Genomic DNA, 576,716 nt, shown 5'->3' on the forward strand with positions numbered 1-576,716 from the left:
CTGGGGATTACCCGGGCCAGAAGATGGGGACCGGCTCCTGAGCATCCCAGGGGCGTGCACTAGGTGCGAAGCAGGGGGCGGGGGGCGGAGTCCTAATTTCCTGGTGGACCCAGACCCAGGAAGTTGTCTTTAGTGTGTGTGTGTGTGTGTGTGTGTGTGTGCGCGCGTGTGTACACACACATAGACACATATATCTGGCCCGCGATTGAGCAGCCACCTCGTCAGAGCAGCATGTGGACTGGCTCGCCGGGTCCCCTAAGTGTTGTGTGGCTGCCACTGCCGCCACCGACGCCTCAGTCTCAGCAGCCGCTGCTGGCAGCAGAAACCCAGCGCCGCGGGAGGAGCAGGAACGCGCGGGCGCTGCGTCCCAAGCTTGCTGCTGGCCAATTCTTCTCGGGAGGTGGCAGTCACTGCTGCTGGTGAGAAACCAGCCCACATTCCCACGCTGGTCATCTGGAGAGGAGTTGAGACTGTGCACCCCTCGCCTGGACCCACATGGCTTGTTACCTGGTCATCAGTTCCAGACATCTCAGCAATGGGCACTACCGGGGCATTAAAGGAGTCTTCAGAGGGCCCCTCTGCAAGAATGGATCCCCCTCACCGGTAATATGCGCGCGTGTACACACACACACACACACACACACACACACTACACACGTTAAAATCAACATTAAGTAAAAAAAGATATTGAGAGATACTGTCCTGATACAATGAGTGGGTGAGGAATTTCTAAGACACGAGCCTTGCCTACAGGTATACTATGTCTGTTTATACAATTTATTGACAAACACACAGAGAGGAGCGTGTGTTTACATGCGCGTTTCGAACCCTCATTAGGATCTGTAGTGCTGTGGATGCAAATATTTACTGAATGCAGTTAACTGCAAGGCTGTGAAGGTGCTGTCAACTTAGGAATCTGTGGATTTGGGAAGCGTAGAAAGTTTGAGTGGCACTTTATAATGTGCATTTGTGAAGTCAGTTGAAATTAATAATGATGCTGCTACTTTATAAGATAATAAAAGATTTTGCTTCAGCTCATTGGCAAAAGAAAAGGTGTTGGTTGTTAAAACTTGATTAAATCTAATGTTTATGTAAGTTCTTTAAGGGGGAAGCAAAAGAGTTCCTTTGTGGGAATCCAAATCGGATTTTGTTTGTTATATTATATATAAATATATCAACATTCAATTTAACTGACTTCTTTTTAGCTTAGTAAACTATCCAATCTATTTACTGTATGATTTATTCAACTACTTTTTATAAAACATTTGCATCAGACTCTAAGACTTAAATGTATTCTCAATTCATCCTTGATACTATAAACTACTATTTAAAGGATTCAGATGTGTTTCAAGAAAAAAAAAATGTTTTGGACTATGAATAAGTAAGTATCCAAACTTAATGAGTAACTTTGAGCCTAATGAAAAGGAAAAAAAAATATTTTAGTCTGTATGATATACAGAGGAAAAGCTTAATTTGCCTATTTGCCTGATTTTTATTATGTTTGGTACTTTCCATGGCAATTTAATGCTCATTGGTATGAACTATTCAAAACTGCATTATATTATAAAAATATTTCATTAAGCTCACTGTAAGATTTGTGTGAGAAGTTTAAAAACAAAAGGTATAAGTACTCAAAGATATCACTAGGATTCCTTATGACAAACTCATTGCTTTTATGTTCTGTAAAAAGTGTTTTTTTCACTCCTCCCCTATTCTAAATGGTACTGAGTCAGAAGTGTTTCATGGAAAATACTGTTTATATTAGCACTTACAATTAAAATCACAGGGTTAGAAGGGACTTGGGAAGTTCCATCTGAATAAGGTCTATATCCAATCCTTCTGAGAAGCAAGCAGATCTGTTATCTTTCCAGTTTTTACAGATTCCCCAAATTGGAGTTTCTGCAGTTTCGGCAAACCACTTCAATGTTTAAGAACCCACAGTATCAGGAGAATCTTCCTTATAGCAGACTTAAATCCTTCAAATTCCTGCTTGAGCTCATTTTGTCTTGTAAATCTAGAATCTTCCCATTTTCTCATCAGTATTATTTTCCAATGCCTTCATAATCTCTGTGGCTGTCTCCACACCTCTCCCGAGGTTATAGAAATCTGAACTGGATAATAGTATGTTGTAGTGTATATGTCTTAATGATCTCAGGATAAAGGGAGAGAAATGTCATCGTTTCTACACTGTTTAGTTCTAGTTAAACTTATTGGAATATGGTGTTAATCTTCCCAAATATCTACCATTTACAGAGGAAATTTCTGTCACTTGATGAAAAAGAGTACTCCCTTCTTCCCTTCTTCCCTTCCTCCCTCCCTCTGGTCACTAATCTCCCAGAAGCTTGATTGACTCCATTGAGGCTGGGTCTGTGAATGTGGATGTGCTGGATGACCAGAGCATACCAGGCATCCTATTTTTATTTACTACTGGGCTAGTTTTTACTACCATACTAATTCTTTACTTCGTTATTAGGGCTCTATGCTTTGACTCACTGAATGGTTCTGAGTGTACTGAAATTTCATATGGATCATTGAAAGATCCCTGAATTAGCTTGTATATGTACTTCCTACACTCAAATTGATTTACTTTGTCTTCTTTTAGACTTTACTATTGCATGTGCATGGCTTTCAAGGCTTGAATATTTGCTCACATGACTTGGGCCATATTATGAACTGATGTTCATTCATTCTCTGAAATTGGCAGGTTGCTGAGATGAGTCTTCCAACAAACTGAGATTCTTTCCCCATTACATAATACTTAGTCTTTTTTCCTAGGTTAAAATAGGTCACCACTAAAGGGACCCTAGACCTTGGCACACTTGAATAACTTCCTGGTGTCTCAACGAGGGTATTTTGACCTCTTTTATTACTGAATTGCAAAGTGTGAAACTAAACATTTATATAAATGTAACCTGATATATATATATATACATTTATATATATAATTCAGTTTGACATAAATTTGTCGATATCTCCCCTAAGTGTAAACATTAAGCTCACAGGTCATATAGTCATTAAACACAGTCATCTATTTTTTTCTTAAAAAAACAGCTACTCTGACAATACCTTTTCAAATTTAGAGCAGAATGATCTAAAATTGGCCTCTACCTTAATGACTTTAATTATTTCCATTACTGAGACTCTATTTATCTAGAACTATAGATTGGGGTATTATGAGTTTATTTAACTTTCACAAAGTTCCCTATTACTTTAATTTTTGACTCTTTTTTCTTTGAATGCAAGTGTCTTTACTTTCTATTTTATTTACATTTTTCTGTTTCAATAGAGCTGTTTAACAGTAGTACCTGTTATTAATATTCAATAAAATACAATTATTGAACAAGACCATATTATATTCTGTTATAGATAGGACAAAGGCCACAACTTCTCTTTGACAAAATAAGCATTCCTTGTTTATAGTTATTATATAAATACACCTGCATAGTGTGGATTAGACATTTTACTGTCTTATAGATATATGTCTTCAGTTTCATTTTAAAGTGTTTTATTATATAAATCTGTTATGGTCAAATCACATGTTTATAAAATCTGTGATATTAAACTAAAAGTAGAAAAGAGAATAAATGTATTTGTATATATTTTTACTTCAAATAATTTCATTTAGAAAACATATTGGATTCTTATATGAAATTCTTTTATATGAAACAGTTTAAAGATTACTTCTGAAGATAAAAAATTTATTCCTAAAGAATATTCATAGATAAGTAACCTGGAATTCATAGAGTGAAATTTCACTTCTATCTTCAAAATGAAAACATGGAAATATCTTATCACTATATCTCTGTTCTTTTTAGAGACTGTGTATAAAAATAACATATTGTGTCTCCATCCTAATTAGAATGTGAATAATTGATTTGAAATAGTTTATGTTGCTCTAACTCCAAAGACAGATTAAGGAAAATGAAAGAAAAATAAGAGAGTATGTCATAACACTTAATGGTAAAAGTCAACTTTTGAAAAATAAATGTGCATGTCACTACATTTTAGAATATTTACTCCCTACCCTTTCTCAGCTCTAAAATAGTATGACTGGATGGTGACTTTAAAAATTAGTATGAAATATGTATGCTCACACACAACATAGATAAGATACATACATTGTTGCCTGTATTCAAGTATATCATAGTCTTTTAACATCAAACATATAAAGATAAAACTTTGTTACAATAATTGAAACATTAATTAAGAAAGATATCTATAGATTAATTTGGGATTTGGGGGAACTTTTAAGTTCTTCTGTAACCATATTCAAATTCAATAAAACAAGGAGTATCCTTAATGTCACATTAAAAATTTAGTTGAATTGAGTTTTAGTTATTTTATGTAGCCTAAAATATCATCTCAAGTTTGGATTTATTTAAGCATCCTTTGTTATAGTTTATTTAGTCTCTGTGTGGTTAATTGTAGGGATATTATCCAGGATACCTGTTGATTAAATATTAATATTAGTAATAGCTGTGTATTTTATCTGCACCAAACATTTAACATTTAATATTTTGAAGATTAGATAAAATGATATTTCTTATGAAGTGCTTATTCCCAGGAGCACCATAATTAGACAACAAAAAATATGTTTCCAGGAATGCCTGTTGTATTACCCTAAAGTATTACTTGTAGAGGTAATTTTTGGGATTGTCATCTGAGCAATACTTTTGGGTTCTTGAAATTTTATAAATGTTTAGTAACCTTTTCCTAAGTTATACATTTTTCTAAATTTCCTAGTAGAAGGAGGTGCCACACAAATAAACAAGCATTCTAAATAGACCCAAAATTCTATAAAATTCCCTCTTTAAAATTATAAATGTGTATCCATAAATGAAAGAAGTTCTAGAAAAGATGAATCTCCTTGAAGGTGTACCTACCCAGAGAACTTCTTAAATGAGAAAAGGAGCACAATGATAATCCTGTTTGTTTTTCTAGAGAAGTAGTATTCAATTGTGTATATTTTCATTATGCTTAGTAAGTAAGTACATGTTAAACACATTAAAAGTGTTCTCATGCTGATTCAGTTTTTGTGAGCCAAAGACAGTTATGAAGACATGCCCTCCTGTAGAGAAGGCACCTGCTTCCTCCTCCTGAATTCATGAATGCACAATACTGCTTTTGCATCAAAACTTTCAGATATTTTCAATAGCGACTCAGTTATAATTCTAACACATATATTTATGTTAGGTATCATATTAAGATAACTTCTCTTTTCTCATTGGCTTTTTCAATCCTTTCTTCTCTCCCCTGACTAACCAATTTCAGAAACTTGTAGTCATCATATATCCTACTGAGAAAGTGTCACCTTTCTAGGGCTTAAATGTTTACTTACTTCCATGATAAAAAGAATTAAATGAGTATTTGAATCTTCTAATTTGTGATTTTATTAGATTATATGACATTAACTTCGAAGTTAAAATTTGATGGATCATATCCCTTGATTTGCTTCTTTTAGATATAAAATAAGATATATAACATGGTTTTAACTGAATGACACTTTGTTAAAGTATCACATATTGGTATCTTACTACAATTTTATCATAAAATGCACATTATCCCTAAATGAACTTTGATTTAATAAATCAAATTAAGTTTAGTTATATATTATTTTCTACAAATACAGAAAGACTTGTATAAAGGATAAAAATAAAACAAAAATGAAAATAACCTATTTTAAGCTGCTGCTCTATAATCTGGGAATACAATAAATATAAAATATGTTGGCATCATTTGTCAGTTAAATTGGCATGGATTCAACATAGAACTTAGCTATTTATAGTTTTTAAAACTGACATATTTATTGTATAATATATATATATATATATATATATATGCACTAAAATACACATTATTCATATTTTAAGTATTAACAGGGCTTGAAATGTCAGTAGGTTTAAGGCTGAATTGGGATCAAGGAGCAAGAAGAGTAGCATATATGTCAAATAACTCTATTAAATGCATTTAAGTGGGAAGTTGGATTGCTCAAAGTATACATCATCATAGTAAATCTTTAGTATATATGTATATATTTTAAAGAAACTAATTTGAATACAAAATTCTAAATGCTATTTTACTTGAAAATATCTTTGTAACAAATTATAACAAATATAGTTACAGTGATCCCTAAGTTAGATAGTCTTCTTGTACTGGAAGAATTTACTGAACTTGAAATCCTAGAAAGTTGAATTACTACTTAAGACAACATTATGAATTGTAACTAAGATATTCTTTTCTAATTGAGATCAAAACATTTTAAAAGAATATTACTTATATTTAAAATGGAAAAAGGAATTTTTAATTTGTTTTTTAAAATATTCTCACTAATGATTTTTAATTTTCCAGAGATGGAACCCTGATAATGTGTTTTGAACTAAATTCATCTTTTATTCAAATTTGAAATAAAAATCTAAATATACTTCTGAAGAACTGTTGATGTATATTTTTTTCCACAGAAAAATAATCTATATAGTGAATTCTTTTTCTTTTTTCTTTTTAGTCCTCTCTTGGGCTGATAGGAAGTCCAGAGGCAAATCTGGGGCTTATCGAAGCAATAGGGATTGATTTTGACCTTCAAAGCAACATGATATCCACACCTGATCTTCTATTCCCAGTGTAGCTCTTATTTTAATTTTATATCCCATATCTCTAATTTTTTGAAAATTATATTTTGTTGTTTTAATGGGTAAAACAAGTTAAACTATAAATAAATAATAAAATATGGAATGCCCAGATATGGGATGCCACTCAGGATTTTGTACTGGACAGCTTTGGGAATGATTCATGGAGAGTATTCATTCTGTTCATTTCTAACAAGCATAATTAGGGCTGCCAATTTTTGGCTTTGACAATTGGCAAATTCCTTTTGGCAAATTTATTTTACTCTTCTGTGGGTGTATGAGGCAGAATATAGTTTATTTTGAAACAGATTCTGCCAATTTGATTTTTCTAACCAATATTTTACCTCCTTATTAAATCTTCCTAACAATCCTTATTCCTTTCACTCAAATGATTGTCAATTTTTTCAATATCTTTTTCTTTGGTTTGCAAATAACTCTTGACCTAATACTTTTAAATATAAATGCACTATCTCCTTGAAATTTTGAGAACCATCCTATTCTGTCTGTTCCCTGACTCAGCCATGCATGTTTCTTCTCTGTTTATCATGGACACATAACATTCATCTATAGCTCAGAATATAGAGTCAACCCCCTTTTCATCCAGAATGTACCTACCAGTAAGGTTACATAGCCCTTCTTCCCACAGCTACTTAGCACTTTACTTGTCCTAAATACTTCGTCAGCATCAGACAAGCAGTAATTTCCCAGCTCTTCCATTCACACATCCTTTCCAGATGTCCATTTTGTTATAAATAATGATATTGCTCAATGTCTTTCTTAGCATGCAATGACTATATGCATTTTCTTTTTGTGAATGAAACAAATGTCATGTTCTAAACAGAAAATAACCATGGGGACTTTTTTGAATGATGAAAAAGAGGGAATCTCCCCTATGTCTAACACTCCCTGTTGATTTGTTTTACCTGAATGTGAAGTGAAGAGACATGAAACAGGCCATAATAATTACATTTGCATATCTAAAAATATTCAAAATCCATGGGTGATATTTAGGCATCTTCATGATTCGGTTTCCACTCACATCTTCATCTTTCACTCTACTTGTTCTTTTATGTGATGCTATGCTCTGGTTATAGTGAACTATTCAAAACACTTAACTATGACATGTTATTACAGACCTTTACACTATTGCATATGTTGTTTCTCAACCGCAAATCCTCTTTTCCCTTTATTTTGTTTGGCCATGTCTTACAGTCTTAATTAAGAAGTTCAGTATGGTCAAGTACTGTGTCTTACATGCTGCCATCATACCCTTTGCTTACCTTGTCACTGAGCTGAGTTGTTTGTGGTTTCCATTTTACCAAAGAATGGGAAATTCTGGTAGTATGTCTCTGTCACTCTTATGTCCTCAAGGCCGAGCATAGCCTCTGGTTTATGATACTTGATCAACCAGTATTTGTGGAATAAATGAACAGATGCATTAATAAATGAAGAATGTTGGATAAAACAGTATTAGATTTTCTATCACTCAGGATACTGCCAGAGACACATTTGTCACAACAGTGTAGCTGATATGGGGGCATACTGGAAATTTTCACCTAGTCATTGATCTTTTTATGTTATGATTTCATAGCTGCTTAGATATAATCATACAATGAGTAGCCCCTCCTACACAATTTTACTGCAAAAAAACTCTAGAAAATTGGGATAGCATTTTAGTTTTCCTAAGTATTAATTTTGAAGTTAACAAAATTTAAGAAAATTTATAGAAATTGTTTAAGGATTAAGAACATTAACTTACATAAATGTTAATTTTTTAGTAGTATGTTATATACATAGGTAAAGGTGCTCAGTAAGACCCTGTATCTAAATAAAATACAAAATAGAGATGGGGATGTGGCTTAGTGGTGAGTGTCCCTGAGTTCAATCCCTGGCATCCCACCCACACAAAAATGAAGGCTATGTAGTTAAACTGCCTAAATTTAAATTCTAATTATTCTATTAGAAATCTTATGACTTCTTTTAGCTAATTCTAAATTTCTAATTCTTCACAGGGCCTAAAGGTGATTGCTAATATTGCCTTTCAAGCCCAGTACTTGGCATTCATTGAGTGTTCAGTAAATATTGGCATCCCTTTATTATTCATGTTGTATGTGTTTGTGTGTACTCACACACATCTGATATTGCATTGGGGAAAAATTTTTGAGTCTTACAAAAATTCAATTGAAATAATTTTCTTTCTCTTAATTAATATAATGATGTTGATAGAAAACAAATAGCTTTCAATACAAATTTAATTGTGGTAAGTATTTTCCTTTGGTTCCATTAGAAGAAATTTTTTTTTCTATAGAAATTTTTCCCAGGTATAATAATTCAGGATACAAACTTTTCTACAGATGGAATAAGTAGTTACTGTTTTTATGCTAATGTTTCTCACTGTAATATTTACCAAGATCATTTGATCAATTGCTTTGAGTATAATTTAACATTTCCTATTAATCCAAATTGCAAAGTGTAACCCTTTTAGAACATCTTTTGCATAAGACCACAAGATATGGCAGATTGGCTATAAACAGATGAAATTTGTTCTTGAGTTGGGATAATTTTCATTGTTACATATTTAATAGCTTTTGTGAAATAAAGTACAGATTAGGAATTTGATAATTCCCTTGATATTAGGAATGTATGAATGAATAGTGAGTGTGTAATAAGGAGGAAAAATAGTGACACTCACAGTTTTTTCTTTTTTGTTGAAAGACAGACTGTAATTACCAGCCAGTGGCCACTGAAACCCTTGAGAAGGTATAATCCTAGTGTAGCCACAGGGTGGTCATTGCCTAACTGTCATGTGCCTGGAAAGGCACAAACCTTCTACCAAGGTTTTGTTAGCACTTTTTCTTTCTTGGATTAGTCAGGATGTGACCACTGCTCATAGGAGAAGCTTGGACTTTTTTTCTAAACAACAATTTTTTTTTTTTATGTAGACTATTCAGACTTCTGGAGTATATATAAAGAGAGAGAGGTAGAAATACCCTCAGAAGAAGGATCAGGTTTATAGCATGGTCAGTTTCTTAATACAAGTGAACTTTTGTTATATTTTTAATAGATATTTTATTTCTTTTCTCTATTTATACAGTCTAAACATTGGAAAGGGCCTTAATAATCTAATTTAGCCTCTTCTACATATTTTTAATATTTTTCTTTGGAATGCAAAATAATGGACTCCCAAATTATTCACATTCTAATCCCTCAAACCTCTAAATCCGGGATATTACATGGAAAAAGGGACTTTGCAGATATGATTTTACAGAGGATGCTGAGAAGATTACCCTGGCTTATGCAGATGGTCTCAGTATTGCTCATATGATAGGGGCAGGAATGTCAGAGTCAGAGAGAGATTTGAAGATGCTAAGCTGCTGGCATTTTAGTTAGAGGAAGGGGCCATAAGCCAACAATGCAGGCCCCTGCTTGAAACTGGAAAAGAGAAGTACATGGATTCACTCAAAGAACCTCCAGGACAATTGCAGCCTTAGCAACTCTTGATTTTAGCTCAGTGAGGCTCCTGACTGAAAGGACTGAAAGATAATAGGTATGTGTTGTTTTAAGCCAGTAAGTCTGAGATAGTTTGTTAGAGCAACAATAGGTTACAAATACAATCCCCTTACCATGTGGTAACATTTGCTGTGGTAGGGGACTCTCTGCTTCTCCAGATGACTTTAGTCTTCTGTGAGTACTGCATTAATGCAGGTCTGCTTTTGCTTCTACCCAAGTGTCTCTGTTTCTTTCTCCTTTTACTCCCTGATTCTCTGTGTGTCCTTGTGAGGCAAGAGAGTAGGGAAGCAAGAAGAGCTCCTCTTCAATATGACATCCCTTTAAACATTCAGAGACAGCTGGCAATTCTCATTGTTAAGTCCTGTAAAGGACTGAAACACTTGTGAGAACAAAGACCATCCTGTGCCAGGTACAGCACTTGGCATTATTTTCTTGTATACAAATTAAAATTTCTGCCACTCAGAAAGCTTTTTATAATGTTTATTATAATACAAGACTTGAAATATAAAACTCATGGTTCCTATATTCTTGATAAACTCAGCAAAACATGATGATACACTTAGAAAGATACTGTTCACATTTGTGAATACTGTCTACTTTTCCCTGATGTTCCTGTTTTGTACCATCTATATTCTGTTTCTAGAAGGTAAACGTAAGAACATGAAAATTAGCCCATTTCAAAGGCATGTTTTAGGCTGTCCTTTTTAGTTTATTTAGTCTTTGACTTATATATTTGCAAATTCCTAATGGGAAAAACATTAGTTTTAAGTGAAAATAATAAGATCAATTGATGTGATAATTTTTCAAAGTTCTTCAAATTTCCTATCCTGGATAGGATTGTACCTAAATTGAAGGTATTTTAACTTTTGTATTGAAGAATGTCACAGGTTGGAAATTGTCACAAATCACAGGTGTACTGACTTTTTAATGCCCCAGATGTACCTATAAAAGATGAGAGGTCTCTGAAAGCCTGGGAGCCTCTTGAGCTGGACACCACCCTACCCCAAAGGCAACCACCATCCTAACATGATAGATTATAAACTGCCTTGCTAAAAATTATTAAAATGAGTTTCAGTAAGGAACACATATATTTGCAGCTCAACTGAGAATGAGCAATTAAATAAAACCTCTCCATTTTGGGTGGGGATAGGTAACTGGACAGTGTTTCAGCTGCTTCATGTTGACTGAAGGAGACTTGTCAAGTCTTTGAAACACACGAACAGGAGAATACTGATTAGGTAAAAAATGTTAACAGATGATATCCAGGGTGATACCTGTAAAGCATTTCATTATCTTTTACTTAATATTACATGTTGAAATGTAAAGGTCTGACCATCATGTAAATTTAAAAATTTCTTGGGAATAGGAATGGCTCTGGCGAATTTTCATTATTTGAGAGGAGATGTGAATTATGTATTTAGTGGCAAGATAACAATATGTGATTAAAAGAAAGAAACCTCTAGCTTGCACTTCTCACAAAAATGAAATTTATGTGCAAATGATATGTAAACATTATTAGAAAAGTTGTTATAATTTCACAAGCATGCATGAGGATAAAATGGAACTTTTTGTTACTATGGGAACAGGATTATTGCCAAGATTATGAGGACCAAATAATGCTTATATTAATCAATTTTAATTTAAATGAATTTATATATATTTAAAGAACTCATGTATGCTATGCTTTGAAACTGTCTTGTCTCCTCAAAACCTCAGGTGAAATTTGATTACTGTTGTAGTAGAGATGGGAAGTGGGGCTTGTGAGAGTGATGATGTTGTTGAGGGATTCATGATTTTCCCAACATAGTGATTCTCCTTCTTATGGGACTGGCTTAGTTAGCTGAATAATGGATTGTTATAAGCAAGGCCACCCATTGTGTTTTGCTTCTTCCACTTACGTTTTCTTTCCTTTCTGCTTTCTGCCATGGGTTGAGGCAGCACAAGGCCCTTAACAAAAGCCAACAAGATACTGGCACAATGCTTTTATACTTCTAGCCTCCAGAACTGTGAGCCAAAATAAACCTCTCTTCTTTATGGATTGTTCAGTCTCAGATATTTTGTTGTAGCATTAGAAAATGGACTAAGACATTGTATCTTAAATCAAATTAGTGCTCCTCTTTCTATATCCATATGCTACATACTATGAGTTCAAGAGTTCTATATGATATTGCTGGGTGAATTCTTGGTGGCAATCACTGATGATTTGCTTTCTTATTATCACAGAAGGAAGATTTGTGAAATTGTCTTATAAAGGGAAAGTAATAGAAAGTAATAAAGCTTTACTATGTGTTCCTTCTGATAGTGGGCCATTTTGCTGTGAATTTCTTTTTTATTTTTAAATCACACTCTATTCCATTGTCTATGATCATCAGGATGCACTGTACACCTCAAAAATTGGTAGAGCAAACCAGTTCTCCACAGGGATCAGTGCAAGTGAAAAAGCCTAGGTGGACAGAAATGATAATTGGTATAAAAATATTCATAGGTAGTGATATTGGATAGATTTGTATTGTATAAGAGTATCACTTAGTCTGAAGGTCTTAATATTAAATGGAATGCACAGTACCTGGAATGCAACATGTACTCTGATTATGTGACAAAAATTCAATAGATCATTTTAAACTATTCAGCAAATTCTGAATATAAGGCCAGCCCTAGGATTTCACTTCTGCTCTTAATAAATGCTATGTTTGGTGAGGGATGGAAAGAACTGCCACGTGTACATTTCTTACTGCCCTGTTTGTAAACAACTCAATAATGTTTGAGTAGTGTTTTACAACTTTTTGAAAAGGCCACAATAACTTTTATTCAAAGGAAATCCAAGGAACCTAGCAAAATAGATACAGGCAGAACTACTTTGTTTTAAGGTGGGAAGAAGGTCTTAAATGGTGAAAGGCCCCTCCCGTTTTTTAATCGTGTCTATGCAGAGGAGGTGCATTTGGTACAAGCTCTGGAGGCTCTGATTTGAAGACTGAGTAGATGGACTACGAGAGGTAAGCATCTGCTTATTCAAAAATGTCGTTAAAATACATGATCTTACCTGGAGTAGCTTAAATAGCTCTCTCATAACACTGCCTGTTAATTCTATCATTAAGCATGGATCATGTATGTTTTATTCTATGCAGTTTTTGTAAAAATTGTTAAGATGACCTTGGGAGCTCAACTGTGAGCAACACCTAAGAGAATAAGCTTGAGAAAGTACAAATTTTCCCCTGTTAAAAGTGCCCAAAGTAGAAGGGAGGCCCACTTTGAACTGTGTCCATGGGATTAGCCAGCCTGTGGGATAGAAACCTGCATATGGTAGGCTGGCTTAGGGGGAAGTCAAAGATTCTAGTATTGAAGCGTAAGAAAATTTCAACTGAAGAGTCGAAAGTAAGAGTCAGTCACTTATATAGTTAACTATTTGCTAAGGGTCTACTATGGGCCATGGCTTGCTGGCCATATAGCAAAACTTAAGGATAAATCACATTGTGTGAAGAGAAATTCCTCATAAGCCAAATAATCCTGGGCAGTAGTAATAAATACCTAATAATACCTACAGGCTTTGATAAGCGACCAAACTCCTCCTTTGGGTCGGGGGAATAGGGCAGAAGCAGTGGGAAATAGATGAACTACACAAGCTGTCCCTGTTGTAGTAATTCCATGGTGCTGAGCACTTAGGGCTGAGTCTAAAATTAATTTAGATCAAGACAGTTCTAAACTTTTATATGTAGGCTTTTCAATTTTGTCCTTTTGGTTATATCCTTATATGGATTTTTTAGAATTCCGTTTTGAAACTTCAGTTGTTTGCATGAGACTGAAGAATGACAGCGGTTGAGAGCAAAGTTTCGGTGATCCTCTTGGTCTGGCAGTGTGCTGCAGCCTTCAGGCCAGCACCAAAAGTGTAATCAGCTGGGAACTGAGGGGTTATTATAGATATTGAACCCAGAAAAGAGACTGTACTAGTACATTTGACTGGGTTTCATGTCTCCTTGTGTCCCCCATTCTTTAGGGGTCTATTGGAGGCAGGGACGATTGTTCAGATTCAGAGAAAATCCTTTCTCTACTTTGTGGAGAATATTCTATTCCTAGTCATTGATGCCAGACAATTCGATTTATATTTCAAAACATTATATATATATATATATATATATATATATATATATATATATATATATATATTTGCATTTAGTAGCAAATACATAACTTGCTAATTATTTACGTTTTATCCTGCTAGTTACTTACTTTTCTGTGTGAATAAAGGATTTGGAAAAGATTCTTCTCTTAACCTAGCATCTTAGCTGTGTTTCATCCCTGAAGGAGATGGAATGAGAGTGTTGGATAGGGCACTGAAGATGATTTTTAATTTACAATTCTGGTTTGGCGGCTGCTTTGGGCCCTCTAGGGTGTGGAGACCATGAAGAAGGTGGCCCTTAAGATGAGGACTTTTTGGCTGGAAGAGCTCTGGGCTTCCCTGCTTGGAAGATACACACTTGTCACCCCAAGCTCCCAGTGGAAAGTTCTCCAGGCATATGGCTCTTCTTCAAAGCTGGTAGAATTCAGATCTTAAGTTCATAAACACTTTTGGAGACCTTACTAACACATACTTGGCATTGTGCCAGGTGCTGGTGATACTGAAGCCAGCACAACAAATACAGTAGGTGTCTGCAGACAGGGAATGAAGATAGGTGATAAGCATTTTTTTTACTTCATAGCACTCAGGAGATAGAGCAGGGTGATCCCAGCTAGTCCTAGAATTATAGAAAACTTCCCAGAGTAAAAAGATCGCTCATCTGAGACATGAAGAATGAGGAGGAGTTACTGTGGTACAGACCCCTAAGGCAGGATTCAAGAATGAATGTCAGGCCTGGGATGGGCTGAGGGGCTACAAGCCAAGGCAGGACTGGAGACCAGTTAGCATCCTTTTAAACACAGCCATGCAGGACCCTGTAGGCCATGTAACAAGGACATAGTAAATCACCTATGTGTAGAGACATATGGCTTTAAATCTCACTATAGAACTAAACTCTTATCCCTCTGTTGTTCTGCTGTTAGATCTTCTAGTTATTTCCTGTCAATTGTGCCAAATGAGATAGGTAATCATTACTTTTCTGTTATTACAAAAAAAAAAACCAGAAATAATTTATGAACAAGAAAATAAGAGTTCCAAATTTGAATCATCATTAATCTAATTTATTCACTTATACAGTAAGTTCATGAGACATAGTTTCTTATAAGGAATGGGGAACTGAAAATCAACTTTTTTTTTTAATGGTGCTGGGGATTAAACCCAGGGCCTTGTGCATGCAAAGCAAGCACTCTACAAACTGAGCTATATCCCCAGCCCCTTAAAATTAACTTTATAGAGCTATATACAGCTGCATTTTAATCTCACAGGATCACCATCATAGTAATGTTGTATAATTAATTGAAATGTTATTGAGCAGTACATGACTGTATTTTACCTTATTTTAAATATTAACCCTTATCCCACCCTTCTAGTTTTAAAGTAAGAACATGAAACTTTTCCCTTCTTGTAATAAGTATACAGAAGTGCTGAAAAGTATTGATTTCAAAGTTGGACTGAACTGATCGGCTCTCCCATGTCAGCTTTAACCAACTGTGTGATGGCTGTACCATGATGAGCCTCACATTTTACACTTGTGGTCATTCCTATCTATAGGGGCATTGTATACAGTGAGTGAGCGAGCTAATGAATGTTAAAGGTTTAGTTCAGTATTTGGTACATAGTAAGTGCACAATGAAATGTAACCAATGGTTACTTCTGTCATTTTGACATGTTCTTCTAAACCCAGGTTTCCATAACCCCTTAAAATGTTCTCAGTAATGACTTGGAACTTAACACTTTGATATCAGTGGTAGACATCTTTGCTCTTCTGGATGGCCCTATAAGACTGATCTGTACTGTAGTATTTTCTTGGGAAGAGAAGCACTGGTGTAGGGGCCAGTTAGCATTCTGTTTAACACAACTGTTAGAAATAGCAGCCCATGTTTTCACAACTTTATAATAAAAATGCTCAGTGTGCCCTACTTTCCTAATACAGACTTAATTCAAGGTGATGATACATTTGAAGTGGCTTTTCTATTTTTCTTGGTGTTTTTATCAGAGCAAATTTAGTGAAGTAGACAACTTGTTTTTATGAGTTCGCTGCCATGAGGAAGGATCCTCTCCCCTTTCTATATGGAAAGATATTTAATCTAAAACTACTGTTTCTATGATGGTAGGTATCCAAGCTCATTACTGTGCCTAAATGTTTTCTACTGCCTTTGGAAATTTTAAACAACAATCAGTGCCCCATGCACTGTCTTTCTGCAACAAAAACCTATTTTGCCAGTAAATTATTTGAAATGAGGAAATATTATATGACTAAGGACTGTATATGTTATACATATGTATGTCCACACAATGAGCAAACATTAAAATTGATGTGCAGATATAAGCTTTTATACACATACCTTCTGTTCTCAGCCCATAGGAATGTATTCAATCAATGTATATCATCTGCCACTTCATGTTACAAAAGCATTTGTATCAGTGTCTAGTTAGATAACAGAAACCATTCTCAGGCTTTCAAATGGAGGGAAGGAATACAATTACAAATGTATTAAAAAGCCTGAAGGAGAGAAAAGGGAAGGTGTTATTACCCAGAGATTAGTAACCACTGGGAAGTCACTACCACTGCCAGGACTGGGGGAAGGAAGGGAAAAGTGGTGTTGAATGGACCCTGCAAACCTGCACTCTCAGGTTGGTGGTAGTGGTGGTACTGTGGTTTCTGAAACCATCTCACCACGGTCCTGCAGGTATGCAAGAACTCACAGTCCCTGAAGGAGCTCACGGTCACACTGCCCAAGCTCTTGGTACCTACCATTGCCAGCTGTAGCCACAATTGTGCAGCTATTGCAAAGACACCACTTGCCCTGGTACTGCTGCTAGCCACCACCAGAACTTGTGACTACTTATATGCTGAGGCAGCTGCAGTCACCTGCCTTTTTTGCCCATTTCCTAATTTCCACCTCTCCCATCAACCCACCAAGTGATTTCTATTGGCAAACCTACCCAGAAACCAGGGGCTCTCTGGGATATATGCACTTTTCAGGCTTCCAGTCAGTAGTTTATGGGATTCCAATTCCACAGGAGAGGAAGGATGAGGATAGAAATAATCACCAGCAAATACCCAGGACTGCATTTATAATTTGTACTATAAGATTGCAGAGACTAAGAGGGAGTGGCAGTAACTAATGATGGAAATCATTTTCTGTTATATGTACTGTATATGTGTGTTTGTATGTTGTATACTTATAAATGTCTCTGTCTACAGAAATATGACCAGTGGGTATAAATGTGTATGTTTAACCCAGACTCCTCTTATTAGTTTTCTATTGCTACTGTAACAAATGAGCACAATATTAATGACTTAAAATAAGACAAATTTATTATTTTCACTTCTACAGGCCAGAAGACCTACAGAGGTCTCACTGTACTAGAGTTAAGGTATAGGCAGAGCTACTTTTCTTTCTGTAGGCTTTCTTCTCTTTTCCCAGCTTTCAGAAATTGCCTACATTCCTTGGCTCATGGTTACCTGTCTCTGGTTTCAAAAGCTGCAATATCTCCTTATACTGCCATCTCTGTGATTCTCTGTAGCTGAGAAAAAAAAAAATCTTTGCTTTAAAGGATATATGGTAGATTGAACCCACCTGGATGGTCCTAGATTCCTTCCCCTTTTCATGATTCTTAGTGTTACAATTGCAAAGTTCTTCTAAACATGTAAGACAGAATTTATAGGTTCTGACAATTAGACCTTGGACATCTGTGAAGGAGCTTACCCTATTCCAGAATTTTAGATTCATACATATGTGTAGTTATTCACTGTTATAATCTTCCATAGACATTTCACATATGATTTCCAAAACTAAATTATTGCTCCATCTGGTTGGGGACATTGTCTTTATATAGTGACCTAAGACTGAATCTTAAAAATGTTCTGTATTCCCTTGACAGATTAGTAAATCTACTAGAATTTATTTTTAAACATTTTCTTAATCTTTCCTTGCCATGCGCCTTTCCTACCACTCATACCTCCTGCCAAGGAATGTAGGCATCTTCCTGAAAAGAAAGTATTTTTTGATTAATGGTGTTTGGCATTGCTGCTAGCCAGTGCAGCTACTGATGTGTGTGAGGAACTCATGTTTTCAGCCCAATGTAATTTAGAGTATAGCATGGAAAGTGCACATTAAACAAATGCAAGTGTGATACATGTCCATTTATGATCTGTCTTACAATGTATCACTGGTTCAGTTTTCAAAAATCAGAGTTTAAAGTTTGGGAATATTCTAGAGAGAGGGCAAGTTGGATGATTAATTGCAGTCAAAGTGCATACTTTCTGCATATATTACCTTTTCTTGAGTCTGGAATATCAAGATGGAAAACAAGACTGTTAAGTTACATGACAAATGTGACAACTTAGTAACTTTTAATAAAATCAAACTAGAATGTCCTTTAGCACTCAGTTCCATCAGATGCTGTCTAAATGGGATTAAAGCACAGATTTTAGGTATTACACCGGACTTAAGGCATCAGAACACCTGTGCTGGGGCCTGGGATGTGCATTTTAAGCAAGCATCCCATAAGTTTGTTGTGCACATTAAATTATGAAATTGTTGGACAATGTCAACTCACCAATACTCCAACTTTATAACACTGAGGCCCGAGGTTAAGGAAAGATTTATGTCTTGCTCACTTCTATTCTCTCCTTTTTAAATTAGGAAACTGGTGGATATTCTCTGTAAAGCTCCCCAGCACCCAGTTCCTAGTCATGTCAACAAATAGAAAGCATTCACTTCATTCTAGACAAACTGTACCAATACTAGCCTTTCATATGCAGCTTAGTAGACTCTCAGTACAGCTGCTCATGTGGTTATTCATGCATTCATTCAATTTTAGTTGGTTAGACCACTAACAATATACAGTAAAATTTGTGCATTTATACATAAGGCAAAATTAAAAGACAAAAATCTGGAGCAATATTTATATCTACAGCAGTTAATGTTAACATGTTGGTAAAATCAACTAATGTTCAGACTTTCTTCAGTAAGAAAACAATGGTAAAGACTTCTTATTAGCAATTGAACAAACTATAAAGACAAATTCTGAGAATTCAAATACACTAAAAATTCATAACAGTTCAAAGATGAAGTAAGCACTTTTCAATAATTTTATTTCACATAAAACACAAATAATATTATAATTTGAAAATCTCAAATGATCTCTCTTCATAAGAAGAAATAAAAATGTACCTTCTGCTTCCCTTTTCATAATGTACTTTTTAAAAATTTTGCCACATTACTAATTCTACTCAGAGGTATGAATATTAAAAATCAATTTATGTATTTCAAGGTGACAAGGCACAGTGGCATTACTATCTCATTCTTTTAAGTACATATAATTAAGCAACCAATTTCTTGTTAGAAACATAATGGAAACAAAAACCCATAAAAACCAACATAAGTCCATTTTAATCTTAGAATTTGAGTTCTTTAAAAAATAATAAAAATTTCTTCACAAGTATATTAAGTCATTTAATTACAATGGTGGAGTAATTTTCTAACATTCACATTATTGAAGAGTATAAGTAGGGCATTCATAATGCAGATGAATAAAAATTAATTAACTTATCAGGGTCCAGTTGTCTAAATTGGTATTTAGGCATTTATCAAAGGGTAGCTCAGATTCTTCCAGAGGATATTAAGCACAGCAGCAAAAGCTTGCTTAAGAACTAACCCTGTGCTTTATCCTGCTGGAAATACTCTAGAATATGTTCAGACTCCTGGATAATGGTTGCTACAGAAGAGGACATATCCATAGCTTGACTAATTGGCCTGACATTCCTAAAGTCTCACTGGGCTACTGGTCAGAATTCAAAACATCTTATGATCTTATTACAAAGTTTATTTTCATAACTGAATTTTGGAAAGCATGAACCTATAAACCACACTCCAAACTCAGTTAAATTAAAAAAAAAAACTTTATGAAATTGCTGGTTATTTTCATTTATGATTTATCTCATTTAATATTCGAGTGCACATTCAATTTACAAGTGACAAAATTGAGGCTTAAAGGTTAAACAACTTTTTCAAGGTTAACCAGCAGAAAATCTGAACTGTGAACATGAATTTTTAAATGTGAAACCTAGAATTGTACTATATGTGGGAAGGTTGCTTTAAGAAATGTTAGGCTGCTTAGCCCTCACTTGCTTCAAGAGAAAAAGAAAACATAAACAAAAGACTCCACACCTCCTAAGTGAACAAGAATTAATTGGAAAGATTCAAGGGTAGAAAATGCTACCAGGCCTCAGTCAAGGATAGAAAATCAAGAGCTGAGGTGACTCTGTTCCTCTGTCATTCTCAGATATGTCAGTCTCTGGTTCTTAGGTTAGCTTCATAATTTGCCACCTTTCAAGTGGGATTTCTCTGTTCCTGGTAAATAATAACTATCCTGGAGCAGGAGGAGAAAAGGGGGGGCTGGGTGACAGAAAAATTGAGAAGGTCACACTCTCTACACAGGGAACTGTGGAAAGACACACCTGAGAAAGGTTTATGGGCAGTTTCTTTCAGAGTGGCCTCAGAATAGAGGTGGGGAGCTTATCATTCATTCATTGGTAGAGAAATGGTCTGCATTATTTAATACAAAGCCTTTCTTGTACTGTACTGTCAAGCTTTGATAGTTAAATCCCTGGTTCTCCCACTTGACTGAGAGCTGTTTTATGCATCTTAATTAGTTTCTTTATGTGGGGTTAAGATTGTTACACACGCACACATGCATGTGTTATATACTCTAACATCTTTATCTCTCTCATCTATAATTATATTATAAAAATGCACATGTAATTTTATTCATGCAAGCATTTTATGCCTGTTAATCAACTGGAAGTCATCTGCATCAGGAGATATTTTGGTGTCAACAGTTTTATTGTCATTTGTTAACTAATTATTTGTGCTTATATACCTATCTTTTGGTTAATAGCAGCAAGAACAATCAGGTATTGCCAGAGATAAACAAAAAGGTGCTTCTGCTATCAGAATGTGCCTCCCCATAACCTGTGGGTTTCCAAGCCTTCTGCAATCGCACAGTACCCTGAGTAAATCTCTTTAGCATCAAGCACGAGTGAGAGAGCTCCTCCAAAGAATTATCCCACACATTCAGTTTAGGCACAAGAAAACTTTCAGGGAAAACATGGTATGCATTTCAAAAACTCCTAAACACTTTTCAGTTACAGAAACATTTGCTGTTTGTTATAATAAACCCCAAAGTGCAAATGTCAAACTGATAATTACCTCCCTTTTAAGTGATAAAAGGAATACAGGAACTGCAGAAATAATCTCATAAAATAATATTGAATATATTGTTTGATATGTATGGGTTATATTTTGGTTTAAAAAATCAAAATAAGAATATTTTTTCCTCTCATAACTCATTACTCAGTTTCCCCATTCCTAAAAGTTCTGCCCAATAACTATATGGCTTATGTACAAGCTTTTAAAAACTTCAGGTGTGTGCATGTTTGTGTGTGTGTCTGTGTGCTTGTGTGTGTTCTGTGAGACAGTAGAGAATGATAATAGATTTTTGAAAAAAATCTACACCAAGAATAAGACAGTAGAAGTATAGTTCTGATTTCACCAGAGAGAATAAGAAAGATGTGAGTTCTGTCCTACTCTTACCTCCTATCAGTTAGTTCTGTGATTTTGAAAAAGTTCTCTGCTTGCTTCACTATCCTCACTGGGGTATTAGGCTGAAATGGAAATGTCTACAGCTCCTCTAGTTCTAATATTTGTTTGCTCTCTTAATATGTATTATGTTAGAAAATAGTCATTTTACTTAACAAAGGGAAAATTTTGAAAGAAGATACTGATAATTGTTGAATGAGGGTGGTGGGAAAATGGAGTCCTCATACAATTCTCTTTACTTTTGTTAATGAACAATTTAGAAAGAGAGAAATAATTGCTTTATGTTAGTTTATTTTAAGGAGTTACCTTAATATAAGAGGCGATATAAACAATAAAATGTACTAAGTAGCACAAATACAGAAGTTGGAGAACTTAACAAGTTCCCTTGAGTCATTTCAGTTGAAATAGCTTATCATTTTGTTATAAATGCCATATAGGATGCACTGATAGCTGAGTTTAATGAACATACATTGCAGAGATAAATGGTTCATGAATTCACCATCATTTTGGATTGTGTGTTATTGCTCTCCAAAGTCATTAGTTTGGAAAATTGAGATTTGATTGTAATTTGCAGTTTGCTAGCAAGCCCTGACTGGGCAAAAAAGGAAGTGACCTGGATAAGGGCCAAATTTCAGAGCAAAATTTATGAATTCAATGTGATTGATCCATGAAGTGTATAAAGCACTTGACATGATCTGCAATCAACTGTAACAGTTTGACCATGGAAATACCAATGGAATGATTCAAGACATATTCCACAATTTCTGTCTGCAGAGCTGGATTTCTTCTAGTGCAATTATTTATCTAAACAAATGGCTATTGAGAAAACATTCCTTTCCAGAACTGTATACATAGTCAACCGTCACTTGAAAGCCTTTAAAGTACAAGAAACCTGTACATTGTCACTTGAAACAGAGTTAGTGGTCATCTCTTTACTAAATTTTTTTTCCCCTCAGTACTGGGGATTGAACTCAGGGGTGCTTTTCCATTGAGCTACATCCTCATTCCTTTTTGGTTTTCATTTTGAACAGGATCTTACTAAGTTGCTTAGGGCCTTGCTAAATTTCTGAGACTGGCCTTGAACTTGCCATCCTCCTGTCTCAGCCTCCTGAGCTGCTGGGGTTACAGGTTATGCACCACAATGTCTGGTAAAATTTTGGAATCTTAAAAGGTTTTTTTTGCTTTTCCAAATCTACTCTGAAATTTCAATGCCAACAGCCATGCTCTTGGAAATGTTGTCTACTCTTCCATTTTCTCTTATCTTTGCTTCTCAATTTAGTGCATCCTGTTTCTGTCTCCACTACCTTGCATAGCTCTGCTCTTCTCAAGTCACCAATATTGTTCTTGTCATTAACCCTACTCGTCTGGTCTCCTTTTCCCTTGCCTTGGAGGCAGTGATTCCTTCTTAGGGGAATCTATTCCTTTGTCTTCCTTGGCACCAACTCCATCTGCTTTTCTCCTTGGTGTCTGAGCGATTTAAATTGAGTAATGCCTTCTTAGATTTCTTTCTAGCTCCCTCTTCTTCTGCTGTTGGCATTTCTCAGGGTTTTGAACTAGATTTTTTTGACTGCTCATTCTGTTTAGTTGTGCTGAGTGATAGCATTCACTACTCCTGAATTCCCAGTCACCATCTGTAAACTGATTTTCAAATCTTTATCTCTATGACAGGTCCATCTCCAAAGATCCAGGGCAATATATTGAACCTTCTATTAGGTAACTTCACATTGATGTTTCTGGGACATCTCAAATTCCACAGGTTCAAAATAGAAAATCTCATCTCATTATTCCCTGCACAACCTAAACAGCTGCTCTTGTAGGTCCCTACCGCAGGGAATGTACACCTTCAGGTTTTTATCTTTGACTCATTTCTGTTCTCCATATCCTGTACTTTCAAATGCCAAGATATGTGACATATCTCTTTATTCTTTCTACTGCTGCTGTCCTTATAAGGCATTATAACGACTATGCATAGACTTCTATCATTTCTTTCCCTGTAAGAGCCTCTTATCCACTGTGCCTCTCCAGTCTAATTGCCTAGTTCCCGCCCAATCTCTTCTCCTCAATTGATAGTGGTTCCTCTATAATGTGTATTTAATCATGGTGTTCCTCTGACTTAAATAAAACTGTGTTTCAGTTTTCTTGGAATATAGTCGTAGTATTTATGCAGTTTTAAATGTCTATAACTGTATAATCTGGCCCCATGCCTAGCTATCTGATCTCATCTCTCATGATTACCCTTTATACTTCAGGTTGTGTCTTATTGAAATTTTTCTTTCAGTCTCACACAACATGATTCTTCCTGCCTTTGTGTTTTAGGACACCCTACTACTGTCTCTTTCTTTCCTTAGAGGACTCCCCTGATCCCTGAAACTATGTAAAGTTAGGAAACAAACTTGTCTATCTGCTATGATAACTATAATGTTTGTTTAATTTCCTTTTGTGTATTTGGAGTACAAGGAAAAGAAACCACGTGCTCTTTAAGGTAAAAAATTATGCTTATTTGGCTTATGACTGCATGCAGCCATGCTTAGCAAGGTACCTGACGGTTTTGCAGTCCATACTTTCTGAGTGACTAAAGACAGAGTAACTTCAAATGTCTGCCATGTTCTCCTGGCACCAGTTAATAAAAGTGGTAGGCAACTCGTTACAATATAGTACCAAAACCCACTTTTTTCATTTACATTTTCATTGCACATGGGAAAAAAATGACATACCAATGGATTTGGAAAGTGCAAATGAAGGCTTTCATGTGCTTGTCTGTTCCATGTTCCCTAACACATGGATTTTGAATATACTAGTGGGACTGGAATCCAGGGGAGCTTATTACCACTGAACTACAACCTCAGCTCTTGGAATTTTTCATTTTTGAGACAGGGTCTCACTAAGTTTCTGAAGTTGTCCTTGAACTTGTGATCCTACTGCCATAAGCCTCCCAAAGCTCTGGGGTTACATGTGTGTAACTTGGATAATAAACAGTTCTTTTAAAGTTTGGAGTGACTTTGACTAAAGGAAGGCACTAGACTCAATAAGCACTACTGATTTCATTTCTTGTCCCACTAAATGCAGATATAAGATTATGGGGGAGATGTGGTAGTTGATATATCACACTCAGAATAATCTTTGGGACAATTTTTCCTTTAGCTTAACTTGTTTCAACTTATCAAATTCTTTTACAAGAAGTTGTTTTCTTGTATATTAGCACCTAGCCATTTCCACAAAGAATGAGATTTTATATATATGAGATCTATACCTCATATAGTCATATTAATAATGGAAATAATATAATTTCAACTAATGACATGTTATAGTTGTGTATGTAGGTATATAGAGAGGTATCACTAATGGAAATATCAAACAAAAATAGTTTTATATATTCAGTACCCTTTCTATGTTTCCTGCCTCACTTTCCTATATCAGGAATGGTACCATTTTATTGGATAACCAAGAGACATATTTGACATCTTTTGAGATGTTTAATCTGTGTTTATTCACCTGATTATTATCTCTCAAATTGGTACCCTTACACTAATTTCCATGCTCATTAATTTAGTTCAGACTCTGATCATCTTCTGTTAGAAGAGTTTTAACAACTTTCTAGGAATCAGTCAACACCAATATGTTCCTTGCCAGGCTATTCTCCACTCATTAGCAAAACAAATCAGCTTATGCCCTTCATAATATCTTCAATGACTTCTCATTGACCTTCAATAAAAGTGCTTCCTCCTTCATTAATTCAGACTAGGATTCTGATTTTTAATAGAACATCTCAGTCCTGTCCATGTCTACCTGATTATCCAAATCTATATAGTATTTCCTTTCTGATGGTTTTGGCTAATATTTGAGAGGCTTCACTGACTTTATGGTGTTCATAGATTCTGCAGTGTAGGTGAGAAGAAGCCCAAAAAGGAATAAATTATTTGTTCATATTATACATACAAATATATATATATATATATATATATATATATATATATATAAACCTAGAGTCTGAATTAATGACTAACCTGCTCTATCATAAAATACCTATAGGCAATACTAACATCTTTCTCAAAAAAATTCATCCTCCTCATCTCTATTTAAGCAATATATATATATATATATATATATATATATATATATATTAGAAATAGAACTAGTACATAACTAAGATCTCACTTACATGTTAGGTTTTCCTTTTGACTTTGGAGCAGAACTGTGGTCAAATAATGTTACTCACTACACAGAATAAACAGTGAAGAATCAAAGAATTAAAATATCCAAATATGCAGTTTTCATCTTTTGTAAAGAAACCTTGTTTTTGATAGTCTGTATATATATATATATATTTTGCTTCCAAAGATCCAAAGCATAGCTGAATGGGGAAGAGGGATTGAGTGAGAGAGATTCTTTAGGAGGTCATTACAGTGGTCAATTTTAGTAACATATAAATATGTTTCAACACTTAGCAATTTATTCTGCCATAAATCAAGCCTTTACATTTACTATACTGTTTTTTAAACATTGGATCAAGACTATTTAAAAAAAAAAACATAAGGGAGGGTAGAGGGGGAAATATAGAAATTTGGTGGATTAGACAAAAGGGAATGAAGGGAAGGGAGGGGTGATGGGAATAGGAAAGACAAATCAAACATAACTTTTCTATGCTCAAATCTGAATACACAACCAGTGTAATTCCATATCATGTTCAACCACAAGAAAGGGATCAAAATTGTAATGGGATGGGCTGAGAATGTGGCTCAGGTGGTAACGTGCTCGCTTGGCATGCACAGAGCATTGGGTTCGATCCTCAGCACCACATAAAAATAAAATAAAGATGTTGTGTCCACCAAAAACTGAAAAATAAATATTAAAAAATTCTCTCTCTCTCTTTCATCTCTCTCTCTCTCTCTCTCTCTCTCTTAAAAAAAATTGTAGTGGGTTGCACCCCGTGTATATATAATAGGTCAAAATACACCCTACTGTCATGTATACATAAAAACAACAAATAAAAATGGATCAATATTTTAAAATCTAATCATATATGTGAACCTTATAATTTAAATAGTATCAAATTTATACTTACAATGACTTAGGAAAGATAGAAGGTAAATATTCATCTTATCAAATGGATAAATATTAGTCATATCAAACACCTATCTCAAGCAGGTAAGCATAATTACTGAAATCAGGATTTAAAAAATATAAAGAAAATGTCTTTAATATGAAATAAAAATTCCTTTCAATGCTTGCTCACATACTGCAACAGGAAAGAGTATTTTAACCTAATAAAATGGGAATAAGTAACAATACTTGGATTTTGGTTCAGTGAATAGTAATATGTAAATATAAAAGTTTAACAGAATCACTTGCACTGTGTATTCTTGGTATATTTCCAAATTAGAGTAGAAGTTATTATGTGGATATAAAATTAGGAATTTTAGATATTAATAAGAACAAAATTTGTGGGAAAATTCTCACAGAATTTAGATGTGGAGATGGAAATGCTTGTGGGCATCCAGTGGTACTTCTTAGGAAGGCACTACATAAGACTAGAACAAAGATTGGTCCATGCAGTAATAAGGAAAACACTGAGCATTAAATGCAGACCCCTAACTATGACCAGAAAGCCCCACATCTTGTATCCTGGGCCACTCTTTGCAACTCTCCTCTTCATGGAAAAGAGCCACTCACTCTAGACTTCTTGCTGTCTTTCAAACACACCAGCATACTCCTGTTAAAAGGTTTTTGAATTTGCTGTTCTCCCAGAATGTTCTGACCTTTGCCATCCCATCTTGATGTGTATGGCACCTCTTCTCATTCTGGTCTCAGTTTGTAGACCACTTACTTCCTTTGAGAAGCCTTCCCTGACCAACAAACACAAATAATATAAACGGGACCCTTAAGTCACTGTCAATGTTATGACTTTTATTTCCCCCACAACACATAAAAGTATATGAAATAAACTCCCCTATTTATTATAGTTCTTTTTTCTAGATGACATGCTCAATGAAAACATAGGCCTTGTCTTATTATGCCATGGTATCCAGGGACTAAACAGTGATGACAACAAAAAATATTTGTATGAAAAATGTTAAATAAATGAAAATGCAAACAAGCATTTGAAGTTAGTAGTTCTAAAGTAGTAATTGAGGTCACAGCATGAACTGGATTGGGGTAAAGAACAAGTAACTACAGTGAGCAGGCACAGAAAAGAATACCTTGACAACACTATTATCTCCTTTTTTAGCCTCTTTGGGGATAGAAACTGGTCCTTTAGACTGAAAATTACTGGTGAACCAATTAGTAAATATTCACCTTGAGTTAAAAATGGATCCTTATTTTATTCTAACTTTATAACTGCTTATAATTAAATCAAATATAAGAACCCCCTTTTTGAAGTTTACAACTATATAGGAACATACCAGCAAGAGTATTTGGATTGATCTAGAGTCCAACCATTGTAACAAATTACCAATAAAATAAATAATCAAATAAAAAAGTATTGAATTTGGTCTTTCAAAAAGTGAAAGAACAGAAAGGTATTAATGATTACTACTTTATATAGCAACTCAGCATTGGATCAGTAAATACAAAAGTTTTTTCTTGAATATTAAAAATAATCCATTTTAGAATTAAAAATTATAAAACAATGAGAAAAGTGAGTTGACAGAAATCATTTACTTTACATAGTTTACTTGTAGAGGAACCAGAATTTGTGTAATTAATGCAGTGAAGGGAAATAAGAGCTAATGTTATAAACACTTTCTTTTGCTTTTGGAAAAATACCTTAATATCTTTAGGCCTCATATACTTTTATTTGTAGAACAAGGAGAGTAATAGATATTTAAAAGTTACTTTTTTTTTAGTTTTACCTGTATTCTTTTAAAATCTCTGCACTGTGTTTATTAATATAAATGCTATGGGCAGGTAATCTGGAAATTTACATAATTGACCACAAGGGGGAGAACTCTAATTCTACATTAAATCATTTAATACAATGAAATAATCTGAAAGTATCTTGCTGTGTAAAGTTGGTGCAAGGCTGTCTTATTTTTAGTTCCTCAGGGAATCTGAGGTACAGCACTGAAGAGATAGGTTTAATTTAATTGAAATGCAGTTTTATGTAACTAAAGTTACAAGAAAGATACTGTATGTCAAAAGCTATTTGGATTAAGCAATAATTCTCCATGAAGAAATAGAAATGTTTCTTCTATTAATAGGGAGACAACAGTTTTTTAGAATTTAGCCTGGGAGAGTTTTCCTTTCAAATATTATTTCAGTTATTCTTCAAGAAATCTGTAACCTTCCTGAAACTCATTAGTCAACTCTAAAGCAAGCATACATCAACAGGGAAGTCTATTACATAGTATCTACAAAAAAATCAAAAGATTTAGGGTGGAGCTGGCTACAAAGTTTGAATTTTCCATGTTCATGAACATATATGAATATATGTTATAGTTCATTGTTATCTGAGTATTGAATACTGTATGTTCACAGTGTTAATTTATTTTTATCTTTGGGTGTAAGGAAAGTATAACTTTGATTGAGTTGAAAATTATGAGTTTTCATCAGGTTTAATGATTTATATTTTGAGGATTTATCAAACTAAGTTATATTTGTATGGTCCAAATGTAAGATTCTGATTTTTATCAAATATACTCAAACCATATACAGCTAAATCAGTCTCCTTTACACATTATTATTGTAAGCGATATAAATGTCTCAGTGCTACACCTGCTACAGAAAACAATGGGTGCTTCCCCTTAGAGGCAGGATGTTATGATTTAGACTTAGAATGTTCCCCAAAGTCTCCAAAGACCAAAGGCTTGGTTGTCAATGCAGGAAGTTTAGAGTAGGTCCTTTAGGGAATATTGAATCATGAGGGCACTAACCTTAACATTGGATTAATTCATTTGATGGATAATTGGGAGTTGGCAGAAACCATAGGAGGTGGGGCCTACTTGGAGGGAGCAGGCCACTGAGGATATTCCCTGAAAGGGTATATTTTATGTCCAGTCCCTTCCACATTCCCTTTATCTGCTTCTTAGCTTCCATTTGCTGAGAAACTTTCCTTTGCTACTTCCTTCCTTCATGATGCTCTACCTCAGCTAAGGTTCAAAGGAATGGAGTCAACCAACCATGGGCTGAAACCTCTGAAACTATGAGCCACAATAAAACTTCCCTCCTTTCACTTGTTTATGTCAGGTATTTTGGTTACAGTGATGAAAGCTGACTAAAACCATGTCACACTCTTTATTCAATGACAGTAGATCTTTCTTTGAGACTGAGTGTGATATTTATAAACACACATATCTACAAATGAAAGATTGAATGTTAAAACTACTAATCAAGTTGGAGCATATGTTAGTTGATGATTAAAACTGGATATAACTAAAATATTTAAGCTGTCTTTGGTTATAAACTTCTTTAATTCAGCTTTCATAAAAAAATCACAAAATGATTTGGGCATGGTGTTATTACTGGGTTATATAGAAATCCTCCTAAAGTGACTATAATAAAGAGTAATTTTCATTTGAATAAATACCTAACTAATGGTGTTCATAGTCTTGTAGTTTGTTCAGGACTCAGTGGGAAAAAGTCATTTCTAACTCCACATAACATTAGCTGGGCTGACTTGAAATCTAAGATTAACTGGAAGACCAGAGTCTTAAATCACCCAAAGTCTACTCACATGTCCAGCGGGTAACACTGGCTCTAGGATGGGCCCTAACTAGGAATGTCAATTGAAAACTGCTTAGATTGCTCACAGTATAGTGTTCAGGCTCTAGGAGCTAGTGAGCAAAGCAAAGGGCATGGCATTTTTATGACTCAGCCTTGAGGGTCATGTGGAATAACTCCTGAGGTACTCCATTGGCCAAGGAGATCAAAAAGACTACCTGATTTCAAGGGAAGGGATTTAGAAGTCACAGCAAAAAAGGAAATCGGAAGAATGTAAAGGTTACATCGTAAAGGGAACCTGTGGGATTGGATATATTGGAGTATACAGTACCATGTACCTTAATTTCATATATATTAATCCAGAATTTTTATCCATAAACTATATTTTTATTCAGTTAGCAAACTTTAGAAAATATGCTTCCAAACAAAATTGACCCCATCAAAAAAAATTCTATCTGATGCAACAAACATTTAATTCATTTCCTATAGAAATTGCTTCATAGGGAGTAAATTGAGAAAATATCTTAAGTAGAATCATTTAGAAATAAAGTTTTAAAGTGGACAGGAATATATCATTATGTATTTCGTGCCCTGCCCCAGTGCATGAAAATGTCATGTAGAAAGAGGGGTGCTCAATAAATAATGTCACATGAAGGAATATAAAGCCATCTGATGATGTGTTTTCTAGACATTTAAAAAAAAAATATTGTGTTCTTTAGCCTTATAGTGATCCTAATATTATTGTTATATATGTAGGCCAGAATACGTGAACTTTGGAACTATTTTCAAAGATTACATTTTGCTTTCAGAATGCAGGAATCATATAGTGAGTACTCTTCTTGCTTGTGCTCAGAAAGCCCTAATACTCCTACAGTAATAATCAAATCATATATCATAATTAATTTTACACATTCTTGCCTCTAACTTTAGGTTGCAGGCAACTCAAGGGTTGAATTGTCCCCCTAAATATTCCATTGCCAGAGGATTGTACTTCTGCTACACGGTAAAGTCTGTTCACTAACTTTTGAGAGAATGAATGAGAATCTGAATTTATATTTAAAAAAAATGAGTTCCACAAAAGTGATAGAATTTGAGAACTATGAATAAAAAATAATGTATTTAACTTAATATCAGAACAAATACACTCTTATATTTAGCTCAACGTATTACCTCTGTGTACACTGCAGTGTTTTTTTTTTTTAAATAGAGAAGGAAAATTCTAGAAATATTTTCCCCTTTATTTAAAGTAGCACAACATCCTCAAGAGATCAGACCACATCATATCTCTCAGCTGTAGAAACGGGAAGGAGCAGGCCAGACCACCTCAGAATCCATGGTAACGTGAACAGGTTTATTATACATGTTCATGAATGTTTGTGGGTCCATGAATTGTTCACATTTCAACAGATACTTTATGATTTGTTCTGGAAGGAGTAGCTCAGGTGCAACTTGGTGCAAATTATCCCCTGGCCCCTTAGCACCCGCTTTCATAGCCTTAAAAAGGTGAAGTGCTAGTTTATGAGTCTGGGTGAGGAAATCTGTGATGACCTCATTTAAGGACTGTGACTGTGTCACATCATCAAGATACATAACTGGCACTTTGATGACTGAAACGTGCCATTGCATGAAGAACCTCGTTGGGATATTATGAGAAATGACTATAATTTTCATTTTTTGGACGAAATAGTCTGTTTCCTTTCTTTCATGGTCTAGATAATCTAAAAGAATTTGGTAGAGGGTATCACTGGAAGACTCAAGGATATGCAGAAGGGACGTGGGGTATATGAGCAATAATCCTGTCACTGCTTCTCCTGGATGATGTTTCAAAATCGACTGAAATACTTGTTCATAGTATTCGGCAATTTCTTTTTTCTCCAGGTTTGCCTGTGTGTTGGCCACTAGAAACATCCTATGAAGGAGGAATTTCTTTAGCTGTAGTCTTTGTTTCTCTTCCAGAAGGTGCAAATAGTTGCCGCGGGGTACTTGTGGCATTAGAGCTTGCAAGGATAAAGGCCTTTTGCGGCCCTTCTGACTGTGGGACAGGTTGGCCATGATGAATTCTATTTATTCTTCTAGATGATTTCAGATTTTAGTTTATCACATCATCAGGAGATATCTTTAGTGATTAACTCTTATTTCTTCTGACCAAAAAAAAAAAAAAAAAGTAATTGTTTTTCAAATGTTCAAATGTTACTGAATAGAATAATCCCTTCCCCAGGGCTATCAATTAAGAATGTCTTTGAAATGAAAGAGAAAGTCAGCAGACTTACACTTTAGAGATTGGTTTTAAGTTTGCAATGAAATAGCTATTATATATCCTAAGAAGAAAACGTTGCCAATGGAATGGTGACTACACATTGTTGTGTTTTTTTTTTGTCAATTAAAAAAATGGTATATTTATTATTCTTCCAATTTCTTTTTTACATTTAACAGTCTGTAGCTTTAAAATAAAATCTGGGGCACTCTAAATCCAAGTTAACTTATTTAATATTTACTTGAAACACTAAAAGTTAAGTGTTTATTGGATAAAAAATGATACACTTTTCAAGTAGTGAGTGTTGATCTTCTCCTATCAATAAAATTACTCTTGTTTGTTATCATTCTTAAGGTTTAAATAAAAATATTTTGCTAGTTTGACTTAATCTTCTTAGAAATCCCCTGCTCTCCAAGGTAAATATTTCTTTCTTCTTTCAAGTGCTCTGCACGTACCTGCCCCAGGTCCTGCTTGCCTGTCCTCCATCATTCCACCAACTGCCAGCGCTCTGTGCTCTCAGCCCTCCTGGGTTCTGACTGCCACAGGGCATTGATGAGTTGGAATGCCAGTGGCATTAAAGGGCCAGAGCGCTCATGCAAGTCCCATCTCCTCATTTAATGAGAGTAGGCCAACCAACACGTGGATGTCACTGTAGGGGAAGTGGGGGCTTCTTTGCCCAAATGACTTTTTGTTAGCCAGGTACATTTGTAAGTCAGAGGTGGTGGACCTGACTTTGTTTCTTCCTTTTCATTTGGGTCAATAAAAAGTGTGGTTGTAGAGTTTCTCTGTTATACTAATTAAATACTGAAATAACACATATCTGGATCAGTGTGATGGTGAATCTGTTATGAGAAAGTGCAACAATTGCATTTGGGTTCCTTAATTTAATGTGATTTGAAGTTAATTTTTAGAATAAAAATTAATAATATCATCTATAAACATCATATTCACACAACCTCTAACAACAATTTGAAAGCAACAAGGTTAGCAATCACTCTTATTTAATTAAAAAAATTAAAACTTAGAGTGCTTTTTTTTCTCATGAGGTTGCATTACTCCAACTAATGATTAAATTTTAATAATGTACAGTAATAAATTATCCCTGAAAGTGGAGGCTGAGAGGTGAGCTAATAATTTTTTAATTGTGTGATACATAAAAATCTACTGTAATTCCTCACTTCATCATTTCCCGAAACAACACAATCTTTCCCAAGTTGTTAACTTTGTCATTGCCTAGTATTGGGATTGTCATCATTCTCAGTCTTCTTACAGCTTTGCACAAGGCTCCTCTGTTGATCACAATCTGCACTATGATCTTCTCTCTTTCCCTGATTCTCATGACTCTGTACTGCCCTGAATTTTGGTTGTATCCCAATTCCTTTTCACATCTAGCCATGGGCAATACTGAGGCTCTGTGCTCATGCATATCTCCCACTCTACTTCCTTGCTCTTAGTTCAGCATTATCTATACTTCTCTTTTGTAAGGATATTTGGGTAGTTCTTGTTGCTACTCTTGCCTCTAGGTTTCATGATTGACAATGTTGATTGACCACTGATCTTTCCTACTGAGCTCAGCTGTGGACTGGGAATCTTCACTCTAAAGACTCAAGGCAGGCATAACTAGTTGGCTAGGGTTGACAAAGATGAAAAAATGAGCCCATTCCAGAATCTTCTCTTCAAAGAAGACTCCTAAATTATTTCCAGTCATTTATTTCTTATTTACAACTCCTCTTTCCTTAGGTGTGACTTTATTCTTTTGAATTTAAAAATGCCAACATTCTACTATTTTCCTTATTAATTCTGTTTACTTTACAAATACCCTACTAGTATTTGTATTAACTTTTTTTTTCCTCTTAGTTTTCAGGCAAAAATCTTCTGTCTGTTCTCATGTTTCCCAAAAGTTATCACCAAGTTTATTCTCTTTGAAATGCGTTTAAATTCTAGATTTTCATTACCTCCTTCATAGTCCACCTCTTTATTTGGATTATGATAAGAGTCTTATGCCCTCAATATTTCTCCATCCCCAAAATTCAGCCAAAAGTATGAAATTCATTTGCCTGATAATGTTAGAAATATACTAACTTTTTATTTTGCAAAATTCCTGCTGGTGCTGGTATGTCCCCTCCATAGAATTCCAAGAGAGGGAACATCTCCCTTCACCAGGTCTAGAGTGATTTCTGGCATTTATTTCCAAACCCCAGTGATTGATTAGACCAAAGAGTTGCTTAGTGCCTCACCATTGCTGAGGCTGGCTTTGAACTTGAGATCCTCCTGCCTCAGCCTCCTGAGCTGCTGGGATTTCAGGTGCAGGCCACTGTGCCTGGTTTTCCATAAATTTTTGTTGTTGTTGTTGTTGTTGTTGTTATTGGGTTATTTCCTCCACAGTTGCCGAAAAGCTATCTTAAAGGTTGAAGGGGCATTTCTCTTATATTTTTGGCTTTCATGGATCATACTACCAACTACCAATAGTAAAGTTTGTGACCAGATAAGAATAGAAATAGTGGTAGGTGTATTGGCACACACCTGTAATTTCAGCAACGCAGGAGGCTGAAGCAGGAGTTTAAGGCCAATGAGAGCTCATTCACTAAACTTCCCAAGAAAACTCAGCTGCTGCTTCCATCTTGATGTTTCTAAAGCACTGAATATTATTTGCATGATATCTATTTTTTTTTGTTTTCTGCACTGTTTCAAGAGAATCTCAGATTCCTGGCTTCTTATCACCCCTATCTAACTCTTAGATTCTGAATTTAGAAACCAATATTTTCATTTTTACATTTTTATAGTGACAATATTACCTTGCACACCAATAAGTATGAGATCAATGAGTAATTAATGACAGTAGATGGATTTGGTTGGATCACAGGAACGATGTAGGAATTTTCCTTTAAATTTACTTTAGTCAAACCATAAACATCCTCCATTTTCAGAGAAATGACCATGCAATAGATTTATTATTAAATTTATTTTTAGTTTAAGGCCATCCTTAGCAAGTTACAGAGACCTTGTCTCAAAATAAAAAATAAAAAAGTAGCCCTCCTCCCCCCAAAAAAAGTGACAGAAATAACAACATGTAGGTATAACAAAAACTGTCCAAATAACAGTTTAGACAGTTTTTACTAATTGGCATGTATAACTAAAGTTGCACATTCTTCTTTCAATAGACACTCAGCATTTGAGTTCTCAGGTGCAACAGTTCTTTTGTTCTACATATTAAAGGCCATTTTCTTACTTCCACTCAGATGGCGACTCAAACAGAACTCTTCTATTGATTGGATAAGGAGGCATTTATGTTATTCCCCCAGAGTGATTTGTTAAGAATAGCTATACAAGTTCAAATTCAAGCCTCTTATAAGTCACAGAACTGAATAGGAAATGATGATGCTGACCCTTTTTCAATTGTTTACCTATCCACTTTGTTACTCATATCACACTCATACACATAATATACTTGCCAAACAGTGTACTTTACTATTCCCTACATATTTTCATTGTTTTGTTGTCCAGAATCAAATATTTCTGGATAAACAAGTTTTCAATGTTCCTTTTTTTCATTCTAAAATAAATAGACGGAACAGTTAGAAAGGATTAAAATTTAAATAACCAAATGCCAATTAATAAGTATTTACCATGTAGCATGCACTAGATTGTATTACATGCACTAAATTAGTATACCCAACAAACCTATAAGGTAAAAAGATATTTGTTCACAACTTATAAAGGAGAAAACTAACATATGGAATAATTAAGTACTTTGCACACAATTCAAATTTGCTCTCATCAGCTAGTCTAGTCTATCTACCTAGAGTAAAAAGTGAGTAAATGATCTTCTCTGCCTACCCATTACCACAGGGCTATTCATCCCTCATCTTGTATGGTCATTTCCCTGAGAATGGAGGATGTTTATGGCTTGACTAAAGTAAATTTAAAGGAAAATTCCTACATCATTCCTGTGATCCAACCAAATCCATCCACTGTCATTAACTACTCATCGATCTCAGACTTATTGGTGTGCCAGGTAATATTGTCACTATAAAAATGTAAAAATGAAAATATTGGTTCCTAAATTTAGAATCTAAGAATTAGATAGGGTGATGAGGAAGCCAGGAATCTGGGATTCTCTTGAAACAGTGTAGGAAAAAAAATAGATATCATGCAAATAATGTTCAGTGCTTTAGACACATCAAGATGGAAGCAGCAACTTGGTTTTCATGGGAAGTTTAGTGAGTGAGCTCTCATTGGAGAATGGCCTTCAGAGGAATGGGGCTGGGGAGTGGCTTTGTGAAAGATTTCTGAATTCATTCCTTTGGACTGTCAGGTTGTGCATTACTGAACTTGTTCCCACCTAGAATACTGGATGCACTTTAACCATCTGTGCTTTTGTACTAGAGAAATAGACCATTCTAAATCACCTCCTTTAACTTCACCCTGTGTTTCAACAGATCTAAGTGATCAGCTTAAGAGAATTGAAGGTTCAAGTAAAGGACTATTTGGATAAAGTCTTTCTTATACAATAAACTGAAGTAGACAAAATATACTTGACTTAGCAGAGCATACCAGATTCATACCAGATTGAGATTGGTTAGCAAATCACTAGACATTTAAAGATTTATTGTTAAAGCAAGCTAGATTACTTTCTTTAGCACTTACTCTCTTTCCTAGAAGTGTCATGGAACAGTGTTTGGCAATTATTTGTCAAAGATAACACAAGTTAGGAATACTTATTCAAATAAGTATTCAATGATTATTTAAATATTTAACATGTGTCTGCTCTTTGTATAAAATGTGCCAAACACTGGAGATATTCTTGTAGCTCAGGTCTTGGATCTGCACACAACTTTAGTTCTGTTAGAGGATGTTAAGCTTCCCATGACTATGCTCAATATAGGACTGGAGAGAAACACCATATTAAAGATAGACACAGCCAACACTGATAGCACCATGATGGGACAATTAAACCTGGCTGGAAGGATGAGCATTAAACTAGGCATCGAAAACCAGAGGATGATAATAAGGAGAAAGAGAATGATGTGTGCGTTGGGGTGGGGGCAAAAGTAGAGATCAGGGAAGCCCAGAGCAGACATTGTGTACTTGAAGCATGAAGATCAGAAGGCAATATGTCACAAAGCAGGGGAGTGTGGAACTTGATCGAGAAAATGACAATAGTCAGTTTTGGCTATAGCCTCAAGCCATAAAATCTTCAGACTTGTCAAATTGCAGATTCCTGACCTCTAGCCTTAAAATATCTAAATTTAGCAAATTTAAAATGAGGTCCATTTTATAGTTTGGATCTGAAATATACCCCAAATGCTCATGTGTTAAAGGATCGTTCCCCAGTCCCTGGTATTACTAGAAGATAGTGGGACCTTTAAGAGGTGGGGCGAATGGGAGGTTCTGGTCCTGGGGGCATGCCCTTGAGGGGGATATTAGATCCCAGCCTCTCTGCTACCTCTCTTTTTGCTTTCTGACTCCCTCATATACATCCTCATCATCGGCACCAGAGCAGCTTGGCCAATTGACCATCACAAAAATCCTCCAAAACTGTAAGCCAAAATAAACCTTCTTTTTAAAAAAATTAGTTTATTTTACTTAGGTACATATGACAGCAGAATGCATTTTGATTCATTGTACACGATTGCAGCACAACTTTTCATTTCTCTGGTTGTACACCATATGTGCCTAGGGTAATGATGTCCTTCTCATTCTACCATCTTTCCTCCCCTTTGCCCAGTCACAGTTCCTCCATTTTTTTACATGTGTCCCAACTCCCCATCATGGATCAGCATCCATTTATCAGAGAGAACATTTGGCCTTTGTTTTACAGCAGTTGGCTTACTCCACTTAGCATGATATTCTCCAACTCCACCCATTTACCAGCAAATGCCAAACTTTATTCTCTTTTAATGCTGAGTAATATTCCATTGTGTATATATGTACCACAGTTTCTTTATCCATTCATTTATTGAGGGGCATCTAGGTTGCTTCCACAGTTAGCTATTGTGAATTGAGCTGCTGTAAACATTGATGTGGCTACATTACTATAGTATGCTGATTTTAAGTCCTTTGGGTATAGACTGAGGAGTGGGATAGCTGGATTAAATGGTGATTCCATTCCAAGATAAACCTTCTTTTTATAAGGTTATTGTCTCCATTATTTTGTTACAGTAAACAGAAAGCTAACAGCACATGAATTTGCATATATGACAATTATTCTCTCAGTCTCCCAACTTATCTCACTTTAAGGAACAAAAGGTTAACTTCCAGTGATTTAAACCCTGAATCCTTATTAGAATCATCTGGTGGAGAATCTTTTTAAAAGCCAGTTCCTGGCTTTATTTAATTAGCCTGGAATGGAACCCTAGCACATGCATTTATTAAGACTTCACCAGGTGATTCTAAGTATATCCAAGGATAGAACTGCTGGCCTAAGCTACAGGTTAAGCGTGGGGAGGAATGGAAAAATGGGAAAAAAAAAACAAAAAAAAATAAATTACAAGCAGTTTGTGGAGGACTCAAATGCTATGCTCAGAGGTTTGAATTTTACTCTCTGGGTAGTAGAGTATCACTAGAATTTTTTGAGCACTTATGACTGTGTTTTAGAAGTTGCCTATGAAGAGCAGAGGAATTGAAGATAGAAAATTTTTAGAAGTACCCAGAACACTTTTACAAATTTTGCAGTTGGCAAATGGGTAAGTAATTCTTATGTTGTTCCATTTAAAGTATAAGTTGACTCTTCTGGAAAACAATTTGATAATACAAATCATGAGTTTAAAAAAAATTCTATTTTTTGATTAAGTAATGCTACTTAGGTACTTATAAAAATAAAAGAAATTTCTGAAAACATTAATGTAAAGATGGTTATTATAGAAATCATAAGAGAACTTTGAAAAATAGCAGATATATTCCTTATAGAATACTGTGAAATTATTTTTGAAAAATATTTTAAAAGCATAGAAAAACTATTCCATTAAGCAAATAATATGCAAAATTATACATGGCATGTGATCCTGATTTTATTTAAAAAGGGAATACAAACCAGGATAGAAGGAAATAAAGCCTAATGTTGTCATTGGTAGAATTTGGAGGTGATATTTGTGTTTTCTAAATTCCCTAAGAGTTATGCTCTATTCAGAAAAAAAAAAGTTAAAAATAAAGAAAGATATTGCATTGGTTTGGTAAAGGTGATTCATTTGTACTGTTTTTTAGTCTGGGTTAGTATTGTTTGGGAACTATCCAATGGGTGGAATATGCAAAAAGATGGATCATGGACCAGGCTGGATTAGAAAGAACATCACTCAGGAAAATTTGAGCTTGCTGATGAAGAAGCAAGATAGGAAGCACACAGTGGTGGAAGGTCCAAGAGTTATCAAGACACAATACAGAGATCTCAGTCCATAACATTTTACATACGAATAAGAAAAATGTATGTCATAACGATTTTAGCCTGATTGTACAGTTTGAGTTTGAATTCAGGTAGTGGTGAAGACTGAGGCTATCTACAAGATGGACAAATTTGATCAATAGGATATGGGTAGTGAGGTATGCAAGGATGTAGATATGACTCAGGGATTGAAAATTCATCATCAGAGAACTAAAATTAGAAGAAGAAAAAAAAAAGCAGGTGGGGAATAGAGGAGAAGAACTGGATTTAGAAAGAAACATTATATGTAGAAATTATCCAGGTATAAATGCAACTGAGAATTCGGATATCTGGGGAAATCTGGTCTTGGGATGCAAATGTTGTAGTCCCCTGTACTGAGAGAAGAAATGAAACCATGGGAAACACTATGGTCATGGGATAGCAAAAGGAAGGAAGGAGGTAGGGAAGTGTCTCTTGTGCAATACCTGATTTTAGCAAATTGGCAAAAAGAGCCAGGGAAGGAGGAAAGAGTAGATGAAAGATAGGCGAAGAATAAAGAAGACATAGGTCAGGAGAGTCAATACAGAACAAAATGGGCGGCTGTGGTAATATTCTAAAGAAAGGTTAAGAAGCTTGAGGGCTGAGGTGGCTTTTTAATATTGGCAATTTCAAGTTTCCTGGGCAACTTAAGAAAAATAGATTCAGTAAAATAGTTGAAGGGAGCCAAGTTGCAATTGTTAAGTGAGTCAGTGTAGAATAAGTGGTCAGAGAGTAGATGGCGTCTTCAAAACATTTGGCAGTAAGAAGTATGAAAGCACTCTGATAGTAAATTGTAGAGGCAGAAGATTATACCGTAATTACGCTACAGTGATCCTAGTTTTCTCTCTATTAAAAACTAGCATGCTGGGTTTTTTTTTTTCTTTCTAAACTGCTATTGTAGCTAGCTGGGAAGGTGGAGTCTGAAAATGGAATGCTGTATTGTATACTTTAAAAACATTTCAAGATCATGTCTTCTATGCAGAGACTTTGGAGACTAAAAATAACACTAAACTCTGGATTATGTTATTTTTCCTTTCTTTTAGTTTGTTTTATGCTTGTATGGCAGACAGAAGAACTGAAAGACAGGACTCACACCCTTTGTGCATGTTATCACGTGACATAGATACAACAAATCTTATTTAGTTTTTCACTTAAAAATTTTTGAGTCATGCCAAGTTGATTTACATATGCAAAAGTGATTATGTTTAGAGTAGTATCTTCACAACTTCAATACAAGTATCTACTCTGGTCCATACAATTTTATTTTCTAGAACACATCAATAAATAAATATCTATTTTAGTGCTCACTTGTGGCTTAACTTTGATCAACCATTACATGGGATGGTGAAAACTGAACTAGTGGAAGTGTAGATTTGGAAGGGAGCTTAGCACCAATATAACACATTCCCTTTGCGTTTAAGGAAAACATGGCATGAAAAGGCTCAGTGATAATACTGCACTCCAGTTTCTTACCTTACAGCAAACTTGATAAAAGGATATGGACATGAAATACAAAAAGAGTGAAATGATTTCTCTCACTAGAGTACTTTTCAGGATATATGTTAGATATTTTTGTCACTAAAGTGGAGCCTAAGCTATTCAAAAATTGGTGACAGGAATCTGGATTTTGTAATGCTCAAGAGAACCATTAAATGTACTGAGCAGGGACGTAGCATATGGGGGTTCTATGTTTAACGGTGACTAGTTTAATAACTATATTCAAGGTATTTGGGAAGGCAGAAATCTAATTGTCAGAAATAACTACTCAAATATTATTTTATTCCAGATATGCAATGAGAATTTGAGTTAGAATTTATAACATAAAATAAGAGTTCCTTTTCTAAGTGAGAGTAGCACCTATCAAGATCTAAGTATCCATATCAATTTATTTCATGTAACTAGAACAACAGCCCAGTAAAAACAACACAGATATTTTTAAAGATTGGCTGTGTCCTAGATACTGAAATATTTTTTGAAAAATTTATCCAACAAACCTTTGTTATCCTACAACTCTTTTTGCCTACACTAAACATAAAACTCTTTTTGCCCATTTTAATTCAGGGAAACTGCATGTTTCTTCAAAAACTATACCCATCCACACTAGCAGGTGTGGACATGTAAAAGTCTCATGAGATACTAAATTTCACTGTTTTAATATATGCATTTGTAAGGTACAATCCATTTTGTATCCTATATTTGGCAAAAATATAATAAGATGATGAAATAGAGTATTTTAGGTAGGGACTTCTTCATTTGAGAGAAGGCATTTCCAGGAGTCTACAGTGATGTCAGAGTTGAGGAAAAGGCTTCTGTCCATCATCTTGTTTCATTGCTGGTATCTGCTAAGGATATGTGCATTTCTACCCCAGGCCCATGCCTCATCTGTCACTCTAGATCCTTGTTTCAATAGGGCAGAGGGGTGGGAGGGGAAGGGAAGGGTCATGGGGTTAGCAATGATGGTGGAATGTGATAGACATCATTATCCAAAGTACATCTATAAAGACATGAATTGGTGTGAACATACTTTATATACAGAGATAAGAAAAATTGTGCTCTGTATGTGTAATAAAAATTGTAATGCATTCCACTGTCGTGTATTTAAAAAGTAAAATCAATTTAAAAAATCCATTTCAACATGTATACCTTTCCTAGGAGTTTCCAGGAAAGATATCTTAGGCTCGATGTGACTTGGTGTGTTAATATATGGAGAATCATTTTGTGCTTCTCTTAAACTTGTAGTGGGTAGGTTAAGGTACCACATTTTGTAGGCTAGTGACTGAGTTAAATAAAGGTAATTAAATAAATAACTCCTAGCCCAATGAAAATATTTTATTTTTTTATTTTTTTGAATTTCTCAATTTTCAATTGTTTATATCTCTTCTGCTTTTTTTTCTAATATATTCTAATATATTCAGAAAATTTGCAACTGTTAATCATACAAGTGAATAAAAGTATAACTGTAAAGGCAACATTCTTAAAATCATATATGATTAGTTTCAGGGTCAAATATTAAAATCCTTCAGACCACCCACTCCTTAAAATTGTCAACTCATTCAACTAAAGAAATTGAGTATTGATCATACTTACTGTGACTATATTTATCTATGATTATAATTTACATTAAGAATAGCTTGGGAGCTGGGGCTGGGGCTCAATGGTAGAGTGCTTGCCTAGCATGTGCAAGGCACTGGGTTCTATCCTCAGCACCACATAAAAAATAAATAAATAAAATAAAGATGTTATGTTCAACTACCACTAAAATAAACACATAAAACCAAAGAATAGCTTGGTTTTGAGAGAGAACACACTTGTGGTTACAGTTGGATTAGAAGGGTAGCTTAGTTTTTATCATAAACATATTTATATTTTAAAATAGAAAATATATTTTAAAATGTAAAATTGCTTTCATAGTTTTACAGAATCCTTTTATAAGTAGAGAAATTCATTGGATCAATGGGATAAATCTCTCATCTCTTTCTTAAATAGTTACACCTATTTACTATGGATTTTTATCCAATATTTATCTCATTTAATTTTGTGTGTGTGTGTGTGTGTGTGTGTGTGTGTGTGTGTGTGTAAGTGTAATAGAGATAGAGAGAAAGGGGTGTTGAGAGAGGGAGAGCATACCTGGACATTTTTAGTAATAAACCAGCACCATAGTAAAAGAAAACACAGTTTTAAGCTGTGACTCTTGACCAAACTGAAGGTCCATTTTGGATTCCTGGGCTCACGGGGTTGTGGGAGGTGACATTTAATGAGTTTGTGGAGATAGAGGCCAATGGTGTGATCTGTGTTTAATGACTCCTTCTTAGATGTTAGAAATTTGCCTCTAGTGATCTATTTGAGAACCAGCTATGTTTACATTTTTTATAAGGTCATTCTTCAAGTCCTATGCCCCATTAAAAAAAAAGGGGAAATTCTTCTCAGTCATGTGTTTATTATACTACAATCCAAGTTCAGGTCTCTGGCTGCATGCATTGTCTTCGCTGCCTTCAAAAAGCTGTTTTCTTTGTGACTTAAAATATAAAGAATCGATATCTTTGAAGACAGCTTTACACTTTTAACTGGTATTTTTTTTTCAAAAAACTAATCTTTCAGAGAAATATCGTCTTTTCAGGGAAAACTAAAGCATAGTCATGCTTTTTAAACTTGGAAAAAATTGTTATCTGGCTATGATTGCTATTCTGTGTTTTAACTTATTTGTCATATGAGGAGTAATTTTAGTATCATATTTTATAGTTAAGCCGTTTTTCTATGATGATATGTAAAAATGAGTAATAAAAGGGACAAAAAAATTAAGCTATAAAAAAAATTAAAGAGGAAGAATTTTGTATGGCCAGGATGATGGTAAACTGAAATACAATTCAACCATCCCATATAGAGGAGCTAGATTAAATCCCTACTGCTTTGTGTTAGGAGAGTGAAAAGAATAGTCCCTCTGAATACTTTATAACCTCAAAGTGGAGGGAGTATTGCTGCAGCAGTACCCAGGAAATGCAATCAGTGTGTCTGAAGCCAGCATCTATTTATCTTAAATTAATCATTCTTTTTCTGAGTAGGCAGATGATCATCCTGGTGCTGGATGTCAATGTCTTTTTATTCATAGCACAGGTAAAACTGCCACTTTGTTATATTGGTGAGAACTATATCGTGTGAGCTCTAACTCTTCTGTAAGATTATGGACTGCTTTTCCAATTTTTCAGTATTATTTTGGGATTGAGAATCAGCAAATAATCGTTTTGAAAAGAAATTCTTGAGCATAACTAGGTCTGTTTTAACTTTTAGTTTTAAATATAAGGTATCAGTTTTTTCTCCATCACTATTAAATGCTCTAGTCAACGGAGTTCCTACAATTGAAGCAAAAAAAGGCTTCAGTAAGCTATACCCCTTTTGGATATCAGGTCAATGCAGGCTGCAAGGCCAAGGGCTGCCTGGGGACCCTGATGCTGTGAACCCCAGAAAACAATCAAGACCCAGCCATTGAGCTTGCAAATGTACATTCTCCCGCTTCTGGAAAGTGGACTGGAGAAGTGATGTGGATCTCAAAACATGATAGAAAGAAGGAAAAGAAGTGGCGTTGATCTCTTATTTCATAGGTTTTAAGTATGGCCTCCCTATCTCCAAACTGAATGCTTGACTAGGGTTTAATTACCTTCTCATTCCTACATTATATCTCCAAATGTCTGTGGGCAAATGAGTATTTGTAAGTAGAAACAGTTTAGATATTGTGGCTATAAGCGGGAAAAGATATCCAAAATTTTATCAAAAGTATTTTATATATATACACACACACACACACACACACATATAAACATATACATATATATACACATACACATATATATTTATGTAAATACTTTTATATATAAAATATATATGTATACACATATGCATGTGCTCGTACACACACACACACACACACACACACACACACGTATAGAGATAGAATATTGACTTGTGGTCCTGTTACCAGGCTGTTGGTATCTGCTCAGGGGAAGGGGCTAGGCTGCACTCCACAAATATTCAGGATCAGATTGTCAGGAAAATAGGTTTTATTCAAAGCTAGTCTTGAAGGAAGATAGAAAAAACTTTTTTTTCAAAATTTTCATCTTCAGAGGCTCTGAAGTGAGGAAAGCTGTGTAAAGAGAATAGGGAAGGCGGTTGTAGTGGCAAACACCTGTAATGCCAGAAGCTCAGGTGGACAAGGCAGGAAGATCAAGAGTTCAAAGTCAGCCTCAGCAACTGAGCAAGGCCCTGAGCAACATAGAAAGACCTTGTCTCAAAATAAAATATGAAAAGTGTTCGCAATGTGGCTCAGTGGTTAAGCACTCCTGGGTTCAATCCTTGGTTAAAAAAAAAAAAAAACAAAACAAGAGAGAGAGAAGAGGCAACAAAATGAGACAAAAAGGCAGAAAAAAAAAAAAAAACAGGAAAATTGAGTTAACCTGTGCTAGACAGGCCAGATCAGAGGGCCATCTCCACTCTCAGTTTCCTTCGCATGTGTCAGGCCAGGGATGGGGGCTGCCCTTTACCCCTTATCTCAGCATGAGGAAGTTGTCTTCAATTTCAGAGGAGCCTTAATTAAAGTATTTTTTCAGACCCAATGGAAAGGAGTAATGTACAAAGAATTCAAAATCGAACAAAGCAGTGACTCAACATATTGAGTTTAATTAAGTGGATTATCAGGATAAAAGTTAACTAAGTTAATACTAAGGTAAGGCTAAAAGTCAATCTGGAACACAGGTTTGTACGAGTCATGGACTCAAAATTTGGTAAAGTATGGATTTTATAGACTATGGAGAGGGCTTAAGTGACCCTCAGTGACACTGACAAAAACCCAGTCAGCAGTGTGGTTGAAATCCTGGATCATACAACTTCAATTGACTGAGCAGACCATCTCAAAATTGTAGTGACATCTTTCAGCGCTGGGAGATTTATAACTTACAGAAGAAAGTTGTAAAAGAAATAAATTCTGGCAGAAATATTTTTATATTATGAAGAGATCTGTGTATACTTGGTGTTTTAAGGATTTCTAAGAAAATCTGCTTTACTAGATAATAGGCCTTTTAATTCCATCTCAAAATGTGTTACTGAGTAACTGATTTTGATCTGTTATTTTAAATTAATATCTTACCAAATTTTCATACTATTAGAGCACTTAGCATTTTATTCATGAGTATATAATCTATTCTTATCTACCTCTATACATATTTAACTATTAGGCAATTTGTGAAAAAAGAAAAATTCCTTAAAAGGAAGGAAATTTCAAAATTTGGGCCAAAGTTAAACTGAAATCCTTTTATAATGAACTTTTAAAATACATTAGACTAATAATTTGTGATGGTGCTAAAAACTTATGGGTAAGTTTAGGTTTTGAATTTGCAACTTAAATTTAAAATTAAGCTTTAAAACTAAAGGAAACATATAATTTTTTTTGCCATGTATCCAAAAACATCTCTCAAGGACACAGAAACACTCTTTATCAATAGTATTGATTTGACTTCCCCCTTATCAGAATGGGAGAAGATAGCAGTTAAAACAGAGTTAGTTAAAAGTGAACTCTTGCTGCCCAGGAATTCTCAGAAAGTGGCCATCTTCAAAAACTAATCAGCCAGCATCTGTCTAAGATCAAGGCTAAGCAGCTGTGGACCGGTCTGAGAAATGGCTTCAATGCATTCCTGCCAAGTTTTACTTCTTTATTATTTTATATGACTTAGGATGGATATATATATATATATATATGTATATATATACCTTATAAAATTTTAGGAAACAAAAACAAAATTAAGCAACAAGATGATACATTATTCTACTAATCAAGAGAGATTACTACTTGTTAGTTACAATTATATATATATATATATATATATATGCATATATATACATATATACACACATGTAGTTTTACATGTAATTAGTTTTTATTAACATATTATTGATAATCATTGATAAAATTACACATATACAGATTTTTTTGTCTACTGTTATAATTATGGCTTCTACTTTGCTTTTGCAACTTAGTAACAAGCTAGGAATATCTTTTATTGTTAAAATATATACAAATATAAAAAGTACATAGAAATATATTGAAAGACTGTGTAAAACTATATAAAGAGCAAAAGAGTGTCAATATAATGTAAACTATAAGTCTATAGCATTATGTTTAATGGCTACATAGAATAAAATACAGATGAAACTTAATTTATTAAACAATCTCTTAGGTATTTGACACTGATTACCTTTTGTTGTTAAAATAAGCAACATTGTGTGAACATTCTTGAATCTTAATTTATTAATGCATTTCACAATTTAATTAAGATAATCCCAGATGTGAAATACCTGGAAAAAAAATGAGTATGTGATTTATAAGATTTTCACACATTATCAAGTTACCTTATAGGAAAAGGAAACAATTTATGCCCAGGACTTGCTTTGTAAATAATTTCTAAATTTGTGAAACTCAAACCAGGTAACAGAAAAAAATTACTAACCCTTAAGAGGGTTAACTAAGTAACCCATTGAAATTAGAATGAAACATCTCAGAAGTTTTAAAAATCATTTAAAAAAATAAAAATTCACATTAGGTCTGCTTTCGACAATGGCTGAATTAAAATAAGAGATGTTCTTATACTAATTTTGACCAAATCTAGCATAGACCCTTCCATATGTCAGCATTTTGCTGTGGGGCTGTCAGAAACATAAACTTGAGAACTTTTTGATTATCTTGTACCATGTAATAACATATTTTGTTGAAACATTATTGAATATGCAGAAAATCTGTCTTGCTGCTGTGTTCAGCAGCCTTTGCCAGAGTCACTGAAATCAGGAGGTAGTGTTAACACCTTCCTTACATCAGTGGACGTCATGGTATAATACTTGATACTAGAGAACCAATCAGTAACCCTTATGAATCGAAGATTGAACTTTCTCTGTTCCAAAAGCAATTGATCTTTATTCATTTCAAAAGATATTTTATGTTTTCTTTAGAATTTCTAGTAAGAGTGTCAATCATCTACATTAAAAATAAATGTGTACTTTGCATCTATTAGGCTACTGTAAAAAAGAAAGAACTGGTTGGCAAGGATATGAAAAATCAGAATCCTGATGCACTTTTGGAAAGATTGTAAAATGATGCAACCACTATGAAAAACAGTATGGCAATTCTTCAAAAAGTTAAGAATAGAATTATTATAAGAATTCTGACAATTCCACTTTTGGATCATATCTCATCTCTTGATATATCCAAAAAAGTTGAAAGCAAAGTCTCAAATATTTGCTGACCTATTTCCACAGAACATTCTTCACAATTGCTAAGAGATGGAAGAATACAAAAGCCCATTGATAGATTAATAAAATGTGGTATGTGTATACAATGGAATATTATTCATCCTTAAACAGGAAGGAAATCCTGTCATATGCCATATCATGAGTACACCTTAAGGATACTATGCTGAATGAAATGAGTTCATTAAGAGAAGTAGGCTTGGCACCATTGCACATGCCTGTAATCCCAGCCCCTAGGAAGGCTAAGGCAGAAGGATCAAGAGTTTAAAGTCAGTCTCAACAAAAGCGAGATGCTAAGCACCATTCAGTAAGACCCTTCTTCTAAATAAAATACAGCATAGGACTGGGATGTGACTGAGTGGTCCAGTGCCCCAGAGTTCAATCCCTAGTACCTCCCATCCCCTGCTGAGAGAGAGAGAGAGAGAGAGAGAGAGAGAGAGAGAGAGAGGGGGGGGGGAGGGAGGATACTGAGTGGTTCTACTTGAGAAAGCTTAAAGTAAGTTAAATTCATAGAAATGTGGTTACTAGGGACTCTCTCAGGGAGGCAAATGGTGAATTGTCATTTAATGGGTATGAGTTTTAATTTTGTGCATTGAAATAGATCTGGAGATCTGTTTCACAAGAATGTGACTATTCACACTCTCTGACCTGTACAGTTAAAATGATAGATTTTATGCTATATGTTTTTAAACCACAATATAAAGGTTAAATTGTATATAATGTGAATTAGATCTCAATTGCAAATCCTTAAAAACAAGCATTTCTCATTACTCTTGTGTAGATTTAAAAAATGTGTTTAATTCTTTATGCAAAGTGCTCGTTAAATATTTTAAATGGTATTTTAATTACCGTATTCCCACATCTAGACTAAATAATATCCCTTAATCTAGTGATTTTTACACAAAGCCAATTTTTTCAAGTTTTCTTATGTTAATTCTTTTCTCTTGAATAATACCATATTATTCTGTAGGAATTCAGTGTAACAACATGTATGTCAAACAAAAACTAGTCATTGAAAAAACAAGAAGTTTAGGGTTAGAAGTATAGTATCATTTTTTGAATTTTATTCTTTCCTTTTTAGACTGTAAGCTGAACATAGTTTCCAGATCCTCATATATTTACATACTTTCTTGCCTACAGGACACTTTATTAAAGATGCTAAAGGAGTTATGTAATTGCTGTCAGAACATCTGCTCTAAGACTCCGGGAAAGAGTCCTATATGTATAATTACTTCAAAGTATAAATGCTGAAGAGAAATGGTGAACTTGCTCTCACCAGGCTTCACTCTGAACTCGACATTCATAGCTAATGTGCTCTCAGGCTAAATTGTACTCAGGAAGAAAAAAAGGCATTTCTGGAAGTGTGAATATTCTTTTTTTAGGAAAAGGGCAGAATTGGTCCTTATTTTTTGTCTCTAATATTTTACACACCTTACTCTTGGACATTGGTTAATATCATGTTACTAAATGTAGCTGGGAAACTTGTTGTTGAATTAATCAGGTTCTCTTATATCTGATAAAAACACTAGAGTACATATTTTTACATATGATTTCTAAATTCCAACAGCTTTAAAAAGGTATGTATCTGTCAATTATGTACACAGAAATAGTGCATGAAAGAATATAGAATCCTTGGAACAATGTATTATGTTATTTCTTATAAAAAAGACTTACATAAGTTTTTTTTCTTATGTGGAATTTATTTCTAATTAGCAGAGAAATTTTATTGTTATCCTGAGGTTTCTCATATAAACTTCCTGGATACACAAACATTAAACCAGTTTTTCTCTCTCTGGCACACATGCACACAATAAGGTTAATGATGATAGTACTTGACTTTTCCACCAAATCAGATGATGGTGAGAGTCAATCAAGGCAGCCTAGTCCTTGAAAACATTACTGTATGGATTGTGTGTAAAGACAATTTGGGATTCAGATTTAACCTCTGTATTTTGTAACAACTGAATCCTTAGGCTACAAATGAAATTTCTTAGCCAGTTTTCTAATTTTTTAAGTGGAACTTAATGTCAATGTCAACTTAGAATCATAGTATAGAGCAAAACATGATAATAAATATTAAGTGGCTAGTGTAATGTCTAACATCCAATAAATTCTTTCTTTCTTTATTTCCTACAGGGAGAGTTGTATTGTTTTACTTTTGTTTCTACTAACATTCCTTTCATATTACAAAAGAGATGGTCAAATTCTCGAATGAAGAAAGATGGAAAAAGATTTGAGCAGAATCTGTTTTTCATTTTGAGGTTTTAGGGAAATGTTCTCTGGTTATCAAGTTGAAAATTGAACTTGCCTTGCAAAATATCTTAGTTTAAAAAATAAATACATAGGGTTGAAAGTATTGTTCAGAGGTAGAGTATTTGCCTAACATGCCATGAGGCCCTGAGTTCAATCTGCAGCTAGCCCCCCCCCAATATATAATAAAATGTTACTTTATTCTTTTATTGTAATCCTTATTTATAGCATCCATATTATTCTGTGGAATTCAATATGACAGAATATAACTTGGATGAAAACTAGACTGCAAAAACATACTGTGATAAATATTCAAACAGTATAGATTTTCAAGTCATTTTTTTTTTCACTTTTAGATTGTAAGATAGAAATATTGTTGTTATTATTAGGATATGGTATGTTTCCCTCCAATTTAGATATATCATTATCAGGAAACAATTTGTAACTTAAGAAAAACTCTGAGACCTCTGGCCAATTCCTGTGTGCTCAGGATCACCTCCTTTCAGGGCCAATAGCAGTGAGCCAAATCCTTTTCACGTTTGGAATCTCACTGATTTCCCCACCCAGACAAATAATCTCCTACTTTTAAGATCAATTGATTACTAAACTTAATTACATCTGAAAAGTCCCTCTGTCGTGTTCACAAACATAATGTAGGCATAGGAGGTAACTTGGAGGGGGTGTAAAGGGAGTATACTCTAATCAGCTCATGATGTATTTTAAAACTAACTCATTCTTGAATAATTTTCAGTTTCTTAATGACTCTTGGATAAGAGTGCCTTTTTATTTATTACTACTTTATAATTCTAAACTATCATTTTTTGAGACTCAAAGTGTCCTCATTTGGCCATAGCAGCTCTTTAATATATGTTATATCCTTTGACATGACCCCATCATTCTTTGAATACTCTCTTGCTTTTTGGCACAGCAGATATTTCAGTTTTATCTTGTACTTTCCCTGACCTCGCCCTGTTACCAGCTATTTCTCCAAAGAGCCCTAGTATTTTTTTGTTGTTGTTAGGATGATTTTTAAAAGCTAATACTGGACACTAGTTGGTAATAAACTCCGACTACTTCTAGGTTCTTCTCAGTGCAAAGTTCACAGATATACATATATTTATTTTGCTATCTGTAAATGTATTCAGAAAATCACTAGTTCAGCTGATTCCTTTTAATGAATTCTATCACCACCACGGGATATATTCTATTTTTCTCTCATCCCATATTTGTAACTCCTTTCTTTAATGGCAAAGAAAACCTGGTTCTGATCACCCTAAGTATATTCACCCATTTTAACAGTCCAGTATCACATTGCTGCTATCCCTACTGCTTGTGGTCATGCTCTCACATCTCTTCCAAGTATCTCCTCCTTGCTGATGTCCTCCTTCACCTTCCCTGGCCAGTTCCACCCACTGAATGACCCCTTCTCACCCTGCTTATGTTTCCACGCACATTTGTATCCCCCCACTCCAAAGACAACCTGCTCATGTCTCTGGAAACCCACTTTAGGATATCCCTTCTGAGAGCCATCTTTTTCTCAAACTCTGAAACACTGTGCTCCTCATTTCTCAAAGTGTGGATGTTGGTCTCTGTCATCCACACCCACTTGCCTCCCTTGTTAATGCCCTTGCCATCCTCCTCAGGTTCTGATGTTTCCCACCATGCTACTCTTCTCTCTTGCATGGATACCTCCTCACTCCACTTCAACACTCCTTGCCAAGTCTTCCTCTTGGATGAGTGCCCTCCTTTCCCTACTCTGACTCTTGACTCCCCAGGCTATGCTGCCTCCACATCAAATTCCCTCCCCATCTACTCCCATGCTGTGTTCTACCCTCTCTCTGTGTGGGGGCCTCATTGACATTGATTGCTTGGGTTCCAGCATCCCTTAATAGACTGCTCTTTGCACAGGCAGTTAGAACTTCTAATGGCTCTATGACTGAATCCTTTCTAAAAGGGAAAAGGGTTTGTTTCTCCATGATTAGCTTTCCCCCCGCTCTCTGGCTTTACTGAGGTACTTCCCACTGTTGGTTTTGGTTAGCGTTTTTCATTTCTTCCTCGTGTAGTGTTTTGCTCAAGATGCTTTGCAATGCTGGTTTTCTGGCTGCAAATTCTTTTAACTTTTGTTTATCATGAAAGATTTTTATTTCGTTGTCATACCTGAAGCTTAATTTTGCTGGATACAAAATTCTTGGTTTGCATCCATTGTCTTTCAGAGTTTGAAATACGTTGTTCCAGGATCTTTTCGCTTTCCGTGTCTATGATGAAAAATCCATTGTTAACCTTATTGGTTTACCCCTGAATGTAATCTGCCTCCTTTCTCTTGTAGCTTTTAATATTTTCTCTTTGTTCTATATATTGGATATCTTCATAACAATGTGTCTTGGCGTTGGTCTACTGTGATTTTGTATGCTCGGTGTCCTGTATGCATCTACAATTTGTACATCCATTTCCTTTTTTATATCTGGAAAGTTTTCTATAATTGTTTCATTCAACAGGTTGTTCATTCCCTTGGTTTGAACCTCTATACCTTCCTCTATCCCGATGATTCTTAAGATAGGTTTTTTTATGTTATCCCAAATCTCTTGGATGTTTTTCTTGTGATTTTTTACCAGCCTTCCTGAGTTGGCTAGACTCTTTTCAAGATGATATATTTTGTCTTCATTATCTGACGTTCTGGCTTCTACTTGCTCCACGCTGTTAGTGATACTCTCATTGGGAAAGGGGATAAGGTAAGTTATTAGTGACTTGTTTTCTGTTTTAAATACTTTCATTGTAATTGCATTTTAAAAGTAAACCTTTTATTTTAGAATAGTTTCAGGTTTACGTAAAAGTTCAAAGGTAGTGCAGAGTTCTAGCATATCCTGCACTCAGCTTAGGTATTGTTAATGTCTTACATTAGCAAGGGATATTTGTCTCAACTAATTAACTGATATCTGGACATTTTTATCAAGTCAAGTCCATACTCAATTAAGATTTTTTTTGTAACATCTTTAAAGGGAGGGATTTATCTATGTGTTCTTTTTTAATCTATTATTTATTTTTGCTACAATTTCTCCCCTTGGACTCATTTATTATTCAAACAGAAGAACACTGAAATTGCTAGTGTGTTAGGAATTCCCTAGGAGATCATACTCCTTATTTATAGATATTCTGAGGTTTTTCTATGGTAACCTATTATCTCTAGCTCAGCATGCTTCTTTTTTAACTGGGCAGATAATCTTATGAGACAAGATCTGTAAAGTGCCTGGCACTGTGCCCAGACCACTTTATTTATCAGGCACTAGAGAAGAAGTTTAGGGAGAAACTACAGAATTTTTAGTGCATGCAAAAGAAAGAAAAAGTTTGAGACCAGAAAAAAAAATCATTTCCTGGGATCACTGAAAAGAAAATGGCAACATCTAGATGAAGAACTATTTTATTAAATGTCTACAAAGCATAACATTATGTCAACTTCGTGAGTTGTTAAATTTAGTATTCATAAAAAATGTCATTATGTTTGAAAACAATCTGTAGGTTAGATTTTCTTCATGAAAAATTCAAGTTGGCACAAAATGGAGGCTGAGAAATCAGAGCTAATCCCAATGAAAGAAATAATATCCAAACAATAATTGCAAAAGCAAGGGGATAACATAATTATGTCTATTTTTCTTTAGAAATAAAACTTGTACTAATTCCAGGCAGTAGTAAAGTTTAATGCATTTGTTAGGAAACATGTGAAAGTCAAAAATTTAACATCTAGTATGTAATGACTGATCAGAAATTATTTTCTTTCTTTTTTTCTTTCTACCTGAACAAGTATTTTATATCCATGTATTCCATGCATGGAATAAAGAGTTGATAATCTAGTAATAGATTTATTGGCAAATTCCAACAGGATATTTGATTATTTTAGATCATTTTGAAGGGCTTCTGCAGTGATGATATGGTAAGAATAAATCTAGACCTGTAGTCAGAAGCCTTGGGTGACTTTTTGGTCTGTCACTTTATTGCTCATGAATTTTGGAACATGCGTTGGTGTCTCTGACCTTCAATGTCATCCACCTAAAAATGAGATTAGTAATTATAATAATAGATGTAATATAGCCATGTAAATATAGTAATGGATGTACCTGTGCATCTACATTGAAGTAATGTTTGTAAAAGTTAGGTCTATCTTGGTACACTCTATCTTTTCTATAGATACGTAACGTGTCAGAAACAATGAGATTGAAATTTATTAGATGTGTTAAGTTCTCTAATTTTTAATGTTAACTTTTACAAAACTACAGATTACTTAAATAGCAGCAGGAGATGGTGCAATGCTTGGCTGTATTCTTTCTACTGCCCATTGTGACATCCTACTGAAGGTTTACCCCACTTCAGTAGCTCCTTGATTTACTTTTGTTCCAATGGAGAGTAGGGAACCAGAGACATTTATAGGGGAGACACTTTGTGATAGACCCCACCTACTTCGTCTGCTGTCTCAGGTGATACTCATCTTAAATGTTTCTTACTAATTTATTCTAGAGACAAAGATATTCTTTGGCTATATATTTTTTAATAAGTTTTAAAAAATATACAAACACAGGAAAAATATTCAAATACAGGGAAAAACCAATGAAAAATTTCCCCTTCAACAATTATATGAAGAAAATGAATTTCTAGGTAGAAAATCATTACAAAAATCTATAAATAAAAGACTTATTTTCTTTTAATAAATTTCTTATGAAGACTGGAAGAAATTATGACTTTGTTGCTTAATTGAAAGCTTGGAAATTATGGAAGATTCTTTAAAATGATTGACCCAGATATTTTTCACAAGGGCAAGAACTGATCAAAATTTTGTTTAGGAAGTGTGGTTTGTAATTCATCTTTAAAGATACCTTGTGAACACACTGTCTATGTTTTAATGCATTTTACTGAGGTTAGTTTCAGTTAGATTGTAATGAAAACTCTACTCAAATATCATTTCTTTCAAGGACAAAGCAATACATAAAGGATATTTTTTGGTTAATTTTTAAAAAAAGAATTATGAAATTATTTAAGAGCTTTAAGGAAGGCTTATAGATTTATAACTGGCAACATATTTTGCAGAATAGAGCCTATATTTTAATATATAATACATTTCTAAAATATGTTTGCAAAATAAAATATCTGAAAAAATAGAATCAATATTTTCTTATGGAGTAAATGTGATGTTCCATTTTGGGAAAGCTCACAATTATTGCTGTAGTGTTAAAGACTCCTAATAGCACTGCCTCCTTGGGTTCAGGTGTTTCAGTAGGTGTGTGTTTGCAAACTTCAGAGTCATCAGGAGAATCAATTTCAGCATGCAATCCATCTAGTGTTCTCCTGGAAACTAGAAAAGTCAAACCATGAGCCTACTTCGTTCACAACAACATTGCCTCTTTCTGATTTATTTCACAGGGACTTGATCTAAATGTTGGGTGGCTTGAAGTTTTTAAATTTCCTAGAATAGATTCCTGTAATTTTCTGGAACATGAATAAGGGAAAAGTGGAGTAGGGTTGGTATCCCATGCTTGTATATGACCTCATGAGTGAGGAGACTCTCTAGCTGACTTCCACAGCAGCCCTGCAGGTTACTGTTCTTATTGCTGTTCTCAAAAATTGAATTGGACTATGGACAGAGAAAGAGTATGAGAGGAAAACATGACTGAATTGAATCAAGGGACATGCATTGGATTCTGATAATAGGTGAACTAATCATTCGAGGTTCCCTATAGTCCTAGGAATCTTCATTGGACCCAACAACTTGGAAAGGAGAAAAGAAGACAGAAAAGACTGTGTACACATTGTGCAAGAATGGTCAGAAAGTATTTTGTTTTTTGATTCAGCTGATGCTGCTACAAAGAGTCATCTACAAATGTCAGAGCCACATCATGAAGGCTGACCTCCTTGCCTTTGCCCAAACCTCCATGGGTAGCTCTAAGTCACTTTCAATTCTGGCATAAGATTCTGAGTTTGGCCTATGAAAGGTGGATCAGGGCATAATTTTCAATACACAAAAGTATCTATTGTATAAATGCCAAGAATCACCTTTGTAAAGTGAGTTTATAAATTATAATAAACCATAATTACCTGGTCACAGTTGCTTCTGGAAAAATCATATCACTATCAAGCCCAGGTCTATTGGGTCTTGCTAAGTTTTCATAGCAATTCCACAAGTGCAATTTATATTGATTGAAATTTTAATTCAAATGAATAAATTATTTAACTAAATGACCATATTTTTAAAGTCTTTATGTGCCTTTACCCAATATTTCAATTTTTTATGTGTGTTTTCAATAACCACAAATCATGATCATAAATCCTCAGTATTTCCAATACTTATTACTTTAAATTTTAAAATGTGTCCCTTGTATATGAAGCACTATGGAAATGAGGGGTAATATACTGTTGAATATAGTATCTCTAAACAGTATCCTTTGATCACATACAAAGTTACTATTTACTTGAAGAAAGTATAGAGTTATATCCTCATAACTTCTCTGTATAGGTTACTTCTGAAGTAGAAATACCAAAGTCAAACATTCCTTCATAAAAATACTCTTTTCTTTACAAATTTTATTTCTAACTAATAATACTATTTTTAATAAAAATCAGTGAAAAGAACTGCAATTCTTAAAGTAAATATCTGTTTTGGCCAGTTGGGGAAAGTGAGTTATTATTTAACTTGTATAACGTAATTCATTTTTTTACACATGTAGTACTTATGTTACAGTTCTACTACTCATTTTTATCTGCCATAATCTATACTATTTATGCTATATTTGAAACTTTTTTTGTAAGAAATAATGCTGAAGTTTCATTGGCTTTTGGAAACCTGTAGACCTTTTGAATACTGCTATTATAATGCAATAATATAATAGATAATAATATAACTTGATAAGTAGACAATGTTCTTTGTGTTATGGTGCCAGCATGAATTGTCATTAACTCATATTTAAATCAAGCTGCAACACTTATTAGAAGATCATGAGAGTATAGGACCAACAAATGGCATTCCATTATGAATTTCCTCTGCCCCACTGAGAATCTAAGCAGAGTTCTCAAGGCAATGAACTTCTCTCCAGTGCAGAAAAGTCTTTTAGTAGTGCTGGTTGAGGCTTTTGAAAGGGTCTGTATTTTATGAAGGAGAAAACTTTATTTTCATGATCGCTTATCCAGAACTAATCCTAGTTTCTTGCTTATCTACTCATTCTCTCTTCCTAAAGTTCATTAACATTATTCCCAAACTGGTTTATAGTTTTCACTAAATATAGTCCATAGGCCAGCTAGTGCTGAATGACAAGACCTTTTATACAAAAACATGTAATGGGAAAGTATGGGCAAAAAAGATAGTGAGTTTTAGCATAAGAACAATTGAAGAAAGTTCTATTTAATGCTCTTCCTAGGATGTAAAATTGATTTTCTAGATCGATACTGTAGAGAGAAAAAGAGGTCATCTTCTAGAAGAGTGTGATGGAAAATGAAAGAATTCAATGGGGCTGGACAGTAGCACCACAATTTAGAACTAACAGAGATTCCAAGAATAGTTCTGTTCCTGGCCAATTTTAAATGTAAATCGAATAAGCAAATATAACAATTATCCATTTTGATTCAGTCATATCATTAATTCTATTATTAAAAGTTTTATAATCAAACATTTCCTTAGCAGATTTGGTATAGGAGATGATAAAGTATCTTGATAGGATGACCTATGTGAGTCAATTTATAAAAATGTTTAATAAGAACAGTGCATGTACACACTAGAGTTGGCATCAGAGCGCAAAATAGTTAAAACACAAAGGCTCAAAGGCATTTCTATGAAGGCTGTTTCACAGTTATATCCACAATGGATATTGTGGACAGAAAGAGAGTGGGGAGGACTTTCCAGTGGAGAATGATAATGTTTTGTAGTAGGGTGAACTGCACATACTTGACTACTAATCTTCCTTGTCCCCAGGCATCTGAGAGTGTTGCAAACTAGCTGGACAAGGATTATTTCTCCTATTTCGCTCCAGGAATACACCTGCTGGCAACTGGACACCAGAAAAGAAGGGCATTTGCTAATTGGTTTGAGAGAATGGTGAAAAGAAAGGGTCTATAGACAATAAAACCAATAATGGAAGCATAGAATCCCCAAGTCCAAGAGGAGCCAAGTGCTCCTCCCTTGGTGGCTGTCCAGAAAGGACAAGCAACAGCATTACTGCCCTGATGAGAAAGGAGAGTGAGGCAGCTGAAGTGGGGAGAACACTGTTTTGATTTGGTGGGTTGGTTTAACCTTCTCTATGAACCACATTTTTTAAGAGCATTTGAAAAGACAAAGAAAAGTGGGAATGCTGGTAAACGAAGGTACTAATTCTGCAGAAATGGAAACTTAACCTTTCTTTCTATCATCTTCAAATTAATATTATTTAAAACTACTTCTTGATCTGTTCCTGGCTCCTGGCTTTATCATTTGCCTGTTTCTCAGCTGTCTTATAAAACTGGACAAAGACTACAGCTCACTTAGCACTCTCATTGACTTACTGGTTCCATCCTTGATTTTTAGATTGCATCTGGTGCATTCTAGAGCCTGAAACTCTACCCCAGAACTCAAAGTAATTTTGTCTCAACCTTCAGAAAAATGGATTAGGCATAAAAAGTAATATGATTCAGAGATTTGCAGTTAGAAGTAATGATCAAATAGTTCTATAAAGGAAATTTAGGACCAATGGTTAGTAGATAGAGGAAATTGTGATAGTGTATGATCATTCTCAGAGAAGATTAATCATGCCCTATCAGTGAGAGAAAATTCAAATGTTTCTGACTTTGAAAAGGGCCTTAGAGACTTCCAGGACTAAAAGGCAATCACATATTAATTTTTTTTCCTGGAATTCTTTTGTCTTCAACTTGTTCTGTGTAAAAGAAGGCATCATTTCAAAAAGGCAAAGAGGAGGTTGGATTGGGAAGCATGGAATGAGCTGAGGGGGATCTTGTGAGGGAAGATCAGGTTACTGAAAGAAATGACTTTAATTATCAGAGCCCAAAGACCACCAGGAACTAGCCTCTGAGCATCTGGTGTAAAGTAACAACAGACTCTGAGCCTGGGGGCACTTTTCATGTTGTGTCCCAGATGGTTCCTGTCCTGTTACTCTACCCCTGAATTCTCCAAATGCACCACAACCTGCAGACACTTGTGACTTCTGGTTGCCACTGCGTGGGGAAGTCAGAGTACTTCATTAGAACCTAGGAGAACTGACCCTTTGTGTCAACTTACCTCTGACCAATATAAACCCTAAGTAAGTCACTTTTCCTCATTGGCTCTCAGTTTGCTCAGGTTTTTTTTTTTTTTTTTTTTTTTTGAGAAGAGATTGAGTCCATATGATTTTTCCCACTTCCACCAACACTGTGAGTGAATTTTTTAGGCTTTTGAGGAAATCTTGCTCAGTTCACCTCTGTACCAGCATGATGATAATTCTCAATTAAACCCTTCCTATGTCTCATCCAATATCCACCAGGTTCTTTTTGACTTAGTTTCCTCTTTGAATCAACATTGATCTAGCTGATTCCTGCTTTATTTAGACTGAGCAATACAATTTTCCATTTGTGTGTTTCCTTTTCTGGAGTTCAATTTGGACCTGAAAAACTAGCAAATCTTTTGTAGGCAAAAGGTCAATTTGCTCTCTAATAAAATAAAATTTCTGATAACATAGATGATGCAAAATCCCTGCATGGTTTAATAATTTCTGCATTTAAAGTCATTTCCCAGTAAAATTTTGCTTTCTATGTGGAAAATATATTTAATGAATGAATGATACAGTATTGTCAAAAAATAATCTCAGGTTCATGCTTCAAATCCCATCAATTTAGTAGGTCTGTATTTTTCTTTTTATTTTCTATAACTGATTTTGTATATTTAGAGGTATTACTTTACCACATTTCAAAAACTTTTGATTCAAACAATATATTCTAAATGTTGATAACAATTTCAGTTTTGAAAACTGCTTCTATACCAACAGCTTAGCCTCATCCATAAATTGAAGAGGTTGAAATAGCTAATCTTTAAGGTATCTTTCAACTTGAAAATGTTATGATTCGATATTGTTTCTCATTTTTTGTACTCATTGAGAAGGACTAGTTTAGGAGCCAGGGACAATAGAAAACCTAATGATAATAACTTTAACGGGTCTAATTAGGACTTTTAAATATAAATTCAATTTATGCTAAGTTCTTTCTCTTGGGCCTTACTTGGATGGCTTTAGGAATATTACCAGGCTTGGGTCAATTCCAAAACATCTTTATTTTATAGCTCCAGCTTTTTTGCTTTCCAATAAGGTCATACTCACTTGTATGTTATTAGTATTGAAAGATTTTGGAAATGAGGAAAATTTAAAAAAGGAAAATGGTGAATATATTTTGCACAGGGTTGCATAATTTTAGAGCCAGAAGGGATTCTAGAAAACTAATGCAGGCTTACTAATATGGGAACAATATTAAAAATAAGGCAGTGTTATGAATCTGAATTTATTGACAGGAAGATCTGTATGGAGACTTTGTTTATTCCTATCAGAAAAACACAAAAGTTTTGGCTTAAGTAATAAAAGTGAATTTATTTTCATGATAAAAGTGGTCCCCATTATTCCATTATTTCTTCCAGTTATCATATGAAAAAATAAGCAGCAAAACAGGAAGCAATAAGAAAATTACATGTTAGTATTTTTTCAAAATATGTTCTATGAATATTAAGACTACAAATACTTATTTTTCACAAATGGGCATTGTAGTGGAATAAATTTGGTAAACACTGGTTTAAACAAAGTTAAGTTATATTTTAATTAAAGAGTTTTTAGGAGCCTGAATATTTTAGTGCACAATAGTTACTATTAGTGCCCAAGAGAGGGATAAACTGCACAGTTATTTTTGTTAATAAACATATTGACCTGGGAATTTTTTAAACTTTTGATATAGATTAAAATATAATTTAATAATTATGAAGAAAAATTGTTATGAAACATTTGTATAGAAAACATTCAGCCTAAAAATTTGTGGTTTCAGTGACTTATGCAACCATATATATGTGTGTATAAATTAAAAATACATGTGTGTGTATATATGTGTGTATAAATGTATAAATACACACACTATATATACACACACACATATATGTATATACATATATGTACATATATATTTATATATGCATTTGTTTATACATGTATATGTGTATATACACACACACTCTAACAACCACCTGGGTAAATATTCAGAAACATTTTGATGATGCTACTAGCTTTCATGGGGTTCCAAACTGGCTCTCATAATTGTGTTTTCAACTTTTGTCTCTCATCTGAGATCTAGGTCCACTTTTTAATTGCAAAACTTTTTTTTTTTTTGTAAGGATGTCACTCTCTCACTTTACTATATCACTATATAAAACTGAATGTGACCCATACAAAATTCTTCATTGATTGCTTACCTTCCTTCCCTCTTTACTCTCAAGATTTCCAAGACCTAAAATTATTTCTTCTGCAGCTTGTCCTGCCTCAGAAAGAAGTATTGGTAGCACACCTGTCATTTATGCCAGAAATCTGGGGCCATTCTCGACTCCTTCCCTTTCCTACTGATAATCCTACTCTTTAAGCTATGTACCATAAATCATGAAGATAACAACTAATATAGTTGTGTGGCATTACCATGTTTTGACCAATGACTGATCACATATACAACAGTGGTGTATAAGATTCAATCACCCAGTAACATCACAATGACTTAGTTTGTGACCAACACTTTAGAATGTTTTCACAACAAAATCTCTTAATGAAACTTTTCTCAGGACATATACCTATTGATATATGATGCATGACTGTATAGATCAAATGCTTTATATGTGGTCAGGTTTCTCTTCCAAATACCTGTATCCTGCTCCTGAACTATTATGTGGAAACAGAAGAGAAAGAAAGTAATTGTTTTGTTGGGCTTATCCATTATCCTTTATCTATAATCATGTATCTACTGTTGAGATGCTTTAAAAAAATGATCTATGAGGTCACTCTGAAGGCTTCACTGACCAGACCATCATACTGGATCTATTCTGACAAAGCCACATAGCCCTGAGCTCATTCTCTAATTAAATATCAATCACTTTTTTATGAATGCTTCCCTTGCTGAGACAGCTCTGCTGATGGTATTGAATTATAAGGCTTACCAAAGACAGAGTAACTGGTAAAGCAATGTGGCTCCATTAAAGGAAAAGTTAGAAAAATAATTTTAGGCAGAATTTGAGATTAAATTTCATAATTGATCAAAAGTAACCTTAAAATAATTTCCTTTTCCTAAGAAATTTAAGGAAGTTCCATATAATAAGACTGAATATGATTCCACAATTTATTCTGAGTAAACATAAACAGATGAAGTTGGAAGTGTTATATTAATGACATGTGATTTCTATTTATGATCTCCCCAAAGATCTCGAGTTATCTTGAAACAGTCATCAGTTTGTTAAAAGTTTAGAGCTAAGATGTTTATTGTTATGTATAAAATCCTTTTTGAAATAAAAATAAAATGTATATTATCTTCATCATAAGTCATAGAATAGTATTTTACTCTGAACATGTTGTGCTAGTGATTGTGATGGTATCATCAATTATGTTGCTTATTATCATCATTTTATTTATCCTTGCATTTTTTGTAAATTAAATACATTTCTAAACAATTTATTTTAGTTTCTATAAGAAATTTAAGCTACTATTTCATTACCTGATTTATGACTTTATAATATCTCTCTTTCTTTGAATAATCTCTTATGTTAACATTTCACTGACATTCTGTACCAATCTTAAACCAAACCCCTAGAAATATTTACTTAATAATGTGCTCAAATTAGGCTTAGAAGAAAAGGCAAAAATACTTCAGGAAGGTCTGGAGAATTTCTTAGAAACCAAATTATACTTGATTATGAAGAAGAATTGGACTGAGGTATGTGTCTAAAGTCCCAAAAGGCATTACAGAACTCATATTATGTAATTAAGTTATTTATGCTGATCAGATTAACCAGAATATGAAGTGATTCATAACAGAGATGAAAAGTTATAAGTTGAAGCAAAAGTTTTTCATAGGTTTCAAGTAAAAAAAATTGAAAATATAGAAATACCCAGGGCACATACACACACAGATATAAATCATTTCCAAGTCAGGAATATAAAGTTTTATTCTCTCCTTTTTATTTCACTTCAAGTCCATGCTTTACAAATATTGGTATCCTACCTGCATGCCCTTTTATCTATCCTTTTAAATTAAAGGTTATTTTTACCTTAAAAATAATTCATTTTGAAATAATTTTAGATTCACATAAAAATTATAAAAATTGTGCTTTTTCATCATATCCTGGACACAAAATACAGTGATAAAAAGCAGGGAATAAATATTGGCAAGTATTATTGATAGAACATCTTTTAACAGCTTATACACGCATTTAATGGTGTGTGTGTGTGTAGGTATTTCTGTGAAATTTGATCTTCAATGTAGCTTTAATTTGCATTTCTCTGTGAATGAGTTAAATATCTTTACATAAGTTTAATTTGTACATCTTTTATGTAAATTATCTATGCATATCTTTGGCTCATAGTTTTTTCCTGAAATTTGAACAAATCTCTAAATATTAAAGATATTCGTCCTTTATTTATGATATATGTTGCAAATAACTTCTTGTTTCTCAATTGTCTTTTGTCTTGTGGTGTTCATTTAAAAAACATGTTTTTTGTGATTCTGCAACCTGTATACTCAGAAGAATAAGAAATTATATCCCATCTGATTCAAATGTATGATATGTCAAGATCATTGTACTGTCATGTGTAACTAAGGAAAACAAATTAAAAAAAATAAAATAAAACAGTTTTGTTGACATACGGTTCTACCTACCATATAATTCATATATCTAAAGTACATAATTTAGTGTTATTTAGGATATTTACAGAGTAGTGAGACCATCACTACAATTAATTGTAGAATATTTTAATTTTTTTCCCCTACAAACAAATAAGCAAATGATATTGGCCATTAGTAGTCACTATTTCCTCCCCATGTCTCCGAGGCTTAGGCAAAGACAAGCCTATTTTCTATATTTAAAGATTTGTCTATTCTGGGAGTTTCTCCTTGTATCTTAAGTGACCTTATATATTATGATATTTTAAATAGCTGCATTGTATTTTATGATAGTAATATTTCAATATTTATTTAATAAATCACTGATCTTTAAATATGTATATGGATTCTAAACTTTCACATTATAAATGATATATCTGATTAACATCCTAATGGATTATGAATACTTTTCTGTTTATTTGTTAATGATAAAATAAGAAAAAAAAATATTTGATCAAGGGCCAGATATGTTTTTAAAGCTTTTATCACATTTTGCCTAAAAAATTCAAAACATATTTCTGACTTAACTCCCTTTGATAGTAGATAATAGTTCTTGAACCTTTACTAAAAACTATGATTAGATATTTCTAAAAAATACTGTCTTTTTTGAAAAGTGCCTCTAACTCATTGACTAACAGATTCTGAAGTTTTCTTCCTTACATTTATAAGATACTGGTATTTTTGTCATGATGGACTATCCATTAATTATCTGCCCATTTATAACTGAAATGATTGTTTTTCTGGAGTCTGCTCTTTTTATGTGAATACATTTACAAATTTTCTGTCATGTTTGTTTTCAATTTTTGCTTTATTTCATGTCTTTCATACATCTGAAAATATATATACATAACCATATTTGTTGATCTTTTGTGCTTTAAACTTTAAAAGTATACATATGCACACTTATGGGTACATGCTATGTGTAACCATCAATATATGTGGCACTTATAGACTTGTATAACATTAGGTGGATGTGTTTCTTTAATTAACTGATACTGACATGCATACTACAAAGGCAGTGTTGATGCATTTGGAGATATATATGTATGTCTCACTTAGAAGAACCTTAAGTGAGAATTGCTGAATTCCCTCCCCTTCCATAAATACAAAAGTCTATCATATACTTTTACTCTGCTTAACATTATTTAAATAATTGTATCATTAATCATTTATTAATCATTTTCTCATTTAGGATCTTTTATATTAACCACTTATTTTTTTTAACCTGAGGATACATACCTAAAATTTTTAAAGGTTCTTATTACCAGCATACTTTTTAACCAAATTAATTAAAATACAATTTGAAATTGATTTGAGTATGTATTTAGAAGGTAAGCATAGCTTGTTATTAAGTTCTGGTAAAAAAAAAAAAAGAACTTTGGACAGGCACAATATTCTTATTTGAAAAGTGCCTCCACCTCATTGACTAACAGATTCTGAAATTTTCTTTTTTACATTTATAAGATGCTGGTATTTTTGTTGGATGGAATGACATCATGTTCTTCTGGAACAAAGAAAAACCACAAGAGCTGTGCTGTTTGTTTTACCTTTCTACTATAGGTTTATAATTAGACTACAAATAGGCACTGTAATTAGTTCTACAAATAGAACACAAAAAGTTGAGGTAGAAATTATTAATAAAAATAGTGTTGATTAGGTCATTTTCTGAATCAGAATCAAATAGATTGGTCAAAGATGTGTTTCTCAGGTTTTAAGTATTATTTTCATCTTCGCTATTGGAAATTTTCCACAAGCTGATTCTGGCCTAACTCCCTGCTTTGTACTTCCATGCTGTGGGTAGAGCAAACCAAAACAATATTGTCATGGAAATCAAACTTCTACCACAATGTCATCAGGAACAGATCTGGTAGTAGCCAGACAGAAGAGCAAAGCTACTCTACTCTTTGATCCAGCCAGTTCTTGAACCATGAACTTGGAAATGTGTGCTGAACTGTCTCGTTGAAAATATATCAGCTTTATTACTACAGTGAGGCCAGGGCAATTTGAGTAGTCTATTTAGTAGTTCTAAATTCTGTGTTTATGAAGTATTCTTTTATTTTAACTTGTTTTAAGTTTATACTGGGCTAATGCAAATTTGCAAATCTAACATTTCAATCTTCTTGTAAGATTTATTTTCTGCGCTGCTGTTAACTATCTGTAGTATTTGAGGCAATTACTTACCCTTTCCTAACCCATTATCCTAATCATTAAAATGAATGAATACTATTCATTTTAAGGTGGCTGTGAAGATTAGCTAGAGTACTTCAGTTAAAAGTTCTAAAAACCATCACATGATTATATATAGGTAGTGAGTTGCCAGGGTATTATAATATTTAGATAAAGGAGGTAGGGACCCAGGAACTTAGCCCTTAGAAAATTTTAGGACTAATAAAAGATGTGAAGATTTAGAGTATGAGATCTTGAAAAAGAATGGTTCTAGAAGAGCATTACACCCTCAATTTCATTATTTCAGCTAATGATAAGTTGGAAGAGAATCTGTTGTAGTTACATTCAAACGTTCATTCTGTTATTAACTTAATGGAGCCTTAACTCTATTGAACTTGCATGAGAAAGTCAAGTTTCTCAAATAGTTTGTGTTATTTGTAAAACAATCACTGAATAGAAAAATAATATGTTTACTAATAATGGATTATTTGTTTATTTTACTAGGGTGAGGAACCTGAGGACCAAAGACCTGAGGTGACTTTTAAGGCTTTAGTGATGAGATCAGGACTAGGTTCATGTTCCTAGCCAATTTATGCACAATAATAAATTTCAACACTTATACCCGAATCTGGTAAATTTCTATATTTTTCTGGTATCCATATTACTGGCTTTTAAAAAACATTAGAGTAATTATTACAAAAAGTGGTGAGATATTTTTCTGGCAAAAATAGAATTTAAAAAATTAAGAAGAAGAATTATTTTCCAGGAATAGGGGTAGTCCTCAGCCTCTATTTAGTTTTTAGGTAGACACTACTGATGATTTTTGAAACATAGGCTCAAAAAATATAGTGTCAAATAGAAGAATATAATCACCAAGTTAGAACTATAAAAATTAATGTTTTCTTGTGAGTTAACAGCAGTTCTGTATAGGGAAAAATAATTCTCATTAAGAAAAATTCTACACAAAACAGCTCTTTATAGATAACTGTTATTCTAACTAAATGCAGTTGTGATAGTATGCAAATGGCACAGAGGCTATATTATGAATTATTTTTGGATTGTGGCTATTACAGATATTACACTATTACTGGCCAAGAATAAATAAGCAAAAAACCTAGAATTATATATTTGGACTATAAACTGAGGCTGCACATAACATCACTTGGTGCTTTGGAATTCCAATATATGAAGAAAATGAACTATTTCTTTTCAACTGATGAAAAGACCAGTAATTGGAACAATCATGTAAATGCATATATATGACAATGGAGTTAAAAATGTTCCTAAAGGAACTTGTGATCCCCTGTGACATTTACTTTATAATAGTGGATAGGTTTTCATGATTGGGGTTGTCATTTTATGGGTTTTTTATTTGTCAGATTTTTTTTCAATTATATACTACAAGTGTATTCTTTTTATTCTATATAAATTATACCCTATAAAGTAGAATGAATGAGAAATTAGCTCTAGCTAAAACTTGTCACATAGATGACAGAAACTTTGTTTCCTAATTATCATTCCTCATTCAGTTCTGAGTTCCATAAAATGTCACTAGAAATGTAGCTCTTGGTAAATAAATAAAAATAATAATAGAATGATGAAATATTTACTTGCAAATGTCTGGAATGATTAAATGAGCTCTCTGTGAATTTCATCCTTTCTACATACTTCACACAGGAAAACATAGCACTGGAGGTGAACTCCTACTTACAAATGAAACTACAAAACTCATGCTTTAACAATTTGATTTTATTCTGTTTTCATGTACTTTTCAAATTATAGTTTATATATTTGTAATGGTTACAGTTTTAATGGTAAAATAAAATAACATGCTATTGGAAAAGCAGGACAAAATGGCACACCAATTTAATTTTAAGGAATTAACGTGAAACCATGACTGTGAAAAAGAAATAAATTTTCTGTCATTGAAATCATTGGAAAGGCAGTTTTGTCCTCACAGCATCAGTACTCACATCCTCCCCCAAGGCCAAGATTTTGATTTTTAATCCTAGTTACAAGAAAAGAAACCAGGCCTTCTTACAAGAAGATCTGATTCTATCTCCGTCCAGAGATCATTCAGAATGGGTATACAATTTTCTTTTATTGCCCCCAAGCCAGAAGACTTTTTAAAAATATAACAAGTGTTTTCCTTAATGGACAAAGAACTCGTTTGAAGGAAGATATCACTGAACAAGAGAAAAATGTAAGATTGAAATGGCAAATAACTCTAAGAAGGCTTTGAGTTCAAAATGAAACTTCAGGAAAAAGTAAAAATAAAAGGCACAAAAATTAAAAACACACACAAAAAACTAAAAATAAAATATGCAAGGAAGTAGTTGTTTTGCCATAGAAAGGGTAACTCTGATAGCAGATGGCTGTGGTTTTTATTGAGATTATAAGTTGAATGAACATGTCCACATATCCTTCATATACACATGTACATTTTTATTTGTTTAAACATATAAAAATATTATGTGTATAGTTTTTACTGACAAGCATAAAGAAAGCATGTGCCTAGAAGCAGCAAATGTAAATGTTTTAAGCTTACTTTTTCCTGCATATGGAGAGATGGTGTGTGTGAGAGACTGTGTGTGTGTTTGTGTGTGTGTGTGTGAGAGTATGTGTGTATCTGTATGCAACCAGAAAGAGTAAACAGAATTAATTCTGAGTCAGCCAAATATTTTTTTGTAAAGGTAGGAGCTTTCCAGAATAGTGCAGGAACATAACAGATTCCTGTTTCACACACACACACACACACACACACACACAAAAAAAAAACACCCAGCACATGTCTCTCATGTAGAAAGGTAGTCCATCCACTAATGAATCACTGTTGGAGGTCATGCACATTAACTGCCTACCATCAGGTGTTAGAGATTTGCTTGGGATTGACTTAAACCTTCATTTGCTAGTAAATAAAATGTTTGGATGACTATCCTAATAATCTGAAGTTACAGAAATTTTTAATCATGATAAGACACGGTAACTATAAAAGATGATAAGCAGTATTTACTATTTTAAAAGTCATGAAAATCTCTTTTCTGGAAATGGTGTGAAAAGACTGAGGTTAAAACTCCAGTGCTACAATAAATCAAATCACTCTGGACTACACAAAAAAGTCAAAAAAGCCACTTATTTGTCAAGTCAGATCTTACAATAACATCGTTTAATCTGTAATAGAATTCTTTTTAATTATAAATCAGGCAAAATTAATGTCATTCTAGGAAGTTGCTAAAATATGTATTTAAAAATCTCAGCCTCAAGAATGGAGAAAACTAGAAGTAATAGATAAATGCATAAATTATTGATGAACATACTACTTAATACATAAGGGAGTTTCCGCACATTTCCTGTCTCATTTTCTTTTTTGAACTTCCTCTTTTCCAGTATTCTGTCCTGGGGACTCTTGGGCATATGGATTCTCAGCTCCTCAGCTAAGAGAGTCCCCTAATCTTACTGTAGTTCTCTCTCTTTATGCCATGATCTGGCAGCACTTTCAAGTGAGTGAACTGGAGATAGCTACAGGGATCACTCCATTTGTTCCTGACCAAGCTCTCTGCTCTGTGTTGGCTGATGTATAGTGTTTTGAAAAATCTGATGAATAGATTTTGTAATTTTGTTTTAGGTGAAAAGTTAAATTCAGTTGCTGTTAGTCTTTTTTTATTTTTCTGGCAAGCAAGAGGGCACATGTCTTTTTAACACTTTATGTGTCAAAATGGCAAGTACACACAAAGCTTTTCTGTTGCATATGAAAATATAATACTTGTCCCAAGAAAAACCAGTGCCCACTTGTTTGAGAACTAAAGGACTTCCACTTTTTACTGAACACAATTTTTATTTGAAAGAGTAACTGACAAACTATAGTTATTTATATTTGGGTATATGGCAAACATTTACTTTAAAATGAAAGGAATGATCTTGTCACTTCCAGAGAAAACAACTGAAAGTGTTTGTTACCAATGAGTTAAAATTGAAGTTTCAAGAGAAATAGAATTTTGGAAAGCCTATGGCATACATTATGAGTTTAAAGCTTCCCAAAACTTAGACTTTTCTGATAAGGATGTGGCGATATTAACAAATAAACTTTTATATTTTTTAATGAAACATGTTAATATTGGTAGAAGTATATAACTCAGTTAACCTGTATTTTTCAATGATCAATGACAGTCTTATAAATGTGAAATACCACTACTCAAAGGGCAAATTATGATGTCAGTGTAGCTAGTGCAGTGTAACAGGGATTAACATTTGTTGATTTGGTCTCAGACTGTACATTCAATGAAATTTTAATCAATTACCAAGTGTCCAGTTGGGGTGTGATATCCTGGAAGAATGTCCACAATTTGGAGGAAAATCTAATACTCCTTCTTATTTCAACTACATGTCTGTGTAAAGTTATTTTTTTCTTCACATACTTCAGTTAAAAGAACAATCGCAACATACTGGGTAAGAAGCAAATATAAGAATCTGGCTGCCTTTCTTATAGCCAGATATTAAAGAGCTACACAGAAATGTAAAATACCTCTGTTCTTCTCACTGATTTTCTTTGGGGAAAATATAGTTATTTCCTACTAACATATGTTATTTGTTTTCACATATGATATGCTTATTTTTGTTATTTTATATAAATGTATATATTAATTTTTTCAAATTATTTTTCAAATTATTTGAAAAAAAATTTTTTCAAATTTTTTTCTGAGAAATATTAATACTACCACTTTTTAAAAGATCTTTGAGATTCTCAATCTAATTTAGAGTTATAAATAGATTCAGAGACCAAAATATTTTTAAACTACTTCTCTATCATTTTGACATTATATACACATAGAGCTAACATTCCTTAAGCACTCAACACCAAGCTCTGTCAATAGAGTCTTATCTCATGTATTTCTTAGTATAATGATATACGAGAAATACTCTTAGATGGATGATGGATGGATGCGTAGGTGGATGGGCAACATCTCTGGGAATCTGAGTAGTTCTTAAGGTGGGAGAGAGAACATGGTTAGGTGCACAGTGAACAATGGGTGAGTGTACAGGCTGGAGTGGTGAGTGGGTATGGGATTCTTAACCACCTTCTTTTAGAGGTAGAAAATTAGAATTTTCGCCTATCACAGAGCTAGTAGGAAAAAAATCAAAATTTGAATACAGCCATCTGTACCCCCTCTTAAAAAGCATTCTCTATTTTTCTGCCAAATGTTTTGTTACCTCTCATAGAGATTTCAGTATTCAAAAGAATTTTTGTTAGAAATATTTTCAATGAAAGATTTACTAGTATTTCATTTGTAATCAATTTTTTACTCTGGATAATTTGACTTGTCTAATTCACAAGTTTAATTTGTGTATGGGATGAGTAAACACTGAAAAAATTGTATAATATTTAGAGGCATGCTTAGTGTTTATGGGAGTTTTAAAACTAATATGTTGACTATTGAACAAAGTAGAGGGAGGAAACTTGAGGTTGAGGACAGCCAGGGCCTGAGACATACCTGCAATAAGGCTGGCAGATCACCTAAGTGCCTTGAGTTGTACTTGAGTTCAGTATGTAGACACCCTGTGATTTGTGTATCTTTTTTGTTGAACAAGATTGATAGTATTGGATTATGATAAGAGAATCACACATACCTTCTCCAGAAAAGCAAGCCAGGGTCACTCTATGTATAATTTTTTTAATTAAGATATTTAAGCCTGGGGTATCTCTTGATTTAGACTCACACGTAAAACTAAAGATATATAGAAGTCAGACCCAAAGTATTTCCAAAAAGCACCAAATGAATTCTTCTTTTAAGGTATTCATAAAGAAGTATTTAGAATTGAAATAGAATGCCTGCAACTTAGTTTTAAATGATAGAAAATAAAATCCAAACCATAGACCACTCATGTGTTAAACATGTTGTAAAGAAAGAGAAGAAAGTACATATGGTTTAATACTACCATTGCTAAGTGTATGTGGAGAGTATATACAAGCTTATTGCACCATCATATCAACTTTTCTCTATAGAAATTTTCATAATAAATTTTAGAGATGGGGAGATGGCCCTTTGTAAGAAATGGAATTAAACATAAAAGCAGATGTAGATTTTTAATCTCATTTGTATTGTATTTGAAATTTCATATGTTCAGTGCCAGTCTGAGATCCAAGAAACCTCCTTTTTTAGGTTTTTGACATTGTAGATTCTTGGTGAGACCACTTTTAACTTTCTGTGCCTGTTTCTTTATCTGAAAAGCTAAGAAAAATTGAACTTACTTTATAAGGAAGTTGGGTTAATTTTCTGAACTAATACACATAAAAATCTTAAAAGACTCTGCTAATACTATGGTTAGCCTTCAATAAATATTAGCTACTTTTAAATGTAATAACAAATAGTGTTAGGTAGTCACTAATGTAACTCACATAAGTAGTCAGAGGCCTCCTATATGGAACCAGACCATGCACTCCTTGAGTTCAGAATTTCCATTAAATGTAACTAGACCTTGCAGAATTTAAGCTCAGACTTTTAGTCAACTGTATCTTCCATGTTCAATGTCTGAGAGCTGGATGTTTTAATAGTTGGTATAATTTAAACTCTCAATTTACATTTCAGCCTTATTAAAATAGGTAGAAGAGCTAGGAATGTAGTTCAATGGTAGAATGCTTGAGTGCTTGTCTAGCATATATAAAGCCCTGGGTTAAATTTCCAGTGCTAAAAGAAAAAAAAAAGCAGTTATATTTAAGGAGTTTTATAGAAAATATAATTTCTTAGCATCATAATTATGATCAAATCCATTGAAGGCATCTCTTATATTTTATACCCTGACAAGCTGTTAAGCTGTCTACACCTTAATATCAGGTACTATGCTAAGTACGTTGTATACTTTTTTTTTACTTAATCCATATAGTAAACATGCAAAATTGATTCTGTATACCTAATCCACTTAAGAGTAAATCTGTTTTGCAGAGTCAAGTAATGTGTACAAGATTAAATAGCTAGTGTGTGGCAAATCTGAGGTTTGAGGCCAGGATGATCATCTTATTCCCTGAAAGCTTTTATTCTTCTTAGCATGAAGGAAAACCATCAAAATAATTAAATCCAACTGTAAAGCTATTAGCACTACTTGATCCTATGATTCTGCAATAGTGAAGATAATAGCATGGGGAAGAACACCATTTTTGGACTGATATAAGGTGGGGATTAAATTATTTACTTCCTATGTTATCAGCTTAACCTGAGGCAGGTTCTTCAACCCTTATACACATCATGTCCTCATCTGAAGAAAAAAAAATACACACACATACAAAAACAAAAAAACAATAGACACAATAATATTCACTGTCCAGGATAGTCAGGAGGAATAAATCAAACAGTCTCTGCATAATACATGGCATACAATGAATTCCAACACATAACATCTCACTTCTCATTAAGTGGGACTACTTATAGTTCAGCTATTTGGGTGCTAACCATTTTCCAATAAAAAGAGTTCTCAGTTATTTGTACTCAACATTTCTGAAAGCTGTGGTTCCTATGTTGGCTCCTTCATGGTAGATAAGAAAGCATTTTAGGTGAGCATATTAAGAAACACAATACAAATTGACAACTAATAATAATAAAAAAACAACAAATTGATATGTACTTAGAAAGTACATCTTAGAGAAAAATATTACTGTGGTTCAGTACAAAGTTCTGACACAGAAGCAGAGAGTCCCTGCCGTCCACAGACACTGGGATGTGTTTCCACCACATCCATTGGAAACTAGGCTCTGGCCCCATCATTCTGCAGTCATTTGTTCGTCTAAAGTATTTCCTTTCTAATGACCATTGTCATTAAAGGTAATTTGTTTGATTGGCAGCTTACTCTTCTCTATTACTGAGTCCTCTGCTAATGAGTGTTCCCCATCTGGACAAGTATATTCTAAATGAAAGTTCTCTTAGAAGAGTAATAATATTCAGTTTTGTTTATACAGCAATTGCTTATAAAATAAGAGTGCCTTGTATTTTATTTATTTCATAGTGGCACCATATAATCTTATTGGTTTTGAAAATGTAAAACCTTTTGCATACGTTTTAAAATTGAGAATATTAGTAATCATGTGTTAGAACTGATCAGACTCAGTAACCAAGATTCCTAAAATATTCAACTCAGTTCCATTTGATGGACATTAACTCATTTGCCATCAGATTAAATTAACTTCTCAGGGGTAGTTTTGAACTGAAATGAGACTGAACTGAATAAATTAACTGAAAAGTCACTGGGCTGCAAAGAGGGAGAATCAAGAATTAGTAACATTATATTTGTGTTTGGGGAGATGGAAGAAAGTGGTGTGGGGTATGCTGAAAGCTTTCCTAATGAAACAGAAAATAGCTCAGGGTACACATGGATCCATAAACAAAATTGACTATAAAATAAAATGACTTGAGATGAAAATGCTTTCATAAGTTCCATGTATGAAAAGATTACAACTCAAACTGCATAGTTATTTAGTGACATGTAGGGAATATAATATTTATTAGATAATTATACTCTCTATTTAAAACAATAATCACATGGTTAAAACTGGAGATCTTATAATCAGCTTAACTCACATTTCTTGAACTCCACACTTAGATGTAAAATGATCATTAAAATTTATTGTGTAGTACGGGATTGAGCCTTGTTCAAAGAAAAATCTGGCCTTCGCCCTGTGTTCCCGGTGGGTAGTAATATATCATACCTGTTCAAAGTGTCTTTGCTTAGGCTGAGGCTGGCCAGTTGGATTTTAGGGTGGAGCCAGACATGCCCAGTCATCTTAGAATGGGGCCTGTCTATGTCCTAAGACCAAAAATGTGACTTAGGTGGGGACATTGGATCACCTGGTCTCACTGACCTGGAGAATGAGTTAAAGCGCATAGGTGTTCAGTCAAGGATACCTATGTAGTGAAGCCTTAATAGAAACACCAGATGCAGAAGCTTGGGCAAGCTTCCCTAACTGCCGTGATTCCATACACACTGTTACATGGCCATGCAGGGTAATGTTTGTGCTCTCAACTGGAAGCTTCAGAGTTAGAACCCTCCTACACCTCCTTCTGGTTCTCTTCCTTTAGCTGATTTTAATTTGTATTCTTTCCCTGTAATAAACAGTAAGCCTGAGTACAAAAACTTCCAGGGAGTACTGTCAATCCCTCCAGCAAATTATTCAATCTAAAGTAGCTTGGAAACTCCCAATACATCTTGCAGTTGGTGTCAGAAATGAGGATAGTCTTAGGGATGGTGCCCTCAAGTTCGTTCGGTTTGACTGGCTCTAGCCATTCACAATAAATATTATAAGCATCATTGAATCCTGAATTGCCTTCTGAATTTTCCTAGCCTAAAATATATTTAGAAGAATTTTACTGTTATTTTGGGTATGTTCTATTTCTTAAGGAAAGAATCAAACACTCAAGTAATATACTATCCACTATTCATGACACATTTCTAGCTGATATTATGACTTTGTTAGTCCAGATAATATGATTATTGATTAATTATATTTTCATAATTTTTCTTAGTAGAAATATGCTGCAGTTTTATCCATGCTCTGACTTTGATTATAGTATAAAATACAGATAGTATACTTTTTCATTAAGTGGTACAATACAAATATTTGGATAGAATATTTATATCCTATTTCAACTTCATCTCAATATTTTATATTTTTACCATGGGGTAAATAAAACACAAGTGTGGGAATTTTTTTCCTCTCTCATTTTCCCTAAGATTGTCTTAATGAGCTGAGAATAGCAAGACTAATTATTCTGTATGTCTTCATCAATTGTACAAATAAATTGAACCAGCAAGTAAGTGGGTTCCATTTGATTAGCTCCCACTCATACTGCTTCAAGCATTGTCATTTGCTGGGAAGTGAGATTACAGAAACCAGCTCTCTCAGGAAGTGGAACACTGCCAACTCTGTTGGGGGAACATAATTTCTATCACAGTTATATCCCAATTCCATTATTAATCAAACCTTGCATTGTGGGCTTCAGCCTGCAGCAAACATTTATGAACAGGTCAGAAAATGAAAATGAAAAGTATAAATTTAAACACTGGGTCTTTAATTACAGCTGCACAAATGGTAGCACTTTGGTTATAGAATTGTTAAAATCAATTAAGAAAGGTTTCTACCTGATCTCCCTGTGCATAATCTGTTCCTGTTTCTGAAATCAAATGTTTCTGAAAACTGAGACTTTTGAATAGCATGCTATTTTCCTCAAAAAGGATAGTCCAGAGATTTCTTGGTCCCTGCTGTTTCCAACGAACATATATAAGAAATAATTACACTGCTTTACACAAGCTGTATATAACTGTATATAGTACTTCCTTGTTATTTACAAGGGAAATGTTCCAAGACCCCCAGTGGATACGTGAAACCTTAAATAGTACTGAACCCTATGGGAAAAAAAAATGCCTATGAAAGAGTTCAATTGATAAATTAGGCACAATAAATGTTTAGCCACAATAACCTCCCCCACAGATCTTAGCAACTTCAATATACAATTTTCCCCTTCTCCTCCTCCTTCTCCTCCTCCTCCTTCTCCTTGTCTTCCTCCTCCTCCTCCTCCTTTTTTTTATAGTATTGTGAATTGAACCCAGGGCACTCTACCACTGAGTTATACCCCCAAGCCTTTTATTATTGATTTTGACACAGGGTCTCACTAAATTGCGGAAGTTGGCGTAGAACTTGTGATCCTCTTGCCTCACTCAGCTTCTAGAGTCTCAGGAATTACAGACTCCTGGCTGTTTCTCTCCTCATCAAGTAGATAACTTTCACACTTCCACTTAAAGAGGCAGATCTAAAATGCCAGTATCACTAGTTTTGTACTTACATTATGTACTAAATTACTAAGGATTATACCAAAAAAACAAAACAAACTACAAAACAACACCAAAATACTATACCAGTCTGATAATCACTATGTCCACTAAATGACTTATGAGCAAACAGTGTATATGATGTGGCTATGTGGAACTAGGGGATGGGTCATGTCTTGGGAAGAACAGAGAGGGGTAGTGTGAGAATTCATCATTCCACACAGAATGGTGTGCAAGTTAAGATTTACATTCCCAGCAACTTGGGAAGCTGAGGCAGGAGAATTACAAGTTTGAAGACAGCCTCAGCAACTTAACAAGACTCTGTCTCACAATGATTTTTTTTAAATGAAGAAAGAAAGAAAGCACTTATAAATTGCTTATTAATGGAAATTCCCATTTAATATTATCAGACAGAGGTTGATTACAGTCAGCTGAAGTTACAAAAAGCAAAACAAGGATAAGGGGAAACTGCTATAATCTTTAACCTAACTTTATTAAGGAAACTGACCTGGCCCTTTCAAAATGTCATTTATTCACCTTAGTCCTGAAAACTCTTGAGTATTTTATAATTTTTATTTATGTGCTTACTAATTAAAATAATATTAATGATTTTTCAATATAGAAGAAGTTATTTATTAAAATGTATAATAATTTCTATATCTTTATAGGAAGACTTTCTGATTTTGATTGTGCTTTTTAATGAATCACCAAACTAGTATATTTAAAAAAAAATTGCTGTGATTTTTCAACCAATAATAATTTAGGATGACTAATATAAACAGAATGTGAGAAATCCTCTAAAGCAAAGAGCAGCATTTGGAAAATACTCAATGATGGGATTTTTATGATTATAGTATTGGTATTAGTGGGAATACAATTTAAAATGGATTCATCATTCACTTAGTTATCATTTAATTCTAGTTCATTTACTTATTGGCTCATTTATTTCTCACATAATTGTGAAGGTTTTATTAGCATTTTCATTTTATTGGTGACCAAATTGAAAATCAGATAGCTTTGGTAACCTAGTAAATAGAACTGTAGGGCATCAAATTTAAAAATCTGGTAATTCACTGAGCGTTTTTTGTTTTGTTTTGTGATGGCACTATAAAATATTTTGTGAATGAGCAGAATAAACAAGTAAATAAAAAATGAAGCAAATATCAAATTCATTGTATATAACATTTAAATCACAGTGGCAACTATATTTTTTTTAGTTATTTTATGAACATTTTTGTATAAAAAGAAGATTTGGTGCCATTGATATACCTAGGAAAAAAACCCCAACTACTATTAATAATAATTATTAAACAAGTGACTATTAAGTTTTAATTGCTTTAATTAAAAAGAAGATTGTATGGGAACTTTCAAGAATTGAGGAAAAAATAGACCTTAACATGACTCCCATACAACCATTAAATAAACTCAGTAAATGTTAACTTTTTGCCACATTTACTTACGTAAGTTTTCTGCTGAATCATTTTAAAGTAATTATATATATCCAACCTAAATATTTTTGTATCAACTCTAAAATGAGATATTTTTATAAATATAATACCAAATAGTATCATTACTGTGCCGAAGAAAATCAATGAAACTTCCGTGATGTTATCTAATATCATTTGCATTTTAAAATTTCTTCAGTTAACCATAAATATCTTTCAGAGTTAATTTGATTAAACCACAGATCCAATTAAAGTACAGTATTACCTTTAGTTGGCATGTTCTTTAATCTACTTGATCCCTGATTCTCTTCTCCCACCCACCTCCCTTTTTTTGGGAGGAGTATTGGGGATTGAATCCAGGGGTTCTCAACCACTGAGCCACATCTCCAGCCCTTTTAAATATTTTATTTAGAGAGAGCATCTTGCTAAATTGTTCAAATGGCTCAAATTGTTCAAATGGCTCTGAACTCATGATCCTCCTGCCTCAATCTTCAAAGCCACTGGGATAATAGGTCTCCGCCACATTGTCTGGCCCACCCCTTTTTTAATGACAGTGAGTTCTCAAAAAGAATTTCCCACTTGCTTGCTGATTTCTTCCTCCACTTCACATTATTATCAAATTTGTTTCTCTATGTTGTATTATTGATAAGCAAGAAGTTAGATGTGGCATCTTGATTAGATTTATGTTAAGGATCTTGAGAAGAATTCCTTGTAAGTGTTGTTGCAGACTAGCTGCCTTCATCTGCCACATGCAATGTTCACTTGTTCCTTTATTCAATTTGTTTGGAGTGATCTCTGAATTCAGGTGGCCTCTGTATGATTGATTAATGGTAGATTTATGCCTTTCCCTTCCCCACCTAGTTCTTGCTGGAAAATGGAACTGGAAGCTGTACATTTTTAATTTTTAGTTTCACACTGATATCTCCAAATCATACCATGTTCATCCATTTTATATTTTTCTTAGTCTGACACATACTCTTGAGATTGATAATAGGTGGGTGATGGGAGGAGTTAGACAATTCTCAATTATTATGAGCTACATTCTCATTTGAAAAGACCTTTTTACAAATGAAAAGCTGATTGTTAATTTTTTTTTAGTTCTGCAAGCTGAAAGTTCCCTCAGTAAAGCAAAATCATCACAGAAATCCTTTTACTGTAGGTTTATTTTGAACAACTTTTAGTTTGTACCTTTCTTTTAATTCTACAAAGCAGATAGAGCAGGGTTTCTTTCCAGAACATTTACAAGGGGAGATGACATTTTTTGTGTGCAAAGATATAGAGCTAAAACTCTTGCATCAGCCAGATCAGTTCTAGACTCATTTATTATATGTTAGACTTTTGATTCTATGCAAAATTTGTTTGAAATGTAGAAAGCTAACAGAACAATAATGACACACATGCACACCCATATCCAGTAATAATACACACTGTAAAAAAATAATGTCACCTCTTATCTCCCTTGGATTTCAGCTCAAGGTACAGGGACCTGAGGAACACCAGAGTGTGTCACTCTGAGAAGAAGCTGGCAATCTTGACCAGTATATCCATGCATGGTCCTAAAATGTTTCTCTCAGTTTTCACATGAAATGGGCTATTTCAAGCTGATTTCTCAGGCCTTTTTTCCTCTCTCTAGACTGTCATTGTTGTTCTCGTTTTTTGTTGTTGTTTTTTTTTTTTCCTACTAGGAAAAATTCTTAATTATCCTTCAAAAGAAGGATACAAGTCACCACATCTCTAAAACCTTCCCTGAACCACTTTTCTGTCTTCTGATGATAGAACTTACCAGTTTGCAATTGATTGTTGGTATAATTGATTTTTTTCTCTAAAATGAGATGCCCTCAAGGATGAGTGCCATGTCTCTTTTGTCTCTGTTATCCAGTTTCTAGAATATTGTAAGCAATAAATATTTGTTTAAGACGAGGACTAAAAAGAAAAAAAAAAGTCTTCAAAGCCTTCTGTGAAATTGGAGAAAAGGGAAAAAAAGAGAAAACAATTATAGAGATCTAAGATATCATTTAAATCTCTTGTTGGGGAACTGTTAATGCTAAATGGCATTGGTGGTCAGTTATACTGACATTAACATAACATTCTACATTAAGTTGAAAATTTAATGTATCTACTTAATGACAGTAACTTGATATCCATAACTTCTGATGTTTAATATAAACCCCTCATTGTTTTAAACTCTCAAATAAGCATCCTTTGAATTATGTTATAGTGGACCTGAGTCTAATTCATTTTGTATTTATAAAATCTTTCACAGAGTCATTAGGAGGTATGCTTATTGAACTGAACAGAAGTAACTGCTAGAAAACAAAATTCATGAAAGAACAACCCCAAAATTTGTAGAAGCCCTACAAAGAAGGAAAACAAAAGAGAAAGATAATAATCTCCAAAAGGCAAATGTTATCTGCTATCTCCTCTCTCCAGAAATTTGGTAATCAAATTCTATAATTATATATTTTATTTTTTTATCTTTTATTGAATTTTATTCTTTTAAATACACAACAGCAGTGGAATGCATTATAATTCTTATTACACATATAGACCACAATGTTTCATATCTCTGTATATTGGGTGTCAACTTACTTTATATATAAACAGAGATATGAAACATTGTGGTCTATATGTGTATTAAGAATTTTATTGCAAAAAGTACATGTATAAAGGCATAAATTGGCGTGAACATACTTTATAATTAGATATTTTAAACACACTAGGATGCCTTGAGTTTGGGGACAGACAATAAATGGGGAAGAATAACCTGGATTGGCACTCCTCTGCCCACAATGTGACTTTCCCATAGCTCAGGAAAAAACAGGAGAATGGAGGCTTGGCTTCACATTCCGTTCCTCCTTAGTTCCACAATCTTTTGGTGCAAAGATGAAAAAGGAAAAAAAATAGTATATATTTATACATAGGTTCATAATGTGCATGTATGTATTTATGCATGTATATGTATTTCTATATGTATTAGCAATTATTTAAGGACATGCAACCAGGAAGTCATTAGCTCTGAAACTAAAAAGAAAACAGAAAATGGCAGCAAGAAAATGGAATGGAAAGTCTTTCAATTTTGGGCAAAGTACATAGAACAAAAATATTTTAATTTGATGATGGATCTGGAATAGTTGAAGATGCTTTTAACCTAAAGTAGTTTATTAAATTTAACTAAATGACCTCTCTTTTAGAAAATATAATAAAATACTCTTAATATTTATAAGTGAAGTGAAAAAGTAAAGCACAAAAGACTCTTCAGCAAAATTCTATTCACTCTGATATAGTCAATCTCCTTCTTGTCAGCATAACATTTCTCTCCATCATGTTAGCATCTAATAAAAATATTTGATGAACAAAATCTGTATTTCCAATGCTGTGCTAAGAAAGAAAAAGATTCAGTTACTTTCTCCAATAAAATTTTTCTTTTATAGGAAAGATTGTTTCTAAGCTCAATTTTAAACCAATTCTTTTCTTTGGATTGTGGTTTATTTAAAGATTAATTTTTAAGCCACCTCTGTTTATCTAATAAATAATAAAGGTTTTAATGAGGTTGGAATAATGTGTGCACAGGTTGATTGGGATAATCAGTGGAACGGGTCATGTTAAATGTTTTCCTTAATAGCTTTCCAATGCCCACATGCCAGGCATGGGCTACAGGATGGTTTAGACTCACCTTATTTTCATGTACTTGCATTCCATTAGATGAGATTATAATAGAATAAAATATGAGGAAGTATAGTGAGTGCAGCAATAGGAAAATGCACAACATCTAATAGCATTGGGGGAGAAAAGTAGATTCTATCTAGGAGCCTGGTTATGCTTCCTGAAGATGGTGCTACTCAAATATGGTGGTCCTCATTGCTGTAGTTGTTAGTTTGTTTTTGTTTTTGTAGTTGCTTCGTTGCTTTGTTTCCTAAGTAGCAATATAAGTTCTTAAGCAATATAATTTCCTCAAATTCTACCCAATGACTATAAAAGGAAGAAAGAGCATATAAATCAACATCAGTATTTGGAGAATTATTACTAATTTAGTATGACTAAAACAATATTTTTTTAATCAGGGGTGATTTTTGTCCCCACAAGGACATTTGTCAATGTCTGGAGATAAATTTTGGCTCTTATAAGGTGGGGATGGAGGTGGGTAGTAATACAACAGTTGGTAGGGATAAGCCAGGGATTTGCTAAATAGTCTCTAATACAAACACAATATTCAAGAATCACCTAGACCAACAAGACCAAGGCTGACAAACCCTCAGTTAGAGCAAGAAAGATTAAATGAGGAAAGAAAAGGTAAAAGAAGATGATGCTGGACAGGCAGTAAGGAGGTATGGGTGGCTTTGAATACTAGCTTCAGGAGTAAATGTATACATGAATATTGTCAATGTTGAAGAATACAAGGAAGGATACAGGCCCAAACACACAACTGCTTGGTATGCATGGCCTGAGTCTAGGAAGTATGTGTACATGGGTTACAGTGTACATAGTTCCCCTTGGAGTTGTGCACAGCATGCACAATCAACTCTACCAAGGAAACCTATTTATAATAAACCATATAAAATATGAAGGGAAATGTGAAATTGTGAAGAAGATTTATATTTAAACGTTTAATCTGAAGAGATTTTTTTTTTTAAAGTTTGCGTATAGGGCTGAGGTTGTAGCTCAGTGATAGAGCACTTGCCTAGCATGTGTGGGGCACTGGGTCCAATTCTCAGTACCATATATAAATAAATACATAAATAAAAATGTAGGCCCATTGACAAATAAAAATATTTTTTAAAAGTTTGGGTATAATTTTAGAAATTATAGGCATAATTTATAGAAGGGATTGAGTTTAGAATGTAGATGGATTTTAAAAATGGGAAAATGTCTTGGAGACATGAAAGGCCAGGAAAGGTCATGGAAAATTCTGGCACAAATGGAAGGGCCAGAGTGGGAAGTTGTGAACCCTGAGATTCAGAGGTGTACTGTTGCTTGATGAAGGCCTTTGAGTCATAGTTGTTGGAAGTTTAGATTTGATGTAATGGGTTACAAAGAGTCCTTATAAGTTCTTGAATAGCAAAGATGAATGAAAATGTCCTCTGTATAGCATTGTTTCTGTAGCCTTGTGTTAGACTGATCATAGCATGAAGAAAATGAAACATGTGACAGGCAATCAGTGAGGACACAATTGAAGTTCTGCCCTCAATTGACAGAGTATCTGCTAACTGCTACCCATAAAATATTCCCTCATATGCATGAAATGTGCTATTAAGTTTCCTTTCCATTTTCTTGGTTATGTGCATCTAGCCCTCTAACTTTTCCTCATCTGAAGTGCTTGAAAAGCGCATTTCCAAGCACCTCAGTGATTTATTTTGCCCCTGCCTCAGAACTTTTTCTAATTTTGTTTTTACACATCCCACTTCATTTACCATGATTCAAATTGACCTGAGTATTCTGATAAAGTCTGTATCAAAACTGAACAGAAGAAGAGGCTCTTGCACATTCAAAATGAAGCATTAGATAGCTTTTATTTTTAACATATTAAGAAAAATGAGAAGGTTTGGCTTAATCCAACATTTTATGTTTTGATCATATACCCAGAATGTGTAACAAGACATGATTATCTGATAAACAGATGTGAGAACAAGAAAAGGTATTTTATTAAAAATTACTTCTTAAACTATAAGCTCATCTTTATATTGAAAGACAATTCAATGTAAGCCTCATTTTATAAAAATTATTTTTAAATAATAATTTCAATTAAGGCAAAGCATTTTAACCTGATGGGAATTAAATTCTCCTCACACTGATGCTAGTGAAAAGAATCAATTTTTCTTCTGCCTTTCATCATGAATATAATAAAGTGTAACTGCAAAATACCAGAGTGAAAATCAATGAAGAGATTTTACCCCAGAATAAATTTTTTATCCCAATTAAAAAAAAAGGAGAGTTTCCACATAATAGACTGACTTGGCCCTTCTATCTGAAATAAATTTTTAAAATTCCCAAAATACATGAAATAATGAATTTCCAAACATTTTACATGAAGTGCTGAGAACTGTGATCCTTGTGAAGTAAGAAACAAGATGGGCCATATGCTCAACAAGTGTACCAGCTTATTTTCTGGAGAAAATTACCATCTAGGCACAGTAGGTGAGAGGGAAGCAAGGTGGAATATGCCCATTTTCTTGAGTGAAGGAGACAATCCAGGTGTCCAAGAAATCTAAGGTGGCCAAAGTTTTCAGATCAACATGCCAGAAAGAAGAGAGAGAGTACAGAAAAGTCTGGAGAGAGTCTCTTCGATTATTCAATGCAGTTATATGTGGGAATTGTCTGAGACATTGGGAGAAAACACAAAAAAGGACTAGAGGGAATACCTGGGAATTCTTCCTTTTCCTAGTAACCCAAACAGCCTTATAACTCTCTGGGGAGAGATCTGGAACAATTTTGCTGCTAGAGATGAAATTTACCATAGATGAACCTTAAAAACAACACCCTAAAGGAACAAACTATTTCCAAGAAATTTATACTATAGAGCAAGTTATAAAAATATTTATAGAAATAAAATTATTCATTACCCAGCAAATTAAAATCTACAGTAAATAATATCCACACACACATTAACAAGAACTGAAACAAGAAAAAAATCAATTGAAGCTTAATAACTTACACATAAATGGCAAAGATGATAAAATTAGTAAAATGGCATTATGACTTTAATTATAACTGAACTGCATATGTTCAAGAAGTTATAAGATTGAACATGTTAAATATAGCCATTAAAAATAGAGAAAAGACCCAGATAAACTTCTATAGATAAAATTTTTTTATCATATGAGAGGAAAAGAACACTAGTAGGTATCAACCCATTAAATATTGAAGAAGAAAATATTATATATAATTAAATAAACAGCAATAATAAATATTTACTGTGAAACAGAAAATACTGAAAAATGAAAGTCTTAAAAAGTAGATCATTAATGAGTTGTGGGAAACTTCAAGTGTTCTAATATAAGTTTAACTGAAGTACCCAAGAAAGGGTGAGACTTAAAATTATCCTTTAAAAATAGCTTAATGTTTTGAAAATTTAATGAAAACTATAATGCATACATTCAAAAATTTAAAAAAATGAATAAAACTTTACCAAAGTATAGTACAACAAAAGTATTTAAAACATATCATAAAAATCTTTAAAGCAGCCAAATTTAAAATGATATATTTGGAACAGAGGAACAAAGATATTGATGACAGCAGATTTTGTTGGAAATGATGTAAACTAAAAGATAGTGGGACAGTTTGGGAGTACTGAATTTAAAAAAACAAAACAAAACTAGAATTCTTCACTCAGTAAAAATATCTTTTAGGGCTGGGGATGTGGCTCAAGTGGTAGCGTGCTCACCTGGCATGCGTGCGGCCGGGGTTCGATCTTCAGTACCACAAACAAAGATGTTGTGTCCGCTGAAAACTAAAAAATTAATATTAAAAAATCTTTTAAAAGTGAATTTCTAGAGATGAAAATTTTCAAACCTTCAAAGGTTAAAAAGAAGATCCAGCCTCTGGTTCTAAATTTAGACACTGGCAGATATACAGTGAAGAAATATTAAAGGAATTCTTAAGCAGAAGCAAAATATTATTGCATAGAAATCTTTCATCCATTCAAAGAAAGAGCGTGTTAACAGAAACTACTTGAGTAAATGTAAACACTCTATTATTTAAATCTTTGCAAATAATCAACTACTTGAAGTCACAACAATAATAATAAATCAGGAAGTTTATAACATGTAGAATTGAAATGTGTAAAAACAGTAGAACAAAGTTTAGGAAGGGAGAATGAATACATATAGTCATATTGTTCTTATAAGTGAAGTAGTATAACATTATATGTTAGTATACTCTGTTATATTAAGGATACTATACACCTCAAAGTAACCACCAAAAAATAGCACAACAAAGAATTTTAGCTAAGAAGGTAAAAAAGAATCCTAAGATAATCAATTCAAAAGGTAGACAAAGCACACAAAGGGAATGCATTTTTTGTAGATAGTACAAGTAGAAAAAGATCTTTGTATATTTAAACCTAATCATGTCAATAATCACATTAAATATAACTTAAAATATATATAAGGCAGACATTGTCAAGTTAGATTTAAAACAGGAAGTCCAACTCTGCTCAGTATAGAAAACTCACTTTAATAGTAAAGGCACAAATAAATTAAAAGAAAAAGGATACAGAAAAAAGTAATGTGTGACAATAGATGTATTATGCTAAGTAGTCACTATGAACCCACTGATGTGTATGGACTGTGGGAGGCACAGGACTCTTACAGGATGGCCATATCTGTATCCTAATAACGGCCTGAATTCTCCGTATTTCATTTTTCGGAATTTTTTAAAGTTCTTCATAGAACTATAGAGAAGTATAGAGGAAAATGTGTTTCATAGGCACAAAGGCCATCATGTAGTTTCAGCCATAACTTTATATCCCATCTGCTATAAACTGGTTAACACCAAGAAAAACTGGGACAAAAATTCTTGAATAAAGATACTTTTTCATACTCAGATTCACCTGTATGAAATCTGAAGGGAAGAAGGTAGAGATCAATTCATAGAAAATAACATGAGCTATTTTACTACTCAGACTACTTTGCATCTGTTTAAATTATCAGTAGACAAGTCTTTCTCAGATATTACAGGAATTGGGTTATTGGAAATGCAGAAGAAAGGAAAGTATAACTAGAGAGATAATATCCCTAAATGATCATTCCCATGAACTTCTTGGATTGAACATTTTCTTCTAAAGACCTTGGCAATACAAAGGTTTGTTCAAAATAAAGGAGTGTCTCTTTCCTTTTTTAAAATTTGTGGTATTTTTTTGTAGATATACATGGTGGTAGAGTATATTTGGACATGTTTATACAAACATGAAATATATGTTACTCTCATTAGGATACAGGTCTTGTGGTTGTACATGATGTGGAGATTCATTGTGGAATATTCATATATGTGCATAGGAAAGTTGTGTTAGATTCATTCTACAGTCTTTCCTATTTCTATTCCCCATACCTTTCCCTTCTTCCCCTTTGTCTAATTCAATGAACTCTTATCTTCCCCCCTTATTGTATGTTGACATCCACATATTAGAGAGAACATTCAACCTCTCATTTTGGGGATAGGCTTATTTCACTTAGGATTATAGTCTCTAGCTCATCCATTTACCAGGAAAGTCATAAAGTCATTCTTTTTATGATAAATATCCCATTGTGTCTGTATACCACATTTTTATTATCCATTCATCTGTTGAAGGGAACCTAGGTTGTTTCCATAGTTCAGCTATTGTGAATTGAGCTGCTATAAACATTGGTATTGACTGCATCAAGGTAGTATGCTGATTTTAACCCCTTTGGATTTGTATTGAGGTATGGTCAAATGGTGAGTCCATTCCCAGTTTGTTGAGGAGTATCCTTACTGATTTCCAGAGTATTTTCTCTGTATTTCATTAGTGTCTGTGGTGATATTTCCATTTTCATTATGAACTTAGTAATTTGAATTTTATGTATTTTTTAAACAACCAGCTTTTTGTTTTGTTGATTTTTTGAATTGTTTCAATTTACTTGATTTCAGCTCTGATATTAATTATTTCCTGTTTTCTTCTGTTTTGGTGTTGATTTGTTCTTTTTTTCTAGGGCGTTGAGATGTAATGTTAGATTATTTATTTGGTGACTTTCTATTCTTTTAATGAATGAGCTCAATGCCATGAACTTTCCTCTTAGAACCACTTTGATAATGTCCCAGACATTTTGATATTTTATGTCACTATTCTCAATTACCTATAAGTATTTTTTAATTTCACCCCTGGTTTCCTCTGCTATCCATTCATCATTTAATAGTATATTATTTAGTCTCCTGGTATTAGAGTAGTTGTTATTTTTTAATTATCGTGGATTTCTAATTTCATTTCATTAAAATCTGATAGAATGCAAGGTATTATCTTTATTATTATCATTACTTTTTGTATTTGGTGAAAGTTGCTTTGTGGCCTAAGATGTAATGTATTTTAGAAAATGATCTCTGTGCTGCTGAGAAGTATACTCAGTCATTGATGGAAGAAGTATTCTACGTATATCTGTTAAGTCTAAATTATTGATTGTATTTTTCAATTCTGTAGATTCATTGCTTAGTTTTTGTTTGGAAGATTTGTCTAATGATTAGAGACATATTAAAGTCACTCAATATTATTATGTTGTGTCTATTTGATTCTTGAAATTGAGAAGGGTTTGTTTGATGTACACAGGTGCTCCATTCTTTGGGGCATAAATATTTATGATTGTTATTTCTTGTAGTTTTATAATTCCCTTAAGTGTTAATGAAATGTCATTTTTTTGTCCTTCTGATTGTCTTTGACTTGTTCATTTTATCTGATATAAAGTGAAATTTCTGCTTGTTTATGAGATCTATAGGAATTATATGTTTTTTTCCTTTCCTTTAAGTATGTGGATGTCTTTGCTTATGAGGTGAGTGTCTTATAGACAGCATATTTTTAGGTCTTGTTTTTTAATCCAGTCTGCCAGTCTGTATCTTTTGATTGATGTGTTTAGGCCATTTACACTCAATGTTACTATTGAGAAATTTTTATTGCCTGACATTTTGATTTATTTCTGGGTTTTAATTTGAATTAGTTTCTCCTTTGATTGACTATTCTTGTAGTGTAGTTCTTCCCTTTGCTGGTTTTCATTTTATTTTTTATTTCTTCTTATTGAAAGATTTTATTGAGTATATTTTGTAGAGCAGGCTTTTTAGTTATGAATTTTTTTAACTTTTGATTATTGTGAAAGTTCTTATTGCTTCACCAAATCTAAGGCTTAATTTTGATTGGCAAAGTATTCTTTGTTGCATCCTTTTTTTCTTTCAGAGCTTGGTATATCTGATTTCAAACCTCCTAAATTGGGTTCTGGGTTGAGGAATTAGCTAAAATCTGGATTGGTTTATCACTGAATAAAACTGTCATTTTTTTCTAGTGCTTTTAAAATTCTATCATTTTGTATATTAGGCAGTTTAATAATAGTGTGCTTTTGTGTGGATCTGTTATAGTTTTGTATATTTAGAGTCCTGTAAGCCTTCTATATTTCATTTTCCATGCATTCTGAAGGTTTGGAAAATTTTCTGATATTATTTAATTGAGAAGATTTTGCATTCTTTTGGTTTGTATTTCTGAGCCTTCATCTATCATAATAAATCTTAAATTTGGTCTTTTCATGTTATCCCATATTTCTTGTAAGCTCTATTTATGATCTCTCAACATCTTTTCTCCACAGTTGACTTTATTTTCAAGATTATATATTTTGTCTTCGTTGCTTGAAACTGTCTTCCAATTGGTCTAGTCTGATGGTGATGATTTCCAAAGAATTTTTATTTGGTTTATTAATTCTTTCATTTTGAGGATTTCTGCTTGATTTTTTTCCAGAGTATATTAAAAATGCCTTCCCTAACTCTCTCCCCTAGATTTTCCCTTTCGGGAGGAATCAATAAATCATTTCTTGTGTTATATTTTAAAGACTATTTTTTAATACTCATAAGCTGTGTGTTTCAAGACAACTTGAGGGAAATTTTTACCTAGATTGATGAAGCTGCTAGAAGACAGAATACCTATGTTTTGCTCAGACATCTTAACCTGTAACTAATTAATACTATTGTAATTCTGCTGCCCAAACTCTTGCAACCTGGACTCTCCCAGAAAAGTGCAGGTTAAAAATGTTTGAACACTTTTTAAAAAGGGTCCATGGGCTGACGCTCCAAGATACACACCTGACCTTTGCTATGTTCATGATGGGTTCTACAGAAAACTTGTGATCACACTGACTAACACTTAAGGAGCAGTTGCTCTATTACTTCTTGATTTTGAGTGGTATATACATAGTACATACAATCTCACCAATCCACATGTGATATGCTTTCACAGATGAGAAAACCAGATCACTTATGTAACTTTGTAAATTCACACAGCTAGCAAGTACAGTTTGAATTCAAACTAGGTAGACTGATTCCATGGTTGTGTTCTTTATTTCTATGTCACAGTACTTCATATATGTTCTGATAAAACTACTCTTTCTCTTGCTAGAATAGAAGAGAGACAGCTTTTCAGGACCAATGGTTGTCACTAAGTTTTTCCTCTTCTCCAATACCTTGGGGAATTTATATGCTCTCTTTGGAGTCATGAGAAGCAATACCCCTGCACTACTTCTAACAGAATCTCTAGAGGAATTAAAGACCAATTAACAGTCATGTAGGCATAAGTTTTTAGCCATAGTTGTGAATCAGTGTCTGTTAGAAGACTGTGTCATCCAGAGAAAAGATATCCTGTTTTGCTCTCTGCTAAATTATAAAATTAGTTTTTCATTAGTCAGTCAAAAATATTTTAGGACAAGCTACACTAGTGGCTTTTTGGCTGTTTTTAGATTCCCTAAGACAACTGAAGGGTGAATAAGAAACAACAATTAGAATTAGGACTAATGGTGTTCGCAGATGAGAAGCATGTAAGATTTATTTTTGTTTTTCATACCAGGGATTGAACTAGGGGACTTTTAACCACCAAGCCATATCCTCAGCCCTTTTTAATATTTTATCAGAGATTGGGTCTCTCTGAGTTACTTAGGGCCTCACTAAATTGCTGAGGCTAAATTTAAACTTGTGATCCTCTTGCTTCAGCCTCCTGAGTCAGGCTACACCATCACAACTAGCAAGAACTGTGTAAGATTTATTTAGTATTTTTTTAGGGTTGTGTGATGTCAAGTCTCTATAAAATATTAAGTAAAATTGGTGTTGCTCTTCAAGAATTCATGGTAAAGTAGATTTATACTGGGAAATGCAAAGATGCTGATTTAAAAGATTGTTCACTGAAAGATATCTAAATTAGTCTAACATTGATTTTTACATTTCATCCAGACATTTCTGTGTTCAATGAAGTCAAAACCTTTCCTTAAAATGCCTTATAGTCAATATAGGATATGTGATATTATATCACATTAAATGCAAGAACACAAAAAATACAGCAAGATAGTCCTCCCAAATATTTGAGATATATATATATATTTTTTCACTAAATTACCAGGTTTTATTTTTTTATTTTTACTAAATTATATTAGGTTGCTCCAATTTTTATGTTTAATTCTTAGCCCAAAATTTGATCAATATGTAATAATCCTCATAAAGATGAATATTCAATAAATTAATATATTAAGGAGGTATGGAATTCTTGAAAATAGATTGTACTTATTTAATTCTAAACTTTTAGACTTTAAGCTCACGTGGGGAATTAAATGTATGTTTACTGATGATAATGGTGAAGAGATTAAAATATTTTGAATGCTGTTGAAATTAGAGTTAGCACATTTTTAAAACACTTGGAATCCCATGAAGAAAATTTTTAGGATACATAGTTAATAACAGTAATTTTTTGCTTTATTCAGCTATTTATTTTTAAACTAAATGTGTTATTTTACTTTTGAATATCTTTGTAAGCTTTGCAAATCCTCAGTGCCTTACTACTCTACCACCTGCTGCTCTTATTTGGTCTTTTATTCAGGCAGTTAAAATTTCAAGAGAAAACATCCTGAATCTTGTAGATTGGTACTATAACAAATCTTTGATTTTTAGAATTCATGGATCCTTTGACCTAAAAATAACAATAGCTGACATTTATTTTTAAAATATAAACCTGGCAATGTTTTAGACATTTAATGAAGATTACTTTATTTAAACTTAAGAGAGTCAATGATGAATTAGCTGTTTTATCTGCATCTTATATGAGAAAAATTGAGGCTTAAGTGAAGTTGTCATTTGTTCAATTTCATATACTTTGAAAGCATTGAGAACTAGAGGCAAAATCAGGCCATGTGATCTCAAAGACTATGCTGCTAAGTACTGCATGTCTTTACCTATATTTATCGATTCCTTCTGACATGCTTTCTCTAATTCATAGATAGTAAGGAGATCTAATTATTCTTTCTTCCCATCTTAAATTGACCTCTGGATTTTCCCAGATAGATATCACACACACAATTTCCATTCTTTGAGGTTCTATCTCAAGTATGTAGCCTCTGTGGCAATAGGAGTTAAATTTGATAAATTTTCTATCCTTTCTTGCAAAGGATAGAAAATAATTTGAGGAGGGGCTGAATAAGTACTCACATAACTTGAAGCCAAAGTAGAGATGGGGTTATAGTTCCTTCTGTGGAATTAAAAATGATTGCTTTCTGTACAGTTGGTAATAAGATGAGGACAGAGAGAATGGGACATGCAATAGAATTTTATGAATATTTTATATTAAATGAAAATACAAAAAATAGCTAATGAATCCTGCCAGATTGTGTGCTGAAGTATGATCCTTGAAATCCTGAGGCGAAATGAACACAATGAAGTACTTTGAGGCAGGTATAGACATGATTAAAAGAATTCTGATAGGAAAGCTATAATTTATACTAAAATTAAGATTAATAAGGTGCCATTTGAAAGACATTTAGAGACATTAAATAGAAAATACAGTTAGTTGCAAAGAATGATGATTTTGAAAACAACTATTAACAATCATGCATTTGAGAAACACAACAGGAATGATTGTGGACTTAACAATGCCAATATTTTCTGGCTCCTTTAATCTTCTGGTTCTATAGCTATAACATGAACATATTTTCAACACTCATTTCAAGGAATAAAACAGCTTGAGTTGAAGAATTATTAATCAGGAAGCTTATAAGCCTTCCCTTAATGTCTGGGAGTAATATAATGGATATATAAATGAATGGCATTATGAAAGCATTAAGTATTAATATAGTCATTAAGGTTTATATTTTGCTTATCACTGGGCTTTTGTCCAATGAACAGATAGGTTTTATTGGGCTTATATTCAGGCAACAGGCTTCATCAGTAAAATGAAGGGGAATGTTGAAATGGTATTTTACTTTGGGAGCTGTGTGTGTGTGTGTGTGTGTGTGTGTGTGTGTGTGGTTTTTGGATAGGTAATTTTTGGGAGTGGTGTTTTGTCTGTAAATATTTATAAAATAACTCATGACTTAATGTCTTACGAAAATCAATTGGTTAACATGAAAATTGTATTAGACCATTTTTTTCATTTTCTTTGCTAAAATTGATATAGGCTGTAGTTTAATAAAAAGGCATAAACTTTCCTCTAAAAGATCACTTTATTGATAATTTAACAATGATAGTTACCTTCAGTTTACTTTTACGTGTGCAGACATGACATGCAAACCCTCCTCCTCCCCACCCCAGTACTAGTACTAGGGATTAAACCCAGGGCTTCACAATGCTGTGTAGGCGCTCTACCACTGAGAATATTTTCTGAAATTAATTATATTCATTTTAAAGTAACAAAAATATGAAAATCTTAAACCATTTCATAAAGAATTAAAGTTAGAATAGAAGTTAGTGTAAACATTTCTCTATGAAGAAAATCAACAGTTTATAAATATGCTAAAATTATAGAAAAATGAGATTGATGTTTGATGTTTTATATCCAAACTCTAAGTTATAATTTCTAGCACCAGAAATTTAAAGGTTAAAAATCAGCACTAAAATCTTTATTAATGTTTTTTGTAAGATGAAACTCTTCTGTACTCTACCCACACCCCAGTGTTCAAAGGAAGCTATTTATTCCCTACCGAGATAGAAGTTTGGTCAACTTCTTCAGAGGATCACGCTAGTTCAATCCTGCTAAATTTCTGTTCAGGGGTGCTGACTATCTTGGTTCGAAGTGTGAGTCTTTGCCTCATTTACAATTTATTTTCCCTCAATAAATATAGGTTAACCTACTAGCACATTCCAGACACTATTTTAGGTGCTAAAGAATACAATGATGAGTGAGATGTGGTCCTTGCTCTCTGGAGATTCCATTCCATTGAAGAAGAAATGCTGTAAATGAAAGGATGGGCTAATGGTATTAACAGCTACCATTGTGTGCAGCAGTCGTGTACCAGACAATTTTAAATGTACTCATCAACTCCCCCAACATTTCTATTGAATTAAAGAAAAAGCTGGAGTCAGGAGGCTTTAGGAAGAAGAGAATAGCATACAGGAAGGAGAAGGTGTTTTTCAGCAGAGCTAAAGGAGAAAGATATTGAAGTTGGTGGAATGGCATGGAACTGAAGAAGTGCTAAAATCAGTTAATACCTAATTGTAAAGCATTTACGACAGGATGTGAAGGATTTCAGGCTTTATCCTGGGCAGAACTGGCAAGCCCTGCCTATTTTCTCTATGTGCTTTTTATTGACCACTCAGATATATCTGTCATGTTTTCTACTGAGGTTCCTAAAATGTTTGATACCCACAGATTTTTTTCTTACATCTTAAGTCTGCATTCATTCTTTACATTTTTCAGTATACTTTCAAATAAAAGATATCATTTCCATCTCACCAGAATCTGGCACATAGAATACACTTTATAAAATCAGTCTGGAGATGGGGGAATTGAAGTGCAGAGTGTTCTTGCAGTCAGCATAATATCCCCTGAATATTTATCAGTAGTTCAAGACTAGAATTATGTGAACAAGAAAGACTTGCAGAAAAGTGGGACAAGGGAGAGGCAGGAGAAGTCAGTGGTGAGTTAGGGGAGGAGAGCCAGTGCTAAGGGCAACTGACAATCAATTCAACATCTTCTATCTGCTGACTTTAAAAATAGCATCACTTGTACAGCCAACTATTATCTGGCATGGTTGGGGAATGGAGTGATTTACTAAATCAAAAATTCAGTCTAATAGAACATTTAGATTTAATTATGTGCTTTCAAATAAGTAGATAAAAAGATATAATATAAAATAATGCAGCCCATATTTTAAACTTTCTTTGATCATTCAAAATTGACTTCGGAGTTACTCAGTCCCTCTGGACTTTCATAAATTTAGGGAAAATCAAACCTCATAGATTCAAGGCACCATGTCTGGTACCAGAAATGCAAAGATTAAATGCTTTAGCAAACTCACTACTTGGTCAGTGATGCAAGAGTTCCACTGATTAGATAGCATCTGATTATTCAGAACAAGGTAAATGACAGATTTAAGAGTAATGATGGAGCACAAAAGTGGACAGAAAAGAAAATCAAACCTGAGTTATGAATTGTAACTATCACTTAAACAGACTTAAAATGATATAATGTTCTGGTTAGTTTTCTTCATGGGTCCTAAAATTGTCCCTTCATATATAACTTATAATACTTGTCTTATTTTATGAAATATAGTCAGTACTTTATCCATGGGTTCCACCCCTGTGGATAGCAAGTAGATATTTTCAAAATGTCATGTTGTTGCTGCTATGTCCTATGTCTACTATGGATGTGCCTTCACTGAATATATACAAATGTTTTTCTTGTTATTATTCCACATGCATTTTAGTATATTATTTACAGTGCATCAGGTATTGCAAATAATCTAAAGATGACTTACATTATACAGAAGTATGTGCATAGGTTATATGCAAATGCTATACAAAGTTATCTAAGAGACTTGAGCATTCATGGGTTTTGGTGTCTGTAAGGGGTTCTGGAATCAGTCCCACAGACACTGACAGCTATCCATGATCACCACATCATTTTTACACGGTATTGAGGAGGACATAGTGATTTTCCAGTGAGAGAATTTCATTGTCGCAAACTGGCCTAACTAATCTCCTTATAATGTATAGGTACCAGCTTTGGAACTGGACTTCATTGTTCTTAATCTTGGATATTTACCCTGTCATGTTTTCCAGTCTTTTCTCCTTCATAACGTTAATTATACCATTAACTGACCCCATACTCTGCTTTTGGTTTTGTTACTACACTTTTCTTCTTCTGAGAACCCACCACCTCACACCTGGATGAGTGCCATGATCTCCCTCTTCACTAGGCATCTCACTGCAGGCAAAGTGCTTTTCTGAGTGATGATGATGACACTCACCTTTATAGCTCCCACCTATGGCCTTATAGAGTTAAAACTTGGAACATGACTAGAAGGTCCCAAAGCAGCCAGATCTGCATCTCCCTACCAGCTTCACCCTATCCTCCCCTTGCTCACAGTCCTCCTGCCAGTCTTACCTACTTTTGGACCCTTGAATTCTGCTTCCTGTCTCAGGGTTTTTTTTATACATTGATCACTCTATCTGGGATGCCCTGTTCCTCCTTCTCTGCACTGAAACTCTTGACTTTTTAATATTTGTTTATCCTAATGCCAGTTCAAACGATTTTTCTCAAGAAACCCTTTCCTTATCTTTCAGAAAAAAAAATCAGTTATCTTGTTATCTGTGTCATAGCCATTCTTAGATTGAGCTTCAATTTGTAGTTTTGATTTATTTTGTTTTCACTTTGGTACAAATTAGTTTATTCACCAGGTACTTTTTAAGCATTGACTATGTGCTAGACACTGGAGTTATATTGAGAAATAAGACAATGATGCTTTTTTTTTTTACCCAGAGTTTACTCAAATTATTAAGTTAATAGTAGGGAATACATAGCTCGGTGCAGTGGTACATACCTATAATCCCAGAGGTTTAGGAGGCCAAGACAGGAGGAACCACCTTCAGCAATTTAGTGAGAACCTAAGCAACTTAGCAAGTCACTGTTTCAAAACAAGGTGATAGGGTAAAAAGTGACATGAGGTAGGTTAGGGATGAAGTGGTTATTTAGTTGATTGTCAAGGAAGATTTCTTAAGGAAGTGACATTTTAACTTTGACTTCATTCCTAAGAGAAAGCCAGTTATGTAAGAATCAGTTCTTAAAACTTCCAAGGAAGGGAAGGCCAGTGCAAATATCTGAAGGCAAGAAGACATGGAGGTTCAGAAAGAGACGATCAATGTGACAAATGTAATTAAAATTGGCCACCAAGTTCCTGTACCTACTATCCTGCAAGCATCTGAGAATAGGGCTTGGTTGCATTATTGGTGAAGTTTATGGTACAGAATCATACTCTCAGCCCAGCTCAGACATTATTTCTTTTGGAAATATTTTACTGTTGTCCTTCTGGCTCCTTGCCTGTCCTCATATCACAGATACACATCTGCATTACCTTGGACAGAAATGACTGCTCTCCTTTCTTTAGCCCATGTTACTGCATTGATATGCTTTTCCTTAACATGAGGAACACTGCCTTGCACTTATTCATTTCTTTGCAACTTTATCCCTCTGACAGTGCTTTGAAAGTAGGGACTATTTCGGACTTATTATGAGACATGTTTTAAATGACTAATATAACTGCTTAGCATAATAAGTCAATTTTGTTTTGCAATAGAGACAATGAATCAGTGTGTGTGTGTGTGTGTGTGTGTGTATCTTATTTCTGCTCTGACTCCTCCCACCATGATCAAAATTTCATAGAAAAAGAGAAAAACTTAATGTGAGGTAAGATAACTTAAATGGTAAAGTGGTTATTGAGATGGAAAATCTCAGGACAAAAGACATGGGAGTTGATATCAGCCAGGATGAGATACAAATATGAAATGATCTTATCCAGCTTCCTAGGAAGACAAACCAGTTCCTTGGCCATATGAGATATATCTGAGGGCAAACCAGAAAACCTGTCTCTGGGTAGTATTCCTCAGAGGAAGTAATGGAGAAGGAATCCACTGTTGGTTTTCTTTTATTTTCTATCATTAATCAATGTACTGATGTTAATGACCCCTGATTACCTGGTCTCTTAGGCAGCCTCGGAGGAAGCCAGGTTCTATGCTGTACTACATCTGGGACCAAAAGTCCTGGGAAGAATCAGAGATTCAGTCTTGGGCTAGGGCTAAGGCCCACATGGGGTCTGCCTTGGCAGAGGCAGCTGTGATAGAACAATGGACAATGGCAGGCCAAACTGAGATCTGTAACAAAGTGCAGAAGGAGTGATTACTTACTCTGAAAATCTGATTTTCTTCCAGGTTCTTTCTTCTCAGTCCATAAAAATATTTAATTCAAATTAAAATTAACAAGTAAACAAATAAAATGAAAAGCAGCAGCAGACTCCCGAGAACCAGAATTGTCCTTCAATCTCCTATCATATTTTTCTCTCTTTTCTGTCAAAACTTAGGTTTAGTTTCCCCCTGTCTCACACTTGAGACCCTTGGCCATGCAGGGCCAGCCCCCTTTAGATCTCTACAAATGCTGTGCTCTTATGTGATTCTGCAATTGCCTGTGACTGGAGTAGCTGTTTCTTTTTCTTTCTGTCTTATGGTCCATGGGACATCTATGATAGAAAATCTTTACTGACACTTTCCCTAGCCAGTCCAAGTGCCATGCCTTTTCTTAGTTATCATGGAATCCTGTTCTTCCTAAATCATAATGCTTACTACATTGATCTAATATTGCACACTTTATACTGTCCCCCCAAATATTATAAGATTTAATTCACTGGTTTCTAGTCATCTTTATATACCAAAATGTTATGTTGGTTCAACGTCTGGACCATAATAAATAGTAAATAAATGTTGGTTAAACCAAACTATCCCAATTGGATTAATGACATAGGTAATAGTATAAAACATTTAGTGAACAACAATAGATATTTTCATCTTATCCACTATAATATGAGGTAAAAATCCAAAAAATAATATGTATGATTTCACTTTATAATTAATAAACTCTATATTAATTGTTACGATTAAAAAAATGTGAAAATATGTTAAAAACAATAGTTATCTGTGACCGAGTCTTTAAAGAAGTTCATGATCAGTTATTTCCTTTACCATGTGAGTATGTTGCTTTCTCATTGGGAGGTGGTGTCTTTTGCTTATCCTTTTGGTATAGTTGGGGAGTATCACTTGTCTTGGTCAACAGAAGGTGGAGGAAGGGCCTATAAGGAGAGTTAGAGTTTTTACCTTAGGGTCATCCAGCTGTCCTGTAAGTGGTCTATCTCCCTAATACCCCCATGCTGTTTGGAAAATGAAGAGAGAGTGCTCATGGAGGAGCATCAAGGTACCAAACATGTGAGTGAGGTCTCTGTTCTTTTTGACCCAACACTACAAGCCAATGAAATATACCCAAGTGACTGATCCCAGCCCATGACACAAGGAGCAGAATAACTTCACAGTTGTGCTCACCCAATCCACAGAATCATGGGAAAGAAGAGCAGTTGTTTGAATCTTCAAAGATTTTGGGGAGCTTGCGCACATCACTAGGTAATTGAAATTCCATACTTAGCTTTTCCTTTCCCTGAAAAAATATCTTAACTTTCCAATTCAATACCAAAAAGGCTTGCTTCTGATACTAACCCTCTGGCATTGATTATAGTCAAGCATAGTCACTCAGGTTTCAAGAGTCTGTTGAGTGTTTCTATGAGTAAAATGTGATAGAATTCACCATGAGATAGGCACAACAGAAGTATGCACACTGCCTCATCCTAATAAACACACAGCAGATCTTTGTTACTGAAAAATATGGAAGAACGAACAAAAGAGCACCTGGTTGAAGAGACTATATAAGCAAAGGAAAGAGGCATCATCCTAATTAAAAATCACCTTGCTAACTTCTAATTATGCAATGCCCCCAAAATTTGTTCATATAATTATAATAATGACAAAAATAGCAAAAAAGCAGACTTTGAGTCTTCATTTGTAGCAAGCAAATAGTATCTTATTTAATAAATAGTCTTGCCCTTAGCTGGGGTTTTGTTTTCCATGATTTTAGTTAAGTACAGCTAACCTCAGTTCTAAAATATTAAATGAAAAATTATAAAAATAATTTACAAATTTTAAATTGTGCATCCTTATGGGTGGCACAAGCAAACCTTGCACTCTCCTTCTTCATCCTACCCAGTATGTTAGTCATGAGTTTTTTCAGCATATTCATGTCGTATATGCTGCCCCTGGTGAGTTACTTAGTTGCCACCCTGGTTGTCAGATTCACTGTCATGGTACAGCAATACATGTGTGAGAAACCACATTCATATAACTTTTATTATGATATATTGTTATGTAATTGTTATATTTTATCATATCTTATTGTTATAATCTTCTACTTTGCTTAACATAAAGATTAAATTCTATTGTAAGTACTTGTAGGTTACGTGTACGTAGGGAAAATGCAGTATATAAGGTTCAGTATCACTTGCCATTTCAGGCATTCACTAGGGTGTCTTGGAACATATATCCCATGGGTAAGTGGAGACTAATTTACTTAGAACAAACATGTTGATATAATTGCTGTTATTATATCCATTGTACAACAAATGGAACAGAAATATAAAGAAGTTACAACTTGTGCCAAATCACATGGTAAATGGTAGAGTCTCGCTAAGAATCTAAAGTTTCTGGTACTGGAGTCTTCAATATTCATTCCTAGCTTTAATGTAATTTTTGTTTATATACTCATCTATGCTATGTGCATGATATAGCATATACTACCTATTAATGTATGTATAAATATTCATATATAAATGTATACATACAATATATACATATCATGCTTTTTTTTAAAAAAAAAAAAGCAACATGTATTGTCATTCTAAGATGTTTAAGAATGTCCTGTTGAAGGTAGTCCTTAGCCTTGGTAGATGACATCTCTTTACTATGGCCTCCCCACACCTACATTTGTCTCTTTCCTTCCACTCCTTATCTGGGATTAATAAGAGAATTACCACCTCAGCCTTCCTCATTGTTGATTGATTAGCTCATGAACCAACTTGGCCATATATAGTCATTACAAAAGAGCAAGAATCTAATGTTAGCAAAGAATACTGATGCTTTGAACATAGTCCAATTTGTTAACTGGTCTTTGCTACAACCCTGATTATTAATTATTATCCACTAATTTTTCAAAAAGGAATAAAGAGATCTTAAACTCCTTTTGTGATTGCTTTTGAAAGGCCTATGGGGCCTGTAGTGAGAGGGGCTCTAGCAGTAGATCTTAGACATTTGGATGCATTGTGCCATGCACACACTCAAGCACTAGTCCACCTGTCAGTGCGATGCTTTTGGTACTTTATTCAATGCACCGTGAGCAACCTGCCAGTTTCAATTGGGAGTCTGCCTTTATGGTGTTTTCAGGACCTAAGACCTTTTTATTCATGTTTTCCCTTAATCTCAGACACTTTATAGCATATATAAAGACAGGAAAACATACTGGGTCAAATTTAGAACTATCTTTGAACACAGTGGTTGACACTGCTAAGCCAAATATCTAGATTTCAGTCAGAAAGTGGCTTTGAAATGCTGGTTTTAAAAAGACTCAAAAGCTTTCTTAGGTGTTAGTTCCTTGTAGGAAGAAAAAAAAAAAAGATGGGGTATTTCACTTTAATGATTGTTGCCTAGGTATATCACACCTTGTTTATTTTATTTTTATTTTACAGAAGAGCAAAAAGAATCACTAAATGAAGATGCTTTCCTATATCCACATCTTTAGTCTTATTTTTTCTTTAGGTTCACCACAATCACACACTAGAGAACAGAGACATTTTTAAAAATCACATGCTTTCATCTTTTAAAATGTTGTGTAGTACAGCAACTCTTAATTAGAATTATAAGAGAAACATATGAAGGTGCTTCTACTAGGCTTACAGATATTAAAAATAAAAATTTTTACTTAATTCCTCAGGATTGACATCAGCCATGACTCTAAAGCATGACATTTATGGTAAGCACCTTTCACCTTTCTTCATTATCTCTCTTATTTTACCCTGTCCATCATGCCTATCCTGGGACCCATTCTCAGTTCTTCAGACCTCCCCAATACCCCCCATCATATTAAAATTCACTATGTGTACCCTGGGCAAAATTAACATGCTGTTAATCAGACCTCCGTTAGTACTTATGATACTTTTTTACATCTCCCACCCCTGCTGACTTCCTCTTTCTTCAGGTACTAGAAATCTGTTTTAAAACTTTTGTTCATACTTCCTGTCACTTCAAAAGATAAGGAAAACACATACCAATAATGCTCACATTTTCCATTGTCTAATCATAAACAAAACTAATGTCTTTACTAAAATTTAAATTTTAATTGTAAGCTATAGTTGTATCAATGTAAGATTTTACTCATAAATATATAACTAACAATATATATGACTGAATATACATATATAAGTACATATATATACACACACACATATATACACACAGACATATATGTATATATATATACATACATATATACATACACACATATGTATATATACACACACCCATACATATATAAAAAAATAATGTGATGGTGTGAAGATAAAGGACTGCCAGAATCACATATTTAGCTCAAGGGGAGGTCTGCAGTCATTTCTGGCTTGAAGACTCCAGGGGTGCTATGGAGAATGCAAAATCCCCCAATCCCTCCTACAATGGACAAGCAAGTGACAGGCCAGTCAAGGCTTGCCCTGTTACCTAGGATTCCCTTGGGTTTGGGGAGTACATTAACCTGATATAAGCTACAGATAACTGAAACCAACTTAGAGATTTTAAGAAGAAATTGTTTAGAAAATAGAAAACAAAATAGAGGTCATCAGAGGTAGGATAGAATGGAGGAAATGGAAGATGTAGGTCAGAGGATACAAAGTACACATAGGAGAGAAGGTATAATCTAGAGGCCTAATGTACTACATGAGGATCATAGTTTGTAAGAGTGCTATGTATTCAGCATTTTCTGCTGAATGAATAGCCTTCAACTGCTTTGGCACATATGCAAAAGGATTAAACTATTGTGAGATTATAGATATTTTAAGTAGATTCACTATAGTGACTATTTTACTGTGTACGTTTACTCATTGTGTTGTGTACCTTAAAACACAATAACATATTTATAGAAAAGAAGGAATTCTTTAAATATAGGAGCATACACAATTATAAAATTATCGGTGTGCTGCGGTACCAGGTTCTGGTTGGCTGCTATCACCTTACCAGGTCCTATAACCTTACCAGGTCCTCCAGGGATACTGCCAACTGTCTCCATCAGAAAGCTAAGCCTTTAGAAAATGGCTGCTTGTTGATGGCCTTTGATGAGAATCAGGGATCAGAGAACTGCTACACCATATTTTTAGAACCATATTTAATGCATAAAGTGGAAGTGTTAAAGTGATGGCCCCTCTCCAACATTAATCCACATTCAGGTAAATTATTTTTTAAAAAATCATCACTGGTTGTCAAAACCTAAGTCATTTTCAGGGTCTTCAAAATAAAGATATTTTTTCCTTCTAAACCCTGTAGGATAGAAACGGCAAGAGATGATCAAAAACAGTTGACCTTGATGTTTTGTTCAAGCTGCAATTGCTTAAGAGCCATTTTTATCTAATTAATTTTAAGTAGTTAACAAATTGCAAAGGAAGACATTGCATATACAAAAAGAAAAATTCCTGAATGAATGGGTAGAAGATTAAATTAGATAATGAATTTATAACAAGGGCAAAGTCCCTGTTATATTGAAAATATTAAATAAATAATTGTCATTATTGCTATTATAATAATAACATGTTATCATTTATATTCATTCACTGCAAAGCCAACATTTTTGTAAATTTGTTGCTTTTGGTTATAATGAAAACTGTGAGATAATATAGTATTTTTTTTGTTTCAATACATAAAGGATGTATAGTTTTGGGGCATTTTAAATGAAAATAGAGCTTTTTAGACGATGTCTAATTATTTGAGAGATGAATAACATGGCAAAACAGAAAATGTTAGAAAATATTACTGCAAAAGAGGTAAAATCAAACCAAACATCCCTTAAGTGTTGTTTATAAAATTTTAGAAGTGTATTTTAAATTAGTAAATAAGGTGCATTTTAATTGAAATAAATAGTTTGGGTGATAATTTAATATAAATTGTTATACTATTCATCTCATTTGGATTTAGAATTCTCACAGTAGTTTATTTTAAAATTTGTTCTTGCCTATGTTTTTTCACAACTTGAGGATTGTATTCCTCCTATCTGAATTCAACTTAGATGTAAAATTATCTAGTCCCATCTCCTTCACTACATAAAACTGGAAATTTTTCATGTTTTTTTTTTTTAGAAATTATCACTTGTATAAAAAATTAAAATTTTTATCCTGTTGGGGTTTGCCTTATAATTTACTTCCTCATGGGTAGGTATGTGTTTTATCTGCAATAAACATAACTTTAAATTTATTGAAGCTGGATTACTCCTCTCACTTGTAAAATGGGTATAGTAAGGGTACATATTTACTTGAAGTTATAGGATTCAATGTGATAGGATTCAATATAAGTAAAGTGCTTAGAAGAGTATTTAACATATATTTGTTAAATCAAAGTTAAATTTATTTTGTACTTCCTTAATCTCCTATACTATGCTGAATTATGCTACTTTGTAATGAAAATTAATATTAGACAAAAAATAATACTAAAGTAATAATTAAACTCACTATTTTGGATGATCAGAGACTTTTATGCTCTTTATGATGTCCACTTATACAAATATATGTAATACAGGTAAATTACTAAAACCTTTTTTTTTAATGTTAGTAGTTGTACTACCAGTACAGGCAGCAATTTAAAGCATCTGGTAGAGAACTATATAACTTTAATAATAAGACAGTACAATATTTTCGTTATTTTTAATTTAGTATCACTTATCATTGTGGAATTATAATAAATCTTTATTTATATCTGCTTTTTCCCTTCAGCCTGCCATGTAAAAATCTCTGCATTCTTCTTTTGTTGTTATTCTAACTAGTTATACAAGACATTAGAATGCATTTTGACACATAATACATGAATGGAGTATAACTTATCAATCTTCTGGTTGTACATGATATAGAATTACATGGGTCGTGTAATCACATATGCACATAGGGTAATAATATCCGATTCATTTTATTATCATACCTACCCCCACATCCCCTTCTCTCCCTTCACTTTCTCTAATTCAAAGTACCTCTATTCTGTCCCACCCCTTATTGTGAATTAGCATCCACATATCATAGAAAACATTCAGACTTTGATTTTGGGGGACTGGCTTATTTCGCTTAGCATAATATTCTCCAGTTCCACCCATTTACCTGCAAATGCCATAATTTCATACTACTTTAAGGCTAATATTCCATTATGTATATATGCCACAATTTCTTTATCCATTCATCTGTTGAAGAGCACCTAGGTTGGTTCCATAGTTTAGCTGTTGTAAATTGAGCTGCTATAAACATTGATGTGGCTGTGTCAGTGTAGTATGCTGTTAATTACTAAAATCTCAATGAGATAACTAAATCCTTTTGTCTTTATGAAATTTGAATGTATATAAGTATACTGACTTAATTTAGAAATTCTGATTAATCTGTTATGTATACCATCTCCTAAATATAGTACTTAAATTCCTTTCCTGGGCTGGGGCTGTGGCTCATAGGTAGAGCACTCACCTAGCACATGGGAGGTTCTGGGTTCGATCCTCAGTCCCACATAAAAAAATAAATAAATAAAATAAAGTTATTTTGTCCAACTACAACTAAAAAAATAAATATTAAATAGATAAATAAATTCCTTTCCTGTATCTTAACATATGCAGTTATATCCAAATAAGTATACTATCTTTCCTCTCCACTATTTTTAATCATACTCATAAATATATCAAGGCCAAAGTGACTCTGCTAAGCAACATTAGATTCAGGTGGTAGAAAGGGAAATAAAAGAGTGTTAGAGTGTCCTAAGATACGGAAGAAGGTACATAGAAGAGACTGAGTGGTTTGAAATGGGTTTTAGGGATCAGGGGATGACAAAATACCTTCAACTGTCTGGCTTTTGTAGCAGATTGAATGTTAGTTTCAATACTCATATAAAATTTCTTGAAGGAAATCTGGTTTGAGGAGATGATGATGTTTGTTCTGAATGTGTGCCCATGATGCATCTTACCCAAGCACTCTCAATCAGAGTGACACTGCCTGCAAAAAAGTGAATGTTGGTTCTTGGGGAGATAGGAGGGATAGTAGAATGAAACTGACATTATTATTACTGTGTGTGTGTATATATGTGTGTATGTATGTATATATATATATATATATATATATATATATATATATATATATATATATATATATAAATGACTGCCTGACCAATGTGATTCTGCAACCTGTATGCTCAGAAAAATGAGAAATTATATCCCATCTGATTCAAATGTATGATGTCAAGATCATTGTACTGTCATGTGTAACTAAGTAAAACAAATAAAAAAAACCAAACAAATAAAAAATAAAAGAGAAAATCTCTTTTTATGCACAAAGCTCAGAAATGCATATAGAACATAAGCATATATCCAATAAATATGTTTAATTAAAATTTTACTGGGAGGCAATTAGGGAAAATAATCTTTGAGAAAGGTAGATAATGAGACAAGAAAAGGTTAAAGCTATTGAAGAGGCCTGGAGATAAATCTCCCTATCTGACAGGATCCAGTGTACAAGCTGGAAAGAAGGCTATGTGCATAGAGGAGTTTACTAGGGTTATTTTGTACTTCCTTAATCTCCTATACTATGTACTTCTTTAATATCCTATACTATGGGTTTCATATTAAGAAGTTTAGGAGGGATGGGGTTGTAACTATTGGTAGATCACTTACCTGGCATGTGTGAGGCCCTGGGTTTATCCTCAGCACCACATATAAATAAACAAATAAAGTGAAAAATCCATTGGCAGCTAAAAAAAATATTTTTTTAAAAAAAGTTTAGGAGAAGTTTAAAAATCTCCCTGGATTTCATCCTTTACAGATCGAAGTTTGAAAACTTCCTGAGTTAAGTATAAGGAAGGCTATGGTTTAAAGTTACTAGAATAGGTAGCTGAGTCTATATAAATAAAAGTTCTGTGACTGTTGTGGAATTAGTTTCCAGAGGGACTGGTACATAGGATAATTGGGAGTACTAGAGAGTATGGTTATTTACTTACCAAGAAAAGGACAAAAAATACTAAATATAACTAATTGTACAGTTTCTGATTATGCTGAGAATTGAAAATTGCTGAGAAATGCTGAGAAATGAAAACATCTATTGGATATAACAAAGTTGAGATCATTGGTTTCCATAGAGTTGTTTTGCCAAAGTTAGATGGGGGATTCAAAGCAGATTAGATTGAGATGAAGTGCCAGTTGCACTTAGAAATTGGTGACAATGAATGCAGACAATTCTTGGAGGTGAGAATTTGTAACCTAATAAATTTTAGGGAATGCTAGAATACTATTTACCTTGAAATAGAACCTTCAAGAAGATTCTACCCTTTCTCTTACATCCTCTGGATCTTAGCCCCTGTTTAGCTGGAGTATTGAATGAATCAGAGAGAATGTTGTAACTTATAGTCTGAGGTGGGAAACAGCAGGACTTTGGAAAGGAGTATGTTGGGAAGCAGAAAGGTTAGCATGTCTGAGGAGGACAAGATGAGAAGGTAGTGGAATTAAAGATGTGGATTTGAGAGTTATTTTATCTGATTTTGAGCATGTGGCAATCCCTCAGCAAATTGTAACTGCCTATGACATTTCATTAAACTAAATGTCCAAATCTTAGTATAATAGTCTGCATGCTTAAGTAAAGGATGTCTCTTTCATGTTTTCTTTTAAAAATAGTTTTTGAAATATGTTCATGTATCACATAAATCTCAAAACTCAAGGAGGTAAAAACTTTTTAAATGGTGTTGAAATTTCATATCATTGATAAGCTACATCTACTTATGAACATGCTCTCACTCTTGAGTATATCTTAGTGATAAATTTTTTTCTCTTAGGAAGACAATACAAAAACACACTATGAACTAAAATGTTCTCGCATCCATTTGAGAAAGCCACTTGCAAATTTACTGTGACAGAACAAATGAAAGAAAAAAAAGGAAAAATCAAGGAAATAGAAGAGAAGAACTAGTGAGGTTTTTTTTTTTTTTGCCTAAAGGCAAAAATATATCCTAAATTTGAAAATTACACATTTCAAGGTGAGTTTAAACTATTGATAGTTGTTGGCAATTGTCTTTCACAATTATTGTACATATTTAATTTCTATCTGTAGTTTATAAGAATTTATTAGATTCTTAAATCCTGGAAAAACCTAAATATTAAGCCTATTTTAATATTTGAGTATAGGTAACAGTTATTTTGTTCTGAAGTTAATTTTATTGAGGTAATTTTATTCTATATAGATTATCTAGTTTGCATTTCCCCCCAAGAAACCATGGTTATAATCCTTTGTTATCATCTGTTGAATTGTCATTTTTTTATTGATACATAAAAGAACATTGAAAATAAAGAAAATATCGCTATTCAAACACTTTCCAAAAATTTGCTTTGTTCTTTTGATTTTCTTTCTTTTCAGTTTATAGTTTGTTGCATTAATACCATTTCAAAATTTAAGATAGGAAGCCAAATTTATCAAATGTGTCTTCCCTTGTAACCTAAGGGAAGACACTAGGAAGGGGCTTACATATATATACAATGGGCCAAACCAAGTAGTTCAATTTAATTAAATTAAATCAAACATTGCAGTAGGAGCTTTGATTAGAAATTTATGACTTTCTATTCTTAACATGATGGTTAGAAATTATGCTTTTTTATCTACTTTACATGTAGTGGAACTTATAGTGTTCTAACATTTATCATATTAATTTAATGGCCAGTGTGCATTTCTTTCATTGAAAATTCTTAGAATGTTAAGGCATGTAATGAGGCAGATTAATAGAAACAAATGAATACTGTTTAGTTTCAGATTTGTATTGATTTGTATTACCATTATCTAACCATTGGACAAAGGACTTTGCATAACTCATTTAATAGTAAAATGAATACATTGATCTCTTTTTTCTAGTGGCACTTAAAAAAATAAAATAAAGAATATATAATTATTAAAGTATTGTAGAGATATTTTAAATTATAGGGGACTTATATTTTTAATAGTTATTCATGAAAACAAATGGAGGAAGTATGTTTAGAAAGAGAAATTACAAAGCAGTTTTTCATACAACTACCATTTGCCATTCAAATAATATTTTGGGGGCAAGGAAAACATAGAACTTTCTGTAGGCTTTTAATCTGTACTTAAGAATTTACCATAAGAAAATATCACCTGATTAGGCACATGGAAGCAGTGATCTTGCATATTTTCTCTCCTAGGTACCTGATACATAATAGATTCTTTATTAATATTGTTAAAATTTTAATTTAACCTAATTCTTTAAATAGGAATGCAGAGGTTTCATGATATAAGAATAGTATAATCAGTTATATTTGTATTGTAGCCATTTTATTGCTTTGTAAAGAAAATTCTTAAGTTCGTATAATTGACCATGTATCAGAATACTTACTTATTATTGTGAAAATATATTAAAATAATTTTCTTATTAATCCATCTTACTATTGGGGGACTATAATTGTAGAGTACTTCACATTAGGAGCAAAAAAATAATAAACTTGGAAATTTAGTTTTGTAAAAATATAAATTTTTATTTATTTAAATAGACATAAATTTTCATTACATATTCTACTTTGGGAAGATGTTGGTCTTAATAAGAGATGATTGAAAGTTCTAAATCATGGTGCATATCTTGTGTTGGGGGGACTGTAACCATTAGTTGCTTATCAAGTGATGTTGAATGGCCAAGTAAATGAACAACTGTACAGTGCCTTACCTGAAGAAGAAAGAGGCACATTATCATCTCTCATTGAAGAACATTAACCTTTGTTTGAGAGGATATCCTTGGTAGGAAATAGGTAATGTAGAAGTTAAATTATTTTTGTCTCAATAACCCAGAAACAAAGCCATAATTTTTACGCTCTTCACTTTTCCCCAGAGCATGGCCTCTGTTGATGAAACATACAACAAAACCTGTAGTTCTCAGCAGTGGCTCATGAGCACTTTCTCTTCTCTTGGTGTTTGCCTATATGGAGGAGGTCTTCATTTTGAGGATTCTTCTTTCTAGAAAAAATGGAGGAAATTTTAAAAAATGTTCCTCTAGAGAAAGCATAGTAGAGAATATCATGCAAAAGGTTTAGCTGGTGGTCATTCTCAAATGTCAGGATGTCTCATGAGGGACTTATTTTAAATGGTTATTTTCAGGCCCCACAATCAAAGATATCGAATCCAGTATGGGTTAGATGGAAGGGACTCCAGAGTGTGTATGGGCCACACTTCGACAATAGTGAATTTTTTTTTTTTTTAAATTTCATGTATTTAGAGTTAGGCATGAATTTCTGTTTCATTTGTAGACATAACTTACTGGACTACATTTATAGGTCATCCTTAAGTGAGTTATGGCCATATAACTGAGTTGCAGCCAATGAAATGAGTGGAAGGCAATTATTAGTCTTGGCTCATAAAACCTTACTCCACACTCTTGCCCAAGCTCTTTTTTCTTTTTAAGTTAGAGGTGACCACCACAGTGAACTTGAAAGTCAACAACAAATGTACAGGAAAAAAAAAATTTTCCTCTAAGTAAGCAGTTCTCCTAAATTTATCATACATACAGATCATCTGCATGCTTCTTAAACCCATAGATTCTCAAATCCTATCATAAAAGATTTTGATTCAGTAGACCTAAGGAAATAGAAATTTATTTTTAAATGATCAGTTTTTCATTTGTGTGATTTTGAGTTTACCTTTTGAGAAAAACTGAATGTTGTGTTTAAGTAATACTGTTCTTGATGCTAATGTTTATCAAGCATATGTCACCTATCAAACTTTCTATCTGTATCTATCTATCTACATTTTTTATTTTAGAAGAACATAGCATTATGGTTTATAGAAAAAGGAAACTACATTTCAAGAAATCATCTAGTTCAATTCAATCCCTAATGAAGATGGATGTGTAATCTCACTCTTTCTTAGTCACTTTATCTGAAGCTAAGTAATACCAGCTACTTCAGTTATTCCCTTAGGGTATTATTTCATATCTCTGTAATGATTTCTTCTGAATTCTTTTCTGAGCCATCTTCTTTATCTTCTTTAAAAATGAGAAGAGTAGCATAAAATAGCCTGATAAACGTTATTAATGAAGAGTGTTACAGAAAATTAATACCTGGGTTTATGTAAATACATTTATTTTACTTGTATTATATATATATATATATATATATATATATATATATATATATTTTAAGTTCAGAGCACATTATTCAATTTCCTAAATATATCAGAGATTTTAAGATGAAAATTGAATGTACCTTGTACATTTTTTGATGGCTGACACAAGTTATTTTTGCATCATTTTAATATATACAAAACTTTTTACCTTTTTCTTTCAAATTAAAAAAAATGTGACATTACATATGCCTCCAGGAGTTTCTTAATCACATATTGAAGAATTATTGTATTTCAAGCAAGCAGTGTGGGGTTGTACATAAATTTCATATTTGATATAGCCATTTATACTACGTAACATATAATAGATGGAAAAACAGAGGTTAGATGTAATAACTGACATTCCAATATCATTCACCTTGTACATATTAATATTCTTTTGTCTGCCAAATATTAAAGCTTGTGAGAAAATTCTTTATAATGAATATTTTTCTATAGATATTTCTTATTTTATTATAAAATATATTTTCATCAGAATGCTGTTGCCACTGAGTGGAAATCACTGTGGTGGCAGTCTACAATTATGTTTATTAGACTTATCCATTGAATCAGGGTGCACACATTTCCTTCCTAGAAGGATACTAATAATAATTTTCTCTTAATGCTTTTCCACTTTGAGCTCAAAGTGCTCCTGAATACATTACTAAACTAAATCCTTCCATGAAGCAAAAGAGAAAGCATTTCAATGCATATGTAATTTGTATCCCACTTCAAATGGAGCATTAGATTTCTAGTTACCCTGTATTTGAAGATTCTTATTTTTGAGTGAAATCCAGTTTATGTTTATGTGCTAAGAATCTTATCATCAAAGGGAGAATAGTTTGGATCATATTACATTATTTGCAGTCTTTCTCTAGGAAGGAATTTTTTATTTTTGGATAAAAATTATCTTTTGTTTTTCTTCCACAGAGTATTGAAATGTTCATGGTTTAGAGTCCCAATCTCTAAATGAGATCACTAGACTGCATTTACTATGCTAATTCATCTTTTCTAATAAAACAATACAGGTTTTTCCTCTGTGGCTTCTGCCTTTTCAGTGAAGTATTGATATGATTTGGGTAGAACAATAAAATATTGCTAAAATTTGGTTAAAAAGAGAACCATATCAGATAATTCACTCTAAGTGTAAATCATTTTCTGTTAGAGAATTTGTGTTTCCCCCTTGAATAGTCTGTTTTTCTTAAGTTGGACTATATTAAAAATGCAAATGTACAAAAAACAAATGTGGGCAATTTTATAACACACTAGATAGTGGGAAGCTATTGGAATGAGTAAGTCAATTAGGAATTATATCTATTGTCTGGCTCTTTCATAAATTGGATCTTTACTTTTCATAAACTTCTTAAGATAACTCGCCAGAATATCTAAATTATTTTCATAGTTAAATCCATAAGATATAAAAGCCATCTAATGTTCATCTGTTTACACCTGATGAAACATTACAATGAAATTGGAAATTAATCTCATTAGATTGTGTGCAATAAAATGATGCATTATTAATTATATTAGCACACGGGTCACTAAGAAAATAAAATCCTCTTTATTGATTTTCCAAATTAACCTTTTGCTCTGAAATTTATTACTGGAGAAAATATTCAAATGGGAAGTCTGATTTTTTTAATAAACTTACATCTATTCAGAATTTGAGGCACTTTCTTAATTATCTATTAATCATAAACACATGCATGTCTATATATGTATACATATAAATATAGATTTAATTTGACTATAAAGTTTGAAAATAATTTAGAGGATTGATTAGTGTAAAACAATGGAATATATGTAGTAACAATTGTTAGCACAGATACAGGAGCGGTGATAACATGAATTCATTCCAAAATTCTTGTCTAAGATTTTGTGGTCAATGTGGATGGATCAGGATAACCCTCTCTGGGGGAAGTTTCCTGATCTGAGGGAAGGAATATTTTAAGTGTGAGATGTGTTGATACTATTTGGAGGCTTGACTTGCTAAAGGACACTTGATAGTCTAGTCTACTTGGTTAATTAACCTAGGTGCTACCCATTGTGTTCCTTGTGAAAACTCAGATGTTAATGAAAATTGTCTTCTTTAATATTTGAATAAATTGTGACAGAAACTCCATTCAGTGAATATCTCCCATTGTCTTTCTAATGTCTCAGAAAGAGGTCTCAAGGATTTTAAATTCCTTCTGATTTCTTGGACTGAGACTCAACCTCCTTGTATTTATCTCACAGTGAGGGTTAATTTTATGTGTCAGTTTGACTTGGCTAAGGGATGAACAGATAGCTGGTGAAACATCATTTCTCAATGTAATTTTGAGGACATTTCTGGAAGAGACTAACATCGAATCAGTAGACTGAGTAATGACGATCTGCCCCTACCAATGCCAGTGGGCATCATTCAATCCATCTACTAATGGTCCAAACTGAACAAAAAGGCAGAGGAGAGTCAAATTCTCTCTCCTTCTAATCTAGGACATTCATCATGTCCTGCTCTTGGACACAGAGCTCTAGGCTCTTGGGCCTTCAGATTCTGGAACTTATATCAATGATCCCCTGGTTCTCAGGCCTTTGGATTTAGATGGAATCATACCACTAGTTTTTCCTGGTTCTCCAGCTTATAGATGGGGTATTGTGAGACTTTTCAACCTGCAGAATCTCATCAGCCAATTTCCCTAATGAATCTCCTGTTACAAATGTGTACATATCTTAATGGTTCTGTTTCTCTGGAGAACCCTGACTGATATACTTAACATTGCTTCTTCAGTGACTCTTTTTGTTTTTTTTTTGGTCTCTGTTCCATGTAAATTGGAAGGAGGAATAGACTCCTTTATTTGGACTACTTATAAACAACTCCTATCAGCATATTTCCATACAGCAGTCTTAGTAAGTATTCTTGTTTCCAGAGTTTGCCACCACTGTGTCAATTGCTGGGCTTTCTCTTCTTCCTTCATATCCCTGCTCAATGTTGTATTCTTCTGCTTCCTCTAACCATGCTGCACTTTCCTAACCTCTAAATTCTCTGATTCTTATCAGGGAATTTAGCTCTCTCTGGATTCTTTTCCCTGTAAGTCATAACTTTTAAAATCAGTGAAAGATAGTTTGCCAAACAAGAATCAGTCTGCTGCTCTGGAAAGAAGTTCTTTCTTAGTGGAAGCAGTCCTATCTCTTAGTGGAAGAAGTCTCTCAAATCACTTTTTTCACTTCCACTGGAAAAAAAAGAGTTAAAAGGTCAGTACCTGCACTCACTTGGCAGTCATCCCATCCTAGTGTGTCTTTGCTCACAGATGTTCATGCTCCCTGGTGACTCCAGCATCTACTCCAAGCTGCTTGTTCCTTGGAATCCCTCTTGTTTCTTGCAAAGAGTAAGCAGTACCCTCATTACATCACCTCTTAAGGAACATGAGTCTTTACAATAATCCCAGTTGTGAATACTGATCATAATTATATTGCATATAGCTTATGCTTTAAAGAATTAAACTTTGCATGAGTACATAGTAAAAATAAAAATGCACAGGTTTGTATTTAGCCCCTCACATAGCCACTCCTTACTACTATATTCCAGCTCAATCTCTACAAATGTACACAGACATGCCACTAATATTAAGGTATATATATATATATATATATATATATATATATATATATATATATATTTTCTTTTAAAAACTGTTGTGTGTATGTACGCTTGATACTTGATATTTTAATCAAAAATATATAAAATTTCAGTGCTGGTGCATACATAATGCTATATTTTCTTTACTAGTTTTATACTAGTCATTTTTACAAACCTATTTTAACAGTTCCCTATGGATGGGCATCATTATATCTGAATAATATTTTGAAATATCATTCTCTAAATAAGTTTTACAAATTTAGTTAGAATAATATATTGACAAAAGAGCATTTTAGTTAGGTGGAGTGGCACACGCCCATAATACCAATGACTTGGTAGTCTGAGACAGGAAGATTGTAAGTTCAAGGACAGCCTCAGCAACTTAGTGAGACCCTGTCTCAAAATAAAAAAAAAAAAAATTTAAAAAGACTGGGCATGTAGCTCAGTGGCAAAGCACCCCTGGGTTATATTTCACAGTACCAAAAAGAAAAAAAAATGAATGTAAAAGAATATTTTCAATTATTTATATGTTAATAATACTTTTAACATCATGTCACATATTTATAGACTATATCCAGTATTTAGTTCTGAAAGATATTTAATGCCAGAAACTGGAAAACACTAACATATCTGAAACATTTCAAAGAGAAAAAAACAAAAAGACTGATTACCTATCAGACATGCCACATGGAAAATCTGACATTTTTCTATTGCTGTTGCTGTTTGTATTTTTGTAATGAGAAAGATTTTATTCTTTGCTCATGCTACACTGTTTTACTTATGCATTATAGTATTTTGGAGTCATTAGGCATTTGATCCTTGATCCTGTTGGAGAGACAGAGAAAGAGAGGGAATGCTGCTTAAAAGAAAAACAATACACTACTCAGTATAACTTACCACTAGAAACTTTGAAAAATAAAATCATAGTAACAAAAGTTTATTTCCTAGTACATTTTTGAATTAGGAGTAAATTTATAAATATATATAAAGACAATAGAAATCTCTAAATTTAAAATTGATCATAGTAACACTTTCACACAGGTTCAAATTTACTTTTCATGAATAATTACCACATTTTTGTCTCAATTATTTTTTGTGTTTTCTCAATTCTAATGTACAATTTTGAAATTATTGATGTGTTAATAACATGCTCCAAAAAAAGTGTTGTATGAAGGAAGTTGTTATAAGCATTTGCTTACAGGTTTTTTTGTGAATAGAAGTTTTCAAGTGAACTGGGTAAGTGCCTAGGAGCATGATAGCAGAATCTTATAGTAAGACTGTGTCCAGCTTCATAAGAAATTACTGAACTGTCTTTAACAGTGGCTGTAACATTTCAATTCTTACTACCCATGAATGAAAGTTCTTATTCCTCTATGTCCTTACCAGCAATTAATTGTATGTCAGATTTTTAGATTTTAGCCATTCGTATAGGAGTCTAGATTTATATGCAGTCTTGCTATATACAATGGATCATTAGCAGTTTATCATTTAGTTGCTTTTAATAAAAATTTTGTAAAAGGAGCCATGTAGTTTGGTGACTTTTATGGCATACAAGTGTTTTGCAGTCATGCTGGTTGAAGCATGTAACTTAATCTTCACATCTCCATATTTTTTTCTTTTAATACTTTTTTAAATCGTAGATGATTACAATACCTTTATTTTATTTATTTGTTTTTATTTGGTGCTGAGGATTGAACTCAGTGCTTCACATGTGATAGGCAAGTGCCTACTACTAAGACAACCCATACCTCTATATTATTTCACTGTATAAAATGCACCACATTTCAACACAACCTGTTTTTATTAAGGACATTTGAGTTGTTTCAAGTTTTCTACTTATTCACAACTCATTTTTGTACATGGGTGCATGTTAGTTTTTCTTCCTAAATGTGGTAACCATTTTCTGTCATTTCAAATAGTAACTTTTGACTTATAGCAATTTTTGTTAAACATATTTAGCTTAATTCCTGACTTCCCCCACCCTGGCCACAGTAGAATATAGGTTTCTTAGAGACAGAGACTGGTCTCTGTGTCATATACTGTTATATCCCTACCACCCACAAGGGTGCCTGGCATGTATGTGAGGGATCCTCCAGAGATAGTTAACTGAAATGGTGACACAGAACATCACTGCCTGTTGCATATTATCCTTGCATATGATAACCCTGAATATTTTAGTTAATTCCACTCTCTCCCATTGATGGTAGCTATACCTATTTTTGCTTTTAAGTATGTTGAGGCTATTTTATAAGAACATATATATTTGGTATGTTTTCTTATCTCAGGGAATTGATATTTTTATAACTATGTCTCTATTACTAACAAAGATTTTAATGAAAGTCTATTTTGCTTGATATTGGTAATAGTGACCCTAATTTTATTTTAAATAATTATTTGTTTTTTTGGCTATTATATCCTTTACTATCATTTTATTCAAATTTAAAATTTATGTATGTATTATGTATCTACTACATCTTCTAATGTTTCAGAATTTAATCTGAAAATCCCTTTTACCTGAATTTATTGCTTTTACCTCTATTGAGTGGAATTCTAACATCTTACTTTTTTACTTTAATCTGTTTATTCTAAGATTTGCTTTTTAAAATTTTGGCTAGTTGAGACTTTCTTTCCCTTTCTCAATCCATTTTCTTGCTCTCAATTATTTGATTGTTTTCAATTTTTAATTTTACTCCATATATTTTAATGAGCAACTTTCTTATCAACAAAAGATCCTTAGCATGCGTTATCTCCAATCACCCTGATGTTAACTTAAATGGCTTTATTTACCAGAAATACCTTTATGTTAACTTTGATGCTACAAATTAGTGATTGTTGTTATTTTTTGATACAATTCATGTTTATTTATATTTATATACAATTTCTAATTCCTTTTTGAAAGTTTCCCTTTTTATTGGTACATATCAATTGTATAGTGTGATAGGTTTCATTTCGGCATATTTGCACATACATAAATACACAGTTTGATTAATTTCACTCCTAAGTACCTACACATTTTCCTCCTCTTTCCCTCACTCTCTCTCTCTATCATAATTTTCTCCCTTCTACATTTATGGCCTCCTATTTTCTCCTTGTTTTATTTTTCCCTCTAATTTTCACGTATGAGAGAAAGCACACAATACTTCTAAGTCTTACTTGTTTGACTCATACATACAGTCTCTAGTTCCATCCATGTATTTTCTAATTTCTGTGATCTGTACTTTTTCTAACCTCTTAGGCCTTCCTTCCAAGGTAATTTTCTTTATTCTTGCAGTATACATTTATGTGGTGCCTTAATGAGTGTTAGAGTTTTATATTTATTTGTGAACAGTTTGTGTCTACTTCAAACTAACTTAAGTTTTACTGTAATTCATAAAAATTAAATTTTTGGAACCATATTCTAACTCAATAATGAGTTTCCTTCTCATTCTATACTCTTTGGTTTCCAGTAATTCTGATTGTTATCATTCAGTCTTTTTTATAGACTATCTTTCCTCCCTCATTTATAATTTCCACAATTCACTACCATTTGTCTCATGTAGACTTTTTGAAAACTATCTTTTTTATTATTTGGCTTATTATAAAGGTAAATTCACATTGTTCATCAATTCTGAAAAAGTCTTAGCCATTATTTTGCAATATTGACCTTTTGCTCATCTTCCTCTGAAATGTTCTCTCCTTTCCTATGCATTTGTTAAACTTCTGTATCTTCTACTTCTTTGTCACTTTGCTCCTGGAAACACACATTAGTGTGAACACAAATATGGGATCAATTAGAAGACAATTACAGATTAAGTTATTTGAAACTATATTGACATCTTTAATTGCTGTTTCAAACCTTTCTAGGTATAGGGTTATGGTTGGAAGTTTTTGGAGGATACTTATTTTATTTTTCTTCTCTCATTGTCTTCCTTATCAGACTAAGTTTTAACCTGGTTTATTTGAGGCGGGTGCCCATGGTGGAGTTTATGTGGGGTTCTACTGGTAGTTTCAAGTTTAACTCATGTGCTGAGATTTCAGGTTTTGTTTTATATCTCTTAAGCACTTTGGTCATTATATTCCATAATCTAGGTCAACAGCTATCAAAAGATACCTCCAGGGCAAATGTCAGTTCCTGTGTTTTCTTATCATATGGATTGCTATTTTATTATAATTTCTAACCTCTGACATAAATATAGGTGCTTTCTCACTACCTAAACTAAACAGTAAAATGGGCATTTCAAAAATATGTCATCTATACTTCTGGGATATTATTGTCTGAGTTCTTGTCTTCCATATTGCCTTATTATATACAATTTTTTAAAGATATGAACTCATTATTTTACATAAAACCTCTTAAATAATTGTCTAATATTGAGATGTATATGTTTGTCAAATATATACTCTATTTCTGAATTTCAAATATTATAGTATATAAACTATAAAATAGTTAGAATATGGATAAAAATGCCAGAAATATAGTAGAAAATAGATTATTATTCTAGAAATTGACACCAAGAATTTAAGAGTGGTGAATTTAATAGAATCCATCTTAAAAGTGTCACTGTCAAAGAGTAACAGGCATGAAGAAAGGTGACAAGGAAAGTACTCAGACACAAACTCTTCTTGGCCTTTAACCTGAATGCTGTGTGTCATATGGATTTTTATGTGATGAGACACTTTGAGGACTATAACAGATAATTGCTTCCAATAGCCTTATAAAATGGCAGAAACAGTAATTGCATGGTTATTTTTTAAGTTTCATTCTCAATGTCTTCATATAATTTGAAATCAACATTCATAGGAGGCATTTTTAGAAGGAGTTAATGTAGAAAAGGAATGGAACATTCTGATGATTTTCTTTAAGAAAAGAGAATAGAAAATTAGATAAATTTATTATTAACATGTCTCTGAAATAAGCAGAAAAAGGTCTATTCTCCAAGTAGACCTTTCATGGGTATTGGAAACTCATTATTTTTACACTGCACATCAAAATGAGTTTCTCAACTATGAGCTTAAATGAGTTAAATGGAAAAACTGAGAAATCCCATATTATTAATGTCATTATTTTATTTGTAAAATTATAAGGAAAAATCATCAGTTAACAATTTTATTTGTCAAAGAATGGAAGAAAGCAAGAAGTCCTTTAATATAAGTGGACATACAAATAGTGATAAATCTATATAGTGGAATATTATTCTGTGATCAAAAGAATTGACTTATATCAAAGCCACAAAAAGACACTCAAGAAATTTAAATGCATTTTACTAAGTGAAAGAAATGAGTCTGAAGAGGGAGGTTTCACACCCTATTATTTCAATTCGATGACATTCTAGAAAAGGTAAAATTGTGGAAATGGAAAATAGATCTGTTTTCCAGCGATTTAGTAAAAAGAGAAGGTTGAATACTTCAAGCACAGAACAAGTTTTTAGGGTATTGATATTATCCTATGTAATACCAAACTGATATATAAATGACACTGTTCGTTTTTCAAACTTCTAATACTATAAAACACAAAAAGTAAACCTTAACATATGCAATTACAATATTGGCTAGGAGGTTAAAATAGCAAAAATAACCTAACTGTATTAAAATATACAAAGCAACCTCACTGAAGGAGATATAAAGTTTTGTTTAGTTTGAAGTTGTAAAATTTGCTTTTTTGAATATTTTTGCTTTTTTGAAAATTTGCTTTTAGAAATGAGTGAAGAGTATAAGACTAAAGGCAAAAGGAACCATCCATACTTCCTATACTCTAGTTGATAATGTTGTTTCCCACAATAGAAGAGGTTAACAATCCTGAAATCATTATACTTGTATGTGGAAACTAAACAAATAAATGGATGGAAGATGGTGTGACTCTTGTTTAGTATTGTTGAAGTGGGAAGTTACATAATAAGCAATAAAAAAGGCTAAAATTAAATTTGTGATGCTGGATTACTGTTGGATACATGAACATGTCTTATTGTTTACCTTAATATTTATGAGGGGGGAGAAACTAATGGATAATGGGATAGTGTTCACATATATATTTTCTAGTTTTGTTTCCAGGGGGTGAGGGGTACGTGGAGAGTCTCTGAAATATCTCAGTTTTGTTTCCAGAAGGCTTAGAAGCACTGACAGACCATTAGTAATAAGAACACTCCAAAACATGATATTGGTTTCTAATACCATCCTCCAAAAAAGGAAACCAAAGATCCTTAGAGAAATGCCTCATTTTAGCACTAGGGTAAGGAATATATAAGATGAGCCTGCAGAATATTATAGTACCAGAAAGTAAGGATAAGCTCAATAATCAAAATATTGAGGATTGTCAGAGGTACACATTAGGCAACTGAAAGAGCTCCCAATGGTCAAAGCTGGAACAATATAAGCAACAAAATTAACTGTATTGGGTTATAACCAAAGGCATAAAATGAGAATCTAAGTGTCTGTATGGATATAAATTATTGAATAATTAGATGGGAGGAAGTAGACAATTTCCCTTGCAGAATTCCAAATAATTTATCAAGACACTTATTCTTTCAAGAATGAGGATTGTAACTTCTCATTTTTATGTGGACTTCAAGTAGCAATTTAAAAGGCTGAGGGTAACTGTACTGTAGAGAAACCTGACAAATACTACCTTAGCTAGGTGGTTAGCAATAGAAGATATTAATAGTATGTATCTTTAATATGATGTGCTGAGAATGGTTTTTCTTTTCTCTAGTCTTCATCTCCAAAACCATATCTAATCATGAGAAAAGACCCGAAGAGATTCAAGTTAAGTGTGGAACTTAGTTAATGATAATGACCAAGACTGGCTCATTATATGTGCCAAGTATGATGCTGATAATATGGGAACCTGGTGAGGGGCACGTGGAGAGTCTCTGAACTATCTCAGGAAATGTTCTGCAGTGTAAACTATTCCAAAGTGAAAAGCTTTTTAAAACTGCACAGAAAATCAAAGGAATAATTAAAATATAATTCAAGATGATGACTGTATCTAGCAGAGTAAGGGAAAGGAATGAGGCCCATGGAGGTTTCAAAACCCATGAATGATATTTTATTAAGTGGGTAGGTGATGTTTATATTTTCATTCATATTTTTACACTTCTATGTACTTCACAGTCTTTTGTTTGTATATTTTACATTTTTTTATAAACTAATAGTTGCTTGAAGAAGAAATTATAGAGAGATTGAAAAAAATTAAGGGCAGGTTTATAAGGGAGGATTTTCTTGGAGTTAAGACTTATTTATTTGGCCAATGAAATAATTAGAATGCTATAGCTATAATTGATTTGGAATTAAAGATGGGGTATGAAATAGCAATTATGTGTTGTGCCCAGTGCTTTACAAGAGGAAAGTTAGAGGGGTCATCTTTCAGAAGTGAGAAATTTATTTGGCAGGACATTTGAAAGGGTACACTCTGAGTATTGTGCATATTAATTCTCTTCATAAAAGAGAATAATAATGCTCATAGTGATAATAATAGTTACAATTATTTATGCCTATTATGAGTCAATCATAAATTGACTGCTTTCCAAGTCTTCTCAAAGACTGTGCATAGAGAATTGATAATCAAGAGAGATGTTCAATAGACACTTATGCTGTTGTTAGTATTGATGTTAGTATTATTATTACTGTGCAGACATGGTGGTAGACTAAATAACACTGCCCTCTCAAAGTTATTGATGCATCAATTCCTAATAGATATGAAAGATACCTTTCGTGGCATAAGAAACTTTGCATATGTGATCAAACATCTTAAAATGGGAAAACTTTCCTGCATCATATAAGTGGGCAAAAAAAAAAAAAATCACACGGGTCCTTATAAGAGAGCTTTAGGAGGGTGAAGGTCACCAAAAGTTGAGCTGATGGAGCTATAAGTTGAAGGACTGTGCCTCAAAGCCTGAGGAAATAACCATGAACACAGGTAGGCGGAAGCTCCTACAACCTGGAAAAATGCAAGGTAACTGATTCTCCCCTTAAGCCTCCAGAAGAATATAGCCCTGCTGGTGATACCTTGATTTCAGTCTTCTGACCTCCAGAAATGTAATAAGTATGTGCTGTTTTGCACCAGTAAGTTTATGCTAATCTATTATGATGATAACAGGAAACTAAAACATCATGTCATGAACCCCTACCATAACTCTCTAAACTGAAACTCAGATTCCTTATTTTATAGACATAGTATTAGAGTCTTAGCCAAATTTAAAAAAAAAATGCATTCACCTCTCTTAGCTGGACAGTGGCAAAGCTGAGGTTTGAATTCAGCTCCTTTTCCTTTGAAGCCCATACTGTTCCAGCTGTACCACTCCTAGCCTACTGCACTAGCCCTCAAGCTAAGCTGCCTCAGCAGGAGTCCTGTTCTACCCCTGTTTGGGCAAAGTTACCTAACAGTTTTGGAGACAATAACACCTTTTTGCCTCAAATTGTTCATAAACAAAATGGGTACAGTGAGAGTCCTTAATATACATTGTGGGCATGGGGGAGCAAATGAGATAATCTAAGCAGGTAACAATATACCTTCATATCCACCAAAATAGTCTAAAGCCCTTTTAAACCCAAAGTACTCAAAATTGAATTTATCACCCCAAATCTCAAACCTACCCTCTTATATCATCTCTTTGTTGTTATGGTGTCACCATCTACCTCATATTCTCTGCATCTCATCTCTTCCAACCTCCCATCAGAAATCTTCCCTTCCTGCTGCAAATGCATATGTTAATTCCAACTGTGCACATGTAAAATTATTGCCATAAAATCCAAATGTGGTCATTCCATCTCATGTGTATGGTCACCTCCTTTCTTCACCAATCTAGAGGTCTCTTCTGTTGTTAATGATATTCCCCTCTTCAGGTCTTACCTTCTAGAAATCATTAAAGAATTCTAAAAACTGATTCAATTTATGGAAATTTACCTTTGCTTCTAAATGGTCCATGTGGCATCTCACTGCTGCTGCTGCTGGTGAGGCCTGGGTCATTCTGTGCAATGTAGTCAGGGCTTTGCTAGTCTAGTTCCCAGCACAGGTGACAGGTAGCTGTGGCCTTCTGCCCCATGGTCGTAGCTAGTTCCACCTTTTCACATCTAATTCTTAGCTGCAGTTTCCTCAAACTGAACACACAGGAAAGAGTGGTGTACTGAATGCTTATAACCTTAATGACAATCTCTTGCAGAACTGATCAACTCCCACCCTTAAGTTCCAGTTCTGTGCTCAAGTCAATAATACACACACACACACACACACACACACACACACACACACACACACCTCCCCTCATCCCTAATTATGGTGAGTTACATTTTCACCAGATACCAACTTCATCCACAATGACATCATTTCTAATAGTTGTTCAATATACAAAGAAATCAATACTTCATTCTTATGATGCTGGAAGTATTATTTTCAGAAAATCCAGATTATTTATATATGGTATCTTAGACAGATTTTATTTTTTCTCATATTTCCATGCACACCAAGAGATGTTAGAAAAGAACTGCTAAGAAAAAGAAAAAGCAAGTAAATTGTCGTTTGAAATATTATGAGGACAGTGGTTGTCTAGTCACCCTATTTAACTGCTCAAAATTAGGAAAATCTGCTGCAAGGTTACACATATTTCCATAAGCAGACAAGAAACAGTTGAAGTGACTTGATGCTTCACCTGCCATGCTGTTTGACCTTGTTGCTGCATTGTGTTGCTCTGATCTCTCCTCTCAAAGCCTACTTCCTCTGATCCTCTTCTCTGCTATCTTCTTCATTTAATCCAATAGCCCCTTTTGCCTTATTTCACTCCTACCCTGTCTTCCTGCCTCAGATTTTCCCTTTTCTGTTCAGTTCACTCCTTTGCAGTTCTCTTCAAAGCAAACAATGGATTATTTACTTTTTTTGCTTAAATGTTTTTGGAAAATTTCTTATTAATTATGAGATAAATTTCAACCTATTTCAACCAATTCATTTATAATGTCCCCTAAAAATAAGCTGCAAAATAATTCTATACTTAGTTCCCATCTTCAGTCATCAAATTTTACTGACATATACATAAAATCCATCTGTCCAAAATATGTAGATTCTAATGAAGATCTGTTTTTTAAAAGGAAGAAAAAAATTCAAGTTCTTTCTACATTGCTGGCTTACATATTTTATGAGGTATAATTAACATATGGCTTTCATATGTAGATTAAGATGCATTCAGAATGAAACACTGAATGTTATGTGATAATAGGTATTATGAACCAGTATTTCTCAAAATTCAAATATCATGAATAGTATAATAAAAACTTGAACTTGTAACCTAAGGCCAAGTTTGACACTGCAGTTTGAGAGATCCAATTACTGAGATCCAATAAAAATATAGGTTTTAAAAAATCCATTTTAGAGAAATAAAATTAGCTGATATACTTGCTTTACATGGGGAGGTCTGAATTTTGTTTTGATGTATATAATACGGCAACAATATTGTCTGTGAGTGAGCAAAGATGCATCCTGAAGAGATTTATTATATTCTAGAAAGTAGTTTAGGAAATAAAATAGTTATTTCAAATAATGATATGCGAACTTTAATATAATTGCTTGATATAGTCTATAAAGATTAATCCAAGCTAATTTATTAAAAATAAGAAAACAGAGTAAATGTGATACTGATTAACCAAGTTTTGTATGTCTTATGAAATATTTATGTCTCATTGTAAAATTCATCTCACAAAATTTTGTTTTATTAATTGTTGTTGGTTTGTTGGAATGGAGTCACAAGTTGCCACTTTTGATAGTCAAGTAACTGAACTCACTCAGGTCTGTGTAGACGATGGGATGTTCTAGATAGATGTTGCTTAGACAACATGGGTCTGTAGTAGTTCTATAATCATGTGCTTCTCCCCGACTTCTTACTTTTATCCTGACAAGAATATTTTTGCACACAAGCTAAAATCCCATTGAAATTTCAAACTAAATAAATACAGGCAGTGTAATTTTTCTCTTAGTAATTACTGATTAATATTTTAATCCACTTCTGAACTATAAAGATTTGTTGTTACATTGACAAGTGGAGTGAAGTTTACAATCTAAAAGCCTGTTTCTTAGTAGCCAGGCAGTTTTAAAAGGCCTTGAAAACTGCAAAATAGCAGCTTTATACTGGAGGATCTGTTCTTCTGACTATAGAGCCAAAGCTCCATGACACTTGTGTTCAACTGAAGACTGTGCAACTCTGAGAAAATGTTAGAAAGGCAGTGACATCTGGGATTGGCAGAAAAGGATAAAGAATTATTTGGAAAAGGAACATTTCTTCATAACTTACATCCTCATGTTTCCTCCTCTCAATCAAAGCATCTACTTCAATCTGCCCGCTGATAAGACATATATGTATATATTTTTTCTTATGTAACAAATAAACTTTGCCTCTGGTTTAAATAAAATGAAGAATGTCCTTCAGGAAGGTGTTTTAAGTTGGATCAGACACTTATTCCTCAGAGTAAAGAAATAAAGCAAATGCCTTCATGAGAGCCAAGCTCAAAGGCAAAGTAACAAGAACATAAGAAGGCAGAGCCTTAATAGGAGAAGGTGTGATTAAGAAAAGAAAATGAGGCAGAATAGGAAATATGCATGAGAGGCGCAGGTGGCATATCTTTGAGACAAATTTAGATGAGTACAGGTAATCTATAGAAACAAATGTAAAACACCAATAGCTAAATGAACGCAAGTTTAATTCTAAAGTAGGAAATATACAATTATTGTATTGCATCATAAAGGGATTTGCTGTAAGTAAAAAGTACCCTGTGACATGAAAATACATGTGATGAGACTATAGAAAAAATTAACATTAATAGTAGTAACAACTACAATAAACAGGTTCTTCCTCTGCTCTTGGTATAGTCTACCCAGTGGAGGAAGGTTGATCCTTTAAAAATTAGTATCAAATCATGTCACTCTTCAGGGGCTTCCCATTTCATTAAGAGTAAAATCACAGCCTTATATATACCATTTTGCCTGGACAACTTTGACTGGCTTCTATTGTCCCAGGACCTCATTTTCTGTCCCCAAGAATCCCCAAGGCTAGCTTCTTATTCTCCTTCCAGTCTTTACTAACTGAAGTCAACTCTGAACAAGGCAGTGTAAGATAGAAAACTCCTTCGTTACATTGGATTTCCAACACATATAGAACTCTCTGATGCACTGTATCCACCTTTCTGTCTTTACTAGAATTTAAATTCTGAATACACTATTTTGTCTATTGCTGTCTGCCTGTCACCCTGTACAGGCCTGGCACATGGTAGAAATTTCATAGATATTTGGTGAAATAAATGGAATAAGTGAGAGGATGCACACTTATGATGAAGTATTAGATGAAGTATTATCTACGTTTTATGCTTCTTTTGAAGACATAAAAACATTATAAATGTTTGTCTATCCAGTCACCATGAATGTATAAACTTATAACACATAAAGCAGTGATTTTAAAAGCTTGAGTATAAATAAAGCCTTCTACTGATATTAAAATCAATGTGTTTGGTACCATTTAAAAAAAATGCCCAAATGATCCATGATATGACCCAACAAAGATGTGTTCAGGTAATGACAACCCTCCTTAACCTAAGTTCAGTGTGCATTTTTCTTCAGATTACTTTGATTCTTTGGCTAAGGAATGCAGCAATCGTTACACATGATGAACCATTCAAATATCTTAAAAACATATTTAAATGGAAATGAGTAAAATATTTCATTTCTCTTACATCTTACTGATTCTAAAAAATGAAATACATTCAAAGATTTATGCAAGCCAATAACTTAAGAAATATTTTGAAATTAAAGGCTTTTTCAATGGGTACTATTTTTCAATTTTTTCTAGTAAATTTTAAATAACATTTTAACTAAATTGTCTATTCTAAAAGCATTTGTCAAGCATCTACTGTGTACAAGGCTTGTTGTAAATGTAAAGGAAAAAAGATTTTAAAAGCCCTTTCTATTGAAGAGTGTACAATGTACTGCTTTGGGGGGTTTAGACAGACACATGAGCTAACATATATAGCATAAATTAATAACTCCTATAACTACATAAAGGTAGTTATACAATGCCTTTTGTACTTTAGGTGGTCATCAGATTTTTCTTTCACCCCTATTAAATTAATGGTGATAATATATAGTACAAAGAGTGTATGTTATCAAATTGACCAATAGAAAAACTATATCCATTTGTACTGTTTGATGTTTACATCTGAGGTGAGCAGAAGTAAAATTAAGTTTAAAATAGCCATTCTGTGAGATTGCTCAAAAGCATTTTAAATTTAATGATAAGCATTAGTGGAAATATATAATTTTCTATTTTCAATATAGCATTCATATACTCTATTTTAATTTGCTCTTTCAATTATTTCTGGCTTTTTCAGTCAGCATCCAGACTTATTTCTTCATACTTAAAATGTTCTAATCACATTGAATTAATGAAACTATTTTCCAACTGAAAACCTATGAAAAATTGTATATTTTTAATATAGCTTATTAAAATTAGAGCTCAAGATTTTTTTCCTTTTCAGTATTTCAAAGTTAGCATTTCAATCTAAAAAAAGTAAGTTTGCTGGGCCAAATACATTAATTCCACTTAGTAATCTGGAATCTAGTTGTCTAAACATTAATGATTCATTTTATTATCTCAATTAGTGACAAATTTCCAGGATTTTAATGTTTCTATAAAATTTATGATATCATGATATTAATGTTTGTTCTTCATTCAATAAAATGCCCCTCTATTATGAGCATAAATCAAGACTGAAAATTAGAAACAGCAAGAATCATGATTTGTCTTCTTTGTATATATTGTTTTAGGCTTAGCCAGGAGAAAGTATTTGTGATTGTATAGATAGTTTTTTGTCTCCATTATCATCCACCCACATATTTATTTAAAGTGGTTGTATAGACTAAACAGAGAGGAAGAGAGGGCAAAAAAAAAAAAAGCTTTCCTGGGTTAGATTTTTGGACTAAAAACACATTTTCAGGAGGGAAAGCTTGAAATTGTGTCCTTGAGTAAACTGGGCATTCAATACAGGTTTTGAATTGAAATAGAGTCTACAAAAATCCAATCTTTGAATTCACATAGTCTACCTGGTATTGATGTAATTATCATAATGGATACTTAGAGTTGTTTCATTCTGTAAGCTTTTACCTTCTATCATAAATTGCTGGCCTCGAATAGTACTAAAGACCAAAGTTACGTATTTTGAGTCTATATTCTTATTGCAATTTTAGAGCGAGATTCTTATAAAACATGATCAAAACAAAGCCATTTAGCTACTTTGATAAAGTCAACTAAAGCAGGGGATCTCCCCAAACAAGAACAAAACACAACCCCAGGCAATATATGGTTAACTTTGGCATTTTAACTTTAATCGTGACTGAATGAATATTTCTACATGGATCAATTTTCAAGTTAAATCCTTTCTCTTTAATGGGGGGGGGGTCCAATAGACTTTTTGGTTAAGTATATCCCACATACCTTATATGCAAAATTTTACTTTTGATTTCCTTAAGGTAGAGTGGGATAACTAACTGACTTTGATAAGAAGTCTTAAGATAGAATTCTAAGTTTTAATTACCCCAACAGAAAACATTTCCTAATTGTCTTCCACACATCTATTTTGATAAGACTCTTTTATCAGCTCAAAGTATTCAAATTAATACTCTAAAAGTCTCTTTTCTAATTCTAGCATATATTTACTTTTTAAATTTAATTATATAATGCAATAAAAGGATAACTGGTGAATTAGTTGGGGGAATAGAAACTATTACTGATTGCAGATGCACATGACTCACTTTGGAGGAGCAGAAGCAAAGAGGCATTAGTTATTTTCTTTCTTGAATCAAATGCATTGCAAATGGCATTCTGGATCGAGTGATCATATTTTTCTGATAGCTGACATATTTAAAAATCTCCATTTATTAGGAAGTAATAGTCTACTACTTTTCTATTTCAATATTATCAGTACTAAAAAGTAAATATATATTTAAATACTAGTTTATAATTGAAGGCTTATTTATATGCATGAAAGTATGCCTGAATTCTTTTAAAACATGGATGTGTTTATTTCTGTGTTTTGAGTCAAAATGAGAAGTAGTTGTAGTAAATTTCAAGATAGTATTTGCTATTTTTTCAGCACAAATATAATAATGTGAATTTTCTGATCCAAGTGTGAGATGCCAGTTTATGATTTTAAAAATCATTTATATTTTGTGTATTAATAAACTTTTATTACTGCTGCTACTAAGAACAAAAACAAGAGTCTTAGTATTATAGCATTACTGTGTGCAGAGAGCTCTTTTAATTATTAATAACTGTGAATGGAGTCTATTATTATGTCCATTTTATAGGTGATAAAATTAAGATTCCAACATACTAATTAACTAGACCAAAGTTATAAGACCTTTAACTTTGTAAGTAGCAAAGGCAGTTTTAAAAACCAGGAAACTTGGGCAAAGGTTATACCTCAGTGGCAGAGAACTTGCCCAGCACATGTGAGGCACTGGGTTCTATCCTCAGCACCACATAAAAATAAGTAAAGGTATTGTGTCTATCTACAACTAAAAATTTTATTTAAAAAAAACCCCAAACAGGAAACTTGGCTTTAGCTTCTACACTTGAAATCACTCCCTAAAACACATTTTTATGAAACATGTAAGTTAATCCCAAGAACTTGAATTTTAGCCTCATATTCTTGCCTGCCAAATCCTTGTATTTGATAAGGTAAATTTTTAATCACCTAATACATAAATTCATGGTAACTGACTTAATTCAAGCAGTCAGAAATCAGTACCTTCAGTCAAAGAGGTAGTTTAATTTTTTTTAACCATGTAGACTATTTGACTAAATTTTCTGGGACTACATGCAAAAACAGTCTTATTGTGAATTAAAAGCTTGGGAACAAGCATTCTTGCTGTGATTCCTCAGTTAGTCAGTTAATCAATAACATTTACTGAAAGCTCTCCAAGGGGTTAGGAAGGTAAAAAAGATATATAAGACATTTGGTCCCAGATGCTGAAGTAATTACAATCTAGTAGGAAACTTGAATTCTTCATCTTCAAACATTTAGAACTGATGCTTTCTTTGTGATATTATTCTGAGATCTTTATGGTAGAGTGAAAATATTCTGAGATCTTTAAGATAGTTGAAGTATAATGGATATATGTGTTAGATCCTGGTTGTTTTCTTAGTGTGTGGTCCTGTTTTTCTTACAAATTTTTAGTTATTTCAAGAAAAATAATTGATGCTTGAATATTATAATTTGAAAAAAATAGTACATATCACAGCTTCTCTTTCACAGATGGCTAAAAACAATATTAAGCTTTGGCAAGCACGTCTTTTATTATGAATAAATATTGAGAATGTGTTTCAAACTGTTCAAAAACACTCCTACCTTTGTTCATGTATTCATCCATTATTTTCAAAAAATATTTTCTGAATTCTAGAAATCTTCAGAGTACATTTTTTTTATTTTGAATAACTTTTTTTTTTTTTTTTTAGTACTGATTTAATGTATTCTTTCAAACTCCACACCTCATTTGACTCTCGAGGAGACTTTTTGAGAAGGGGCACATTTTCACTCACTAAGAATGTCACATTATCAGATTTGCTCAGCATTCATTCAGGGTAGCATGATGTGACGTTGATGCATCTTCAGAACAGGGACCCTGTCTGCTACTGATGGTCTTCTTGTAGTTCAATTAGATGCTTCTATCTGAATAATTTTTTTTTCTTAAAAAAAGTTATTGGGCAAGATGAGTTGTAAAATTCTATTATTTGAAATATTTATTGAGAAATATACCATCTCAGATGTAGGCTATTCAAAGATTTAAGAAGTTACTATTTGAAATCAATTGATGGCTAAGGCTCTGGTGAGTACCACAAAGCCAGGTACCCCTAGAACAGTTAGAGAACCCTAAACCTAATTTTTTTCTTCCCTGTATTTCTTCAATTGCAGTTTTCACTCTTAGTTAGGAAAATAACTGATTTAAAAACATCCCCACTTGATGAAAAAGTATCTTTCCTCTTCTACATGAGAAGATTAATGAGGACAAAAATTACTGTTTCTTTGAGTCTGGTAGGTGACTGTATTCAAATTGCTAATTATTTCCTGGCCCTGATGAGAAAGGACAGTGATGGAAGAGCTGAGTCACTAGAATGTGCTTCATTTGACTTCAGGAAAGTCTGGAAAGGCAGAAAATGGCAGGGAAGGCCATTAAATAAGTGGTTTTCTGTGTCATCTTCTTTCTCCTGAAATTAGAAAGCCAACTTCATTTTATTTCCTAGTAAATATTCCAATGCCAGGGTGAGCTCATGTTTTGTTATTAACTTAAGTCATTCACCAATTTGCTTGTTCAACTTTCTCTAATTTGGTAGATTTTATGTTGCACAGGCTTGGAGTTCTCCTGATTGCCTTGTTAATGCTCTTATTCCCTAGCAATCGATTTAGTTTGATTGATATTTGTTATGCAGCCTAGTAAGTTCCTTTCACTTGAATTTCATTTACAGGTTCCTTTTTCCCTTCACTTCCATAGCAATCAATTTGACTTGATTGCTATTTACTTCCTGACCAGATATCACAAGACTGCTTAAGTGTGCTAATTACGTTCTTGTCTGCATGCAAATTTGATTTTACTAACATATTTCATATTTCTATTATAAAATGTCTCCATGTAAATAATTGCTCCTTTAATTCAGGTTTTATGCATTTGCAGTCAATATAGACAATGGTTTAAATTTATATTTGTTTATTTCTTACTTGGAATATAAACAGATACTATAATTATTAGCATAGGATACATTATAGCCCTTATAAAAAAGAAGTCCTCACTAGATTAAGAAACAGGGAAAACGAGTGAGTTGGCAGATACAGATAGACTGTTGAGACAGCCTTAGGCTCTCTCAGAACACAGCAGGCTTAACCTGCACATCAGGTTTATCTCTTACCATTGTGAATTTTTAAAAATAAACTAGGTCACTGAAAAATGTTCTCTGTTTCTGAAAGTAATTTCAAACAGCATTGATAAACTTAATAATCTCCTTAGTATTGCAGAGTCTGAAGCAAAGATCCCTCAATTTAAATTGCTTCAAGGTGAAGTGGAAACTTCTTTGGAATGCCACATTTCTAATAGTTCTCAAAAATGTGATTGGATGTCTGTCTATTAGATTAGGAAACACTTTACTTAATTCTGTGAACAGTCACGCTCACTTGAATAATTACTTTAATACTTAAATAATCCTGGAATGTCTTAAAACCTGGAAAATTAATTTTCCCAGGGGACCCATTAAGTGGCTGGTAAATAGATGCTCACTGAATGTAGATAAACTGTTCTCAGATCTATTTTACAATTTCAGAGACTCAAGCTGTGAATCTTTGCACTTTCTCCATATTTAGGTGAGAATATGCTTCATCTGCTTTCTACCTTAAACAGACTGTTGTATAATTCTTCCTTCTGCTCAATATTTATACAGACTAGATCCAATACAAGTGTTGATGGAAGAATCCTAAGTGAAGCTGTTCTGCAAAATAAAAGTGTGTGTCTACATCTGGCAGTACTATCGGCAGTTGTGAAAATTCACAACATTTCCTAGCAAGTCTTTGTGCATGCCTGAGTGTGCAGGTATCATATGGCTAACACATTTCAAACACAGAAGAGTCGACTCTCATATCATCAAAAAAATTGAAATAGAAGCAATAGGTTAGCCAACATTTGTATTATAAAATTACAAAGGCAGGTCATAAAATCTTGGGAAATTTAGAGGATGTAACTTGTGGTTTCAATTTAGGTCCTGACGAAATTTGGATGCTTTGGTATAAAAGAAGAAAACAGCCGCACAATGTTTGGGAAAAGTATATCTGTAGACAGAGATTAAAATGAGCACAGGAGTCTTAAAGTAGTTTATATAAGTGTGAAACAACACTTGCAAAGTTCAGAATCATAGCTAGAGTATTACCTTAGTAGGCAGTAAGAGGATGCCTTCGCTTCTCTTCTAACTTAAGCTTTATAGTATCTGAGTATTTCTTGCTTCTTTACCCATATGATGGCTACATTCTACTATGCCATTTTTTTCTTTAAGACCTATCATAAATACACATCTCAATCTATATAGTATATCCCATTATATGTAATGTTAATATATATTTCACTTTTTGTCCACTAAATATTCAAGCTTATACCACCAACTCTTTCTGATGTTCACTCCGCAATATAGAAAGAAAGCTCTTAATTGCTTAGTTTTGTGAGTTGTTTGTTAATGTTGTTGTTTTGTTGGGGGTTGAACCCCAGGGCACTTAACTACTAAGGCACATCCCCAGCCCTTTAAAAAAAATGTTTTATTTAGAGAAGGGATATCACTAAGCTGCCTAGGGCCTGTCTAAGTTGCTGAGGCTGGTTTTGAACTTGTGATCCTCCTGCCTCAGCCTCTTGAGCCAATGGGATTACAGGTGTGTGCCTCCACATGCAGTTTGTTTTATAAGTTTTGATGATTATAAACACCAGTAAACCACCAAAGATTAGATTTATATCACTCTAGAATATTCCTTTGCATTCTTTTAAAGTTAACTCCCTGCTTCCTTTCTGAATTCTATCATTATAGAGTAATTGTTCTGGAGATATACATATATCTCTCCAGAACAATTATTGAGATATATATATATATACATATATATATATACATATATATATATGTATATATATATATGTATATATATATATATATTTCATACCGATATATATATATAGCGGTATGAATATAATACATAGCTTAGTGTATAATATATATCTTAGTGTATGTGTGTGTGTATACACATACACACACACACACGCATATATTACTCAGAATTTGGTGTGTATATGTCTAGTTTCTTTTAAACAATGTCTCTTATGTTCACTCTTTTTGTGTCTTTTAGTTTGTTTTTGTGCATTTCAAACATAATATCCTTATCCATTTTCACGTCACACATTCATGCTGTTTCCAATTAGAAAATATTTGATGTATGTTAAGTTTATATGAAATCACAAAAACTTTTCTCAAAAGGGATCAGATATTGTTCTCTCCCACCAGAGATGTGTGAGTTCCTGCTGTTCTACATCCTTGCTAGCATTTGTTATTAGTCGTTTTTACTAAAGCCTATTTGTTTTATTGCATTTCCCTGATGACCACATGTTGAGTACTTTGACATGTTCTTCTTCATCACTAGTGTATTGTCTTTGTGAAATATTTGTTCAACTTTTTAGTCTATCTTTAATTGGGTCGTTTATCTTTCCACTGTTGATTTTTGAGTTCTTTATATATTCTGGATATAATTCTCTGTGTCATATGTATATGTGTGTATATAAATGTAATGTATTTCCCAATCTGTGGCATGCCTATTTATTCTTTCTTAATGTTGTTTCTTGGTGACAAGAAATTTTTAATTTTGATGAAGTACAGTTGATTATGTTATTTCATCATGGCTAACATTTTGTATATCTTCTTTAAAGAGTCCTGATTGACAGTAGGGCACAGATATAATGTCCTATGTTTTTTTTTTTTTCTGGAAGATTTTAGTTTTGACTTTACATTTTGCCTATGTCCATCTCAGATTAGTTTTTGTATATGAAAGTATATAAAAGTCAAACTGTATTTTTCTCCAAAGTTTATTTAACTCCATTAATCCTTGTGGGCTTTTTTTAAAGTAAATTTGTTAATAATTTCTTTATTCTTCATATTAGTCAACTTTTCACATAAAAGCCTTACCATCTCAATGTGGTTGTAATCATATAAGGGCCATGACTCTTTTATTTCTTTTCATCTTTCCTTCTTATGTGAGTTTACATAGGAGATTTTTGCTTTTCTTTGTGAAGACTATATTTGAAATGATGATTCCTAATTCTGTGCTTATTAATATTATTATTAATACTATTAGGCTTAAAGCGGCTAGTGTTACTTTCCTAGATATTTATATATGAATCACAATTTCTAATAAAAGTTATAGGTTGAACAAGTGGAGACAACCACAAAAAAAGGGAAGTATTTCATAGTGGAGTAGGGAGGGAGATCATGGGAAGATTAGATGAATTCTAGATAGGGAAGACAGGTGGGAGGGAAAAGGAGGGGGAAGGGGATTAATAAGGATGGTGGAATGTGATGGGCATCATTATACATATGAAGATTTGGATTTGGGGCCAACAAACCTTATATACAAACAGATATATGAAAAACTGTGGTATATATGTGTATTAAGAATTGTAATGCAAAAAAAGAGTACATGTATAATGACATAAGTTGGCGTGAACATACTGTATATGTACAGAGATACAAAAAATAGTGCTCTATATGTGTAATAAGGATTGTAATGAAAAAAAATTTTAAAAAGGGAAGTATTTTTTAGATGCAGCCTCTCACATGAAATTCTTCAGATTGAGATTGGCTTTGATTTTTCAAAATATTATGCAAGGTTGTTTGGAGTATCAGTACCACCACAGGTAGTTTTGTGGCCAGTGAGAACAGTGTTACCCTTTTAGTTATCCAAAAGGAGAGGATTCCTAGGATGGCAAAAGATTGTGTCTGGTGAAGTTATTTCAGTGCTTTGATTGTATATATTATTGATTATTTAACTTTCATTTTTTTGAATGATTCTTGAAAGCTGAGATTGGAATATAAGGAATTAATGAAGTCACTGAAATATTTAAACATTATAGCATATATACAGTATAATATACAATATAGTACATATTATAACATATAATGTATTTGGGAAAATTTATTATTTAAATATTTCTGGAGAGGACACAACAAGCAGTATATTTCTATTCTTTGGGGGCTTAGAATTAGAAGTTATTTTAAGCATCATCTGTACTTTTGAACAGTGAATTGTCCTCTTGTCTACACCATACAAGTGGATTTGCTGATAAAACCATTTAGTTAACTGTCAAAAGTGGTAATATTTATAGTAAAAATAGCGAAAGTAACCTGCTTTTCAAGATGCCCAACTTCGCTTTCCTGACTGCCTGAGAGTCACTAAGAGGCAGTGACATTGTAGTGTTGATAAAATGACAGGCTAGGAGTAGAGCTGAGTCAGCCAAACTGAAGACTCTCCTTGAGGGGAAACTGACCCCAAAGCACTCATTGTAGTTGAGGGCTGGGTTCTTGGAAAAAGTCTTCCTGATGCCACCAACTGTGCTGGACAGGCTGCTGAATAGGAGGTGAGTTTGCACATAGATGCTGTGCTCATTTATTCCTTTACAATTTCCCTTACATGAGTTCCTCTTTGGATTCAGGATTTTGGTTAACTAGCAGTGACAAATACAAATTTGAAATTAGAAATGCATCTTCCCTCATGGAAGTCATATTGAGGATTTAGTCTAGTCCAGGACAATCTCAAATGACTTAAAGAGATGACTTCGTAGAATTTTTTTGTTACTTGGGCCTGTGTTTTCTATCCATTCTCTACCATCATTTCCTTTTCCCCCCACTTCACTACTGTCCTTGCTAACACTCTCTCTAGTTATAAAATGAGGAATGTGTGGCTTAAGGAAGTTTTCCTTCCTGAGGACAATTGATCAATACCAAAAGTGGAACTACGATATTTTGCTCTTAGCCAGTTCCTGATCTTTCTCAGATGTTAACACTTCCCTCTGCCTGCTAAGCTACTAGTGTGGTAACTGGTAAAATCATACACACAAATAATGCTCTGAAAATGTGGAATTTTTGTTTCTTTATATAATTCACTTATATGGTAAGTTTTCATTTCTACATTTCACATTTAAGCTATATGGAAACATATATGCATAAATGAAAAATGGAGGTTGCACATTTTGAAAATTTCAAAGGCAATGTCAAAATGTGGATTATACTTATTTTAGTTTTAATATGTCTTTGGTTTGCTTATTATGTAATTTAAATTGAGAAAGAAAATATAAATCTAGGGATTGAGCAGAATGCAATATTAAATTATCATGTTAAATGCTGCTCCTATAAGTTTGAATTTAAATATGTCCAATTTGAAAACATTTCTGAGTACATAGGTTCATATTTAATTCAAGGTTCATATTTAATTCTTAAAATCTAAAACAGGATACAGAACCTTATTTCTCCCCAATCTGTTTTACCAAACAGCTATTCTTTATTAAGCTGTGAGCATGAGTTTTATTGGAGCTACTATACCAAGCAAAAAATATTATTTGTACACATTAAGTACCATTTTGATATTATTCAAGTATTAATATTGTTTTGTTTAACTTTAATGGGAGTTTCTTATACTACTGATTTTTATTTTAATAGCACAATATCCTGACAATATAAACATTTTCTAGATATACTACCTGTGCTAGACACTGTCGATAATTGGTATTGACTTCTGAATTCTAAATTCCCAAGATACAAACAAAATCAGGAACATATTTAAACTATCAGAGGTTATGCATGTCATGCTCCAGAAAAAATGTCCTCAGTAGAGATTATGTTCTACCTTAACTACAAAATTTAAAATGAGTACACATTATGAGTAAATTGCATAGCTAAACCTAATGGCTGAGATAGCCTATGCTTTTATAAATGAAAGGAAAGTAATGAAACAAAATTATAGTAGGTATTTATTTTGAATTAACTTTTAGAAATAGATCTTGTTTTTACTTCATACTTCTCTTTTATGTTTAGGACCTTGTAGAAGTTGTACCCTGAAGGGTAGGTTAGTGGACATTGAATAATTTTCAATGGGTATAGCTTGGCAATATGATCCAGAAAAAAAATTCTATAAAAATTTACATATAGTATTATTTTTGATATGGAGAAGTATAAAAAGGATGGGTATATTTAATTGTTTATTATTTATGACATAAATGTATTTAAAATCATATATTCAAACACACTATTAAGGAATTTTTACCCTAAACTATAACAAGGGTTTTTTTTTTTTTTGCCTCCAATATACCTCTACCTTTTAAGGTTGACCAATATGAGATATATTTATATATTTTTTTCAATAAAACTATATATATATATATATATATATATATATATATAGTTTAAATTTTCAGTGATGTTTAGATTATAAATCATTTTTCTATAGTTAATTAAGAAACATTGTTTTGTAATTTAGAGAAAACACTTATCTTTGGACACAAAAAGAAAACAAATATAACTTGAAAATGTTACAAAGATATTTCCAGATCTCAGCTAACCTCTTTCTCAAATTGCCACCACTCTTATTCTTTAATGACAGTAGGGATCAAAAATGGCTGCTTATTCTGGGAATTTAGAAATCCTTGAAAGAGCAATGTACAATGATTCTTGAAAAGCTCAGAACACTGCCTTAATTGCAAAGTATTTAACAGAAGGCCACAGATGTTGTTTTGGTAAAAGAAAGTGGGAACTACAGTTGTCATTTAGTAATACATTAAAATGGCACTGCCTAGTGTGAGGGTTGCACAGATCAGGTCACCTCCTCTGGATAGATTAGATTATTTTTGGACAAGCTTCCATTATCATAGCATGGCATGACCCTGTCCCCCAGGCAGACACTAAGCCATACTAGCTTCCTGCAATCTGTTAGTCTGTGTTATGACCAACTAACAATCTGTGGCTCCAAATGGGTGTCTGAGGGACAGTGATCCACCCAGTTATTAAACTTCCCCAAAGGAAGCAACCCAACGTTTTGGTTCCTACTCATGAAATTTTGTACAAACCGATCAGAATCCATTGCTTCAAAATTAGTCAAAATCTGATCTGTGGAGGCCTTCTGAAATTCAAAAGCATCCATATTTTTCATTGGTAATACTGCTGTTTCTGGATCTTTTGGAGTAGTATATGTTGATCTAAAAAAAGTTGATGTTTGGATAATGGAACACATATACGAAGTCTCTCAAATATGCATTTGGTTTATAACCTCTAGCCACACCATTGTCCTCTGCCAAGTTGTCCTCTGTTCAGTGTTGCAGAAATGCCATTGGAGAGTAAAGAAGAATTTTCAGCTGTCACCATGCTTAATGAAAGCAGGTTTAGTCATATGCTCTGGTGAAGGAGGACAGGCACCATTATCTTTGGTAACTATCTCTTCCTGATACTTTGAAGGGTAGAATATCAAAAAGGAATAATTTATCCTGTGCTTTCCTCTGCCAGACTGTGAGAATGGAGCACATGTTCTTCTTATTCCAGTCAAAAAAACAACCCAAGCACCAGCCAGTTGGTCTTCAGAGTAGTCTTTGGTCTTACTGGTGGAGAATATGTCTACTGTAGTAACTTCAGGTAATAGGAAATTCAATCTGAATATAGAAAATAAAGGCAGTTGCTAACCCAGAGTCTTGGCTTTATTGAGACCAATTTTCATTTCCTTCATTTTACTTGAGTGATGGATAGGGACATTCGACATTAATTTAACACTCCCAGTCATTACCACATCATGTTGGCCAGAAGTAATCAGGCCAATAGTCATGGTCATGACTTGGATCAAAGGGATGCAAGCCATGGTTACAGCGTAAGAGTCTTGTCAAAGAAGCCAGTCCCAAGGCAGACTCCCTAGTCACATTCATCGTTTTTACTTCCTGAATAACTGTGCCAAAGATGATATAATCAAAAACTTACTTTGGGACATTGGTTTGAGTAACAAACCTGAAAGTGCTGCTCTTGCCAAAACATGTGGCATCAGATTTGTATATAAAGAGCCCTTTGCAAAAATGGAATGCGAACAGCATCTTCCACAATATTTTTAAATATTTTTGGGGTTTTGCTAACGTTTCCTTTGCTTTGGTCTGGACAGGGTAGCTTATAGCTGAAATTAAAAGCTTGGGGGTCTTAAACAAAACCTGAAGGTCCAATCTACTGTACTGGGCAGTGTTTTAAAAGTCTAAGTCAATATGGAAGTCATTGTGAAATCTTAAATCGTGTCTTCTCAGGCTCCTGCTTCTGGCAAGGTTCAGTTCTGACTGACAAGACTCTATGGGACCATGGGGCAGTTTCTCTACAAAAGGTTAAGCTAGTAAATAGTTTAAAAATAATTCAAGTGGATTCTGTAACATGTGTCTGCGATGTATACATTTAAGATCTTAAATCATCTTAAATTTTTATTATCAACAAAGCAACATACTTTTGTGAGTTTAAAAGATATTAATCATGTAAAATGAAAACACTTCCTGGTAAGTTCCTGAGCTATTTTTGTTTCAAAGACCATTTTAATATTGGGAGGAAGACTATGGAAGGCTATTGAGTTTATGTGTTCTATTATTTATTTTAAACCTTAATATATAGAATTAGATCCCTGCTTCTTTATGGGTAGGTTGCCTTGGATATTGGGTCCATATATGAAGGGCTCAGATTTTCAAAAACTCACTGAATAGGTATGAATGAATCTTGAATTTTTGAGAAATGCTTATGTAATAATACAAGTTAGATTATATGACATTTTCTGTGGCTATTATTTCTGTCACTGTGGCATTGAAATGTTAAACTCAGTTCTTAAGCAACACTTAGTGATTCTACATTAGGATACAGAATATATTTTCAGAGAGATTTTGTATTATGAAAAGCCTCGACATCTACCCTAAATTTTAGAAATGTGTTGCATGGTTTTGAAAGGGAAATAATGTCACTTTTGTTGAGGTTATGTGTGTTTTTATGAATTTTTGTAGCAGGTTGTTTAATGTTTTTGGTGGAAGATGATTTGTTGAAATATGCAGACACAAATTCTTCAGCTAACAAAAGTAGCTGAAATATAATTATGTACCTATTTAAAATTTAATATTTAAATGATCTGAACTCATCAAATTCAATAGTGCAAAGGCTATACATGCACATGTTGGAACATATATAATGCGGAATATAAGGAGTCTACAGGAAAGCCAGTTGAATATTTGTATTATAACCTACAGTTGTGCACAAAATTTTTTGTCTAGTATACTATTTGAGTCAAGTTCAAGTAAGTGATTCAACAGCTTCCTCTTTTAAAGTGTATCTGTAGAATCAGGAGATCAAATTGCCTTTCTATCAGAATAGAGAACCATCTATTATGCCCTTATATACACTTCAAACATTTTAAATCAAAATAATGATTATGAGGTATTTTATTTGATATTCATGCACATTATACTAAGATTGGCAGGATAAATGGAATGGTAAGTATCAAACTTTGATGTTATAGTACACAAAAGTGGGAGATAGATAGTTTGTTGCCACGTGGCACGAATAATATTGCTCCTAAAATCCAAAGCCACTGTTCCCATTCTATTTTAATCCAAAGAAAAAATAATGTGAGCAAATTGAAGGAAATAAGAAGTATTAAAATTGAGAATTGTTCTTATTTTATAGGTAGATGAAGAAGTAAATAAGAGAACTCAAAATTAGTGAATATCTGAAAGAGAGGAAAGAACTATTTAAGGAAAGAAATTATTAAGGTTTATCCAGAAATAACAAAAATATATTAAAAATATGTGGTCATTATTATTAGCAAAAATTACCTTGGTAGTGGAACTTGAGCAATAAGAGAATAATCTGTCATGGAAAGATAATAGAATTTCTCTTAGAGCATTTTGCAGTGCTAATGTGTTGCAGAAAAGACAAGACAAGCAGTTAGTGAATCTTTGTTCCATTTTCCATAGTACAGTAAATCCTATTAAAGAAACATAAAAATTCACTGACATGTGCTTTAAAGAATATATAATAATGTATTGGAATTATTGGTGCTATTTGAATTATACAAACTATTTGTAGTTTTTTTGGTTCAGTTAAATTATAATTAGAAGATGTCAGATCTGTATTCAGTAGCATCACCAATTCACTTAAGGGACATCTGTTACATTAAATTTCACAGCTTTTTTTGCAAGAGTTATTGTTCTCTGATGAGCAGAAATGAGACGTATCTTGTTTCACTTGAATCTTTAATTTTAAACATTTGAAGAAAATGTTTATATTACAATAAATTTAGACAATATGGTTTAAAATCTCAAGATACAAATGAATTTTATGCTGTCACTCATGTCTCTATATATTCAAAAGTCAATGGAAATAGCGGTACCTTTCTCAAATTTTACACAGCAGTTTGCAGAATGGGACATAGACTTGTATACATATTTGTGAGTCAACATGTATATTAAGGTTTTATTTTTGTAAAATGCTTCATCGCATCAGTGTCCAAAATCTGTGGGGAAAAATAAGTTCCTGATTCTATAATAAAATGAGGTAGTGTTGCCAGTGACCTTGGATATATGCACATTTGTGTTTGTAGTAAATTCTTTAATTTTTTATATGCAAAGTGGAAAGGAATTGAAACAAATCAGAGGAATATGTTGTATTCATCAGTAAAAGGCAAATGGAAAGGATGACAATTTTAGTTGATTTTGTTCTGGAAAATAAAATTAAAGTTGTAATTTATTTGGGGAGGCATCACTCAGCTTTCAAACTTCAATCCTATTATTTATTATTGATGGATACATTATATTTCTCTTTAGAGCTGCATTTTTAACAGAGGAGGCATCATGATTAGCTGCATATCCATATTCTTCTTACTGTGCTGGGGTATCTTGGATAGATCTAAAGCTTATTCTTATAAACTGTTCATGCTTCTCGTCATATTTGTTTACCAAAAAGTGTAGTGAAAATAAAATTTCCTCAAGTAATTGAGATTTAATTACTTGGTAATATGAAACATTCATTTATTAGAGCAGAAACAAGCAGACATTTTATGACACATGAGGGAATGGAATTCAGGCTCAATTGTTAACCAGAAAATGATGTGGAACTCTGAAATAAATGAGTACTGTTAACCTATGCATCAAGAGGGATGTCTTCTGAAAGCAAGATATTTTAGCATGTATTTGGTTCCTTCCAAAGGAAGCACTCACCATTAAAATAAAATTTAGTATTATTCTAAATATATACATGGTACAAGAGTAAGTTTTTTTTTAAGTATTTGTTATGTTGGTTCACAAGTAGCTGTATTTTTTATTTGTGAGATTTCAAATGTATACACAGAATTTAAGTAGTTTTAGTGTAGTTTGTTTTCTGTGGTCCTAGACCGACTCAGAATCTATGATCCACATTCATTGCTATGGTAAAATAACTTAAACTGCAAAAGTAACAGATTTCCCTGAATAATAATTCTGATTAACAACCTAAATTCTGAGATGGGCCTGATTCTAAATGTCAGTCATGACCTCCTATATCCTAATAATTACACAGTTCAGTAGAGAAGAAAAGTAGTTGAATTTGTACTCAGACATGTGTTAAGTGCAGAAGCCACCAGAGGTGAAGGTCTATCCTTCAAAGCAGTTCAAAAGAGAAAACATCCCAGAGCTCTGAGCCTGCATATTATGAAGAAGGCTTGACAGATATAAGAGAGTAATTTTCTGTGTATCCACTTCAAGCATAGGAAAGATAATGTTAATTCTCCTCCCTGAAATATAACCACATTAAATCCTGGAATTTAGTACAGGAAATTTAAAAAAAAGCTGTCTAAATTATAGAACTACTTTTAAAAATAATCATAATTTAGAGCTCTCCTTAGTAATTATATGGTGGTTTACAAGTATAGTAAGTATAGTATATAAGTATATATAAGTATAGTCTATATAATTATAAGTATATAATTATAAGTATAGTCTATATAATTTTACTGTTATTAAAAATAAATTGAGGGCTGGGGATGTGGCTCAAGCAGTAGCGTGCTGGCCTGGCATGCGCGGGGCGCTGGGTTCGATCCTCAGCACCACATACCAACAAAGATGTTGTGTCCACCGAAAACTAAAAAATAAATATTAAAAAATTCTCTCTCTCTCTTTAAAAAAAAGAAATTTACCCCTTTTTTATAGTATTAAGTTTGTTAAATTGGAATCACATTAGAGAGTATGTTATTACAAATACTAACGACATTCACCATGACTTTCAAGAAAGATGCAGCATCTCCCTACCTACAACCTTTTGATCTAGTGGGGAAGGTAGGGTTTTGTGTGACTGAGAGATAAATGAGCTAGATTGCAGATCTTTGTGGCAACTGGACCAAAGGTTTATTTTCATAATGTGGTATCTGATAGACTCTTTCCATATATGTGTTTATTCCTCTACACTGTTCTAAAATGTGTTCAAGACTGTTTGTAAAACTATGTCAACTGTAGAAGAAAAAGTGCTTAAAGAAATCTTGTGAAGGTGGGAAGGTGTTAACAATTAGAATGAAGGAGGGAGTGAAGTCAGTAGATCAAGTGCAAGCTGCCAGAGCAGGTGCTTTGGCTGGAGATGAGCCTTACATCGATTCTCAGGTCTCCAGAAAACAATGTAAACAAGAAACAGGATAAGTTTTTTTATTCCACACATTAGATAAAAATAAAACAGTTGTCTTGGCATTCTGGAACACAAGAATTATTTCTCTTAGGGACCTGATATAAAGGAAACTATAACTTTAATAAAATTTCAGCAGCATTCTTACCAGACATATGCTCCATATGTTCACATGACAAGAGATCAAATTATTCCAACCTTACAGCAAATTAACTGAAAGGTGAAAAATGTGTAACCATACACTCCATAAAACATTTTAATCCTTCCTCTCAATGTTACATAATAAAGGTTTATATTGCATTTGTTGCCATGAATTTTAAAACATATATATCACATGAATATGGTGTATTTAAACTATTTCCTATGGGATATGGACATCTAAGTTTATTAATAATTGAAATCAGTTTATACAGTTTATATGGAGATTCCAATGAGTAAAGTACATTTTATATATACATGTAAAGTATTTATAATAAACCCCCAATATTGATGTATGATTTTTTTATAAATAGGTTAGACAGACCTTTCAGTTAGATTTAGAGAGCAGCTTATTGAATCACATATATTTTCTCTCATACCTGGTTCTTAATTATAATATCCTGTAGTGTTATTTAAAAAAAAAATCAGTATTTACCATACATCGGTTGAATCTAAATCTATTTAGAGGAAGTTGAGTGTGGGTGTTTCATGCAGTATGAAAAAGTTGGAAAGAAAAGAATTAGAAAACTAATATTTAAACAAATCTCTAAGAGATTTATTTAGGTGATATAAAAATATAGATCACTTTCTAGTGTAAAACTCATTTTATAGATACAAAGACTAATTCACTCATTTATGTGTTCATTTATTTAGCATTTCAATGGGGACATATAATTTTCTGAGCATAATTAAAATAAAAAAATAGATATAGTTCCTGTCTATGTTATGGTTTGGATGTCAGGTATCCACAAAAACTTACATTTGAGATAATGCAAGAAGGTATGGAGGAGAAATGATGGAATTATAGCCTTAACATAATTAGTGTATTAATCCACGATGGAATTAACAGAGTTGTAACTAAAGGCAGGTGAGGTGTGCCTGGAGGAATTGGTTCATTTGGGGCATGGCTCTGGGGTATATATTTTGCATTTGGTACATGGAGTCTCTTTCTTTCTGCTTTCTGATCACCATGTGAGAGCTGTTTCCCTCTGACACATTCTTCCACCATGATGTTTTACCTCACTTCAAGCCTGGAAAAATGGAGACTTCTAAAACCATAAGCCTCCAAATAAACTTTTCCTCCTGTACAATTGTTTTGGTCAGATCCTTTAGTCACAGCAACGAAGAAAGCTGACTAAAATAATCTGCCAGGACTTTACAACCTAAAGACATGAGATAAGTAAATATTTGTGTACAGATTGCTACCGTAAGTGATATACATAGCAAGAGCGATGCTATCATGTGAAAAGTCCTGACCTAGACTATATATCATTTTTTTAGTTCATATAATTTTTCCAGAAGTCAATATCCTCAATGATAAAATGAGGGAACGGATTTTGATCATCTTTAAGATGCTCTTTGGTTCAATGATTTTAAGACACTAGGGAAGAGTGAATGGGAAGGAAGGAGGGGTTGTGAAAAGGTAGAAATTGATATGTATGGATGTGGTAAGGATAGAAAGAGGAAGAAAGAAATACATTGCTGGAGGAAGAGAAGGAGTGAATCAAAACAAGGAAATGGATGGTCTAGTCAAGTATCAGGTTTTGATAATGATTTCAAAGACACATGTAATTGAGGGACTGGTGAATCCAGGAGGGCCCTGGGACTCCAAGAACAGCTCCTAAGGCCCTTCTGTCTTGAATCCAGTGCACCCTCTGGCCCAGAGCAATAGAAGAGGTCTCTCTGGAAGGTGTGGATTCATTTTAGATTATGGAACATCTTCATTTTATAATCAAATAATTGTGTGGTTTACAATTGATATTTTATGGTGACACACTCCAAAAATTCATCAATTCTAACTTTATTTCCTAGAAGAAATTCAGAAACCCCAAACCATGGAACATCTACTAAAAGAATTTTATGGATGAGGAATCTTACTAGCAAATGCCATTTAGTTGTTACCTGGGAGGCTGGTTCCTGGCAAGTTTACTAGAAAATGAGACCAGGTCAATCTGCCTTCTTTCATGTTCCTGTGTCCACAATGATAGGTAGAGAAATAGCTCACAGGCTAGCTGCCAATTTCCCTCCTTACCAGGAAGGAGAGTATAAATTTAGGAATAAACATGATGCAAGAAGATGAGAGAGAGGATAGGAAATGGAAATAAAGATCTATTTTAATATCAACAACATTTTAAAAGTTGTTTGGGATTAATTTCCACTGATAAAACTGATTTTCTTTGAATGATTTTAATGATAAAAATGCAAAGCATTCTAAAAGACAGTACCTTTTATTTATTTAAAGTTGATTTTTCTGACTTCCTTGAAGAATTTGTACTTAGATTTCCCCCCTCCCCACCCCCGGGAACAGCTTGTAGTGAAAAACAAATGGCACAGGATTGTGATAGAGGTTTAGAATCAAAGGTTTTACTATTTTTACAACCTGTCATTCCCATCCTGTTTCTATTTGTATGTCAAAATTGATACCGAATGTAAAGCATTAAATGTGCATTTATAGCTCAATTTATTAATATTATCTTATACCACTAGAATAATTTATCAAAGGTTGTTGCTGGGGAATGTCATGTTTTGGAATTAGATATAATGGTTTTAAAATGTTCCTTTTTATGATATTTCAGCTAAGAGATACTCTCTGACCCTTTAAATTTATTTAGTGCTCTCTTGAACTCATTATTTTGAACTAATTTGGCATTTAAAATTTTATTTTTATGAATTATTATTTTATAAATTATTGCATTTCTAAATTGAAGACTCCAAGAGATATAAAATATCTGTACAATTTGGGTGTATTATATATTCATATGTTATAAAAGAACATTTGTGTACCAAATTTCTTTTAAAGTTTATCAAAGTGATCACTCATTTTAATTCTAGCTAAAGCTGTTTACTGGAATATACATTTTTTTCTGGTTTGCCTCTTGGATATATGTATCCATGAGGCAGAAGTATAATGTGTTCTTTATAACCACCAATGGGACAATCAACCTATTCTGTAATTTTGATTTCCATAATAGGAATGGATTTAATAGGCCACATTGAATGCCACATTTAAACTTTTAATTGTGATTTCACTTTTGATGAAAAATAAATTCAATAGATTGTCTTCTAATAAATTAGACTGACACAAATTACTCATCTTCTACCTCTGAAATGGGAAAGAAAAAATCATTTGAATGTTAACAAAAGACATAAAATTTGGTGATTTCTAAACCACATCCAGTTCTGCTAATACACAAATGCTTTCTGAGGACAGAGTAACTCACAGCAAAGTGTTTTATATTCCACGTTTTCTGTCTGTCCTTGTTTTACATTCTTGTTTAATCACAAGGTTTAGCATATCTGGATCTCATTACTGTCATCTGAAAGTAAAGATAAATAGGGCGAAAGCTTTTTGTTATAGTATCAAGGGTTACAGGGACTGACACATAGCATAAGGGGTCTGAGAATGTTGGCTTCCAAGTGGACATGCCATGAAGCTCCTTGATCAAGATTTCCTGTTAATGAACTAAGATACCATCACTTTCTTTGTTAAAATTAACTAACTGGTTTATTTTTTAAAAAGTAGACACATACATAGGTCACTCCTGAATATTTGTCTTCATGCTTCACTATAATCTGAATAGATGGAGAAGTCTATAATGCTCACTCTCCATTTTTTTTTTAATTTACTGACTAACGTTGTATTTATTGAGGACAAAATAACTAAATCAATTTTTCTTGGTGGTGAGTTCATGAGATGGTAGACATATATGGTCCTTAGAAATAAAAAAATATATGGTTGGCAGTGTTTCCCTTTTTAAATCTCTGAAAAAATAATTTAGTACAAATGTCTTTGACATGCATATTTTTCTTTTATTTAAAAATAATACTATTTCTATAATTTTCACTTTTCTTCTGGGTTAATGAATAAAAACATGGTGTAGATATTGTGCACACTTTTGTATGCTCATATATATATATATATATATGCTCATATATATATATATATATATATATAGAGAGAGAGAGACATATGTATAGAATGAAAATGTCTTTATTTTACAAAAATAGGGTTAAGCAGATAAGTTTGCTTTCTGTTTAAGCTATCACATCCCTACAGGTTTGCAGAATTTAAGATGTTTTAAAGAATCATACAACATATATTTATAAATAGAATTTTCTATGGTTTATGCAACCATTCTTCTAGTGACACTAATTTATGCTGTTTCTATTTTTGTTTTGTTTTGGCTTTCCTACTATAAAAATTTTTTTTTAGGTGGACACAATATCTTTATTTTATTTTTATGTGGTGCTGAGAATAGAACCCAGTGCCTCACGCATGCTAGGCAAGTGTGTTACCACTTGAGCCACATCCCCAGCCCCCAGAAATGTTTTTATAGACATTTTCAACTGGTACACTTTTGTTTTTTGCTTGTAAGGTAGAGTTTCAGTAATGAAGTTGTTAAATCAGATGATGTTTTTATTTTTAAAAGATATTACTGGATTGCCTTCACAAATAACTATAGTAATTTATGTCCACAATAGTCATCTGTGAGCTTGACTCTATTAATTCTGTTATTTGCTGTTCCTTTTTGGCTAATAGGATTGATGAAACTACTATATTCAATTACTGTTTGAATTTGCAATTCTTGTCTGCATCATGTCTTGAACATACTCTGTTGCTTTCTTTGACCTATTGGATATCTTTGTGATTTACCTATTCTTATGCCTTAGTTTGTCCTTTTCTCATGAACTTATCTAAAGTATTATAGACATTAATAATTTCCCCCTCTAAGCCTAGAGGTGCCAGCTAACTCTCCTGGAGCATATATTACCTCTATAGTCCTAGCCACTTTCCTAGGTAATTATCACACAAGACAAGCCATTATATATACTAAGCACCCCACCTAGAAAGCTCTTCCACAAAAGGCTCACATGACTCACTCTTTTCATTCAGGACTCTTAAGTGCTTTCTCTTTGTCTCTTCATTCAGTTTTATTTTCTTTCATAGAAACAGTATTCCTCATTGTGTATTATGTGTCTTCCATATGCTATCTCCTCTGTTATACAGCAATCTCCATGAGAACAGGGATGTCTATTTTGTTCACTTCTGTGAGCCAGCTTTAAAACTGCCTAGTGTACCATAGATACTCATGTAGATTTGATAATAAACTTTTTTTTTTTGTTGATGCAAAAAAAGACTACAAATAACTAAAATCTCTGAATTGATTTCCTTTAAAAATTCTAATCTAGGACTATATTATGTATGTATGTTTGGTGAAAACATGTCTTTTTTCAAATCCTTGTATATAGTGATAGAGGCACTATTTGTTATTAATTCTCAATAGTCTGTCAGATTAATTAGTACTAGTTTCATTCACATGAAAGTTTTTAGTAATAATTAGATCTTTGAGCCAAATCTAAGTACTCTAGTCCCAGTTCTAGTCTTAGTCTTTCACTCAGGGTTCATGCCATTCTAGGACCCTGTGCCATTGGTGAAGAGACTGGTATTTCCTATCTGTTGTAGACTGAATTGTATATTTCCAAATTCCTATGTTGATGTCTCCAGTACTTTAGAATATAACTATATTTGGAAATAATTTCTTTAAAACAATGATTAAGTAACATGAGGTCATCAGAGTATGCCCTAATCACATCTGCCTATTGTCTTTATAAGAATAGGGAATTTGTACATATAAAGGAATACCAGGGATTGATGTGCACAGAGGAAAATCCATGTGAGAATACAGTGAGAAGGTGGCCATCTATAAGCCATGGAGAGAGGCTTTGGGAGAAAATAAACCTACCAACAACTTGGTTGTCATCTTCTGGCATCCAGAACTGTAAGAGAATAAATGCTTAAGCCATGCAGTCTGTGGAATTTTGTTACAGCAGTCCTCATTGACTCCTACATGACCAAACCCCTGCTTTTTCACTGGAAATAAAATATGTACCTGGAGTCATATGTGGACCCCATTCTTCATACCTCTGATGTATCTGTGATATCTTCTTTCAAGGAGTGTCTTTTTTTCCTAATCACGAAATGATATGGGGCATTGGTAGCACTTGAAGCTAGCAGAGGCTCCTAGGCAACATGAGGACAATGATGGTTGGCTCAGACACTAGGGGTACAGCCAGAATCATGTTCAGTAACCCTTTCCATCTACAGTTTGGTTTCCACAGGGGTTCAATGTTTGGGTAAGTACATAATAAATTGGGGATATAATATAAAGGAAAATTGTAAACCAAAATGACCACTCTGAAAACAACTTACATTTGAGTGTATAATTACCTCTATTTGCTTCTAGTTTAAAATATTGTGACGGCTCATGTGTAAATGATAGTAGGATCTTAAGAATCAAGCATTATAGCAAAGAGAGAAAAGTCATTGCCAGATGCCCATTTTCAAAGACACTGAGGAAACCAATCCGTCTGCAACTGCTGGGCCTGCAGGAGCAGCTGTGTCACTAAATGTGCTGAGTGGGAAGGAAGGGGCAAGTTGGCTAGGTTCAATCAGGTATCAGTGCAAAGATTCTAATTCAGCAGGAAGACAAAGTATGGCAGAAACAAAGCCCTACCAGTAGGGAAGTCTAAAATTAGAGTACCTGGCAAAGTAAATATGCTAGGTGGTCTTCACAATGGTGGCCAGGAGGCACAGTAAAATCGAAAGCACAGGGAAGCTAATCTAGGATGATAGAGGACCCGCCTTAGAGACTGGGGGAGGGCCCCAGAAAGAAAAAAAAAAATTGCTAGGCCAAACACTTAAAACAAAAACCTATAGCTTGTGTCATCAAGGCAGGTGGCAAGGAAAACTGTGACTGGAGCAATATGTGACCATTTAGAATTCATTACTGCATTCCAGACATCAAGCTGAAGCACTTGGTAAACCTTCTAATGCAGGCTCAGCTTGAGGGAACCACAGGCTCATCTGTGGTTTCAGTCTTAAAGACCTGGGAACCTGAAGCAGAGATGTTTTACTCTGTTTTATTCTTTTGTTTAAAATCAAAGAAACTGTCCACTCCACGTGATTTCTTTACACAGCCTCAAATGGACTTGGGAAGGGAATAATGTCATACCTTGCCTTTGTTAGCTAGCATTTTCTAATCCATATTCCCGCATCTGACATTGAAATATATAAGATAGAAACTGCTAGGCGATTTTCTTAATTCCTGCTTCAGAATTACCTGTAACATCAATCTAAGGGAACATTAGCATATATTTGCATAGAACTTTTATTTTCACTAATGCTTTTGTATCTTTGATCTCATTTTTAAAAATCATGCTGCTTTACTCTTATGTCTTAGTTTCTACTGAATTACAGATCACAGCTAGATGTCTGCCAGGAAAATAAAAAATAAAGAAACAGCTGCTCTGCAGTTTGTTTCACAAGTACAGGGCTACTCAAAGGAATGAAAAAACTGAGTGGCAGCTCATACATTTTGGGGGCTTAGTGAAGAGGAACTGGGTTTTTCAAGATCTTTTGGAAATGTTCCTGTATTCCCAGGTGTGCCCTATCATAAAAGCAGTCCTAAAATTGACAGACTTATATTGTTATAATTTTTATCATTTAAAATCTGGATGTGGCAAGTCACAGAGTGGTCTTTAAAAAAACTGCCCTATTAAAAACAGTCATTGTACATTGTTTTAGAATAAAATCTACTAACTACTTTAATAGACATAGAAATAAAGATTTTTTTCCAAAGCACTTCAGAAAACCTGATGTATTTCTGAGAAAAATAAACTCATGTTAGTGAAAGAACAATTGACTAGCACTTGAAATAGAAAACAATACTGTACTTTAAAGTGAGAGGCATTTCCTACTCAGTGCTTTCTTGAGCTATAATTTAAGAATACAGAGAAAACTGCTTCGGTCCTCTAGTCTATGTTTTTCATCATAAGGGCAGCATAAAAATCACCTTAGCCCTGTCCTTCAGACAAGTCCAGACATAGGACACACTTCACATCCTATGCAGAATTTCTCTCTCTGACCTAGGTATTACAGTTTCCAATAATTGATTAATTCTGGTCTTTTTCCCATCTGAACACTACTACTCTTTCAACCACCCTCTTTTCTCATCCACTTTGTTGGTTTCACAGTCATATCTTTATTACTTCTTTACCTACAGTAAAAGAAACTGTACTCCCAACTTGCCCTTAAATTACCATACATTTGATTTTTTTTTTTTGGCACAGATACTTGATTCTTATAATTAAATTATTTTGTGGACCAGTTTTTGAAAAGCCTGCAATTCCTATCCCTGAACCTCCCTTTATCCCTAGCTCTATCATTGTGTCTGTCATTGCCCATCTGTACCTCTCCAGGGTGCTTGGTCCACTTTGAAGGTAATAGACAGCCTCATCATCAAGATTATTTTGAAGATTTAACTAACATGGTCCCATCTGTCTCTTCTTGTAAAAATTGTCTTAACTTTTGATACCTTCCTTTTGATGCACAAAATCCATTGTCTCAAAATAGCTGACCCCTGACTTTATTTCAGTTTAGAGGATGGACTTCTTGCCCTGACCTTTTCCATTCTGAACCATCTTGCTTCTACCAGGGCTCTAATTATGAAAGCATTTCTGAATAAATGATGGAAGAACAATCTCTGACTTAGAAAGTAACATTATACAGTGTAAGTATTTTTAGCTACCAGCTGTGCAAGCAATAAGTAAGAGACTTTGAAGTGCTAAAAATATTTGGGATTTGTCAAGTGGGAGTAGGCAAATACCCTGGGGTGAGAGAAGCCCTAGATATGATACATCTGGCACAAATTTTTAGGATGCTCTATATTTAGTCTATATTTTGATTTCTAAAAGAGATCCAGGGGTGTTTCCCTTTGAAAGGTAGTGAAAATGACAGAGATATTGAAAGCAATCTCTGAAATTTCTTCTCTCCCTTCCCATTTCCCTTCAAATTAAAATTGTCATTATGTCTAGTTCTTGAATTATATGTCACTCTGAACTCTTTGGGGGAAAAATGCCATGTAATGTCCAATTATGAATGGAAAAACACAGTCTGTAGCAGTAAATTATCTTTGGTTTTGGTTACAGTATGGAGTGTTATCTCTATCCTTATTATTTTCCTAGTGAAAATTTCCCAAATTTTGAATACAGGGTTGATCTCTTAGATAACATTCCTGTGGTCATCAATAGAAATTCAACCCTCAAACCTCTTAATAGGTATGGAAAATGGGGTCAGAGACCAGGGATGATAGGAACGTGCTCATGTGTAGAGGTGGAGTAAGTGGTGAGAAGTCTTCAAGAAGACTTGATGAATCCTACCTAGTTCTCTATTATATCCCTAAAACTCTAAGAAAAGAAAAGGATTAACTCTTGGATTGAGAGATGTCTCAAACTGACATACTTACTGTATTGCTTTGTTAACTAATGGAGTTTTTGAGATAGAAGTCAAGTGTTGCTTATCGACAGATCTGTATACAGTCATCACCTCTGATTTCCAATCAACTATGAATGATTAAACCATTGCTTTCTTGTCAGCTCCATGTCACATCTTTTGTGGTTTATGCAAGGATACTCGATATTCTGCCTCTTTCTCTTCATGTACTTACTGTTCTCACTTCTGCTTCCCATTCTGATTACTGTAAACATTTCTAAATCTATCTGGCAAGAGAATGTTTTATTGTTTGTTTTTGTTTTTTGTTCTTCATTCACTACTGGGATTGAACCGAAGGTCTCATATGTGCTAAGTGTTCCTCCACTGAGCTGTAGCCCCCCCCACCAAAGAGTTTTTTTGATTTTTTAATACTGGGGATTGAACTCAGGGGCACTCACCCACTGAGCCACATCCCCAACTCTATTTTGTATTTATATTTTAGAGACAGGGTCTTACTGAGTTGCTTAGTGCCTCACCATTGCTGAGGCTGGCTTTGAACTTGCAATCCTCCTCTCTCAGCCTCCTGAGCCATTGGGATTACAGGTGTACACCATAGCACCTGGCTAAGACTGTTATTTTTTGACAAAAAGAAAAATATATTCTGGAAATAACATGTTTCAGAGATCTGATTGTGAGTATATAATGAATATAATGATGATTTAAAGCATATTTTTAATATATTAAAATGCTGTGCTTTTTCTTAATGATCTAAGTTAACAAAAATGTAACATCTATCATAAATCAATACTTTATAAATTTATGATTACAAATTTTCAACTTTTTGTTGAGTCAATATTATTTTTTCCAACATTCAAAAATGTATCTTAAAAATGTAGATGATTTTTAAAGGAAGATTGTTCAGAAAAATGTATATTGGGGTTATATTCAGTGTAGTTGTAGAGAGATCAGGTGAAAGCTTAAAGAAAGCTAACATGTATACATTAAATTATTCTTTATGAAATTTATTGAAGATTTCATAAAATGAAGGCTTAGGTTTAAGAATTTACCAGAAAATGAATTACAATTGTAGCAAAATTTAACATACTTTTAGTTTTGATTTTGATGTCAAATATGTCTCAAGTTTTGCAACACTTTAAAAAGTTAAGTTGAAATAGAAATTTACTTGATTGCTGTGGTACAGTTGCAACAATTAAGCATTGTAGTGATATTGACATTTGGCTGGTGATCTGTAATATATTTGAGAAGAAATTGAAAGTATTTCTGGGTCAGATTTCATTTCAAATAGCCAACTAAACGTTTGACAATTTAAAAGACAATTTGCTTGGTCATCTCTATGGCAGAGAAAGTTGGAAGAAATATACATTTTAAAAAGTCAGCAATATTTTTGAGTTGAATAGTTGCTGAGTATAAATCTAGGCTTATGTTCCAAAAAATGTCCCAGACAGTATTTGAAAAGTGCTTCACATTATGTCTCTTAAATTACTTATATGATTGTGTTTTGAACTTTCATGACTACTGAAGAGAATAGTTGAATGTACATGCATAGGTAAATTAAAACACCATGTTTTCTGGCAGTTGATATGAGAGAGAAGGAGAGTTAATCACCTACAATGCTGATCTTTTATGGATTGTTCACGAGAGCATTCATTAGGAAAAGAAAAATTGGATACTTTTGGCATTAATGGTTCATCAAATAAATTAAGGATGTAAGATTTTCCTATTAGTACCATCAGAATTGTAGAAGTTTTCCTTTATTTTATAACTACAAGTAAGAAAAAATAAGGCAAATGATGAAGTAATATAGTTATAATGGCTTTTCCCCTACTACATAAAAATGTCTTTCCTGTCATCGGTAGATAATAGAGTCTAGCCATCATCAGCAATTTGCATTGGCCTTCTCTTTTGGTCAGTAGCTGAAGAAGTGTACCATAATATATAGACTTCGGTATATTCTATATACCCATCTAATTTGTCACTGGCTTGAGGAATTTGGGGTACATGTGTTGCCTCAGTGAGTCAGTTGTTTTGATGTTCTTTGAGCAGAGTGCAGATACAGTATAAACTTCCCTGGGAAGGATGTTTCTTTGTCATAGGCTTGAAACTGTACAAAAAACAATTCTTATTTTAGTGTGGAGCATCTGAATGCAAGAATGAAGACCATAAAATCAAATCTAAGTTAATCCATGCATGATAATTCAAAGAAATAAATAAGGGGCAACTATAGTTTCAGCAAGTTCAGTGTTTCAACACAAAGATTTTATGCATCTGTCTGTAAAAGTGGGATTGCCAATCTTGTTTCTTGATTTCACTAGAGTCTGCAGTTTAACTGAAATGCAAACACTGTTTACTGAATTATTTAGGTGATAATAATTTAAGAAGGAGAATGCAAAGGAAGAGCCATAGATTCTCATAAGAAGAAATCTTTTGAGTCTAAATGACATATTAGTTGCCAATACGTGTCTATTTTGCTCATGAAAAAAACCTTGATAACAACAAAAACAACAACAAAACAGGTCTTCCCCAGTGTAACTTGGCACAATCTTCTTCATAGCTCTGCTTGCAATTATAATTTTATATTTACTTATATTATCATATGATTGTCTCCCACTCCTGATTATATGCTTCATATAAGAGAAGTCCAGTTAAATATTGCTCAGCATTGTGTTTCCTGAGCCTATTACTTTGTCTGAAATCTAGTAAATATTCAAACAAATATTTGCTTAATGAATTTGTGAATAAAAGGAAAAGTTATCCAATATTTGAAAAACTTCAAGGTATCTGACTACACTTGATCAGTTGAAAGTTGTTAAGAAATAACATTGTGAAAAGCTGTTTCCAAAACTACTAATTCTTCACAGAAGGAAAGAGGGAGAGAGTAAAATATATATAAATATATAGATATAAGTTCTCTGCTTAGGGCTCCATAACAAAGTAGTGAGAGAAAAGCAAACATATTTATTTAATATAGGTTTTGTGTGATGTGATGTGGGAGACTTCATAAGGAAATAAAGAAGCAAAGATAGGTGAAACCTCAGTGTTTTTAAATGAAGATTGATGAAGAGCCTAGAGTCATGGGAAAACAAAAGGCAATGAGCTAAGAGTCGTAAACTGGGGGTAGCTGGGTCTTATGACCAGCTTAATGGAAAGGTAAGAGGCTTTCTTACTCATATTTCTTCACTTTAAATATTCTGTATGTCAAGGTGCCATATTTGGGGTTATTATTTGGGGAACCCTGTCAAGGGCAAAGTTAAAGTTTTGTACAGTCACTGTAGCTCTTCATTTTCTTAGTAAGTGTAATATTTTTTTTAACAATTACTTAAAATTTGTTCTTTTCATCCTACTTGAAAATCCATTCAACTTCGTTCCTTTGTTCATTTGCTCCTTCCTTCCTTCCCTTTTTCTTGACTCCCTTCCCTCCTCCTTCTCTTCCTCCTCCTTCCCTCTCTCCCTTCCCTCCTCTTGCTTCCTCTTTCCTGTCTTCTCTTTTCTCTCTTCCTTCCCTTCTCTTTCCTTTCTCCACTTCCTCTCTCCCTTCCTTTTTATTTTGCTTTTGCTTCTTCCCTAACATTTGCCTGTCAACTTTGAAAACTGTTGATGAAAGGACCTGGGAAAGTATCCAACCAACTGTATGATTGAAGAAATTGAGAGCAACAGTGTTCCCAGGATTATGCTATTATTTTGGTGGCAAAATAAACACTTAGAAAATAGCTAAGACTCCTAATTTAAAGTTGTGTTCACTACATTTAAGAGAGACTGAAAAATATGAAATTATTAGTGAATGAGTTTAAGGTAATGAAATAAATATATGTAAGCACATGGATAGGTATATGGGAGGGATTAGTAGATTAGGGTGATACAGATAAGGCATGTTTCCTGCCCCAAACATAGAAAATCCTGGAAATAATATAAGAACAGCAACCACAATGTAATATTCTCATCCACACAGTTGAGTTTGACAAAAAAAAAAAAAATTTATTTTCCCACCAGGTGCGTTGGCACAGGTCTGTAATCCCAGCCACTGAGGAGACAGGAGAATTGTGAGTTCAAAGCCAGCTTCAGCAATGGAGAGGTGCTAAGCAATTCAGTGAGACCCTGTCTCAAAAAAATAATGTATATATACACATACACAAAATAGGGAAGGGCAGGGAATGTGGCTCGGTGGTGAAATACTACCCCTGAGTTCAATCCCTGGAACCAAAAAAAAAAAAAAAAAAAGATTCCAGGTAACGAAAAATAGAGAAATCAAGAAAAGAACAACATGGGAAATTCCAATCTCTGATGATCCACTAGAATCCTGCCACTGAATATAGGCAATAATGATAAAAGGACTAATGCCCACTTCTATTTTGATTATAATTATTAATATATATTAATGGGACAAATTAATGGGTTTCATTGTGGCATTTCCATACATTCATTTAATGTGCTTTGATCATATCCACCCTTACTACTACCTCTCCTGTCCCTAGCCTCTCCCTTGATCCTCTTTTCCTTTCTTAATAGTCTCCCTTCTATTTTCTTTTCTTTCTTTCTTTTCTTTCCTTTTTTTTTAATTTTTAAGAAATGCTTTCTATTGAGCAATGGGCTAGAGTCCAGGCCTCTACATCAAATAAAGAGCCTGAGCTGTTAAGGGGAAGGGGCCAGGGTATCACCGTCAGGCAGGAGTGGAGTCCCAGGTTTCTCATTTGGCCTCCATCCACTCATGAACGGAAGGCACCTCTTTAGTATTATCAGGTCAGGAGTTCAGGCTTCCACAGAGCTTCTGCTTTTACTGCTCCACAGGAGGAAAAGGAATAGATGTGTAGGCTTCTCTCTCCACTGACACCTGGGTGGTGGGAGTCGTGAGGCTGGGATAAAAGTCTTCACTTCCTATTCTGCCATTTTGATACTATCTCACTTGAAGGGCAGTTACATCCTGCAGGGGCTGGACATCTAATGGCCCTCAGTTGGCCTTTGCTGGTGTGAGAGCATTGGGGGCCACAGTTGTCCACAGGTTTTGGCTGAAGTAAAGTGGTTGTGTCTATCTTGGTAGGGCCCTCCTTCTAGGTCAGTTGGCTAGGAAGAACAGCCTTCCATGGCTTTATTTTGTTTGCATAAATTGTAATTTTTGGATTGAAACTTATTCAAATAGAAGTCTTGGGTATATGTGAGAAATAGAATTTGGTGGTCCATTACCATAATACAGTATTTAGCCTTAATGGAATGTAAGATCCAATGGTAGTCATTTTAATTTACTCCTTTCTTTTGCCTGTCCCAGTTAAATGAGCCAATGGCATAGATTGTAACCCTGAGCTCCTCCTCTCAGAGCAAGAGGAAGTACTGCATTAGGGATAAAAACCGGCTGACTTTCCTGCCCAAGCCCGCTCCTGACAGGTTCCATAGCACGCCCTTCTTGCAGAAGTTAAGTTTGCCTGGCAGAGTGACCTTGGAGGGAGCATGTGTTTGATTCCTTGTGGCACCTGGTATTTCAAACAATATATAAGGCAATCCCAGGTAACTATCCGTCATGTCTTTTCTGAGTCCTGAATTTCCTCATGAGTCTGGTTATTATCTTTACTTTCCAGAGTCTCTTTATGTTTATTATTTATATAGCGCCTAAGGTTTTTAGACGTGCCCAGATGAAGGAAGAGCTTCCATTTTCTCAGAAATAGAACTAGGGAAAAGTCTTTTTTTCCCCTTTACTCAGGAAATTAAGCTGAAGAGATCTTCTACAATCTCCCATTAAATACTCATCTGCTCACCATTACCTGCACTTTACAGACTCATTCCACATCACAGTTTCTTTGTGCCCTGGTTAAAACACAGCATTAGAGTCATTCCAAACTTGCCCACTCAGGTTTTCCCTTGCCAGTCCCTTCCATTGCTTTCATCAACAGCTTTTCAGTTTTCACTAGATGGTTTCCTTCCACTTTTTGTTACAACATTGTTCCAAACATTATCTTGGCTCAAGTTTCCTTGCCTGCTACTAACCTTTTGCAGCAAGTGGGTAATTGATAATGATAAGCGGAATTTTGTGTTGTGAAATGCTGTAAATAGTTTAAAATAACTTAACAATTTGCATAAAATGATTTTTTAATTAAGTAAAAAAATTAATTTACGAAATACCTGTATTGGTGTAGTATGTTTCTCTGCATGTTTTAATATGAAAAGAAAACTATGTGTGTCTACCTGTGGTATACATACCATGTAAATACCATACACTTGTGTGTGTGTGTGTGTGTGTGTGTGTGTAACTTTATTACAGAAAAATACATTTGTAGTAAAAACAAAAACATCAGGACAGTGGTTATGTTTTTAAGAAAGTTCGGGAAATGGTTTAGAGATGTAAAAAGGGCTTCAGCCATATCCATAATACTTAATTAAAAAAATTTAGTGAAGTATTAGCATTTATTAAATTTGAGTAGTGTAGTTTCCAGAGTTTGACATATGTTTGGGAACTTTAATAATTAAACACAACATATGGTTGAGCCCTGTGCATACATATGCTTTAAAATCCATTGTGCAATAGTAACAGTTAAAAAAAAGTGTTCAAATGGAAATTAACAGCTTCTGTACATTTTATTTATATGTAAATTGTTCACTTCAACAATCATGGAAACAAACTAATATTTCATCCTTCAATGAGCAAATACACTTTTTTTTTCTCAGCAGTACATGAATCCTTCTCTAAAATAAACCATGTATTATGCCACAAAGCAACTCTTAGCAAATAAAAAATAGTGGAGATACTACCCTGCATTCTATCAGATCATAATGGAATAAAATTGAAAATTAATGATAAAATAAAAAATAAAGCTATTCCAACACTTGGAGACTAAATAATATGCTACTGAATGAACAATGGGTTGCAAAAGACACCAGGGATATTAACAACTTCTTAGAGGTGAATGAGAACACAGATACAACATATTGAAATCTCTGGGACACTATGAAGGCAGTACTAAGAGGAGAGTTCATTGCATGGAGTTCTTTCCTTAAAAAAAAAGTCAACAAATAAATGACTTAACAGACTTTATATTTAAATAAACACAACTTTTATATCTTTCATTCTAGATTTCTCCGTTGCTGCATTAACCTTTTGAATGATCTGCTTTTGCTTTAGACTATTCATTGTATTCTTCACTGTACATCACAGGTAACATTCAGTCAGTTGTGTAGTTGATACTCAGTGAATCATAGCACAAATAAATCAATAGTGTTCTGATAATTTTTCTAAAAGATGGAAGACCATATAAGAGTTTCATTTAAATTTAATAACTTGATTTTGTTTGGAAATTTGTGTAAACTAGAAATTTGAAGTAAAATGAGGTAAATAGAGAAATTGTGGTTTATTATAAGCATTTTATTCTGCTATTTTTGTTTTTGCATGAATTATTTATTATTAGATGTCATAATTCTGTCATATTCACGGATACATGTTTTGATCCAGGAAAAAAATGGCAGGTTCTAGGTGTTTAAATCTGAATTTTGAATGGATGCATGAGTAAACAAGAATTGCTTCAGATTTAAAAGACCTATGGTATTTAAGGTAGTCAAGTGCACCATTAAGGGAAAATATAAAGCAGTCTCTTTTTCTAGTTTTGAGATCATAGTATTATGTGTGTTGGTTCTTCTTGGCATTTATTTCCTAAACATTTCTATTCTACTTTAAGTGTGTTGTTTATCACTGCCTTTTTTTACATTCTCTACTATGTATTATATGGCATTGGTTATAGTAGACCTCATTTTATAGAGATAATATTAACCTACATTGGTTTGTAGTCATGTAAGTTTTAAATGCAATAAGGTTAATTAATGGAATTCTTTCCCCCAAACCAGAATGATGGTTACATATTAAAATGTACAGGTATGATTTTCATGCAAGCTAATGCATTTTAATGTTATATTTGCCAGCTGCAAGCAACCATCATAGAACACCCCAGCCATTCTAACAAAGCAAAATTTAAGAAAAATAAATGCTTCTTTCTGTTTGGTTAGCATTACCAAATACTGACTATACAAAATGAATTTTCAAGAGCACATACATTTTTGTTATCTCAGAAAAGATATTTCTTTGTTTTGTAATCAAAGTTGGAAATAATTTCTATTAGAGTTCATTACCTAGTAGCAGCACCCTCCATTCCACTCTAGGCCCATGTAGTAGTGGTACATAAACTACAGGAGTGTGAGTACCAGCATAGGTGTTGGACGAACAGGAAATAATGACATTTTCTCCAGAGACGAATCCACTGGGCCAAGTGAATTAATTTTTTTCATTTTTCACAGTCAGACAGTGGTCTCTTAAAAAGCACATCCAGTTTATACAACAGCAAACCTGCTTTAGGAAGGATAACAATAAAGCTGTATATTATGCCACAAGATCTTCCAATACAATTTTGTTTCAGTGACTGGTTTGTTTCCATATTGATGGAACTTCTAACCATACATAAGTCAGTCAATTTTTTTTATTTCATTGTATCATGAAGTACAGAAAAAAAAAATAGAACACATTATTCCTGCCACTCTGAATGCTTCAAGTCCTTGCTATTAAGAATTTATATTTTTAATGATTGTTTATTTATAAGCCATAACCTGACATCCTGAGTACATTTCTTTAAAAGGAAAACCTAAAAGGTTTGAGTATTAGGAGAAAACCTTAAAGGACATTTAATTTAACCACTGTGCAGAACATTACCTTCACACTAGATGATAATATCACAGACACTTTTTGGAGTTTCATAAAAAATATGTGTAAAAGAATCTAAAAGGAAAATGTCTGTTTAATAATATTGTAACCAAGATTTATCAATACTTTTGGACCATAAGAACTTTTTTTGTTATAGCTATTAATATGGTTTAAGAAACATACAGGGCTGGGAATGTGGCTCCGAGGTAGAACGCTCGCCTAGCATGCGGGAGACACTGGGTTCAATCCTCAGCACCACATAAATATAAAATAAAGACATTGTGTCCACCTATAACTAAAAAAATAAATATTTAAAAAAAGAAACATACAACAAAAATTCTTTCTATGCAATTAAAAGAAATATACAACAACAATCCTTTCTATGCAATTTATGTCATTTGGATCACGTTTTTTGTGGGTACTTTCATGTAGTAAAGACTTTTTTCTATGTAACTTTCTACAATACAAATTCCCAAGCTATGCAATAGCAAATTGCATTTGTTCAAAAACTTTAAGCTTAATTTCTATACACTTGGAGTCTTCACTTTTTTGGGAAACCAAAACACATGTTTAAATGCTTTTTCTGATTTATGGAATTAGCATGAAGTAAAATTTACCCTTCATAAGGTATATTTAAATAGTTTTGACAAATGTAAACATTGTAACCAAACTCCACACTCAAGCCATAGAATATTCCTATCACCCCAAAGTTTCCCTTGGACCCCTGTGTTGTTAGTCTCCTTCCCACACCTAGCACCTGAAAAACAGATCTGATTTACTTACCTAAATTTTGAATTTTCTAGAATGCCACAGAGAATCAAAAGGTAATGTAGCCTCTGTATCTGGCTTTCACTTAGTATAATGCTTTTGGGATTCATCCATGTCATTGTAGGTATTGATGGTTTTTGTTTTACAGGAATGTATAAATATGTCAAAAATTTCCCAGCATTTGCTGGACATTAAGGATTTTCTGGGTTAGGGTCATCGTGCATAAAGAGGCTGTTACCATTTAAATATGTTCTCTGTTCTCTTGAGTGTAGGAGATAGATTTCTGGGATTTTGGTGAATAAATGTTTAACTTTACACAGAATGTCCCAAGTTATTTTTCTCTGTGGATGTGCCATTTTGATTCCCTACCAGCAGTGTATGGAAGTTGTGTTGTTCCACATCTGTGCCAGAATTTGGAATTGACAATTTTACTTAAACTTTCACTTAAAATAGCAACTTTAGCTCTTCTTATAAGTGTACAACTATATCACATTGGAATTTATGTTTGCATTTCCCATGACTAAAGACATGAGTTTTTAAAAAATATTTTTAGTTGTTGAAGAACCTTTTATTTACTTATATGCATTGCTGAGAATTGAACCCAGTGCCTCACACATGCAAGGCAAGCTCTCCACCACTGAACCACATCCCCAGCCCCAAGACATGAGTATTTTTAATATGTTTATCTGAAATTTGTATCTTTCATTATTATAAGTTCAATTGTTTATGTATCTTATTGTATCTTTCATTTATAATTAAGTTGCAAGATTTATATATATTTCTATATATATGACTTTATGATATGTATGTTTATAAATATTTGTCCTTATCAATTGCATGTCTTTTAATTTTTTAAGGATATCTTAAAGAGCAGAGATGTTTTTGTTTTACTTTTAAAATCTTGGAAAATTCTATTTACCAATTTTTGTTTAGGTTTAGAAGTTGGTTGCTATTTTAAAAATATTGGCCAAAGCCAAGATCATAGTTTTCTCTTTTCTCTAGACATTTTAGATTTTTAATGCCCATTTTGATCCATAATATCTTTGAATTAATTTTTTAAAAAATAAAAATTGATTATATTTTGTGAAAAGATTTTGGTATTTTTAAATTAGATATACATATACTGATTTTCTGATGTGGTCTATTGATATATAAAGCTATCTTTACATCAGTATCAGAAATTGGATAATATGAATCATATAGCATTACTCCTCTGTTTCAAAACTATTTTGTCTATTCTAGTCCGGAATATCTCAGTTGTAGAACTATTGATTTGCACCAGATACTTCTTTGATTTTCAGGTCTACCCAGAACATTATAGAATGCTTAGCAGCTTCCCTTGCCCCTATCCACTAGGTTCCAATGGCATCTCCCCCAGTTATGATTACCAAAAATGTCTATAGCATTGCTTGATGTTCCTTGGGAACAAACTCAACCCTTGGTTGAAAACTATTTGACTAGTCTTTTGATAGTATAGCCTTTTGGAAAACAGTATGGAAGTTCCTCAACAAATTAAAACCGGAACTACCATATGATCCAGCAATCCCACTACTGGGTAGATATACAAAGTAAATGAAATCAATATATTGAAGAGATATCTGTACTCCCATGTTCATTCTATTCAAAATGGCAAAAAAATGGAAAAAAGTAAAGTATCTACCAACTAATAAAGGGATAAAAAAAAACTGTTGTACATGTACACAATGTGATTTGTGACAACGTGAATGGAACTGAAAACAATGTTAAGTGAAATAAGGCAAGCACAGAATGTCAAGTATAGCATGATCTCAGGCTAGCACCACATAAAAAACAAATAAATAAAATAAAGACATTCTATCCATCTACAACTACCAAAAAAAAAAAAAAGACAACTATATAGCATTATCTCACTCTTAGGTGGAATCTAAACAAATTGTTTTCATAAAAGTTCAGAGTAGGATAGTAGTTACCAGAAGCTGGGGAGAGTGATAGGGAGGAATGGGGAAGGCTGAACAATAGGCATAAAAGAAAAAAGAAGTTACAATTAGGCACAAGAAGTTCTGGTATGCTATTGCAAAGTAGAGTCACTGTAGATAACAAACATGAATGTTGTGTTAGAAGAAAGTTTATGTGCAAATTTTTACCATAAAAATGATAAATGTTTGAAAAGCCAAATATATTTAATCTTATTTAAATGTTAATAATATATACAATGAAACATCAAATATTATTATATTTATATGCATAATTTTTGTGATTTTATGTATGTTAAAAATAAATTTTATTTAATAAATAAGATATGAAAAATAAATTTTAGGATCAGGTCTGCTATGATCTTGGTTGTGATTGCCGTGAGTCTTTAAATGAATATTTGGGACAACATGTGTTATAGCCTCATAACAATAGTGACACCCCCTTCCAATATTGCAGATTGAATTCTGGGCATTCTACCACAGAGCCACATCCTCCGCCCATTTTGTTTTTATTTCGTGACAGGGTCTCACTAAATTGCTAAGTCTAAGTCTGGCCTCAGATTTGCAATTCTCTTGCTTTAGCTCCCCGAGTAGTTGGGATTACAGTCATGTGCCACCAGTGACTCTTTTTTTTTTTATTAGCTATTCATGATATTACAATGATCTTGGCAATTCATACATTTGAATCATTGGGGTATAATTTCTCATTTTTCTAATTGTACAGATTCCAGAATCACACTGGTCATAGAGTCACCTATATACATACAGCAATCATAATGTCTATTCCAGTGACTCTTTTAATCAATAATCATGGCATCTTATTTTTCATTTACTTATCTATAATTTCTTTCTGCAATGTTTTGTAGCATGTTAGTATAGAAATGTAATTGATGTTTTTATGCTAACTGTATATCCTGACACCTTGTTAAAATTACACCTGGTATTTCTGGTAGATCTCATAGATTCTTAGAATCTTCTACATTTATAACCAAATCATCAGTGAATAAAGATAGCTTTTTATCTTCCTTTCCAACTACTATGCCTAACATTTCTTTATCTTATGGTAGTATGTAGGATTACCGACACTAGTTTGAATAGAAATGGAAAAGGTACACATCCTGGTTTTGTTTCTGAGTTTAGTCTTTGATCATTACATGTGGTTTATATTTATTTATTTATATTAATTTATAAATGCCTTTTAGCAACTTGAGAAGGTTTCCTTTAATTCCTAGTTTCTTGACAAGAGTGTTATCAAATGATTTTCCTGCATGCAACATGTTCTGTACCTCATGAGACTGTGGTTTTGCTGTTTTAGTCTCCTTATATGGTGCTGTGGTTTTAATGTGACTTGGCCTCCCATGCTCCATCATTCTGAGCTTGTGGAAATTGATGGAAACTTTAAGAGGTGGGCCTACTGGGAAGTCTTTAGGTGTGCCTTCAGAAGCAATTGTAGGGTCCAGCCTCAGGCTGTGTGGCCCAGCCTCAGGCTATCTGTTTGGATTTGAGAAGTCTTTCCCTCATGATTGCTTCTACTATCTCCAGAGGTGACAAAGCCAAGGGTGGTAATACTCACTCAACAGAGCATTTAGCATGTCTTGACTTTTCACATGTAAAGCTGTGAGCTTAATAGCTCTTCTTCTTTATAAAATTAGACTGACTCTAATTAGGTATTTCATTATAGTAAAGAAGAATAAACTAATAATGTATATGGTAAATACTATCCATTGAATTTTGAATGTTGAGTCAATGCTATAGTCCTTGTGTAAGACCTATTTGGTCATGATGTATTATTACTTATTTATGCTTTGATTTTTATTTCCAATAGTTTAAGAATCTTTTTGAGTCCATATTCGTGAGCGATGTTGGCCTGACGTTTTCTTTTCTAGTGATATCTTCATCTGATTTTCGTATTCAGTAATACTGGTAGCAATGTTTTGTAGGGAAGTCTCTTGTCTTCAAAATTCTGTAAACATAGAATTGTTTCTACAAACTGTTTCTACTCAAGTTTTTATTTAGAATCTACCAGTGAAGTCCTCTGGATTAACATTTTCTTACTGAGATTTAACTTTTATACTATCTCTATGAATTTTCTATTTATTTATTCCTAAAGGAGATTATTTTATCTTTTAAGTAATGTGTCCAGTTCATCTAAGTTGCCAAAATTTTTGATACAATTTTCTCATAATATTTATTTGATATAGCTTACTTGATTACCACTATTATGTCCCTCTTTTATTTTGTTACTGTTAAATTTTTGTTCAGCCTCCCTAGAAGTTTTGTGATTTTATTGATCTTATTTTAAAGAAACAAAATTTTGTTTTGTTCATTCTTTTTCTATTGCAATTTTATTGGTGTCTAGCATTATTTTATGATGCAATTTCTTCCACTTACTTTGGATTTGGGTCAAAATTTTTCTGGTTTCTTAATGTAGAATCTTTAATTGCTAATATGACCACTTACTATATTTCCAAGACAAACATTTAATGCTATAAACTTCCCTCTGAGAAATGTTTTAGGGTACATCCCACAATTTTGATGAGTTGTATTTTAAAATTTTTTTCAATGAAATATATCATACTTTCATTTTTGATTTCCATTTTGACACATGGAAAGTTAGAAGTATGCTATGGATTGTTAGCAATTATTGTTAACAGGAGAGAATATATTTACTATGGTATCTTTTTAATATATTTGTTATCACTTAGTTTTTTTTCCACAGGATCAAGAAAAATTATCATTTTGCAAATTACTCTGATTTTTCTTGTTGTTAGAGTGGGAGGAAATTTTTTAGAGCTTTCTAAGTCTTAAGCAGAACTATCCATAAACAGCTTTTAAAATTGTTACAAATAATATATATTTTTAAAATACAGCCAATGCATCCACATTTTATTACTGTCACTTTATTTTCTCCAAAAAACAGATTTACATTTTATCTGAAGTGATAGTATTAGTATTATTTTGTTGTTGTCTGTTTAATGCTTATCTATAATTGCCTCCTCTACTATGCACTTTTCAAAATGTCTTATTCAAAATTAAACTATACAATAAGACAGCTAACTAGAGTCTTGTTTGGTTAAGAATTTTAAAATACTTTCTATCCAACTATTTACCATCTCATTTGTGTTGGAAGCCCAAATAATAATCACATAATTAAACCCATGAAAAGATAAGGAAGACTTAATTTCTTTCATGTATAGACAACTTTTTCATGTTTTTATCATAGAATCTAGCTAGTCAATAAATGTTTACCTCACATAGCTACCATTTCTCCTCCCAGTGTAGATGCATCAGCTGCAGCATATAGAAACTTCGGACAGAGTGCTTGCTGCCTTAGATTTGAAAATCTCTGTGCCATTTGCCTGTGGACACAGATGAATGTTCAGCCAAAGAAGTAAGAGAGACATATAATACATGTATGAAAAAAAGAATCTTTTTTTCTTGCTATATTTTCAAGAAATTGCGAGCCATATTTGTAGCCTTACATTTGTTCTAAGGATCAAATTATATATATATTCATATCAAGCTAGAAAATGAGAGATAAATGTTACTAAAATGGCTATGTATGCAGTAAATGCTACATAAATTCTTTTTGAATTGGTAGTGCTTGTTGTAGATAAAAAATCTTTCTGTAGTACCTTCAAAGCTTCAAGAAGAAAGGGAAGTATATTTTTGCTGTTCTGCTTTTACTATGGCTGTTGTGACATAAATTACCTTTTAAAAATTTTTGAATCAATTGGAAAGTGTTGCTATTGTGAGATGAGAATGTTATTTTTTAACTGTTCATCCAATATACATAGTACTTAATGGAGTTTTTACTTTGCAGGACTGTGCTTACTTTCTGTTGCAAAAGAAATATATGAAGGCGTCTAATATAACAAGACCTTTAGTGGGACTGAAGGCTAAGGATACACTTCTGTTAGTGCTCCCTCTTACCTCTTGCAGTTCCCATCCTTCCCTTCTTTCCTCATAAACACTTTTTAATAGAAAAATAAGGAAAACAATGACAGGCATGCACTTTTACTCATATATTTCATTATTTGGCATTTAGATATGGTTAATAATCATGCTGATTTGGTTTGAAAAAGAATATGAATTTAAATTCTACCCATTACCATTGTATTACTGCTTCAAATAGCAATCATTTTTCATATACACACATATCATGTATATGTATGTCTTGTTATCTGTTGTCACTGATGATATCTGTTGTCACTGGTGATAGGAACAATGCCTATTATCTGATCCATATTTTTAAAAAAGCATATTCTGAAAATGTTTAGATGTGCTTACTTTCTATGACCAAAATTATTTGAACTTTCAAGAAAGTTGTCATATTTTTATTATGAATGGTTTCTAAGGAAATAGATAATTATATGTCCATGGACATGGGAGATCAGCCCATGAAAATGAGTATAATGACTATAAGTCACTCACTTATTGCATTTAAATCAAATTTATTTTTTTTTCAAATATTAGTTAAAGCAAATGTAGGCAAGATCTGCATTCTTTAACATATATATGAATAAATTATAAAAGGATAATTTTTTTAAATGATAAAATTTCAAGTTTAAGATATATAAACATGAAAAAAATTGATTTGTTATCCAAGGGTGAATTTCTTTTATTTTTATCTATACCCAGCTGGCAGTGGGTGGTATTTCATTCCTGGAAATTCATATCTTGAAAAGCAAATGCTTAAGGGAATATTCATTTAGATATGAAGCAATGATGTTTCCAGCTCTGAAATGTCATTTGTAGGAGTCCCTTACTGCAGGAGAGAGGAATGTAGTTGTGCTTTGGCAGACTCTATTAAGACCAGTGCTCCATAGATGGGTCTTGAAATTCCTGAGAGCTCTCTTGACGATGCTGTCCAAGCAGCATGACTTGACTACACTTGTGCCATATCCACACTGATTATCATCATTAGTATCATTAATATGCATGCATTTTCCTTTTTGTTCTATGGATGTATCTGGAGGTTTTGGAGGAACAGATTATTGGTAAGGCCTCAAACTGCTGACAACATCCATTTTTACATTTAAAACAGAAGCAGTTTTATTAATAACTATGATTCGGACTAAGCTGGACAAATAGAAAGTACATACTAATATAATATAGTTCAGAGCAAAATCGATTTGGCTTTTATATATGCAGTTTTGGTTTGTAATGTTCTTATCTCACTTATGAAAAATCTCCTCTTGTGTTTTGTTGTTTTGATGTAGTTGATTATAATGACATGCCTAGGCTTTTGTATATTAACATTTTTTGTATGTCTAACATTAACCAGTTTAAGGAAGGGGAAAAAAGACTTCCTTTTATTGATTAATACTTAACTGATTTTGAAATAATTACCAAAATAAATCATTGTCATGCCAGAAAACTTGGAAAACACTGGAACATTAAACCTAAATTAAAAACACCTATGACCTATAATTCCCACAGATAATTTTGATATTTTGATCTATCTGTCTTTCCCAGGTTGGGTACCTCTGTGGCAACATGCAAGCATTAAATCTATACATAGGTCTGAGTTGATCTCAGTCCTCCACATTAGATAAATGAGAGTGACAGGAAAAATAAGAATAATATTCATGCTGTTTCTGATTGGTTTGGTGGTGACATCTCTGAGCGTATGTTGTGGTTTGGGTGTGAGGTATTCCCCAAAGTGATGTATGAGACAAAGAAAGCAGGCTTAGAGGTAAAATGATTTGCTTATAAGATCATTAACCCAAACAGTTAATCCCCTGATAGGGATTGAGTGGTAACTTAAGGCAGGTAGGGTGTGGTTGGAGGAGGTGGGGCCTTGGGGTGTGTCTTTGGGGTATATGTTTGTACCTTGTGAATGGAGTCTCTCTCTGCTTCCTTAGCTGCTACCCTCTGTCTCACTCTTCTGCCATGATTTTCTCTCACCTTGAGCCCCAAGGAATAGAGCCAGCTATCTGTGGACTAAAACCTCTGAAAGGTGAGCCCCCAAATAAACTCTCCCCCCTCTAAAATTGTTTTTATCAAACCTTTTATTCACAGTGGCAAAAAAAAAAAAAAAACTGACTAAAACAGAGCAATCTTGCTAAGCTCTGCAGTCCTTTCTGAGCACATGACATCTGGGCTTCAATTCTTAGATGTGTCCTCTTGGGTGTGCAGGCTTCTGACTTCCCCAACAACACTTATATCCTACTCTCCTGGTCTAAGCTCTTTCTTTGGCCACAGGCTGACTCTAAGATGGTGTCAGGATTGTGTTACTTGTCAAGTATTCCAGACTTAGAACATTTTCCTGTTGTCTGTTCTTTTCTTGGATGTTACAATGACCTACAGGATTCTTGTTTCATTCTCTGTTTTGTTCAATAGAAGCCAAATGAATGTTTTTTCCCTCTTTTGTCTGCCCCTCACCCCAATGTCAAATTCATTCTAAGCTCAAGGATCTTGATCAGATTGTCAGCACAATCTGAAATGTTCTTCTCCTAGATCTTTACCATTCCCAGCTCCAAGGTCAACTTAGGTAGATATTTTTGTACCATCCTTTCTAAATAACTCTATACTCAAAACCTATCCCTTTCATTGACTCCATTTAAAACAACAATTCTTTTGTTTTTTATGTTCAATCTGTTGTCCATCTTGATTATCTATCACTTCTCCTTCTTCATGGTAGCAGTAATATTTAAACTCTATGTAACAAGGAAATTATTTGTTTTGTTCACTTCGATATCTTCACTGTTTAGATAAATCTACACATGGAAGTGCCCAATAAGTAAATACTGAATAGAAGTAGGATAATAAGCTTTGTTGTCCATACGATGAGAGTGCTTCTTAGGGAAGTTATAGATCATAGAATTTGAAGAGTCTTCTACTCCTTGAGATGAAGAGGGACTAATCCCTGTGAACATAAAGGCCATCTTCCTTCAAGAAAATAAAGAGTAGTTCTTATTCATTCCTAATATAGATACATATATGACATACTTTTAATAACTTTTATGATGTTTTATTATATAGATATAACATTATTTTATCACCAACCCTTTATTACTGATAAGTTGTTATTTTTAATACAATTGTTTATATTATAAATGTAACCTTTGTGGATGTTTTTGTATACATATTTTGAGTACAACTCTGATTATTTCCTTAGGCTATATTCTTTGAAATGAAATTGTTATTTTAAAATGCATGCTTCTTTTAAAATAGTTTTGGCATGCTATTATTTGAAAGTCTGAAGGTTAAGCACTTATAAGAAAAGAAACCCAGATCTTCTCAGAAAAGTTTAGAATTCTTGGATCTACTTACTTAACTTTCTAGTTTTAATTTCATTTTATCTGCATTATTGAATAAAGATTGATTTTTTTTTTTCCGGAAGGGTCAGAGTAAAGTAATTTCACTCTATAACCATTGTCAGACAGAATAGGAATGCAAATCATTTCACGATGTCACTCTTTCTAACCCTTGTTTATGGTTACTTTTTAAATAATTGAGATTCAGCAAAAACTAAGCAAAAATGAGGGTTGAAGCACACCATAAGACATAGTTTTCATGTTTCTCATAGTTTTAATTAATGAACAAAATCCTTTAAGTTTACTTAGATATTTTTTTCCATTAAAGTTTAATTTTAAGTTTTCTTTCAAAAGAACAACAATTACCATGGTGTAAAAGTAACACTTTATAAAATAGGTGGATTTTTTTTTTTTTGCTCTGCCTCCTGGCGTGAGCAAAGATACTTAATGTACCTTTTACAAACTAAAAATAAGTGGGTTTTCTTAGATCCATCAGAGAAATGAGGCCACATGGCAAATGGCTACTAGCAATGTCTAAGTTAAAAATAATGGAGAAAGACTTAAACTGTTTAGTCTTGAAGCTCATCTGGTGAGGTAGTTCCAGCCTTATTTTTTGCAAGAAACATACTTTCCTTCACTGATAAAGTGTGAGCTTCACGCTTAGTAAGAGTTGCTGAACAAAAGAGTTTGAAGTCCAAATAGAGGATAATTGTCTGATTTTCCTTCTTTAAGTTTATAATTTGCAAAAGCATGTATTTGAAGAAACAATTTTAATTATTTTGACAAGTTATTTCCCTAAGATTGAAATTATGTGATTCTAAAAAATTGTTTGATTTAATGAGAAGTGATTAAAAAAAACAGTATCATTTTGAATATGTCTTTGAAATGAAGATTATTTTTCTTTAAATATTTTAAAATGAGTTAGTACTTGTTCAATTGTTTCAAATTTATAAACATTATTTAGAAATATAAATTTTTTATATATAAATATAAATATTTATAAGCATAGGTTTAGAAATCTATGTTTCTTCTACATTGTTTACAATATATTATCTTCCAGAGGCTTCACAGTTCTGAGTCCTCAATAGAAAAAACATTTCTAAGTGATATTAACTATATAAAATCACTTTTACTGTAATAGAGTAGCTAAATTCTTCCCTTAAGTATTATGTCACATTATCTACATGAAAGTCTTTAAGTAGCTTTTTGAGCTGACTTCTATCTAGAGACCCTTAAATTCATAGATAAATAGGTAAAGAATTAGGAATCCCATCTACTGGCAATAGCAAGCCATTAGCTTAGGAAGAAGTGTGTATTAACTTCCATATTCATAATTTCTCTGTAATTCAAATTTCAACTGAGTAAGATTTTATACTAGCTTTCAAAATTTGTTTTTCCTTCACATCATTTATACTGTACTCAGTTCTGAGTAAAAATGTCTATTTTTTTAATCTATTGACATTCATAATTTAGTTGAAACTCTTGTAGTTAAAACACTATGGAATGACTTCTGGTTCTAGCTCTAGAACTACTGTTGAGGACAATTTGACAGTTTCTTACGAAGCAAAATACAGATTAACTATAAAACCCAGCAATCACACTGATTATTTACCAAATTGAGATAAATATATCTGCACAGAAACATTTTTGTGAGTTTTAGTCAAAACTAAAAAAAGGAATATAAGATTCCCTTCAAATGTGTGAATGGACAATCAAATTATTATATAACTATACAATGGAATACTTTCTAATGATAAATGAGCTACAAAACCACCAAAAGACAATTCATATTACTAGGTGAATAAGCTGGTTGGGAAGACTACATACTGTAAGACTCCAAATACATGATATATTTTATAAAAGCAAAGGTGTAGTAGATACTGTTGTACAATATGTCAGAGAGGATGTGGAGGCTATCTAGACCTTTATTTTAGGATTTTGCATAGTCTATATCATTTGAGCTGATGTTAAAGGGAAAAGTAATAAGAACTATAGTAAGTCTATATTCTGAGTATCTTTCATATCAACCGAATTACCTCATTGACCTTGTTGGAATCTTGCCTATAATGCTAAAGTCAATAACAGCCATAACAATTTTTATGGCACTCTATTTCCATATTATAAAGTGATTTTATATTTACAAGTAAAGAAATGAAAATATCTTAAGTTTTAGAGAAATTTCTGGCATATAAAATTTCCATTTCTGTTTGAAAGCAAAGAAAATGGACTTAAATTGAACTAAATATAGTTTTTTTAATAGATGTAGAAGAACACAATATGTTTATTTTATTTATTTATTTTATATGTTGCTGGGGATCGAACCGAGTGCCTCACATGTTCGAGGCAAGTGCTCTACCTCTGAGCCACAGCCCCACCCCTTGAATGTAGTTTTTTGATGTGATGGATAGAATCCATTTCTCTTGAAATTAATTGTGAGCATGTCAATATGAATTCAAGGTTACTTTATAAATATTAGCTCATACTATGGAGATCATATTGGTAAGACTCCATGCTATTCTATTCACTAAAATTCTGTATAAATGCTAACTATACTGTGTTCCCTTTGTTGAATATGCTTTTCCCCATGTTTTTGAGGTCCAATTTTAGATGAAGCAAGCTAAACTGCATTGTCTTTTTCATGCTGTATAAATTCAATCAACTTATTTGTTTCCTTCGTAAGTGAATGCTGCCCCAAAGAACAAGAATTCTGACAATCTAGCTTTCATATTGATGAAAAATTTCTTTGACACACTTTGACTTGCAAATAAGAGAAAGCCCCATACTTGTTCTTTGAACATGTCGCCTTACCCTTTCTCAGCTTGTAACCCACACTAATACTTCCTGTTTATAAAAAGAAGGCTAGTTGAAATATGGAGCTTTTGTCTCATTTGGTGCTTATTTTTCCTTTGTATTTTATACAATTAGTGTTTGTGTAGAACTGCAATTATGTGATAAAATGCTCAAAGCTTTTGTCTCTTGAACCATCCTGAACCTGAATTCTTCCCAATTCAATATTTAAGAAACCATGGATTAGCACTGACTGCTTTGTGATTTTTGTGTTAAAACGATACATTTAACATCAATGTGTGCTTTTAGGCAGTATAGAGTGCCTAAAATAAATTCATGTATATAACTTGAAGCACAGCTATACACTAAGAACATAATTGTATAAATATTGCATGAAGAATGACGTGTGTGTTTCTTTCATGCAGAAATTATCAAACACATGAATTAAATAGAAATATTCAAGGTCTGCAAGAGCTATATAAAAGATACTGTTTGGCATTCTCCCATTAATTGTGAAAGAATTGTGACTAAAGTTTCAAAAATTTTAGAACATTATTGCTATTGCAATTGAAAGAACTTAACTTCAGTCAGATGGGCTTTTGGAGAGAAAATTAATTTATTATTTTGAACTATAATTTTTATTAATATAACAGGAGATAAAATTCAACTCTCAACTATGATTTTGAATTATTTAATTGTTTTTCCTTCTCTGGGTCTCTAAGTTTTCTTTATGAAAAAAATTTTTTAAAAATTATTCTCTATGAACAGAAATATATGAGAGGAAATGATAATTATTAACTTACCTGTAAAATATTGATCTAGTCTTTGCATTCATACAAATATCTATGCACATGTGCATATAAAATGTACATGCACACATAGAGTGCCACTTATCTTCTATAGTTACAGACAGATTTACTCAATATGAAATAGAAAAACAGCTGGCACACTTTTCTTGCGGGCAGATTATATCCAACAGCAGTAAATTTGGCATCAGATGATTTCATCCTATATTTCTGAGCCACAAAAGTAAGTCTCCAACTCAAAGTTGGGGACTATAAGTATTTATTGTAGAAATTACCACCTAAACAATTGAAACCCATTTGGGTCTAGAATTTTCCTTAGAAATTTAATTGAGACGACAGTTGGTAAATATCCTTCATATAAATGATTTATTTTATAAATTCAGTGGATCCAAACACATAGGATATAACCAAAAAGTTTATTATCCTGTAAATTATTCATAAAAGTGGATATTCCTTCATATCTGATAAAAATGCATAATTCAGTGATAATCCAAATGTATATATCTTTTATTGAAATACCAAAGTATTTTCATATCTTATTGTATTTATATAAGTAGTGTTTGATTTATATAGTCTTATACAGCTTTATTTACATAAGTAGTTTTCATGTAAGAGATAATAGCTAGGTGTGACACACAGATCCATCTACAGATGTCAACATGAAATATTGCTAATGTCCAAGCATTTGTTCTAAGTTTTTATCTCTAACATTGTAATGTATGTATAACATTTAAATGGCTTGCCATATTTTTTTGATTATAATAGTTTTTATTTTTAATTGAGGTTAGAGAGACACTGGATGGTTTTCAACTTGCCTCTGGAGACTTTCAGATTTAATGTCACATCCAACAGTAACATTTTCCATTTCAGATGCTGATTCTCATGATGTAGAGTGTTTATATTATTCATCATTTTTCACGTTTCTAAGACAAACACAGGCTAATACTAGTGTTGGGATGAATACTACTACACCAATTCCAAGATGCTTCAATCTTCAAAACAGAGAGGTGGACACGTTTGTTTGCTATTGTCTTCCCAGACAGAGAAATTATTATTCAAACTAAATTCTTGAATGTAGAATCATGGTGCCTAGATAGAGATGTGGTATCTTCTCAGGGCTCAATTCATCTATGACTGAAAGAAGTTCAACCTCTTCTGAAGTGAATATGGCTCACCTGCCTGTTAGGTTCAGCTTTGTTGGCTTTTTTTTTTTTTGTGTGTGTGAGTTCCATCACTCTAAAGGTTGTCTGATTCTTGACTTCTCATTTGCATACCGAGATTGTTCTGAGTGTTTTTCTTCTGTATGAGTAAGATTCATGGATTGTTTTTCTCTTGTAACTTAGTATATTATGTTTCATGCATTGTTACTGGCAATGTTTATGGCAATTGTTTATCAACAAGTGATTGTTGAGAAGAGGACCAGTCAAGATTTTTATATTATTTATTGCTACATTTCATATATCACCTTAACTGTTTCTTAAATATGTGGATTTAGAGTGTTTGAAAGTATGTTTTTCTCATCCTTCTGCTGTCTCCATGACATTCAAACTTTCTACAACTGGGAGCTTTTATGTCTCTGTAAAAATCAATATTTTACAGGTCTTACTGTCCCAAATCATCCACCTCCCAATAACTGTTATTTTTAATAGTTAGAAAAATAACTAGAAATATTCTTCTACTTCCTAGAGCCTTTCTTCAAAGTATCTTCGGAAGTTGCCTGAGAGTGTCTTTTCTTTTCCTGAACTCTTCTTCAGATAACCAGTTTCTCCCAGTGTCTCATTCCTGTACAGAATCTTCTACGAGTGCTCTCCTCCTCGATTTCCTCCACATTCTTCATCCTTGTGGACTCCTAGGTCTCCTTTCAATTCTCAGGACATAAATTCATGGTAACTATTTATAGTCAAAGTTTTATGTAATATTTAGAGTAATAGGGGTGACTTAGCAGTCTACCGCATGAGCGTCAACTTAAATTTTAACATTACTTATTGCTGAAAAATTCATCCATTCTATTTCAGGATATACCTCTTGCAGGTCATTCTCTCTCTCTGGTCCCACCTTATTGCGACCCTGAGTCTTTTCAGGCCTTTCACTGTTCTTGAGTAGCAAGTTCTGATATCAACGTTTTTGATAGCTTCTTTTCTACAAAATGCTCCTCTCGAATGGAAATTTTAGCCTTTAAATTATTTGCTCAAAATAAAATGAAAAAATCATTAAGGAGTTTCTCATGCAAAGGGCCATCTGTTTGTTCTTTTTTTTTTTTAAATAAAATGTGTCTTTTGTACAAATTACTACATAATTTCTTTTTAATCCACACTTTCTGTTAAACAGTCATTCCTATCTATATGTATATATCTATATGTATCTATCTATATAGGTCACTGGGTGAAGATTATGGGTTATGATCTGTGCTAAGTTTGGATGATACCAGAAATAAGACCTACCCTTGCCCTCCTAGTGCTCTATTAGTGGGACAACAGAAAGCACACACATATGATGTCCTATGACTTGAGCTATCTTACAGATAACGTGGTAACACCAGTGGCAAATTTTGCGGTGGAAAGGAAGCCTATATGAGGTCACAGGAGGCTTCTAGAGATACTGATGCATAAAAGGAAAGGAGAATAGAAGGCTACAGGGAGGAGATGTGGCATTGCAAGGGCATAATGAGAAATGAGGTCTAGTGCTTCCTCAGGTGACTCTTGGGCTAGCTTAGAAAGTGTTCATAGAATACTGTTAGCTTCTTTGGGGATATTTTTATTGAACATATTCTTTGTGGCTTTGAAAAGTTAATTGTTTTAAAAATTTGTTTCCATGAAGTAAATATATCTTTTTAATTTCTGTGATAAATGTGAAACCCCATGCGTATTACGAAAATATATTTGATTGAAAAATTACCTAGGCAGTATAATTTGTGTAACTCAGAACAATGATTGTCTCCTTCAGACAAGAATAGATTGATAGTTGATAACGATTATCTACCGAGGGAAAGAAAACATTTAATTGGCTGTTAGCTTTCTGTTTGGACCAATGTTTTGGACCAAACAAAAGGTTTGATATCTTTCCTCTGTTGAATACACCAATGATTTTATCATTACAAATAGACTTGGGGGCTGGGGATATATCTCTATTGGTAGAGTGCTTGACTCGCACGCACAAGGCCCTGAGTTCAATCCCCAGCACCACACAGACACACACACACATACACACACACACACAATAGACTTGGATGATTTAAGATTTATTCAAAATATTACCTCTAAGTAGATAACAACTTCAGAGGGTTTTAATATATATAATATACTTTGGATATTATAGAACTGAAGGTGAATCAAAACCCCCTGTTCTGTTGCATGTGCTCTGAGGCACACTCACTAATGAAATAGGCACGATTGTGTTTTAAAACAATTTTGGCATGGGAGTGAACATGGCTATTGTAGTATGAAGGAAAGTTATAAATAGGTAATAATTGTGTTTAAATGTTTTAACAATATATTTGAAGATTGCTGTTGAATGCTTAGTATTTCATGATTTTAAAAGGACATAATACATCTTGTTAACGTTGTGTGGGAACATCTTTCACTGATTTTTAAGGTGGCTGTCTGTTGGTCTTATTCTATGAAGCCTTATAGATTGTATGATTTATGAATGTTTGGCTACTAAATTAAGACTGATTGCTGTCCTGAACTTAACTCTGAGATACCCATAAGGGATATCTTTTTTTTTCCTACTAAACTATTCTGCTGTTGAAGTTCTCAACAATTTGTAGCCCTGAATGAATGCAACAGTGACCTCTTTATGGCTTTTAAAATGAAAAAAAAAATTCAGGCCCTGGTTTGTAAAATTCCTAGCTGAAATGAAATTCTTCAAGAAGAGCTTATGTATTCAGTTTATCTCATATTTCCTCACAGAATTTGCCCTCCTGGGCATGATGTAAAAAAGTAGATTTCACTGGTTCATAATTAATGTCAGGAAACTACGATCCTGGCATGACACAAACTATATCACCAAAAGCAAAAGGTAAAGAAAAATGATGATCACTCAGCAATTTACACCAGAGGATGAAGGGGAAAGGCATTTTAAATTAATGGTCCCAAAGCCTTGATACTTCCCTGCCACATTTCATCAATCTCTGCTGAGCTGTGTCTCCTGTGAATGGGGGACTTTGCAGTCACTTAGGGAATACCAAACAGTAAATTTTCTAAAGAAGTCACCTTTTACATTCTAATTCAAAAATTTCCCTATAGTGCATAAGCTTTTAGAGCAAATTTAATTAAAACATACTCTGTTGCCTCGAAAATATTTGCTTGTAAAAACTGTCTAGTTTTATTATCAAAATGGTATCCAACCAAAATATCTTTAATTGCATTGAAGAAACTTGTGGTTACAATTCACTGTCCTTGGTTTTTATAGATTTGAATGGATTACTTGTGTATTCGCTTCCTTAAGGCCCAGGAACTTGCCTTTAGAAAGTTGTATAGAATATTGTTTATGCTAGTAAATTGTGGTTTCTCTTTACAGAGCCTCTGTAGTGCTCTTGTCTCCACTCGATACATCCCCTAATGCTTCAGTTTATGTAATAAGTAGATGGCCAGATGAGGGTATGTAATTGTATCAAAGCAATAGTCATGCACTTAGTTTCCCAGAAAGAAGTAGTAATGTGAACTGTGGGCTGATTTGAACTTTCTTCTCATTTAACTCAATATTGCTCCATTTAGGTCATCTTTTAAAAAGCACAGGAGAGAGTGCCTAACAGAGTTGCCATTACTGATACTTAGAAGGAAGCATGCTCCTTGAATGCCCTGATTTAAAACATGTCTAATAAGAGTTTTGATCTGATTATGTATTATGTAAACATTGTTTTTCAAAATTTTTCTTTCATTTGGAAATGTATGGAGTTAACAAAGTATCTCTGTAGTATTGGCTGCTTTTCATAGAAAAATTTAAAATGCTCTCAAATCTATATGTAATTTAAAATTATATAATTATATACACATATATATGGATAGATACAAATACAGCTTGTTTCAACTTTTGTTGATTGTATACCAAATTATGTTTGTATGCTAGTGTCATTTATTATTTGTATCAATGTTCCAAGGTCTTAAGTAGAGAGAAAGCATTCTGTATGAACATTAGCTTAATGGTTTCCTGTGGAACAGAGAAATTTGTATAGTGCTAATATGAAGGTATCCATCCAACAGGTATAGTCACTTATATGCCCATTTTCATTATGTCACAAAGGAATAGCAAAACTAGACAATTACTGTATTGAGCTTCAGAAATTATATGAATACAGCTCAAGTAGAAAGCTATTATCTGGGATGGTTGCAGAATCAAGGAGGAGAGTAAAACATGCCACATTCCTGGAATAGAAGATTAATCATTGTTAAGATGTCAATATTATCTGAAATGCTTTCCAGTTTTAATGTAATCCCTATCAAAATTCCAATTATGTATTTTCAGGACTAGAAAAAAATCCAAAAATTTATATGGAATCTGGAAGGTATCATGAACAACCAAAACAATCTTGAAACAGAACAAAATTGGAGTTCTCACTTTCTGCAAATTTACAGTAATTTAAACTGTATGGTACCAACATAAAGATAAACATATGAATCAATGGAATAGAGTGTCACTAAATAAACTAATATTATGGGCAAATTGGTAAAAGCAGCAAAACTATCTTATGAGGAAATCCAATGGTTTTTTTGTAAATTTTGCTGGGAAAAAGCAACTATCTAAATAAAAAGTGAAGTTAAATTCTTAATTTAAACCACATCCATACATCATATACAAAAATCTTACAGGAAAAGGTAAAGTAAAAGCTTCATAACAGTGTATTGCCAATGATTTCTTTGGTATAACACCAGAGGTAAACAGTAAGTATCAAAAGCTAAAAACCAAAACAACAACAACAACAAACTGGACATCATTATAATTAAAAACATTTTTTAATATCAAAAACATTATTAGGGGGCTGAAGTTGTGGCTCAGTGGTAAAGTGCTTGCCTGGCATGTGTGAGGCTCTGAGATTGATCCTCAGCACCATATATAAGTAAATTTTAAAAAATGATTCTCTGACAACAACAACAAAAAAATTTCAAAAAAAAAAAAAACACCAAAACACTTAACTGGAAAGTAAAAATCTCACCTGTATAATTGGAAATGTTGTTTCTAAATCAGGTATCTGATGGGAAAGTAACAATCAGAATAGTTAAACAACCTCCACAACAAAGCAAAACTGCAAACAATCAAATTTTAAAAATGGCAAAATATTTCAATAGATTTTTCTACAAAGAAGATAAATGGCAAACAAACATGAAAATAATTAATCATTAGGAAAATTCAAATCAAAATCATAATGATTATACCATCTCACACTTATTAGGGTGACTTTTAATAAAAAAAAAACAGAATATAATGTAATGGTGAAAATGTGAAGAAATTGGATTTTTTGTACCCTTTTGGTAGAAATGTAAAATGGTATAGTTGCCGTAGAAAGTAGTCTAACATTTTTCAAAACATTAAAACATAGAATTACCCATACAATTTAGCATTTCCACTTTCTTAGCTGTATTGCTAAACAAATTGCATTCAGAAACTTGAACAGATACTTATCCACCAATGTTCATAGCCACATGGTTAACCATCGTGGAAAGTGGAAATTACTTCAGTGTCCATCAACAGATGGATATGTAAACAAAATATGGTACATACATGCAGTGAAATATTGCTCAGCCTTATAGTGAGATTCTGATCTATACTAGAACATGGATGAACCTTGACAAAATTATGCTAAATGAGCCAAGCATAAAATGAAATATTGCATTATCCCATTAAGTAAGGTACCTATAATTGTCAAATTTGTGGAGACAAAAAGTAGAATTGTGGTTAGGAGGAGCTGGCAGAAGAAAGATGGAGAGTTATTATTTTATGGATATATGATTTACAAACACTAAAGGTGCCATTTGCTTTCTTAATAGTGTTTGGTGTAAAAAATAATAATAATGTTCAGTTTAGAAAAATGAAACAAAATCCAGAGATGGATAGTGGTGGTAATTGTACAATACTATACTTTATGTCACTGAATTGCACAGTTAAAATAGTTAAATGGTGAATTTCATATTATGTAGATTTTACTGAAAAATAAAAGTAAGAACAAGGAGACTCTTGGAAAGCAGCACATCTGATATTAAGTTAACCAGTACTTTGACTTCTTAATTTACTTTCTGTACTATTGTATAGATAATAAAGGCTTTCAGAAGCTTATTTGACATTTAAAGAGAGCAGAAATCCATAGCTACAAGGAAATCTTTCATACAGAAGAGACAGATGTATAACGTTTCATAAAGAACATACCTGTCAATTTTGCCTAAATATTCATTACAGTTTAGAGAGAACTGGAGAGATTTTCCTGATTGAGAAATGAAGTTTACAGGATATGAAAATTTGTAACATGAATGGTTCCAAGACCTGTGAATCTTGTTTAATAATCTAAACATGAATTTAAACATTTGAACTCTTAAGTATCATGAGATAGAAACAATATAATTAATAGAGATGGTATTCCTAGTAAGAACATATCTTTGTTCTACTATTCTTCATCATGGGGTGATAAAACATTTCACGTTGACCTTGTTTCTTCATAGACATAACTTTTAACATATATTGTAATGGACTAAAATCATGTATTCAGAGGACTTGAAGACATTATAAATACAGGAGGATTTTCTGCATTTTTTCACTATCTACTTTGGAAACAGGAATCATGGAGTTTGTCAATCTTGTTATGTGAAAATAGACTTCATAAATATTTATAACTCCACACATTGAGTAGATGTATAGATAGAAGCTACTTTCTGCTCTTGGAAGGTTGAGTCCTAATCTATAAGAAGGTTTAACCTTGTAAAGGAGCAATAAGGATGGTGGTGTTTGCTATTTTCCCCTTTATGTTTGGCTATCACATATTTGAGCTATAAAAAGACGAGAAACTTGAAAACAGATGGCCCATCTGTTTCCGCCTATCTGAATTGTGGAGCAGTGTCAATCGTGTAAATTGAAATCCAAGAGTACTGTACAATTCTCTAAAGTTTTGCCTTTATAAGCCAATTGTGAATTACTCGAATTACTCCCATATCTTCTTTTATTGCAGTATAGGGGGCATATTTGCTACTTATTAGAATTATTTTGTAATCCATCAGCATGGCATGTATCTGTAATACTAAGCAAATAGAGATTGAGATGGCAATTAATCAGAATCATTTTACCAGTCTCAAATATACTTACAATGCACAAACCCATAAGTTCAGAACAATTTTGAAGAGGTAGAGTGATGTAGTTAAGACAAACTTTAGAGGCTGAATGTGCCGAGTTTCAACCACATTGATTGAATTAAATTATTTTTGTGTTGTCTTGTAAGTGGAAATTGTGGAATTCTATCATATATCTAATTCATAAACCCCTTCCAGATAAAAGATAAATAATAGCTTTTGTAATTATTTTTGCTTATACTAAACCCTTATGATAGCAATGCAGCAACCAGTATCTTTCCACCATGGATTTTGGAGGTTTCTTGTTAATATGATCATAAATTAATAGCGAGGATTACATGTATTTGTGTATAGCTATTGTATATATACTTATCTATAACATAGATACTTTTGCATGCACATTTATAATATTAATAGTGTATATGCAATGGAAGTCCTAGTATTTTTGATAGTAAGGGAGCAATCAGGCAAAATGAAGGACCCAAATGACTCTAAAATACTTTTGTGACTATAGTAACCAACTGGGAAGATTCATCAAAACCACAAGTATAGACCATTCATCCTTTGAAACCAGTTGGATACATTTGGGGGTGAAACAAACCCTTATCCATTTTTAAAATTTTATTTATTTATTTTTTGGTATTGTGGATTGAACACAGAGCCTTGTCTATGCTATGCATGCACTCACTTACTGACTAATACCACAGTCCCATACATATTTTTAAAAGAACTCTTCTTGGAAATTCTCATGTGCTCTCTCCATATAATACTTATTTATATATGACAGTGATATTTCTGGCATTTATGAATTGGATAATTGTACTCTAACATTAGTGTTATTGTTGTAACCCATAGATAGATTAAATAAGTCGAGATAGATTAATTTGTTTTCCTTCCCATAACATTCTGAACTCATCTTGAAGGGTTATTTTTCCTAACTGCATGTCAAACTCAGGGTACTCTCCATAACACTGAGTCTTTTTCAAATAAGTCATCTGAACAAACATACACACACACACACACACACACACACACATACACACACACACATTTGGGTGAGGAAAGTGAGAGAGAAACATTCTTAAATTACTAATATTTCCAGAGAATAGTAATATTACAAATAAATCTGAGCCCTCTCTTGCCCAAACATGGGTTGGCTGATTGCTCAGGGAAGCTTACCTCCTCAGAATCCAGCATTCTGGATTTTTCCAGTCCTGAGTCACACTCCAGTCCACTGTGACCTGCAAATTCTAGGAGAGACTACAGCTTCTAAATGGTTACCTACAGACTCTTTCACTCAACTTACATATAAAACAAAGAGAGAAAAACATAAAGCTTTCAGTTTTGATAGTGTAAAAGTAAAGGCATAGTTAATAGATTTGTAGTAGAGAATGAAGGAGATGAGGGGCAAGGGAAAGGAGACAGTGTGCTTGGTGTTAATAGCTAAAACTGATGGATAAGAAGCAGAAATTTAAGAATATAATTTAAATTGCAAAGGTAACCAAGAATGTCAGTAATAAGTGAATATGAAGTCATTGTGGGGAAGTAAGACAGAACAATTGATGAATGACCAAAATGGACGTATTCTTATCATTCAGGGCAGAGACACATACATGAAGGCAAGAAGTGATTAATCAAGAAATTATGTAAAGATAGGATTATAGTTAAGAAAGGTAACAGCAGTTTTAAATGTTTCTCACCCATTTTCACCCAGACAGTTTAAGAGCTGGAGAAGGATGTGGCATAATACTGCAGTCAACCTCTACTATGAAGTTTATTAAAGATAATAAGTTAAAAATAATAATGTAATTTCTGAGACTTTTCTTGGCCTGCTAAAATTTTAATAGTAAAAATTAAGTCAACATTAACTTAATTTTTTCAGTACTAATGATTACCAAGAATATTGTTAAGTATGTTCATCCAAATGATATAAGGCAATAATTGGATTGCCAGGGACCTTACATCATGTTGAAATTTATTAACACTATTATCCTTTTTTAAGCAATAAATTTCATTAAAGCAATAATGAAACTTTATTCAGAAATTGTGCATAACGTGTACCTTTCAAAATACAAAATTCCTTGATTTGTCATTTCCTTTTCCTGCCTCTTTCAATTTTTTCCTCCTGTTGTTGATAGGCACCCTTATATCCCTCCTGAAAATGTGAATGTTTTCCAAACACTATCTTCAACTGTATTTTTTTTAATTATCTTTCTGGATCCATCCTGTTTCAATTTTGTGACTCCAATTTGTTAGTTTCATTTCTTCCTTTACCTGTAAGATTGTATTTAAAAATCTCTGGGACACAATGAAGGCAGTACTAAGAGGAAAGTTTATTGCATTGAGTGCATTCATTAAAATAATAAAAAGTTAACAAATAAATTACCTAACAGTATATCTCAAAGCCCTAGAAAAATAAGAACAAATCAGCACCAACAACAGTAGAAGATAGGAGATCATTAAAATCGGAGCTGCAATCAATGAAATCAAAGTAAAAGAAACAATTGAAAAAATTGACAAAACAAAAAGTTGGTTCTTTTAAAAGTAAATAAAAGAGATAAACCCCTGACCATGGTAACAAAGAGAAAAAGCTCAAATTACTAAAATACAAGATGAATATGGAGATATCATAACAGACACATCTGAAATGCAGAAGATAATTAGACACTATTTTGAAAACTTATATTCTAATAAAATGGAAAATATAGAAGACATTGACAAATTTCTAGAAACATATGACCTACCCAAACTGAATGAGAAGATCATACATAATTTAAACAGATCAATTTCAAGTAATGAAATAGAAAACACCATCAAAAGCCTACCAACCAAGAAAAGGACCAGATGGATTCTCAGCCGAGTTCTATAAGACTTTCAAAGTATTCCTCAAAGTATTCCATGAAATAGAAAAAGAGGGAACCCCTCCAAACTCATTTTATGAGGCTAGTATCACCTTGGTACTAAATACAGACAAAGACACATCAAGGAAAGAAAATTTCAGACCAATATCCCCGATGAACATAGATGCAAAAATTCTCAATAAAATTCTGACAAATTGCATACAAAAACATATTAAAAAGATAGTGCACCACAATCAAGTGGGGTTCATCCCAGGGATGCAATGTTGGTTCAACATACTGGAATCAATAAATGTAATTTATCAGGTTGATAGTTAAAAACAGGAATAATATGACCATCTCAATAGATGCAGAAAAAGCATTTGAAAACCAGTAAACCTTCATATTCAAAATACTAGAAAAACTAAGGATAGTAATAACATACCTCAACTTGTGAAAGCTATATATACTAACCCCAAGGCCAGCATCAAATGGAGAAAAGTTGAAAGCATTCCCTCCAAAAACTGGAACAAGACAAGGATGTCCTCTTTCTCCACTTCTATTCAACATCATCCTTGAAACTCTAGCCACAGCAATTAGACAAAAGAAAGAAATTAAAGGGATACAAATACGTAAAGAAGCACTTAACTTATCACTATTTGTTGATGACATGGTTCTATATCTAGAAGATTCAAAACTTCCACCAGAAAACTTCTAGAACTAATAAATGAATTTAGCAAAGTAGCATGATATAAAACCAACACCCATTAATAAAATGCATTCCTATACATCAGCAATGAATCCACTGAAAGAGAAATTAGAAAAACTACTCCATTCACAATAGCCTTATAAAAAAGAAAAGAAAAGGAAAAGGAAAAAAAAAAGAAAAAATCTGGGAATCAATCTAACAAAAGTAGTGAAAGACCTCTACAATGAAAATTACAGACCACTAAAGAAAGAAATTGAAGAAAACCACAGAAGGTGGAAAGATCTCCCATGCTCCTGGATAGGCAGAATTAATATTATCAATATGGCCATACCACTAAAAGCATTATACAGATTTAATGCAATTCCTATTAAAATCCAAGTGAAATTCTTCATAGAAATATAAAAAGCAATTATGAAATTTATTTGGAAAAATAAGAGACCTAGAATAGCTAACATAATCCTTAGTAAGAAAAAGTAAAACAGGAGGCATCACAATACCAGACCTTAAACAATACTACCGAGTTGTGGTAACAAAAATGGCATAGTTTTGGCACCAGAATAGACTTGTAGACCAATGGTAAAGAATAGAGGACACAGAGACAAGTCCACATAAATTTGGTTATGTCATACTAGACAATGGTGCCAAAAACTTTCACTGGAGAAAAGATAGCTTCTTCAACACATGATGCTGGCAAAACTGGAAATCCATACATAACAAAATGAAACTAAACCTCTATCTCTTACCCTGCACAAAAATCCATTCAAAGTGGATAAGTGGCTTAGGCATTAGAACAGAGACCCTGTGCCTAATTGAAGAAAAAGTAGGCCCAAATCTTCACCATGTGGGCCTAGGATCTGACTTCCTTAACAAGACTCCTAAGGCAAGAAAATGTACAATTGATCAACAAATATATGATAAAGTGTTCAACATCTGTAGCAATTAGAAAATTACAAATCAAAACTACTCTAAGATTTCATCTCACTGCTCTCAGAATGGCAGCCATCAAGAATACAGGAAACAATGTTGGCAAGGATGTGGGGGAAAGGACACACTCATACATTGCTGGTGGGACTACAAATTGGTGCAACCACTATGGAAAGCAGTATGGAGATTCCTTGGAAAACTGGGAATGGAATCACATTTTACCCAGCTGTCCCACTTCTCGATTTATACCCACAGGACTTAAAATCAACATACTACAGTAATGAGGCCACGTCCATGTTCATAGCAGCTGTATTCACAATAGCTAAACTATGGAACCAACCTAGCTGTCCTTCAATTGATGAATGGATAAAGAAAATGTGGTATATATACTAAATGGAATAATACTCAGCTTTAAAGAAGAGTGAAATTATGGCATCTTCCAGTAAATGGATGGAGTTGGAGAATATCATGCTTAGTGAAATAAGCCAATCCCCCCAAAACCAAAGGCCGAATGTTTTCTCTAATATGTGGATGCTAATTCACAATAAGGTGGGGGACACTAGAAAAGAAAAGCATTACCTTAGATTAGGTAGAGAGAAGTGAAGGGAGGGGAGAGGGTAGGAAGAGATGTGGGGATAGGAAAGTAGTAGAATGAAACAGATTTTATTATTGTATTTATATATGTAACTACATGATCAATATGACTCTGCAACATGTACACTCAGAAAAATGAGCAATTATATCCCATCTATGTATGATATATCAAAGTGCATAAGTACATTCTATCTACTGTCATGTATAACTAATTAAAACAAATAAAAAAGTAATAAAAATTGTATCTATACAGGTATGCTGAGCTCCTTGAACACGGTGTCTGTGACAGTGTGTCTGCATGAATAAATGGACTAGGTTATGAATGAAGAATGAATGAATTTATAAAAAAGTAAGATACATTGCTGTAAGTGTAAGGAGAATTTTAAAATAGGAAATTTTGCTCTAAAACTTATAGCATTAGGACTGGATTGATGAAGGCTAACCTTTTTTTCTAATCACAACTCATGCCTAAAAACACTGTGATTCCTCAAGGAGTTGACTGCATACTATCAAATCCTCAATTTATATTACAGAGCTTAGATTTTATTTGTGAGTATATACATTTTTTATTGGACATACATCTTTTAAATATATGTTTATTGCTAAATATACACTTTGTATTTTTAATTTCAATGGTTTATATCCATTGGGCTTATTAATGTTCTATCAGGTAAAACACTTTCTCATTGTCAATTAAAAAAATTAAGTTTTGTAAAGTGGCAAATCTGCTTCTAATTTCCTTTAGCTAGGTTAAAAAGTGCCTGCCCTTGGTTTAATGAATCGAAGAACCTATAACCCCATCAAAATAAAGCCTATTTGATACTAATTACATTTGGTATGTAGTGACATGGAATTCATTTTACATGAGGACTCTATTACTGAGGCTTCATTTAGTTGCTAGTAATGAAGACTTTGCAGACTTGGCCACCTTCTTGTTATTATAGTAATGTGCAGCTTTTAAAAGTGAATAGCTTGATGTTCAATTCAATTTTATAAAACATCAAGGTGCATTTACTGTGCCCTGTATAAGAAACTGATGAGTTTGCAAGATGAGGTTAATGCAATGGGTAAAATAAATCAATTCCATGTTTCAACTAATAGCCTTAATAGTTGAGCAAATCACATAAAAGTTTAGTTTTAAATGGACATTTAGGCTAATATGACGGCATGCTTGCCATTAGCCAACAATTACTGTCATTAGAGTGACATTTCTTCTGTCCTCAGTCAAATCTAAAAAAAAAAACAAGCAGGAGAAGAAAGGAGAATGTACTGTTTACTTCTAACATTAAATTTTGCTGCCCATGAGTCAAACCCATTATGTGTATGTAGCCAAAGCAACCAATAAATTCTTGCAGCTGGTACTTTGTACCTGAAACGTTTTGTGTTTATTAGTTAAAATGATTTGCCATATACGTGATTGTTTGGAAAGGGCAGACTTTTTTTTTCCTAAAGCTGTTTTATATCATAGCAGTAGTTATTTTCTTCCATTTTTTTGAAAAAAAAAAGTTGGAAACTTTCTATACAAATTGTATAAATGTCAGGGCTATAAAATTGTTAAGCTTTAGTATTATAATATAAAATAGAGTTATTTAAAAAATGTGAGTCTTCACTGGAAAATACTTCTTGAGTGCAGATATAAAACCCGAAGTGGAAACACTTAGCTGAGCTCTTCCTCATTCTTTTCCTCCCCTTTCTCCCTGTCCCTCTTGTCTATTCCTTCCTGTCTCATTTCTTTCCTCTTTATACCTTCCTTCTACACAGCAATGCTGTTTTCAATGAAAATAGACAATATGATTCACTGATATCTTGTATAAGTTTATGTACACCTCTATATCAACACATGGACTAAAAACTGTATTCTGATCATTTTACAACAAGTAAATAACTTATTCAAATTTTTTTCTTTTTTAAAAATTTGTAGGGCTAATATTAATTTTGCTTTTTAAATATTTACTGATATGCAGTTAAAGATTTATATCTTACTCATATTTTCAAGAAAATTGTGAAAAATGAGCAGTTGTGTAAAATGGGGGTTGGGAAACCACAGGTCAATTCCTGCCCACTGTGTATTTCTATAAATAAAGCTTTAGGGAACATGAACATACCCAATTTTTTACTTACTGCTTGTGAATGCTTTTGTACTACAATGGCAGGGTAGAGGGTTTGCAGAGTATAGTCTGGCCCTGAACATTTAGAATGTTTACTGTTTATCTCTTTATAGCAAAAAATTTGCCAGCTTCTGCACTAGCACATATTTAGCTTGATATTTTGACATGTGGTCAATATCTGAAGTTTTTATCTTTCCTTGGTTAAAAGATTACCTCAAAATGCATATCACCATCTTAGGCACTTATTCCTTCATTTTAACTTTAATAAATGTTTGCCATGTGTGATAGGCCAGGTGATATGAGTATAAAACCTAGCAGGATAACTCTAGATGATAAAGGAATGGATAAGTAAAAATAGAAGCTTAAATTCTGATAGGGATGTGATGACTTTGTCACTGTTACACAGATCATATGGAGTCATGGTGTCCCATTCATCCTCTCGGTTCTGCAAAATAATAATTCTCTAAAGAATGAAACAATACCTTGAACTTCTGAAATTATTGTTCTGTGAAGTGTTTAGGGTTTGAGAGAAATTTCATAGATAATGGGCCCCATAATTATAACCTAAGATAAAAATTACATTATTCCTTTTACTGGCATAATTGTTTTCATTTTTGTTTGCCTCCTTTACCTATATAACATATATGTATATTTTTAGAATTAAACTCAAGATACATGATTTTTTTTACCTTACTCTTCAGCTAATCTTTACATAGAAATTGTATACACAAGGATTTTTTCTAGCAGGATATGCTTGGAGTCTGAGGATATACTCAGTGCCCATCAAAGTAAAGGGATATTCTTGGGGCTGGATGAAAGAGATTGGGATTCCTTTCCTTTTACCACTTGGTTTATCTTTCACCTTTTGTGAGTTTAGTAGAGCCACAGACTTGAAGCTGCAGGTTTTTCTATAGGAAGTCAAATTTTGTATATTGCTGAGATGTAAGAGCAGGATGAGACATCAGCATTTCCTGATCCCACTTCCTCTGGAAACTTTCAGTAATCAGCCATTTATTGAGAAGCTGTTACATGTCCAGCACTGTGCTACAGGATCATACCAAGCCTAAGGCTTCAGAAAATATGGAATTTGAATTGGTGTATTTTATCTTTCAGTCACTTTTATTTCATGAATGTGCTACAATCTACTTGTTTTACCTCATTTCTTACCAATTTAAATTGTCTTCCATTTTAAAACTCTTTCCAATTTCTCCAGGCACTGCCAAACAACATGTCTTAAAATAACCTATTATTCATTCTTGGTAGCAGAACCTAACATACTGTAAATCATGTATTTACATGTCAGAGTCTCATCCTGAATTGTCAGCTTTTCAAAGTCAGGAAAAAGTTTTATTCCACTTTTTTTTTTCTACTTCCACCATAGTGTCTGCCTGGAAGTGGAAGAATATATTTGAAAAAAAAAAGCTCTGTTGTTTATTATCAGTTTTTCATATATGTACATTCAACCAGAAAATATAACATTCTTGTGAAAAATGAAGAAAAGTATTGATCTATGGAGTACTTTTAGATAAAAATTTAAATCATCTTTAAAATTTATTGTCATTTAAAAATATTTTGTTAAAAAGATAATTTGATGTATTTAAAGATGACGGAGTCTCACAAAAAGTCAGAAGTAGAAGACTTCCATAATTCCCCTTATTATAGTATACCTGAGTTCAAATTGAAAAGATAAATTAGTGAAAGGAGGAAAGGAGAAATAGGTTAGTATACTGGTACTAGTGATAAACAGACTTGTAAATTGAATTTCTACAAATTTCTATGTTAAGTAGTCCCTAAAATAGGATTTTAAACTCTCTTAGTACTCTTATTTTATTATTTCTAAGAGGTAAACTATCTACCAAAGACAATGCATGACACATAGATATTCCTCTTTAAGATATCATTAATGCAGTCTGGGTGTGGTGGTACACGTCTGTTATCCCAGCCGCTCTGCAGGCTGAGACAAGAGGATCTCCAGTTCAAAGTCAGCCAAAAGGAGGCACTAAGCAACTCAGTGAGACCTTGTCTCTAATAAAATAAATACAAAATAGGCCTGGGAGTGTGGCTTAGTAGTCATGTGCCCTGAGTTCAATTCTCAGTACCCCCCAAAATAAAATTGATACAAATTATTAGTTGAATAATAAAATAATTATGCTTTTCTCCATAGCCTGGCACAGTGTATATGCATATAATACCAGTGATTCAGGAAGCTGAATCAGGAAGATCACAACTTTGAGGCCAGCCTTGGCAATTTAGAAAGACCCTCAGCTACTTAGTAAAACATTATCTCAAAATAAAAAATAAAAAAAGGACAGGGGCTATAGCTCATTAGAAAAGCAACTCTTACCTCAATAACCAATGCCAGAAAAAAATGACAGAAAAAGAAACTTCTGCTACTTTTCTGCTATTTTTTACTCCCATAGCACTGCTTTTCACATGATATCACTTTCAAGTACTCATTAAAATAGCATGGAGGTTTCTCTGTACAAATTACAATCCATCATGTAAAACTTTCTTTTCTGGAATGGAACTTTATATTCTTGAGAATAGGGTTTAGTGCATGTTAGAAAATGATATGTCAACTTACTCCAGAGCTTGCAAGACAAAATAAGAGCCAAAAGCTACAAGAAATGTGTTCAATGGCAGGTCAACCCTAGTGTATTTACCTCTAAAACTTTTTATTTTTTTTCACTTGGAGGATGATATGTTTTTATCAAACACTAACATGAATCAGTGAAACCTAGAAATCTATTTAATTGTGCTCTTTAATTTTTTTAGCATACACCTTTCTTTTCTGGAGTGCCTTCAAATAAAATCTTTAAAAAAAATATTATCGACTCAAAGCTACAAAATGCAGATATGCTATTAACAGGAAACTTCAAAGAAAATTATTTGCATAGACTTTCATGATTTAATGACCTATACTCTCTTGAACAATGTGGGAGAATATGCATGTTTGTTGAATGTTCATGAAACCATGGTAAAGTGCATTGTTACTTCCAAGATTGATTTTACTCAATGCACAACAGAGTTTTTTTATTTTTTAATCCAGCATTTCTTATTTGAGGAAGGGAAATGGGAACATAGTGCATATAGCATCTTATAAAATATGTGATCTTTCCATTGAACAAGGAGGACTCTCAATATACCATCATGACAGTAATACAACTTTCCTTTTATTATCTTTTCCTGCTCTCCTAAGAAAATAGTGGAAAACTCATGACTTTTCTGGACTTTGTTAGACAGTAGAAACCCTAGGTTCATTTTAGTCAAAAACAGGAATGTTCTAAAGTTTGAATGTCTAAATTCTGACAAAACTTGAAATTCAAATGATAAATGTCATGTAGGGCTTTCTAGAGTGAAAAAAAAAAAAACATTGTCCTTCTCTGCTTATTGCTCTCTCTCTCTACATGCTAACTGCAGACAGTAAAGGAGATATTCAAGGCTGCTTCTTAGTTGAACTATCTAGGCCTATGAAATACTAAAAATGCATGTTATATAAACACATATTAATATGTGTTACCTAGATATAGAAAATACATCAGATAAAAATCAAACATAAAATCCTTAAATATATTGAAAAATTTTAAGATGATTCTTTCTCTTCTGCATGGTGTCATGGATGTAGTAGAGACTCCTTTGCAGGGCTTCCAGCTACAGACCCAGACCCCAGTTGGATCTCTTCATTGCCTGGCCTCCTCACATCAGCCACAGTTTTCCATGCTTTATTAAATGCAGGTTCTGGCTGCAAAGTCTCCTTGAACCTTTTATGTTGTCTCATGGTCAGGTCTTTAAAAGCTTTGAGTTCACACTTGTGCTATCCCCATTTCATACTCTAGACCTGTGATTCTCAACCATGAGATGGCATTTGGGTTGTGTGCCCTTGGTCACCCCCTCAGCACTATAGGTGTGGTATGAATCAACACCATCTATATTACTGAAAGCTTATGAGAAATAAACTCAGATATCACATGAAATTCATTGAATCAGATTCTTCAGTTAACAAGGTCCTCAAGAGGTATATATACCTGTTACAATTTGAGAGGTATGCTGTTTTTAGACTAGTGGTTCTCAAACGTTAGTGGACATCATAATCATCCGGAGAGCTTGTTAAAACAAGAAATGTTAGGCCCCACCTCCAAAGTTTGCAATTAAACAGATCTGAAATGAGACTTGAAAATTTTCACTTCCATCCAGATGATGCTGCCTCTGCTAGTCAAGGAATCATATCTTGAGAACTGCTGTGTTAAGACACTACATTATCCAAAGCTGCTGTCACTAGTCACGTGTTGTTGTTAAGCATTTCAATTGTGCTCTGCATTAAGTATAAAATACCATATTTCAAAAGCATTATGAAAATAAGAATGTAAAATATCTCAACTATAATTTGTATATTGATTATATATTGAAAGACTAATGTCTGAACCACATTGAGTTAAATTATATATAAAATTAATTTTTCATCTTTTTATTTTCATTATTTCTAATATGAATTTAAAAAAAAATTATATTGCACATATGGTTCATATTATATTCCTGTTGTTCATCTTATTCTCTGTTTGGCTCAGAGATCCCTGAATAGGTTTTTGAAACTGATTCTTGGATATTTACCTTGACAGTCTATTATTTGCTCTTGCATCTTACTTTGGTATGCCATATATAACCAATCTTTGTACCTCAGTGAAAATTGCAACTTTAATATTCTGACTTATATGTACCATAGTTTGTTTCATCTTCATAAAAGTCCTGTGAGGAAAATGTCATCTGCATTTTCCAAATGAGAAAATTAAAGGGAAGTAATTTACTGAAGTTCATCTCACAAGTGAGATGCGAATAGATTTTGTCTGACTTTGAAGCCATGCATTTCCACTTTACATGCAGCCTCCCTTGCATGAGATATGTAGAGATATGTGGACCTTTGTTCATAGGAGTTACTTGAAAACTAACTACTCAGATGTGTATAAGTTTAACTATGCAGAAAGTTGGTAGGAGTTTCATATTAAAGTAAATATATGTAGCAGCTTAGTTTTTAAAAAAATTTATTTGGGTTCTTGGAATTGAACTCAGTAGTACTCTGCCACTGAGCCACATCCCCAGCCCTATTTTGTATTTTATTTAGAGACAGGGTCTCACTGAGTGTAGCAGCTTATTTATGAACAAAGCAATTGTTTCTTCTTAGTGAAGAGTCCAACTTTATATTGTAAATGTTACTACTTTTGAAGTATAAATTTATGATTCTTTTAGTTGTTAATATGCCATTTCAATGTGTTCTTAGTCCTGGGGGTAGCACTCTGTGTTGTATCATTATTATTTTTGTATTTATTTAAAAGAAGCATATTCATTCTATGTAACTGGACTTTAACTGTTTTATCTTTGCATTAGATATATAGCAGACTTTGGAGTAGCCCTTTTTCTCTGATTTTTATAAGGGGTCCAGACATAAATAATGGGGCAAAGCAATAGATAGGGTCAATGCAAAATTCTTCACTACTCTCTTCCTCAAACCAAATGTGCTTCCTCTGTGTTGCTTTCATAACAAATAGGCAGTATCTTCCTTTCCTAAGTTTTTAGGTTTTGTTTAATACTTCTAATTATAATACTTAAAAACTATAATTGTCCATTGCATGTTCAGTTTCTTGATTAGAAGATAATTTTGAGAAAATACATTTATTCTAAGATCACTTAGGTATGCAGTAGTCAACTTTTAATTGCTGTGGCCAAAATATTTGACAATAACAACCTAGAGGAGAAAAAGGTTATTTAGGCTCAGAGTTTCTGATATTCAGTCCATGGTCAGCCTACTCCATTGATCTGGGTCCTAGTTGAGGTGACACACCATGGCAGAAGAATGTAGCAGAGAAAAGTTACTCAGCTTTTGGTGGCTTAGAAGTGGAGATAGAGTACAAGGATCCAGGGATAAAATATGAACCCCAAAGGAAATCCCACCTGCCTACAGTTAGTACCACCCAGTTGGTTCATTTAAATTTTAATGCTTCAAATGGATTAATCCACTAATTAGGGTATATCTCCAATGATCTATTCTTCTCATTCCCCTGCCTCAACACAGGAGCTTCTGGGGACACCTTGTATCCAAACCAAAACAGCATGCAATATCCAGTCTGCATTGAACTTAACCTGATGTGGACATGATCATAAATCAATCAAAGAAACCCTTTAACTTCATTCACAGTGTTTGTTTGGTAAATTGAGATCAGTATTGAGAGCTCAAGTATTAAGAAAAAAAATATTGGAAATTGGATTTTTAAGTTGCTCTGCAAGATTAGTAATCATGTGTATGTATATAACAAAATTGTCATTTATCTGTCATTTGTGAAGAAGGGCATTTTATAACACTAAATTTTTAAAGGATATAATCTGAGACTAACACTCAAATTTTGAAAATATAAATCCATTTTTATTTAAAACCTCAAGACACTGTCCTAATCACACTCATTTTCTCATGGACTCTACTTGTCAGTAGTCTGTGGACTAGGTGGAGGGAGCACCATGTTCAAGATACAAGTAGAATAAACGTATAAAGAGTAGCAAGGAGAGTCTCACACTTTACCCTTGCTTATAGGTTCTATTCACAACATACAGCAGAAGCTCTTTCATGGTCAGCTTATGTATATAAGTTAGGTACCCTTACATCTCTGGTTTAGTAAGATTTATAAAGGAAGAAGACACAAAACTTAAAGTTCTATATATATGAGCCCCTCCTAAAGTGGAAAGATGTGAGTCCACATGCCTTGCACATTGGATAAGGACCAGAGATACTAGAAGATTTTAACAGGTGCACAGAACCTTGACCCTTTGGAAAGAAGAAAATTTTCAGTGTCCACTGTTGGTGATCTATCAATCCTTTCTCATTTAATAAACCTGTTGCATGCTTGCCAAGATTAATGGAAGGGAAGCAGAACTAATTTGAACATAGACAATATCATTACGATAGGATATACTTTCTTCTAATAGGAGTCAGTACATCTAAGTATTCCTTCAAATGATGTATCCTGTGCCTCAAATATGTCCATATAACTGGAAATAGAATTTCTAATAATGTATTTCTCTAGATGTAGACTCCACTTATAAAATGCTCTCAGGGAATATGTAAGTTCTGGCAAACATAAAGGCTTTGATGATTATAAAATCCATTAATATGATATTCAGAGCAACATAGCCAAGACAGGCTAATTGTTTAAATTCCTTCTGCTTTTCTCCGGTTCTTTTCCAATAATAATTATTTTCCAAATAGCTTATTTATTTTCATATTTCCAACCTCTTCAGAGCAAGATGGAGCTAGTGACTGTTGATGACTTGTGACTCACCTTATTTTTAGTCACTGTGGAATTTCCTTCCTCCCTCACAGCACAAAATATGCTGGTTTATTTTCTTGCTTTTGCAAGAAAATATGTTTAATTTTTTATCTAGAGAAGTAAATGTTTAATTTTTTATCTAGAGAAGTAAAACTGAATACTCTCCCAAAGTGCTTCATGCTTGCTGTCAATACAAATGTTGAGCATTTCACTACACCTAACACACATATGAATCATGCATTCAGTAGAAATAAGCTGCAATAGAAGATCCCAGCATACTGAAAATTTCCAGTCCTCTTTCCCTGGCCATCCCCTGCAAAAGGCTTTCTTCTTTATTGATGTCATCATGTGATGTGTTGCTGTCTTTATTCTTATACCTAGTTTCCCTTTAACTTGATGTATCTTCTGTCATTCATTCATCTTTGACTCACTTGAGATGGATATCTGCCTTTTCCCTCACCACAGTCTATTTCTAGATCTTTGAATATCTGTTATCTCTTAAATACCCAAACTGAGCCTTGCACCTTGGCACTCTCAGGCTTCTTTCTTTTTATAAAAGAAAAATGGCCCCAAAATTAAAAAGTTGAACAAAGGTGAATTACTTACCAAATAGTTGAAGGTTTTCTTATTTTAGCTTATTTTCAAGTAGATCAAATTTTTGAAATAATGATGATAATTTCTTAACTTGAAGCAACTTGAGTTATTCCTTCACTTGGAATCTAATATTCAAAATCCTCTTTCAAATAGCTCAGGTAATGTGGTTCTTTTGTCATGATTTTCCATAAGGCTGGTTACAGATTTGTCCATGGCTGTATGACATTTTCTTCTTCATCTAGCTCCTTTCATCAAATAATCATGCATACCCTGACCACAACTGCTGCATGACGTCACCTACTTCAGAGTACACATGTGAAAGCTTGATTTATATTATTACCTTATTTTTATTATTATATTATTCTGAATCTAAGATGCACCTACTGAACTGAATTCCAAGCACTAGAAAGAAATCAGCTGTGTCCATTTGTCTTTGTGTGGCTTAAAAACCTAATACACTTTTTATCACCCTTGATGGCAACGTAGCAAATGTTGACAGAGTGGCTTTGTGAAGAATCATTACTCTCTTTTTTCATACTTAAATTTTATTATTAGAGCACATTTCTTATTAGTGTATCAAACAGAATTTGTGTGTAGCCTGAAGAGCAAGAACATAAAAAAAAAATCTTGCTACCAATAAAAATGGAAAAGAAAAAGAGCTCTCTATATCATGAAAGCATGGATTCAAACATAAACAAATGGAGTGTCAAGTGAAAATAATATATCACTAGGGATAGATCAAAGTTTCTTTTGAAAATAAAGAATATTGGTTGTTTAGAGTTATCATTTGAGTTATTTGTCAACCAGAGAGTGATTTGCTGCTCTCATTTGCACGTAGTGACACTTGACATGGGAACATATAGTTTATACACCATTATCAAATAGGCAAAGAGCATCATATATTCACTGATGTGCATACAGCATCAAAAATTATAACAGTATTTATAGCAAAGTTTCATAGGATAACAAAAGGCACACAAATCAGACAAAAAGAGCAGACAGGCCACAGATAATTTTTCAAGAGAAATTATGTCTATCACAAGAAATCATTTAATTATGACTTTCAAGTATTCTTGAAAAATAAAAACAAAACAATGTGGAAATGTAAAGATCACTTGCTCACTTCCTTGATTAAATATACTTAGAAATGTGATTTTCAAATCTGTGGTAAATGGAAATGCCATAAAATAAAGAAGTTTATAAGAAGAAGGAAATTTGATTTAAGAATAAGCCTAAGGAAAACTTGGGGAAGAGAGAGAAGAAATCAGCATATGTCAGAAGGATTTATATTGTTTGCTCTATATACACACACAACTGGATCTCCCATTAAATCAGTGGTTTCCAGGCTTAAATGTAACTTCAAAAATTATGGGGATCTTTTACAAGATGCTGATATTGGAATGCTATCCCCAGATACTCTAATTCAATTAAAAAAACTTCTGTATTTTTATATGTCTCCAGAATTGTCAATCACTGTAATACTCATTTCAAAGGAAACTACTTTGATCATATGAAGAGTGAATAAATCTCAGTTTTAATTCCCACGAGTAACACATCTAAGCAGTGGCCCATCTTGACCTCTTTGCACTACAGTGCACCAGCGTCAGAGCAGAGATGAACTAAATTTCTCCTCAAAATACACTTCCATTTCTCTCAAGGTATAGTCAGAGTTGCACCCAAAACTATGGACTGGCCATGCAAGAAGGGTGATAGACAATGAAGTTCTATTCCCTGTGGTTGTAGAACAGGACCACAGCCACAATCGGATGGCGCCAGTGGCCAGTTTTCTAGTGATGCCTAGTGAAATCTATACAGAAACCTGCAAGTTTGCTTTTTGTGTGTGTGAGAGGACTACTTTTAACATGAACCATTGGAAAAATACACTGGTTAAAGACTTGGAATTTCAATATTTTTTAGACTGAAGTCTAATTGAAGTAATAACTAGAAAACCTAAAATTGACCTTCTATCATTCTTGCTCATTCTTTTCTTTCCCTTAATCTTCTCTCTGAGAGAGGATAGTACGAGGAATTTTGGCTTGTTTCCTTGTATCTTTTTATTATCTGTCTTTACTATCTATAATTTTAAGTTATAAAGATAAATTCATAAGAGCAAATCTGGAAAACTCATAAAATCAAAAAGCATATGAATCAGTGATAATGGATCTAGCCAGTGACAATCAATATTATTTAATTATCCATCTTTTTAATATTTAAAATATCAATATCTATTATATACGTAATTTTGGACTCTATTCTCATGAATGAATGATGAATATTTTTTCCTGTAAAAAATTCTTGATAACATACCAATAACTCTCATAAACATATGATCTTCTATCTCTTGAGCATATTATGGGAAACCCAAGGTTTAATTAAATTATTATCATTAATTATTTTAGGTCTCTTGGTGTTTATATAAAAGAAGTGGGTGTATCATTTTTCAAATTTAGTTTTAAACCTGTGGAAAAAAATTGAGACCAGTTACATTTCACAAAGTTTACTTGAGCAAGGAAAGGTTCTAGAACTGGGCACCATTCCAGATCAAAAATGAATACTCTACCCCACCTCCTGTGCAAATTATATTTATAGTTAGAGAAAAAGCAGTGGGATACAGAAACAACCTGACTAGCTGCAGCCAGAATTTGTCTTATGATGGGCATGGTGTTATAAGGCATTGACTCTCTATGAACAAGATTGACCAGTTGGCAGAAATTTGACTACTATGACTGACGGAAAAGCAGTTGTTTGATTATCTGGGTATATTTTTAGGTCAAGTTACAATTTGTTTACACCTTAAGCTAGGGGACAATTTACCATGCACAGAGACAGCTTTGGACCAAACTTTAACACCAAGTTTGGAGACAGTTTTAGGTGAAAGTTATTTCAGATATTCATTCATTCATTCATTCATTCTCTCTCTCTCTCTCCCTCTCTCTCTCTCTCTCTCTCACACACACACACAAACACACACGCACACACACACACAGGAGAGAGAGAGAGAGAGAGAGAGAGAGAGAGAGAGAGAGAGAGAGAAGGAGGGATGATGGGAGGGGAGAATTATATCCATCTTCCCTTACTTTTAGTTTTTATCACTATATCTATCTTCCTTTACTTTTCATTTCTGTCACCACTACAATAGTATTTCTCTATATAATGAATCTGCTTTGGATCATCTTGTACTTGAGATACCTGAGGAACAAACAGGAACTTATGTGTCTAGGATATGGAAAATATTTTGAATCCTTGTGGTAAAATTAGAAAAGAACCTGGTCTAGAAGCCAGAAAACTGTGTGTAGTGTGAGATTATGTATCTATCTCTATCTATATATCTCTCTATTTCTATGAATCTCCATTACTATTTTAAATTCTTTACCCTATTTATTTAGTTCTCACACAAATAATGTTATTATTTTAACTAGAAAGAGAAAATTGAGGATCAAGTTAATTGAATTTCTTAAGATCAGTTTCCTTCAGTCACTAATATGCCATTATGTAAAAATGTGAGTGTGTCACCGATGTGATTCTGCAATTTGTATTAGGGGTAAAAATGGGAGTTCATAACCCAATTGAATCAAATGTATGAAAGATGATATATCATGAGCTTTGTAATGTTTTGAACAACCAATAAAAATATATATAAAAATAGATCAGTTTCCTTTAATTGCAAATCCATAATACTTCCTCTAGCATACTACATTGCCTTTCAGGTATTAATATTAACACCATGTGATTTTGGTTTTTCTAACAATTTTGGATGAACAGAGAGTAAATTTTAAGAATTTTCCAATGAGTACCCCTATACTAATCATCTAAATTCTACCATTTACATTTTAATTTGTATCTCTTGTTTTTTTTTTTCATCTTGAAATCCATCTATTTCTCCACCATATTTTAGATGCTTATCTGTTCTTAATTTTTGAGCCCTATTATACCACTGCATAAATTAACCCATGGCTATAATTGGTCTATTTTTGAAAGTTATTTTGAATTATTATCACCTGTCAATGACTTTCTAAGATTATAAAAATAAATAAATACTAGACTAGGTGATACCAGTATCTGTACTATGATTTGAATTTGTGTCCCCCAAGTCCCCATGTGTTAAAGGCTTGGTGTAAAGCCCTTGGAACTAATAGGAGGAGGTGGAAATTTTAAGAGATGGGACCTACTTGGAAGCCTTCCAGTCCATAGGAGAGAGTTTTCTTGAAGAGAACATTGAGACTATGGGCCCCCGTCTCTCTCTTCCTCTTCTGGTTCATGGCCACCAAGAGGTTAGATGCTTTTTGTGCCACGTGGATCCACCATGATGTACTGCCTACCCACAGACCCCAAAGCAGTGAGCAACAAGCCATGGACTGAAACCTCTAGAGCTGTGAGCCAAAATAAGAGTTTCTTCTTTCTGAGTTGATTGTCTCAGCTATTCTTAATGCAACAGAAAACTAACTCAATCTGCTTAAAAGCATTAGAGTTGAAACTGTATTCATTTTTTAACTTTGAAGTGTAAAAGAAATGAAAATTTGAAAACCATTTATTTAACACTGATTTGTTTTTTCTTAAAATTTTAGTCACAGCCGAGAAGCCATAAAGAACATTGCTGGCCCTCATGATGCCTTTGTGTGTATTTTAACAACTATTCCTTTCCTAACATCTTGATTTCTATCTATCATAAATAATATTGTTCTAATAAAGGTGTAGATCTGCAATGTGAATGATTCTTCCCTCTGTTGTCCCTTGTGTAGTATGCAACCCTCACACTGACTTAGAGATCCTCTGAGAGAGAATCTTCCTGGTAACTAAGTTCATTATGTAGATACCACAATTAGCCTGACTCTCTTTATAGTGATCTCTAAAACTCCTAATCTTCTCTGTCAACTCCTCCTACCATATTTCCTCTTGAACCATGGACTAAGTAAGGAGAGAGTCATGCACTTACTTGGGTTGTATGCAGACTTTAAAAAATCTACACATCTGTATTACTTTCCTATGATTGCTCAACAAACAGCTCATGTTTAGCAGTTTAAAATAACACCCAACTATTATCTCAGTTCCGTAGATCAGAAATCCAGGTGAGCTCAACTAATTTCTCTGCTTAGGGTCTTACAAGGCTGGTCTCTTTTGTAGAAACTCTGGAGAAGGATTTCTAAGTTCTTTGGGGGAGAAAACTGTTTTTAAAATTGATTCTGTGATTATGTTAGTCACACCTGGATAATGTCCTTTTTCATTAAGTCAAAGTCAATTGATAAGTAACCATGATTATATATGTATTATCCATTTTACCAATAAGATAGCAAGAAATCAATGTGTTACTCATCTTCCTGCCATTAAGAACAAATACCTGAGAAAATCAACTTATTTTAGCTGATGGTTTTCATGGTTAAACCCATGGTTGGTTAGACCCATTGCATTGGGCTTGTGGCCTTATATAATGGTGGCAGCAAAACCATGGCCTGGACATGAAAAAAATAAAAGAGAAGGTCTGTCCTCTTCAAGGGCACTCCTCCCACACACATTACCTTAACACCTCCCAAAAGGCCTTATCTCTTAAATGTTTCAATATCTCTCAATAATGCCAACTGGGAACAAGCCTTTACCATACAGACATTCTAGATCCAAACTGAAGCAAACAAGGTGCCTTATCTAATCATATTTGAAGACCTAGGGATTGAGACACAGAATCTTGGTAGGGTACTTTTAGAATTCTGCCTAAAACAATTTCTTTTAAAATCAGGAACCTAATCCTTGGGGCTTATATAACTCCTTCATTCATAATAACCATAATCATGTTTCTCTGAGTTCACAGAAACTTTTAAGGCAATTATTCCAGTGACAAAATAATATTTATACTTTAAACATATCTTTTATTATGAAAACAAGTATAATTTTTTGTTGTATTGAATTGAAAGTGTTATCATAAACCCACATCTTTTATTAAAGAAGACAGCACAACATAAGAAAATACCTAAACTTCTTATAAAATACTAGCTTAAAATCTTAAGTCATTTTGGAATTCTTTACATATGTAATTTTTCCATTATGAAATCTGGCATTTGATTCCTATACTTTCAAAATACAAGAAACAAATTGCTTTTATTTTTTTCTAAGTATTTTTGTAACCATTAGAAAGAAAATATGAAAAAAGTAACATATTGTCTCTGTATAAATTTGTTAACTTGTTATTCTAAAGATATTTGAATCACCCTCTAAGAATGTTGAAGGTGAAAAACTTTCAGCCAAGTTATATTTATGCCTTATAAAATTATTAAGGATCAGATTACCATTTTAAAAGTGAAAATTAGATCAGGTAGATATTTGGTAAAAACAAAAATGTTCTGGGAAAAAAGACTAAATTCAGTGAAATAAAAAATCTTATTTATTAGGTACTTGGCCTTCATAATTTAATGAACAAAGAAAAAGTTCAGTGATCCAAAAATAGTTGTTCCTATTTGTACTAAAATATGGCAGAATTATTATCCTCTCTCAATTATTCCTACAATACTTTCCATATAATTCCCCCCAAAAGGGGCTAACTAATAAAACAATCAAAAGTAAGCATTTGCTTATTTCATACATAAGAAAATTCATATACATTCCAAAACATTTATGTAATACATTAACCTAAATACAGGGTTTCAGTAGATGGTTTTGAAAAAACTAATGACATTATTGGAAGAAGACTTTACTTTTTTTCATACTAAAAACATTTCTCTGCTTTTATTCACATTGTAAAACTCATTAGTGTTTATTCAGAGCAAAAGAGAGAAAGTAGAAAATTTGAAAGGATACAAGATAATATAAGCTCTCTACCAAAAGCATTTACTGTCAGTATAATATTTTTGCATTTATATTAGACTTATTTTCTAAAGCAGATTTTTCATAGTTTTTATCATATAATATATATGTATTTACATATAGACTGATTTATTCACTTAAGATTACAACAAGTATTTTCCTATGCTATTATAATCTCTTCACAAAATCAGTTTTACCTCATTGAGTCTTCATTTTACATGAATTTTATCATAAATAATACTATCTCACACTTAATTTTCTCTGTGCTTGAGTTAATGTCTTCATGTTTGAGTGATTCACTTCTTTCATCATCTGTTAATGCTTCCCCATTAATTTTTTTTTATTCAGCTGCCTCCTGTCTCATGCACTCAGTTCTAGAGATATTTTAAATAGATGACATGATGAATATATGTAAAGTTTAATGCCAGGGTTATAATAAAGTTTCTCCCGACTTATATAGAAGCTATTTAATAGTCTGTGTAAAGGTGATTGGAGGTTGTTTACTATACCTTTAACAAATTAAAACACACAGGTGAAATTAAATTATTTCATGATATTTGCAATGAATTTGATCCCAAATACCTAATTCCCCAAATTGAGAAATTTTTAGAGAAAATTTAGGTTAGTAATTTACTAAAGTTCTCAAAGAACAGAAAATTAAAATAGGCCTAAAACTCACAGACTTTCTGTTTTCCCATCAAAAGCTTCTGTCCCTAAATATTTTTGTTGTTGTTGTTGTTGATGTTACAACAACATAATTCTATTTTGAAATAGAATTTCAATGTAAATTGATCATGGGCAACATGAGCAAAAAGTAGTCATCTTGCTGTTACATAATTCTCTGCCTGCAAGGGGCTCCTCTCCAAAGATAATAGGCCAATAAGAATTTTTAAATCTTTAGCAATCCATTTTACCAGACTCTTAAAGAGCCAAGAAAAGGGTACTCCACCACACTGTGCACAACCATACTGTTTTAGTCAGACCTGACAAGAACAATTTTAAGGAGGAAAAGTTTATTTGGGTTTCATGGTTTCAGAAGTCTGAATCCATAGACACCTCATTCCATTCCATGGGGCCTGAGATGAGACAGAACATCCTGGCTGAAGAATGTGGTGGAGGAAAGTGGTTCAGGACATGGCTACCAGGAAGCAGAGAGAAAACTCAGCTGGCCAAGAACAAAATATTTATATCCCAAAGCCACGCCCCAATGACCCACCTCCAGCCACACCCTACCTGCCTATAAACACCACCCAGTTAATCCCTATCAGTGAATTAATGCACTGATTAGGTTAAAACTCTCATAACCTCTCATGACCCAGTCATTTCACCTCACCTTGCATTGTCTCATACATGAGCTTTTGGAGAACACCTAATATCTAAACCACAACATCCACTTTTCAAAAATTCCTCCAGTTTTGTCCTGAATTTTCCTCTATGTATGTGAATTTCTACAGCACACTCTCTCTGAACATGTCTCTAGCTTCTCTATCTCTAGACTTTGTGATTTATTTTCAGTGTCTAGGAGTATCATCATGTCCCTGATCATATGAATCAGTATCTCCTTTTTCTGAATTATTTCACTATCTGCTCTTATTTCTAATCAACTCAACTAAGCCTGGCTGGACACCCGGGGTAAAGAGATTTTCTTCTTGTATACAATAAATTTATCGTATCCGACCTTAGGCTTAGTAGTGAAGTGAAGTCTTACCATATTTTGTCTCCTCTTCTACACACACACACACACACACACACACACACACACACACACACACACACCCTTAAAGTCTTTAAGCAACAATTAGGAAATTTAGATAGAATATTCCCTTTTTCTGGCACATGAACAGATGTGTTAATGGACAATGCTAATTTGTTAATGGACAAGGCTACAGAAAGTAGAACAAAGTTTCAAATTTATCTTGTGTCTGTGAGCAGTAGAAAGGACACTAAATCTATTCCAAACAGTCTTGTCAGAGTAAATTGGACAAAACTTTACCAGGCCCCCAAAATGCTACATGAGTCTAAACCTGTACCTGCTCTGAGCATTGAGAAAATAAATAGGTTTTCTATTTTCCTTGCTTCTATTTGGTATTTTAGGGGTTGCCTTTTAGCTCAGTAAATATCAAAGCATCAGCATATGAAGGGAACTTAAATTAACTCCAGTTCAGTGAAATAAGAATTTATTCATTTATTCAACAAATATTTATTGAGCTCCTATTATTTTTAAGTACCCTCTTAAATGATGGAGTTACCACAATAAACAACACAGGTGAAACTCCCTACTCTTAAGAAACATACTTCACAGTCTGGAGAGAAAAACAATAAATAAATAGCATCATGCCAGATAGAATAATCTAGCATATATTCATGAAGAAAGTCTAAAAAGCTAGCTCAAATTTTTTCACTAGACCCAAGGTTTACCATAAAATTAATAATAATATCTATCAATGGTGCCATAGAAAGATACTGCTACAAATATTTTGTATATATAAGCTCATTCAACCCACATGGTACACTAAATAAAATACACAAATATTACCCATATTTATAGGTAGGACAACTGAAGTACTGAGAGATCAATTAATTTGCACAGAATTAATTCTGGTATTAATTGCAGTGTTAGGGCTTAAATCTGGAAAGTCTGTTTCCAGAAGACATTCCTGAAACCTTCTCCATGTTAAAAGGCAGCATAATCTGAACATCTGATCTATACTTTGGGGACATAATCATAATAGCACATTAGTGGACAGAGGGGAGCACTGTGTGCTTTTCCTTTTCCTAAAGCTATTGTTTCTAAAGGTTGCCCTGTGCTGGTTCATGAAAAAATTTTCATGGCAAAATGAGCAAATTTAGGACAATGTGGAAATATTTCATAAAGCTAATTTAGATCATAAAAAGTCTCATAAGATGAAGAATCCTTTGGGAATTATATATAAAAGAAACTTTTAAAAAACCTGCTCTTGAACATATGGAACTTGTGCATCTTTACATTTTGATTTTGTTTTTTAACCATGGAAATATTTCTTTATCCAAATCTTAAACAGAGTCTCTCTGTGTAAAATCAAAGGCAACATGAAAACAAGCGTTGATGAAGCGTGAGAGGCACATTGTTGATCTCAGCCTCCACAATGCCCCTTTGTTTTTGTTTTGGACACCCTCTAAGGGGTCTCCATATATATCTTCATGTATCACAATTTGTCAGCAAAGCATTACTATTTTTAAAACTAGGCAACATTTTGCATCCCATTTAAGTTCATTGGTCTAACATAAGCCTCAACAGATAAATTGTGAGTAATTTTTAACCCAGAAAGATGGACCCCAAGTAGCTTTGAGCACTAGGAATACCTGACTGCCTTTGTCCCTACTGACCCAGCCTCGGGCAATAGTCACTGTCTCCAGTTGGGTAATTTCTAAGTTTTGTAAATCTTTCTTTTTTTCCCTTATACTTTTCTCTGCATTTAATGTATTTTTTCATATACTTGGTACAGTTTCCCTGTAAAAGAAAGATTATTCTGTGCATTAAGTCATTTATATATAAAATCATTTCCCAAATACCTGAATTTTACTCCTTCAAGACAAAAACTAAAATCTTAATTTGGTGTTCAAGTGGTGTTCAGGATCTTGCACAATTCATCCCTCACCCCAAATTAAACATTTTTATGTGTTTTAATGATTTTCATTCTTACTCTCTGCCACTATATCTCATTCATATCTAGGAACTGGGTTTACTAATTTTCTCATGATTTCTACTCAAACAAATTCTTAGGCCTCCAAATCATCACTCATGTTCTCAATTATATGTAGAACCCCTGCTTATCTTTATATCTCTGAAAACTCCTATTTATCCTTCAAGAATTATATTAAAGACAATTCTATTTTTCCAGGAACAGTGAGGTAGGGTATGTGTTCACAAAATTTCCCTAACATTAGACATTGAAGCACATTGTATTGTACTCTGTGTTCACATTTGTCTCTTCCATTAGGTTGTTCACTTGTTTTATTATCTTGAGAGTGTCTCAGTTCTTATAGCAGATTAGGAACTCATTAAATTTGAATAAGTTAAGGAATCAATGCCTTTTTCATCATCTTTTTTGTTCACTGTATCTAAATGACCTCAAAAGCATCTGTATAAATATGTTTGACTTTAAAAACTGAAAATATTAATTGAACTAGAAGGTCCAAAATGATGAACTCAATGTTGAGTTTTTCACTTGAATATTTTTGAAATCATGTAGCTTTTGCCTACTTGAGTCAATTTTCATTAATTAAAATCTTCAATTCAGATGATGCTCTTATATTTGTTCAGATTTTTTCTCACTCAAATCTACATTTCTGGTACCTTTCCTATAAGCTTTACTGTCTTTAACACCATCCTTTAGTAATAGTGATACTATTTGAAGGTCTTCCCTACTTTTTTGGTTCATTACATATTTGATGCTACAATTTCTTAAAAATAGACATTAAGTGTCTTTTTTCCTTTGTTTTAAATACACATTTTTAAAATAATATTCATTACTTTTTTTATCAGGTCACATTTGAGAATCTTATAAAAACAACTTATTCATAAATTTCCTGTGGATTCATTTTGCATACAGAATAAACCAAGCATAAAAATTAATTCCAAGCTATATGCCAACTTCCAGTATTGGAATACATTAACACACATGAAGAAACATTCCTTGGTCTGGGCTAGATTGTTTTATTTTGTTATTGATAATGTCATTGGCTTTGTTTTGTTTCCTGGAAGGAAACTGAATACTAAGTAATAACTGTAGTTCAAGAGGTTCCAGTATACTGCCTGCACATCTATTGCCATTGTCTGTTCTTCCTATACACACTGGTGTGGTAAACAGGAGAATGCATGAAAAAGGGAGGATAGAGATATCATGGAAGGTAGGCTCTTTGATTTGCAAGTAGGAAAATAGATGGGACAGGATGAAAAAGTAATTTGTTAGAACTGAATTTATCTTATGAAAAAAGAAAATTATAAATAATCATGAAATATAAATCACACATAAATCATACAGTCATACAGCATTTAATAGATGCACCAGCTAACTAGCAAGGTTGTGACTTTATCCAACTGCACCCCAAGAGTATCTCTTGTGAGTTGAAATCCTAAATAAAATGAATTATTTTGTTTTTCCACTATCATAAAAACATGTGCCCCATGGAGATTGGTCTCCACAAACAAATAACTCATCACACATTTTTTTCCCTAGGCCATTATCTCCCCAAACCCCAAGCATACCCAACTCCAGCTGGACTGATGATGTCAATTCCTGGCTGGAATCTAGTTTTGTGACTCTTTAGGTCTTTGTCCCACATTCTTTATTCCCTCTTAGGGACATCCAGTACATTTTTCATTTTCTCTCATTTGGCATTTCTCAAAGCTATGAAAGTACGTCTTTGATAATCTTTTCCTATAAATACATGTGAGCTCTCTGAAATAACTCTATCTTTCCTACTTCTGCCAGGTATCTTAGCAAATCACTTTTGCTATCAACTAGTGTAAGAATTTCTTAATTGCAACTGAAAGATAAGACTGTTTCAGATAGAAATCAAGTTATCAAAATAATTACTACCTTTTCTCAAAACAACTCTTACTACCATATTCTCTTTTTTGACTTATGACACCAATAAATGCTCATTTAACCTCAATGTCCCTCACAGCACTAACAGAAAAAATCATAGAAATTAATCCCTCCCTCACCCATGTAACAGAGCTAGTTGCTGAGAGGAAAGAAGTGTCTCTTTCTTTAACATTTTCCATCTCTGACCTTTCTTATACTTTTTTAAGACAATTGGTCGATTGACTTAAAGTTTTTATTTTTATTTTTCACTATTTCAGTTATTTTCCTGATTGTTCCTGCCTTCATTCTCCTCAATTTCCTATCCATCATCTAAACTGTCATCAGAGTAACCTTTTTAAAGCACAAGTCAGATGAAGCTATGCCTTTGCATACAGTTCCTCAATAGCTTCCCATTCCCCTAAACTTAACGTCAATCATCTTAGCATAGCGTATGAAGTCCATCACAATGAACTTCACCTTTCCTGTCAAGATTCATTAAAATCTACCCTCCATTATATGATGATTGTTCTGGCAGTGTCAGAGGAACTGGTTCAGCCTTTCACAGACCTTTCCTCTGCATTCTGCAGATTTCTTACTGTCAACCCTTCCATGTTTGCCTAAGTATCTACACGTAAGATTAACAAAACACTATTTCTTATGTGTTTTAATGTTTCCCTTTTGTTTTCTAATATTACTTTCTATTATTTTTATTGCAAATAAACACCATTACAACAAAATCTTGGTTAAATAGGTTTGTGGGCAAACCTGGCCAACCTGAACACTATTTATAAAGTTACTTCAATTAAAACAAAAGCCATACGTTTTAAATGACTGAGAAGCAAACATTTGGAATATACCTACTTTGAAATTACCTACCGATTATATAACTATACCTACCGGTTATGTAACTAAATAATAAAAACAGACCTCAAAGCAAGACTAGCTTGGTTTATAAGACATGCGTTGCTGGTTAAAAGGATATGAAAAAATTAAGATATATCTATTTAAATCCTTTGGGTATAGACCAAAGAGAGTGATAGCCCGGTCAAATGGTGGTGCCATTCCCAATTTCCCAAGAAATATCCATAATACTTTCCACATTGGCTGCACCAATTTGCAGTCCCATCAGCAGTGTTATTAGTGTGCCTTTTCCCCCACATCCTTGCCAACACTTATTGTTGTTTGTCATCATAATAGCTGCCATTCTGACTGGAGTGAGATGAAATCTTAGAGTGGTTTTGATTTGCATTTCTTTAATTGCTAGTGATAATGAACATATTTTCATATATTGTTGATTGATTGCATATCATCTTCTGAGAAGTGTCTGTTCAGGTCCTTGGCCCATTTATTGATTAGATAAATTGGTTTTTGGTGCTTAGCTTTTTGAGTTCTTTATATACACTAGTGATTAGTGCTCTATCTGATGTGTGAGGGGTAAAGATCTGCTCCTAAGATGTAGGGTCTCTATTTACCTCACAGATTGTTTCTTTTGCACAGCCACATCAATATTTATAGCAGCACAATTCATAATATCTAAACTGTGGAACCAACCTAGATTCCCTTCAATAGATGAATGGATTAAAAAATGTGGCATATATACACAATGGAATATTACTCAGCAATAAAATAAAATTATGGCATTTTCAAGTAAATGGATGGATTTAGAGAAGATAATTATAAGTGAAATTAACCAATCCCAGAAAACAGAATACTAAATGTTTTCTTTTATATAAGGAAGCTGATTCATATTTGGGATAGGAAGCGGGAGCACGGGAGGAATAGACAAACTCTAGCTAGGACAGAGGGGTTGGAGGGGATGGGGGGTCATGGGTTAATAAATAATGGTGGAATGTGATGATCATTATTATCCAAAGTACATGTATAAAGACACAAATTGGTGTGAATATACTTATATACAACCAGAGATATGAAAAAATGTGCTCTATATGTGTAATAAGAATTGTAATGCATTCCACTGTCATATATAAATAAAAAAGATATATCTATTTAATTTTTAAGTGCTAAGTTATGTGCTATTTATGCATGACAAAAAATCCCAAAATAACAAGATTTTGCTTTAAATTTCTAAAAGTAAATCTGTAGGAATTTGAAGTATTATTGGGTGGCAAATTTAGGAAAGCAGGATTCTTACTGTTGGAGTGGGAGATGATAAATATGCAATACATGTTCATTTTAACACAAATACAGATTGATTCTTATAAAAGTATTTATAGACACACATACACACACACACACACACACACACATATATATATATATATATATATATATATATATATATATATATTTTTTTTTTTTTTTTGCTTTGTCAGCAGAGATACCCTAGGAAAAATGACATCCCCCAGTTGCAATGCTCACACTTAGGTTCCATTTCCTGGTTTATAATGCCCCTTTCCAGTAAAAGAACTATTTGAGTCTGGGGCTAGGGTAGGAAATACACAAGATGAACCTGGGACATATTTATTGTGCCAGAAAGCAAAGAAGTGCTAAAAAAATACCACAATGTTGAAATTTTGTCCAAGAGACCCAGGGATGAACCAAAATACCTCCTTAATGGCCAAAGATGTAATATAAATCTCATGTATAGTAGAATCTCAAAAAAAAAATGTAGCTATTCAGCTCTCAAGATAGGGGAGCATAATTCCTAATTCTTTAAGTGTGAACTGTATTTAGTGCTTTCCTTCCAAAGAGTATAGTGCAAAAACGGGGGAAAAGGAGTAATTTACAATGGAGAAACCTGGCAAACATCACCCCACCTAGGTGAGAAAGTTTAATTCATAAACATTGTTTATGAATTTTCCTAGGGTCTCTCTGCTGACAAAGTTTAACAAGGATAAATCGTATTGGTCAGATTTTCCTTTGTTGTGATACAGTGAGAATAGCACTTTATTTCTGGTGTCTTCTTTACCAAACTCCATACACCCCAGCCTAATTGTGAAAAAAAATTCTGTATTGAGAGATATTCTGCAAAATATATGACCAGTACTCAAAACCATCAAGTTAATCGAAAACAAGAAGAGTTTGAGAAATTGTCACAACTTAGAGTACCTAAGGAGCCATGACAACTTAATGTAGTATGGTATCCTCCTTGGGATCCCAGAACTAACACTGACTGAAGTGATACCTAAGGAAATCTTCAGTATAAAGTATGAACTTCCATAGATAATACGTACATCAATATTAGTTTATTCATTGTTTATGAATAAACCATACTAGTATGGTATTAATAGTAAGTAAACAGGGAAAGTCTAATTGAAAATTGTATATATTAAAAAGTGTCTTGTAGCATCTTTTTTATTTTCTGCATAAAAATAGTGACCTTACATTGTATGTTTCTGTGTAAAGAAATTATACCATAAAAGTTTAACATTTTATTTTTGGAGAAGAATGTTGCATTAATTTCTACTAGACCTCTCCACTGTACTTCTCATATGTTGTTCTTATTTAGTGGCTTTCAATCACAATTTTTCCTCATTTGATATGGTTGGAGTATCCCTCTGATACATTTTAGTGAACAAGTTTGCAGTTGTCTATCATCCTCAACTGTATTTTTTAAAATAAGTTATTAACTTTTATTTTGCCATGCTTACCTGAATAATCATGTTGTGCTTTTATTATTAAGTAAACAAAACACATATAAAGTGGGATAACAAACAATGAATCAAGAATAGCCTGTTAAGTTTCAAAAATATGTTAATAGGCTTAATAATTTTAAAAAAATCTTGTGATATTTAAAACACAAAGGATTGCGATTGAGCTAGGACTGAAGTCCTAACTGTCACAACATGTAGGTTGAAAGAGGTCCATATCTGGAATTTCATTCCATCTGACTTAACAGATGGGCATGGTCAAAGGTGTGCACCTGAGGGGAGGGGTGAAAACTGGCTTGCTGTAGCATACAGAATGGAAATTTTTTTCAGAAATGTTCTGGACAGTGTTCTAAAGATATTTGTTTTACTGATACACATTTGGAAAGCCCAAAGTGTCAATTGGCGCCCACTGTCCTAAACTATTATCAAAATTGCTGTTTCACACAGCACTGGATTTAGATTTTGAAGGTCCCTTAAGGATCACCAAAGGGAATCAACTGTCAATACTTTTTAAAAAATAGTTCTATCCCAAGTAATTTATTTAAAGTGGTCACCTTATTTTGTGGTTATCCCTATATCCAGTTAATAAGAGATGAAGTTGAATTTCAAAACTACTCTTGTTTCACAAGTCTTATTCTCTTAACTCTGCCTCATTTAGGACTTCAAAATGTAATTATAACTTTTTTTTTGTACCAGGGATTGAATCCAAAGGCACTTAATCACTGAGCCACATCCCTAGCGCTTTTTATTTTTAATTTTTAAACAGGGCCTCACTAAGTTGCTGAGGGTGGCTTTGACCTTCTGATGTTCTTACCTCAGTCTTCTGAGCTGCTGAAGTTACAGGTGTGCACCATTACACCTGGGTAAATTATAACATGTTTAAAGAAGGTGTGGAGTATTATTTCAACTACTAGCTTTCTTTTTTCCACCTACCCTTACTTTTTATGAAAGAATGACAGAATACTTGTTTAAAGGTTGTTGAATATTGTTTTTTAGATATTTATTGATATTCTTTTTCTAATCATAATGATACTTCAAAATGCTTACAAGTGGCATATGCACAGATTCTTTGAATAAAACATTTGTTTGACGTGGAAACCTGTACTGCACTTAAGAGTGTCATTCTATAAGCAGGAGGAGTCACCTAGAAACCTGAAAGAATCATTTATCCAGAAAACAAAAACAAAAACAAAAACAGGCTATATCTGTCTGATTAAACTTTATTCTGTTTCATTTGTTCACAGATTGGTTTATTCAGCTATTGGTTAATTAATTTTCTCTGACAAGACATATTGCTGTCCCATCCCACCTTTCAAAATTTGACCCATCTTTCAGAACTCAGTTAAAATGCCATTAGACCGTTAAGTTGATCCTAATGCTCTCAAACACTGGTGGTCTCTTTTCAGAACTCTGCAATTGTTTTTGCTTTTTGAGATTGTCTTATACTCTGCCTTGAATGCCAGTTGTTGTTGGACATACCCTCGTACTCTTTTCAGCCTATCACTGCTCTTAATCATCTTTAGCTTCACCTGGCCCAGGGCACCATGCCCTGCATGTAAGGTTACCAGCCACCACCTAAGTGCTTCTACCTGCTTTGTTCTGCCTGCCCACTCCCTGTTCTGCCCCATCTTTCTTTAGAGCCTCCTCCTTCCCTAGTCTTTCTGCTCTGAACACCTATTACTTTAAGAATTCATCCCACCTATAAAGCACTGTTTAATCCTCTACTCATTTCCTGTTCACAAATCCCATTACTTTGGGGGAAGATACCTTGAGCCCAAAGAATTCGTAATAAAGTGGGGAAAGAGACTTGGCCAGTTCTGAATGTGCTTAAATGGGGAGAAAAATCTTAGATGGAAATGAATGAAAGAATATTCCATGGATTGGGAACACAGTGAAGTGAGAAATCATCCTCAAGAAACAAGAAGAGCAGAGGTGTTGATGTTACTTCCAAGTTTACTGATCTCTTAAGATGGTTTACAGATTAAATGCTTTGATTTTATAATGTAGATTTCTGTGATCTACCCTAAATCTAATAAATTATATCCATGGAGGAAGGGGTTGGGAATCTTTTTGTAAGAAGCTTCCCAATGATCCTCATCATGTTCATTTTGAGAAACACTAGATAAATCAATGATAATTTCACAGAGATAAAAAATGTCAAGGGAGCTTAGGGTGGGGAGTAAATGGGGGCAGGACAATGTCTTTCCTCATCCTACAATGTGAGATAATTGGACTAAAAGCAGGCGCGCAGAGCATAGTCCTAATGGCCACAGTGCTTTGGCCTCTATAATGAGCCTGCATTAACTCTGCCAGCTGAAAATATTTCTGGGTAAAATAGAGCAAAAAGGCTTTCATGCTAAGATTACCAAGATTTTACTAAATATATTTGACCATTAAGTGAAAAATGTAGAAAACTTGTGAGTTATATTTTACTTCTGAAACAATCATTTCCTATTAGTATGTAGCCATAAACTAACGTTATTAGCTCTTTTGTTGTTAGTTTATTTAACCTGATACACAGGATTTGAAAACATTATTACAATAACATGATATGGAGAAATCTGAGATATCATTCAATTTTTCAACAAACTAAAAAAATTATGCTTTAGAGACTGCCAGATTATTTTTATAGAATCATACTAGATTGCTCCTTGCAGAAAAAATTTAAATGCAGTATAATTTAGCTAAAAGTTCTTATTAAAAATATACTTTATAATCTTAGTAAAAAATATTCTTTTTCAGTGGTATATGAAATTGCATCTTTTTAATCTAAAATGTCATGTATTGAGGATGTTAAAAGTGAGGAAAATAACATAAATAATATAACAATTTTACATATAACATAAATATATATATAACATAAACAACCTAACAATTTCATACTTTTTAAAATTAATTCTTTCCATTGGATTGATAAACTACTTTTGAAAGTATATGAACAAAAGAAAATTTACATATAAAGAGAAGTTTCCATAAATGTTTTGTAGTTTGTACTGCCTTATTATTTCCTCCAGTGAGGAATTCTTCCATTCCGTGCACACAAAAATGAAATGCAATGAACATTTTTGTTTCCATATGCCTCATATAGTTGTCTATTTTTTGTTAAATATAAAATAAATAGCTATTCAAAATTAAAAATAGCATTTTATGGAGAACAGGGGATGAATGAATCAGCATAGCAAAATATTTTTCCTTTTCATAAAAAAGCTTATTTAATTTTTAACATTCAATCCAACAAAATTAAAAAGGGATAAGCAGAAGGCAAATTTGGTTGTGTATATTCAGACAAGTCACTTACGAAATAAAACATTTATTTCCAGATTTTTTTAAGGCACATATTAATATTCTACAAAGCCTCATCTTTTCAAATTTGCTAACCAGATTCTTTGTTTCATATCCCAGTGTATAGCAGTAAAATATCTTTTTTATTCAATGCATGAATGAGAAATCCCCTGTTTGTTCAATATTCTCCTCATTTCCTTGAGCAAGAATAAGACATATATTATTTACTAAGAAAGAAAAAAAGTTCTAGAAGACTTTTTACATGATTTTGGCTATTTACTACACTCAAGTAGCTGTCAGCTGAAGAGACCAAAAGGACACCAGGTTTGTGGCAATGGTTACTAAGTATCCCTTCCCTGTTTCTGCTTTAATTCAAGATATTTTTAGATATGCATGAAGCAAAATATATATATATATATATATATATATATATATATATATATATATATATATATACACATACATTTTCTGGGTAGTGGTTAAAGTTATCTGAACTCAAAATATTCTTGTCTTCAGAAATAGAGTTTTATATACTACAATATATGCATGTGCTTGACTTGAAGGAATGCATTGTTAACATTCATTTTACCATTAAGCAAGATAAACATTTGTAATTATTGGTAATTTTTGTTTCATCTTCAACTATAGTACATTATTAAGCAAGTGGTTGTAGAAGGTAATACAAAAGTAAGTTGCTTATTTTAATATATCAGGCTTATCAGTTTTTCAGCTTTATATAGGTATAATTAACAAATAAAATGTATAATCTTAAGGTGTATAACATGATGATTTCACATACATATAATTTGTGGAATGATTGCCACAATCAAGTTCACATGTCACCTCATGCTGGTGAAGTCTCCTGAACTAATTCATCTTAAAGCTGAAAGTTAGTATACTCTGACCAACATATTCCTCTTTACCCCATTCCTCTGTCACTGATAACCTCCATTTTACTATGACTATATGAGTTCAACTTTTTATATTGCATACCTAAGTGACACCATGCATTATTTCTTTGTCAGATGTACATACTTAGCATAAGGATCTCAAGGTTCATCCATATAGTGGCAAATGGTAGAATTTCCTGCTTTTATGGCAGAATAATATTCCTTTGTATATAAACATATATAGATCCTAAGAATAGGTTCCATTTTTCCTGATGAAATTCAAAATGAACCTTTACATTCTGAGGGGAGGGGGGCATATAAAAAGCAACATTAAAAGGAATCCACTCAAACTTACTGGTCTTCCCTTCCTCTGTGAACATCTAGGTTGCAAAATACAAAACAAACAAACAAACAAACAAACAAACAAAAAACTCATACTGGGTTTCTTGCATACTCAATTTCCATTCACAGTTCAGTCCACTACTCTATTGAATCAGGTCTTAGCAACAAAATTCCACTTCTGATTTGTGGAGTCCAGTGTGTCCTTTGTGGTCTCATCTGCCTTGTCCTCTTCAGCATGAGCACTATTGAGCCAAGCTTCTTACTGACACATTCTCTTCCTTTGTGTACACAACTTACTATTTCCCTTGGCCCTGATTTTGTCTGCTCAGAACCACCCTGGTCTAGTTTAAGTTATCCTCTCTCCTCATTTTATAATTTTCTTCTTGTATAGTATAATGACTTATGGTCACCATCTATGCCACAGACTCCTAAAACTAGGTTCAAAAAAATCTGTTCCCACTTTTCAGGCATATCATTTCCATCAAGTTCCTGAATGTTCCTTAAGTATCTCAAGTATAAAGTGATCTAAAACAAATACATTGTATACAGGCATGCTCATAGGCAAGTCCTTTCTCCTCCTCAATCTTTTACAGCATGACCATCCACCAAGGTACCCAAGAATTCCCATGATGTTCTTTAGTTCCTTAACTAAGAAGTTAATTAATTCTTCAAATTCCTTTTATATCAATAAGGACCACATAAAATAACTTTATGTTATTTTATGTGGTCCTTATTGATATAAAATAATTTTGTCAGGTTTAAAATCAGTTACACATTTTTCTATTTTTTGTAACAAAATAAGTATGGTATTTGGTTTTTTATTAGTCCCACCTAAACAAATAGTAAAGACTTGATAAATAAGTAAATAAATAGCAGCAACAAAAAACCCAAACAGCAACAACATGCTTCAGTTAGAATGTGTTCGTGTCACTGGAAGAGGAGTTTCCGTTTCTAAAGCTTGCAGTGCAAAAGTATTTCCTCATTCATTCAACAAATATTTACTAAGGTTCTGAAATAGTTATGGTATGGTTAATATAAATTGAGGATGGAAACTCAATCATATGTTTTGTTAAAGACCTAAGTTTGAGGTACAGGTTGAATTCTACTGTTAACTAAGTAACTGGCAAATGAGCGGAAAATGAGACTCTATATTTATTTGTCCCTGGAACACTCTAAGTGACCCTCATATCAGTTTTGTTCTTTGGGTACTCTGAAGATTCTCTCTGTGAACTATTCCCTTAAATCTAACTCTGAACTACTCCTTGTAAGGAAGGAGAAAAAGAGAGAAGCACCCCTGAAACAGAACCTCACATATCCTAGAGACACCGCCAAAGTAGGAAAGAAAGGAGACAATTACTTCCTCCATTCCACTTAGTTCACACTTAGAAGAGCTCACAATTATCAATTCACATTCAGCAAGGATAAAGCATTTTCCACTTTCATCTCTATATGTGAAGAAAACAGCAAGAGATGAAGGTTATGAGGGTGGCTAGTCAGGAACCCAGATGGTCTGAATTCTGCTACAACTCACTGTAGCCTTGAGCAATTACGTCTCTGAGATTCTGCAAGTTCTCACATAGAATGTACAGCGCAATTGGTGTCCCCAGAAAGCACATCACTACTCTTATGAGTTATTTTTTCAGCTATTTCCAAGAAAGATGGAATGAGTGGTATGGGAAATTATCATAAAATAATTTCTATATTGATGCAAAGAACCAGCAGTTTGTAAATAAGCTATTGCTTTTGAAGACAAAGGAAATATGAAAGTTTTTTATTCAAAGATACCATACAAACTGGGATTCTACGGATAAGGAGGTTGTTGTGACACCAGGCACAGTAGCTGACTTTTTTGATCCTAAGCTAGGATTTTAAAGAGTACATATGTGATTCTCTGTATATGACCCCAAAATCACGTATAACAATTGAAAATCTGAATAACAGGATTACATGAAAGTAGTAAGAACTTCTGTATATCAAAGGCAATAACCAACACAGTGATGAAACAATCTACAGAATAGAAGAACATATTTTCAAACTATACATCTATTAAAGATTAATATCCAAAATATATAAGGAACTAAAACCCTCAATACTAAGAAAATAATTAGCCCAATTTAAATTTTATGCAACTAATACATGAAATATTTTTAGTGTAATTTATAGACAAGGCCATAATGTTAGTGATTGATTAAACTAGAATAAACATGGTTTATTGACATTAATTCTGAACAATTGTTTTCAAATTTTAGAAATTTATATTCAGAATCTGACATTCTGTAACTCATGATTTTTCCCACAATAATGTTTTTGCATTTCTCTTGGTTTCCTTATTATTGAGCACTTAGAATATCTGGGTCCTATTTCAAGCATTTCACATGCATTGTACAGTATCTTATTTATTTATAACATAAATCAATTGAGTAGAGACACTTTAATGTAAATACTTTGTAAATGACAGACATGATGGTACAAAAGATGGCATCCCTTGTTATAACCACCATGGTTTTTACCTCCAAACACCATGTTCTTAACCTCTAATTGACACTCTCTTTTGTAGACTTAAAAGCTTTAGTATGGTATTCAGGACCCAAATCCACTGTAGTCTTTTAATTTCATGTTAGTGAATACCTTCAAGCTGGCTCTATGAACAATAACCGATTCAACTAGAAAAAAAATGAGAGTGAACCAAATATGTTATTGGATACAATATAATAAAAAAGGTAGAGGCAAATGAATTCAATAACTATTAAAAACCGACTGTGCAAACTGCCTTAGATATAAGCACAGCTTGAATCTGCACTGATTCAGAAGTCAACTCAATTCTCTAATGAATTTGGTATAATTCTGAAGCAGACTGTAATGATGAGTTGAGGCACAGTTATTACACAAAGTTACTAATCACATTTGTTTTCACACTGCTTTTTTTTTTTTTTTTTTTTTTTTACCAAAATTCTTACCAATCCATAGAGGCAAGGATTATGGTAAGCTGATGTGCTACAAGATATGTTTCCATTACATTTTCATGGTAATAGTAGCAATTTTCTATCTTCAAAAGTTTTCTGAGACTGTAATAGCACATGTGTGTCTGTGTGATTTATTCAGAGGTTCATCAGCTTCCTTCAGATATGAAATGTAGTCACATGGTGCTTCAGAGAAGAAAGAGCCATAGTGGAGTATGGGAATAAGGGTCTGCAAATTTAACACAGATTTGACTGTGGAAAACTGAAATGACATGGTTTGTTTGGGTATTGTGAATTGTGTTGCTATAAACATTGATGTAGCTTCATCAGTATCCTATGCGATTTTAAATCCCTTGCATATATATTGAAGAGTGAGACAGCTGGGTAATATGGTGTCTTTTCCTAGTTTTTCAAAGAATCTCCATACTGCTTTCTGGAGTAGTTGCACAAATTTGTAGTACCACTAATAATGTATGAGTGTACCTTTTCCCCCACATTCTCAACAAGATTTATTGTTATTTGTATTCTTGATAATTGCCATTCTGACCATAGTGAAATGAAATCTCAATATAGCTTTATTTCTTATTTTCTTAATTGCTAGAGATGTCAAACAGGAGACTATCATGCTAAATGAAATAAGCCAGTCCCCAAAAGTCAAAGGTTGAATGTTTCTGCTGATATGCAAAAGCTAATCCAAAATAAGGGGATGGAAGATAAAAAAAAAAAAGAAGAAGAAATATCAGTGGATTAGATGAAGGGCACTGAAGAGGAAGGAGAAGAAGAGTGGAATGAATCAGACCTTATTTTCTTATGTACATGTATGAATATAGCACCGTGAATCTCATCATCATGTATATCCACAAGCTACTGATTTAAAAAAAAAACTATAAGTAAATACTAAATATCAAAAATATCAGTAGAGTATAGAGAAGGGAAGGGGGAGGGATAAGAAGAGGTGAGGGAAATGAGAATACTGGGGACTGTATTAGAACAAATTATATTCCATGCTTTTATAATTTTGTCAAAATGAATCCTAAAGTTATGTATAACTTAAAAAAACTAGAATGGAAAATGGAAATAACACCTTTACCTTGTTTTTTTTTTTTTTGCCATTGTGTAGATATTTCAGAAGAGTATGCTTTATTCTGATAGGTTCAAAATGCCCAGTGGGATAATTTGTGATCTGGAGCTTGCCCACTATACCTAAGAACTGAGATAAATTGGCAGAGAGGAGATATTGGCAAACCTTTTATATGCAATTCCTTGAAATCTAAGAGCTAGGTAGCCAGTATATGGAATTACTTTAAATCATAAGAATTTTAGTACCAAGAATTAGCATCAAGTCTTATAATTTATTGATGAAGAAACTGAGGCTCAAAGAAGTTAAGTGACTTCCAGGAAATAAAATGAATGCCAGAATCAAAATGGTATTTAAATGCTCAGAATGAAAGCCAAGTGCTCTTTGAGTGCCTCTTTCTGCCTCTTACATTAGACTGCCTCTGACCCATAGGTTGAATTCAGATGTTTAACTTACAAATAGTGTCCTCTTTCTGTAGTTATGAGTCATGTGGGTGAAACTCATCCCTTTGTGGTGCTAATTCATCATGTCAATTATGTTTAAACATCGGGTAGAGGGTAGAGTGTACCTTGACTATCTTTGAGTGCCAGACTCAGAAAGAACAATTTTGTGTGGTTATTTTGAAAAGGGAATTTCACGCATCATTTTTTATGTTTTATTTAACAAGTGACTAAAAAGATGAGAGGAGTCTTGCAGTCTAATATGAAAACATAATAAACTGAATAACCCCAAAATATTGGATTAGAAATTTTAAAATGTACTGCATTACAAAAAGTAAATCAATGAAGTTAAATGATGTATAGTTAACACTCATCTCATAATTCAAAGAGTCTATACAGTATCTAACTCACTTAGGAAAGCATGAATTTCTTTTCTTTTCGAATTTGCCTATGTATTTTCAGAAGAATAGAAACTTTGGCATTCTATGAATAATTTAGTTATTATTTATGTGGATTGTGATCATAAAATTAAGAGGATACATAAGAACAGATGAATTATTCACATACAGAATAAGAGTTTATATTATGAAGCTGTGGGTCTTGTTGATTTAAGTAGTTTGTGAATTTTTGTATCTTAGTTGCAAGACTATATTGTGTTATGTTAGGCTATAATTGTGTTATTCATAGGAATGAATTATATAATCATAGCATGATGATGGCATGCAGGTAACCATGACTACCACTATTGTTCCGTCAATTTTTTTTTTCTTTATGCAATAGTGAATATTTTTAGTGGTTCTATTATTTGCTCTTTTAAAACTTGGAACCTAAATTATAAGTCATTTCTATTTAGACAAAGTCTTGCATAATTTTATAGGATTTCCTCCTTTTAGATACTTACATATGAAACAACAAAAAGGAAGTGTGTGGTATGAGTCTTCTAATTTAAAAAAAAATATAACTGTGGGTGGGGCCACCATTTTCATTTCCCAGAATATAAAATTTGCATTTCTTAAATTTTTTTCTAAGCTCTCTCTTTGTAATCATTAGTTCCTTTCTATTCTTTATGTACCAGATTTCTGTGAGCTTCCCTGTCTAGTCTATTCCATTCATCCAAACTCCATTATTGTTCCATCTTTCCCCATGCTACCTGAATTACTAAAATACCCTTCTGACTGCCCTTGGGGCCATTCTTGACATTATCCTTGGTGTCACCTCTTTTTTTTTCCTAACTTTTTGGCTTGCCTGCACTCTGAGGTAGTATTCTTTCCATCACAAAAAAACCATTCTAAAAGTAAGCATTTCTCCTATCAGAGACTGCAAAGCTCAAAGTGAATATCCAGCTGTTTATTTGTTAAGCAGGCAGCATTACTTGCTCTACAGGGACTCCCGCTGGTTGGGTACAAAGCACTGAGTGGCAGGGTGCTGGGAGGCTTTGCAGTGCACATCCCAGTGTGTCACAGTGAACAGTAAAGACTTTTTCCTTTTATACTTATAAAGTCTGATGTAAGCAAAATTACAGTCAAGGTCAGGTTGAAGGTGATAGATAGTACATCTTAAATACTCATAACAATGTATAGTGAAGTACAAATAATTTATTTCTTTTAACTTTGATGAGCCAATTTATTATTCTCAGGTAACATTAATAAAATACACAATGTAATAAAACTCTTCATTATTGAGATCTTATAATCAGATAAAATTATTTAGTTATAGAAGATGTAAAATGCTCTACTCCATATGCAAAAATTACTCTTATAAATCTTAGGTCCACTGGTTCAATCTGAAAGCAGTGTTACTGAGTCCAAAAATCAAAAGTTACTTCAAAGGAATGAAGTCCAAGAACCAAGAAGTATGTCAGATGGCCCAAAGTCTTTCCTTGTTTGTCTTATGTGAACTGTTTCCAACCACTAATAAAATTCCCTTCTTCTACCTGCATCAGAGACCAGACCTCCTCAGAAAACATATTCTTCTGTCAGCTCTGAGTAGTTTCTTTCCATTTTCTGCCCCAGTTTAATTATGTAACTACCAGTTCTCCACAATGCATCATTTTTTTATCCTTTAATTTAGGGAAGGAAGGAGAAATGGCTAGAGATTCTTTTTGGAGGGGTGGGGAAAGAGAGCAACTAGGAATAATCTCTAGTTAACTATTTTCAATCCAAAAAGTAACCATGATTGTAACTAAATTCTTGAAAAATGTCTATACACACACACACACACACACACACACATACAAAACAATAAACTGTGGGAATTCTGTAATAAATTCTCTGAATTTAAAGGGACCTTATATTAGGTACATTTTGTTCTATATAAAATAATGACTTTTTTATTACACAGTCTTTTTCTCCCAGATTATAGTCAGAGATGTCTTAATTTTTCTTTTCTCCTTTTTCTTTTTAATTCATTAGACCAATATTTATGCTCTGCTTAGTGTTTGTTCTGTATCTCAGTTGCACTGTCAAGGTTCTGCCTTTTATTATGGCTGGGAGAATCTTTTGGTCTGCTTTCTAAAGCACCTCATATTTCCTCTATTCCCATGCAACTGTGGGGAAGAGGAATAACTTGATACAAATGAGGTTTGAAACGTCACTTAGGTCCTGCATTGTACAGGATGGCTTTTTGTTTGATTTCTAATCCTGTCTAGTCTAATACTTTGAAAAAAAATAGTAAAAATTAATACAAATAATAGTTCTTATTATTGTATTATTATTAAGTAATAATTAAAAATATAATAAAGAGTGAGAGTAAAGGTACCCAGCAGTGGTGAGGAACAGCTCTGTGACCAGCAAGCTCTGCTCACAGAGACTCCACAAGAATGCACTATTTCCCCAGAGCCTTCTCAAATTCACCTCTCTGGGGCTTCTCCCCAAATGTAGGCTTTTTAACTTCTTTTATGGACTGACCACATGTATTATTTTCTTGGGGTTCTGACAATGCCACAGGTCATTAAGCACGATGTGCTGGCTGGCACAAGGTGTCCTTCTTCATGTCAGGGTCAGCACTGCATGGGGGCAGTGGCTTGGCCAGCAGAGGAAGTGGAGTCATCCTCTTTTGGCTGACTGCTTCTGGGCTGGGCACATCCCTCAACACTACAGCAACTGTCATCTGTCCATCTTTCTGACTTTATTCTAACTTCTAAGCTTCTGACAATTCATTCTTAACTTCCACTGGAGGGAGATGGAAGCTTGCTAGTCTTAAGAAGTCACTTGTGGAGAATCGAGAATGAGTTTTTAAAAATAAGATTTATACGTGGTCTAGAGGAAGCACCGCTGAATCTACTATCTTTGTCAAAAGAGTTTCCATCTCTTACTGTTTACAAAATACAAATCCTTTTCCCAAAATATCTCTTGTTATTAACGTATATTGTGTCTATATTTACAAAGTTGGGGTGGGTACAATGTTGGGTTTTCCAGGTACAGGAAACATTTAAGAGGAAGTTAGCCTTTGAATATGTCACAGAGAGCTATCCATGATATTCACTGGTCCCTCTCCCCCACCACCCCCCACACAGCTGCTTTTAATAAATATTTTAAAAATAAAGTATTTTGATATACTATAAAAAGCAGCTGTATAGTAAGTATACAGCAAGTATAGTAAGTATATTTATAAGTATTTTAAAAATACTTTTTATTTTTAAAATAAATAAAAAGCAGCTGTATAGAAACAAATGTTACTCACTGTCCCATGTTGAAAGGTTGACAGAGGAGATTAAAAAGCAAAATCATGAGAAGCATGAAACTATGAAATGAATATCCAACTCCTCCCAATTCATATGATAAAATCCTGCCTCCCAAAGGTGATGTTATTAAGAGTCGGAGTTATGTGGAGATGATTCTGTCTTGAGGATGGAGGCTTCCTTAGTGGATCTAGCGTCCTCATGAAAGAGACTTTAGAGCCAGGCTCTAAAGTAATCCCAGTGACTTGAGAGATTTAGGCAAGAAAATCAAATATTCAAGGCCAAATTCAGTGACTTAGCAAGACCCTGTCTCAAAATAATAAAAAATAAAAAGAACTGTGGATGTAGATTAGTGGTAAAACATCCCTGTGTTCAATCACCCGTAACATATTAATAAAGACAAGAGTGAAAAAGACTTATAATGATCTCTGACCCCTCTAACACATGAACTAGAAGATGGGTCCTCATCAAACCTCAAGTCTGCTGTAATCTTGCTTGATCTATAAATTCCCAGCCTCCAGAACTGTAAGAAGTAGATATCTGTTATTTATAAACCACAATATTAAAATAACCTATGATATATTATTATGGCATCCCTAAGGGACAATATTAACCTGCTTTCCAAATCTCATAGGAAAGATTTTTAATTCCTTATCACAATTGTTACTGTATCTCATTTCCTAATTTTGTTCTCAGCTCCAAAGTCTTTACAAATTCTTAGATTATGATTATATTGATTATTTTTTATTTCTGTTGTGTGTAGCTAATATTTTACTTCCCGCTTAGATTCTAAACTATAAAGGAAAACACTGTGTCTCTCATATTTATTTGGTCTCTGGAGCTACTGATGAATAATAGAAAGTAATAATATGAGTAATAGATTGCAGAGCTTTGCAATTTCAAAGCATGTTAATATTTATTTTCTAATTTAATTTAATTCTATGGTGGTCAAAGAGCATTACTCTAGGATTCACAGCCTGCTTAAAAGGACAGAGACAGAACTAGAAAGTAGGCTGCCGGACTTTGCATTCCAAACTTTACTGAAATGTTGGTCAAGTGATTAGTCATCCAGAATGATGTAAACAACAGGGTAGGGTATAAACTCATATTTACCTGTTAGGCTTACCTGGGAACTATTAATTCTTGGTATGAATATTCTTCATCTTTCGTTGTCTCTTTTTTATCTTCATTTTTCAATAGCATGAACGATCCTGAAGTGGGGAGGGTTATTAGAGGAAATAAAGTTTTGGAAACTTGAGAAGCTTCTGTGCTAACTGGGCAACAACTACTCACTGAAGATGCAGTCTCCACAAAAGTATTTAATGTTTTATTTTTTGGTCTGTTTCAGGAAACCAAATTTTTTTTGTTTGTGTTATTTGCTTGAATTCCCCCATCTCAAACACTAAAAGTAATTATCTTTGCTATAAAGGGTTGCATGTTATAAATCTTTGTCTTTTAAGGGCTGTATCCTTAGCCCACCATTAGGGAGCAAAAGTTATTTATGCATTTTCAACCAAAGTCTAAGGCTATTAAAAGGTCATATAAAATTTACAGGTTTTTAAATCCTCCTTTGGAACATGTCTCTTGTATAAAATGCTAGATTTTGATGGCTATGCTTCTTCCTTAGGAAAAGTCCATAATGTTTATTTTTTTTTCAGAGATAATTATTATCAGGCAAGGCTTTTTTTTAGAGTCAAAATATATTGATTTTAATAATTTGTTCTGAGAGTAATATGATTTTATCACAGAGAAATAATTTTAAATTAGTTATGATTTTATGATCAATTAAGAGAGGAGGAATGTAAGTATTAAAAAGCTTGAACTCACATAAAAAATCTAGCTGATGAATAGTTTATTTAAAAATTGAAGCATTGAATCAAGCAGCATGGTCCCTGATGCCTCATGGCTGTGACAACTAGCCTCTAGATGTGATAGAATCCCCATTTAGATTATTAATTGTTGGGTTTTATCTTTGTTTTTATTATTAAGTTTGAATTAAATTACTGTATTTTTTTAAAAAAACTAAGTTGTTTATGAAAATATAATTTAAATATGTTAGCTTGTTTTCAATCTGAAGAATTATTGAAGGGTATGTAGGCCTGGAGGACAGTATTTTCTATAACCCCTAAACAGATGAAATTTGATTTACACTTTGATTTCCAAACCCATAAATAACAAATGTCTGTTATAACAAGGAGGACTATAGGAATTGGATAGGAATGTTTGGTCCTTTATTGGCATTCCTCTACCAGTACTACTATCTGATTTTTAATATTTGGTAGGTGGGAAGCAGGTACTTTAGATATTTTTCCCCAAACTCCAACAGTGAGCAGGATAATATAAGTAGTTCCCTCAGTAGCTCTCTCTCACTTGTGAACTTGATGGGCTGTTTGTGCACATGGTCCACTGAGGCAAAACTACAAATGTGGTTGAGTTACTACTGGGAACAGGTGGTAAGTTGACTGATATATTCTCTCACAGAATATGATGATCTGTATGATGTGATTATCCTTCCTCCATTTCTCAGAAAATTACTTCCACTGATGATACTTTCCACTGATAATAAAGAAATAAGATTGCACATGAAGTTCAGATAGGCTAAAGATGGCACTTTGCTCCTTAGATTGGATAAGTAATCTCTACTAACCATTTCAATGTATTTGAACATTAGAGTTTAGCAGTTTCCTACTGGATCTGTAGCCATCTACAAGTCTCAAAGTCTTTATCACTACATAAAGAAAAATCCATCTGTTTACACCAACCAGCTTCAGCATTCACATAGATTTGCATGTAAAATCCAGGAAATCCAAGAAGACACCATGGCTAGAACAATGCTTTTTCATTAAAACTCTTCTCACTGTTCTTTTTTTTTATTATTCTTTCTTTCTTTATTTTTTTTCTTTTTGAACTCTGTCTCCTTATATTCTCCAAGTGCTGAGGGCAGCCTTGAAGTCATGAACTGCTGCCTGAGCCCAGTGAGCTGTTCTCTGCTGTCAGATCTGAGCTCTTGTACCTAGGCCTTTCTTGGCCATAGCACAACATTACTTTCTTTCCTCATTATTCATGTCATGTTTTTTTTTCCCATAGAATAGGAAGTTTTAAGCTGATAATAAATTATAATGAAACCAAGCTGACACAGGATTCCTAACTTTGCCAAATCGTGGTCAGTACCCTGCCAAGTGGAAGCTGTCTAGAACTGCACTTTGACCATCACCATATGTTCTCTTACACCCCAGGACTATAGTTTTCAGTGCTTCACATTTTACATTAAAATAGTGAGGACTTCTTTGCCAAACAGCTGTAGATTTGCAAAGCTCTCATATCTAATAATATCCCATTGACTAGATGAGATGCAACTTAGACCTCATGACACTAGCCTATGAATAACCAATATGTGTGACTGAAAGAAAGCATGCATGGTTTTTCCTACTGATACTATCCACCCTATAATTCCCCTTCACAATATTGGACAGACATTTGTTTTTTAGGTTAGAGAGAAAGTAGGTTTCATTGCCTAGCTCTTTCCAATTTATTATTATAGAGACTTAGCTTATTCTTATAAAATGAGCAATTTTAGCCCACGAACTGGATGTTTCCCTTTTATATATCATGACACATGCAGATTATATTTGTTTGGCACACTGTAGTTAAAAATGTGGCTATTTCTAAGGATCTGTCCACTCCAAGATGTAGATAATCATTATCATAACATACATTTAGCAATTTGTTTATATAACCAGTCATGTACTATGAGCTCTGTATCTATTTCTTTTCTTTTTTGCATTGCTATAACAAAATGCCTGGGATTGTATACTTTCTAAAGAGGTTTATTTAGCACATAGCTGTAGATGCTAGAAGTCTCAAACTGGGTGAACCCATCAATTTGACCTCTGGTAAGGTCTGTCTTTACTTAATCACATCAGTGGATGACATCAAGGTGGGAGCTCATGGGAAAGAGAGGGAGCACACAAACAAGAAGACAGAGGTATTTAGGGATCAGGCTTACTTTTTTTAAGAATCTGATTTTGCAGGAACTTATTGGGTTCCTAAGAGAACTACATTAATCCCTTCTGAGGGCAGCATCACCAATAACCTAATCATCTGCCTTTCAAAGTTTCTATCACCACTTAATACTGTCTCATTGGGAACCAGACTTTTAACACATGAGCTCTTAGGGTACAAACTATAGAAATTGTGTTATTGGAGATTTTCACATGTTAATATTAATGAAAAATAATCTCTGGAATTACTATTTTAATTCAATTATAATTATCCCAGAATAAGGGAAATAAAACAAATAATAACAGCAAACAACAGAATGAATGGGAAAATGACTGGCCCTATTATAAAACTTTACTTTCCCCCTTTTTTTCCTTTCTTTTTTTTTCAAACCAATCTTTTCTATAATGTTCATATCAGCAATTCAGAGATACTTTTTTTTGAGACTGTGAAAATACAATCAAGGAGCATGATGTTGTCCTTTGGACAATAGCTTGCAAAATAACAACATGGACAACAAAAATCTAATAAAATATAGAATAAGTGTTCCTAGACAACTTGACTCTTGCTGCTTCAAATTTCTTTCCAGATTTTTGTTTCACAAATATTAATATTCATATCTTTCCAAGTCAATTGTTAGCATACATTCCAGTTTCTATCAACTTTAGGCTCAGAGACAGAAACATACTGTATTAAACCTAAAATTATTACTGATTCCTCTCATGTAAATTAAAAAAATAATCCCAAAGGAATTTTGAGGAAATTGGAACTTCCTGACAGGCAATAGTACCTAAAAACCAGAATTGGGGCCCTGAGCAAGAATAATGAAAATACTATCCCTGCTTTTTGGCTTGAATCTCAAAATTTCTACTAATTTCAGTTTATTTGGCCTTTGCACTGTAGGATCCATTTAGAGCTCTTAGAGAAAATTCTTAAGGTTTGGTCACAGGAGGAGTTAGTACAGGTTTCAAGCCCTGGCTTGTCTCGTGGTAGTGGAGAGAGAGAATAAAACCACTTTTTAAAATTTCTGCACCATATCCAGGTATTGTTACTCAATTCATGAGTAATGCTCACAGGTCCCAAGTCATATAGTTATGTTAACTCTAAAAGTTAAGAAGTTCAAGATTACACTGCAGAGTCCTCATGTCTAGGCAGTAGACATTGAGGAGAGACAAAAGCTTTCACGTGACTCATTACAACCATGCCTACCAATGATGGAGTCACACAGCCCATACAACCAGAATGTGATTTGCCCATTTATGCTACTACTCTTCTGAACCCCTTCCAATGTTCTTCTCAGTGCTTACTGAATATATCAGTGCTCTAATGATTCGTTTTAAGCATTTTCTTTACTCTCAAGTACTTAGAAATTGAATTTGTATGACTAGAACTCAGATGTTTTACACTTATATAGTCAACTCACCCATGGCAATCAAGATAGACCTCCTGCTCTTAAGTAGAACTTAAGTGGGTGAATATCGTACTTGCTAAGTGACACAGGCCTTGTTATTCGTAATTAATTAAAACCCAATTTTAAAATGTTACACTTTTAATCTTTTGCTTGCCATTTGCTATGAAACTATTATCTACTTTGCGGTGACAAACTAAAGTAATTATAGCTACTTCTTCATTAATTAAATTGTGCTACCAGTACATGTGCTATTTGAGCATTTAAGTTGCCATATATAGAATATCATATCAGAAGATAATATAATTTTCTTCAATGCAGTTAAGTTTTGTATTTAATTTTATGTATAAAATCAAACTGCACATGGATTATTCACATGTTTATTAAGACTAATTGTTCAAAAAATATGTATTCTCTCTTGGAGAAATTTTAAGCAACTGTAATAAAGGTGGATGTCATATTCACTAGTATATTTCTTCATAGTTTGTAAAAATCAAACTCGTATGTTTTTATCCCCAGAGGATGTGTGCCCGATATTATGTTAAACAAATTTCTGTCTGATATTATATATTTACCAGGGAAACTTGTTTTAGAAAAGAAATGTATTATATTTTATCTAACCTTGTCTATCTACCTCTATTCTCACTCTTCACTGTTAGCACGTTGTCAATACAGGTTGCTAAAAGTCTATGAATAATTTCAGACTTTCTTTTCTCCCTCTCTTCAGATTAAAATCATTCTTAAGTTTTCCTGTTGATTCTGTCTTGCTCATATAATTTTAATCTTTATTATCCAAATTCTTCAGTTTCTACTTTGCTTCAGTACCTTGTGCTCTTGAGACATTGCAATGGTTAACTTGTGTCCAAAATAATTTTTACTTTACTTAGGGTCTGATCTTTCCAAAAGGCAAAGCTAATTATGTTAATTCACTAACTTCATGTCTGTCAAATTTTCTATAAGCTACAAAAATGTATTCAAAAACTCTTAACTTAGTATATAAAGTCAAGAATTACCTGGGTCCTTTCTACTCTCTGAACCCCAAGTCACAACTCCCTTCTCCTCATTACATTGCTTACCTTGAGTTACATACACCAGCCATACAGATTATCCGTTTAAGCTACCAGTGAACATTAATTCTGCATTATGTGCTAGGTACTGTTTTAAGTAGTGGAAATTTAATTGCAAACAAGTAGAATACATAATCAGGAAAGTATGAGGTTTTGGGCACGCATATAAGAAATAGACGATGTTAATATACTATTACAATATGAGATAATGTAAAGCAAGAAAAGAAATCAAGGGAGGATAAAATAGGGTTGACCACACGGGAGACCACAGCTTACATCTTTGTAATCAGGTTAACATGGGAGGCAGCATGAAATGTTCAAAGAACATAGGTAGTTTGGTTTTTCTGAAACATAGTTAGAGAGGAGGGAACTGAACTGAAGAAGCATAAAAGATTATATTCACATTGTTAAAAGATTTATCTGATTTCCTTGTAATAATACAAGATATGGACAATTATAAAAATGTGGTTGAGAGACTGGTGGCATGACCAAGGAATGCCAATGGGGATGGAGAGAAGAGGATAATTTGAGAAACTTCTGAGGCACAAATGATAAAATTTGATGACTAGAATAAGTTTGAGGTAAAGGGAAGTGAGAAAGGATATTACCCAAGTTTGTGGCTTAGCCAGTGGATTGCCTGATGGTGTTATATACCAGGAGAACAAACTCAAGAGAAGTGGAAAATTGTGTAGTGAAAGACAAAAACAAAACAAAACAAAAACAACAAAAAAGTACATGTATAAAGACATGAATTGGCGTGAAATACTTTATATACAAAGATATGAAGAATTGTGCTCTGTATGTGTAACAAGAATTGTAATCCATGCTGCTGTCATATATTTAAAAAAGTAAAATCAATTAAAAATTTAAAAAAAAATAAAATTAATAAAAAACAAGTAAAGAAAACAACATTTTCCGATACTTGATAAAAAGTTGAAAAACCACCTGGTTAAGAGGTGATGCAGAATTCTACACATTTGACTTCCCTTTGGCTGTGCTAATGTCCCAGTCCTTATGAGCTGAGTTGTCTGTATCTTGAACACTGACGCTGTCTTCTGAACACTAATTTGTGGGATAGTTTTATTTTGTAGATGATATTGTTGGAAAATTGCTTGAAAAGATTGTAATAAATGAGAAGTTACTGGACTTCTTAAAAAAAAGACTGAGGTTCAGATATAGACATGGTGATTTTAAGATTTGATGGGACATCCTTATGGAGCTGCTCATCTGAGGAATGATTATGGGGCCTGGCTTTTAGAAAATGGATCTGAATTTCTGATTTGTATTCAGGAACCCTTGATATAAATACATCCTGTGAAAGTGAATAGGATTATCCAAGGAGAAAAGGAAGTCTCAGTATAAAATTGCTAAGGGATGTCAATATTTGGCGTAGCACTGAAGAATAAAGAATTTGTATATGTGATAAAGAAAGGGGAGGAAGGAGGTAAGTAATGAGAAGTAAAAAAATATTACACAATGAGTTTCAAAGAGTGGTAGGTCAAATAAAGTAACATACCAACTGAACAATGTTTATTGGATTGTGTAAAAAGCCAATCATGATTTGCTTATAAGATAATGCTAGAGTTGAACATTTTAAAATACTGCAGGGAAAGATAACGAAGAGAGGGAATATTGGAAAGTAAAGGGAAGGGAAGAAGAATCTTTAGAGCCAGCTCTGTGGGGATGTTGGGCCAGAACAAGAGTCTGTACCAAGATAGAGGGATTGACTCTAAAATGGAAAGGACTTTTTTCCCATTTTAATAAAACAAAATATAAACAAAAGCATGGTTTAAATTATATGTTTAGTGCCTTTATCAGACAAAAAAATAATAATAACCTTAGATTTCTCAGCACTTCTTTGTGCTTTATATGAGGCTTATTAAATTTTGAATTTTTTATGTCCAATCACTAAAACTTCAGAACCTTTTATAAGGGTACTGTGACCAGAATAGTAATAGTACTTGCATTGCTATCTTTTCTCTCTTCATCTCTCTATCTGCTCTCCCTTTCTCTCTTTGTTAGCTACAGGAAGAGGATCTCTCCAAGGTGGGTCTGCACAGGATGTCTGTGGGCCTTCAACTTGTAGACAAAGAATGTCATTAAAAAAAAAAACTCTTCTGAGAAAATAAGACACTTTTTGTGTGGGAGGACACTAAAATCATTGCTCTAGGTATAAAATCAGAGAAGCTGGAAATTTTGGTTTTATCTCTAAAAGGGTCTCCAGCCTGATGGCCCTTGTGTTATTTGGCACTGCTGATGGTTGGATAGTGGGTAAAATTCAGCAACTGTTTGGCTCCCTGTATGATTTGTCTGCAGACACAGAAAGCTGAATCACACTAGTCAGTTTGTGACTGCTTTGACCTTTTACCTATGGAATTTGTTTATTTTTGTTTGTTCAACAAATCTCTTTCTTTACACATTTACTCAACTCATGATTCCTGACCTTATCATGTTTAGCCAGCAAGTGACCTTTGGAACATTTAGGTGGCACATAATTATACAATAGTTTGTTGTGATAGTGATTTACTTTTAAAAACATCAATATATAGCACAAATAAAACTGGTAGAAGGAATGCCATATATGAATATTTTCAACAACGATCTTAATCCAAATATTGATAAGAATTTGAGGCAGTTATAAACAGTAATTTGATTAGTTCCTGTGAAATAAATAGCAAAGTCATGCAAAAAGGAGCAAAGAAATGGCATATTCAAGGTTTCATGATGATGGGAAAGCATGAAAATGACATTAGGGAGTAATCTCTTGAAAGAGACACAGAATTTCTGGGCAGGCTCAAAAGCTAGTTGGGATGGGAACCATAATGATATAGTTTCCTGATTTTGCAATTGTCTAATGTGCATTGTTTTTGGTGCATTCTAGAGCTATCCTTGTGGTTTTAAATGTCCTTTTCTACTTTATCTACTCATTAAGAGAAATTTGAACCCTTAAGAATAAGCTCATGTGCCTTGCTCTGTATGAGGTCTTCCCTAATTATCAAGCAGGGCATGCCACAGGTATTGGCTGAAAAGATTAAAATCATGCTTCCTTTGTGCTGACTTTCACAGTGATTTGGTCCTATTTTTCATACTCTTTGTGCTCCAATCTCATTATATGTCAAACATGCATAATAGCAATACCGATTTGATAGGATTGTTTTGTGGGCTGAGTGAGGTTGTACATAAACTTGAACCTAAGCAGTATCTGGAAAAATTTAGTAAAAGAGAAAAAATATTTTCTGTTTTGCTCTCTTTTGTTTTCTGCTTCTCCCTCCCACATCAGTCTTAGATTCTATGATTCTAACCTGCTAAATAGCTTAACCCATTTGGTCCAGCCTTACAATGAAGATCAATTTCACTACAGTTTTATCATTAATATATATATAATTATATTGCCATCATTTATTTTTAGGAATTGATTTCCTCCTAGCCTGTATAATACTTATGAAAATTGTCTTTCTGCTGTAAATGCTTAGAATGGGCTTGGCACAGAACCAGCACAGGTGAGTGCTTATTGAATAAATAAAGGGATAGATGAACATAGTTTTGGGAACAGCTAATATTAGTAGAGTAAGGATGCCCTGACATGCAATATGGGATTAAAGTAAAACACACACAGGCTTTGAATCAACTGCTTATCTAGCTGGGTAATCTTGGGAAATCTATTTAATTTCCCTGAACTTGTTCATCTGCATGTTGTTCATCTGCATGATTATACAGTGGTACCTGACTCATGGAGCTGTGATCACTGCATATATTTTGCTCTGACGAGGTAGGTGTTTAGATCATACTCCTACCATCACCACTAGGGTCATTATTGTCACTCTCATGATTACCTTTTGATTACTACATTTAAAATAACAAGAAAAAGCACATCAGTAATTGCCAACATTCTGCTTCCTAGAATATAATGTCCATTTTAATTAAATTCTCCATTCAACAGTTATAATTATTTTGACATGTAAAAGCTGGAATGGTATTATGTTCATAATATTCTGATTTTTTGCCTATGTAATAGGAGCAACAATTCTGTACAAAAGACTCTACTTTTGGATGTAAAACTCTGATATTATAAAGACTTATTTTAGAAGCAAAAAAAAAACCTAAAAATATCAAAGTTGTGCTTAAGTTAACAGCTGCAAGCATTAGTCATGACAGTGCTATGAAAGAGTTCATGAAGTTCGTTGGGTGAAGGAGGTGCAGCAGTCAAACACAGCTTTCTGATGAAATGAGTCACTGTGATCATGCTGGGAAAAAGCCAGAATACCAGGGATGAAAGAAAGTTTTGGTTCCTAGATTGATACATGTAAGATTGGCTTCTCCAAAAAGCCACTGACTATTACGAAGTTCAGTATCATCTGCAGCCTCATTAATATATAAAGAGTTTGACTTTTCCTGTCTAATTTTTTGATATTTTCAAGGACCTGAGAAGAATGAACTCTTGGATTGTGGGTGATGGGGATTGGAGGTTGGTTATAATGAATAATTTTCTCCATCCTGAATCAGTATGTTAAATCAGAGAGTATATTCATTTATTAATTATGTGGCTTGTATGGTTTATTATGAAAAAAAGATGAAAAATAAGCCCTATTAATATCTTGTTAGCCTCATGATTCTGCTTTGCTCTAATTTGTTTCCTTTCTCTTATATCAGTCATATATTCTATGTTACTAATGTTAAATGTCTTACCACTTGGGGTCCAGCCTCATATTTTAAGTAAATTTGAGAGGGAATAAAGTGTGGTTTTTATTTCTCTTGTTTCTTGGGGATTTTTTTGCAGTTATTTCCCACAATCTATGAGAAGTATCATTCTGAAACCCCAACATATAGGCTAAGTGAAACTGTTACCTCCCAAATTTATTCAGCCTATAACAGAAGTCCATATGTCATCTGACTGTGACACCTTCTCCTGTCTTGTTGAAGTGTGGTTTCTCCTCTGTATTAAGTTGCAGCTATAGTGTAGCTGCTAGACATATCATTCGGCTTCTTAATGATGTCCCTTTTATATACTGTGGGCTTTCCTCAGAACGTGCTTCCTTTGATCTTTGTTGCTTGTCAAATGCTGCTTTTCTTTCAAACCCTTATTCAGGTATTTCGTCTACTGTAAACTTTTCCTATGCCTCACTGAGACCCTTGCCCTTACCCTGAATCCACCAGATACAATATTCTGTTAGGCAGCCTTTATACTTACATATGAACATATGTTTGAATAACTTCTTTCACCAGTAGAATCTGAGATGCTTAAAGCAGGGCACATTTACTCTTTTTTTAAACTCCAAAATACTTATCAAAGTGTAGAAGATATGTTAAATTTTGTTGAACTTATTTTATAAATTATATAATATGGACAATGAAAAATGTTTCCAACATAGGAAGTAAAACAAAAACATATATTTCTTGTCCTTGCTCTGACATTAAAATTTATGATATGTGAAAAAGGCAAAATATTTCCTATGAGCTTCCGTTTTCACCAAATGTATGATGAAAGAGTCAAATAGTTAAAATCTCTTCACCAAAAATATATGATGATTTTAGGCCTATATTGAGACCACTGGAATGAATTGAATTACCTCCATGTCTCTTAAAATAGTACCATGGTCTTATCTTTTTAGTTAATTAAATCATGTCATTCAAACTTCAGATTCCAGAGACTAGTTAATTAAGAAGGAGTGTTAAATTTTTGCCTGATATATATATATATATCAGGCAAATTTCAAAAATCAATGTTGCAAGACTGAGGTACATAAAGAGAATGGGATTGTCTGACATAGCAAGAAATTATTTTGTATTGGCAAATTCTTATAATCTTTCTGCATTTTTTAAATTTTTCCCTGATAAAATTTTTCAGAGGCTTGGAGGCACATACTGTGTGGTCTCATTTGAAAGCTTTCCTTTTTTGGACTATGAATAATATATTAGCTAAGTATCAGGCCAAAATGGCACATCCGTGTTATTATGACTTGAAATTAACCCCAAATATGATAGAACTGAGTAAATTTTTACATTTCCATGTTATTTTCCCTCAAGATTTATGTCATAGGAATATGTGAATTTCAAAGAAAACCCACAATGATTTTAAATGCTTGAGGCTCAGGCATGGGAGATGTATAACCTGATCAATCTTTATAATGTACTTCAGGGCCCTGAAGTAGTGTCTATGTATTTGTGTGTGTGTGTGTGTGTGTGTGTGTGTGTGTGTGTGTGTACGAGTGCATGCATGCACACACACACATGCATAAAAGAGACAGAGAATAATAGAATAGAAAATATAGAAATGACTTAAGTGGGAAAATCACAAACTCAAAAAACAATTAAATATTTTCTTGGAAAAATGTGACCAGATTCTTTTTTCTTTCCTTTTTTTAAAAATAAATTGTTTTATAATTTTACATAACATTGGAATTCATTGTATCATTTCTACATATACACATAAAATAATTTGGTCAATCTCATTCCCCATTGACCAGATTTTAAAAAATAATGAGTCTTTCATTTCCATAAGATGGACAATAAAGTTTTATTTGCTCTCCTTTTGTTAACTCGAGAATCTTTTCAAAATTATGAAATCATCTATATTTCAGTAAAAATGCTTAAAAGGTTGTCATAGGTAGAAGTATGGTAATGTACATAAAGCTAAATGTTGAAAGCAATTCAAATACATTCATGGTCAGAAAGAAGCTTGGGGACTTCCCCCAATAGGCAGTCCTGAGGGTGTCAATTTGAAAACAGGAGGGACATTAGTGAGTAGAATGCATTTGCAAAGTTCTTGGAATTTCCAAACATGACCTACTTAGGATTGCAGAAATTTTTGTTTTAATTTTTATTTTTAGGTGTAGATTAATAGTTTATGGAGTGTTAACTAATGCTGATTTATTATATAATGTGGAATAATTAAATTAAACTAACATAGCCATCACCATTTCTCATAGTGAGACCATATGAAATGTTTTCTCCTATCAATTTTGAAATATACAATAAATATGTTCATCATCTATGCAATATATCTCAAAGAAGAAAAAAATCCTTCTTGTTTTTTTTATTTCTGTAGCTTAATTGAAGAAAAATTAAAGTATAATAAAAAATTACTTCTTGTCTAATGAGACTTTGTGCACATCACCCTATTTGCCTCACCCAACCCAACCTCTGGCAACCACCTCTCTATTCTGTTTCCTTGAGTTGGATTGTTTTGGATTCCACATATAAGTGAAAACAAGTGATATTTGCTTTCTGTGTTCACCAGTTCCATTCATGTCATCACAAATGGCAAAGTTTCTTTCTTTTTGAAGTCTGAATAGTAATGAATTGTACATATTTTTATGTGATCATCTGTTGATGAGTTCTTAGGTTGATTCCATAGCTAGCCTACTGAGATTAGTGCTGCAATAAATATGAAAGCACATACATGTTTTTAATACACTATTAGAAAACTTTAATACAAATGACCAGAAATAGGATTTCTGGATCGTATGGTAATCTATTTTTAGGTTTTTTTTTATTATTTTGTTTCTGCAGATCAGACCCAAGACCTTGCATGTAACAGGCAAGCACTATGCCACTGAACTATATCCCTGGATGCTATTTTTATTTTTTTGAGCAATCTTCGTATTCTTTTGCATAATGTTTGTATTAATTTACATTTCTGCCAAAGTATACAAAAATACCCATCATTGTACTAGAAAATCAATATGTATTCTTTCCAGTTAATGTGAATTTCAAATTATAGATTTATGAAAAATGTATTTGAGTATATTTCCAGTGGAGAAAAAAATGTCTTCCTAGATGAATGACATAATTAAAGAGATATGGGAAGGAAATGTGTTCTCAAAACTCTTTGGGATTAAGTTTAAGTATCTAAAGAAGGAAATGAGAAATTCATAGGTGAGAGGTCTTTTAGTCTTGAATCTTCAAAATTTCATTCATATCATTTATGAGATTCATTATTAGATTATTAAGCAATTATGACACTGTCTATATCATTTTCATTATTATTCATTAGTAGAGCATCATCCTTTATATGCATGTGTTTCATTATTCTTTTTAAAACACATATGAAGCATGAAAATATTTTAAGATAAATATTTTGAGATATAAATTATCTCTTACTACATATTTACTTATTTCACTTGCATCTATTGTGTTTATGTTATTCAATTCCAACCAAATAAATTTAATAGTATTTTATCTTTAATGTATTTAATAAGCATTTATTGAGTACTGCATATATTAGATTTTATGTTAAAAACTGGAGACAACAGATTAATAAGAGTCTGTATTATATAAAAAGAGAAATTTTTAAATATTAACTATATCAAGTCAAATCCTCCACACCTAATATAACATCCTTAAATATATATATTTTTTCATTTTATGTAATTTATAAGAAAAAATGAAATTTTAAAAAATCCTGCTTAACTGATTATTACCTGCCCTCATCATATGCAAAACTCTGAAGTAATAGTTTATCACTCTCTATACTTCTGAGACTGAATTTCTGCAATTATCCATTGTACATTCATGTATTTTCAGAAAGAACTTCATTTTGGGGGATAAAATTATATGTACATGAACATTTTAAAGAAATATGGTGAGAGCTGTATTTTGAATGACAAGCTTTTATCCAAATTTTCAATAAATGTTCTCAAATAGATATCACTTATTTTTTATAATACAGTCTATTCGGAGAAGACCCACCTGTTCACAAAGAAAGAACAAACAAACAAGATTACTGTTGTAATTATCCATTCACAAGGGTTGTTATGTGTGCAGGAATATAACAGGCAATTCAATTAAAAAAAAAAAAAACTCTTTTGGTAGGTTCTGTCACTAGCAATAAAAAGAGTCTAATTTCATTTCATTATAGTTCAAAAGTCTCCCCAGGGTGTAATTCTGATTACTTGTCATGGGAGCCAGTAGTGTTGTATGAATAACAAAATGCTGTATTTTTTTAAACACACTATTATTCTTATGATAGTGGAGAAGTTGTATGTTTGTATGTGTCACACATTATGGAAGAGATGAGTTGAGTGATACATAAATCTTCAGAATTAAAGCCTGGGAGCAAAGTGTACGTTCTGGACAAGATGTTAACTGATATGCTTTTGATTAGTGTTTCTTCTATTGGAGAATTTGTTGATGAAATCGCTATGAATCAGACTTCCAGACATTGCCTAGGTGGCATGGTGCTTTAAAAGTGTATTGAACTAAAAGAAGGCTTGGCACATATTACGATCTATGAATATGCCATCTCAAGGATACTGCAATAGTAATATGCTGGAGTTTTCGTCAACATTGACCTCCAGCATATAGCAAAAAAAACAATACATTGGGATTTTTTTAGTCATTGCAAATATATGTGTCTCATTTGTTATTTATGATTTGAAACTCCCCTCTATATTTGTTCAATTATAAAAAAAAAACAGACACAAAAATCAACTTAAAAGTAATAGAACAGAACCCAGTTTGGAATACCTATTATGTTTACTGCACTTGAACCATCTATATTAACTCGTAATGTCTTAAAAATCAAAGCAAAATGAAACATGTATTGAAACATATATAGTTCTTAGACAGGACTGATTTTTTTTTTTCTACCAGGGACTGAACTTAGGGCACTCAACCACTGAGCCACATCCCCAGCCCTATTTTGTATTTGATTTAGAGACAGGGTCTCACTGAGTTGCTTAGTGCCTCACTGTTGCTGAGGCTGGCTTTAAACTCACAGTCCTCCTGTCTCAGCCTCCCCAGCTGCTGGAATTATAGGCATGCATCACTGTGCCCAGCTGGACTGAAATTCTGATTCATTCATTTAACAGATGTGGGCAAATTATTTACTTTTCCTAACCATTTCTAAACCTTATCCATTAGAAAGGGAAAATAGTAGTAGATACTTTATGGGGCTATTGTGAGAATTGCATAAGAAGGCTACATAAAAAGATACTGAAAATTGCTATGCACATACCAGATGCTCTATATAAGTTTAATAATTATTAACAATGAATAACACCAATATTAATATTATGTTGAATTAAAGTAGAGTAATGTATATAGGAATATTTCTTCTGCCTATCCATTCTGCCCCAGCAACAAAATTTTTTTATTAGTCACACATGACAGTACAATGATCTTGACAATTCATACATTTGAATCAAATGGGGTATAATTTCTCATTTTTCTGATTGTTCAGGTTGCAGAATCACATTGGTCATACAGTCACCTATATACAGACAGCAATAATAATGTCTATTTTATTCTGCTGCCCTTCTTATACCCCTTCCCCTCCCCTCCCCTCCCATCACATCTCTCTACCCAATCTAATGTGACACACTTCTTCTTTTTTTTTTCTCCTCACAACATCATACATGTATTCTGTATAATGATGAGGGTCTCCTTCCATCTTCTGTGCAAATCCCCTTTTTCCCTCCCACCTCTCTTCCCTATTTAGTGGTAATCTTCTTCTCATGCTCTTCCTCCCTATCCCATTTTGAGTCACCCCCTTATATCAGAGAAGACATTCAGCATTTGTTTTTGAGGAATTGGCTAACTTCACTTAGCATAATCTGCTCTAATACCATCCATTTCCCTGCAAATGCCATGATCTTGTTATTTTTTAGTGCTGAGTAATATTCCATTGTGTATAACCCAAGAATCAACAAATGGGACAAATTCAAACTGAAAAGTTTTTTCTCAGCAACAGAAATAATATGTGAGGTGAGTAGGGAGCCTACATCCTGGGAACAAATTTTTACCCCTCACACATCATATGAGCTCTAATCTCTAGGGTATACAAAGAACTCAAAAAGTTAAGCAACAAAAAATAAATAACCCAATCAACAAATGGGCCAAGGACCTGAACAGACACTTCTCAGTAGAGGATATACAATCAATCAACAAATACATGAAAAAATGCTCACCATCTCTAGTAATCAGAGAAATGCAAATTAAAACTACTCTAAGATACCATCTCACTCCAATAAGAATGGCAGCCATTCTGAAGTCAAATAACAATAAGTGCTGGTGAGGATGCAGGGTAAAAGGTGCATTCATACATTGCTGGCGGGACTGCCAATTGGTGCAGCCAATTTGGAAAGCAGTATGGAGATTCCTTGGAAAGCTGGGAAGAACCACCATTTGACCCAGCTATTCCCCTTCTCGGACTATACCCAAAAGACCAAAAAAGAGTATACTACAGGGACATGGCCACATCAATGTTTACAGCAGCACAATTCACAATAGCCAGACTGTGGAACCAACTTGGATGCCCTTCAATAGATGAATGGATGAAAAAATGTGGCATTTATACACAATGGAATATGATTCAGCAACAAAATTTTGGAAATCATTTCTGGTAGGGTAAAACTGAAGGGAAATTGGTTAATATAATCTGAGCTTTATCATGTTAAAAAACCACATGAATATATTTTACAAAAGTGTGTTTCTTTTATCAATTCTCCACAGAAGTTGGTATTTTAGTCAGCTTTTTTGCTGTTGTGACTAAAGGACCTGACCAAAACAATTGTAGAGGAGGAAGAGTTTATTTGAGGGCTCACAGTTTCAGAGGTCTTAGTCTATAGAAGGCTTGCTCTGTTCCTCAGGGCTAGAGGTAAGGCAAAACATCATGGTGAAAGAATGTGGCAGAGGAAGGGAGCTCACAGGGTGATAAGGAACACAGAGAGAGGTCTCCAGTTGCCAGATACAAATGCATATCCCAAAGCCATGCTCCCAATCACCACTTCTTCCAGCCACACCCTACCACTTCAGTTACCACTCAGCTAATCACTATCAGTGGGTTAATTTACTGATTGGATTAAGACTTTCACACCCCAGTCTTCTCCTCTGACCCTTCTTGCATTGTCTCACATGTGAGCTTTTGGGAAGCATCTCACATCCAAACCGTAACCATGGGGCCTTACCATTAGTATATAACTTAGTAAATGCTTTTCTATGGCAAAGTGTGGACATCTGATTTCCTGATAACATAATTTAATATAGAACTAAAGCTTAGAGAACTTGGGTGCTGAACCCCTGCTGCCCTTCCAATCACTAGAATCTTAAATAGACAATATGTGGTTGCTTCCAATCTGAATTCCCTGTAGAGCCTGATGTTAAAGCCCATATGAGAAAGCCTGAGACCTGGATCAGCAGTAGGTCTGGTGTCTGTATCTGTGGGGGCAGATGTAATACCTGGTGTTTGGAGGGCCAGCTTGGTGCTGGTGAAGGCTTTGGCCAGGATGATGTGTCTGTGGGTACTAGCCTAGATCCTGGGGCAATTGCTATTGGCCTAAAATGAGTTCAATGGGAGAGGAGTTTAAGGCTAAAACTCTTGCAATATCAGTTTATTTTCTTGCCTCTTTCCCAAGTGGATAGATAGTATCTCTATCCATGCTTTGTTGCCAGGTCTGGGTTGAACTGTGTCAGAGATAATATGTGTTGTCTTCCTACCCTCTTTAATGCTGATTTCTTATTTCTGTGCTCTGCCAGGTGCTATAATTTTCCACCTGGTGTTATGATTTGGATATGTGATATCCCCCAAAACCTTAAGTGTGAGAAAATGTAAGAATCTTCAGGGATAAACTGATTAGCTTATGAGACTTATGAGATGTGTAGCCTAATCAATGAATTAATCTACTGATATGGATTAATTGGGTGGTAACTGTAGGCAGATCAGGTGTGGATGGAGGAGGTAGGTCACCTGTGGATTTTTTAGGTTGTCCCTGGTGAGCAGAGCTCTCTGTGCTTCCTGATTGCTATGTCCTGAGCTGCACTGCTTCTCCACAACCTTTTGCCATGATGTTCTGCTTCACCTCCACCCCAGGGCAATGGAGTCAGCCATCTGTGGACTGAGATCTCTGAAGCTGTCTTTTGGTCTCAGTGATACAAAGTTGATTAAAACACCTGGATACCTTAGCTCTTGTGAAAATATTTGTGTGTGTGTGTGTGTGTGTGTGTGTGTGTGTGTGTGTGGATGGTTATTCATATTGATGTTTCTTTGAAAAAATTGGTATTCAAGTCTTATTGTGCCGTGTCTTGCTGATGTAACCACTATGATCACTTTGAATGTAGGCATTCAAAGTTATTTTTTAAATAACCCATTCCAGCCAGCAAGTCAAAATGTGGTTAAAAAAATCAAGCAAAGCTATGAAGTATGTAAGCCTTTTTTAGTTTAGCTCAAGTATAAATAGTAGTAAGTATTGGTAAAGAACACAGATTTCTGGCTCTGGGACCACACAGAGAAGGAGTTAAACTTTAGTTTCAGCTTTAACATTTATCTGCTGTGTACTTTGAACAAGCTTTGTAATCTCTGTAAACTTCAATTTTATGTAATAATAAAATGGGGGATAATAACATAGCAATGTTTCAGATAATCATGTGATGATGTTTAAAACAATACCACTTATGTTTCTGGATGATATCAAGACTCATTTCTTATCTTTCCCAAAAGAAATATACCATCAAGAGACTTAGAAAAGTACAAAAGGTTTATTTGATGAACTGGAAGTATGCTCCAAGTTGTGCAGAGCAGGCACCTCCAAGAGAGGAAATGGTAGGATTTTCTGTGTGGCAGGTTTTATAATTGGTCTGGAAAACTTGCTCCTACTGCAGTGTATATTGGGGGCAGTTACCATGGATTCTCACCATGGCTTAGTGCCTTAGTGCTTTGTGCATGCTATAAAGTTGGAAAGTCCTTTAGGCTAGCTACATGCAATTCCTTTTAGTTTTAAGAAGGTAGTATCTGGCCTTGGTGGAGGTTAGTTTACAGGCAGGGTTCTGCACCTGAGGTGGAATGATCTCTTGTTACCCAAGATGGAGTGAGCCCTGTTTTCCTTCCCAACCCATTGCTCATGTCTACTTACTTACCTATCCTAACATTTAAAGTCTAACTTTGGGTGGTGAAAGAAACTTTTTTTGAGGATTTTCATGAGGATTTTTGTAAAAATATTGTTAAATTTGTCTCATATTGGATTAGATATAAAACATGCCTATTTAGTATTGGTTCAGGTAGAATGACTTGACTTAAAATAACTTTAATTGACTTAAAAATGTTTACAAATCTAAGATATTTTAAAAGTCTGAAATTCTAATGATTTCTAAAGTTTGTTTTCCTACATAATTAAATTATAACTTATATGAATATGGAAGTGGGGAGGAAGATGGAGTGGCGTGGGGGGAGGATCTTACTTTGTGGAATAAGTTGTAATTTCAGTTATATTAAAATGGGACCAGTACAGAACTGGCTCTGCTCTGAAGGAAAGAAATGTACCCTCTTCATTGAGTTTTTATCTTCTCTGTAATTTCTGTAGTGAATCTATAGTGTCTAAATAAGTTCTGTCTTCTCCAGTTTCCTAGGTAAACATACTTGAAAACATTTTTATTCCTAGATCAGAATATAGTATATTTATATTGTAGATATGAGATGGGAGAAGATTTTTAAAATCCAGCCTAAAGATAACAAAATAATGCATATATTATATGCAGGAGTCAAATTTAATAAGCAATTCCATTTTTTAAAAAAGATGGCAGCATATTTATTTCTATACCCTATTTTATAAAATATGACCTTTTTATTGACTTCTTTGGATAGGAATTGTATGTTTAGAACTAATATGGAAATCAAGGACAGCTATAAAATAAATCAAACTTAGAATGCTGAAAGAAGAAACTTGAGATGCTCCTTTAAAATAATAAAATGACTTTTAAATAAACTCATGGTTGTCTGACATTTCTACTGATTAATGCCAGGATTCTCTGAGGCATGCTAATAGGATAAACATGGAAAAATTGAATTTCTTGACAAAAGATGAGGGTCAGTTTAACAATATGCATGCCCCAGCTCTATCACTTAATCACAAATATTTGCAGCCTGAAGCAGAAATCACTTTAATGTGAATTTTATACAGTTAAACACAATAGCCTTATTTATATCACTACACATCATAGATCTTCATTGCATCAAACATTGGGAAATAAAACCAATTCCTAGTTTTAATTACAAACATCCAATTATTGTTAGTTTTAATTAAATGGAATATTTTCCGAGTGGGTTATAGAGTACATTTAGTTATGAAAGTGCCTGGAATGAGGCCATAGAGAAGCATAATATGGCATCAGCTATAAAGTGTCATGGTTGATAAGAAACTCACTGAAAGCCATTCAAAGCACTTCTATATTAACTCCTGCAAATGCAGACTTTGAATGCATAACTCTTTATGGGAACACATTTTAACAAATGTACTGTGGTTTATATTTAAAAAGCACTGTGTCATTTATAGTTAAAAGCAATTATGATTCACTCTATCTGCTATACTAGCTCAGGGGAAGGTGTTCACTGAAAAAAACTAAAGCATTTAGAAATAGTATTGTTGTTTGAATTCAGAGCATCAGTCACTTATCATATTGGGTCAGGAACTTTCTTGTGATAAGACTAGCTTCATTCAGTAGGTATTAAGGTGTATCGGGAGCTAATATAAATTAATAAAAAATATCAAAAGAGATATTCATCAGGATATTCTCACAGTTTCCTAAGACTTAGAAAATATGTGTTTTCTTCCCCTCCTCCCAATCCTCCACATAATGTTTCACATTTTTCCTATTTTATGTCAATTTCGGGTATCATCCTATAATCAGATGATCAGCTACCAACCTCAGAGTCACCTAAAGTCCTTCTCCTTGCCCTTTCCCCATCCAGCCAAATACCTATCTTGAATTTGTCTTGTCCTTGTTACTTTCATTATCTCTGTTCTTCTCTTCTGGTTTTCCTGTTCTTCCCTCTGAGTCACTTCAGTCTAATTTTCTTGAAAGTGGCCAGAATAAACGTTAGAAACACAAACACCAAGAAGTCTCTTTAAACATTTGATTATTTTGTCACTTCACAGAATTAAAACCAAGTTCCCCAGCATGGTATTCTCTTTGCTTCCAGATCTTTCACATCTGACCTCTCCTCTTTTGATGCGTCATGAAATATTCATTATTTAAATTACCCCAAACTGTTCTTCTCATATTCAGTTCATTAAAAATTCTCTTCTTTGTGTATTTTGTAGTTTCTTTTACATGTCAGCTTTGTATCAATTACCCCAGTATTATCACTTATTGATTTGACTTCTGACCTTTCCTGTACTCAGATAGAATAAGTATTTACTCAATTTTTACTCAGAAGCTAGCTCAGATTTTTTTTTTCTGATTTAACACATAAAATTATTGAGTAAGAAACTAGCAATTATGAAGCCTGGGTTATAATTCTGAGTTCATGCTGACTCACAACTGGAATATGAACAGGGTACTAAATATTGCTGAGTATCGATAAAATGAATGGTGAACACGACTTGTGACTCTCAAGCTTAACTAATTCTTTAGTATCTTCTCAAGTCTGTGAGAAGAGAATGTGGGAAACATTCATGGGTAATAGCAAATGCAGAATTCTCAAGTTTGTTGTGGGCACCAGAATCTATTTTGAAGACTTCCCGGTGGTTTTGATTCAGGTCATATAAAGAAAACTATTATAAACCTTGAGCTATGTCATTTTTTAGGGAAACTTTGGAATTAATATTTTATTAAACAACACATGAGAGAAAATTATACCTTAAAAGAAAAATTTATGGATTCTGGAAATGTGGCATATCCACTACCCATGAAAAGATAATATCAGTAAAAATTCAAGCTAGGAAAAGAAAGGCCTATGGACCTGTTAAATGTTTATTAAGTTTAATGGTGTCCAGGTAAATATGTAATGAAACATGAATCCCTCTGCCTGAAAAGATTGTCAAAGTCTGAGATTGAATATGAAATTGGATTGAGGATAAAGGGTAGATGGAGGAACTCTGTAAACAAAGCCTTTGTGATATCTAACAAAGAATATCCAATCAGAAATAGGATGTATAGGCCAAAAGTAAAGAGGTTTATAAAAATGTTTCCCACTTAATTTGGGACATCTTCAAGTGTCACTCTATAGAATACTTTGTAAGTGTTCCTAATAGATAATAGCATTATTATATTTTATATAAATAATTCAGACTAAGAATTAGCATAAATTGATCCAAATTCTCAACAAACTTAAAACAAACAAAAACAATTTATTGAATAATAACTCTTTCCAAAGTATTATGCTACATTTGCCTACATATAAATATAGCCAAAATATTAGTTTTCATAAAAACCTGTTAAGCTCCATCAAACCAGATGTGGGGTACCTATAAAAAAATTGGAAGGGCTAGTGATAAACTCTAGTGTTACAGAACTTGCATAGGATGCCTGAGGCCCTGGGTTTGATCCCTAGAACTGCCAAATAATTAAAATATAAAAACTTAAATTTAGCAATAAATATACCACTTATGGCATCTTTGAAATAAATATTATGCTTTTACAGTTCTAGTCTTTTGAGAAATGTAAATACATGAATTATCAGAGCATTTGAAAATATATATGTAGAAATATATGGAAATATATACAAAGTGGATATATTTAATATATAACAACATATAAAGGATATATAAGGTCTAGGTTATGATTTTAAACTTATTTTAATGCATCTGTGTCAATTTCATTGAAATAATTGGAAAATTGAAAACTTGGGACTTAATGGGTTAATACTGTTTTAATAGCACTTTCAACTAGAAAATCATATTTTCTCTGGCTATGAAATGGAAATAGCCATTTTTACAGAAAATATACTAAATAAATCTTTGACATTAATTTTATGTAAATTCATCACTACTAATAAATATCACCATTATTGAACATCAGATTAAAGATGCATCAGCTAGTGATGCCATTTGAATACCAAGACTATCTCTTACAGCTGGTGTGGATGACACACTATCTGGAGGCCAGCCTTTGCCTTCAGGCATGAAGTAAGTTGATTCTATTCGTTACATTCTAAGTGGAGACATCAATTCATACTTACAATTCTAAAATAAAACAAAACAAAACTATACCAAAAAGAATAAAAGGAATGCTGCTATCTTTACAGTTCAAGTTGAAGAGTCAAAGACATGGGAACACTTTTGTCTGCTGATAAATTCATTCTTTCTGTATTTCAAAATGTCAGAAGTAAAATAAATTATAACCAGAAACAGTTTTTGAGTTAAATTCTAAACAGTAGAGATTTTATAGACTGAATTAAGCCCTTTTCTTTTTGTTTATTTCTTTTATTTATTCATATAGTTCTCTTGTAACTGTTAGAAACATTAGATAGATGGATGTTAGTATGAATAGTTATCTAATTAAATGTAATTTCCTAAAGTATTCACTTTTTAGAATTATAAAGTTAATGTTATTACAAATAATTTAGAGGGTATGCTTACAAATCTTAAACATTATAATTTGGATTTTCTCATTCAATCAGTTCCAGAAGAGAAACTGGAAAGTTTTAAATATTTGTCTGTCTAGTTCCATGTATCCCCAAATGTTATTTGTGATAGCATGCTACTTCTTTTTATGCTCATGAAACATAATTAATTTGATCTCTGCTTGTCATCTGGTAATTATAACCAATTGTAATCCATTTCTTAACAACCATTATTTCTCACTTATTTTAGTAGCTTAGTATTTGGGAGAATAGTCATATTTTTGAGATTACACCCTGAATAACTTAATGAACTTAAATTTTTACATTTGTTAGAAATAATCTATTTTGTAGCTATCCTTTATGGCAGGTAATTTTTATAGATAGCTGAATCTATCCTTTGTTTTGAGTTTTAAAATTATGTTACATTTTTGTGTTTAACTCCAAGTTTTGGATTCTCTTTCACACATATGTTGTTCCTGTGAGCAGACATTTTTATCCACCAGTAACAACAGTGAACATCATTGTTGTATGATCTCATGCCTGAGATACTACAATATGAAGGAAGTCCTATGGACTATGTTGGGAAGAGTGGTTAGATCATCACATGTCATTAGGCAAATGTAGAAAATAAGTTCCCTTCTTAAAATAGCATAGGTCCTCAAAAGAGATAGACCATGAATTCAGATCCTATCCTTGATATTACTAGTTGTATAATTGTGAATGTTACCGAGTTTCTCAAAACTCAAACTTCTTTCAATGGATCATAGGAAAATTTATAATTGCCTGTCAGGTGCATCATGCACATTAAAGTATATTAATGAAACAAGCATGATGATTGATAGTATTATGATTTCTATAATGAATAATATATTATAATTAAAAATAGCAAAAATGAGTCATTAATTTGATTACTTTGGGAAGATAATCTAATTAGAATATAAGTGTAACTGATGGGATTCTGCAAGCTGTATACGGGGTAAAATGGGAGTTCATAACCCGCTTGAATCAAAGTGTGAAATATGATATATCAAGAACTATGTAATGTTTTGAACAACCAACAATTAAAAAAAATAAATAAAAAAAATAAATGGATGTGCTAAAAAAAATAGAATATACCTATTACTAGATTGAAAGATGGTCTTAAAATAAGAAAAAAACTGTAAGAATGAGAGAAATTTTAGTGAAAATATCTTAAATGGTTATCATACTTATCTCACCATTCCTTAAGTACTGCCCTTAATTATTTCCTTTCTTTGATTTAGCTAATGGTTTCAGTCTTTTTATGTAGTTGATGAAAGAAATTATGGCCAGCTTTAAGACAGAATAAAAATGCATTATAAGGAAGGCAAAATAGGATCTAATATAAGAAATTTGTATCACAAATTATCTTTTTGCTTCATTTAGAGTTGTGCTACTTGCTAAGAAAATAGAAATATATTTTGAATTTATCAGTAAACATTCAAATGTATTTATAGTTAGAAATCCCAAGTGCCTTCTCTTCAAATTGTACAAGCTAGTCTATCATTAACCTATCACTAATAATCTTGTTTTGAGCACTAAATGATTATCTAGTTACATGCTAAGGTTCTTTAAGGTATTACATATCCAAAAAAGAATGTGGAATTATCTTTGCTATTGCAATGTCATTGGCAGGACATATGGGCAGTCATTGATGAGAACCAAATTTTCTCAACCACCCCAGTGCTCCCCCAAATAGAGACTGCAGTTTTGTTTCTTATTCCCAGCATTCATACTTGGAAAGTGGGGATGATTTTTATGGTTCACTTCAGTGATGGGTTAGAGCTGGTTCTTATAGGTTTTCTTTGAAACACTTGTTTTAAATTATTATGTTAAAATGCCATATTTTTAAAAAATATTTGGTAGCTTGGAACTGGCTATAGTGTGAGTACTTATATCACACCAATGGAAAGATTCTTCTGTTTCCTCTAACCTCCCAAAATCCTGTTGTTAATCACTGATTAGAAAACCAGATACATATCACAACTTTAATTCACAGCAAAGGTGAATATTGCCTAATCTAAATTTTTTAGTTTTTTTTTTTTTTTTGGTTTGTTTGTCTTTAAGATATACACGACAGTCTACTGTATTTTGACATACATACACAGAAAGTTATGTCCGATTCATGGTACTGTCTTTCCTGTTCCCATCCTCTCTTCCTTCTCTTCATTCCCCTTTGTCTAATCCAATTAATTTCTATTATTCCCTCCCACTGTGCATATATGTGTTAGCATCTGTATATCAGAGAGAACATTTAATCTTTGGTATTTCAGGACTGGTTTATTTTACTTAGCAAATAGTCTCCAGATCCATCCATTTACCAGAAACTGTCTTACAGTCATTCTATTTTATGGCTGGGTAATAAAAACATTTTGTATATAGATCACATTTTCTTTATCCATTCATCTGTTTAAAGGCACCTTGGTTGATCCCATAGCTTAGCTATTCTAAATTGAACTTCTATAAACATTGATGTGGCTGCATCATTCTTACACTGATTTTTAAGTCCTTTGGGTATACATGGAGAAGTGGGATAACTGAGTCAAATGGAGGCTACATTCCAAGATTTCCGAGGAATCTCCATACTGCTATCCAGTGTGGTTGCACAAATTTGCAGACCCCCCAGCAAACTATAAGTGTACATTTCCTCCCACATCCTCACCAACATTTGCTGTTATTGTATTCTTGATAATTGCCATTCTGAATAGAATGAGATGAAATCTCAATGTAGTTTTAATTTGCATTTGTCTAATTGCTAAAGATGTTGAACATTTTTTCATGTATTTGTTGGCCATTCATATTTCTTATTCTGTGAAGCATTTGTTGAGTTCCATTGCCCATTTATTGATTGAGTTGTTTGTTTTTATGGTGTTTTTGAGTTTCTTTATATATCCTGAAGATTAATGCTCTATCTATTGTGCAGATGTCAAAGATTTTCTCCCATTCTGTAGGCTCTTTCTTCATGTTCTTGATTGTTTCCTTTCCTGTGAAGAAGCTTTGTAGTCTGATACCATCCTACTTATTAATTCTTTATTTTATTTCTTGTGATTTAGGAGTCTTTTTGAGGAATTTGGTTCCTAAACCGACATGTTGGAGATTTGGGGCTACTTTTACTTCTAGCAGGTGCAGAGTCTCTGGACTAATGCCAAGGTTCTTGATCCACTTAGAGTTGAATTTTGTGCAGGGTGAGAAATAGGAGTATGATTTCATTATATTACATATGGATTTCCAGTTTTTCCAGCACCATTTGTTGAAGAGGCTATCTTTTCTTTAATGTATGTTTGTGGCACCATTGTCTAGTATGAGATAACTGTATTTATGTATCTCCATGTCTTCTATTTTGTTCCATTGGTCTTCAAGTCTGTGTTGGTGCCAATACAAAACTGTTCTAATTACTATAGCTTTGTAGTATAATTTAAGATCTGGTATTGTGGTGACTCCTGTTTCACATGTCTCGCTAAGGATTGCTTTGGATATGATGGGCCTCTTATTTTTCCAAGTGAATTTCATGATTGCTTTTTCTTTTTTTTTATGAAAAGTGTCATTGGGATTTTACTCAGGTAGCTTTGTATTCCATTTCACACATACATATTTCAAAAACAGTGAATCTGAAAGTAATTTACATGCATTTACTCTTTTTATTTTTTGATACTGGGGATTGAACTCAGGGGCACTCAACTACTAAGCCACATCCCTAGTCCTATTTTATATTTTATTTAGAGAGAGGGTTTCATTGAGTTGCTTAGTGCCTTGCCATTGCTGAGGCTGGCTTTGAACTCAGAATCCTCCTGTCTCAGCCTCCTGAGCCACTGGGTTAACAGGCTTGTGCCATGGTGCACAGTGCATTTACTCTTTAAATGTATTACTTGAGTGTAGTATATTGCTGTGTAGTCTCTCCAAAACAAATGTAAGGAAAAAAAATTCCATAGGTGATGTATAGCACTTGTCCTATATATTTTGGAAAATTTTTCTGCATGGATTCTTAAAAAAAAGAAAAGTTAACAAGATAATTTACAAGTATTTTGTTCTTTGCATTTTCTTCTTGAGGACTTATGATGAGCTATGCTTTCATTAAGATGTCTCTGAGGATGTGCTAGCCTTTTATGAAACCATAAATTTGGATAATTCATCCATAAAGTGTAGAACTTGTTTACAAGATCCATGGTATGTTTTTTTCCATCTTTTTACCTTCATTATGTGGGTCTGCTGGTCTATGGTTTTTGATTGAATTTAGGAGATTTACATTAAATGTTATTATTAAGAAATGATTTTATTCCCTCTCATTTTGATATATTTCTGGTTTTTAATTTGACTTCTTTGTTTGACTGTTATTCTGATGTAGTTCCTCCCTTTGTTGGTTTTCAATTTTATTATTTATTTTTCATGAAATATTTTATTGAGTGTGTATTATACTATGGGCTTTCTAGTTGTGAATTATTTAAATTTTTGTTTTTCATGGAAGATTTTTATTTTCTTATCAATTTTAAAGCTAATTTTTCTAAATATACTATTCTTGGCTGGTATCCATTTTCTTTCAGAGCTTAATATATATTTTTCCAAGACCTCTTAGCTTTTAGGTGGTTAGTTGTGTAATTAGCTGAGATCCAGATTTGTTTCCCTCTCAATGTAACCTGTTAGTTTTCTCTGGGAGCCTTTAAAGTTCTATCCTTATTCTGTATATTAGGCATTTTCATTATAATGTGCTTTGGTGTGGGTCCATTGTAATTTTGTATATTTGGGTTCCTGTAAGCCTCCTGCATTTTATTTTACACTTTATTCTTAAGATTTGGGGCATTTTCTGATATTATTTCATTGATGATATTGTGCATTCCTTTGGTTTATATCTTCAAGACTTCATCTCTCCTTATAGAACCGTATAGTTGATCTTTTCAGGTTATCCCATTTTTCTTGGAAATTCATGATCTCTTAACATCTTGTCTCCATGGTCAACTTTATTTTCATGAGTCTAGTCTGCTGGTGATGCTATCCATTGAATTTTTACTTGGTGTATTGGTTTTAATTTTGAAGGCTTTCTCTGTAATTTTTTTTCAGAATCTCTGCCTCTTTATTGAAGCAATCTTTTACTTCCTGTATATTCTCTCTCATTTCACTTGCTCCTCGGTCATCCATGGACCCCATGTTTCCCCAGTTTTTCAGATTAACTATCCAAATTCAACCACTGCTGTCCTTGCCTTTTTGAATTCTCTGCTGGCATGTCTCTCCCAGCTGGTCTTGTGAGCTACTATACTCAAGGGGGAGCTGGGTAGGTTTCCATGAATTGTATTCCCCTGTGTAAACCTCTCTCCATGTTTGATTTTCTCATGGTCACTTAGGCACTCTCTATGTCATGTGGTGTGGGTTTTCCTGGCCTACATTTGGGGTCCAGCTTGGGTTTGCCAGGAATTGGCTCCCTTACCTGTTGGCCTCCATGACACAGCTGCAAAATGGTTCCTTCCTCTGTTCTCAATGGGCAGGCAGGAGAGATGTGGCTTCTTTCCTGCACTAGAATATTTTGCAGCATACCTTTTTGGTAACTTCAGCAGTGTCTTTGATCTCTGATCCCTGTATCCAGACACATCATATGCCGAAGTCTGGCTGGGCACAAATCACGAGCCACTGAAGCAGGAACAAATTTTATTTCTGAACTCCACCAGCACACTCCACACATGCTCCCTAGGAACTCTCCTGATGGCCATGCGGCTCCTCCAGGAACCAAAAACCGGAAATCCCTCCTCCCGCACTTCCCCAATCAATGGGAACTCTCCAGGAATCCCCACAAGAACTCCAGAGTAGCTCGAGAACTCCAAAGTAGCAGGCCGAGGCAGACAGTAAAGGTCTAATATACAACCGAATCAATCTACCATCATCTTAATGGCTTGCCTCTCAACCAATACTATTGGCAAAATGCCAAGGGCCATTCCAACTAGGCTGTGGCTCTCAGCAATCATAGCCACCTAAAAATGTGACTTCCTTTAATTTCTTTATCCCTCCATTTTATTTACAGAGGAACCACTCCAGCTGGTGCTGGTGGTGGTGGCAGTGGCAAAGGGGATTTCTTCATTATTTCATTATATTCAACATCCTGAGCCTCCAATCTGCTTTGAATGTCCAGTATTAATTCCCATGAAAATCCCCTTTTTTCCCCATCCACATTTCTGAGAACCTGCCTGTCTGTTTTCTTGGTTTCATGCCATGAAGCAGCCGGGAAAGCACCTCCTGTATTCTGTCATCTTCAGTCTCTTTTCCATCTAACCTGAATTTAATCACTATAGCGGAGGGATACAGGAATCAGGAACTGATTAAGAAAATTTAGCTTCAGATATTACCCAAAGCAATTGGGATCCTGATGAATATGCAGATAACCCTTGAACATCATATATTTAAACTTTGTGGATCCACTTACATGTTGTTTGTTTGTTTGTTTGTGTTAGGTATACAGAATTTTTTTAAAAATTCAGATCATATTTCTCTATTAATAAATATATATATATATATATAAATATATAGAATTTTATCTATTAATACATATATATTCAGATATTATATAATATAAATAGTCTAGAAATATTCAAAAAGTTAAAAGACACTCCAAAAATGTACATAATATATGTAGACAATGGTTCTATCATCCAATACCATAAATTATGCACAAATCTATTATAAAAAGCTAGAATTTCTCAAAACTTACATAGCCTATACATGGTGCCAATCGAGAGAAAGTGAACAAATATAAATATGAAGTATTCAATCATAACTGCATGAAATTTGCTATAGTACATACTGTCCTATTATACTAAATTCATAACTACTTCCTGTTGCTATTGTGGTGAGTGTAAGGATTGAATGATTACAACACCCTATGAAACTGATCAGCTTTGCATGAGCAGCTCTTATCTCCAGTAATTGCCTATCCCAGTAAAAGGTTATCTCTTAAAATTTTCACTTTTTTAATCATATATAATATATATAACATACATATATATTAATTGATTATTTATGTTATTGATAAAGCTCCCATCAAAAGCTGGTTATTAGTGGATTAATTCTTGGGAGAGTCCAATGTTATATTCAGGGTTTTGAGTTGGTCATGTCATTACTCTTAACCCTCACAGGTTAACTTAATTTATTTATTTTCAAATCTCAAGTGATAAAAAATTTGAAAAACTACTGTATAACTATGCTGCACTGCACACAACCCATTTTGAATGGTTAAAAATTCCCCCACTAATTCCAAAATAAGGAGATAAAGAAACAAATAGCATTTTCTGACAAGACCAGGTTATCAAAACTTGTCTATCCTGGGATAAAGGGCTGATGCTTTCTATATAAAAACATGTTTTAGAAGATAAAGATCTAGAAACACAGCAATGGAAAAAAAGAAAAAAATAATCTCTTTATTAATACCAACTGATTTATTTATAGAATTTTATCTATTAATACAGCATGAACTTTCTATAAACCCATTTCCAGGTAAAAAGTAATTATGGTTTATTATTACATAAGAAAGCATGGAATCAGTGTTAAAATAAATCAGTATTCATGTGATCTAAAGTAATTACTCCTATAAAATAAAGTCACACAATTTTCAATGTACAATAAAATTCAAATGGAAAATTGGCAAAATTCCAACACTTGCTCTATAGTTAATGGTTTTATAACTAATTCATTGTATTATAACTACATATTCTTGGATTCATGTTTCTGAGAATCAGAGTTATTTTATTACTTCACATGTTCATCTGGATTCATTTGTGATACTCTATTCTTCAAGATATTTTAAAGTTTATCAGCCATACAATGCTCATTTTTTAAAAAGTGTATTAAGTATCTTCATCTACTAGAGTATTACTTATTGAAAGATTTTTCAATAAAATACAATCTTTTAAAAATATATTTTTAGTTACAGATAGACATAATACTTTATTTTATTTATTTATTTTTATGTGGTGCTGAGGATAGAACCCAGTGCTTCACATGTGCTAGGTGAGCACTCTACCACTGAGTCACAAGCACAGCCCCAATAAAATAAATCTTTTCTTCCTCTTTCTACTTTTTCAGAATACATTTTTTATATAACAAAACAAGCTCATTATAAGAAATGAATGAAATGAAAGAGATGAACAGTGAAATAGCCAATAATTCCCTCATTTCCTTTTAATTATTACTTTCCTATGGTAATGACTTTTGACATGTCTTTTATTTTATATCATTCAACAAATTCATAAATGTATATACAAATTCATATATTTATTATTTTGTTTGAGGTTTTACTCACATGGAAGCACAACATAAAGATTTTTTTCCTTTTGCAAATTTAGTGTTTTTTTAATTTCATACATGACAATAGTGGAATGCATTACATTAATAATTATCCAGACAGCACAATTTTTCATAACTCTGTGTATAAAGTATGTTCACAGCAAATTAAGCCATTATACATGAGCCCTCTTATTGAATTTTTTTTGCATTACAATTCTTAATATACCTTTATACCACAATTTATCATATCTCTGTTTGCATATAAGGTATGTTGACACCAAATTCACATATTATGTGGTGGGCATGGTGGTTCATGCCTGTAATACCAGCAGCTCTGGAGGCTGAGGCAGGAATATTACAAGTTCAAAGCCAGCCTCAGTAATGGCAAGGCACTAAGGAACTCAGTGAGACCCAATTTCAAAATAGGGTTGGGGAGGTGGCTCAGTGGTTGAGTGCCCCTGAGTTTGGTCCCCGGTACCAAAACATAACCCCAAAATACTAAAAACATATTATGGAAATCACTCTTGGTCAGTAGGAATAGATCCTACTCATTCTTCTTAATGAAGATGTGTATGTATATATTCACACATATATACACACACACATATATCTATATGTGTGTATATATGTGTATATATATTATATAATACTTATTATACCTTCTTTACTATAGTTGTATCAATTTTTCAACTATTTATATATTCATAGGCCTTCAGATGGTTTTTACCTTTTTTTTCCTCTATAAGCTATGCTGAATTAAAGCCTTTGTGTGTGTATGTTTTCATTTCAGAAAAAATCAGTTCCCAGAAGACTTAATGTCATGAATTTTATTTTTAATAGATACTGCCAAATTGCTTTTCAAGTAATTGTTGCAGTTGATAGTCCTATGATTAAACTTTTAGAGACTATGTATTGTCAGTGACTAAAGTAAATTGGTGTAAGTACCAAGTAATTAAAATTAAAATTGTAGAATTTTAATCATTAATCCATCATTATTAAAATGATATAAGAATAAATTTCTCTGCATTATCATACCTACTTATTTTTGCCAGACTCAAAAACCTTAAATTTTACTATCATTTTGACATACAAGTCTGATAAGAAGGGGAAAAAATGATGTTTATGTCTACTAGTGAGATTTAACATCTTTTCATATACTAATTGACCATTTTTCGTTTAATTCTATAAATTACGTATTTCAATTCATTGTTTATTTCCCTTTTCTTTTTAATTTTCCCTTTTCTCTTTTGGCATCTAAATTTATGAATTTCCTCTGTTTATCAGATATAAAAACCACTTGCAGTCCAGTGCCATAGTTCCTAGCACAGACTCAGTGGTCAGACATTTTGCATTCAAAGCCTAGCTCCCACATCTCTTCACTGTTGAACTTTAGAGAAGTGACTTGTTTTGTCTGTGACCTAGTTTCCTTAAGCCTTCCAGACAGGGCTGTTTTGAGGATGAAGTGTAAGCTATATGTACTTCAGTTTTCCCCACCCCATCATGATTTTGTCTGTCTTTTGGACTTTGAGATACCTTACTGACTTCAACTATTTTTTTTTTATTTTAATGTTTATTTTGCTTTATGAATTATTTTTATTTTCTCTCACTTAAACATTGTTCCATTCCTAATTTTTTAGTTATTAAAATTTTCCTATATCCAGTTTTAAAATTTTGCTCTACTTCTTTAACTTCTCTATAATTTTTTCTTAATTTTTAAATAGCTGGTAAATTATAGCATATAAGCATAGTCTGGGTAAATTTATTATAAGAATTAGAATGCTCTTATTTAACTATATATGACATAACTATGAAGACAGAAGTAAATAAAATATCAAATAATTGTTCTTTTTACAGATTTTGAAATTAACTTGGAAAGTAGTACATTGAACATTACAATTTAAAAATCGAAATCAAGGCAAAAATTATTTCATTTTATTTTGTGGTCATTTTCACTCACACCCAAATAGCAACCCTCATGGGCACAAAACCATTGAGTGACTTAGAGTTTCTGATTTTGTATCTGCTTTAAGACAGGAAACATGGATACTAATGTGCCATCTTGCTGTGATTTTCTTATCCAGGCATTGTGTCAATAAAAAAGTACTCAGATTTGACTCACTTTATGCTTTTTTTCAAGCATATGAAATGGTAATTTTCATTTTTTTCCAAGAGAATTGTATTTTCTAACCTAGTTCTATGCACTGCACTTTAAAAGAGCATGATACAGTTGTCGATCTCTTGATCATGAAAGAGATATTGGTTGGAAAGAGGTATTTAGACCTTTTAAAACTTTCTGTTATCTTGGCTTAAGAAGGTTCCATGTTGATCTGGCTTAGTTAAAATTACGGGGCTTAACAAAATCATTGAATTCTTCAATGGCATTCAATTCTATTAAAAAAACATTGCCCAAATTCTGTTGATACAAACCATTAAATTTGGAAACCAGTTTTATGGTATAACGTTTTCATAAAATTAAGTAGAATGTGTTTCTTGAAGGATTTTGTAAAGATATTCTCATTGTGATTTTTATAATGCAAGCTGTCAGAAAGCCATTCATCAAATGAATAAGTGACATTATTTTTAGTCAAAACTATGCCCTTATCACATTTATCTCCTCATTGTATTTATAGCATCTAGTCATGGTTTCTAATGTGACAGGCATTTGAAGTCTTGTTGCTGAACTCAGTGGTGTTGTTTGTCATTTTTCCTTTACCTTAGTAGCTCTCATTTCTGTGTTTAATACCACAACCTAGAAAATCATGTGTAATGGCAACTTACACTGAATATTAAAGCTGATTTGGCTGGATTATTTTTTGAGCTATTCATTTTGAACTTCTACTCAAATCAATATTAAGAATAATATTAACATTAAAAATATACTGACTTACATTTGAACTATTCAACAGGAATGAAAGACGATTTGCATAAATGTTATTATTTTTGACATGTAACCTTTAAATTTTTTTAAACTTTTTGTTATAGTCATTTTTTGCTACAAAAACCACCTTTCTTTTCTTTCCTTTCCTTTCTTCCACTGCTCTTTTCCCCCCTTGCATCTCTCTTTCTCCTTGATTATAACAGATTGGATACTCTTATTGACTCTGGAAAAAAAATACCTAAAACCTGTGAACCTAGCCCCCTGTATTGAAGATAGATAGTGTTATGAGAATTGAAGGTAGAAATTGAAGCACCAACATAATTGGATGTTAGCTGGTGAGGGGACCTCTTTCGATAGCACTGTCATAGGTAGGGAGAGCATCAGTAATAGGTTCTGTCTATGTTGAAGCTTCATTTGCCACTTACTTCCAATTTTAGTACTCATATTGCCTTTAACCTCCTTTTACCTTGTACAGTTACATTTTCACAACTATAGCCTTGCCGCCACTTAAAATGTGATTGTTTTGCTAAAACTGTTCTTTACCCACAAAGTTTCTAGTAGAATTCTGAGCCTCATCTTTTAGGGGATGTGACTCACTTGATGGGTAAAGGCTTCTTTAGGAAAAGGGCTATGTAAATTTGGTCTCCTCCATCCCCCCACCTTATTTACCTTGTCTTTCAGGAAGTTGATTGCTGACTTCTGTATGCTTATAATGTAAGAATAAAACAATGCAGTTTCTCTGATGTAAGAGAAAAAAGTCAGATGTCAGTATAGTGCCTGATGTCTACTAGTGCTGTTTGATAAATATTTTTTTTCAATCTTTAGATGCATGAATTGTGGCACAATGGCTTTTTCTTTGTAAAGACTAAGTTTTCAGACAAATTCTTAGATCATAGCATGGCTAAGGAAATGGCTGTAGCATAGACAGGAAATAAAAGAACCAGATGAATGAGCAGTAGGAAAACATGACCTCAGTTACAAAGGCTAATCAGTGATTTGCAGTTTGGCTGCTCTGTGGAGAAAGGGTTGTTGGCGAGCAGATGGGCAGAGATATCAGTTAGGAGGCAGGGCAAAAGAATGGGCACTGGGATTAGAGTAATACAGGCCCACCTCTAATACTTGTGGGACTAGAACAAGAGACAAAATGAAAATACTGCTGCCCCCCTTCTCTTCCTTCTCTGGACATTTTCCCACTTTAAGAGGAGTCTGGCACATAAGTAAACACTCCAGCCAGCTGAGCAGGATTGTTCAGTCACCTGTATCTTTAAGGGACATAGAAATGAGATCATGGGCAAAAATGGTGGGTTCTAAAAACACCTTCCTCTACGAGGCAGAAAAAAGTTCAAGTTCGGCAACAATGGGCCCAGTAAAGCCGGAGGCCCTGGGGTAGCTGTTGCTTAGCTATAAGGGAAACACTACTGTTGATAACACTAAGCACGGAGTAGACAGGTTTGTTTGGAAGTGAAGTCGACAGAGTAGTGGAGTGGGTTTAAGGGAAAAAGTATGTCTCTTCCTTGAGCTGGTGTTGTAGCAGTGAAAGTAGACATAAACTAAGTGGAAACTACCCATGACAAAAATTAATAGCTTACCAATACAGCAGAGAAAGTCCCTCCTGCCTCTAGTCCTAGATGTCATTTGCATGGCCAACCTTTGCTAGTACATGGAAAAAGGGCTAAGCCTTTGCAGGAAATGCATTATAACAACTAAATATTAAAGGACTGGTTCAAATATTTTTCCTTAATTGAATGGAATAAAAGGTGATTCGTCTCTCAAAATAAGATTGAATCTGACTAGATTTCCCAATTTCTGAAACTAGTTTTTTTCTCTAAGCAGACAGCAATGAGGAGAAGACTAAAAAGATAGGGAGACCTGGAAACAGCCTGCACAGAGCAGCCAATGACTGGTGTTCAGAATGAGGACCACAGTTCCTTCAAAGATAGAGGCAGCAAAGCAGAACTTCTTCATTTAAAAAAAATTTACTTTTTAAAATTGACACATGATTATACATACTCATGGTGTACGGTGTCATGTTTCAGCATATACAATATGTATTCGTCAAGGTAATTAGCATATCTGTCACCTCAAATATTTATCATTTCTTTGTGTGGGAAACAAAGTCTCCCAGCTATACTGAAATATGTTAGTAAATTACTGCTAATTATAGTCACCCTGCTGTGCTATGAAACACTAGGAGGTCAAGTATTTTTAAAAAATATTAACTAATTTAGCAAAAATATTTATTTACAGGCACACAGCTGGCACAGAGAAGTGTGAATGGCATTTACATTGTCTCTACCTTCTTGAACTTCCAGTGTAATAATAATAATAATGCCCTGAGAAAGAAGGTCAGGATGGAGAGAGAGATGAGGCTGGGAACAAGTATGAAGGAACAGATGATAAAGGGCTATTGAAGAAAGCATGAGACTGTGTGTCTGTGGCATATGGCTAGATTAGAAGTGGGTGGGCTTTTTTTCCCCAAAGGAATAAATGAAATACTATTTTGTGGCTTCATCCCATGCTGTTAAATTACGGATCTACACCTCCTTGATCCCTTCTCAGATTGAGAAGTGTATTGCCTGCATTTGAGAGAGAAAGCTTTACTTGGAGGATGAGTTAAAGGGATCCTAAGAAAGCTGAGGCAGGAGGATCACAGGTTTGAGTCCACTCTCAGCAACTTACAAAGGCCCTAAGCAATTCAGCAAGACCCTGTATCAAAAAATAAAAAAAAAAAAAAAGCCTTGGGATCTAGCTCATTGTTACGGTGCCCCTGGGTTAAATGTTTAGTACCAAAAAAGAAGAGATATGAAAATGTAGGTGTTGATAAAGAAGTATAACGTTACCAAATACAAAAATGAATCTAGATAATGACATATAATAAGTGTACAAGTGAAGGGAACAGCAGAGAATTCATTTACCAATAATCTGTCCCAGGGAAGGGGAGAAGCATGCCCTCTCTGGAGGGGGAGATCAGTTTTCAGGCCAGTAGTTTTGTAACATCAAACCAATATTAACATAGCGTCCCATTCATGACTTTGATTACCTTCTTCTTGATGATTACTTGTTCTTATTTGATAGTAGTAACATATTTTCCCTATATTTATTTAAAAAAAAACAACCCAAAACCTTTAAAGATGTCAATAAAATACTGTGCTGAAATATGGGGATTTTTGGAAACTGCCTAGGTGTGAGAGAGTCTAAGGATTTAGTTGTATCTTCATAACTGTTATCATGATGTTTCTAAGTTTAGAGATTTTTTAGTTGTTTAAAGATCATAGAATAGAAAATTTAGCACAAACTTCAGAAAGATCCTTTATGGCATAGCAAGATTCTACGTGGATATTATTACCATGAAAATATTAGCAAATAAGGAACCTTACTGGATTTTACTTTCCACATATTTTATTATTATTTGAACTATAATATTCTATGCACTCTAGCATGTTGTGATTTCTGCTAAGCAAATACTGTTTTTATTTAAGAAAAAACATTTTAAAGTTTTAACTTTTACCATGATTAATTTGATGGAAAATGAGGAGTAGGGAGATTTTGAGGTACATTATCAAGCCAAGAAAGGTTGAATTCCATGGTGGTGGGGAGGAGGTTGAATTTACCCCTCAAATTTCTTGCAGTGGATGGTTCTTCTCAGGTTAAATAATTCTCTCAGGGCCAAATTCATTTTCCTCACTCAAATATATTGAGAGTCTTCTCATGAAACCCTGTGCATGTCTGTGGTTCATCTGTATATTATATCAGGGAAAAGGACACATCAGAGGGTGATTTTAAGCTTTTCTAAGCTCAAAAATTCAGCTGCTAAGAGTCTATGCCTTTCCCAAGACCCACGTGAATGTCTAAGAGGTAGCCCTACAGTGGATAAGAGCAATATCTTAGGGGAAAGATCTCTCGCTGTGTGATCTCCTATCACAAGAAGCACTTTGTGCTTGATTCATAAGGTTATGTAAGGTTTAAAAGAGTTAATATCATAGGTACTCAAGCCACTTATCTTGGTTTCCTAGAAATATTCACCCTGTCTAGTTCCTTGAGGGTCCAGCCATAATCCTTCCTATACTTATCAGAAACCCCATCCTTCTCTTTTCAGCTGCTCTGTCCAAGCCAGACTGGCACTATGTCCAGCTGGATGAGCATAACACCCTGCTGAGAGCCTCTGCAACCCAGGGAGGACCCTCCATTCCATTCTTACACTGTTGGCCAAACAATCTTTTTCAAAATCATTCAGGGAAATACAGTCCTGTAGTTCATCTACTTAGAATCCTTCTGTGGCTCTCCCTTCTTTACAGAAAACAAAACAAAACAAAAAGCCGCCTGAACCTTTAGGTGGGAAGTGCAGGCACACTTGGTCAGTTAGAGCTACTTCTCCAGCAGCTTCCTGCCTTTTGCCCTCCCCTCCTGCTGGACCTTGTTACCCCTCTCACTCGCACTCCCTAGAGCCTTGCCTTAAGCAATATTAAAGTGAATACTCCTATTATTAAATATATTGGGTTGTGTCTCAATTTTCTGTGCCTTTGTCTATAGTGACTCCTGTTAGAAGGTATTTCTTAGCCCCTCCATGCACCTGTCTCCTACTTAGCACTCAGACACAATTAAATTTGGGGATGCTCACCCCCTACCTCCAGAAAGAGTTAGGGGTTCTTCCTAGGCTTCCTTGGCAATCAGCCCTTCAGTCTGCCTTTTCTCGTACTGTTTTGCTATTTCTTCTTCATATGTTGATATTTTTGTTAGCTCATCACAGGTAAGATTTTACTTCATTATTCTGTTTTCTGGTACCTAGAGTAGAAGCTGGTATACATTAGGTGTCCAGTTAGTGTCTACTGAATCAGAACATAAAGTAGCCTGAGGTAAGTAACAGAAATGGGTGAAAACAAAGACAATAAGTAATCATTGCCCGCTGGTTATTTCCTACTGAGCAGATGCAATCAACTCAAATCTTGATTTTCCAGATTTACTGAGGTAAGTGCAATCACTAATAATTTAAAGAAATATATAATTTATATACATGTATACACATATATAATCAAAGTTTTATGCTTTCTACCTTCTGATATTTGAAGTATTCTCTTATAAAATAGGAAACTTACCTCACCAAAAGAAGCTTGCTGTGATTAGAAATTTAATCATACTTTAAAGACAGAATTGTTTTGAAACTTGTTTGCTCTTTCCAGTTATTTGATTTTGGTCTAGGTACTTTAACCTTCTAAAATACATCTGAAAATTTACATAAATATAATTCTCCATTTTGTTTGGTTGTGAGAACATTATTTATAGTACTTAGAACAGTATTGGATATGAAAGCAAGTACTTTCTGTTAGCAATTATTATTATTATTATTATTATTATTATTATTATTATTTGTTCTACTGTAATAGAAATCTGCCAAAATGCCAGTCAAACTAAGCTATGTTTCTGTTTCTTTATCTTCATAAAAATGGTTAAATCTGGGCATGTGGGAGGCCTACTCTATATCAAATGTGCTAGGCTCTGACAATATAAAGCTTCATAAGAATAAATCCTTTACCCAAGGAGCTTTGTGTCTATTGTTTCCAAAATGTTCATCCTGGAATGCAGGTTGGAAACAAAATGAAAGTAGAGACTTAGCTCAAGTGCGAGCTAAACTGCATTGGCATCCAAACAGATAAGTCAACAGACGCCATATTCAGTATTGTGCCATACAGGACTGCCAAGAGGAAGTTTCACACAATTCCGACAATTACTAGGGAGCAAGGCTAGCAGGGAACAAGGTAGGCCAGAGTTGAGGGAAGTAAATGTAGACCACTTTATGATTTATAGCACATGAGAAGAATGTAGAATAGCTTCATGAATACAAATTAGAAGATCATGAAAAAAGTTTAAAATACTGTCCTTGCTTTCAAATTATTTACCTGAAATTATTGACCCGAGTAGGAAAGATCTCAATGTTTCATTCAGTGTTCCATTCCTTTGCTCATTCATTCAAGTAGAAGGTAGTAAAGCACAATTTATTGTATCAATGTGGGAACAGCTAGGACTGTTCTTGGTGCCAGCTATAGTTAGATCAATAAGACTGCCCTCAAAGATTATATTTTATCAGTTATTACCATTGTGTATTATTCTCAATCAATTACTAACTGACGCTTATTAGACAATTTAGAATTAGGTGTGTCAGTGAAGCTTATTGGATCCTTAAGGAAACAGAGTATGAGACAGAGTTGTGTTCCCCATGTTTATTAGAGAGGGATCTGAAAAAGGGTGGGGCAGAGAAAGAGGTTGAGCTGTACTGAGGGCCCAAACAACAGCTTTGGCAGAACCTACATGAACTCTGGACCCTAAGTGACCACTGAAAGTTGTCCTGCCCAGGATCTATTATGGTTTTGGAAATCTCCTGTGTGAGACACTGCAAGACTGTTCAGAGCTGATTAGATTATGAGAGCTGTGACCTAACCAGTAGATTAAGCCATTTGATGGATTAATAATTTGGAAGGACTATTATAATGGGAAGTGACTATGGGCAGGTAGGGTGTGGGTGGAGGAAGTAGGCCATTGGGGTGTGCCTTTGAGTTTTTATTTTGTCCCGAGTGAGTGGAGCCCTGTCTCTCTGCTTATTGGCTATCATGAGCTGAGCAGCTCTTTCCTCCAATAAAACCCTCTGACATGATGTTCTACCTCAATTTTGGCTCAGAGATATAAATCATATGACCATTGACTGACCCTCTAAAACCATAAGCCAGAATAAACTTTTCCTCCACTAAGGTGTTCTTGTCAGGTCTTTTCATTAAAGTAATGAAAAAACCAACTTAACCAGGGTCTAGACAGTTAAGCTTTCATAGCTGTCCCTGAGTATTATTGCCTCAGAAGAGCTTGACCCTGGATAAGTTGATTCTTTATCTTGCAAATGATCCCTAAAGGGATATTAGTTAGCAACCCACTGACACATCTTCCAGATGAGCAACTAGTCCTTCTTTAAGGGAGATCTGCCAGTACAACTTGTGTCTACCACACTAGTTAAGAAGGTTTTACAAGCAATTACTGCAAAGAACTCAATTGGTTTAAATAATACAAACTCACACAACTGAAAAGTTGAAAGCTAAGTAAGCTTTAGATGTGACTTGGATTAGAACTTACATCTTTATTCATTAATTGTTGCTTTAGAGAAGACTATTCATATGATCATAGGACAGAAATCCTGAACTTTACCCTGATTTAAAGTGTCTGACCTTTAGGACTCTTTCTGGTTGAGGGCGCCATATGCATGGTAGAATGTTTGCAATAATTCCTTTTCTTATAACAAATTTGCCTTTAACAAGCTAATTGTTTCCTTATAATTATCTTTGGTCCTCACTAATTATTGGTAGTAAATATCACTGGCCTCAGTAGTATTCACACCATAAGTGGCAGAATAGGCAATGTGTATTGGATGATAAGATGAAACTGAAGCTTCAGAACTGCTCAACAATACAAAGCCCCTGTCATGCCCTTAAGGGGTCCCAATAACAATACAGCAATGAATATGTGTGTATTATCTTCCTATTACTGCTTTAACACATTGCCATATAGTACTTAAAACACCCATATGTTCTCTTACATGTCTAGAAGTCACAATCTAAAGCCAGAGTGTTGACAAGAAAAGACTTTGACTGGGTGGGGGAATCTATTTTCTTACCTTTCCCAGCTTCTAGAGGCTGCTGGTGATCATTGGGGTTTATTGCTGCTTCTTCACATCCATCCAGACTTTTGCTTCAGTCCTCCTATACCTTCTCTCCCTCTGATCTGCCTGCCTGCCTTTTATAAGGACACTTTTGTCTCCCATAAGCCCACCTCCTGATAATCCAGAATAATCCCCCCATTTCAAAGCATGTGATTGTATCTGTAGACTTTTTTGTATGTAAGAACATTTGCATAGGGTTGGGAAATTAGGAAGTGAACATCTTGGGGGAGCCAATATTCACTACACTGTACATGTTTATGTACAATTTGTAGAAGTAAGATATCCCATATACAATAAGTCTTTTTAACCCTTCTGCCATATATTAACAAGGAAAATTTGGTTTGATCTTAATGGGATGTATGTATTAATGAGTATTAGTTCTACTGTTTATTGTGCTAACACATTCAACATTGTGCCTTGAAGGTACTATACCAAGGATCATACTGCAATAAGAACATAGCTTTGGTAAGTGATAGAATGGTACATATTGTGGAGAAGAATCATATCTCAGAACATATGCAGCCTAAAGCAGTTCTGTAGAAAATTATTGCAAATATTGAAGAGGTTGAAATTATAAGTGACAAATGTGATTTTCACTGACACCTGGTCAAAAATATCCTTAATAGAAAATAAATTTTAATCAGTAAGTTAGAGGACAGATTGAACTATCTAATTACCTTTATAGAAAAATGTTATTACCAGAATTTTGTCATATGAAATACAATTAAGGAATATGTAGTTAAAAATTGTAGACAAAAAGTGTTTTAAAACTATAGCAGGCAGTACATAATAAAAAATGAATCATTATTCTGATTTCTGTCATATTTCTGGTGTTTGTCAGCAACTAAAACTTTAATTTTTGATGTTTTCTCTCATCCTAAATATTTACTTTCATATCTAAATCTCTCTATATACAGTTTAAAGAGGATGACATTAAGATCTTATACTGACAAAACTTGTACCAATCAGTTTCAATCACAGAAGCCCATTATCTGTCTGTCTCTCTGTGTACCTAATCTACCTACTAGGAGGAAAGGAGGGAGGGAAAGAGAGAGAATAAAAAAATGGCTTATGTACTTATGTATAGATACTGATTAAGCAACTGTGAAATCAAGAGGCAGGTAGATAGGAAGGGAACTTCAGAGTAGGGGTAGAAATTTTATACCTAGGTCTTCTTTGTAATCTCTTATCACCAGGACAAGGTATTGCCCCTTTACAGGCTCACCTGGTGAGGTCAGGCCTATCAAGGATAATCTCCTTTGTTTAAGTGCAGGTAGTCAGAGATTTTATTTCTGCAAAAGTCAGCAGCACCTCAATTAGTGTTTCATTGAATAGCTGGAGGAAGATATAAATGCACCCTTCCCTTCCTTTCTCAAGCTTGACCTAGCCAAGTTGATATATCAAAAGCCTGTGGCAATACTTTGTGTTCTTGGCTAAAGTTGCCCCTTTGTGGAACAGTGAGAGTTGGAGAGTTGGATGCATCCTCTTGACATTCATGCTCATAAGCTTATTAGCTTCCTATGTATCCTATGGAAAAAATCCTAAGATTGGAGTAGGTTAAAACTAGAAGTTAAACCCAGGATTTCTAAAGTCACACAATTGGGATTCAAATTCAGGCTTCCTCGTGTAATTTTAGATACATTAGTGAACTATGATGCATTTAGAGAATTTATGTTAAAAGAATCTAAATGAGATAATCCATGCAAAATGTTTTAATGGTGTATGGATGAGAGGGTTTACAAGTGTTAGTATTTAAGAGTTAAATATCAACCATTTCACACCAGATAATAGACTTGCTGCTTTTATTTACATCAATCCTTTGACCTTTTGAACTGCTGTTGGAAAATCATTAAGCCAACCTTAGATAACTGAGAAAAATACTGCAAGTTGGATCTTTTGAAAGTTATAATAACATGTCCCATTTTTACCTATATATGAGTATAAACACTTAAAATATATATTACTGAGCATGATATTATTTTTAGTGCACTTGGCCTAATTAAGTCACATGACCTATGAGTATGAAGTAGAAACAATGTCATTAGAAAACATCTCTCTGGTGTTATTACTGATTTACAAATTCTTCTATTCACTTATTCGTTGATTTTTATGTAAACATAATGAATCTGATCAAAAGTATTAATATGTATGCATGCCCCATTTTATTGAACTTAGCTTTATTGAGCTTTATAAATATAGTATTTTTTACAAGTTGAAGGAGGCATCACTGTGTCAAGCAAGTTTACTGGCATCATTTTCCCAATAGCAGGTGGTCACTACATTTCTCTGTGTCACATTTTTGCAACTCTCACAATATTTCAAAATTTTCATGATTACTCTGTTATAGTGATCTGTGATTAGTGATCTTTGAAATCACTATTGTAATTATTTGATGATACCATGAGCCACACCCACATTTTCTAAGATGGCAAACTTAACAGATAAATGTTGCATGTTTTCTAACTACTCTACCTAGTTGCCATTCCCTGTCTCTTTTCCTCTTCTCAGCCCTCCGTATTCCATGAGATACAACAATATTAAAATCAGGCCAATTAATAACCCTACAATGGCCTCTAAGTGTTCAAGTGCAAGAAAGAGTTGCATCTCTCACTTTAAATCGAAAACTAGAAATGACAGTGATTGAATTGATGTGATTGAATTGTGTAATGAGAAAGGCATATCAAAAGTCAAGAGAGGCTGGAAAAAAAAAAAAAAAAGCTAGGCCTCTAGTGCCAAGTAGTTGCCAAGTGGTGAACAGAAAGGAAATTTTCTGGAAGGAAATTGAAAGTGCTACTTCAGTGAACACATGAAAAATAAGTAAAACAGCCAGATGGTGTTTTAAACACCTGTAATCTCAGTGACTCCAGATGCTGAAGCAGGAGTATCACAAGTTCAAGATCAACATCAACAACATAGCAAGACCCTATCTCAAAATTTTAAAAACAAAAGAATTGAGAATTTAACTCTGTGGTAGCGTACTTGCCTACTATGCACAGGGTTCAATCCCTAGTAAGACAAAAAAAAAAAAAAAAAAAGAAAACATTTTTATTGCTGCTACTGGGAAAAGTTTTTTTATGGACTGGATACAATGGATGCAAACCAACATTTCCTTTTGGCAAAACTTAATCCAGAGCGAGGCAATGACTCTCTTAAATTCTACAAAGGTTGAGAGGTAGGGAGGCTGTAAAATAAGTCTGAAGTTAGTTCAAGAGATATAGGAAAAAAGCCATCTCCAAGATGTAAAAGTTCAAGGTGAAGCAGCAAGTGCCGGTGTAGAAGTAGCAGCCAGCTCTCCAGAAGACCTGACTAAGGTCATTGGTGAAGGTCGCCCTACACAACAGATGTTCAAAGTATGTGAACAGACATAAAAGAAGATGCCATCTAGGACTTACATTACTATAGAGGAGACATCAATGCCTGGCTTTAAGTTGAAGCCATTGCTCTTTTACCATTCTGAAAATCCAAAGGTCCTTAAGAATTGTAAGAATTTTCCTTTGCCTGTGCTCTATGAATTGAACAACAAACCCTGGCTGACAGCACATCTGTTTACAACATGGTTTACTGAATATTTTAAGCCCACTGTTGAGACCTACTACTCAGAAAAAAAAAATTATTTCAAAAAATTGCTGCTTATTCATAATTTGCCTAGCTACTCAGGAATTCTTACAGAGATGTACTACAAGATTAATGCTGCTTTCGGGCCTGCTACCAAGGTATCATTCTGTACTTCGTGGATTAAGGAATAATTTTGACTTTCAAGTCTTTTATTTAATAAATACATTTCAGTTAAAACTGACATAGATAGTGATTCTGTTGGATCTGGGCAATGGAAATTAAAACCCTGGATATGATTTACCATTTTATATTTCATGAAGAACATTCATGATTCATTGGAGGAGATCAAAATATCTACATTAATAGGTGACTGGGAGAAGTTGTTTCCAATCCTCATGGATGATTTTGAGGGTCTCAAGACTTCAAGAAAACTGCATATGTGGTGGAAGTAACAAGAGAAATGAGCGTACAGATGTGATTTAATTGTTGAAATCTCATGATAAACATTTAATAGATGAGGAGTTGAGGAAAGAAAGCAGTATGATGAGATACAAGCTACTCCTGGTGAAGATGCTGTGAACATTCTTGAAATGAGAGAAAATGATTTAGACTTTTATACAAACTTAGTTGATAATGCGGTAGCAGGGTTCAAAAGGATTGCTCTAATTTTGAAAGAAGTTCTGCTGTGAATAAGATTCTGCTAAATATCATTGCATGCTGCATAGAAATCTTTCAGGAAAGCAAACTTCAATCTCATTGTAAAAAAATTATTATTATTTTAAGAAATGTATTACATAGCCACCCCAAACTTCACCAACCAAAGCCTCACCCTCCACAATCAAAAATATTAGAACTTTCTCAGATAATCAGATATTTTGATATAATATAGGTATTTTTAGCAGTACATTATTTTCATTTAAGGTATTTATAGTGGTTTTTAGATTTAATGCTTTGGGGGCACTTAATGGACTATCATATAATATAAAAATAACATATATGCACTGAGAACCCACATGACTCACTTTATTATGATATTTGCTCAACTGCAGTGGAACAAAATCAGCAATATCTCTGAGGTATGCTTGCATTACTTAAAACAAACACTTGAACTTTAAAAAAGTTACCTTTACACATTTCTAATGCTGTTTCATGTAAGGCAGTTATTATTGCACTATAGAAAGCAAGGTACTGGCAGAGAAAGAAATACTGTCATGGACTGTATGTACTATAATATTTGTATGTGATAGATCATTCTGTAATGTTTTAAAATGTGTTATCTAACATTTACAAATCTGCAGAGTGAATGAGGATCAAAGTATCAAAAACTGTATACATAGATTAATTAAAAAGTCATCCAGAATATGTAACTGAGAAAAGAGTCTAGAACATCTGGCTGTGAAGAACAAACACTAGGAACACAGACACGTCTTCCTAAGCCTGTTTTAAAAACAGATTCCAAGATTGGAGACTAAGCTGAGTTTGTTCCCCAGAGGAAGTGAGCAGTAACTTTGAAAAAGCTTCCCTAAATTCTGTTCTCATGGCTGGTTGCAGGGAATTTATTGAACAAGGCTTGTGATTGGACAGCAGAAAGGAAGAGCAGGTACTTTTCATACAACGAAACTAGCTGAGACTCTACCAGGACCCCATGGGCAAAAGAAAAAGGGGGGAAAATCTTCAGGATCAGCTTGTTTATAAGCAATGTGTCTGTGCTTATGAAACAAGGAGACATAGAAGCCTGTGTGCCATGACTATGGGCAAGGTGACTAAACAAATCCTTTATGCCTTTTTACCTAGAAGGGTTCAATTAAATAGAGTTTGATGCGGTATAAAGCTTAAAAAGGTCAAGGCCCTTCCCCTGGGAGAAAAACTCATGTATCATTAAAATCTAAGTGTCTCAAGAGAGGCTGTGTATGTGAAATTAAAAATCACACCATTGTAGAAGTATTATGAGATTATTAAGGATAATTAGAAAAATTTTAAAAAGAGAAAAAAATAAATTTGCATAGTATAGTTGTGCAAGCATAATCACTATTTGATTCATTCTCTTCATTGTCTTTTAATGCATTTTTTTTCAATTTTATAATTGTATCACAGGCAAAACTTTTTACCTTAATATTCAATAAGCATTTTGAATGTCATCCTAAGATATTTATGAAAACTATATCAATGGCTAAACACTTTCCATTTTCAGGAATATGTAAACTATATTTTGGATATGTAAATTACATTCAATCTTTACATTAGTGGAAATAATGTGTCATATTGTTTTTGTATCTTTATTTTATTTTTATGTGATGCTGAGGATTGAGCCTCGTGCCTCACACATGTTAGGTGAACGTTTTATCTCTGAGCCACAACCCCAGCCCCATATAGCTTTTAATAGCTGTTTTTCCTGTATTGACCACTATACTTTAAAAAATAGAGGCTAGCGTTTGATAAACTCAGTTTTTAAACACTTAATATTTGAATGACCTTGAAAAGTTTTTTTCTCTTCACAATGTTTCAGTAATTTTCATCTTAAAATTAAGATAATAATAATGCATACCGGTAGGATTAGAGTGAGAGTTAAGTAAGTGATGCATGAAACAGTTACTGACGTACCTGCCACAAAATTAATGTTTGTAAATATTAACTACTACTATTACATTTTTTTCCCTAGAGTAGGAGCAATATTATTGTGTCCAAAGGGTTGAATAGTTTGTAATTCTGATACTTGCTTCCAGAACATGTTTTCCAGAGACACAATAAATAGCAAACAAACATACAAACAAGTTTTATTTTAGATTATTTTCTGTGCTATTAAGAAAAATGAAAAAGTGAACAAAGATTAAACTTATTTATGGGAATGCAGGAGAGGGTGCAGATAGAAGTCATTTCAGGTACTATGACCTAAAACATCCAGGAATATTTTTGCTGTTGGAGAAAGAACTTGTCAAGTTTGAGAAACATAAAATTGATCCAGATGACTGGGATAGACTTGGAATGAGTTGACATGGGACAAGGTAGGGGCCAATCAAGAATTCAGGATGCTCTCAGATCATGATAAGAGCTTCATATTTGATTCCCAGCTCAATGTTATACTCTGGAGGGTTTTATGCAGAGAGATGGGTTACACATTAGAAACAGACTACTGGCTAATGCCATCTTTATTACTTCTCAGTTTGTGAACTCAGAGAAAGTCAGTTAAGTTCTCTAAGCCATGGATTCTTTATCCAGAGATGATGATAATATAATGTGCTTCCTTAGCTTGTTGTGAAAAATAAATGAGATACAGCGGAACCAATTTTTAGCACTCTGCCTGGCTTATAGTAAGAACTAAGTAAGATTTAGCTTTTATGGAAAATTTTATGTGAAACTTTTATGAAGTCAAATAGACCATATGCTTTTTTTCCTTCAAACCAAAGGAGATAGTTCAGCATACCCCTCCTCAAATAAATGGGTCTTCAAGTCTCCATTTGCAGAGAAAGAGAACTTCTTGCTATCTTAAAAGTCACTTCCCGCATTTCTGATAAGATGTCAAAATAGTGTAAAGACTGGTTCAATCAGTACATTTCATTAATTAACTAATGCTTTGACAAAGACATTAATTTATGCCTCTGTCTCCAATGATTTTAAGTTTAGAAGGTCAGGGTCATTTCATATGATTGAAGATTGAGAGGTAAGACACTTGGGCAAAGGCATGATTATAAAAATATGTACTCATACATATATGAGCATATATATATGAGTATGAGTGAGCATGTATATATATGAGTATGAGTATATATATATATATGTTACATATATACATTTATAACTATATATATAGCAGTTATAAATATAACTGCTATATATATATATATATATATATATATATATATAAAACTGATATCAGGAGTAGAATTTCCCACACAACAATTAGTCACAACAATAATTAATAAAAGAACAATTCAGTGGTTCTTCTTTTATTATTATTATTATTATTATTATTGATTTCAACTTACTCAGAGAATAAAGATATACAAAGAGAGAGAATAAATCTGCTTGGGAATTCAAATATGAGCTATTTTTATTTTCACTTTCTCATGTATAGTAAAGAAGAAACTAATAAATGTACTGGGGTTATAAAATATTAGAAATGAGTTCAGGTCAGAGAGTTTAAAGAACTTGAGAAATTCACAGTCTTCAATCAGAGATTATGGAGAACAAAGTTTGATGTGATGACTGTTGATCCATTATTAAAAACTGACCAAATAATAGAATCTAGGCACATTTTTAGTATTTCTGTTTAAATGTGTTAATGAAAATTTGAAAAGACTGGTTTTATCTGAAATCAGTTAGTAGGCCCTAGAAGTCAGCATGAATACCCAAGAACCCCCTTGACTGAGTTCCTCACTGATTTGTAGAACTTGGTTTTATATTCTGTATAACAGTCTTTAATAAGTTCAGCTTGGGAAGTAATTTTTTTTATTTGTTTCTGAAGGAGGCATGAATTCATAAGATAACTCATTCCCTACTTAGGAGAAGAGTTTTCAAATGTGTTAAAGTGAAAAAAAAATACTGAGTATAATAGATTTTTCAGTAGAAAAAGTAATTCATTTTATTTCTATTCTAATTAAAGTTTTTAATGGAATTGGATGATTATTTTTATCTAGTTATTTTAAACATGCCGATGTAATTATGTTATTCCCTTTATTTTGCTAGGTTTCCTAATCAGACAATTCTTGAATATTTTTTATTTTATATGCTGCTCAATTCTAAATTTTTAGAACTTTTGCTATTTCCCAAGTAAAAGAAAGTATTCTATTGTTCTATTTTGTATAAACTTTCTTAAGTTTTATTATATTGGTTTTGCTTGATGTACTATAAAATTTGATATTTGATAGCAGCAGAATTTTATCTTCTTAGATGTTATGTAGAACTCATCTATAACATAACCTTTGTCTGTAGATCTTTAAACAATTTTGATCTACTGATTTATGTTTAATCACTGGGCATTTAATTCTTACATTAGTTTTCCCTGACATGCACAGGATATGTTTCAATACCCCCAGTGGATGTGTGAAACCACAACTAGTACCATATGTACTATATGTACACTATTTTTTCCTATGCTTGCATATCTATGATTAAGTTTCATTTAAAAATTAGTCATAGTAGGAGATTAACAATAATAATAAAATGTAAGAATTATAACAATATCCTGTAATAAAATTGCCAACAACACTACTCTTGCACTTTGGGGTCATTCTTGAGTAAATAAAAGTTACTTGAGTACTACAATACCAGTATGGATGATCTAATAACCAACACAACTACTATGTGACAAATGGGTGGGCAGCATATATAACATAAATATACTGGACAAAGGTTGATTCATGTCCCAGCGGGACAAAGGAGAATGTTGCTAGATTTCATCATCCTACTCAGAAATACTGTGTGTAAAAATTAAAACTTATGAATTGTTTATTTCTGCAATTTTCCATTTAATATTTTGGACCATACTGAAACACAGGTGACTCAAACTTTGCGAAGCAAATTTTCAGATAAAGTGCACTACTATATTAGAAAATCTTCTTTTTTTCTCTATTTCAAACTTTGTTCACAGAAGTTCAGACATGATTCAAGAAGTTGACCTCCTCAGAATTCCTTCTTTCATGTTACAGAGATTGATCCTTTAGAGACTGTGTAATTCATGTCAGAGATTAGGTGTTACCCTAAACTTTTTGTTAGTATTAAAAGAATGATTCAATCTATAGAACTGCCACGGGCCATCACAAGGGAAGTGCTACTTTTTAGGGGTTAAAAAAGAAAAACACTGAAGTAAAGATGAGAAATGAGTAAAGGAAGAATACTGGTATTAGTTAAGTATCTGGAAACAGTCATGGCTGAAACAAAACTCCCTCCTTCCAGTTCATTTACAGGGGCCAGTAAATTGCAATTATTTTGCCAATTTGAATTAGATGTATTGCACCACCGAGAGTGGGATTAAAATAATCTGCACTCACTTTCCAGGAAAAAAACAAAACAAAACAAAAACATACTCCACGCGAATGAAATACCAGCTTAAGGAGCCTTTCTTATATGTGTAAGAAAAATACTAGTGAGTAATTCAGTCAGATCCAAATAGCTCTTGATAATATGATTGTGATGTTTAATGAAATTGTTACTGAATTATTCTTAGGAGAAATTTTTGGGTAAAATAATGTGCAGTTATTAGCAGAGTGATGTGATACCAAAACCATTGTTAAAAATGGTAGCAGCTTAAGGATATTTGTAAACTGACAGGAGGGTTTTAATTGATTTTTAGTGGGTGGAGACATAAGGGAAATAAAGGTGGTTAGGATCTTTGCCTGAGAACAGAAGGGGTTGAAAGTGGAAGCACTGCTGGACATAGGGTCTTTGGAAGAACAGCACAGAAGTAGAGCAAATGGGTATGTCTACTCTATGAAGTCAATGAAAATGGTCCTTCCTAATGGTTTCAATTTCTCTACAATATATTTAATGATAAAATCAACAGACCAGAGGGCATATATAGGGACTGCAATTAGGTGGAGAATGAAGGATATTTGAAAAAGGAATAGTAAAGACTCAGCTACACAGCCAGTGTCCAATGCTCCTTTGATGTTGCTTTCTCTGTCTCTGTAGTCAACAATTAATCAATCCTATTGTGTGAATTGATTCAAAGCAGAGTCTTGGGATCATCTACAGCTAGAGAATTTCAGATGAGAAGGGAAAGAATAAAGCATAGAGGTAAGGGATTATAGATTTTTGGCAGGGGGTTATTGCTTCAAGTTATGAATCATGGAATCTTAGTGAATGAGGAAAGTAAATAAAAGTGGATGACAATTTTTTGATAAACATAGACATTCCTAAGATCTGTGAGATATAAAATCATGTACAAAAATTATACTTTTTAAATTTTTAATTAAGATTTTAAATATGAATAATCTTTGTTTTTATTGTGTATTGCTTTGAGAGAGATATTTAATTAAACATATTATTCTTGAGTAAGATTCTTAAAGTAACAAAAAGGAAGGAAGAAAATCTTCTTGTAAATGTTCTTCTAAAGTTCAAAAATATAACTTTAAAATCCATGAATTTGAAGCTACTTTTTAAAAAATGGCACTTTAAAATGTCATTACAATTATATTAGAAACACTGTATCTTCCTAACTACATCTTTTGGATGATAAATTTTATTTTAGCTTCTCTAATGTTTTCTCTTTCTTAAGCAAATCAGGAGGATTTAAATGAAACCAAGTGAATAAACATTGAAAGAGCTTAACTATAGCAGTATTTTTAAAAGCGTCTAAAATACTACCTACCTCAAAAATAATTTTAAGAAAGCCACAGTAGAAACTTTATTTTATGACAGTTTATTGAACTATTATCCTCACATTTATTCAGGTTAATCAAGTGAACATTCTGTTAGAATTAAAATAGTTTCTGTAATAAGCAGATAGTGTTATAGATTTTTTTAAAAATTGAAATTAAAAGAGCAGAGGAAAAGAGCCAAAACTATCCCAGAATCACCATAATAAATGATTGAAGGCCTTATTCTAATCGAACTGTTCCACAACTACTCCAAGTGAAAAGGACATGATTTTATCAATTAATATTTAATGTTTACAAATCTAGTTATAGGAGAATGAGTTAGAATGCCTCCAGTTTCCAAAGAAGTTCCCATTAGTAAAGTGGATCTCACTAACTTTTGCAAACTTCCTGTATTACTATGTCACTGAATTGAGGGGAGTAAAGTTTAATCAGAAATTTTATGTTTAGGAAAAAAGCGATTTTTTTCTCCTTTTGATGTAGCATTTGCTCACTGAAAATACCCAAGTAAGAATCTTGGGAATTATTGGCCATGCTTTTAATTTGCTGTATCCTCTAAAGGTCACTATACCATAGTCTTTGGAATAAATGTGTTAAGAAAGTTGAATCCTTTCTTATTTTGTCTATAAAATGTGTTTGTTTTCTCACCGTTCTCTATTTATACATAGGTTTTCATGAAGTTTTATTCACATCAGTGAAGGATATTTACTACGACAAAGGAACCTGGGGGTTTTCCTCTCCCTACAATCTTATCTAAATATTTTACAATTACATGAATAAAATAAGGGGTTAGGGAAATATAAAAAAATCCCAGTATTTCATTTTAGCTAGAACTTTGTTTTCCTTTCAAGCACTTACTATCCCTCTTATATATTTTCTAACTAAAACTTTTCAATTGCCTCCAAAAGTATCTCTAGTTTTAGCTTCTCAAGTCCCTTCCTTTCCCTTTCACCATTATACTTCTTAGAAAAATTATTTTAAGTTTTTAGAAGTTTCCGTTGGATTATCACCATGACTGTAGGAGCTAGATCAAGGCAGCTATCTCATTCAGGAGATAAAAGGAGGTGGACCATGGGGCCAGTTTTTATGATGATTCTGGAGTAGTGGTGTGGTACTTTTCCCCTGCTTTTATACTTTTAATTTTTTAAAAATCCATAACTCTTTCAGCTTCCAAATCCCCATTGATTTATCAAAATATGCATACCTATTTAGCAAAAACTACATTTTCATTGAGGCCACAAGATCAGAGGCATCATTTTGGAATGGGGACTAATAGAACTGCAGTTTAGGCAGTAGTTCTAGAACAAGACTTATATGATCCAGTTGGAGCTGGAGGACTATTCTCTACAGACAGCCAGAATTTAGTATGAATATTTTATAATTGGCCGTTCTGTCTGAAGTTGATAATAAGTGCCACATAAGAAAGTTAGGCAAGTGTCACAAATTAATAAGTAAAATACCATGAAATAAGAGACCTTGATTTGAATAGAACCCTTCTCTCTTGGGCATATGGCTCACGGTAAATGACTCAACATCTGGGAGCTTTAATTATTTATTCAATAAATATTAAGCACCTCCTCTTGGTAAATACCCATTGGGTGTGTCAAATCCACAGCCCACTACTCCACAGAATTAATAGTATCATTCTGAACAGGTAGCACTTCCATCCTCCACTGTGCTCAGACAAGCAGTACCTCCTCTCCCTCGTGATGCTTTGTTTAGTGGCAGCCAGCTGGAGAAGTGACACGTGCCCTTTCCACAGTGCCCTCTGTTTCTTGGCAGTCCCCACTGAGAGAGGAGTTTTATATGTCAGGCTGAAGAAGAAGTGACATTATCAGCATTAGCTTACTCGGTATGCTTAGTTTGCTGATATGACCAGCATCACAAGGAATGGCTATCCTGTTGTACATGCAAGAAAGTAGCTTTCTACAGATAGCACTAATGTGCCCTAGTTCCCAGTGTGCATAAGAGGAAGCCAGTGTCCATAATCTAACATGCATCTGGCCTTTTCAGTCCAGGTTTGCTTTCATTGTTTCTTCAACTTGGTTAGGTTTGGGAGAACAAAAAGGGAGCGTTCAAGGACTTGGCATTTTCCTGTTTCTCTTTGAATTTAGGGACGATACAATGTGCTTTAGATACTTCAAATACAACTAATAAACACTATATCTTTATGAGACTCTCCTTAACATTTTAGTTGACATGGACAGTGAAGGATTTGAGCATTGGCATAACATTATCTAACTTATATTTGTACTGGATCACTCCGGCTCCTGGGTTGAGAATAGACTGAAGGTAGGCAAGTCCAGAAGGAGAGAAACTCATTAGAAGGAGTTTCAATATCAGAGGAAGATGGTGTATACTACAGTAGTAGTGGTAGTGAGAAGTAGTCAGTTTGGATGTATTTAAAATAAATCTCAACAAAATCCTATAATTTGAGAGATTTACAAGGAGAGCAGTTGTCATTTTTAAGTGAGGATGAAATTCAGTCTATTCACCTGAGAAAACTACCATATCATGTGCTCATTTGCCTTACAGGATCATTGTAGATAACATATTGAAAGAAATACATGATAGCTGTTTGTATTTGGGTTATTTATAGTAGCAATAATCAGGACTGAACATAATAGCATCCTCTTTAGGAAGTTATACTTCCTGTTTAGGGTAGGAGAAACTATAATAAGTTCTTTCAATCCTAGGAGCACTCATCCTTCTATGACTGATAGGATTCTGATTAATAAGGATAGCGATAGTGATGCAGTCACTCTTTATGACTAAGCCCTTCATCTATGGAAGCCATGTCATTGCAGCCACCTTTCCGTTGGTTATACATCCTGAGGAATATTCCCCTTTCCTGGTGAGCAAATTCAATTCAACTTCCATTCTGTTTTCCATAATTGTACATAAAATTTACAGTTTAATTAACAGTGTGTTAGAATTTTCCTTTCTCCACATTCTCACTGGCATTTGTTATCTTTGTCTTTTTTAAAAAAATTATTTATTTACTCTAGTTTGTTATATAAAACAGAATGCATTTCATTTTTTGCCTTTTTGATAATTACCATTCTAATTGGGAAGAAATTATATCTCATTGTGGTTTTGATTTGCATTTCCCTGATGATTAGTGATGTTCAGTAGTTTTTCATATACTTGTGAACCTTTTAAATAACTTCTTTTGAGAACTGTCTATTCAGATCATTTGCCCATTTTTATTGAATGTTTTCTCTTGAGTTATTTGAGTTCCATATATATTAAGCATACCAATCCTTCTTTGGATGAATACTTTGCAAATATTTTCTTTCCATTCAGCATGTTGTCTCTTCATTTTGTTGTTTCCTTTCCTTTCCTGTGCAGAAGCTTCTTAGTTTGATTTAATTCCATTTGTCTATTTTTACATTTATTGCCTGTTATTTGGGAGTCTTATAAAAATCTTTCTTCATACCAAGGTCTTAAATTATTTTCCCTATGTGTTCTTTTAGTAGTTTAATATTTTCTAGGCCTGATATTTAGGTCTTTGATTCATTTTGAATCAATATTTTATGTATGGTAAGATAAAGGGATCTGATTTCATTCATCTGCACATGAATATTCAGTTTCCACAGCACCATTTATTGAAGAGATTTCTCATTCTCCAATATTTATTCAGCATACTTTCAAAAATCAATTGATTGCAAGTACATGGATTTAATTCACGGGTTTCTGTTCTGTCTCATGGTCAACATATTTGTTTTTATGCTAGTATTATGGTAGAATGTTTGGAAGTCAGGTATTTTGATGTTTTCAGTTTGGTTTGTTTTGCTCAGGATTGCTTTGGGTACTCGGGGTCTTTTGTGGTTCCACGTGAATCTTAGAATTGTTTACTTCTGCGTAGAATCTCATTGGATTTTGACAGGGATTCCATTGAATTTTCAATTTGCTTAGGATAGTATGAACATTTTGACAATATTAATTCTTCAATTCATGAACTAATGATGTCTTTTCATTCTTTTGTGTATTATTCAATGTCTTTAATTTGTGTTTTATAATTTTGATTGTGAAGATCTTTCATTTCCTTGGGTAAATTTACTCTTAGGAAAAAGAAAAATTTTTGGTATGTTTTGTTTTGTTTTATTAGCTGTTGTAAATAGAATTGCTTTCTTGATTCCTTTTACAGCAAGCTCATTATCTGTATACAAAAACAGGACTTATTTTTGTGTGTTGACTTTGCATCCTGCAACCTTACTGAATTCATTATCATTTCTAACAGTTTTTCCCCCCTTTGATAGAGTCTTTTGATTTTTCTCTACATATAATCATATCTTCTGCAAACAGGAATAATTGACTTCTTCCATTCTTCCATTCCAATTTAGATTCTTTCTTTCCCCTTCCTATTCTTTCTTTCTCTGTTTCTTTGTTTCTTTCTCTCTTGCCTGAGTTCTCTCATTAGGACTTCTACCTCTATGTTGAATAACAGTGGTGAAGGTAGATGTACCTGCTTTCTTTCAGATCTTAAAGAAAACACTTTCAGATTTTCCTCATTCAGCATGATGTAGGATGTGTGTCAGTTATAGTTTATATCATGTTGAAGTGCATTCCTACTATGCCTGATTTGTTGAGTTTTTAATCATGAAAGGATGATGAGATTTATACACTATTTTCTGCATCTATAGAGGTGATAATATGTGTTTTGCCTTCATTATATTGATGTGATGTCTTACATGTATTGATTTACACACATTGAACCATCCTTGTACCCTTATGATAAATACTACTTTATGGTGCTGTATGATCTTTTTGATGTGCTGTTTTATTCAGGATGCTTTTGTTTCATTAAGAACTTTTGCACCTCTGTTAATCAAGTATTTAGTTTTCTTTTCCTTCGCGTGTCTTTGTCTTATTTTGGAACCAGAGTAATGCTGGGCTCATAGAAGGAGTTTGAATGAATTCTGTAGAATTCTCTCCTTTTCAATATTTTGAAAAAAAAGTTGGTGTTAATTCTTCTTTAAACCTTTGTTAAAATTAAACGTGAAGACATCCAATCCTGGGCTTTTTCTTTTGGGCAGAAATTTTATTACTGACTCAAACTCATTGTACATTAAAAGAGTAGTCAGGTTTTCTATCTCCTCATGGTTTAATGAAGATTTTTTGTATTGAGAAATTCATCCTTTTCTTCCAAGCTTTTCAAATTTGTGATGTTCTAAGGCTGGTTTTGTTCGTTATTATGAAATAGCAATTAGCACAACATATTACCCAGATCTGAACTCAGTAGTCGAAGGAGGTGAACAAGAAATTTAAAAAAATAGGCCATCAAAAGTTAATCAAGGCTGGACACAGTGTCACATGTATGTAATCCCAATGGCTCCAGAGGTTGAGGCAGGAGGATTGTGAGTTCAAAGCCAGCCTCAGCAAAAGTGTTAAAACAGTTCAGTGAGACTCTGTATCGAAATAAAAAATAAAAAGGGCTGGGGATATGGCTCAGTGGCTGAGTGCCCTGGGTTAAATCCCTAGTTTTAAAAAAAGTGAAAATCATTTGGTTATACTTGGGTATTCTCATGGATTACTCATGTTGATCTTTGGAAGATGGATTTTTCTCACATCCTTTCACTTTTAAAAAAGTCTAACTGCATCCACTCTTCTCACTTTTCCATTTCATTTGAGAAAATGATTTATCTTGCTCAATCTGAGTGTTATAGATAATTTTGTTGATGACCTATGGACAGCAAATGACTCTATTTTCTACTGGTTATACCTTAGTTTCTTGTATGAAACCTATATTTCTGAAACCTATTTCTTTCATCAAATCCAAGGAAGGATCTTTAATTCCTTCACATTCCATGAATTTGATTAAATTATTTCTAAGTTTCCTGGAAGCTCTGTCGTTCTCCAAGTCTAAGAATTATTTCTTGATGGGATAGGAAATGAATTTTATATAATTGTGTTTTTTTTCATCTTGTAAGATTCAAAACTTAAATTGTATCAAGTTTTTAAGATATACAGAGTATTTATCACTCTATGAAAGATAAAAATATTACTCTACCTCATGTGAAGATAAATTTGTAAATACTCTTTACAAATCATTAATAAATGCCATCTAATAACAATAATAAAAGTAAGAACAATAATAATAACTCTGGTGAAATTTAAAAAGTGAAGAATGTTTACTGAAAAGTCATCTTAATATTTAAGCTTAAATATAAATGTATGATCAAATGCAAAATAGATAATTTAAATAATAAAAAATAAGATCTAAAAACTCTCTATACTTTATCCACAGTTTTCTTGTCATCCCAATTATAAGGTATACACATTAGTCTTAAACATTCTTTACTTTATATGTATTTTGGTCACTTCTTTTTTCCAATGGTCATATTCCCCTAATATTCCCTTTTAATTTTTTATTTAAATCCAAAGGTTTAAAAAAAAGTTCTTTTAATCTTTTCTATACTAAAGTGAAAAAGATTGTAGGGGTTGGGAGTATAGCTTAGTAGTAGAGCACTAACCTACCATGTGCAAGGACCTGGGTTCAGTCCCCAGTATAGCAAAACAAAAGCAAACAAACAAACAAAAACAAGAGCAGAAATTGATTATGCACAATGACCCACATGAAGTAAAACAAAAATAAAACTCATGTCAGTTATCAACATGTTGTAGATATGGGTGGAAGGGAGATGGCAGTATATTATTCCTAATTCTAAAATTTTACCATTATTTTTCTTTTTACTAATTTAACCTGTGATGCTGTGTTCAGTAGCTAAAAGCAAAATCAAGTCTTATTTGGTAAAATATGGTGCTCCAGAACATCACATTATTTAATATAAAATATATATAGTAATTTTAATTTATTTTTTAGTACAAAAGAATAGAATGTATTCATGTGGGAAGAAAGGAGAAAGGAGACAGAATTCTCACAGGGCAAGAAGGGACCCCACAGGTGTTACTTGAGAGTGTTGGTCTAGGTTTGTATAGCACTTTGTTCATTGCTATGGGTCCAACTTTATGCTAACCAGGGTTTGGAAAAGTACCAATCCTATTTCTCCAAATTTATGCTAATCTCCAATTACGTCTCTCCCACTTCCATTTTCCTGCTACTCCTAGCAAAATGGGGGGTTCAGATTAGCTGATTGTGGATGCTTGGTTCAGGGCTGCAGTATCGTATGGTCATCCTTTAGTGATTTAAATATGTATAAAAATGCAAAATATTTCGGGGTGAAAGGGGAATGAGCTACTTAAAGAGCATTTCCACTATTCACCTAAATTAACTGCAGTTGATAATTTCCTTGATAATTAATTTATAAGTAATTGCATTTATTGGCAATTTGAGGACTAATATCTACTATTACCAGAAAAAGTACTTTAATAGTGATCTGTATTTTGTTCTATGCAAAGATGTTTGTAGTAAAGAAAGCCCATGGGATTTTATTATTGTAAACTTTTTAAACAAATACCTCTTTACAATAAGAAGAATTTAAAGAAAAGAAAAAGTTTAGCCTACTATATAATATAAAATGCCAACAGAACTAGCAATGATAAATATGATAATATAACATGGAGCCTATTTGTACATACATACATACACAATAACAAGCACATTATAAGATTTTTCTGAATGAATATATGAAATTACTTAGACTTTCTAAAAGGTAGTGATGAGCATTATAAGATATGATAAGTGCTTACAATAAAAATTTTTAATAGTTTTGGTTTATCAACCTCCTTTGCTTTTCCCTATGTACTCTCCTGGTTTTGAGTGTCTAATCACTTGTTAGAAACTCTATTATACTTTCAGCAGCTCAGTAGGGATATAAGGAAATAAAGTATCAAGACAAGAATGAATGACATTGATTTTATCATACACTTCAGAGAATCTTATTGTCTGTTTCTCCTCAAATGGTTATTGTAATTTCAAAACCCCCTGTATTTCAGAATCTGTATCTATCTTTATTTGATTAAATAAGACTTGCTCATACTGAGGTCATATTTCAAGCTTAGAAAGACCAATATGCTTTTAAAATAACTGAAATTAATATCAATACAATGTTTCCTGTAACATAATCTAAGGATAATAATTTGGTGGCTCATATTGAGACATTTAACCCTTAAAGATATTTTTGTTTTCAGAAATTCTGAGCAGCAACCTTGATTCATATCAAACTCATACTTGCAATGCAACATATTTCTTCAGTTTTGTCCTTTTATTAATTCTCAGAAGAAGGGAACACATGATGGATAAATGGCTGTAACTGCACTCCAGACATTAGTTGGACCCATGACACTTGACATTAAGAATCGGTAAAGGATCATAATTCTCACCATATTATTATATGTTCAGTGGGTTCAATTACAAACCCTTATGAGAACAGTTGGATAAATGGCGGATGCTGGGAATAGAGGGAAAAAGACTTGAAGACTAGAAAAAGTCTATACAAAGTGTAGGCCTGGCTGGCTATGATGAGCTGTCCAGCTGTCCAGATCACATACAAAGAAGCTTGATCTATATGTAGAACACAACAGATGGAGTAGCCCACAGTAGCAATGCCCAGAGCATGTGAGGAGCATGATTATAGGAGAGTTGCATAGCCAGTGAGTACCTGCTGCCAGGTTCAGGGAGTGGGAATGATGGGTATGTTGAATATGGTCAGGAATGGAGGAAAGCATGATAGAATCCAAGCAAGCTGATTTGAGTTCCAGAGAAACCGCAAATCCCAAGAGGAATAACTGCAGTGAAATTGGGATGCAGAATAAGGATTGGATGATACAATGGAAACCAGTTATAGATATAAGCAGAAGTTTGCAGATCATGGCTCTCACCCAAGCACATTAGATACTAGGCTACTCTAGACCTCCCAGATGATAGCTACTAATATTACCATTATGGCAAGACTTAACAGTTCTATGCATGAGAAGTTGGTCTCAAAGGCATCAGCAAACACACTTGTTCCATTAATATTGGGCAACTATCTATGTAATTTTTGTGCTTCTGAATCTGAGATAGATTTTTGTATTAAAAAGGTCAGGAAGGTAAGCAGGATGCATTACTGAAACTGATTTTTTCATGTCTATAATGCTTTTATTGAAAAGTTTTAAAGATAGCAAATAAGTGTTACATTTAAACAAAGTGTTTTCTCTAACTGGGTTCCCTAGAATAACTACTATTTATTTATTTATTTTATTTGATTTACATTTTGCATATTCCTATTATTCTTTTTCAGATCAGATTTTAACTCATGTTCAATAAAATATTTTTTCTAAGTGGTTACTAATAAATAGAAATATAATGTTGAAAACCTGGTGTATGGCAATTCTGTACACAATCATTTATGCTATAATTTTGTTGTAATAAAGAAAAACATGGACTTAAAAATATGCTATAGCTCTTTTCCTTTCAAGAGGATGAATTGATGCTGTACACAATTTTATCTTCCTTGAACTCTACTTAGATTAATCTTCCCAAATCAAGTAACCCTGTTCAGCATTCATTCTGTAAGTTTAGAATATGCTTGTCAAAATCAAAGCTCTCTTGAAAAATCAATGCTGCCTTTGTTGGTGAACATTTGTAAATTGAGATGTTGTCTACGTTTGAGAAGATCTTTTTTCCTTTTTAATCTGCCTACGTTAAGATTTATAGTAGATTGCCAGAAGAAAGGATTGGATTTTTAGTTTTATAGAACTCCAAAATAGAGAATATAATTTGTTTTTCATGGATACTAGGCTATCATACCTGGTTTTATTTTACCTGGTTAAAATTTCTGAATAGTTCCTTTCTGCAACTCCCATTTTTCTTCCCCTCACCCCAAGCAGAGCATTTCTAGTTGTTGATAAGTGTTCCTGGAGTTGATGAATCAAAATACAATTATTTCTGGGTTTTAATTACTTGCCCCAACTGCTATGTTCACTCTGCTAGAGTGTTAGCTCATTGAAGCATAGTTAATTGTGGGCTTGGTATAGTCAATGATGTTTGGATGATTCACTTGAAAGCAGGAATATTCTGTGTGCCACTCAGGTGACCCCATTCTGTATGCCTTACAAGTATCCCTGTGACACTGCCAGATCTTTTGTCTATGGGCAAAGGAGGCACACAGCTGTTAATTGACAAGGTAAGTAATCGTCTTCTGATTACAGTAGTTAAAAGCTGTTCTCTAATGGATTTTACTTGTCACTTTTAATTCATTTTAGTCTTTGTCTGCATTTCATTAGAATGGCTTTATCACTTGGATTGCCCTCTTGCTGGTTATTCTGATAGATTTAATGAGTTATCTTCAAACTATGGCAATCTCTCAAAAATATAATACAGTGATATTTAGGTTCTTTGGGGACTTCTTAAACATGATTGCTTTTCCAACCCATTTTTTCTCTTTTACACTTTACATTTTTGCAAATCAAGTATTTTGCATTTTCTACATGCCCTGAGCAAGCTTCTGCTTTAATCTTCCATGACTTAATCTACTGACTAAATATGAGATAGTTGGTGAGGCAGTTAGGAAAGAGTCTGTTATCATTTCCTGTTCTGCTTGCCTGCTGTGATTTAATTTTTTTTCTTTTTAATTTACAAGCAATAGGCTTTCACCGTGCAGTTTCCTAAGAGATAATTCAGGTACTGACAACAATATTTGTAAGCATTTTTAGGGTCTAGTGATAAACTGTGAGTGAATTTGTAAGGATAGTTTATTATGCATGTTGTGATGCAGGAAAGTAATGTTTAGCCATCATTTATTCAATAAGAGAGCATTTTTAGACATTGTCTAAGCTCCCCTACATATGTTAGTTACAAATTAGATACAAATGCATAACTTGATATCATATCTCACTTCTCTATAGCTAGTGCATTTACCAAACAGCTATTTTGTAGGGTAAAATATAATTACTGAATTATGTCAGTCAGGGTTTATGATTGTAGAGAATAATTTATTGATGTCAGAATAAATATTGGAAATATAAAGATATGACAATTTGTGGAAATGAGATAAAATAAACCATTTTACCTTTTTAATACATCAAGATAAATTTGTCCTACCTAAGCTGCAAATACAATTGAGTCCTTTAACAATCACACATGGCAAAGGTTATATGATGCTGAACCATACAGCAGATGGTGAAATAACAGGATGCAAAATTTTATGGGATGATTTTTCAAAGTTTGCTAAAGTGAGAGCTAGTACATGTTTTTTATAACAAGTTAATTCTGCCTGGAAGCTTGTATATAAGCAATTTGGCAATACAGTTATAATGGAAATTGGTCTTTGTATAAAGTGGAATCCATGCCAAATTATTCTTTTTTAGTGTTCACAGCATAGATTTTCAAAAATGAAAGAAGCACAGTTTTCAAAGAACTCACTGCACTTATTGATTTTTAGAATGTAACAGTGAAATGGCAAGCCAAAATTAATGTATGCTTGGAGGTTTAAACAGATTTCATTTTTGGTAATGTAACTAAGTGTTAAAGCATAAGTATGAAAATGGAAAAGACAAACAGAGAATATTCAATTCTTAATATGTGCTTATTTAAATTGCGGTTGCACCACAAGTAGTACACTAATACTCTTTGTTTCTCATGATGAAGACATGGGTCCAAATTTTATATAGTAAAAATATTTTGTAATATTACCAATACAAAAACTACAAAATTCTAAAAGTTATCTCAACTCCTTTGAGTAATTATGCAGAAAAGAAACAATACCAACATGAATAAGAAATAAACACATGTAGTATATAATTAATATTAGAATTATTCAAATATGAAAGCATGTTATATTCCTTTAAATACTCCAAATATGTATAAATGTGTTCATCCATAGAGTCACCATAAAATCATGTAGTTCATTTTGTATTTTAGTGTTTGCTAAATTCTAGATATAAAATTAGACAGCTGAAATATTGTTAAAATGCTGGTCCCATGGGCCAAAGGTCTTTATTTGCAAATATTCCTTTTGTTTGTCTTCTATGTGATAAACACAATGATGTGATTAGTTCTACTCTTTTTTTTAATGTTTCCTTTTTTTAATTGGTTGTTCAAAACATTACAAAGCTCATGACATATCATCTTTCATACATTTGACTCAAGTGGGTTATGAACTCCAATTTTTACCCCAAATACAAATTGCAGAATCACATCGGTGACACATTCACATTTTTACATAATGACAATTTAGTGACTGTTGTATTCTGCTACCTTTCCTATCCCCTACTATCCCCCCTCCCCTCCCCTCCCATCTTCCTTCTCTACCCCATCTGCTGTTGTTCAATTCTCTCCCTTATTTCCCCCTCCTTTCCCCTCACATCCTCTTCTATGTAATTTTGTGTAACATTGAGGGTCTCCTACCATTTCCATACGCTTTCCCTTTTCTCTCCCTTTCTCTCCCACCACTCGTCTCTATTTAATGTTAATCTTTTCCTCATGCTCTTCCTCCTGTTCTGTTCTTAGTTGCTCTCTTTATATCAAAGAAGACATTTGGTATTTGTTTTTTAAGGATTGGCTAGCTTTGCTTAGCATAATCTGCTCTAATGCCATCCATTTCCCTGCAAATTCCATGATTTTGTCATTTTTTGTGATGTGTAATACTCCATTGTGTATAAATGCCACATTTTTTTTTATCCATTCATCTATTGAAGGGCATCTAGGTTGGTTCCACAGTCTAGCTATTGTGAATTGTGCTGCTATGATCATTGATGTGGCAGTATCTCTTTTAAGATCCTCAGGGAATAGTCCGAGAAGGGCGATAGCTAGGTCAAATGGTGGATCCATTCCCAGCTTTCCCAGGAATCTCCATACTGCTTTCCAAATTGGTCTCACCAATTTGCAGTCCCACCGGCAATGTACAAGAGTACCCTTTTCCCCACATGCTCACCAGCACTTGTTGTTTTTTGACTTCATAATGGCTGCCAATCTAACTGGAGTGAGATGGTATCTTAGGGTGGTTTTGATTTGCATTTCTCTGACTGCTAGAGATGGTGAGCATTTTTCATGTACTTGTTGATTGATTGTATGTCCTCCTCTGAGAAGTGTCTGTTCAGGTCCTTGGCCCATTTGTTGATTGGGTTATTTGTTATCTTATTGTTTAATTTTTTGAGTTCTTTGTATATTCTGGATATTAGGGCTCTATCTGAAGTGTGAGGAGTAAATATTTGTTCCCAGGATGTAGGCTCTCTATTTACCTCTCTTATTGTTTCTCTTGCTGAGAAAAAAAAAAAAAAAAAAACTTTTTAGTTTAAGTAAGTCCCATTTGTTTATTATTTCTTTCCTCTTCCAAATCCTTTGTTGCTTTCCTCTTCTTAACTATTACAAGGAATCTATACTGAATGATGGGCAGAGTCCTCTCTCTTTGGCCAAACCCAAATTATAAGAGACTGTATGGGATATGACTATGTTCAGTTAGAAAACCTTTGGCAATAAAAGTTTCTTAACCATCTTATAGTTGTGATTTATATAATACATAGGATATATCAGACCTTTTTAAAAGTACTATATATATATACATATATATATATATGTATATATATATATATATATATAGTTAATTAGTTAGTTAGTTAGTTGTTAGTTAGTTGGTTATTTCCCACCACAACTCTACAATGTGTTTGATTTTACAGACAAGGAAAGTAATTTTCCCAGGATAACATAGTATCTAAAAAGTAAAATCAACATTACAACTTAGGCAAGCCAATTGAAAAATGTTCATCATTACTAATATTTGTGCTGATTCTCAAATACAAGATTTATAGTATAGTGACTATTACTGTTACAACATAAGAAATAAGGGCTAGGGCTGTATCTCAGTGGTAGAGCTCTTGCCTAGCTTGTGTGAGGCACTGGGTTCGATTCTCAGCATTACATATAAATAAATAAAGGTCCATTGACAACTAAAAAATACTTTTTAAAAAACATAAAAAATAAAGTCAAAGAGACAAGGAATAATATCTGGAAGCAGGATCAGACCATCAGATAAGTACTTAAAAGGAAATGACAAATCCCTCTCCATGAAAACCTGAAAATAAAAATATGGTGGAAATAGGAGATGATGATGGGTCTGGAAGAACTAAAAAGTCTAGACGTTGTGGTGTTCACTTAAACCCTATTATGATGGCCTCTCTTGCCTGCTTGCACCACTCCTGCCTCCTAGAGACCGGTCACAGCTGCTGCCTCTCATGTTGCTATTGTTTTGGAAAAATCCTATAGAGCCCTGTGCCTCCCACCTCTGGGACACCTTTTATTGTCTCAGACAAGTTGCACTTGACCTGGGTATTCTGGGAATTAGCATCTTGTGGAGTCTAACTTTGAACAATGGGAAACAGGGACCAGTAGGGTTTTTTTTTTTTTTTTCCCTCTTCTTCCCTAGCTGAAATTCCCAAAGATGTAGTAAGTGCATAAGGTATCTCTAGAGATGTCTGGTGAGACTGAACAGTCAGCCTATTCCAGAGTCATGGCTAGCTCGTTAATGCTGTTCTCTTTTATATCTGCTGCGCCTCACCTCCTGCCTCATTCCCCTCACTCACTCTTCCTTCCATGTGCTCCACTAAAGCATAGCATGCTTGTTAAATGCACTTTTGAACTCTATGAAGATTCATGCCATAGCCTTCAGAAATTTTTATTGATAGATTTTGTTTGTTTGTTACTGAGACTTGAATAAACCCAGGGTCTCTCAACCACTGAGACATATCCCCAGCCTTTTTATTTTTTAACTTTTTTTTTGTTTTTAAACAGTGTCTTGCTAAGTTGCTTGGGGCCTCACTAAGTTACTGAGGCTGGGTTTGAACTTGCAATCTTCCTGCCTCAGCCCTCTGTGCCACTGAGACTATAGGCATGTGCCATTGTGAATGGCTCCTTAGCTGATTTTAACTGATATATAATAAACTGTGTTTCTCAGCTCCGTTCTAATTATTTAATAAGGAGTCATACATTGTTAAAGTTACTATATTCTTGATATAATCACTTATTTCCTTGCATGGTGTTTACATGTCCTGTGCTTAGAAGATAAGAGTAGCTATATCTTGGGAAACTTTTTCCATTTCTCTGCATGTGTATACTTAGAATCCAATATGCACAGATATGTTTTTGTCTATATTATAACATGACTGCAGATAATATCTTAAATATTTCCTAGTAGCATTCTCTATAAAGGGTAAATTATGGTTAATCTAAATAAAACATTGTTAGTTTTTAAAATGCTTCATAAGATGTAGAGAAAACATTTTTTGTACATAACCATACCAATATAAATGCACACACACCCTAACACAACTCATTTATCACAAAGGCAAAAGCAGCATCAAACAAAACATCTAAATATACTGAAATTTAAATATTCAAATGCAATTAAAATAGAATTCAATTCATTCTCAGGTCAATGCTATTTCAATCTAACTCTACTTGCAAATGTGCAGGTGGCAAGTGCATATTCAAAATGCAGATGTTTTATTTTCTGCTAACATTACTTTTAAAAGATATTTAATGTACTGATTCCTATGGAAAATTATACTAAATAATCATCAGCTAGACATCACTGACTTAGAATAGATTCTAAGCTATACATCTGAAATATAAGATGGTGAATCTTCTAAAGATCTGGATATTTTGATTATTTTTTTAAAAATTTGGAAACTTGAGTTCTTTCATAGATTTTACAATCATTCAATAAATTTAACTAAAAAAATCAAATAGATTTGGCCATTACAGCTCTAAAACATAGTAAAAAAATTATGTTCAAAAGCTATTCTAAATTTTACACATCTAGTTAGCAATTGGGTTTTCTTTTATCATTCATTGGTAATAGCTGATTGCATGTATATTGCATATGTAACTGTTCTTATCTGTGGTTTCATATTCATTCATTCAAACAACTATAAATATTCAGAAAATAATTTGCACCTATACTGAACATGTACTTTTTATCTCATTAGTATTCTTTAAACAGTAAAAACTATGACAATTGTTAACATAGCATTTACATTGCATTAGATATCATAAGTAACCTAGAGATGTTTTAAAGTATACAGAAGAATGGGCATGAGTTATACATAAATACTATGTCATTTCCTATAAGGGACTTGAATATCTGAAGATTTTGGTAACCGTGAGGTACTGGAACTAATACCCCATGGATACCAAATGTAGATTATACTGAACTTTTCTCATTAAAACTTCAATATTTAAATAAAGAATTTAAATTCCACTCAGACTGAAATTTTGTCTATTCTATTTATGACTATATTTCCATCATAAAGAGAAGTTCCTGGCACACAGTATGTGTTCAATAAATCTGACCTGAATAAATAAAAAAAGTTTAAATGTTAGAAAACAATGTAAAAGATGAAAAGCATCAAGGTAGAATGACTTGGAACCTATTTTCAGGCTATGATTAGTTTCTTTTTAACTCCTAAATGAATGTTACAATGTTTAATATAAAGGAAAGCAGTTAACTGTATTTGATGAGACAAATTTAAGCCAAACAAACATTGTATATAGGCATAGTTTTAATTTCTCAACCCTTTTTAATATTAAGTAGCCTTGTGTTATTAAAATGCACAATTAGGGACATACATAATCCAATATTAGTAATTTTCAACTTTATTTTAAAAATTATGTGACTGTTAATCTGAATACTTTAGATTCTCCAGTCCCCAGAAACAAAAATATGCATTGTTTGAATGATTTTCTCACACTTCTGATCCCCTTAAAACATTTAAAAGTACTAATTTGTTTTTTCAGAATTTTGTAATATTTCTTTCTTTCTTCCTTTTTTTTTTTGGTAGACTGAACATAAACACACACACACTTGTGGATTATAAAGGGACTGAAAACTTTTAAGAGTAATTAATGAACAAAACCATAATGGTATAGGCTACAACAAACACAGAATTCTTGGGGGATCACACATGTAGCTCAAAATAGGGAAAATCAGAATTGAGCAAGAAGTCACATTCATTTTGAGGCACATGTATTCAGTATAAGGAAGAGCTGACTTTGCATTTGCTATGTATGGTCTTTATTATCTTTCCTATTTTCTTTAGAAATTAACTTCATTTTCTTTCTGAACAATTTAATGATAGTTTTATCATTGGATAATATAAAAGTTTGCCTTTAACAATCTGCAACATGTCTAGAAATTCATGATTTAGGGATGCTAATCACTCTAGGATAATGCTGACTAGGAAAATGGTATAACAGGGCTTCAAATTAAGTGACTAAGATATAAATGAAATGTAAATCACACATTATTCTAAAGAGATACTACTTCCTTACGTACATGGTAAGACCTAGCCAAATAGTAACAGAAACAAATGTGTAATTACAGATGTCACTTCTATCACATGGGCAACTCTTTTATTTTACAATAATCCTCAAACAAATTTGCCTCAGTTTCTCAGATTGAGTAGTTTCAGAGCTTTGAGTGAATACTGGAATTTAAATGAGGTTTTTCACCAGAAATAGAACATCTGTAACTAGCCTCAGACAGACCAAAAGTATGTACAAAACAGAATAAAAACATGCTTGAGCTTGATCAGAATCAAAACATAATAAATAAGCATTTGATTCCTGGGTATTTTGGATTTATTGTTTAAAGACAAACAGTACATGGCACAAATAGTCATGTTTTATCTTTTCAGTTCCTCGTGTTTGCCTGATTTTCCTTCTCACTATCCACAAGCATTAAATGCCTTCGTAAGGCACTCTCTCTCCTCTGGACTTCTCCCCCTAGGGTTGCAGCAAATGAGAGATATTTTCTTTCTTACTCTCCATCAACATGCACCTAAGCACTCTTATGTTCCACCTCCTTGAGGAGGCAGTATTTATATGAAGGATGTGGATTTTTTTAGGCATAAGAGATTCTTCACATTATGTTTATACATTACATCACTTATTTATATCATATTAATATATTACATGTGTCTTTGTCTGTGAGAGTTTCTATACCAAAATATAAGCTGATACCTTATAAGGATCAAATATTTATCTCTTACTTTCCTGGAGTTTGGAAGTCTAACATGGTGGTGCCAGTGCCTACAGATTCCATGTGTGGCAAGAACCTTCCTGGTTCATATGTAGAGCTATGCCACTCTATCCCTACATGTTGGAATGGGCCTGGGGTCTCTCTGGGGTATCTTTTATATGGGCACTAATCCTAATCATAAAGGCTCCACTCTCATGGCCTAATCATTTAAGTCCCCACTTCCTAAACTCATGACCTTAGGCTTAGTATTGCAAGGTAGGAGTTTATGGGGTCGGACAGAAACATTCACACCATAACATCATGGCCATTTATTTTATACTTTGGAGTATATTTCAATATTTATTTATTTATTTATTTACTCAGTCAAACTTTCATTTGGTCTATTGGGACCTCTTTAAGTGAGCACCTGGATTCCTGTGATATACCTCCATTGTTGTTATTATTATTACTACTTGGTCATGTCCTTATTTGTTCACACTACAAGACAGTTCAGCCTATCTTGTATATTTCCAAATATCCCTCATTGGTTTTGTTGTAGAAATGCATTTGAAACCAAGATCTGGGTGCTGTACATACTCATTATTACTGAATTGTCATTGCTTCTAGGCCATTTTGGCTGAAACAGCAAGGGGATATATATGGGTATAACAACTCATGCATCACATACATATTTAAGTCTTTCTATATGTAAACCATCTGTGTCTGTATTAAGTTAAATGAGTTCATCTGATCCATTACTACATGAATCATTCTAACACTTTTTCCCTCATTTATCTGAATTTTCCTTCTCCAACTCTGAGACAAATCTGCTATAGTCTTTCTCCTTCTGTTGACTTAAAATTTAATTCTAGTATATGTGAATAGTGGTCTTAAAACTGCTGCTCCTCAGTGGAAAACACCTTCAACACCTAGAGTACTGTGCTGTGCAAGAGCCTTGTGCCTTTAGTTTTAATGACTCCTTGTTTTTAAAGTTACTTTGGTCAGTACCCTTTAATCTTACCCTCTCGGTGAGGTCATTTTATTATCTGTAATACAGCAATATTCTTTTGTGACACTGAGTATTTCATCAAAGGATTTCACCAACTTCTAAATGATTTTTTAAAATACACTAACTTTTTCGTGTGTGCTTTAAAGTTCTTCGGGTATTGGGAAATGTACATTTTCATGTTGGATCACTACATTGTCAGCATAGTTCTGCAACCCTAAATATCCTGTTTGTATGATTGTCTCAGGGAGTGACATTGTTAGCTTGCCTGCATTTTTATCCTTCTTAAAGGATAGCAGAGGGAACTGAACTTGCAAACTTGTGTACATAGGAGTTGGTGTTCTTGGAGGAGCCCCTGAGTTGTTTGCCATTCTCCTGTGCCTCCTGTTCTTCAGAAGGTCTTTCAAGGTCCACATCGTCCAAAGTTCTCCAATGGGTAGTTCAGCTATTAAAGAATCTTTTCACTCAGGACTTAGGCATTCAATCAAAATTAAATGTTGTCTGGAATTGAGTTGAAACTCTGAGAAAATACTCCAACTGTTGTTCGATGGTTTTTACTATTGGTGGCAGATTACTTTTAGTTCATAGAATAGGGAGTCCACCATGATAGGTGGACTAGTTTAGCTAGTTTTTTTTTAAAAAAAATGTTAATAGTAATTCTATAAATACACAGGCAGATTTTAAGTCAACGTCCTTAAAAGCACTCTTTGTACTTGGAAAACACATTTATGATGACAGAAAAGAAAAAGAAAACAAGACTAGTATTTATTGGATGCTATTGAATTGCAGCACCCATTCTAGATATTTTAGGTCACATATTCTAAAACTTCTAAAAATCTCAACCACTCTTCTCATCTGAAACAACATTTTCTATCATGACTTTGTTTTCAAAAGTTTATTTACACTCTTTTCAATATATACCTGAATATCTCTAAAATATGTTAGAACCACAAAAGGCTCAGTTTGCTGTCAGTAATAAAGCCAATAACTCAAGAGACAGATAGGGAAAAGGGGGATCTACAGGGAACATACCAGCTAGTTGAAAGATGAACACTCTTATCCTTAAAAAAAAAAAAATGTCATCTTGTTTAGGGATTGCAAGTTACAAAGCTTTATATTAGGGATTTGGGGGGGGGGAGTTGTATCAGGTAGGTGGGTGCTAGGATAGTTACCAGTTTTGTGGTGGTCTGCTTTTATGATGCACAGGCTGGTATTTTCTGAAGGCTAGCAGATGTCCTGAGTTCTGTAAATCCCAAATTACTGATTAAAAAGTCCTATAACTCATATCCTTTTGTTATTTTTCCAAGGAATAACTAACTTTTCAATTAATTAAGGTACAGAACAGGTAGGGGAGAGCAAAAGGCAACTTTCACTAGTGTGAACAGTTTTAACCCATTAGGTGGCTTTAATCGGAGGTGCCAACTATAATAAACCTAGTGTGAAGCTAATAATATATCATTCAGATGCATAACCTCCAAAATTTGTGATTTTTTAAATAAATTAAAGAAGAAGAAGCTAGAGGTTTATTAAAGCTTTTTCTTGGTTACAATGTCATATCAGTATCCCTTCCCAATAGTCTTTAGAGAGTTTCTAAAGTCCTTTTATTTCATCTCTTTTAAATACTGATATGTCTTCTCTTTTTTATGTTAGGATCCAAAGAGACCACTATTCACAAGTCACATCTTACAGAAAATCTAGGGTGCACTCAAATAATTTTTGTTTAAAAGATTGGAATGTGAACGTATTAGTAAACAAGATTCACTATTTTTCAGACTCTTGTGGGTGGAAACTCTCCTCCTTGGTTGTCATGCAGTTCTGACTAATAACAAAGACTTATTTATACAATTTTAAAGTTTTATTTTTGTGAAACAAAAATGATGACTGTTCTCATATAAGTTTTAGTATCAGTTGAATTCTTTTTAAAAAATTTTTGCTTGGGGCCTGGGGATGCGGCTCAAGCGGTAATGCGCTCACCTGGCATGCACGGTGCTGGGTTCGATCCTCAGCACCACATAAAATAAAACAAAGATGTTGTGTCCACTGAAAACTGAAAAGTAAATATTAAAAAAAAATTCTGTCTCTCTCTCTCTTTAAAAATTTGTTTTTGCTTGTGCCAATATTGATTGTGTTTATATTTCTGTTAAAAAGTTATATTGTATGGTACTGAACACGGAGAGACTAGTTTTCCTTGCTGAGGAAATTATTTAATTAGAAGTGATGGAAGCTGGGTGCAATGATACATACCTGTAATCCCAGCAGCTTGGGAGGCTGAAGACAAGAGGATCACAAGTTGAAGGTCAGCCATAGCAACTTGGCTCTAAACAACTTGAGACCCCGTCTCAAGATAAAAAATAACAAGGACTGAGGATGTAGCTCAGTGGTAAAGCATCTCTGGGTTCAACACTCAATTACCCTCCCCCTGCCCCCCCACAAAAAAATCGAAAAGTTTTAAAAGGTAGCAGTGGTAAATAATATTTGTTTCAAAGTTGGGTTCCTAGTAATATATATCATAGCCTTTATTTTTGCCAATAAATACAAAGTTAAAATATGAGCAAACCTTAAAATCTATGAAGTCTTAGAATGTGCCAGTGGTATGATACAATGTATTTGCCATGGTTTGAATATTTTGTCCACTTCATAATTTATGTTGAATCCTCTCCTTAATGAAACAATGTTGGGGGGCAAGACCTCTGGGAGGTGATTGAAAGATGAGAACCCTACCCTTATGAATCAGATAAGATGTCCTTATGAAAGGACTTGATGCAGAGAGTTCACCCTGTTTTGCTGGCTTGGCCTTGTGAGTACACAGCTTTCCTCCTCCTTGGAGGATGCAGGAACGAGGCTGCACCTTGGAGGGTGGGACTGAGAGCAGGCCTTGCAGGACACCAAAGCTCCCTGCACCTTGATATTAAGCTTCACAGATTCAGAACTGTGAAAAATAAGTTTATTGTTTACAAATTACTCAATCTATGGTACTCTGTGTTAGCAACACAAGGGGACTAAAATAGTATTCCACTTGTACAAGAGGCAATTGTGCCAAATGATAATAGAATCAAAAAGATCAATCTGAGGTTGCCTGGCATTTAGATTAATGGTTATGTAGGCATCCACAGGTCTGAAAACAAAGATCAATGTAAACCACCAATCTTCGAAATAGTAAACTTGTAGACCTCTGAATCTATGCAATGGAGACACAGGAGAAACTGTTACAAATTTAGCATGAAACTGAATTATCGGGTAAATGCAAAAGTTAAGCAGAAGAGAATTCTAACACTTTGACATTTGTTTTTTCTAAAGTTTTAAGCTCTTTAGAACTACACACACACACACACACACACACACACACACATACAAATGTTCTTAGTCAAACTTTGCAACTTTCCTAGAACTTCTCTGTAGTACTCATCAATAGTCAATGTCCACCGCACCCTGTTTGAAAATCAATACCCCATCAAATGAAAAATGGATTAATCTAAGACTTAACCAGACAAGTAAGTTCAAAACTAAACAGTGGGAAGGTGTATAGCAGTTCTGGTGATACAGGCAGGAACAGAATGTAAGTGGGGAAATATGCAGTGTCACCAGGGAAGACTGGGCTGAGAGAAAGTGTGATAGCTACACAATGACCATGAAGGTAATGAACATCCAAAAAAAGAGGAACAAGGTGTGGAAGAGTTGATCCTGAGGCAGCTGTGACCAATGATTCTCATAAAATGATCCTTTTTTGTTGTTCTTGCTTTAGAGCCTTCTTTGGTTGTCTTGTGGGTGCCCTTGACTCAAAAGTGATCTTTTCATTGGTTTTATCATTGTAGTGTGAGAAATTATATATTAGCAGTCAGTATATACAAATTGTTCCTTAGTTCCAGATGTTAAGATAATCTAGTACAAAGATATAAGTGTAGTATTTCAGAATCCTGTATTTTATTCTTTTTTCTATTCTTGAAAACATGAAATTACCTATCCCATTGATATTTTTGAACAAAGGCTTTCTATTGTATTTATCATCCAAGTTATTTTCATTACATGCTTGCTGTTTCTGAGTTGACTTACTTATATTTATTGTATGTGGCTGATAGTTCTTTATAGGGAACTACTTCTGTTATAAAATGAAATAAAGTTGAAATTATGCCAAGAAACTGATATTTAATCAAGTACTGTGTTAGTCAGCTTTTTGTGGCTCTGATCAAAATACTTGAGAAGAAATTTTAGAGGAAGTAAAGTTCATTTTGAGTTCACAGTTTCAGTCTATGATCTGTTGACCCCATTGCTCTGGGACTGAGGGGAGGCAGCACATCAAGGCCAAAGGGCAGGTCACAGAAAAGCAGCTCACCTCATGCAGGCTGGGATGCAAAGGGGAGGGGCCACAGAGAAGATGCACCCTTTCAGGGCACACCCCCGAATGACCCATCTTCTCCAGCCACACCCCACAGGCCTATGTTTACCACCTGGGTAGTTCATTGAAACTAGGGTGCACTGATTAGGTTATAGCTCTCAGAACCTAATCATCTCACCTGTGAGTATTCCGGCATTAACACAAGATCTTTGGGGAGAACCTCATATTCAAACCACATCAAATATAGACCTTCAAATTATCCTCCTACCTGTAAAACTGACTCATTGCTTTCCTAGATTTCATCCCTAGCATGGCTAATCTTTAATCTCTGCATAATATCAAAGTCATTTCAGTTTCAGGACTAACTTGCTGAAAGTCTTACAAATGGCTTCAGGCTAAATCTTGCATTCAGGTTCATGCTGAGTCCACAACCGAAATTAAGTGTAGCTTCTCTCCAGGCAGATCTCACATCTTCTATTTCTGCAGTCCTCCCCACTTGCCTTTTAAAAGCACTTGGAAGACACTGCTGTGAATGCTTCAGAACAGAGCACACACTCTATTGTGGTGATCTTTTGCCGGCTCCTTTCCTTGAAGGGTGAATTTTCTTGTACTTGGGTCACCGGTCAATTTCACCAGCATAGATGTTTGTAATATGCATAATGAGTAATGCGAAGGCATTGAAACAAAATTTCTGAGTCTGCAAATTAAGCTGAAATTGGAAGCAGAGAAAATAATGAAGGGCAGTAAAACCTGATTCAGGAAGCGAGGTAGTGTAGGAGTATCAAAAAGCACCAAATAACTTAAATAAAGAAAAATATTAAATAAATTAGCAGCAAAGAGCTGAGCTTTAGAGTATCTGCACAATACAGTAATGAATCAGTAGGGTTTGAAAGTGGCTATGAAAAAAAATCAGAAAAGCTATCAACTTAAAACATAACAGAAATTGAATTAAAAAACTAGTTTATATTTTGAAAGAGATAGAATAACTATGATTTTTTTTCAAAATTATAACAGAATTCTGGTTATATTACTCTAGAAATATTCTCATTTCTTAAATTTGTGAAAGGTTTCACTGAGTTGAAAATGCCTCAATTTTAAACTTTGCTTTATTTTAGGGTGAAACATCTTTTAGGAATTTTTTTAACCACAAATGTACTCCCTTTTTTTTTTTTTAATGTACACTGTTCATGCTGGTGTAATTATCTACTTTGATAAGGTTGTACTTTATCCTATCATTAAAGTGTTCTTGGTTTAGTTTTTAAAATACATTCAGAAGAGATATGATAATGTGATGATTAAATTTAATGCTTGTAGTGCTGTAGCTGAGACAAAGATCCAAGCACTTCACATATATATTATCTACTTCAATCATTTACAAAACTCTTTTGAAGAAGGAACAATAAATAGTTTGAATTCACAGATAAGAAAATTGAGAAGGTAAGTTTTTAAGGTCACTCATAGTAAGATATAGCATGGATTGAAATTCTGGCAGTCTCTGTGCACATTCCAAGTATTTTTTTTTATTAAATTATTTTTTAAATGATACCTAAAATCACAAAAAGTACTTGTTAATGGAATACCATGTGATGTTTTGATACATATATACATCGTTTAATCAGGTTAAGCATACTCATCTCAGATATTTATCATTTCTTCATGGTCAAAACAATCTAAATCCTTTGTTCATGCTTTTAAAAATATACTTTACTTACTCTTTCCTACATTATCCCACTGTACAATAACAAACCAGGACGTCTTGCACTGAAGTGTTACTTAGTTCCCATTGACTAACCTCTCCCTCTCCTTCCCTCCTTATTCTTCCCAGTTTCTTCCAAACACCATTTTACTCTCAATTTCTATGAAACCAACTTTTTAATACTGTGCATATGGTAGGATCATGCAGTACTTGTCCTCTTATGCCTGCCTTATTTCACTTAGCGATCTCCAGTTTCATCCATGCTGGCACAGATGATGGGATTTTATTTTCTTTTATGGCTGAGTAGTTTTCCCTTGGGTATTTGTACCACATTAAAAAAAAAAAATCATCAGTTGATGGGCCCTTAGGTCATCTCCATTTCTTGGCTATTGTAGATAGTGCTGCAATAAACCAGGGAGTACAGATGTCTCTTCCATATACCAATTCCAGAACCCAGTTGTTTTAAAAAAATTCTGTAAAAAAAAATCATTAGAGTAACTTTTAGTAATGAAGAGACTGAAGATGAAAAGCAGTTGAAAATATTGATAAGGTTCTATAACTAATTGATGGCTTTGGATTCAAACTGTAGCCTGATTTTAAACTCTTTTGCTGTCATACATGACGTATACCTCATACTATACAAAAATTCTCCACTTTTCACCTTCTGTGAAAACTGGGATAGAGATGTATCAATGAATCTAGACTGTAATATGCATTTATTTGCTTACTAGGTCTGAAACCTGCCCCAAATCCAGAGGACTTTATATTTTTAAACCTAATCTTAATATTTTAAGTCAAAGCAGTTATCATAAATACATTAACTTTTCCTTATAGTAACATATGTAGCTGACATGTTCTCAACTGATTTGGCTTATTCAGGAACATGTGAGACAAGATGGTGGCTAAAATATTTCTTAATACACAGCCTGTGTTTTCATTAAAGTCATTTTACACTGCGTACTTTACTCAGAAATGCACTAAGAACAATGTAGTAGACTGTGACTATGATGTTATGATGAAAACTCCATACTAAAATTTAACTTGTCGTGGTCTAACAAACAAACCGCAGTCCTGACTGCAAAGTATAGTTCAACAGTTCAGTATAATGATATGTGCTTGAATATTTATATTATCTTTGCACCAGTAAAGATGATATGGGGATTCTGTTTTTATAAAAATGAAGATATCTATGAAAAGACTTATTCTGACTATGACTGTATATCATGAAGGACACCCTCAGAAGGTGAGATTAAAGAGCTAAAATCTGTAACAATCCTAATCTACTGTGATCTCACAACTTGAAATCTAGAACCTTTGCTATGAAATGATGACTTAAGGACTATGTAAAAAAAATAAATAAGAGTCAGAGGGAGAGAAAAAAGAACACAAAATAAATTATTTTCCAAAATTATTTAAACAATAGTCTGTATGTTTTACAAGTTCAAAACCAGCCTAAGCACCTTAGTGAGGTCCTAAGCAACTTAGTGAGATCCTATCTCCAAATAAAAGATTTTTAAAGGGCTGTGAATGTGGCTCAGGGCTTAAGCACCCCTGGGTCCAATCCCTGCTATAAAATAAATAAATAAATTTCAAAAGTTAAAAAATTTAAAAGTCATGTCCATGATTTTGAGGTTGAAAGATCTTTACATGGAGGAACACTCAGTAGATGTTGGACTAGAGCTCACTCAGATGAATGCTTAAGGATGAATAAATGAAAAATTAGGAGAATAGAGGGAAGGGATTAGCGGGAGAGAGGATGAAAAGGGAAGTACTGGGGATTGAATTAGAACAAATTATGTCTAGGCTTTCATAATTTTGTCAAAATGAATTCTAATATTATGTAAAACTAAAAAGAACCAATAATAATAATGATAATATGAATAAGGCAAACTTCTAGTTTTAGATTAAACACGTTATAAATATAAGGGTCAGGTTCAGACATGCAAAGAATACCTGGAAGACAGTGAAGTCTGGACTGTGCTAACCAACTGCAAGAGTGATTTCAGGCCGATCCCTCAGAGGGTTGTATGCAGAACTTTTAGCCAGCCTGGGCTGGGTGAGGCTTTAGTTATAGGATTGGTTATAAGATTCATCTGCAAAAATATATAACTCTAAGGCTGGATTCCAGACAGAGGCAACCATATGCATTTAAATGACCTCACATTAATTAAACCAGTGTTCCAATCACATTATTTTATTAATAATAATATACATGTTTTTTCTTTTAGTTAAAGAAACCATATTGCCAAAATAGTTTCAAGTTTATACTGTAATATATGTTATATACATATGTGCTATGTTATACATAGAGATACACACAAATATTTGTAGATAAAATTCCATCAGAAAATTTCAAATGTGATTTATACGAAGACACACACAAGAAGAAATGAATATATTCTATTTTAATTATTTTTCTTTAAACTAAAATTCACTAATGGAATATAAAAAAATGCCATCACAGAATAAAATCCTTTAATGTAGCAGTTTTAGTACACACAAACTAATGCACACAAAGTGTTTCACTTCCTCATCATCACCATAGGAAAACTGAGTAATCTATATTCATTATATACAGTAGCTGGGCTTACAGGCATGCTTAGATTTGAGCTATTTGCTTGATGTGCAGATCATCAATTTGACAAGGTTGGCATTCAAACAGATATGTCAGAAGAGAATATTTTGCATACTTATCAAATATACTAATTTATGAAAATTATGTTAGTTTTAATAAAACTCTCTTTAATAAAGAAATATTTTCCATTCAATAAACATAATATATTTTTAATGGTAGACATAAAAGACATGAACAGACTTCTTTTGCAAATATAAAAGCAAATAACTTTATAATAAATTATTCTTCACTTTTAAGAATGAAAAAATCTAACTCACATTGATAGAAGGAGTGAAAAGTTCAATTTCCCATGATAGGAAATGATTACAAAATTCTACTAATTTTATGTATAAAATCAGAACTAATTTTAAGTAACAGATATAAAGGCAAGTAAAAATTACCCTTACTTTTCACACTTACCTTGTGTAATATGTTACAAATATTTTTGTATATAAATAAAGATTTTATATTTAAAATATATTTAAAAGCTATTTTAAACAATATGTAAATTCTACAAAGGCAGGTATCAGTCTTGTTCCCTGGTTTATACCTAGTGCCTCAAACTCCAGCATATGTAGACAGACACTCCCCGAAAACATGCTAAGGTTAGGAATCCAAAGAAATTCCATGTACTTCTAAGATATAACTTGATGTGAGATACACACACACACACACACACACACACACACACAAACACACACACATACACATATACATTTGCTTTCTTACTCAAAAGATGTTGAAAGCATAACGATTGTGCTAAGATGTTTTATGAAACTTTAAATTTTTAAAGGAGTTATTTATATTTGAAAGATTGGAAAACAATGTACACTGCAGAATTAGTACTGACTTTAGTATTATACGGTAAGTGTTCAGTGTTTTACATTAGGTGATATCATAAAATAATCATAGTTTATAGACTGTACCACTCAATGTGTCGTTTAGAAGTCAAAGAAATGGTACTCAGTCTTTAAAAATACTTAGAAAAATAAAAACAAAAAATGCATTTAAAGCAAGACATATAAGTTAAACATGGATTGGAGAAATGGTCATGGATAATTTTAGATTCTAGCCCACGGTAAAGGATTCATACAGAGAGAAATTGGAGAGTTAGATGAGAAAAAAGTAAATCCTCCTTGATTTTTTATACTTCTGCATAAAGAATTATTAATGCAACTAAAAGCTATTTTAAGTCTCAGTGAAGACACATAAAATTAGAAAAAGTTACACTTTAAGAAAGCCCATTATGGGCTTGGGCTGTAGCTTAGTGGCAGAGCCCTTGCCTAGCATGTGTGAGGCACTAGTTTGATCCTCAGGACCACATAAAAAGTAAATTAATAAACAAAGATATTTTGTGCCCATATACAATGAAAAAAAATGTTTTAAAAGACCCATTACTTCTACTAAGAGTGACTGGAAGGTAGGAAAACTAGGTACCAGGTTATTTTAACAATGTATAACTTGAGTTTCAAAAAAACCATCCTGGGATGGTGACTAGAGTTGTCTGTGGATTAAAAAAAAAAGAATAAAGAAAAAGATAGCCAAGTGATATGTTTTGTAAGATGACAACAAAGCCAACTGAATATAGAGGATTAGAGTAGGGAAACAAGCTTTTAAGTAAGAGATATGACAACACTGAATATGTTGGAGAAAATAAATGATAAATTTTATTTGGCTGTGTATGTATTCATACCTATATAAATGTTTAAGGGAGATATAAATAACAGTACAGGAACTCAGATGAAGAACATTTAGAGATAAAGCTAAACTATTAAAGGCATGGTTATTAAAGGGGAAAACATAATAATGATAACAATAAAATTTTTAAAGTGGACAAATTCCTCAAGAACATAGCCCAAGGAGAAATTAACCTTGTAGTTGTAAATATTAGTTAATAAGTGTTTTTTTAAGAGAGAGAGAGAGGGGATTTTTTAATATTTATTTTCTAGTTTTTGGTGAACACAAATCTTTATTTTAATGTGGTGCCGAGCGTCGAACCCAGTGCCCTGCATATGCCAGGCAAGTACGCTAACACTTGAGCTGCATCCCCAGCCCTAATAAGTGTTTTAGTCAGCTTTTTATGCTGCTGTGACAAAAAGACCTGACAAGAACAATTAAGAAGAGGAAAAGTTTACTTCGGGGCTCTTGGTTTCAGGGGTCTCAGTCCATAGATGGCCAACTCTGTTCCTTGGGACTCCAAGTGAGGCAGATTATCATGGTTGAAGGTAGTGGCAGAGGAAAGTGACTCAGGAAATAACAGTAGGAAGGGAAGGGAGCTCTCCTGGACAAGGACAAAATATAAACCCCCAAGGCACACCCCCAATGAGTTACCTCCTCCAGCCACACTCTATCTGCTTTAAGTTACCACTCAATTAATCCCTATCATTGGATTAATCCACTGATAGGGTTAAGGCTCCTTTTAATATTGAGAATCACTTTTCAATATTATGCATATCAGTGGGTATTCTTTTAATGTGTGTTCATTTGAGAATGTCTACATGGAGGATAAATTCAGTGATCTCTTCACATTGATTTATATTATATTAGATACTGCTGCTAGATATATATGTAAATAGTTTGCATTTGTGAGGGCATCTATGATGAAGTGGTATGTGAAATATAAATTAAGCTTTTTCCAGCCTTCCTGTTTCAGTCACTGACATTCCCTCAGTAAAATTCCTATAGAAGTTTTCCTAATGTCTTAGGAATTATCTGTAACCAAAGGAAATAACATTACATTTGTATTATTCTAAGTTTAAAAGGAAGGAGTTATGAATTGATGATGGAATGCATATGAATAAACAAAACCTTTCTCATTGTCACACTGGATAAGTGACACTTTGAACTTGCAAGAAGCAGGAGATGGGGGTAGATAGTGTGAGGAGAAAGAAATATGCAGTGTAAGCCATAAACTCTCTTCCCCAGTCCACAGTGCTGAGTGGATCAAACACGTAAGAATCTCTTTGGAAGTGTGAGAGGGTAGCAGCATGTAATCCTCTGACTCCGTGGTGATCTGTACAAAGAGGACCAGCAGAGAAGACCAGAAAGAGCTTTCCCAAGCTCTGCACTATTACTGTGGACTACTTATAGGTGGTAGAATTGAGATGACAGAAAGACTGGTGTCTTCCCACAAGATGTCTTCACTACAGTGAAGAGATACATATCAGAAGTTGTCATTTGGGTCATAAGCCTAAGAATCAATCTCCTTTGCCTTCTGTGACATTAGACAGATTTCTAATTTAGAGAAGTAGGTGTCTCTTCCTGCCAGAGCCAGGAAGTCAAAGAGGGCGAGGCAAGAGGGAAGAGAAGGCATTCATAAGATATCTGGAGTAATAGAAATAGTTGAAGTTATAACATAGTTTTACTACATAAAAAACAGGAAACATAGGCATAAGCAATTTGAGATTTAAAGAGTTGGAGATTCTCTTTCTACATTAGTAATTAAATTAGTTGCTTAATTTCTCCTCCTCCTCCTCCTCCTCCTCCTCCTCCTCCTCCTCCTCCTCCTCCTCCTCCTCCTCCTCTTCTCTTTCTCCTCCTCCTCCTTCTTCTTCTCCTCCAGCCTCTGGAGAGCTAGGATTGGTCATTTCTACCTCAGACAGAAGGTACAGAGAAAACACAGAACAGGCTTCTTTCAAGGACCTTTGATCCTCAGTGGATTCCTAGTTAGGAGAGAGTTAATTTTAAAAAAGAAAAGAAAAAGAAATCAGTGGCATTTAAACCTGGACAAGCCATATTAGGCCAACTTCATGAGTAAGGGAAGGATTGGAAGAAAGCATCTCAAGAAAGAAGTATCTTAAATAGCTTTAATATTACAGAATTGTTCTCAGAACCTGGCCAAACAGTATCTCACATTTAGAAACCTTTCCATATTGTAGAACGATTTCACTCTCTTTAAGAAATCTCACAGACATCTCTGGAAAAATGATCTCATTTGGAAACACAGTAGCATTGTCACAGGTACTTTTAATGGTCTGTCTAATGCTATAAAAGGCAAAGGAGACTGATTCTATTGGATGTGGTAAGATCTAGGTCAATGATGACCTTTTAGAGAAACATTTCTGTAGAAGAACTGGCAGAAGACAAATTGCAAGGGGTTAAGTAAGAAATGAGAAGGGAAGAAATGACTGAAGATCAAGAAATGTGTCCACAAAAAAATAGTAAAAGGGCAAGAATTAAAAGGTTAACCCATGTAAAATGCAAGCTGCAAAGGAAAGATATATTGCTTGAAAATATTGGAAGGAGAGGGGAAAATTAGTTCATAAATTGCTGTTGAGTTTAAAATGAAGATATATTTAATAAATAAAGGCTTTTATGCAGAGTTGTATCATTAGTATTGGAAAAAAATTGTCCAACTAATAGTTGTAATCTATTCATAAGCATGAACTAATTCATGTTTGGGTATAATGAGTAACAGATATCAATGAAGGAGAAAATATTTTTAATCTACTAATAGAACTGAAATAAATCATGTATTCAATGTAATTACTGGGGAAATACTTGGATCACAGCAAATGTTTCAACAACAGCTTCTATTTAATATACTTACCTATTTCAAATGAAAATATGATGCTTGTCCATTTTTCTCTTTTTAAAAATTTTTAGTTGTAGATAGACACAATACCTTTCATTATTTTTATGGGGTGCTAAGGATTGAACCCAGAGCTTCACACGTGCTAGGTACGCACTCTACCACTGAGCCACAAGCCTAGCTCGTATTCTATTTCTTATGCCAGCAAATTAAGATAAGAAGGAGGATATCATGAGTTGGCAAAGAAATTCCTATTCTCTTGAAGGTTGAGAGAATAACCAAAAAGTCCTAGGTTTATGCTAACATTTTTACCATGCTATATATTAATTTATTGAAATTAAATTTGTCTATGCAAGTTCTTCTGCCTGCTGGCTATTTATCTCTCAGGCAAAATTGGGCCATAACACAGTTCCTTAAACCCAGTCACCATTGAATATTGTTATTCTACTACCTTTTTATTTAATTTTCATGTTCACTTTCCTTCCAGACACCACAATTTTTGCATTAATTCATAAGTTTGGAATCAGTCTTCTATCCCAAATTTCTTTCATTTTCCTTAAGCCATATGCCTAATTAAACTTTTTAAAGTGTATCTTAAGTCATTTTATTCTCTTTCTCAAAATCATTAACACCTCTGAACTTCCTCTTGTTAGTCTTTAGTTTAATTTTTACTTCTGTCTTCTAGCAAATGAAAAACTTTATTTTGCTACTCTGCCCCTAAAGAGAATTTATATTGCTTACCATTACATAAGTTATTTGTCTCACCTTATATACTTTAACACACAGAAAGACATTGAAATTAAATGTATTATATGGCTATTTGAATCAAAATCTGTTCTAGGTCTTAGTGGTATAAATATGGATATGCTCGAGGAGGAAAAAGCTAAAAATACATGGCATTTTCTTCGAGCAGTCCACCAGTTTGGTGTGGCAAGCAGATGAGAAAACCAACCAGTCATTCCAACATAGAGGATTGATTTGACTTCAATAGACTAAAGGCAAGTTAACTAGGTTTTTTTTAGAGTTAATTATATGTTTTGAATAAAAATATTATTATTAAATATTTCCCCTGAAATTTCTTCTCATAGTTATTATCTTTTCCTTTTTTTTTCAAACTGTTTTTCTTTGAGTAGAGGTTCTTAATTTTAAGGAAATTTAATTCACCATTTTTTTCTTTCGTGGATGGTACTTTTGATATTGTATCTAAAAACTCATTGTACTTAATTGAACGACCAACAATAAAAAAAAAGAAAACATATTAAGCAAACCAAAAAAAAAAAATAAAAAAATAAATGCCTATTGCTGACTGAAAAAAAAAAACAAAAACTCATTGTAAGCACAATAGTGTTAATGTACATTTAAAATAGTTAAAAGACTAAGTTTTAGGGCTGGGATTGTGGCTTAGTGGTAGAGTGCTGGCCCAGAACTTGCGAGGCCCGGGGTTTGATCCTCAGCACCACATAAAAATAAATAAATAAAATAAAGATATTGTGTACAACTACAACTAAAAAGATAAATTAAAAAAGACTAAATTTTATGCTATATATATTTTATCACACAGAGACTTCAAAATTTATTGCCAAACGGAGTATCACCTGTGTTCTCTTCCAAATCATCTTGGTTGTTTTGCATGTTAAATTTAGGTCTATGATCCATTTTGAATTAGTTTTTGTGGAGGATTTAAGATCAGTAGCTAGTTCATTTTCTTGTGTGTGAGTATTTGATTGTCCCTGCAGCAAGTGTAGACAAGACTATCCTGTCTCCAGTGAATTGCCATTGCTGCTTTGTCAAAAGATCTGTTGAGTATATTTCCTTGGGTATATATCTTGGCTCTCTGTCCTCTTCAATTGATTTATTTGCTCTTTTGCTAATACCATACCAGAAATAGATCAGTAAAGCAATTTAATGAGATTTTTTTTCTCAATGCTAAGAATAATGGGATATAGAGCTTTCAGATACAGCAAATTTTTATTTTCTAGCAAACTTTCTATAAATCTCAGCGAGGTAGAGGGACAAGGTATGGAATTTGGGTATGAGTTTCTTCCTTGAATGAAATCTGGTGCCACTGGCTTTAATATTTCTTATTGACACTTTTTTTTCACACTGTTCTCTCAGTAAGAATCTAGTTATAGAAAATTTAATGCAGAGAATTTAGTTATCATATAGATGCGAAAAGGCCTGGAAAAGTAGAAATTAGGACAGAGAAACATCCCAGATTTTAAATATATAACCAATCATTTTTAAGGTTCAGGGAAGAACAGTAGAATATGGGGTCAAGAGTGCTCAGAACCCTAGAGGGGCCTCCTAGAGTCAGGGCTGCCACCAGAGCAACAAATCCTTGTAAGTGTTGGGAGCTCTCGGAGTCCGGGTGATGGTGGTTGGACAAATATTAGTTCTAGAACTGCAAAAAAAAACATTGAACATTTACTTTGCCATGACTGCAGTGACTAGCAAGAGCCTTTTCCCCTCTCTTCCTGCCTTTCTTTTCCCTTTGAATTCTTCAAATGAAAGGAAGTTAGTTGGCTACGGAATTTGGAAGATGTAGTTTACCAGGCACTAAATTTCTTCATATGCTTAGTAGAGCCTAGAAAGATGGGAAGGAGAACTGACGGAAACAAATTTATGACTGGTAAGATGAACCCTTACACTGGGAGCATTCTTTGACAAGATTCCAGGTTCAAAGAGGGCTGTAAGTGAAAATTGCCCTCACTCTTGCCATTCATTCCACAGTATTGTAGCAATGAAGACATCCCAAACAGGGACTAGTAGACCTAATCTGTAATAAAAGCTTCAGCCTCAACAGGACATAAGAACAATATCTACCACAATCTTCTACTCACTCTCTTTTTTATTTTCTTATTGGTTCTTTTGAGTTATACATGATAGCAAAATCCATTTTTATATAATTATTCAATTATGGAATATATTTTATTCTAGTTAGGAGCCCATCTTATGGATGTGCATGATGATGAAATTCACTGTGTTGTTTAAATATATATACATGAGAAAATTTCCTTTTCCTATACCCCCTTCCCTTCATTCCCCATTGTCTAATCTACTGAACTTCTATTCTTCCTCTCACACCAACCCCTTATTGTGGGTTAGTTCCCACATATCATAGAAAACATTTGACCTTTGATTTTGGGGGACTGGCTTATTTCAATTATCAGGACAATCTACAGATTCCTCAATTTACTGGAAAATTCATAGAATTTATTCTTATTATGGCTGAGTAATACTCCAATATGTATATATACCACATTTTCTTTGTCCATTCATCTGTTGAAGGGCAGGCACCTATGTTGGTTCCATAGCTTAGCTATTCTGAATTGAGCTGTATAAACATTGATGTGGCTGCTTCACTGTAGTATGGTGATTTTAAGTCCTTTGTGTATAAACTGAGGAGTGGGATAACTGGGTCAAATGGTGGTTCCATTCCAAGTTTTCTGAGGAATCTCCATACTTCTTTCCAGAGTAGTTTCACCATTTTGTAGTCCTACTGGCAACAACTGAGTATACTTTTCCCCCACATCCTCACCAACATTTATTGTTACTTGTATTCTTGATAATTGCCATTCTGACTAGAGTAAGATAGAATTTTGGTGTAGTTTTTATTTGCATTTTTCTAACTGCTAGAGATGTTGAATATTTGTTCTTATATTTGCTGACAATTCATAATTCTTCTTTTTGAGAAGGATGGATTAAGTTCCTCTGCCCATTTATTGTCTGGGTTATTTGTTTGGTTTTCATTGTTGTTGTTATTCCTTTAATATCCTGGAAAGTAATGCTCTATCTCAGATGTAGGTGGTAAAGATTTTCTCCCATTCTGTAGCCTTCATGCTCTCTTGATTGTTTTTTTGTTTGTTTGTTTGTTTGCTTGCTTGTTTGTTTTTGGCTGTGAAGAAAGTTTTTAGTTTGATGCCCATCCCATTTATTGATACTTGATTTTACTTCTTGCAATTTAGGAGTCTTGTTAAGGAAGTCAGTTCTTAAGCTAATATGTTGGAGTGTTGAGCCTACATTTATTCTTCTAGTATGTGCAAGATTGCAGGTCTAATACCTAAGTCTTTGATCCATTTTCAGCTGAGTTTTGTGTAGGAGGAGAGAGAGGGGTTTTAAATTTCATTCTACTACATATGGATTTCCAGTTCTCCCAGCACCATTTGTTGAAGAGGCTCTTTTCTCCAAAGTACATTTTCAGGAGGACTCAGAGAAGGTGATATTTTGAACTTGCTAATTGTTTGGTCTTCTGGACATTTTCCCACCGCAGTGAAATATACCATATCATAGAGGACAGAGGTGAGCTTAAACCTGCCTGGTTTACAGTGGGAGACAAGTTAACATAGTAGAGGAGCAAGATATTTTTTAAGGAAAAGCATTAAGAAAGGATTACCTATGGAGGCCAAGTATCTGAAAATTGATTCTTATAAAAATATAATCCTGTGCCTCCTGGTAAGTCTTCGTGAACTGGTACATGTACAGCACCAAGATGAAGGGTAAAATAGTAAGAAACATGGGAATTTATTCTTTTATTGTAGAACAATCATATAGTATAGCTTGAACAGATGGCAAGTGGGGAGGGGTGGATGAGGATGCTGTGATAGATGACTTTAAGATATGTAAAGGAAATTTATACTCAAGTAAAGAATGGAAGAGAAGAAAAAGAAAGAATATTATTTTCTAAAATGTTTTCACTTTATTTTACATTCTCTTCAGCCTAATTTATATACCTCCACCCCAGGCTTAGGTCCAGAAATGAGAGGGTTTTTTTCTTAGTCCTAATTTCAATTTTAAAAATAATATTACTAATAATAACCTATTAACAGTAACAAAATCAAAGCTGATTTTTAGCTCCCAAGCAAGTGTTAATCTCTCTGTTTGTAGGGCTTATTTGTTTATTCCTGAACATGCCACAGATAGAATGGGTGAAAAATCCAATCACAAGTAAACATACTATTTCAAAAAAAAAATTACTTCCTTCACATTTATTTTATGGGGAGAATTGAAATAAATATTTATTTGTCACATAATTTACCCTTCCTAATAGTACCATTTGGCATTCCATAGTATCAAATACCCATAAACTATATTTGAGAAAATAGATTACATTGTATATACAAAATTTCTTTAAACTACTACTAAAATTTTTAATAACTCAGTAGACATAATGAGAAATAGAACTTGAATGATCTATAAAGCATTATGAGCTTATAATTTTTCATTAAAGGGTTTATTTCAATAAGCTTATATATTGGAATACAACATGTATACCAAAAGGTACACAATGATAACTATATAAAAATTCTTATTATTAACACAGGTCCATTTTCAAAAGTATCTAACTCTGGGAAAAAAAATTCTCTGGAAACACAATACTAAACTATTTCTACATAATATGATCCACTCTCTTCTCAGCTTGCCCTCTGTTCTTGCTATACAGAACTACTGCAGTATGATTATTATGGAATAAAAGAATAAATTCCCATGTTTGGAGATATAACCATTTCCTCCTTATTTTTTGCTGTTAAGAGTCACAGTGATACATTTTCATGGTGGTAAAATTTTCTTTATTTATAGCTATTCAAACTGTTTTAGTACACTTTTTATCCTAGGAAATAATAGGAAAAGAAGTTCTGAAACTAGTCTATTTTTCTAAGCTCCCAGTGTAGTCTAGTAGTCTTGAGGGTATCAATAGGTACTAGAATATTTGTGTTATCTTTTCCTAAGCTTCTTTGTAGTTCTTGAATTAGAAAGGCATTTGATTGCAGGGAAAATTTGTGCATTTTTAAATGTTAAAGGTCTAAAAAATTTGTTCATGACCTTAAGTAAAAAATGATAGTTCTTTGCTGAATTTTGCCTGTTGCAAACCATGTACAGTGCCTTAAGGGAGGATCAAGCTTTTGGATTATTGTAGTCAAACTTATTGGTGAGCATAAGACATTCACTAAAAGTTCAATGTAGAAGTGCTTCATTTTTTGATTGGGAAGAGGAAGAAAAGACCATGACTACTGAATAAAATATTTGTGCTACCTATTGAAAATGTATATGATTTATGACAGCAGTTATTTAAAAAATTTTATGTTGCTGTCTTAATTGAAGTCCTGGAAAATTAAAGGTCATTTCATTATAGTTGATATTCTGTACCCCCTTCTTCAAATGGAAAGACCTCAAAAGAATGAGTCTCCATTTCTATATCTGACCCTCAGAACTTCAAAAATTATCGAGTCTATGTGATCCCTATCAGTAAATTACCTACAACAATGTCTTGCATATTGTTGATAAATGATGTAATAAATTGGATCTAAATACATTGAGAGTTTAAATATTAAGTTTTATTTCTGTAGATGATAAAGACTTTCTCAGAAATTAGACTGGTTTATAGGCTGGAGACTTCATTTCCATTAAAGTTAGTGAAATATACCCAGGGTCTCCACCTCTACCAGCATATTTCCTTCTCTCTCTCTCTCTCTCTCTCTCTCTCTCTCTCTCTCTCTCTCTTGTTGGGGGAGGCTGAGGATTTAATCAGAGAACATTTTAGGTACTTCCCCAGTCCTTTTTTTTTTAAATTTTTGATACAGGGTCTTGCTACCTTTCCCCAGCTGGCCTTGAACTATTGATTTCCCCTGCCTCAGCTTCCTGAGTCTTTGGGATTGCAGGTGTGCACCACCATACCCAGAAATATCTCTTCATTCTAACAATAACACTTGGGGTAAGAGACTGGGATGTGGCTCATCAACAACAAAACAAACAAATTTAGATTAATAATGGGGATTTCTAATTTTGTACTTAACCATACTTTTAAATGGACAGAATTCTGCTGTAATACTGTATGATAAGTTGACTAATGGGCTAAATGACATCAGAATCTAGTAACTAAAACATGTAAATATTGCCTTACATGGAGAAGAGTTTACAGATATTTTAAGTTATGGATAAGGAGATAGAGAGATTGTTCTAATGATTCAAGTAGAACCTAAATGAAATCACATGCATCTTTATAAGAGGGCAGCTGAGAAGAAGAAGAGGAAAAGTACAGGAAAGGATGGAGCTTAGGGAGATTTGAAGATATAGGCCTTGGAAAGAGAAGCCATGTTTCACAAACCATGGAATTCTAGCAGCTATCAGAAACTGGAAGAGGCTGAGGACAGTTTCTCCACTAGATCCTGTAGAGAAAGTATGGCTCAAGTGACAGTTTAATTTTGGTCTAATGATACTGATTTCATACTTCTAGCCCCTAAAAATATAACAGATTTTTTTAAGCCATGGTAATCTGCTACCATGCCCATAGGAATCTAATACAAGCACCATGAATAATTTGCAAAGAATATAGCATGATAACAATTGGCTTTGCTAGACCAATATAATGTGTTTTTTTTCACACTGAATATTTCCCAAATATGAGTATTTTCTAAGTTTATCTTTAAAAATATTACTTTCTATATTGCTATTCTTATTAACTATAATTGAGTAATTACTTGGTTGTATTTCTGAAAGACTTTTTCTGATCACAGATAAAAGATAGACACTTTATCTGTGATACTTATTTGGATGAGTTCAAGTAATTTTGCTCAATGGTGTAAAATCTGAAAAGATTTAAGTTATGATTATATGCAGTCATAATGTGGATGCTATATTGACTGAATTGTAGGCATATTAAACTTATGTACTTTGGGGATGGAGAAGATTTTATATTGAAATTCCCATACTCATAACCCATTGGACTGTTGAATAATGAGCTTGGAAATCTTGTAATCATGATGCTTTATTTCATACTTTGCACATAAATGTAAAGTCATACTTTGAAAAATTTAAATCTTTCCAGATAAGTTTCTACATTTTGAGTTTTGTAAATATTTTCTCAAGGTTGATTAAGAATACTTTGTCTTCTTTACAACTATAATTTAAAAACAATGGAAATTATACCATTTGTTAGAAGACTTTTGATTATCCTGTAGGCTTTATATAAACAGGAATAATATTTTGTGGTTAGAAGAAGGTTACTGCATTTGAGAACAGTAAAGTGTAATCAAGTAATAATTAATTTTATACCAGAAAGAAACTGGATGAACCTCCTTTCATGTGTTCATGAAAAGTAATTTGCTAATGATTGGAATTATTTAAGATGACAAACATTTTTAATACTATCACTCACTAAACATGCTTACAAATTGTTTATGAAGTAATTATTTATATTTCCAATTTATGTCTGTAATAACTAAGCTTCAGAACAGTTAAATGTCTTTTCCTTGGAGTACTAAATAAGGATTAGGAAGCAAGTCTGCCAGGCTCATCTATATTCATTCAGCATTACCTTAAGTAACACAATCATTTCATTAATTAGCATCATAATCTCTATAGTTCCTAGACCATTTAATTTTATTTGCATAGAAGAAATAAAATTTTAAATGCCTGCATCTATGGTAAAATCCATCTTTTTCAGAAATTACAGGGAAGCTGTTATTTGGCAAGCAGTGAAATAGTGTCCAGTGTTGATTAAATTTTCTAAAAAAAATGTTACCTCCTGAGTTTTACAATGCAGTATAATGAGTTTTTCACAAGAAAAGAATAAAATCCATAACATGAAGTGCCCCTGGTTGTCACACTTTTAATGTTATTAAATTAAGTTCCCTTGGCCCTTACCCTGGAAATTTCATCCCAAAGCATACTAACAAGTCCTTTGTTACTTTTTATTATTTCAGCTGTTAACTAAAATGTAAGCAAGCTTAAAATTGTTAAGAAAGTTAGAAAAGTTCAATTCTTCATTAATATTTACAAAATTTGTCCTTTCATTCTCCTAATGAACATTCTCCATTCACTATTCTAGACTTCTCTACAAGAAGAGGTCTATAAAGATAGAGGAAGTTAGTGATAATGGAGATAATGATGATGGTGGTGGTGATAATAATGATAAATCTGTCATTAAAAATATTCAGCTCTTAAGAATTTTACCATCCATTCCCAGTCATTCCCATGACCAAGTCATATTTTGTTCACCTATGTACTCTTGATTTTAGAAGTAAATTGCCTCAGTTAATTTATTTTTGGATTGAGTTTAATGAAAGAAGAGTAAAAGAAAATAGCCTTTTTTTTTTTTTTTTTTTTTTTTGAGTGCTTACTGTGTTCCAAGCACTGAACTGAACCCTGCCTGGGCAAACATGACCTTATATGGCATTGTAGACTTTAGTAATACTAATAGTGGTTTTCTATCTTGCTTCACATTAGATTTAGAGACTGAAAAATTTTGATGCCTTGCCTAAGTCTCACCTTAGAAATTTTATTTCATATTTTTTCAGGAGGGTTACAATAGCCATCAGTATTTTTAAAAATAATCTAAAATATGAAGCTAGGTGGGGGAATTAACATCAGCATCAATGTAAAATGCTATATTATCTCTATTTGGTCAGTTTATAAAACTGAACTGTATTCCACTCATGAAGTATAAAGTATTGAAATATTAATTCTCTTTCCTTATGCCATTCTTCCTTATAGTCTAAATAAATCAATAATCATAAAATTACTCACCCAAAGTACTCCCACCTCTGACTCTGATATGCTTTAATCTTTCTTCTCTGTACTTGATTTACTGTTTCCTTCTATAATCCAAATGCATGTGTCTGGTGTGGGGAATTCCAATGAAAAGAATTAAAAATTAGAATAGGGAACAGGAAACACAGCATCAGGCTGTGCCCAACTACTTCAGTCAAAAAACTGATTACTCCAGTAGGACCAACCAGCCTTATTGGACAATTGAAGCATGGGAAATTGCTAAGGAATACAAATGAAATAAAGAAATTATTTAAAAATACTAGTTTTGTATTGATTTTCTCTAGAGTGCTTTTTTTTATATTTGTCCAACATGCTACTGTTGCTAGTGGTTTGGATTCCTTAACCTGTCTACCATCTTTCTTTACCTCATTAACTGGAAAAAGATGGAGCAGATATAGAGTTACCAGGAAAATTCAACTAATACTCTTATAAGGTACAAAATGGATCTCACAAATAGCAAATGAGCCATGTTAAAATATCTGACAGATAGTAAATCCAAAATGTCTATCCACAGCATGTGCCATAACCAATGTGATCTGGCTCACTGCTCCTCAAGGCTGTGTGGCACATCAGTAGAGTGTTCAATGTGTGATTAGAATAACTATTTAGTATTTATTTTGTTTTTCAAATAATTTTTTTAAATTTTTATAGGTGCATGATAATATACACAAATTGGGATTCATTATGATGTCATTACCTGCATGTAAAAGCTTGATCAATTTTATTCCCCAGCATCTCCCCTATCCTTACCCTTCTTCTTCCCCTTATTCCCTTCCTATACTCTTTCTCCCTTCTATTTTAATGATATCCTTTTTAAAAAAAACTTTTTTTTTACTATCTTTTATGTATGAGAGAAAACTTGGGACCTTGATTTTCTGAACTTGGCTTATTTTGTTTAGTGTAGCCTTCCAATTCCATCCCTTTTCCTACAAATAAAATAATTTTGTTCTTTTTTTATGACTGAATAAAATTCTATTTTATATAAATATATATATATATATATCACATTATCTTTATACATTCATCTGTTGATGGATACCTAGATTAATTGCATAACTTGGCTATTATGAATCATGTTTCTATAAACAAGGGTATGCATATCTCACTGTAGTATGTTGACTTCAGTTCTTTAGGAAAAATACCTAGAAGTAATATAATTGGGTCATATGGTAATTCCATCCTAGTCTTTTGAGAAACTTCCATACTGATTTCCATAGAAATCATTTTAATTTGCAGTCCCACCAACAGTGTGAAAGTATTCCTTTTCCCCTGAGTCCTTGTGAGGATTTATTATCATTTGTATTTATGATGATTGCAATTTTAACTGGAGTGAAATGAATATCCATGTGGTTTTGACTTGCATTCTCTAATTGCTAAGGATGTTGAATTTTTTTCTCATTTATTTGTTTGCCATTTGAATTCTTCTTTTGAGAAATGTCTGCTTAGTTGATTTGCCCATTTATGAACTGGGTTATCTGTGAAGATTTTTGAGTTCTTTTTATATTCTGTACATTAATGTTGTGTCAGAAGAAAACTGGAAAAAAACTTTTTCCCATTCTGTATGCTCTCTGTCTTCATGTTTTTGATTATTTTGCTGTGCAAAAATTTTTTAATTGGGTGGCATCTTACTTATTGATTCTTGGTTTTATTTCTTAAGCTTTATGCATTTTATTAAGGAACTCTATGCTGAGTATTGACTATGGTGGAGCATTGACCCTTTATTTTCATCTAGAAATTGCAAAGATTCTGGTCTAATTCCTAAGTCTTTGAACCATTTTGTGTTGACATTTTGCAGGGCAAGAAATGGGGTGCTAATTTCATTCTTATCCATATGGACATGCAGATTTTCTAGGACCATTTGTTTGAAAAGGTATTTTTTTCCAATATAGATTTTTGGTGCCTGTGTCAAAGATCAAATATGAATATATTTAGGGTTGTCTTTGTGTCTTATTTTCTTGTCAATTGGTCTGTGTGTCTGTTTTTATGCCAATACATGCTGTTTTGTTATTATAGCTTTGTAGTATAATTTGAAACTGCATACTGTGCTGCCTCTAGTATTGCTCTTAGTATTTAGAATTTCTTTGGCTATTCTAGGTCTATTATTCTTCCATATGAATTTTAGGAATTTTTGTGGTGTAGTTCTGCAAAGAATGTTATTAGTATTTTGATAGCAATGCATTGAATCTTTATCACTGTTAATATTATGGCCATTTTTGCAATATTACATCTGCTATTAATGAAAATGAGAGATATTTCCATCTTGTAGTGTCTCCTTTTACTTTTTTTCATCATTCAGTAATTTTTATTATAAAGGGCATTTACCTCTTTGATAAGATTTAGTCCTATGTAATTTATTTATTTGTTCGGGCTATTTTGAATGGTATTGTTTGATTTCTTTATCAGCAGATTCATTATGATTGTATAGAAAAGCTGTTGATATTTTCTTTTGATTTTTTGTCCTGCTACATTGCTGAATGTATCCATTCCAGAAGTATTCTACTGGTGCTTTTTCCATCTTTTAAGCATAGGATCATATCATCTACAAATAGGGATTATTTGACTTCTTCCTTCTCTATTTGTATTGCTTTATTTCCTTATCTTGTGTAATTATTCTGGTTAAAATTTCTAGGGCCTTATTTTTAACAATGTGGTGAAAATGGATATCCTTTTCTTGTTCATAAATTTAGAGAAAATGCTTAAAGTTTTTCCCCATTCAGTATGATGCTGGCTTTGGGTTTGTTTTATGTATAGCCTTCATGGTGTTTAAATAAGTTCTACCTATCCCTAATTCCTTCCATATTTCTACCATGAATGGGTGCTGAATTATTTCAAAGGCTTTTTCTGCATTGTGATAGTTAGTTTGCATACCTGTGACCAAAATACCTGAGAAAAACAACTTGGAGAAGGAAAAAAATTATTTTGGTGCACAGTTCAAAGTTTCAGTCCATAATACATCAAGTCCATTGCACTGGACCCAAGGAAAGACAGATCAACATGGCTCAAGGTTATGGTGAGGAACACTGATCCATTCACAGTTGGCCAGGAAGCAAAGACAGGGAGAGAAGGGGAAAAGGACCTGGCTGGCCACAGGGAGGATTAACCTTTCTAGGGCATACTGCAATGACCCACCTCTGCCAGACATGCTCTACCTGTCTAAAGTTACCATACAGTTCATCCAAGCTACGATAAACTGATTAAATTACAGCTCTTACAATCCAATCACATCTGAATATTCCTACATTAATACAGGAACCTTTGGGGGATTCTTCATACTAAACAATAACATTCCACTCCCTAAAAGTACATGTCTATCTCACAAGGTAAAACACATTTAGTCTACCTCAAGAGTCTCATAGTCTTAGCAGTTTGATCATAGCCCAAAAGTCCAAGTCAAAAGCCTCATCTGAGGTAAAAGGCAAACTCGTTACTGTGAATCCCTGAAATAATCAAAAGCAAGTTACATATATCCAATATACAATGGCATAGAGAAAACATTGCCACTTTAATAGGGAAGAATAGGGGCTATGGAATGAAGGGATGAAACAAAAACAGAGCTGAGACAGCCGGTCTCATATCTGTGTGTGCAGCATTTAGGACACATGGTGATAAGCATTTTATACAAAGGGCTTAGGTAGCCCCACTCCTTTGAACTTGCTGAATGCATCACACACAGTCTCTCTCTGAGCCTGGCATTTTCTTCAACCAGCAGTTTTCTTAGGAGACAGTCCATGTTACTGACATCTCTTGATTCCTATAGACTCTTTCAGTTTTGGCTTTTCCTTCAGTGTTTTTCAATGCCTTCTCCAGGACAGCCCACACAGATTTTGACTCTCCTATACTTTGCTGGGCCTCAGAGAACTTCCTCTGAAATCTTGGTAAAAACCTCTGTGATCCGCTACCACAAGCATGCTGCATTCCTGCAGTATCAGCACCTTGTGGATGATACCAAGGTTTGCCCATCTCTTACCCAGTAGCTGGACCACCTAGAATCATGGCTCATATGGCCATTGACAGCCTGGGCATCTGAACGTGATGAAACAATTTCCTAGGACCCATGTATAAGCAGGGTGCCTCCCCAATCTCTTTTTTAAAGATATTATTTTTCTGCACCCTGGGACCTGCAATGGTGTGGTCTTGCAAATTGTGAGATGCCCTCAAGTAATTTTTTTCTATTGTTTCTTAGCATCTCCTTAGTCACTATAATTGCCTTAAATATCACGTTTTGGTCCCTATTTTATATGTAATTTTCAGGTTAAGCTACACATTTTGAAAATCCTCATTTTTTCTTTTTTCCCGTTTTTGCTCCTGATTATTACAGTAAATATAGATAAAATGTGCCAGCAAAATCCATGCCACTGACTGATGTTCTACCTTTAAATTTCTTCCACAAGATCAATTAGCTTTGGGCATTTAAATTTAGTATCACATGAAGTCTCAGGGAATGGGCAAAGTTAAAACAAGTTTGGGCCAGGATATAACCCAGGTGGTCTCTAGTTCAATTCCCAATAGAGTCCTTATTTCCTCTGAAGCCTCATGAGTAAAGTCTACATTTTAATTAGCATTCTGGTCTTCTGAGCCCCCACTGTAATAGCCCCCAAACTCCCTTTACAACATTCTACTCTTCAACTCAAAATTTTCTAGACTTCTCTTGCAAACCTTTTCAAAGGTTTTTGAACCACAGCAACAAACCCACTTGTTGGTACCACTTTCTATTTAGGCAAATTTCTTGTGGCTATAACCAAAAATCTGAGAGGAACACATAAAGGAAGAAAAGTTTATTTGGGGTTTATAGTTTGGGATGTTTCAGTCCCTAGATAAAGAAATCCATTGCTCTTGAACCAAGGTAAGCAAAATATCACTGAGGAAGTGCATGTTGGAGGAAAGCAGTTCAGAACATGCCAATAAGGAAACAGAGAGAGAAAGAAAGAGAGCTCCACTCATCAGTGACAAAATATACCACAAAGGCATGCCCCATGACCTATCTCCTGCAGCCTATCCTATCTCCCGGGGACCTATCCCTACCACCTAATTAATCCCTATCAGTGGATTAATGCACTGTTTTGGTTTAAGCTCTTATAACCCAATCATTTTACCTCTGAACTTTCTTTTATTGTCTCACACTGAGGTTTTGTAGGACACCTCATATCTAGACCATGACAAACCTATCTATTGGTGAGAAATGTGTTTTGAAATTACCCAATATTATCATTTTGGGCTCTATCTCATTCTTTATTTCGAGTAGTGCTTGTTTTATATAATTATATACACTAATGTTTAGGGCATAAATATTTAGTATAGCATATCTTCTTATTGGATTGTTTCCTTTACCAGTACTTCTTTGTCTCTTTTGATGAATTTTGGGATTATGTCTAATTTGTTAGATGTAAAAGTATTTTACCCTCCTTGTCTTCAGGCTTCCTTCACATAGAATATTATTTAACATCCTTTCCCTTTCAGTTTGTGAATATATTTGCCTATGAGGTATGTTTTGTGTAAACAATATACAGTTCAGTCTGTTTTTTGGTTTTTGTGTGTGTGGTGGGGTGGTGGGGGTTGTTGGGGATTGAACTCAGGGACACTGGACCACTGAACCACATCCCAGCCCTATTTTGTATTTTATTTAGAGACAGGGTCTCACTGAGTTGCTTAGTGCCTTGCTTTTTATTGGGGCTGCCTTTGAACTTTTGATCCTCCTATCTCCACCTCCCAGATGCTAGGATTACAGGTGTGAAAACCACTGCCCACTGCCAGGCTCAGTCTGATTTTTAATCCAAACTGCCAGTCTATGTCTTTGAATTGGAGAGTTGAGATCATTTATATTCAGTGTTAACATAGAGGTATTTATTTATTCCTGCCACATTTATTCATTTATAGTATTTAATTTGATCCTAATTCATATTTGCTTACTACCCTTCTCATGAGACTTATGCTTTTCTGAGCTGTGCTCTTTGGTTTTATCTTCTTCTGTGTGTAGGATTTCTTTAAGTATCTCCTACAATACATTCTTCACAATGAATACTTTTAGTCCATGCCTATCTTACAAAGTTTTTGTTTCTTCATATATTCTGAAGGATAGCTTTGCTGGATATCAGCAATCTTTGTTGGACATTATTTTGTTAAGGGCTTGAAACACATCATTCCAAGTCCTCCTGGACTTGAAGTTCTGAAAAATCAGAAATTATTCTTATTGGTTTATATCTTAAATAACCTGACATTTCTCTTCTAAGATTTTTAGAATTCTGTCTTTATTCTATATGTTTGGTTTGTTAATTATAATATGCCTTGGAGAGGTTCTTTTTTCATCTTTTCTATTTGGTCTTTTGAATGTTTTTTGTTGATTTCATTCCCAAGCGTTAGAAGGTTTTCTATGATTATTTCCCTGAATAGGTTTTCTGTGCTATTAGTTTGTATATACTTCTTCCTCAATGTCAATGATTTCTGAGTTTGATCTTTCAGTATTGCCCCAGAATTGTTGTACTATCGGAGACCAGCTCCAACAGGGGGTCTCAGGAGACGAACAGATGATGAGGAGTCGTCGAAAGAGGGGTGGAGAAACAACACAGACACCAAAGTGAAGGTGCTGAATCCCAATCTTTACTTGTGAAGTTGATCATATATACTTTTCATTTTGGCAGGCTCACAGTACTTTGTGGTTACAAAATAGGAATTATTATTCAAAGAACCAAAATATTACATAGCTACAATTAGAATAGAAGAATGTATCTTGGCTTATGCATAAGCAAGCATTTGTACTTTCAGTTCGAGTTTTGCTTTGAGCTGTTTCTGCTTAGTTAACTTTTAATAATAGTTACAAATGTCCCAAACTATTGGCCTATACCTTGACTATTCTTTCTTGACTTACTGACTGGAACCGGTGCCATGGTTACAGCAAGTGGTTAACTTGTTATTAATTTTAATCAAACAAGAGTAAGAGCACAAACCATTGTGCACAGGAACAAGAACAAGTTGCCCAGTACTAAGCACTAATCTGTCTTCTTAACCCCTTAATTTTTCTTCTCTAGATTTTAATTTAATTCCTCAAAAACTTCCTTGACAGGAATACAGGGAGTTTTTCATTAGACGTTAACAATTTACGCTCCACAGCTGAATCATTGCATTTAAAGCAAACAGATCCATTCTTTAGAAGTAGTTGTATTAATTGGGAAAGTCATGTATTTTTCCTTCATACTTAATGGTCATATGAGAAGTCACAACTATACTTATTAAAGGAATACAAAATCAGCCCATTCCCAGAAACATACTGTGCTCCTCCAGAGGATGGATGCCTTGCGCCATCCACCTCAGTAGGGCCTTGCCATTGCCTGAGTCAGGGGAGGGGTGCAGCATTGTACATTGTAACCATGGTTGTTCTCCCTTCCTCACTCCCTCCCTTCCATTCTTTTTACATACTGCTGCTTAAGGTTTCACATTCATCTATCTTGTCTTCAAGGCCTGAAATTCTTTAATATGTAGATCTAATGTATTGATGAGACTTTCAAATCAGGTTTTTATTTGATTGAGTTTTGTATTTCTAGGATTTTGGTTTGGTTCCTTTTCAGAATCTCCATCTCTTTATTGAAACACTCATAACATGCATTGTCTCCCTTAGCTAATTCCTTAGATCTTCTTTAGTTCATCAATCATTTTAACAATCAACTTTCCAAATTCTTTATCCAGCATAACTCCATTCAATGTCTATGGGATCAGTAATTGGAATGCTTTAAACCTTTGGGATTGACTTATTACCCACCTTCTCATATTATTTTTATTTTCATGTTGACATTTTATACATCCTTTGAGTGGATTATCTCTTAAAAAGTTAAACTGAGGGATTTTTACTGAACTAAAATGTTATACAGAGGGATTTTTAGTGCACTCTTTTCTCTTTACTATGTGCCCTGCATTGGGCATATATATGCCAATACTCCCACTCAATGTGATCATGCGGCTATGCTCAGTCTCTAGTAGTATAGTGCTTTGAGAGGAAATAATGATGATCATTAACTGTGACCACTTCAGAACAAATTCATATACTAATAATCCCTAAAAACGTTATTGAAAGTGTTCTCCATTACTCACTAATCCTAGTGGAAATAAGTCAGTAATGCTGTAGAATAGGCTGAGAAGTTAATATTAAAGAACATAAAATTACTATTAAACTACACAGGGCATGTAAAGAAAAAAGAAAAAAAACAAGAAAAAAATGAGGGGATAGAGGCAGGAACAGATAATATAAGAAGAAAAAGAGACACAAAAAGGAAGATAATATAAACTTGAGCAAGGAGAAAAAAAGTCAAAAGAACAATTCCAATTAATGCTTAAATCATTGAAATAAACAGATATGCTGGGTGCAGTGGTGCATGTCTGGAATCCCAGTGACTTGCTGAGGCAAGAAGATTATAATTTCAAGACCAACCCAAGCAACTTAGTGAGACCCTGTCTCAATATACAAAATAAAAATGAATCAAACTGTAGCTCAGTGGTAACCCCCTCCCCTAGTTCAATTCCCCAGTACTAAATTAATTAATTAAATACATATAATTGGATTAAGGAATGCAATGTTAAATAATAAGGGATCTATAAAATTAATACAGAAGATAACATCTGTGAAATAAAAAACTATATTAGAGTGATTTAAGCTTTTCCATTCTGAGCTACTTGAGGTGGAGAGTCTTCTTATTGGGCCTTATTGATTTAGATTTCCCAGGTTTGGGGAGGCTTAGTAGATGCCTATTCCTCTTTCCCTCTAAGTTGTTCTAGGTGTAGAGTTAGCAACTTCACCTGTCCACCTATGATGCAAGTCTAGGTGGGTCTCTCTCTCCTGTGATATGTATGGGCATCTAATAGCTTTCTGGACGGTCCGAGGAATTCCCTAATTGTCTGTGGACTAGCAGCTCTGATTGGGGTTGCACTCTTCTGTGTCTGCCGTAGAAATGCCTCATGTATCCAGAACTGTCATAACAGGTGTGTGACCTCACCCATGTTGATCTAGGGGTAAGCAGGATGTGGTGACCAGAATGGAGGAGGCTGCTGGCTGTGTAGACAGCCATTGGCAGGGTTGGGAGATGATTCAGACTGCCCCTGTGCTGAGCATGGGCTTCTGGGATCCAGATAGCTTCTGCAGCTTGTGCAGGACTAGCAGCTGGGGCACTTGCTATCCCCCAGGTGCCATACTCCCTGATGGTCACTTTATCTCTGTTCTGCTTCACCCCACTCCCCTTATCTGTAGTGGGGGAGTTGGGCTTGGCAGCCTTCAACTAATAGCATCCCTCTACATGAATTACCAGGATGACCCCTGTCAAAGGCATTCCCTATGATAGTATTTGCTATGATACATAAATGACATGAAGCTGTAGAGATTAAATTCCTTCTAGGGAGGCACATTTAAATACCATCTCTTCTAAATGGCTACAAGCACAGTTTTTCACCATGGGAATTTGAGACAAGCTGTATATGTCTTGCGTCCTAAGTGGCTTTGAAGCTCCTGGCCCAGCTTGGTTTGGTGTTTCTTTTCTACCCTTGTTACCTAAATGAGCTTGTCAGCTTTGCCTCTCCCTCTTGCTTGATTTGTGAGTGCACCACCCCTCCATGCCACCACCACTATTGCCGAAGTTCAGCTTTAATGTGTTTTCACCCATTTCCATTCTAGTAACCGTAATTTCCAAGTCCCTTGGGTCTTCAACTCTCAGTGTTGTATCTCAGTGCCTTCGTTCTGTCACTCCCCTCTGATCAGCTATCCTCTCACTGCTTTGATTGCAGATTCCTTGCTTTGTTCCTCTCTGCCATTTTCCTCTTCTCCTGATATTTTTTTTTTCAGAATCAATAGAGTCTATTTGATTGCCTTCTGGATTGTAATTATGTATTGCTAATATGAGTCCTTCCTACAATTTCACCTGGGAAGAGTCATAATCTATGAAGACTTTATGACAATTGTTAAGATGGCTTTAGTATGGTGGTGGTATACCTAGACTATTTGAAAGGTTATTTTTACCATTTTCCTCTAAATTATAAAATTATTTTCAGTAATAGCTATAAAATGAATAAAGGATAATAATAACCAGAAAAATAATGTAAACAGCTAAAATTTTAAACCCTTATCATATAACGTGCCAGGAAAAAAAGCCCTAAAATGAATGCTATAGTATCAAAAAAAGTATTAACACTGACAAATTAATGTGTTTTTTAAATACAAAATAAAAACCCTAAATGTTATTGGTTTATCACAGTAATGGATTATAACATTACAAGGCAGTTGTTACTCTTCTCTAATTTTTTTTACTTTTAATGCATGCAGACTCTAGAGTGCAAGAGACGTATTATTAATTCTTATACAATTAAAAATATGTGTAATTATAATGTTTAAAATTATAACTTAATATATAACTTAACATATGATTACAACTTAGTAAAAAGAATTAAATATATATTGTTATTTATTTGCATCTATGATTAAAATAAAATAGCAGACACAGCAATTCTTCAGAACTATAGTGCACAATATAACAGCCAATGACTACATGTGGCTATTTATATTTAAATTTATCAAAACTAAAGAAAATCAAAACTTCTAATTGTCAGACATGTTAGCCATGGTTTATGTGAGAACTAGCTGTGTACAGCTACTGCCTACATATCATATTGGATATCTCAGATGTAGAAGAACTTTCCATCATTGAAGAAAGTGTTGATTGTGAACAACCAAAGATTTTCTTGATGAGAAATATTTATTATTAAATATTTGTGAAAATAAGGCAAAATATAAGGTATAAACAAAGGGATTTTTGGTATTTTTTAATAACTTGTGAATTAGGGCAGGGATAAGAGAACAAGCAACTGAAATGAAGCACATGCATGTCAGCTATATGATCAAGACTACCGAGCACTCAGGGACATTCAATAAGGTGAGCAAATCAATCTGCATGTGTCAAAGATCTCCCCTACTGCTCAGATGCATTATAGATGCATGGATGATGTATTATAAATTAATATCTTGAAATTGTTCTTAGCTCCATTCAATTAAACATAAAAAGTATAATAAAGGTCTTTCTTTATGCTAAGTATTATGCTAGAAACTGAGGATACTAAGATGACTAAGACATTTTTCCTGACCTTAAAAGGTAAATTTATCTATTAGGGCTAAGTCAAATAAATTAAAAATAACTATAATGATAGTTAATGTTTGTTTAATATTCATAATTTTCCAGCACTAAATGATCCTCAAATATTCAATTATATGACATCCTTGAGGTAGTTATTAATATTTTTACCACTTTCCAGGTGAGGAAACTGAAACCCAGAGTATGAATAAGTTGTCAAAAAAGAATTAGGGGAGTTTGAATTATATCTACGTAGACTGGAAATTTGGGATGTTTGTAAGAATTCATAAAATTCCATGGAATATATTCATGTAAAGATTTCATGTTAGCAAAAAAAGAAATGGCGTTACAAGAGAAAGAGTATGGGTAAGAACTGGGGCACAGTCAGGTGCAAACTCCTCTTAGGTCCTTATTCACACACAGATGGGCTTTTCCTCCAGGTTGAATACTAAAAACCATGCAGTAAATCTTATCTTCAGGTGAGATCAAGGTATAAGTTATCAGAAAGGTATATTATGACTTTCTCCACCCTAGTCAAGCCAGGCTGTCTTATAGGTCACAATGGGGTGAAGGGCATCAGTCAATAAACTGGTCCTAAGGATAGCTAGTGATTTTTTTTTTTAAAGAGAGAGTGAGAGAGGAGAGAGAGAGAGAGAGAGAGAGAGAGAGAGAGAGAGAGAGAGAATTTTTTAATATTTATTTTTTTAGTTCTCGGCGGACACAACATCTTTGTTGGTATGTGGTGCTGAGGATTGAACCCGGGCCGCACGCATGCCAGGCGAGCGCGCTACCGCTTGAGCCACATCCCCAGCCCTAGCTAGTGATTTTTGGACTTTGAACAACACATCCTAAATCCCACCATTCTTGTATTCAAAAGGCTTCAAAGCCAGACATCCAAGTAACTCCAGAAACAAGGATATGCTTTCTGCATTCAGTTGTAGATTAACTTTATCTTACGCAGAAAGAGGTCATGGTGCCAAGTCACAGAAAGGAAGTATTTAGAGCAAGTTCAAGTAGAAGTATACTGATGATGCAGGGCTGAAGGCATATACCAAACAGCAGGAATGAAAGAAACTTCCTAGTTCTCTGTGTGGGGAAGGGGTAGACATGAATACCAATTATTAATAACATTAATTACTATGAAGCACTTCCTCCAAGCCAGTGATTGTGTTATGCACTTCACATGCATAACTTTTATCCACATAACAAACATATGAAATCAGTTTTCCTTAGTTATAGATGAGAAAACTGAGTCTAAGTGAGAAAAGCACTTTTTTCAAAACTTGGGCAAAGAGAAAATAGTGACTATCATTCACCTGCAAAGTAGATTTAATTTTGAGAAGTGGTGTACAGGTGGAGGTGGGGATAATTGAAGAGTTGGAGGTAACAACCAACAGAGATTTATTGCTTTACTTAGAACTAAAGGATTTGATTGGTGATCCTAACACATAGCCTTTTTCCCCCTATCTTTGATAACTTGAAAATCCTTGAAAAAAAAATGGACTTAGCTCAGAAAGACTTGCTCCTATGTTAGAGGCCTTTCTCTTTTTGTCTACCTGCATAGGACCCTGCTGAACTAATGGAGTAATGTTATGATTTTTATTCCTGCCATGGTCACCAATGTTTGGCATCGTTATTGACCTTCATTGCCCACCAGGAAAGACCTTTAGAGACAATGTTTCTTAGTTCTTTCCAGTTGCACTTAATTTTGTTGTGTCAATATGACAGATGTTAAGAACACTTCTGAGCTTTTTTCTTAATCTCTTACGTTTAAAGTGTGTCTGACAGCAGGCCTAATTATGGTGGTGAACTGGCTGTCATATCTGTGAGTAGCATCAATAAGAGCTAAAAATATTTTTAGGACTGAAGAATACCAACCTAGTACCTTTCATGCTAAAATATATTAATAAAATTATTATGAAATTAAAGTAATAAAACTACTATAATACAAGTAATTCATTTCCTGAAGTGGTTTTATAAAAACTCTGCTGTATAGTATAATATAGATATTAATATAAATATATAAGTATTTAATATGTACTTGTATATGTGTGTTTCATAAAGTATGTGGATGAATTCTCAGAAGTAGAAATTCTAAAAATAAGTTATATGTGAACTGACTTTTGAAATTCCTATTTTGTTATCCTTCTAAACTTATGAAAATAAACCAATTTTTACTGCAAAAATCTCTATATCTTCAGTTTTATTTTAATTTTTAAAAACTCCTAACAATTTTGGTTAAACAATCCTGGTCAGTGTTTAACATTCATAAGCATTCCATTAAAGAGGGACGAAACATGACCATGAGTTTTTAATTTACAAAATAAAATTTTAAAACTGAGCAAACTCAGTTTTTAATGCTAAAAGCTCAATTTTAATTGTTTCCAATGTAATAGGTGATCCTTCTTTTTTCCTAAGTGTTTGCCTCTGGGATCCAATAGTTTTATTACAGAACAGTGTGAGTAAATTACAACTAGTAGTCTGGGTATGCTGCTTTGGTCCCAAGTGACTACTATGAAATTTCAAATTTATCATGTTGAAATTTCGATAACCTAAAGTAATTTAAAAAAATAACACATAATATTTATGATAGAAGAAATTGTGTTATATAGCCAGTTTTTTCTTCAATCATTTCAAAACTGTTTTGAATTTCTGGCAAAAACTGATTTAGCTGATACATTGTCATTCTGTTTAATGGTAATGGATACTCTTTAAGAAAATGGATTTTTGAAAAATTCAAGCCAATTTCATATTGCATAGACATGTATATGTCTATTAATATGCTGATTTTTAATGATTATCTCAGAGGGCAGTGCTATATATTAGATTTTCTAAGTATACTTATCCACAAATCTCTTTTTAAGAAGAGAATCTTTTGCTGAGTAAGCCATGACTGTGGAATACACTTTGGTAAATAATGAATTAGATAATAATGAGGCTCCTGGGAAGTGAACTAAAGCCAGTTGGGGATTAAAATCAATCTCTAATCAACACACACAGTAATATCCATGCAGACTGCCACACTTCTGTTTCGTTAATGAGAATACTTTTATTTATTTAAAAAGAAGTATGAGAATTTTACATTTCATTATTAAAATTTTACTTCTGATTTCTACAGATTTGTATAAGTTTGATTTTCTTTTGGAATACCCAAGACCCAACTATTCACACCCTTCTATGAGTTCAGAATCCAGGGATTCTTTGCATCTCAAGCTTTTCTGAAACTTATTTCACCTCTGTAAATTACAAACAATATGGTCCTACACGAAAACCACTGTGACACTGAGGTAGCAACATGACAAACGGATCTCACACAAATTGGTCTGATTTTTATGACAGATTTCTTATAGAAAAATGACCTCTGTTCTACATATCTCACAAGGATGTCAGAAAATAAAAACATAACCGATGCAGTATGGGCAAAGTCATTTTGTAAATTACGAGGCAGCCTACAAAGACAAGGTACTTCAATAATGATAATGATCATGCTTCCCACCATACCAGACTGTTTCTGGAAAACAGAGCTACTTACAAAAGCTAACCAAAGACAAAACATTCTCAGACTCAAAGACAGATTGTGTCAAAGTAACTGTTGACTTCAAAACGTAATTCATTTGGGGGAAACACTAGAAGAGATAAGTAAATATTGATATTGATTTTCAGGCACTTTACAAAAATTCAGAAGTCAGCCCTTCAAAATACTCTGAAGCAAAAGATGTTTGGGAGTGGCAGTTTTTGGTTTTGGATTTATTTTTCAACTATTCTTCTTATAACACTGGAAGAGTACAAATCCCAGAACAGTGTTTCTTACAGTTACTGTGTTCTTCAAGGTAGAGTTATTTTAAGTGAAAATCTCTGAGGCAGTGAAGAAAAGATACTTAAAGTTCCTCAATGATCAGAATGTCTCCTTCTTGGGAAAGTTGTATAGTACTTTTGAAAGTCTAGGTCAGAATATGTCTTTGCACTCAATTTTGATTTTTATATCAATCCCAGATGTTCCTACAATATCCAGATCTCTAAGGAAGCAGTTAAGAAGAGGAAAATGTATGGCCAGCTAGCATATAGTTCTTTTTATTCCCATGGGAAGGTCATAGAATCATGCTGATGACTGAAAATACGTTGGGATTCACACAAATCACAGATAAATCAGTTTTAAATACAAGTAATGCATGTTTAATTTTACAAAATAAGTCTATAATTATACTTTCTCCTATATTAAGCCACTGTCTTTGCATTTGCTGTATCATTAAAAAGAAAAAAAAACTCATTTTATTCTGAAAATGGCAGGAAATTCTCCTGGAGTGAGAACTGAGCCTTCAAAAGAGAGACCAACTCACTAATTTGAGATCTTTATAATTGTGTCACATCTGTGGCTAAATGACTCATGCCACAAGGAGAGCATTTGGGCCCACGTTTGTTTTGAGTGTTTTCTGAGTCCTTCTTGCAACAGAATTTATTGTGGAGATTGCTCTGTAGGAAAGTACTGGTCTTTCTGCATCTCTGTTACTTCCACAGACAGGCCCAAGAACCTGCATTTAATGCTTCGTTGTTTTTTTATACCTGCTAAAATTTGAGAACCCCTGATTTGATTAATGTTTCAATATTAATCCCCAGATAGATTCAAGACATCAGTATCAAAAATAGTATTTGAAGGCTGTTTTTTAAATTGAGTGCCCCTCCCCTATACTTAGATCCTTACAGCAAAAGATCCTTCTTACAACTTCCATACTTTAAAAAGCTTAAGTAAGTCAGTAATGTGGTATTATCATTTTTTTTAGATGAGAACTATACATCATTATATGTCTTTTGTCAGTGTGGCTTCTGGTAAATCCAAAATTAAATTAATGCTTAATGTTAGAAAATTCCATTGATTTACATTTCTGTAAAATCCAATGTACCACAAAGCATTTGAGAAGCCAGAAAAGAATGATAATAAATGGATAGTGCCCAGGAACCTCATGTAATAGGATGTTAAAAGGGGATCCCCTCTGGTTGTACTGAGGCTTCCAGAGCTGAGAACAATAACAGGTGTCAAAATCTTAAATGAGAAATAACTAACACGTTTTAAGTGCTTACAACATGCACTATGCAAAGAGCTTTATATTCATTAAACCCTCATATTACTTGATATGACAATATTACCTCCAGTTATCCCCATTTACAGATGAGGATGTCATGTGTAAAGAGTTTAAGCAATATTCTTGTGGTAATTTAGCAGAATTATGGTAAGACAAGCGTTGAAACCCAGGTTACTGGATATGGAGCATGTATTTTCAAACACTAAGACACACTGGCTACTATATATCCTGAGAGATTATGAAATCAGTTCTAGCAGCATTAGCCCACGAAGAAGAAGAAGAAGAAGAAGAAGAAGAAGAAGAAGAAGAAGAAGAAGAAGAAGAGGAGGAGGAGGAGGAGGAGGAGGAGGAGGAGGAGGAGGAGGAGGAGGAGGAGGAGGAGGAGGAGGAGGAGGAGGAGGAGGAGGAGGAGGAGGAGGAGGAGGAGGGGGGAGAGAGGAGAGGAGATGGAGGAGGAGATGGAGGAGGAGGAGGGAGAGGAGATGGAGGAGGAGGAGGGAGAGGAGATGGAGGAGAAGGAGGAGGGAGAGGAGATGGAAGAGAAGGAGGAGAAGGAGGAGAAAGAAAGAAAAATGCATTTTGGTAGGTAAGAAAATTCATAAAACTAACAATTGATCAGGACCTATTTAGTGAGTGATCCTTATTTTTTCTTTACCTCCTTATCAAAAAAAATGGTGTGCAGACATATTTACCTTAACAAAGATTTTCAGAGAATCTCTTGTAAATTTCAAAATATCCCCAGTAGTCTGGGAGTTATAGAAATTAGTGTCAGATTCTCAGCAAGGGAAGTTGAAACACAAAAAGACTACTGAGTGATTTTCCTAACCACAGAATAAAGGGATAAATTTTATCCTATTTGAAAGGTAACTGAGGGGCCCTTCCTCCTGGAGACCCCACAAAGAACCTAAGTTAGTAAGTTGTGTGTGAAAACTAAGAACATAAGGCAATTTTTTTTTTTTTTTATCCCTGGGTGAAAAAGATCATTGCCTGTAGTACAGGAGAAAGAGACAGAGAGACTTCAGCCATGTCTCTTTCTGTGTTTCCCCAACCTTGTTCAACAACTGTAAAACCTCACCTGCACTGCTGTTTTGTCATAGTTAAAATGTATGTGTCTTTTAAAGGCTTCTTTAAAAAAAAAAAAGCCCATGTTACCAATAATGCAACTGGGAGAGCTAATTAACTATTCCATCAGTGGGTAGAGAAGGTTAGATAATACATGTGAATAGAGTGGAGCCCAATGCTTGGCACAGAGTAGCATTCAATAAATGTCTCTTTCTTCTCCAAGGAAATAGTGCTTTATTATTAAAGAAACCATAATCTATAAAAAACTTGTGATGCTAAGTTTCCTTTATTTTAGGGATTAAGCTTTATGATATTATTTTATTATCCCAAGTAAAAATAGGATATACTCTACAATATTGAAGAATTGTCATATCTGCTACTTATAATCTGACTCATGTTATTTTCCATGTAGAAGCATATGGACACATTTCATAAGTTACCCCTTCTTTGGAATTGGAATTCTGCCCTTTCAAAGTTTAAAGGCAAGTTCACAAAAGTGTAAATAACTTTGATGTGAGGGAATATAAGGCTAAAATAGATATTATTCAAGTTTTTAAAATGAAATTTGGAATTTTTAAAGTAAAAACCCAATATCTAAGTCTTCTTTGTCCTAACTTAAAAGTTAATATAATTATCTTTGACATTATGGGAGACATCTCCCAGTAAGCATGGATCTATATTTAGCACAATTTATTTGAAAATCATAAAGTCTTCTGAAAAGACCTAAACATTAAACCATTTTCATTTCAGAGGGCAGATATTAGTAAGAAATTCTAAAATATTGTCAGCTTTCATAGACAGCTCATCATCACTATTAATTCAATGAGCCAAGCATAGCAGCATATGCCTATAATCCCAGCAATTTGGGAAGCTGAGGTAGGAGGATTCCAAGTTTGAGGTCAGCCTCAGCAACTTAGTAAGACCCTGTCTCAAAATAAAATATGAAAAGGTCTGTATATTTGGCTCAGTAGTAAAGCACCTCTGGGTTGAATCCTCAGTACCAAGAGGAAAATATAAATTATTCAATGAGAAGAAAAGACCCAGTTGTGCTTACCAGGGACAAATGTTGCTTAAATGGTAGACTTCATACCCACCCAGCCGTGTTGGAAGACTACAGTCACAGAGATCAGTGAAGAGTGTGCTTAGCACAACACAGAAAGCTGCAATTAGGAGTCATCTGTGGAAGGGGAAACACTGGAAAATTTTAAAGAAAATGTCAGAGGAAGTCTTTTGATAGAGTTCTACTTAAGCATTACTTTTAAGGAAATTGTCTCCTTAGAAAACTGTAAGTTTCTCAAAATGTCTTAAATAAAAGTGGACACAACTAAGTATTCTAAAGATCAATTTTAGTATTCTCAGACATTAGAGACATTTTACGTCCCACAATTCCTCATTCTCCTTAGGACTTGTCTGAGTTAGGGTTAAAGAGGTTCTAGAGAAATGTCCAGCCTGCTTTTTATTTAAGCCTGCTAACTTAAAGATTTTGCTAAGACTCCATCAAAGCCTAATTATGTTATTTTGTATATGAAAAATGAAATCTAAGTTCAAGTGAAATAGTATATATAAAGTGAACAGTAAAACAATATACAGCTATGGTAATATGAGGTGTATGATTATTATAAGAAACAATGTCTCCTAGAAAGTTTACTGTGGGAGGGATAAAGAAGTCCTAGTGTTCAAGGTGCTGGGAGGTCAGTAGGTGGAAGAAAATTGCATGCATTAGAATACACACAGACAAATACACACATACACACTAAGATGTGATGAATAATTTAGTAATTTATGTAACACATTATTATAAGAGTTCAGACAAACAAAGCCATTGAGAACTGGAATAATGTAAAAGAATTTTCTGGAAATAAAGTTAACATAAGTGGGACTTGAAAATGTGCAAGATATGGAAAATTAGAGTTTGAAAGAGAAGAAATAAACAACAGAAATATCAGCCACAGGTCCCAGAGACAATAAAATGACAATAAAATTGTAGTGGAAAACCAGCATAGCATAATGGATACAAACAGATACAGGAGGCAGATTTACCTAGATTTGAACCCAGTCCACTATATACTGGTGTGACTTCAAGCATTATATAATCATTACGTACTACCCATCTATTGTCAGTCAACTGGAAATAAACAATGCTATTCATTTTGTGAGATTGTTTTGAGAACTGATGGGTTAACATGTGTAAAAGAACTTTTACTAGCACTCAGTACCTTAAAAACATTCAACATCAACATGTTAGCTGTTATTAGTGTTATAGTTAAAGCTTCATCCTGGGGTTTCATAAACTGTATTCCAGACCACTCATGTATAATCAAATCAAGCCTTTATTGAAGCATACTGGAGGCAGCTGACCAGAACATAAAGCTGTTCCCCTGATCAGCCCTGAACAATTGCAAGGGCACTCCTTATAAGCCTGAAAACCACAAAAGGGATGTTTGGGGGTCTAGCCAATGCAAGCAAGCCAGGTAACAGAAGCAGGACAGTGCAGTCAAGCGGAGGGAAGCCTAACCAATCACAGTTAGCCCAGTCACCCCAGTTACAGAAATAGAGCCCCGTTACCCTAGTTACAGAAACAATTAGGTAGTTCTGTGTTCTTAAAGGTTTCTATAGCAAAAGGAAAAGAACATCTTGCCCCAGTCATGACCCTTCTACTTGGCATGGTTGTTTTACAGGATGAAATCATAAAACAAAATGGAGTCACATTTGCTTCTACTATCACATTAGGATTACTGTTGTGCAAAAGTGGGAGATATGATTTCTCATGGCTAGAATGAAGCGAAATCTGTAACAACAGCAACCACCTCTTGTTATAGACTGAGTGATATGGTACTGTACTTAATACATTGGCTTTATTTTCTCTTTTATTCCCTATATCAATCCTAAGAAGGAAGTATCATTTCTCTTACTTTTAAGATGAGGGAGCTAAGACTTCAAGGAGCAATTTCCTCAAGAATTAACAGCTGGTAAAGAATAGTTGAAGATTTAAAGTCAGATCTTTTGGCCTTCACTTTAGTATTTTTAACTACTATATTACAAAGTCTTAACTTAAATATTAGAGGGTCCTGAGATTGAGGCAGGGGGATTCTATCTGAGACACAAGTTTACTGGATGAGTTTGAAGCAGAAAAAAAGTCCAGGTTCAGGAAAACCAGTCAGGTGGCCTTCAAAGGCAATTGGAATACTCTGGGAAGGGTGAGGTTAATGGGCTTCCTGTCTGGAATGGCAGCACTGGACCTCAAGAATGCGAAATAAGGCACCATATCTGTTCACCAGCGGAGATGGACCAGACTGCATTCTGGGACCTGACAATGAGGGGTTGGTGAACATCACTCCTCTGTGGAGCCCACAAGACTAGGAAGACATACCGCTGTGGGGATGGCACAGAGAAAGGCTACAGGAGGCTCCTTTCACATAAGGCCAAGCCTAGGAGTGGTCCATTTACCTGTATGCTTTTTACAATGCTAGTGGAATCACCTACCTTTGCTTTCATGAAACTCTCAATTAGCATTTCTGGGACTCTCTGTTGCATTTTGCTTTCTCCTTGGGAGCTCTTGCTCATAATTCTGTGCTGCTTGTTACATAGAAGTCACTTTAAGGACAAAGCAACTCTGAAAGACTGTACTTGTTCCTAATGCAGTGGAGAATTCTGTGCTATATAGCCTTAGCCCCTTTATGAGCAAGTAGTAGAAATAAACATCCTGGCTAATGCACTTCAGTTATAAAAAGGTTTCTACAAGGAAAATGCTGTGAACAGTAAACTGGTTTACATAAAGCAAAGATAAATCATAATGGAGTGGTGATTTGAGTTTATATGTGCCTCTCCTTGGGGAACTCCAAGTGCTCTAAAGACACTATATCATTACTATTTTGAGTACCTCTGAAAAATATGTAGAAAGCATCATTTTCTCCAATTTTTGTATAAGGACCTAAGTCACGGGGAATTTATGTGACTTGTCAGTATTCAGAAGTGGATTGTTCATTTTCACAGAAAGGATTTTTTCAGTGAACTAGCTGATTGTCTCATAAAATTACTCAATTTAAAGAAAAAAAGACTAAAAGTTCTCAAACTAAAACAAGCAAACAAACACAAAAATACGCCATTAACTTATTTCTATACACATTTTGGCAACACTTTGAAGACTTGTTTGTAGTGCATAAATGTAGCTAGGAGCAGAATTTATCCTCCTGGCTTTGTCCATTAGAGTAGCTCATCACCTCATTATTTGAAAGATGACATTTTTAAGAGGGAAAAAAACTAGGAAATCTGAGGCTTCTAGGTAAATGTGTAAAATGGAAGGGAATAGAGCTGCTCTTCTCTGGGTGACACTGCCTCAGTTAGGCTAACCTTCCTCAGTCACATATTATTGCCCTCACTAGAGAAGGATCTCTGCACACTGAAATGGTAAATGAGGAATGATAGATCACTTCCTTGAGTTTCTAAGAAAAATGCAGCAGAGCTCACCACTTCTTTTAGGCACAGTGTGCCATGAAAGATTCTACATCTTAATGCATAGCTGTGGAGTTTGATGTTATTGCTCTTCTGACACCTTTCCTGCAACCCTCCCTGTCTCCCCCAGTTTACTGACTTGCCTCATTTTTGTAGATTCAGGGATCACTTGGTTTGTAGCATAGTTATGGTAGATTTTTAATGCTTGTCTTCTTGGATGATGCTTTTGGCTAAGCTCTGAGTAGACCAGCTAAGCTCAGGGTGTTTGATATTCACTTTTGGATATAATATCCTGTAGTTTTCTTGTTCTTAATTTTATATATAGTTAGACATATAATTCTCTCTTAACCCTTTCTCAAAGAGAAAATGTTTTTGAACTGCTGACTTTGTCCTGTGCTGTGGTTTGGATCTGAAATGTCCCCCACAGGCCTCTATACTAAAGGCTTGAGCCCCAGCCCCTAGGTCTCTTGGGAGGTAGTGGAGACTTTGGGATATGTTCCAGTCATTGAAGGCATGCCCTTGAAGGGGATTGTGGAAACCTAGTCTCTTCTTCTTTCTTTCACATCCTGGCCATGTAGTGAGCAGACTTCTCACACAATTGTCACCAGAAGCCCAAAAGCAACAGGGCCAAGTAACCACAGACTGAAATCTCCAAAGCTGAGTCAAAATAAAACTTTTATCTTTGTGAGCTGATTATCTCAGATATTTTTTATAGGAACAGAAAACTAACACATCCTGCTTTGTAGATGTTGATTTCTGGCTAATAATTAGGAAAGTAATATCCATATAATTTTGATTTTATTTCTTTAGATATCATTTTAGTGGTGGGAATAAAGGATATTTTGATTGTAAGTCTAATAAGGAATATAATAACGGATATTTGGATCATAAATCTAATTAATAGTCTTTTAAATCATTCAACATGAACACTTGTTTCCAGCTATAAAGTGATTAGAAAATATTAGTTAATAGACAGTATTATAGAGACTTCTCAGAAAACTTGGAATAGAACCATCATTTGACCCAATTATCCCACTCCTAGGTTTATACCCATAGGACTTAAAATCAGCATACTACAGTGATGCAGCCACACCAATGTTTATAGCAGCTCAATTCACAAAAGCTAAATTATGGAACCAACCTATATGCCTTTCAACAAATTACTAAGCCTTAAATAGAATGAAATTATGGCATTTTCCAGTAAATGGATGGAATTGGAGACTAACATGCTAAGCAAAATAAGCCAATCTCAAAGAAACAAACGCCAAATGTTTTCTCTGATATATAGATGCTAATTCACAATAAGCAGTGGTCCTAAAGCAAAACAGAAGTACTTTGGATTAGATAGAGTAGGGTGAAGGGAGGGAAGGGGTATGGGAGTAGGAATGATAGTAAAATGAATCGGGCATTATTGCCTCATGCGCATATATGATTACATAACTGGTGTAACTCTACATCATGCACAATCAGAAGAATGAGAAGTTATATTCAATCTACATAGGATGTGTCAAATTATATTCTAGTGTCAAGTATAACTAAAACAAATTTTTAAAAAATTGAAAAAAAGGAAATACTAGTTGTATTTGATAATTAACCAAATATTCTAAAGTGATACAAGACCAATTTAAAGTATTCATCACCATTGTTTTTATGCTTGACTTCCAATGAAAATCTACAAATATTAATCCTAGGAACCTTTTCTGATTTGAAAAACCTGAGAAAGTTGAGCATTCTTTGATGTCTGCTGTATCTTGTACATTTATATAAAGTGTGGAGTCACAGAGAAGTCAAGAAACACTTAGGCTTAGGTGTTGGCTAATCTTGGACATTGTCCAAGCATTGCCTAAAGCTGTCCATGCAATGATCTTATTTATCAATGTAATATATTCTTTGATTCATTCCACAAAATGGATACATGAGTATCCATTTCCACATTCTCACATTTATTTATATTCAAATTATCATCTGTCGTATTAGGATATAATTTTATTTATCACACTTTGTATTTTGAAAGCTTGTGACTAAAAACATTTGCTTTAGTTCATGTGGCTATTTCCTATCAGAAATTTTATTACAAAGTCTTTGTTAAATTGTAAATAAAAACATTAGAAATATAGATATACTTACACCTTTCATGTTCTTTCCATAAAACAAGTGCTCTCTGATGCACAAAGATGGTGCTAAGAAAGAGGCATTTTATTAGCTTATTGTCATTTCCCTTCTGTTAAACTTGCTTTTTAATGTATTTTAGAGATGAAATAAGTATTATGTGTCTCTTATCTACTTTTGGTATCATTTGACATAATACTGTACATCAGGAAGCATGAATGGGCCTTTTGGTAGGTTAGATGTATTTCCCACAAGACATCAGGGAAGATCATTGATTTTTATATGTTCTAAACACATTTGAAACTAAATTTATAAAATAGGAAGCTCTCTTTTGACTCAGTAGTCATTGTTGACACATAAGATTAAACTAAAAAGGAGCTAAGAAATATCAAAAAAATTTGACTTTGGAATTATTTTTTAAGCATGAAAATGAGATTAAACTATGAACGTTAAACTTATTTGTGGTACGCTGTCATTATATAATAATAATGAAAGCAGTGGAGTACTAACTATAATCTTAAAGTCATAAATTTTATCAATGTAATATATTCTTTGATTCATTCCGCAAACATATATTTATTTCTCACTCAGCATGAGGCCCTGTTCTCCATGTTAGTAAGGAGGATGATGACTAAAATGTGTTTCTTTCCCTAAGTCCTCAGAGATATTCATTATAATTGATTCTGGATCAGTGCACTAATCCGGAAAAATAAATCCTCTTTTTAAAAAAAATTTCAGTTACTTTCACAAAGCTTAGGATAAGCAATTAAAAAAAATCTGTACTTTACTCTTTCAATTTAAAGATACAAGAGTAGACCCATTTTTTTATGTACTGTCTGAATTGTGTGCTACAGTTGCCACTCTCAAAAAGTTTCTTGCATTGATACTGAACAAACTAGGATCTTCAGCATTTTCTGATTCAGTTTTCAAATTAAGAGATCATTCAGCTTCCAAATGATGTTTAAGCTCATTATGCTCCAACAGGGAAGCATTAAACCATCATCCCCTGGAAACATTATTACCATGGAACATCTGTAAACATCAGTACATGGTCAGAGATAGAGATGAGATACACTTTTTTTGTAAATTTAAACATACTTAAAGATGATGAAGAAAATCAATGAATATTTATCAGTAATGAGACAGAAAAGGAACTTATAGCTTAATGCCATTTTGTAGGATGTAGTAATGTACTTATGAAGCTACAGAATTACTTATAATGAATTTGAATGTGACATTATTCTAAATGTGGGGAGAATGAACACTGCAATAGAAATCACCAATCAGAAATTTGTAAAAGTGATTGTATTGAAATTACGATTCATCTAAATGCAGTAAATTTAAAATCCAACAATGAGTATAATTGACAAATTGTAGGTAGTTTCCCTGTAGAGTTCCCCTAGATGTTTGGGGGAAAAAATAAAGTTTTTCAGATATTGACAAAGAGTCAATTTCTTCTTTCTAATTTTTTCCATATAAATAAACAATTCTCAAAGTGACCAACCTTGAAACATTAAACAATTTTGTGAATAATTTTGAAACTAAGAAAATAAGAATAGGGTAACTGTTATTGGTATTGACATGAATATTGTGGCTCAACAGCAGAAGGAAAGGAACCTTATTTAAAAGTTAAATTAAAGGCATCAAACATAAATAGTATAATCAAAGTGTTTATTGTGAAACAATAAAGTATTAACAAAACATGATCACAAAGTAATTCTCTAAGCAGTTCTTAAAGACATCTGTCATACTATAGACATGTCATAAGTATGTTTCAAAACACTGATCAATCACCTGAACCTCTAACCTAGATAATGGTAGCAAAGACCAATTCCTTCTGATTTTGCTGGTGATAAAAAGAACTCTTTCTTTATTGTGAACTTGTATTTGTTTTCCTAGCAATGAGTATTAGCAAATGTTATAAAAAGTGAACTAATATTAGGATGGATATTTCAAAATTATTTTCATGCCAAATTTTATATTTAGATTTTTAATTTGTGAATATAGAAGATAGAAATTATTACATTATTTCATATGCATATCACAAGAGGATATGTATAATACAGAGAATCTGCTCAGGAGTCAGCTGTCATATGAAAGCTTTGCTTCTTTCTTCTCTTTTCTCTCTCCTCTCTTCTCTCTCCTGCCTCCTCTCTCCTGCCTCCTCCATTCTCTCTCCTGCCTCCTCCCTTCTTCTCTCTCTCTCTCTTTCTCTCTCCTCTCCCTCCCTCCCTCCCCTAGACTTTCTTTCTTTCCATACCAGGAATTGAACCCAGGGGTGCTTAAGCACTGAGCCACATCCCCAGCCCTTTTTTCATTTTTTAATTTTGAGACAAGATCTCACTAAGTTGCTTGCTAAGTTGCTGAGGGTGGCTTTGAACTTGTGATCCTCCTTTAACAGACTCCTGAGCCACTGGGATTACAGGTATGGTCCATTGTGCCCAGCTCTGTTACTTTTAATACCATGTCTCAGACAAGTCATCCTATCTATATTTAAATTCTCCCATTTACACAATGGATTTATAATATCTATATCCTAGAATTGTTCTGCATGGTTAGATTACTTCTTGTAAATTTCTAAGCTGAACAACTCATACACAGTATTCTTCCAAAAGCAGTTAGCTATTTTTAATGATTATTATTCAATCATATAAATTACTCTTATGATTACATGCTAGATACTTCTATCTAGCATGTAAACAGCAAATATGAGAATCTCAACAACAAGGGAAGAAAAACAGGCAAAGCGCTCACTCTCCTGAAAAATTTAGTATCTTGTTCTATTTTATTTTACTTTTTTAAATTAGTTGTTCAAAACATTACATAGCTCTTGACATATCATATATCATACATTTGATTCAAGTGGGTTATGAACTCCCATTTTTCCCCCGTATACAGATTGCAGAATAACATTGGTTACACATCCACGTTTTTACATACTGCCATACTAGTGTCTGTTGTATTCTGCTGCCTTTCCTATCCTCTACTATCCCCCTTCCCCTCCCCTCCCATCTTCTCTCTCTACCCCACCTACTGTACTTCATTTCTTTCCCTTGTTTTTTCCCCCTTTCCCTTCACCTCCTCTTATATGTAATTTTGTATACCAATGAGGGTCTCCTTCCATTTCCATGCAATTTCCCTTCTCTCTCTCTCTTTCCCTCCCACCTCTCCTCCCTGTTTAATGTTAATCTTCTTCTCAGGCTCTTCCTCCCTGCTCTGTTCTTAGTTGCTCTCCTTATATCAAAGATGACATTTGGCATTTGTTTTTTAGGGATTGGCTAGCTTTACTTAGCATAATCTGCTCTAGTGCCATCCATTTCCCTGCAAATGCCATGATTTTGTCATTTTTTAGTGCTGAGTAGTACTCCATTGTGTATAAATGCCACATTTTTTTTATCCATTCATCTATTGAAGGGCATCGAGGTTGGTTCCACAGTCTAGCTATTGTGAATTGTGCTGCTATGAACATCAATGTAGCAGTATCCCTATAGTACGCTCTTTTAAGGTCTTTAGGGAATAGTCCAAGAAGAGGAATAGCTGGGTCAAATGGTGGTTCCTTTCCCAGCTTTCCCAGGATTCTCCATACTGCTTTCCAAATTGCAGTCCCACCATCAATGTACAATGTACAAGTGTACCCTTTTCCCCCACATCCTCACCAGCACTTATTGTTGTTTGACTTCATAATGGCTGCCAATCTTACTGGAGTGAGATGGTATCTTAGGGTGGTTTTGATTTGCATTTCTCTGACTGCTAGAAATGGTGAGCATTTTTTCATGTACTTGTTGATTGATTGTATGTCCTCCTCTGAGAAGTGTCTGTTCAGGTCCTTGGCCCATTTGTTGATTGGGTTATTTGTTATCTTATTGTTTAATTTTTTTAGTTCTTTGTATACTCTGGATATTAGGGCTCTATCTGAAGTGTGAGAAGTAAAAATTTGTTCCTAGGATGTAGGATCCCTATTTACCTCTCTTATTGTTTCTCTTGCTGAGAAAAAACTTTTTAAGAGAGGTGAAAGATGTATACAATGAAAACTGCAGAACCCTAAAGAGAGAAATAGAAGAAGATCTTAGAAGATGGAAAAATATACCCTGTTCATGGATAGGCAGAACTAACATCATCAAAATGGAGATATTACCGGAAGTTCTCTATAGATTTAATGCAATGCCAATCAAAATCCCAATGGCATTTCTTTTAGAAATAGATAAAGCAATCATGAAATTCATATGGAAAAATAAAAGACCCAGAATAGCAAAAGCAATTCTAAGCAGGAAGTGTGAATTAGGCGGTATAGTGATACCAGATTTCAAACTATACTACAGAGCAATAGTAACAAAAATAGCATGGTACTGGTACCAAAACAGGCGGGTGGACCAATGGTTCAGAATAGAGGACACAGAGACCAATCCACAAAATTACAACTCTCTTATATTTGATAAAGGGGCTAAAAGCATGCAAAGGAGGAAGGATAGCATCTTCAACAAATGGTGCTGGGAAAACTGGAAATCCATATGCAACAAAATGAAACTGAATCCCTTTCTCTTGCCATGCATAAAAGTTAACTCAAAATGGATCAAGGAGCTTGATATCAAATCAGAGACTCTGCATCTGATAGAAAAAAAATGGGCTCCGATCTACATATTGTGGGGTCCGGCTCCAAATTCCTTAATAGAACACCCATAGCACAAGAGTTAAAAACTAGAATCAACAAATGGGACTTACTTAAACTAAAAAGTATTTTATTTTACTTTTAACTTTCTTTATTATGAGCACAAAAAATGTGGATTATATTACTTTCTGAAATAATATTATCATTTAAAAATATTAATATCAGTATTTTCTCTAAAGAAATGAAAATAACTTGATTTACCCAGAAACAATTCTGCCATTGAAATGAAGTCACTTGAGAGATTTGTGAGTAGAATTTTTAGTAATCACATACCACAGGCCTTCATGTTAGGCACACAATAACCAAGAAGAATCTAATAAATTTTGTTGTATTTATTGACTACTTCTGTTGAATAGTCCTGTATGTGAATTCACTTCAAGCTTCTCTCTCTTTGAAGAATATCTTTGTTCTTAAAAAAAAAAAATCTCAATTTCCACTGCCTTTGTTTCTGTTGTTTGCCTTAAGAAGCTAGCAATAAACAATCAGGTCGACACATGTCTACAAAAGTTATGTTGCTCTTTCTGAGTCACTCTCGGGGTTCCTTTTGGAAGCTCTTAATTAGAGTTTCTGCATTGGAGACATAGGCTTACTTTTGACTTATGGCTCCTTATCCTGTCACTCAATGGATGAAGGCATCCAGAGGTTACCATTGGGCTCAAATTATAGTCAGAACCACTGACCCTATCACAAGAACCTTTCAGGTTGTTCTCTGGAATGGGTCACATCTTATTTGTTCATTGTAAATTTTTAGTCTCTATTCACTGAATTCTCATTCATTATTTTAAATTGATTTGCAAAGGGCTTCCTAGGAAGACATGCCCAAAAGGGATAATTTGAGTTGCCAATCATCAACCTTCTTGGTCTTGTATTTGCAAGTGGAACCAAATTTAAATGAAAGTACAAAGTCTTGGTCAAATATTTCAATTTTTAAAATGTTATATTAAATTCACAAATCTATCAATCATATTAAGATTAATTATAGTTAATCATATGTTAGCTAATGTAATAGTGTTTATAAAATTGGTAATAAAACTATTAACAATGGTGTTTTTTGCTTCATTGTTAATAATTAGTTGATAGGTAATGAATAAAAATACTCAGGTGGTCATTTGCATCTCCTTAATTATTCTGTTGCAAAAATACCATGGCACTTTTTGAATCTTAATGTCAAAGTAGTCATTATCTAAAAGTTAAGAGATTTATTGCATTCCATATAGTAAAAAAAAAAAAGTCCTCAATTTTATTTTTATTATTAGTACTTCATCTCTGAGATTCACCCTTACAATAAGTTCATGTGGCCCTTGCACAAGAAAGCAAACGATGGATCCCAATTCTGGTTTAGCATATTGGTAGAAGAGTCTTGTGCAGGATTCTGAAGATGACATGCAGTCATTACTGATATTTGTCCACTAAGTACCACTTCAACACATTCATTGTCTGCAGTTGGCATCCTCTAGGGCTAGACTTAATTCCCTTGTTGTTTAAATCTGTGCTATAATGTTTGTTAAATATATTGAATTATGTTGATTGCTGTCCCCTAGAAAATTTGGTTCTATGGTTGTACGCTGGGGTCCAGGGCACCTTGATTCTCATTCTGATATCCAGTAAATACTCTGAGAGAGAGAAAAACGTTGTCACATTAGAAAGAACATGAACTGGAAGTCTCTCAGCCTGGACTCCAGTCATGTTTTTGCATTAACTACACCTCTGCAGTTGGGTAGATCACTTAACCCTCTCCACATCCCACTTTATCTGGAAAGTGGGTGGGTTTTAAGAGTGCTTAAATGAATTAAGATATATGGGTCATAGATCCTGCTGACATCCCTTCCATTTCTAAAATTACATTTCTGTTTTGGGTCATTGCTAAGTAACAGAGATATAATTGGGAAGTGAAGTGCTTCCTGCAGTGGGCAGAATGAGAAAGCCTGAGAGGGTCAAAATGAAAAATGAGAGGTCCTAGAAGAGGACAGAGGGACCAAGCTAAGGGTTTCTGAGAGGTGTCATGACCTTCCTAGGTATCTGGAGGCTCCTTGGATGGTGTCAGAATATTGTGAAATCTTTAGATTTCATTCAGTGCATTTCTACTTCAGTAATTGATGCTCACCTAAAGCACTTGAGGTATTGTAATCTTTTTTTCTTTTCTTTTTTATTATTAGTTGTTCAAAATATTACATAGTTACATTACATAGTTCTTGACATATCATATTTCATACATTTGATTCAAGGTGGCTCTGTGGCACAATGGATAGCGCATTGGACTTCTAGTGAGGTATTGTAATCTTTGCCTAGGATGCTGTGTTAGCTTTCTGTGACCAAAACAAAACAGCTGAGATAATCAACTTATGAAGAGTAAATGTTTACTTTGACTCATGGTTTTGGAGGCTCCATTGGTTTTAGGCCTCTGATGAGGGTGCAGCATATCATGAAAGGGGACATGGCAAAGCAAACCTTTATACATCATGTCCAGGAACAAAAGAGAAAGATGAAGGGCCTGGGTTCTCATTATGCCTTCTGAGGGCACATCCCCAATGACTGGAAAACCTCCCACTAAGTCCTACTTCTCAAAGTTTCCCCTGCCTTTCAACAGAGCCAAGCTGGGGACTGAGCCTTTAACACCTAGTCCTTTGGAAATGTTCTGAATACAAACTATAGCATTTGGAATATTAGCCTAAAAAGGGAAAAATAGACTATTAAATATTAGATTGGAATCAGTGCATCAGAACTGTACACAAGGAGTATTCACTCCATTCAAAAAGGAAAAGAAGTCTCTAAATCAGATGATTAGATTTTAAAATAAATGTTTAGCTTGGTCCATTTTTTCAAAGTAATTTAATTCAAAGGTGAAAGACTCATTGAAAATATATATCCCTTTCAAGCTACCAGCAAATCTGAAATTTGGGATGCTACAATTGAACTTATGGCAATAATTTAGAGGAAAAAAATGTCTTTTTTTCCCTTGAATCTTTTTCGTTATTAGTAAAAGCCTGAATGGGAATTTAATTGCCTATATTTTACTAGAAATTCCTTGATGCAATGTTTCATCTTATTAATTTCCTTTATAATCTAATCCATTATGAATACCAACATTCATTCATTTCCATGTGATGTGAGACACGTGGCAACATGGTATGATCTAGAAATAACATTGATTAACCCTGAAGGCACTGGTGGTGTTATCTGTTAAAAAAAAAACTGATTTACTCATCAATGTAGGATTGAACTCACAGGAAATAACTTGTTTCATTAAGAAGAGAGACCACAGATGTTTTTCATGATTTATCTTAAATTTCATCATATGTATTTCTGGTTTCAAGAATACTTTTACTATGAAAAGTAAAACTGCTAGGTGTTCAGGAAAATAGGACAGAGCACAGTAGATCATGGGCTTCTAAGAAGCTTCTCCAGATCTTCTGCAAAAAATTAATGAGTACTATCCCAAGATTCTTTAGAGATAAAGGTCCGAGGCAATGGCATGGTAGATGAGACTGGCACAAGAATCCACACTCATAGATTAAGGTCTGCCTGCAGGGAACAGCACTGTTTGTGGGTCATACCATAGAATACTTACATATGTGGGTGGGTTTGTCTCTTTGTTCATTTATTTTAATCCTGTATCAGTGTTGAAAATTGTTGAGTGCAATTTGCATCAATTTTGATAATCTTGTGTTGTTTTTTTCTCTTTTTTTTAACAGCTAAAATGTGAATTACAATAGTAGAAGTATCAACATTCAACTACCCTGGGGTTCTTGGGATTAACCACTTTAGACAATATTCACTATTATTTATATGGATTTGGCTTACTAAATTTTGTTTAAAAATTTCCAGTGTATAAATGCTATAAAGGAACTAATTTCTATATCTTTCATAGCAAGGAAGCAAGTAATGATATTCTAATGAGTTTTCTTTACTACCAACGTAGTTTTCAAAACTTTGTCAGTACATTGTGGAAATATTTTAGGAACTTATGGATCTTATTGAGAAAACAAAGAAAACTTAGCTGAATTTCTGAAATTTCTTTGGCTTCCATTTTCTTTGTATTCTTCCTTTAAATTCAAACAAAAACTGAAGCTTATTTTATAAAAAATATGTGTATAAATATGATTATGTTTTACAATTCATTGAGTATATATGTATACATATGCAGAAAAATGCCAAAAATAATATTACCTTATTTTAATAATCTTTATTTCTCAATTTAGGTGATTTAAGACTTTTAATTCATTTTTCCTATTGCTTGAATTTTTTTATAAATATCGATAAAACAACTTGCTAAATTGTTTTTAATATCAACACAACTAGATTCACCTCAATATTTTCTGGTACTAAATTAAGTTCATATTATTGCTGTGGCTGATTGACATTTTTGTATATATCCTGTGTGTGCAGTGGGTTGATGTTCAGATGAGGAGTACCCTTAGGGTATGAAGGTGCAGTCTGTTCCAGATCATTAGCCATCTGTTTGGATTGGCCTTCTCAGTTGGCCCCAGTCTTTAAACATTGTGGATATCATCTATGGTGTATACACAGATTTTTAAACAATAAACCTCAAAATATTGTGTCTTTTAAGTGAAATTTATAGCTTATCTCAATATCATTATAAATTGAGACTCAAAATAATACTATTTTGTAAATATCATATCTATCTATCTATCTATCTATCTATCTATCTATTTATTTTAACCATGGGCATGAAGCATGAAGGTTTTTGGGTATTTGGGGGTTTTTTTGGTACCAATGATTGAACCCAGAGGTGCTTAACTGTGAGTTATATTTCCAGCCCTTAGTATTTTTTATTTTGAGTTAGAGTCTCACTAAGTTGCTCAGGACCTCACTAAGTTACTGAGACTGGCTTTGAACTTGCCATCCTCTTGCCTCAGCTGCCCAAAGCTGGCAATAGACACTTGAAGAATTCATTTCTCATTTGATTATTTGAAACCCAGAGAGGACTGTAATCAGCTTACCAGGATCAATATTTTTGGTAGAATGAAGAATTGGGAAAGGGTAAGGAAATAATAGTTTTAAAAATGACTTGATTTGCAGAAGATTTGAAACCATCAGAGGTCACAGAAAGGAAAAAGTGAGGGGCTCAATCACCAGAGCAAGATGTTGATTCTGATCTGCCTGGACTCTGTTCCTTTCCTGTGAGGTTGGGGACTCATGAATCTGATCATTTTTCTGGTGCCAATGCTATAATAATAATAATAATAATAATAATAATAATAATAATAATAATTAGGTTTTTTCTGAATACATTTTTTTTCTTTAATACTTTACCTATCAGAAAAAAATTTTTTGAAGCCTGCTTGTTAGTTGTATAGGTATTTTATTACTATAAATAGTAGCAAAGGAAAGTGAGACATTTCAGAGTCTTACAGTACAAGAGACTAATGATCTATAGTAAGAACCAGGCCCTATTCCTTGAAGACTAGAATCAATGAATTCTGAAATGAATTTAGCTTTGTGGTTCTTTGTCTTTTTGCTGCATTGTGTATCTCTCCTCTGAGGCAGTACCATTGAAGGTCTTCAGTGATGCCGGTGCAAGGATGACATACACTTTTCTCCTTTTGACTGAATTATTTTACTTCTTTGGGCTCCTGAGATAATGGACCACTCTATTCTCTGCAAAGTGCTCTTCTCCACAAACACTGGGATACTCTCATATACTTCTTTTGCAATCATTCATTTGGACTCTCTCCTTGTATTCTCTGGTGTCCCATTACATTTAAAAAATTATTCTATACTTTCATCCATTTATCTTATTTATATATTTCCTCCACAGTCATCTCCTCTACTCTAATGGCTTCAAACTCTGCTGATTTGCTGATGAATTAGTTCAGATTTCCTTCTTGGAATCTAGAACTTCTTATCTCACTGCAGCTTTGATATCTCTAATTGGCTGATCCATGTTACTGCACATGGGATAAATCCAAAACGTCCGATTGATCATCCAAGCAGAAAACTGGAAATAAGCTCAGATTTCCCCTCTGCTGAATGTTCCACATTCAAGCAGCACTAGTATTGTAGAAGCTGTGAGTTCTCACCTCTAAATAACTTGTTTCTGTCCTGGCTGAACCTCTGTTTCTCAGATTCTAGTGTAAAATGCAAACCTTATTGTTTTGTTCTCTGCCACAGTTTGTCTCCATTTTTTTACTGAATCGGGTCTGTATCATGGCATGGGGAGCTGGCATTATATGGCTGTGTTTTATGTCCCTAGCCTTTCCTTACTGGGCTTCACCTTTCAGTACTTCAACCCTTCTGAATTCCTCACAACTTTCTAAACATAAACCATCTCTCTTCTGTCTTTGTGGTATTGCTCAGCTTATGATCTTCACCTAGAATTCCTTCCTCTGATTAGAAACACCTGCTTTTTGACCCCAACTATTTCATTGAAATATTGCATTTTTTTAAATGTTCCTTGACCTCTGCTTTCTCAGGAGGAATTTACTTCTCCCGTGTGTGTCCCCATACTGTGCTTCTGTTCCCTCCACCAGAGTGTTTACATTGTATTCGCCCATTTGTTCATTTGCCTGATCCCTTTCCTAAATTATAGCCTCCCTGCAGACAGTAATGATGTTTTTTTTTTCTTTCCAGTTTTGTAAATCTCTGTATGCCTTTTTATGGGAAAAAGTTAAAAATACATCTTTAGAAGGAGTAAATAAATGTGAAGAGGGAATAAGCAAGAAATAACAGCTCTTTAATAAAATGAAGATAGTATCTGCAGAGCCAGAGGCTTGGACATCTTGACAGATCTTTATCAACAGTGTAAACTTGCTATTTTGACAATTATCTCTGATAATCTAGTTCACAGATATAAAATGGGAATAATACACAAACTTCTGGACATTACTGTGAACATGAAGTGAGATGGGCATTGAAAACAGCCAAAACAGAGTAGGGGCTCAAAAAACAAAGACTCATTGGGGCTGGGGTTGTAGCTTAGTGACATAGTGCTTGCCTCGCATGTGGGAGGCACTGGGTTCTATTCTCAGCACTTCACATAAATAAATAAAACAAAGGTCCATCAACAACTAAACAAAAATAAATTAATAAAAAATTTAAAAAGAAAACAAGGACTCTTTTTCTTGTCTATATCTTTGTAGAAATCTACCTCTTCCAGAGTGAAGTTTTGCTCTTCTTAGTTTCTTTGATTCAATGATTGTTTTTGGATCACTTCTCGTAGGCAAATAATTTTAAAATATATTTTGTTCTGAAGTTATCTCTACGGGGAAAAAATGACAGAGTTGTAAATATTGGTGTCTGCATACACAACAACTGAATTTCTTCACTTGTCAAGGAGAAAATAGCCTCAAGTAATTGTTTCTTGCCTCTCTTCTCCAAAGATAACAATTACTAAGCATTTACCCGCTGCACTAGGAAAACTCAGAACCTGAGAAACATGAAGGAGAAGGGATGGTGAAGAATGAATGGTTGTAGAATTTACCCTCCTCCCTGTTCCCTTCTCTTACACACCTAATGTTCTTTCCACCCTCAGCTACTTGGGACTAGCACAAGTACAGAAGAGAGGGACAGGTTTTCTGCCAGTAAGAGCATTTAATTTAAGCCAAGGACAAGACACAAATAAAATATGATCTCCTGAAAACCAGTGGCTGAAATAGCTCCCCCAAAGTGTGTGATACACTTAGGTACGATATAGTTAAGTTCAAAATTCCTCTTATTCTTTAAAATAAATTTTAAACCAAAACTATATTATCTGAAATACAAATTAATTAACACATGCTATTTAATATAAAGGAAATGTCAAGATCTCCTAAGATAATTAGTGATTCAGCTTTCTCAACTGTCTCTTTTCATCCACAGTTAGTGAGAAAGCTTTTGATTGTGGAAGCTGTCATTTTTCTTTTATAAGCTGTAAAACATGTACTAAAACACATCTTTGATGAACATATTGTCACCTACTAATGCAATGGGACATTAGGTTCCTTTTTCAACAAAATGATGAGGAATAAAGTCTTTTGATAAAAAATATTCTTTGATATTATAAAAGCGATCAGGTTTTCAGTCTGGTGACTGCAGTTCTGAAAAGGATTCATTAATCATCATGTAGTAATTATCTTTGGCAGTCATCTTTCTCTGATTTCAAAGAGTCAATCCAAAGGTGAACCTTATTATAGAGTTAAGATGAGTAGAATATCAGTGGTGTTCAGCGAAGAAGGATTTTTTAAGCATGCACACACACACACACACACACACACACACACCCCAAAATACTGCATTAGAAAAGCATTGTGCAGTGAAATAAGCACAGCTCTACACCTGTGTTAGGACTACAAGTGCATAATTTCAGATCCCCTGCTGGATTGACATTGACCCTTCAATATGAGCCGGTTACAAGGTGGTGCACAACAGACTATGTGCGGATGAACATCAAGATTTCTGAGACTTAACCATACCTTGCTTCACTCAACACCCCAGGTGTGCCTCACTTTGAAAACAGATTCATAAACTAAGTTGAGGGGAAGCACAGAAGTCCAAGCCTTTCTCTAGTATCTGGTTCAAATATTTTTCTATCTTTTCTTGTATTTTTGTACCCTTATATATAAAAGATAAAAGACAGGTCAGGTGTGATCTTGACTCTGCCAGGAAAGCCAGTTTGATTTGAAAAATTCCTTTCAAAAGAGACTGAAATGTGTAATTGAAAATGAAGTAGAAAATATACTGAAAGCTGATACTTTGAATTGCATGAATATTTTCTTGCTCCCAAATACACATAGCCTTATGATGAACAGTGTAAAATACATGAAATAAAATGAATAGCCAATACTTGTAGTGCTTTGAAATATATTTATGTTCATTTCAGAAAGTCTCATAAGGGCTCTTCTAATGGCAACGATCCTAACTTCACCAGGTCTCTAATTTGGGAGATAACAAAGTGCTGCATCTCACTAACTGCACAGAAGGATTCTGGTTGGAATCGCTTTCATGGCTCCAGCTTCAAGCTCTTTCCTGACCTCTAAACTCTGATGCTACTGAATGATCTACTAAATGATCTAGAGTCCCTCAATTAAAAATGGTTGTCCCTGAATTTCTCACCTCCCTAAAGCAAGTCATGACATAGACTGTCTTTAGTTCCACTGCTCTCCAGATCGTTTTTTTTCAGATCAAAATCTCATGTCCCTTTTTGCTCCTCTATCTCCTTAGTCTGCCATACCTGGGCTGTTGCCAAGTCTGGTCAACTTCATCTCTGAAACATGTCTGGGATAATTTTCTCATTTCCATTCTCAGGGCTGTTGTGTCAGTCCCTGCTCTCACCTTTTCTAAACTCTCTCACTGCCATCACCTTCTGACTGTACCTCTGCTCCACTTCTGCCCACCCTAAGTCTACACATCTGCCATCATCGTGATGGTGTAAAATACAGAGCTCATTTTTTTCTTACAATACCTAGTTATTTACCAATGAATTATAGTTTATACTCCTGAAAGTATATAGATTTTCTTATGATACAGCCATAGACTATTTTTCTCAGCTTCTATCTTATACTTCTTCTTCGGCCAACCCTGTTCTCTTTTGTGCTTCTGCCCAAACTTTCCCCCTGTGCCTTTCTCTACCCAGCAAATAGTTGTTATTCATGATTCAGATCAAATATCCCTCCTCTGTGACACATTTACTAAATCCCCAACAAAAACTGAGTCACTCCTTACTATGAACATCAGCAGCACTGTGAGAAATATTTATCATAACATATATTATATTGAAAACTCCCCCTAAAATGGACACCACATTTCTAGATTCTACTGAAAGTATGTGAGTGATGATCCTGAGGATGAAGTCCCAGAGGCTTCCTAGTATCTGGAGAGAAATGGACTTACTTACTCATTACTCTGTCCCCAGTCTCTAGGTTGATGACCAGCACAACAAAGGACATTTATGAGTGTTTGCTAAATAAAAGATGAATTTCCTTATCTATTTATTTATTTATTTGAAATCTATAAGCTCATTCTGCCCTAATCTCCAACCTAAATCTAGAACTATCTTGGGATAGCATGTGGTAGAATGCAAAGAAAACATGTAGTTGAAAATCCTGGCCCTCAGTATAAGGGATCATGTTACAGAATGAAATTGATCATGGGATTTGGAGATGGATAGAAATGGACCTGTATGTGGCTTTACAGTTTCTAGTTCTTACATGTCATGATCATGGACGTGTTAGCTAATCAGACTGAGTCTCAGATTGGTCACATTTAAAAAGATTGTGAGATTAAATGCCAAATATCTAATAATCACTAATTTTATGAATCAATATCTGATGATACTCCAGAAAAGAGCACTTTTCCGTGATAAATACTCAACATGCGAAGCATTAAACATAGGCATAGAATTTTGCTCACTATTTTGAAGTAAAACATTCATGTATATCCCACTCAATCATCATTTACAAAGAAAACATTAATGATAGCATAAGAATTCTCTGTCTATGGTAAACCTGACTGACACAGAAATTGGTCATAAGAAGTGGGGCCACTGCTGTGCCTTACCTGACCATGTGGAACTGGTTTACAGGAGGACTTCACAAAAATTTAGAGATGTAGGCTGGAGAATACCCAGAATATTGTAAGAGCAGATTAATGGGTAATTCTAGTGAGAGCTCAGAAGACCAGAATGTCAATAGGAGTGCAGACAGTAAAGGCTGTGCTCATGGGGTTTCAGAGACGGGGGCAGAATTCAATTGGGAATTTGACTAGAGGCTATTCATATTACATTCTGACAAAGAAGTTGTCTACATTTTGTACATATCCTGAGATTTTTCTCCGAGGTTGAATTTAAAGGTGAAGTACTAATTAATCTGGCAGGGGAAATTTCAAGTCAGTATAGCATTCAGGTGATGACATTTATTTGTTGGTTGGTTGGTTGGTACCAGGAATTGAACCCAGGGGCCCTTAAACAGTGAGCCATGTCCCCAGCCTCTTTTTATATTTTATTTAGAGACATTCTCCCTAAGTTACTTGGGGCCTCACTATGTTGCTGAGGCTGTCTTTGAGCAAACTTGCAGTCCTCCTGCCTCACCCTCCTGAGCCACTGGGATTATAGGCATGCACCACCCTGCCCAGTTATGGCATGTATGTGGCTGGCAGCCTTTATTGAGATTTACCACGAGAATTTGGAACAGAACACAAAATTGAAGGATTTGAAAAACTTGTAGTTTGACCAGATATAAATCATGTAATATTAGGCCAAGGAAAAAGTGGTTATTGAAGAGATAACAACCATTGAAGAGAAGCTACATAGAAACAATAATAAAGATGCCTTGAGGGTGTCTCAGGAATCAACAAGACCACACCCATCACAAACTCAGGGGTGTAAAAGTAAAAATTCCTTTGAGAATAGACCTTGGGGGCACCCTGCTCACACAAGGGTACCTAGAAAGCTGTTATTTCAGGATTTGTTTCACCATGCCTAGCCACCCAGACACTCAGAGGCCACTGTGGCCCAAGAGCTCCTGGGTACTCAAACTGGCAGTAAACCTTAACATGGTCAACAGGGGTGCTCGTGCTGCAGAAATACAGGATACTGAAGTTAGGGGGTCATGGAGACTTGCACTGAGATATTCTAAAGAAGGCCTGGGAGGTCAGACAAAGTGTGGTGGGGTTAAGATACTTTGGGGCAGCCCCTGAGAGGTTAATATGTGAAGCTATGGAAGGAAACCTAAGGTGGAATGGAATCCCCAGAGATTAAGAGATGCCAGTAATTTGGAATGTCTGCCTAAGAGAGAGCCCATGTGGGCTGCAACCAGCAAAGACACGGGTATGAGACTAACTGCCCAAGCACTTTAGAGCTCACATCTCACCATCATGTGTCCCAGGTGATGATTTGATTTGCCCAGCTTGGTTTCAATCTTGTTTTGGTACCATGCCTTCATTCAATGCCTCTGTTCCTCCTTTTTGGAATGGGAATATTTAGTCCATGCTATTATATATTGGATATATGTGACTTGTTTGGGGGTATTTACAGAGGTCTAGCCAAGAGTTTTCTTTGTGTCTCAGATGAAACTTTTGACTTGAACTTTTAGGCAATTCTGGAATTCTTAATGTTATGAGGGTTCTTAGAGATGGATTAAAAGCATTTTGCACTGTAAAATAAACATGAGGTTTTGGTGGGTCATAAGTGCAATGCTATGGTTTGGATATGATGTATCTCCCAAAAGCTCCTGTTGTTAATGTAGGAGATAAAATGGTTAAATTGAAAGCAATAACCTAAAGAGTGGATTAATCCATTTGATAGATTAATAACTTGAAAAGATAACTGTAGGAGGCAGATAGGGTATAACCTGGAGAAGTAGGGCACTGGGGTTGTGGGTTTAGAGTTTTTGTTTTGTCCTTGGCATTTCATAGTATGTCTACTTCAGGGATGTCCTGAGCTAAGCAGCTTTCCTCTGATGTATTCTTCTGCCATGATGCTCACCTCAGACCAAGTACAAGGGAGTTGGCTGTCTGTAGACTGAGAGCTCTGAAAGCAGAATCCCCAAATAAACTTTTCCTCCTCTAAATTGTCCTTGTCAGGTATTTTAATCACAACAATGAAAGCTGACTAATACATATGATATAAAATTCTGTGTTAGTTTAGGAAAGGTAAAAGAATGAGGGTCAACAAGAAAGAAGATTCCAATCTTATTAGAATGTGGTGTGATGATATCTCTTTCTCATTGAGTAATGAAGAGCATCTGTAATGTGGCATTCATCTCTGTTTGTTCCCTTCTCTTAATCTTGATGCCTTTGAACAATGGTAATTCTGTAGCAGACCCTGTCCTTTAGGATAGCATAATATTAAACATAGTTAAGAAAAAAGTTCTTTATTGATAATTAACATAGTTTAATTTGGCTTAGAAAACCTATGATTTTGGCAACGCATCAGGACAATGCTTCATGTGATATCTTTGTTTATGCTTTATATACGTTCCTTTGTGCAATAAATCAGGTTCAATAATGTCTCTCCTGTCACATTCCATCATATCACACTAATAAAATTTGACATGCTCAGGAATGTGGTGATGAATAACCATACATGATGACATCTTGGGGATTGCTTAAAAATGATGCTCTGTAGTGGTTTCAAAAGATAATGGGTATTTCTAACTTGTTGGCATGACCCTAACAAAATAAAATTTTCCAGCCATAAAAATATAAGTTTAGACCTTTACTACTAATATCTATCACTGAGAAATTAACATTTAAGCTTATAAGTAACCACTAAACACAAATTTATAAAATAGGATATACCTAATATTTTTAAAAGGTATATTTTATATAAATAAGCACATCAGAGCTAGGAATCACTAAGAACATTTATTAGCATCAAAATAACAATCTGTTTAGGTTTTGTTGTTATTGTTGTTGGCCTTTTGATTATTCTGTTTTCTAAAATGCTCATTATTTATATTACTATAAATTGACTTCTGAACTAAATGCCCTTTTCATGCTAAACAGATTATATCATCTACTCTGCTTCCATTTTGTACCAGCGTTCACATTTATCAATTGAATAAAATGAAGCTTGAGATGATGGAATTCACAAGCGCAAAGCCACAAAGCTAGTAGCAGAACAAAAACTAACATGTAGATATGTTGTGCTGTGTCTAAACAGTGAAATTTTGAGATCCTGCTACTTTCTTGTTCCTTGTGGGCTGAGCATCCTGCCAGAACACTATATTCTGTGGAGCTATAACCACCTTTCCTGGAGAGTCTGCCTCCTGGTTAAGAGTCTGATCTCCATGAGGGGAAAGGCTTCTGATTAAGAGCTGAGGGCTGACACTACCACTGTGCAGAGACCTCTGTATAGCCTATGAAAGCACACTGGGCAATCCTGCTCTGATTACTAGCACACAATGACTTCTGAAATCGTAGTCTAAAACCCAGTAGGATGCCACCAAAGAAAGTTCTGTCAACATACTGAATTTGTGCTAAACTTTGAAACTGAAGTTTATAGAATGTCTTCTATGTGATATGAACTTGACAACCCACAATTTTGTTTTAAAAACAATTCTCCATTGGAATAAATGTAATGAAATGTAATGCATGTGAAATACAATGTCATATAAATATTCATGATTTTACTTATATTTAACTTCGAATTGATGAGGATAGAATTAAAACTTATTGTGGGGGTAAGGAATTTCTTTTTTTTATGAAGAATTGGTAAAATACCCCGATATTTAGGTAAAAGTCATCATTATAAAACCCTTTTTTGGAGAGAGATTAACAAAACATTCATTTATTTATTTATTATTTTTTAGGACTTTTTCTGATGTAGGAAATTAAGTGTGGTAATAATTTATAAGTGGTGAATTTCTGTACCAATATGTGCATTTTATACACATTTATTATATACAACATAGTTTCTCATAAGTGGCATGTTGATAATGAATGAACAATGTGATAAATAATGGGAACCCATTGAGGATTCATCACATAACACATTGATTTATTTTTTAAATTTTTGTTTCTGTTTTTCTGTATTATTGTGGATTGAACCTAGGGCCTCACACATGCTGGGAAATTACTCTACCACTAAGCTACATTATCAATAATAAATTTCTTTAAAAATATTAATAATATTTATTATGCTGAAATCAACTTAATGTCTGTAACTTCATTGTGTAGACAACATCCATATTTGAACAAAAAGAATCTTTATTAAATATGAAATCATTTAGTACAAATGGTCATCATTTTATAACAGAAAAGCATATATCTCTATAGTCTACTTCCTTCTCCTTCAATTCCCCAATTAGTTTTGAAGTTTATCATGATTCCATCTTAAGAACATTTTCAGAACTTTGGATATTGGAATTGGAACTGTGAAGTTATCATCTAACCTGGTTGTTTCTAAAATGCCCTTTAACTATCTTACCAAACTCCTAAATAGCTTAAATGGCTTTTGAGTCAAAAATAGAATCCAGGAAAATACAGTATAGTTGTTGATTCAGTGCACTGTAATATGGAACTCAAGTAAATTTTCTACTGGTTTGGGAAAAAAATCCTTTCTTATTATTTTCATTTAATATCATTTTAATTTTTGTACCTAAAATGAAACCATAGCTATCAGCAAAGCTCACTAGTGGTTTTAACAATGTTTGCAACTGAAGACACATAGAAGCTATTTTTTAACTTAAAAGATATCCTTTTAGAGAACATTGTGTTTAGTGAAATAAATTAGGTGCCAAGAGATAAATACCACGTCTATGTTGTATGTGGATGCTAAAAAACAAAGTTGATTAGAGTGTCTAATAGTGAATACTGAGGCTGAGAAAGTAATACAAATTTTAAAATCATTTAAAAAAATATATGAAAATAAAAATTCATTTTATATTTATTAAAAAATGCTAAAAAACAATATTAGAAAGCAAAATGGAGGAAACAAAAGAAACTATAAAGTTCTTTAGATATATTTGTCCAGGAATGGCTATTTGAATAATTGTTTCAAAAGGCAGAAACACTCTGAATTGCAGCTCAGAAGTAACCCACCTCAGCCATTTTAGTATAAAGCTTAAGGGAAGACTTTTGCATTAGCCCGTGTTAAGTTAAAATTAATAAAAATAGTATAAGTATAATTAGTTTTATTTCTAGACACAGTCTATAGAGAACTCTTGTCCTCCAAAGAGAAGATTCCATTTAGAAAGGGTGATTATGAAGTACTATATTTAGTTTGGATTCCAGAAATCCAGGTTTATAGAAAAACTTCATTTTGGTGTACTTTCTCTGAGGAACTACGAAATAAAACAAGCCAAACACACAAAAAAAATGATGTTAGATGCTTTTAGGAAAGAAATAAGAGTTTCTAAATAGAACTTAAATAAGTCAGTGTTGACTCATTGTCATATCATCCCATGTATTAGTTATCAGAAAGTGTTCTGGGCAGATCTAGAAAAGCTTTAATTTCTGAAAATTATGTAGTGTATTTTATTTGCATATAACTTGGTGTTTATATTAGTAGCTATTTTTGTTAGCTATTTTTTGTTAGATAAATGACTTCAAAATGCCATCATAGTTTATAGAAAACGGCTATGAACTGGTGTTTTCTGAGAAAACGGCTCTGAACTGGTGTTCTGTTTTTTCTGACCTCCACAAATGAAATGCTTTCAGGGTATACTGTTTACTATGCAATTATTTTATTGAATATTCATTTTGTGCTTTAGGATTTCAACTCAAAATGAATTCCTATGCATTAAGAAATGATATTTTGCACAAAGCAGCCTTCCTGACAAAGGAAGTTAGAAGATATGCAAAATATACTTACTTCTACAATCCTTTTAAAAGATTGTGAATAGTTAGGATAAAAGCTGCCACAATTAAAGAGTGACTTTTATGAGAATTAAAAAAACATAGTCCTGCTATTAAAAAAGCTCTAAGTTCATTGAACTCTGCCTATTCTAGCTCAGGTAGAACTGCAAATTATGGCATTCATTATTAAACTAAACAGAAAATGAGAGAAGACTCAAATGGTTGGTGATTGTTAAATTATATAACTTGTCGTAAACTCTTTTATTATTTTAAGTAGCCTCATCTTTTATTACATCTTAAATACAAACTAAAAAAAAACCCACAAAGACATTTTCAAACAGTAACAATAAAGTAAAATAATCATAAAATGCAGATACAAAATTTAATAAAAATAGCATATGTTTAAACAAAAGCAGTACATTGTGTTTAATTTTGCACATGAACAATCTGTGTTTAAACTTGATGTTCAACGAAATAATGAGGAAAACTGTCTTATGCACAGCCATGGCCTCAGACACAGAGAAAGCAACTATCCCATTGTCCTTTCAGGTGGACATTTTTTCTTCTATTTTCCCCCCATAGCATTTATATCATAAGCATTTTTTCATATTTATTTTTTAGTTGTAGTTGGAAACAATACCTTTATTTTATTTATTTATTTTTATGCGATGCTGAGGATCGAACCCAGGGCCTTGCACGTGCTAGGTGAGCGCTCTACTGCTGAATCACAGCCCCAGCCCACCAGAAGCATTTTTAGTAGTAAAACTTGCTAAGAAAATACTAACCTATAGCACTACAACAAGCATTTGGGCATAGACCTTAGGAAGCTAAATGAAATTCCTGCAGTGTTATTTAGATGTGCACCAATCATTCCACCATTTTATTTTAGCATCTCTCAGAACTAACCTGAAGTAGATAGAGCAAAAGTTAGTTAAGGATTCAGCGATAATTGTGCTAATATATCTCAATTTTTGTTTACCTCATGTATTTGAAGACAAATTTTTATATTCTTTTGCTCTGTGCCTCAAAAGTCCTAATGGGCAATTGAAACCTTCCTAGCTAATCCTATTAGGACTGTAGTTAATTGACTAATAAAAAATAAACCCTTAAATCCAGAAACTATGAGACAATACCCACAGACTTGACAATTTCAACTTAGACAATCCATGCAGAACACTTTTTCTGATCATAGGTGTACTCACTGGAGTGGAGTTACTTTATCTTTTCTGGCATAAAATATCCTCATTCATACACAATAACTCTTCTTCAGGTCTTCAGGTTTTTCAATGCAGAATCCAAGTATTGGGAAAATTTAATTGAGACTTGTGAAACAATAGAAATATCTTATTTTTCTATTTCCCCAGTATTTTAATATCATTGTTCTAACACCCACTCTAATAACATTTATTCTTGAACTTTCCCAAAGCATTAAATCTCATTTTTATCAAAATATTCTCTTCATTTCAAAAATATGTTATCAGTAGGTAAAAATATTCAGTTAAGCCACATAGAGTTATAAATATAACTTCCATAAACAGTGTAAGGAAAAATATGAATTCTTATAAGGCAATGCTTATCTTATAAGCATGCATACTGGGTGGTGGGAGGTCAAGAGCCAGAGTGCTCAAAGATGGAAAGCTAGAATCAACCTTTACCTATTCTAGTCTTTAGGCAATACAGTAGTGGAAGGAAAAAGAAAGTACTAGTACATCTGTTGAGTCAGTTCTTTATACATCACTTAGGAGAGCTTTTGCTGAAAAACTTCAAAGGCTTCTGGATAAAATGACAGACCAACTTTTAGTGCACTTCAAATATACTTCAATGATCTGTTTGTATACTTAGAACCCAGACTGAGCAGATCTGTGAAATAGTTACTGGGAAAGCATTGCCTTTACTGGCTTAAAATTGAAGTAAAGTTGATTTTATTTTGTTTTACAAGTACTTGTAAATTTATTGGAATACCCCTTTTGTGTGTATTGTTTATTCTTTCTTAAAATGATTTTAACTAAGTGCATAAAAATAAGTATTGTACATATTGATGGGGTGGCATGATGTTTTGATACATGCATACATTATACAATATTTAAATCAGGTTAAACATATTCATCTTCTCAAACATTTGTCATTTTTATAAGAAAGCTTTCAAAATACTTTCTTCTATTTCTGAAATGTGCAATATGATATTGTTACCTATCGTCATAAAAAGACACTTACCAAGTCGAAATGAAGTATGATCAGAAACACATCATTTTATACTTCATTTTAAAATGTGTAAAAATGAGAATTTTATCATTTTTAGGCCACAGCAATCCCTTAAGCTTGATGTTATTGTCTAGGCTGATTTAACTAATCAAGAAATGGGTCAATCCATTGCCTCTGGTAGTGGGTAAATAAAGGCAAAAACTGTGGCTGTATCATCAGTGCCTTTGCCCTGTTCTTTGCAAAGGTGAGTAAAAATGATGGGCTCTTACCTCTGTGAGCATGAGTTGATTGTTATTACTAAGTCTATGAAATGAGAAAAAGTGAAGGATTTTTTTTCTTTCAGTTTGTACCTCTGGTGAGTTGGGAATGGAGAATTTGAGGGACCTGGGGGCAGACCAGTTGAACATCCCATCTTCTTCAGTAGAAAGACTTGAGTCCCCTACAGAATAAACCTTTGTAACTCAGTCACTCAATGAAGCTGAAGTTCTTTGGTTACTTTTTCCTGGGGTTCATGCCTTGATGAATGGTTGGTCTGTGAAGGAGACATTCCATGAACCCTACTGTACCATTTAAAGTAAAACCTAGACATCCTTTCTCCCCCATAGATATCACATCCAGCAGCAATTTGCTTCCTGGGCTTTTCCAAGTCAGCGCTGGTCTATTGCCCTGTTTCAAGAATTCTTCCTCCATTCAAAAGTCACTCATCTTAATTCTCAGCCTAAAACAAATATCTCATGGTCTTCCCTTATTTACCCAGAAAAATCTAATATGGCAAAACCCTGGGGTCATTCATAGTAGAAATTAATACTATTTGACAAAATACTCAAGGGAAAAGTGTTTATATAACTGATCAATAAGAATTGATCTGATTCTATCCTGAGTACAACTGTGGTTTTGGTCAATTTATAAGATGTGCTTGTCCTATTCATTTCTATTCTGAAAAGACAGTGACAATAAAAGTAAATGATTTGGAGTTAGGATATTTACCTCTATTAATTTCCTCTTACATAAATCTATGAAGTAGACTATTAATAGCAATATATTGTCAGAGGTGTACCAGGGCTTTGGAGATTTGTTTGCTCAAACTCCAAGGGCTAGCAATGAAAAAATGGGATTTTGAACCTGGGTCATCTAATTTCAAAGACTGATATCTTAATCCTGAAATATACAACTGCCTCCAATTAATAATTAAGGTGTTTTAGACTTGGAGGAGCTTTGGGATGCCAGATAGTAGAATTTTGAATTCACAGAAGAATCTGTATGAAGAGTATCCTGGAACTTTCAGAGATGGGCTTGCTATATAGCTCACTTAGAGTAGGGGTGGTTGACAAAGATGGCATGGTCTCATCAAACCCTGTAGCCAAAGGGGCACTTTGAATTCTTAGTGCTATTTTTTTTTAAATAAAACAAGACAAAGAAAGGAAACATAATAAGTTGGAAGCTGCTGTAACACCCAGAGACCAAAGGAAGAAACAGAAGAAACTCTAAGATACCCGAATGAGGATTTAGTCATTTTATTTGCAAAATTTGTCTTTTTTGGTGATCTTCAGAAGAATAGTTGAAGTAGAAGATGGAAGTGAGAGCAATAGTTTGAAATAAGTAATAGAGTAAATGGAAGTGAGAATATGACAACAGTGAATAGAGTCTATGTTACCAGTGCTTAGCCAGGTATTAAAATCCAACTCTTTCATTAAGCAAAATCATGTCTAGATTCCTTGTGCCTATGTTAGTCAATTCAATTTATAAATAAGAAGTTACCCAGCGTACACTTTCTTGTTTTAGTTCTGTTCTACATAATTTTTCTTTACCTCTTCAACTGTTTTAGTAACTGTAGAGTCACTTTTTTTATATTACTAAATGCAGTAAATTTGAAGTTTCCTACAAGATATGTTTTATAGCAATATAGCAAATGTAATGTGTTTAATTTGTGCTCATAGAACTTAGTATTGGAAAGATATGTATTTATAAATAACCAGAATTTATTATGGTAAAGCAAAACCCAGGGAATTATATCTTGTTTATGATTTAAAATTTAAAAAAGGCTTCTTTCTTTCCCTGCCTCGTTTTGAAGCAATAAAACATGGTTTTAGCTTTGAAATTGGCCTTTGACTAGAATAAAAGTTTAAGTAAACATTTTGATGCACCATTTTTTTATGTTTTATCCTCATCTTCCCTCAAAATGAATAAACTTTGAAAAGTAAAGCTAATTCTATCACAGTAATTGGTGATAATGCATTAAATAGTCAGTAAGGAGTGATTCTAGTGGTGCCATAGAGACTCAGGGCTTCTATAAACAATAATTCAAGGCACTGATTACAATTTGAGGTTGCTACATGAGCTCTCCTGGGGCATCGATTAATCCCTTCAATTCTTTCTTTTCCATATTATTTAACAAAGGACCCACAATTAATGATAATACTTCTTTGACTCAAAAAGTTAATCCCTAGTGATATGAAACATGTATCTGGCTCTCTTTGTAAATTTTGATTCAACATTATGAAATTTTACTTTATAATTGTCCCCCAAATCCACATTAATCTCCTCTCTCCCTTGTATTTTTTAATTATTACAGAGCAGACTCTATTATTCATATTTACATGAATGTTAATATTTGATTGATTTAGCATAACTCCAGGTATTGTAGACTACAGAATACAACATAAAATTGAAAAGAGTAATGTTAAATCTGCTCATGTATTTAATGAAGTTGAACATATCTTATGTCGTGACTCAGCAATTCCTCCTCAGAAGACAAAACTATTCACAGCAACTTTATTCTATTTAGTCCCAAGCTGGGATCAACCCAAATGTGCTTCAAGAATGGAATGGATAAATAAATGGTGATAGATTCTGTAGTAGGATGCCATACAGCCATAAATATCAGTAAGATATCATCATAGACAGTGATATGAATGAATCTCATAATTATAATTTTGTCAAAAGAAACCAGACACAAAGGCACATATGCTGGTAAATCTATCAATATATATATCATTTAACTATCATCTATCTATCTAATCCATCACCAGCAAAACTGGGCAATAGTGGAATTAGAAGTTGAGTGATTACTCATGATGAGAAAGGCTGTGAGAGGACTTTTGGATATTATAGTGCACTGATAATGTTCTGTTCCTTGACTTGGATGCTGGCTCATAAGTATGTGTTCTCATCTTAAAAACTAAGTGAGCTTCTGACTGGTTTCCTTACTGTATATAACTTACGTTTTAATAAAAGGTGTACTTTACAAAAAGTGTGTGTTAAGAATAACTTCCTAAGAGCCCTGTGATATGCTACTTTATTCTCAATTGCCAACTGAATAATTAGAATGCTTTCTTAATATTTCAACTTCTACACTTTCTGAACAGATGATTAATCAAAATTGAAACTGCAGCAAGTTAACTTTGAGCAGATGACATTTGATTTAAACAGGATCAAATAGAAAATTGCCCTGTCTTAAAGATGCTATTACAAATGGTGCACTACTGAATCATAGGTACCAAATCATTAGATTTATTCATTCCACTTTTAAGAAGCATAGTATTAGAGATAGTATTTAGGAATCAAAAGTTGAGATTGCATATGAAAAGCCTGTTGGAGATATTGCTAAAACATATTCTCTAAAGTAAGGTAGGTTAATTTGAGGTTGACCTTATCAGCTATACAAAACCCTGCAAAATACAATATGGTAATATTTTCACAAGAATTATATATGGAACAAGGAGAATTTAATTCAATATATTTCAATATATTGTAAGAAAAGATTATAGTAGTTAGGGCTACTTTCCATGATAAGTATGTAATGGGTAAAAATAAAAATAATGTACTCTTTCTGTTAACCAACACATTTGGGAAAATATGCTTTTAATTAATTATCTGAAGTACAATTTTGAAATAACATAAAAGAAGGAAAACTAAATCCAGTTTTTCTTGACTGTACAAAATAAACTCAACCATCCTTCCATAGAACTAAGAGAGTCAGCTAGACTCCATCTATGATCCCATAGTACATACATACTAAATACTATAGTGGGTAGTGGAGATCTGTGCAATGGTTATGGAAAATTATTCTTCAGTGGAAGTTATTAGAATAGAACCAAATTATTTTCATTGCTGATTCATATTCTCTGATTTGGCCATCAATTATCTCTTTCTGCTCAGGACTACATGTTAGCTACATCTGTCTATAAATCAGGGGAAGTCATTTTTCAAAAACATAGTACATTGAATATCTACTCTGCACCAGGAACTGTATTAAATCCTGCAAGATACTGAAATGAATGCAAGATTTGTGTCTCCAAGAAGTTTACACTAAAGATAAGGCATATATACAAGGGAGAAGTTGATCAGGTCAATTCTATTAAAAGAATAAAGAACAATGGGGCTCATTTTTTGGCTAAGATTACTTTTGTCAAGAGTTGAGAAAGGCAACTTTGTGAGATAGATATATCAAATGAGTTGGGCCTTGAATGTTGGTAGCATGAGAAAGGCATTCCAGGAAGAACTTAAAGCAAGATTCAAATGAGGAAAAATAATGTGCATTGATAGTAATAATGAGTCATCAACCTCAATAAGAAGGAAAGCTTTATGTAAGGGCACCCAGAGGAACAAAACTGGAAGGAATACTGGAGGATATTGTAGAGGAATTAATATTTGTATTTTGTTTGAACATTATTTGTATGTGACTCAAATATCATTATTTACATTGTAAACATATGTAAGACAGTGTAGGGAAAACAAGAACCCTGAAAAGACCAAGGGGAAATCCAAGTTGTACTCTTCATTCACAGACTAGAAAAATCAGGATAAATACTAGTAGAAAAGTTCTGCAAAAATCATTCCATTTTTAATAATGTTTTCCTGATGTGGAAGAAAAGATGTAGCAGATTTTTCCTCTAATGTGCTTAACTATTTTTTTTTCTTTTAATTCCAAATATTGCATTCCTAAGTGCATCTACAAGCTCAGGTAAAGCAAATCTCAGATTTGAATGAAAAGTGAAATGCTTTTAATTTTCAAATAAAATGCCTTCCTTGATGTCAAAATGGCTGTGATAAGATTAGCCAGAATCATAGCTCTCATTTTACGAAGAAAAATAAGCAGTCAGTGACTGTCATTTTATTTATGCAGTCGTCTGCACATTCATATCTGAATCCTTCTGGCATTTGAATATACAGCTTCCAAATTCAGGATCTTGTTGGGAGGCCTGAGTCATTCAGAAGCCACAGGAATGACAGGCACTGACAAATCTTTTTGTGGGCCCTTAATTTCAATCTTTTATAGAGTTAGCCTTTTTAGGAGCTGCTGTCACTGTGGAACCCAGCAAGTTCCAGTAAATAGGCAAACAGCCTTTTGGCTCTCCATCATGCAAAGGCTGGTCTGGTCTAAGATTAGATAGATAGAGACAGACTCCTTACAGAATCAGAATAGTATGATGAGTCAATGCGTATGTGAAGGGAAGAGCCCTTAGAGTTGGATGAGCATTCATACACTGTGCAGAGATGCTATAGAGTACTATGGATAAGCTTATGGGATTGCAGGATTTGAACTCTATGCACACATGTATTGACACAGACACTTGAAAACACACACACACACACACACACACACACACACTTTAATCAGAGAAGGCCCTTTTAATCTACTTTGAACACAATACTGAAGTTTCATCTGATAATTAACATTGGAACCTACAACCCAACCCATAAGTTTGTAAAATCCAGTTTAGGGATTCATTTTATGGATTATGCAATGGTTTGAAAAAGTTTAACGCCTTGTCTAAGATCATAGCTCACCTCCCCTCAGCCTTTTCTTAGATAATAATAAAAGGTTACAGTCTCTGTAAAATATTTAATGTAGGATATCTTAACTTTAAATGTAAGTTCTTTCATTTGCTAAATTCTCTGAGTTCAGTGTTCATGTATTTCATGCCTCTAATATTTATATTACTTCTTTAGTGCTAATTTTTCTGGTATTTAAGGAATACTCACAATTGTTTTACTACAGAAATGAATTTGATCATTGAGTTCTATAGTTTCTTTGACTGAGTTATCCTTCTCTATCCCCATTGCCACACACAAAACTCAAGTTACTCTAGAAAACTATACTTGAGACAACCCACAATTTCCATATTAACTTAGATGTCTATCTAATATCAATATGATAATTAACATATTTACCAAACCTAAAATTGAAACACCCATTTTTATAAAAATATGTATATTCCTAAGGCCAATTGTTTGGGATATTAGCTATTTTAGGAAATCTGGGAGAAATGTCATATACACTTACGTAGCTCCAACGGTGTCTTGGCTTAAGCAAGACCAGTTGAAAGGAATTAGAGTGACAAGTATTGATGAATAGTAAGTATTCATTATTGCACTGGGTACTGTTAAGAATAAAAAATAAGTAGAAGACACAGTCTTATAAAATTTACAAAATAAATTGCAAATTAAGTCATTTTTAAATAAGCAATTAGAAATGATTCACAAATGAACATATTCAAGTGTGAATCATGGTTTACAATCTATGTGAAAAGATCAAGTATAAAAAGTGAACACAGTTGTCAGCTAAGACTTCAAAGGACACAGCTGAATCTGTAAACTTGACCTGAACTTTAAAGGAAAAATAGACTTTTGACATAGCACCTAACATAGCACTCTCACCACACAGAAGATGCAAAAGATTTGTTGAAGTAGCAAGGAGATGGGATATGCTGTCTAAAATAGCCCTGACATGGGCATTCTGCACCATTTATGTGTATCTGAGACTGGTCTGATTTATAAAATAATCCAATAAATAGTACAGGAGACAGAAAATTGCTCTTTGAGACTCAAAATACATTACTAAAGAGACAGATTGAAAGGACAAGATTTAAATAGCCAAAGTTAGGGTTCTATGAGAATTACTAATTCCTATTCCATTACGAAATAAAATAAAATGGGTCCATTTTTTAAAATCAAGTTTGTTCTGTCCTACCTAAAAGTTAGTCTTTGAGTGAATAAGAATGTGTGTCACATAAATAACAACTTTTCATGTTTTATATAGAAAAATTTTTGCTTATTTGTTGTAGTAGGACTTATAGAATAATGTTTTACAAGAACTACCCCCAATATTGGGAGAGGTCAGAAAGAAAGCAATTTCATTCACGTAGCCAAATGCATAAAACCAATGCCTTACCTAAAATTACTTCCAGATTTTATTTTTCCCTGTACTTACTCCATTTAAAAATTACATATCCCCCCAACTCCTGTGCATGAAAGGGCAAGCAACTTTCTTCATGTCTGATGAATAGTTCCTGATAAATGCTATTCCAACAGCTGGCTTTGAAATAAATAACTTTTACTCTTTCTTCAATAGTAATCTTTTCTTGATTAATAAAAGATGCTTAGAAAAATAAAATGATATACTTGCTCACCTACCTGAGCCTGGAGTAATATGACTTTGTAGTTGTGTTGCATTTGTAAATACATTTTTGGGGGGGATGAGAAAAAAATCACCTTTTTTCTGCTCACTTTGAAATATAATCTCTGAGTAAACAATCATCTCAGGACCTTCATTGAACAAACCATCCTCTCTCCTCTACCTTTCTAATCTAAATCTGTCAAGTTCTGATAGATTCTGTCAACCTTGATGACTGTATTGGAATGCAATTCCTAAGTTACCCTCAGCATTTTATTTGCAAATAAATATCAGAGTCCTTTCTTTTTTTTTTTTTTTTTTTTTTTTAGACATTGTCTTAACCTTTGACTCAAAAGTTTGCATGACTCTATGTGGGGCCACTCATTTGAAATGAAAAGCTATTTGTCTTCTGGCCACTGCATTCACCTCCATTGGCATAGAATTAGTTTAGTTTGGTTTGATCCTTTCAATTTCCATATTTTGTTGTTGTTGTTGTTGTTTCTTAGAAGCTCATTTGCTCTCACCATCAATTGAATATGTGGAAGTACATCAGTAAAAACATTGCATAGATTTATTTTAGTCACTTGTCTTGATTGAATATGAACCAAGGAAACTCCCAACAGATAAACAAAACCAAAGAAACAGAAAACAGAACAAACAAACAGCAACAACAACAAAGCAACTACAGTCCAAATAAATGTTTTTCCTACATTTAAATTGTAATTCTATCACCAGAAGTCTTTCATTTTGGTGCAAATAATGAAATTCAAGACATTTGGAAGATTCTAACGTATGACAGGGAACATTCTCTGTAATCTGTTCTTCTGCCTTGGGCTTTGTCTCCATTGGCAAAGAACCGGGGAAGCCAGTGAGTATGTATCCCTTCTGCGGATGAATAAATCATTGTAGAAACTAGTGAACTTGAATAATTCAGGCTCCTCTCTCCAAAACTCTTTCCTCACTTTCATGTTTTGTCAGAAATATTTTACAGACGGACTCATTTTTCTTCTCAAAGATACGCTTTGACATGGAAGGAGCCTGTTCCAAAAAGACAAAATTTATTGAATTAGACACTTGTCAATTACCCAGACTACTCCCACTTTTAGAGGTGGGAAGACTGGAAAGGAGGAAGCCATATGCATCCAGCTTGTAGTAGAGTCAAGTACAGACCTAAAGTCTCCTTTCTACCACCTCACACAAGCCTCACCTCCCATTTATTGTATTTTCCTTTTAGGGATGACTTTTTTTTTAAAGTTATATGTCTAACCAAAGAAAATAGTTGCTAAATGTAGAGTTAAAAAAAAAACTAACTGGAACCAAGTATTCAAGAATATATTAAATTAAAAACTATGCAAAAAATTTAAAGTTTTCACATAAAAGACAAAATTATATGTCTTATAAAAGTAAATTTCAGAAATTCTAAAATAGATATTGGTCAACATATTTAATTTACAGTATTCATTATGAATATATAAAAACAGCAGCAAGCAATTAATGTCAGTACCATTGTTGATTAGTGCAGCAGCCACTGTCAAATGGTCATGAGTTATAAAAAATTATCTTTTATAGCATTAAATGGTCACCTGAACGCTGTGAATGCTCATAATCACTGATGGAGTACAATAAATAGCCAGCTGATTTTTGTTTGCTTTCAACTAAATCCTAAATAACTCATCAGTTCTTAGAATTACACTCACAGGGCATCAACTATGTACTCTCCTGAAGCAGTTGTTGTATACTCAGTCTTCAGTAATATTTTAATCTCTTTGTAATGAATCATGAAATCTGTATTTTAAAAAAATATTTGAATGACATTCAGGAGTATTTGCATCATGAATTTGTACATTCCCTACCATTTTCCTAAAGAAAGCTGAAATATACCACCAGGGGAAACTACACACATGGAAAGGTAGAAAAATAATTTCCTGAGGACATAACATAGAAAGTACAATATCAAAGAGCTCTAGCCAGGTGGTACGGGATGAAATCTAAACTGCAGTTTTAAGTGTATGCACCAGACATATTTTGCATATTCAATTGTGTTTTTAATTCTGGAAAGATAAATATGTGAATGAGATGTTATCTGGCAACAAAACTTGCCTTGAAATTGAACACAATTGTGGGGCTGGAGATGTGGCTCAGCGGTAGCGCGCTCGCCTGGCATGCGTGCGGCCCGGGTTCGATCCTCAGCACCACATACCAACAAAGATGTTGTGTCCGCCGAGAACTAAAAAATAAATGTTAAGAATTCTCTCTCTCTCTCTCTCTCTCTCTCTCTCTCTCTCCTCTCTCACTCTCTCTTAAAAAAAAAAAAGAAATTGAACACAATTGTTAAAATATTTTTCATTTTTAAATGAGGTTAAAAAAAAGAAATATCTATACAAAAGAAGGAAAAAGCTGCTGTTTTGTTTGTGATAATAGATACCTAGAACTTTTCCCAAAAATGAGAGATTAAAATTCTTATTAGGAGTATGGAAAATAAATTTAAAAGACTGACAATCTTTTAACAATTTATTGAGGCATATTTGATATAAACTACACATAAATTGTACAATATGATCAGTAAATCACAAAACCACTGCTACCATCCGGGGAGTTTTGCTATACATCACTTGCAAAAGTTGCCTAGTTCATTCCTGCCATCTCTCCCTGAGTCCAGAGTATCACTGAAAACAGCTCAAATACCCCTCAACAAGGGAATAGATAAATAATTTCATACAATAGAATGATATACAACAGTATATGATTGAAGGATTAACATGTAGAACATAGATTGAACATAGTATAGCAAACAAAAAACCCATATAATTTCATTACATAAAATCTTGTGAAATGTAATCTAATTTATATTGACAAAAATTAAAACATTAATATTTAATTGGTTGTTTCGGGCAAGGTGTACAGGTTAAGAATTTAGCTTCATGTCTCTTAGTTCCTAGAGCCTGAAAAAAGGGAAATAAAACAAAAGGCCCTGCTTTACTATATCAGATTTCAGAATTCCTGTAGGACTACTATGGGTTCTAAAAATTTGGCAGGAAGAAGATAAAAAGCAGATGCAAATGTGTGAAAGTAATAATCATGCTACCAGCTCTCTGTTTGCTGATGACTTCTTTTGCAAATTTGTCTTCTAATAAAGAGCACATTCTGCATAATAGTTCTTTTCCCCCTTTTTCCTTCCACTGGCTATCTGATTATAATGATATTTTACACTTAAGAATTTTCACATTATCTTTTTTTGTAACTGCTATAGTCAAATAAAAAGGAGAGAAATGTTTTTTGAAATTTTAATAATGAGAAAACAGGAATCTTAGGTCTTAATTTTATACATGCTGCTTGGATATTCATTAGAATTCATATTCAACTCTTCAGAACACTTAAGTTCTTGAATGTTTCTTCTTGTTGTAAGACTATTTATGCACAGGTTGGTCTAGTTAGATTTCATTTAGTTGAATAAAGACAGAAGAAAATTGAAATTTTAAAAATTTAAGTTTTGAATATTTAAAAAAATATGACCTTATTTCTATGTGAAGAAATTATCATTCAATTGGCAAATTGAATGCTTACATGTTATTAGAAGTTTTTAAAATAGTGATATCTTGTTTGTTCCCATAAACAGATCTGGTCATTAAAGATGATTGATGAATAGACTTGTATGTGTGTCAACATTTTCATGAAAATATTAGCTAGACACAGAAAGCCTAAACAGATAATTAAATCTTTGCAAATACATGTTTGATTATGACACCAGCTTGATCAAATAATGAGTGGATTTAAGGCAAATGGGTTAGAATGGAAATGTTTTCTAGGAATGCTACACCCCTGCTACCCACACACATATGCTGTTTTTTGTTTGTTGTTGTTGTTGTTGTTTAGTTGTCAGTGGACCTTTTTTTTTTTTCTTTATTGATATGTGGTGCTGAGAATAGAACCCAATGCCTCACACATGCTAGGCAAGTACTCTGCCACTGAGCCACAACCCCAGACTCAAATATGCTGTTTTTAATTGCTAAACAAGACAAAATAATTTGTGCAGGTATGGACTTTTTATTAGGGATCTCAAAAGTTGATCCTTGCCATTTTGATATTTATACTAAAGGGCATAGGTGCAGTCATTTCTAATCACCCTGCATGTTTGTGTTCACCCTGAGTCAGAGCTTATATGCCCCCAATAGTATTAACAGCATTTGCAAGATTACATTTTTTCCTTTCAATGAAAACATTATGGAATCAATTAGGTCCCAAGGCAAAAAAAATCAGTTAAAAAATTATAAGCTATTATATTTTATACGAAATATAAAATAAAATGACCTTGAGGTTATTTGTCATGACACTTAAGGAATATTTTCACTATAAATGTAATAAAGACTAACATATGTCATTGTGAACTAAACGAGCATTGTTCATCTGGAGAATAGGTTTCTACATATCATGAATTACTAAAATTTCAAATAACTACTTTCTATAAGGTAGCAGAAAGAAAACAAAAATATATAAAACTTTTATAAATAACAAAAATGTACTTAAAATAACTAGTCCATTTGTACTGAGACCACTGGCAATAATCTAAAGGACACAGTAGCAAAAGACCAGGTCAGGAAGCCAGCTCACCATCTTGAGCTGAAGGCACAGCCTGCTTACAGTAAAGAAACTGTAGGTTTAATGCAAAGAGCATTATTTCTAACAAGTAACTTATCTGGAATATAGTGCCATAGGGAGTTTGGAAATAAAAGAGTCAGCAATAAAGGACACTAGAGCCCTCATAGGACCATGATTAAGTATCTGACTGAGGCTTCTGCTTGTTTTTGCATTGTATTTTTTCCCCCTTTTATTCTGCGACACAAACTAGTCTCATAGGAGGAAAACCTTGTCATCCACATAGTACATCACTCAGCTGGGTACAGATAACTACATCCTTTCCCTGTGGGAAGAAATCCTTTTTATTGGACCTTGTGGGCTCATTCTTTATTTATTTGCATTGTTTGGCTGTGAGTTGTGAGACACTAGACTTCCCCTTCTTTACAGAGCCTATAGTGGGATCCTTAAGACTCAACCTCACATCTCTGTTCTGAAGCCTGACACTTCTGCTCTAAACTCTGACCTGCCTATATAAACATATGTGTGTGTGTGTGTGTGTGTGTGTATGTGTGTATGTGTGTGTGTATGTATGTATGTATGTATATATATAGTGGATCACACTCAAATCTAATGCCATATTTTTATATTTACTGTTAAACTCTGCAAAAATAGAATACCACAAAACAGGACCTAGAAATTACAAAATGCAATAGTAACTTGAGACTTGTACAATGGCATTTTATTTGATTTGTTTCCATAATCAGTACAATGGACCAATGAATTAGTTACTCTTATTGTATATCCCGGTTTTACAGATGAAGGAAAGGAATAAAGGTCAAATTGTTTCAAATTGTTGAGTACCCCACACCTGTGTGTGATAGAGATTCACCTTAAACTCAGGCTATTCAACTCCAGAACTGGACTCTCCTGGCTTCCTGGACATACTGACTCTTCTGTTTTGTTGTTGCTGCTGCTGTTGTTGTTGTTTTGATTCTGGAGATTGAACCCAAGCTCTTATGCAGGCTAAGCACATGCTGCTCTATCACTGAGCTAAATTCCCAACTGCTCCTCCATTTTTAATAACTAATTTCAAAACACAGATCTTCCTAGACATCATTTCTGCTTTTAATCTTTCCATTTTTGCTAATTCCTTGGCAAGTATGTTTTTTTTCACACATGTATATATATTATATATATATATATATATATATATATACACATACACAAATATGCATTCATATCTCTATCTATATATATACACACACAAACGGATATACACATACATAAATACATCTATACATAGATATATATATATATATGTGTGTGTGTGTGACTCCTGTGTGATGCTTGGAACGATGGTACATTTGATGTCTGAAATTATTTAATCATTACATCCATTCTGTGAGAGTGACATAGTTATATTCATTATATAGAACCTAAGTGACACTAAAGGCTATTGAGCTTGGAAGTGGTTAAATCAGAATGAAAGACTTCTCTTGCCCCAATCTCTGTACCTCCTCTGTACTCTTAATTCCTTGTAAAGTACTATTTATTTTACAAAATTTTACCTTCATTAACTACCTATGCATGCTTTTAGTAAAGGGATAATACCTTCCAACTCTTCTGCAGTTCCAATAGCACCTAACATAGTCACAGCTTGATAATTATTTTGCGAATTTATTTCTAAGCTTTGAATTCCTGTCCTGGTTTATAAAAATCCCAAAATAAGACCATAAATTTCTTAGGTTTACTGCAAGATACTTAGGCACCTAAAAATAATCCCATGACAATTACATGACAAAAGGCTTTCATGAGAAACATTGATGATTTGGTCCAGCCCATGGACTGTCAAGGCCAAGACTGATTCAATGAAATATTGATCCTAAATTTTCAAGTTCACACAAATAAATTTCAAATTATGGACAATCCTGAAACAGATATGTCCCCCACTCCTTTACAAATAGAATTTGGCTAAAACATTACCTTGAAATGAGGAAAATATTTATGATGTTTTCTTTCTCTCCCATCCAACAACTAGTTTTTAAATTTGGGTCCACACCACAAACTTGATCCTTTCCTCATTAGCCTTCTCTTCTACCCCTCACAGGGGAAATCTGGACTCCTGCGTTCCCCCAGATATCTCTTTTCTCTTTCCATTTCCATGTCTTGAGTCATGGTCCTCATTTGGGTTTTACTTCCCCAGTTTTTTTTTTCCCCCTTTGGTGTTCCTTCTTGCATGGTATCCATTGCTTAGCCATTTTGATATTCAAATATGCAATAAATGAGGAGGGATACTCTTATCTGTCCTTTTGCTGATATTCCTAGCAAAAACCTAATGAATCATTATTTAGGTGCCTAAGGGCATCATTTCTTCCTATCAATGAAAATTTTTGTTTTGTACTGAAGAGGAGGTTTTTCCTCTAAAGGGGATTTAAATGTCCCCTGCCATGACTGTAGCTAGCATAGAATAAAGATCTGCTGATAAGTAGACTTATTAATGAGGACACAGTTTCCAGCCCAGAATCGCAGCAGAGCTTTTAAGCCAATTGAAGCCAGAATCAGGGCTTTCCATGGCATAATGAATGGAAATAACAAATCCTATAGGTATTATTTTTTTAAAAAAAATCATTTGATTGTGCTTTTGCCAATTCAAAGTGAATTCAGACTGTGTACAAAGGCTATGAACCAAGGAAATTAAAGTACAAAAGAGATGACCAGGAAAATAATCACAAGGAGTACATGACACAGTAAGGATCATGATTGGTACCTCAGATGTTGGTCAGAAATTAAAATCGGTTGCTAAGAGGAAATGGGGGATAGGAATTACGTCCTATCTAAAGTTTGTATGGCTTCTGGCTTATTAGTACGTACAGTAAAATGTCTATTATTCTCATTACCAAATGGAAGTTCATTCATTCTCAGGAGTATATTTTCATCGTCTTAAACCCCAGAATTAAAGAGTCCACCAAATATCATTGATTTTTTTTTATATGTAAGAATATAACCTAACACTATTAATTTAGACCCATTATAAAATTCTATCTTAATAAGATTTATTCTGCTTAGCTATATAGGTACATTGGGGAGCAGCATGACTATTTCCTTTCTCTGAATGCACACAGCACTTTAAATCTCCACCATATGATTACATGCACCTTTGAGTTGCCCTTCCTATCCTGTGAATTAATCCTTTCTCTGCAGGTGGTCTAAGAGTTTCTTAAAAACAGGGATTGCATATTATCTTGCACAGTGGACTAGCAGAGTAAGTAATCCAAACCTTCACACACAGCTAAATCCCTATCCTACTACACACCTTCAGGCACAGCATATAAATGTCTTTAAAACAAATTAAACATCTTATATGTGAGGGTTTTTTTTTTAATCTTTTTGCTTTGTCTTATCTTTCATTTTAGATGATTTTCTTACATTAGAGAAGGAGCTACCTTTTGCCTTTCTAAAACCAGTTTTTAACACTGGCTTAGCTCATTACTCAATTCATTATAACAGTCTAAAACTAGTAACAATGGAGTAAAACAACTCCATTTGTTTTTAAGACTTAAAAGAATAAAGGAAATAGAAGGTCTTTAGTGAGAGTGATTCTGTTTCCTTCTCTAGCAGATAATGTGAAACAAAAATTCCTATTTCTGACATCCCCAAAATAAAGAATGTAATATTTAAATATGTTATAACTATGTTGTTAAATAAATTTTAATTATGATTATCTGACTTGAGCAAAGAGAATACAGTTCTCTCTCTACCTCTGTGCATTAAGGACTCTGGTTATTCATTTATATGTCTTTTGAGTCTCCAAGACACAAACATTTGGACCCCTACACCAATCTCGTTTTCCAAATGTGAAAATAGACTCCACAGAATAAATTGCTCATCCATGGGTGTCAAAAGCAAGAGTCAAGGACTTGAATTTTCATCCTGGATCTGCTTCTTATCATATTGCATAAGCCTGGGCAATCCAGAGCTTCTCCTGGATTAAATTCCTTTATCTGGGAAAGGATTTCTGAGGTTCCTTCCAATTTCATGATTCTAACATTTTTACTTCTCTTGTTTTACAATGGACCCGCACATGCTTTTCTATAGCAGTTACCTCTTTTACAGATTTGCTCTATACACAACTTGCACATTTTCTACACAAACAATAGATTGAAGCACAGCTCAGAGTAGCTTGTTGAGCTGATGTTAGTGTTAGCAATAAATGTGGGGCTTCCAATTGCTCGAGCAGCTGTGACAATCTTTTATGCCTGTAGACTGTTCTCCACAGTCTGGTGGGCTGTATTATCAGTCCTGCCGTTCATTATGACACGGATTACCTCTGGTCCCAGTTTCCAGCTAATCAGGCTCTGAGTCTCTAAATGGCAAGCATTTTTAGTTTGTTTTCAAGAAAGCAAGTGTATGTACGTAAACTCATATGCAGTTTTTCTTTTGAGGATTTCTGAAGTCTAATTCAAGTTTTGCAGAGTTCTCTGATAAGGATATTTAAAAGATGAAGCATAAGTGACAAACATTTCTGCCAAATTATATGAAAATGGAGCCAAGCGTTTGTGCATTGTTATATGATCTATCTTAAAATGATCATAACCTGGTTTATAGCATTTCTGCTGGCCCTTCTGAATGTCTCTTTCTCAAAGTAAATTAGCATTTTTAAAAGATTTTCTTTACTTGGACGCATTTTCTCAGCTCTATGTTTCAAAATTTGAGACCAAAAAACATGCTTCTTTCACAATTGCTAAGTTTGATAGTAAGTTACCTATCAGAATTTCAATTGATAGAAGCCTGGAACAGCAAGTTTGAAACAATATGTTACATTTGTTAGCTAAATCACCTTTTAAACATCTCTGGTTATTTAAAAAAATATATAAGCAAAGATAACAGACTTATTTTTAGATGTGAGAGCAGATATTCAGGAAAATTGCATGCCCTTGGAGTTTCAGTAGGTATTAGACTTGCTTGTCCTTAAAAGCAAGCTATTGGCTTTATACTATTTTAACACCTCACCTCAGGAGTTTCCAGGCCTAGTTTAGCAGATGTAATCTCGGCTCTGTAGAGATTAATATTTGACTAAAAAAGGCTAAAGAATGGAACTTACGTGAAAATCACTGAATCTGTTCAAGAAAATGTATTTTCACTCAATTCCCAATCAAAGGTGAAATAGTGTCTAGGTCCGCATCCCTTAATGATCACTTATCCCCTAGATAGCTGTTACAAATTTGGAATTAAATAAAAATGGTTTGTAACTGAACAGGTGTCACTAGCAAATTCCCAGAAAACTAGTTAGCTGACATTTTTCATTGATTTCTCTTCTATTAGAAAATGAAATGTCAGACACTATTAATTGCATTTTTACAATAAGTAGTTACAGCAGGAGTAATGGCTAAATGAATGTACTTCCTGTCTGATGCACAATGGATGTATTCATTTAAATGTATTCAATTTAGATGAATGCAATATGTCTATATTCATTACAGTTATATATATCTGTGGGCTGAATTGATGGGGTGGTAATTACTATCTTTATAAATGGAACAGTATTGTCAGTCTGGAAGAAGAAAACCTATTTTCTTATATTTTATACACCCACACAAGAAACACTTTCAAAATCATTCCTTTCAATACAGAAACTTTACCCTTGAATTTCCAGTGGACCTAATGATCATAAATATGGTCTGTCAGTAGGCCCCATTTTTCTTCAGAGTTGCTGAGTGTTGCTGTCTGTCTTATAGGAAATGACAGAAGGGAACCGAGAGTCTCAAAATCTTACCACCCAGCATAGCTTGCATTTGTCATTCTCCATGACTTCTGCTCAGCTATAAGCAGCACATTGCATGGATTAGATTATTCTTACACCATTCAGGGTGATTCTTTGTGTTCAGTGAAGGTAGATCTATTAATATGTAATTGATTTTACATCCTTTTCTTTAATTAGTAGACTTTATTTTCAGAGTAGTTCTCAGTATAGAGAAAATCTGAGCAGATAGTACATGGTTTCCATAACTCTTCCCAAACCTTCTCTATTATTAACATTTTGCATAATGTGGTAGGTTAGTGTGTTGCAATTGGTCAATTCATGTTGATACATTATTATTGGGGAAATCTGTCTTTATGTTATGAAGTTATATGGGTTTTAACACTTCCATATATATTTCAGGATTTTCAATTTTCCCTTTTATCACAATGAATCACGGGGAAGAAAGAAAGAAATCAAATGTATCCATTCCTTCCTTCATTATTCATTTGTGCATTCTTTGATGAGTATTTATTGAACATGAACCTTTTCTTCTTCACCTAAGGATATTGCTTGATTTTGCTGATAAGGACTGAATGTAGCATCTGTATCAGATCAGCAAATAATATGGAAATTATTCCCACCTCTTTTTTCCTGAGGCAGAAAAACATAATTAAGAAATAAAATAATAGCTCCTATTATGGTTATCATAGAATGCACCTGGGACTTCCTTATTTCTTTTTTAAACTAGTTTTTGGTGGAAGAATTGTATATAAATTTGTGCTGGGGAAGATGAAGTTGGTGGTATTGAGTCCTGATGAACAGGGGTTCTAATGGAAACGGTTTGTAATCCTCAAAAATAATCTCTGTTCAAATGTAGCAGATTAGGGGGGCTGGGGTTGTGGCTTAGCAGGAGAGCGCTTGCCTGGCACATGTCAGGCACTGGGTTCTATCCTCAGCACCACATAAAAATAAATAAACAAAATAAAGGTATTATGTCCATTTACAACTAAAAAAATTAAATATTTTTAAAAAGTGTAGCAGATTAGGAAGTTTCTATAAAATAAGCAATTACATAAACAATCTCTAAATATTTAATTGTTGTTTCATGAACACCAGTGCAATAAAGACTCTTGCATCTGACTAGAAGTCAGAAATTTTTCATTATTTTCAAGTTAGAAATGATACTGAATTGTCCCTAATATAGGACACCCAGAGGAAATTTCACATGCTAATTGATTCACCTTTTAATATGGACATGTTGAATGAATCATTAATAAAAGAAGAAAAACTCTCTTTCACAACCATTAAGTGGCCAACATCATACTTTCCCAGGAAAAGGATGAAAGGTCCAAGTTTTTGCAAATATCCTCTTCCAAATCTAGGAAACCTATAATTGCTTCATAATTAATTGTATGGAAAACAACTGATTGTAGTAAAATGGAAAAAGCATTGAGCATCAAGAACCTATAGTTCTATTTGTTAATCTACCTGCATTTACCAACTTTAATTTCATCAGAATAATTTTTCAATAATCTCCTTAGACCTCAAAATCAACATTTAATAAAATTATAATAATAGCCTAAAAGGTGGATATGTTTGGCTTCATACTCATTTACTCTACCATTTTCCAACAGTTAAAGCACCATGATGGTTTATGTCACCAGGGAAGTTCATGTTATCTATGTGTGTAGTAGTGGGAAACACATTCTCTGATCTAGTTGTTTATTAATTTCAATTGGTTATTGAGTTTTTTTCTAAGTAACAAGCACCATACGAGAGGCTATACAATGCAAAGAGCATTGCTTTTACAAAAGTAGTCACAACTTTAAGAAAATCAATACAAATAATTTTAATGTTAATTAAGCCTTTATGATACTCTCTTAACTATGTGTTTTATGTGTGCAATTCTTAAATAGTCCAAAGTAATACACACACACATACACACACACACACACACACACACACTTGTGTGTGTGTGTGTGTGTGTGTGTGTATGTGGTGAGATTTAAAAAAAAAAAAACTCTGAAAACCCTAATTATATAAACAAAATTTAATTTGATAACTTAGGTACTGATAGTGGGCAAAAGATGACAAGGGCTTCTCTCATTTGCTCAAATTTCCACCAGTGATTTGTTTTGTAGCAAGGCATGGTAGTATAAGCCTATAATCCCAGGGATGTGGGAGGCTGAGACAAGAGGAAGTTCCAGGCCAGCCTGAGCAAGTTAGCAAGATCCTGTTTCAAGATGTATAAATAAATAAATAAATTTTAAAAATGACTTCAGATGTAACTCAGTGGTAGAGCACTCTTGGTTTAATTCCCCAGTAAACCCCGTCCAAAAAAAAAAAAATTGTAGATTCAGAATGGTATTTTTTTAAAAAGGTTTTTCTAATGTCACATGCATTCAATGATGCATTCAATGATAAAAACACACACATGCACATATAAATACATGCACAACAAAACATCCAAACATTATGTAGGAGATAAAATGTACTTTTTTAATTTGTTAGTTTTTAGCTGGGACTTCCTGAAAGAAAAAAATAGATTAATAGAAGAAAAACAAAGAGAAGTTTGATAACACTCATACTTGCTGTACACATTGGAAACTCAAATCACTAAACTTCTAGAGTCTTTGGAAGTTGTCTTGGACTTCACACTTTAATGCCATCATTCTCTGAATCAAGGGAAGAAGTGGTGCAAAATAGTCTGATTAAGATCCAGGAAACACACCTTGAACCCCGAGATGGTTTTCCACATAGAGCTCAGTCTGCCTTCCCATTGGTTTTGAGTCTCTAGTGATGTTAAGGTCACCCTCATCCTGCTGCAGAAAGGGAGCTATCTGTATGGATGAAAATTTCCTATAATGATATAAATTTCTCTTACTAAGTGGTAACATTTTTGGTGCTCCTTCTGTATCTGCAGTAGCTCAAAATGACAAGCTCTAAATTACCCTTTTGCCCAAACAGCATGTTTGAGGTGGCAATTTTGACCTTCTCTAGCCATCATGAAGTGGTGCACTCTGGACTTCACCACCTGCATTTGCAGTGCTGAATGATAAGTGCTTCTCTAAAAATATCTCATTTTTACTCAAATATACTGCCAGCTACTTATTATTATTCCCCTTAATTTTTACTGATAACTGAAATCTTTAGTGCTGAAATTGCTTTAAGAAAGGCTAGCACTCAGTTTTCTAAGGCAAAAATTTTTCCCTATTATAAAAATAAGAAAAATGAGTGAAAAAAAAAAAAACCTCTAAATCAAGTTTGTGTTACCCAACCTGTTACAAAGATGCAGGGAAGCAATAGAGCCAAGGGAAATTCCTGAGTCAGCAACAGAAACTTCATTGAAAGAGAAGAAAATGCATAGATTTTAAAGGAAGATTTTAGTTGGAGACAATAAAATAGAACAATTGGAAGATATTAGAATTATTAAATCAATCACTTGTATGTAGTAGTCTAAGGGCAAATTCAGGCTATCATGTAAATAAAAAATATGAATTCAGTCCTCAAAGCTTTGAACTGGTATTACCATCAAGAAGATAGGAAGAACCACTGATTTATTCTTCTTTCTTTCTTTTCTTTTTTCTGTTTTTATAATCAGGGCACACATTTACAACCAATGGAACAGGACTACTACCTTTTTTCCTTATGCCCATCTCTCAGTTTCAAGAGCATTATAGATCTTTACAATTATAATTAGTTTTTCATTCTCTGGGAGTTAAGGGTTCTGCATCATGCTGAGTCCACAAATAAGTCAGCAGAGATAACCTGAACTTACCTGGCATCTGGATAAGACGAAGTCATTGGGGTAGCTATGAGCATTGTAGTTAAATAGCTCTGTAATCAGGCAGATCTGAGCTTGGTCCAGGGTCTTCAATACTGTATGAGCTTCAACCTGTGTTTGTGCCATTGCTTTCCATGGCTTTAAATGGAGTAATAATAGAACATAGTACAGGGGTCATCATGAACATTAAGTGAATTAACATGCATCTGGCATATTTTTGGTTTATAAGGCTAGCTCGATGAGTGTTAGTGTGTAATGATTATTACAAAAATAAAAATAATTTGTTAGCAAATATCCATGTTTCTAAGTAAATGTATTCTTCTACTCAGAATACTTGTCACTTTATGGACACATCTATTATAAGCATGAGAAAAATTCTTTGTGTGAAAAAGTACATATTCTCTCCTCACACCCACAACATTAATTTTAAAAAGTAATTAATTATACAGACTCTTTATTAAATTACACCATAAAACGCCCATTGATGTTACCTAATATTTTTGGAATGACTCTTGCTATGATAACTGTCATACTCAATTTGTAATTCATTTTCAACATTTTAATGGAAAATTGAGAATGATTAACAAGAAGCTTCCTTTTATTTCATAAATGTTCTATTCTATTAAACAAACTTCCAAAAACATCTTCCACTAAGCAAATTGTGAAGCGAAAAATAAAGGAATTATATCTTATATGCCAGTTTTATTCATTTTTATAATTAAAATTTACTGACAGAAATGATGGCCTTTTTTTTGCTCCTTTTGTATTTATTCCACATATTCAAATACATTTAAAGATTGTGCAATAATTTCAAAAAAAGTAAATGTTAATTTACTTGGGGAGCTATTTTATCAGTAAAATACCCCTTTACTCAGCACAAAGCCAAAAAGTACTGAATGTTTACAGTGCATTTAACTGAGACAGGAAAAGGAAGACAGCTAAAGAAAGGAAAGACAGAGAACCTGATCTTTGTCTTCCAATTATACTTAATTAGTCTGAACTTGATAACTCCTCTTTAGCAACTTGCAATTATTATTACTCTATCACAATTTGTTTTTTTAAATATCTTTACAAGTAATTCTATCCCACAGTATAGAAACTTCTGAGAGTAACACCCAGTAACAAATGGACATTTAGAAGTTGCTCCATAAGATATTCTTGATTGCACAAATACTTAATGGTTAGTTGAATAAATGAATAAGTGGGTTGAGGAGGCAGCATGACCCAGTGATTAATGTGCTCCCGCTTTACCCTTACCTAGCTCTCTGATCTGTACAAACCCTGCCATCACTAAACATTAGTTACCTCCTCTACTAAACAGTAAGTTGGGTGTCTGTGCCACTTCCACCAATCTGAGACTTTATTTTCCAGCCTTCTGGTATATATATCTGGCCTCACTCTGCACCATCTGAGTAGATAGTTCAGTTTCACACTCTAGAACAGACCTACCTCACACTGGGTAAGATCATAGACAGAGGGTGTGGATCACTTATGAAGAACAAACTTGGCTGCTTATCCATCTCAGCCTCAATTTCAAGTTTGTCAAGGAGTCTTACAATTCTTTTTCTCTTTCTCCTTCTCTTTCCTTCACTTACCCTGTCCCTCCTTCCCTCCCTCTCTCCCTCTCTTCCTTCTTTTCTTTTCTTCCTCCCTCTCTTTGGCCCTTCCTTCCTTCCTTCCTTCCTTCCTTCCTTCCTTCCTTCCTTCCTTCCTTCCTTTCTTCCTTCCTTCCTTCCTTCCTCCCTTCCTCCTTCCATTATTCCTTCTCTTTTCCTATATGATTTTCCAGACCCTACCTTACCTACCTCTTGGCTTCTCTCCTCATCTGCCTCTGTGATTTCTGTCCTCATGTCTCAGCTTCCCCATTTCTAATCCTAGTCACCTGCTATTGGTTTATACTATTTCCCCTGACTTTGCTGGACACACTGGATTGTGAACCATGCTTACATTGTTTGCCAATGGCACTTATTTTCCATCTACCTACCTTTTGTCTCTTAATAATGGGATTAGGATATGCCCTAGAGACTGTCATTAACAGCTTAAAGGGAAGGGAAATAGGGATTTATGCTTTATTTCTTGCCAAGAATTATGAAGCAAGAAATGTGCTATGTCATTTAGTCATGTAAAAGGTGAGCATTCACAAGAAATTCCATGACTTACACTTTGATAAAATTCTCTTAAAATTATAAAATTTTGAACTGAAAATCACACAATATGATAATTAAAGGTTGTTCTAGAAATAAGTTCAGATGAAGGTACAAAAGTAAAGTGAACTGTGGACCTTACTTCTGGCCATTGAGTTATTGTCATAGAATACCCCACATAATCTAGACTAATAAAGGAATACATTTTTTTCCAGCAGATCAAGTCTGAGTTCTCAATTATTCCTTGCTCCAGTTCATGAGATTGAGGTGTTTTTGATCACCAAGGCATAGTTAACCAATGTCCAAGGCACATGATTAGTTTTCTAAGCCTGTTGTTCCATTGACATAATAAAGAAACAGAAAATAAGTAACCTGTAGTTCTACTCCAGACCCTGGAATTATAGGGAGGAAGGAGAAGGGGAAAACACTAGATAAGAAATAATGGTTTCCTGATGCTAAGTCTACTGCATGAAGAGATTTTGCACTGCCTCAGTGCTATCTGCCTGCATTGGCTCTCAACAGTGACTATATCAGCAGGCCATTATCTTGGTTCTTTGAGCACCTAGATTTTTGTCCCAAAATCACTGAATATATCCTATTCAGTAGCTTTTGTGTCTATTGTCCTAGAATGTCACCAAATTCTTTCTTCTGGTCTCTTGGATAAGCCATCAAGATATTTGCTCTACTCTTCTGTTTGTTAAAGATACTCATGCTCTTTTTGCTGATTGTCATTTTTGCTACTTTTAAAAATCTGGTCAGTGACATATTTATCATTTAAGCTTATGGTCTGATTTCTTTGATTAGCAGGTTAGTCATTTGGGAGAAATGAAAGTAAACTCAAACCTTTAATGTGTTTATCATTTTTTATATGAATGTGTGTCATCTACTACGTACAGTCACCCATTCATTTGGCACTAGGATAATAGATAAGGACATGTAGAGAGGTATGGGGCATTATCCATTAATTTAGGTAAAGCATATTAAATAAGTACATGTCCTGAACTAGACAATATGATATTTAACATTGTAGACACAAAAATGAATAAAATATTTCCTTTCCTCAAAGATTTTGATGGAGCAATAGACATAAATGAAGTTAAAACCAATTGCATACCTAGATAGAATTAAAGAGGACAGTATGGGAGCAAGGCTTGATATGAGATGTTTCTGACATGGTAGGAAGAAGCTTTTATGGCATATTCAAGGGTAGGCTTTAAAGGGAATGGCAAGTCTAAGCCATTTGTTAACACAGGGCCTAGAAACAGGTTGTCAGATTCAAATCCCTTTTCCACTTATAAATTTAGTGACCAGGAATATATGATCTCTTTAAGCATTGGTTGATACATTTGTAAAATGCAGGTAAAAATAGAATTAATCTCATGGGGTTGTTTTGAGGAATACTTGAGGTAACACAACTACCTGATACATAGTTCATACATAGTAACCACTTGTCACAATGAATCCACAGGCAATGAGAGAATCAACAGGATTTTAAGTAGGGGAATGATATAGCTAAAACTGGTTGAGATAAAATATCCTTAAAGTTGTAATGATAATGGTTTTTAAAAAACATGAAGCTGGGCTGGGGTTGTGGCTCAGCAATGGAGTGCTTGCCTAGCATGCGCAAGGCCCTGGGTTCTATCCTCAGCACCACATATAAATAAAATAAAGATATTGTGTCCAACTAAAAAAAAAATAGACGTTAAAAAAATTAAGCCATGCATGATGGCACACACCTGTAATCCCAGCTCAAGAGGCTGAGACAAGAGGATCAAAGCCCACCTCAACCAAAGCAAGGTGCTAAGCAATTCAGTGAGACCCTGTCTCTAAATAAAATATAAAATAGGGCTGGTAATGTGGCTAAGTGGTTGAGTGCCCCTGGGTTCAAATTCTGGTATCAAAAAAAAAAAAAGAGAGAGAGAGAGATAAACCCAAAGGCTAGACTGTCTGTTAGGAATGGATGCTTGTGGAAGATAATTAGGCTGGAGTTGGAGATTATAAGGTACATCAGGCTCTAATTATAGTGTGAATGAAGGCACTCCTGGAGGAGAGTATGTAGTGGATTGATTGGTGGATGATGGTGGATGGTGAAATCACAAGGGACACAGAAAGTCAATAAAAGAGATACAGTAGGAACAGAGAGAGTGCTTAATTACCAGGCAGAAATACAACCTGGAAATGGGCAACAAGAGGAAGGATGAGTAAAGACCAGGGCCTCTTTGACAGAATTCATATGTTGATTTACATGTTAGGGTTAATGCTAAACTGGAAGTTACTTCTACCATGTCATACTTTTCCAGGAAATACTGAGTCTCACCCTAGCTTTTAGTCACAAAAGTATTAAATACCCATTTGATTAATATGATATCTGGCTATGCTATCAGAGAGAAATATAACCAATACTTTTTTTGCCTTTTTTTATTTTTTAAAGGATTTTTCAGAAAAGGAAAAGTCCACAGCAAAGGCCCTGGAAGACGTAAAGGCAAACTTTTACTGTGAATTATGTGACAAGCAGTATCACAAACACCAGGAGTTTGACAATCATATTAATTCTTATGATCATGCTCATAAGCAGGTAAGCCAAAGTGGGGACAATCCTTCATATCCCTAGATTTATACCTTCAGAACAGAATTGGATGAATTTAGCATTATTTACTACCACCTAAGACTCTGAGGTGATATCATTTATGTCTTTTTTCTTCCTTGAGAGGTTGTTTTCTGTTTAAATGTTAGGTGAGGTCATTTTTTTTTTTCCTAGAAGTACCATAAAACTGGAGGTGAACTTAGGGATGATCTAAGAGTAGACTGACTTATTTATTTTTATGTATGAAAACCAGGAACCAACAAAAACAGTAAAAATAGTGTCACACTTAAAATCACCAAACTCACCAAAGTGAGTACTAGGACAGAATCTATCGCATGGTCTGTTATGATCCATTTTTTTTATTATTATTTAAAGATTCAAAGATCTCTAGGAGAACAACTTTCAATGATAGGTTAAAACTTCCTAAGAATATTCTTTTTAATGTGTCAAAATTGTTAATTAATAAACCATTTTAAGTAAACAAACAAAAAATCTAAACAGACAAAGTCAAGGGCTAATAATGGCAGGTAGCCGCATTTCAGTTCATTTTCTTAAAAGGTCTTATTTGCATCTCTGATATCAATATAGATATTCTACCCATGACAGCTAATATTATATACTTCTACTTGACTGTAAAGGAGGAGAAAATTATTCACATCCTGTTCGACTTTATCCTTGATAGTACGGAGATTTTGGCAATTTAGGAATTAGAAGTATTAGATATCACTGAATAAGAAATTCCACATAGCCAGAGAATTCATGCTAACAGCTGTGAGAGGGTCAACACTTCTGATGCTAAAATGGACTTTATGGGTTGAAATCTGTGAGTAAATCTTATGCACTCTACACATAAAATATTTATTGAGAGAACATAATTTTTTAAATTTATATTTATTTAGTGTATATGAAGTGTATGGCTGTTGGAAATACACAGCTGAGGAAGACACAGCTTCTGTCTTTAAGGATAAGACATGTGTATATAATTGGCTCCATTTCTCTGGCAAGAGCAAGATCAATGGAATAAATTATTCTAGGACTATAGACACCATATCCTTGTGTAAATAATAATCACCTCAAAAGTTGTTAATAATGCACATTTCTGGAATAATCCTTAGATATTCTAATTTAAGAATTCTGATATAAAGCCTAGGAACCTGTATTTTAAAATAATTAAAAATGAAAAATGTTAAACATGTATAAAAGTGAACTAGATGTCTATTACCCAGCTTCAATGATAATCATCTTTCATTTATGTGATCACCACTTAACCCACCTCTAATGACTACTACATTATTTTGAAGCAAATTCCAGACATTATAGAATTTTATCTTAAAGTATTTTGAGATATATAATGATACTTTAAAAACATAGCATTATCATCTCTAAAATCTAACAGTAATTTGTGAATATCTTGTTTCCCTGCTTATCTCACAAATGATTTATAAATTTGAGTTCTTTAAAATCATTATCCCAAAATAATCCCCTACTTTTGACATGTCAATATGTCTTTAAGTTCTTTTAACATATTTTAATTTATAGATTTTTCACTCCTTTTAAAAATCTTACTCCTTGCAATCTGTTTCCCATATTGAATATTTTGCAGAATTCTTCCTATACTTGTGGGTTTTTTTTAAATTTGTCCCATATTTTTCTAGTTCTTCTATGTTCCCTTCAAACTGGCTTTATAGGTAGAAATCTAGTCAAATTCATATTTTGATTTTTTTATGACAAGAATATATTAGAGGGTGTATTAGATTTAAATTGCTGGGATGAGAAAATCAATTTAAAGGAGGAAAGATTTCTTTTGGCTCAGTTTATCAGAAGTTTTAGTCTATGGTAACTTGGCTCCATTTTATAAATTGATTTTATTTTTATAAATACACAATAGCGGAATGCATTACAATTCTTATTACACCTATAGATCACAATTTTTTATACTTTTGTATATAAAGTATGTTCACGCCAATTCATGTCTTTATACATGTACTTTGTTTTTTTTTACATTACAATTTTTATTACACATATATACCACAATTTTTCATATCTCTGTTTATATATAAAGTATGTTGATACCCAATTCATGTCTTCATACATGTACTTTGGATAATGATGTCCATCACATTCCACCATCCTTGCTAATCTCCTGCCCCCTCCGTTTCCCTCCCACCCCTCTGCCCTATCTAGAATTCATCTATTCCTCCCATGCTCCCCCTCCCTACCCCACTATGAGTCAGCCTCCTTATATCAGAGAAAACATTTGTCATTTTTTTGGGGGGGAGGATTGGCTAACTTCTCCAATACCATCCATTTACCTGCAAATGCCATGATTTTGTTCTCTTTTATTGCTGAGTAAAATTTCATTTGTATATATGCCACATTTTTTTTTATCCATTCATCCACTGAAGGGCATCTTGGTTGGCTCCATTTTTACTGGGTTTGTGGTGAGGCAAAATATCAAAATATCAAGGTGGAAATCATGTAATAAAGCAAAGCTTTTCACCTTATGGCAGACAGGACGAAAGAAAGGATCAAAGGGACCTGGGCCCTTCAAGGGCAGGCCCCCAAGGTCCTACTTCCTCCAACTATGCCCCAATTTCCAAATTTCCACCCACTCCCAATAGCTCATTAAATCAATGGATGAATCCATTGATGAGATTAGAGCCCTCATGATCCAATCCCTCCCAAGACTCTCTCCTCTGTCTGCTACAGAATTGGAAATCAAACCTTCAACTGGTGAGCTTTGGGGTGGGGGCATTTTAGATCCAAACCCTAACACAGAGGGCAGATTATATCCTTCTGTAAGAAGGCAATCTGTTTGTCTCTTTTTTTATATAACATTAAACTGAAATAGTGGGTTCAAGTACTGTCAGCTTGAAATGATGATTCTAATTCTATCACCCCTTCTTCATTTATTAGATGGAACTTCACTTAAGCATTGCTCTTCTGGGGATTCTTTGCAGGTAATCTGCAGGCGAGACTTTAAAAAAAAATAAATACAATGAGTATTTATAGAATTAAAAGATGAGAGAAATTTTCTTCAAATTATGACATTTGATCTTGACCTGTGCTGAAGGTGAGGAAACAGAAAGGCATCAGGCACCTTGTAACATCTGTGGAAAGTATGTCCTACCAGGGGTGGGTCCTCCACAGTCAAGACTGCATGGCACAGCATGCCCTGTACTCTGGAATTCTGTCTGATTAATTTCTTTTTTTTTTTTCACTCTCCTGAATCTTATTTACAATGGCTTTCCAACATTTTGATAAAACGACCTTTTTACAATCCTAATTGCATCTGCATGCCCACATCTGTTTATCATTAGACTTATTTACATTCTAACTCTTCTGGGCATACTCTTTCATGATTGAGTTTTTGAAGTGTGCTACTGTGTTACTGATGAAAATGGAAGAATTTGGTCCCCACCTTCATGAAACTAGTAACCTCAGTGAAGAGACAGATATATCAATAGACTTTAAAATAAGTTAAATGATTGAAACACTTAAAATTGTATGCTAAATACATTTAAAAGAGAGTGCAAAACTGATTTAAGAAAAAAGGAAGACAAATGAACTGAATTTTTGAAGAATGAATATAAGTTAACCATTAAGTCCTCACAGCATAGGGGCAGTTACAGAGCATGATACATGGAGGAGCAAATGATGCTTTCTCACTGCTAAAGTTACCATCATTCTCTTTCGGATCTCTTTAACTGTCTTTGAAACTACATCCCATTTCCTTTATTCTTCTTTTGCAATATATTTTGCATCATGTCTTCACTTCGCCATCCGATTTTCACCCATTCTTATTTAATCTCATCCTTGGCTCATTACAAGAGTGTTCTAACTAAATTCTAGTATATTCCTGTTACGAATCAATATATCCACTATGGCCAGATTAAACTTCCCAAACTACCAGATTTGTATTCTCCCTACCCTCCTAGGAAATCTTCAGTGGTTGGTGACTGACTTTTGAAAGTCAGAGTCTGAACTGTTGGGCCTGTCATTCAAAACCTCCACAATCTGGCTCTTGACTTCATTTCCAGATTTATCTCCTGGAACTCCAGAATTTCCCTACAGTTTTTCAAAAGATGCCTTATGTTTTCCCACCTGCTCCCCTTGGCTCAAACTCTTCCTTCTGCCTGGGATGTCCTCCCATTTTCTGACTGTCTTTTAATACATACTTTCTGCATATTTAATGTATAGATTGACAACTTATATCTGGATATTAAAGAAGCTTAAATTTCATGCAAACTGCTTTAATGCAATTTTTCAAATTTCTTTTTACTCAAAATATGTTAATATTCCGGAGAATATTTGTACATGCTGCCTGCTTTGGGAAACATTAGAATAATTAAATTTGCTCTAGACTGCTTTCTTGGGTAATGTTAAAATACTTCCATCTAAAGATTCATTTGGCCCAAAATATTTTGAAAATCACCTCAATTTGAGATGAAGCTGAGTTTAAATTTTTCTTTTTAAATGAAACTGATTTTTTAAGTATAGAAATAGGAACTTCACAATAACATAAAATATACCAAAAAAAAAAAAAAGAAAAAAAAAGAAAAACCACCCCTGACTTTAAAAGCTAAATATGTCCATTTGGGTCTTGCTTCATTAAGAGCTCTCCTTCATAGGGTTGATCATTATCATGATGATGATGGGAATTTGGCTAAGAATAATTTTTGGCTTGAGGAGTGTGAACAGTTGCCATGAATTTATTTTCCATGTGGATCCAGATGAAATATCTGGCCTCTTCTATTGAACTTCCAATAATATTATGGGGGTTTGGGGGTGTACTTAGAAGTAAATCCAAATTCAAGTAGCATTCATTTCATTACTCATCAATAAAAGAACTTGAATCTAGAAGTAAAATAGTATTTGAATTCTCCTTTGGCTTTTCCTTCATTTATTTATGAGCACTATGTATATTTCAGTTTAATAAGTGATTTCTAAAGTTTTCTTGTTTTCTATATCAAAATAGCAGTATTTTTAAATGTTTATTTTATTGTAAAAATGATATTATCATTCATAGTGAAATTGTAATTCTAGACAAATGAGTCAATATGTAACTTTAAAGAAAAAAGTAAGACAGCCTGAGATTTGTCAAATTAAATGGATTTCATTGGACATTTAATACTTTTTTGTAACTTGAAAAAAACATTAAGCTATTTTGGGGGGTATTATTTGTGGAGAAAGATAGTTTATCAGTAACATAGCTGAGGGGTTTTTTTTTTCCTTCTCCAATGAGGAAAAATAATGACTTTTCTAGCTTTGACAGCCTCTCTATACACAGCTCACGTTTTTTGGAAACAACACAGTTATTTTAGCTATTGCCTTGAACATCTTATAATTCTGTGTAAACTTTGAGCATTATTCCTAAAAGCAATTTGAATGTGTATACAAATTACAATCACTTGGACAAAAATAGCACTGTAACTATTAATATAACTAGCATGTCAATAACAATTAATTTCTTGAGAGAGCATCTTCAGGCCATAATCCCTTTCTCAAGACTATTAGCTGCAAATATTTTATACAGAAATGAACAGTGCATCTACACATGCAGCTGAAGATCTCCTGTCCCAGAAACACCCAGGCTTATTTCAATTTAAAACAAAAATGAGCTGGAGCTCTATACAATTAACCCACAAAAATCGTTTCCATATTAAAAGCAAACCCACTTTTAGATCCTTCATGTGTGCCTCTTAATCCTCCTAATCTCCCTTTTGCTTCACAATAGGATTTATTTTCACTCAGGAGGAACCATCACTTGTGAAGCATAGATCTGAACTCCAACTGATTCATTCTTAAAATATTGTTTTGGATTCTCCCCATCTCTACATGCTCCAGGTAATATATCAAAATAAGTCTATCTTTGTCACCTTGACTCCAAGAGGAAAAAGAACACCCCAGTCACTACTAAAATAATTCAATCTGATTATCTCTTGCTTTGCTCACACAGTTGGATTTAAATTGTCTCCACATATTACTCAAATTGCCCCAATAATATTTTTGAGAATTAACAATTTAAGTTACTAATACTTGTAATGTGGCAAAAAAAAAAAAGTCAAAGTCCAGGTCATTTGTAGGGTCAGCAAGATAAAAGAAATAGACTGGAGTGTCTGGAAGGAACACCCCAGGAATCATAGTATCATACTTGCTGCCTGCTTCGTTTTGCGTTATATAAACCCACATTTCTAGTTGGGTTGGATGTGTGCTTTCCTGGAATCACCCAGTGGTCCTTGGAAACTCTATTAGCAAAGAATTATAAGACCAAAGAACCAAAGCCAATCTTGGCTCCCTGCTCATGTTCCACTCTTTCAAATTACTTCTTTCATCTTGGCTAAGAGGCTTTTTGATCTAAAGGTTATCTACTAACAGAAAAATAAATTTAAAATCCACATTCTGGTTCTTCTGTCTCTCCAACATGCCAAGTACTTAGCTTAGGGCACTTCAATAGCTATCCTCTCTGTGTGGAATATGCTTTCATCTGACCTTCAACTTTCTGGTTCCCCTCTTCATTTGCCTCTTGGTTTCAATATTACCTCTTCAGCTGGACCTTCCCTTTTCACCCTAACTCAAGTGGCCAGTTTCTATTTTTCTAAATCCTAATACTCCCTCGGGATCATCAGTGATGATGATGATGATGACAGAGTCAGCTGAATCTCTCTCCAGAGCCAGTTCCATATTGAAGAATTTTGGGAGCTCTTTGTTTAGCCATTGTTAGCTTGACATCAGCTGTGATGGGAGATCAACAAATACTGTAAATCAGAGCTTCTTAAGTTTAGTTTGGTTTTCTTAGAGAGTTGATATACAAGCACAAAATTGCTTATCACTCCGTAAAATGAAAAAAAAAAAGTTATTTTTTACATTTTGTTGTTCTCCCATCCACTTTCTATCATCAATCTCACCAAGGGAAAGGTACTTTTGGTTCTAATGCCACTGTATTTCTAGAACTTAGAAGAATATATCTGGCACATAGTAATAGCTATATGAATGTTTGAAGCATGAATGAGAAGTTAAATAAGTGAACTTCTAGATTAGACCATTTTATTCTGTTTTATATGGGTATGTTCTACCCATTGTTAGAGTTTAGATATGAATTATCCCCCAAAAGCTTGTGTGTGAGACATTCAATAAAGTTTTGAGTTGACATGACTGGGTTATGATAACCTTAACCAAATCAGTGCATTAATCCACTGATAGGGATTAACTGGGTGGTAACTGTAGATAGGCAGGGTGTAACTGGAAGAGGCAGATCACTGGGCGCATGCCTTTGGGGTTATATTTTATTGGTGAGGAGAGCTCTTTCTCTCTACTTCCTGGTACTATTCTCACAGATGCTTTCCTCTTCCACACACTTCTGCCCTGATGTTCTGCCCCAGCCCTGAGGAATGGAGTCAGCCATCTGTGGATTAAGACCTCTGAAACCATGACACCCACAAATGAATTTTTCCTCCTAAAATTGTTGTTCTTGTCAGGTTTTTTTGGTCACAGAAGCATAACAAAACAAAACAAAACAAAAAACTAACTTAAAACATCCTTCATTCATTAATCACCACTTAAATAGAGTGAATAGTGAATATTACACAAACAAGATCAGGTCCTTAACCTCAAGTTATCTATAATTATTGAGAGAAAGCTGTTTCAAAAGCATACTGATATAATGTACCACCCTAAAATGTTTAGACGTAACTCTATTTGAAACTGCTAGTCTTCAAGGGCTTTTAAGCAAGCAGATAGTATGAACAAATTTGTGATTTAGAAAAGTAATTCTAAAAGCAGTTTAAGGATAGGGATACAAGACAGCTTGTTTCTATAGTCAGGTGGGCATTTATGAGTCCCAAAGAGATGATAGGAGTCTTTAGACAGAGATGGGAAAAGGAAGGGGTAGATATAAAAATCATCAGCATCTTACAAAATATGAACCCATGCTATACATTAGTGATCAATTAGACTCAAATTTGTGGGAATTTTTTTTAAAAATAGGCTGCCAAATACAAAAAGAATGATTCTACCTAGTTTTGACATAATGTGGAAAAATATTCCTTGTCAGAGTGAAAAATATTTCAATTCTTTTGATGTTCTACTCTTGATTATTTATCAAATGCCTGGAAACATAAATTTGTCCAATCAGTAGTTCCATTTGACATGTATTCTAGGAAAATATCAGATGAATTCCAAAGCTTCATATGGAAAGGTATTTAAAATAGAAAAACACTCTAAGTAATCTAAACATACAATCAAAAGCATGACCAAATATTGGAGAAATATGAACAAATTAAAATTATGTTTAAGTCTACATTTTATATGAAATTTATTCTTAAAAGTGGTGCTAGGATACTTATTTATATATATAAAATGCAATGAATACAGAAGTAAGAAACAATAGGTAAAAGTTTTTAATAATAATTTAGTTCATATATTTTCAGGTAAGTTTCTAAATATTTACTGTCAAATCACAAACTTAACAATTGAAACAAAAAAAAGCAGTTATGCCATCCTATTCTGCCTTCATATTTTCACTTAATACTGTATTTCAACAGTTCATGACAGTTCATAGAGACCTGAATGTATTGTGTTGTTACATGAATACTCAAAATTTGTATTGTTGTGACTTATAAAAATTTCCAGAGCTAAGCTTCAAAAAGGTGCTACAATTACTTTATTATTATATTTTCTTTCTTATATAACTACTTTTTCCTGAAGGCAGAAATAAACTGCCTCTTCTGTGTGACCACTATTGAATCATTAATTATACCTGAATTTTCTACCATTTATAAGAACAAAATTTTATTCAAAAGTGTTAGATAAATTGAATATGTCTGTTTTGTTCCCACCTGTCTTTAGAGACAGCCGTGGAACAATCCTTTTTCTGCCTCCATCTGTACATTTGAGTTCAGGCAGCTGCATAGATGTTGTTCTGGGGCTTGTTTTAATCCTCATTTGTGAATGCCTTTGCTTCTCTCCTGAATAATATCTCCTGTTTCTTTGAGCTAATCCTATATCTCATTTTATTTCCTCCTTTTGGTGGAACCCATGTTCTAGAAGCTAAGGAAGTATACCTATATGATAAAATTTATATTGGGAACTTGGTGTATCAGGAAAAGTCAATGTGCTTATTCTACTCTCAAGCTGGATTTATTTGTTAACTGGGTTGCATATTTCAATGCTGCTATTAAGAAGTGCTGTGCAATATTGAATCTTTTCCTTTCTTTCTGGAAGGAAATATTTTTCATTTTTTCTTAAAATGAATAGCCATTTAGTGACTGCTGTAGGCCATACACTGTTCTAAATGCTGGAAATATGGTAAGGAAGAAACCAGACAATCATTCCCATCCTTAGGAGCTAACAGCATTCTAAGTATGGAAAACAGAACAGGAAAATACAAAACAAGAAAAACAATGTGCAGGACATTATATAGTTCCATATATTAGGGAGAAAATAGAAGAGTGTGATATATAGGAAGTGCTGTGGGGTTTGCTATTAATTAGAGGTTTTAGTGACAATCTTTATGAAAAGGCGATTATGCGCAAGGGCTTAAAGGACATGAAGGAGGAATCCACACAGTCTTTATTCTGAGAGAGTGTTCCAGGGAGAGGGAACTCCAAATGCAGTTTGGAAAACAGGAACCCAAGATGGCAACTTTCTGCAATGCCTTGCTTTGGTATAAGTCTCTCTGCAATTACCATGAAGGGCATTCCCTGGGATCTTTCCATTTGGACAATTATAACACTTATTACTTCTCTATTCTTCTGTTCCTTTTCAAAATCTTTTAATTTGGATATTGGACTTCCAAAATTAATCTGTTAAATTTCTTATTCTGCTTACTATTTTTAATGTCTTAGTATTGAATGTCAATATTCTGAGATATTTTTACAATTTTATCCTTAAGTTTTTCTACCTAAAAAAATTTTCAACTGCATCCACATGATAAGAGAAAGAGCGTGAACAAGCACACACGTGGGTGCACATGTTTGAGTTTATCTGTGGTTGACATGATAGCAGCTTTTCTTAAATACATTGCCGAATTCGATTTCATTCTTATTTAAAGCAGAGGGATCAGGAATCAAGAATTTGTTTGGAACATTGCTGTGCATGATGGGTTGGTTTGTCAAATGCCTCAATATAGTATGATAGGGTGATAACTCATATTTTTCATTTGTCCCAGTGTCAATATTCAATCTTTTGGAATCCATAAAAGTAAGGAGGTTAAAGTGTTGCCATAGGCAAAATTTTATTTAATCTTCTTATTTTAAATGTTTCATACCTGATCCCTAAGTGGTAGCAGCTGTCCTTAATACCAGAATTTACCTGGTTTGGTTTCTCCAGTGATTCTCCAGGATCTTCTGCCAGAGTAGGCTAGGGGACCTATGCCACAGTTGCTCATTTGCAGATTTAGATAATTCTTCCACTTTAGGTTTTAGTCTCTACTTTCTCCACAGTTCTAATTCACTAGAAGGAGTTTGCTGGATTACTGTCAACTTCTCTTCATCTCAACTGTGGTATGCCTTGTTTGTTGTATTTGCAATTCTTCCCCTATATTTCTTCATTCCTTTGTTCTTTCCTTCCTCCCCACCCATTCTCTCTCTCTCTCTCTCTCTCTCTCTCTCTCTCTCTCTCTCTCTCTCTCTCTCTCTCTTTTTATTGGCTAATAAATAACTCATTGTTTCTTAGTCAACAGGGGAGTATAGCCTTCCTCTGTAATTAATCATTATAGCTCCTGTAATAATGAAATGAGAAAAAATGGTTACCATCTCCTTAGCCAGTGCCTAGCATATAACAATGACCCAACAGAACTGAGAAAGATCTATTTTACATGTTACACTTTCCAATGAAGGCTTGAGATCACTTTCTCAAGAATATTGTGAGAAAGATTATTTCATTAAATGACAGAAACTGAAGGACCTTTTATAATCTCTGAAATTAGAATGTACAAATATTTAAATAAGTGGAGTATTCTTTCATTTAATTTAATCTTCGGTCTAGAACAGGCAGTAAAAAAAATGATAATAATTTTCTGTTGGTTGTAGATCCTTAAAATCATAATCTCTAGTTGGTCAATTATACTCACATCTTGAGCACAATTTAGGAACTTTATTTTAATGTATGGGAGCAGATATTAGACACCATTAAAAACTATCCAGCAGAGACTTGGTTCTTTAACACATTTACGTTTTTTTTTCATCAGCAGATCCATAAATGATATTTACTGGCCTATTCTGTTGTTTTACCAACTTACATTCTAACAAAAATATTTCATCATGGCAGTTCGATACTGAGTAAAACACAAATCATGTCTAATTAAATAGAACTGTAATGCTTAATGATAGCTCCTAGTATCCTATTGTTGAAGATTTATAAATGGCCATTTAATCCTCTTTATCTATTATGTACTATAGAGCATCCATTGAGTACCTGTACTGAATGAGCTGCTCCATATAACACTCTAAATTAAATACTGGTAGTTTAAATAATAAGAGTATAGTCATTGTAATAAAAAAACAAACAAAGCATTTCAGAGCTGTGGATCAAGCTCAAGCTCATAGTCTACTTATTAATGATAAAGCCAAAGGATAAGAAGAGGAATGATACTTCATATGTAAATCATTTAATTCATTTCTGTCCACGTAGTTTCCAGTCACCTATGCCAGTCACATTTGCAGTCATTGAATAACTCACTCTTATAGTCATTCATTTTAAAAATATTGTTTGTTCTAGGTATTCTGTATTCTACAGAAGTAAAAGTAGAAAAGCACATCCAGTTTTTGTTCATCTTGTAAGGAATTTCAAGAAAAAGACTAAAGAATCAGAAAAAAAAAACCCTGAAGAGACTAAAAATTCCATAACTTTTTTGATTTGTTAGAGAAATGAGGTTACACAGTGAACTGCTTCCCCTCCAAATGGGAAAGACAGACAGACCAACACAGAGAATAACAACTTACCAAAGTTAAAATCTTGGAGAGAAACTTCCATGGGAACTGGCACTAAAATAGGAAAACCTAAGCCATAAATGATAAATTTTTGAATGAACCATGTGGAGTTAAAAATTCCAGAGTGGGACTCTTTGGCCCCCAGATTTTTGTGAGTGTTACCTTCAAGAGAAAAACCTCTTTCTCAGAGTGAAGATGAATTTAAAATTTAAATATAAACTTGTGCTACTGGAAGAGGGATAAAAAAGTCGTCTTCAAAAAATACTCACAGAACTTTCTGGTCTCAAGACCTACCCTCAAGGGGCTCTCTTCTCAAAGAGCCTCACCAACCTTGGAGATGAGAAATATCCAACCATGTCCCTTTCTAGTTCCTGAATGGGGGAGGGCTATAGCAAACACCAGTCTCCCTCCCCCTAGCTTTGTCTCTCACCTAATTTGGAGGCTGAGGTGGTGAGGAGAACCAACTTGGAAAAGCACCTGTGAGGATCACACGCCAAGGGATCACTGAAGATTAGACCTAATCACAGGACTACAGAATGTCTTCCCCTCTAACACCCCAATACCTTACCACTGCATCAGTAAAACTTCTAAATATTGGCAGAGGAATACAACTAAAAGTACTATACACTTTGGTATTCTTTATAACATCTCTAGAAAAATCCAAAGATAATAGAGGAGACTGAAACAAGGATACCAGGGGAAATGTTAGCTTCTGGAAACTGGAGCTACAACAGTTAACATAGCCTAACCCCTTGTCAGATAAGAATAAAACCTCATATCAATGACCCGTTTACTTTGGTTGCTTTTATTCAGTATCTCACATCTGACTTTCAAGAAAACAATTGCAAAACATGCTAAAAGACAAAAAGACTAAAAAGGAAGAACAAACATCATAATCAGAAACTGTGGTAGCAGAAATGTTGCATTTATCAGACTGAGAACTTAAAACAAGTATGATTAATATGCTAATGGCTCCAAAGAAAAATTGAGCAACATGCCAGAGAGTTTTGTCATATAAGCAGAAAGATACAAACTCTAAGAGAGGGTCAAAGGTAATGTTAACAGTTTTATATATATAAATAAATAGATAGATATAGATATAGATATAGATATAGATAGATATAGATGAATTCTGTAATACAAATAGCCAAGGAAAGAATTAGGGAGCTTTACAAATGTCAATAGAAACATCCCAAATGAAAAATCTTAAAGAAAAAGTTAAAAAATATTGTAATAGCTAAGGATTGTGAGAAAGTGATAAAAGATCTAATATACATAAAATGGAAATACCAGAAGAAGAATAAAGAAGAGAGGAAGAAAAGGAATGGAAGGAGGGAAGGATAGGAGGAAGAGAGACAAGAAAGGAGAAAGGAGGGAGTACAAATATTTAAATAATGACTCAGAATTTCTCCAGAGAGAAACAAAGATTTACAGATCCAGGAAGTTCAGAGAACACTAGTCAGAATAAATACTGAGAAACTTCATCTACCAATTCCAAATTTAAACTGAAAAAAAAAAACAGTCAAAGACAAAAACAAAATCTTGAAGAAAGCCATGGGAAGGAGATACCTTAGCCACAGAGGAATAAGTCTAAATATTAAATTGGATTTCAGAAGTCATGCATGCCAACAAGAAGAGTAGAGCCATATATTTTAAATGGTGAAAGAAAAAAAAACCCACCCATCTAGAATTTTGTATTTAGCAAGATTGTTCTTCAGAAGTAAAGAAGAACACAGATTGAGATAATTTGTCATCAGTATGCCTGCCTGCAAGAAATGCTGAACTTCTTCAGGAAGAAGATAACTATATAGATCAGAAACTTGCATCTGAATAAAGAAAGGAGGAACTATAGAGAAAGAATAAATGAAGGTGAAAATTACTTTTCTTATTTTTAACTTGTCTAAGATAACTGTTCAAGATGTAATAGCACCAATATATTCAGTGATTGTGTTTTTTGATAACTAAAATGAATGATATTTTATGAGGAACAGGAGGGTAAAATTTGTGATACTTTGTCATAAGATATTTGCCCTATATATTAAGTTGCAGAGAGAGTTATTTGCAGGTAAGCTTGGATAAGCTGTAAATGTAAATTGCAAATCAAAGGGCAACCACTTAAAGAAGTAAAAAAAAAAAAAAAAAAAAAAGAACTAATATGCCGAGAGGAGAAAAATAGAATCATATACAATGAAAATTAAACATAGAAAGACATAGAAAGAGTGTAAGAAAAAAATGAAAAAAAATATAGAAATCCAGAACAAACATGGTAGACATTAACCTAACTATATCAATAATCATATTAAATATAAAAGATCTAAAATATACCAAGTAAAAGACAGAGACTGTCATTGTTCATTAAAAAAGACCCAACTCTATGATGTTTAACAGAAAACTTTCAAATGTAAAGAAATGATGTATTGAAACTAAATCGACAGAGAACATATTCAAAAGAGAATCAGAGTAGTTTTAATAATTTCAGACAAAACTGACCCACAAATAAACAAAATTTTCAGAAATTAAGAGGGGAAATACATAATGATAAAGAGATCATATCTCTAGAAGATAAAACAAAGCTTCATTTGTGTGCATGTGTCTAATAAAAAAATAATAATTTGTGGCCCAAAACTAATAGAACTGATGGGAGAAAAAGTGAATTTACTATCATAGTTTGAAAAAAAAATTGCTCTGTCTGTAATTGACAAATATCATAGGCAAATCACCAGTAAGACCATGGTTGAACTGAAAAAATGACATCAAACAATCAGACATAATTGATCTATAGAAAATGTCATACAATAGCATAAGAGTACACATTCTTCCAAGCTTGCAGGAAACATTCACCAAGACAGTCCACACTGTGTTTAAAAAACATACTTTAAAAATATTTTATTATAATACATACAAAATAGGATGTCAGACACAATCTAATTATACTAGCAATCAATAAATGATGGTTGAAAATCCCCCAAATCCTTGTAGATTAAACAGTATACTCAAAAATGAAAAACATTTCAAACTAAGTGAAAGTCAAAATTCAACTTATTATGGGATATGGAAAAAGAGTGCTTAGAAAAAAATTATAACATTGAATATTATATCAGAAAAGAAGAAAGTTCTAAAATCAATGATCCAAGCTCTTATAGTAAGAAGTACAAAAAGAAGAACATATTAAATACAAGCTAAACTGAAGAAAAGAAATTTAGAGCATAAGTCAATTATATTGAAAGCAGAATTCAGTAAAGAAAGTTAATAAAATTAAAAACTGGTTCTTATGGAAAAAACAGTAAAATTGATAAATGTCTAACTAGATTAAAAATAGAAAAGGAACAAATTATCAACATTCAAAATGAAAGAGAAGTCCTCACTGTGGATCCAATACACATTGTAAATATAATAAAGTAATATTATGTGCAAATTTGATAGTCTGAGCGAAATAACTTCAAAATAAACATTTTTCTTAGAAATAAACAGGGTATTTATAATGAATGATAAAGGTATCATACCTCTAAGAAGATTTTTAAAAATCTTTATGTGTAAGCATGTGTTTAACAAAACAAATCAAAATATATGATGCAAAACTAATAGAACTTCAAGGAGAAATAGGAGAATCCATTATTATAGTTGGAGATACCAAATTCCTCTATCAGTAATTGACAGATCTTATAGGCAGGACATCAGTAAGATCATGATTAAAACTTAAAAGAAACAAGTTACCAAAACTTGTACATAGAGAAATAGATAATCATAATGGGACTCTATCTATTAAAAATATTGAATCAATAATTAATGACCTTCAAATGGAGAGATTCAATGAGCACAAAAACAACACAGGCCCAAACGAGTTCTACCTAACATATAAGGAAAGAATTATGCCCAGTTCTCACAATCTCTTCCAGAAAATAGAAACATGATCATTTCCTAATTCATTCTATAAAACCAGCATCTTCCTAATACTAGGAGGCAAAGACATCTCAAGTAAAGAAAACTATAAAGCAATACTTCTAATAAAGGTAGATGCAAAAAATCTTAACAAAACTTCAGAAAATCTAATTCAACAATATTGAAAATATTATACACTGGGACCAAGTGGGATTTTCTCCAGCCTTACAATGCTGGTTCAACATTTTAGAAACCAGTTAATATAGTCCAACATGTCAACAAATCAATAAGAAAATTCACAGAATCATATCAATGTTTATAGAAAGAGCATTTGATAACAGCCATTCATGAAAAAATTTTAGAAAACTGGGGCTGGAATAAAAAAAAGAAAACAAAGAATAGATGAGATTTGAGGAATATTTTCTGACTGGTAACATCATGCTTACTGGAAAGAAACTAGATGCTTTCCCACTCAAAACAGGTACAAGGCAAGAAAATTCATTTTTAGTTCTCCTGTTCAACATGGTACTAAGTTAATCAATACGTAATGCAATAAAACAATTATAGAAAACAAAAGATCTGTAGTAAAACTGTCATTCTTATAGATGACATAATTGTCATCTACAAAGAATAAAACATCATGAAACTCATAGTAATTATAGCAAGGTTTGGAATATAAAATTAATATAAGATAGCAAATTGCTTTCTTATTAGCAATTCAAATCAAAATTTAAAATTAAGAACACAATACCATTTACTTTAGAACCCCAAATACCAAAAACTTACATATAAATTTAATAAAATATGCATAAGACCTGTATGCAAAACTATAAAACTTCGATGAAGTAAATGATAAAAGTCTACATAAACAGAGAAACATGAGTAGGAAGATTCAATATTGTCAAAATGTCAGTTCATCCTAACTGGGTGTACAGATTCCATGAAATTTGGATCAAAACTTCAGTTGCTCTGTAGATATTGATAAATTAATTAAAAAGACCATATGGAAAAGTGGGAGGCTCATATTAGCTTATTATAGATTGAAGGAGAAGAACAAAGATGGAGGACTGACACTTTTCACTTTCAAAACTTACTGTAAAGCTATAGTAAATGGAACACTGTGGTATAGCCAAACAAATGGACAGATAATCAATGGAACATAAAAGTGATCTCAAAATAGACTTACACAATGTAAGTCAACAGATATTTGACAAGGACAAAGGCAATTCAGCAGAGAAAGTGTAGTCTGATATCCACATGCCAAGGAGTTAAAAAAAAAAGGGGGGGGATCTAATACAGATTTTACACCTTTCACAAAATTCTTAGTAGTAGACCTGATCACAAAAAAAGATATGACTTTGCCTGACATGAATTCTATTCACAATTTTGATGAACACATAGATGCCATTGATTGTAAAAATAATTGTTCAATTTTTGAAAGGATATATTGTCAATTAAAACAACATTCCATCAATTGCCTAAGTCTTTGACTTTACATGTTATTAAAATATGTTTTAGGAGTGATGAAATATGAAGTGATGAAATATACTGAGCAATCTCATTTTATTGTGAAACCTCTCAGAATGACCAGCAGACTTTACACATGGGAAATGCGCTAAGTTTTGCTTTCAAAAAATCACTCAGGATGAAATATGAATGATGAAGTAAAAAGTTAGAAAATTGACATAAACTGAATAATAAGGCAGAGGACTTTGGTGGATATACAAGTAAAGTCTGATATAGGACTGTTTCAGGTTGAAGCCATGGGAACAAGAAAGAAACATTCTAGTTTGGGGAGAATGAAGAAAGTAGGATTTATTGGGTTTATAATAATTTATCTTCGACACTCACCTCTCATTGTTAGGCACCTTTCAGAGTGGTAAAATAATCTTCATTACATAAGAATACAGATGGCAGACAATATCTGATCCATAACTATTAATAAATTTTATTGCCAACTGAGATAGTATATGCAATTGATTCAGCTTCCACCTGAATTCAATACAAATACAAGTTCACATGACAAATACCAGGGAAGATAGCTTCAATATCACTGGAGTCTTAAGAAGAAGCACAGAAAGGAGTTTCTCTGAAAAGCACCAATCAAATCCAAAAACTCTTCATTTATTTCCTTATTGCTTCCTTTTCTTTATGTCAGTCCATACTCATATTTATTTTTGCATATACTTATGACACAATTGTGTATGGGCTTTATGGTGATCATAAACAGTAAACTCACTGTTTTCATTATCATTTTAGTTATTCAAATTTGATTGTCTAAAAGAATCTAGACTTTTACAACACTCAATAGTCAATCATTATAACAAATGTGCAGTGGTATCTCCTTAAGATTTGAGTCCCTTAAAGACTAATGATGCAGAACATATTTTCATTTATTTATTTGACAATATTATATTTCCTTTTGTGAAGTTTCTATTCATGTTTTGCTCATTTTTTAAATTATATCATTCATCATATTGAATTTTAAGGGTTTTTATATATGTTTTAGATACAAATCCTTTATAGGATTTTCAAATATTTTCTCCCAGATTATATTTTGTCTTTTCCTATTCTTAATAGAGTTATTGGAAAGTAGAATATATATATATATATATATATATATATATATATATATATATATATTTTTAACTTTTGGCAAAGTTTTTTTTCTTTTAGTGAATTTGTTTGTACCATCATATGTAATGAATCTCTACATGAGATTGCAAAGATATTCTGTATTTATGTTTTCATATTTTCAGCTTTTTATCTAATTTCTTCTTTTTTTTTTTTTTTTTTTTTTATTGGTCGTTCATAACATTACATAGTTCTTAATACATCATATTACACGGTTTGATTCAAGTGGATTATGAACTCCCGCTTTTACCCCGTATACAAATTGCTGTATCACATCAGTTACCCTTCCATTGATTGACATATTGCCTTTCTAGTGTCTGATGTATTCTGCTGTCTGTCCTATTGTCTACTATCCCCCCTCCCCTCCCCTCCCCTCCCCTCCCCTTTTCTCTCTCTACCCCTTCTACTGTAAATCATGTCTTCCTGACTCGATTTCTTCATATTTCCCACTTCATGTATGTTATAAAATTCTTGACATAACATTGTACACAATGTTTTCTTTTTTTGGGGGGGGGGAGGGCACTGGGATTGAACTCAGGAGCACTCAACCACTGAGTCACATCCCTAACATTATTTTGTATTTTATTTAGAGACAGGATCTCACTGAGTTGCTTAGCATCTCACTTTTGCTGAGACTGGCTTTGACTCGAGATCTCTTGCCTCAGCCTCCCAAGCCACTAAAATAACAATATTTTCTTATAATACTTTTGCTAGTGCTTTTTTTCATTTTTTAATGATTTGTACCTCTTATTTTTATTTTTTTGGTAAATCTAGATAAAGATTTATCAACATTGCTGATCTTATAAAAATAACTTTTTACTTTTTCTCCTTTTAAAACATTTTTACATGTGATTGATTTCTGAACTTGCTGTGCTTTTGTAACAAACTATTTTTCACTTAATGTTTTATTTGTTATTTTTATCTAATAATATTTTACAAATGCTGATCTGGTAGAGTAACTATGAGTTATTAAAGTGATTCCGTTAGAGAAATGATAAAATTCCATGAAATCATAAGAGTTTGACTCACAAAGTGATTATGAAGAGAAAAATAAATGCATAAAAGAAGATTTTAATAAATATCATTTTAATAAGTATTTTGCAATCATGGAGTTGAGATTTTCTTGTTCAGTAGTCATTGTTACAATTTGAACTCCAGTATGAAGTTTAAATATATGCTCATGTGATTTGGTCCTACTATGAAAAAAAAAAAGAAGCCTAAATACATCTACCTATTGTGGAAATGGGCTTCTCTTTGAAGGGTAGGTTGGGAGAACACGGAAAAACAGCCAGGTTTTTCTTAAGAAGTAGTGCACATCTACTCTAGTACACAGAGTACAATCCTCTGTGTTTTAGATAATGGAGTTTTTATTCTTTAAATTTAAAGATAAAGTTATATCTGTAAAAAGTGAACTGATCAACTTGGCCATGAATACATCTCAGTAAACAATTACAATCTTCAAGTTAAGCAATATGACTTTTTGACTTACACCCCAAGATGAATTATAAAATATGTATTTAGATGATAATAATGATCTTGCTTTAAATGTGGAATTATTAAATATAAAGTCAATTATCTGGTGCACTGTGTAGATCTAAGATGATTCCCTTTTCTTAGGAATTACTACATTATGAGAGTATCTTTCTTCTTTTTTATTATGGCAAATCTCTTATTTTTGCAATAATTAGCCAAATGGAGAAAGTATATTAATAAATTTACCAATACTCAATCTCCGGAGTATCTAAGGACTCTTGGACTCAAATTAGGTTTTAACACTAGATCTAATAATATAACTAGGCTCTTTGAGAAGTAAATGATATATACTATATAGGATTTTTATGAAATTAAATGTCAGAATAAAAATTTTTAATGCAGTGGTTCATCCACTGTATTACTTCTATAATAAAACATGTTTTAATCTGTATGTAATATGATACTTTCTTCCTCCTCTCTATGGGGTCCGTTTTCCAGCTCATTGAGTATAATCAAATGACAGCTCTAAAAACAAAAAGATGATCAAACTTTTCTTCACTCTGCTAAAATTTTCTTTCTAATATGTTTATAAGAACTAGAGAAGAGATTGAATCATAAAGAACATTGAGGTACACAAACTATAAGCATTAGCAGACTCAGGAGAATTGAACCTTCATATCTTATTCTCTATTCAAGTCTTATTCACAGAGCAAAAAACTAAGGGAAAGTTAACAAAGAGCTTTTTCACAAAGTAATAATGATAAATATGGGTTACATCCATATTAAAAGTCTGGCCATCAGAAGTTATGGAAGTCCATATTTTCAACAAAATAAGAAAACTGGAACATATTTAAAGTTAAATTTTGAATAGCTAATGTGTATAAAATTTTGAGCAGTAAAAAAGTTGCACTTTACAAAAAACATTCTGGATCCTGATATAAAATTGAAAAAAGGGAACTTAATTGGCCATAATAATAACAGTAATAATCAAGATTCTTTAGGACAGTTTTTTTAAATAGTTATTAGGATTAAATATATTCTTTTATAGGAAGATCCTGAAGATCATCTTAAATTGGGCCAACACAGTTTTGTGTTTTATGTTTTCTTTCCAAGAATGGAATAATTGGCTCAACTGTAATGAAATTAATGCTTCCCACAATGCCTTTGTACTCAAAACAATATTTAGAAATAGGTACTAAATAAACGTTTATTTTAAAAGAAACCTATTAACATTAAAAAAAGAAAAGTCTTAAAGCCCTTTGAATCAAAACCACCCTTCAAGATCAGTTTCTCTGTGGATGTTTAATTGGGAATCAAGTACCTATTTTTGAAGCTGACATCTACTCTTTGATAACTTCTCAAATACAAATGAATGTAAAGGTGTTGTCAGTATAATTGCTTTTGCCAATGACCTCAGGAGATAAATTTTTATTTTTGTTCAGCCTTCAAATTTAATTAAATTCAACTAATGTGGATTCAGTCTCTACCGTTTGCAAAGATGCGCCCGAAGTAACTTAAGAGGAAAGTTGAAATAAGACATGTCTCTAATCCTCAGGAAAACTTTTGTATGCACAGTGTCCAGCGCGCGCTCGCGCTCTCTCTCTCTCTCTCTCCTTTCATTTCTGAAACTCTTAAAGTCTGGGGCAAACATCATGATGTCTGGAGAGGTGAGGGGAGATGAGAGAGGAGGTGAGACAGATGTAGACATCAATCTAATCTATTAAACCAAATATTGGAAAGATACAAGATTTTCCATCATGATTGGAAGAACACAATCAATACAAAATCCAATAAGGTACGGCAACATTCCATTCACAAATACGGAGAAAAGAATTGATTCTCTCTCAAGATAATTAAAATTAGAAGTTTCCCATTTATTTGATGAATATGTGACTTACTTGGTGCTCGGTATACTTAGACATTTACATTTTATTATATTAATTTCTTGGTAAAATAGAAAGCTTTCAGGATACTAAAATATAGGTTGAAAAAAATACTTTGATGTATATGATGATAAAGTATATATAACCATAAATAATTTTAGTTTTATAAACCACTTTTTTAGATTTCAGAGTTGATACAGTTACATAAGGAAATTAACATGCCTGTATTAGTAAATTTTATCTCATATTTTTTGAAATTCAGTCTTAATATTCTGATTAGTAATTTTTAGAATCATTCAGTCTTATTTTTAGGTTAGAATATTTTTTCTAATTAGTATAATTCTCAAAATTCAAATACATCTTTCAGATTTGAATGCTGAACATAAAGATGTAATTTAACATTGCTAATGATACATATGCCAAGTGGGAAAGTGGGCAGAATGCCAGACGTAAAGGCTAAACTGTGATTCCATAACGAGCAGTTAGAATCTGGGACTGTCACATAGTTTCTCTTAGTTTTAGCTCATCATCTGCAAATTATAATAATAATAATACCTGTTTTACTTATCCCAAAGAGAAAGAATAATCATGAAAAAATTTACAACAGTTCTAAAAATATTAGGTATGATGTAAATATGAATAACAGAAATATTTTAGCTGAATGTTTAGTGGAATTTATGATTTTCAAAATGTATAACTACATATTTAGCTGGTTCGAATAACCAGTTGACTCAAGACTGTGAAAGTAGCCTGATATAGTAAAAAGACAAAGTTTTCCGAGTCAGGTTTAAATTTGAGCTGTGGACCAACTGCTTTTTAGCCTGTGGTTTCCTTCACATTACTCAGGCATCCTAAATCACTTCAGTTTCCTCACAAGTAAAGTAAGGCTCATAGGTCTGCCCTGTCTATCTGCGAAGTTTGATATGGTGATGATGATGATGATGATGATGATGATGATAGTTGAGATGGTGCATAGTAAATGTCCCATAAATTTTCAAACAAACAAAGCCTAATTTTTCTCACCTTGATTTTCTAGAGAAGTGTTTGCGTGGCAGAACAGTTCCAAGAAACTGGGGCAGGGTAGTCAATGGCTTGCAACCCTGAGTCAAACCTGCAGTCATACCTGCATATAAATACACTGACATAGGCAACAGAAATTTGACTAACACTTTCATACAATTTTTAACATAATGAGTTTGTTTTATGTCATGTTTTGTTATATGTGTGGAATTGAACACAGTTGATATTTTTATTCTAGTAGTTGTGAAAATTTTATTAAAGCATTAAAAAGTTTTGACATGTTTCCTTACCTATTGTTTCTTTTTCAATTGAATTTTTAATATTCGACAAACACACTCTTATATTGGTAAATGGTATCTAAATTATCTCTCCATCCTTTTGAATTACTCATTACTCATTAAATAAGGATTAAATAATAATTTATTAATTTTAAATATTTCCAATAAAATTTCCTGATTTCTAATTACTAACTTCTTAAAGGGAAGCACAATTTTTTCCAAAGAATATCTTACAGATCACCATATGCAAACTATCTTTTTGTAAGAAGGAAACTGAGGTCTATCATTGTACAATTATTTTTCAAAGTCATATTGCTAGTCGGCAGTGATAGAACCTAGCCTACATTTCTATTCTAGCTTGAATATTTACGTTAGCTCCCTTTAGTTGTTGTGAGATAATTCTGAGATAGTTTGAAAAAGGATATGTCTAACTCCCTTATGATGAGGTGAGCCCCTCTAGATTGTTCATAGGAAGGCTTTGGTGAGGTAAAAGTCTTCCTCCACTCTTTTTCCCCCCCTTTAAAAAGTTGTTTTGCTGCCGGCACAATTATTATAATTATTTTTTAAGGAGAAAATCATTATGCATTTGGCAGTGTATCTCACTTGTCCCTAAATAACTTCTGCTATTTACGGTTTAGAACTAAATTCTGTCCCCACTGATCTCCTACTTGATTTATAATTGACATATTTCCTATGTTTTCTGATTACATTCTTCATTTTATGTTTAGCATATCTCACTTTTTCTTTACTTTCAGCTTTTAATAGTTGTCTATTCATCTTCCTTTGCTGTCCACTCTATTAATATTAGGACCTATTCTCCCTTAGAGGCAGAGCATAATTTCTTGCTGAGCACTTTAATTTTTCCTATCCTATTCTGTTCTATAATTGCTTATTCTCTGGTTTTAAGAAGATAGGTCTTCATTATTCTAAAGTGTGCTTGGTTCATTGTTTTAAGGACAAGATAGGCTGACTTCATTTGAGTCCACTCCAAGTCATGCTTTATTCTTTGTTCAGCTTTTAATTGCTATTCTGGACTTAGAGTATATCTGCAGCAGACGCTGGCCTGCCAGTCCTCATTCCTCAGACCTTTAGTGTGCTCTGGCTTTTTCCCAACTGTCAGGATCTGCACCTCTGAATCAGAGTCCTTCCTTCTGTTTGGCTGTCGCTTTTCCTCCTGAGACCCCAGAAGGCTATTCTGCTTTTATGCATAAGAGATGAGAGGCTGAATGTCATACCAACCTATCTTCCAAAACTTCCCCCAAATTACTCCCCCATCCCTTCCCAATAGAAGGAGCATTCTGGGGCATAGGTTTCACCTCTTTTTCCATTGCATCTTTTAAGAGAGAAGCTTCAACTTCTCAGGAGAATTTGTTTAATAACATACTCTTTATTGAGCTTCTTCCTCCGCTCTCTTCTCCTCTACCCCTGCTCCCTGTCTCCTCTACTCCTCCTCCCAAATGCACTAATTGCTCTCAAGTCCTTGTTTCAGAATCTGGTTAACTAATATTCTTGCAGTTGTAATTCTTTCATTTATAAAGAAGTAAAAAATTCTAAGTGTGGGGAGAAATAAATAAATGTACAGATCCAAACTTATTGTTAAGTTCTTTAACACTACTGTATCTCGTTTTCAAAAAAAGTAATCTTTTACTACAGAGCATTCCCTCTCAGGCATTGTTTTCCTCTCTATCTCAACGGGATTAGCTATTTTACATGGTGGAGACAGGGTCATATCAATGGTCACCAATGTGACAAAACTTGCAGGTTGCATACAAAATATTTCACATTTCTCTGCCAATGATACCTGCAATTCCATCACTAGTCATACACTTTCACAGTATATGGAATAGAGAATAATGTTTTTCCTACAGTCGTATTTTAATCACTACAAAAACTTCAGGGAGGGATAATAATGTTCAATGAAAGACTATTTAAAGGAGGGATTATTTTCTTTCTCTCTTGTGCTTCCCCGGGAAAACAATTCACTATTATCTTTTATGCTTTACACCAGTTTTTCTCATTAGGCTGTTTCCTTCACATCCTATAAATCTTCATTTATGATCTTCTACAAAGCTTGTCTTGTTCTTCCAAACTTTTCTGATTACCTTTACTGTAAGCTGTCACAGCTTTAATATTTATTGCTATCAGAGTACATAATACTGAACTAGCTTTCTGTTCATCCCATTAGCTAGAGCATTAATTGATGGAACTTGAGTATTTAACTACTGAAACTCCAGAAGCTAGAATAGTGATTAGCATATAGAGACACTCAACTGTTAGAAGAATTCATTAAATTTATTAATATTGCTGGAAAGAAGCAAGTTATCATGATATCTCAAGGTGGTTTTAACTGAATGTGCATAGTTATAGAATATTTGCTCTCTCCTAGCCTTAAATGGACACAGTTGCTTGTATGACTTCATATTTATCATACTGCTTTTCTGTTATCATGAAATAAATCATGTGTGGTCAACATTGAATTTGTTGATGGTTAATCAGTGACTATTCTTTACTCTAGATACAAAGAGGCCTTTATATAATTTTATGGCCCATAAAAAATAAAGACAATAAAATGATTTTTGAATTTTATTTAATTTCTTCTTAAATAAAAGCAAAGAAAACTGGATAGCAAAATGCATACTATTCCCAATGCATACACAATATAAAAATAAGTGCATTTAACTATTTCAGGTTGTTATATTTTTAAAATTTATCATGCGATTTGTCAGATATAAATATTCCAAATTTTGAAATTCAAAGCTTGTGGTTCAGTAAAGAGTTAAAAAATGTTCTTCACTTACCCATTAAACAACTTGTAGTATAGCACAGCTGCAGGACAGAAACTCAAATGATCAAATGCCAGTGAACACAGACTGAGATTGCTTTTGTCTTATAGCATCAAATTCCAGTTTAAATGTCAACTTACACAGTCCTTTGTTTTAAACACAAATGTTTATGAAGACTGTTGGACTTTATTAAGAAATGCGATGCCTGCTACATTGGAAACATTTCTTACAAGGAAAGAAAAGAAATCAGTAGTTTCAACACTTGGAAATGGTTTGTTTGGAATAACAAGTTTTAAATCATTAGTGTCTAAAATACACCTCACAAACAGAACAGTGATTCCTTTAAATTTAATGTCTGAATAAACTAAGTTTGACTTACGTGCTGCATAGAGAGGAATTACATTTGCCACGTTTTAAAGTAAATGCTAGTCATCATGGAAATGAGCAATTTAGCCCTGTTAAAATTGGAAAAACCCTGGGGACAGTTCATTTCATAGTTGTTAGCAATGGCCAAATCATTGGAAAATGATTCTTCATATTTCATTGTGTAAGAAATTACGGGAACACATCATCAGGCTTTTGTATTTAGAACAGAATGAATAACAATCCTGCCTGGTGGACAATAATTTATCATTTTGTTTGGGTACTGATGTTTTAATTTTTCCACAAGAATAGAAACAAAAACATCCAGACCTGAAAACTGTGAGTGTATTTGGTTGGGCAGGAGGAGTACTAGAGGAAAAGATGCTACAGTGCTGCTTTGTATTATGCTGGTGAACCACTCAGCTTTGGATCAATTCCAGTATCAGAGTTACTCTAAGCACTGAGGTTTAGACTCAAATGCTGTTCTATACTAAAATTGAAAGGGCTTTTGCATTCTTAACTGCATTAGTTCTGACTGAAGTTCTCTTACAATTCTTATGTTTGCCACCATCATAATCTTTAGACTCGAAAGAAAAAGTCTGAGATGCCAGTGAGATTCTCTGTGTCAGTTTGTCTCTCAAGTCTCAATTTCTGCTTGTTTGCTGGTTCTGTAACAATCAGTTGTTCGTTTCTTAAATATTCTGTCAACACATACTTAATATACATTTACTATATTTCAGACTTTTGGTTCCCCCATAAGTGCAAAATGAGAAAAGCTTATTTAAACTTGTAATTAATGGAAACTCATTCTAACTCACTATAATATGAAGGGACTTAGAGGTTTTGTGTCTGAGTACCAATTATGTGCAGAAGATGGCTATAATTCACCAAGGTGATTGGTAGAGATGGGAGAGCCCTAGAGAGTTACATTTGGTTAACTCTAACCAAGTCATAACTCTTACCCTAGGATGATATGCTAGTCAGAATTCCATTGCTATGACAAAATACCTGAGAAAAACAATTTAAATGGCAAAAAGATTTGTTTGGGTTCATAGTTTCAGAGCTTTCAATCTGTGGTTGATTATCTCCATTGTATTTAAGCCTATGGTGAATCAACACATGTTGGAACAAAGCTGTTAATCACATGGCAACCAGAAAACAAAGAGAGGAAGTGGGCAGGGGCCCAATATCTTCTTCAAGGGCACACCCACAAAGACCTAACTTCCTTCCACTAGACCACCACCTCCTAAAGTTTCCATGACCTCTCAGGGGTTCCATAGGCTGGTGACCATGCCTTCCTTCACCACATGGGCTTTGGGGAGCACATTCAAGATCCAAACTACAGCAGATAATGCAAAGACCCAAGAACTGATCAGGTGCTTTTGAGTCATTTCAAGTGCCTCTGATACATCAGCAAGTCTATTGGCAGATCCAGATCTCCAGAAAGTGCTTTCATATGTAGTTGGGCAGGTCATGCATTACAAAAAGCAGCAGTATTAAATCTGTGTGGTCAAATATCTGCATAGACTACTATCCAGATTTTCTGTAATTAACTGGCTTGTACATATTTAAGACATAGAGTGGATGAGGTTGCTTTAGAGAAACTCTAGTGAAAAGAAGGGTTAGAAACCACCACTGGGAAACTCAAACATTTTAGATGTAGGTAAAGGAGGAAGAGTTGACAATGACCTTTAAGTGAAACAGCCAGAGTGGATCAATACCATCAATATGGTAAGGTAGAGTTATTTCATGCCATGGGAAAGATGAACAGTAACAAATAATGAAGAGATATTCAACTGGGGGATTTGAATTGGGATTCAAATTCACTTCTGATCATGCAAAACTCTATATGTTCTGAAGACAACCACACTCCCCTTCACTAAATATTCATAAAATATTTTGTGCAGTTGAATCAGGCATGCAGGAATCAGGAACACTAACATATGCCTAAAGTTTTCTAGGAAGTCTCAGAAATGTCATACTACCTTAGTGGCCTGATAAAACTTATTTTTTTTTCTCAAGGGAAAGCAATGAACAAAATTGGAAGTCAAAAAATAAGGTCTTTTTATATGAATGAAATACTTTGAAAAGTATATTGTCACCTTTTGTCACATACTTTTCTATGAACTGGTAGGAGAACCATCATCTCGTTTGTGATGATCATATATATAAAAAATGATAGTTAACAGCCAAGCTCTGCATAGAACCATCCTGAGTCCTCAGAGATGTGATGAGCATCACTGGACTCAATGTGTATTCTGATGTCTTCCTCACCTCCCTCAGAGGCCAAGGAAAGGGTTCCCCTCCAGAAGGGGTGGTCTGGCTGAGAAATAAATCGAAGAAATATAGTACGATGGAATAACCACAGGACTCAGAAATATAGGTTCAGAATGGAGCAGCTATGGGCCAAGTGGAGCAGACAGGTACAACTTCTAACAAAGAAGGGAGCACAGGCTTGCTTTATTTATATTGGAATAGATCAAAGGGATTCAATAGGAAGTTCTACACCAGCACAGGATAGAGGTCAGGGCTGGCAGGCTGCTCAATTCCTAATGGGTCACGCCCATCTCTAGTGCTGCCCCAGACATTTTGGGGCAGAGCTGAGAGGGACTTCATGTGTATGGGGCCATCTTGTCAGCTGGATTGCTGCTGAAAGTTCCTAAATACCAGGCCCTCCCCTCAACGGCTTCAGTGCCGAAAAGGTCCATGCATATTTCATGGATGGCTTTCTGCACTGGTGTAATGATGGATTTTACCAGGTTTCTAAATCTTTTAATTCCAACTTTGCTTTCATATGTAGCAGTTAGATTTTATGATCAACAAATACGTATATAATTGTGAAACAGGTGAAATAGACTGTTTTACCAAGTAGTCAATCTTCTTGAGTATACCTTAAAAACAACAACAAAAAAAAAAAATAAAGGAAGTTTCATTGTATTTACACACACACACACACACACACACACACACACACTCATAGAATGTTTGACAAATTTTTAACCAGTACTACAGATGTGGTTTTTACATTTAAATCTGATCATGACACTGTGAAAAGACAGAGATTATGAAATTCAAGGTACCCATGAATGTAAATGATATTAATTATAGTACTTTGTATTTCTTGGGTACTAGCTACAGTTTCTCTTGTCCTTAATCATTATTGAACTTATTTGTTTAGCTCTTAAAAAGATCATAAGTAAAATATGCCAGCTACATATATATTTTAACATTGAGAATCCGATAGTAATCTTCTAAAACATCAAAATATTGAGATGTGTTGGAACACTAGGCTATGAATATGTTATTTGAGAGAAGATTCTTGTTTTCTTTTTCATAGATGCTAAGAATAATGTGGACTTTACAAAGCACAATCATGTAGCTTTTCACCATTTGGCATTAATCATCTAATGTAAACACCTGGTCTTCTGTAAAATTATTTGTTAGTTAATTAAAAGAAGTTCTTTTATTACTCTTGATATTGTAAAAATTGGCCTTTATGAGTAAATTTAAACATTTGACTAAAACATAAATTAGGTCAGGGTATTACAAATAAGAAAATTAATAATTTGGAGCCATCTACACATTTAAGAAAACATAGGGGCACAATTTATTAACACTTTGGAGAGAATACATTGAAATAATGATGCTGTTCTCCAGGTGTACATATTATAAAAATATATGATGCTGGCATATCAGTAATATCGCTATTGTCCATTTGAAAATCAAATTGACCTACTTAAAAAAAAAAAAAAAACTTCATGGGACGGGGAGATGAAAGATAGACTAGGGATTGCCCAGTTCAAGAAGATAAACCTGGGACATAGGTTTACATCTTCAGACATCCTCAGCATTGGGTAGATGGGGAAGGAAGGCCAAATTAAACTATGACAAAGTATACAACCCAAAAATATTGCAAAAAGTGTCCATTACACCTTGATACTAGAGAGAGATAAAAAAGAAAAAGAAATTCAACCTGAGAATTAAATCCTTCTCAACAGAATTTACAGTGTACTTCACAATCTTTAGAACATGTAGGAGCTCTAAGTTATTTATTTTAAAATTGCACCTGGCAAATTACACAGGCCCACGCAAATGTTGTCTAGACAAATGGCACCTTAATCTTTGGCCTCACATAATGTCCAAGTTTAAATTCTAAGGAAAACAAAAAACTCATGGACAAAAGTCACAAAGTACAACAGGAAAACTGCCAACAAGCAGAGAATAAAATGAACAAACATAAGGGTCAAGGTTAATAAGGTATATATCCAATATAGGAAAATGAATTTATAACAACAACAAAAGAGGATAATGCAATGATAGGAAAAAGGAAATATAAAAGTAAAATTTACTATAAATGGCATCATAAAGGACCAAAAGAGGCAAACAAGGTGTATTTGAAGAAGCTAATCCACCTTGGGTAATTTTTAAAAAAGGGACTAAAGAAAAATACACTAAGTTAAAAGACGAAATACATATAACTAGAGATGCTATTGATATTATGCAGCTAATAAAGAATATTATGGAAAACTCCGTACATGAAATATGTTATATTAAAACTTATATGAGCCAGGCATGGTAGTAATCCCAGCAGCTTGGGAGGGTAAGGCAAGAGGATCACAAATTCAAAGCCAGCCTCAGCAACTTAGTGAGGACCTAAGCAACTCAGTGAGACCCTGTCTCTAAATCATTGTAAAAAGGGCTGAAGATGTAGTTTAGTGGTTAAGCACCCCTGAGTTCAAACCCTAGTACCAAAAAAAACTTTTATAAAAAATGAACAAATTCTAAGAACTCATTAACCCAAATTGATTCCAGAAGAAGCAGCAAACATGAATGATCATATCACCATTAAAATAACTGAAACAACTTTTAAAATATCTCATTGTGTTCATACCAAGTCCAGGTGGTCACTAGGCAAGTTTTTCCAGGTAACTTCTGTGTTATAGAAATGCATCCAGGTCATATAAACAAGAAAGGCTCACAGATAGAAAAATGTTTAATATATTATTTGCATATAAATGCATCATTTTACAAAATAAAAATCATAATACAAGCCAAAGCTGTTTTATCCTGCACAGGTAAAACCCATTTATCATAGTAAATATAAGGGTAAATTTTGACTTTTAATTTCCATTCAGAAAAAAGTGCGGAGTGGCATAAAGACTACTGGGGGAGAAATCAGAACATTTCAGTTCTTGTTTTAGATTTATCTCTTATAAACCTTATCTAAATCCTAATTCCACTATCTGTTCAATACCCAGAATTTGTTGTATTGTAAAAATATTCATACAACTATGCTAACATCATGGCCCTTTATGTATGGGAAGAACTAGTATTCTTTGTGTTTCATCACCCTTTCTCTTTTGGTGAGAAGCTCTACCTGTTTTCAGGTGTTTTACAGACACTGGTATCTCATGAAGTCAGCCCATAAAGATCTGTCAACCTTCAACAATATGTTACCAAAATATAAACTTTTTTCCCTCATTTAATGGCTCAGGATCTCTCTTCCCTGGACTAATCAATAATGAAAATTTAGCTGCACAGCAAGACTATGTATAACGACAGCACAGTAGCTTATATTTTGGCTGCACAGTTTAATTGTAAAAACATAATTTAGGTGAAGTCAGATATGTTGAATAAATGATTTTTCCACAGGCAGGGCAACACTCTTTAATTAAAGAATCAAATACTAAATACCAGTGAATATTGTTGACAGAAATGTACATCTGTTTACAATGAGAGACGGCATTCTGTGGATTATTAACTTGAATTGCCCTTTCATTTCACTCTCACTTTCTTGGTTCATCATAACATCCTGTTCACATTTATGTTTTTTAATGCTAATTAACTGGAAATATTTTAAGAAAGTAAAACGTAGGTACCATTTCCTATGTAACTTATTATTAAAGAAGAAGAGGCTTTAGAGAGTCTTTTAAAGAAATGAAAATGTCATGAGAATTATTGCCAAAACACTCATTCACACTTTGTTGATCTGTCTGGAACCCTAAAGAAGGGGGAGACCCTACTGAGTAAAGTGGGATCATTTGTCATTTGGATTGTTTCATTATTTGTTAGTGGTTTCGCTCTCAGAGAATCCCCATATCTTTCTTCAGTTATGGGAGTTTCTCTGCAATCATTTATTGAATGATACTTCCAATCCAAGCTCATTATTTCCATGCTCTAGCAATTTAGTGTAATGTTTAAAGGCATGCCCTCTTGAGCCTAATTGCTCAGGTCCAAATCCTGGCTTCTTTGTGTACTAGTCATGTGACCTGTGAGCTAATTGCTGTCTCCTTTCTCAGAGACTAATTGTCAGGATTAAATAAATTCTTATATCTCAGGTGCTCTGAACTCTGGTTGATATCTAAGTACTTGCTCTTACTCCAAACCCTACTTTTACATAGCTGTGTAAATTTATTGTCCATTCCTATCTTTCATACTTTGCATCTTTGTGACCCTTGAAATTGCATTATGAGTTGATTCCTTGGTTTGGTGCTCTGGGTGTCATATGTGCTCATGAGCTGTGTCCCTCTTAGTCCACATAACCATTTTGGTTTGTGTTTTAATTGCAGCTGCTATACAGCCATATGCTGCATAACAACACTTTTGGTGGTCCCACAAGATTATAATGGAGCTGAAAAATTTCCTATCACCTGGTGATACAGCACTTGTGATGTTGTAGTGCAGCAAATTACTCATGCGCTTGTGGTAATGCTGGTGTAAACAAACCTACTGTGCTGCCAGTCGCATAAAAGTATAGCAATCCACTTATACACATTACATAATACTTGATAATGTCAATGCCCATGTACATTGCAGATTTGCATTATTCACTATGCTACAGTTTTATAATTATTTTAGAATGTATTCCTTCTTATAAAAAATGTATTCTATAAAGTGTGTGCTGTCCTAAGTTGGCAGCAGCCTCATACATGTAGTATTTTCTTCCTCCTGATTGCATCATAAGGCTATGTTAGTGATACACCTGTGCCATCTAGGTTTGTGCAAAGACACTCTGTGATGGTCACCCAGCAACAAAATTGCCTTATGAAGACTTTCTTAGAAGGTATCCCACACATGACTGCAGTTTTACACATCAAAAATTTCTAATAGTTTCTTAATTTACAATTGTTTTGTCTTATGTGGGTGTGATGTCCTCTTACTCTCTATGTGGATATTAATACTGATATATATAAAATGCATTTTTAAACAACTATTGCATGCTAACTTTTGACACATGTACAATTTCCACTTGTTCAATTTTATGTCTCTTGTGGTTCTGTTTGACACTTGCTGCTTACTTGTGCATGTATCTTTGGATCTGAGAAGTCCACTATGTCCTCCATACCTCCTCTTTTTTGTCCACGTGGACACATGTGAACAGGTCTGTAGTTTACAGTGTTGTTTTGAATTTAAGAAAGTGTCATCCATTAGCTTTTCTGAGCATGGGACTCCAGCCAAATATTGTTAGCTGTTCAGGACGCATATCTGTCTGTCCTGTCTAAACTCCTTCACTTACTATTCTATATGGAGAGGTTTCCATGAGTGTGCACAAAGAGAAACCTACCTGGCTACTTTTGCTTGAGACTATAACTAATAATGATGCCCATTCCCTGTCCATCTCTTGGTCATTAACTTGAGGCTCTCCCCATAGATCAGGTGATACTGCTCCTATATTTTGGGGCTGTGGTTTGCTCTGTGGCTTTGGTCCTTGAGGATTCTCTAGCATTTCTGGTTCATCTAGAGTGACATGTTAGGTTTTTAATCCATTATGTCCTATCATCTCATACACACGACATCCATAAAAACTTCTATTTTATTTTTGAGAAAGGGTCTTTCTAAGTTGCCTAGGCTGGCTTGAACTTGAACTTGCAGTCCTTCTGCCTTAGTCTCCTGAATCACTAGAATTATAGACCTGTGATACATAATTATTCATATTTGTGCTATGTGATGTTTTCATATGTATACATTATATAATAATCGAATCAGACTATTTGACATGTCTATCACCTCATACATAATCATGTCTATGAATTGAATGTGGGTAAAACATGCTGTATAATGTATTCAAGTCTGTCATCTTGAAATAGAATCCATTAGATATTTTAGTACACTGAATGATGAATCTCGTAAAAGATATGTCCCTGTCCTAACTCTGGAAAGCTGAAAAAGTGACCTTTTCTCTAAAGATTATTTGTAGACGTTATTAAATATCTAGGGATCTGATCATATGGAGTTGTCCGTGTAGGTTCTCTCTCTAAATCAAAATATAAATGTCCATACAAGAGACACAGAGGGGGAGGGTGAAATGGTCATGTAAAGATGGAGGAACAGGTGGGAGTTATGTAAACAGCCAGGGAAAGCCAGGAGCTGTTGGAGCTGGAAGAGGGAAGAAAGGATACTTCCCAGTGTCTTCAGAGACAATACAAACCTGCTATCTTAATTTTGAACTTCTGTTGCCAGACTCTAAGAGCATAAATTTCCATCATTTCAATTCATAAAGTTTAGGGTAATTTGTTATGGAAACTAATGGTTATCCTCTTCCAACAATTAGAACTTATGCAGAAAATATTGCCTCTTCTCTCATAGAGAAAAGTAGATCAATTTATAAATTTGTCATTTCTAAACCTATTTTTACCTACGCGTAGACCTACCTTCCACTCGCTCTTACTGTTCAAAGCTAGCTTTATATCAGTTAACTTGTTTTAGTCAGCTTTTCATTGTTGTGACCAAAATACCCAACAAGAACAACTCAGAGAAGGAAAACTTTTTTCAGGGTTCAGAGTTTCAAGTCACAGTCCATAGATGGTGAAGCTCTTTGCTCTGGGCCCAAGGTCACGACAGAAGGGTAGGATGGAGGAGTACTGCTGTACTCATGGTAGTCAGGAAGAGAGAGAACAGGCTACAGGGAAGATGAACCCTTCCAGACCATGTCCCCAGGGACCCTCCTCCTCCAGCCACATCCCATCTGCCTACAGTTGTCAACTATGTAGTCCATTCAAATTAGGAAGGACAGATTAGGTTATAACTCTTACAAGCTAATAATTTCACCTCTAAACATCCCTGCATTAACACAAGAGATTTTGGAGGACACCTCATAACAGTGACCCCGTTATCGCTTACATATGAGGTATCCCCCAAAAAAATCATATGCAAGAATTTTCAGAAGTGAATGACTAGATTATCAGAGGTATCACCTAAATAATGGATTAATCCAGTGATATGGATTAACTGGGCAGCAACTGTCTGCAGGTACGGTGATGCTAGAGGAAGTAGGTCACTGGGGATGTGACGTAGGGGTTTATATTTTGTCGTTGGTGAGCAGAGCTTTCCCTTTGCTTCCTTGGCATCATCTTCTGAAGTACTTTTCTCTACCATGCCAATCTTTGAGAAGTAGACTTCACCCATTGCTGTCGTTCTGATCACTGGTGTGGTCAATTAGTCACTCGGCTACCTCAGTTGCCAGGGGTAGAGACAGCAGAGTCAATACACACACACCAGGAGCTGGTAAGAACTGGCTGGTGGCGACCTAGCCAACGTCCAGCAGCTCAGTTTATTTTTGGAATGAATACAACTGTTATAGGGTTTGGTGGGGCATGCCTGTCATTCATACATAAGCAAGATAGTATCCATAAGCCAATCATCGGATGCCTAATGTAACCGCACTATGAGGATGCTCTAAATATTGTTATCATCTGGAAGGGTCTTTTTCCCTAAGGGAGGAGGCCTTCTGAGTCAGGGGTTTCATGCCCGGAAGCTCCTGACTATTGGTTTTCTGGCCTGGCAGCTTGGCAACGCTAACCACAAGTGCTAAGGATGTGGTTTCACTAATGGCTGGCTAGAGCAGAGCACCCCATCCTGCAGTTGTTCCTATCAGGCCTGAACGAGTGGAGATTCTTCAAGCACTCCTAGCTGCTCATAGCTGCTAGTTGCTAGCTGTAAACCAAAAGTTATTCCAACAACCCATTGTTCTTTCTGTATCTTAATTTTTTTAAATTGCTTTTATTTTTTAAATACATGACAGCAGAATGCATCACAATTCTTACTACATATACAGAACCTAATTTGATCTCTCTCGTGAACCTCTGTAATTTAACAATGCCAATGCCCTTCATATTGCCAAATCCTGCAATACTTTCTGTTCTAATTTCAGTTGAACTTACTTTGATAGGACTCTGAACGCTACCTGCAGGTTGAGGCTTTAATCTCTACTTAGCCTCTCCTCATGTTTCCTCTGAATGCTGTGTCTTTTTGATCTCACATGCATGTGTCCCTTGGTCCCTTTAAATATCAGGAGAATTATTCAAAAGCTTCTGCCTTTGTCCATCTCTTCTTCTCATAAGGAATGATTTCTGGGTAACCTCAATCATATCCATGATTTTATCTTTACTTGATACTTTGGGGACTCCCAAATATATCCTCTTAACTACAGTTCATTTCTGGGCTTTGAAAATTGCCAAAGACAGGTGTCTACTGAGATGTTGCAAGCATACTTCAAACCTATCTCTAACATCTTTCAGTTCCTACTGCAAACCTAGTTACTCTGTGTTACCTGTTTTAGTGAACACGTTCTCCAAACAACCAAAAAACAAACAAACAAACAAACAAAAATTGTTAGTATCAAAAAGCCTGGGTATATATACTCCCATATCATACTTTTTGTACTTGATTAAGCCATCATTTTATTCTGATGTATCTAATGTAAAATTTGATCTAGAATGGTAAATATTTTTCATTTTAAGTACCATGTCCTATAGAATTTTAGAGGCTATCTATAGTCTAAATTTGAGAAAAATTATGACGTTATTTCCAGAGTTAGAAGATCTTCTACAGTCGATAGATATCAAGGAATGGAAAAAGTAGCAGCTGCCCTGAATATATTATCTGTGATCCAAGATCATAAAGGTCACAGGGTAAGAGTGTGTGTGTGTGTGTGTGTGTGTGTGTGTGTGTGTATGCACATGCGTGCATGCATGTGTGCATACACACATACACATGTGTATTTGAGAAAGAGATTTGTAATAAATATTGTAATGAATAAGTAGATGAGCAAAAGTTGGATGCTTCAGTTAGTGAGAACAAAGTCAGGAGTCCAGTGGAATGAGAGGATCCTTAGAAGAATTTCATAACTTAATTTGCATAGAGAAGTTTGTGCTCAGGCAATTCAGGGGCAAATTAGATTAGGTTAAGACCATCCGTGCCTTATTTTAAATTTGTGTTTAGATGGTATTAAAAGATAGTAGAATACCTATTTTTATTGTATTGTTGGAATTTGTTTTATTTTATTTAAATTCATTTTTAAAAGCTTCTCTTACAAGGTAACTTAAAAGAATAAAGTGATACAATGTTAAATAATAATAATCATACTAGAAAGTGAAGATATTTTGTGAAAGTATAGTTTAGTTTTATCGTTTAAGAACTGGAGTCTCAGCAGTCATCCATCTTTGGTCTGCAGTGTTCCCCATCATGTTTGTTTCCTGACCCCAGCAACAGTTCTAGGCAAGGATGGACAACAGCTCCGGAGTTGGTACAGTCACCTTAATTTTCACTAGGGCTTCACATCAAGTTTCCATCTTAACAGTCCTTTTAGGGAAAGACTTTCAGTCACTGACTTCATTAGACATCCGAGCTAATGGGAGAAGTATTGGCATTATGGGTTCAATACAGCCGTGGGCATGAGTAATTAATGCAAATATTCTATCATCTTAGCTTAAAATATTCCCTCTCTCTGTGTGTCAGAGGATTTGAGGTTTACAAACAGATTCTTGAAGGTGTCATTCTGACCTCTAGAACAGGACCATTTCTGTTCCTGTACTGAGCAACTTGCCTACTTGTCCTTAAAAGCCACCAGAATAACTGCCCTAACACCCTGCTGCTGCTATTTCTGACATTACCAGTCTAGCAGCAAGGTCAACTTATTCTTTCTCTTTTCCCATCCTTGGACAGCCATAAAAAGAACTGTTCTTCATGATAAAGGTCATATTTACATTTCAACATTTTGAGTGACTACACTACTGGATGTTAAGGGATATGATAAATAACACGGACTCCCAAATTTCCAAGGAGCAGCTTTGACTGTAAATAAATAAATCTGAACAAGAAATATGGCTGAACTATATATCATGACTCTTCCCTGTCACAAAGATGTCAATTTAATGAGTGGTTAAATTTCAACTTCTAACATGTAGTTCTACATATGAAATCAAAGTAAAAAGTATAGTCTACCTAATTCCAAATTTCCTCTTGCATGACTCATCCTCCTCCAAATGCTATCCAAGCACTGATATTTCTTTATACTTCAAAGTGAGCTCTATTTCACTCTGTAGCATCAGAACTTATAATTCATCTGTCCTTTAGTCCACATACACTTTCTCAGTATTTTTCCTTATTTAGCTCCAAAATTGTTGGGATTGAAAGAAATAGAATTCTCAACAGGTATTATTTTAAAAAAGTATTTATTTCTCATTTTCCAAAAATAAAAATGTAAGAAAAGATCTCCAAAACCTTGGTACTGTATGTGTGTGGAGAGTACAAAGAATTTGATTAAACTCAAGTTGCCTTTACTTAATGAACTAAGTTGTATCTGTATCTCATGAATCAAAATAGGTCTGTACTATGAAATTAGGCAAATTAATTATTTCAGAGGGGTTTCCCTCACAGAATTGAGGAAATTTTCTCCACAGAATTGAGGAGTTGACCACTTGAAGTGAATTAGCCAACTGGTTATCATTCTGATTTAAACCCTATTTTATAAACTTCTATTCCTTCCCTTTATTTATTTATTTATTTATTTATTTATTTATTTAGTATTGCTACCTTGTTTCACCTTTTTAATCCCCTCAGACTATAAAAGGTCCTTATTTTTCTTGAAGGCTCTATTTCCCACCTGTTGATATTAGATCTCCTCTCTCATCCTCTATTAACTTATTCTCTCCATTGCACTTTCCTGGGATTGTATATTCTACTATTTTACAGTAGTTATTTGACATTAGCCTATAGCATCTGGGATTCTGGTGTTTGCAAGTGACAAAACAAACTAGTATCATAAATTTCCTGATTCACAAATTTGAAAAGACCTAAGAAACAAGAGTCTTAGACCTGACAGCATCCAAGGCTCAAATGATCATTTTTCCTGCCATGTCTTCACTCCCATGTCTGTATCTATACCTGGCTCCCACCAAAAACAGTCTAGCCCCACGTGAGGCCTGGCCTTCAGACCTGATCCTCTAGCCTGTCATTACAGAAATGAGCTTCCCTGAGCTTGCTAATGTCCCCTGGGTTAGAATAACTGCCAGAATCCCACAGGATGAACAGAGGGGAAGGAACCATTTTACAATTAGAAGGATTTTTCTTCCTTAGAGTAGGAGAAGAAGGAATGCTGAATATACAAGCAACAACAGATTGCTAGTTATGTGTTTTATCTTCTGGTATTACTATTTAATTATTTTTCTACTATTTAATTATTTTCTTCCTCCTCCTCCTCCTCCTCCATCCTCTCTCTCTCTCTCTCTCTCTCTCTCTCTCTCTCTCTCTCTCTCTCTCTCTCTCTCTCCCCCCCCCAAATGCTAAACACACACTTTCCCTTGCTCTTCCTACTCATGTTGCTGCTTTGGAACTTCTAATTCAAGTCTCATGGAAATATTTCTATGTTTATTAAGAATAGCATCCTTCCTAAAATTTGTGACTTATTTTCTTTCCTCATAGTGCTTGGTTGCATTCTTTGGCAATGTTCAAGTTGACTTCTTCATTGAAGCTGTGTCCTTCCTTAGCTTTTATGATACATTATTACCCTGCTGTATCTTGCTAACTGGTAACCTTTGAATACCATTTTTTTGTTGTTGTTCCTCTTCCTCTCTCTATCCATTAAATAAATACAGCTATAGTCTTTGATTCTTATTTCTTGTCTCTCTGTGTGTTTGATTTACTTTTTGTAGTTTTGATTACATCAGTGACAGTAAGTAAATTCTGTATCTTTTTCTCAGAACCTTATTCTGAAGTGCATTTCCACTTGCCTATCAGTGGACATAAACAAAGCTACAGTGTGTCACAAATCAAGTTTTAACAATTACTTCTGAATTTCCTTCTCTTGCTATGTTTCTACTATATTCAATAATTCTTTTATGACTTAAGGAAGCCAAAGCCAAAGCTGGCTTCTCTCTTTTCCATTGGCACAGGTACGATGACAGTAAATCAAACCTGTGACAGACATCTGAGGAGTCTGTTCTTTACTTTCCACAAGCATTGCAAAAATTTCACCACGAGACCTTTTCCAAAATATTCCATATGAATCTTCTGATGTGTCTCCAGTCTCTCCCATTGCAGGAAGAAGGCACAAAGCTACTTGATTTGGTTTTCTAAAAGACAAATTTGTCTTTTGGGGAAACTGAAAGTTCTTAATATACTCTATTGTCTCCTTTTAGATCATAAGGTTCAAATTCCTTAGCATTAAATTTTTCAATTAGTGTCTTTCTCCATAATTCTCTTACAATTCTATATTCCATATTTCAACCACCTGGAGGTATCTGCCACCTTCCCCATATGTCATGGACTGTAATGTCTCTGTATCTTGGCTCATACTGTTCTTTCACCAGGAACATCCTTTCCTGTTAAACTCATATTCAATCTTTTAGGTCATAGGAACTTGCAAATAATACTTGGCACATAGCAAATGCTCAATAAAAATAAGTTAAATGTATGATCAATTTCATATTTTCAATTTTACATTTTGTAAATTGGGATAATTTGTGCCTGTGTACTTTACAGGTAAAATCAAGAAGGTTTCATCAAAACTGATTAAAATTTGATAGCTAGCTAAAATGCATGTCTTAGCCTACTATGGTGAACTTGTTTCATAAAAACAAGTAAAACAGAGCCAAAACCAAAACACATCTGGCATATAATTATTAGAGAGGCATTATTTATAATTCTAAACAAAGGTGACTGATGTTGAAGGTGGAGTTTAAATAAAATATATCTTTTCAGAAACTGATTGTTTTAGCACACAATACTACTGAATTTATGGCTATCTCCTTCTGTTCCTGTCACTTCTTAAAATGATTCTTTGAACTCAGCAACTCTCTCAGAGTTAAAAAAAGAAAAAGAAATGCTTTAATCTTCAGCTTCTCCCTTTCAAACATTTATAGGTAGAACATTTTTTTTAAAAAAAAAGAAACAATATATGTACCACCTACCATCAGATCAAGAAAACAAAACAAGCATTTAATTAACTCCCTCAGACAGAACATTGGAAAGGCCAACTCCAGTTCTATTTATCTACTCCCCAGCCTTAGAACAAATGCATTTATACTGCCTTTGTGTTTTCTGACAGCATTTGTAAAGCATAGAAAAACAAACACTCTTGATTTTCAAATGTTTGTGCAGATATCTGCTTATTTAAAAATAAAACAATTCTTTTCTGTGATTCCAAAAGCTCTTTTAATTGGTTAAAAGACTACTTCTCATACTTAATCACACAAAAAAAATCAGTTTTTTTATAACAAACCTAAGCAATATATCACCATAAGAATGCAGAGCCCTACAAATGGTTTTAAGGAAAGTTAACCAAAAACCAGAGTCAAGCAGAACACTTAACTTCAAAAGACAGATTAAAGCAGTGACCTCATGCTACTCACTACAAAGGGGCAACATTAGACAGTGGGCCATCAGAATGGAAACCATGCCAAGATTAATGAAACAAGGGTATTGAGTGTCTTTTGTTTCTGTCAAACTATGTTTTCATCGAGATTTCTAATGACATCTCCAGGTTTACACATAAAAGACAAGTAAAAATGTTTAGATGGGATGGTTGATTAAATGTTTCCTTTTGTTATAAATAATTTCTGGCTTACAATTACTTAAGATGCTCAATTTTTAATACAATATTAGAATTATATTTTAGACAACTTATAAATATTACTGCCAGAAGATCTTAAATAATATATTTGATTGGTATTATTTATTTGCAATGTACAAAGTGATTGGGAATCTGGGAATTGGAAAAGACAGGATGTAGTTTATTATTTCTAGAATATTTTTTCCTATTCATGAATTTCCTTTTGTGAATATTATATATATATATATATATATATATATATATATATATATATATATATATGACTAACACATATTAGGAGCTCAGTACTTAATATTTTTTCAATTTACTATTACATAGTGGGTGTTTATGATGGTAGATTAAAATTTTCCCTAGAACTCTGATTTCAGTCTCATTTCCCATGTTATCAGTATTTCCAATAAATGAGACATCAAAGGAGAAACAAAATAGAATTTGGAGATTTCTCTAAACAAAGATAAAAATGACTCTACAAATTTGAAGCAGTTATTTTCTGCATATTTATCTCAGTGAAAGATTTCCTTTTTCTCATGTTAATAACCACATTCTATACTTTGTGTTTCTGAGAGGGGTCTTCCAAGTTTGCACCTTGGTCATAAAGAGCAGTCATATTAACAGTCCATTCTTTCGGTATCCTTCCACTGTGATCAAATGCTATTTCACATCCTTTTCTCTCTACTAAAATCTCCAACATTACTACCTCCCCCATCTTCATCTTAACTGATGACATTTCCCCTCTTTATGTGAAAAAAATACACATGCTTAGAAGAGAAATCCCCTAAATTCCCAGTACCTCATAACTGATCTGCAAGCCTCTATGTTCCTCTCTTTGGCCTTTACCCCAGTTATTATTAAATATTCTGTATATCTACCCAAAGTCTTATACCAAAGTCTCTGTTTGCATTTCTTTTCTTTTCACCTACTTAACCTGTTCATTTCCAACTCCAGGACACTACCCTGCCCTGACTTTGCTCCACTCTCCCTGGCCACTCTTTCTTAGTATCAGTTGAGGATTCCTTTTTGTCTCCTTACCTCCTGGGGCTCAAGCCATGGATTGGATACAGAATAAGCATCTGAACATTAAAATATCCAAATCTTACTCCTGATCTTTCTCCTTAAAAAGCAGTTTTGGCTTGTCTTTCCATTCCCAGAACATAGAAAATCTAGCTTCCAGTTTCTCAGGGCAAAAATTTTGTCGTTCTTCCATTACACATCAAATCAAGAAAATGCTGTTGTTTACTTTAGAAATATAACTAACCTTGTTGCCTAAAAACAAACAAACAAACAAACAAAAAAAAACTGGTCTTATTTGAATAACTACAACAGCTTAATTGCCAGTCTTTCTGCTTCAGGTCTTGCACATCACCCTTTTAATCTAGTCCACAAAAATGTAGTCAACTTGTCCATTTTGCTAGATCAAACCCCTCTTGCTTTTGGTTATTTTATTTTTTATTGGTTCTTTTAGGTCTATATAACATCGGGATTCATTCTGATGTAATTATGAAAGCATGAAATAGAACTTGCTGTCATTCAGTCCCCAGTGCTTCCCCTTTCCATCCCCTTTTTCCTCCCACTGCTCTCTTCCCTCTACTTTACTGATCTTTCTGCTATTTATAGTTTTTTTTAAAATTTATTCAGTGCATTGTGGATACATAAAAGTGAAATTCACTGCAGTATATTCATATACGTACAGAGGGAACCTATTCTTTCCTAATCCCTTCTCTCTTGTCTTCCTCTCAATCCCCTTCCTCCACTGATCTTCTATTTTAATGGATTCCCCTTCTTTTCTTTTTCTCTCCCCTGCCCTTTCTCCTTCTTATTTTGGGCTAGCTTCTGCATATCAGAGAAAATGTTTGACTTTTGACTTTCTGGGTCTGGCTTATTTCACTTACCATGACCATCTCCTCTTCCATCCACTTATGGCAAATGCCCTAATTTCCTTCTTCTTTCTGGCCTTCCAGCTCTCTCTTACTTCCCTCAAAGTAGAAGCCAAAGCTGACAATCATTTGCAGCCCAGTGCTTTCTTTGCACCCAGTGCTCTCTAGGCTCATCAACCTTCTAGCTGCTGTCTCCTCCGGGCTTCTGCAATACAATGTTCTTGCTACAGATATTTACACAGCTTGTTCTCCTGTTTATTTCAAATCCCTGATCCAATTCCTTTTTTCTCAATAGGGTCTTTCCTGACTGTATTAAATTTGCAACATATCCTTTGTCATTTTACTTCTCCCATTTCCTACTTCATTGTTTCATTGTTTTTACCGTCTGGTATGCCATGGGTTTTACTTATTAATGTATTTTTTTCTCCCTATAAAAATATAAGTTACATGAAGATAGAGTATTCTGTTCCCTTTACAAATATATCCCTACCACCTTAAAATTTTTACCTAGCAAGAATTTTAAATGTGGCCTGTTAAATTTGCAAGAATTATTCAGTGCAATTTTATAGGTAACCTGTTTACATAAAAACATTTTGGCTATATACACATCTAGTGTACATAGGTTGAGTGTTACATTGGCCCAGAATGTAAATTTCCAGAAGCTATATTGTATTTTTATAGGAAGATTTACTAAAATGTAAATTCTAATTTAATTTCAAATGTACTAAAAAATGCATATTTATTTTTGAGAGCATGATTGAGTTGAAAATTCTGAGATAAAGACATTTTAAATGCTGTTTTATGCATGTTTCAAAAGGGAGATTTAAGTACTGCTATAACAATTAAAATAATACCGTAAGTACTTAATCCAATAACTATAACTGAGTTTGAGTCTTTTTGAAAGGACATTTGATGATATAAATTATGATACCTACTTGACTGTACATTAGACCATATTTATATTAATTTTAAATTAACTGGTATTTAAATATTTAAAGAATCTATCATTTTTAACCTTATGATGTATTTGTACTTAGTATTACTCTTAGGATTTTGCAAAACTTGAGTCTTTTTAACACTTCAATCTTCTGAATAATATAGACAGCTTATTTTAAATCACAAAAGTTATGTTCACAGTTGTTTTTTTCTTCCTCCTGAAGAATGTTATATCTATATTGTAGTGTATATGTTTCTGCTTTTTAGATTCTCCATGTATATCCTGAATCTGTTTTCCTAAGTCCATACAAATGCACAAATAACTTAAACCAACTTTGGATATTGTCAAACTTAATGGATTTTTTTTTATTTAGTGTCATATATATGAAAATAGACAATCCAAAAAGAAATTGCCTGAATACACAATTAATAAAACACCAATGAAGAATCAAGGCATATTAGTATTTTTAGCATATTACTTATTACTGATGCTAAGATCTACTATCAAAGGCATCTAAAGGAGATTTTATCAGATGTTTGTATTTTAATATGTGTGATATAATGTCCAGTATTTTTCAATCATCAGTGTTTTGAAGTGAGCTTCAAAAATATCATAACCATCTACATTTTCCATTTCATGATTAATGCTGAGAGTTTAACAGGATAGTTGAACCCTGTGGAGCTAATTATATATCTGTGTTGCTCATAGAATTATATTGTAGAATGCACTTCTTCAAGATATATGTCTTTAAGTTGTGCATATTATTATAACAGCTTCCACACTTACTAAAGATATCTCTCTTCATATTTCTAAATTCATATAATTTTGACAGGAACAAACAGGATGAAACTATCTCAACTATAATAATCTATAAGGCTATTGATCTGAACAACATTAAAAAATAAATTTGTCTTAATTAACATGGATATAATACTACATCTAATAACCTCAGAATCCAAGTTTTTTCCCAGTCTAAATGTATGAAACAGATTATATACTTAATTTTAAATGAGTATCAACCAATTTCAGCAATTTGACAGTAAATAGAGTATTATTAAATTGAAACCCAATAACAAAATGATGGCCATAAAACATCTAATGTTTGGAAGTTAAACAACATCCATTTTTAATCTGTAGATTAAATAAAAAATATACATTTAAAAATATTTTTGAGCTGAACAATACGAATGCAGCTGATTCAGATCTAAAGTAGAAAATTACATTTTATTTTTTATTTTTTTGGTACCAGTGATTGAACCCAGAAACTCTTAACCACTGAGCCACATCCCCAGTTATTTTTCTATTTTGCTTTGAGATAGGGTCTCACTAAGTTACTTAGGGCCTTGCTAAATTGCTGAGCTGGATTTGAACTCTCTATTCTCCTGCCTCAGTCTCTAGAGTCACTGGGTGTGCAAAATTTATATTTTAAATGCATATGTTCATACTTGTAGACCTACAACAGTGTTTTCAACCTTCATTTCTATGATAAATTGTGCATTAAGTTGTGCATATTATTTCTTAGGATAAATAAAGGTTGGAAACATTGATGTAAGCCTGCAAGTCAAAATTTTAAAAGAAAAGAAAGAAAAAGAAAGCAGCAAACTAAAGCAAACTAAACAACAATACTATAACTGCTTCTTTTTAGGGTAGTATTAGAGGTTCTAATTAGTGCAGTAGTGAAAGGAAATGAATAAATGATATTAAAAATTTGAAAAACCAAGTAATGCTATCATTAATCTTAATACTTTTTGTTCCTATATAAAACCAAATGGTTTCTGTCTTCTGTTTCTGTTTATATCAGTTTCTGATGTTCCTGAAATAGTCAAAATAGTTTTTTAAAGGTACTCTTTTTTCTGTTGATTTTCCATGGTTATCAATAATTTAATATTTTATTAAGCATTTTCTTCTTTTATTAAATTTTGAACAGGCCAGAACATAAATATAATGTACACAGTCTGGTGAATTTTGAATCAAGGACTTAAGTATATATTTTATTTACTTAGATTAAATATTTTAGGACATTAAATCTCCTTGCTAAGTAAATCAATTAATATTCTAAAAGTAGACTAATCCTCCATTTATCTAGATTATATATTTTTTCTTGACATCCTTCTTTTTATCTAATTATCATCGTTATGAAGGCTATTAGGGCTAAAAAGAAGAAGAAGAAGAAGAAGAAGAAGAAGAAGAAGAAGAAGAAGAAGAAGAAGAAGAAGAAGAAGAAGAAGAAAAGAGAAGATATGCTTTCAGATAAATTTACGTAGGACATGTCTTTTGCTACGCAGTCTTGGGTGTGCAAAACATTTTTTGCTTTTGGAGTCACATTTTCTCTTTCTGTACAGGAGAAGATGACTAGCCTTCACTTATAAATCACAGGGCTTTCTACAAGATTATTAATTATTCCCTTCAACGCTAATTTTTTTCAATAAGAAAATATTTAGGCAATACCAGTATCCTAAGACAGAATAAATTTGACTTGTTTTGAGTAGTAGCCCCTAATTCTTGCCAAATTGCTCATTCCAATTAATAATTGATGAAGAATACTTAGTGAAAGTACTCAGAATGTAATCTACTCATTTTTTTAAAAGAGCTATTCTGATTCTCCTTATGGAACAAAACAATACACTTAAAGGGTACTTCAATAAAATGTGGTGCCAGCTTTCTCTTTAATGAGATACTAGCCTAAGCCTCCAAGTCCAGTACCTTAAATGAGGAGAGCATGGGTTTCTGTCTCAACTGTTTTAATATTGACTTGCTATATACTTACTTTGTTAAGAAATCCATTGAGTCTGATAGGACTACTTGTAGCTTTTATTGTTTTGCATTAGCCAATAATTATTTGCCCAGAATTGGGCTAAGAGCCAAACAATATGAGCCTAATATAGCTACTCAGCTGTTAATATTTTCATGAAACTTAAATCATATAATACCATCTTAATTAGTATAGGTAAAAGTGTTCTGCCTGATCAAGTCACAGTTTCAAAGAGCAGCTATATTTTAATGCCCCTTCTCTAATTCATTTTTAGTACCCTCCTAGTTAGTTCAATTAATTGGACACATGCAGACTAGAGCAGCTAACTTAAAAATATGTATCTTTCTTCATGTAAGATATTGTCTTCTTAGGGATTAAAGGTTATTCCCAGAGAGAACTGGCCTCATTCTTTAAATGGATATGAATATTTCAACTTAATTATGCTAAGTAATCATCATCTTTTAAATTATTCTCCAAACAAATAGTTTGCTTCAGTACTATTAAGCTGTGCTCTGCTTGTTAACAATTCTTTTTTCTCTTTAAGTAAAATTTTCATTCAGTGAACTACAGATATCTGATAAAATTTAACAAATTATACCATTATTGAGTTATAGGACATCTCTGCTCACCTTATAAACAGCATCATATTAAATATCTTATACTGAGATTAGTTTTTTTGTCCAACATAATGGTTTTGTAATGAACCCATGTTTTTGCATGTATCTATTGTCCATACATTGTATTACTGAGTAGTATCTCTTTATCTGTATGTAGCAGAATGTGTTTATTCCTTCTCCTGAGGACATTTGTTAGAGTGTTGATAGAGCTACTTTGAAATACTTGTACAAGTTTTGATACATTTGGTGTATATGTATTTTCACATATTTTTTATTAGATTGTTAGGAATGGAATTATTATGTCATAGGGTAAATATATGTTCAATTTTACAAAATCCTGACAAAATTATCTCCAAAAAGTTGATCCATGTGCATCACTACCAGCTTTCTGAGAGTTGCCATTCTAGGAAGGCAAAATGAAGAGATGTGAAAAAAATCAGAGAAATGGTTTGTCTCAGGTTTAGGATAACTCCAGAGAAGCTACCCAGAAAATGTGGACTTGAGTTAAATAGCCTCCTGGCCCATTTTCATTGACTAAACACTTGCATGTTCTTAAAAGTTCTAGTCAGACTCCTCATACTTCATAATTTGGCCCTCTTTTCTACCACTTTGTTTTCCAAATCTTGTGATCTGCCAGTTACAAAGACTGCTAGCATTTTAAAATTTTGTCCAAGAATTTATGAGCAAATTGTTTGCTTTCCAGTTCTTAAAACAAGCTTAGCTGAGAGAATTGATATTCAGGGGAGAGGGTCTGTTTCACCAAGTATGCATGTATTACTTTAGCAATTCTGTTATGTTCTATTATCAGGTTAGACAGTCCAAACACCAGTTTATGTGGAACATGTTATTTTGCCACTAAAGAATTCATTTTCCCAGGTTGCAATTTAAAATAAAATCCTCACTTTTTATTTGCTTATTTCACTGTTGAAATGGTATTGATCTTTATGATGAAAATACTTGCTCCTTTTCCTTTCTAGGATTCTGGTTCCCATCTAAGTGTTATTCATGCATGCCAACTGAAGGCACTATTAGAAATGAGATATCACATTTTAAAACCTTCAAAGACAACTGCAAACCAAAGTCCCCCAAACAGCAATGATAACCAAACTCAGCTGCTCCATTCAGAATGGCCTGCAGCAATTTACTCACATGGGGAATATCTACTTTTCATAGTGGATTAAATACCTCTGACTTGACTGTCTGCTGTAACGCCTCCAGCTTTCAAATAATGCTTGGCTTTATTTTTCCTAAGGAACCAAGGGTTAACTTCTTCCTCCAATTTAGGTCTTAAAAATAGAGCATATCAGTCTATGTAAAAGATCTAACATATATATGTCAGGACCCCCTCATTAGAATAAGAATAGAGCTACTTGTTTAATTAAACCATTAATGGTCTTAACCAAAGGAAAACATCTTAGTGAAATAAATGATTTGTCCTGGTGCTAGAAATGTCAAGAGAACAAATAGATCCCTAATTGATGAGCAATTTCCTGAAACTTAATTATGCTGTCTAAGTATTCCCCTGCTAACTCCATATTGCCTCTTATTTTAGATTGGGACACCATCATCTCCTGCTTGGTTAGTTTTCTTGCCTCCAGTTTTGCCCCCTTTATCTATACTGCTACCCTTCATCTTCCTTATACATGTAATTATGATCATGTCTCATCATGAAGGTAAAGTGCTCTGTGATGAAGGTAAAGTGCTCTGTTACCTTCATTCTCCCAGGACTGCATAGTTCAAAATAAAGCCCAACCTTCTTATGTTGACATCAAAAGCCCTGCCCAGTCCAACTTACTTGTATTCATCTCTTACCTTCCCCGACCTTCTATCCTCTATTTCCCATTCTATTACTCCAGCCTTCTAGGTCTCCTTCTTGGAGACCATGTGCCTATCTCCATGGCCTTCAAACACTCAGCTGTGTGAGCATCATTTTCGTCTTCTTTCATGCATGGCACCAAGCCTCACACAGAGCAGCATTAACGAAGTGAATGGCTCTAAATTGTTTGTTTCTTTACCACTGCTGGTAATCTTGAATTTAACACAATACTACTCAGGTAGTAGATCAGACTGATTTAAAACTGAATTTAAATTAATTTTTCTTGAAAACACTTTAGTGTCTCAAAAAGATACTTGAATTTTTTTTTCTAAGATCCTGGACCTGAATTGGGAATTACTAAATTGGACTGAAATATGTTATATAGCATAATTGGCTTTTCTTTTAGTGAGTTACATGTAATTGGAAAAAGCAAAGATACTTCTGGATTGGGAGCTTATTCCAGTAAATAGTGCTTCTTTGAAGCTGAATTGTATCCCAGAGGTTTCACTTGCTAATGAAGGAGAAGGCAGATATTTTTATGTTGGTAGCATGAAGACATTCTAAATTCAGATGCTAAATCCCAAATGAACATTTCGAAGCTTTCCTAGATGCATGTTTTTTTAAAAAAATTATAATATACTCAAGATGGAAAATATAATTATTTGAAATGTAATTTAAAGGTCTTGGTCCTGTGAGGATAACAATGTCAACCCTCCAAGGGAGAGTAATGATGTACTGTAAAGTACACAAAGAATCTATCAGACACAATTGAGTGTAGAGGTTACCAGATAGGGATTTGGAGTCAAGCAGCTTGGATTTCAAACAAATTCTATAAAACTAATCACTAGTTGTGTAATTCTCAGTAAGCTATTCAGCATCTCTTAGCTTCATTTTTCTCATCTAAAAAAGTAGAGTGTGGATGCAAATAGTACTTACAGGGTTTAGGAAAAATTTAATCAGGCTACTAAGTAAAGGGCTTTGCATAATATCTAAAATATAAAAATTTTATAGTGTATATGAGGGAGTTTCACTCTTGTAGTCATTAATGACAGATTTTCATCTGATTTCACTTCAGTCCTGGCTCTGATAAGAATGAGATGGAAATAGAACTATAATATTGCATGTATGATAAAATAATACTTACAAATATTTGATGTATAAATATCAAAACAAAAATACCAATATTTTATGAGGTATCTTTCTGATGAGTAGGATAAGAAATATTTTTAATTCTTCCAGAACTCATGCATTTTCCAAATTCTCTACTAATCAAGACAACCTTAGTATTGCTTTCAACTTCTTTAAACTTTAGACAGATTTCTTTCTGACCATGGGAACTTGACTTAACCTCCCTTTATTTAAAGCATTTATTTTAGAAAACTTGCAGTTGTAAATTCTTTCTCTGCCGCTTTCAGATATAAGTCCTCTCTAATCCAAAAATGTCTTTCTCAAGGACCTGGGAATTATTGCTTTGAAATGCAATCATGGAGGGATATGGAGTCTCTATTTCCCAGCCTCTGTGGGACCACAGAACCCTAACTTTAATAAATAACAATTAGCAAACACAGATGTTTATTTATATTGATGGATCTCCACCAGAATATCCCCTAGTACCCTCCAGATTTTTAAAATTCTGCCTTTTATTTCAATGGGTCTGAGTTCAGTTTTTCTCCATTATTACATGTCTCTCCTATATTGCAACAGTGTGAATAAAGTTTCCACTGCTTGTTTGACTTGTCTGATATGTTTTTCTTTTACATTACAAGCACTATATTTATAATAAAATGAAAACACAAAGGATTTGTGTGTACAGAAAAGAATGTTTGTTAACTGAAAAAGCTAAAAAGAAACTGAAGTTGTGTCCTTAAAGGGTTTGCCTTCAAACTTGCTGCTTAAAGATTACAATGAATGTATTATAGTCGTCCTACCAACTTCAAATCATCAGCTCTGTGGATACCGTGCAGTGTCAGGCCCAGCAACAACACAGCATTTAGATTTTTTTTTTCCCCCAAAAGCATAGATCTCTAGTTTAAGTCCCCTCTGGCTATTTGATTTACAGAGTGGTGTTTGGCAAAAACAAAACAAAACAAAACAAACAAACAAAAAAAAAAAAACATGATTTTCATCTTATTGAATCCCTGTTTGTAAAAAAAAAAAAAAAGGAAAATGTGCAGAATTAGAAAATAAAAAGAATATAAAATATTTTCTCCTCGAAAGATTTTCTCTCCATTGATAGGCAAGGTGGAATTTCATTTTAGAGACATGGTAGAACGGCTGCTTAAAGTCGCACTCTAGACTGGGATGGATAACAAGTTCTGCCTCTCATTGTCTGCACATGCTATAAAATTGAATGATTATAACAACTTTTGTATCATAGTTTGGGTACACACCTGTAACCCCAGTGGCTTGGGAGACTGAGGCAGGAGGATACTGGTTTCAAAGTCAGCCTCTATAATGGCGATTGCTAAGCAACTCAGTGAGACCCTGTCTCTAAATAAAATACAAAACAGTGCCATGGATGTGGCTCAGTGTCCGTGTGCCCCTGCATTCAATCCCTGCTATAGTCTCCCGCCAAAATTGAAGAAATTAATATGCATAAACTCTTGCACTTTTAATAGAGCCTCATAGTCCTCCCTCAGCATCTACAGTGATTGCCTCCTGGGTCCCTTATGGAAACCAAAATTCAAAAGTACTTCAGAGCCTTATATAAAATAGAATAGGGTCTGCATATAACCAATGAATATCCTTCCTTATATTTAGATCATCTCTAGATTACTTATAATACCTAACACAATGTAAGCGCTATGTAAATCATATATTAGGAAATACATATTAAAATTAGGTAAATAGGGTTGTTTGGTAATGCTTAGGGAATAGTGATCAAAAAAGTCTATACACATTTGGTACAGATGAAATTTTTTCTAGATATTTTTTATTTGTGGTTGGTTGAACTCACAGATATGGAATTTGTGGTTGCAGAGGACTAATTTTATTGATATTGAATACACAGTGGACACCAGGCAATTTGATTTGAACATGGAAACATGGAACATGTTCAAATAACCAACTTGTAAGATTTTATTTGTGAACATAGAAAAAAGAATCAGATCACACACACAACTGAAAACAAAGAATTGCTACATTATACCTAAAAATGCTAAATATATAAAAGGGGTGTGCTAACAAGAAAAGAGGGTTGGGAGTAATTTTAAGTAATGAGTGTGTCTGACATACTGCCTATTTCCAAGATAATTGTTTTTCTTCAGTGTAACTTTTGTGGTGGCTTGTGTTTTATTAAATATTTAGTAAATGAATTCAGCAAAGTAGCAGGATATAAAATCAATACCCATAAATTAAAAGCATTTCTGTATATCAGTGATAAATCCTCTGAGAGGGAAATGAGAAAAACTACCCTATTTACAATAGCCTTAAAAAATACTTGGGAATCAACTTAATGAAAGAGGTGAAAGATATATAATAAAAACTACAGAACCCCAAAGAAAGAAATCAAGAATACCTTAAAGGATGAAAAGTTACTTTGCTCATGGGTAGGCAGAATTAATATTATCAAAATGACCATACTTCCAAAAGCACTATACAGATTTAATGCAATTTCAGTCAAGATCCCAATGGCATTCCTCATGAAAATAGAAAAGGCATCATGAAATTCAGGTGGAAAAATAAGAGACCCAGAATAGCTAAAGCAATCTTAGCAGGAAAAGTGAAGCAGGTGGCATCACTATTCCAGATCTTAAACTATACTACAGAACAATAGTAACAAAAACAGCATGCTATTGGCACCAAAACATAATGGTAGACCAATGGTACAGAATAGAGGAAAGAGAGACTGACCCACAGAATTACAATTATCTTATATTAGACAAAGGAGCCAAAAAACATGCATTGGAGAAAAGATAGACTCTTCAATAAATGGTGCTGAGAAAACTGGAAATGCATATGCAACAAAATGAAACTAAACCCCTATCTCTCACCATGCACAAAACTCAACTCAAAGTGGATCAAGAAACTATGAATACAACCAGAGACCCTGTGTCTAGTAGAAGAAAAAGTAGGCCCTAATCTCCATCATGTGGGATTAGGACCCAATTTCCTTAATAAGACTCCTATAGCATAAGAATTAAAATCAAGAACCAATAAAGGGGATAGACTTTCTTCTCAGCAAAAGAAACAATTTGTGAGGTTAATAGAGAGCCTACATTTTGAGAGCAAATTTTTATCCTTCACATATTAGATAGAGCACTAATCTCTAGGGTATACAAAGAACTCAAAAAGCTAAGCACAAAAAAATAAAATAAAATAACTCAATCAATAAATGGTCCAAGTACCTGAAGAGTCACTTCTCAGAAGAGGATATACAATCAATTAACAAATATATGAAGAAATGTTCATCATCTCTAGCAATTAGAGAAATGCAAATCAAAACTACTCTAAGATATCATCTCACTCCAGTCAGAATGGCAGCTATTATGAAGACAAATCAAAATAAGTGTTGGTGAGATTGTGGGGGAAAAAGCACACTCATACATTGCTGGTGGGACTGCAAATTGGTGCAGCCAATATGGGAAGCAGTATGGAGATTCCTTGGAAAACTGGGAATGGAACCACCATTTGACCTAGCTATCCCTCTCCTCAGTCTATACCCAAAGGACTTAAAACAGCATATTGCAGGGACACAGCCACATCAATATTTATAACAGCATAATTCACAATAGCTAAACTGTGGAACCAACCTAGATGCCCTTCAGTAGCTGAATGGATAAAAAAAAAGTGTGGCATATATGCATAATGGAATATTACTCAGCAATAAAATAGAATAAAATCATGGCATTTGCAGGTAAATGGATGGAGTTGGAGAAGATAATGCTAAGTGAAGTTAGCCAATCCCCAAAATACAAATGCCAAATGTTTTCTGTAATATAAGGTGACTGACTCATAGTGGGGTAGGGAGGGTGAGCATGGGAGGAATACAGGAACTCTAGATAGGGCAGAGGGGTGGGAGGGAATGGAAGGGAGCAGGGGATTAGCAATGATGGTGGAATGTGATAGACAGCATTATCCAAAGAACATGTATGAAGACATGAATTGGTGTGAGCATACTTTATATACAAACGGAGATATGAAAAATTGTGCTCTGTATGTGTAATAAGAATTGTAATGCATTCTGCTGTCATGTATTTAAAAAATAAAATCAATTAAAAACAAAACAAAAAATATGTGTATCATAATTTATTTAATTTCTTATAGTTGAACTTCTTAATAGTTTCCAATTTTCCATCATAATAAATATGATAAATGCAAATATTATACAGCCCCAGGGAAAACAAAAGGCATAATGATAAGGATTCAGTCTTACACACAAACTTCAGCAATTTGTATATTAATTTTTCTTATACTTCTGTTGTTAATTTTAAAGGGGGATATTTATGTGATGATTCTTATTGTGTTTGTTCGTCCATGTGTTCATATCTATCTAAATATGAATAAAGATATATGTGTATTTTATAGTGTCTGAATAATAAATAAATAGCACCATTAATAGCAGGTGATAGCCGAGTTGTCCAAATAGATGTTATCTGCAGACTTAATTTATGTCTAATAATCAAACAATCCAAATATCAAAATGGGTTATACTCAAGTTATAAATTTTGGTCAATTGAATAATCATATTACTTTTATGCACAAAAATACCTTATTTTGTGCATCTTCGTGACATTTTTCTGAGACTTGAATATGAAAGCAAGTTTAAATCTTCACAAAGAAGGAAATAGAAAGAGCTCATATCATCTTTTCCAGCACCAATTATCCCACCCCTGACCTTATTTTTGTCTCGTTCTGCTCTTGTTCCAACCAACTACTCTTATTTCTGTTTTACTTTAACTCATAGTTGTGAGATTTAATTTTTAGTTGTTTATAATATCTTTATCTCAAATGATTCTTTTTTATTCTACTTTTTGAAAATATTAAAATTATATAATTCTGGCCCTGAGAAGAGAAATTTTGAAGGCTACTGATTCTTTGGGGACTGAGTTTGATGAATTCTGCTCAATACCCAAATGGTCCTTAAGGCATCACCATAACAAAAGTGTTTGGTAGGTTTATTTCTTAGTTTAAATTAAATGCAGGTAACTTCAGGGGTAATAAAGAGAATTGCATACAAAGGAATAAAGAAACTACAATTATAGAAATGGTTGTAACTTGTGGATTATTCCTAAAAAGGAAGCAATCACAAGCAATTTAAGTAATGGTGAAGAGCAAAGACTCAGGATATTAGACTTTTTTTTTCCTCTAAACTTCATTCCAACAATATTATAAGGAGCAACCTTTGCTCAGATGTGTAATTATATTTGAGGGATGTATTCCTAGAAGTGGAATTGCTGAGTCAGGGGGATGGCACAAATAGAAATGCAATTGCTGTTGTCAAATTACAAGTGAAGGTGCCTGTGTACACTGCCGCCAAGATTGAACTGGGGTGCGCCTGTTTCCTCATATACTCAGCGACACTGGGTAATATAAAACATTATGACTCTGTTAGTTTGACAAGTTAAAAATAATGAGATTCCTCTGATGATTATATTTCTTTATAAGTTAGCTGATTTATTTTTAAAAATAAAAATTAACTTTTCTGAGTGCTTCTGCACTTAGACGGAAAGATTTCATATAATAGATATTTGAAGATATAACCATAACAAATCATACATGCAGAGTCAGAAAAGATTTAGCAATAATAAAAAAATATTTTTGTAACAGTATTTTAAAAATGGTAACTAAGATTTATCAAAACTTTAAGTAAATGAAACGCTGATCAAATTTTATACAAATTTTATAAATTGGCATAAAGATACCCTTACGTTTATATCTGCTTAAATATTATTTTACTGGAAAACCTAAATATGGGAAATATCGAAATAATGCAAGTCTTTCAATGTTTGGAAATTTAAGATTTGTAAAGTGTTTTTGCTGCCATTTCTAATAAACTAGAAATGTGATCTTAGTGGTGATACATTAATTTACAATATCTTACCAAGAAGCTTTAATAGTCATTTAAAGAAGAAAAAAGAAATAATATCTTTGAGCAATAATAGCTATGGAGGTTAATAAAGTTTTGTTTAAAATATTTCAATTTTATGAGTATTAAAATTACTCAAATTTTTTATTGTCAAGGAAGAACTAATTACTGAGAAAATAACTAACATAAAATTAGAGAAAAAAATTAGGGCAGAAAATGAGAAAGTTAAAAATCAATTCTGCTCTAAAAGTATAACTGAGTTTATTAAGAAAATAGAAGAATTGAGAGGCAAATTGAGAAAATGCTTGCACAGCTAGCCTTAGTATCTTTGTTTCAAGTGTATACTCAGTTAAAACCTAAGTATCCTGTGTTCTTATAATTAACAATGAGACATGTGACACGAGTTTCCCACAATGTACTTGGTAAATGGAATTGTGCTTCTGAAAAACAAAACTAGAACTAAAACTTCTGATCAGTTTCATATGCAATGAGTAGAAAAGTCTTTTGATATAACTCAAGTATCATGCTCTTTATTCTTCAATATCCAGTCACTCTTGACGGAATTCCGTTTTCTTTATTCTTTGCTCATCAGTACCTTCATGCAAAACTAGGCAGCATATTAGAAACGATCATGAATCTCACATCTGTCTAAGGTTGTTTTTTTTGTGAGTATTGCTAATGATATGCTTGAAATAATAGATGATTCAATCTTTGGGGTTCTGAGAATTAGTTGAGTATTTAATAGCTCTGTGGGATCCTAGTCAGTGAGAATATTCCAGGCTTGTTTTGTTAACAAAGTCAAGCTCAATTCAGGACTCCTGAAGGAAGTTGGAAATATTAACACTGAGTCAAATTCCTAATAGGAATTTTAAGTTATTCTCCAAATGCACTCATAGTTCTGTATTCTGGTGGTTCAATTTTAGAATTATCTCTTAAATAAAACTGATATTTTCCTCCAGATATCATTACCTTTTTCTTTCACCACCTTCTGTTTCTCTAGTTTTCACTCACTAGGCTATTTCTCTCAGGGAAAATATCCTGTGAAGTGTGCAAATATGGAACTAATGACCTCCCTCATCCCAGATTAACAAGAACAGGGCTGTTTGTTTAACCAGGGTTGGAAAACTTTCTGGAGAGAGTCAAATAATAAATACTTTTGGCTTTGCAGTTTATGCAGTCTATTTCAAGGACTCAACTCTACTAGTATAGCTTGCAAGGAGCCTTATATGAACAATAGGAAGTGGCTGTATTTAGATAACACTTTATTTACAAAAAGGGCTTAAGGCCAGATTTGGTCAGTAGCCCTTGGTTTGCTGATCTCTGCTTCCAACATAACATGCCTAAATAGAAAACAATTCCAAATTGTTTGAGATAATTTTTAATCAAGGATATGTAGAATGATCTAGAAACTACTCTATATTCTGTTTTTCAGCTCAGTGACTTAGAGCTTGGAGAAGGGGATTTGAGAATTGAAAGCAGCAATTAGCTTAGTTGAACAGTACCTGCAGTCATTCTTTTTGGCAGCCTTTAGCAATATTATTAGGACAGAAACTAGCTTTTATTTACTCAATGTCCAGTTCACCCTCTCTCTTTACCAACAAAATCTGGATTTATTTTGAGGGATGATCACATACCCAGCTAAAATTCTGGATTTCTCACATCCCTTACATCCTTACATAAATGTCAATTACATGTGTCATCCCTCTAGCAAATGATATGAGAGTGGAAGGTGGAAGTCTTTTCCTCCTTCGGGTAAAAAAAAAAAAACTCTTGTTTTTAAGATTAAAAAAAAAAATACAAGTCAGCTTTTGTCCTTATTTTTCTTCCTGCCTGCAATGTAGTTTTGATGCCTGACATTTCTCAGGTATATTGTGACCTTGAAGGTAAAGCCTCTAGTTTGGAGGAAACTCAAAGATGGATGAAGATTGAGCGGTGAACTTCTTTAAAAAGATACAGTTACCATGGTATCCTTGAATAAATATTCTTGAATAAATATAAACCTTATTTGATTAAGCCACTGAAGCTAAGTTTCTGACACCCAAGTCCAAACTCAATACTATCTTTGTGTTTAAAATATCACATCTACATTGTTTAAGAGTAACTGGATCCAAAATTCAATTTCAAGTTGAGTCTAATTTTATTAATTTCTCATTTGTATTCCTGTCTCTATTTTAATAGTTTTCTCTTACACGGTTCTATATCAGAACAACATTTAGGTAGGAAGTTGAGGAAATCTCAAAAGCACTTTCCCTGGACTAAGGAGTCTTAGTTTGCAGGTATGTGCAGATTAAATACTTCTTCCTGCAATATTCTCTGCAGGCATCGCTGACCTTAAACTAGGATTTAAAAGAGTGGGAGGATGAAGTAGAGATTGAAACAGCTCTTAAAAATCAATATAATATGAGGTTGTACAAGACACTGGAAATACAAGAAATTGCCCTGAAAGAAACAGCTGGGGAGTTGGGTCAGAGTGCAGTAGGTCAAGTTCTCTTTATGAATTGAACAGGGAGGATGTGTTCAGGAAGGAGTCACACAGCTGGGAATGAAGACTGCAGAGCAGGTAATAACTGCCAGATAAAGGTGACCTCATGGCAGGAGCCACACAATCTTCTTAGAGGCCAGAGTTTGCCATAGGATTCTCTTAAGATTTCCTTTTTAGATTCTTTAAGTCTAGTGCAAACAAAATTTATTTTCTAAAGCTTTCCCACAAGAAATGTGATTAATTATCCTGATGTTTAAAAAATAAATAAATAAAAGATTCCCTTAAGCCCTTGGTCTTATTCATGAGTGACTAGGAGCACTAGATGTAGAAATGAGGCTTGGAAGTATTTTTCACAAGTCAGAGATTTGAAAAATTTATTTGAACATTTTGTTTTAGAATGACTAACTTTTATAAAGGCTAAATTACAAGGAATGCAAATACTACACTATGAAAAAATATATTTAATATTCAAACACTCTCCAGTCTTCTCTAAGGAAATGGTGATCATTTTTAACTTTCGCTTCATGAGGAAAAGTGTATGAATTTTTCTTTGTTTTTTTTTTTTTTGGACAGAATTTTCCCCTTATATCCCATATCAAACATATTTTCCATGACTGTAATCAAATACCAAATTATTTTTTCTAAATCCTTATCACTACATATTAGTCTAATCAAAGGTTAACTCAAAATATTATCTTTCATTACTGAATTTCCATTCATTCATTCCAGAAATGCTAAATATTTTCAAAACTAAACATGCTCTCTGCAGATACTTCAACTTTAGGTTTGCTATGCCAAGGCATAGGAAATAAATAAAATTCAACATTAAAGCTAAGGTCCATCCTTTGCACCCCAGCTGACCTGGATCCTGACCATAATGACTAGAGAATGGGAGGGTCAGGGTAATGTCTCAGAAGTAGTGGAGCACTGGAGCCATTAATCCATGTGCCATTTGAGAACTTCTCAGAGGATCCTTGGCTTTGGAAAAGGGAGTGTGTGGTTTGCACGGGCCACGTGCATTAAGCACCTGAGTTTACGGAGGTACCCCTCCGTAAACCACAGAGGTGATTCCAGTCCAATGTGTGTTATAAAGAAATTCTTTCACATGAGCCACATTTTCATGTTGTCCTAGTATCTAGAAACTTTGCTCAAACTAACCGTTAGCAGTTTCTTCAAGTCTGATTCTCTTTCTTTTGAATATTGGGCTCAGTCAGTTAAAGGTTCAGAAATCCTAACAAGGAATCTCTATGTTCTAAATGACCAAACATTGCTGACCAACCATCAGCACACAGATTTAGAGTCCAGTCATTCATACTGTAGCACAGTAGAGAAAAATTCTTCGGGTACCATTGTAATGTACTAAGCTCTTCTCAGGAAAAAGCTTGAGATAAAGTGTGCAGCCTAGAGTCCCTTCTTATATATGATCACCTTGCTTGTGGCAGGATTGGACCTTGGAGCAGAGGGAATATGCTCAGATGAAATTCAGGAATGGAAGGGAACTCATCCTGTTTAGTAGCTTGAACTGTACATTTTAATGTGGGAGACTGTTCAAAAGTATTTTAGTTCATTTCACTATCTGTGTTTATAATACTACCAGATCACATAAAATATAGTGACATGCAAAAAAGCAAAAAATAAAGTAAGTCCCATGTCAACATGGAATATTCTTCTGGGAAATAATGAAGACTTTTTAAAATTCTTATACATATCTTGATTGTACTGTTCAAAGTTACAGCCTCTCCTAATATAGGTTATTGTGAATAATTGATAATTGTCTTCCAAATTATTTTGATAAGAACATTTCCAAACAATGAGAAATATTTTAGCTAGATAAATCTTTGATGTGTAGGATTCTACATAAATGCTTCTAGTTTTTTCCTCTTACGAAGAGTATATATTGTTTTTTCAAGTCATAGCATCACAGTTCTTTTATTTCTTTTTTGGTCTCATTTGGTATAGAACAAGTCATTTAACCTTCTCTATGTTCATTTCTTCATTTCTAAAATGAACTTAATAATTTTAATCTTTTGCCTTGGGTTTCATTAATGTCTATAAATTACCCCGGGATCTACAGAAGAAAGTGCAGAGATGAAAGGAGTTAATTCTACTTAAGAAAGGGAAAAGTAGATGCACTTGAGTAGATTTATTTCACATGTACGTCCTGCTTCAGTGAAGTTGAACGGAGAGTGGTTGCTGGAGCAGGCAGATGTTCACACACATGTTCCGACTGGTAAGCAATAATATTGAGAGTATTGCTATTCCAGACGCATAGAGACTTACTGACCTGATCAATTTGCTTCTTCATTTATTTATTCACAGCTGAATTCCACTTGCAATGCATGAGCCAAGCATTCTTGCTGGCAGGTAGGGAAATCAAGATTGCTTAGTCTGTGCTTTTAAAATGAACCTAAGGAGAAAATTAAATTCCCAATATTTCATAAGCGTATTTTAGCAAATATATCTCTATAAGCCTTATTTCACTAGCTGCTGAGACAGAATCAAATATATTGCAAAAGTTGGAGAAGCTACGTAAAGACTACCTTTTTTAATTTGACCTTTGTATCCGACCTTTATTGCATTGCTTTTGATCTGGGAAAAGACTATGCCAGGTATCCACTCCCTAGAACTATGAAGATCATCTGCTTTGTCATTTCTTTTTTAAGTTTCTTTAAAAAAAATTACAAGGACATGTCCTAGCTGTCTAGACAAGTCTTCCACTTCACATCCCTGTATTTTTCTAAAGAAATACTAGATATCCAGGCTTCTACTCTCTCCACTGTTTAAGATATGAACTGGCCAAGTTCTTTATACTTGGAAAAATATGATCCTATAACTTCAATGCAAATCTAAACAAATTAGGATGTCTGTTGGTTTGCTATGCTGATTTTCTGTTTTTTTCTTGCTCCTTGCATTTCAATAGACTTCTATGCAGAAATGCAGATGAATAGTAAAAGCAACTCATTCCAGAACTAGAAAACGTTCATTTATGCTACATGGCACATGCCAAAACTGAATTTCATAATGCTCAATATGCACCCTTTGGAATGGTTTAATATGTAAGATTTTCCATTGATCCCCCTTGGTGGAAAGAATTGAAATTTCGATTGTACATTTTCTTAAGCCTAACAAAGATTGGTTTTTTCATGATGGAGGAAAAATCCATTTTTGATAGTATTAATACCTGATCACAATATTCAAAGATAAGTCTGAAAAAAACAATTTTTATAACTTTATTCAAAAGTACCATATGATTTTGGACTTGAAATCATAAATGTTTCTATCAAACCTATAATTTTTTCAAGATAAGAAAGTCCCATTGTTTTTTTTTTGTTGTTGTTGTTGTTGTCAATGGCCTTTATTTTTATTTATTTGTATGTGGTGCTAAAGATCGAACCCAGTTCCTCATACATGCTAGGCAAGCACTCTACCACTGAGCTACAACCCCAGCCCAAGAACGACCCATTCTTGTATAAAATTGACAATGATAAACTTAAATTCTTAGGCTCAGATCTAAGATTCAGGAAGTTGAGTAAATACTCAGCATGTTCCCTTTTTCTGTCTTCTCATTTAGGGGGAAAAAAAAAAGTCACCTATATATTTTGTAACTCTGTCCAAATGAAAACCATTCAAAGAATCTTCTTTCAATAAAATATGAATCAAATACCCTTAATAGAACCCCCTGCAATTAAATGAAGTTCTCCTTGCTCCTTCTTCTTCAAAATGCTTCCCAAAATCTTGCCATCCCTTACATGTTAAAGTGATTCCAGTTCATACTGAATCAGCTCTTGCTATGTATCAGGTGTTTTGTTACATGATTTATGTGTTCCAAACAACAGTCCTGAAAACCCCACCAAGTAGATATTGGGAGTTTAGCAGATTACCAATGTGTCAACTAAACTTAGGGACAATTGAATAATTTTCCCAGAGTCTTCTAGTGAGGGACCTAGGCAAGACACACACTCACTTCAGACTCATTCCAGAGTACTTTTCTTAACCCCTACACCACTTCCTTCTGTTTCCCCCATTTTCAGATGCTTCAGTGTCTTCTCACTCCCCTTCTATGTGAGGTTCAAGCTTTTATCTTCTCTAAGGTTTTCACTCTGACTCCTGATGAGCAAGTAGTTTTAATGCTAGCAATTTTTTGAAGCCCAGTTTATAAATTACCAACTATAAATTTTACCTTTGTGTTTGGTTTTGAACACTAAACTAGTTTAGCAATCTGCAGTTAGTAGACTGTAAGATTTTCTTTTTAACATATTGATGCCTCAAGGAAAAAGAATGATAAATCTAGCTTGTCTTAGCTTTGTGATTATCACATATTGTTTTTATATCACATACTGCTGGCTTTGTTGATTTTTAATCTGAAAATGCAGCTCAGGTGGAGTTTTTCATATTGATTGTGAAAACAGTCTCATCATCATATTAAATGAGTCACTGCTTAAAAGCATCTGAATAGAGACAAGGCTCTAAATACAAACATCAACTGAATCTTTACTCTCCATATCAAGTTCCTAATTGACCATGCAATGGCAGAATCATATCAATTTGGGCAATTAATCAGGTCCTTATCATCACTGAAGAAAATATACACTCTACAAAGGTAGTTTCTTTTTCTTGGGCAAACACTAAAATTCCTGAGGTAATTTGCTAAATTGTATTTATTATCTGCACTTTAGGAATATTTAGAAACAGATTAAAAACATTTCTGTACAATTGTGTGTTTGTGTGTGTGTAAGTGTGCACAACTAACAAATTTTAGAATGCTTTCTAAACAAAACCAAGCATGAGCCTACATTTTAATTTCCATCTATCTTCATACCCATTGAGATGTCCATAATCAATGAGTCTGTGTCATCTATGTCTCTATGTCATCATAATAACTCTATGTCATCAGATGGTTATAGATAGGGGCTAACAAGATCAATTTATAAAGGGGGGGTATAAAAGTGAAAATGTGTATTCCTGACATCTTGATGCAGCATACTTTAACTCTGATAGAACGTTAATAGAATTATTTTCACTATCAATTTCCTTAAATTCACCACCATTTCTGAACCTCATCACACTCATATTTAATTCACAAAGTCAACAGATTCTGATCAGAAAATGGTAAATTCTATGACCTAGTGTGGAGCAGCCAGCACCCCACCAGGGATGTGTGAGCCACCTGAGAAATGAAAAGTCTGAAATAATTTGTAAGAAATAAAGACAGAGCCAGAAATTAGATATAAAAAGAAGAGCACCTCATTGGTCTTCTAGTCTTGATAGGAGCTGGAACTGAACAACTGAAAAATGGCCCTGATTCTTTATTTAAGGGGAAGTACATCAAAGGCAGTGATAAGGTTTCAGTGGGAGGAATCTTTGGTTGGGTGCTTTCTTGGTACTTGCTTTTCTGCATGGCAAGGGTCTTTCAGTAAGTAGGTTGTTTGGCATTTTGTCAAGCCACACCCATATCTAATGGATTGTGTGGCTCCAGTGGGTCACCTGATCTCAGATGCTGTGCTGAACTTGTGATGGAGCTAGGTAGGATGCCACATGAACCAGGCATTCTCAAACCACCAGCATTGCTGCTGGGAGTTACTGATACCACGCTTTCCTGCCTAATGGCTTCAATATCGTTTTAGTTCATGCACAGATCATGGATGGCTCCCAGCAATGACTTAATGTATAAGTGTTCCTTTTATCATAAAACATATCAAAATTAAACATTTTTCAGATGTCACCTTTGATCAAATTTATAAAAAATGCTTTTGTATAATTTAAAACGAGTATCATGATGATGCATGATTTCCCTTATAACTAAGAAACTATTGAATCCTCAATTGATTTGATACACAGAAGGATAAATGTGGTTCAATCCCTCAAGTTATTTGAGGATTGACCCTTACTACATAAAGAAGATTCAAAATATTCCAACTTATAAATGGTCAAATTATAAACTATGCAGGAAAAACTATATAGGCAGTTTAGCTTGCTATCAGATTTTAGTTTTTTAATTACATTTATAAATTTTGTGTGTACGTGTGTGTGTAACTCTCAGAGCTCATTGAATAAGAAATCAATGGAATCAACATTAATGAAGGCCTTTCTCCATAGAATTACCCATTTAGATTCCTCCCTTACATTTACATTGCTTGGTTTAGAGATTTTGCATAAAGAAATTATCCTACCACAAATAATAATACTGTATAATTCATTTGAAATAATATCAGCACTTTCTTTTGGAGATTGTAAGAATAAATATGACATTCACAGAGGCATGAAAGTAAAAGAAGGAAACTTAAAATATATAATCTGAGTGTTCCACCTAGGACATGAAAAGTCAGAACATATGTCACCTCCCCTCACAGGAGTAAGTTAGATATTCTAGAAAATCTAAATTTTGCCAATCCCATCAGAAAGCTGAAGTTGCAATATAACTTAATGAAATGAAAGACTAATCTTGGACCAAAATGAGAGAAGCCCTATCACAAGGTGAGTCTGCACCTGTCCATCCACATCATCTTCACTGAGTGCTAATAACCAGAATTGCAAGAAAAGCAGAAGACATAAAAAGATCCCTTTGTGGTGCAGACAGAGAGGTTTGCCTAAGGTTAAGGATGAAGCAAAAACAAGATAAATCCTTCGATTCTGCACTCTGCAGAGATTTTGGTCATTTAAAAAGACGCAGGAAACACTTCCTTAACTTTGGATCCAGCACCAAGTACAGGAAGAGGCTGTATAATATGGAGGGAGGCTCAGGAGAGTTGAGAAAGCCCAACTCTGAGCCTTGAGTGCACAGAGACTAAGGGTGATCCAGGAGAATCAGACACATTCCTATGATTTTGATTCTACCTGAGAGTGAGCAAGATGTCATTAACCACTGTGGGAAGGACTAAACTTCAGTCTGCATTCCAGACCTTGAAGAGATTCTAAGACAAATGTCATCTGCTGCCTAAACTCTGGATTATACTTTTTCTGGGAGGCAGAGGTCATCTGCTGCTAAAGGGAGGTATGCAAACATGTTCATGGTATTAGTTTTGCAATGAGTAGGAAGCAGTAGTCTGCTTCTGAGAAAAGCTGAGAAGAAGTGAGAATGAATCCTTCTGACATGTAGATGCATAAGAAGAAGAAAAAAAAAAGAAGAAAAAACGAGAGAGAGATGCTGCCAATGAGCTGTTGACTACAACTTTTCTTTGGGGAAGGCTACCTCAGTGAGGAGGATGACTTTTTGGCAAAACACCTGGATGAACAGCTGGAAGGAAAAGACCAAGTGATAAAGAGGCAGGATGCATTCTACAAAGAGTAACTGGCTACAATGGAGAGAAGTATTCATAGTCCTAAAGAGACACCACCAAGCAATATCAGATGGCTACAGAAGAAGTGGAAGCAAAGTTCAAGCAAGATGAATTTTATCTAGTTTGTGCTGATTTTCCACTGAAAATTGTCCTGTGTTACCACAAGCATACCTACCAGAACTTCAGCTGCTCTGCTCCAATCGGCCATAATATACACTCTGTCAATCATCTCCAACAGAACCTGTTTGAGCAGGGATGATATATTCAACTCTTAGAATGTATAAAACTTCTTCAACGTTAATTGCCCAGTGGAGACAGACTTTTCCCTGCCAAGAAAATAATTCATCTAAAGAGAAGACCATTAAAGAAAAACATTAGCAGATTCAACAGAACCCCATCACATTTTGATTGCAACACTGTGAAATGCCAAGACCTAGATCAAAGATCAATCAAAGGCACTCTTCAATATTAGTAAAATCTACTTAGAATGAATTAAAAAGAAGGGCAGCCCTCTCCTTCTTTTTGAATTTTCATTCAACTTCAATGGGCATAAACTCTTTCTCTTTTAACCCACCTCCATCATTTGGTGAACCTCATACTCTAACAAAACTGTGATCAGGCTGAGGACTAAGTTAATTTGAGTGGAAAGAGGAGAAGGCAACAAATAGATATCAGGACAATAATGATGGACATAGTCTTCTAGAAGTGACATATTCTTTTTCTATTTTAATTTTTTCTCTTTTGATTATGTAAGTTATTTCATTTTAACTTTGATAATCATACAAGTAAAAAGACAAAAATATAATACAAAGTACAAGTCAAAAACAAAAATATGATAAGATGAAACTTTTTGTGAAAAAAATGCTTATGATTACAAATGAGATAAAACATCAGTACAAAGACAACCTTGGCTTGTCCAATCTCTTTCTATCATAAATACTGATGTCTTCACTCCATTCACTGTCAATAGTGAATGTGTTTTCTAATGAAGATCCACACTCTTAACACACACACACACACACACACACACACAGAACCACACAACTTATACTTCATGGAACTGTATGTCCCTCACACAAGGGAACTTCACGAAGTGCCAACGAGCAGCTTTCTACCACTGTTGGAGGCGCAATAGCATGGAGAAAGATACCTTCTCCTTTTCTATTCCAAGTTACAGGTGCTCAAAGCCTACATGAATCTGAAAACAAACTGAGACAAAACCCTTCAAGGCAGATATTCAGGGCCTCTTTACCAAGTAAAACACAATAGCCATCTACTTCTAGTGTAGGAGAAGAGTACTGAAAGAAAGTGCTTCTGTGTTATAGGCACAGAAATGGTAAATATATCAGCAAGTTTCTTTTAAAATTAATGCTTAACATGATTTCTAGATGTATCCAATAAGAAACTAAGAAATTAAGTGTTTACCATTTATACAAAAGTAAAGTATTTGTGAAAACAAAAAACACCTGTTAGAGGGTATGTTTTAGTAAGTTTTTGCATTGCTGTGACCTGCCAAGAACAACTTAGAGGAGAAAAAGCTTATTTTGGTTCAAGGCTTCAGAGGTCTCCAGTCCATAGATGGCGACTCCCTTGCTCTGGACCCAGGCAGCATATCAGGGGGAAGGGTCCATTGGAGGAAAGCTGCTCAATCCATGGTGGGTCTGGAAGCAGAGAGAAAGGAAGGGGCCACAGGATGAACAACCTTTCTAGGGTACCCCTCCAGTGACCCACCTTCTCCAGCCACTCCCCATCTGCATCCAGTTACCACCCAGTCAGTGCATTCAAACTAGGATGGACTGACTAAGTTACAGCTCTCACCATCCCACCATTTCACCTTGGAACATTCCCACATCAACACATGAACTTTTCGGGGTTCCTCACATCCAAACAGCAACAGGGTACTAAATGAGCATATACTACAATATCATTTAATTGGATCATTTTCTAGATTATTTAACATAAATGGTGATACATTAAAGATGCATATTTTGCTTTTTAGCACAACCATGAAAGTAATATAAATAGGCAAAACTGAGCAATCTAAGAGGAAAAAAAATGACATACTAGAAATATTTGCTGAACAGAATTCAGGAGAAGCAGCAAATAGGAAAAGGAGTACATGCAACAAAAGAAAATATTTTTAAATATGAATAAATAATTACATTGACTGTAAACCATACAGACTTTTGTTAAAAGAAAAAAAATGGATAAAAACTCATCAGTCCAATAAGTGACTTTTAGAAGAAATACATTTTTAAAGACACATTTCGTTTAAAGTAAAAAATGATACATCATGCTGACACTACACAATTGAAAATACATAGCACCATACAAATATCAGGTCATATAGACTCACCTCACAAAAAATAATATCAGTTATAAATGATGATATTTAATAGTTACACAATGTTAATTATTTAAGAAAACAAAACAATCCTTAATTCCTGAATATTTATCTAATAACAAAATTCTGAAAAACATGTAGTAAAATTTGGCAGAAACAAAGAGAACTATGTTCAAAACACAATCATAAGTGCAAAATTTAATATCTTCCTCTTAATAATGATAAAATAATTAGGCAAACAATTATGTAAAGCAATAGAAGATTTAAACAAAACAGATAGCCAACGTGACATAATTGATATTTATACATATTGAGTGCAAAAAATGCAGAATAAGTATTTATTGTTATCAAATGTACATAAAATACTTTTTAAGGTATATAATAGGCTCAGTCATCATAGAACACCTATCAATAACTATCTAAGAAATGTCAGCATTCACAGCATGTTGTCTTTCCATAATAGTATTAAGCTAGAAATCAGTAACAATAACATGTATAGGAAATTAAGAAAGCCACCTTGAATTTGGTCTTCCCAGAGTCCAGAACTGTTAGAAATAAATATTGGGTAAATCATAGCCTATGGTATTCTGTTGTAGTCATTACTGATTTGACCAAAACAGTACTAGAATGACACAACAAAGGTACAAGAAAAGATAATGCAGATCAATATCACTAATTAACATAGAGGTAAAGTCCTTAACAAATGTTAGCAAATAAATTCATAAATATTTGCAAATAATAATAAATTATGACTATACAGCATTAATCTTGTCAATGCAAAGTTTAACATAGGTAAAATCATTAGAAGTTATATATGACATAAATAGGTAAAGGGAAAAGAATGATATGATCTTTTAATAGATGCAGAAATGTACTTAAATATGCAAAATCCTTGTATCAAAATTATACTGGTTAATTTTCTTTACTTTCCTGTCTTCTGCTTTTCTAATTAATGGATAACAAATGCAAGATGCAATTTTAGTATGAACTATCCCTTTTCTTGTAATTATGCAGACTGTAAAATAATAAAAAAACATATCTACTTTCCACCACCCGCTTTGTGCAATAACATTTTCTTTCCCACTATTATTTAGAAAAAAGTTTAAATTGTGAAGTACCAATTTTTTAACAAAGTATCTATGCCATAAGCTATTCTCAGTAAAAGTAGACCTACTGCATACCCTTAATGTTTTAATTTCTAAGTTGTTTATTTCTCTTTAAACAAGATTATCAACAATCATGGTAAGAATCATTACTTAGATTTCACCAATTTTTGCTTTGCACATTTTAATGCTCTGTTATTAGAAGCATAAAAATTTATCAATGTTATGTTGTTATCTTGTTTAATTTGCCTCATTATCATGATAAAATAATAATCCTTATTCCTGGTAATCTATCTTTACTCTAAAATCTATTCTGTTGTATGGTAATATATGCCCTCTAGCTTTTTATTTAACCCATATTAGCATGCTCTATATTTTAATATTCTTTTATTTTAACTTTTAGTGTCTTTGTTTTTCAAGTTTGCTTTTGTAGATAGGGTTAACCTTGGGGTTTTTTTGCAAAAAAAAAACTTATCTTTTAAATCACTACATAGAAGCATTAAAATTATACATATTAATGGGATCCCAATGTATTTAGATATGTCCATACATTGTGTTATGTTCAAATCAGGTTAAAGGCAGCCATCTCCTCAAGTATTTATCATATTTCTTTACTGAAAAAACTTTCAAAATCTTTTCTTCCGCTTTTTGTAATATACAATATGCTAGTGTTCTCTATACTCTCTACACTGGGCTGCAAACAGAACACCACAGCTCCTTGCCCTATCAAGCTCTGCCTTAGTATTCCTTGATCAACATTATTCTACCACACCTGCCCTCTTCCCTGGCAATCACCATTCTACCCTCAACACCTGAGACCAACTTTTCAGATTCCAAACATAGATGAAATCATGTCCTAGTGTTTTTTTCTGTACCTGGATTATTTCAGTTAACATAATAATCTTCAGTTCTATCCATGTGGCCCATGAACCAGATGCCATGTTTTTGTGGCTGAACAGTGTTACATTATGTTTAGATCTTGCCTTTTTATCTATCCCTTTGAGTTTGGTTGTATGGGCCATTTATATTTAATTTGGTTATTGATGTGTTTATATTTAAGTTACTATCTATTTATTTTATAATTGTCCTATCTGTTCTAGCTTCTTTTTAAATTTTTCTTCTTTCTTTTGGATTGCATGAATTTTAATGGTTTACTTTCATCTCATTTGTTGTCCTATTGCCTAAAATACCTTGTTTTGCCATTTAAATGGTTGCTGTAGGGTTTATAGTATACTTCTATGATTTGTCACAATCTACCTTCAATTATTATCACATAGCTTCATTTAGAGCAGAAGAGTATTTCAACAGTGCACTGTCATTCCTCCCCTCCCAGGCTTGGTTTTATTGTTGTCATTTATTTTATTTATAAATTTATTGGAAAACTCAAAATATATAGTTCATGTTTTCGTTTAAACAATATAAATATATTGAAAAAAATAACAAATACATCTGATGTTGTTTTCTCTGTAGTTGTCATTTCTTCTGCTGTTCATCCTTTAGTGTCTACATATATTTGTTTTATTTTCTTCTTGCCTGATGACATCCATTAATATTTTCTATTGTGCATATCTAAGGTGATGAAGTCTTTCAACTTTTTCATGTTTGAAAATATCTTTATTTTACCTTTTTTTAAAAGATGATTTCACTTGGTATAGAATTTTATTTTGATAGTTTTTTCCCTTAAAAATATAAAGATATTTCTCCACTGTATTCTCTCCTCCTCCTCCTCTTCTTCTCCTTCTCCTTCTCCTTCTCCTTTTTAATTGCTATAAATTCCATAGAGTGGTTTTGTGATTCTGCTAAGTTACTTGGAATCAATTGTTTTTTTTTTCCCTATTTTTTATGGTTTCTTAGGTTACCTCAAAATAGTGCTAATAATAGCTAATTATTCTCTACTGAAGCAAATTTCCCTGATTTCTGTACTGAACATTCTGTGAGGTTGTTCAGTTTTGTTGGTGAGAACCAGCATGATCTTTGGCCTTATATGGATGCCAGAACTTCTTCCTTTAATTTTTTAGGTGGTTATTTTTCTGACCTGGAGTAGTTTCTTCACCCACATGCAATGATCACTATGCTGAAACCTTAAGGCAGAATGTGAGTGTTTTCTATATGCAAACCTGAGCAGTGACAAGTGCAAATCTGAACAGACATCTTTAGTCCCAGTCTCTCTTCCAGTTTCTGTGTTCCTTCAACATTTTAACTTTGACTGTTCCTTCAACACAACAAATCTTCTAACTATTCCTGTATGCTTCTAAAGTATGTTGTGTGCACCCCTATTAAGAAACAATGGAGTGTTACTCAGTCATAAAAAGAAATGACTTTATGACTTTTGCTGGTAAATGGATGGATCTGGAGACTCTCAGGCTAAGTGAAAGAAGCCAATCCCAAAGAACAAAGGTCAACCTTTCTCTCAGATATGTGGATGCTAAAACACAAGGGGAAAGAGGGAATAGAAGTTCAGTGGATTAGACAAAGGGAAGTAAAAGGAAGGGAGCAGGGATAGGAATAGGAAAGAGTGAAATGAGTCAGACATAATTTTCCTATGTGCATGAATATACCATAGTGAATCTTCACATCATGTACAACCACAAGAACGGGTTCCTAATTATAATAAGATATACTCCATGTATGCTTAATATGTCAAAATATACTTATCTGTCATGTATAACTAAAAAGAACAAATTAAAAATTTAAAAAAATTTAAAAAAAAAAGAAGCAACACTGTCTTGTAAAAAGAACCTCTTTGTTTGACTCCCTGGAAGGGAAAAATATTTGATTTGCACATTGCTATTCCCCAGAGGAGTAATAGTAGAAATTAACATGTTACAAACAGCATTTGTGGTTGGGTGAATGAAACCAAATACATAATCATTTCCATAGCTAAAAAATAGAAGTAGTCCTGAAATCTGAAAGCTAATGAAAAAAACGGGTGTTCCCCAAAGTTTCAAACAAGATTCCAATAATTACATAAACCAATGGATCAATTTCCTCTCCTAGATTAAGCAAATTGAATATGCTGGAAATACCAAACAAATAAATATAGAGTATTTTGTGTTTATTAATAACCAAAAGAAAAAATATATGACCCGTTCCTGTTCTTCAAAATAGCCCTCTTCTCTCTTTGACACAGCTAAACTGCATTTTATGGGTGCTTCTAAATTGGGTAGGACAATTTCTGAAGGGCTTTTGCTCATAAGACAAGCCTCCACTCCAGTAAGTAGGTAGAACATGTTCCCTTTCAAGAATGAAGCTAATGGGCATTGAAGATTTTGGTCCTTGCTCTAGCTGTAGAAAAGAGTCTGCTCCAGTGGTATTGATAGCTTTGTTGTTTTTTCCATATCCAGGGAACATCCTTTAAACCTGACTTGGGAACTAAAAGCAGATTAAACAGATACAAATTTTAGACTGTTTAAAATAACATTGCATGTGTTAAGAGACATTAATCTTCAAATGCACTCCCAATTCAGAATTAAGCTTCAAATGTAAAGATCCTTATTTGATTGTAGCTATTTCTCAATTCATTCAATATCATTAAGTGTGCTTAGTGGGGCTGGGGACGTGGCTCAAGTGGTAGCGCGCTCACCTGGCATGCGTGCAGCCCAGGTTCGATCTTCAGCACCACATACAAACAAAGATGTGTCCGCCAAAAAACTAAAAACTAAAAAAAAAAAAAAAAAAAAAAAAAAAAATCTCTCTCTTTAGAACCTGCTTAGTGGCAGGTTCTAAAGTTGAAATACAAACAGGTAATGGGCAGCATCCATTCTGCACATTACTCAATTGTTTTAGAGAAAAAATTAATTAAAAGAAATGTAGGTTAATTTAAATAAAGCAAGGCAAATTCTCTATCCTGAAGCTTTAAATCCTTGACCCATTTTTTTTCTCATTCTGGATACAATATAGAAGTCTGCATTTGATACATATCTTCACCTAAAAAATGAACTAAAATTACATTTAGAGCTTTGAGTTAAACATTTCATGGTAACAGAAGCAACTGATGGAAAGAAGCTTTTTCCACCCATTGAATTTAATGAGTATCTTTACAGGTGAGTGGAGGAAAGCACATCCTATAATCTCCTCCTTCATACCCCTTGGTATATCTCACGTTTGTCTCATTTGTGTTTTCACAGACATTCTGATGGTTGTAGTTGTGTAGCCAGGGTGATCTCAGCAAGGACTGGGGTCCAGCTAGCAACACATTTCTTTAGTGAATCTGATAAGCTTTGAAAAATAAGCTAGTTGACATCTACATTTATCTACTATTTTATCTTTTACCTTTTATCTCTGCACTCGGGACTAGGGTTAATAAGGACCCTGGTGGATTGAAAATAATATATTACTTATTTATGGTATCCTTTCTGTTTTTCTTCTTTTTCTACAGAGACTGAAAGAACTAAAGCAGCGGGAATTTGCTCGAAATGTGGCTTCCAAGTCATGGAAAGATGAGAAGAAACAAGAAAAAGCACTTAAACGACTTCATCAGCTGGCTGAGTTAAGGCAGCAGTCTGAATGGTGAGAATTAGAAGGATCTAAGATGCTTCAGAATTCCCTTCTGCCTCTGGGAAAATTCCAATGAAAAACTCTTCTTAGTTCACTCTAACTAAAATCTACTTGGTTCAACAGTTATGTCTGAGGGCCAATATTTCCAATAGTTAAAGGCTTATAAATTAATTACTTTTATGATCTGATTTTTTTCTTTCCCAATGTTAATTTAATGTGCCCTTAAATGAAATGATCCCAGAATGATTCCAATATACTAGTATTTATTTTATCAAGTTGATTCAAATGAATTAATATTGTTCCTCAGTAATGTAGGTTTTTTAATAATAATTTAAAATCCATAAATAACAATGCATCTTTTTTTGGGGGGGGGAATACATCTTCTGTCCATTCCCCTGTATACACCTAAATCTAGAATAAATGACACTGTTATTGGCCGACAAACAAGATGTAATTAATGCAGTTAAATTTACCACACAGTGGCATTTAAATTGATAATTATAACAAGCATTACACTAATACATTCTTGTAGCTGAAAAATAGCCATTTTATAAAAGCTTGGAACCACTGAATACTTCAAAGTTGTTACCTGGAATGCAATTAAATTAGTAAATTGTGATTTGTGTTCATATGAATCATAAAGTATAACACTAATGTAGCTAATTAATACAGCTGACAGCAGCCTGGTGAATTGTGAAATTTATAGCTCTGTGCCAGAATTTAAACCCCTGTTGTTTAAAAGGAAAACAACATACAATAATAGGAGTGAGTGGCTTAATTATAATATGGTAAAATTTTAGACTTGAAGTGTGATTCTAAGGCAATATTTATTTTTTTAGTCTCAACTATGAGTGAAAATAATATTCAGCTTACATATATTCATATATTTATAACTCTTAGAGTAATTCAATTAACTTTATGAGAAACATAATATATAATCAGATTAAAAATAAATGAGAAATTTAGTATAAAGAAAAAAAATAAAAGCACAATATGTATCCAGAAGTGAGGTTAATACAAAAATGAAGCACTAAGGTCCCAAACAATCATAGAGACAAAAAACACATTTGGTGCTGGAATTTTTTACCAGCCAATACAAGGAACTTACAACATGTTATTCATGATATTAAACATAAGGTATCAGATTGTGTTTGTGAAAATAGGACTTAGAAGAACAAGTCACATGCTTACTGGTAGGTAATGGTAGGATACAGGAAAAAGTCCTGAGAAGATGCCAATTGCTACATGATTAATTCTGAGATGCAATAGGTCAGATCATGAAAAATGGGACAAGTCCCATCATAGAAAAACATCCTTAGTATAGATCCTCTTAGGTTAGGCCAGATTTGCCTGGCTGTGCTATAAATCTGAGTAACCTTAACAAACATGATTTTAGTTGTTTTGCTGCTATGGAAGATGTCTCACTTGTACCTTTCTACTCACACTTGTCGTTTGCTTTGGGATATTTAAAGGCTCAAAGGAGCCCTGAGGATGTTGATGGGGACAGGGATGGGATGAGGATGTTGACAGTTGATATTGATGATAATAATAATCGTGTATTATTTGAATTTCTAAGTTTGCCTGAGCTACCCATTAAGGTACTCCAAATTATAACATTTACTCTATTAAGTTTCAGATGTCCTTCTAGAAACCTCATTTACTATAAACACAAGCTTAAGCACCTGTGGGTTGGTATCCTCTGTAGACTTCGCAGGCTCTGTATGTGGCAATGGGTTCATACTCTTAGGAAAAGGATGAAACTTCCAGACACAGAAAATTATTTCTTGTTTGAGGAAAATTATTTCTTGTTTGAGGTTATTTATTACCTGCCCTCTAGCCAATTATTCTATCTTAAACAATTTCATGACCTCAGGGAAATCCCTTAGTAAAATTATTAAATATTTCTATTTTGGTAACTTAATTAACAAATCAAATTAAAAATGAAAAGACCAAGAAAAATAAAATTTATATTGCCCTTCTCCTAGATAACTCTTCTTTGTACTTTGTCCTTTGTCCTCATCATGAGGGCTTCTGAGTAAGATGATCCAGATAACAAACTTCTTGTATGATGCCTTGGGAAAGAGAGGCAAACTTAGCCAGAGTAAAATATTTGGATCAGATTGATGGTAAATGGTGGCGGAAAACTGGTAATGGGTTGTATATAGGGCAATCAACTTCTGTTGATAGTTTCATTCAACCAGGATCCTTAGCAAGACTAGATATTGTATAGAGAAGCAGATACTCACTCTCTGTGTCTAAACTTGTAATAGGTGTTTAAGCCTAGGAACAGTATACCTTGATATGGAGATTCTTGCAACATTTACAAATTTTTGTACTGTTGATTCTGAGAATATGAAGGTCCTTTTATAAGAGCTGAATAACAGGGGACATTAGAAAATAATACCCTTAAAGAAATCATGTTGTTTTAATAAGTTTTATTTCCTGTTTAGAAAATATACTTTTGTACTGAAGAGAACTAAATTCTACATTTATTTAATGTGCTTAGTATTAGAATTTTGAGGGAACTATTAGAATGGATAATCCATTAATAAGATTTAAAGGATTACCCCTATAGTTGCTTTCTGACTAGCTATTATGAATAAAAATAATTAGGTTAAAAAACACAAAGAGAAACCAAAGAAGCTTTAAAGAAGAGAATGAAAGAAATAATGAGGAGATAACTTCAAAAATTAAAGCTTTACAGAGCATGGTTGCCAAATGCTAGAGAATAAGGGAAATGGGGAGGTCTTAGTTAAAGCACACAAGTTTTCAGATATAATTTCTAAAGATATAATGTGGAGACTGGTGACTATAGTTAATAATACTATATTGTTTACTTGAAATTTGCCAGAATAGTGGATCCTAAGTGTCCTAACTCCCCTACATCTATACCACTGTAATTGTGCATGATAATAGATGTCAATTAATTTCATTGTGTAATAATTTAACAATGGATACATATATCAAATCATTGTGTCATACACCTGAAATAAATACAATTTTTATTTCTTAATTATACTTCAATAAAACTGAAAAAAAGTTAAAGCTTTAATAATATTACAATACATAAACTTATATTAGAATAACAGAATTTAAAATTTCTACTATGAGGGTAGAAAATTAGGATTTTCCAAAATAAAAAAATAAATTCGATTTACAATAAAGAAAATTAAAGTCTATAAATCAACAAATCAAAAAAATTAAAGCATGAAAATGAGATTATAATAGATTGTAATAGATTAACAGTGAGGATAAAACATGAAAATTTGTCAAAAATCTATAATCATACATGCAAATTGGATTCTTAAATGAAAACAAAAATTAAGGACCAGAATCTAAGAACAAAGCATAAAAAAAAATAAAATAAAATAAAGAGGTTTAAAATTTTTAAAAGCATGTAAGAGGAAGAAGCTTGCACTTTAGAGAGATAAATAGTAAAATAAAACAGCCATCAGGAAAGAACATTTAGATTAACATATATGTGCAAGAAGATGCACAAAACATTGCCAGGATAATTTAAAAAAATATTATTAAGCAAAGTATGTATTTACAATATAAAATAGAAGCATTAAAATATCTGTATCATAATGGAATCTCAGAAAGAAAAATGATAATGCACATATTGTGAGCTCATTTCTGCCCAGTAGAGTACCAATAACACCACATTGCCCTAAATTCTTGGAGGAAGTGACTTAATTCAGAAGCATAATTCTTAAACCAAAGTGTGGCTGAAAAATATGGAAAAGAGTCTGTGGGACCAAGACAAAGTTCAGGACTGCAGCTATTTCTGAACCTTATGCTTCTGATACTAGTGTTGAGAATCCAATCTGATCTGAGTCCCGTTTCATGGTGTGGAAGTCTGAACACCTGAGAAACACCAAGGCAAGCAGAGAAAATAAGTTTTATTTAAAGGACAGAACAGAGACAGATTTCTCCTGGGGGGGAAAGAAAGGGATCCAGAGCTGGCATCTGGGGTGTGTGTGGGGGTGTCCTGTCCCTTTCATCCTTTCTCTCATGTCCCCTCTTTCCCTTATCTTGTTTATGTGACCAAAAGCTGGTAAAGAAGCCTTCCACAAGTGCCCCTTCCAGCCCTTTTGGCAGGAAGGGAACCACCCAGGAGGTACTTCATTAACAACTCCTAGTTGGGAGAAACAGTTGCCTGAAGGCAGGTAACCCTGGCAACAGGTGAGGAAGAGAGAAAGTGTCCTGAAGGTATTAGCATTTTATTTCTTTTCCTTTGGAACCATTCCCCATCTTTCCATTCTGACCCGATCAGCTACCTACACTAGCTGCCTGTCCTTTTTGTTCACTTCACTTCTATCCCCAGGCTACAGGTATTTTAAAATATCAGCAATACTACAGTAAAACTCTGAGTTTTCCACTTTTCTTCATGCTGGAAAAAAATATTCAATACCCCATACAGCGTCTTAGAATGTTCCTCCAAACTCTTCATATGAGGTATGCCTAAAATCACCTTTCTAAAGATCATGAAGAGATTCAACAAAAGGAGAATATTGTAATGAGTAAGAAGATAGTTTTCATTGGGAAACAGTTGCTATAAGAAACAGAGATCAGTCATAGAAACTTTCTAAATTTAATTTTCTACAAGATTCAGGGGAACAATTTAACTCTAAAGCTATAGTCATTAATTCATGAGAAGAGACAAAGTCTAAAATCATTGAAAACTAAATGATGACTAAAATTTTTCCTTGTAAGTTAAAATTCATATGGACATAATAACAACAGATTGTAATATTTTAAGAAACAGAGTGAGTCAAATTAAAATTAAATATGAGAAATTCTCCCTGAATGAGAGCAAAAGACTAAGGCAGAAAAATATCAAAATAAAACATAAGACCTAAAGGATATATTCAGGAAAGTCAATAATTTTACCAAAATCTCCAGTACAAGAAATAAGGACAAGAATAAAACAATATCCAGAGACACCACAGAATGAAGTTAAACTGAAAGTAATAAAAAAAAAATAGTAAAAATTAACCAAAGAAATCAACATGTAGCTATTACTAAAAAACCTGAAGAATATATATCATATGTTAAGCAACTATAATAAATATATTTTATACAAATAAAAAATAAAAATTATAAAATCATACTAATGAATAGCTGATACATTATAAAATTAATGGCTAATTAAAAATGCACTTAATATTAACATATAAAGACAATGAAGCAAAGTATATTAAATTTAGTAGACAAAAGGAATGTGACTATACATGTCTATGCTGATTGACCAAATAGTCATAGGTGAAGCCAACAACAAAGAATTTTGCAGAGAAGGACTCAGCACTAATATAATGTAGTATCATAATAACATAAGTGTTGCATGTTATTTTAATACTTTATATTCTAGAAACAAATAACTAGATAAAAATCCAAAATAGATAAAAACAACCATAGGTGTTTTTGACAGTAGCAGCTAGACATGAGCAGTAGGAATATGAAGTCAAGAGGATAATGTGTTGCCATCCCCCACATTACATGCTTTTTTGATTTTAAACATTGATTTTACTTTTAGTTATAGCTGTACACAATACCTTTATTTACACATGGCGCTGAGGATCGAACCCAGGGCCTCAAATGTGCTAGGCCAGTAGTCAACCACTGAGCCCCAGCCCCAGCCCACATGCTTTGTTAATAAAAAGCAATTTACCTAGGGCCACTCTGGCTAAGTCAATAGGATATGTTACAATCCTTAGCAAATAACCTAGAGACCTATTGTAAGGGCCAGCCTACCAATGAGAACACATGGAAGGGGGATAGTTTTATGATTTTTATGCAAATCAAAGACTCCAAGACTCAGAAAAACAAGATAATTAAAAGCAGAGATAACTGACTATAGAATCTGTAGAAAAGCGAGTTCCAATTAGAACCCCTGTCAGAGAAGGCTAAGGTGATCCACAGTTGCCTTTCAGTCTCCAGCATGTCATTAACGGTAAAATCCTCCTTATCCCCATGGGTTCCCCACTCAGGTATGTATGGGTAAGATCATGTGCATTAGGGACTTAAAAATCTGATTAAAACAAAACAAAAAAATATCTGTGATGGAATCCTAGTCTCAGTCAAAACATGAGCGGTGGTACTTAGGCTGGACTCTCTAGAAACTTCCTTAGGACCCCAAACAGAACTGGGAAACAAAGGTGTGCACATCACTTTCCTATCTGGGAGGATCCACTTTCTCCCATGAGATTGCCCCTTTTCCCTTCTCCTTTTCCTTGTAATAAACTTTTCTGTATTTTCCACTAAGTCTTCTTGTATGTTGCCTGAAATTATGCAAAAGCCCAAGAGCAAAGAGCATACCACAATCTCCAGTAACATCTCCAAGCATGTGAAAAAAGATAAAGGAAAAGAAATTCACATCAAAGTAAACAATGAGTTAAATGATGTGATTCACAACTCCCCCTACCCCCATAAAGCCTTTCTTTATATATATATATATATATATATATATATATATATATATATATATATATATTTTTTTTTTTTTTTTTTTTTAGTTCTCGGCGGACACAACATCTTTGTTGGTATGTGGTGCTGAGGATCGAACCCGGGCCGCACGCATGCCAGGCGAGCGCGCTACCGCTTGAGCCACATCCCCAGCCCATAATAAAGCCTTTCTTGAAGCTGCATGTTTATAAGTAGAACATTAAAGGGAGAAATCATTTTAATCTAACATATTGGTATTTCTGTTTTTCTCTTCAAATTACTAATGAAGTTTAGTAGAATGCATAATCTTTTAAAACCTTTATAAGACAAATCATATACATGTGCAGATGATAAAAAATGTATTGGTCAGTTAGAAGCAAAAGAAATATTTGAAAATCATTGTTAATATTGAGACAACTTGTAAATACCCATTACTTTCTTATGTCTTTATTATGATCAGTAAAAGATGTGATAAGTCATAAAGAAAGAACTAACTAACTTGTTTTGAAATTAAATAAGCACAAGGCAATTTTAAAACTATAACAAAAGGCTAGAACTTATATATAAAGCAAATTTAAAAAAAATTTTAAAGTTGTAGATGAATACAATGCCTTTCTTTAAATTTATTTTTATGTGGTGTTGAGGATCGAACCGAGTGCCTCACACATGCTAGGCAAGCGCTCTACAACTGAGCTACAACCCCAGCCCAAGAACTATTTTAATACTTTCAAAGTTGTCTTAATTCTATTTAATTTCTTAATGTGAATACATTGATTGGAAAATTCTTATGAAATATGTTAAATCTGCATTCCAAAGAGTCAGTCAATTCTAGAAGATGTATAGTATATTGGAAACACAACACTTTATTTTCTTTTGCAGTGCTAGTATAAAATATTCACTTGCTATTGCCTTTTACTAATTTTAAAATACTACACTTAAATAAAACAATTTAGAAATAGCCCCTATAGAACTCTTATACTGACTGTACAAGCATGATAAATGGTTAGATGTAGTTAGCTCATAAGTGGTGGAATCATTCATCATAGAAACACCATGAAATGTTCACATGTGGCTACAATTCCAAATCTAATGTCTTAATCATTTAAATATTTATTGTATTTACAGTGTTTCTGGAAGTGGACCAGCATTCAAAGCCCCCAGGATGACCATAGAAAAGCAACTCCAGCAGGGAATTTTCCCAGTTAAGAATGGGAGAAAAGTATCATGCATGAAGAGTACACTTCTCCTTAAGGGAAAGAATCTCCCCAGAAGCACCTCTGATAAACAGCGGTTTCCCATGCCAAATCGACACCAATTACAACCGGACAGACGTTGTTTGTTTGGAAATCGGATACCACAGACATCTTCAGATCTCAGCAATACAAATCACAGAACAGGAGTATCATTTTCTTTTTCAAAAAAAGTGCATCTAAAATTAGAATCTTCCGCATCAGTTTTCAGTGAGAACACAGAAGAAAGCCATGATAGTAACAAGTCACCCACCTATAAAGCAAAACAAACAGTGGAGAAATGCAAGTGCTGTAGGCTTGCAAAAGAGGATACACACCCCTCTAAGGAAAAAGAAGCACACATCTCACCAAGCCATCTGGAGAGTGTTCTACACAACACCTTCTCCCTGAGCTCTAAAATTTTGCAAGAGAAAATTGACTCCATTGATGAGACAATGGAAAATTCAATTGGCATTCAGGCTTCTTTCTCTAAATCTAACTTCAGTCTTTCAGATGTAGATTTTCCTCCTTCCAGTAAAGAGAAAGGAACTAGAAATACATTGAAGAACACTTCTGAAAACTGCATTAATTACCCCTGCCAAGCACATGCTTCCTCCAACCCACCAAACATGTACAAGCACAGTGATGCCAAGGTATTCAAATGTCTGGATAAGTTTTCATCACCAGAGTCAAGTGAACAAAAGAGTACACTGTGTTTGAATCCCAATTCCAGAATGCAGAACAGAGACAAATCTTCAGAAGAAACAGAAAGAGTTAGCAAAGATATGCAAAGACTTCTGAAAGAGGGGTATCCCCATGATATGACATCCAAACCACTGCCTTTCCTCCGTGTGCAAAGCAAAGATGGCCATACCACTCTCCAGTGGCCTGTGGAACTTCTGCTCTTTACAAAAACAGAGCCCTGTATCTCTTATGGTTGCAACCCATTATATTTTGATTTTAAACTTTCTCGGAACACGAAAGATGGCCATAATCCAGAGGATTTAAAAACAAAATTGGGCAAGGAATCCTTGGAAATGAAGACAAAAATAGAGAGCCATATCTCAAGTTTAATCAAAGACCAACAAAAATTGATCCTAGAAGAGAATCAGTCTCTGAAACCAAAGATGATGATAGCTAATCCAGATTGGGAAAATTTCCGGAGAAAATATAATTTGGGCTATGATGATTCTGAGCCAAATAACAGTGATCATAATCTTAGTGCAAGTAATTTGAAATTGAAAAGTCCTGAAGTGCCTGCTTACCTTGATACACCTCTAAAGGACTGTGTAGGAAACAACAACAATAATAATAACAGTGATAATGAACATGAGGAATCTTCAAGGACCCATTGGCAAAGTTGTGGAAGAGTAGTTCTTAATGATGCAAATGAGGGTCTATCCTGTCCACCTCACATCTCTAGGACCAAAAAGCATAAACTGATTCACTGTGATCCTCATTCAGAATTTGAAGATGAAAACCAATTCACCTGGAATTCTAGTCCTTATATAGTAGGGGGTCACAGCGACTATGGGAAGGATGTCAGTGTGATTTTGAATAGCAACAGTATCAACACAGCCAGCAGTGCTTCTGGATGTGGAAACCAAAGTTATAAGAGATGTTCTCCAAAGTCATCTCTGAGTGGACAGTCTAGCCCTTTGGACACATCCCTTAGCAGCATGCCCAGCTTGAGAAGCATTTGTTCAAGTCATGGGCCCAATGGTAGCAGCAGTAGTAATTTGCTCTACTTTTGTAAAAGAGAAGACAGCTCAGTTGAAAGGCACAAACAGAAACACAAAAGGCACAATTGCCTCTACTGGTCTGGTGAAATAACAAAGAGCAACTTCCTGCAGTCAGAAACACAGAGAGACAGGAACTGTAAATTGTGGGAGTCATTTAAGAATAAAAAATACTCCAAGCATAGACATTGTCACTGCCGAGAAAGGTATAAATGGGGTAAAAATCAACAATTTTCAGGGCCAAAATCCACGAGAATCATTCATTGTGAGTCTGGTTCACAGGTTTCCTATGCTGAAGACAGTGAAAACCCAACTAATTGCCAGGGACTACAGCACAATAGATTTGAATCTTACTCAAGAGAGAGAATTTGTTGCTTAAATAAAAACAAGAGGAGTCAAGAGTCTTTGGACAGCCCTCACATTTGTGATCTGGGAAAAGTGAAGCATGGCCAGTGTGACTCGGGGACTGTCAGCTGCCTTCTAAGAAACTGTTCCAGTGGCCCTTTAGAAACCACAGAGTTGAACATTAGAGAAGGAGAAAGGAGCCCCCTGACAGCCAAAAGCCTTTTAGAAAGAGTACAGACCAAGAGGTTTCAGGAACAATCAACAAACTTTGAAGTTTCTTCAAACAGCTATAAAAATGAATCACAGACTCATTCAGAAATCCAGTGCACATTTCAACTCGTGTCACCCGGCAGTAACAGACCAACATCGTCTTTGTCTGAAAAAAGACAATACACGAGAAAAAGAAGAAATGAAGAAGGCAATGCAGTACAGAGGACTAGCGAGAAAGACAAAGGTTCACAGACAAATAATTTTACTGTTTTTGCAGACACTGATTGTGATAACCATCTAACTGGAGGTATAATTCATACGGTAGCAGATTCTCAGTCACCAAACACAAAGAAGAACCCCACAACAAAAGAACAATCAAACTCTTTAATTAGTGAAGTCCAACCTTTTATTCCAAACTGTGACCCGGTGCCAAATGATTTCCCTGGTGCTTTTCTGTCTAATAGATATACTGGTATAACTGATTCAACGGAGACCAAAGAGGACCAAATAAATCTAGACGTACAGGATGTAAGCATGCATATGAATCATGTAGAGGGGAACATAAACACTTACTATGACAGAACTATGCAGAAACATGACAGAGTGGAAGATGAATTAGAAGAGTGTCATAAATCTCTCTCTCCCCCTTTAATTCAACAGCCCATTACATTTTCTCCTGATGAAATAGATAAATATAAGCTTCTACAGCTGCAAGCCCAGCAGCATATGCAGAAACAGCTCCTGTCAAAGCATCTTCGAGTTTTGCCTGCTCCTGGGCCCAATGCCTTCTCTCCGGCCTCGGCTGTACAGACGGTTCCAGTCCACCAGCATGCTTCCATCACCACCATCCACCACACGTTCCTGCAGCATTTCGCTGTTTCTGCATCCATAAGTTCCCACAGCGGTCACCTCCCTGTAGCTCATCTGCATCCTCTTTCACAGCCACACTTTACTCCTATCTCATTCTCAACTCTGGCTCCAACCATTATCCCCACACACCCCACTTTCTTAGCAGGTCACCCACTGCATTTAGTCACAGCTGCCCCCTTTCACCCATCTCACATAGCACTTCAGCCCCTGCCCCCTGCAGCATTTATCCCCACATTGTTTGGCCCCCACTTAAATCCAGCCACAGCTTCAATCATCCACTTGAATCCTTTGATCCAACCAGTGATCCAAGGTCAAGATCTTTGCCATCATTCTTGCTCCAGCTAGATGCAACAGTTAAAGGAAGGGAAAGAGGCCTTAAATATGTCAGCACACTTGAACTAATAGGTATTAATGCTTCTTTTGTGGAGAAATAAAATGAATTGTCACTACCTAGAAAATGATATATTTAAAGTGTTCTGATTATTATAAGATTTAAAATATTGGTGCCAATTCAAAATGTGACATATATATATAATATATATATATATAATATATATACACACATAGGTATATATAAAGAGACTGAATTATCAATATTAAAACAGGAGCATTTTAAGAATTTCTTTTATCTGAAAAAAAATAATAGGGCAAATTTAAAATAATTTTATGAAAATGTACCAGGAAAGTGGTAAAGAATTGTTTTGAATTTTTTTCTCATATAATGTTATAAAATGATATGCAAAAACATCAGGCAGCCCACTAATATGACAAAGAAAAATATAAAAAAAAATACCCTACGTTCTTGGTGTTCATAGAGTGAATGATTGAATGAATGTGCATTTAGTTTTATTTGTCACATAATAAAAAGCCAGCCAATGAAATGTATCAGTTATTAAAAATATTTGCTTTAATTATTGGCTAAGCTATCAATCAATATTTTCAAAGGAAATAAGAAATGCAAAAAATTTTTCTGATGGATGCAGGTTGAAAATTATTCTTCAATGAAAAATTATCTTTGCACCGATTTTAGTGTCAATTTTCTGTGAAATATCAGTTAGCTTTATTTCATATTAAATTATTTCAAGATAATTTTGCAATTGTATCAATAATATCTAAAATTAAGAACGTTTAATTTTTTTAATATTTTTAGTTGTTGATTTATTTTATTTTATTCACTGAATTATATGCAGTGCTGAGGATTGAACCTAGTGCCTCACACATGCTAGACAAGTGCTCCACGAATAAGCCACAACTCCAGCCTCAATATTTAAGTTTTTATAAGAACACATATATAAACTATAAATAGCATTTGGTAATCAAAATAAAGTATACTCAAAGTAATATTTAGAAGATATTGATCAATCTTTCAAATGTTACAGGACTAAAATGTTAAGTTTTATTTATTCTTTTATTCCGAAACCATAAGCTAATACATGCATAAATGTAGAAGTAAACCATTTGAAAATGTTATTGAGAAAATCTCATGAAGTACTTGATATTTTATTTAATTGTATTAGATATTCATAAAACAAATGAATGATGGTCAATCAAATCATTATCCATGTAATTTGACAAATGACTTCAAACATTCATTCAAAATGTTTTCTGCCCATAGAATTTACATTTCTCACCTCTATATTTGGGGCTTGTCATCTACTTAGGTTTATTAGTTTCTATTCTCAAAATAGTAAAATAAAAAGTTATGACTGTACCTCTTCCATAAGCATGTGTTTCAGAAAAAATCAAGCTCAACAGAAAAGGAGATGCTTGGTCACTGGCTGCTGTGTTTGTATGGATGCAAACTCCTCCTTCATTATAAGAGGAAAGGGGTGTCCCCTTTCAGGCAGGGCTTTGGGGGAAGAGAGATGTGTTTGCTGATGGCATGCTGTTTTCATGTGGTCCACATACTCTCATTTAAATTTGATGACTGTATTTTTAGATCATTATTATCATTTCTTATTACCAATAAGGAAAATAAAGTTCAAAGGTTAAATATGTAATTCTTGGCAAACAGTAGTATGGGATATTTTTGATGGAGCAGACATAGATAGAAGAGAGAAAGAATGAAAAGAGATAAAGTGAATTTGAAACAAATACAGTTTCCAAGATAACATTAGAAACTGGCAAGGTGTGAGTTTTGATTGGGATATAGCAGTGACCAAGCTGAGCTTATTTAAAAGAAATGGACAAAATGAAAACAAACAAACAGTCACAGAGTCAGAAACCCTATACTCCATAAAAGTGACTATGAGAGACCACTGATGACCATTGGGTAAATCCAAAAAAGTAAAATAAATGGTACACTTATATATATATAGATGATCCCCATCAGATAAAAAATAATAATGCGGATAATTATTTGCCAAAGCAAATAACAAAGCTGATACAAAACCAAGATAGAGTAAGCATGGGAATTCTCTAGAAGTTGTAATATGGAAAAGACAAAGCACCTGATTAATTTTGATAATTGTCTTGGTGACAGTTTAATCTCATAGAAAATTAAAACAGAACCTGTCTCTACTAGACACTTAGTTTTGATTAGCAAAGATAAATTGATATGAATTTATGGCTTGGAAATTACTAATTCATCTTATACTAACAGTGATGAAAGTGCTCTTTATATCTTCTGTCTTAGACTATAGAAACCGACTTCTTCATTGAAATAAAAGGTAACTTGTACTGCAGGATGAGAAACTATAAAGTTGTGATGTCACATCAGGAATGGTACTATTATAAAACTGACTTTCACCAAATCGGTGAAGCTCAAACACTAGATTTTATTTTAAAATTTGCCTTAAGGGGAAAAAAATAAAAGGAAGGATTCTAAATATATATATGTATTGAATTCTAAAATAGATTCCTTTTTCCTAAAATTTCCACTGTGATGGAATACATTGACAGTATTTCCACTATTTACATTTACACTATTATTTATACTATTATTTGATAGTTGATTTAGACATTGAAATACTTTTTCTGTCTATTGCGTGATTCTTAGGGAACAGTTCTCCTTATGATATTACTCTTTCATATTTAGTTCATGGAGGAAAGTTTTTGTATTTGTCAAACGAATATATGCTCAGTTTAAAACTAAAAGAATCTGAAGAAAGGCTATAAAAACATTAATCCACCATGCAACTGCCTCGGTGCGTTTAGATATGGTTGATCAACTAAATGCTTTCTATGAAGAACTGAAAACTTGGGAAAGTTCAATGTCTTAATCACTCTCTGTCAAAATTAGCAAAAAAAAAAAAAAAAAAACACAAGGGAGCTATAAAAACTGTATTTTAAAATCCTCTTTAAGTTCACCTTTATAAATGTTATACATATAATAAAATATAGGAAAGATTAGAATATAGAAGATGATTTAGAAAGTTCCTGATTCCCAAGGCTTTTTTCTTAGATAGACATTTCACAGAATAACCCCCTAAAATTTCTTTTCCGTATGTCGGTGACTCATTCTTCAGTCTCTTCCAGGACTCAGTGGAATCCCTTTGTTATCACTGAATAGAAATATATTGAAAGAAACTAATCCTATGAAACTTCGTTATTAAATGGAATATTTAATCAATCTAATTACTCAGGATCATATTGCTGGATCTATCTCCTTAGTACATGAAATTCTCCTTTACTCACACAGCTTCCAAAGGGGGCAGCAACACAGTTTTCTGAATTTCATTATAATACTCTGAAGCTGCTCCAGAAACATCATGCCTCTCCAGAATCTGAAACAGTAACTGGAGACAGAGATGGCTTTGCTCTATTCCACCATTCCACATGCACATGACGAGTATGTTCAGATGCCCTTCCCCAGAATGTGTTCATAATTAACTGACTCCCTATTGGTGAAATAACAATACTGATCATCTCAAACCATGGCAAATTTCTCAATCTTTTCTTAAAAATAACCCACAAATATTTAGAAAAAAAAAATGTTAAACATTCTGAAGAAAAATGTATAAAGATCAGATCCAGCTTTCTAAAAAAAACCCCACAATTTAAAGTACTCAAATATCACACATCAGTGTATGTAGGTAATATACTTGGGCACAAAATTGACCAAGTGCTTATCTTGGGCCCAGTACAGCTCATGAAAGGGTTTAATTCTGATTTCTTAAATTAGATGAACTCTTGAAGAGAAATGTGCTCTTATTGGCAGATAGAAACATTATTAAAAAAGCAAGTAGGTGACCAATTCCATGCAATAGTCAGGAAAACACATGATTGCCCTTTGTGTTCCAGACTGAAACCACTTCAATAAGATGAGTTTCCAGCTAAAATATGAGTTTTCCTGCCAATAAGCCTGGGTCTAGAGGATTTTCAAAGGTTATCGCTTCATTCCAGCAAAAATATTATCCACTTATTCTATTAGGTAGACATTTGAAGGCGATTGTTGTATTTCTTGGGATTAAGCTGTATTAAAATGGAAGCAATGGCTCAATGGTTAGGTTTCAAATAAGCCAATATTACAAAGATAAGCTGAAAGGTCTTTTTCATTCTTTGCAGCCTTGTATGCGAAGGAAAGCTCCCAATCCACTTTCTTAATTCCTTTCTCAAAAGTCAGTTCCTCCTTTTGCAATCCATCATTTTTCTTAAATAACAAGAGCAAGAATATCTTGTCAGAAGCATAAAAATAAATGAGGAAAATTAAAATTTGTATGAGTGCATACATGAGTGTGTGTGTGTGTGTGTGTTCTTAATAAACATGCTCTTTAATCTTCATTTGTAGACCTTGATCTTTGTTCAAAATAGTTGTTTGGGGGTGGATTTCAAAACACATTCACATATTAAAACAATCAACTTCAAGAAAAGGTTTCTCATCCACCATTCAAAATTCTCAGTTCCTTCAATATGTGAGAAATTATAAAATAGTTGGTAATGTAAATTGGTTGTGTAGTTGTTTACAGCAAATTCCCACCATATTGATTCTATTTAATGTATTTAACATAAACTGGGTGATAGTATGGCAATATGATGCATAACCAATAATTTTATTTTGTATCCTCTGCTCAAAGCATTTTTTATTATACTGTGGCTAAGTAAATTGCACTATTGTACATGCAAATCAGCTTTTTTAGGTTATTCAACAAATTACTTGGACTGTAGTTCAATGCAATAATTTTTTTTTCAATAAAAAGCTTAATGGCATTTAGGAGTGCTAGTCATGTATTTATAACAAAAAAGCATACCAAAATGTAAGAATAAAATCAAGTACAAAATGGTGTGGAAATATTCTGTATTTTACACTGCTGAATTAAAATGCATTCAACATTTTGTTTATTACTGTATATATTTATAGTATATATTTAAAGGCTGGGATTTCTTAGACTATTTCTTAAAATTTGAGTGTTATAAAGATGTTTCCTCAAACTGAAAATAAATATAACTTTCAAAATTCTACAGATCCATTCTTTATTGAAATCTAATGTACATACATTAAGTGAAGTCCTGTTCCTTTTTGTTTTATAAGAAAACTGTGATTTAACACTTCCTAATGCTTTAGCAAAATTCCACAAATAGTTTTCAGAATGTATTCTCTGATAATATAATATAAACACTGTGGCTTTCAATACATTTATAAGAGTTTTAATGTAAACTCTGAAAATACTTTAGCTACAATCCTAATAAGCTGTTATTCTCAGAAGGACACAACTCTCTTAGAAATCTCCTCAATCAAGCATGACCAATGGCTGGGGGAAATGAATTGAGATTCTACATAACTATTACCTCTCTCAATTTGCTTTGTTCCCCTATCACCATAGGTAACTACAAGAGGCCTCGTCTGCTGGATTGTGGTATGGTATCTGTGCTAAATCTTAGACCAGTTCTTCCTAGAAATGATCACTGGCTACTATAGTCCTTGAATCACCTTTATCCTACTCTTTACTGAACCCTCCAGTAAGATTTAATCAAATGGAAAATTCCTTGCTTCTGTGTTTCCATTGGATGTGCTCTGCATGAACAGAACATGTCCTCTGCAATGCACTCTACCCCATGGTGGAGTCCAAGCTTTCAGTGGAGAAAAGTTTCAGATGACAGACATCTGCCTTCTTATATTGACCCTAGATTCTCTACTGCTATGTTAAACCATTTAGTGGAATCTTGCTGAATAATCAAAAAATATTTTTTACACACACATGCATACCCACACACATAATTGTGTACATACCCATATACACACATTTGATTATTGGTTCTGTCAGAAATTTTCTTTTCTTAATTAAATAAATTGTCACCATTTATTGAATGCCTGCTATGAGCCAAACACTGTTCAATTGTATCCTTCTAATTAGCTATATCCCTGGATTTCCTCCTAATAGGAAAGCAAGGTTCTCTTGAAAATTAAAGGAGATGACATTAATAAGAACATCAAGATGAAGAAGCAAATGTCCATACAGTCTCCATATTCAGGGCATACATCTTCGTAAAATATGGGCCTTCCTCCAGGTTTTAGCTTTGTTCACCATTGTATGATTTTTAGCTCATAATGGGAATTTTTGTCACATATACAAAATGAGAATCACATACCTTTTAATGTATTTTCTGATTGTATTAAGTAGAATTGAGTCAATGCCCAAATGGCATGTTTTTAATGCTTTGAATTCTGAGAGGAAACCCAGTGGAACATTGTGAAGTTGCCCAGCAAAAAAAAAATAAATGAAATCCACTCAGGAGACGAGCACACTCAGAGAATGCTGTGTATCTTAAAGAACAGCCAGGTGAACAACTCGTAAATCAAAAATTTCCTTTTTTTTATAAACACTCTTTATATCCCATTTTATCAGAAAAATAGTTGTTCAAAGACATGATATTTAATTCTTTGGTCTGGAGGCAGCATGATAACTTCAGTGGAGGCAATAAACCCCAATGTCTCTTCATGGGATACTTTATTCATTATGAAAACATTTTAACCCACATTTTTTTGCCATATATTATTCAAAGTATACAGGCAAATAGACTTTTTTTTTCTATATCTGCAAAACTTCAAAAAGTAAAGAAAATAGATTCAGAATTAGATTATTAGGAAATAACTAGGGTGTGATTTTTCCCTCTTTAATTACTCAGTCCTTAAATAATTTAATATTGATGAAAGCAGAGATAAAAGTAAATGAATGTAACAAGAGAGGACTCTAGTCAACTTGGATATTTTACTCCATGTGGGCATTTATCCTTATTTGTATTCACTAATATTGACCACCAAACTCAATTTAGGATAATGACCTTATCACAACAAAATTCCTTTAATTTACCTAATTATAATCTTAATATGAAAATACAAATGTAGCCTATCAACTTTCATTATTTCCATTCAAAGACAATAGCACTTGTATGACTGAAGCCTCAGGATGGCAAACCAAGTACATAAAGTAATATTGAAGTTTGGCATAATTGAATTCCAGGAAATCAGTTCAAATGTATTGTATTTAAAGTGCTTGGAACACATGATGAATACAGGTATCACATGAAGAGCACTCTGGAATTTACCCCAAAAAAAGGGAAATTTCAGGACCCTGTCATACTCTATTCTCTACAGCATTCTTCACTCTGCATATTTAAAACAATTTCTTCATTTGATTCTAGTACACCATGTATACTGGTTCTCCTCAAGCCTGGCTGGCTTCTTCTTCAGCCTTTCCTCACCAGAGTTTCTTTATGCCAACATCTAAATATTGGAGAAAACCAGGATTCGGTCCTTAGACATCTTCTTATCTCTACTATATACACTACATGATCTTATTCTGTATCCGGCCTTTTAAGAGTCATTTGTACAGTGAGGATTCTCCACTTTATAACTTAAGTATGACTTCTTGGTCCAGTAACTTTCTCAAACTGTGGAATGTCTGTTAGTCATCAGAAACTTAATGTCAGAATGAGAACTCTTGGTTTGCTTTCACAAATTTATTCCTTCCACAGTGTTGGACATCTGAATGAAGAATTCCGTCAGTCCTCCATTTTCTCAAGTTAAAAATCCTCATGGATCTCTTTCATTTTTCAGCATCATCACTACCTACCACTATTTCCTGCAAGTTCTACCTTCCCAATATATCCCCAAACTGACCTCTCACCATCTCCATTGCTTAGTATATTCCAACACTGTCTCCACTAGAAACAGCAATGACCTAACTGGTCTCCCTGTTTCTTACGTACTTAGAACCTAATTCACATAGAGAAAACAGGGTGCTATTCTAAAAATAGAAAACTACAGAATAGTTTTCTCATTATTTTTAGCATAAAATCCAATGCTCTTAGAGTAGGCTCTAAAATCCAGTTTCATTTGCCCTCTGACAACCTGTTATTATTTGAAACTGGAATGTCAACCAAAGGCTCCTTTGCAAAAGATTTGTTTGCCTTTAACTTTTGGGAGGTGGGGGCCTAAAGTAAGGAAGTTAAGTCATAGGGAGGCATGTTCTTTAAAGAGATATTGGGTCTATGGCTCTATCTTCTTTCTTTTTGCTTCCCAAACACCATAAAATGAATAGATTTCTTCCGCCGTGTGCTTCTGTCATGATGTGTCACCTCACCACATACTCTAAAGCAAAAGGGCTAAGTGACAAAGGACTAAAATCTCTGAAACTGTGAACCAAGATAAATATTTTTTCCTTTCAAGTATTTTATCTCAGGTAGTTTGTCAAGTATTTTATCTCAGTAATAGATTACTGACTAAGAAACTTTACAAATTCATCTTCTCTCTAATGCACTACAATCTTACAGTTTCACATACAAAGTATTTGCCATGTAGAGTCTTTGCATTTGCTACTTGTTCAGGTTAGGGGGATATTTCCTCAGGGGCCTTGATGATTCCTTCCCTTTTTTCATTTGGGTGTATTTTATAATGTCTCTTCCTCAGGTCTTTCTTAACCACTTAATCTAAAAAATATCTACTTTACTTTTTTTTTTTTTTGGTAGCGGTAGCAGGGATTGAACTCAGGGGCACTCTACCACTGAGCCACACCCCCAGCTCTATTTTGAATTTTATTTTATTTAGAGACAGTGTCTCACTGAGTTGTTTAGTGCCTTGCTGTTGCTGAGGCTGGCTTTGAACTTGTGATCCCCCTGTCTCAGCCTCCAGAACCTCTAGGATTACAGGTGTGCACCACCGTGGCCAGTGTATAAATACTTCATTATTTATACCATTAACCTTGAATTATTCCTTTAAGCAATTTCATAAGCTACTATTCTGTCATACATAATTATATTTATATTTGTAGTTGCACATTTTTAAATTCCATCTTTCTAGAAATAAACTTTATAAGAGGAAAGATTTTATGAAAGCAGATTTGTCTTTTTTCAATTCTATGTTTTAATTTTTTAGAGTCATACTTGAAATATAGGCAGCATCCTATAAATATCTGTTGAGTAAAATAATAGGCGCATTAGTTGAAGAAGATTCTCAACTTGTTGGTTGATTTGAGGAAATGTTATTTTGCCTCAGTGGAAAGTTTGATGCAATTTATTAAGTATAGTTTGGGGATCAAAGTCTAATTTTTAAGCAAAGGGTAGATATGAAAAAATACTTGCTAATTAATTGATAAAATTTTTGTTGAAATTGTGATGTCGTTTAGTTTTTGTTTCAATTTTTAAATTTCCATAGCTCATGATGTATTTCCTTAAAAATCTAAATATTTACAGACATACATAAAATATTAAAATTTGTTTTAAATTTTACATTGATGTTTTAAAAGTATTTATCATATAATGCTATAATTTCAGGGATTGTGTTTGATCTTGATAGTTAGAGTCAATATAGTCATATCAGGTGCATGTCTATAATCTTCTATACATCATGTTCCCACTGTTCTTTACAGTTGGTAGAACCAACTGAAAAATCTTTGCAGAATGATTTAATTAATCCTGCAACTAATATATATTGCATAGATTCTATATTCAAAACAGATAAAGAAGTACATAAATTCTAACAGAGCTTACAGTTAAGTGAGAAGGGAATAAAATAAAACAAATAAGCAAAATATATGTTCAGATAAGTAATAGTAAATGCTAAAGAAGTTCATGATTGTCTGTTCATATGAAGAAGACTGTATGTGTAACCAAGTCTGTTTTATTACAAAATTTATGCTGTTCTACACAAAATTATATGATATAAACTTTTGTCTGTTTGTTTGCTTCTCAAAAAAAAAATGGTTAGTTAAAACAACAACAACAACAACAAAATCTTATCTGAATTGGCTTTTGAGAATCCTTACAAATTAACTCTATCGTCAGGTAAGTTAGGTATATTTTTACTTGAAAAGGCAATATTGGGATTGCCATAATTTTTTTTTTACCATTGAGTAATTTAAAATGTGATGATAACCACAGAAGATATGATTGTGAGATAAGGACTGATGACATGTTTACACAGATGTGAATTGCTATGGTTAAATTCCTTCTGTCATCAGCAATTAATGCATGTCTAGAAAGGGAAAAATTTGATTTCAGAACAGACAGATGAAGCTGTCTTCTGAGATTACTGTTTTAGGAAAGCAGTTATGTATGAGACAAACCTCTAGCTTTATGCAAAATATCCAGGGAAAATCTCATTTCATCAGGATAGACTTTTCAGGGTTTGCTGACGTTTACTTTGACCAGTTACTGTTTTTGTTAAGGTGTGACTAGTTTATTCGTCTTTGATATGCAGCCATGTTCTAATATATGTCTCATACTCATCAGCCCTTTACCTGGCTTTATGTTACCTATTATCACAATTAAGTGATTTTTTCCCCATACTGACTTGAACAATGGCAGGACTTTTTTTTTTTCTAAGTTGAGGAACTGAATAAAAATTGTAAAAACCTCTCCTGTGAAAATCTGAACTACCAGGAAGGTGTCACTTCTTGATTTCTAATTGATCATCTGCCCATGATAAAGAAATGATCAGTTAAGTCTAAGTCTGACAGATGAATAGGTCGTTTTTGGCAATGCTGTTTCACAGGTGATGGTGTCTTTCCATCCCATATCCAGTGGTTCTCTTGGGACAGCCACACTCTAAACTGCAACCCAGTCTTTGTCTCATCATTTCACAATAATATGCCCCATTCTTGATGGCAGCATGAGCTTGATGGTTCTGTCACTACTTGTAAACATGTTTCAGTGCTTCAGGCTGATTTCTGGCATGTCCTTGAAGCATTATACGGCCCATCCTGGGCTTGCCTCTTCTGCTTCTGTTCCTTAGATGTTCTGCCCTCATCAATTTTCCTCACATGCCAATCCTGTCAGAGCTGAGTTTCACAATCACTGTGTTAAATGTGAAGAAGCAAATGCATCCTGACCCCTGGCCAGTGGGAATTTTATCTTTCCTGCTGAGGTGATGTGCATGATATTTGCATTAAAATTTAGTAACTAGTTGTGATAGGGAGAAATTTTTTCACAAATTGAAAGCATGCAATTAGTTTGTCTCCTTCAGTCTTGATTCATGACATTGTGCCAGGGATAATGTCCTGTTAAGAGGAAATGAGTTCAGGTACCAATCTGAGGGGCACACCATTAGTGAGGACTTCAGAGAGAAGAATTTAAATTCATGGACAAGTTACCTGATTTAAAATTGGCAAATGTTACTTATGTTTCTTCACCTAAGTATGTATAAACACGTAGCAGGACAAAGCATAGATAGTGCACTAGCAGGAGAAGGAGAAATAGTCACACTCTATTTCTCTCATCTACTGCCATAAGAATGACAAAGACATTACATGGCTAAGCCTGGATGCTTGAGCTCTGGAATGATGCTGTATTCTGATTTTGCAAACTACTTTTCCCTAACTTACTTTATGACTCTTTTTTCTTTATCCATTCTTTCTTAATTAGCAATTTATCATTACAAAGTAAATCATATAAAATCAGTATAACATCATTTATGGAACTATTCCTCATGTTTTTGTTTTTAAACTTTCCCCTAGGTTTTGGCTAATATAAATTATGCCTCATTGAATATTTTCATAGATAGCTTTTTCCTTATCATTTCTGATATAAGTTTGGCTCATGGAAATGGAATCAAAGCATACAGATACTTTTGTAATTCATTACTAATGTGCTTTCTAATGAGTTTCTATCAAGGCCCTAAATGCACCAAAAATCTTTATAGTAAGGTGCTATGGTTCATTCAGTTCTTCCTTTCTCTGCCTATCATCCTTCTCCTCCTCATCCTCATCATTGTTAACTAGTATTCTATCTATACTATTATTATGCCATAATTGTATGTTAATTTAAGATTAAAAGAATTTGATTTTTTCCATGAGAATTAAAAACTTTCCTATAGTTCATATTTTTTAATTATCTGTTAATATTGTTTGGAATTCACAGAAAGTGAGACTCTGTGTAAGAGCTGGCAGCTCTTATTCTTGAAGCACTGTGCCAGGCATAATGTCCTGTTAAGAGGAAATGATGCCATACCTTAATCATCACACCATTTTTTATTCCTTGATTTGCAAGCCTATAGCATTACATCCAATCTAAATGTCTAACTGCCTCACTAAGAACAAATACCCTTCCCTAGGAGTTTTGTCTCTCATCATTGCATTACCTGTTTCTGTGAGTAAGGGAAAATAAATTGCACAAAAATGTCAAGCAGCTATTTCAAAGGTACCCATAATGATAAAAACGTCATGCCCATATAATAGAAAAGCATTGACTCTTAGAATTAGGAAAGACTACAGACCACAAAGGACCCTTCCAGAGATTGCCCTCTACACCACTTCTTTGAATTGGTTCCCCAGAGGCCCATGTAGGAAAGTCTTAGTTCCCAGAGTGGCACTTTGGGGAGGTGGTGTGGCCTTTAGGAGGTAGGGCCATTTTGGATGTCCTTAGGTTATTCGGGGTGTACCCATGAAGGGGAGTGTGGGACCCAGGCCCCTTTCTTTCCTCTTGATTCCTAGATATGAGTTAAGCAGTTTGCTTTACAATGTGCTCCCTGCCATTTCCATCCAGCACCCCAACAAAAGAAAAAAAGCAATGTGTGCACTCAGTTGTGGACTGCAAGCTCTAAAACCGGGAGCCAAAATAAATCTTTTCTTTTTATAAGCTTATTTTCTCAGGTATTTGCTATACTGACAGAAAGCTGCCTAGCACACCATACTAAAACTGTCATCCTGACTCTAGTGTTTTCATGAGTTCTCTGAGTTGTTCTAGTAAATTAGTGATCTGAAGTGATAGTAAGAAACGCTGTATTTGTAATCAGTTGGTCAGAAGTACTAGTGGAGTATGGATTCCTGAACTTGTGGCTAGTGATTGAATTGAGGATAGTCTTATGGAGAACTGTGACTTTATCCTATGAAACTTGTCATAACTATAGGCAGTATGAAGTCATTGCAATATCTTATAGTTATGAAAATTAGATGATGATGTAGTGAGTTTATATATAAATACATATATAAATGATAGATATATGGTGATAGATAGGTATATAATAAATTCTATATAAGTATTACCTATATACTTATTATTAAATGTTCATATTCTTCATAACTAATAAATATAGCGACAATAATAAGTACTAGTCATTATTTAATATTACTTTTCATTTAACTATTAAAATTCATTCTATACATGGGCATGGTGGCACATGCCTGTAATCCCAGAGGCTCAGGAGGCAGAGGCAGGAGAATCATGAGTTCAAAGCCAAAGGCAGCAACTTAATGAGACGCCAAGCAACTCAGTGAGACCTTGTCTCTAATTAAAATACAAAAAGATCTGGGTATGTGGCTCAGTGGTTAAGTGTCCCTGAGTTTGAAAAAAAATTGTTCTATAAAACATTTCTATATGACTACTTTACAAATTGTTTTCCTTGTGGAAATACATATAGTAAGTGGTAATTCTGACATAAGAAAAATAAGTTAAAAAAAATTAAAAGGCAGCCAGGAGAAGTGACACACACCTGTAATCGTAGTGACCCTTGAGAGGATGAGGCAGGAGGATCTCAAGTTCAAAGTCAGCCTCAACAGTTTACTGAGACTCTCAATGATTTATCAAGACCCTACCTCAAAATAAAATTTAAAAAAAAACAGGGCTGGGGATGTAGCTCAAAGGTAGAGTGTCCCTGGGTTAAATCTCCAGTATAAATAAATAAATAAGGCTTATGTTCCCTATTACAATATATTATAGCCTTTCCTATTTATTCTAGCCTAAGGCTAGTATTTTCTTTTTCAGAAAGAACTATTACATATATAATTACTTTTAGCTCATTCTATTTTAGTGGTAAAGGAAATAAGGCATAGCTTTGGAAGAAGAGAAGAAAATGCAATACTAGTAGTCTGATATGTCAGTCATTGTAAATTCTTCATAAACTTTGCAGTCCCATTAGCTCTTTGCAGTCAATGACAATTAAATTCTAATTTGTTATTTCATGAATGTTCCCCCTTCAGTGAAATGCCCTTCTTGACCACTGCAACTTAAATAATGTCTATTTTTAAAAACTGGTTGACCCTTTATGATTAAAACTTTGCTAGAAATTTTTAAAGTGTATATTCTCTATAGGAATCCAACATGGGCATTTATGGCTCATCTCCCTTTTAAGAGACAAATTGTATTAGGGATAAATGCTATCAATCATTGAAACCTTAGAAAGAATGATTTTACCAGATACTTTCCTACTCAACTTTTGACAACCAAAGAGTATTTTTACAGGTGGGAGTGGGAGAAACCTTAAGACCGGAAACAATGAAAAATGGGTAAATGCAAAATCTCTATCATGTCCACTCCCATAGCTCTGTATAGTGCAATTAATTTATTAGTGTTCTATCATATGTCCTGGATGCCTTCCTATATTCCATAATAGGGAGTGTTATGATTGGGATATGGAGTATAAAGTCAGGAGGTGAAATGATTAGATTTATGAAAGCTGTGACCTAATCAGTCTATTCCAGTTTGAATGGACTAACTGGACAGTAACAATAAGTTGGTGGGCATGGCTTGAAAGCTGGGTCACTAGATGCATGCCCTGAAATGGTTTCATCTGCTCTGTGGTCCTTTCTCCCACCCCCTCTCTCCTTCATGGCTGCCAAAGTCAAATAGCTTTTTTCCACCATGATGTTGTTCTTGTGTATTTTGGTCACAGATATGAAAAATTGATGAACATAGAAATAGGTACCAAGAACAGAATCATCACTGTGACTAACCTGACCATATGGTTTACAAACATTTGAACCTGATTTGTGGGACGATTTGGAGAATTGGAGTTGCAGGCTAGAGAAACCTTAGACTGCTATACTCTGAGCTTACTGGATGATTATCACCAGTATGCCAGTAATAATGTGGACAATAAAGACATTGCTCATGAGGTTTCACACAGAAAAAATACTCACCTGGGAATTAGACTAGCAGCCATTTGTGTTAATTCTGGCAAAGAATTGTCTGCATTTTCTCCATGTCCTGAGACTTTGTGCGAAGCCAAATTTAAAAGTGATAGACTGGGGCTGGGGATGTGGCTCAAGCGGTAGCATGTTTGCCTGGCATGCATGCGGCCCGGGTTCAATCCTCAGCACCACATACAAACAAAGGTGTTGTGTCTGCCGAAAACTAAAAAATAAATATTTTTTAAAAAGTGATAGACTAATTAATATGGCAGAAGAAATTTCAAGTCAGTACATTCAGTCAGTGGCATGGATATTGCTGGAATTTTTTTTTGCCAGGTTTACTATGAGAATCTGGAGCAGATGTCAGAGCTCAGAGATTTTGAAAATGCAAATTTGACCAGAAAAATGCATATAATATTGGGTCCAAGGAAGGTATAGTTATTGAAGAGATTACTGCTACTAAAAAGAAATTAAATACTTTGCCATATAGGAAAGATGCCTCCAGGGCACCTCAGGAATTTGCAAGACCATACTTATCACAGCCTCAATGATGCAAAAAGTAAAAGTGCCTTTGAGAAAAGACTCTATATGGGAGCACCCTGATTGCACAGGAGAGCCTAAGAAGTTGTTTCATGGTCATGTTCAACCACCCAGGCCATTTCAAGAAGTCATTTTTGCAGGTATGTTCGCTCAACTACTGCTTGAGTTGATGGCAAACCTTGGCATTTTTCTTTTTTGTTTTATTTTTTATTTACATATGATAGTGGAATGTATTACAATTCTTATTACACATATAGAGTACGATTTTTCATATCTCTGGTTGTATACATAGTATATTCATACCAATTCATGTCTTCACACCTATACTTTGGATAAAAGTGATCATCACATTCCACTGTCATTAATAACTCCATGCCTCTTCCCTTTCCCTCCAACCTCTCTGCCCTATCTAGAGTTTGTCTATTCCTCCCGTGCTCCTGCTCTCTACCCCACTATGAATCAGCCTCCTTATACCAAAGAAAATATTTGACATTTGGTTTTGGGGGATTGGCTAACTTCACTTAGCATTAGCTTCTCTAACTTCATCCATTTACCTGCAAATGCCATAATTTTATCCTCTTTTATTGCTGAGTAGTATTCCATTGTGTATATATGCCACCGTTTTTTAATCCATTTATCTACTGAAGGGTATCGAGGTTGGTTCCACAGTTTAACTATTGTGAATTGTGCTGCTATAAATATTGATGTGTCTGTGTCCCTGTAGTATATGCTATTTTTAAGTCCTTTGGGTATAGACCGAGGAGAGGGATAGCTGGGTCAAATGGTGGTTCCATTCTCAATTTTCCAAGAAATTTTGATATTGCTTTCCATATTGGCTGCACCAATTTGCAGTCCCACCAGCAGTGTATGAGTGGACCTTTTTCCCCACATTCTTGCCAACACTTATTGTTGTTTGTATGCATAATAGCTGCCATTCTGACTGGAGTGAGATGAAATCTTGGAGTGGTATTAATTTGCATTTCTCTAATTGCTAGTGATGATGAACATTTCTTCATGTATTTGTTGATTGATTGTACATCATCTTCTGAGAAGTGTCTCTTCAGGTCCTTGGCCCATTTATTAATTGGGTTATTTGGGTTTTTTTGGTGTTTAGCTTTTTGAATTGTTTACATACCCTAGAGATTAGTGTGAGGGGTAAAGATTTGCTCCCAAGATGTAGGCTCTCTATGCACCTCACAAATGGTTTCTTTTACTGAAAAGAAACTTTTTAGTTTGAGTTTGGATAGGCTGAATTAATGTTATCAAAATGACCATACTTCCAAAAGCACTATACAGATTTAATGCAATTCTGATCAAAATTCCAATGACATTCCTCATAGAAATAGAAAAAGCAATCATAAAATTTATCTGGAAAAATAAGAGACCCAGAATAGCTAAAGCAATCCTTAGCAGGAAGAGTAAAGCAGGTGGTATCACAGTACCAGACCTGAAACAATACTACAGAGCAATAGTAACAAAAACAGCATGGTATTTGCACCCAAACAGACTGGTAGACCAATGGTACAGAATAGAGAACAAGAGACTAACCCACAAAATTACAATCATTTTATATTAGACAAAGCCGCCAAAATCATGCATTGGAGAAAAGATAGCCTCTTCAGCAAATGATGCTGGGAAAACTAGAAATCCATATGCAAAAAAAAATGAAATTAAACCCCTATCTCTCACCATGCACAAAACTCAACTTAAAATAGATCAAGGACTTGGGAATACAACCAGAGACCTTGCGTCTAATAGAAGAAAAAGTAGGACCTAATCTCCATCATGTGAGATTAGGCCCCAACTTCCTTAATAAGACTCCTTTGGTGCAAGAATTAAAATCAAGAAATTTTGGTATTTTTCATGTGGTGCTGGTTCTGCAAGACTGTAGACTTAGGGGGTCATGGAGGTTTCCACTGAAATTTTAAAGGAAGGTTTAGGAGGCCAAGCAAAGTGCAGCAAGGCAAAAATCCTTACAGCAGACCTTAAGGGGAAGTTATGAAGCTAAAGCTGAAGTTGGAATGGAGACCCTGTAATTAAGAAATAGCAGTAAGATGGGCTGCCAATCATGGTAAGTCACTGTGTGTAAAGGAAGCCAAGCTATGAGAGAGGACAAAAGTCCTGCAACCAGCAAGGCCAAAGAGGTGGGACTGTTCAAGTCCTCTGGAAATCACACCTTGTAGCCAGGTGCCCAGATGTTTGTTTTCTCTTCATTATGGCTCATTTGAGCATTATTTTTAAAAAAAAAAAAAGCAAAGCAAAACAAAAAAATGACTTTGGGCTATATGCCAGCACAAAACAAAACAAAAATCCAAGCAAACAGCTCTGAGTTGTACATGTTTGTGTAATAAGATACTAATATATGAAATTTGAAATTAATACATTTAGGTCAGATCCATTCTGATTTCCAGACTGAGTGACCAATATTCAGTAGGTAGTTATCCCAGAAAAGTGTCTCTTCAAGATTTCTAGGTAACAAGATTGTAAGTGCTATAGCAAGCTGTAGATAACAATGAATTATCTTTGACGTTTATACATAATGTGAGTAAAATGAACTGTCAAGTAATAATTGAAAATTACAATTTGCTTTGCCCTACAAGTTTGTGTATTGGAAACTGCACCTTCTGAGTGGCAGTACAATAGAATTGGGAACAAGAACTTTGGACAGATGCTACCTAGTTTGATATTCTGCCTTTTACTAGTTATGGAAAGATAAAGTCAGTTAACCTTTGTGTACTTTATTTTTGTCATCTATCAGAGAGCACTAATGATATTTTCTACCTCATAAGATTGCAGTTTAAAGCATTCTACACATAGAGTAGAAGTGTCTGGCAGATATAGAAATTTAATATTTGCTATTGGTATGATTAAACAAACATACCAATTCCAAAGCATATTTTAAAGCATTTATTCCATTGAAAAGCAAATGAGAATGGAAAGTAAAAAAAAAACCTCACTTTGGTTTTGGCATTAAGCAAAAGGCCATGTTCCTCATTGTCCCACTAAAGGGAATCACTTATCCATTCTGTTTCAGCTTACTCCAGGGACTTTAGGATACTGTAAGAATGGAAGCTCTGCTTTCCTCAATTGCCCTGTTTGACCAGGCCCAAAACATACCTATTTCTTTAAACCACATTCTGTAATAGTTTTAATACATAAAATAGCATCCTGAAATACCCTTGAGATTCACCCTTTATTATTTTGTAGAAAATTACTAAGTAGGCAAACTTGCTATTCATATTTTAATATCTGTAAGGAGCATAGAATCATCTTGTTAAAAATTAGTTTATTGATCTCCCTCTTCCCATATGTGTCTTCTGAAAAGCAGATTGACAAGAATTAGATGTCTAAGAGATGTCTTGGTGAAAATGTCTTTTAGGGAAAATGAGGGAATCGGAAGTAATAGGAGACTGGGCACAGTGGTGCCCACTTGTAATCCCAGTGTCTCAGGAGTCTGAGGCAGGAAAATCTGGAGTTCAAAGCCACCCTCGGCAACTTAGCAAGGTGCTAAGCAATTCAGTGAGACCCTATCTCTAAATAAAATACAAAAACGGGCTGGGGATGTGGCTCAGTGGTTAAGTGTCCCTGAGTTCAATCCATAGTACAAAAAAAAAAGAAGAAGTAATAGGGAGAACTATCAAATCAAGATACAGGAGTAATTCCTGTGAAGAAAAGAAAGAATAAGCAATGAGAGTTGAATAAGAAAAGTGAAACTGTAATGCAGGTCTAAGACAGCTTCCCCAAAGCCAAATGGAAGCCCTCAAGTCAAAGTCACTAATTATAAGAGTCTTATATTTTCTAGGAAATGACCTGGCTTGGTATTCCTGCTATATTCAGTCATTGTCTGTGAGCAACTGATAGGAAGAATGGCCACGAAGAAAACACATCAATTTCTGAACACACCAACTTAACTATAGTCAGTTATGCTCCCATTAGAGATGAATATAGGTGATATTTCATGGCTACTGAACCACCTGGTGCTTGACTCTCTTTTTCTATAGTATGTTCTCTCTGCACTGCTGGAATTCTACCACCTCCTTTACTTAGGCACCAGCTTAGCTTTGGCCTCTGCTCTCTCCCTCTGCTTTTTAATCAATTTCAAATAAATTCCAGAACATGCCTTACATCTTGGATTATGAGTATCAAAATTGTTGTAGTCCTTTTTTTTTTTTTTTTTTTTTTTTGCTGCTATAACAGAAAATCAAATGGATACTTTATAAACAATAGAAGAAGTTCATGTGACTCTCAGTTCTGGAGGCTGGGAAGTCCAAATAGATAGCACTAGCCTCTGGTGAGGGCCCTCTACTGTGTCAAAACACTAGAAGGCAAAAAAAGCTCCAAGGAGGCAGAGAGCAAATTTTTATAAGAAAACCATTGCTTTGGTAACTAACCATTCCCATGAAAATGGTGTTTATTTAACCCGCATATGAGGAAAACACCCTTTTTAAAGGTTCTACCTTCTGACACTATCACAGTGGCAATGTAAATTTCAACATGAGTTCTGGAAAGGGCACTAAAACCATAGAAATGTGATATTTAAATTATTAGTTTTTTTTTTTTTAATTTAGGATGAACTCTGAGGCAAACACTAGAGATATAGAATGTAAACAACAATTCCTAGAGCAACCATAATCTCTAGTTGTTATTAATCTTTGCCAAGACTGATAAATTAAGTCAGAGGACTAATTATGCAAAAGTGTATAGACTCAGAAAACAGGTTCAAGCATTAAAACAGGATGTAAACAACAGTCTTCATTCATATCGTTCCTGTTCATTGATGTTGCTTGTCTCTAATTATAAAGCAACGAACATTCAGGTATCCCAGAGAACATTCAGGTATCCCAAGCCTTTAAAATATGCCCGTTAGTTTTGTTTCTGTGTTCATCAGTGTTTACTAATGTAAATGATGATGACAAATGATGATCAATGATCATAATTAAGTTGATTTCAAACTGACTTTACAGAAAAAGCATTAAACATTAAATCAGTGACAATAATCAATTTATCAAGCTTTCAAGTGTACACAGGCCAAACTATTTTTGTTAATATTCAAAACATTTTCAAACATTCAAACTTGGTGGAATTTTATAGCAAGTTATAATGATTTATGAAAAGAACAACTTTGGGTCAGCCACTGGACAAAGAAACAGAAAGAGAAAAACTCAGACCTAATTTTCAAGTGCTTTTCAGGTTGTTTAATTAATAAGGTAAGGATTTGTACTTCTTTCCCCCTAGTTTCTTGGCCTGAACTGCCTTAACAAAGTACCATAGAACTGGGTAGCTTAAATAACAAAATTTTACTTTTCACAGTTGTAGAGGCTGAGAAGTCTGACACCAAAGTGCTGGAAAAATAGGCTTTATTCTAAGATATCTTCTCTTGGCTTGTTGGTAGCCACTGCCATATCACTGTGTGCTCCAACAAATTCTTTGTCCATGCCACACCTTTGTTACATTAACCTTTGGAGAAAGAGAAAAAACACTTTTTTTCTTATAAGTGGTAATCCCATTAGAAGGGTCCTATAGGCATGACTTCACCACCTCTAAGGGTCCCATCTCCAAATCCTAGTTCATTATAAGTTAGGGCTTTAACATATGAATGGGGGCAGGAGAACACAAACATTCAATCCATAGCACAGAGTGATTACCAGAGCCTCAAATTGCAATCAGAGCATAGATTCATAGCATGATCAAATGACAGAAGTTCCCAGTTTAGCCAGTGGTATGTTCTTTGCCCTTTGCAATCTTTTTGAAAAATCTCCTGTGGATCTCCTGTGTTCTTTATAAACAATAGTATTTGATTCCTCCTTGTACTGAGACTAAAAATTCAAGGACGTGCTTCAAAATCAATCAACTGCAATATTGACCTCCGAGGCGGCTGGCATTGATGATTTCCATGGCCAACATGGCTAGGATCCTAGGTTACTGATTAAAGCACCATATCATGAAGTGATGTCCTTTATGAGGTACAGCATCAAGGATGTCCCAGTGCTGTCTTGCTGCCCACACTGAACTGAAACTGTGGAAGCGACACTGTGTCAGGTGTCAGTCAGTGACATCACCCAGCTAAAACCACTTAAACACAAGTATCATAACTCTTTTTCATCCAGACTGTCAGCTACATTCCTGGACATGAGAACATACAGAGACCGACTTTTCCAACAAGTAGCCTTGGGTGGTATCAGTGGATAAAATATGATGACCATTTCTGTCTCAATAATTGAATGACAAAGCATATTAAGTACAAGTTCAGAAACTTCCTCTCTTATAGTAAAGTTTATTTATGAGGATTTAATTTGTCTCTCCATATCTTAGACTCCTGTTTAATCCTAACAATTTTGGAATGAAAGATCAGAGACTATTAACAAAGTTTGTCTGATGTCATGTTTATCCAGAAGTTCCTGTTTTACCCTTCTTTATAGTGAAATGAATACATCCTTTATTTCAACACAGATTTGACATATCTAGTTATCGAGAGAAAAAAATTTTAATTTGATAAGAAAAACACTGTATTATGTTAACCCTCAAACTAACAATTACAGATAACATGGTAACATTGAACATTCTGGACAAATAGCCTTAATACTCTGTCTGTCTTTATTTCTGACTTCTATATTCATACTACAGTATGAAATTCAGGAACAGAATCATGACACTTCTATTTAAGATGTGCTTCCCACCATGGTCTTGAATTCTTCATTCATGCGGAGAGGGGGAATCTACAACTCTCTGAGTCTTACAGTCAGTAAGTCTGATTTGTAAGGAATGCTTCCCAAGTGGAAGATACCCACAGGCAGGTATCTTAGTCCCAGAAGAATGCACTGTTCTGGTTCACAATTTTGCTTACAATGCTCTTCACTAGACTCTAAGAGAAGTTTCCTGCCCTGCTCATAGGCCATGCACTAAAGTTCTTTCGTGGTGCAAAATTCAGAAAGGAGAGGGGAAGGGGGCATGTGAAGCCCAAAGGAAATGGGGACCTGGTGATGAGGATGATGAAGCTGAGTGTCACTTAAAGATACTGCATCTTTGCCTATTACTGCATGGAGTGTGATAGTTGGGAAGAAATTCTAGATAGAGAACTGTCCATTCGAAATCTTTCCTTAAAACAAAATGTGGCAAGTCCCATTGGACATTTGTTATAAAACCTAATAGTGCATTTCCATTTTCAGTTTTATTTCCATCCTACAAACCATTGGCATTTTTTTAACATCAATCAAAAGATTGCTATGAACCTTCCCTATTTGAACTCAGTTAATGCTGATTTAATTTTCTAGCAAGTCTAATTTTATCATAAAAAAACTGAATTCTAAAATAAAAAGCTGGTTTACATCAGGTCTCTTGGGAATCTGAAATTTGTATCATGTTGGCTTCCTCAAATTTTATTTCTTAGTAAGAAAAAAAAATCTCCTATTTACATGTGTAGGAAGAAAGAAGCAAAGGGCTTCAACCCAGGAATTTGACAGCATCAACAAGAAAGAGGGCACAGAAATTCAACAGCCTTTGGTCACAGGAGCAATGCACATAGCAGCAAATGTGTAGAAAAATTGCCATGAAACTTTTATTGCTTATTACTTGCATGAATATTACTCCATTACTCCTGCCATCTCTCTGTCTCCGACATTCTCTCTGTCCTTACTAGAATCATCCTTGCCCTAGTTTACGTGGAGTAAACACCTTTCAATTAACACGTCCCAAGTACATCTGAGAAAATTAGCAAGCCATCAATCCCTTATATTATTTATTCCAAGATAAAATTACAGAAATAGGTCTTATGTACCAAAATTCACAAGAAGCAACACATCATACATAGTACATGAATATTAGGATTTTGATATGTCATATTCCCTTCAATGCAAAATGTGTCACTCATAGTATCTGGAAAAATATGACAATGAGCAGATTTTTCCCTTTTGCCATGAACACCAATTAGTTCTAACATATCCAATGCTTCCTGAACCCAGGTTTGGCTCGACCTCATCAGTATGCACTGCTTACTAGACTCCCACACATGGGCTGTGCACATCCTTAGAATTGAAAAAGCAAAGGAAGACTCTACTTCTTTGTTATTTCTCCATTGTCTTGAGGCATAAGAGTAGAGGTTTTATACCAGCTCACAAATCTTAGTGTGCAGACATGGAGTTTTAAATTCAAACATCCCCTCCAGGCACTCTATCTATCTATCTATCTATCTATCTATCTATCTATCTATCTATCTACCTACCTACTGGGGCTAGGTTACATTGGATTCTGAAAGCAAGGAGGGTATCTCAGTACAGATAGGGATAAGAATCTTTAGGGAAGGTGCTCATGAATAAATTCCTGAGGGGAACAAATATACAACACATTTAAAGAAAGTGAAAGGTATGTTACAATATGAGATTTGGGTTTTCTGTGAAGGAAGTACTGAGGTCTGGAAGAACAGATCTGGAAAAAATTAACCCTCCTTCTCTTCCTTGATGATAACAAGGTTGTTCCCTATCTATACCATTACTGTTTCTTCTTTTAGGAATATCATTTATTTATATTATTTCATGAATATTTTCTTCACGATTTTCAGACAACTCAAATTTTCTCTCCTCAGAGGTCCTTCCTAAGTGCTTCCTAACTGAAGCACTTCCTGTGTCATTGTGCAATACTATCCCATTTTTTAGTCTCTGTAGCCCTGGGCAGCATTTTGTTTATTCACAGTCACTATCTATCTAGACCACTGTGTATATTCTCTTTCCAGTCACCCATTTTTATAGCTTTTATCTATGTCAGGAATCATTCCTGGCCACGAGCCACTGTGGCCACTTGCCTGACAGATAAGAAAGGCCTTGCACTATTGGTGTTCTCCAGGTGTTCAAGGAGTCTATTAGAATTTCTTTAGCTATTGAAAGACACATGTCCTGTATTATGCCTCAGAGGAATTGTTTGTAGCAACAAGTAGCCTAAGCAGAGATATCCTGGGGCAGAGAAGTTAGAAAGGACATTCTGTATGATATGGCTGATATTCCTCAAATTTCTATTTCCTTTCTATTTCTAGTTTACTGTGTAAACTAGAAACAGATTTTAAGCTAAGTCTATTCCATTTCTTTTAAGACTGTTAAACATCATATATATTTCCCAAAGTATCTGTTAGTCCTTTTTTCTTTCCTAAAAAGTCCAGGGTTTTTTTTTTGTTTTGTTTTTTTTGGTTTTTTGTTTTTTTGGTTTTTTTTGGAGTGGTAGTACTTTAAAGCTATTGACATATGTCTAAAACTACTACTGAGCAAACCACCTAAGCATTTTAACCTTGACAACATAAAGAGCTGTGGAATTCAGAATTTGCTGTAATTATTGCAGTAAAAAAAAAAAAGTGGTAAAGGCTATTTAAAAACTTCCTGTCTTAAGATGGTATGCTCTTGTATTCCAGGAATTTAATGAGGGATAATAATAATGATTAGGATAATGATAATCACATCAAAATCATGAAAGTATGTTTAAAAACCCAAAAATGAGTTTCCTGCTGAGACGATAAAAAGGGTTTTCCAAGGCCAAGTCGAGAACTGAATGTCTACATGGTCCAATTAACTTCACACAGAGGAAAGAAAAAAAAATTACATGGCTCCATTCTTACTATCACCCCTGCGTAGCAACCACAACAAATCAACAATATAATTATTGGGCACCTAGAATAATAGGCAGTAATATTGTAAACTCTTCTCAAGTACATACTTTCAGCCAAATAGGTACCCAAACAAAGGACGGTGGATAAATCAGTGCAAACTACAACTGTTGGCAAATATCAGGAAAAAAAAAATGGCTTAGAGAAAACTCATCTTTTTTAGTATTCAAGAACTGAGTGTTGTTTATATTTTTAAGCTCTTATGAATTCCTGTCATCTAATGAATCTTAGTGGAAAAATATAGTAGTGTATCTCCAGATCGTATTTTCGTCACATGGTCCTCTGACCTCCTATTCAATTATGTCTTATGGAGGGAACATCTGATGGTGACTCTTCTCTGCTTAAAACCCATTGGTAACTCCCAAGAATCGTCAACAACAACAAAAAAGGCTAACCTTCCAAAACTTGCATTTAAGGTCCTCCACTACGGATGCCTTGCCTAATTCTCCAGCCTTCTGTCCTAACCCTCTGTAGAGTAAATATCAAATGGATTCTCATATATATGCAGATTAGCAACTGCTAGTCTCTACCTATGCTACACTTAATTTCATTAGTATCTGCTTAGATCATTACCTAATTTTGCAATCACACCTATCCTCATTTTATTGTGAAGTCCAACCCTAAAAGATGAAACCACATAGTCATCATAACAGATGCAGGGAAAAAACCTAAAAAATCCAACTTATTGTATGGTATAAATACTCAATATTATGGTTTTGATATGGGGTGTCTTCCAAAAGCTTATGTATGAGACAATGCAAGTATGTTCAGAGGTGAAATGATTAGGTCATGAGAGCCTTCACTGATTCAGTGGAGTAACTGTGTGGTAATTACAGGCAGGTAAAGTGTGGATAGAGGAAGTAGTTCACTGCAGGTAAGTCTTTGGAGTTTATATTTTAACCCTGGTGAGTGGAGCTCTCTCTGCTTCCCGGTTGTGATATTCTGACCAGCTTTTTTTCTGCCATTACAGGAAGCAAAAGTTAACTAAAAACACTCAACAAGTTTAAAAACATCCTCAAGCTGATAAAGGTCATATACAAAAAACCAAGATCATTATACCATTGGTGATAGATTAAATGCATTCTCGCAAGATTATGACTACTTTCAGTCAACAAATTGAACAAATATTTAGTAATGAACATGAGAATGGAAAGGATCTTCTAGTGCTACATGCTATTATAATATATGAAATGAAACTTAAATTTATAAAGGAGTTTGTACTAGAAAATAATACAGACTTGGGGTATGACCCCAAATTACAAATTACAGGACTATTTAACTTGTGAGAGTGATAACACTTTATATCAATAGAAAAAAGTAGACATCATTTAAAAAACTTTTTGTGGAAATTTTTAGGAAAAAAAATAATTTAAGGGTATATTTCTAACACTTCTTGAATTATATTGTAGATATTTTAACCAAAACATGGATGAATTTAATTTTAAAATGGAGAAATTATTTCTCAGCATAATTTAACACTCAGAAGCCAAGAAGTAAAATTACAAAAAAATGGTGTTAAATAGTAGATATGATTATACACATAGCTAGTGTGACTATAAATAACCTTTTTTGAAGAAAATGTAAGACTTTCTTTATAACTTAAAATATGCATATTCTTTGACCCTAAATTTCCATTCAGAATTTTCCTTCCTTATATTTTATTATTAGCAGGCAGTGTGGACATGTTATCTACTAAAACTAACAAAACTATATACAAATAATGAAGTTATTTAACATAAATTTGCATACATGAGATAAGTACTGTCATCAAAAGAAATGAATAGAACTATTGGAATAGTTAAGAATAAAATACTGCAATATTTTTAATGTATGAAATAAGACAAGTTATCAGCATATATTATAGAGATGATATAGATAATGATGGACCACATATATGAATTATATTATTATTTATGAGAATTTATAAAAGACATATCCCATTCAGATAATAATAGAAATCTTGACAGAGTTAGTCTTTTTCTTATTCTCCAACTCTACTATTTTAAAATTTCATATTCTCAATTTAAATGGTATATAATTTTTTGTCATTCCAAACTCATAGTTTAAAAATTATTTTGTTTTTCATATAACCATTCTTCTATTAGTTTTATAATTGTGCTGTGCAAATTAACAAAACTTCTATTGCAATTTTGAAAGCTATTAATTTGAATTTGTACAGAGATATAAAGAGAAATGATAACTCTAAAGAACCGATACATCCTTAAAACGGCATAACTCTAGGTTCAAGATTCTTTGTGTTTCTATAAATTTGTATACATTTTCTCTAATTTTTTGTACTACTTTTTATCATGATATTTCTTTTTTTTTAAAGATAGAGGAGGGAGAGGAGAGAGAGAGAGAGAGAATTTTAATATTTATTTTTTAGTTTTCGGCTTTGTTTGTATGTGGTGCTAAGGATCAAACCCGGGCCCCACACATGCCAGGCAAGCGCTTGAGCCACATCCCCAGCCCCATGATATTCCTTAATACATTAGTTTTGTTGCTATTATGACATGTATTGATTTTTTTATCAAATATTTTAGTCATTGCTCCTGTATAGAAATGTGTCAATCTTGTATCCAGCCCTCTTGATGAATTGCATTAGTACTATTTATTTTTAATTTACTAATTTATTTCATTTATATTTGTGTTTTTGTTGTTTTGTTTTTACATACCAAAATCGAAATCTTTATTTTTAAACAACTTAATGTAATTCCGATTATGAGTCCCATTCTATTGGGATTGGTGACAGACACTTAACTTTGTTCAATTCATCATTCTCTCTATCTCAAAGATTATCTTTGAAATGGCGTTGCATACATGGTTCCAAGAATTGGGAAGTTTCCATGTAACTTTAAGATTTTCCATCTTCCCGGTCAACCATAGGATATACCAAATCTCCTGTGATCCTCCAGGATTGGTCCATGAGGTCATTGGTTTTGGTTTTTGTCAAACATTCTAAGATCAAAGGGAAAACATAATGATGAGTTAATTTTAGAGCAATTCATGTTCTTTAACAGGGAGGTTTTTGGGTCAGCAGACTACTTGTGCTGTGGAGGGCAAGCAAAAGTTTGCCAAAGCTACAAAGTTTCTACTGTGTGACTGCAAGAAATTGTTTCAGTAGAAAAAAATGATTGAGGAGTCATTCTTGTTAAGGAATCTCAAGGACAAAGTAAAAGAGACTTGAGGTTATGTTATGTTTCAGCAAGAAGGGATTGCTACAGCCATGAGATGATCTTTAATGGATTTTCATCATGAGAACCTGATAGAATCCCTGAATAGACAGTACTTAAAAGTTTGGGGGTTCTCCCCAAGTTGCTGAGAGTTTCTTATTCTCACACAAGTGCACAGTCTTCAACAATTCAACACAATTACCACTTAAGTTCATGACCATAGTGTTAGGTCTATTTTTGCTGTTAGGGCTATGACTCAAAAAAATGCCCTTTAAAATCAACTACTCAGTCAGTCATCCATACATTTTTTTTGATATGAAACATTTGCATAAAAATAATCATCTTTACCTTAAAATCTTTGATAAAAGTATATGAGAATTACTAATTTAGGGTATATATGTGTGATGGGTAGTATGTACATTTTAACAATATTTTAAAATAAAAATTTTTAGTAATATTTTGCACTAAGTCCCTAGAAATTCGTCCATTTTACTTAGGATCTCAGTAAGTTAACGAGTATTGCTCTTTTATAATTTTACTTCTTTTTTTTACTGATAGTTAATTATCATTTTTGTCTTTCTAATTATTTCTGTTATCTTTACTTCATTGATTGAATTGCAAATTGTCTAAGTTATTGTTCTTCGTACATAACTATATTTAATTTTTCACCAGAATTATCTGATCTTTTAAAAAATTTTTCATTTCTAACCTTTTTTCTCTTGACTACAGATGTCTTAATTTGACCTTTTAGTTCCCTAATTTATTTTCCAACCATGTATAATCTTGCTCTTCACTATAGTACACTATAGTACAAACTTCTAGGAACAGATTCTGTCTATTTTGTTTTCCCATGAACAATTAAATTCACTTTGATTAGATCTCTAATTTGTTCTTATTACTTGTTTCGTTTGTTCTATACCATCATGTTTTTACTTAAGAACTGATTCCTTTTATTGTTTCAATTTAAAGTTCTTTCATGATGTTTTTAATAACTAATTTCTTTCAATACGAGATCTCCTTATTTTTGACTATATCATAGTGTTGCCCTTTCTCAGACTTTTTTCACCTCAGTGTCTATGAATTCTCAGCAGCTTGTCTTTTGGCAGCTAGATCTGTTTCTTCTGAGTATACTGGAGTGACCTGCAATGGCTGACATTTCTGTGTATTCCTGTGGCACTGTGCAGCTTATTAGGATGGACTTGCCTATGGCAAGCACTGGCTTGCGGGTGCAATACACTCACCAGGCTGCCCTGTGGCTTCAGTCCACTTTAAATCCATCTGTCACTATAGGAGCTTGCCTGCACTTAGCTTAAATTCTATGTTTTTTGGTCCTTTTTCATGTCACCTGCTGGTAAGGAAGATTTGAGCATGATTTCCTACTTGGAAATACAATTTAATATATTATTTTATAATATAAAACAAATAATAACTTAAAGATGTCTATCCAGCACCTGGCATATATTAGTTTCCTTGTGAATACCTGTTAAACAAATTGGGTATTATAGTTCCAGATAATTAATTTTGATAAGCACAGAACTTTGTACTTGCTTAACTCTATGTTTTTATGAAATTAAACAATCTTTTATCACTATTCATTTCTAGCTCATACACATTCTTACTATAAAATAAGGCCATTTATTTTGTTTATTGAATGACATAGTACACTATAGTACAAACTTCTAGGAACAGATTCTGAATCTATCACATTGTTGTACATAAAATTCCAGCTAACATTCATTCATTATCACTTTCACAAGTTACCTACACTTTACACTGAGGAATGTCTAACTTTTTAGTGCATCATTTTTATTGACTTTACCCAAAATCATAATTAGATATTACAAATTAAAAATTGTCATTACCTAAAAAGGGGGTGTTAATACTTTTTCTGAGGTATGACTTAAAGGCTGTAGATGCTTAGACTCAGAAACTCACTCTTACATAGAAACTTTTTCTAATGATAACACTTTACTTTCTTCTTACTTTGTAAGTTCCATAATAGCTTTTGCCCAAAAGTAATAGAATTTTACTGGAAAATATAAGCTAGAGAAATTTGCTTTAGGGATGAATTCTGAAGTTAACCTTTTTTGAGAGTAATCATATCAAAGTATCTGGACAATTTAGTATTTTTATATGTTAGACTTTCTCAAAGAAAGGAAGATATTAATCTGCCTCTCCTACATAGGATGCTCTTTCCTCTAGTTTGAACCTAAGAGATCATATACTAAGAAAAAAATGTTAACCTAGCTCAAGAATCTTACAGTAGTACTTTACAGACTTGTTCAAGTATTTCTTTCAGCTCTCAAGCTAGTTGCATTCATTATATTGTAGGACTGAGACTTCCTCTAAATGCTGTGTTCAGTAAAATACTGGCAACAACATACCAGCCAATATGTCCATAAAATAACTTTTGATGATAGGATATCTTCTCAAAGTATGTTACTTAAATACAACATAAAGAAGCTCAGAGCAATTGAGTAATACTGAAGTTAAATGTTAAAATAATATGTCATTTTGATTCTTTTTATATCAAAGTATATCACAGAGATGCTGCTGTAATTTTGTATTATATCTCTTTTCTTTTCTCCTCTTCCATGGTATATGTGATATTGATTGCAGTTGACTTTCCCTATACTGATAAACTCGTGTGTGTGTGTGTGTGTGTGTGTGTGTGTGTGTGTGTGTGTGTGTTTGGTTGGTTTTATTTTTTAAAATTGAGATCATGTTTCTTGGGAATAAAATCAATGAGCCTAATGTCATAGTATGTGACAAACATACTATCAGAATCATGAGTTTTGTTCTTCTACATCCCCACTGTCAATAAAGAGAGGTGATTTGGAGCCAGGAAAGAGATCGTTTTGTTGTTGTTTTGTTGCATGGAGAAAAGCATTTTCTGAAAGCTTATTCCTACTTTAGTCTAGGTTGGGGCTGTAAAAAATATTCATAAGGGATGATCTTGTAGCATTTTCTACTTTTGCATAGCATTAACAAAGATTTGAGACAGATTTGAGGAAAAGAGGCCCCTTTTCCTGTCTGAATTCCATGTTGAGCTCAATTTAGCCTTTGTGCACTGAGTAGCCAAAATGGAGAAAATCATCCCCTGACTTTCTCCAAAGTCAGGATCCTAAAGGCAGCGTTTGAAAGATAACAATTGCCAGGAGGATGAAGCTGAGCCCCTGCTTGATACCTTTTGTTATGATACAGCTTAAGATGACCAAATGTCTCAATTTAGAAAATTAAACCATGAAGTTATTGAAACAAGCATTGAGTTGAAAAAATAATCTTCAAACGTGAAAGACCTCAGAATATTACAAACTGGTGAAGATCATATATGATCAGATATATGGATATGACACAAAAAATAAAAGGGGAAATAATAAAAGAACAAAAATAGTTGACATACGCAGCATCCAGTCATACATATGCTCCTGTATGATTAATACACACACACAAACACATACACACACATATATGCTCCAATCAGGCAAAGGAGCAAATAATATTCATGGAAAGTACATACAAAAGTTCAAATTATCATTTAATAAATAAAAATAATTTTATTTTACTTAATAAAAATATAGGGCTGGGGATATAGTTCAGTTGGTAGAGTGCACAAACACAAGGCCCTAGTACCACACACAAAATAAATAAATAAATAAAAATATAAATATATTCTGAAACTTCAAAAATAAAATTGAGAAGACAAGTATTTATTGACTGGAATTCTATATACGAAATAAAAGAGTACATTACTTGGGACTGGGAATGTGGTTCAAGCGGTAGTGCGCTTGCCTGACATGCATGGGGCACTGGGTTCGATCCTCAGCACCAATAAAAATAAAATAAATATGTTATGTCCACTGAAAACTAAAAAAAAAAAAAAAAAAAAAAAAAAAATCATTAAAAAATCTCTCTCTCTCCTCTCTCTCTCTTTCTCTCTCTCTCTCCTCTCTCTCTCTTTAAGAAAAAAGAATACATTAACAATATTTGCAGTAATATTGTGTATGACACAACATTGTGTATGAGAAACAAAAATGCTCATATATTATTTTATTTGTATCAAATTAGTTGTGTTTAATAATAATTAAAGTTACTCAAATGTGATAGAACTCAGAATGATATTTATCACTGAGGAGGTAAGATATTTATTTGAAAGTGATCTAAAGTGGTAATTTGAGATTTTGAGATCCTGGTTATATTGTATGTTTTAATTGGGGTGGTGGCTACACAAATGTAGCTATATATAAAAATGCATTATTGAACTGAATAGTTTTACTGTATGAAAATCAAGACTCAATGAAAGGCAAAATCCTCAAATGAGTATATTCTACCTTTCTTATTAGCAAAGATATTATAACATGTTATTACATTATGTATGTATCATTATGTAATTTGCTATATATCAAAAATTTTATACTATTATTAGAATGTTCTTTTAAATTAAAAAAAAGAATCACAAATTTATGTTAGAATAGTAAATTGGTTTAACCTCTTTGGAGAGCATAGAAATATTTATAAAATTACAAATGGACATAGTATAAATACAAACTACCATAAAATATTGTTTATAAAGCTTAAAGAAGAGAAGGAAGTTAAGTGATTATAATAGGTATCTGAGTAATCTATACAAAGGAATACTTGTCATAGAAAACAATGGGGAAGCTCTTTATGTATCATCATGGAATAATATTTGTGATTTATTATTTAATAGCAAAAGCACCTGTGAAGCCAGGCCTGGTGGTGCTTGCTTACAATCCCAGCTACTCAGTAGGCTGAGATTGGAGGATCACAAAGCCAAGGTCGGCTTGGGCAATTTAGTGAGATCCTGTCACAAAATAGAAGGGAAAGGACTACGGATGTAGCTGAGTAGTAGAGAATCCCTGAGTTCAATCTGTATTATCATACATACACACACAAAAAAAAATAATGGTGTCAATCAGCTTTCTGTTACAATAACAAATATCAGAGAAAAATCACCTTATGAAGAGAAAATGTTTATTTTGGCTCATACTTTTGGAAGTCCATGACTCCTTGGCCCTGCCAATTTTGTAACTGTATTAAGGGGGGCACATGAGAGAGCAAAGGTGCTCACCACATGACCAGGACCTGATAAAGAAGAAAAGTAGTAGGAAGAGGCTGGATCTCTATTCCCTTCAAGGGAATTTCTCTAATGACCTGAACACCTTCTACTAGGCCCTACCTCTTTGAGGTTTTATCACCTCCCAAAAGCACCACAGACCGAGTACCAAGTATGTAATATGTGGATATTGAGGGCACATTTAAGATCCAAACATTAGCAGCTATATGCAGAGCAACGTGTATAATGCAGTACCATTTAGCATTTCTTGCAAAGGAGATCTAGTGTTGATGAACTCTCTCAGCTTTTGTCCATAAGGGGGAAAACTTTATACCACTTCCATTTTTTGAAGTATAGTTTGCCAGACATACCACACTTGGTGACTGTGATATTTTCTTTCAGCATTTTCAATGTAAGGCCACACTCCTTCTAGCATGTAAGATTTCTGCTGACAAAACCATTGATAGTTTTGTGAAGTTTCCATTGTATATGACAAGTCACGTTTTTTCTTGCTGCTTTCAAAATTTTCTTTTTGTCTTTCTGACTTTGGATCATTGGATTATATTTTGTCTTGGTGTAGATTTGGGGGTTCATCCTATTTGGGTCTCTTGGGTTTCATCAATCTGTTACCCATTAACCTCATCAGGTTTGAGAGGTCTTGACCATTATTTTTTTAGGTAAGGAACTACACCTTCTTCCAATCTTGCAGAGTTGTGTTGGACACAGCAAGACCACCACCTCTTCTTTGTTCTTAGCTGCCCTCACGTGTCCAGACTACGTCAGTTCTACCAGTTCTCCATGTGAGGCAATAAAAATTTCCCCCAGGCAGCACACAGAAAGGTTAAAGATGTTGCACACATATTTCATCTTCTCCTTCCCCTCAACAGAGAAGCTATGGGTGAAGGTGACCTCTCTTAGCACTAAATTGTGCTGGCCTGTGAAAGGAGTCAATGTGACTAAAGTAAAATCTCTTACCCATTTCAATGTGGCTTTTCTCAATTTGGGGCTTATCTGCATTACTCCAGCTTCTTAACTAGATTCTGCATTTCTGATAATGGTGTTTTGGTTCATATATCACTTAAATTTATTTCTTTGGGGGAAAATTCTAGAATTTCTTATTAGGCCTCCTGATTGAGGTTTTTAAATATTGTAAATATATACAGCACCTAGTAGACCTGTTGCTATAACTGGTAATACACACTACTTTTTTATGAAACATCAGTATGAAATTGTCTAACTATTCCTATTAATATTTTATAAAGAAAACATGGTATTTTTTTCCTCAAAACTCATTATTTTTCTTCTCCATTATTACATGTTATTAACTAAAAATCATAACTAAGAGTTACATTTCTGTGTACACAGTTACTGTCAAACCAGAACTCTACATTTTTGCTTCCCAGACTAGTTGCTTTTTCACTATGCGCGCAATTAAGTACACGAAAATCTTAAGATGAGCCCAAGGACATCATTTTAGCAAACAGGTGGTTATGGTTAGCTTTCTCTGGGTTTGACATCTTATCTTTCTCACATATGAGTAGGATGTGAAGCAACAAGCACCTAAATAGGATACGGTAATTAAATGCCATATTGGAGTGAGTGTCACTTGCTCATATAAATCAGATTCAACACCTCAGAGGCCTTTCTTACTTAGGGATTCATGGAGAAGCCATGGGAATTAAAGTCAAGGAAAAGTATGATAGTTTGACATGGGATACAGACACAGAGCCTGGAAATTGTTCTGTCATGACTGTTTTTAACAGTTTTCAGTCACTGTGACCAAAAGATCTGACAAGAACCAGTTAGAGGAAGAAAAGTTTATTTGGGGTCATGGTTTCAGACTCCATATAGCTCTGGGCCCAAGATGAGGCAGAACATCATGAAACAAGGGCACGACAGAGGAAAGCTTCTCAGTTCCTGACGGCTAGGAAGCAGAGAGAGCTCTGCTCACCAGAGAAAAAATATACCCCAAAGACATGTCCTCAGTGACCGACTTCCTTCAGGTACACCCTCCCTGCCCTGCCTATAGATACCAACAATTAATCCAGTCAAGTGAATCAATCCACTGACTCAGTTGATCAGGTTAAGACTTTCATGATCTCATCATGAATATTCTTGTATTATCTGACACATGAATTTGGGGAGGACACCTCATATCCAAACCACAACAATAATATTACAACAATCATTAAATAAATGTCTTTTAACACAAATTTAATTCTCATTGAAAAACTCTATGCTACTCTACTGGATGCTGATTATTTTGCAAGAATTTTCTAGGAAATACGTTCTTCAAGGGGTGATGGCCAACAAGCCAGGAAAGAACTGCGTGGTTCTGAAAATCTTGTGTAAAAGTGAAAGAAAAAGAAATATTCATCCAAAAGGCAGAAATAGTCTTAGTGATGTCAAGTAGTTCTAATTGACTTCGCTGGTTAAAACTGGGGCTGATAAGAAAATAATTATCAACTATTTTAGTTTTGATGCAAAAACCATGGTTCGGGTTATAATTAAAATTGCTAAATTTTCTCTAAAAATAAAATGGTTTGTCTTACAAAGTGGTGAGTTCCTCATCACATGAAGTGTTCCAGCAGGATGTCACAAACGGGATTTCTATATTATATTGACACAGTGAAAAAGAGCATCTCAAAGATACTTTTGAAGTAAGTTTAAAATTATGGGCAATGTCAGTAAGGTGAAGTATGAACTTCAGTAATATTTCTGGCCTCTAAATGGTCTCTCATCTTACTAAAACATTTTTTTCTTGGATAGTTCAGTTGGCTGAAAATGAGTTCCCTAAAGTTTCGAGAAACCAATTTTAAAAATGTTTTCTTCTAAATTACGTTCGTAAGTAAATAAAAAACTCAAAAGAATATTGTCAAATTTTATATAGCTCTTATTTTTCTATTTTTATTTGATTAGCTTTCTGCAGTATACATCGACTCTTTAGCCAGAATTCGAAGAAAATGAGAAGTTTAACATTTTCTTCCCATTAGTGTTGTACCATTAACGAGGCTGAGCAAGCTAAATTTTTGCTAGTGCAATGTGCTCTGCATAAGATAGCAGAAATAGTCTGCATTGAGGGAGTTCTTTGGAATATAGGATATCATGTCACTAATGTATTATCTGGTGAGTGGAGTCCCCATTTTTAAGAATAATGAGACAGTAAGCAATTATTTAGGATTGGAGCAAAGGACACACATGGGATTTTTGGGTGAACAAAAAGAATTACAATCACCTTATGGATGGCAGAACTAAAAATTTCTAAAAATCAACAGATCTGATCTTTTTTGTAACTTGAAATTGCCCCTTACTGATAGCCTGGTATAGCTCTGTAAATTCCAGTGAGCTATGAGACTCTCATTTTGTTTGAACAAGTTAGTGGCTCCCATTCTTTTAACTCTGACAGAGAGAGCTTGTTGAGCAAGCCCCTGTTTTCATACCAGAGAACGTTACCACTTGAATTGTCTCAGTGTGGGTCAAGGGCACCAGTGTTACAGCTTAGTCTTGAAGGATTGGAACTCATTTTTTTTTTTTTTTTAATTGGTCGTTCATAACATTACATAGTTCTTAATACATCATATTACATGGTTGATTCACATGGATTATGAACTCCCGCTTTTACCCCGTATACAAATTGCTGTATCACATCAGTTTCCCTTCCATTGATTGACATATTGCCTTTCTAGTGTCTGATGTATTCTGCTGATTGTCCTATTCTCTACTATCCCCCCTCCCCTCCCCTCCCCTCCCCTCCCCTTTTCTCTCTCTACCCCTTCTACTGTAAATCATTTCTTCCATTTGTATTATCTTGTCTTACCCTTCCTATCCTCTTATATGACATTTTTTATAACCCTGAGGATCGCCTTCCATTTCCATGCACTTTCCCTTCTCACTCCCTTTCCCTCCCCCCTCTCATCCCTGTTTAATGTAAATCTTCTTCCCTACCCTGTCCTTGTTTACTCTCCTTATATCAAAGGAGTCATTTGGAATTTGTTTTTTAAAGATTGACTAGCTTCACTTAGCATAATCTGCTCTAATGCCATCCATTTCCCTCCAAATTCTATGATTTTGTCATTTTTTAATGCAGAGTAATACTCCATAGTATATAAATGCCACATTTTTTTTATCCATTCATCTATTGAAGGGCATCTAGGCTGGTTCCACAGTCTTGCTATCGTGAATTGAGCTGCTATGAACATCGATGTAGCAGTGTCCCTGTAGCATGCTCTTGTTAGGGCTTTAGGGAATAGACCCAGAAGGGGAATAGCTGGGTCGAATGGTGGTTCCATTCCCAGCTTTCCAAGAAATCTCCATACTGCTTTCCAAATTGGCTGCACCAATTTGCAGTCCCACCAGCAGTGAACAAGAGTGCCCTTTTCCCCGCATCCTCTCCAGCACTTATTGTTGTTTGACTTCCTAATGGCTGCCAGTCTTACTGGAGTGAGATGGTATCTTAGGGTAGTTTTGATTTGCATTTCTCTGACTGCTAGCGATGGTGAGCATTTTTTCATGTACTTGTTGATTGATTGTAAGTCCTCCTCTGAGAAGTGTCTGTTCAGGTCCTTGGCCCATTTATTGATTGGGTTATTTGTTATCTTATTGTCTAATTTTTTGAGTTCTTTGTATATTCTGGTTATTAGGGCTCTATCTGAAGTGTGTGGAGTAAAGATTTGTTCCCAGGATGTAGGCTCCCTGTTTATCTCTCTTATTGTTTCTTTTGCTGAGAAAAAACTTTTTAGTTTGAGTAAGTCCCATTTGTTGATTCTATTCGTTAACTCTAGCGCTATGGGTGTCCTATTGAGGAATTTGGAGCCCGATCCCACAGCGTGTAGATCATAACCAACTTTTTCTTCTATCAGATGCCATGTCTCTGATTTAATATCAAGCTCCTTGATCCATTTTGAGTTAACTTTTGTGCACGGCGAGAGATAGGGATTCAGATTCATTTTGGTGCAAATGGATTTCCAGTTTTCCCAGCACCATTTGTTGAAGATGCTATCCTTCCTCCATTGCATGCTTTTAGCCCCTTTATCAAAAATAAGATAGTTGTAGTTTTGTGGATTGGTTACTGTGTCCTCTATTCTGTACCATTGGTCCACCCGCCTGTTTTGGTACCAGTACCATGCTGTTTTTGTTACTATTGCTCTGTAGTATAGTTTGAAGTCTGGTATAGCTATACCGCCTGATTCACACTTCCTGCTTAGTATTGTTTTTGCTATTCTGGGTCTTTTATTGTTCCATATGAATTTCATGATTCTTTTATCGATTTCTACAAGATATGCTGTTGGGATTTTGATTGGCATTGCATTGAACTTATATAGGACTTTTGGTAATATCGCCATTTTGATGATGTTAGTTCTGCCTATCCATGAGCAGGGTATATTTTTCCATCTTCTAAGGTCTTCTTCTATGTCTTTCTTTAGGGTTCTGTAATTTTCATTGTATAAATCTTTCACCTCTCTTGTTAGGTTGATTCCCAAGTATTTTATTTTTTGGGGGGATATTGTGAATGGAGTAGTTGTCCTCATTTCCGTTTCAGAGGCTCTGTCGCTGATATACAGGAATGCCTTTGATTTATGCGTGTTGATCTTATATCCTGCCACTTTGCTGAATTCATTTATTAGCTCTAATAGCTTCTTTGTAGACCCTTTTGGGTCTGCTAGGTATAGAATCATATCATCTGCAAATAGTGATAATTTAAGTTCTTCTTTTCCTATTTTTATGCCTTTAATTTCTTTCGTCTGCCTAATTGCTCTGGCCAGTATTTCGAGGACTATGTTGAACAGAAGTGGTGAGAGAGGGCATCCCTGTCTTGTACCAGATCTTAGAGGGAATGCCTTCAATTTTTCTCCATTCAAAATGATGCTGGCCTGTGGCTTATCATAGATTGCTTTTACAATGTTGAGGTATGATCCAGTTATCCCTAATTTTTCTAGAGTTTTGAACATAAAGGGATGCTGTACTTTGTCGAAAGCTTTTTCTGCATCTATCGATATGATCATATGGTTCTTATTTTTAAGTCTATTGATGTGGTGGATAACATTTATTGATTTCCGTATATTGAACCAACCTTGCATACCAGGGATGAATCCTACTTGATCATGGTGTATAATTTTTTTGATATGTATTTGAATCCGATTCGCCAGAATTTTATTGAGGATTTTTGCATCAAGGTTCATTAGAGATATTGGTCTGTAGTTTTCTTTCTTTGAAGTGTCTTTGTCTGGTTTCGGAATCAGGGTGATGTTGGCCTCGTAGAACGAATTTGGAAGTTCTCCCTCTTTTTCTATTTCCTGAAATAGCTTGAAAAGTATTGGTGTTAGTTCCTCTTTAAAGGTTTTGTAAAACTCTGCTTTATATCCATCCGGTCCTGGGCTTTTCTTAGTTGGTAGTCTTTTGATGGTTTCTTCTATTTCCTCTATTGTTATTGGTCTGTTTAGGTTGTCTATATCCTCCTGGCTCAATCTGGGCAGATCATAAGACTCAAGGAATTTATCTATGCCTTCACTATCTTCTATTTTATTGGAGTATAAGGATTCAAAGTAATTTCTGATTATCTTCTGTATTTCTAAAGTGTCTGTTGTGATATTGCCTTTTTCATCCCGTATGCTAGTAATTTGGGTTCTCTCTCTTCTTCTCTTCGTTAGCATGGCTAAGGGTCTGTCAATTTTATTTATTTTTTCAAAGAACCAGCTTTTAGTTTTGTCAATTTTTTCAATTGTTTCTTTTGTTTCAATTTCATTAATTTCAGCTCTGATTTTAATTATTTCTTGCCTTCTACTTCTTTTGCTGTTGTTTTGCTCTTCTTTTTCTAGGATTTTGAGATGAAGTATGAGATCATTTATTTGTTGGTTTTTTCTTTTTTTGAGGAATGAACTCCAAGCAATGAATTTTCCTCTTAGAACTGCTTTCAATGTGTCCCATAGATTCCGATATGTTGTGTCTGTGTTTTCATTTAACTCTAGGAATTTTTTAATTTCCTCCTTGATGTCTTCTAAAACCCATTGATCACTCAGCAACCTATTGTTCATTCTCCAGGTGATGTTTGATTTTTCCTTTCTTCTTTTATCATTGATTTTCAGTTTCATTCCATTATGATCAGACAAGATGCATGGTATTATCTCTACCTCTTTGTATTGTCTAAGACTTGCCCTGTGACATAGTATATGGTCTATTTTTGAGAAGGTTCCATGTGCTGCTGAGAAAAAAGTGTAGCTACTTGATGTTGGGTGGTATAGTCTATATATGTCAATTAAGTCTAGGTTGTTAATTGTGTTATTGAGTTCTATAGTTTCCTTATTTAACTTTTGTTTGGAAGATCTGTCCAGTGGTGAGAGAGGTGTGTTGAAGTCTCCCATGATTACTGTATGGTGGTCTATTAGACTCTTGAACTTGAGAAGAGTTTGCTTGATGAACATGGCTGCTCCGTTATTTGGGGCATATATATTTATGATTGTTATGTCTTGTTGGTGTATGGTTCCCTTGAGCAGTATGAAGTGTCCTTCTTTATCCCTTTTGATTAGCTTTGGCTTGAAATCTATTTTATTAGATATGAGTATGGACACTCCTGCTTGTTTCCGTGGTCCATATGAGTGATATGATTTTTCCCAACCTTTCACCTTCAGTCTATGTACATCTTTTCCTATCAAATGCGTCTCCTGTAGACAGCATATTATTGGGTCTTGTTTTTTGATCCATTCTACTAGCCTGTGTCTCTTAATTGGTGAGTTTAAGCCATTAACATTTAGGGTTATTATTGAGATATGGTTTGTTCTTCTATCCATATTTGTTTATTGATGTTACTAAACCTGATTTGTTATCCTCTTTGACTACTTTCCCCCCTTTACTGTCCTACCTCCCATTGTTGGTTATCAATGTTATTTTCCATTTCCTCTTCCTGTAATGTTTTGCCAAGGATTTTTTGAAGAGATGGTTTTCTAGCTGCGAATTCTTTTAACTTTTGTTTATCGTGGAAGGTTTTAATTTCATCTTCTAACCTGAAGCTTAATTTCGCAGGATACAAGATTCTTGGTTGGAATCCATTTTCTTTAAGCGTTTGAAATATGTTATTCCAGGATCTTCTAGCTTTTAGAGTCTGTGTTGAGAGATCAGCTGTTATTCTGATTGGTTTACCCCTAAATGTAATCTGCTTCCTTTCCCTTGTAGCTTTTAAAATTCTCTCCTTGTTCTGTATGTTGGACATCTTCATTATAATGTGTCTTGGTGTGGATCTCTTATGATTTTGCACATTCGGCGTCCTGTAGGCTTCTAGGATTTGGGATTCTGTCTCATTCTTCAAGTCTGGGAAGTTTTCTTGTATTATTTCACTGAATAGATTGCTTAATCCTTTGGTTTGGAGCTCTGTGCCTTCCTGTATCCCAATGACTCTTAAGTTAGGTCTTTTGATATTATCCCATAGCTCTTGAATGTTCTGCTCATGGTTTCTTAGTAGACTTGCTGAGCTATCTATGTTCTTTTCAAGTTGAAATACTCTGTCTTCATTGTCTGATGTTCTATCTTCTAAGTGATCCACTCTGCTGGTAGTATTCTCAATTGAGTTTTTAAGTTGGTTTATTGTTTCCTGCATTCCTAGTATTTCTATTTGTTTGTTTTTTATTACCTCTATCTCCCTGTGAAATTGATCTTTAACTTCCTGGATTTGTTTGTCAATGTGATCTTTCATTGTCTGATTTTGCTGTCTCATGTCTTCCTTGAGACTCCAGATCATCTGAAGCATGTATGTCCTGAGCTCTCTATCTGACATTCCATCTGTTGCAGCTATTACCTCTTCTAAAGTTGAGTTGACCTGCATTGCCTGTGGTCCTTTCTTTCCTTGTCGTTTCATGCTGCTGGCGTTTCTTTCTGCTTGGTGAAATTGTTGTGTCTTTGATATTTTCCCCCTCTATTTATTTATATTGCTCTTGTATAGTTGAAAAATCACCCTTGCAGGGCAGGTAGTGGCTGTGATCCTCCTCCAATTAGTGTGATCCGTCTACCATGCTGGCAGGCCCTAGGTCTGCTTTGCTGGTCGGTCAAAGGTCCACCTACCCAGCAGGCGCCAGGGGCACCTGTGTCACTCCATAGGTTGCTGGGCCTAACCTCCCGATGGGTTGCAGGTTCGCCTCGCTTGCAGGCACTGGGGGAGGGGCCGGTTCCGCCCCTCAGCAGGCTTTGGGCCAGCTCTGCTCCTGTTCACAGTCCCGCCTACCTGCAGACACTGGGGGAGGGGACGGGCCTAGCCCTCAGCCGTCCGCCGCCGGACCTGTCCTAGTGGGTCCGGTCAGCGTTCCCCGCTGCAGTCCCTTGGCTGGTTGCTGGGCCTGACCCGCCCGCCCGTGGCTTGCCGGTTCGCCTCGCTTGCAGGCACTGGGGGAGGGGCCGGTTCTGCCCCTCAGCAGGCTTTGGGCTCGCTCTGCTGCTGTTCACAGTCCCTCCTCCCTGCAGACACTCTGGAACTCTTAAAATACTCTTATATGTGTCATTTAAGAGAAAGTTTTTCTGCCTTCTTAGTACTCCTCTTGTGTCTCACCCACATGTTTAATTGTCCAGAACCTCATATCTCTTTAGCCTTATTCTTTTAAAATCTATCATAAATCTGATAGATTCATATATGTTAATGGTATTTTAGGGTATATTTACATTTTAAAAGCATTCCCCAGACTTAACCCAAAGAATAAAAAATGCAAATGAAAAAAATACAAAAAAAAAAAAAAAAAAACATTTCAGGCATTGTTCAGGAGGCTCCACAGAACAGTCCCAACATAACCAGAATATTCTTAAGACGTATCTCACTTTTGCCTCTTTGCCATCGGCAATGTTTCCCAGGTTAACGAAGCACAGTATAATAGTGTTGAAGACAAGCACAACAAATTTGTTCAAGTCCCTCCATACACAGATTAAAGTACAAAGCAAAACAGAACAGAATAACAGCAACAACAACAACAACAAAAAAAAAAAAAAATGGAAAGGATGGAAAGAAGAAAAACGCTTGATTGACACAAAATATAATTGCCCTGCTTCAAAATCAAAATTAAAGTTTAGGTCTTCCTTACTTGTAGTTGTGGGAATCTTTTTTCACCTCTGTAATTAGTATTTGATATTCTACATATTTTGATGTGGTATCTCAATTTTTATTTGGATATTCTTTTTGTGATATGGGACATTTAAAAATAGAAGATGTCACATTTGAAATAGACTTATGATCATGAAATATCTAAACATATATTTTAATGAGTGTGTGTCTTTGTGGCTCGAGGAGGGCGGGGGGCTGTGAGTAGGACCAGGAAATTAATTACTGAGGGTATTCTAGTCAGTTTTTTCATTGCTGTTATCAAAAGCCCTAACAAAAACAATTAGAGGAGCAAAGTTTATTTGGGGTCTCATAGTTTCAGAAGTCTCAGTCCATAGACTGCTGGCTCCATTCCTTGGCTCTTGAGGTAAGGCAGAACATCATGGCAGAAGAGTGGAGTAGAGGAAAGCCGCTGGAGACATGGTACCAGGAAGCAGAGAGACTAAGCTCCTCTTACAAAACAAATTTATCAAGGACACAGACCTGATAACCCACCTCCTCCAATCACACCTGATCTGCCTACAGTCACCAGAAGATTAATTCACTGATTAGGTTAAGTGCCGCAGTCCCGCTGCAGCAAAATAGCGGGGGAGGGGGGGGTGGACTTGTGTATGTTGATACAGCAGGAGTAGGAGCCATTTATTGTAGGACAACAGAGGTATTTATGCATTTTGCACAGCTTATCTTAATTAGCATAAACTAGATACATCAGTCAACCAATAAGGAATCTCCACACTTAATGGCTCCCTTTTGTTACTTCTCAAACCACTCCCTCTGGCATTTTGTCAGGCACCATCCAGACTTGTTTAGGAACTCTAACATTCCCCTGGCAAAATGCCAGGCGCCATCCTGACTTGTTTACAGACTCTAACATTTAGGGATCATTTCACCTCTAAACCTATTTGCATTGTCTCACACATGAGGGTCTGGGGACACCTCACATCTTTGACTTACTGAGCTAATTTTATAATAATAAAATGGCTAAGTAATTCAAATGCAAGTTTTAAGAGGACTTGCTATAATCTGGTATGCCTGCACACATATACACATTCAATCAAAGAATTCATAAAGCGACTGTGTAAATAAAATAAACCAGAATATAAAACTTTGTCAAAAATTAGAGAAATCTTTCCATATTTCCAACTTCATTTAATAATTTTGTAAAATACTGATATACTGTGTAACTTAGTTTAGTAGAAAAAAATAATTTCTTTCATCAATTCTACATATTCAACAAAACCCAATATGGTAATTCTCTCAAGTCTTGTAGGCCCTTCTATAATACATAAGCCAACGAATGTTTGTCTTTAAGAACCATTTTAAATGAACTATCACAAACTTAAAATGGAACTATTAACTTAAATGAAGTTAGTTTTTAACCCTAAAGATTATAATGCACAATACTTTTGAGCTTTTATATGTTTATTCTTCATTTTACTTTAAAAATGTTACTATAATTGAATACTAAAATAATAACAATAGCAAGTAGTCAGCATATTATGATTAATATTCTTCACTCATTCAGTACTGGGTGTTCACTGACCCCATAAACAGGAGTGACACTGTCCTCCGGATCCTCCCATGCTTCCCTAATAAATGACATCAGTTTTCCAGATGTGGATCAAAATTCATCAGTTCTACTTGGCCCATTCAATCATTCTCTTCCACTTCCTTCCTCTCAGATAAGAGTCTTTCCAGAAAAGAGAGCTCACCAAGAGAGAGAAAGCCATTTACAGGAAAGTTTACCTTAAACCCAGTGATCATGTGACCCTTTTCATATGGCCTGTGATACACTGACATGACACACAAGCTTCACCCAGCTGTATGTCCCTACACACAAAAAGGTCTCCTCTTGGAGTAAAATCATCTTGGTCCTGATCTAGCACAATGATCACATCTCCTGACCCTAGTCCTGGTTCTTGATCTCCTTCACCATGGAATGTTATCTTTTGTCCATCTTCCTGTCTCAATTCTCTCTGTCAACATTAGACAGCACTTTGTGAACTTGACAACTCTGGTTAAACTTCTCTCCATTTGGATTCTTACCAACATGGTACTTCAAGGTCAGTTTCCTAGAAGTCAATTTTTTTTTTCTTATTTTTGGTATTAGGGATTGAACTCAGGGGCACTTAACTACTGAGCCACATCCCCAGATCTTTTTATTTTTTATTTTAAGACAGTCTTGACAAGTTGCTTAGGGCTTCACTTGGTTGTTAAAGCTGGCCTTGAACTTGAGATCTTCCTGCCTTAGCCTCTCTAGTAGCTGGGATTACTGGCATGTGCCATTGTGACTGGCTTCTTTCATCATAGTCTATAGCCAGTGAGCAGGCACAGCCTGGTGTGGGGGAACTGGAAGAAGGACAAACTGTGCGTAGCTTGATCAGCTGCTGTTTCTCTACCTTTTACTTTCACCTCTAGGTCCTGGAAATCTACCTAAAAGTGAAATGTTTGTCACACTCAACTATAAGCAGAAAGGACATTTCATCCTTTGTATATCCATAATGGGAGGATTCAAATGTTTTTGTATTGATCTCTCTTGGGAATTGTATTACAATAATTAGAAAAATTCTCAGATATTTGTTTCTGATTTATCTTCATAGGGGAATAATGACCAGGCTTGAAAGTTAAAAAGAAAAAGTGCCCAGAAAATAATGTTCATTGTGCAGAAAGTCATGAAATCAGCTGCTTATGATTTATTTTAGTCCCATTAATGAGGATATACACTTGGGGTGGGAGAAGCAGTGATACAACCTTATCTTGTAAATTTGACAGCCAGATTTCCTGACATGCACACTGCTTTGTGTTTGTTAATAAACTCGTTCTTATCAACAGGATGTTTTTAGTAAATGGACCCTAATTTGGGATTATTTATAATCAGCAAATATAGAATCTATGGTTTCAGTAAGCATGACACTACAGAAAATGTCATGTAAACTATGTAGCTTTCTAGGTATGAAATATAATTGTTTTACAACATGAACAATCTTTGCTCCATGCAGTAATTCACAAACTTGGTTAGAGACTGAATTTATTACTATAGGTCAGAGAGTGTAGGCCTGACATGAGTAGGAATAGGGGAGATGTCCTTGGTGTCTTAAAACCTCTCCTTGCTTTGCTTGTGTATATTAATTAAATGTACCTTTGAATTAAGTGGCAAATCATAATTCTAAGAGGTATCTTTTATTCACATATGTCTCATTTTATAATTTGATCCTTGTGACAGCTTGGTCATTAATTCATATTCTCCTTCTTAGGTCATTATCAATATCAAGACTTCACCCAAACTCAGAAATCTCAACACCACAGTTTCCTTGGACAAATGTCATGCTATACCTTTTCAAGCCGATTCTCATTTCCACAGACTTCATTGTGGAATGAAAATTCTCATTTTCACAGTATTACTTTGTCTGCTTTCATCACATACCTTCTTGGAACCCCTAATGCTTCTACTGTATTCTGTAGTACCCAGAGGCTAAAATCAACATGATCTTGGATTTCTTCAACATTCTTTATGATTCTTAGTTTTAACTGCAACCAGGTTTCTTCTAAGGGTAATTGCCTCATGAGAGTTTTTTTCACATGAAGGTGTTTTAGCTTTCATCTCTCTCACCTCACTAAGCCTGAAGATAGATATCTCTGTTGCTCCTCATTTCTCTTCATCCCTCTTGTTTCTGTATCATCCCTTAACTCTCATGATTGACTAATACCTCAGTGCCATCTTCTACAAAACTTTAGCAGTTCTTCCTTAGTGATTTTAATTCTTGGCTTATGATAAAGTGATTTATCAAGTAGCTGTTGCCAGCTGACATGAATTGCTATGAGAATTCCTATAATTGAGGTGAAATATTTTTATCATCATGAGGCCCAGAGAATGCCCCCTTAGTTAGAAACTGAATCTACTAACATCAAAGATACTTGTATCCTTTATTCCAAATCTTTTACATATTAATTTATCACATATTTCCAGTCACTTGGCATCCCAGTTCTTTGATCTTCTCTTCTCAGATGATCCTGACTTCTGGTTCATTTCAGACATTCATTCCTATGTATATACTCTTTCCTTTCATTCCTATTTTTTTTTTCTGAACTCTGAAATCTCTATCCTTATTTTTAGAACATTTATGTAGGTATAGATGCAGGTGAAAATACAGAGAGAACTTCACAGGGAGATTTAGAAAGAACACTTTGATGACTTCCTCTCATCTATAATTAAGGAAATTGGACGTTTCTAAAGGAAGATGGTCATGTTTATTTTATTTTCTGTAGGTAACAAAATGACTTATCAAATCCCATATAATTATTACAAGATTTTCTTTTTTATATTTATTTTATTGATTATATATATATATATATATATATATATATATATATATATTAGGATTCATTTTTCACATATTATAAAGGCATGGAATATGATTTGTTTGAATTCAGTCCTCAGTACTTCCCCTTTCCTTCCCTTCCTCTTTCCCCCTTTTCCCTTTCTCTAATCTTATCTCTATTTACTTATAGCTTTTTAAAATTAATGTCTTGTGAATATACACGATGATGAGATTCACTGTGGCATATTTATGTTTGTACATAAGAAAGCTGAGTCAGATACCCTCTACTGTTCTTACCTTATCTCTCTGCTGCCCCCATCCCCTCTGTCTACTTGCAAGGAAATTTTCTTTCTGCTAATTGCTTCCTCTATATATGATGGAACTCATGTTACAAAATGTATTTTGAAGATTCAATATAAAATTTTATCTTTTCTATAGAAGTTTAGTACCTGATGATTACTTTTATTTCTTGAAATATCTGCTACTTATCTTATTATTTCTTGTCTTTCCCACATTTTAAGTGTATGTTGAAGAAGCAGAGATAATCAATGTGGATGGCATCTGAACAAGTGATACGTCAGATAAATAGGAGTTGAAAGGCACAGGGTGAAAAAAGGATATATTCATAATTATGTTTTATTAGAGCATAATACACCTACTTATCAGAGAGCAAGATATTGGCTATTAAGCACAGTGAATTTTATAGTCATATTACACCCATATAGTCACCACCTAAAACAAGATATAAAATATTTCCATCATTTCAGACAGGGATTTAATTTTTTCAGTTCATTCCTCCTACTCCCCCAGCCAGGCTGAATCCACTTGCTGACTAGTATTAGCACACGGCTTTATCTGGCCTTGTTTGGACTTCATAGGAATGGGACTTTGTTATTTTACTCAAGAAATATTGAGAGAAAATCCAGTCTCATTGGGGGAAAGATGGTTAAGCATGATTTTAAAATAAACAATAAAAAGACTTTCCCAACCAATAAGAATTCATTTTTATATAGCAACTTTGTGTGAGCATTACACAAGTCTAACCTATGGCAACCCGCCCCCCCCATTACCACCACAGACACAAATACACAATATTATAAAGACAACGGAAACCAATAAAGCCTTAAGCTATAGAAGGAATTGGGTGGGCTCCTACTGAATAAAGTAAGGAGGTTCAGGTAGTAACAAGGAATTTCAGGAAGTATAGCCAGGGATTTGTAAAGATAATTCTTCAAGTACACAAAGCCAGAGAAGCTAAAATGTTTTAATGAGCCATATAACGGCACTTATCAGCAGTGGTAACTGAGCAGAAACTTGCTGGCAAAATACCAACCTCACAGTGTAGCTCTTCACCTAAGTATTGATTTCACCTTTATTTGAAAGGCTTTGTTTAAAAAAAAAAAAAAGGAAAAAAAAGTAAGTAAGAAGAGAAAAGAAAATACTACAGCACACTGCCGCCCTGATGTGGTTTACTAGTATATGGATCAGAAAACAAGTGCATATAGTAAAATCACCTCTAACTCTTCAATTACATTATCCCATTTATCTTTGATTCAAATCCTTTTCTCCCTTAAAGCACACACATTAGAGAGGAAAACGGTCTGTCCCAGACACAGATTGCCCTTTACACTGTAGTTCATGGCCCCTTGGCATAAACATAGCATAGTACCCAATGGAATGTGGAATTTTCTAGAATACATGCAGTTTCTCTCCTAATTATAATAGTTGTCATGCTGGGTCTCCCCTGCAGTCTCCTGACCTTTTTGAAACAAGTGAAGGAAATCATTGTTGCCTGTAGCAGCTGAAGCCAGCAATTCCAAGGGGTGCTTTTCCTCTTCAGAAGAAGAACCTCTTCAAATAGAGATGTCAAAAAGAAGCCTAATGGGACATTTTGCTTCTCCTTAACTCTCTTTGGTTTATCCGTCAAGGTTAGAAAAATTTTTATCAGTAAACTTTGTGGAGGGTATCCATAATTCTAAATATTCTCATAGACAATTTTTTAAAATGTAATTGCTGGTGTTTTTAAACATCAAAGTATTCTACTGATCTCTATATTCCTGATTGAACATAGGAAGATGGACTCCCTCAATCTACCAGACAAATATAGAGAAAAATACTAAAGGAGAATGTATGATTAAGATGTAGCAATTTTTTTTTCTATATTATCTTCTAATTGTTCAACCTAACACCTTGGACCTTGGAATCTCTCTTAAATCCTTTTTTCCCTTATCCCAGATCCAGTCCTTCAGCTGAGCCTTCAGCACGCAACCAAATTGGATCACTGCTCACTGCTTCCCCAGCCATAATCCCCGTGTCAGGTATTTCCAGGAAATGGCACTGTTTTCTTTTTGACTCTCGTGGGGTCTATGCTCAAAGGAGCACCCAGCATGTGCTTGAAAGCATAGATCACATCATACCTGTCCTCTACTCCTGCTCTCTCAGTGGGTGCAGGCAACATCTATTTCTTATTAAACTACTTCTTATTAATGCTTGTTTCTTATTAATTTATAAGGCACTTAAAGACATTTTTGGATACTAGTATTTTTTTCAATTCAAGGTATATTTTAAAAATATCTTGTCCTGGTTTGGGATTTATAGTATCCTTAAATCATTTTAATATAGTCAAATTTGTACTTCTTTTGGGGGGGGAATTGATTCTTTTATAGGTCTTTTTTTAAAAAAATCCTCCTGTATTCCAACATCCAAGTGTATATCCCAGTATTTGTTTTCTTATACATGTGAAGCTTCATAATTTATATTTAATTTAATTGGATTTGCAAAGGTTTTACATGATTTTTTTAAATCCTACCATTCGTATTGTTAACTAATTTCTCAGAACTATTAATCAAATAGTCATTTCCCCACCAGCATCTATTGTGATACCTCAGAATGTGTCCTGTCACTTGCCCTCTCTATTAGCTTTGGACCTTAATGTGATCTTTACAATGAGGACTTTGTTAGTTTCCTTATTTAACACTTCATGTCCCTTCACACACACTCCATAGCAAACATCACCATTTTTCTTATTCATTTAGCTATACCATCAACCCCAGAAGAACAGTTTTGCTTACACTCTTGTTATATTACTAAACCTTAAAATAAAATAAGAATATGGTACATGCTGAAAAATGTGTTAAACCATACTTAATGAATAGTTTATGTCTAATACCATTCCAATATAAACTGTCTTAATTATTAATAATTTATAATAAACTGATATTTTATATCTCAATACCTTCACTTGATGTTCTTCATTAAGAATATCTTGGATTTGGATCTTTAATTTTTCAGATCATCGTGAGAATTAGCTTTCAGAAAGACAAAAATTCCTGTTTGAAACATTGATATTAAATCAACAAATAATGTGAAAGAAAATGAATCTTTACGATATCAGCCTTCAGTAGAAACAGTGTGTATTTCTCTTTAGCATTTTCTTAATTGTCTTCAAAAACATTTTCTAATTTTGTACATATTTGTTATTGTTTTGAATGAAAGCTTTGAGTTTTGTAATTCCATAGAATTACATTTACATGCTTTTAAAAATGGATTTTAAAATGACACTTTGTGTTCCTTTTCAATCCTGGAGGTCATTTGGCTCTTCTTTTTGATTTGTCTTTTTGGGATAGCAATGGAATGAATGAATGGAAAAAAATGATGAGTCATTTTTCTCTTCTGATTTTCTTTTGAACATCTTTTTTGGGGGGATTGGCTAACTTCACTTAGCATTATATTCTTCAACTCTGTCTATGCATTTACCTGCAAATGCCATGATATTATTCTCTTTTAATGCTAAGTAATATTCCATTGTGTATATATACCACATTTTCTTTATCCATTCATCTACTGAAGGGCATCTAGGTTGGTTCCACAGTTTAGCTATTGTGAATTGTGCTGCTATAAACATTGTTGTGGCTGTGTTTCTATAGTATGCTGTTTTTAAGTCCTTTAGGTATAGACTGAGGAGAGAAATAGCTGGGTCAAATGGTGATTTCATTCTCAGTTTTCCAAGGTTTTTTCATACTGTTTTCCATACTGGCTGCACTATTTTGCAGTCCCACCAGCAATGTATGAGTGTGCCTTTTCCCCCACATCCTTGCCAACACTTAGTGTTGACTGTCTTCATAATAGCTGCCATTCTAACTGGAGTGAGAGGAAATCCTAGAGTGGTTTTGATTTGCATTGTTCTAATTGCTAAAGATGTTGAACATTTTTCTTATTCATTTAGCTATACCATCAAATATATTTTTGTTCATATATTTGTTGATTGATTGTATATCATCTTCTGAGAAGTGTCTGCTCAGTTCCTTGGCCCATTTATTGATTGGGCTATTTATTTTTTTGGTGTTAAGATTTTTGAGTTCTTTATATATCCTAGAGATTCATGCTCTATCTGACTTGCCTGTGGTAAAAATTTGCTCCCATTCTGTTGGCTATCTGTTCACCTCACTGATTGTTTCTTTTGCTGAGAAGCAGCTTTTAGTTTGAAACAATCCCACTTATTGATTTTTTATTTTAATTCTTGTGCTATAGGAGTCTTATTAAATAAATTGGGGCCTAATCCAACTTGATAGAGATTAGGGCCTAATTTTTCTTCTAATAGATGCAGTGTCTCTGGTTTAATTCTTATGTCTTTGATCCACTTTGAGTTGAGTTTGTGCATGTGAGAGATAAAAGTATAATTTCATTTTGTTGCAAATGGATTTCCAGTTTTCCCAGCACCATTTGTTGAAGAGGCTCTTTCTCCAATGTATGTTTTTGGTGCTTTTGTCTAATGTAAGATAACTGTAATTATGTGGGTTAGTCTCTGTGTCCTCTATTCTGTACAAGTCTATTTTGGTGTCTATACTGTGCTGTTTTTGTTACCATTGCTCTGTAATGTAGTTTAAGATCTGGTATAGTGATGTCATCTGCTTTACTCTTCTTGCTAAGGATTGCTTTAGCTATTCTGGGTCTCTTATTTTTCCAGATGAATTTCATGACTGCTTTTTCTATTTCTTTGAGAATTGTCATTGGGATTTTGATTAGAATGCATTAAATCTATATAGTGCTTTTGGTAGTGTGGTATTTTTGACAATACTAATTCCACCTATCCAAGAACAAGGGAGATCTTTCCATCTTCTAAGGTCTTCTTAATTTTTTTTCTTTAGCGTGCTGTAGTTTTCACTGCACAGATCTTTCACTTCTTTTGTTGATTCCCAAGTATTTTATTTTATTTTATTTTTTGAGGCTATTGTAAATGGGGTAGTTTTCCTCATTTCTTGTTCAGAGGATTTGTCACTGATATACAGAAATTCCTTGATTTATGGGTGTTGATTTTCTATCCGGCTACTTTGCTGAATTCATTTACTAGTTCTAGAAGTGTTCTGGTGGAACTTTGTGGGTCTTCTAGCTATAGAATCATATCATCAGCAAATGGTGCTAATATGAATTCTTCCTTTCCTATCCATATCCCTTTAATTTCTTTCTTCTAATTGCTCTGGCCAGTGATTCAACAACTATGTTAAATAGAAATGGTGAAAGAGGTCATCCCTGTCTTGTTCCAGTTTTTAGAGGGAATGCGTTCAATTTTTCTCCATATAGAATGATGTTGGCCTAGGGCTTAGTGTAGATAGCTTTTACGATGTTTAGATATGTTCTCATTATCCCTAGTTCTTCTGGTGTTTTGAACAGGAAAGTGCTGTATTTTGTTGAAGGCTTTTTCTGCGTCTATCGAGATGATAATATGGTTCTTATCTTTAAGTCTATTAATGTGATGAATTACATTTATTGATTTCCATATGTTGAACCAACATTGAATCCCTGAGATGAACCCCATTTGATCATGGTGTACTATCTTTTTGTATTTGATTTGCCAGAATTTTATTGAGAATTTTTGCATCTATGTTCATTAGAGATCTTGGTCTTAAGTTTTCATTCTTTCATGTTGGGCTTCCAGACCCTGCCAGTATCCCAGGATGGGTGCTACTGTAACTATAGGTGGTGGTGGCAATAGCAGGAGACATCTCGAGATACCAGAGGAGGTGCCCCAAGATGGATGCAATGTCTCTCAGAAATGGGGCTGAAAGGGTGGGCCTTACACTGGGTTTGGGATGCCTGCTCCAAGATGTAGCTGCTTCTAGGCCCTGTCTGCAGTCCCAAGGTAGAGGCTACTGCATGGGGAAATTTATGGGGTTGGCTTCAGTGTCTCAGGATGGAAGTGGGTTAGACCTGGGCTCCTGGGTGATGTGGAGGGGGGCAACCCTGGCCTACCCTGGGCCCTGGTTCCTGTGCTGGTTGGCAAGGCAGATCTCTCTTCTGATTTTAACAGTAAGGTTTATCGATTCACCAGTGAGGTTGTCTTTGTTCTAAGATTTTTCTTGTGGGTTTACTTTTTCAGGTAAAAGGGTTTCCTTTGAATTATTCTTTGTTCCATGTTTAGTATCAGATATTATGAATATCTGTAAATGTGCTACTTAGATTGTTATTATGAGCTATACTTTTATGTTCTATAGACAGAATTATAATCCTGGAATAAAAACTAAGTTATTACTTCATATACACTGTATACATATTATAATACAATGTATTATATTACATAATGTATTATATCTTATACACTGTTTACTATTTCTTTTAGATTTTTACACATATTTTCGTAAGAGAGAATAGTTTCAATTAGTCTTTTCTCATTCAGCTTTGATTTGATGGCAAGAAATATGAATTGGGGAGCATTTTTCTTTTATGTTCTTTGGAATAACTTATATATTTTTAACATACATATTATATCATGCTATTATGCTAATATGTATATTCTGATATACATATTATTTCATGCTATTATGTCTAAGAACTCCCTCTGAAAATCATTTGAGTCTGGATACTTTTTACTATGGCAAGATTTTCAACTATTCTTTCAATTTTTCTAACAATTTTAGAATTACTCAGATTTTCTATTTCTCCAAATTCAATTTTTTGGTTAGCATTATGCTTTTAGAAATTTTACATCATTTCTAATTTAAAAAAAAAAATGACAAATAATACTCTGTACAATCTGCATATTATTTATTTTGTGCTTGTTTGTATATAAAAATGTCATCAACAAAAGTAGACAAAAGACATCTATATTTGCATTATATATTCCTTTATCACCTTGTATGCTTTGGATAAAGGAAAATCAAATCTACAAAGTTGAAATTAATTAACTAGACCTACTTATACAAACATGTATAATTCTCAAGAAAGTTGTATAAAAGTTATAAACTAGGATATGTATATGATATAATTTAATGGTTAGCTGTAATTATGTCTAATTGGGCTGGGTGTGGTGGCACATATTTATAATCACAGGGATTTGGGAGTCTGAGGCAGGAGGATTGCAAGTTCTAGCCCAGCCTCGTTAACTTAGTGAAACCCTCAGCACCTGAGCAAGACCTCTTCTCAAAATAAAATATAAACAGGCCTGCAGACATGGCTCAGAGGTAGAATGCCCCCATATTTTTTGTCACTATCAAAATAATAATAATAATGATGATGCCTAGGATATTAGGAAAACTTAATTCTCTCCTAAATTACTCTAAGAAACAATAAGAGCTGTGATGCATTTTCTTAGGAAAATACATTTCAGGAGAACACCTAGAAAGGTACTTAAAAGAACATACTGATAACTAATATTCTTAGGTGATGATTAACATATAGTCTTAATTTTATATATCCTTGGATTTAGAACCCCCATATCTCATGAATAGTCAAAAAGAAAACATTATATTTCAATATTAATTTCCATTGACAGACTTATAAATACAAAGAAATGAAACATCATTTTAGTTTTCAGTTGTACTAAATTGGGAAAGCATTTGAGATCAAAGGATATGAAATAAAACTATTAAGGTACAATTTCTATGGAGAACAAAAGTTCTGAACACTAAAATATGCATCAAGGAGGAAAAGAAAACCTTTTTCATGGCTTAATTGTTTTATATATGGTCAAATTCTTAGAATACTCATTAGAAGAATTCAATATATAGCAATAAGGGAATACTATATAGACAATGCCAAGAAAAACTATTCGGACTAGTTCTGAGCAGAGAGTTTAGATAGAATATGTTTACATAAGAACTTCTTTCTCAGGAAGGCAACTCTTTGTCATTAGGAAATTTATGGAGTTTCTCTTACAGTGTTAAATATGACACATCCCTCTCCCCAAAGCCAGAGTGTAAGGAAAGAGAGTTGAGTTACTTGTGATCATAGCTGGGGAATTTTTAGTTTCTTAGGATAACTTGGAAGAAGTGGGAAGAAGTAGCCTGACAAGATATGGTTTGCTTTGGAAGAGAGGTAAAAGAATAACCATATGGAGTGGAAAGGGAATGTCAGACTAAGAAGGAGCAGAATTTTACAAACCTACAGTGTGGAGTCTTGATCCATTTCATTCCATTTTAAATTTTAAAGAGAATATGACCTTATGTGGTTGAATAAATTCAGGCTTTCTAGGCAGATAACATCAGGATTACACATACAAGACAAGCCCTGCTAACTGGTCCAGAAGTAAACCCCACTAGTGCCAAAAACCTAAATCTAGTATTCTTAAATAGCAGCACTTGGTAGTGGGCTTTGGTGTAAAAGAAGATAGAGTAAGAAAAGGGCTAACTATGATCCTAGATCTTGGTGTTCAAGTTAGGGCACACAGACTGTAGGTTACACTAAAATTTTCCAAGGGGCATCATGAGCAGAAACATTAATAAAAATGATAATTATTTCCAATTTTCCGTATTTATTCCATTTAAAACACCGACCTATAATCTATTACTCTTGCTAGTTTTCTATTCCCCCTCTCCTTTCAAAATTTATCTCCTCTAAAACAGTTTCATTTTTTTCCAACCTTTCAGAACTTTCCCATTTTGCACTGTGCTAGAGTACAAGAACTTGTGGGAAACAAAGTGACAATTCTAATCACTGCGTTGAGAATCCTCCTTTAATCAAGACCTCAAAACCTGTGGTATATTTTGTGTCTTTTTATAATTATTCTATATTTATGTTCAGAACAATGGATGCCATGAAAAATAGGAAAAGTTGATCTATGCCGGATTATTTGGAATTCAAGTAAACCATAGGGCATGGTAATAGAATTAGTGACAATTTTCACTTAATAATTTTCCCTCTTCTTCCAAAAACTATTGTCAAAAAAATGCATTACTAAGAAATAGTTATTTGATATTTTTGAACATTTTTTTAAAAAGCTATAAATTCATCTCTTTTAAAAAATTATTTTTTATATTTCTGGAATATATAATAAAACTACTAATTTTAATGAAATTTTAATATGACTATTAGTAAAAGTGTAAATAAAATTAAAACATTCTTGTAGCCATCAATATGTTCTTGGAAGCCTCATCAAATTAGCTTTGCTCAGTGTGAAAAATAGAAATTACACAGGAGTGTAGGAAAGATTGACTATCTGTTTTAGTATTGATAGTTTAAAATATTAAATATCAAGTCTATCTGTTAACATTAAATTGATTTCTTATTCATATAACATATACTCTGCAGAGATCAGATAACAGGAGAGAATATTATTTGGTACATTTACGTCAAAATAGGAATAAGTATAAAAACATTTCAGGTAATGAGATCTAGGGTGTTTCCAATCACTGTCAGCTAATAATATATATCCATATGTATAGTAAGAAAATCTACACTAATAATTATGATGTGCAATTCTCACCAAATAATAATATACTGGTGAAGAGATTTTCAGAACATTAAGCACTGTTATTTGAGTTTATTCTGGCTGAATGGGCAATGATCAGCTACAAGAATGGTTTATTGTTCATCCCTTCACTTTAAACTTTATGTTATTTGGGGAATGTTATTTTTAAAATAATATCCTTATGTGTCATCTGGGAACTTTAGTCAGTACTAAAAACCATAAATTCAAATATAATCTTAAAATAACAGAGTATGGCAATGCAAGAATCTGAGCAGATCTGAAAAAGTGTTAATGATGTTGTCACTGAGCACTCACAGGGAGCTGGTGTGGAAAACAGCGATGGTCAATCTGAAAATTGCAGAATGTAGTTAGAAGCTTTAGTGAGACATGAGTTTTATATTTATGAGTAGAGAAATAAGTGTAGGAAATAAATATAAAATTTATTGATATATATTCTGGGCTGAACATTTTCAATCAAGAGGCAAAGAAAGAAAAGTGAGCATGTTTAATGCCCATGTCAAGATCAAGGCACTAAAAATAAATTGAATGTAGAATGAAGAAAGTTGATCACAGCAACAATAAGCAAGCAAGTGTCTTCATTCATTGATGTATGATAAATTTACAGGTCTACGCTCTTAGTCCCAAAAACAACATCCAAAAAAAGCATTTTTATAACGTACTTGGCAACAAAACCTGATATGAACAAAAGTGAGGCTATTTATTGTTTTTGTCTCACTCTATCATACTTAGCATGGTGTATTTTTATATGTTTCACTGAAAAAATAGTAATGGGTTTGAGTAGAGTGCTGCCCAACACCTACCTGAGAATTTATATGCAGTGTTTGGACTCTACTAATATTGTAATATCTGAAAAATCATGAATGTCAAAATATACCTGTCCCCTCTGGGGCTGAGGTTGTGGCTCATTGGTAGAGCACTTGCCTCCCATATGTGCGATACTAGGTTCGATCTTCAGCACCACATAAAAATAAATAAAGATATTGTGTCCATCTACAACTAAATATATATATATATGTATATATTTAATATATATTTAGTTGTATATATATTACACATAAATATATTACATATATATTCTATATAATAAATATATATATTCTATATGTTACATATAGAATTTTTTATTCTAAATATAATATATATATATATATATATATATATATCCCCAAAGAATTTAGAATATATAAATTGTTGACCTGCTTAAAACTTAATGAAATATGAATTAGAGGAATCACCAAGTCATCTTTCTATCCTGAACAAACCTTAGATCTGGGTTTTACTGAACTTATAAGAACATGAATGGCAGGTGAGGGACCACCTTGGCCATCATAGGAAGCAGTTCACTTGAACTCAGCAACAAGAGAGCAACTGACAAAGTGTTTTTCTACAGAAATCCTGAAAATATTGCTTTATTATTGCCTTAGTGGTACTTTGGATTCGAAAATATTTTTAAAAAATGTGTTGCTGTATGTATCCACAAATTTCTGTGAATTCAGTTCTCAAAATATTGTGACAACAAGGCGAGAAAAATACATTACATGGAACATGAATGTGGTACCTCATTTGTTCACTTAGCAGCTATTGCAGAATGTTCACAGTGGATTCCATGCTGTTTTAGGAGCTGGGAATGTAAAAGTGACATGGGCATTTGTTTTGATTTTTCTGACCATGCTGCTTGTTTGGAAGAGGGTCTTATATTTAGTGGATTTCTTATGTTAAGAACCACTCTTTTCCATTTGGAAGTAAGAAACTTGCTTTTTCTAGTTATTCTTAGCCTAGGACTCAAGGTAGTGACCTAGAATTTGTTAATCAGATGTACTCACTCAAGATTTCATCCAGAGAGAAACAGTTAGAGGAAGAAGCAAGCACTGAAAAGGATATTTTTTTCTGAAAACATATTGCCCACAGCCAAGTAGTTGAGCTTCCAGGGGCAGCTTGTGATCAGTATATGAGCTGTGGTGTCTAGAACTTCAGTAGGAGTAGTGGTATGGTTTCTCTTGTTATATCCCCATGGTAAAATTTCAAATACTCTTCCTGGTGGTTTTACCTCCAAGCCTGATGATCATGCCCTTTGGAGAGTTTAGCAGCAACCTGTTAACTTTTTTTTTTTTTTTAAAGAGAGAGAAAATTTTTAATATTTATTTATTTATTTTAGTTCTCGGCGGACACAACATCTTTGTTTGTATGTAGTTCTGAGGATTGAACCCGGGCCGCACACATGGCAGGCGAGCGAGCTACCACTTGAGCCACATCCCCAGCCTGACAACCTGTTAACTTTTAATAAATATATTACTTTTTATGTTAAATATGAATTTATGAGATGGTGGGCATAAAATATAGTGCCACACTATATTTTTTTTTAAAGAGCATATTTTGTTAGGCATGGCAAAGGCAGAAGAGATGGTATTTATGCCTAAGTGAGACCTAACTGAAGAGAGGGAATGAACCATGTAGACATCAGGTAAAGAACATAGTCAGTGTGCAAAGATGCTGAGGTGGGAGTTTGCTTTGGTTATTTGGAGAATGTCAAAAGAGTCCACAGAGCTGCACTGAGTCCACAGATATTTAAAGGAAACAGCCAGGGGTCAGGATATAAGGAATAGCCAGGCGTCAGGATTATATAGACTATTGTAGATGATGGGATGGTAGATAGATGGGTGGATAGACTAAAGGATAAACAGTAACACACACACATGAATAGATAGGAATATGTGAGTCTTTATTTAACCCATTTTACAAACTCCTTAGAATTAATTCAATAATATAATGCCTAGTTATCAATATGACAAGTTAGAATATTTATCTTTGTGGTTTTTTTAAGAGAGAGAGAGAGAGAGAGAGAATTTTAATATTTATTTTTTACCCAGGCCGTAGGCATGCCAGGTGAGCGCGCTACCACTTGAGCCACATCCCCAGCCCAAGCTTTGTGTTTTTAAGAATAGGATTTTTAAATAGTTTTCATTATAAAATAGACATATTACATAATAAAATGCAAATCTTAAATGAATTATGAAGTTATAATAGGAATCCCAAAGGATAGCTTAAGTTTGTAGACAATTTATAATAAGTTTCCCAACCTTTTATTGGTATAGGTTTCACATTATCTTCCATAATTAAATATGTTAATTAGGAAAAGTTTGAGAAAAATTATATTCATAAGGAATACACAATCAGAAAACAGAAGCAAAATTTAAAGTAATTAAACATTTATAAATAGTCACTTACTTATTTAAAACAAGATGGTGTAGAGAAAGAACCTAGATTTTAGGTCATTTTTCCCTGGATTCAGATTTTGTTTTGTCAATTATTACCCATATGACCATAGGAAAATCTATTTAAATGTTACTCACTTTAGTTCCTTTACCTGTAAAGTTAGAAAAAAATAAAACTGACCGTACAGTTATGATAACGCTACATTAAATTAGAAAACACCTATAAAGGTACAATTTTGATGCTCCCCAGTAGTTACAAAGTCAATATATGTTGCCTTTCTTTTTTCAATTTAATATTTTAAAAGTTTTTTTATCCAGTTTTTTTTAATAGTAAAGCTCAAGAGGTGGAAGAGAAGTACTAGGAGAAAAAGATGCTTAGAGTAATATTTTATCCTAACAACAACAAACACAAAAGAGTTGTTTACCAAAAACCCTTTCTGAGAGTCTCTATCTCTTAATATATCTTGAGATCTTCATGTCTCTTGATGAAATCCTCTGCAGGTTTTGAGTGTGTGTTCACTTTCTTTATTTGCTCCCTATCTCTACAGAACACCTGGAGATATAAAAGCAGATAAGAATAAATCAGCTTGCATCCTTCACCTGATGGTAGTGTGGCAGTAAACTCAAGATATTGGCTTTTAATATAGCTGGTAGCTAAGTTTATGTAGACATTTCACTTTTAAAGAATAGTACTGAAGGAAAAAATTAAGACGCTAACATAGAGGACATATAGTACTCCAGAACCAAGAAATATGTATTTGGATCTATGTTGACTATTTAGAAATGGAGTCAACTGAAAACTGATATAAAGATACAAAAATTAGGCATTGGAAGGGATCCACAAAGATATGGTATACAAAAGAGGTCATAAACTCAATGTGAAAATTAAAATTTAATGACAACAAATACTCCAAAAATTTCAGAACTGTCAGAAATATGTGAGAAACTATAAATAAAGGGAGTATTGGGTAATATATTGTGATTAGTAGATTTTTCACAATTAATATGCAGTGAATGGAGAATGTTATTAACACAAGGAGGGCTTAATTAAAGTCATGTACTTCATTAATACACCAAAAGGGCTTAATTGCAAAAAAACAAAACAAAAAAAAAACTTATCAGCAAAAGACAATACAAGGGAGGCCTTAGTGGTAGACTTAGGCACATGTGTAAGTGCACACTCATACAATTTTTTTTTCTTGCTAACAATACAAATCCGTGTAAAATGTAGGATTTTTAATTTATTGGCATCATTGCATGTACATGTTCAAATTCTACCTCCATTACCTAACTTCTTTGTAGCTTTGGGCCAAAGATTCTCTTCATTTTCTTCTGTAATGTGGAAAAAATAATTTCTATCTCATAGTATACACGAAGAAACTGATGTATTAATTACTTAAACTAATCATGTTAGTAATATTATATTATTGGTATTATTATTAAGATTCAATATAAACTACTCTTTCCACAAACCCGTATTAATCACATTTACTTATCTCTATACCCCTCTCTAAAGTTTTAAAATCTTACACATTCTCAGATGATACCAGGTTCTCTTACTCACTTTTTAAGAATGAAGGAGATGTCCAAAATTTAGATATTATAATACCATAGCATTACCTCTGCAGTGATAACTAAAACATGAAGGGCAAGGACATCAGGCAGCAAAGATATGAGGGAAAGACATGGTCTTTAGTCAAAGAAAATACTGCCAATGATTTTGCATGAAATGAATAGACTTTACATAGAGGCCAAACTGTGTTACCAGTTTAAATGATTTTCATTTAAATTAAACTTAAGTTTTATTTATTTTCTATAAGAAATATAGAAGCTCCCTGGCTCCCTGTTGTCTAACAGGTTTAGACATTCCAGGGGCTCTTCTGGGTGTTAGAGTTCCTTCCAGAGGCTTAACGGGCTTAAGCTTAAGGAATCATTTCAAAGATACCAAATTCAGAGAATGAGCTTCCTCTGAAGAATTCAAAGGATGGTGATGCAGTGTCTATATGGTTTTAAGCTTGTGGATTTTTCATCATTCCTCTCAGAGCATAGTAGGGCTTTGTCATTCATATCTCTAGTTCAAGTTCTCTCTACAATACTGTAGGTATCATTTTTGATCAATCAATTCATGTCCAGGTACTAAAGAGACACTAGACTGACAAACATTCTTGGGATTTATCTTTGGTGAATATTCACTCCCTAAAAGCAAGGAAACTGGATCTACTTCTTATTTTCTGCTCTTGATTGGGAAACTATCTTAACCGCAGAGTTTATATAGTGCATTTTGAAAAAAAAGGACATGTTTGATTTTCTCCTATTCTATGAGTCTGCTTGAAAAAGTGAAGTCCTCCTCCCACACCAGTTCACTGAATATATGGTAGACACAGCAGTCTCTGTAAAAACAGCAGACAGTTGGTCAGCTTGATACCACTAACTATGCCCATTTAAGTAAATGAGCAGAAAAAAAAATTAGTTTGGCCAAGTTTAGGCATCAGTGGGTACTGTATAATATTTTATGTGAAAGTAAAGTCTGTATTCTATTATTTCAAATTTACTGGAATTCTGATATTTATTGAAGACAATTTCATTTTATAATCAACAGAAATTTCTTCACAGAGCTTCAAATGACCTGAGAGTAGACAGTCTTTTGTCCTCATGGGTTATTGCCCAAAAGTGGAGAAATAACTGTCATTTACAGGATTGGTATCATAGTAAAATTCTCTTGATGGGGAAGAAATTGAGAATAACCACTGTCAAAGAAGGAAAAGCCAGGGCAGCATTATTTGATTTTGTTGATCCAGTTAGCTCTAAGCAATAGTTTTAAATGTGTTTTCTAAACATGTATAGGTAATCATCTGAATTCATCCATTTTGCAGAATTGATAGATTTTGTAACAAATTGCTGTTTGGATATCACTACTCACAGGAAGAACATAGTTTGGATCCTGAGAAATAATGGTGAGGAGACAATTGCTAAAATTATTCCTTTGCCTACATTTCTCAGGATGTGTGCCACCATCCCCTCTGCATTTTGAAAGCTGTCAGATTGGACAATAGTCACAGTGTATACTGCAGTTTTTAAATTCAGATAAAATGTTTAAAGTTTCCTTAGTTTCATAGACAGGGCAGAATGAATTTGCCCATGCCAAACAGAAATGGTCATAATTTGACTAAACAATGTTAAAACATTCAGAAAAGTACTCCAAATTTACCAAGGACTCATTGGAATTATGTAGAAAGCAGTGCTCATAAAAATAAAAATAAAAAATCCAGTATGCAAAATCTTCTGCTATACTTGGACATTATTACTCACTCTCTAACTCACTTGTGGGAACAAAATTATGAGGGAATATTAGAAGAGGATTCTTGAAGAACCAGCATGAAACATGGTATCTGAAACCCCCTGTTATTGTTTGGATATGAAGTATGGCCCCAAAAGATCATGATTCAATTATTAGACCTGTAAACTAGTCATTGGATTAATCCATTTGATGGGTTAATAATTTGAATGGACTAACTGGGTGGTAACTAAAGGTAGGTGGGGCATGGCTGGAGGAAGTGGATCACTGGATGAGTGCTTTGGGGATTATATATTTTGTCCCCTACTCCTTACATTTGTTCTCAGTTTCTTGACAACCACAAGCTAAGACACTTTCCTCCACCAGGCCTTTCTGCCATGATACTCTGCCTCATCTTGGGCCCAGAGCAAAGGAGTCTACTGACCAAGTACTGAGACCTCTGAAACTATGAACCAAAATAAACTTTTCCAAAGTTGTTTTTGTCAGATATTTTGGTCAGAGCGATATAAAGTTGACCAACATGACCCTTGATATGGTCTACACACCTCTAAAATCCAAGATTCTTGGCTCTAGAATGGGAAAATTCTCTTGTCTGAAAAGCAAGAGTATACTTAATGTGTGCATTACTCAATGATCAATTAATCATTATTGCGAGGACTATTTTGGGTGTCATCCAAAAACAGTCTTCACTCCTCCACATTTCCAAAATATTTCCCATTGTTCTAATTTGCCTCCTTGAATTTGCCTTTTATTTAAATACTTGGAATAAATGCTGCCACAATAGAAAAGTGTTTATTTCAACTTATCCTAATGGTAACTGTCTACCAACAAGAGATCAGAATAATATCTCAGTCTCAAACTTCTGTGAAACAAGTCTTCTTCTGTTTCCCATCTTATTGTAATGTTATTCATTTTGGGAGGGGGGGATAAGGCAATAAATGATGACAATGACCTAATAACTCTTAGCTTTATACCTGACTCCTAGGTACATTCCTAGGGCCAATATCATTTTATATAGAACAAAATAATGTGAACTACAATGACATCTAAATTCCTTTAAACCAAAATTTCACATTAGTTGTTTATTAAACTTCAACATCTGTGTGTATATAATTACCAGTAATATCTTGCCTTTTGTAAGTTCTATATTTTTCAAAAATGTTATTAATAACCCTTCAGTTCATCTTATATCTCTTTGTATTCTATCAGATTTTTCAAAAATGTTATTAACAACCCTTCAGTTCATCTTATATCTCTTTGTATTCTATCAGATATACACCATCTATCTATCTGTCGGCCTATCTGTCTATCTATCTGCAGGTAGCTATATCAAGACACATCTGTTTTAGAACATTTTATCTGTTCCAGGATACCCCATTACACTTATTTGTCATACTCTAAGATCCTACTGGCTGATAGTTTCTTAGACCTTCCTTATTTACTTGACCTGGATACTTTTGTGAAATACTTGTCAGATACTTTGCAAGATGCCCTTCCATTAGATTTTTTTTTCTTTCTCATAATTAGTCTGGGGTTATGGGTTTGGGAAGGAAGATCACATTGCCTGCAATATTTATTACTGTTTTCTAGTCTTTCTGATTCTTTTCTTGACTGTGTCTTGTCTACTGATTAGCTCACCAAAGTCATTCTTAATTTTTTACAGTGTTTTGGATTTTTAACATTTCTTTCTAAACTCTTATAATTATAATTCTGACTCCACTTTTTTTTAAGTTGATTCTTGACAACTTCTAAGACTCATTCCTTTCTCATTTTACCTGCCCCACATCTGAGCAAGCTAAAAATAAGACCATGTGCTTCTTTCCCTGAAGATCTCAGGTGATTTTAGGTACACAAGCTTCTCCCTAAACACGAGAATTTTTACCCTGAAACTCAAACACTTTTCTCACCTCCCAATCACAATCAAAACTCCCTCTGGTAAGTAGATGCTGATCCATAACAGGGAGGGAGGAGGTATGGAAAAATGAAGGAACTTTGGGCAAAGGAGAAGGAGGGAAGGGAGGGTGCATTGGGGCAGGAAAGATGGAATGGAATGATATGGACATCATTACCCTAGGTACATGTATGACCATACATATGGTATGACTCTACATTAAGTACAAGCAGAGAAATGTAAAGTTGTGCTGCAATTGTGTACAGTGAATCAAGATATATTCTGCTCTCATATGTATCCAATTTAAATAAAGTAATTAAAACAAACAAACATTAACGACAACAACAAAAACCCTAAGGCAGCTTTCTTTCCTTGCTCCCTGAGCCATGGTAGACCTGCTGAGGGACCTTGACTCCTGTCTCCAAAGACATGGATTCCAGAATTCAGTTATAGCTTTTTGTATTCTTCTAGAATGTGTGTAGCATCTGAACCAAATTTGAGGTGGGAGTGAGACTTGAACATCCACTCTCTGATTCTCACAATACCTACCTGTTACTGCATGGAGGCCACTTTTTCTCTGTTAGAGTTTGAAGACATTAATCATCAATTTTAAATCCCTTCGATAATTCCATCATGTGGATCATTCCTCAGTCTCATTCTGATTCTTCAGTTTTGAAGACTATGTTTTTTTCTTTTTTTCTGACTCGTTGATGTCTTGTAATTTTTTATTTAAAGTAGACTTGTGGAAAAGTTAATAGAACTGAAGTACATGGGCCATTAAAGTGAGGATTTGTATTCATCTAGCTGGGTATTAGGCTGTGTTAAGTATTTGTTGCAGTTTTAGGTGCCATAAGCTTCAGATCCCTTCAGCATTCTTATTTAAGTTGATCTGTTGACTTTAGGGTTTCTTAAATAGTCTTCTTCAGAGAAAAGTCTGCATGTTGCATCAATTTCAGTGTCATACCCTCTTAACTAATACTCTGTTGGCATGATGGTCATGTGTGGGGTAAAGGAAGCATTTTATAATCTTGTGATTAAATCTCATTCTTTTGGTTGCCTTGGGTCTCTAGGCTATAACATAAGAGTTTTTCCACTAATATGACTTTCTTTCCCTTGGGCTATTTATTAAGAAAAGAAGGCTTCCAGTGCTTAGATAAGGTTCTGATAAAGACTTTTTCCTTAGGAGACCTTAGTTAGAAATAATCCTTTGGACTTATTTTACAAAAGTTGATTCCTCTTCCCTTACTGGAGTTAGGAGGATCTTTTTCAGTTGTCACCATAAGAACAAGGTGGGGTTTGTGGAAGTGACACTCCCCAGACAGAAATACCAAGTGTTTCTCACTCCCAGGCTGTTCCTGGAAATTACCTCTTCAGTGTTCCCACCAGTCTGTCTTCAAAAACTCCTGCTCCAGGCGGGCAGTTTCTTCCTGTCCCTCTGAATCTGCCCACCTTTCTAGACTTGGAAATGGTGGTTTGACATACAGCATCAGTTATCTCACAGCTCTAAGGAAAGCCATCGATTTTAAGTTTCTTCAACTATTTCTTGTTCAAAGGATGGAAAAGACTAATGCTAAGCTCTTTATGATTGGTCTAAAGCAGGAAGTAGAATTCATATTCTGTTTTGATTCCATTGACTTTTGAAAATAGAGTGTGTCCTATATATTTAGACAAAATAAAAATAATCATTAGTAATCTGTCACTCATTTTTCAATATTTGGGTCAAACTGAGGAAGGCTTTTATTTCCTTTTCATGTTTTCTCTTTGTGCAAAAAAGCAAGGAGATTACTAGCAGTGGGCCAAGCGAGTGTAAAAATTAAAGGTATCAGATGACTCACTCAAGGCTGCTGAAGCATAATTTCTTCCCTGTACAAGAATTATTACCTGCTGGGCAAGGTGGGTGTAGGCTGTAATCCCAGCAGCTCTGAAGGCTGAAGCAGGAGGATAATGAATTCAAAGCCAACCCCAGGAAATTAGCTGAGGCCCTAAGCAATTTAGTCAGACTCTGCCTCAAAACAAACAAAGAAAAACACCCAGGCTGGGCATGTGGATCAGTGGTTAATCACCCCTGGGTTCAATGCCTGATACCAAAGGCAGTGGGGAAGTAATATCATTTCTTATAGACAAGCTAACTCAAATGTGGTCCAGTAGTCAATATCTACTGAATGATCCTCAGACCTCAATGAGAAAAGAAACAACTATATTAAATAAGGTGATTATTTTATTGATAATTAAATAATTAATAAGACAATTATTGCTGCTTTTTCTTTTGTACCCTGGTCTCCCTCCTACTTTCCCTATTTTACTTCCTCATGTAGGCTTTCTGTCAAACCCATGATAATTAGAAATATAATAGTAATATATGTATCAAGAGTGAAATTATTTCTACTTTAAATTATAAAGCTGGTCAAACAAAATTGACACTATTAATCTGAGTTAAGTTAGTTATTTTAATATAGACAGATGGAAAAAGGACTCATTATTCATCACTTTAGGGAGTTTCACACACCACCTGTTCGAACCAGAAAGGAGTATGCTTTCAAGTGAAACATTTTCTCATTCATTCAAAAACTTAAAGTTCTTTTTCTATAATGCTTTAGTATCCTCATTTTCCTCCATCTGGATTACACAGCTCATTGACATTCAAGCACAATAAATAAAATGTTAAAATTTGATGGTGACTATTAAAGCACAAGGACTCCTGTGAGTGGGGGGAGACTACCCAGAGAGTGTCACTTGTCAACGCTAGTGTCCATATACTGACCGAATGGAAGTACTATTGCCCATGTCCCTGGTGCAATATGTACAGTGTCCCTCCCACCCATGGTTTCTCTTTCTGCTGTTTTAGTTCCCCAAGGTTAGCCTTGGTCCCAAACATTCCAATTTGTCATGACTCTTTTGAAAGAGAGAGATCACATTCACATAATTTTTATTATAGAATATTGTTATTATAACTGTTCATTTTTAATATTAATCATTGTGATTAATTTCTTACTGTGCCTAACTTATAGGTTAAACTTTATTATAGATATGTATGTAGGAAAAGCATAGTACATATAGCATTTGGTGCCATCCATGGTTTCAGGCATCTACTTGGGGTCTTGAAATGTATCCCCCATGGATAATGGGCAACTACTGTATTTTCAGTATAGAAAAAAAAAATAACCATGTTTTCTTCTAATAATTAAAATATGAAAGCAGGAAAAGTATGGCTTCAGAGACAAAGCTTCCTGAATTTGAATCTGTAATAGCTACGTGGCTTCAATTAATTTTATAATCTCTCTAAGCTTCAATTTTTGTAACCTTAAAATGAATACGTTGATATTTAACTGTAAGGATTATTGAGACATTTAATTCACCTCATCTATATAACGAAGATAGAGTGGTAGATATTGAATAAGCATGATTCCTAAATATTATCAGTGTTTAACATTTTTCCCACAGATATATAATTCTTTAAACATTACAGCTTACAATTAAAATAGACAGAGATATGCTACTCTATTTTTACCTGTATAACTCTTGAAAACATGACCTTTCTGCCTGCAATTAAAAATAAGAGGAAGAAGAGGAGAGATGGGAAGGAGAAATGAAGTTGGTTCCACCACTGAATTCAATTTTGTATAATGTGGCACCGAAGCTCTTCATCTTGACCAAATATGAAAATAATTATAGTTTGTTCTCAAGTTCCTTCAGACTCTTTTAGTGTTCTTTCTCATTCAAGATTAGATTTTCCAAACCACTCTCAGAATTTGGGGATCTCTTTCCCTCAGATCCTCTTTCATACCACTCTATATTAACCTTCTCCAAAATACTAGTTATGTATGTGGGTCTTATTTCGGATTAAAGAATCGTAAATTCTAAATTGTAAATGATCCTTCAGCCAAGGACCACAAGTATCAGGCAGAAAAGAAAAATCATGTCTGTGTATTTTTGAAAGTGTGAATGAGAATGTGCTTGTGCGGGTCACGCAGCCTAAGGTCCTATGGAGCTCGTATGGTAGAAATGCTGAGGAAGCAGAGTGTGTCGACATTGTTATATTTGGCCATGCAAAAGAGTCACCCTTTTGTTGTATAGTGGTTTTCAGAAATTTTTATAGTATCAGATGTAAAGAAAATTCAAATGAAAGAAAAATCACTTCAGTGCTTAAAATATCTTCATAAAAACAAATAGTAAACATTGAAGAGGCAACTTCATTTCTTCTCCTTTTAAAACCCTAGGTTTTTGGTTGTGGCTTGTGATAATGTTGCTGGTAGTGAAGTATGTGTTTGTATACATATTTAAAATTTTAAAGGACTTTGAAATTCTTGTTCCTTAATTACTGAAACTGCAGTCTTTTCATGCAGAGTTTCACCAGTCTAGGTGTAGAAGATTAATGAGAGGGTAAAAAGACTTTACAGGTTCCCAGAAAGAGGAAATCATGAAAAAAATCCTTTATCAGATTCTAAGTTGTACTGTAGCCTCATTGAAATAACAAGGAAAGTATAACTTTTCTGAAGATTAAAAAGTTAAAAGCAGCTTAAAAATAGCCCTGAATGAACACATGACATCTGAAAACAGTGAAGGAATGAAAGCTGTGCTCCTACCTTACCAGTATGGAATTCTAAGTCATCACCCCTGTATATACTTATCCGGTGGCTTCACAGAATCTAAAAATACACTCCAAAGTGCCTGCAGTTTTCACATACCATCTAAGAGAAACAATCACTTTCTTTTCTTAGCAAACATAATAAGGGAAGGAGATATAAGCAATCATTTGATGGAAACAAGAATGACTTTCAATTTGCCATGGGTGATTTGAACTAGAAGTCGCTAGAACTCTGTAAGTCTGTTAAGCTGATGATGTCCATAGACCAAGTAGCAGGTCCAAAATAAAAACAAAATGACAAATAAAACACCACTCAAAACAAATATTTAAAATTTAAAAAATAAATTGTATAATTCCAGTTGGAAGAAATGTAGGAGGAAAATGTCTTTTTGGTCTTTTGGAAGAAGTAGAAAGAGAAAGCAAGCATTTTTTAAAAAGTCTATATCAGAGAACACATGAAAATGCATAAAATCTAATAAATGCTAAAATTTGTAAGAAATCATGAACAAAGCAGACAGACAGTCTCAAGTCTCCTCCCCACCCCATCAAACACACCATTATGCATGTTGTCTCTCTGTCTCCCCCTCCATCTCCCCACCTTTCTCTCCCTGCTATTCATACTATGAACATCTGAATACACATTTCCACGTGGACATTTAGAGATTTTCTAAATATCTTTCTAGCTTTTTATATAGTTGAATTCCATTGTCTTCATAGAACATGCTTTGTATGAGTTCAGTTTTTAGTGTTTCTGAGACTTGTCATGGTGCAGAATGTGGTTGAGCCTTTTAAATGTTGCATGTACTCTTGAAAAGTGTGTGTATTCTACTATTTTGAATAGTGTTTTCTATAAGAATCAATTTGAACTATTTGGTTGATATTGTTGTTCATGAATTTTGTAACAAAGACTTTCTGTTTGCTTTTTCTATCCTATCAATTACTATAAAAGGAGTATAATATAACTGTGGATTTTCTTATTTCACCTTTTAATTATTTTTTAAAGAACTTTGAAGCTCTAATATTAGTATGAGGATTCTTTTTTGATATTTTTGCCTTCTTAGACCCTTTATCACTATGAAATTAGTCTTTATCCCTAGTAATAAATGTCTATTCTGAAGTATATTTTGTCTGCTATTAATATAGTCCTCCAGCCCTCTTTTAATTACATTTTCATGGAGCTTCATTCTTCTATTCTTTTACTGTTTAATTTTCTATATGTTTATAGTTAAGATAAATTTCTTATAGATGGCATACATTTTGTCTTGCATTTAAAATTTTTGATGTGGAAATCTATGCCATTAATTGAAATATTTAGATGATGTAAGTTTAAGATAAACTGAGAATGTGTGTTAAAGCAGAGTAATTCTTCCACCAAGATGTCCAAATGCTAATCCACAGAACCTGTGACTATATTAGGTTACATGGCAAAGGTGATTAGTGCAGACGGAACCAAAGCTACTAATGACCTGAGCATAAAACGGGAATATTGACCTAAAATTTTAGTTAATCACAAGGTTCTGGACACTGGAAAGGGGTGAAGAAAAATGAGATGGTAACCAATGGTAATATGTAAAGAATTCAGGCCAATTTTGCTGGAAGAAGGGGATGCAAAAGCCAAGAGATGAACAAAGACTATAAACTGGGAGAGAATTTGAGTGAGGGAGAGAGAAAGGGATGGATTCTCCCATGGAGTATCCAGAAGAAACACAGCCCTGTAACTTGTTTTCAGCCCATGAGAACCTGTTTCAGAGTTTTGACCACTGGAATTTTAAGATAGGAAACTGGTATTTTTTAGACCACTAAGTTTATGATACTTAAATATCATTTTTCACTGCCTAGAACCTGTACCAGTCAACCCTCTGCACGGAGCAGCAACCTAAAGGACCAAGAGTTGACCTAGAGACAGGGTTAGGAGGTGGCATAGCAGTGGGTGATAGCTGCTCTCCAACCACTTCAGCCAAGAAGCCCTGTGAAGACTTAAGGGAAGATGATGAAGAAGAAGGAAATTAACAGAGGATGGAGCTTACTTGACTATCACTATCCTGGCTTATCTATGACTGGTGAATGACACTTGTGCATGCTGGCATGAATATGTTCTAGAGGATGCCTTCATGATCCCATTCCATGCAAATGCCTTGAGGTCTCATTAAATGAACATCAATGACACACACACACACACACACCACATTATTATTATTTAAAAAAGAAATTAACACAATGTGTCATAGGAGGCACTCACCAAATAGAATTTGTTAGGATTATACCACTGTATCACAAAGAGATCTGGAAGTAAGAAGTGCAAGCTACCTCCAAGTCTGGCGTCCAAAATGCCCTCAGCATCTTCCAACTGTCTTTCCTATTGCAGTGAGGATTGTGGCCCTGTGTTCCAATTAGAAAAGCTGCAGATGAGAGAGGTTTGGGTTCTTGGACTACCACTTGAAGGAGAAATATTAGGAGGAGCTGCTCAATCTGTGTAAATGTCAACACAAGCAAGAAATAAATCTGTTCTTGTGAAGTCACTGATACTTCAGTGTTTAATTGCTGCTGTATTATACTCCACTATGTATAGATATTGTAAAAGTTTTTTCATAAGATACTGCTTCTCTTCAAGCGATAGAGCACACCCTCACAGCTGCTCCCACTCAGGAAGCACCACTGTGTGCTTGTGCAGGGATTCAGGACCCAGCGTGACAGAGTAGGTCTCCCAACTACATGCCCATGTAGGACTACCAGGTACCTGAGCAAGACCACAAGCATCAGCACCAGCGTAGAACTTTCAACCACCCACCCAAGCAGAAATGCCAGACACTGCTCCAACACAGGGCACTCTGCTGTTATCCCTGTGCAGGAACTCCGACCACCACTCCTGGGTGGACCCCCATCTAGCAACATGGGGCTTTGGTCATCTCCACATTGGGACTCTACAGCATCTGAGATAGTCTCCTACATGCTGTAGCCTGCCTGCATCAGGGGACATTGCACTGGCTCTGAAGACAGACAAAAGCCACACACTGCACACCACAGAGATCATCTTTGAACACAACACCCCATGCCGCCACCCAGCTCCCCCTACCTGACCTGACACCCCATCACTAAAAGCAGCTACCTCCATCTTGGGTCACCTTCATCACCATCTTTAGTGGTGGCAACCCCCAGTTAGGAACTCTGGCTGAACAGGTACCCATAATTTCTAACTATCCCCTCTCCCCAGCAGCCACTAAGCCTGCACAGTGACTGCCCAATATGAAACAGCTCTTCACAACAGGTGCACAGCCATCAAAGGGCAACATACAAGACCTCTGGAGAGAATAGTCCCTTATTAGGAAGTACAAAGGGAGAGGGTGAGTGAGATACACTTTAGAGACTAACATAGACCAAGAACTGTGAGATCTACAGGAAAGATAAGGAGATAAGACCAGGAGCCCACATCACACAAGGGGACCTCAAAGGAGATCCTTGGGGTGCAGTCTCCCTTCAGGGACTGACCAGTGCCATGCCCCAACTCCAGGTTCCCTACACCCAAGACCAATCCTCTCACCATGGTAACATTCGCCATTCTGAGGGCGGAGATACCAGCTAACAACAGACAGTCACACATATTGGACGTGAAGGGAAGCAAAAAAGATATTGACCTCCAACAGAAACAATCCTTGTTTCTTCCTTTGAGATTTTTTTTCTTTTTTCTTCTTCCTCCTCTCTATTCTTCTGACCTCACATCCCTTACATATGTGAAACCAAGTACTTTGCATGAATTAGGATACTGAGGACTGGGATGTCTGAATAGTATATTACTATTGTGTTGTATATTCTTTTTTATATTATTTTCTTTCTCCAATTTTTAATATTTTAACATTTTTTATCTTTATTCAATATATGTTTGTTTTATGTACTCCACTGTCTTCCTATTTGCTTGTCTACCCAAAACTACTTCCTCTCTTTTCTCCTGCTACTAACCTTTTTCTTTATATTCCTCTTTCATACCTCCTAAGATATAATAACTCAATATCCTTACCTCCTACCTCTTCGGTATATCATCCTATACCTCACCCCCAGTTCTTTGTTCACCATCACAAACTGTAAACTGTTTTACAAGCGTACTGATTATATTGAAGATAATAATTGAATTCACCATTTCTGTACATTGTGACCAAACTGTAAACATCTTAATAGCAACTATTTGATCTAAGGTTGTATATTGGGATCTGTTAAAATTGTTCTTCCCCTCAAAGGAGAGGTATAGGACCCTACAGGTGCACTATAAGCCTTTAGGTTAAAAATGGTTACCCCTGGGATCCACAGAGCTAGAAAGGAAGACACATGAGCAACATGAACAGACAAGGGAGGAAAGTGCCCCAAACAAATCAAGATATCACATTATTAGAATTCATGGCCAGCAAGAAGATGAAAGGACAGAGAAAGAGTTCAGGATATCCATAATTAATATGTTCTGTGAATTTAAGAATGACATAAGGAGCAAATAAAGGCAGCAGAAGATCATTTAGTTAAAGAGCTATGTAAGCAAATGCAGGAAGCAAAAGATTACTTCAATAGGGAGAGAGGTTCAAAGAAAAAAATCGAACAGAAATCCTTGAAACTAAAGAAACAATAAACCAAATGAAAAGTTCAATTGAAAGCATTACCAACAGATTAGACCACTTGGAAGATAGGACGTGAGACAATGAGGACAAAAATATGTGATCTTTAAAAGAATGTAGACCACACAGTGAAGATGGTAAGAAACTGTGAGCAGAACATTCAAGAAATATGGGATAGCATAAAAAGACCAAATCTAAGAGTTATTGATATAGGGGAAGGCATAGAGTTCCAAGAAAAGGAATGAACGATATATTCAATGAAATAATGTCAGAAAAATTTCCAAACATGGAGAATGAATTGGAAAACCAAATACAAGAGGCTTATAGGATGCCAAATGAACAAAATTACAACAGATTCACACCAAATCACATTATAATGAAAATGCCTAGCATACAGAATAAGGAGAGAATTTTAAAAGCCAAGAGAGAAAGGAATCAGATTATATATAGGGGAAAATCAATTAGATTATGTGCAGATTTTTCAACCCAGATGCTGCCCTGAAAGCTAGATGATCCTGGAACAACATACTTCAAGCTGAAAGAAAGAAAGAAAGAAAGAAAGAAAGAAAGAAAGAAAGAAAGAAAGAAAGCCAATCAAAATAATCTTCTATCCAGCAAAATTAAGTTTTAGATTTGAGGATGAAATAAAAACCTTTTATGACAAACAAAAGTTAAAAGAATTTACAACTAGAAAACCTGCATTACAGAACATCCTTGGCAAAATATTCCATGAAGAGAAAATGAAAAACAACAATGAAAATCAATAGAGTATTGCACTAATTAGTATTTAGTATTACACTAAAGGAAAAACTAATCAAAGGAGAAACCAAGTCAAGTTAAATACCAAAAATAAACAACAATGGCTAGGAATATAAATCAAGTCTCAATAATAACCCTGAATGTTAATGGCTTAAATCCACCAATCAAAAGGCATAGATAGCACACTTAATTAAAGAAAAAAAGCAAACAAACAAACAAACAAAAAACCCAACAATATGCTGTCTCCAAGAGACTCAACTCATAAGACATACACTGAAGGTGAAATGTTGGGCAAAATCATACCACTAACCATGGACTGCAAAAGCAAGTAGGGGTTGCCATTATATCAAATAAAGTAGACTTCAAGTTAAAGTTAATCAAAAGGAATAAAGAAGGACATTGCATACTGCTCAAAGGAACCATACACCAACAAGATTTAAGAATAACAAATATATATATACCCCAAACAATGGAGCAACTATGTTCATCAAACAACTCTTCTCAAGTTCAAGAGTCAAATACACCACAACACAATAATTATGGGTGACATTAACAAATCTCTTTTATCACTAGATAGATCTTCCAAACAAAAGCTGAACAAAGAAACTATATAACTCAATGATATGATCAATAACTTAGACTTACTGTCATTTATAGAATATTTCATCCTTCAACAAGTGAATATACTTTCTTCTCAGCAGCATATGTATCTTTCTCTAAAATAGACCATATATTATGCCACAAGGCAACTCTTAGCAAATACAAAAAAGTAGAGATACTATCCTGAATTCTATTAGATCACAATGAAATGAAATTAGAAATCAATGATTAAATAAAAAATAAAGCTACTCCAAAACCTAGAGACTAAATAATATGCTATTGAATGAACGATGGGTTGCAAAAGACATCAAGGAGGAGATTGAAAAATTCTTAGAGGTAAATGAGAACACTGATAAAACATATCAAAATCTCTGGAACACTATGAAGGCAGTACTAAGTGGACAGTTCATTGCATGCAGTGATTCTGCAAGCTGTATACGGGGTAAAATGGGAGTTCATAACCCGCTTGAATCAAAATGTGAAATATGATATATCAAGAACTATGTAATGTTTTGAACAACCAACATTAAAAAAATAAATAAATAAATAAAAATAAATAAAAAAAAGAAGAAGAAAGTAACAAATAAATGACCTAATATAACATCTCAAAGCCCTAGAGAAATAAAAACAAATGAACACCAAAAGTAGTAGAAGATAGGAAATAATTAAAATCAGAGCTGAAGTCAAAGAAATTGAGACAAAAGAAACAATTGAAAAATTTGACAAACCAGAAGTTGGCTCTTTGAAAAAATATATAAAATTGACAAACCCTTAGCCATGCTAACAAAGAGAAGAAGGAAGAAAACTCAAATTCCTAACATATATGATGAAAAAGGAAATATCACAACAGACACTACAGAAATACAGAACATAATTAGAAATTATTTTGAAAATTGGTACTCCAATGAAATAGAAAATATTGAAGGCACTGACAAATTTCTAGCATCTATGATTTGCCCAAATCAAATGAAAATTATACACATAATTTAAACAGATCAATTTCAAGCAATGAAAGAGAAGATGCCATCAGAAGCCTATCAACCAAGAAAAGCCCAGGACCAAATGGATATAGGACCTTTAAAGAATACCTACAAGACCTTTAAAGAAGAACTAATACCAATACTCTTCAAATTATTTCATGAAATAGAAAAAGAGGGCACATTTCCAAATGCATTCTATGAGGCCAATATCACTCTGATTCCCAAACCAGGCCAAGATGCATCAAAGAAAGAAAACTTCAGATCAATTTCTCTAATGAATATAGATTCAAAAATTCTCAATAAAATTATGGCAAATCAAATACAAAAACATATCAAAAAGATAGTACAAAAAGATGAAAGGGTTGCAAAGTTGGTTCAACATACGGAAATCAATAAATGTAATTCATCACATTAATAGACTTAAAGATAAGAACCATATTATCATCTCAATAGATGCAAAAAAAGCATTTGATAAAATATAGCACTGCTTCATGTTCAAAACCCTAGAAAAACTAGAGATAACAGTAGCATATCTCAACATTGTAAAAGCTGTCTATACTAAGCCCTATGCAAACATCTTTCTAAATGGAAAAAAACTGAAAGCATTCCCTCTAAAAACTGGATCAACACAGGGATGTTCTCTTTCACCACTTCTTTTTAACATAGTTTTTGAATCACTGTCCAGTGCAATTAAACGAAAGAAATTAAAGGGATATGGATAGGAAAGGAAGAACTCAAATTAGCACTATTTGCCGATGATATTATTCTATACCTAGGAGACCCACAAAGTTCCACCAGAAAACTTCTAGAACTAGTAAATGAATTCAGCAAAATAGCAGTATATAAAATCAATACCCATAAACGAAAGGCATTTCTGTATATCAGTGGCAAATCCTCTGAAAGAGGTACAAGAAAAACTACCCCAATTTACAGTAGCCTCAAAAAAATAATATACTTGGAAGTCAACAAAAGAGGTGAAAGACCTCTATAATGAAAACTACAAAATGCTAAATAAAGATATTAGAGGAGATCTCAGAAGATGGAAAAATCTCCCCTGTTCTTGGATAGGCAGAATTAGTATTGTCAAAGTGACCACACTACCAAAAGCACTATACAGATTTTATGCAATTCCAATCAAAATCCCAATGACAATCCTCATGAAATAGAAAATGCAATCATGAAATTCATCTGGAAAAATAAGAGACCCAGAATAGCTAAAACAATCCTTAGCAGGAAGAGTAAAGCAGATGGCATCACTATACCAGACCTTAAACTATACTACAGAGCAATAGTAACAAAAACAGCATGGTATTGGCACCAAAACAGACTGGTAGACCAATGGTACTGAATAGAGGACACAGAGACTATCCCACATAATTTCAGTTATCTTCTATTAGACAAAGGCACCAAAAATATACATTAGAGAAAGATAGCCTTTTCAACAAATGGTGCTGGGAAAACTGGACATACTTATGCAACAAAATGAAATTAATCCCCTATCTCTCACCATGCACAAAACTCAACTCAAAGTGGATCAAGGACCTAGGAATTAAACCAGAGACACTGCATCTAATAGAAGAAAAATTAGGCCCAAGTCTCCATCATGTCAGATGAGTCCCCAACTTCCTTAATAAGACTCCTATAGCACAGAATTAAAATCAAGAATCCATAAACTGGATGGATTCAAACTAAAAAGCTTCTTCTCTGCAAGAGAAACAATCAGTGAGGTGAGAATGGAATGGGAGCAAATTTTTACCACATGCACATGAGATAGGGCACTAATCTCTAGGATATATAAAGAAGTCAAAAATCTTAACACCAATAAAACAAATAACCCAAACAATAAATGGGCCAAGGAATGGAACAGACACTCTGTTCATCAGCTTCTCAGAAGATTATATACAATTGATCAACAAATATATGAAAAAACATTTGACATCTCTAGCAATTAGAGCAATGCAAATCAAAACTGCTCTAAGATTTCATCTCACTCCAGTCAGAATGGTAGCTACTATGAAGACAAACAATAATAAGTGTTGGTGAGGATGTGGTGAAAAAGGCACACTCATATATTGCTGGTGGGACTACAGATTGGTGCAACCAATCTGGAAAGCAGTATAGAGATTCCTTGGAAAACTTAGAATGGAACCACCATTTGACCCAGCTATCCTACTCCTTGGTTTATACCCAAAGGTTATATCCAAAGCATACTATAAACATCAATGTTTATACCAGCACAATTCACAATAGCTAAACTGTGGAACCAATGTAGATGTTCTTCAGAAGATGAATGGATAAAGAAAATGTGGTATATATGCACAATGGAATATTATTCAGCATTAAAGATAATAAAATCATGGTGTTTCCAGGTAAATGGACGGAGTTAGACAATAAAATGCTAAGTGAAGTTAGCCAATCCCCCCCCGCAAAAAAACAAATGCCAATGTTTTCACTGATTTAAGGTGCTGATTCATAATGGGGTTGGGGAATAGAGCATGGGAGGATCACATAAACTCTATATAGGGCAAAGGGGTGGGAAGAAAGAAAGGGAGGGGGAGGGAAAGAAAAGGAGGGGGTATGGGGGTAGAAAGGATGGTGGAATGGGATGGATATTATTATCATAAGCACATGTACAAAGTCATGAATGGTGTGTGACTATACTTTGTGTATAACCAGAGATACGAAAAACTGTGTTCTATATGTGTAATATGAATTGTAATGCATTCTGCTGTCATATATAACAAATTAGAATAAAAATAAAATAATTAATTAGTTTTAAATAAAAAAGGTTTTTCATTATACATTAAACTTTTATACGTAATTGTCATGTATAATTTTAGTCTGGTTATTGCTAAGTGAATTATAGATTCTTTTGGAGGTTAGCTGTCTTAAAAAATATGAAACTAGATCTTGCTGATATTGTGCTGTATCGTAATGTATCACCCTCAGATTGACAACCAAAGAAACTAGATTGTCCATTGTTGACATATGGTGATCTGTGACAAGTACATTTCTAATTTTTCTAACAACGATCTGACTGAACAAATAAAGATGCAGAAATCTTTGATGCAATATAGATGGAATGTCACCTCTGGCAAGAGTGACCCTTATGAGCAGGTGGTAACATCAGTTAGTTATAGACTTAAAAGAAAAAACATATGTCTCAGGATATAATGTTTTTTTTTTTTGCCTTTAGTTTCTTGTGACATGATTAATCAACTCTAAAAGAAGTCATTAAATCTTTCTGCTAAGTCCTAGAAGTATATATTCTTAATTTTACAACAACAACCACAATTATAATTTTCTGCATTTGGATAATTCTGGGTATTATAAAGTAGGATTTTTAAACTGGCATTTTTAAAATGCAGTATGTACTTTCTTCCTTCCTTAGGATAATCCTGTCTTCAAAAGAATTTGCAGCTTATTTTGGGAAATCAACTTAAAATTACACACAATACTTAGATAACAATCAAAGTTTAAAGTAGATATGCAAAATAAATAGTTGCTTACTTGTAGGTTTTATAATTAAAAAATACAGTGTCTGTTGGTGATTTTGAGCACTAGTAAAATCTCTCTAAGCTTCTGTTTCCTCATCTGTACACTTATATATTAATACAACCATCAAAAAAAAGTTAACAAAATGGATATAAAGTACATAACTGTAGGGCCCCAAGATGACTATAGTTAGGCTCCCTTGCTGAGGCTTCTGGTGGGCTGTTTCTAGTGTGTAGTCAAGGTCATACACACCCTGATTCAGTGTATGTACTTAAGGCCATGAACATCTGCTTATTGGCATGTGTCTACTTATATAACTTGTGGGCACTATGCCTTTTTTGTCTGTCCTGCACATATCAGAAAGGCCTGTCAAAAGACTCAGGGGCTAAATGAGGCTGAAGCTGAAGTGGGCTAAGTGGTACTGGCTGGGGCAAAATGGAGTTGGATCTGGAGAATGTGAGCTACTGTCACCTCTGAATAATAAATGTCTAGTATCCCAACTGTATCTTGCATTGCCCTTCACCTGCTGGGCTCCTGAATCTGTTTCCCAGGGCCTGAGCAGCCACCTAACAATGGCATACAGTAAGCACTCAGCAAGGGTAATATGTATCACTTTCATCACTGTATGCACTAAGAGAATCAGAGAAATATTCTGTGGAAAACAGGTCTTAATCAAGGACTTAACCAATAGAAATGAAACTCCAGGTAGTGACAATAGGCTGGGGGAGGCAGAGAACTGAACCTGAGCATGGGGTTTGTGGATCAAAGGAATGAGGAGAGGTAAAAATAATATAGTGTGTATGCGTAGTAGAGAGAACGCTAGCTTCAAAGCAGAAAAACAGAGCTTAAATTCCATCTCTGTGATCTTGGATCTGTCATTTCTCATCTCAAAACTTCAGCTTACCTATATATAACGTAAGAATAATAAAATCTATGTTTCAGAATTTTGGGATTGTTAATGCATAAAATTATACATATATGTGTGTGTGTGTGTGTGTGTGTGTGTGTGTGTGTGTGTGTGTGTGTGTAGATAGATAGATGTAACTGGAGAATATCATGCTAAGCGATAAGCTAATCCTAAACAACCAAAGGCCAAATGTTTCTTTCTGATACAAGGATGCTAATTCAAGAGTGGTGGTGGTGGGTAGGATATATATTTATCCTACCCACCCCCACTTGAAATAGACATTATATATATATAATGGCATAGATTATATATATTATAAATGACATATTATAATGTATATTACACATATGAAGCAGAATGATATTCTTTAGTATATTATTACAACTATTATAATACTATATAATTATTACATATTATTCTGTTTTATATATAATCTAATAAAATTATTGGTACATGTTGGGTGCACAGCAAATGAAATGTATCATTACATATTAATAAATAGTATAGTCTTAAAAACTAGAAATAGAAATCAAATGCTATATTTCAGTGAGTAATTCTATTTATACTAATTGTGAGCATCTCCTTCAGAATCAATCTCACCAAAAAGATTTTTTAAGGCAGCTATGTAAACAAAATGTGAGCATTTGAGTGATAAATCAATCCAATTCTGGGAAGTATTATGGAATGGTAAAAGCAAAGTTACAAGGCTAAATGAATCTCATCACTTCCATCTTAATGGTTGGAATTTATATTCACTTAATTCAATGAATTAAAAATTTAATCATACTTTTAGCACTTTCAATATGTAATTTGTCAGATTCAGATGTATTTGTCCCTAAATCACTTATATTTAATGATATCGATATCCAAGAACTGAAGTGATTATAGTAGAAAGTGTCTTGTGATATTTGATAAAAGTAAAGTACAAATTGAATCAAAATGCTAAATAGGATATAGAATTAGTTATTGATTGTACCAAAGGGGATCTGCAGAAATCTTTATAGATTACTTTGCATATGAAGTAGATATTACAAAAAAATTCTTAAAAGCTTTTACTGAAAAATTTAGTCTTAGCTCAAGAGTTAATGGAAAAGATGAAAAATCCTTTCTCTCATCTTTTCTTTCTTGTTTTTAGTAGGGAAGTCTTATGACCGAATTCTATTTTAGAAACATTATGTTGGTGGTAGTAAAGAGAATATATGGAAGCCATAGCAACATAAAAGGAAGATATTAAGATGCCAATGGAGTAATTTGTCCCTGAGAGATAAAAGAATGAACGCTAGTGGTAGAAACATAAATGGGAGATAGATGTGAATACTATAATCATAGAATGGGTAGAATTTGAAGTCAGATGGGGGTTTCTGGTTCCAAGGGAAAGGATTAATAAAGATGAACCTCATTCTGGATATTGTCCAGGCTATTCTGTCCCAGCAAAATAGCTGGATCTTTGCAGAAGAATAAAATCATGATCAACCATGGATTCATCTCTATGAAATATTGCCATAAAAGAGAGTTAAGAAGTCATATGATTAATGACTTATATCTTTTGTGTTTTTCTTTCAATAATTAATATTTTTATTCAGTTTATGTATTATTATTTACTTTGCTAGTTACTTTACCCCTGCTGTAATGTCTTATTGATCTGACAAATCACTGGAATGTCCGCCAAATAGAGAACAGAAAGGGTGGTAAATGGAATTTAAATTGGTTAACTTTGCTACTATTTTACAGAAATATTCTGAAAAAAAGTTTACAAAGTGATTTTACTTTAGATCTTTCATTAATATACAAGATGAATATGAGACCTATGATATTGATCTTTGAACATCCGAAAAACCAAGAATAATTTTTACTTGAACTTCAGGTTCAAAGATGCTCTTCAAGAATGAGACTTGGAAAATATTCAATTAATCTAAAAATTTGTAACAATAGAGTTCTTATGTACAGAAAAAATGTAAAATTATTTATCATAATGTAATTTTATTTTATAAATTATTTAAGCTTTGACAGTATGTTCTACAAAGGGCTCATAATTTTTAATAATGAATTATTTGCAATAGTTTATTTTTGCCTAGTCCAAAGTATCTCTATTTATCCTACCCATCCCCACCACTCTTATTGTGAATTAGCATCCTTGTATCAGAAAAAACATTTGGCCTTTGGTTGTTTAGGATTAGCTTATCACTTAGCATGATATTCTCCAGTTACACCCATTTACCTGAAAATCCCATAATTTCATTTTTCTTTAAAGTTGAGTAATATTTCATTGGGTATGTGTTCCATATTTTCTTTATCCATTTATCTACTGAATGACATTTAGGTTGGTTCCATAGTTTAGCTATTGTGAATTGAGCTGCTATCATTATTGATGTGGCTGCATCACACTGCAGTATATTAATTTTAAGTCTTCTGGTTATAAACTGAGGAGTGGGATAGCTAGATCAAATGGTGGTTCCATTCCAAATTTTCTGAGAAATCTGCATATTTTTTTTCATATTGGCTGCACCAATTTGCAATCCCACCAGCAATGTATAAGTGTACCTTTTTCCTCACATCCTTGCCAACATTTACTGTTGCTTGTATTTTTATCATTGCCATTCTGACTGGAGTGAGATGAAATCTGAGGGTAGTTTTGATTTGAATTTTTCTAATTGCTAGAGATTATGAACATTTTTTTCATGTATTTGTTGATCAATCTTCTGTGAAGTCTCTGTTCAGTTCGTTAGCCCATTTATTGATTGGGTTATTTGATTTTTGGTATTAAGTTTTTTGAGTTCTTTATATATCCCAGATATTAATGCAGTGACCAGTGTGATTCTACAACATGTGCAACCAGTAGAATGAGAAGTTATACACCATTTATTTTTAATGTGCCAACATGCATTATACTTTCATATATAACTAATTAGAACAAATATAAAAATAAATATTAACTTTTCTTACTTATTTTACTTTTATTTCCCCAACTGTTAAAAAAAAACAAAGAATTTGGCATTCATTAAATTAAAAGTATTGATTTGTCTGAAAAACACTTTATTTATAGGTATAACATAGAGGAAACTAATTAAAAATTAAATAATTATTTGCTACCCCAATTCTTAAGCTAATACTACCTAAGTTGAACTGAATTATTGGTTCTTTGGCACATATAGCAAAGAGACCTTTATGAAATACAATTCCATTAGCTCTCTGGGATTTGACAGTGTTAATGAGGCAGGGTATAACTCTGAGTTCATAAGCTGTTCCTTCATGGATTTTTATCATTTCCAAACAAACCACAAGTCTTTATCATCAGGAGCCGACTTTTTTCCCAACCCCTGGAAAGGAAATTGTAAAATAACCTAGTGAAAATGAGAATCTTAATTGGGAATCTAAATACATTTCTTACAGCTTTTAGCAAGATACCATTATTAAAATCTTTTTTTTAGCTATATACATTTTGAGGGGAAAGAGGAACTGTCTGAGTTCAAAAAGGTTGACTCTGCATTAAAACAGAATAAAATCATGGCATTTGCAGGTAAATGGATGGAGTTGGAGAATATTATACTAAGTGAAGTTAGCCAATCCCAAAAAACCAAATGCCTAATTTTTTCTCTGATATGAGGATGCTGATACATAATGGGGATGGGGATGGGGCATGAGCAGAATGCAGGAACTTTAGATAGGGCAAAGGGGAGGGAGGGGGAAAGAGGGGGCATCAAGGTAGGAAAGATGGTGGAATGAGAAGTACATGTATGAAGACACGAATGGTGTGACTCTACTTTGTGTACAACAAGAAACATAAAAAATTGTGCTCTATATGTATACTATAAATTGTAATGCATTCTGCTATCATATATAAAAAATTAGAATAAATATATATACATACACATATTATACAGTATAATATATATGAATTATAGGAATAAATGTTGTTTTAATTATTAAACTGTGTAATGTATAAAATAATAATACTAAAAGTATTGACTGAGAATATCAAGAGATATTAAACAGAAGGGATGTGGAGCTATTCAAAAACTGATTTTCCTACCTACAAAGCAATAAAGTTGACCTGTTGGGTGGGAACTGAAGAGCATAAAATCATATTTTAAAATTTGAAAATATGATTTTATGACCTCACTGCTACTTGCTCCCACCACGTCTATCAGCACCAATTTTTTTTTTTTAATATCATGTTCCAGAAAGGCTTAGGAAAGAGATCTACCTACATTATATGCTGTTAAAATTGATAAATTCTGAAAAATTATTCTCTAATAATATATGGAACTAAGGCTAAAAAAGGCAATGATTTTCAGGCTCCTATACTGGTAAGTTAATGTTCCTATAACTTACTAATCAAATTACTAGTGAATTTTAAAATTAAGAAAATGACTTATAGTTGATAACTTCTTAGACAAAAAAACTGAAAGTTCAGGAGAAAATAGAAATCAGTTCTCTGTTATTTTTATAGTTTATGTCAGCAATAAAACCCATAGTCTTTAAACCCTATTTTCCAAAGGGAAGATAAGAAGAGCTCTGTGTTGCCCATTTGTTAACAAGGGAACTTGAAAAGCAGTGGCAATACAAAGATAAAATTTCTTCCCATTGAAACTGTCCAGATGTTATCTCCATGTGTGGATTTTTGGCTGAAGCAAGATGATATGCATCTTTAGAACAACAACAACAAAATATCTGGTTGTAAAATCACTACCAAGGACCCAGGACTTCAGGTAAGGACGGAAAATAGAGCAATAAGTATTGCTCCCTTTACTTCCCATTAGAGCAAGAAGGGGTGGAAAGAAAAACAGAAAGACAGGCAACCACATGGGAAAAAAAAAGAAGAAGAAAAAATAAATCATGCAAAATAAAAAGAAACAGGAGGGTGAGTCAGTGTTTTATGGCTGCCTCTGTTCCCTGGTTGTATGCACCCATCTTCTTTCTGTTCTCAAGAGTTCTAAAGATGGTATATACAAGCAGCAAAGCAATAATGCCAGAAAATAATTTGGGTAATTTATTAGGTCTATAACAATTCTCATTTTCATTATCACCACATTACCTATTACATTCACTGTTCCCAACTCGAAGTGCAAAATGCAGATGGCAAGTTCCTTTGAGAATGCACATTATTTTGTTGCTTAATGCTTCAAAATGAAGATGTATAATAAATTGTGCATAACATGCAATTACTGCTTATTTACCATATTTAGCATTAAATAGTTCATAACCAGATGCAAGTATCTGGAAGAAAAAAAAAAAACCAGAAGATTCTCTTACTAGGCATGTGCCAAAACATGTGCAAGTCTTAAATTTTTAAATCATGGGCATAAGCACTTTTGAATAGAAATGCTAATAGATGTTTGACTATAGTAACACACACAAAAAAATCATCACTTTAATGAAAAATTTCAAAAGTTCCAGCAGGCTGAAACTAGGTAAGATAAAAGGGATACAGAATTTTTCAGTACCTGATGTTTTATTTTATTTTTTTCATTAGAAAAAGAGGGAGAAGCAGTGGTATCTAGCCTCAGGGAACATATTTCTGGAAGCTGTTTACAAAGAACACACCAGCAAAAAAACTAACAAAGTCTTGTTACATTGTTAAAATATTACAGGTTTGTATTTTATTCAACCATTATTCAACATAAAACATTTTTTTTCACAGTCAAAAGAAAAGTCATCTTTAAGTCTTTTTTTAGAATTTATCATAACATTATTTGGACATATTCCCAGGAGTTCTGTTTCAGATTACCTTACAAAGTAGATGTAAAATTCTGGGCTGTCTTTGAAACAGGGTTAAAGTAATTTAGTTTTTATTCCAATGATACATAGTCACAGGAATAGACTCTGGAGTCTTGCCTATGTGTTTGAAAATAATTGAACATGAGAATAATTCCATCATTTCCATCTACCTCACATTATAAGAAAAACAATAAATATTTCTAATTACTTGATGTTTCTAAGGAATGTACAATGTTTTCTTTATTTTGTGATTATGATATTTGAGTGATGTTTTTGGATTTGGCATTTGAGCAAATTTGCTGTATGTAGAAACATTCTTCAAATGAGGTTCTGAGCATTTGCATTTAGGTATATCTACTTTAAAAAAAAAAAGTATATCCTTATATCCTCATTAAATCTATGCCTCCCAACACACACACACACACACACACACACACACACACACACAGAGGCATGTACCCCCAATTCTCAATAGTGTCAGTGATATGAAAGTCTTCTTTATTTGATTTTATAGGAGGAACAATATGAAGCCATCCTTGCCATCAGATGTCAATTGAGCAAGTTGAATTGTTTTGACCATGGTCTCTAATTGAGGCCAGGGACAAAAAGGACACTCAGTAATTGAGGCTGGGAACAAAAAGGACACTCAGTGTACATAATAAATAATTGGATCTAATTAAGGAACAGAGGCTGGTTCAAAAATAAAGGAAATGAAATGCTAATATCTCCAACCTGCCCCTCCCCCTCTTCCAACCTGTTGTCAAGGCTACCTGCCTGCAGGAAATTGTTCCTCCCTGCAGAGGGCTAGAGGAGTTGTTAATGAAATAACTCCTAGTAGCTCCTTTCCTGCCCATTTGGGCAGACACAACAGGGAGAAGCAACCCTGGAGGCTTCTTTCCCACCTTTTGGCCTACCTTTTGATCACTAGTCTGTAAGAAAGATAAGGGGAGGAGGGAATGAGAACAAAGGAACTCTAAAACCTTTAAAAGGAGCAGGGCACCCCACTTCTTCAGACACCCAGCTCTGGGACCCCCTCCTCTGTGGAGAAATCTCTCTCTGTTCTATCCTTTAAATAAAACTTGCTTTCTACACTTGCCTCAGCATTTCGGGGTCACATATGGGGAAATGGGACTGGGCCCCTCGCTGGTATCATAATCACATTTTTCCTGCGCTCTACCTTAGTGTAACTCCCACTCAGCCTTTCCACTCTGGATGCTTAATGATCACATCAAACTCCAGCGTTCCCCCAAAGAATTCCTAAAGTGTCTCTACTTTTTCCTCTCCGATTCTACTTTTCTTTGATCCTCCACCACCATTTAAGTCGATGATACTTTCTTCAATACATTTCAGACCAAAAATCTAGCGAATACCTTTGATCCCTTTCTTTGTTTTTCCTGCCACATTTAAGCTGCCAGCAACCCCTCCCTTATACCCTGCCAGCTCCTCAGATCATTTTCCTTACCTTCCCATCATTGTTTGTCTGAATTAATACTTTTGTCTTTTGGTCTGACTCCCTGCTAACATCATTGACCCTTAAAAACCCATTTGCCAAAGGGCAGTGGAAGAGATCTATTGAGGACTTAACTGTTCCAGCAGCCTCTGCTTTCCTGACCTCATCTGGACCACATTTTGACTTGCTCACTGGCTTTCACACACACTAGTATTCTTTCTGTTCCATTAAAAACCAAAGTTCTCTCTTTCCTCAGGGCATTTATACATTTTTTCCCTCTACAGAAATATGCTCAATTCACATTTTTCATTCGGGTATCAGTTCAAATTTTATTTCTTCTGGAAAGATTTTTCTATAGCTACCTTTCTCTGCTTTGTCATCGTCCAACATATCTCTGCTTCTTCAGAGTAATTTAATACAGATGACTAATATTGTAATTTTATTTATATTCGGTCTGCTTGTGATCACTCTTTCTCTCCACTTGAATATTAGTTCTGTTGAAGCTAGGAACCAACCCATTGATCTCATTCACCACAATATATTCAATGCCCAAATAGGCACTTGGAGACTGAAATGAGTCAATGAATTTCTGACATGACAGGGGTAAATCCCTGTCATGCCTCTGCTCCCAGACACCCTGTGACCACAGTACTCATGTAACAGTGGTCCACCTTGTGCCTTGAATACAGTCCTTGCGGCTCTGCAGCTGCACCTGATTTTTTAAATGGACATTTTTCTTCCTCTTTCTTTCTCTCTGCTTTTCCCTAATTCGCCCCCACCCTAATCTCAGAGGAACCAGGATTCCTTTCTTCACCATTTTAGGCAGATTTATCTGTCCTGAGGACACACCCAAAATAGGAACCAAGTAATAAAGAATTTAGGGATAGCACCAGAAGATCTCAGAAATGACTATCTCCCAAATTAACAAGTGAATTATAACTCTAAAAGAGAATATGTGGAATCACCTCTTTGAATCACCTCTTTAAAAGCCTCCTGTTTCTGCTAATGAGAAGAATCATAGCCTCTGGAACCAGAGTCCCCTGGTTCTCCTTTGCTAGCAAAGCAATAAACTTTCTTTTTCTTTTTTGTCAAAACTGAGTCCTTGTTATTGAATTGGCATCAGGAACAAGGACTGAGCTTTTGGTAACACTCAAGCGAGCACTGTCACTGTCTGACCCGTGACAAATTTTAAGGACAGATGTCCAGAAGATCATACAGCAGCTTCATTATTTCCAGACAAAACTTGGAATATTTGCCTTTCTAAATTATTCTATTGCTTTGTTTTAATTTTAATTTTTAGGAAAGAAGACATGTCCAAGACCAATTGAATATTGTCCCTGCCTTGACTAATCCTGCCTCCAGCTATGCTTTCTGGTCTCTCTTTTCTTCCAGCATTTACTTTAATAAACATAATGGTTAACATATACATTGCCCCTTTTAGATATAAATCTTTTAAAAACCCCTCTTGCTCATTTAAAAACCCAGCACTCAAAGACTCCCTGTTATCCCTTTGAAATGCAATCTTCAAAGCAGAAAGTACCCTTCTCTGCCAGTTTTCCTGGAAGGTGGAGTCTAACTTCAGGGGTAGTCTTGCCCTGTGTTTTAAAACCAATTCACATCAGGAAGATCCAGTTCGCCTTTCCTTGGAGACAAAACAAATTAGCAAACACAGATGAGCTCTGATACTCCCTTCCCCATGCTCTTAAAAATTCTTCATTTTACTTCAGTACCTTGATGTCAATATCAGTTCTGACTTCTCTCGTTTATAGCAATGATCTTGAATAAAGTCCTCTGTGCTGGTTGAATTTTCTCCAGAGCAATTTTTGCTTTGACCATGAAATTTACAAATAGAACAGTACATGGATCTCAAGTGGCCATTTCAAGAATTTTAACAAGTTGTGTGTGTGTGTGTGTGTGTGTGTGTGTGTGCGCGCACACTCGTGCAGTCTCTATCCCTATCTCGGATGGAATGAATCCATCATTCCAAGAAGTTCCTGTGTGCTTCTTCCCAGTCAACTCCACCTTCATAAAAATAATTGCTAATTTTATTTCCATAATTATGGATTAATTCATATGCATATATGGATTTATTACGTGTGTGTGTGTGTGTGTGTGTGTATACAAATGTGTATGTTTGCCTCTTGGTTGTTTTTGTCAACATGATGTTTTTGAGCTTTAACCATGCTCTTATTCATATAGACACTTCATTCTTTTTTCAGTAGTGAGTAACATACCTTTTGTGTGATTATCTCTTTGTTGATGCATAACCATCTTGTTTTTAGCTTGGTGTTATAATGCACAAGGCTGCTATAACCTAAGGGCTTTTTTGCAAACTCCTTTTTCTTTCTTTTGGATGAATCCTAAGTGTGCAATTACTGGGTTATGGGGAGATGTATTTCAACTTTTTAAGCAACTACTTATATCAACAAAGTATGAGTTCTAGCTGTTTTCATCTTTGATGTCACTGGGCTAATTTTAAATCATTCTATTGGGTATGCTGTGGTATCTCATTGTGGTTTGATTTTTCATTCGTCTGCTCACTGATGATACTGAGAACTTTTTCTTCTACTTATTGG

General features: G+C 33.9%; 2 protein-coding genes and 1 pseudogene across 2 annotated transcripts; 1 reads left to right on the top strand and 2 right to left on the bottom strand.

The window, feature by feature from the left end:
- Positions 1 to 495: 495 nt before the first annotated feature.
- On the top strand, positions 496 to 485,193 carry Znf804b (zinc finger protein 804B). The gene is made up of 4 exons (XM_026399383.2): positions 496 to 603; positions 399,040 to 399,183; positions 473,893 to 474,023; positions 481,581 to 485,193. The coding sequence occupies exons 1-4, from the start codon at positions 496 to 498 to the stop codon at positions 485,191 to 485,193; spliced, it is 3,996 nt and encodes a 1,331-aa protein (XP_026255168.2).
- Positions 31,800 to 32,564, bottom strand: Tex47 (testis expressed 47). The gene has a single exon (XM_026399342.2). It carries the CDS (start codon positions 32,562 to 32,564, stop codon positions 31,800 to 31,802), a length of 765 nt encoding a protein of 254 aa, XP_026255127.1.
- On the bottom strand, positions 140,525 to 394,590 carry LOC113190177 (trifunctional enzyme subunit beta, mitochondrial-like; annotated as a pseudogene).
- Positions 485,194 to 576,716: the final 91,523 nt, after the last annotated feature.

This window comes from Urocitellus parryii, chromosome 3 (genome assembly GCF_045843805.1).
Source record: "Urocitellus parryii isolate mUroPar1 chromosome 3, mUroPar1.hap1, whole genome shotgun sequence".
Classification (NCBI taxonomy): Eukaryota; Metazoa; Chordata; class Mammalia; order Rodentia; family Sciuridae; genus Urocitellus; species Urocitellus parryii.

What these genes read in the sequence shown, in the direction of transcription:
- Znf804b (XM_026399383.2), top strand. Translation starts at nt 496, where the DNA reads ATGGCTTGTTACCTGGTCATCAGTTCCAGACATCTCAGCAATGGGCAC. An exon ending in AGAATGGATCCCCCTCACCG is followed by an intron (nt 604 to 399,039) that starts GTAATATGCGCG and finishes TATTTTTTAAAG; the next exon opens with GATTTTTCAGAAAAGGAAAA. An exon ending in ATGATCATGCTCATAAGCAG is followed by an intron (nt 399,184 to 473,892) that starts GTAAGCCAAAGT and finishes CTTTTTCTACAG; the next exon opens with AGACTGAAAGAACTAAAGCA.
- Tex47 (XM_026399342.2), bottom strand. Translation starts at nt 32,564, where the DNA reads ATGGCCAACCTGTCCCACAGTCAGAAGGGCCGCAAAAGGCCTTTATCC.